The 524,959-nt window shown below is 43.6% G+C and overlaps 5 protein-coding genes and 2 long non-coding RNA genes across 10 annotated transcripts in view; 4 read left to right on the forward strand and 3 right to left on the reverse strand.

Moving 5' to 3' along the window:
- The first annotated feature begins 23,133 nt into the window (after window positions 1-23,133).
- MYO10 (myosin X) lies at window positions 23,134-223,833 on the forward strand. 2 transcript variants are annotated; one of them, XM_053397125.1, is made up of 41 exons: window positions 23,134-23,696; window positions 82,476-82,574; window positions 120,029-120,187; window positions 133,163-133,350; window positions 142,749-142,883; window positions 145,014-145,138; window positions 146,103-146,116; window positions 146,212-146,296; window positions 147,929-148,032; window positions 149,732-149,861; window positions 150,282-150,400; window positions 152,224-152,370; window positions 152,775-152,875; window positions 153,093-153,159; window positions 155,196-155,288; window positions 155,639-155,707; window positions 155,928-156,010; window positions 158,754-158,862; window positions 159,507-159,587; window positions 185,196-185,320; window positions 185,796-185,910; window positions 186,621-186,727; window positions 188,864-189,076; window positions 189,274-189,313; window positions 190,851-191,756; window positions 193,969-194,092; window positions 195,251-195,494; window positions 196,046-196,141; window positions 203,802-203,895; window positions 206,082-206,137; window positions 207,017-207,159; window positions 208,829-209,023; window positions 209,952-210,109; window positions 211,093-211,216; window positions 213,223-213,520; window positions 214,145-214,352; window positions 214,712-214,848; window positions 217,233-217,353; window positions 219,403-219,858; window positions 221,274-221,465; window positions 222,757-223,833. In XM_053397125.1, exons 1-41 carry the CDS (start codon window positions 23,676-23,678, stop codon window positions 222,865-222,867), a joined length of 6,192 nt encoding a protein of 2,063 aa, XP_053253100.1. In that variant the 5' UTR covers window positions 23,134-23,675; the 3' UTR covers window positions 222,868-223,833. The 2 variants fall into 2 exon arrangements, with proteins under 2 accessions (XP_053253100.1, XP_053253101.1); XM_053397126.1 differs by lacking the exon at window positions 82,476-82,574.
- Window positions 223,834-227,643: 3,810 nt separating this feature from the next.
- LOC128417904 (uncharacterized) lies at window positions 227,644-230,472 on the reverse strand. The gene is made up of 2 exons (XR_008331602.1): window positions 230,283-230,472; window positions 227,644-228,156 (listed from the first exon to the last, which is right to left on the reverse strand). It is a non-coding gene; the product is annotated as an uncharacterized LOC128417904 (long non-coding RNA).
- A 291-nt stretch (window positions 230,473-230,763) lies between these two features.
- On the forward strand, window positions 230,764-274,410 carry RETREG1 (reticulophagy regulator 1). Of its 2 annotated transcripts, XM_053397127.1 has the most exons (9): window positions 230,764-230,994; window positions 240,678-240,784; window positions 241,233-241,263; window positions 266,282-266,408; window positions 267,568-267,652; window positions 268,249-268,386; window positions 268,796-268,860; window positions 270,237-270,363; window positions 271,338-274,410. In XM_053397127.1, exons 1-9 carry the CDS (start codon window positions 230,819-230,821, stop codon window positions 271,820-271,822), a joined length of 1,341 nt encoding a protein of 446 aa, XP_053253102.1. In that variant the 5' UTR covers window positions 230,764-230,818; the 3' UTR covers window positions 271,823-274,410. The 2 variants fall into 2 exon arrangements, with proteins under 2 accessions (XP_053253102.1, XP_053253103.1); XM_053397128.1 differs by lacking the exons at window positions 230,764-230,994; window positions 240,678-240,784; window positions 241,233-241,263 and adding an exon at window positions 254,053-254,460.
- Window positions 274,411-279,691: 5,281 nt separating this feature from the next.
- On the forward strand, window positions 279,692-299,438 carry ZNF622 (zinc finger protein 622). The gene is made up of 7 exons (XM_053397129.1): window positions 279,692-280,091; window positions 284,738-285,340; window positions 286,872-287,129; window positions 288,338-288,500; window positions 290,790-290,902; window positions 297,332-297,475; window positions 299,124-299,438. Exons 1-7 carry the CDS (start codon window positions 280,052-280,054, stop codon window positions 299,249-299,251), a joined length of 1,449 nt encoding a protein of 482 aa, XP_053253104.1. The 5' UTR covers window positions 279,692-280,051; the 3' UTR covers window positions 299,252-299,438.
- A 30,088-nt stretch (window positions 299,439-329,526) lies between these two features.
- Window positions 329,527-342,185, forward strand: MARCHF11 (membrane associated ring-CH-type finger 11). Its single transcript, XM_053397576.1, has 4 exons — window positions 329,527-329,751; window positions 334,054-334,209; window positions 339,931-340,123; window positions 341,739-342,185. Exons 1-4 carry the CDS (start codon window positions 329,527-329,529, stop codon window positions 342,059-342,061), a joined length of 897 nt encoding a protein of 298 aa, XP_053253551.1. The 3' UTR covers window positions 342,062-342,185.
- Window positions 342,186-354,153: 11,968 nt separating this feature from the next.
- On the reverse strand, window positions 354,154-356,178 carry LOC128417906 (uncharacterized). Its single transcript, XR_008331603.1, has 2 exons — window positions 355,859-356,178; window positions 354,154-355,650 (listed from the first exon to the last, which is right to left on the reverse strand). It is a non-coding gene; the product is annotated as an uncharacterized LOC128417906 (long non-coding RNA).
- Window positions 356,179-359,687: 3,509 nt separating this feature from the next.
- Window positions 359,688-524,959, reverse strand: part of FBXL7 (F-box and leucine rich repeat protein 7) — a 210,583-nt gene continuing 45,311 nt past the window's right edge. Inside the window, exons 1-4 of one of the 2 annotated variants that reach the window (XM_053397132.1) lie at window positions 516,394-517,104; window positions 486,049-486,138; window positions 371,935-372,546; window positions 359,688-360,478 (exon numbers count right to left, since the gene is read on the reverse strand). In XM_053397132.1, the coding sequence (XP_053253107.1) occupies window positions 359,742-360,478; window positions 371,935-372,546; window positions 486,049-486,138; window positions 516,394-516,430 (1,476 nt within the window). In that variant the 5' untranslated portion in view covers window positions 516,431-517,104 and the 3' untranslated portion in view covers window positions 359,688-359,741. Of the gene's footprint in view, window positions 360,479-371,934; window positions 372,547-486,048; window positions 486,139-516,393; window positions 517,105-524,959 lie in introns of those variants that run through there. The other variant, XM_053397133.1, reaches the window with a different exon arrangement.

Below are 524,959 nucleotides of genomic sequence, written 5' to 3' on the forward strand. Positions count from 1 at the left end.
TACATGCACAGTGAAAGCAAAGTATTCTGGGTAAACTTACTCAAACAAGGACAATATTCTCTTTGTTGGTCTGTTCCGTAACTGAGAACTATCCAGTCTCCATCTTTTTTTCCTGCTGGAATTGGCCTTAAAAAAAAAAAAATCAATTCAGCCTTTGTGAACTTTCTTTCAGAAATTAAAAGAGAGTATTAAGAAAGGAAAGATTTGTGAATAGTCTGGATGCAAAAGACTAAGATGAGGAGGGGAAGAAAAATTGCCTCTGGGCTTTGAGTGTCTTACTCACGTCACTCATTTTCAGAGTTAGGGGGATTTAAGGTCACCTAAAGCATAACCGGGCTATGATTTCTTTAACAGCGTTTTCTTTTCTGTGATTTTATTTTTAAACATGGCTTCTGTGTAGAGCACTGAGAAGAAACAATGCTGTCTTATTCCTCTTTGCTCTAGGAGTGTGTCATTCCATCCTCAGTGGCAGAGGTGGGTTAGTGGATGTGTTTGGAGATCCTGTACCCGGGTGGTTTTCAAAACATTCTGGGTTGTAGGTCATGCTGACTGATCCACTCAACACCTACATTTTCTGCTGGGGCTCCTGAGTATATACTTACTTGGCACCAGTTTTGAAATTCTTCTAATAGCTACAAATGCAAAATGCCAGCAGTTTCTTTCTCCCTCTGTTCATCCCCCTGTAGAAATGGGATCGATGGCTGACTACCATTTCAGATATAGGACTGGCACTCTCTTCCAAAGTTACTACAGCTCTTCTGTACCCACCAGTCATTTGCCCAAGCTCTGCTTAGTTGTCAGGCTTTTAAAAGGGTGATGTAAAGACTCAGTAACCAGCATGACTAAACTGCTTCTGGTTCAACAGGACACTGTGACGGAAACCAGAGTGCACGGAAATGCCGTTTACCTTCCCGCCGGAGCGGTACCTATTTATCTACTTGCACTGGTGTGCTTTCGAACTACTAGGTTGGCAGGAGCTGGGACAGAGCAATGGGAGCTCACCCCGTCGTCAGGATCCGAGCTGCCAACCTTCTGATCGGCAAGCCCAAGAGGCTCACTAGGGTATGGAGGGAGTTGAACAGGCGGGGGGGGGAGAGAACAAAGATTACGATAGAGAGAGACTTTTAAATTTAACATTGAGAAGATTTGTCTGTTGTTCTGAGGAAGAGCAGTGTTGACGGAATGCAGAAAACAGAAGTCAGTCTGGCAACGGGCAATTTCCCCAGATGAACTACAAATTACACATTTCTCCCTCAGCTCTGACAGTCAGAAACAAAACAAAAGGAGTGAGGTTTCCCTTCCAAATCATAGGTTGGGAAATAGATTATGGCCCTTACAAGGAAAGTAAAAAGTAAAATACACAATAAGTTTAGACCGTATGTAGTTATCATGGAAACGTCTGCTATATTCATGTTGCACATGCTATTGTTCCAGTGCTTCGTAGTTACGACGATACTGACTCACTGGGTGACGGATGCAATTGTGGCTGGGGATATTTCTGAGACAGTAACCCTGGCATCACTCACTCTCCTCACTAGTCACACAGTTTAAGTATGGTTAAGGGATGGAGTTTTACACATTGCGGGGTTTACAGGCATCCCTCTGTCTGAGCGACAAAGTTCTCAAGGAGGCAAAAAATTTCCAGTGAAGACTGGAAATCAGCAAGATCATTCGCAGCCTGCATTTCATCAAAGAGATACCTTTTGGACTAGAAAATCCCAGAGCTCGAGAGCAGGAAATAATACATAGGTTGCATTGGGTGGCCTTGAAGGAGCTGCAGCTGTTGCCAACTTAGCGTATCAGCCTCAGATGTGTCAAAGAGGAATCAATCTGGCTTTCATGTTTAGTGGGAGTGACATTTGCTGGTATGGATTAGCAGGATTCCTTTAATCTTCCTAATCCATGCCAGCATATGTAGCTTCTCTTACAACACTTATATTTGTTTTCACTGCTTTGCTTGTGAATTTTACCCAAGTAGGTATTGCACGGAGAAGGGAATGCAAGATATGCAACTTTTTAAAAGGGGGCCAGTGGTTTGTGCTGTGTAGGGCCCCTCGCTGTTAGAATAGAAGGCAGATTAATAGGCCATGGGACTGTTTTCAATGTCTCTGCTATGCCTGAAGGTCATGGTTGAGAGAGGATGTGCACAGCACTTATTACTCCCTTACCTTGGGGCTAGTCGCTCATTGTGACAGCTGTTTAGAATTATTTGCAACTTTCACCCAAGCAGATTATATAGCCCCCCTCTCAAAATCAGAGATCTCCTTTTATGGTCATTCCAAGGACAGACTGCCGTCACCCAGTTTTTGACCGTAAATTTGGCAGCGAGTACGATCAAATTTATGACCCAGTTTTTGAATGTCATTGAGAAACTCGTCTTTTGGAATAAGCAACACATACAAAAAGTGATACAAATGTCATCAGATGCCAATGGAATATACATTATAATGAGACATACAAAAAAACTCAAACTGGATGGTGAAGCCTAGTTTGATAGATTTCCTTTTGTTGGGAAACCTTATAAGAAGGGACTGTGAGCAGCAAAATGGGAAGGATGCTTCTAAGACGAAGCTCCTTTGCTGATTTTGCTATTGGATGCTGCATGTTGACTAAATAATCCTGCTATATTTATAGTATTGAAATGTGGCTTTTTGTATCTCATTATATTTTTGTTCCACTATGAAATTGTTGCCATGTTATTGTTTTGGTATACTATTGCAAAAAAATTTTGTAGTGTTTGCTTGCATTGCACCCTTTTTTCTTTGTTCTAAGCCACATTGAGCATTTGCTTGTTTTTTGTGTGGTAAAATGGTATACAAATTGAATGAATGAGTGCGTGCCTTTGGATAACTAAGGTGTTCCATCTGTAGTGAGTCTTCAGAGGAAGAACATCCTGCAGCCTGTCGAACAACAGCTGTGAGACAAATAAAAAAATACCAGTCGTCTTACTTGAGTCCCTTCAGAACACAGGTGCATTGTTTTATGTTGCTTTATTTTATAGATTTCTATCCTGTTTTAAAGGTAAAGGTAAAGGACCCCTGACAGTTAAGAGCAGTCATGAATGACTCTGGGGTTGCAGCGCTCATCTCGCTTGACTGGCCGAGGGAGCCGGCATTTGTCTGCAGAGAGTTTTTCAGGGTCATGTGGCCAGCATGACTAAGATGCTTCTGGAGAAACCAGAGCAGTGCATGGAAACGCCATTTACCTCCCGCCGGAGCGGTACCTATTTATCTACTTGCACTGTTGTGCTTTTGAACTGCGAGGTTTGAGGGTGTGTAGAGGCTCAGGAATATCCTCAGCACAACTATGGCTAATGAAAAACAAAACCGTAACAAATTGGGTAGTCCAATATAATCTTCCCTGCTTCAATTTAAAGTCGGATCCAAAACCAAATTGTTGGGTCATCAAAAATGGTAAGATGCAAGGAAAAATTGAGTAAACCACTTTGCTATGGACTTACATCAAAAGCAAAGGTACATTTTCCTGGATTGAATTGCCTCTGTGTATTAGTAGTGGTACTACCTAAAACTGTCCAAAAGGAGAGATGTAGGAACTGAATTAAGAACTAATTATGGGTTTGAATATTTCAGCAATCAAGGAAGGGGAGCAATACAGAATATGTATAATATTAGAGTAGCTCAGAGACTGCACAGCTAATTAAGAAGCCAATGGTTTGACTTTCATCTCTGCTAATAACCCGGTAGGCAGCTTCAGACAAACCTTTCTGTCCCTCAGCTTCAGTCTCCAACTCTGCATTATGGGGAAATCACACAGGGTTACTGGAATTACGAATTAATAAATGTGAAAACAACTTTGATGCTATAATTAAGAGGTGCTACCTTTTGAGACGTCAAAAAGTTACATCATGGCTTCAGCAGTCAACAAAAGCTACAATACTGAGCTGTATTTCCTTGTATAAAAAAAAAAAATTACATCAGGAGCTAGAATTAAATCATGGATCTTCCAGTAAATGATGTGGTATAATAACTGGATGGAGTTTGTGCATTTTCGGGTAGAGGTGACTAAAATCACATCATCCTTCCTAGGATCCAAGATCACCTGCTTTCTGTAGTACAACTCTCAGGTTTCATTTTAATTAAGGGAAGGAGGTATCTACTACACATTAGTTTGAGCATCACTTCTTGATCTATTCCCCCCCCCCCAGTTCCATCTATATGTAAGGTAAAGGTAAAGGACCCCTGGACAGTTAAGTCCAGTCAAATACGACTATGGGGTTGCGGCGCTCATCTTGCTTTCAGGCCAAGAGAACTGGTGTTTGTCCACAGAGAGCTTTTCTGGGTCATGTGGCCAGCATGACTAAACCGCTTCTGGCGCAATGGGACACCATGACGGAAACCAGAGCACATGGAAACGCTGTTTACCTTCCCACCACAGTGGTACCTGTTTATCTACTTGCACTGGTGTGCTTTCGAACTGCTAGGTTAGCAGGAGCTGGGACAGAGCAATGGGAGCTCACCCTGTTGCGGGGATTCGAACTGCCAACCTTCTGATCGGCAAGTCCAAGAGGCTCAGTGGTTTAAACCACAGCGCCACCTGCATCCCCTCCATCCATATGTAGACTAGCAGTCCAGTTGCCCATCTCACATTTGAGTATCATTGCTAATTGAAGTACAAAATTAATTCTGTGCAACATTATCCACTGTGCTTAAACAGACAACATTCTATGGACATGTCCATTTCAACAGGCTACATAATGCTCTGCTAATAATAAATTGATGCTTTTAAAACAGCTATTGAAAAGAACAAGCTGTCTAGACAAACAGCTCATCACATGGTAAAACGATCACTGGAGTGTACCACTGCAAATAGAGGAGTGCATGGCTGGCGTCTTCCCTCATATAAACTACTGCCTATACATAAGAAACACAATATAAAGAAAATGCCCTGCGTAGTCTTCTTTCTTACACGCGGTACACAGAATTTCATGGCAGCCGCAAGAGCTCCCACCTACAATCTGAAGTAGTACAGTCCATTGCAATCTCATTGACTTTTTATGAGAAAGAGACCCTAAGAGGCACATCAGTCTGCTTTTACCTCAAAATATTAGTTGGATGCATTTTGATTCTTGTAACAAACTATGATTGGCTTAAAAATAATAGTACTGAAGTTCTAATCATCAGTTCAATGGAAGTCATCAGGGAAGTCATCTGATTATGTGATCCCATTTTTGCACCAACATTCCTCTGATGAAAACAGGGATGTCTTATTTAATAATAACAATAATAATAATAATACCCAACCCATCTGACTGGGTTCCCCCAGCCACTCTGGGCGGCTTCCAACAGATATAGAAACATAATAAAACATTAAACATTAAAAACTTCCTTATACAGGGCTGCCTTCAGATGTCTTCTAAAGGTTGTATAGTTACCTATCTCTTTGGCTTGGAGGGGTCACATAACACCAGACCCTCCAACATTTCTCCAATGAAAATAGGGATGTCTTCCAAACCCTCCAATGTTTCTCCAATGAAAATAGGGATGTCCTAAGGAAAAGTGGGACATTCTGGGATCAAATGAGAAACTGGAACGCCTTCTGTAAATCCCAGATTGTCCCTGGGAAAAAGGGACACTTGGAGGGTTTGTTGAGGTTCATTTATTGCCATTTGCACTCTGGCTCCAATCCAGTACAGGGTTATGCATCCTTAGGCCCATTGCGTTAATAGGTCAAACTTTATTTTAGACTTTGGCCCTGTATAGTGAGTGTTTTAGGCCAGCAAGCCATTGACTGGGGAGACTGGACAAGCAAACCCAAGGTCGTTACACACCTGTGCAAGAATATTCTTCACTGCAAAGATGCTGACATCCAACAGCGAATCGGTCACATTTCCTTTCTTCCAACACTTTTTCCTACAAGATTATTAGCCGGATATATTGTTCTGAACTTCCTGCTCTATTGCTGTCTACAGCTAAAATTACAAACCCCAGCGGCAATTGACTTTCAGTGCTGAGTGGGGAGGAAATGAGGCGAGGTAGTTATTTTAAAGCATTCGGAGAGGAAATAAGTCGCTCAGATGTGAAATAAAACGATAACTACTGCATTGAAAATATTTACTAGAATTTTAAAACATAAGTAAAATCCAAAGCTTTGATTTTAATCATAGCAGTGAAACAATGCGTCGGATACATATTTCAAGACATGGGTCTCTCTCATTCACACCTTACTGTTTTTTAACACTTAAAATGCGGTGTCTGAATTGCCCCAGAGGGTCTGGCAGCTAGACCACTGGGATCAACTGTCTTTCATAATCCTGATTTAGATTGTAGACCCTTCTTTGTCTTCAAGGATATGGTCAACAGCCACAAAAAGATAGCAACTCATTAGTAACGAAACAATACTTTCTGTTTTCTTCTTGCTAATTTCCTGAACTTCCTTCCCTGCTTCTTGTCTGAGTGCACTACCTTGAGGTAAACATGCCTTCCTTTGCCTAAATAAGGACAAATGTTCTAGCCTGGAATTCCTTTAATGATTTCTTTTGGGATTTCAAAGGTGTTTGGAAAGGAGCTTTCCTTTTCTTCACCATTTTTATCTGATATGGATTTAATCAAGCACATACCGTATTTTTCCGTGTATAAGATGCCCCCATGTATAAGACGCCCACTATTTGGGGGGACTCAGATTTAAGAAAATGGGAGGGAGAGATGTATCTGTGTATAAGACCCCCACTAATTTTTGACATTATTTTTTAGGGGGGAAACCTAGTCTTACACATGAAGGTAAAAGTAAAGGTAAAGGGGTCCCTGACCATTAGGTCCAGTCGTGGCCAACTCTGGGGTTGCGGCGCTCATCTCGCTTTATTGGCCAAGGGAGCCGGCGTACAGCTTCCGGGTCATGTGGCCAGCATGACTAAGCCACTTCTGGCGAACCAGAGCAGCGCACAGAAACGCCGTTTACCTTCCCGCCGGAGCGGTACCTATTTATCTACTTGCACTTTGACGTGCTTTCGAACTGCTAGGTTGGCAGGAGCAGGGACCGAGCAATGGGAGCTCACCCCGTCTCGGGGATTCGAACCGCCGACCTTCTGATCGGCAAGCCCTAGGCTCTGTGGTTTAACCCACAGTGCCACCCGCGTCCTTCTTATACACAAAAAATACGGTAATTCACGGTCTATGTAAATCTATAAAGCGCCAATTCTATCAGAAGACAGGTTGCTTCCCAAAACAAACAAACAAACAAAAATGGTTGTGGCTGATTCAGCTGCAAAGGAACTTGGCTACCAGGCTTTTTCCCGCAAGAGCATAATTGTGAGCACAATATTCCATTGCTAGCAACAGATGTGCTTTTAGCTGGTGATCCTCAGTTAGAAAGACCAACAGTGGTGACTTCTGATATTATCTTAAATGCTAATTGTGTCATCCTGTAAAATGGCATAAACCATAAAAAAAATTTCTGTTGTGCTCTTACAGGACCAGGTTTGTGGGCAGCCATATCTGATGTTGTGCTGCTATTCCCTTCCCTTCTTGAAAAGGGCTCCAGACAACATGTGTGGTTGCTCACCAGACAACTTCAGATCAGGAGGTTCAAGCCTCAGAGAATGTGAATCTCGAGACTTTCCGTCTCCTTCCCTTGTGCAGGAAGCTGAGCCACAACAAACCCCAGGTTTGGGAGATAGTACAGCCTAGATTTCATATTGCTTTCAGGCAGTAAGCAGTTGCTTCCTCATTATCTCAAGGACAGAGGAGTGAGCCAGGCCAAAATGAGTTGAGATACGTGTTGTTTTGAGGGCAGCGGGCAAAGTTTATGCCCCGGGTCTTCAAGAGAGTTTTCTAACTAATCAAGAGAGCTTTCTAACAAATAAACAGCTCCAAGTTTATCTCAGGAATGTCTTGGGGCGTCTCCAGATTGTCGCTATTTTCAGGTGGGATTCAGTCACATCCCAACCAATTCAGGTTGTGCAATTACAGTTGGCTGGGAGGTCTTGCACAACACACCCACTTCCCGCAAAGTCTGGTCTTTTTTCCGTAAAGAAAGGGGTGCAAAATATGGAATAATACTTGCTTTGATGCTATGTTGTCTAACCTCCCAGAAAACTGATCAGAATGAATGCTTGTTAAACAGCTGGCGTCATCTAATCTTCCTGCAAACAAATCAGGATGAATGTTCATAAACAGGTAGCTTAGAAGCTCCCTCGGTTTATTTTCTGCTGATCCCACAACACAGAATTACAGTCATGACTGGGCTCTGATTAACAACTTGCAGAACCCAGGATGTCCGTAAGATAAACTTTATTGACTATTTACAAAATGAGGCATCTCTGTTAAATGATGCCATAGCTTCTCTATTGCTGAATCATTCTCCTTTTAGTCTCATCCGACTCATAACCCACTTAAAGTGATAGTGTCCTCACATTTTCCTTTTAATCCTTGCTGAGAATCTTGCCGACGCCACGGGCACAGAATGTGAAATACTACCCAACCAAGAAAGATGAGCTGAACACATCTGAAATTCCTTTCCATTGGCTTTCCTGTTCCTGTGCGTTGTGAGCACATCTCAATTATTTTTAATTTTACCAAGGCCATGCTGCTTTCTATAACTAGGCCAACCTTTCAGAAAATGAATGCAGCAGAACTCTGGACAGGATAAAGGCCCAAGGTTTAGATTAACCTGGTTTTAATGAAATTGTTTTGTATGTTTGTGCACATTTCTGCTTATTGGTGCACATATGGTGCACCTTAGAGCTGCCTCATCCGTTCAAGCCTGCTCAAAAGCAGAAAGAGGATTGACTGCCCACACATCCAGGTGTATTGTAGCATAAACCCAGGTACTTCCAGTTGCATCTGTAGGCTGCAGCTTGTTAAGTACAGTAATTTAATTCACTGAAATTGTAAGTGCTTGTATGCATTACTATGTGTTTAAATTGATTGGTTGGCAACTGATAGATGATAGATAGGTAGGTAGGTAGGTAGGTAGATAATTTATTACGGTCAGATTATAAAACACGCTTGGGGGTACAATCCCAGAAGGAAAGCAAACATTTAAAACAACGTACAAAAATAAATTTAAAATTTATAAATACGATAAGTGTATAGACACTTAAAACTTTAAGATACGCTACCGCAGAGAGATGACCCACAGTCACCCATGGAACTGAATTTGGGGATTTTCTTAACAAACTAGTTTGGGTCGGGGGATGGTCTGTGCCTATAGATCTGTACACAGAATCTGGCCATCATCCGGGTCGTCTTATGATCTTTGCCTAACAGGAAAAGGTCAAATTTTTGCTTTTCCGGGAGGTCAGCGAGCCTCACCAGCAGGGGATCAATGGTCTCACTTTGTGCCTCTTCATAAAAGGGACATCTAAAGAACAAGTGCTCTGGGCTTCCTATATCCTATATTCAGGTTGGCAACTGAATTTTAGAGAGTTCTCTCTTTTTTGGAAATCATTTTTATTTGATTGTACAAATGCAAATTAGTTACAATGCCAAATACATATCTATAAAAAGAGATTTCTCTGAATCTCGCAACTTCCCCTCATCTCCTCCAAAGGTCCTATTGTCGACATTTCCAACTGCATATCATTTCATAGTCTATATTTTGTATCTATCCATATTGTCCATAATATTTGTTATATTACAAGTGGGATTAAAATCCTGCTTACAGTGGTCTCCTAAATAAATTATAAACTTTTCCCATTCTTTCCTGAATTTCTTGTCTTCTTGGTCTCTTAGTTTCCCAGTCAGTTTTGCCATTTCAGCATAGTCTAAGAGCTTAGTTTGCCATTCCTCTCTGGTAGGGACTCTTGAATTCTAGAGAGTTCTCTAGTGGTTTTCATGTGATTGGCTAACGTGGGAGATATCTATGTGAAGCAAGATGACTGTGTTTTAGAATCCGCTGTGAACACTGCTAAGAGGAATAGAGTGTTGGAGCGCTGCTTCTCGGCTTGAAAGAAAGAGACCAAAGCTGCAGGGGAAGGTAGAAGTGGAAATCTCTCATAGGAGCTGCAAGACATAGCCTAATTGAGATACAGGAGGCTGGATGCTGAGCTCTGGACAGAGAGGAAAATATGATTTTTTGGAAATTAGAAGAGGAGACTAAGGTGCAAGAAACGGAGGCCTCTACTTAAACTGTATAGAACTACCGAAACTGTAGAAGAGTTTGGATTTGATATCCCGCTTTATCACTACCCGAAGGAATCTCAAAGCGGCTAACATTCTCCTTTCCCTTCCTCCCCCACAACAAACACTCTGTGAGGTGAGTGGGGCTGAGAGACTTCGGAGAAGTGTGACTGGCCCAAGGTCACCCAGCAGCTGCATGTGGAGGAGCGGAGACGCGAACCCGGTTCCCCAGATTACGAGACTACCGCTCTTAACCACTACACCACACTGGCTCTCTGTACAGAAACTTATTCATGTATGCTACTACAGCGGCAAGAAAGTTACTTGCCCCAAAATGGAAAGAAGTCCAAAATGGAAAGAAGTCCCAGCAAAGGAAGAATGAATACAAAAAATTATGGAATATGCAGAAACGGCAAAACTTACCGGAGGAATAAGAAATCAAGATAACAAACTTTTTATAAAAGGATGGAAATGGTTTATTGAATATTTACAGATCAATAGCAAACAGACAAAAACATTGGCAGGATTATTGTAATAACCTGCAGTTTGATAAGAGTATATATTTAAAGAAGAGGAGTAAATGAGCAAATTGAGTTAATTTGGCTATACAGAAGATATTAAAAATAAATATAAGGAACCGCAGAAAGAGGGGGAAGAAAGTCAAGTTTTGAAATGTCAAAATGATTGTAAAGTTAGTGAAATGTATAAACTTGAAAAGTATAAATGAAATTTTTTTAAAAGAAAAAAAGAAACTGAGGCCTTGCTGTCCCATGGGATTCCACCTCTATGGGACATCTTTTTTTCTCTATTGCTTCCTGTAGTGACTCAACAGTTAAGTCCTCTCTGACTTCAGAGCTCTGGTTAGAGTACAGTGGTACCTCGGGTTAAGTACTTAATTCGTTCCGGAGGTCCATTCTTAACCTGAAACTGTTCTTAACCTGAAGCACCACTTTAGCTAATGGGGCCTCCTGCTGCCGCCGTGCCGCCGGAGCACGATTTCTGTTCTCATCCTGAAGCAAAGTTCTTAACCTGAAGCACTATTTCTGGGTTAGCGGAGTCTGTAACCTGAAGCGTATGTAACCTGAAGCGTATGTAACCCGAGGTACCACTGTATATTTTCCCCATCTCAGGCTATGACAAGACCTCTCTTTATTCTTGAAAGCTAAAATTCTGCTAATCGGTTGTTTGATGTAGAAAAGGAAAACGGAATTGTTGAGCTGGAGGCTTGGAAAGGACCCCAAGAGTCCAGGTCCTCAACACACGGTTTCCCATCCAATTTGAAACCATACTGGACCCTGCTTAGCTTTGCAAATGTGCTAGCAGTTTTATTGCTGTGCTACTAGAAGGACTAATATAAGATCTTCGTTGCTCACTGCTGACTAATGGCGTTTCGGGCTTTTTAAAAGGCCTTTGTGTGCACAGCCCCAGTGGCTGGGATAGAAAAGTAAATCATGCACACAGGTCTGATTGGTACATGTAGCTTAGCATATGCAAGCAGGAGGCTGTTTCTGCTTGCGTGTCGCCTCTAGCTGAATCAGAGCAATGAACAGTGCAAGTCTATGCATGCTGATGCAGAAGTAAGTTCCATTTAGTTCAATTGGGCCTGCTCCCAGGTAGGGATTCTCTCAGGTTCTCATTTTTGCAGCCTTGAATTCTCCACATTTCTGTAGCAATCTGCAGATTTTTATTTTTTAAAAATAAATACCGTATTTTTTTGCTCTATAAGACTCACTTTTTCCCTCCTAAAAAGTAAGGGGAAATGTGTGTTCGTCTTATGGAGCGAATGCAGGCTGCGCAGCTATCCTAGAAGCCAGAACAGCAAGAGGGATTGCTGCTTTCACTGCGCAACGATCCCTCTTGCTGTTCTGGCTTCTGAGATTCAGAATATTTTTTTTCTTGTTTTCCTCCTCCAAAAACTAGGTGCGTCTTGTGGTCTGGTGCGTCTTATAGAGCGAAAAATACAGTGAATAAAAATTAACATTTAAAGCACATTTCTCCTAATAAACACATTTTTTATGCAATTTTGGATAAAATACACATTTTGTAACCCATTTTCCTCCTATAATGCATTTTATGTTAAATAATATGTGCATTTTTCACATTTCCCTCTAATACATGCATTTTGAACATACTGTTTGGTTGGAGAACTGCATTGCAAAATTCAGAGAAGCTGTGTTTCAACTCACCTGCTAAAAATCAAATTTCTCTCCCATCGCTGCTTCCAGATAAATGTGTATAGGAATGCAGCCTCACATATAGATAGATAGATGATAGATAGATGATAGATGATAGATAGATAGATAGATAGATAGAGATAGATAGATAGAGGATAGACAGGTAGATAGATAGATGATAGATAGATAGATAGATATAGATGATAGGTCAAGTTGTTTAAACATAACACAGCATCAAAATGAAGCATGCAATATCACGGAACAATTGTACTATTTTCTCTGTGCAAAGTACAGTGGTGCCTCGCAAGACAAAATTAATCCGTTCCGCGAGTCTCTTCGTCTTGCGGTTTTTTCGTCTTGCGAAGCACGGCTATTAGCGGCTTAGCGGCTATTAACGGCTTAGCGACTATTAACGGCTTAGTGGCTTTAAGAAAAAGGAAACAAACTCGCAAGAACTCGCAAGACGTTTCGTCTTGCGAAGCAAGCCCATAGGGAAATTCGTCTTGCGGAACGACTCAAAAAACGGAAAACCCTTTCGTCTAGCGAGTTTTTCGTCTTGCGAGGCATTCGTCTTGCGGGGCACCACTGTATAACAAAACCTAATATACCCTTAGTATGGCAAAGCTTTCTTGAAGGTAAGTAAAAGCAATACACATGTATAAGCTGCTGTCAAGACCTATTTATCTAAAGCAGACAAATAGGCATCTCACCACTATTTATGCATTTTTCTCTTTCTGTAATAGGGGTTGACACCACAGTGATTTTTATTGCTAGATCATAATCCCGTAGAGTCGAGCCCCGTAACTGCTCACTATTATGAGACCGTTTGGCAGATGTGAGGGTTCACAATCAACCCTTTCCCCATCATGTGTTTCTGGGTCACGTTCTCCTGCCCTGGTTTGCATCTAGTGACATCTGGCAAGGCTAAACACATGCAGCTGAGAAGATACATGGCTGACTCCCAAACTTCCCCACTGCCAAACCAGAAATGATGTGGGCAGTCAAAAATAAATAGTTTCAACTTACAACTGGTGCCATATACTACAATAAAGTCTTGTGAAACTAATCATCACATTGCTAGCTTTCTGCTGTCTTCAATTTAGGCAGTTGGGTCTCCCCAACTTTTTCTTTTTCAGCGAAGAAAACAGAATTTTCTGAACTGTTTTAACTGTGCCACTGCAACATTTCTGAGGTGCCAAGCCTAGGAATCAATTCAGTATATTTTTAATGAGCAGGCTTAGAATGTAGGTGCAAGTGGTGATGTCACACATTTGTGAGTGCAGTTAAAACGGCTTTTTATCTCCTCCTTTCATGATCGCTGCTTCTTTGCCAGGTCCGACTCCTCTTTCTGCTTCCCAGCTGGTCTGCTGCTTTGTTCTTGCACCTATCCTGTTACAAACAGCTCTCCGGTGTGATGCCTTGCTGGAGGCTAATGCACCTGTTGCAATTGTCGTTGTTGTTGTTTCCTTTCCTCCCAGGGCAGGCTTTTCCTTTGTTGTCGGCACCAAGGCTGCGTGCCATTGTTGCTTGGAATCAGATTGGGGAACGGGAGACGCCTTTTCTCAAAGATCTGCTACAGCGTAGCTGGCAAGAAGCCACCAATATCTCACTGGCCCACCCTTGGCACAACATTTCTGAAATAATTGGGTTCTCCTCGACTTGTGAAGTGTTTATTCTTCCTTGTTTGTCAAAGAACCAGTGGTGGCACCAGGACTTTTGTTGGGGGGGGGGACAGTTGAAGTTGAGCTTGGAAATCCAAGTTGTTGAGCTTTTTCCCGTTAATGCAGTGGTACCTCAGGTTAAGTACTTAATTTGTTCCAGAGGTCTGTACTTAACCTGAAACTGTTCTTAACCTGAAGCACCACTTTAGCTAATGGGGCCTCCTGCTGCCGCTGCACCACCGGAGCACGATTTCTGTTCTCATCCTGAAGCAAAGTTCTTAACCTGAGGTAATATTTCTGGGTTAGCGGAGTCTGTAACCTGAAGCGTATGTAACCTGAAGCGTATGTAACCCGAGGTACCACTGTAGGACATTGGGGAGGCAGACTTCTGCTGGGGGGCACAAAACCTTAGATAATTTTGTACTTTTGATGCTTCAATAATATTTGTGGATCCGTAATGGCCACCAAACTTCAGAGAGGAAACCACATGGGGAAATCCCGATCGTTTTGCAGATGCTGAGTCAATGTTTTCAGGGGATCTCCACGCACTATCTTAAGAATTGTACTCTTTTCCTAAAAATAGCACAAGAACTGCTAGGTCTGCATCCTTACATCCACTTACCTGGGCATAAGCACTATGGAACTTTGTGGGACTTCTGGAAATACATGCAGAGGACTATAATATTTGTCCCCAGCACCTGGCATATTCAGAGATAAAGTTCTGAAGGAGGTTCTGTTTAGTTGTCAGGGTTGATCATCATTGAACAGGCCATCCTCTCGGGATTCGCTGGATTCGTTTATTAAAGACAGCTAAGCCAGTGGCCACATTTCATGGGAGAAAATTCCATATGATAATTATATATTGTGTGAAGGGATACTTTCATTTGTCTTATCCCGACTCTGCTGCCAAGTGGTGGACTTGTTCAGGATATGACTGAAAGGAAAATTAGAAGGGAGAAGAGCAAGATGAAAGCCTGAATACAACCAAATACAGCAAATTAAAGTAGTGGAAAGGGTGGAGAAATAAGACTGGTGTTGGGAAGAAGCGGGAAGGGACTTCATACCAGACACAGAACTGAGGACAGTAGCTGCAGACTGATCTACACATTGAAACATGAGAAAACCAAAGCAAGATTTGTATACAAAAACTTATAGAATATGCCGAAATGGCAAAACTTACCAAAGAAATAAGATATGAGAAATAAAGATAACAAACTTTTTATAAAAGAATAGAAATGGTTTATTGGATATTTACAGATAAATTGCAAACAGATAAAAACTTTAGCAGGGTTATAGTATAACCTGCAGTTTTATAAGAGTACAGTGGTACCTCAGGTTAAGTACTTAATTCGTTCTGGAGGTCCGTTCTTAACCTGAAACTGTTCTTAACCTGAAGCACCACTTTAGCTAATGGGGCCTCCTGCTACTGCCGCGCCGCCGGAGCACAATTTCTGTTCTCATCCTGAAGCAAAGTTCTAAACCGAGGTACTATTTCTGGGTTAGCGGAGTCTGTAACTTGAAGCGTATGTAACCTGAAGCGGATGTAACCTGAAGCGTATGTAACCCGAGGTACCACTGTATATATTTACAGTAGATAATTAAATGAGCAAGTTAAATGAATTTGGATATGCAAAAGATATTGAAAAATAAATAAATTAAGGAACCGCAGAAAGAGGGGGAAGGAAGTGAAACTTTGAAATGTGAAATGGATTGTAAGACTAATGAAAATGTATAAAAAGGCTAAAGACACAGCAAAACAAGGAGGGCAGGACAACAGAAAAAACCACCGTGCCACCCTGAAAATTAAGGGACAAATGTCCAAGAAAAGAGAGAAGCGTTTGCCTGGTGCTCAAAGGTAGATAAATATAGCACCAGATGCGCCCCCCCCCCGGGGAGAGCACCCCACAAGTAGGGGACCACCCCTGAAAAGCACCGTTCTCATGTTGCCACCCTCCAAACCTCCCATGGCGTTGCCTCTTCCCTGAAAACTGGGTGGTACAGAGAGACGCCTTTTTCCCATCCCTCCCCACTGGCAGACGATGCTTTAAAACTACAGTGTTCAGCTTTCTGCTCACCTCCTAACCAAACTGCCCCTCCCTTGGCCTGCTGCCTCAAGGCTATTTAAGCTCAGGAGCTCATTAGTCTGAGGCGGTGGCACTCGCTCCCTCACCCCACCCGTTTCTTGGCTATCTCCACTGAGGTGCAGCCATGCACTCTTGTAAATGTGGGTTGGGACTTCTTAAAGGGGCAGTGGCAGGACACTCTGCCCTGCAAAGTTACTACGTAGGGGATTCCCTACATAACTTCACACACAACCTTTGGAGCACTGGGTGGTGGCGTTCAGTTTGGCTGTGGGCCACCCAGTTTTAGTCTCGCTGTCGGAGAAGCTCGCCAGTCAGCCTCAGGCAATTCACTCGGCACAAAAATCCCAAACCCACAAATGGCGCAATGCGCTCACCGGCTGCGTTGCAATAGAGAGCATAAGCCTGTGAAGAGCACACACAGAGAAGTCTGCTTTCTTGAATGAAATGAATGTGAAAGCCCTCTCAGGCAGAAGAAGAGCTGAATAAGCACAGCGGGTGGAGGGGGTGTCCAGTTGGGCAATGCTCAGCCTTGCGTACTTCGCAGGTTGTTCTGTGGATAAATGTTTTGTGTAAAGGTAAAGGGACCCCTGACCATTAGGTCCAGTCGTGGCCGACTCTGGGGTTGCGTCGCTCATCTCGCTTTATTGGTCGAGGGAGCCGACGTACAGCTTCAGGGTCATGTGGCCAGCATAACTAAGCTGTTTCTGGCGAACCAGAGCAGCGCATGGAAATGCCGTTTACCTTCCCGCTGGAGCGGTACCTATTGATCTACTTACACTTTTTGGCATGTTTTTGAACTGCTATGTTGGCAAAAGCTAAGACAGAGCAATGGGAGCTCACCCCATCACGGGGATTCGAACCGCCAACCTTCCAATTGGCAAGCCCAAGAGGCTCAGTGGTTTAGAGCGGGGATGTCCAACAGGTCGATCACGATCTACTGGTAGATCCCTGCAAGGTTTTGGTAGATCGTGGTTGATCTCTGGGTCCCTTTCCGTAGCGTAGCTAAAACTGACTCCTGCCCCGCCCCCGCCCCCTCGCCTCACCCTCCATTGTTGTTTGATCTCTGGAAGGCAAGACTGAGCTGTGCTGCTGTTTTCATCCATAGCGATCTTTTCGTGAGTGACTTTTCCCATATGTCCCTCAGCTCAACAACTTTGTGCTGAGCCCCTAAAAAACAGGGCTTTCCTTGCGGGGAAAAAACTCAACTTTGAGATCACTGCCAGTTTTTGATTCTGAAAGTAGATCAGTCTCTTGAGAGTTGGCCACCCCTGATTTAGAGCACAGCACCACTTGCATCCTATTTAGTAGCATTTCATTTAGTAGCGTGCCGGGGGGGGGGAGAAATGACTTTTTTTTTTGTAAATCAGGTAGGAGAAAGCCTTGCCAATTTAGGAGACACTCCTTTTCTTCGCTGCTCCCTCCTCTTTGCCCTCCAGTGAAAGAGAGCATGCTTTTTCCTTCCACCTTTTCCGTTTTACTACAGAGCAGAGGTGAGGTGGTTAAATGAAACAGCGACAGAGCAGCCAGCCAGCTGTGGCATTGCGTCCTGGCAAAATTGGCATGGCATGCAGCCCGGTTTTGGAGGGCGGGAAAGTGCCTTCACCTAACGTGGCTGCAACTGGTGTGGCAAAGTTTTAAGCATGAATAGTCTAACATGTGAACAGTGGGGATGCTTTTTAAATGACGTGTGGGCAATTCCCAAAGGATAATTAAATTGCTTTAAGATCCCAAGTGTGATTTTTGTCCTTTTTATTCTATTGGATAATGGCCGGTGTCCCCTGTTGTTCTGCTTCTCTGAGATACCAAGAGCCAAAACAGAAAAAAAACCTGGAAGAGGCTTAGTAGCGCACATTCTTAGGCTATCATCTTATGAGCACCACTTGGGAGGAAGCCATGCTGAAGCCAGCGGCGCTCTGGTGACCATCTGCATCAGGCTGTAATTTTTCTAATTACTGCAAACCAGGATACCACACAGGTTCAGAAAGTTCAGTCGAGAGATTCTTATTCTGGATGAAGCAAAAGCACAGCAAGGTTCCAATAAAGGACACACTGATTCATCCTGCCTCAGGTTTTGCAATGTATTGAGCCACAGAGTTTGGGGAATTTTTGTCAGAAGTCAGGGAATAAAGCACAGTCAACAGCAGTCACGCCAATCTCGTTTACCACAAATGACTCTGGTCCAGTCGTCCATCCAGTTATTTGAAGTAGTTTGAATGTCGCAGTCTCGGAAGTCATCGTTCTGGACTGTAAATTACCACAACCCCAACAGCAACCAAAACAGCAAGACCTCTTCAGGCATTCGTTTATATATTTTTAAATTTATTTATCTGGTTTTTCAACTTAAACTTTTACAAAGATATATCAAACATAACAAGATTCCTAGGAATCTCCTGGACTTCCATCCTCCCTTTTGTGGGTCCTATTATTAATCATTTTTTTAATGATTAATTATGCATCTTTTATGATATTCCAAATCATTTGCCTCTTCCATTATGCCCAGAATTCAACCTTAAACTACAAGTGATCTTCCAATCCTACTAACGATATAACTGTTTACAATGGTCTTTAAGATAAGTTATAAATTTCCCCCATTCCTTGTTAAAATTTTGGTCTTCCTGATTTCTTACTCTTCCGGTCATTTTAGCCATTTCAGCATAGTCCATTAACTCCGTCTGCCATTCTTCTCTGGTAGGGACTTCATCTTCTTTCCATCTCTGGGCCAATAACATCCGTGCAGCTGTGGTTGCATACATAAATAGTTTTTTTTCTGCTCTTTTGGGGTTTTGGCACCTGGTGTCAGCTTTCTCTAGCCCATTGAAGCCAGCTAGCCATGCCTCTGGGTCTGAAGAACCCACTTGGACTACTGCAATGCGCTCTATATGGGGCTACCTTTGAAGGTGATCCGGAAACTGAAATAAATCCAGAATGTGGCAGCTAGACTGGTGACTCGGAGTGGCTGCCGAAAGCACATAACACTGGTCTTGAAAGAACTATATTGGCCCCCAGGGTGTTTCTGAGCACAATTCAAAGTGTTGGTGCTGACCTTTAAAGCCCTAAACGGCCTCGGCCCAGTATACCTGAAGGAGCGTCTCCACCCCCATCATTCTGCCTGGACACTAAGGTCCAGCTCCAAGGGCCTTCTGGCGGTTCCCTCATTGTGAGGTTACAGGGAACCAGGCAGAGGGCCTTCTTGGTAGAGGAGCCCGCCCTGTGGAACACCCTCCCATCAGATGTCAAGGAAATAAACAACTATCTGACTTTTAGAAGACATCTGAAGGCAGCCCTGTTTAGGGAAGTTTTTTTATGTTTGATGTTTTATCGTGTTTTTAATATTCTGTTGGGAACTGCCCAGAGTGGTTGGGGAAACCAAGCCAGATGGACGGGGTATAAATAGTAAATAATATAAAAGTATAAAAATTGCTGGAAAAGTCAAATCCATTTATGCTGCTCTAACAGAATTTGGTGAGTTGATTTAGGCTGCAGCTTTTTGTCAGAGGTGATGAAAGTTAAAACCTGCTCGGAAGGGAGACCATCTGCCCTGAAAGTCTCCTTTGTAATCCTACATATGTATGGATCGGCTGTGGTTACTCAATAAGAAGGGAAATACATTCTGGACACCGAAACCCACAACCAGTCCCCCCCCCATGTGTATGTATGTCCTTACCCTCACAAGGTTGTGTGTGTGCGACTGGTTCAAGGTCACTCTGTGAACTGCTTAGCTAAGTGGAAATTTGACCTTGGATCTCCTTGGTCCTGGTGCGACATCATGCAGAGCCTAACACTCATTTTTATTACTGAACAACTTGGTAGACTATTGCCCATAGTAGTAGTCTACTTTTCCCAAGTAGAAGAATTAGAGATGTGCAACCTAGTCTTCTTCATTTTACTTGGGAAAAGACGATGCAAGAACCACTGAAAACAGTGGCATTTAGTTCCAAAGAAATGTGTATGCAGTTTTAGCTGCACATTGTCATGCCAGGTTTGAGCATATTACACCGATCCTGGTCTGACTGTATTAGCTACTGATTAGTATCTGAGCCCAATTCAAAGTGCTGGTTTTGACCTATAAAGCCTTAAACGGCTCAGGACCGAAATACCTCAAGGACCACCTCATTCCATATGAATCTACCTGGACCCTGAGATCATCTTCTGAGGCCCTTCTTTGCGTGCCTCCTCCTCGAGAGGTCTGGAGGGTGGCAACACGAGAACGGGGCCTTCTCTGCAGTGGCTCCCCATCTGTGGAATGCTCTCCCCAGGGAAGTTTGCCTGGCACCTTCACTATACACCTTTAGGCACCAGGCAAAAACGTTCCTGAAAGATGAAAATTGGGGGTAGGGGGTTGCTTGCACCCACAAATTACTGTTTTAATGGACCCGATTCTGCACCTACGCTTCATCTTGGTTTCAGAAATGTCAAGGTGCAACATAAGGCGTGGTAATGAAAATAGATTCGAAGGCTGAGCCATGCCACTTTAAACACTTTAAACTAATCTCTGAAATGAATGAGTGCTCCATGCTCGGTGCAGATAAGGGTGTCTCAAGTCAAACCCTCTAAGTATTTTGTTAAAAGGGTGCGGCTCCATAGAAACGCAGCACGAAGGAGTGGATTTGAAAGAATTACAAAATGGTTTAAGGAACACTTTAAGGCTTAGTCTTCCTGAAGTTGCTTCTTAGGATGAACCTGTATAATATGAGCAATTGGATAAGCCCATATGAAATTACATTTATGGATGATACAAGTCAAGACTCGTGAAAACAATTATCCCTTTTTTTGGTGGCAAAGGTCAACCACACTGAGCAAGAGAACCCATTGCTGGATTAATAAGGTACGGTCCTTTCTCCTGCCCCACATCTATGCATAAAATATATTCCAAAGCACAGGTGCTCAGTTTTCTATTTATCCAATGTTTTATTGAGAGTTTTGCCTAGTTAAACATCAGAATGAGAAGGCAGACTTATGAGATGGCGGTAGAGTGGATTGTGAATACCATTGTTGAATGCTCCCCATCATGTAAAAACAGTTAATTGCAATAAATACATGTAAGTTGTTTTTTTAAAAACCAAAACCAAACCACAATTGTGCTAATTTTAATGCTTCCAGTGAATTTCCCCACTGTGTTAAAATTTGCAAAAAAGATTCACCACCTGTCATCTGAAATATACAACCCCTTTCATCATCTGATTCTGCAGCCATGCCAGGCTTTTTTTGCCCAGGTTCCCAGTAAAGGTGACAGCAAAAGAAGCAGAAGTCCCAGCAAAGGAAGAATAGATTATGGAATATGCAGAAATGGCAAAACTTACAGGAAGAATAAGAAATCATGATAACATTTCTTTTAATTAAACGAGCAAATTATATGAATTTGGATAGGCAGAAGATATTACAAAATAAATAAATGAAGGAACAGCAGAAAGAGGGGGAAGGAAGTCAAACTCTGACATGTTAAATTGATTGTAAAACTAATGAAATGTATAAACTTGAAAAGTATAAATAAAAACTTTTTTAAAAAAGAAAAGAAAACCAAAGCAAGAAAGATGAGGGTGTCCCCCCCCAGATGTTGCGTATCCTATAATCAGCTGATTCACTAGCATGACATCTATGTTCAAAGCACTTTGTATACAAGCACAATTTGATTCCCTCCCCCTCTTCTTTTTCCCTTTCTCCTCCTGTGATGGAACTCCTATTTGGGGACTTCCCTAGCTTTTTTCTGGCCCACGTAGGCCCAGTCTGGAAAGTTAGCCTTGGTGAAGACTTGACGTTTTCAGCCCCCAAAAAGCTTTTGAGTTTCCATTGGAATGAGGCTGTATTTTAATGTTGTATTTCAATCTTGTTTTTAAGTTGTATTCCAATCAATTTGTTTTTATATTTGGTGTTAGCTGCCCTGACCCTGGTCTTGGCTGCGGAGGGCGGGATATAAATAAAATTTATTACTATTATTTATTATTATTATACACAAAACATTAGGGGACGCGGGTGGCACTGTGGTCTAAACCACAGAGCCTAGGACTTGCTGATCAGAAGGTCGGCAGTTCGAATCCCCGCGACGGGGCGAGCTCCCGTTGCTCGGTCCCTGCTCCTGCCAACCTAGCAGTTCAGAAGCACGTCAAAGTGCAAGTAGATTAATAGGTACCGCTCCGGCGGGAAGGTAAACGGCGTTTCCGTGCGCTCTTTACTAAATGAAAACAGGCTCCAAAAGTGTTTTAAGGGGCGCCAATAAAATTGGGACGCGGGTGGTGCTGTGGGTTAAACTACAGAGCCTAGGGCTTGCCGGTCAGAAGGTCGGTGGTTCGAATCCCCGCGACGGGGTGAGCTCCCGTTGCTCGGTCCCAGTTCCTGCCCACCTAGCAGTTCGAAAGCACGTCAAAGTGCAAGTAGATAAATAGGTATCGCTCCAACGGGAAGGTAAACGGCGTTTCCATGCGCTGCTCTGGTTTTCCAGAAGCGGCTTAGACATGCTGGCCACATGACCTGGAAGTTGTATGCCAGATCCCTTGGTTAATAAAGCGAGATGAGCGCTGCAACCCCAGAGTCGTCCACGACTGGACCTAATGGTCAGGGGTCCCTTTACCTTTACCTATAAAAATGGACTGGATAGCTCAGCTGGCTAGAGCGCGGTGCTGATAACGCCAAGGTTGCAGGTTCGATCCCCGTATGGGACAGCTTGTTTAGGTTGGACTACTAGATTATTCTTGGGGTCCCTTCAAACTCTATGATTCTATGATATATGGATTATATATATATATATAATATATATGGATTATATATGGATTATAAGTGTGGGTTGGCTGCCTTTGCTAGGCAGTCTTCCTACCAGTAACGAGGAGACTGACCCACTCTCTCCTGCGAATAGAGTGCAGACGTTCGTATCTCCTTCCAGGTCGTGTGCACGAATTCTGAAACGAAGTGTGGCAGGTAGAGGTGCGAGCGCGGGGGGCTGCCTGCGAGAGCCAGCCCACCATTGCGCCTCTGCAGAAAGTGCGACACAGTCAGGAAGTCTTTTGGAAATCAGAGCCTCTGCAGCAGCCAAAAAAAAAACAGAAGGCGAGAGAGAGAAAGAGGCAGCTCGCGCGCCCTCCCGGGTCCAGATTCCAAAGAGGCGCTCGCCTGGGATTGGCTGGGTCGCTCGCTCTCCAGGGCGGGGATTTGCTAATCTCAGGCGGCGGAGTGTGTGCAACACGGTCGTGGCCCGAGAGGTCCCTTGGAACCGCCGCCAGGAAACCTAACTCTCTGCGCTCTCTAGGTGTGCGCTCGTGTCCGTTTTGCGCGCACCTTTCCCTGGCCGCGCTGCGCTCTGGAGCAGCCGGATTCGTTCGGGAGAGAGAGCAGCGACGTGCTCCCCCACCCCCCATTCCTAAATCCGCCGATTGAGATCCCCCTGGTGGATTTAGTAGGGAGGAGATCGGCTCCGGTGCGAGCAGGAGCCATGTGGCACGGCCGGGGTTCCTCGCGAAGGCTTTGAGACAAAAGGCTCCTCGTGGCGCGCGTCTGGATGCGTGTGCTGGTGGCCCCTGGGCCGGAGGGCAGCGCCGGGAGGCCGAGGGATGGCAGCGCGGGGAGGAAGGGCGTGACGCCGAGCCGGAGCTCCGCCGCCCCGCCGGGAACGGCCATCGGCCCCGTGGCGGCACGTGGTAGCCCGCTGAAGCGGCCTCTCGCCCGGCCGGGCGCCCTCGAGTTGCCGCAGCGATGGAGAACTTCTTCCCCGAGGTGAGCGCACGGCTCCTGCGGGGCTGATCCTGTTGCGCGCGTTCCTACGTGGGAAGAGAGCCTCGCCGCCAGGGATGACTTCCTAGCAAAGGCTGTGATCCCCTCCGCGCTTACCTGGGGAGGGTTTTGCGATTTACGTCCGAAGAAACCCAACTGTAAATGTGTAATTTGGTTCTTCTGCGGGGTTTGGAGAGGTGAAGGAAACGGCACGTTGTTGGGGGGACGGGAGAAAGAGCGGCTTTGGCTGCTTGTTGTTGCTAATCCCGAATTTAAAAACAATTCAGGTGTGCGATCCGAGTGAAGCGCTTGGGACGGAAGGACGCTTAACTTCCGCCTTGAAAGTAACAGGAATAATAAAGCACCTTGTTGTGGATCCATAGAAAGTGATCGCCCGATAACACTTGTAGTTTAATGGCGAATTTTGGATATAATGGAGATGTAAAAGATTTGGATTATTATAAAAGATGCAGGAGGAAATGACTTATAATAGGACCCACAAAGGGGAGGAGGGAAGTCCAGGAGATTCTATGGAATCTTGTTTTTATGATGGATATGCGATTGTAAAACTTTAATTTGAAAAACGAAAGAAATAAATGTATTAAAAAAGAGAAAGTGATCGCCTGGGTTGCACCCGGCATTAACCCCGCCGAGTTCAAAGGGGTTTACTTTCAAGTAAGAATGCAGAGGATTCCAGCCTTAGAAATGTTTTAATCCTTGTGTTGGTGCGTACCCCTAGGTGAGCTGTGTTTCATTTTTCCGAGTGCGCCCGAAAGAGGCAAAGTTGGAAGAATTGCTTCCCTTCTCTCCCCCGCAAAAACACCTCCATAGGTGAATCCTATGGATGCAATGCGCAAACGACAAAAAACTGTGGGGAAGGGATCTTTGCCGCTGTTAGGATGTTGGATTGCAGAGCGAGGAGTGAGTGGTCGTTTCCCTTTTAAGCCTGGATGCAATCCTGGAGCGGAGGTGAGCTGCTTCCTTTTGTGCGCCTTTTCGCCTTGCGCTCGCTCCCCCTCTCTCGCCTTTGTGCATTTAGGTCAGTAAACCGGGAGGGCATTTTTTTTATTTTTTGGCTTGGCCCACGGAACGCATCTGCGAGCTAAGCAGGGCAGAAAGTCCGCTGCAAGTTTGTTTTGCAACAAGGGCATGTGGTTCTTGTAGAGAGAGATCAGGAATTTCCTTTTGGAAAAACTCGGCCAGGGCTTCCAGGGAGAGGGGATTGAGACGGGCCACTCACTGCAGGGGTTTCAGGAGGGCTGCCATGGCAGCACAGCCGTAGGGGAGAGATGGAGGGTTTATTTCATTTTGGTCCATTTCCTCTTTTGTCTTCTGTCCACTTCCTTAATGTTGTCCAGATGTCGCCCCCTTTTCTTTTGCAGCTTAAAAGTAATCGCAAACAATGCTGGAAGAATCTGCTAAGATCACATAATGTTCGTTGCTGTTCAAATGTGAAGATATTTTCAAAGTGTGTGGTTTGGCATAGGGGGGCTTTGCAGAGCTTCCATTAGAGCAGGGGTCAGCAAACTTTTTCAGCAGGGGGCCGGTCCATTGTCCCTCAAACCTTGTGGGGGGCCAGACTATATTTTGGGTGGGTGGGGGGAATGAATGAATTCCTATGCCCCACAGATAACCCAGAGATGCATTTTAAATAAAAGCACACATTCTACTCATGTAAAAACACGCTGATTCCCGGACCGTTTGCGGGCCAGACTTAGAAGGCAATTGGGCCGGATCCGGCCCCCAGGCCTTAGTTTGCCTACCCATGCACTAGTGGCATTGTCTCATGGATATTTTGCCAAGATTGTTTGGGTCATGACAATAAAGTAAAACAACCTTGATTGGAAAAATGGTTTGGTCAGTCGCTTGCTAAAGGTCCCATTGAAACAAACTTTAGGTGGATTTTCTGTGCAAGAGAGCTCTTTCGGTACTTGGTTTTCATATGAGCTATGGCAAAGATTTCTTCTTGCTTAACTCTTCCATTAAAATCAACGTTTACCTTTGCCCGGATTGTTCCTTGACGTCAACTTTCCCATAAAATAGCATGGTGTTTAAAGTAAAGTTTAGTGTCCTGTTTGTGTCTACACCTGATGTCTGTATTTGGGAATATAGTAGAACTCTTAGCAGAGCGATCTTGTGAAAGTGGTTATAGTTGTGATTGCAAATTTGCCTAATTTTTAAAACAAACAAAGTCACCAACCCTAAGGTGAGGGGCTGCAGTATGATCATTGCTCTATAACTATATGTGGAAAGTTAAGAGTCAGTTTGCCTGAATACAGGTGAGTCTGTAGCTTCTTGTTTTTAGTTGTCTGGTTGAGCCTTGCAGACAGGATAGTCTTGAGCAATACTTTTGCAGGCATTGAAGTGTTGTTCAGTGTAGCATGTGACGTTTTTTGCATATTTCAAGGTTCCTTTTCACTTTTGTGGTTTTCGATGAGTAAGACCAAGGGCATCTACAATCATATTGCAAGTGGGATTTCGACCTGTGTGTGTGATCAAGATGGAGAGAGAAAGTAAATTAATTTATTATCAGAAAAGGCACACATTTCTCTGATGACCTTCGTTACCCTTGGAATTAAAATCTTCCTTTGCAAATACATAAACTTAGAGGAGGTTCCCCCTGCCCCCCAAGAGATCCTGTGAACAGGTAGGTGCTATACATTAAGGGGTTAAGATTGAGTGTTTAGGGGGTGGGGTTAAGCTAATAGTATTTTTAAAAATGTAAAGGACTGCCAACAAAAAGAGGAAGGAAGGCAGCCAAAATTTGAAGAAAAGGAAGAAAAGTAACTTTGAATTATTTATTACAAATATTATTATTTACCTGTCTTGCACCATAAGGTCCCAGAGTAGTTATAAATATAAACATTAAAGTGAATTTGTTAATGTTAAGGGATGTTTTGAATTTTAAGGTGTTCATGGAATCCCTTTTGGAGGTTTTTAGAAGGAGTTGGAAAGGCACCAAGAGGAGGTTTGGAAAGAGTTTGATATTGGATAATCCTGTCTTTAGACAGGTGTTGATGCAGCACATCTGTTCAACTGTGGGTCTTTTGGAAGTGATTGTTTTCCATTTTTTATTTTAAAACATTTTAATGCGACACATTAATTTAGAAAAACCCTGAGCAATTTAGAGCAGGCCATAAAATAAATAAATACATTAATCTTCAGCCAGGAATATATGTTTCATGATGAGCCAGGCTCTTTTGTTTGCCTAAATCCTGAACTGAATTGCATATTCAGAAATATCATGTTTTAAAGCCTGCCGGGGATTTATCTGACTTCAGATTGCAAGATAAAGGTCTTGTATCTTTAAAAGTTTGCCTTCACTTAAAACTCTGTGGAAAGTTAACAAATCAAGGAAAAGGCTAGATTAGAACCTGTTCCCATGAGATGCTAGCTTTCCATGTACAAAGAGTCTCTTTGGGAGATCATCCAAACATATGACAGACTGGAGTCTTGCACCTTACAATATTTCTGAAAATGTAATTTGGTCGTGGAAATACGAAGGTGCGTTCCTGTGGTTGTACGTGCCTTCCTTGTTCACCTTTCAGTTGTTCTGGAAAAGCTGAAATTTTATGTTGAATTTCCTGACCCTGAAAATATTTGAGCAAGCAGTTCTGTGCGAGTAACTGGGCTGGTATAAAGATAAGGACGGCTGTGTTCGTGTGACATTGGATTTGTCACATGGTGGCCTGGGGAGGTCCCTTGTGAGTCCTGTCACCGACTGAATGTATGTATAACCTTGAATGAGTCACAAGCTGTTTTGTTTTTTAAAAACGTGATACCTCCCAAAAAAGATTATATCCACTCCCCTTGCTGGGCAGGCAGCATGGTGTCCGAAAAGCTGGGATAGCCAACTTTTTTCAACCCGAGGGTCACACTTTTCTGGGGACCACATGGCAGGGATGATTTGGGTCAGGAAGAAAATGTGAGTGGCGCAATAGGCATGATCCTCACCTTTCTAATGTATGTCATGTTCGAGCCATGCAAAAGCCAGAGGCCTCTATATATGCGCACAAACATGCACATCTCTTTGAGCAGGTGAGCAAGGGGGCATTGTCACAGTACAAAGACATACTTATTTATGGAAATTATTGGAGTGGTTTTAATAGATTTCATATACAGTGGTACCTCTGGATGTGAATGGGATATGTTCCGGAGTCCCGTTCGCATCCAGAAGTGAATGCAACCTGCGTCTGCGTGTGCACGGGTCACAATTCGCTGCTTCTGCGCATGTGCGTGATGTCATTTTGACCATCTGCGCATGCGCGAGCGGCGAAACCCGGAAGTAACGGGTCACCGCAGCGCGCAACCCGAAAATACTTATCTATCCCAAAGCTACTTCAACCTGAGCTATGACTGTATGTATATAACTTTAGCTTTGTCAGTGTTTAATTGTGTTTTTTTTTTTAATGATTGGTTGTTTTGAGTTTTGAGCAGTTCTGATTGTAAGCCACCTTAAGTCCCATCAGGGAAAAAGCTGAGACATGAATTATTATTTATTATTATTATTTATTGAATTTATATAGCGCCCTATACCCGGGGGTCTCAGAGCGGTTCACAGAGTAAAATCAAGATATAAAACCACAAAATACCTAATGAAAATTAAAATAGCAACTCAATACCCCCCTCCTACACAAAAAACACATTTTTAAAGGGTATAGGATGTAAATTGAGTAAGCCAAAGGCCTGGTTAAAAAGGAACATTTTCCCCTGCTGCCTAAAGGTGTGTAATGAAGGCACCAAGCGATTTTCCCTGGGCAGAGCATTCCACAGATGGGGAGCCACTACAGAGAAGGCCTGTTCTCGTGTTGCCACCCTCTGGACCTCTCAAGGAGGAGGCACACGAAGGAGGGCCTCAGAAGTTGATCTCAGGGTCCGGGTAGGTTCATATGGAAAGAGGCGGTCCTTATTAATAATAATATTCCAGCCAGGCAAAAGAACTTGAGGAGGTCAAGGAGTAGAGCCAGTGTGGAAAGTGGTCTGGTGAGAAGGAATATGGTTTGCTGAGAGTCCTGAGGTCCAGACCTTTGGTTCAATTAAATGCATATTCAATTAAAAAAATTAAAAGCACATAAATATGGTTTGTGAGGCCTCTGTGTTCCGCAGATGCATTTTATCTTGCGCTGAAAGATGTTAAGTAAATACAGGTTTGAATGGAAAACGTTTTAAGGAAATGCAGATGTTTAATCTGCAACAGTTTTAGGAGATAAGAAAGTGACGTCACGATGGCCTTATAAATTGACAAAAGATTGCTGCAAGCTGGGGCTTTCGTGCTTCTCCTTTCTTCGTCACCGGGGCCACATTGCAAAATATTTCAGCCCAACATTCACCGTTAAACCCCCTTTTCTCTCTGGAACCCAATAGCACACAATCTCATGCCATGCATTCTTTTAGTCGTCCCCTTTCTTCCCGACTCCCCTCCCTCCTTTTACGCTAGTACAGTGGTACCTCGGGTTACAGACGCTTCAGGTTACAGACTTTGCTTCAGGATGAGAACAGAAATCGTGCTGTGGCGGTGCGGCAGCAGCAGGAGGCCCCATTAGCTAAAGTGGTGCTTCAGGTTAAGAACAGTTTCAGGTTAAGAACAGACCTCCAGAACGAATTAAGTTCTTAACCTGAGGTACCACTGGACTGGCTGAGCTGACAGCAAACAAGACTTTCAGTCTCCCAGCAAATTCACATGTTAAGGGAATCACAAATGCAGGAAACTTGTGCCATGTGGCTGACAGCCTGCACTGGGTTTGGAAAAACTATTGCCAGTTCCTTTGCATGCCTTTGAATCCAGTGACAGAAGTCAAGCCATTCAGACATGCGGACTTTAGCATTGTCTTAGACTCACAGAAGGAAGGGACGCTGAGGATCGTATAATCCAGCTCCCTTAAACTGCAGGAATATGCAGCTGTCCTATACAGAGATTGAACTTGCAACTTTGGCATTAGGTTAAAAAAAAAAAAAAGGTAAAGGACCCCTGGACAGTTAACTCCAGTCAAAGGCAACTATGGGATTGCGGCGCTCATCTTGCTTTCAGGCCGAGGGAGCCAGCGTTTGTCCGCAGGCAGCTTTCTGGGTCATTTGGCCAGCATGACTAAACCGCTTCTGGCGCAACGGGACACCGTGATGGAAGCCAGAGCGCACATAAATGCTGTTTACCTTTCCTACCGCAGCGGTTCCTATTTATCTACTTGCACTGGCATGCTTTCGAACTGCTAGGTTGGCAGGAGCTGGGACAGAGCAACGGGAGCTCGCCCTGCCCCGTGGATTCGAACCGCCAACCTTCTGATCAGCAAGCCCAAGAGGCTCAGTGGTTTAGACCACAGCGCCAACTGCGTCATTATCAGCACCACACTGTAATTAACTGAGCTGTTCATGCTGGTGACAGATCTGTGGGGACTTACCTATTTTCCACCAAAGAAATGGTTCATGGGTAGGCAAACTAAGGCCCGGGGGCTGGATCCGGTCCAATCACCTTCGAAATCCGGCCTGTGGACGGTCCGGGAATCAGCGTGTTTTTACATGAGTAGAATGTCCTTTTATTTAAAATGCATCTCTGGGTTATTTGTGGGGCCTGCCTGGTGTTTTTACATGAGTAGAATGTGTGCTTTTATTTACAATGCATCTCTAGGTTATTTGTGGGGCATAGGAATATGTTCACTCCCCCCCCCAATATAGTCTGGCCCCCCCACAAGATCTGAGGGACAGTGGACCGGCCCCTGCTGAAGAAGTTTACTGACCCCTGATAATAGTTTAACACCCACCCACCTCCAGGTCCAAGCATCTTACATTGTGTGGACATCTTGTTATATTCTGAGTAGCCTCCAAAATAATTTTGCCATCTAATATTGCAAGGGGAAGAAATGGAAGAGGAGACAAGAGCCTGTACTGGTGCATGGCCTCTTGCATTCTTAAATGAGAGACTCTTGCTGGATCATGTTTTCTCTCTGGTTTTTAGTCACAAGAACGACCTTTTTCCCCCTGAAGGAAGGTCTTCATGTTTATAGTGCTCTTGCCACTCCCATAAGCAAAACAGTTGCTGTGTGTCCCAGAACGGTAATTAGTGAAACGACAATTAGGTACTCTGTGGAACCTTGTGAGCCTCTGCCTTGTGCATTTCAAAAATAAATCTAAAAGCTGTCTCAAGGGAACAGGAAAAATGGTGCTTTCCCCCCAAAATGCTATGATAGTAAGTATTTACTTTTTATTTATTGAATTTACAAACATCTGAGGATCGCAGAGCGGTTTACAGTATAAAAACAGAAAAATACATAATAGCAAGCGAAACAAGATTGGTGCCTTTTAAATGTTCAAAGTGTTTCACATTAAGCTGTACACAGTACACAAACCACAATCCAGCCAAAGATTGCCATTGAATGCATTCGTGTACATACTTAACTGAAGGTTATTTCCAATTCAACCCAATGGTATTAACATATTGTGCCTCTGTGTGTAAGATTGTGTTGTTAAACACCAACTTAACCCTCCCACTGTAATCAAGGAATCTCTTTGGCTGGATAAGGAATCAGAGTTCGAAAATCGCTGGGCGCCATTTTGCACTTGGCTTTCGATCCTTGGTGACCAAGTGAGGATGCCTGGGTGTCAGGATAGCTCCTGACATCTCCACTATCAGGAGGTGCGTGCCTGGAGGTCCTGGGATCGGGACTGTTTTCATACACTAATACCCCACCCTGTGGAATTCTATCAGTTATATTTTATCTGCACAATCGGAATGAATTTCTGGAATGAAAATGCTTTTTGGTGCAGCCTGAATGAGCAGGAACAGTCAAGATTAAGAAAAAAGACATCAGAATAGGCTAATATAATAGAGTGGTACCTCGGGTTACAAACACCTCAGGTTACAAACACTTTGGGTTACAGACTCCGCTAACCCAGAAGTAGTACCTCGGGTTAAGAACTTTACCTCAGGATGAGAACAGAAATCGCGCGGCAGCAGCGGGAGGCCCCATTAGCTAAAGTGGTACCTCAGGTTAAGAACGGTTTCAGGTTAAGAACGGACCTCTGGAACGAATTACAGTGGTTCCCCGCAAGACGAATGCCTCGCTAAACGAAAAACGCGCAAGACGAAAGGGTTTTCTGATTTTTTAGCCGCTTCGCAAGACAAATTTTCCTATGGGCCTTTCTCGCAAAACGATTTTTTTTTTGAGTTTTTCCCCACAGGCTCCCTCTAAACTTCAGCGGAGCGGGGCGGGCTGGGAGGGAATCCCTTGGACCCCCGCCGGACTTCCCGAAGCTCTTTTGAAGTCCGGCGGGGGTCCAAGGGATTCCCTCCCAGCCGCCCACCTTTAAAAGCACTCCGGGGAAAGCAGCAAAGCGCGGCGCCCGGAGTGCTTTTAAACGCGGGCGGCTGGGAGGGAATCCCTTGGACCCCCGCCGGACTTCCCGCAGCTCTTTTGAAGTCCGGTGGGGGGAGAAGGGCTTTTCTTCCCACCGCCAGCCTTCAGAACAGCCTTCTGAAGGCTGGTGGTGGGAAGAAAAGCCGTTCTCCCCCCGCCTGCCTACAGAAGAGGTTCGAGGAAAGAGGCGAAGGAGCGCTGCCCCTTCACCTCTGTCCCCGGAGCTTGCCGTTCTCCCCCGGCCTGCCTTCAGAAGAGGTCCGGGGACAGACTGTCCCCGGACCTGGTCTGAAGGCGGTCTCCATAGGAACGCATTAATTGATTTTCAATGCATTCCTATGGGAAACCGTGCTTCGCAAGACAAAAAACTCGCAAGAAGAAAAAACTCGCGGAACGAATTAATTTCGTCTTGCGGGGCACCACAACCAGAAGTACCATTGTTATGTGGACTGTCCCTGGATCAAGTGACTTTTCTTAAAGTTCTCAGAGCTCAAGGTTGTGCTCTGAACTTGCCGAACGTTTAACTGAGAACCAGTCACAGTTAGTCCATCATTTGAAAAATAAGACTTGGCTAAAAAAATGGGAACTAGACATTCTCTTTTGGTGACCGCAACCTTGGTTTAAGGAGCCATTTGGCACCCAAGTAATATACCTGAGTTTCTAACACTGCTTCTTCTTGCTTTTGGGCTTGGTTTGTGAAATACAGTGCTCATTGATCCATACTTGCTTACTAATGAAAGTTACTCACCTGAGGCAAGTGGCTACACTTTTAGAACGTGGCGGTGGCATTTCAGTATAAATGTTAATTTGCGGTTTCTGAGTGTGGCTTTGATGTCAGTTAATATCTTTTAGGCCTTCTAACATGTTGATATTACTTTAAAAGATCAGTGTATGGATATATATATATATATATATATATATATATATATATATATAGCATCTTGCCTTTAATCTTCATCCAAAGTCCCACTGCCAAGTATAAACATTTTTCTTTCCTCAAATCGAGGTAAGGCAGTGAGGCATTGAACTTCAGAGCCACAACATTTAGACAGCATGATATAATTGCCCTTGGGCGTAATTTTTCTACTGGCGAAGGTCTCCCCTTCTCTTGTCTTGTTTCCACTCATTTCAGTCGGGCTTGTGCAGGAGCAATTTCTAGTGGATTGTATTCCTTAAAATGAGCAGATTGTGTATGGATATCCTATGCTAACGTAAGAGGGAGAAAAGGATCGTGGTTTGGGGGCAGAAGGCGATGCATACCTAGATCCAAAATACAGTGGTACCTCCGGTTAAGAACTTAATTCGTTCTGGAGGTCCGTTCTTAACCTGAAACCGTTCTTAACCTGAGGTACCACTTTAGCTAATGGGGCCTCCCACTGCCGCCGCGCCACCTCTGAGCTATTTCTGTTCTCATCCTGAAGCAAAGTTCTTAACCTGAGGTACTATTTCTGGGTTACAGTGGTACCTCAGATTAAGTACTTAATTCATTCTGGAGGTCCGTTCTTAACCTGAAGCACCACTTTAGCTAATGGGGCCTCCTGCTACCGCCGCGCCGCCGGAGCACGATTTCTACTCTCATCCTGAAGCAAAGTTCTTAACCTGAAGCACTATTTCTGGGTTAGCGGAGTCTGTAACCTGAAGAGTATGTAACCTGAGGTAAAACTGTAGTGGAGTCTGTAACCTGAAGCGTCTGTAACCTGAAGCGTCTGTAACCCGAGGTACCACTGTATGTTGCATTTAGCCATACTTTATATTGGTAGCCTTTCCGTTAAAGTCAAGAGAGCTAATACAGTATGTAAAAGCTATAATACTGTTCTGTTAAGTGGCATACCCTGAGCCAACCCTGATTTCTAGTGTCAGTATCCTCCCAGTTGCTTGGGCAGATGACCCCAGCACTGCTACTGGCTAGATTTTGAAGAGTGAGTCACTCACTGACTGTACTGCACCATCATCCTAATGGTTTCTGTGGGGACTTCCCAGCTCAATTCCAAACCTTTACTGAATCACGCTCCTCCCTTCATCCTGCTCTCTTTTCTTCTACAGCGAAAGTCTGAGAGTGTTCAGTTCACAGTCGAGTTACTGTTTTGTGGCCCATAAAACGTTTCTTAATTCCTTTCAGTAATTGCAATAGCTGTGGCTTTTTTACATGAGGGTCTTTGGCAGCCTTTCTAATTTGTTGTTTTGTTTTTTTACTCCGGGGATTTATAACGCCGTTAAAAAGTTGCTTGAGGCATAAAACTCCATTTAGGAATATTTTAGAGGTCTGGTTATTTAAAACCGTGGTTGATTTCAGGGAAGAGGCAAAACAAAGTTAGCTTTTTCTGCATTTTTCAGTAATGTGGTCTGGAGAAATGAGACTTTGACTAAAACATGGCCCTGCGCCCATTTGTGCCTTTGCTCGCTCACTAACACACACGGACATATACACATGCGGAAAACAACAACTGCTGGGTTGATTCATGATTCCTACATTCCTATAGTTTAGTAGGTTGGGGCACGACTCCTTCAGTGCTTCTGAAATTAGCAGAATACTTGAAGAAGCGTCTCCACCAACATTGTTTAACCTCGACACTGAGGTTCAGCTCCGAGAGCCTTCTGACGGTTCCCTCATTGCGAGAAGTGAGGTTACGGGGAACCAGGCCTTCTCGGTGGTGGCGCCCGCCCTGTGGAACACCCTCCCATCAGATGTGAAGGAGATAAAGATGGTGTCTGGTTGTATGTATGTTGTGGTGCACTGATTGCGATTCTGTATTACACTTCCGTGTAGAAAATGGCTCCTTCGGAGGATATGAAGTATACGCAGCAATGCAATTTGTGTTAATTTGAGATAGAAAAGTTGGATGTGTGCAGCTGATACCATCTTTTGCCCTCCAGAATCTCCTGCCCTGCCCGGCAATGCATTTAGTGTTTTATTACGGCACAGAGGATGAAAGCAAGAGGTGAATATTTCATCAATAAATGCCATGTTAACTGGACCATATATTGTATTTCCTTTGCGATATTGCTGCATTTTGTTGGTAAGAGTTATGAAAGCCTATTAGTTTTTTATGAGGCTCTTCAATAATTTAAATTTGAAGAGTGATCTCAATGCAAATCGATGGTTGTATACTCTTAACTTATTGGAAGTGGCGCTGATGTTAGGCTTATTAAAGGTGATGCATTTTTTATGCGCAGACATGAATTAAGGCATGCACTCTTATTATTTGATATACTGAAAAGGGAAAAAACAGTTAACTCTGTACATACAAGATTATATGTGTGGAGTTCAGCACCCTGCTGGCTGGCAATTAGTTGAGGTAGGAAGGGCCTGTTTGTGTAGGAATTCAAACCTATCCAAACATTTGTGCAAGTGGAAGATTTTGAGGTTGATCCTCTGCAGGCCAGTACATGTTTCTATACAGAAAAATTGTCCTTTTGTTTCACTGACACTTACTTATACAATTGCAGTATAAGTAAGCTAGTTGACTGTATTATAAAACCATCTGCAACCTTCGTTGCAGTTAAACCCAACGAAGGTTTAGTTTGAAGGAGCAAACATGTCCCCTTGAGAGGAGATTGCTCTTCCTCTAGTCATGGCTGTTGTGTGGAGCTAAGCCATGGTTCGGCTTCCATAAACCCTAGAGAGAGAAACCTTGGTTACAACTCGTGGTTTGTCTGGAAAGAACCGAAGCACGTTGAACCCAGCTTTGGATGACATGTAAGCTCAGTAGCAGAATGACTAGAAGAGGAACAACATGGCTGTGACCTCGCTGGGAGCCCAAATGTTTGCTCTTAGCAGTTGAACACTTGGGACCCCTCCAGGATGCTTGTGTTCCTCCTTGTGTACAAAGGCGCTGTGGTCTAAACCACTGAGCCTCTTGGGCTTTTGTCGATCAGAAGGTCGGCGGTTCGAATCCCCGTGATGGAGTGAGCTCCTGTTGCTCTGTCCCAGCTCCTGTCAACCTAGCAGTTTGAAAGCATGCCAGTGCAAGTAGATAGATAGGTACCATTGTGGCGGGAAGGTAAACAGCATTTCCGTGCGCTCTGGTTTCCGTCACAGTGTCCCGTTGCACCAGAAGCGGTTTAGTCATGCTGGCCACATGACCTGGAAAGCTGTCAGTGGAGAAACGTCGTCTCCCTCAGTCTGACAGCGAAATGAGCGCCGCAACCCCATAGTTGTCTTTGACTGGACTTAACCGTCCAGGGGTCCTTTGCCTTTACCTTACAAAGACAGGAAGAATTGTCATTCAGAGGAAGCTATTGTCTCCATTCCATAGAGTGGCAGTCTATTTCCTGCCTTCACTCAAAGCAGTCCTCCTTTTAGCTTGCTCTGGATCTCTGGTCTACATCAGAAGTGAAGGATCTTTGGACCTCCATAGGTTGTTGAACTACAATTCCTATCAGCCCTAAGAAGCATGGCCAATGTCCAGGGATAATGGGATTTGTAGTTCATCAGCATCTGTAGGACTAGAGGTTCCCCACACCTGGCTTACAGCATTGTTTACTGCCTCCCTCCTGAGTAATTAATGTCATTTATGTGTGTAATAAATCCAAAATTATGTAAGCCTAAAACCCTAGCCATGACATGGTTACATGCCAATTGGGCCTTAGGTCTGCAGAGATACCAGGATTATTTGACACCATCTATTAAACAAAATAGTGATTTTTTTTTCACTTTCAAATTAAGCAAGTATTCAATGTAGCTGTCTCCTTTTTCATTTACTAAACAATTTCTCCTGTGAAATTAATCCAGTAATTGCCTAATTGCCCAGCATGCTGAGTGGCTTTTTTCCCCTTTTTGTAATGCCATGCATTGATAGAATAATATTTAAGTTATCCAGGAAAAAGCTGATATTGCAAGACAAAGGAGTTCAGGTCAGGACAAGGTACAAGAGTATGTGCCTAGTTTGTCATACTGGATTGTGGTTTCGTGATGAGTTCCAGACCCGCGTAGTCTTTTAATAGTTTTTGGCGATGTGTAACTAAATTTGCTTGTTTTCATTTTGATGCTCAAGAATGCGTTTATCTAAAGGAACATGCAGATGTCATGTTGACAAGCTGCACTCCCTGGGTTATTCTGTGCCTAGCTGGAACAAAGATGAAGTAAAGAAAGAAAACAGGAAGGAAACTCTCTTTTTCCTCCTGTGCAGTTTAAACAATCCGCAGAACTAAGTAGCAAAGCTTTTCCTGGACCCTGAAATTTCAAAGGCTGTAGGTGAGGGGGGAAATAAATGTTTGAATCGTCTCCCATTGGGGTAGGGGGGAGGATCCCTGTACAGTGGTACCTCGGGTTATATACGCTTCAGGTTATAGACTCCGCTAACCCAGAAATAGTGCTTCAGGTTAAGAACTTTGGTTCAGGATAAGAACAGAAATCGTGCTCCGGCGGCAGCAGGAGGCCCCATTAGCTAAAGTGGTGCTTCAGGTTAAGAACAGTTTCAGGTTAAGAACGGACCTCCGGAACGAATTAGGTACTTAACCCGAGGTAGCACTGTACACACTTTTTAAAATATCTGAAGATAGGCTTGCTGTGAAACCTTTTTCCCCCTTAAATGCTTGCTTTTAACCTACAGAGCTTAATATATATATGTTCTCACCCTGGGCCAGCAGCGGGATACTGTAGATAGTTTTCACTCAGGTCCACATATGCAAATAAGGGATTGAAAGTGACGTTCAGTGATTGGATAGTTACAGAAAATGGTTACTGTTGCGTTCTAGTGGAGCTCTATATAAGCAGGCTGGCTGAACCCTTCAGTTCTGTTCTGTTCTGGCCTGTGAATAAACTAGAGGTGTTTGAAGAATCGCTGCGTCGTCTTGATATGTTCACACACAACTTTGTAACAGTTTTATATATATATTTATATATATATTTAATTTTATATCCTACATTTCCAAGTACTCCCCATCAACAACCCTGCAAGCTAATTAGGCTAAATGATTGTGAGAGATTTGAACCCTGGTCTCCGAGCTCCTGTTTTATGACACTTGAACCCTGTGGAGGGAGCCTTCAAACATGGAACTGTCTTTCACTTTCAAACGGCAATGGCTCAGTCCAGGCAGAGGGCTTTCTCGGTAGTGGCACCCGCCCTGTGGAATGCCCTCGCATCAGATGTCAAGGAAATAAAACAACTACCTGACTTTTAGAAGACATCTGAAGGCAGCCCTGTATTGGGAAGTTTTTAATGTTTGATGCATTTATCGTGTTTTTAATATTCTGTTGGGAGCCGCCCAGAGTGGCTGGGGAAACCCAGCCAGATGGGTGGGGTATAAATAATAAATTATTATTATTATTGTTAATCCAAAAAAAAAAGCTTTACTGATTGATTCTGTAGAAATGGGCCGCATGAATAGGCAGCAACAATTTACTTGTTTCCCTGTGCTGAGTCCCCCTCCAGGCAAGATTTTTGAACATTCACTATGTGGTATGTTGTGTATTTCTCAGGCTGATTGATGCCAGTGTGGGGGCAGGGGAATATATTTGTTATATGGGGAACGTTCCGAAATATTTAACACAGACGGGGGTATCTCCTTCGATGGCATCGTGTCCACAAATCTGCATTTCGGAACAAACTAAACAAATGGGGTACCAAAAAATCCTTTTCTAAAAGTGGGCATCTGTACTGTGCCTAAGAGGAAAATATCCTAGTGGCTTTTATAGCCAACTCCAAAAGCTGGTATTTCCTGTTTTTTCCCTTCCCCAAGTGTGCATCAGAAAGAATGTGAAGTAAATGAGCCCTTTGTTTTTTAAAAATATTAGAATCACATTGTGCCATGAGAAATCCTCACCAAAGAATAAACAACTGTTGTCTTTGTGTGTGTTAGATAGTACAGTTCATGAAACTCTTGTGTCTTCCCCCTGCCCAGAAAAATACCCCTTGCTGTTTCTAATATGTTACGCTTCAAATGACAAATAAACAGGAAAAATTAGTTTTTCCATCAAAGGGGCAGAAGAAAAGGATAGCAGCTTTTAATTTCTTTTAAAGTTGTGTGGCAGCTGCTATTTTTTAAAAAAAACAAAACCCCACATCAACTGTCAAAATGGACAGTTTTTATTCAAGAAGTTTGTTGTGTGGATACAGAGCTTTGTCATGTACAAAGGATTTCTTGACACTAGATTGAAGCACTTGGTTGGCATCCATTTGTCTGGAAAGACAATGGAGTGTGCCTCCAGGGGTGGTGTCAAACTACTGGAGAATCACAGCACCTGCTGTGGCTGCAGAGACTGGTAACTCATAACTGCGGCAGCCCTGCATTGCTATTGCTGCGTTAGCAGTACTGAAATGACCTCTCTGGAGGTCCCAATCAAAGAAGAATGGCAACTTAAGTTGATAGAACCTTCGTAGCACAGGCAATTTGGAAAATTCAAAGAATATTGGGAAATAATCCATAATGAATTGGAAAAAAATGTTTAAAAATACTTTCCCCAAAAAACCCAGAGTCCTTTTTGTTGGGGATAATTCAGACGGGAATTCCCAGGTGTCAAAAAAGGTTGTTTATGTATGCCACTACTGTGGCCTGTGTTTTGTTAGCCCCAAAATGGAAAACGAGTGAGGTCCCAGCTAAAGAAGAATGGCAACTTAAGCTGATGGAATATGCACAGCTTGCGGACCTCACATATAGAATAAGAGAACAAGAAGAACATACATTTAGAAAAGATTGGAAAAGGTTTATTGAATATATGGGAAATAATTGTGTAGAGCTGAAAATGCTGGCATCATTAAGATAAATTCAACAGGGTAAATAAGAATGCGATAATGGAAAACTGATTGGTATATTTTTTGTAAAATATGCAGCGATTTATAGTATGTAAAATGAACCATGGAAAGAGAAGAAGGGAAGTCAGTGATATCTTAAGGATGTAAAAACGAGTACTTTAAATTGTTAAACAGAAAATTTAATAAAAATTATATACAAAAAAATAAATAAAAATGAAATGACTTCTCTGGGGCCCAAGCCTGGGCAATATGTATGGAGGTCTTGGGCTGCCCTGAGAACAAGGACCACCGCCCGCCCTTGGCCTTGCTGATGTGGTCCAGAGGAAAGCAGAACAGTATGTTTGGCACCAACTTGGTTGCAGAAGTTGCGGGAAGGAGGAGTGCAAGCCTTAGGGGCTCCAGTCTGGACTTACGTACAGTTTACTCCTTAGCTTTTTCTTCTTCTTGAGTTGGAGATTCCAAAGTTAATTGTACATTTCTGAGAGAAGACAGTGTTAAGCCTACAGTTGGTTTTAGGGGCGATGGAGGAGTTTTTGCAGACTGAGTTATTATTGTGCAGAAAATCTTTGGTTACTCAGAGCTATGATAAGGGGGAAGTAAACAGGTCCTCCCTTTTGAAAAAGGAAACCTCAACTTTCTGCTCTGACCTCTAGCGCTTTAGGTTTGCTTGGCAATAAACTTCAGCACAAGCTACCAAATTAGAAGATCCACAGAGAAAGTATAACTCTTTTGCAGTCGAAATGTAGTAGAAGCAGATGTCTCCTGGAAGGAACTTTGTCTGGCCAAAGTAATTTGGATATTATATAGACGTGAGCTGCTCACTGGTATGGTTGGGTGTGGCAAAGGAGGAAATGGAGATTTGAATTTTCCTTTGCAGTGTGGTAAAGACTAGAGCATATCCAGTTCCTTTTAATACAAAATCATAATTTGATTTGAAGGCAGGCTGGTTAAAGTACTTTTTAGAAGATGTGTAAAACAAACAGAACTCCAGATATGGAAATTCCCCACCAGAGAAGAATGGCAAATCAAGTTGATGGATTAGGCCGAAATGGCTAAAATGACCGGAAGAATCAGAAATCAGGAAGACCAAAATTTTAATAAGGAATGGGAGGAAATTTTATAATTTATCTTAAAAACCATGGTAAACGGTTAAAATCGTTAGTAGGATTGGAATAACACTTGTAGTTTAATGGTGAATTTTGGACCCGATGGAGAGGTTAAAGATTTGGATTATTATAAAAGATGCAGGAGGAAATGATTAACAATAGGACCCACAAAAGGGAGGAGCAAAGTCCAGGAGATTCTTTGGAATCTTGTTTCTATGTTGTGTGTTGGGTATGTGACTGTAAAATTTTAATCTGAAAAACCAAATGAATGAATGACAACTGAACTTGACAAGGGCTGTAATATAAATTCTGAGACCTTCTTCTGAGGGACTTGGCACTTTTCTTGAAGCTTTCTCTCATGGTTCATGTTTCTCAAACTTCTGATACCTGAGACACATTTCTCTCCTCCCCCAAAAAACATTTCCATGCCAACTTCACACTTACTCACAAAGGTTTGCCATCAGAGCGTGGCAGAGTAATCCCCTAAGGGGAACGTACCACTTCTGTATATGCCTGAGTCATGGCTCCACCTTTGTCTCTCCTCCAGGCATTCCTCCTGACTGAGAAGTAGGTGACTGATGCAAAACTGTGTCGGACAGACATCTCTGGGGGTGGGTAATTCTGCAGTGTCTCTGCATTGATTGAGCCCATTGCACCATGTGCAGAGATGTGGCAGAACTTGGCTGCATTCTTATACAGTGGTACCTCTGGCTGTGAACGGGATCTGTTCTGGAGACCCGTTCACAACATAAAAAGAGCGCAATCCGCATCTGCGCATGCACGGTTGCAATTCACCGCTTTTGCGCATGCGCGTGACGTCATTTTGCGCTTTTGCGCGAGCGGCGAAACTCGGAAGTAACCCTTTCTGGTACTTCCGGGTCGCCGCAGAATGTAACCTGAAAGAACGTAACATGAAGCGGACGTAACATGAGGTATGATTGTACGCACTTATCTGGGAATAAGACCCATTGAATTAAGCGGGACTTACGTATTTCAGAGCAGACAAAGTTGAAAAAGTTTGCTGACCTCTGGTTTAGAGGCACTGCTTGTGGAAATGCTCCTTGAGATTTTGTGGGTGAACTCCCCCCACCCACTTGACTCCCCCTTTCTCTTCTTTCCTTGTTAAATACTCTTTCTGTTTCCTGCCTGCTGTCTGCTGCCTTTATATCCCAGCTGTTCCCAATTAATTCACTGGGATAGGCCGGCCTAGGAAACAGACCTCTTCAGCCTCCCTCAAACATGCTTAGACACAGGCCTGAATTTAATGGTGCATTAATCATAAAGTATGAGTATATTCTTGTCTTGTGGGTGTTCCACTTCTGCAGCGCCCAAATGCAAAAGAGGCAAATTCAAAACGCAGACCATTATTTTTCATTGTCAGTTTGGGATTGTGAAATAGTTGGGATTATTAACAAATACCGGTGGAATAAAATCATAGCCACCTTTCTTCTTTGGAAACGAAAGCAAGGTTGTTCCTCCTCTTTTTATCATGTGCATAGAAATGAGCTCATGGCTTATTACCTTAAGAGTGTAAGGGCAAATTCCACCTTTGCACAGCAATGTTTTATTCCGCAGGTGGAGCACTCGGCTTCTGTCGCAGTCCCCACAGCCAACTCGATTTACTCCTCGCCGCCGTTGGTGACGGCAAGAAGACAGAAGCAAAGCACTTCACTGCTTGAGTAATAACTGCCGCTGGAGTGTGCGGGTGTGAATGCACCCCTCACACATGTTGAATCTATGAAAAGTCAAATATTCCAGCAGCTGCTGTAGCTAAAGATTTAAGAGTGAGCGGGGAATCGCATTTGAGCATGGGGACTGGAACAGAATTAAAATGTGATTCCGTTTTCACTGAACCAAGTTTTTTGGTGGATCCCAGTTTACCAGGAGGTGGAGAAGAAATGGATAGGAGAAAGTCTCCTGTGATTTGTGTCTGAGGCTGTCTTTTTATTTATCGTATTTATTAAATTTTCTAATTTACGTTTTAAAGTATTCATTTAAACAAACTTAAATCAATGACTTCCCTTCTCTTTCCATGGTTCATTTTGCGTACCATTTGTTGTTGTTGTTGTTTAGTCGTTTAGTCGTGTCCGACTCTTCGTGACCCCATGGACCAGAGCATGCCAGGCACTCCTGTCTTCCACTGCCTCCTGCAGTTTGGTCAAACTCATGCTGGTAACTTTGACGAATGAATCTTACCTTGCAGAATTTTTCTAAGTAATAGAGTAACAAAACAGTAGGTGGTAGGTGAATGCAAGTATAACTTCTGCTTTTTGTGAGCAGGTACAGATAAAAGTAGCCCTGAATTTATGTCATTTCCTTCTGAGGCTGTCTTCTCAGAGGCTGGTAGAGGGGTTTACCATTGATCAGTTCTGAACATGTTCTCTCTCCAGCTGGCAAAGTGAGCATTGATTCGGGCCCTGAAAGAGAACTCCTTGGGTATTCTTGGATCACAGCATCTACTTTTTTGCATTCCCCCATCTGCAGACAAATTCAAAGGCTGCTGACCCCCTTGACTTTGTGACTGCTTCCCCCCACCCTGTTAAAAAAAAAAGGGCCCCTGGACGGTTAAGTCCAGTCTAAGGCGACTCTGGGGTTGCAGCGCTCATCTCGCTTTCAGGCTAAGGGAGCCGGCGTTTGTCCACAGACAGTTTTCCGGGTCATGTGGCCAGCATGACGAAACCACTTCTGGCGCAACAGGACACCGTGTTGGAAACCAGAGCGCATGGAAATAGCATTTACCTTCCCGCCGCAGTGGTACCTATTTATCTACTTGCACTGGCGTGCTTTCAAACTGCTAGGTTGGCAGGAGCTGGGACTGAGCAACGGGAGCTCACTCCGTCGCGGGGATTCGAACCTCCAAACTTTCGATCGGCAAGCCCAAGAGGCTCAGTGGTTTAGACCACAGCACCACCTGCATCCGCCTCTGTACTCCCATGGCCTCATAATGAAAACTATGCAAACACCTCAGAGATTTTGAAACCCGCATGTTCCTTTGCTGCCATGCAGAGTATTTGACTGAGTCAACATTTTCCATTTTTTTGGATGGTGAAACAGATACATGGAAAGCAGCCCTTCTAAAGTGACATCTGCATGCCTCTTAAGACATGGTTCTTGAGGTATGTACATGCAAAAATATGATGTCGGAAATGACCTCCAGCCTCTCCGTTTTTTGTTGCTATAATTGAAATGGACTTTGCTGTCACTCTTGAATCATAAAGAACCAAGACGGGGAGGCCTTCATCACAACTGGTTTTCTGTACTCCCTACATAAGGACATCTTTGTTACAAAATGGGTGTTCTGATTTTTTTCTGTGACTTTTAGGGGACCTTTGGCCCCGTTGTCTTTTGATGCCTTTTTCATCGCACTGACACGGCATGCTCTTTTCTTGGCAACCGCAGGTCCCTAAGACTCTGGAGTTGCCTTCCAAAATCAAAAGTTAGACCTCCCACCTTCTCTCATAGCCCAACAACAAGCAGCTTATGTATGAGTAAGTTGCAGCGATTGTTACGCTTATAGCATGGGTAGGCAAACTAAGGCCCGGGGTCCGGATCCGGCCTAGTCACCTTCTAAATCCGGCCCGTGGACGGTCCGGGAATCAGCGTGTTTTTACATGAGTAGAATGTCCTTTTATTTAAAATGCATCTCTGGGTGATTTGTGGGGCCTGCCTGGTGTTTTTACTTAAGTAAAATGTGTGCTTTTATTTAAAATGCACCTCTGGGTTATTTGTGGGGCATAGGAATTCGTTCATCCCCCCCCCAAATATAGACCAGCCCCCCACAAGGTCTGAGGGACAGTGGCCTGGCCCCCTGCTGAAAAAGTGTGCTGACCCCTGACTTATAGGGTGCCTTCTATGACCAGTGTTTTGTTTGGTAGTTCTCCATGCGTTGTTGGTGTACAGGGATATTTTTTTTAAAAAAAAGTTTTATAAGTTGTGTGTCTTTGTTTCTCAATTTGATCCTTTTACATGGTTTTGTATGCTTTGTGGTATTTTATGCATTGTGATTTGGTGTTGTTTTTATTGATTGTAGATTGGTAATTCTTTTTCGTAGTGGATAAGCGTGAACTGTTTAATTATTATTTGTTGATGTTTAATTTTACTGTTTACTATTAGATTCTGATGTATTGTTGAATGTAGCTTTGATATAAGTTGTCTATTTTAGTTATTGTGACTTTTATATTGAATCAGGTGGTTACTATTAATGTTGGATGTTTTATTATGTTTTTATGTCTTGGAAGCCGCCCAAAGTGGCTGGGGCTACCCAGCCAGATGCGCGGGGTATAAAACACACACACACACACACACACACACACACAAACAGAGAGAGAGAGAGAGTGGTACCTCGGTTTTCGAACGTAATCCATTCTGGAAGACCATTTGAGTTCTGAAATGTCCGAAAACTCAATAGCCGACATCTAGGCCTCGGGCTCTTGCACTCAGTGGAAGCCACATGGCATGTTTGACTTCCGAGGCGTGTTTGAAAACCAAAGCATTTACGGTGTTCGAAAACTGAAATGTTTGTCAACAGAGACGTTCGAAAACGGAGGTACCACTGTGTGTGTGTGTATATATATATATATATGTCAGGGAACTGCCATCTGAGACTAAGGAGGTGAAAGGGCTCATGGAGGGTGAGAGAGACCATTCAGCGGAGGAGGGGACCAGCAGGGGGAGAAGTGGAGTTCCAAGGGAAAGTGAGTCGGAGGGAGGGCTCAGAGACACTTCAAGCGGGAGCAGCGGGGAGATTTCAGGACCTCCTGTAGGGACACCCACTCCTCGGCGGAAACTGTCACGCCGAGAGTCCAGAAGACGCGTTTCCGTTAAGGAGCTTTTATGCTGGAAGAAGTTCCGTAAACGCCCACTGTCCGATTCAACGAGCGATTGATGGAGTCATGTTTAAGGAGCTCCATCACAGACAGAGGTTTGGGGACTTAGCCAAACTCTGAGGGATTAGGATTTTACGCACAAGCAGCTCATCATCCCATCACAGCAATCGGACAGTCCCTGAAAGCAGCTTGTGCAGAGAGGCATCATGAGTAACCCAGCCGGAGCCGGAGGAGCAGCAGGAGCTGGAGAGGGTCCAAGCCTGGAAGAAAGGTACAGAGTGTTGGAACTCCAGCTAGCAATGCAAACGGCGAGGCTAGAAGAAAGGAGGGCGCAGGATGCAGAAAAGGCAAAAGGCGCTACACTAGCAAGAAAGATGCCAGGAATGGTGCAGAAGTTTGGGGGGGACCCCAGGAACTACCAAGCCTTTAGGACAGAGATGCAGTATGCTCTTGAACTGCAGTTTAATGACTTTCCCGACGAGGCATCGAGAGTGGCGTTTGTGATTGGCCATCTCGAAGGAGGGGCGAGAGATTGGGTCAGACCCCTGATGGCAGGGAATAGTGACATGCTGAAGGACGCGAGGAAGTTTTTTCGCGCCATGGATTTGATGTTTTCCAGCGAGATTGAACAGGGGCTGGTGCGCAGACAATTGATGGCGTGCAAACAGGGGAGCCGATCGGTTCGTGAGTACTGGACTGAGTTTACAATGTTGATACATAGATTGGGGTGGGACCTTTCGGCGGAACCCATTCAAATGCTCTTTGAAGAGGGGCTTTCTTCGGCGGTGAAAGATGAACTTTCCCGGGCGCCCAGGGCGGAGTCTATGGACCAGCTGACCAAATCAGCGCTGACCATTGGAGCACGCCAGGAGGCAAGAGCCTTGGAGAAGCGGGAGGGGAAAGGAGAGCGTTGGAGGGATTTCCGCATTCCAGAGATTCCAGAACCAAGTTTCCCGCCAGGAGAGCCAATGGAAGTTGGAACAGCGCGCGCGCGCGCAGTTTCAAATCCCAGTGAAGGGAGGAAGAAGGAGGGAAAGAGCGCCAAGAAATGTTATCTCTGCCAGCAGCCAGGTCACTTTGCCAGAGTCTGCCCGCAAAGAAAGGAATGGCAAGGGATGGCGGGAGCTGTTGGGGGGAAGGAGGAGGAAGTCCAGGAGCCAGTAAAAGTCAACGCCTGTCTGCCTCTGTCAGGGCACTGCAGACAGGCCAAGGAGCAGTAAAAGTGCCCACTCCGGAACCTCCAAGACCAGCCCTAGTAATAGAGGTGTTGCTAGAGCTGGCAAACGGATACCCACTAAAGACTAAGGCGCTGCTGGACTCAGGCAGCTCCTGTAATTTTATGAGCAAGGAGTTTGCAGCTGAACACCAGATACAGACACTCCCTTTAAGCAACCCCCTGCAGGTCACCACGATCGATGGGAGGGAGCTGCTGGGAGGAGAAGTCAGCCTACAAACCGTCCCAATGGTTATGAGGGTGGCCAGGCACACTGAGAGGATAGCGTTCAATGTAGCCACCCTGGGAGGGGCTCCAGTCATTTTGGGAATGAGCTGGCTAGCGTTGCATGACCCGCTAGTGGGCTGGCATCAGAGAGTGGTCTCCTTTGGGTCAGCACATTGTCTGGAACACTGCAGAGAGGGAAAGGTGCCAGAAGGGGCAAAAGCCTCTCTAGCAGGGACGGAAGTGGCGGACAAAGGGAAGGTGCCCAAACAATACGCTGACCTGAGCAAGGTCTTCAGTGAAAGGGAAGCAGATAAATTACCACCGCACAGAGACTTTGACTGCCAAATTAATCTGGTCCCGGGGGCCCAACTCCCCGTGGGCAAGCTGTACGCCATGTCAGACAGGGAAATGCAGGAGTTAAGGGAGTTTATTGATAAAAACCTGAAGAGGGGCTTCATCAGAGAGTCCAGAGCGGTGGGGGGGAGCCCAGTGTTTTTTGTGGACAAAAAAAACACGGATAAACCGAGATTGGTCGTGGACTACCGGGCCCTAAATGCCGTGTCAGAACCAGTGACTTTCCCCATGCCCAGGATTGATGACATTTTGACCAGGGTGAGGAAGGGAAAGATATTCACGAAACTGGACCTGAGAGGAGCATACAACCTGATACGAATAAAGAAGGGGGATGAATGGAAAACCACCATGTTCACCCCTTTGGGGGCGTTTGAATATCTCGTTATGCCATTCGGATTACAATCAGGCTCCGCCTGTTTTCAATCGCTCATGAACCACGTACTGGGACCTTTGCTCTACAAGAATTGCGTGGCCTTCCTCGATGACGTGCTGATATATTCAGAGAATGAGGAGCAGCATGTAAAGGATGTCAGGGAAGTGCTGAGCCAGCTGCAAGCAAACCAGTTGTGGGTGAAATTGGAGAAGTGTCAGTTCCACACCAAGGAGGTGGAATTCCTGGGGTACCGCTTATCAGACAAGGGATTAGCCATGGATCCAGGCAAGGTCCAGGCGGTGCTGGAATGGAAGACACCGAAAACGAAAAAAGATGTGCAAAGGTTCTTAGGGTTTGGGAACTTTTACCGTAAATTCATCAAGAACTTTGCCCACTTAACGGCTCCCATCACGGACTGTCTAAGCAGCAAGAAGAAATTCGTTTGGACGGCGGAGGCGGAGCATGCTTTTGAGGAATTGAAAAGGGCATTCGCTTCGGAAGAACAGCTCCTGCATGTGGATTTACAAAAACCCATGAGAGTGGAAACTGATGCCTCAGACCGGGCGGTGGGGGCGGTGCTGCTTCAGCCAGGGAGCAATAAGTCGGAATGGAGACCGTGTGCCTTCTTTTCGCGTAAGCTGAACAAATCCGAGAGGAACTACACGGTATATGACCGAGAACTACTCGCCATTCACGAAGCGTTCCGGAGATGGAGACACTTACTAATTGGCGCACAACATAAGGTGCAAGTGTGTACGGACCACAAGAATTTGGAGTATTGGAGAACGGCACGGGTGCTCAACCAACGACAAGTGAGATGGGCCCAGGAGTTCTCCAAATTCCATTTTGAAATTTGCTATGTGCCAGGTCCAGAAAACATCAGAGCGGACGCTCTCTCTCGCAAACCTGAATATTTGGAGGGGGAGGGAGCGCCGGAAGAGAGACATATTATCCCAGAGGACCACTGGGTGTGTGGTGCGGCCTGGGTGGGGCAAAGAGAACTGGTAGAGGGAACGGTAAATGATGAGTACGCCCAGGACAAGCTCAGAGGTCTAAGGAGAGAGGGAGAAGACCCCGGGGGTTTTGAAGAAAGAAACGGGGCATTGTATTACAGAGGGGCGCTATATATACCCGAAGGGGAATTGAGGGGGAGAGTACTCAAACAGCTGCACGACAATCCCACAGCGGGGCATTTTGGGCAACACAAGACCATGTGGTTGGTGACCAGGGAGTTTTGGTGGCCCAAGGTGAGGGAGGATGTACGGGAGTATGTGAGAAGGTGTGACCAATGCCAGAGAGCCAAAGGAGAAAGGCGGGCACCAGCGGGGTTATTAGAACCGTTACCCACACCAGAACGACCGTGGGAGGCGGTGTCGATAGATTTTATGACTGATCTGCCCAAATCCCAGGGGAAAACCGCCATACTAGTCGTAGTAGACCTGTTAACTAAGATGGGTCACTTTGTAGCTTGCTCACATGCAGTCACGGCGGAAGAAACAGCGAAATTGTTTGTAGAACATATTTTCAGACTGCATGGCGCCCCCTTGAGGGTGGTTTCCGACAGAGGGAAACAGTTCACGTCCAGATTCTGGAGGAAACTTATGAGCTTATTGCACGTAGAGGTCAACTTTTCGACTGCCAGGCACCCTGAGACCAATGGGCAGGCGGAGAGAGCAAACGGTATTCTCCAACAATACCTGAGGTGTTATGTCAATGACAGAGAGAACGATTGGGTCGAAAAGTTGGCACTAGCGGAATTTGCTTACAATAATGCTGAGAATGTGTCCACCGGGATGAGCCCCTTTTTGGCTAATTATGGGTGCCACCCCAGGGCGTTTCCAGGGGAAGGAGGGGAAAGATGGAGTGTTCCGGCCGCGGAACTTTTTGTAGAAGAAATGGAAGCGATCCATCGTCAACTCCAACTCAACTTAGAAAGGGCCAAGGAAGAATATAAGAGGCAGGCAGACAAGAGCAGAAGGGAAGGTGAAACAATTAGGGTGGGGAGTCGGGTCTGGCTATCAACCCAAGGGTTGCCGTTCAAGGGGGGTTGCAAGAAATTGAGACCCAAAAGATTGGGACCATTTGAGGTCATCCAACAGGTCAACCCAGTGGCGTTCAGACTCCGGTTACCGAACCACATGAAACTGCACCCAGTATTCCACAGGTCATTACTGTCACCATACAGGGGGGAAGGTGAAGGGGTATCCACACGGGGGCCAGCCATAGAAGAAAGGGAAAGCCGCAACCATGTGGCGGAAATCATCGACTCCAGGTGGAAGGGTAATCAGGTGGAGTATTTGGTCGCGTGGGAAGGGGAACCGGAGTCGGAAAACACCTGGGTGAAGGCAGAGGAGGTCCGTGACGAGATCTTGATTGAAACGTTCCACCAAAGGTTCCCCAGGAAACCTCAGCCAGTAGCGAGGTTTCGGAGGGAGTACTTTGGCACCACCGACGATGAGGAGGAACTGGAGGGATTCAGGGAATCGGAGTTGGAAGGAGGAACAGACTCCGATGAGGAGGAGTACTTGGAAACCGGAGACAGCAAAAGGTGGAGGGAAGTGTTCGAAACTTCGGAAGATGAGGGAGGTTCCTTCAGGGGTTTTGCTCCCTCGCCTCCCGCAGAGGAGGGGAGGGAAGGGGGTGAAGGGGGCCCTGGAGGGGAGGTGGATGTCAGGGAACTGCCATCTGAGACTAAGGAGGTGAAAGGGCTCATGGAGGGTGAGAGAGACCATTCAGCGGAGGAGGGGACCAGCAGGGGGAGAAGTGGAGTTCCAAGGGAAAGTGAGTCGGAGGGAGGGCTCAGAGACACTTCAAGCGGGAGCAGCGGGGAGATTTCAGGACCTCCTGTAGGGACACCCACTCCTCGGCGGAAACTGTCACGCCGAGAGTCCAGAAGACGCGTTTCCGTTAAGGAGCTTTTATGCTGGAAGAAGTTCCGTAAACGCCCACTGTCCGATTCAACGAGCGATTGATGGAGTCATGTTTAAGGAGCTCCATCACAGACAGAGGTTTGGGGACTTAGCCAAACTCTGAGGGATTAGGATTTTACGCACAAGCAGCTCATCATCCCATTACAATATATATATATATATAATGAAAATACAGTGGTACCTCGCAAGACGAATGCCTCGGAAGACGAAAAACTCGCAAGACGAAAGAGTTTTTCGTTTTTTAAGTTGCTTTGCAAAACGAATTTCCCTATGGGCTTGCTTCGCAAGACGAAAACGTCTTGTGAGTTTGTTTCCTTTTTCTTAAAACCGCTTGAAGAGGTGCAGTTGCGACTTGACCGTGCTTTGCAAGACGAAAAACTCACAAGACGGAAAGACTTGCGGAACGAATTAATTTCGTCTTGCGAGGTACCACTGTAAAAATCTGCACTTACATATTAGGGAAAACACGGGTGTAAAATTGCTAGATGGGCTTCGTTTGTGGGAGGAAGAAAATGAAGGCTGGATCTAGTTTTGCTCTAACTTCAGGATAGATGACAGCACAACTACTGTGTAGTGTTTTTGTGTAATGGGGGAAGGTCTAAAGCCTTGCAGAACCTGTTAGTCAGCACATACTGTAGGCCAAAAAAACCAAATGAGTTTTCCAAAGAGTTTTTAGTGCAAAGGCTACTCATAAAACACCGCTGCTCTGGCGTTTTAACACCCACATGCAATCTCCAGGAGCGAAGGTTTCGTCTTATCTTCCATCTCCATGATTCATCATGTAGAACGATACTTGGTATAATCCTTCAAGAGCAAACTTGCTAAAGAGAGAATTGGTCTGTTGCAAAAAATAATAATAATATCTGTTTTCATTTCTCGTAGCTATGACACGGGCAAAACCCAGGTGGGTGGCAGTAAATATTTGTGTGGAAACCTACCTTACGGGCATGGGGTATAACATGCAGATCCCTGAGGTTGTCTTCAGGGGCCTGGCCTCTGAGAATCTTCCAGCAACTTGCCAAATGACGGGTCTGTGGGAATGTTGTGATTCAGCTGCCTAGAATTAGCTAATTGAAAATAACAAATGGTGTGGTGGACTCCCAAATCCCATGATGGAAGTCAAAGTCTGCCACATATGGAGGGTAGCATATTGGCTACCCCCTGCTGTGACCACCACATTGTGCTGGCTATTCTTGATCATCTGAAGGCATGCACTTTCGCCTTCCTAGACCCCTGCTAAGTTTGCTGTTAAGCTGATAAGTGAAATCTGTCCTTAGAAAAGCCATAAAACCAGTTGGAGTTCACAATTTACCAGAATATTTTCCTGCAGTCCTAGGCAGCTGCTTTGTTTATGGTTTTGTTGATCTATGGCAGGGATGTCCAACAGGTTGATCGCTATCCACTGGTAGATCCCTGGGAGGTTTTGGTAGATCGCGGTCAATCGCTGGGTCCCTTTCCTTAGCGTTGGTAAAACAGAATCTGGCCCTGCCCTCCATTGTTGCACGATCTGCAGAACAGAAGACGGAGTTTACTCTGTTTATTTCCCCAGGGATCTGTTGTTGAGTGGCCGTTCCCCTTTCTCCCTTGAGCTTAGGCTTGAATTCTCAAAAATCGGGGCTTTCCTCCTCCCTAAGAAAAGCTCAACAACTTTGCCCTGAACCCCCCCAAAACAGGGCTTTCCTTCCTTAAAAAATCTCAGCAACTTTGAGCTGAACCCCCCAAAAGGGGGTAGGTCACTGCCAGTTTTTAATTCTGTGAGTAGATCGCAGTCTCTTGGAAGTTGGCCACCCCTGATCTTTGGGATATAAGACTTCCAAGGGTCTGTCTTGTCCAGTTGTTTGGACCAGTTTCCATTAGCATTTCCCTCTGCGTTGCAATCTGAAATGTGTTGGGCTTCGTTTATGGTTCTCATCGCGCCCACTCCCCCCTTTTTGTGTGTGTATTCTGGTTGCTAAGTAGAACAATCACCACTACCATGTTCTTGATTTATCTTACTATTGTCCCTTTACCCAAATCTAGACTTCTCCCCAGTCCTAAAATGCATACAAGTTAATGGGTAATGTTTGTTTGAATGAAACGTGGATTAAATGTGGGATAGCAGTTCCTCTAGACATTTTTATAGCACACGGAATGGACCAAGATTCATTGTGCTGGTTTCATCTTTCACTGGCCATTTTCAAAAACAATTCTATTTACATTTTACAGGGATGCCTGTGGACAACCAAGGCAATTAAGACAGGTTAAATTAAGTGGAAATCACTGGTGCATTTGAAAGGTTTAGTGGATTCTAGAGTTTATTGTTCCTTTCTGTTGTGTTTGGATTGGGTGACTAAAATCTCACGTTCCTGGTTGCTTGTAGGTATTTTTGAGACCAGAATTGTGAAATATCCTTTTAGCGCTCTCCACAGTTCGTAAGTGAAAGGTTAGTTTCTGTGAATCAGAAGTTTCCTTCTTCCAACCCTGATTATTTCCACATACAGTTCTGTAAGGGTTTCATTAGGTTGTCATAGCGAATTTCTGACTGATAGTAATACAGGCCGAAATAAACAAAAGCAGCCTTATAAATAAGTCCATTTTTTTTTACTAGCCTGCTCACGCATGATCTTTGTTCATCATTTGTGGTAGATATATTTACCGTATTTTTTGCTCTATAAGACTCACCTTTTCCCTCCTAAAAAGTAAGGGGAAATGTGTGTGCGTCTTATGGAGCAAATGCAGGCTGCACAGCTATCCCAGAAGCCAGAACAGAAGGGGGATTGCTGCTTTCACTGCGCAGCGATCCCTCTCGGTGTTCTGGCTTCTGAGATTCAGAATATTTTTTTCCTTGTTTTCCTCCTCCAAAAACTAGGTGCGTCTTGTGGTCTGGTGCGTCTTACAGAGTGAAAAATACGGTAATGTTTGAAAGGGGAGGGAGAAAGGCTGTCTTCTCATTTGCAACAGCTTTGTCGCTTGGTTGTCTGGAAATGACTTGCTTACCACAAGTGACCAGGTCAGTGACTGTACCAGCTTAAGAGAAATTGTATCTCCTCGTGCATCAATTTTTGCAAGTGGGTTTTCAAGCTGCACATGGCTCTTCAAGCAGAAATCAACTCTTGCTCATTCTCAGCTGTAAAAAATGCAAATCGTCTGTGGATAAGAGATCCCCTCCAACCCCACAGTTTAAGGCAGCGAGTGACAAATTTATTGCCCCCCTCCTGCCGAATTTTCCACTCCAGCCATATCTCCATTCCACCCATTGTCCTTTCCAATCAAGAAAGTTAATTAATTTTACTTCCCAGACATATCTTTTGAAAGCGCTGTATAGGTTTTCTTTTAAGTCACAGGCCAAGAGGTCAGGGATGGAGTGGTTGTGTTCAATTAATAGGGGAACATTGCTGTGCTTTAAGCCTCTCTCGACTCCTCTGCTGGTTTTTTGTGTGTATTTCTTCTTAGAAAGGAAGGATGGGCAGGTTCTGTGAACTAGTCCACTGCTTGGCAGACAATAGTTCATACAACTGTTTGATTTAAAAAGTTTGGTGGCAACTTTTCATTGATAGATCAATCAGCTAAATATTCAATTACTTAAAGTGTCAATTTTAATTGGTGAGGGCAAATTTTAATGGGCAGATTTCAGGCTGTAAAAAATCAGGGGCGAAGTTTATTTGCTTTTAAAATATCAGAAATGAGGAAGAAAACCCCACACTGAGTTTTAGTTAAGCTGAACCCTGCTGCATACTTCCTTTCATATCTTTAAAAGGCATCTATACAGAGGATTTTGGTATTCTGCAATTTTATTTGCGGCCCATTGATTAATAAATGGAAAAATTATTTAATTCTTTGGGATTGTGTTTGAACTTTTAAAATTGTTGTGGGTCCTGGTGCATTCTCCTGTGAGGTAGCTTTTACTTACCGTATTTGTACTCCAGTGTCAAAAATGAGTGGAGGAATTCCTAAGCAACTGCTTGTTGGGTTGTCTTAGTTTCCCTTTTCCTCGTCGTCCGTCTTGGAGGAGCAGCTGCAGGCTTTCAGGTCCAATCCTTGACATCTCCTGGCAATGTTCTGGACTAGCAAGACAAGCCGGAGAATTCCATCCGTTATATTTTATCTGCCTAGTCAGAATGAATTGCAGGAGCCAAAATGCTTTTTCTGTGCAGCCTGAGCAGGAGCAGTGAAACAAAGTTGGTTAGCTGTTGTCACTTGTCTTCACTTACACCACTGTCCTGCTCACAGTTGTGAAGAATATGCGGCGCTCATCTCGCTTTATTGGCCGAGGGAGCCGGCGTACAGCTTTGACGTGCTTTCAAACTGCTAGGTTGGCAGGAGCAGGGACCAAGCAACGGGAGCTCACCCCGTCGCAGGGATTCGAACCGCCGACCTTCTGATCGGCAAGTCTTCCTAGGCCCTGTGGTTTAACCCACAGAGCCACCCGCATCCCTTGGAGAACAAGTTGGGATGCCATAAATAAGATCCTCTGCTTATCTGCGCCTGGCACCTGGCTAATTTCGAGTCCTTTTCGGTGGGTAACCCAGACTGAAATTCCCAGGTGTCAGAAAAGGTTGCTTATCTATGCAACAGCTGCGGCCTGTGTTTTGTTAGTCCCAAAATGGAAAATGCGCGAGGTCCCAACTAAACTTGTTGACAGAATATGCACACCTTGCAGAGTTTTTTTAAAAAATCATTTTTATTTGATTTTACAGCTATAAATTTATAACCAAACGACATCCATATAAAGACATTTCTCTGAATTCCGAGACTTCCCTCCATGGGCCCTATCGTCAACGTTTTCAACTGCATATTATTTCATAATCTATATTTTAAATCTGTCCATATTGTCCATAGTATTTGTTACATTACAAGTGAGATTAAAATCCTGCTAATGTTTTCATCTGCTTACAGTGGTCTCCTGAATAAATCAAACTTTCCCCCCATTCTTTCTTGAAGTTTTTGTCATATCGGTACCTGAGCTTTCTGTCACTTTTTCCATTCCGGCGTAGCCCAACAGCTTGGTTTGCCATTCCTCCACAACTTGCAGATTAAACATATAGAATAAGAGCTGAAAAAGAACACACGTTTAAAGAAGGTTGGAAAACGTTTATTGAATATGTGGAATACAATTGTATGCAGCTGAAAACGCTGGCTGCGTTAAGATCAATTCAACGGAGTAAATAATTTTTGATGGATGTAAAAGTTGAAAACTGATTTGAATGGTTATAGTAAAATATGCAAGGATGTAGGATATTTAAAATGAACCATGGAAAGAGAAGAAGGGAAGTCATTGGATACTTTAAAGTTTGTAAAATGTTTATTTGAAATTGTAGAACAAAATTTAATAAAGCATATTATAAAAAAGACAGGTCTGAAGCAGACTCCCTGCATGATTTAGAATGGTGCAAAATTGTGCAGGGAGATTTTCATGAGTAGATCTCTGTCTACAGATGACGTACAACAAAGGATGTTTGGCAGCGCAGCTCTGCTTGTCTACACACAAGGAAGCTGAATGCCCTTCTACCGACTTTCAAGTTGCAATAACCTGCAGAGGAAAATCTACCTAGACACACTGCCATTCGTAGCAGTCAACAGTCAAAAGTTCATGTAGGGTTTTTATGATGATGATGATTAACTGCAAAGACTTGTGTGTCAGTGTACCACACAGACTGATAAAACCTTTAATCTGATCCTAAACCAGAAAGCAATTATCCAAGCTTAACTAAATAAAAAAAGGTTTAAGGCATTAATATCTGACAAAATCTGCATTTAGCCCAGACATGATGGAAAATACGGCAGAGGGTCTTGGAATGCGGAACGGGAGTAATGCCTCTGAAACACTGAGAAAGAGTTTCAGTGTAAATGGATTTAGTCAAGGTAACTAAGGTTACATAGGTGAAATATTTTGTAGCTGTTGCAAGAAAGCGGTGTGTCCTTTGGTAACAGAGCATCCCTGTGAATTACTGCTTGCTGAAGAGAAGCAGGATTGAACCGCTGAGTTGCGAACAGGACCATTCTTCCTTGCCCACTTCTGCCTGTGGTGTTGAAAACCTTGCTTTCAGTAGTCCTAATGTGACAGAGACCTACACTATTGGGGCTGAGACCCACACTTGCACTATGTTCAATATACAGTGGTACCTTAGGTTAAGTACTTAATTCATTCCGGAGGTCCGTACTTAACCTGAAACTGTTCTTAACCTGAAGCACCACTTTAGCTAATGGAGCCTGCTGCTGTTGCCGCGCCGCCGGAGCACAATTTCTGTTCTCATCCTGAAGCAAAGTTCTGAACCTGAAGCAATATTTCTGGGTTAGCGGAGTCTGTAACCTGACGCGTATGTAACCTGAAGTGTATGTAACCTGAGGTACCACTGTACTGCACAAAGTGCACGAACTTTCAGTTCATTAAACTGCTAATTTAAAAGGAAAGGCTATCTTTAACCTATTGAAAACAGAAGCAATTTCTTCCAGGTTTTTGGTGTTTGGGTTCCGAATCGTTCGGCTTCCGAGACGCTCGGAAACTGAGGTTCCACTGTACCCAGAATCATTTGCATTCATTTTCTAGCTTCCTAGGCTTTCCGTTGCTCTATAACAAAGAACTGCGGTGCTAACATATGTAGTGAAAATGTTTAACATCTCAGGTATGGTAAAATGAGAGGAATGAGCGTGATACAGTTATGGAACTCTGCGTATTTTCAGTCTCAGGTTTTCCCCATTGGGAGTCACAATGTTGTTGCTTTAATGCGCCTTGCAAGATGAAATGTGTACAGATGCACGTGCAAACAATATAACATCAGTAATTTTTATTTTTTTTAGCAAAGTTCGTTTCCAGTGGAGTGACTTAGAATCATAGAATTGTAGAGGGACGCTGAGGATAATCTTGTCCAACCGCCTGCAGCGTAGGAATATGCAGCTGAAGTTAACATCTGGGGGAAAACTTGGAAAAGTTATTTGAAGTTTCAAGCTTGTTATTTTTTGAAGGAGAACTACCTGAAAATTCACAGATGGTATTTAACTCCGAGTAGGCTTGCTAAGGGGACGTGGGTGGCGCTGTGGGTTAAACCACAGAGCCTAGGATTTGCCGATCAGAAGGTTGGCAGTTCGAATCCCCGCGATGGGGTGACCTCCCGTTGCTTGGTCCCTGCTCCTGCCAACCTAGCAGTTCGAAAGCACGTAAAAGTGCAAGTAGATAAATAGGTACCGCTCTGGTGGGAAGGTAAACGGCGTTTCCGTGCGCTGATCTGGTTCGCCAGATGCGGCTTAGACATGCTGGCCACATGACCCGGAAGCTGTATGCCAGCTCCCTTGGCCAATAAAGCGAGATGAGTGCCGCAACCCCAGAGTCGGTCACAACTGGACCTAATGGTCAGGGGTCCCTTTACCTTTACCTTTACCTTTAGGCTTGCTAAGATGTATAAGACTGACTCAGATAAGTGTTGGAGATGCAATGAGGTGGAGGGAACGTTCTTTCATATGTGGTGTACTTGTAAAAGGGTAAAAGAGTATTGGGAAATAGTCCATAATGAATTGAAAAAAATGTTTAAAAGTACTTTCCACACAAAAAAACAGAGTCCTTTTTGTTGGGGATAATTCAGATGGAAATTCCCAGGTTTCAAAAAAGGTTATTTATGTATGCCACTACTGCTGCTCATGTTTTGTTAGCCCAGAAATGGAAAACGAGTGAGGTCCCAACTAAAGAAGAATGACAACTTAAGCTGACCGAATATGCACAGCTTGCAGATTTAACATATAGAATAAGAAAACAATACGAATGTACGTATAGAGAAGACTGGAAAATGTTTGTTGAATGTAAGGGAAATAACTGTGTACAATTGGAAATGTTGGCAGCATTAAGAAGAATTCAACAGTGTAAATAAGTTTTGATGGATATAATAATGGGATACTGAATGGTTTAGTTTTTGTAAAATATGCAGGGATTTATGATATGCAAAATGAAACATTGAAGGAGAAGAAGGGAAATATTGACATTTTAAGGATGTGTATATGTATATTATATATAGATATATATAGATATAGATATAGATATTATATGCAGTTGTCCTATGCAGGGATCGAACATGCAACCTTTGTGTTATCAGCGCCACACTCTAACCAAGTGCGCCACCCAGGGTTGCATGCATGTTACCAAGGGGTACACCTGACAAACAGACAGACAGACAGACAGACAGACAGACAGACAGAAATTGTGTCTGAAGTTGGCTTGTGTGGCACTGAAGCTATGCCTTGTAGTGGAGTACAGGTGTTGTTTTTTTAATTGTGGAAAAATGGCAAGCTCACCTTATGCTAATGTGCTATAAATCCATACTGATAATTAAACTGGATACGTTCATGTTAGCTCATCCCTTAAGCCTGGCTAAGACTGAAGCTTTGTTCCGCATCGACTGCAGTAACGGCGATGCCAACATCACATCCGTGTGCCAGGCTAGCAGGAGGAAATCTATGCTGGGGCGGGAATAGCATAAAATCCCGCCGACGGTTCCGACCTTCTAACCATGGTTAAGGGATTGACCACGTTGCGTTGGCTCCAGTGTCTGTGGGGAGGGGGATTCATTTGTGTAAGTGGGTCAGGGGCTTCCCTATGGTTATCTCCTTTGGCAGCGGCATCGTTACAGAAAAATAAAATACCATATGTTAATAGGGTGCTGGATTAATAGCGCCACCCGCTCCCTCCAGATAAAAGCTTCTGGTGGTGTTTGCAGAGGAGCAAGTGCAGGAGGTTGGTTTTTTCCTAGGATTTGTGACATTGACAGCAAACACTGGATGCAGTGATTTTTGATTTTTTTTTGCAGCTCTCTTTTACCTGCCGGACAGCGAGGGGAGACTTGGGGACATTTGCAGCGTGTTGAACTTTTCGTTCTTAGTCAAGGGTCATAACTTTTTGCAGCACTGGAAAGTTTTTGCAGAGGGGCTTCTGCTCCCATATCAAAAGCAGATGTCCTCGAGTATCATGATATGCCTATGTTTGACTCACAAGGAGGAACGTGGGGGGCAGAATCCTTTCGGCATTACGAATGTCCTCATATAAGTGATTTAAAGGTGCGTTCTCATGAGCAGGAGCTATACAGTGGTAGCTCGGGTTAAGAACTTAATTTGTTCTACAGCATAGCTGTCAACTTACAGATTTGAAAATAAGGGGCCATCAGCCTCGAAAATAAGGGATCAGCAGCCAAAATAAGGGATTTTCCGGGCTCAGGTATGTTCGACTTCTGAGCCCCTCCGAGCGAAAGGCATAAAGCCCAGCCAGCAGCCAAACGAAGCCTCAAGCGGTGGTTCCCACAGCGCAGCAACCCGGCAAAGGGGATGCAGCAAGGAAAACCACCGTCACCTCTCCGCCGTGAAGCACTGAGCAAAGGCGAGTCCCCAGGCAACGCGGCCGATTTGATCGGCACAAGGCATGCAAGCTCCACCCCCCAGTCGTTCTTAGACTCCTTATTGGGTGAGCAACACAGCCAAGCAACAGAGTTGGAGCCTCCCTCCTCCCTGACCGGCAGGGAGGGAGAGGAGCTGCTTCCTTTGAAACCTGGGAAATTTAAGGGACATCATCAATCCGGGACAGCAGCGGGAAACGGCCCTGGGATAAGGGAGTTTCCCACCAAATAAGGGACGGTTGACAGCTATGTTTTGGAGGTCTGTTCTTAACCTGAAACTCTTCTTAACCTGAAGTACCACTTTAGCTAATGGGGCCTCCCATTGCTGCTGTATCTCCACCACATGATTTCTGTTCTCATCCTGAAGTAAAGTTCTTAACCTGAGGTACTGTTTCTGGGTTAGCGGAGTCTGTGAGCTGAAGCGCCCGTAACCTGAAACGTCTGTAACCTGAGGTACCACTGTACTGAGTTTTCTGAAGGCATCAAATCCCCGTCAGTAGTGCTAGGAAATCTGCAGAGACCATGCAAAATACGCTAAGACATTCCCTTTTAACTAGGCCTTTGGTTGCCCTGATTGACATCCTAGACCTATACCCTTTTGTGGGGGTTGTGTGTGTGTTATTGGGTTGTTATTTTTATTCTGATTATATTATGTTGTGATCTTTTCTGTGAACTGCCCTGAGACCTCCGGGTATAGGATGGTATATAAACTCCACAAATAATGATGATGATAGAATCCTAGAGTTGGAAGGGACCACAATGGCCATCTAGTACAACCCTCCCCTGTGAGGCATGGGTCTTTTGCCCCACGGTTGCTCCTGCATGCAGGTTTCTTCCGTGTTTTCGTTTCTCTTTTTCCACAATCTTCTGCAATCTCCAAACTGGGAAGTTACGGATAGCAGCTTGCCTTTAAACTATGGTTTGCAGACCAAATTCAAACCATGGTTTGCAAACCAGGCTTTTGGTGGAACGGTACTAACTGTGGTTTGCCGATGGAGATCCCACGGGAAACCGTGGCTGGTGAGAAGCTGGTGAGGAAGGCAAAGAAGGAACCCACCATTTCCTGACAAATGTGCAACTTGGTTGAGTTTGTGTCATCTGCAATTTGGGCTTTCAGCCCTTGCTTTGCAATTAAAAGAAATCAGACAATTTGGCAATCGTTTTCATCATTTAATTTTTCTCTTTCAACAGACCGGTGCAAGCTGGACTGAATAGTTTTGTGTCACTGACCTTGGGGTGTTTTGTATGGGGTTTTTTAATTCATTCCGGGTGAAGGAGGAGTGTTGTGTTTATTCTCATGTGAGATTTGGCTTTGAGCAGGATTGTGTGTTTTGTTTCTTGATGTAAAACGCACAAATGCTGAAAAGGGCTTGGCGATAACAATGTGGAGTTAGAACCTAAGGCAACAGCTGTAACTGACAGGCAGACCTGCAGACTGAGCCAAGAGAATAATGACAAGCTTCCAGTACTGGCCTTCTCTATTTAGTGAGACCAGCCAAACAAGGAATCAAGTAAAAGAGCCCAGGGTGAAACGAGCAGCTAAAGGAAAATGTTCCTTACCAGTATCCTTCCAGAGAAGGCAATGGGTCTAATTTTAAAGAACTTTTTAATTTTTTTAAAGGTGAGCATTTTGTAGACTTTCAATCTGTGTGGTGGTGTTTTTCTTCTGAAAATGTTGAGATTTGATTTTTGGGAAAAGTAGCGGGTTTATTTTTACCTTGCGGGATGATGCAGGAATGGATAATAAGGAGAACCAAGTGCAAAGAAGTGGAGCCCAGAGGGAGAGCTCGGTCGGTAGAGCATGAGACTCTTAATCTCAAGGTTGTGGGTTCAAGTCTCACATTGGGTGAAAGATTCCTGGACTGGATGACAAAGCGTGTTCTCCTTCATGGAGAGCACGTGTTGCGGTGGGGGCCGCCAGGACACTCCAAAGTTGTGGGGCGGGCTAATTGACCGTTGGCCACTGATGTGATTGGGCGTCCCTTGTCATTGGGAAGAAGTTAATGTTGCCATTTGTTGATTGACAGCCAGAAATGCTAAAACTCCTTGCACGAGGCTAGGGCTTCCTCTTTTCGCCTTGTGCATCGGATTGCCCCCCCCCCCCCAGAATTAGGGTTGTTCGCTTGACCTTGCTATGCCTGTCATGGGGTCGTTTGCTCTTGAGGCAGGGGCCTGGTAGGAATTTTGTCCATTTGGCTGATTGGCTGGGGCCATTTGGTTTTTGCCTACTGCGTAGCAAATTGTCACAACTTGTAAGGTTACGGTTAGGCATTGGTTTATGGCTTGGTTGGTTGAGGGGCACGGATTGGCTGTGCCTGCCCCTCTAATGCTGCTGCTGCAAAGGATTCCATTAAAGGAATCGGGGGCTAACTATTGCTTGTCCACCCTGTCAAGGGGGCTCGGGCCATAGCAATGAGCTCCTGGTTGCATTTGGGGTGAGGGCAGGTTCCCTGCTCCGTCGCTAGCCCCAAGGGTATTCCCCTTTTCTGACTTTCGCAGGCGTGCGGAATGTCAGTCTGTCCCCCATGGTGGGGGCAGCTAGTTGCAACCAATGCCTAAGCAACCACTCACATGTTTGTATTTTAATAAAGTTGTGGCCAAAATTATGCCAAAAATCTTAAACAAAAATTCTGTGTGATGTGTGAGTTATTTGGGGTGGCCCTGGGGACCTCGACACGCAACCAAGTGCAAAGAAGAAGTGGAAACCCAGAGGGATAGCTCAGTCGGTAGAGCATAAGACTCTTAATCTCAAGGTTGTGGGTTCGAGTCTCACATTGGGTGAAAGATTCCTGGACTGGATGACAACCCACATGGTCCCTCTTCCAGCTCTACAAATCTGTGATTCCGTTCCTGAGGAAAATTAAAATGTTCAGAAGAGAATACATGTCAAAAATGGGTCACTGAACCATCGGCATTAAGTTTGTGCGCTTGTAGATTTTGTTTTGCACATTTTGGTATGCAATTGAAATCAATGCGGGGCAGAGGCAGGCGTTTTATTACAACACCACAAAATTCGAGAATAAGGCTCGGAAGCACCTGCCAAACGTCTCAAAGGGAAAACTGCTGCTTCTGCTTATAACTTTGCACTGTCTGTTGTCTTTATTTGGTCTACTCAGGAAGCTGACATTTTAAACACCAGAAGGATTTTCTAATATTGGCAAATGGTTACCAGTCCTGCACATGACGGGGGGATACTGTATATTTTACTTGCTTGCCAGTGGGTGAAGAGTTTATCTGTCCTTTTGTTTGAAAGGCTTGCGTTGCAAAAATATTTGTTGCCTATTTTTTCAAGGATAGAAGCTGTCTAAAAGTCTGCCAGTATTTTGTTATGATAATTTTTTTCGGAGCACTTATTTGTTTAAAATATGCTTCATTTTGTTCTGAAGTGAAGGATGTCCGGTATTACATTCCTCAAGGAGTGTAAACATCCTTGCATCTCTCTCCAAAAGGACAAAGAAAAACAATTGTCTTCATGAACATCTTAAGGAGTATTGCAGATATTTTTTAAAATGAGCTGGCTATTACCATTGACCAAAATAATAATAATAATCCATGTGGATAATATTTACATAACAAGTTATTAAAAATCAGTAGATTTTGCTGGAAATGGATTGGATGAAACCTTTATTGGACCAACTATGTTGACAGAATAGGACTATCCTATTGATCCCTGAGGGACGTGGGTGGCGCTCATCTCGCTTGATTGGCTGAGGGAGCCGGTGTACAGCTTCCGGGTCATGTGGCCAGCATGACTAAGCTGCTTCTGGAGAACCAGAGCAGTGCACGGAAACGCCGTTTACCTTCCCGCTGGAACGGTACCTATTTATCTACTTGCACTTTGAGGTGCTTTCGAACTGCTATTTTGGCAGGAGCAGGGACCGAGCAACGGGAGCTCACCCCGTCACGGGGATTCAAATCGCCGACCTTCTGATCGGCAAGTCCTAGGCTCTGTGGTTTAACCCACAGTGTGTCATAGTAAGATAAAAAATCAAGATACAAAAAATAAAAGCGAGAACAGCAACAACCCTAAACAACATTGCAGCCCAGGAGTCTGCTTAACAGCCTCAGCTTTTGCAGCTGGAGTCAGTCTAGGTTCTGCCCTTCCCTGGTGGGAAAAGGTCTGCAAGGCAAGGAGCAGATCTTCCGGGACTCACAGCCAAGATGGTCTCTGGCCTTTATTAGCAGCCTCAGCTTTTGTAGCTGGAGCCAATGAGGGTGTCATCCTCCCAGACAGGTGGGAAAGGATGGCAAGGCAGGGAACAGGTCTTCCAGGACTCACAGCCAAGATGGCCTCTGGCCTTTTTAACAACCTCAGCTTTTGCAGCTGGAGTCAGTCAAGGCCCTTCCCTTCCCTGTTGGGAAAAGGTTTGCAAGGCAAGGAGCAGATCTTCCAGGACTCACAGCCAAGATGGCCTCTGGCCTTTTTAGCAACCTCAGCTTTTGCAGCTGGAGTCAGTCAAGGCCCTTCCCTTCCCTGGTGGGAAAAGGTCTGCAAGGCAAGGAGCAGATCTTCCGGGACTCACAGCCAAGATGGTCTCTGGCCTTTATTAGCAGCCTCGGCTTTTGTAGCTGGAGCCAATGAGGGTGTCATCCTCCCAGACAGGTGGGAAAGGATGGCAAGGCAGGGAACAGGTCTTCCAGGACTCACAGCCAAGATGGCCTCTGGCCTTTTTAGCAACCTCAGCTTTTGCAGCTGGAGTCAGTCAAGGCCCTTCCCTTGCCAGTGTGGTGTAGTGGTTAAGAGCGGTAGTCTTGTAATCTGGTGAACTGGGCTCGCGTCTCTGCTCCTCCACATGCAGCTGCTGGGTGGCCTTGGGCCAGTCACACTTCTCTGAAGTCTCTCAGCCCCACTCACCTCACAGAGTGTTTGTTGTGGGGGAGGAAGGGAAAGGAGAATGTTAGCCGCTTTGAGACTCCTTCGGGTAGTGATAAAGCGGGATATCAAATCCAAACTCTTCTTCTTCTTCCCTGGTGGGAAAAGGTTTGCAAGGCAAGGAGCAGATCTTCCAGGACTCACAGCCAAGATGGCCTCTGGCCTTTTTAGCAGCTGGAGTCAGTGAGGATCTCACCCTCCCAGACCAGGTAGAAAAAGGACTGCAAGGCAGGGAGCAGGTCTTCCAGGACTCATAAGATGATGCTAAGTTCCAAGCAATGAGATCCACTTTTGTCTGATGCTATATAATTCTTGATGATGTGATAAGCACTTCATTTGAGAGCATTTTAATGTACTTCCTGAATTAATGAAGAAGAACTGGGAAAGGCTATAGCAAGGGGCTGCTACTATAACTAAGAATTTTAAAGTGGATCAGTCAACGGATGGAGACGTGGATATTTCCCAGGAGAGAGATGAGATTCTGAAAAACCTGTCACATTCCCTGCTCTGTTTATACGCTTCCTAGTGCCTGGTATGTAAAGACCACCCAGTTTTCCAAGACCAGAGGCCCAAATGTAACTGTGGCGGGGGACAGAGAGCCCACAACTCCTCCATTTACTTTGCTAGTGTTTATTATCTTAACTTTATTTTGGTATTTGCATCCTGTATGAATATTGCCCTGTCTTTCTTGTCCATGCTTGCTGTAGAAAATTGCATTGGCTCATCTGTAAGTGTGGAAATTTGTGGTTGGGTTTCTGTGCCATTCTTCTTTACTGTGCCCTATGGTCAGGAAAAGCGTTAATTGCCCGTGAAGATAACAGTCTTATTATCAGAATATAAAGGAATTGCACTTGTGGGCAGCATAGCTTGATTTTGGCTTGCGTAATTTAAAACCGGATAGTATTGAAACATCTCATCTTAATGGCGATGTTTTTCAAATGACTTGTTGCTTGTAGTCCTACTTTGAGTTTGTTCATATGTAATAATAATATAATAATAATTTATTATTTATACCCCGCCCATCTGGCTGAGTTTCCCCAGCCACTCTGGGCGGCTCCCAATCAGTGTTAAAAACAGTACAGCGTTACATATTAAAAACTTCCCTGAACAGGGCTGCCTTAAGATGTCTTCTGAATGTCAGGTAATTATTTATCTCTTTGACATCTGATGGGAGGGCGTTCCACAGGGCGGGCGCCACTACCGAGAAGGCCCTCTGTCTGGTTCCCTGTAGCCTCACTTCTCGCAATGAGGGAACCGCCAGAAGGCCCTTGGAGCTGGACCTCAGTGTCCAGGCTGAACGCTGGTGGTGGAGAGGCTCCTTCAGGTATACTGGGCCAGTATAGAGGGGTCTGAACACTCATCCCCCACCACCACTTTCTGGACACGGCCCAGGAGGAAGGAGCGGAACCACTGTATGACAGTGCCCCCAGCTCCCAGCCCCTCTAGACGGTCCAGAAGGATGTTATGGTCGATGGTGTCAAAGGCCGCTGAGAGATCCAGCAGAACTAGGAAACAGCTCTCACCTTTGTCCCTAGCCCGCCGGAGATCATCAATATGGTTGGATAATCCTCAGTACCAAGCAGTTGTGATGACGCCGTATGAACCAGCCGCCGTCTTCTTCTGGGCGGGGTCTAAATAAATAAAGCATTATTATTATTATTATTATTATTATTATTATTATTATTATTATCTCCAGTTCATGGTATTACCTCTGATGTGCCCAGACGTGGTAATAATAATAATAATAATAATTAATAATAATAATTATTATTATTATTAATAATTATTATTATTATTTACAGTCATACCTCGGGATAAATACGCTTCAGGTTGAGTGCTTTTGGGTTGAGGTTCGCGGTGACCCGGAAGTAACGGAGTGCGTTGCAGCCGGGTTTCGCCGCTCACGCATGCGCAGATGGTCAAAATGATGTCAGGCACATGCATGGAAGCGGCAACACGCACAGACACGCTGTCACGTCTTACGTTCTGTTCGGGATGTGAACAGGGCTCCGGAACAGATCCCGTTCGCATCCCGAGGTACCACTGTATACCGCACCCAACAAAATATTTAAAACACGATAAAACATCAAACATAAAAACTTCCCTAAACAGGGCTGCTTTCAGATGTCTTCTAAAAGTCAGATAGTTGTTTATTTCCTTGACATCTGCTGGGAGGGCGTTCCACAGGGCGGGTGCCACTACCGAGAAGACCCTCTGCCTGGTTCCCTGTAGCTTCACTTCTCGCAGTGAGGGAACCGCCAGAAGGCCCTTGGAGCTGGACCTCAGTGTCCAGGCTGAACGCTGGTGGTGGAGAGGCTCCTTCAGGTATACTGGGCCAAGGTCGTTTAGGGTTTTAAAGGTCAGCACCAGCACTTTGAACTGTGCTTGGAAACGTACTGGGAGCCAATGTAGGTCTTTCAAGACCGGTGTTATGTGGTCTCGGCTGCCGCTCCCAGTCACCAGTCTGGCTGCCGCATTCTGGGTTAGTTGTAGTTTCCAGGTCACCTTCAAAGGTAGCCCCACGTATCTGCCTGGTACACAACATGCACAACTCTAGTCCAGCTGTTCCTCTTTCTCTCTTACACACATTTACTTTTTAACTTCCATTAAGTGTTCAATAATATTTTGGAATGTCTGGGGAACAGCCAGAGCTGCAGAGCGGCGGCGGGTTTACAAGTGAAAGAAGGGAAAACCTAAAAAAAAACTTTAAAATGAAATGATCCATGTGTTTATTCATTTAGCTGTTGAAATGAAGAGCAATGAAAAGTACGTCAGAGATCTGCACTTATTAAAAGTGTATTATATTTCAGATGTTAATAATAGCATGCAGTCTCTGGGGATGGTGTGTTGCCATTTTTACTGTATTGAGTTCAAGGCTAATCAACAGCTGTTTAAGCCTCTGGAGGGAGAAAGCTGGTAACTTTTGATCTCAGGGGGAAGGACTGTAAAAATGTCAATTGATTCTTAAGGATCTTTTTGACTACACAGCACTGGAGTTCTTATTAAGGCTGCAGTCTCTGAGATTAACAAAAGCTTGAGTTGATTAGGGGACTCTTTTAATCACTGGCAGTAAACTGGTGGTTCTTTAAATTAAGGGCACATTTTCTTATGTTCTGGTGACATCTTAGTTCGGATCCGTTACTGTGACAGGGAACCAAAAAGAAAGCAAGGAATCTTGTTTTATGAGAAGCGGTTTAGCACGCCAAATCGCAAGCGATGCGGTACAAATAGGCAAATTATGTGTATGTGGAAGGCTGTTCGCACAGGTGAGTCTCCCTGTCTTGGTCAGGGAGTAAGTGATTTTTGCAAAAGCGGAGCATCGTACACCAGTATAATATACCCGTGCAAAGTCACTTTACCTATTCCCCCCCAACCCATCCAGGATTTCTGTGCAGCGAGCTGGCTATACTTGAATATTCCAGTGAATTAAAGCTTTTATTTATTTTTTTAAGCCCACTCACTTATTTAGAAACACATACTCAGTGCTGCCATAGGAACAAACCTGGGGTTGAAAAGTAGGTCCCTCAGCAGATTAAAAATGTGTAAATTAAGTTATCACCTGCTTTTTAATAGATTTTAATAGATTTCCATATTATCAAAACCTGAGTATAGGTGGCTTTTGGATATACCGCACAAAGTGCAAGAACTTTCAGTTCATTAAACTGCTAATTTAAAAGGAGAGGCCATCTTTAACCTATCCCCGGCAGCAGTGTTCAAAATTCGCCAGGCGCATTTTGCACCTGGCTATCATCTACTTGCGACCGAGTGAAGTTGCCCGGGTACCATGATGGCTCCTGACATCTCCACCATCTGGAGGTGCATGCCTGAGGATTCTTGCATCTGGACTATTTCCACACAAGTATACTCCACCCTATAGAATTCTATAAATTACCGTATTGGCCTGAATATACACTGCACCCGAATATAAGACGCACCTTTAAAATGGGGGGGGGGAGAAAAATATACCTGAATATAAGCCGCTCCATTCCTCGTGGCTGCTGGGGGGCGGGAAGCCACACTGTGTTGCCTTTCCCCTTCCTCGCTCTCTCCCCCCCCCAGCCTTAGGGGAGAGGACGGGGGACTATGGGGGGGCGGCGCAGCTTTGCCGCGCTCCTGGCACTGTTTGCCCCGCGCTCCTGGCTACGTACCGTAAGGTCACGAATATAAGCTGCACTTTAACTTTTCACGGTCGGAATTGGGGGGGGGGTGAGGCTTATATTCAGGCCAATACGGTATATATTATCTGCATAATCAGAATGAATTTCAGGAACCCAAAAGTCGCATAGGAAAATACGAGTTTCAAGCCGTATAGCCCCCAAACGGCAACTAGGCATTCCGTTTTGCAGACTGTAACCCTGGCATCCAATTTATATATCAGAGTTTCTAAGACTGCAGTATTCAATCCCACCTTTCTCCTGGGGTTGCCAACTTTATTGCAGCTATCCTGGCAGGAAAGGGACGCGGGTGGCGCTGTGGCTTAAACCACAGAGCCTAGGACTTGCTGATCGGAAGGTCGGCAGTTCGAATACCCGTGACCGGGTGATCTCCCGTTGCTTGGTCCCTGCTCCTGCCAACCTAGCAGTTCGAAAGCACATCAAAGTGCAAGTAGATAAATAGGTACCACTCCAGCGGGAAGGTAAACGGCGTTTCTGTGCGCTGCTCTGGTTCACCAGAAGCGGCTTAGTCATGCTGGCCACATGACCCGGAAGCTGTAGGCCGGCTCCCTCGGCCAGTAAAGCGAGATGAGCGCCGCAACCCCAGAGTCGGCCACGACTGGACCTAATGGTCAGGGGTCCCTTTACCTTTACCTTTATCCTGGCAGGAAGAGTGCTTAACACCCCCCCATGCCCTGATCCTTATCTGTATCTTTCCCTTTCAAAATTCCATACACATGCCTCCTGGTGCCGTTTGTGTTGCCATACAGTGCAGTGCAAATGGTTTAAAAAGAAGACGTTTAAAACAGACTTAATAATACAGCGTCAGCATGCCAAGAGGAATTCAGTGAAAGCTGTTCTACGTTAATCCAACCCAGCTGCCATATGTCTGTGAAAATATTTGCATTATCAGGGGCAGGGAAATATTTCAGATTCTTAAAGACTAGCATCAGATGAATCAGTATTAGAAATTCACAAGCAACAGCATCGGATCAAGGCAACTAGGTGCCCAGATTATTCTAGGCAATTTAACCTATTAAATGTTTCTGTTCTTGGCATAGAATGTTCAGTTCTGATTAATCAAACATCAAATTCTTAGTTTTGCAATTGTAAAGGGTTCCCATGATACTTTCTAAAAGACAGAAATATATATAAAGCGTATGAAATAGTCTCTAAACATCCAAATGTCATAGCACATTGACAATATGTCATTCTGCCCCTCACTTCAATATTTGAGAAATATGCAGAATTTTAAGTCGGAAATCACAATAACAGCAAGTTATATTTTTGGTTAATTTTAAACCTTGAGCACCGGAAATAAAATGTTGTCTCGAATGTAGCACAGGGCTATATCGCGTTCATATATTTTACAGATTCAGAATTGCTATTTTGTTGTATGATTGGCAGTGTGGTTAATTGTGTGCAAGGAGATTCTAACAAAGTTGGTTGCGTTTTCATTTAAAACAGAAAATGTTTGGAAAACAGCAATCTGCTCTTTTCCATCACCAGTCTGTTGCAGGAATACAAACATCAGGCTGGCCCAAAGAACCTAGAACCAATGTTGCTTGCAAAGTTCATTTAACCTCTTGTTGGTGATTTATGCACCTTTGCAATAAAGGCATCCTTTATATCTTGCTGTCTCTTTGTAGTTCTGCAATTTGATGAAGGCCTCCTATGAAGTGATAAGCATTTTCAGCCTTAAATAGTCCAGATATAATGTTGCCAACCTTCTTCAAATCATGGTTTGACCATGAACTTGGTTTTGTGGCAGCGCTCAGGCAGCTGACAAGTGCATCTTTATCTTCCAGGAACACAAACAAATTGTGAAGTACTGAAAACAGTAATTGTGGATTGCTTAAGAATAAATCAAGGGACGGTGTGTGTTTTTGTTAGCTATCAGCAAGAAAAATGCTAACAGTTCTGCGTCAGCCCTGTGGTCTGCTAGCGTTTTGGTTCTCGGCGAAATTCTCATTTGGCCCAAAGAAATTGTCATGCAGATTATCATGTTATAGGAGTTATTCTTTTTGAACACTTCTCTCAGATCATTTAGGCGCTATTTAGTTTCAGGAGTAGCACGTACTCCCTGGAACTCCCTGCTTATTGATATTCTTCCTCCTCTTTGGCGATCACTCGTAGCTGAGTAAGATTGTCTTCCATAACACGGTTTTAACAGTGAGTCCGTAAGTGACCCTGGAGGCCAATTCTGGATCCACACGTCCTTCCACAGTGGGGACATAGGTTTCTGGGCGGGAGTTGATCACGGTGAGGGTTTGCCAAGCGTGTCTTCCTCTTAGTGCGTTTCTCCCTTTCATCCTGAGTTTGAGCATCTTCAAAGGCTGTTCTCCAATTGGAGCGCTCGCAGGCCAGTGTTTCCCAGTTGTCGGTGTTCATACTACATTTTTTTTTTAGATTTCCCTTGAGAGAGTCTTTAAACCTCTTTTGTTGACCACCAGCATTCTGCTTTCCATTCTTAATTTGGGAATAGAGTAGTTGCTTTGGAAGATGATAATCAGGCATCCGCCCAACATGACTAGTGCAACAAAGTTGATGTTGAAGAATCATTGCTTTGACACTGGCAATCTTTGCTTCTTCCAGGACACTGGCATTAGTTTGCCTGTCTTCCCAAGTGATGCATACAAATTTTGGAGACACTGTTGATGGAATCTTTCAAGGAGTTAGTGATGGCGTTCATAAGTGGTCCATGTTTCACAAGCATACAGTAAGGTTGGTAGGACAATAGCTTTGTAAACAAGCTTTTTGGTTTCCCTGTGAGTATCCTGATCCTCAAGTACTCTGCACTTCAGTCGGGAGAAAGCTGCTCCCTGCTTTTTGATATTAGGCAGGTGCCTTCACTGCATAGTTTTCAGCACCTGCTAAAACATTTTTTGTTTAGGCAAGCCTAAATTATTTTAACATGCACTTTTATTTTATGATGTATCTCTTCATTTTTCACTACCACAGAGCAGCTTTCAGTTGCGAAGAGAGATTGTTTGGGCAGCGTTTCGCCCTCCCTCCTTTCTCCTCCCTTTACTCTTTCCGATTAGAGTGGAAAAACTTTTTTCTCTCTCAGTGAGGGTATTGCCATGCGCTGAAAGTCTGTCTTCATTGTATAGCTGAGCCATTTTGCCCCAGAACCCTTAATCCCTACTCTTGTATTCTTTCTTATCCTGGCATCTTTGTCTTATGAGTTCTGTTCCGGACACCATTGTTTAAGAGCCCCTTTGTATGTGTACAACTGAGGAAGATGCTTAAAGCATGGGTAGGCAAACTAAGGCCTGGGGGCCGGATCCAGCCCAATCACCTTCTAAATCCGGCCCGCGGACGGTCCGGGAATCAGCATGTTTTTACATGAGTAGAATGTGTCCTTTTACAGTGGTACCTTGGGTTACAAACACTTCAGGTTACAGACTCCGCTATCCCGGAAGTAGTACCTCGGGTTAAGAACTTTACCTCAGGATGAGGACAGAAATCGCGCAGCGGCTGCATGGCAGCAGTGGGAGGCCCCATTAGCTAAAGTGGTACCTCAGGTTAAGAATGGTGTCAGGTTAAGAATGGACCTCTGGGACGAATTAAGTTCGTAACCAGAGGTACCACTGTATTTAAAATGCATCTCTGGGTTATTTGTGGGGCATAGGAATTTGTTCATTCCCCCCCTCCCCAATATAGTCCGGCCCCCTCCACAAGGTCTGTGGGACAGTGGACCGGCCCCTTGCTGAAAAAGTTTGCTGACCCCTGGCTTAAAGCATGCAGAAGCCTTTCAGTCTCAGGCTTGCCATGGAAAGGAAGGGGTGAAACATACCTAAGGAGAAGCAGATTAAGGCAATGTAACAGAAATCTATGAGATTTCATTGATGCTAGCAGGGGGTAGAGGAAGGGAGACAGCTTCATGTGCAGGAAGGGGCTGTTCTCTTTCCTAAACTTATGCTTATGAAATGTCAAAGATCCCAAGGTGCAAATAAACCACCACCACTGAGGGCTGGGCGATACCCAGTTATAAACATCACAATATAGTGGTACCTCGGGTTACATACACTTTAAGTTACAGACTCTGCTAACCCACCTCGGGTTAAGAACTTTGCTTCAGGATGAGAACAGCACCTGAGAAATAGCACCTCGGGTTAAGAACTTTGCTTCAGGATGAGAACAGAAATCGTGCTCCGGCGGCACGGAGGCAGCAGGAGGCCCCATTAGCAAAAGTGGTGCTTCAGGTTAAGAACAGTTTCAGGTTAAGAATGGACCTCCGGAACGAATTAAGTACTTAACCTCAGGTACCACTGTATAGCCAGCTCGCTGCACAGAAATCCTGGACGGGTTTGTTTTTAAGCCCCCTCACTTATTTAGAAACACATACTCAGTGCTGCCATAGGAACAAATCTGGGATTAAAAAGTAGGGCTGTCAGCAGATTGAAAATGTGTAAATTAAGTTATCATCTGCTTTTAAATATATTTCCATATTATCAAAAGCTCAGTATAGGTGGCTTTTGGATATACTGCACACAGTGCAAGAACTTTCAATTCATTTTTTAAAAAAATATATCTTTATTGTTTTAAAATAGATACATTTATGCCAGGAAAGCAAACCAACCAACAAACAAACATACAATCAATCAAATAAACAAACAAACTGTAAATTGACAAACAGACAATAGCAATATATGAAACAACACAATTTTTATAACTAACATCATTTGTACTCCCAATGATGTGAACGATTGTAAAACTTATAAAACAAGAAATTAGAAATGACTTCCAGTTAGTCTCACTGTATTTTATCTGTTGATTATCTTATATCGCACAGTTACATATTTCTTACATAGTTTCTCTTAACTTCCCTACAAACTTATATTTATACAAAGGAAGGTTCAGTCTAATTCTGCCCAGAAGTTTCCTTTTATACCGTAATTTTTAAAGTATTATTTTAAAAAATCTCCAACCCTTATAGACTATTCATTTTGTTTGGCCTCTTATCCTTCCTGTCGTCTTTGCTAGCTGCAGGTATTCTACCATTAGGATTTGCCAATCCGCCGTGTTAGTTATTGCTGTATTTTTTTCCAATTTCTTTTTTTTTTTTTTTAAATAAATTTTTATTAATTTTTCAACACATATTAAGTAACAATACAAAACAATACAAAAACAAACACACATATAAACATGTATAATTTCTTAACCTTCTTTTCCTTAAACCTTCTTTCAGCGACTTCCCCATACCTCCTTTTTCTGCATCCTTGTTTTAAATTTTTCCAGCAACCTCTAATTTTATTTACTTATGGCACTTCCTTTAAATCCTTTTTCCCATGTCCAATTGTTTATCGCTGCAATTCTATTTTACATTACTCAAAACATTTTAACACTCATTAATTTTACAACAGTTCTTAAGGTAAACTTTAAATTTCTTCCAGTCTTCTTCCACCGTCCCTTTCCCTTGGTCTCGGATTCTGCCAGTCATCTCAGCCAATCCCATGTAGTCAATCACCTTCGTCTGCCATTCTTCCAGTGTGGGTAGTTCTTGTGTCTTCCAGTACTTTGCTAAAAGTACTCTTGCTGCTGTTGTCGCATACATAAAAAACATCCTATCTTTCTTTGACACCAATTGGCCTACCATGCCCAAGAGAAAGGCCTCTGGTTTCTTCACAAAAGTGCATTTAAGCACCTTTTTCATTTCATTATAGATCCTTTCCCAGAAAGCCTTAATCTTTGGGCATGTCCACCAAAGGTGGTAAAAAGTACCTTCAGTTTCATTACATTTCCAGCATTTGTTATTGGGCAAATGGTAAATTTTTGCAAGCTTGACTGGGGTCATGTACCACCTATAAATCATTTTCATAATATTCTCTCTTAAGGCATTACATGCCGTAAACTTTATACCGGTGGTCCATAACTGTTCCCAGTCTGCAAACATAATGTCATGTCCAATGTCCTGTGCCCATTTAATCATAGCTGATTTAACCATCTCATCCTGTGTATTCCATTTCAACAGCAAGTTATACATTCTTGACAAATTCTTAGTACTGGGTTCCAAAAGCTCTGTTTCTAATTTCGACCTTTCCACCTGAAAGCCAATTTTCCTGTCCTGTTTAAAAACTTTGTTTATCTGGTAATAATGGAGCCAATCTCTTACTTTGGACTTCAATTTCTCATAACTTTGCAATTTAACTTTTCCCTCCTCATACTCTATAATTTCCCAATATTTCGGCCATTTAGATTCCATGTTTAATTTTTTCACTTCCTTAGCTTCCATCGGTGACAACCACCTGGGTGTTTTGTTTTCCAACAAGTCTTTATATCTAATCCATACATTATATAGGGCTTTTCTAACAATATGATTTTTGAAACCTTGGTGGATCTTGACCTTGTCGTACCATATATATGCATGCCAGCCAAATCTATTATTAAACCCTTCCAAGTCCAAAATGTCTGTATTTTCAAGAAGCAGCCAGTTTTTCAGCCAGCACAATTTCTTGCTACTAAGATTATGGCCGCTGTTATCCCATAAGAACTTTCAATTCAGTAAACTTCTAATTTAAAAGGAGAGGCCATCTTTAACCTATTTCCGGCAGCGGCGTTCAAAATTCGCCAGACGCATTTTGCACCTGGCTATTAGCCTCTTGGGACCGAGTGAAGATGCCTGGGTCCCAGGATGACTCCTGACATCGCTATCGTCTGGAGGTACATGCCTGAGGATGCTGTCCGTCACAAAACAAAGTTGTTAGGGAGGGTGCACATCTCTAATAGTTGTGCCTTTTTTAAAGGGGTTCTCTCTCCAGTGTTGGTTAGTGTGTTTTTTAAGGAAATTGATCAATACCCTGGGAGAGAGGTGATGCCGACTGCCACCGACCTCTTTGTTGTTGTTGTTTAGTCGTTTAGTCGTGTCCGACTCTTCGTGACCCCATGGACCAGAGCAGGCCAGGCACTTCTGTCTTCCACTGCCTCCCGCAGTTTGGTCAAACTCATGCTGGTAGCTTCGAGAACACTATCCAACCATCTCGTCCTCTGTCGTCCCCTTCTCCTTGTGCCCTCCATCTTTCCCAACATCAGGGTCTTTTCCAGGGAGTCTTCTCTTCTCATGAGGTGGCCAAAATATTGGAGTCTCAGCTTCAGGATCTGTCCTTCCAGTGAGCACTCAGGGCCGATTTCCTTCAGAATGGATAGGTTTGGTCTTCTTGCAGTCCATGGGACTCTCAAGAGTTTCCTCCAGCACCATAATTCAAAAGCATCAATTCTTCGGCGATCAGCCTTCTTTATGGTCCAGCTTTCACTTTTATACATCACTACTGGGAAAACCATAGCTTTTACTATACGGACCTTTCTTGGCAAGGTGATGTCTCTGCTTTTTAAGATGCTGTCTAGGTTTGTCATTGCTTTTCTCCCAAGGAGCAAGACGTCTTTTAATTTCGTGGCTGCTGTCACCATCTGCAGTGATCATGGAGCCCAAGAAAGTAAAATCTCTCACTGCCTCCATTTCTTCCTCTTCTATTTGCCAGGAGGTGATGGGACCAGTGGCCACGATCTTCATTTTTTTGATGCTGAACTTCAGACCATATTTTGCACTCTCCTCTTTCACCCTCAATAAAAGGTTCTTTAATTCCTCCTCACTTTCTGCCATCAAGGTTGTGTCATCTGCATATCTGAGGTTGTTGATATTTCTTCCGGCAATCTTAATTCCAGTTTGGGATTCATTCAGCCCAGCCTTTCACATGATGAATTCTGCATATAAGTTAAATAAGCAGGGAGACAATATACAGCCTTGTCGTACTCCTTTCCCAATTTTGAACCAATCAGTTGTTCCATATCCAGTTCTTACTGTAGCTTCTTGTTGGGAATCCATAAAAGGAGAAATGTCTTTTGGGTGAAGAGTGAAAGGACGGCAATTCAGACCGAGCCCAGTGATCACAAAAGGGTGGGAAATGGTGTTTGTGTGCTCTCCCATATACACCTCACTGCAAGCTGCAGCCCAGGTGCCCAGCTCCACTTCCGGCAACTTGTATGATTATTGTTCTTTTATTATTATTTTTTAAAGAGCCAGTTGGCAAAGAGAAGGGAAGCAGCTGTGTCTCCCAGGCAGCAGCTGTCTGCTGATAACCGAATCAGCCAGGCTTTGACAGGCAGCTGTAAGTGTCCGTCAGCTTTTATCTCTCCAGCTACTGCTGTTGTCCTTATTGCTCTGTCAGCAGCCAAGGCTGCTTGAATTCGGAGGGAGAGACTTGAGTGGACGGAAACAATAAGCCAGTCTCCGGGCAAGTGTGTGCCTGCACAAGTTGCCGGCTCTTTCAGGCGAAGGGAAAAGTCTTGGCAACATGGGTGCTTGTCGATGGTTGTTTGGTCCACTTATCTCAGTGTGGTAGCTGAGTTCTTCCCATTTGTAATGGTCGTGATAAATATGCATGGGGACCCGTGGAAAAACTGCAGGAAGAAGAGGGAGATCTCCCTAGTTCTGTCTTCCCCTTCATGTTAGAAATTCAGATACATAAGCTAGGCGCCAAATGGCTCCTTAAACTAAGATTACAGTGGCCAAAATGGAAGGACTAGTTGCCATTTTTGAGCAACTTTTGACTCTAAAGTCTTATTTTTCAAAGGATGGACTGGCTGATCGATTCTCAGTTAAACATCTGGCTAGTTCAAATGACACTGCCCTTATCTTGTGTGTGTGTGTGTGTGTGTGTGTGGATTAAATTTCCTGTTTTACAATTTTGAATACTCATTTAAACATCCTTAAAATATCGATGACTTCCCTTCTCTTTTCATAGATCATTTTGCATACCATAAATCCCTACATACAGTGGTACCTCGGGTTACATACGCTTCAGGTTACATACACTTCAGGTTACAGACTCCGCTAACCCAAAAATAGTGCTTCAGGTTAAGAACTTTGCTTCAGGATGAGAACAGAAATTGTGCTCTGGCGGCGCGGCAGCAGCAGGAGGCCCCATTAGCTAAAGTGGTGCTTCAGGTTAAAAACAGTTTCAGGTTAAGTACGGGCCTCCAGAACGAGTTAAGTACTTAACTTGAGGTACCACTGTATTTTACATAAACTGAACCATTCAGAATTCCATTATTACATCAATCAAAACTTATTTACACTGTTGAATTTTTCTTAATGCTGCCAACGTTTTCAAGTGTACACAATTCCCCCCCATATATTCAGTAAACATTTCCCAATCTTCTGTAAACCTATGTTCTTCTTGTTCTCTTATTCTGTATGTTAGGTCTGCAAGCTACACATATTCCATCAGCTTAAGTTGCCATTATTTTTCTAGTTGAGACCTCGCTCGTTTTCCATTTTGGGGCTAACAAGACATGGGCATACACAAATAACCTTCTCTGCCCTTTTCTTGTGTCTTGTCTTGGGATCTATAAAATCATTTATAAACCTGGCAGGCTCCGAGGATTTCAGAAGCCTATTGGTTTTGAGAAATTGCATAGAACAGTGGTTTTCAGCCAGTGTGCCGTGGCACCTTGGGGTGCCTTGAATGATGGTCAGGGCTGCTGCAGTCAACACTGGTCTCTGTCCCTCTTTCCTTCCCCCATTCCTCTGATGTCCTCTGGCATCTCTGCCTCCCAAAGGCTTGCATGGCTGTTTGTTGCAGCAGCCCTGACTACAAACTCCGCAGGCGAATGTATCCTCTGGGGCTGGCCAGTGGGTGCTGGTTGCCAGGAGTCGAGGTGGCTCAGAGACTGGGGTGGCTGCCTGGAGGCCAGTCTCTGTTGGGCGACTAAGGCTGGGTGAATCTTCTTCCCAGGCCCCTGTGGGGCAGTGAATGGAGGCATCTCTCTTTGGGGCAGGGGCTGCTGCAGCTGCCGGACGGATTCCCAAGGAGAAGGGGAAGAGGCTGAGGTACCACTCCACAAGGGAGAGTGTTTGAAGAAGAAGCTTCCAGCTCTGCAGGCAAGGGGTGACAGAACTGGGCTCCTGAGCCCCATAGGGGTGCCGCAGAAAGAAGGTAGCTGGTCAAGGGAACCGTGGACCTTTGGCACAGAATCATAGAGTTGGAAGGGTCCACGAGGGCCATCCAGCCCAACCCCCTGCAATGCAAGAATCTTTTGGCCCACGTGGGACTCGAACCCATGACTGATATGACGACTGTCTTGCCAGAGTGGTGCATGCTCTAGTTATCTCCCGCTTGGACTACTGTAATACGCTCTATGTGGGGCTACCTTTTAAGGTGACTCGGAAACTGCAATTAATCCAGAATGCGGCAGCTAGACTTGTGACTGGGAGTGGCCGCCAAGACCATATAGCACCGGTCCTGAAAGATCTTCATTGGCTCCCAGTACGTTTCCGAGCACAATTTAAAGTGTTGGTGCTGACCTTTAAAGCCCTAAATGGCCTCGGTCCTGTACAGTGGTACCTCAGGTTACATACGCTTCAGGTTACAGACTCTACTAACCCAGAAATAGTACCTCGGGTTAAAAACTTTGCTTCAGGATGAGAACAGAAATCGTTCTCTGGCGGCGCGGCCGCAGCAGGAGGCCCTATTAGCTAAAGTGGTGCTTCAGGTTAAGAACAATTTCAGGTTAAGAACGGACCTCCGGAATGAATTAAGTACTTAACCCGAGGTACCACTGTATACCTGAAGGAGCATCTCCACCCCCATTGTTCAGCCTGGACACTGAGGTACAGCTGCAAGGGCCTTCTCGGTAGTGGCACCTGCCCTGAGGAACACCCTCCCATCAGATGTCAAGGCAATAAGCAACTATTTTACTTTTAAAAGACAACTGAAGGTGGCCCTGTTTGGGGAAGTTTTTAATGTCTGACGCTGCATTGTTTTTAATATTTGGTTGGAAGCCACCCAGAGTGGCTGGGGAGAGCCAGCCAGATGGGCGGGGTATAAATAATATATTATTATTATTATTATTATTATTATTATTATTATTATTATTATTAGAGTCTCGTGCTCTGCTGACTGAGCTATCCCAGCTGCATTCAAGAGATTATACATCAGCTCCGTAAGGAAACGTGGAAGGTACTCGTGGCTGTTTGAAGTTAGCGAACTGCAAACTTTCCAGCAGGCTTGTTGATTTTGCTCTCCGTGCAGAGACAATAACAAAGTATATAACCCAACATTGTCCCCATTGTATGCAGGCCACAACAGGCACAAAGTGTGCACTAAGCCGAAGGGCACTCATATCTTTAAATGTATACTAAAAGAGAAATGACGTCCGCCTTTCAATTACTGTTCCTATTACTGTTAAGATAAGAAACGTTTAAAAGAACTGGTTATAAATTGCTACTTGAGTTTCTAACGTGTCGCTACCAGTTGGATGAAGAAAAAGGGAGAAAGGAAGGCAACTTTAATGGTGCAATCCTTGAGCACGTTTTCAAGATTCCTGCTGCAAACACGAGAGCTGAAAGCTTGTTCTCATCCTTAAAAGCTTTTTCACATATATATCAGTTTTCGGATTCTGTGAAGTTCAGTGCATGCACCGTCATGCAGCGTATTAAAAACATTCTGCCTATGGCCAGCCCTGTACTTGTGCAGTATATATTTATATAATTTCAATCCAAGTCCTTTGAGTAAGAAGAGATGTTCTGAAACTAGCTCCCTTGGCGTACAAATGAAAGCTTGTCTTGCTCCTCTCCCACCCCACCTGCTCAAAATTTTTCCTTTACATTTTCTTAGGGGGGCGCGGTAAGGAGGACATTGGAATGTTTGTTCTCAAGCCATGAAAGAATTAAAGTTTTCTTTTTTTTTTTTTTTTATAATATTTTTTATTACGTTTCTTTCCAAATTTTATACATTACAAACAAGGAGTTTACAAGAAACCATTTTTTTTTTTTTTAACAAAAATCCCAAATTGGACTTCCCCACCCCTTCCGATTCTGCGTTCTTTATATTAACAATGTCAGCAATTTGTTACCTTATGTCATACCTTATTGTAACTTTTACATGTTATGTATCTATATTCAATGTATTATGTCAGAATTTTTATACCTTTAAAATAAACGTAACATGTTCAATTTCATATTATCTCCTTTTCTCTTTTATCACTTAGTTTACTATTTACTTAATCATAATTGCTAAAGCGTATCATTTTCAAATCATGCACCATCTTAAGATTCATACAGTTTGTAATACTTTTGCAAGTAGTCTTTAAACTTTTTCCAGTCCACCTCAATTGTTTCTACATCCAAATCTCGGATTCTGCCGGTCAGTTCAGCTATCTCCATGTAGTCCATCAACTGCGTCTGCCATTCCTCCAGCGTGGGTAAATCTTGTGTCTTCCAGTTCTTTGCGATGAGTATTCTTGCTGCTGTACTAGCATACATAAACAAAGTTCTGTCCTTCTTTAACACTTTCTGGTCTACCATGCCCAACAGGAAGGCCTCTGGTTTCTTGGGAAAGGTATACCTAAATACCTTTTTCAACTCATTGTAAATCATTTCCCAGAAAGCCTTAACCTTTGGGCATGTCCACCAGAGGTGAAAGAAAGTCCCCTCTGCTTCCTTACACTTCCAACATTTATTGTCAGACAGGTGATGTATCTTAGCTAACTTGACTGGGGTCATGTACCACCGGTATATCATTTTCATAATGTTTTCCTTCAAGGCCATACTGGCCGTAAATTTCATTCCGGTGTTCCATAACCTTTCCCAGTCTTCAAACATAATGTTGTGTCCAACATCCTGTGCCCATTTAATCATAGCAGATTTAACTGTCTCATCCTGTAAATTCCACATAAGCAGCAAGTTATACATCCTAGATAACAGCTTTGTCTTTGGTTCTAACAATTCTGTCTCTAATTTCGACTTTTCCACCTGGAAACCAACTTTTTTGTCCATTTTGAAAACCTCTTGAATTTGAGCATAATGTAGCCAGTCTCGCACCTTATTTTTTAGTTTGTCCTGGCTCTGCAACTTCCAATTGTCTCCAATTTTTTCAGTCAATTCCCAATATTTCGGCCAATAGGCCTCCATATTGGGTCTTTTTCGGGCCTTGGCCTCTAAAGTTTTCTTTCTTAATGCACCTCAGCGAAGCAGGAGACTTGTTTTTGTGAAGGCTTGCCAGATTTTAAGAGTTTGGAGAGAGCCCATGCGTTGTGCCATAAATCTGAACGTCACTTGCAATTTTGCATATGTGACGCGGTGAATTGGATTCAGCTGTTCTTACGGCTGCCGATACCGTTTTTTCAGATCCTTTTCGGATTGTAACTTGAGTGAAAACAGCCATCTGTTCACTGGGGGGTGATCTCCATCTTTCTCGCGAGTCGCACGACTGGATCTGACTCTGCCTGCGTGGGCTGCTTGCGGGAAATAGAAAAAGGAAAGTCATGGTGTTTGCTTTACATTTGGGTGTACAAACGGCTAATTCCTGTGTTTTTGTGTTTCTCATTGTAGGGAGCACGGGTTTGGTTGCGAGAAAATGGCCAGCATTATCCAAGTACTGTAATTTCCTGTGCGGAGGGAATTGTTGTGTTCAGGACGGATTATGGCCAGGTAAATATATCTATTCTAAAGACTTTTTATTTATTTTTAAAGATATATAAAGTAAAACTCAGTGTGCTAGCAACTCTCCCCCTCTAAATGCTGGAGTGTTCTCATACATAGTTTATTCCAACTTTTCAACCAATCTTTTGTCTCTAGACTTGGTGCATTTCCCCCCCCCCCAATTTATTTTACCACCACCTGTAATGATTTAGCTCCCCAGCATGACAAAGGTGTGTTTTGCTGTAAAGGTATTCAGCTAAGAGGTCAGTTTGGGGCAGAAATCCCCATACTTGTGTGCTGCGGAGAATAATATACCCTGCTAGGGCACTGCGAGAAAGGAAGACTTCTGTGAGCCACAGAGAATTTCAGAGGAGCCTACCTGCTATGCCTCTGCATGAGTTACTGCTCTGCTTTTTGCTTCCGTCCTCTCAACCTTCATGGTGTGTGTACAATACTTCTTCTGACCTGCATTTAAGGAAGGCTGCTACATCCCCCCGTCCATCTCTGTCTGACTCACTGCTTTCGGATAGTCTACTGCTGGTCTGAACCCCAGGGGCAAGTACCTCAGAAAGCGTACATTTGGGAATGTTCAGGGTAGCAAGAGAGGATATATTGTATATTAATATCCTTCCTACCTTGCACTAGCAAGTTCCTTTATGCAGCAGAGTTACATTCCCCCTTTTGCATGCATAGCAGATAGCTGGTGAGCCTCTCACTAGTATACAATTTAATCTGTCTCAGATTGAATTGTACGTTCCTGGTAGGTTCCCTTGAATCCCTCTTAAAAGAATAAAAATGCCACAATCTTATTCAAAGTCAATAAAAGAAGTTTACTAACATCAGTTCGCAGTTGGATTCCTGAAGGCAGACTTAGTTACAAATATGTACATGTGGGTCTATCCCATACGGAGGAACAATTCCAGTCCTTCTGCTAGCTGAGAGCTAGCAGTGCTGTCCTAGCTAAAAGCTGGTCAAACAAAGAAGGAAGTCAAAAAGAAGGAAGGGTGCTGCGTGACTCGTCCTTTTGTTACCTGGACAGGTAAGGTCACGCCCACCTTCTGTCGCATGCAAAAGGAAGGATGCTTTAGCCAGGAGGAACAGGAAGTTTTGACTGGCTGAACCAAACATTCCCTCGCATGTCTTCTCTAGCGTTACAAGGAATGTTGTACTTGACTGCTTCTCGTGGATCAGATCCTGCAATACGGTTCCTACACATATGCCTCCGAAACTGCATCTCTTTGGGGGTGAAAGGCAAATCTACTTCTAAGTGATTCTGAAAAAAGTTGTACTGTGGGAGCCCAGCTGTGGCTCAATACAGTGGACGCTTGGGTTGCAAACGTGATCCGTGCAGGATGCACATTCGCAACCTGCAGTAGCGTGTCCGCGCGCGCGTGGGTTGTGATTCGGCGCTTATGCGCAAAGCGTGATTTAGCGCTTCTGCGCATGCGCAACTCCCGAAACCCAGAAGTAACCCGTTCTGGTACTTCCGGGTTTTGGCGGGTCCGTAACCTGAAAAAACGCTACCTGAAGCGTCTGTAACCCGAGGTATGACTGTAACCCACTTGTTTTTGCTGCCTGCCTGGCAGCATCTGTGGGATGCAGGTGGCGCTGTGGGTTAAACCACAGAGCCTAGGACTTGCATATCAGAAGGTCAGCAGTTCAAATCCCTGCGACGGGGTGAGCTCCCGTTGTTCAGTCCCTGCTCCTGCCAACCTAGCAGTTCGAAAGCACATCAAAATGCAAGTAAATAAATAGGTACCGCTCTGGCGGGAAGGTAAACGGCGTTTCCGAGCACTGCTCTGGTTCGCCAGAAGCGGCTTAGTCATGCTGGCCACATGACCCGGAAGCTGTACGCCGGCTCCCTCGGCCTATAAAGCGAAATGAGTGCCACAACCCCAGAGTTGGCCACGACTGGACCTAATGGTCAGGAGTCCCTTTACCTTTACCTTTACCTGGCAGCCTCTGTAAGGCCATAATGCATACCTGTTGGGCTGTTTGCTGGAAGGGTTACAGTTTGCACAGTCGTGCTTTACAGAACTCACCGACTCCAATTTCTTTGCACTGTCCCTCTGTTGCTCACTTTCGTGAAAATCTATATATTTTAATTGAAAGTTACTTTAAAAGACTCTATAAAGCATGCAAAATACCTTATCCTTTTGCAAACGATTCAAGGTTTTTTGTTTAGCAACAGAATTCAGATGGGGAGAAGCATGGGACACACTCTCACAAAAAGAGGAATGCACACAGCCCTATCGCATTAATTGCATCCTACACCTTTAACAAAGAAATGGATGCAAAACCTATTCCGTGTTGCAGAGTTCATTTCTAGACATAGTAAATTCAGGCTCGCTTCTCAGGTTGCTTCTGAAAGGTGCCTGGGGCGCCCTGAGGAACGTTCGCTCTTGTCGGGAGATTTATTTTATTTATTTGAGGTACTTGCCATTGCGATCTGCCCTTTGCTCAAGCTTCCCAGAGTGGCACACAGTAAACCTTGAATTTGTGTTCAGCAGTAAAAATGCGAAACAAAATAAATCAAACAATACCACAAAATCCGATAGCAGTTGCTGTTAAAAAAGGCAGTGGAAAGCAGAATGAAATATCGCCATGCACTTCATCCCTCCCCAGAGATGCAGGATTTGTTACTCCCGAGCTGTGATGACTTAACTTTGGAAAATAATATGTGTATTTCTGGTCCTTTTGTTGTTATTTATATGTCACCCGTTGGTGCATTTATAAAAAGTAGTTTTTGCAAAAAATAGGCATATGGGGCTTTGCCCACAAGGAGGTTAAGCGTGTGTGTGTGTGTAAATAATTTTCTGTTTTACAATTTAAAATACTCATTTAAACATCCTTAAAATATCAATGACTTCCCTTCTTCTCCTTTCATGGTTTCATTTTGCATATCATAAATCCCTGCATATTTTCCATAAACTAAACCAGTCAGTATTCCATTATTACATCCATCAAAACTTATTTACACTGTTGAATTTATCTTAATACTGCCAACATTTTCAGGTGCACACAATCCCCCCTCCAATATACAGTAAACATTTTCCAATCTTCTCTAAACATATGTTCTTCTTGTTCTCTTATTCTGTATGTTAAGTCTGCAAGTTGTGCATATTCTGTCAACTTAAGTTGCCATTCCTCTTTGGTTAAATGTTGATAGTGGCACATAGAAGCCAGCAGGGGGAAGGGGAAGTGAGAGATAGTTCAGTTGATAAAGCATGAGACTCTTAATCTCAGGGTCGTGGAGCCCACCCTGGGCAGCAGATTCCTGCAGTGCAGGGGGTTGGCCCTACGGGACCGCCTCTCCTGGTATGCCCTGCGGAGGACCTTAAGGTCCACAAATGACAACACCTTGGAGGTCCCAAGTCGGAAGGTGGTTAGATTGGTCTCAACTAGGGCCAGGGCCTTTTCAGCACCGGCCCCGACTTGGTGGAACGCTCTGTCACAAGAGACTAGGGTCCTGCAGGACTTGACATCTTTCCGCAGGGCCTGCAAGACAGAGCTGTTCCGTCTGGCCTTTGGTTTGGACTCAGTCTGACCCTCATGTTTCCCTCCCCTTATGGTTTTGATCTATGGGCTGCTATTAAAATGAGGCTGCATTTTAAATTATATTTTAACCTGTGTTTTAAATTGGTTTATTTATTTATTTTATTTATTTATTGGAATTTTACTGGTGTTCGCTGCCCTGAGCCCGGCTCTGGCTGGGGAGGGCGGGGATAAAAATAAATTATTATTATTATTATTATTATTATTATTATTATTATTATTATTATTAAATGACCCTTGGGGGGTCCCTTCCAACTCTACAGTTCTAGGATTCTAGGAACGAAGGAAGGAAGAAATACCAGTAACAGAATGGAAGTCTAGGAGAGGCAAAGGTAATCAGGAATAAACATGAGCAGTTACACATACTTAAGTTTTATTGTTACTGCTTTCCGAGCTTTTCCGACTGTCTGAGATAAATGCCTGTACAATTCTGACATGGTACGATGATGTATCTTTTTCTATATAATAATTTTTATTTGGTTTTACAAATATAAAATTATAACAATACAGTCATACACTTCCACATTTACAGATTCTTCCGAATCCCTAGACTTCTCCCCGCCCCTCCATGGTCCCTATTATTAAACTTTTTCTACTGCATCTTTCCAATAATCTATGTTTTATATAACTCCATTGTCTCCGTAGTACTCGCGGCATTACAAGTGTTATTGTAACCCTGCTAATGTTTTCATCTGCTTACAGCAAGGTAAATTATAAATTTTCCCCATTCTTTGTTAAAGTTCTGGTCTTCTTGGTTCCTGAGCTTTGTGGTCAACTTTGCCATTTCGGCATAGTCCAACAGTTTGATTTGCCATTCTTCTCTGGTAGGGACTTTATCTTCTTTCCATCTCTGGGCTAATAGCATCTGGGCAGCTGTCGTTGCATATATATAAAGTCTTCTCTGCTCCCTTGGAATATCTGCACCTACAATTCCCAATAAAAAAGCCCCTGGTTGTTCTTGGTTTTTTTACAGTTACCTTAAGTTAATTTAAACACTTTTTTCATCTCTTATATATCATTTCCCAGAATGCTTTTATTACCCTTTGTTGTTGTTTAGTCATTTACTCGTGTCAGACTCTTCGTGACTCCATGGACCAGAACACGCCAGGCACTCCTGTCTTCCACTGCCTCCCGCAGTTTGGTCAAACTCGTGCTGGTAGCTTCGAGAACAGTGTCCAACCATCTCGTCCTCTGTCATCCCCTTCTCCTTGTGCCCTCCATCTTTCCCAACATCAGGGTCTTTTCCAGGGAGTCTTCTCTTCTCATGAGGTGGCCCAAGTATTGGAGCCTCAGCTTCAGGATCTGTCCTTCCAGTGAGCACTCATGGCTGATTTCCTTAAGAATGGATAGGTTTGATCTTCTTGCAGTCCATGGGACTCTCAAGAGTCTCCTCCAGCACCATAATTCAAAAGCATCAATTCTTCGGCGATCAGCCTTCTTTATGGTCCAGCTTTCACTTCCATACATCACTATTCCATACATTTATTACCCTTGGCACCTATCATTAACCCTGGCGACTTTTGAAGGAGCACCCCTATCCCCAAACTGTGACTTGGGGGTGGCAGGCCTTCTGAATCTGAGTTCTTGTGTACGGGGTCTGCCGGTGGCAGGATCATGCGATGCTTTAGAAAGTTTGGAGCTCCAGCTGCATGAGTGGCACTAGCTAGACATATTAAATTTTGTGTACTCTCTGCTGGCTTCAAGCCTGATCACCGAGAAAAGTTTAAAGGTGTTTATGATAAAATGACTGCATTGAGAAGCCCATTAACGCGCCCTGCGAATGGGAGACTGGCGAGTTGCAGTTATTCTCACCATGTAGGAGAATCTGAGCGTTGGCAGAGATGCTGTTTGTTTTTACCTGCACGCAGGGGGAAGAGGTTAAAGGCAGAATTCATCGTTATTTGGGCAAGAATTGCAAGATAGTTATGATACCGGCTAGGCCAGCCATGCCCCACTGTTGTACACATAACCCTTTTAAATGCCATCTATGTGGTGCTGTGGGTTAAACTACAGAGCCTAGGACTTGCCGATCAGAAGGTCAGTGGTTCGAATCCCCGCGACGGAGTAAGCTCCCGTTGCTCTGTCCCAGCTCCTGCCAACCTAGCAGTTCAATAGCACGTCAAAGTGCAAGTAGATAAATAGGTACCGCTCCAGCGGGAAGGTAAACGGCGTTTCCGTGTGCTGCTCTGGTTGGCCAGAAGCGGCTTAGTCATGCTGGCCACATGACCCGGAAGCTGTACGCCGGCTCCCTCAGCCAATAAAGCGAGATGAGCACCGCAACCCCAGAGTCGGCCATGACTTAACCTAATGGTCAGGGGTCCCTTTACCTTTACCTTTATTCCGTTTTTAGAAATAAACCAATACCAAAGTTGAAAAAGTCAGGGCGAGAGCCAAACCAGTATCACACAGCAAATGGACTGATCTTACAGAGGTGTCCCTACTTTCAGAAAGTTAAACTCATGGGTCAACAGGCAGCCAGTGGGATGCCAACAGATAGACAAATGGGGTTATGACACGTTATATAATAATAATAATAATAATAATAATAATAATAATAATAATAATAATAATAACAACACGATAACAATTTATTATTTATACCCACCTGCCTGGATTTTCTACATTAAGGCATCGGTTGTTATCTCAGTCAGTAGAACACAAGACTCTTAATCTCAGGGTCGTGGGCTTGAGCTTGAATTGCAAGGGCTTCGATTAGATGACACTACAATGCTATGCTTCTTCTATGCTCATCAAGGACGCGGGTGGTGCTGTGGGTTAAACCACAGAGCCTAGGACTTGCCGATCAGAAGGTCGGCAGTTCGAATCCCCGTGACGGGGTGAGCTCCTGTTGCTCCTGCCAACCTAGCAGTTCGAAAGCACCTCAAAGTGCAAGTAGATAAATAGGTACTGCTCCGGCGGGAAGGTAAACAGTGTTTCCGTGCGCTGCTCTGGTTCGCCAGAAGCGGCTTAGTCATGCTGGTCACATGACCCGGAAGCTGTATGCCGGCTCCCTCGGCCAATAAAGCCAGATGAGCGCCGCAACCCCAGAGTCTGCCACGACTGGACCTAATGGTCAGGGGTCCCTTTACCTTTACCTTATGCTCATCAAACACAGAGGATGAAAACGAACAACTATTTCAAAAGGTTTCCTGAACATAAGCCTCAGCAGCTTGGTGCTGTTTAAGAAAGGTTTTGATTTTTAGGTTTTTCATTTTATTTTGACATTTGACCTTCAGGAGGCAGCGTCTCCGAGATCTTCCTTCTTGTTTCTTGGGAAGTCAGAATGGCCATCGGCATTGAAAGCTTGCTGTCCTTGGTTGTGGGGCAGTTTGGAAGGAAAGTGGAAACAAAATGCATGACCAGCTTCAGTTCATTCCCAACAATAATACACTTTGGCTTCTCTCCCTCTCTCCCTCTCTTACGTTCTAAATTTTATTGCAGCACACTTTAGCTTTCCCTGGCTTTTTGTTTTGTTTTGCAAATTCAGCTTTTCTACAGTTGCAAGCTCCTGAGTCCGTTTCAGCTGTTTGTTCTTGGCAAGGGGATATTGTGGAGTGGGATGTTGAAAGCTTCAGCTGAGCTGATAACAGGACAGATGTTCTCTTTGCTGAGAACAGAACCATATCAGGGTCTTGATATTAACTTATCTGCCTTTCAGCAACGTAGCTGAATACATAACAGCCTTCAGTCCTGTCGCCAAGGTTAGTTTCCTACAAACAACTGCCTCTTGCTGGAGGCTTGATGAAATGGACCTGGTGGGTTAGCATCCAATTCTAATCTTAATATTGTCAATTTTTACGTTAAATGTGTGAAAATGAACCAGGAGTGGAAGGCTCAGTTAGGCAGACCAGGGTTCAGATGGTTGGGTGAATCATGCCAGTCCAGACTTCGATTTCATTGCTAGGTGGGTTTGCAACAAGAAGACTACTTGCTAAACACAAAAGTTTAATCAAAGTACTGTACTGTTTTGGAAATGGGGTTCTCAGAATTTGCAAGGCGGTTGTTGGCATGAGAATAAAATTGAGATTAGCATGGCATTTTGGAAGTGTTGGTGCTGCAACTGGATTATCTAGCCAAAAAAGCAGCCAAATTTATTTTGTGAAAGTACGCGTTGAACTGACAATAACATGGGGCATCACAATTGCCTCGATGGATGTGTATTTTGTTTCGTTATAATTCTACACTTGTAAAATCAAGTCAAATAAAAAATAAAATAAAAAATTATTGTTACTATTATCCATAAAAGGACTTCCAATTCCTCCTTCTCTCTACAAAGGAAGTTGCTGTAGTCATTTTTGTTGGGAACCTACTTAGTGAATCAATTTTCCTGCATGAAAAAAATAATGTTTATGGCTTTACATTTTAAAAAAACAATGGCAGCCACACGCTCGGAGGGCCATTACGGATATATATACCTTATGAAATTACTGGTCTATATCTCGGTTACTGATATATACCTCACGGTATTTGTTTAAGTAAAGAAACAGAAACTTTTAAATTCTTATTTGCAGACCTGTTTGTTGTATTATGAAACCAGGAGAGTGTGGCTATTGTTTTAAATGACAGAATGAAGTTTTGGCCCATAATACTGTACAAGAAAAAACACCCCCGAATCCTCACTCTGGGGAATATGGCAGTGGCAGGCTATGCAGGATGAGCAGCCAGAATTATACTGGATTTTGTAATAAATGTGGTTTGCTTCAAAAATGAAGTCCTTTGAGAAATTTTAGTCTCCGGTCTTAAATCATTCTTCTGATAGTGGATATTATAGTTCTGTTTTGTAAAGCAGCGCTTCCATGGAAACCTGGGAAGTCCTTCAATAAGTCTTACTGGGTTCAGTGGGGTTTAGTGTGCATAGGGATGTGGGTGACGCTGTGGTCTAAACCACTGAGCCTCTTGGGTTTGCCGATCAGAAGGTCGGTGGTTCGAATCCCCGCAACCGAGTGATCTCCCGTTGCTCTGTCCCAGCTCCTGCCAACCTAGCAGTTCAAAAGCACACCAGTCCAAGTAGATAAATAGGTACCACTGCGGCGGGAAGGTAAGCGGCATTTCCGTGCGCTCTGGTTTTGGTCACAGTGTCCCGTTGCACCAGAAGCAGTTTAGTCATGCTGGGCACATGACCCAGAAAGCTGTCTGTGGACAAACGCCGGCTCCCTCGGCCTGAAAGTGAGATGAGCGCCGCAACTCCAAAGTTGCCTTTGACTAGACTTAACCGTCCGGGGGTCCTTTACCCTTTTACCTTTTTTCGTGTTCATAGGACAGTAGCCTGAGGTTACCTTAAATACAACCTATTTGTGCTTCTAGAGAAGCCTCTCTCAATTTTGAGTCCCCTGATGTGCTTGAACTGCCATTCCCATCTTCCCTGACCATAGGCCATGCTGGCTAAGGATGATGGGAGTTGTAGTCCCTCAACCCAAGGCTGAGAATGGCTGACCTAGAGGTTTCAGCCTTGTCTGGAAATGGAACATAGAACCTTCTAAGAACATTCAAAGCAGATGTTCTATCCTGCCTTTCCCCAGAGAATACAATAGTTCTGTTCCTGGCACCCAGAGTTTGTTTGTATGCACGATGTCAAAGATAGCTTGCTTTTCTTTTCCTTTTTGTAGGTATTTTCTTTTCAACAGCTACATAATGAAACGGGATTTCTGAAATGGGTTTTCTCTTTCTGTTTCACTGAAGGGGGTGTGGGGTGCGGAATATATACCCTTCGCTCTGAATATAACAAGATCTGACTCAAAAGAAAATAACTCCGGTATGGAATAACTCGCCGCAGTTTGGTTGGGGGTCTAGTCAATGACCACAGCCTGATTAGCATCTGTAACATCAAACTGCAAGAATGCTTAAAATTATGTCTTCTAATGGACAGAAAGCGGTAGTGGGGCCGGAGCCTTTCGAAGCCAGACCGTCTAAATGGAAGCAGCTGAGAGAGACATAATATCTCAGAAATGTACTCTTGTGTGTGAGTGAGAATGAGAGTGTTTGCATGCACATTTCCCGCCCGCCCCCCAAACCACAGATGGTAAGTATCACTAGGAAAGAGCTTGTCATTCAAAAACCCTCCCCTGAATTCAGTTAACAAAGAAGTCATTCATAGCTGTGCATTGCAAAGTGGGGGCATAGTCCCGAATCTTCTGCCTTAAATAAGAGGCACCTGTAGATTCTCCCTTTCTCCACCTCAGCTTTCTTTCTCCTTGGGAATTGAACTTAAAATGTTTCCGCTCAGCCAGAGTGACATCTTATTAGCTTGAAATCGCTGCATATTTATATATCAGTTGGGGTTTTGTGGGAGCGGGTGAGGGAGGGGGAAATAAAGTTAATTGTTCGGGAGAGCCTGGCCTCTTTTTTTCTTGTGAATTCGCTTTTGTTGGGGATGGTGCTTGCAAGCAGATGGTGGCAACAGGCACCCATGAGGCCGAGTCTTGTGTGAATTGCAAACCTTGAGGGAGACCCTTTGAGGCATGAGCATTTGCAGATATTTTGTTAAAAGTCATCAAGTCGTCTCCTTAAGATACTACTTTTTTTTTGCTTTTTATTTTATTTTTTATTTTGACAAATTAATAGTCATAAAAAGAATAAAAATGGGGACCCCACCCACTTGACCATTCCATTGTAACTGTCCAACCTCCCAAAATCTTGTGATGGTTTGACCCCTTTCCATTTTAACAGTACAGTGGTACCTCAGGTTAAGTACTTCATTCATTCCGGAGGTCCATACCTAACCTGAAACTGTTTTTAACCTGAAGCACCACTTTAGCTAATGGGGCCTCCTGCTGCTGCGCCGCCGGAGCCCGATTTCTGTTCTCATCCTGAAGCAAAGTTCTTAATCTGAAGCACTATTTCTGGGTTAGCGGAGTCTGTAACCTGAAGCGTATGTAACCTGAAGTGTATGTAACCTGAGGTACCACCGTACACATTCTACAAACACCCTCCATATTTCCTCAAAATCATTTCTCCTTCATATTCTTACCTTAATGGCACATGTTAACTTATCATTAATAGCTATATCCCATACCTATTTATACCATTTATACCTATTTATACTATTTATACCATTCTTCTACTTTATCTTCTGCTTGCCCCTTCCACTTCCTGGCTATCATAATTTGTGCATATGTCCATAATTTTTTGAGCAAGTCCTTCTTAGCCTGTGAACCTTCCACCCCATCGTAAATTGATAATAGTGCTACCTCTGGACTTTTGATCAGCTTTAACCCAGTGATTTCTGTTATCTCCTTAAACACCCTTTGCAAAAAAATAAAAAAATAGTGCATATTACAAAAGTAGATACTGTTTTTGAGGTTCACTTCTTGTTTTACTTCTCCATCCGGTAGCCATGGAGCAGGGGGACTAGTCTGTGGTCTTTCAGAAGTTGCTGGGCTATAGCTTCCATCGTTCCTGATGGTTGGCCGTGTTGCCTGGGGCTGAGGAGAGCTGGGAGTCCAACCACTGTTTTCCCTGTCCCAATGAAAGGCTATACAGCCCTCAAATTGTCAACCTAGACATACAAGAGAGAGCTGTGGAGGGAATAGCAGCTATTTGGGAAAGGGCCTAAAGTGGTTGGGAATTTGACACTATCTGCTCAGAATGCAACTTGCTTTGCCAGAGCACCAAACAGTGCTGTTAAATCAAGGTATTGCAGTTGTTCCTGCTTTGATTTCCCTCGTAACTGTGATGCTAATGTTTCTACCTCGTCTCATACCTAGCAAACACCTTTACTACTAAATTTCTCTTTTTTGAAGAAAGGTGGATTTCAGAGAGCTAAACCACTGAGCCTCATGGGCTTGCTGATAAGAAGGTTGGCGGTTCGAATCCCCGCAACGGAATGAGCTCCCATTGCTTTGTCCCAGTTCCTGCCAACCTAGCAGTTCAAAAGCACACCAGTGCAAGCAGATAAATAGATACCACTGTGGCGGGAAGGTAAACGGCATTTTCGTGCACTCCGGCACGCGTCGTGGTGTCCTGTTGCACCAGAAGCGGTTTTGTCATGCTGGCCACATCATCATCATAATATAATACTTTATTATTTATACCCCACCCACCTGGCCTGGCCCACCCCCAGCCACTCTGGGTGGCTTCCAACAGGATACTGAAAACACAATAAAACATCCAACATTAGAAACTTCCCTAAACAGGGCTGCTTTTAAATGTCCCGGAAAGCTGTCTCTGGACAAGTGCCGGTTCCCTTGGCCTGAAGCGAGATGAGAGCCGCAACCCCATAGTCGCCTTTGACTGGACTTAACCGTCCAGGGGTCCTTTCCCTTTACCAGCTACCCAATATCAACAATTATATAGATAAAAGCCTGTGTTCAAATTTCCACTCAAATGGAGCCCACTGGTTGACCTTGGCAGTGTGATTGTGAAGATAAAATGAGAGGGGGCAATAAAAGGGGCATTGTTGAACCATGAGCCACACACTCTCTCAGCTCCTTGAAGGAAGCATGGGGTAAGAAGTAATTAATCAAATAAAAGTTGGCAAGTTATTCAGTGGGCCAGCTTGGCAAGATGAGTCTCGCTGTATTGTTTGGGCTGAAAGCTTAGATCAAGTGTGGAATAAATGCTAGAAGCTTTTAAGGGTTGTGCGTGTGGTTCAGTCCTCTAGTTTATCTTATTTACACCTCCAGGCAGGTTGTCCAAAGTTTCGGGCACCATGGTGTGTGAGAGAAAACAGCAGATGTAAGCTGGGCTTTGCTTGGAGAATCAAATCCATGTAACAATGGCTGAGAACATATGTTCTTCACAGTTAGTGAGACTGACCCAACTTTTTGTACCTTCTAGGCTTTGTTTCAGAATAGCTTTTGCAGGATATGAAAAGGCCTGTTCATCACTTCCCAACTTGTGAGGTCAAGACTTTTGAGGGGTCATTGGGAAGGAAGAGGACAGAGGAAAGGGACTGGTCCTGTCGGGTTTTGTGGTTATTATTTTCCCCTTCGGTTTCTTTGAACTAAATCCAATTGCTCTTCCTAGCTTAGAAGTCCTGTATTGTGCTTGTATTCCTTTGCCTTCTGTTCTGTCCTTGTAGATTACCTTGTGAGCATCACACAAAGAGCCGTTGGCCGCATGTAGCATATTGCCAAAAAACCCACTTGGTCAAGGATGGAGGCTGCTCATTTCTGATCTTTATATACCACTACCAGAATCTAGAAGTAGTCATCAACCTTTTAAATGTGTGCAACTTGGGGCTTGCTTTTACTTACATTTATTCATTCAAAAGATATATATCCTGCCCTCCCAGTGTATTTGCATTTTTAAAATTTATCTTTCTCTCTGGCCTTTAACCTTACCTTAAAATCCTAAACAAAAATGGAAATGACCCAACAGCAAAATAAAGGATGGCAGTTGATTTGATAGCTTGGGTTTTTGTTTTGTTTTACAAATGCTCCTTTTATCTTACAAATCACACCTCCTCTTCATGCGTTAAGCCCAAACTAATTTGCCTGAAAATTAGCAGCAGCAGGCCTGTGTCTTTAAGCATAGTCATCTCCCCTATTCATATGTAAAACAGAGGCTGGGGTGCTATTTAAAGAGGGATGCAGGCAGTTGCCAGGGTTGGCTCCTCCACCTGGCACTCTCTCCATTCTCTGGCCAGGCACCAGAGAACACCTGGAGAAGGAACACCAATACCTAAGGCTCAGTACTCCTTACCTGTTCAGTCTTTGCCCCCCAAATAAGCACCCTGTTCTCGTTTTACAGGTGCATTGAAGCATCCTCCTATGTAAAGAAGCAGCAGTGACATCACTGTGCATAGTTCTGAGCCTTAGTCCAATTCAATCAGGCTTGTGGGTGGAAAAAAGCAAATGATAATTTTAATGGACCACCTGCGTCTGGCGTTGCAAATACTGTCCCTAACTGACCCGTGGTGGTGCAGTCAGTATATTGAGTCTGGGTGCAAAGAAACATCCATGAAGGTTCCCTAGATTGCTACAGTGGTACCTCAGGTTAAGTACTTAATTCGTTCTGGAGGTCCGTACTTAACCTGAAACTGTTCTTAACCTGAACCACCACTTTAGCTATTGGGGCCTCCTGCTGCCGCTGTTTCTGTTCTCATCCTGAAGCAAAGTTCTTAACCTGAAGCACTATTTCTGGGTTAGCGGAGTCTGTAACCTGAAACGTATGTAATCTGAAGCGTATGTAACCTGAGATACCACTGTATTTGGATCATCACAAATGCTACTCCTAAGGTCCTTGGGGGAAAGGATGGCCTTAATAATTCAATAAACAAGCAGCCCTTCAAATTTCATAGAGTTTTTATGCCATATTTAAACTGAAAACTCATTAAGACAGACTTCTTTGCTTATGTTATAGTGCTATGAAAATAGATGGCACTACCCCCCCCCCCGTCTACAGTGCAAGCCTTTACATGTCTACTCAGAAGTAAATGCCACTGAGTGTTCACAGGATTGCTGCTCAAGGGTTCCGTGAAATTTGAAAGCTCTTTCAGCAACTTGAGTTTGCCATGTTAACCTATTGCTTTGCCTAATCTATATTCTACCCTTTGGTGCTAGCAAATGCACTGAGTGTTTACTGATACAAATAGTTAAAACTTCCATCCTTTGTGTAGGTTTTCTGGAAAATAAACCCCCCCATCTGTTCTTTTCTTGTTCTTTTCTTACGTGTGCGTTAAAAAGAGCGGAGTTCCTTTTGTGTTAAGATTAAAGCAGATGTACACAGACTGCAGTTTAAATACTCTTTAAGCGATTTAGGGCACGTTTCAGTTGTTCACACAAAATAAACCATTCCGGCTCTCCTCGCCCCGCCAGCATCTCTGTGTCATGATTGTTGTCATCTGTTCAAATGTTAAGCACAGTTACAAAATTCCTATGGCTGCGGGATCAGGTTTATTGTTCAGTGCTTTGGGTGTCACAGAAACATATGGCTTGGCTTAAACAAGAGCCAAATTACTATGTCTTCCAATTTGCATAAGGAAGAATTGCTGGTGCTATCCAGCAGAACTGAATTGTGGTTTAGAGAAAAATAAACAAAGGTCCGCATTAAAAATGTGAACGTGTGGAGGAAAGGGCATGACTGTTGTTGTTTTTAAAATCCGGTGATGGTGCAGTTATTTGGTGCTAAATAACTCAGGAAGGGGACCTTTCCTGTAAATGCAGGATGTTCCCTTACTTAAATCTCAATCTCACTGAAGAGCTGTGCAGCAGAATCATTTTGAGTAAAAAAAATAAAATGCCTAGGGTTGCAGTGCCAGAAGCAAATTATGACCATGAAATGCGGAATTAGGGAAGGATGGGGAAGCTCTGCCCCTCTGAATGACTCTGGACTGTATCACTCCTGACCACTGATCATTGATGGCTGGGGCAGATGAGCATCCAGTAATGTCTGGAGGGCTATGGGGTCTCCGTCCATATTATAAGAGCTATTTGCTTATAGCCAGTGATTTGACCAGATATTTCCAAACTCGCTATCTGATTGCTTAACTCTGCAGGTAAAAAAAGGTAAAGGTCCCCTGGATGGTTAAGTCCAGTCAAAGGTGACTATGGGGTCGCGGCGCTCATCTCGCTTTCAGGCCGAGGGAGCCGGCGTTTGTCCACAGACAGCTTTCTGGATCATGTAGCCAACAGGAGTAAACTGCTTCTGGCACAGTGGAACACCTTGACGAAATCCAGAGCGCACAGAAGTACCATTTACCTTCCTGCTGCAGTGGTTCCTATTTATCTACTTGCACTGGTGTGCTTTCGAACTGCTGGGTTGGCAGGAGCTGGGACAGAGCAATGGGAGCTCACCCCATCGCGGGGATTCGAACCGCCGACCTTCTTTATCGGCAAGCCCAAGAGGCTCAGTGGTTTGGACCACAGCGCCACCCGCGTCTTAACTCTGCAGGGTGCAGCAGCTCTGCTGCTTGCAGATTACTCCCTCTAAGAAAGAACTCAGGTGGTTTAACGTCAGCTGAAATGGAACCCCAAGCGGGCTCTGAGAAACAAAAGGAGGGAGGTGTTTGCGTGTTCAGCGGAACAAAGAAGGTTGTAAAAGTGCATCAAATGAAACAAACTAAGGGGCAGCCCTGCTTGAGAATTGAGCATGCTCAGTTGGAAACGAAAACGAGAAAACTTGGTGGGATTGTAGCTCCTTGCATCTTGCGGTTTCCTGCTTGACTGGCAGAATCTTCTGCCAGTTTTCTTTCACAGACTTATACCTTAGCCTCTCCCCTTTTTTTCTGTGGTCTGCTACTTCTTATCACTTAACACATCCCCCCTTCCCTTGTGCTGCTACAGTGGTACCTCGGGTTAAGTACTTAATTCGTTCCGGAGGTCCGTTCTTAACCTGAAACTGTTCTTAACCTGAAGCACCACTTTAGCTAATGGGGCCTCCTGCTGCCGCCACGCCACCAGAGCATGATTTCTGTTCTCATCCTGAAGCAAAGTTCTTAACCTGAAGCACTATTTCTGGGTTAGCAGAGTGTGTAACCTGAAGCGTATGTAACCCGAGGTGCCACTGTACTTTCTTTGGCCCCTGCTTCCTCCTCCTCTTCTGGGTCCTTCTGCTCATCCCATCCTTCTGTGGTGCTGCCAATGCAGCCAATAACTGCCAGGTGCCACGTCACGACTCCAGTGGTACCTTGGTTCTCAAACGCCTTGGTACTCAAACAACTTGGAACCCAAACACTGCAAACCTGGAAGTAAGTGTTCCGGTTTGCAGTCTTTTTTCAGAAGCCGAACGTGCTCCGTTTTGAGTGTTATGCTTCCGTTTTGAGTGCCACACTTCCGTTTTGAGTGTTACACTGAGGTCTGTCTCTTTTTGCTATTTATTTTGCGTGTTTGTTTTTGCGGCTCTTTTTTGTTTTGTTTTTGTGACTATGTGGAACCCAGTTCAGCAGTGTGGTGTAGTGGTTAAGAGCGGTGGACTCGTAATCTGGTGAATCGGGTTCACTTCCCCGCTCCTCCACATGCAGCTGCTGGGTGACCTTGGGCCAGTCACACTTCTTGGAAGTCGCTCAGCCTCACTCACCTCACAGTGTTTGTTGTGGGGGAGGAAGGGAAAGGAGAATGTTAGCCGCTTTGAGACTCCTTCGGGTAGTGATAAAGCGGGATATCAAATCCAAACTCTTCTTCTCTACTGATCGATTGATTGTGTGACTGCAGTACATTGTTTATTGCTTTCATTTTACGGATCAGTGGTCTCGTTAGATAGGTAAATTCATGTTAAATTGCTGTTTGAGGGGTTGTTTTTAAAAATTAATCCATTTTGCATTACTTCCTATGGGAAAACGCGCCTTGGTTTTGGAACGCTTTGGTTTTGGAACGGACTTCCGGAACGGATTAAGTTTGAGAACCTAGGTACCACTGTACTGTCCAATTCCTCCCTACATCACCCTATGGGTTGTGGATTGCGTTATTTTTATGTACCTGCTTGGGTCCCAGTCATTCCACTGGAGTTTGTGTAGGAAACTTCCTGGTAGCTTATCCCTCAAATTCAAGTGCCAAAACAGTCTTTGTCTCCCTGCCCATAATGGCCCTCTCCCCAGTAGGAAAAACACAAATAGTGGTTACACAATGATCTTTTGTCCAGCGGTTGCAAACTGTGACATGTTAATTGCAAGCATTTTGCCTCTTAAGCCTGCGTAAGATCTAAAATGTGCCAGGAAAGGCTCGAACCCCATTTTCTTTAGCTTAAAGCAAACAGCTGCTCTAGCAAGGCCAGCAGCACCTGTAATTTTTGAGAGCAGCCTGTTCACAATGAAGCAGGAATACGTGAGTCCTTAAACTGCCTGCTGTAAATATTTTGATAGCGAGGGTGAGACTCTAAAAGGTGGTTGTTAAGCTGACCTGCAATTTATACTCCGAGGCCTCATTCATTAGTGCTGACTTAAGAGGGATGCATAAGTCTCTCTTTGTTTCTGCTGGGCCCCTTCAGAGCAATCCTGGCTACTGCAAACCACTAATATTAAATTAGAGTTCTTTAGCAACTCTATTTACATACGCAAACATTGCGGGAAGGGCAGTTAGTTGAGCAAACTCCTTCATAAACTCCAAATTAATTGCAGCTGATGGAAAAGTCAGTTTTATGTTGGCTCAATAAGTCATCTTTTCACAAGAAAACTCTTAATTAATTTTCCAAAAGTCACTTTGAGTTCTGAAGACTGCTTTTTCATTGCTTTAAAGAATTGCTTTGAGGTTTCAGAAGGAGATGAATTTGTATTTGTAACGACGCCAATGAAATTTCTTCTTGCTGGTGAAGAGGAGTCCTTTTATTCATCCCCAAAGTGGCCCAAAGTGTTTGTTTAAGGAAATGTTCGTAATGTAATTTTTATTTATCATTGAATTAAGTATATTAAATTTATGTGTGGGAGAGACATACTTATCCTCACAGTTTCCCACTAGTGCTTTTCCTGCTTACCGGCTGAGTTCATTTTAATGGCTTTCAAAAACTACCTTTTGAAGATTTGTGTTTTGGTGAAATATAAACTTTGTAAAAAGGCCTGAATCCAAAAGTTAACCTTCTTTTCATTTTAATTCAGTTTTGTACACAGATGGGAAATAATGATTTATGCAGGTAGACTCTCAAAAACTTACTAATTGCAAAACGCCTTGGTATTCAAACAAAGATCCTTACTAGTTTTGTGACAAGTTAGTGGACGGAGGGCCACCTGTCACCAGTGTCAAATATATGCTAATCAGTATTCAAAACTCCCATAGTTCTGTGTGCATTTTGTGACAGGGAATTTCATTAGCACAAGCAGCTTCTGAGCTCTGGGCGCAGTACTGCGCCTGAGATTTCAGATTAAAACTTCAGAGTGGAAGGAAAGGACGTCCTTTTCCTGCCTCCCCACCTCCAGCTGCTCTCTGAAGACTGGAGAAGAGACCCTCTTAAGAATATTAGGGGGGTGGGCAGGGGAAGGACTGGACCATGTGAAAAATGAGCACAATATTTTAACTGCAGTTCATTCATTTTCAGCTTTGTATTCTTGTTATATAAAAAAGTGTGCCTTGACATTCCATTGTCGCGCCCATAACGTAGGTTTAAGGTGCCATTTGGGATGAGTTGGAAAACATGCGTACATTCAAAAAAGATCACAGGCTTTTTTATTTTTGGACTAATTTATTTCTGGAGCAACTGAGATGCGCCTTATAAAATACAGGAAACCGTTACAAAAACATGGAATTTGTAGACATCAGCAATGTTTTTTCCTCGCTTCTGCAGTGGTCTGTTATATTTTTGTGACAACTACCGACCGCAAGATCCAGGGGAGTAACTTTTTTTCTCCTGAGCCAAATCAAGTTAACCTCTGGATAAAAGGCAACAATATTTACATCATATTTGATCGTCTAAACATTTTAAATCCCTCCAAGGCCAGTGAGATAAAAAAGGATGCTGTGTGAGTCAGCCAGGCAGGGACAAGGAGAAGTTGCTATGAAAGTTCTTAGGTTTTGTTTTCAGAGGAAGGTTTTCAAGCAAGGAAGACAATATGGTCCCTGCTAAAAGATGTGAAGAGAGTTGCTAGTTGCCATGCGTAGAAGACAGCTTCCATAGCTAGTGTTAGCACAGATGGCTCTCGTCTGGAGTGGATGAGACCATCTAACATTAGAAACTAGTATATCGGGGAAAATCACCCTTTTGCCTGTTTACTGTGTTCAAAGGGTATGTATGTGAGAGAGCGCATGTGTATATGTGCAGTCATGTTACACACGCACCTTATTTCTGAAGTTGTATGCAGTCCACAGAGGTTTACCATATGATGTGGTATGTGGCCAGACCTTGTTATGTGAAATAAAGGAGAATACAGTGGTACCTCGGTTTAAGAACAGCCCTGGTTACGAACAATTTGGTTTACGAACTCCGCAAAACTGGAAGTACTTCCCGGTTTGCGAACTTTACCTCGGTCTTAGATGTGGGTGGCATTGTGCTCTAAACCTAAGCCTAGGGTTTGGCGATCAGAAGGTTGGCAGTTCGAATCCCTGCGACGGCATGAGCTCCCGTTGTTCTGTCCCAGCTCCTGCCAACCTATCAGTTCAAAGGCATGTCAAAGTGCAAGTAGATAAATAGGTACCGCTCCGGCGGGAAGGTAAACGGCGTTTCTGTGTGCTGCTCTGGTTCGCCAGAAGCGGCTTAGTCATGCTGACCATGTTTCCGAATGTGCACAAGTAAAGAGACTGGGTCAATATAATTTTTTTTCCATTTTGCAGATACTTAAACGAGTGAGGCTTGAGCTGCTGGAAGAATAAGTACTTTGTTCTGCAGCAAGGATGGGATAAATGTTTACATACTCACTCCTATGTGCTAAAGTGTTGCATTTTGTGTTGTGCGTGAATCCGCTACAGAATAGGAACTCTGGGCACTGTCCTTGCAGTATTTTATTTTATTCAGATGCCGACTCAGAAAAATTAGGCAAGTCAGGAACTAAGGAAGCAAAAGCAGTTCTGCAACCCAATTTCCTCCTCCGCTGTAGTGAGATGTTGCCTAGAAGATAAGTGATTGTTATTAAACTAGCCTGCAGTCCAAAATTAAAGATGCAGATATGAATTAATTCCATTCCAAGCACCCAAATGACTAGCTTGTAGATCAAGCACCTTGCCTTTAATATACATGACCTGGCAATTATTTGAAGAGAGCTGTAAAGAGTGTGACCAGAATAACAGGTACCTCAACAAGGAAAGCAGCCTCCTATAAAATAATAAATGATAGGTAGGGTTTCTTAAGAGTTGTACAATAGCAACACATGTCTTAAGGGATATTAGTTTTGCATTTCAAGTAACTGCAGCCGAGTCGCTTTTGCAGATTGGGACATGCGTACTTTGGCAAGATTTATTGCTGATTAGTAGAACGTGACTTAATTAAAATTTGGTGTCTGTAGTTCTGAACCCTTTTATATACAGTGGTACCTCCGGTTACAAACTTACTTCGTTCCAGAGGTCCGTTCTTAACCTGAGGTACCACTTTAGCTAATGGGGCTTTCCTGCTGCCGCCGCGTGATTTCTGTTCTCATTCTGAGGTAAAGTTCTTAACCCGAGGTACTATTTCTGGGTTAACGGAGTCTGTAACCTGAGGTGTTTGTAACCTGAGGTACCACTGTATTTGTTTTGCTTGCCTGTCTCTTCTGGAAAGCGTAATTAAAGAGTACCGTAAAGGAAGTAGAATGTAAGAATGCAAAAGAAAATATTGTGTTGGCAGAAGGAGGATAGATTACTGGATTTGTGAAACATGGACTGGAAATAGACATTGCAAGAAGCCACATATGTTCCATACGATCTTGTTGCAGCCCTAGAGACAGATAAGCCTACAGTGCAATCTTGCATTACAGTGGTACCTAGGTTCTCAAACTTAATCCGTTCCGGAAGTCCGTTTCAAAACCAAAGCGTTCCAAAACCAAGGCTTGCTTTCCCATAGAAAGTAATGCAAAATGGATTAATCAGTTCCAGACTTTTAAAAAGAACTCCTAAAACAGCAATTTAACATGAATTTTACTATCTAACGAGACTATTGATCCATAAAATGAAAGCAATAATCAATGTACTGTATTATAAAATAAATAAGACAGTATTGTAGATGATTAAAAAAAAAAAAATCTTACCTGCACGGATGATAGTCATGGTTTGGATGTGGGGCTTTTATCCATTTCCGCAGTCACACAATCAGTCAATCAGTAGCTGAAGTGGGTTCCACACAGTCATAAAAACAAATTAACCGAAAAAGCCTCAAAAACAAAAATGCAAAATAAATAGCAAAAACAAAAGCACCAAACTTAATCCGTTCCGGAAGTCCGTTTGACTTCCGAAAACTTTGATTGGCGCAGGCACCCCGGAAACAAAAGCTGACAGCCGCATCGGATGTTCGGCTTCCAGAAAACATTCGAAAACAGGAACACTTGCTTCTGGGTTTTTGGCATTTGGGAACCAAGGCATTTGAGAACCAAGGTGTTTGAGAACCAAAGTACTACTGTATAATGTTGCGGTATATTTATGGAAAATTGATGGCTCTCTGTTTATACATGAAACAGGCTGGGTAGGTTGGGGGAGGCACATTACTGTAGAAAGATTGGGAAACGGAGAAAACTAGAATCAGGATAAAACCAATGCTTCCAATCTTTTAAAAACACCCTGACTTGGTATCCTGAAATAAGTAAATGATGCATGATTAATCCTTTCTAATTATTGCATCCTGCAATCACAGCTGGGATCTAAAGAGGATTTCTCAAGGTAAACCAAACACCGAGTTCAGAATCTCTCATAACATAACACCTTTCTCTGGTTTTGTCTGCAGCATCCGCTGATCTGTGGGCTGCTTCGAAAATTATTTTAATATATAAAGGTAAAGGACCCCTGACCATTAGGTCCAGTCGTGACCGACTCTGGGGTTGCGGTGCTCATCTCGCTTTATTGGCCGAGGGAGCCGGCGTACAGCTTCTGGGTCATGTGGCCAGCATGACTAAACCGCTTCTGGCGAACCAGAGCAGCGCACGGAAACGCCGTTTACCTTCCCGCCGGAGCGGTACCTATTTATCTACTTGCACCTTGACGTGCTTTCGAACTGCTAGGTTGGCAGGAGCAGGGACTGAGCAACGGGAGCTCACCCCGTCGCGGGGATTCGAACCACCAACCTTCTGATCAGCAAGCCCTAGGCTCTGTGGTTTAACCCACAGCGCCACCTGCGTCCTGTTTTAATATATACACGTACCTATATACCTGACCCTTTAAAGTAAATGGTGAGCTGTTTAGCACCTCCCTGCTGATTTGCTGGAAGGTGCAAGGAAGGCAAACTGGTGGTGAGTATCAAGATATAATTGAACTTGTTTTGGTACCCCTTCAAGTGTAACACCAAGCTGTGGGGTCATTTGGTGCCAATTACTGGTCCTTGCATTGTAATGTCTGTAGATGCCATATTGGAAACCCTAGCATAAGTCTGTTGGCACTGGGTGGTCAGGGCAGTAGGGTTACGCTGCCATTCAATGATGTTTCCCTTCTCAACTGCAGAGTATCAGGCCAAGAGTTGGGTTTTCAAAGGAATAAATGGAGCAGAACTCCATTCATTGCAGTAAAGTGTTTTTGGATGTGATATGTGTCTTGAAAGGAATACCCTCAGCCAGATTGCTTATGGGCTAATGGGCCTATGGCGGCATACATGTAATATTGGGGGGTGAATGCCTAGATTTTGCCTTTGCTTTTCCTCCTTCAATTTCAGTTGCAAGATTCCTTGGCCATGAACATTCAGCGAGGGGTATCCTCTCTGGACTGATATAAAATATTTGGGCATGATCTTCAAGGAAACTTATTACTCATTTTTTGTTGTAAAACCACAATTGCTTTGGGGTAATTGAAAAAGCAATATGAGAGGGCAGATCAAGAGGGATGCTATTTTAAAGGGTGTCTTGGTGAACATCTCACAACCTTTGCTCCTGGGCTGGCCAATCAGAAGGGATGGACTGATTTTAATCAGTTTCTTGTAGCTTTAAAGTGTTCTCAGTAACATGCTTGGATAATCTAACCATATTTCCTGTTGAACTTAAGTTTAACCCTTATTATTTCAAGGAATGCAGACAGGGGGCTTTTAAGGGTTTCAGATTCCACAGATTTGTGGGGATAAAGAGCTCACAAATGGCTTATATGCATCTATATATTTTTTTTGAACCAGAGGGATTTACCTTTGCTCTTTATGCCAGATTTTCCCTCCCCCTCCATTTTTGAACTGATAAAACCATCCTTTATTTACAGCTCCTTTTTTGACTGCATTCCTCATGATCTCTAGAGTTTTCCCTGAGATGCTTTTGCTGGTCTTCGGCATCAAACGTTATTCCAAGGCGGACTTTTCTTTTGTGCTGAGCTTTCTATATTGCAGCTAATCTCACATATTTTAGGGGTGTATCGAGAACCCGGGTGTACAAATGGGAGCAGCGAGTTGAACGGCGCTGTATTTCATGCTAGTTTGCTTTGTCTGAATCTAAGCAGCTGACTTATATGGGGTCAGAGTGTTGCCTTTTCTGACTGGCAGTGCTCATCAAGCCCCTAAAACTGAACGTCCTTACCATAGTTCTTTTGTCAGGATTTCTTCATTCTTCCATCCTTGTGCTATTAAGACTGTTGTCACATACATGAATATGTTTTTCAATTTCCTTGGCAGGTCTTTTCCTACAATCCTTAACAAAAATGCTTCAGGCTTTTTTACAAATGTTAATTGGAACATTTTCTTCAATTCATTGTATATCATTTCCCAATTTTTAAAAAATTTCACTGCAATCCCACCACATAGGATGTAAAGTCCCTTCTTTTTCCTTACATTTCCAACATATATTTGAACCGGTTTTGTACATTCTTGCTATCTGTACTGGTGTTACATACCATCTATACATCATGTTCATGTAGTTTTCTTTCAGTAAAGAGCAATCTGTAAATTTTAAATCAGTTTTGACTTTAAATCTTTTAATAGCAAAAAAAAATAATCTGCACAAACTTTGCATAGTGTCAGGCCTAATGAGCATAGCAACTCATCTGTGGTAGGTTTTGCCCCCTTAAAGCAGTTGCTGAGACTGAAGGTCCCTGCCTCTCCACAGCTGCCTATGTCCCCTCATCTCCAGGGCTTTTCCCAAGCAATCATAGACTGCATCTGAGTGTATCCAATCTCAACACACACACACCCCGCGCTCTTTTCATGCCTCTTCTTTTTCTGGGAGACAGGGGAAGGGGAAATTGTCACAGCAGGAGGGGGAGGTACTTGCGACTCTTCACCAGCCTGACCCATCTCTGCCTCTTGACCTCCCTCCTCCCTGCTTCAGTTTCTGCCTCTTAATTCCTGTCTACTTTCTGCCACAGACATTCCCAGCTCCCAGTCTTCTCCCTCTTCTCTATGTGACCACTCATCATTATCCCACCACCAACCCTTGATCTCTGAACCTTATTCCCTTGGTGGTTCACCAGTATACCTGAAGGAGCGTCTCCACCCCCATCATTCAGCCCGGTCCAACTCTGAGGGCTTTCTGGTGGTTCCCTCACTGCGAGAAGTGAGGTTACAGGCAAGCAGGCAGAGGGCCTTCTCAGTAGTGGCACCTGCACTGTGGAATGCCCTCCCATCAGATGTCAAGGAAATAAACAACTACCTGACTTTTAGAAGACATCTGAAGGCAACCCTGTTTAGGGAAGTTTTTAATGTTTGATGTTTTATTGTGTTTTTAATATTCTGTTGGGAGCCGCCCAGAGTGGCTGGGGACGCCTGGCCAGATGGGCGGTGTATAAGTAATAAATTATTATTATTATTATTATTATTATTATTATTATTATTATTATTATTATTATTATTATTACATTGCCCATGGGAGTGTACCTGATCACCTGGAGGAAAGTATTACTCACCACAGTCAAGTTACAAAGGTCTAGAAGCATGAGCACAACTAACATGGTGCCCTCCCAATGTTTTTGGACTATAGGTCCAAAATCTGACTGGGGTGATAGGAGCTGAAGTCAACAAGATCTAGAGAATGCCCTCTTGGTTTCCAGTGGCCCACATGCTTTCAGACCTTGGTAATTTGCAGCTAACCCTGATCATAGAAGCATAGAATCTTAGAGTTAGAAGAGACCTGTGGACCATCTAGTCCAACCTCTGCAATGCAGGGACTATGCAGCTGTCCTATACAAGGATCGAACCTGCAACCTTGGTGTTCTCAGCATGACCAACCGAACTATCCAGGCTGTGCTGTCAGTGCCCCATCATCGCAAGGACTTCCATTTCCGAGAGGGGGTTGCCCTCATCCTCCCCCTGCACATGTCCGCACCCTCCTCAAATTGGACCCCAAGGGTTGGGGGAACTCCCAGAACACACACAAACACACACACACACACACACACACACACACACACGGGGGAAAGTGGGGAAAGTCCCATTGTGAAAGCAAGAATCCTTGTTCTGACGGGATGCTTATACAGCGCTGCATTGGATACAAGCCTACGTTTCTGTCCTGATGAAATTTATAAATGTAGCGCCTGTTTGTGCAGGCATTCTTCATTGCATAAGGAAGACAAAGCAGACAATGTTTCCCAACCTCTTAAACGTAGTTAAGAGAAATGGAGTGCCCTGAGGGCTCACATGCGCTCTCCCTCTCGTTTCTCTTGGGGTCTCAAGGTTGGGAAATCTAGATAACCAGCCTTCCATAACGCGCCAAATAGACACATGTGTGACAAAAGCATTGTATTCTAAAGCTCTCACGCCAAAGAAGAAACCCACTATGCCAAGCAACGTTAACGTTGGTTTTGAGCCAGCCTCAAGGTTTAGACTGAGGGAGCAACCAGTTCTTTAACTGCAGTGAGGGTTGCCAACCATAGCATTGGCCTAATTTTTTATGTGCTGGGGTGAAGGGAGCCTAGACGTTCCTGGAATATGGTGTTAGGTAGGAGCCAATGCAGGGACGCGGGTGGCACTGTGGGTTAAACCACAGAGCCTAGGACTTGCTGATCAGAAGGTCGTTGGTTCGAATCCCTGCGACGGGGTGAGCTCCCGTTGCTCGGTCCCTGCTCCTGCCAACCTAGCAGTTCGAAAGCACCTCAAAGTGCAAGTAGATAAATAGGTACTGCTCTGGCAGGAAGGTTAACGGTGTTTCCGTGCGCTGCTCTGGTTTGCAAGAAGCGGCTTAGTCATGCTGGCCACATAAACCGGAAGCTGTACGCCGGCTCCCTCGGCCAATAAAGTGAGATGAGCACCACAACCCCAGAGTCGGTCAGGACTGGACCTAATGTTCAGGGGTCTCTTTACCTTTACCTAGGAGCCAATGCAGCTGTTTAGAGGAGCACCTGATACATGTACACTGAGGGCAGCTAGCTGCATCTCCACGCTGCATCTCCCTGTACGTGCGATGCTTGGATTCTTCTTCTTCTTCGGTGATCACTCGTAGCCAAGATTGTCTTCCATGAACATGGTCATAACAGTGATTCCATAAGTGACTGTGGGGGCCAATTCTGGATCCACACGTCCTTCTACAGTGGGGACATAAGTTTCTGGACTGGAGTTGATCATGGTGAGGGTTTGCCAAGCGTGCCTTTCTCTTGGCACGTTTCTCCCTTTCGTCCTGAGTTCAAGCGTCTTCAAAGTCTGTGACACCTTTGGTCAAGGCTGTTCTCCAGCTGGAGCGCTCACAGGCCAGTGTTTCCCAGTTGTCGGTGTTTATACTACATTTTCTTAGATTTGCCTTGAGAGAGTCTTTAAACCTCTTTTGTTGACCACCAGCATTACGCTTTCCATTTTTAAGTTTGGAATAGAGTAGTTGCTTTGGAAGACAATAATCAGGCATCCGCACAACATGACCAGTCCAACAAAGTTGACGTTGGAGAATCATCGCTTCGACACTGGTGATCTTTGCTTCTTCCGACGAAGGCTTGTGGCGTTGATTTGGTGTGTTAAAAGCTCTTTAAGCGTGAGACTTTGTGCGGATAATCTCGCATAATCCATGCACGAGCAATTATGCAGTCTGTTCCACATGGGCTGCAGATCCAAATCGTCAGTAGGCTTGGCGAGTATTGTGTTGTAATGATCTCCTGCTAACTTTGCAGTATAAAAACACCAGCGGAGTTTGCTCGAATTGAAGACAACTTCATTTCCCTCTCTCCTTTTCTCTGCTGCGCAATCTGCATGGAGCAACCATCAAGGCTATTTTAGCAGCTGTCGAGGCAGCCTCCAGATTTAAGGACTCTCATGCATTCTTGTTAATTGAACAATGCTGAGACTCATGATCATTTCCTTAACTGCCAGCTGTTGAAATGAAAGCTTTTCCTAATTCTGCTGTAAACGATGCACTGTTTGAAGGAACAAAATACACAGTGTACTCTTAAAGATGCAATAGAACTGGGCTTAGAGGGAGTATCCTAACCTTGGAGATATTGTGGGATCAGTTCTAGACCACCGCAATCAAGCGAGTCACACATTATTTTTTACTTTTTTTTGTTACATACGGCATTCCCCAAAGGCTGTTACCCAAAATGTCCACCAAATGAGATTTCAAAAACTCCCTGTGCAGCGTTAATTCTTTTAAAATACATACACAGTTTTATTATTTTCAATATGATCGTCTTTTAATTTGAAGAGTTAAAGCCTGTGATGTAGTTCCGTAGTCTTCAGACTTTAATCTGGTCTTGACCATCTGCCCTTTAAAAAAAAATGGAAAAAGCCCCATTTATTGAGAGCTTTATCCCTGCTGAGTTATTACGCGATATGTTGAATGAAGGCTCCACCATCATAGACATCACCCGTATTAGTTGATAAAAATTGCATAGCAACGCAGCAAGGATCAAGTTGGATAGACTGGAGGAGAGGATTTAAGCGTATAAAAACTCTCAGCCGCTTGCAACCCTCTTGGATTTGATTGGGATTCATTTAACTGCCAAACTGAGTTGCAGTGAGAGGGCAGTGAGAAATTAATTCAGTAATAAAATGGTCTCATGAACCCACCGTCTCTCTGGCGTGACTTAATCCTCTTCCTGGCCAGTCTCTCCAGGTGACCCAAAATTCTGCTGCATCTTTGTGTCAGATATGATTGGATGCTTCATCCGGTCATTCCTAATGTCGAGATGCAGCAGAATTACCTGCCTTCAGAGGAGGCCGGCCACTGTGCTGCATCAAGGTGTGGTGAGTGAAAGCATAGAAGCCTTATTTCTGCATGAGTCACTCTAGGCTTGCCTCATTCCAGGCAGCAACTCACGCAGAAGCACAGAGAGTGGACTCCTTTGTGTGTCCTTAATGCTTGTCGTATACTTAAGGGATGTGGGTGGCGCTGTGGTCTAAACCACTGAGCCTCTTGGGCTTGCCGATCAGAACGTCGGCGGTTTGAATCCCCGCGACGGGGTGAGCTCCCATTCCTCTGTCCCAGCTCCTGCCAACCTAGCAGTTTGAAAGCACACCAGTGCAAGTAGATAAATAGGTACCACTGTGGCAGGAAGGTAAACGGCATTTCCTTACGCTCTGGTTTCTGTCACGGTGTCCTTTTGCACCAGAAGCGGTTTAGTCATGCTGGGCACATGACCCGGAAAGCTGTCTGTGGACAAACGCCGGCTCCCTCGGCCTAAAAGTGAGATGAGCGCCACAACCCCATAGTCACCTTTGACTGGACTTAACTGTCCAAGGTTCCTTTACCTTTTCCTAGATGTCATGGACTTGGACACAGAGAAATGGTGGGAGGAACCAGTTGGGGAACCACCAAGGGAGGAAGTCTCAGGGGTCTTTTGCCTTTACTACCCTCCTGCACCAGCAGAAGTCCTTGCATGGGTTTTTGCTAAGGGGATTTATTAGTTGAACCCAGCCCATTGGCCGCCTTAACTATCAGAATTTCAAAAAAATATTGATTTAGCCCGTTGTGTGTATTGATTTAACCCTAGTGTGGCATTCTTGGCCACCTTCTCAAGAAGAAAGGCGATTTAGTCCTCTTACCCAGGCAGACTGCAAACAAAAAATGTTTGGCTTGCGAATTAATTTTTGCACATTGCTTTGGGGAAAACACACCTACATAGCAACAGTGAGATGATGTTTCTTCGTTCTGTCATGGAAAAGCCTTTTGAAAAAATAATAATCTGTGCTTCCACAGAAATAAAGCATGCAACTATGTGAAAAGTGTTTACTTTTTAAAAGTGGAGTATCCTTCAAATATGCCTGTTGTCTTTGTCCATGGAGTTTTCTTGGCAAGGATACTGGAGTGGCTTGCCGGTTCCTCCTCCAGGTGGATCACGTTTGGTCAAAACTCTCCACTATGACCTCTTCATCTTGTGTGCCCTGCTCGGCGTAGTTCATAGCTTCTCTGAGTTCTTCAAGCCCCTTCGCCACGGCAAGGCAGTGATCCATGAATCTAGACAGCATCTTGAGAAGTAGAGACGTCACCTTGCCAACAAAGGTCCGTATAGTTAAAGCCATGGTTTTCCCAGTAGTGATGTATGGAAGTGAGAGCTGGACCATAAAGAAGGCTGATCGCCGAAGAATTGATGCTTTTGAATTATGGTGCTGGAGAAGACTCTTGAGAGTCCCATGGACTGCAAGAAGATCAAACGCATCCATTCTTAATGAAATCAGCCCTGAGTGCTCACTGGAAGGACAGATCGTGAAGCTGAGGCTCCAGTACTTTGGCCACCTCATGAGAAGAGAAGACTCCCTGGAAAAGACCCTGATGTTGGGAAAGATGGAGGGCACAAGGAGAAGGGGGCGACAGAGGATGAGATGGTTGGATAGTGTTCTCGAAGCCACAAACATGAGTCTGACCAAACTGCGGGAGGTAGTGGAGGACAGAGGTGCCTGGCGTGCTCTGGTCCATGGGGTCACGAAGAGTCGGACACGACTAAACGACTAAACAACAACAACATCCTTCAAATGCCTTTCATAATCAGGTCCTTGAAATACCTCTTCCTAGAACTAAGTCAGGGTGTGCCAATGTGGTCTAGTGGTTGCAGTGTTGGACTAGGACCTGGGAGGTAAAGGTAAAGGGACCCCTGACCCTTAGGTTCAGTCGCGGACGACTCTGGGGTTGCGGCGCTCATCTCGCTTGATTGGCCGAGGTTGCCGGCATACAGCTTCCAGGTCATGTGGCCAGCATGAGTAAGCTGCTTCTGGTGAACCAGAGCAGCGCACAGAAACGCCGTTTACCTTCCCACCAGAGCGGTACCTATTTATCTACTTGTACTTTGACGTGCTTTCGAACTGCTAGGTTGGCAGGAGCAGGGACCAAGCAACGGGAGCTCACCCCGTCACGGGGATTCGAACCACCAACCTTATGATCAGCAAGTCCTAGGCTCTGTGGTTTAACCCACAGTGCCACCCATGTCCCACCTGGGAGATGAGGGTTCAAATCCCCACTAGGCCATGAAGCTCACTGGGTGACCTTGAGTCAGTCACTGACCTACCTCACAGGGTGGTTGTGAAAATTAAATCAGGAGGGGGGATCTATGCCATGTGGCTTCAGCTCTTTGGACTCTCATTTGGCTCAGCTGGCATAATCAAGTAGCATTCTGGGGCCATGATTTAATGACTTTAATCACACATCTTTTCGCATACAGAGAATCTTTTGTCCCTCGCAGGACCCAGCGACCGCACAGGGTTTTCCCCTTTATGTAATGCCACGAGCAAAACGGCCGTTTGCAGGACGGGAATGTTAAATGGCAAATGACGTAGAGAGGTCAGGGCCTTCCTTCATTCCCAAGCAGGTTGTTAAAAAATAATAATTTAACCAAGGTGTGAAAATGGCATTGCCCTCCAAAAAACTGTATTTTGCAAATCCTGTACCACTCACTTGCATATGATTTATGATGGTGGAAAAGAACTTCCTGTAGCAGAATTGCTGCAGTTTTGCCAAAGAGATCCAAGCAAGAAGAATAAGGAAGAGCCACTTTTTTCAAAGGGGCCGATGTGAAATTGCACTGAGATAATGAAGAATTTAGGAACATCTTCTGCTATCCACTAGGTTCAATTTTTTTAAAAAAATCAGTAGGAGGAGTGAGAGGGTGTTTTGTTCATCACCTTTAAGAATACTTGCCTACTATTGGCAGCCAGGGGAATCATCCACTTATAGGATTGAGATATAAGCAAGAACCCCAAATTCTGCAAATTCAATGGAGGGGATTTTTGGTGCCTGAATTTTCAGGTGCAACAGCTCAGTTTTGTATTCAGCTACATCCAGCTCTTCTGCTAGAAGTTTTGTCCAGCTGTTCTTACTGGTGTGCCCTCATTCCTGCCACCCACTGTGTGTCTAATTAGAAAAAGCTGGGTGGGGGAGTAAGAAAAAGGAGGGAGAAATAGCCATTAATGTGAGAAGTTAAAGTAGGAGCCAAAGGAGAATTCAAGAGAAAAAAGAATCCCAGGGAAACTTGAGTTCAGATGATATACCTGAAAGAGCGTCTCTACCCCCATCATTCAGCCCGGACACTGAGATCCAGCTCCGAGGGCCTTTTGGTGGTTCCCTCACTGCGAGAAGTGAGGTTACAGGGAACCAGGCAGAGGGCCTTCTCGGTAGTGGCGCCCACCCTGTGGAACACCCTCTCATCAGATGTCAAGGAAATAAACAACTATCTGACTTTTAGAAGACATCTGGTAAAGGTAAAGGGACCCCTGACTATTAGGTCCAGTCGTGACCGACTTTGGGCTTGCAGCGCTCATTTCGCTTTATTGGCCGAGGGAGCCGGCGTACAGCTTCCAGGTCATGTGGCCAGCATGACTAAGCCACTTCTGGCGAACCAGAGCAGTGCACGGAAACGCCGTTTACCTTCCCGCCGGAGCGGTACCTATTTATCTACTTGCACTTTGACGTGCTTTCGAACTGCTAGGTTGGCAGGAGCAGGGACCGAACAATGGGAGCTCACTCCGTCGTGGGGATTCGAACCGCTGAACTTCCGATCAGCAACCCCTAGGCTCTGTGGTTTAACCCACAGCGCCACCTGCGTCCCAGAATACATCTGAAGGCAGTCCTATTTAGATAAGTTTTTAATGTTTTATCTTTTACTGTGTTTTTAATATTCCGTTGGGAGCTGCCCAGAGTGGCTGGGGAAGCCCAGCCAGATGGGTGGGGTATAAATAAATAATAATTATTATTACAGTATTATTATTATTAGTAGTAGTAGTAGTATTTATTTTCCTGTGGCAAACTTCCACTGGAAGTGACTCAGGTGAACAAGTCTGCTTTTGCAAGCCGCACAACCTGAGTGCCACTAAAATAGCATGAGGTTGGAGCTCTTCCATGGAAAAAGAAATCAGATTAACTTTTCGCAGATCCACATACCTTTTCTGGAAAAACTGGAATTTCAGGTGGCCCAGATCGACCTAACCTGACCTGCCGATCCCAGCAGCTGCTGCTGCAGCTTTTAACAAGTGGATGCAGGGAAATTATGGATGCACCCATTAGTAAATATGCCCCTGTTGTTTTCTTACTGTGCTCCTAGCTAACTGAGGGACGCAGCTGCTTCCAGATACCCGTGGTCTCCTCTTCTGGGGCAACCCTAATCTGAGAATGTTGCCCAAGGAGAACTGTAGGTGGTCTGGCATCAGAAGAAGCAGGGGATGGATGCTTTGAATACCAGCTGTCTTTCTGAGGAAGTGAACACAGTGGGGGAAAGGGGCCCCACCCCAGATCTCTAAAGGCAGGCAAGATTTCAGCTCAGGCAGAAGGAATGTCAGCAGCCTTTGGAGGAAGACAGTGAAAGCTTCTTATTCTCTTCCCCCGGGACACAGTCTTCCTTCAGCTCTGCTTCCAGCAGCCCCGCTAAGAGCCAGTGAGACTAAGCCGTATAAACTGCAGGCAGATATGCTGACTCCTGGAAAAACAGGTCCATGGATCTGCATTCCTCCCTTTGCAATGGTCAGTTGCAAGTTGCAATGTCAGTACAATAGACAGCTGCAGTAATAGGGAATGCTTGGACCTCCCAATATTGTTGGACGGCTCTCATCGTCCTGAATTGTTGCCTATGCTGGCTGGGAGATGAGAGTCCAACATTGCTTCCCCAATCCTGCTCTATTGACACATGTATTTTTTTATTGGATTTTTGATAATTTTATACATATAAAACAAAAACACTTCAAATATTAAAATACAAGGTTCTCTTGAACCTTCAGACCTCCTTCCCTCCCTCCATAGGTTCCATGTTTAAGTTTAAATTCGTTACATCTTTTACCCTTATCCATCTATTAGGTAAAGGTAAAGGGACCCCTGACCATTAGGTCCAGTTGCGGATGACACTGGGGTTGCGGCGCTCATCTCGCTTTATTGGTCGAGAGAGCTAGTGTACAGCTTCCAAGCCAGTGTACAGCTTCCTATTATGAAACTGAGTATGCGGAGTTGGTGAAACTGACGGGGAAGATCCAAAACCAGGAAGATCACGCATTTACTAATGTAAAGGGACCCCTGAATGTTAGGTCCAGTCGTGGACGACTCTGGGGTTGTGTGCTCATCTCGAAAGCATTTGACGCGCTTTCGAACTTCTAGGAGAACCAGAGCAGCGCACGGAAACGCCGTTTACCTTCCTGCCAGAGTGGTACCTATTTATCTCCTTGCACTTTGACATGCTTCCGAACTGCTAGGTTGGCAGGAGCAGGGACCGAGCAACGGGAGCTCACCCCGTTGCAGGGATTCGAACCGTCGACTTTCTGATCAGCAAGCCCTAGGCTCTGTGGTTTAACCCACAGCGCCACCCAATTACCATAAATAATTCCACATTGCAAGTGTCATTACATCCCTGCCAACGATTTTAACTGATTACAGTGGTCTTTTAAATAAATTACAAATTTATTTCAATCTTTAGTAAATACTCCTGCCAACCCAGCAGTTCGAAAGCACGTCAAATGCAAGTAGATAAATAGGTTCCACTCTGGCGGTTAGGTAAACGGCGTTTTCGTGCGCTGCTCTGGTTCTCCAGAAGTGGCTTAGTCATGCTGGCCATATGACCCGGAAGCTGTACGCAGGCTCCCTCGGCCAATAAAGCGAGATGAGCACTCAACCCCAGAGTCATCCACGACTGGAGCTAACATTTACCTTAGTAAATGCGTGATCTTCCTGGTTTTGGATCATCCCCGTCAGTTTCGCCAACTCTGCATACTCAGTTTCATCTGCCATTCTTCTTTTGCTGGTACTGCTTCCTTCCAGCTCTGGGCTAGTAGCATTCTCGCTGCTGTCGTTGCATACATAAAAAGCCTTTTATCGTCTCTTGGTAACTCTTCACCTATTATACCTAATAAAAAGGCTTCTGGTTTTTTTACAAATGTGTTTTTAAACATTTTCTTTAGTATCGTCGGTACCTAACACCAAGTAAAATTGCTAAAATGTACAAAACAAGTTCAAAATTGTGTTGGAAATGTAAAGAGAATGAGGGTACTTTTTACCATATGTGGTGGACATGTACAGTGGTAAAGGCTTTCTGGGAAATAATATACAGTGGGACCTCTGTTTACAAACTTAATTCGTTCCGGAAACCTGTTCTTACACCGAAAATGTTCTCAAACTGAGGCACGCTTTCCCCAATGAGGCTTCCTGCTGCCGGTGCCCTTCCACCAGTCGGCTTCTGTTTGTCTTCCGGTGCAAAGTTCGCTAGCCGGAACACCTACTTCCGGTTTTGTGGAATGCGTTGCCTGAATCATTTGTTAACAGCACTGTTCTTAGACCGAGGTATGACTGTACAATGAACTATTGACACATGTAAAGACGTCTGAGCTGGTTGCTCCATTCACAGACCGCATGGCTTTCAACAAACCATCCTTGCATTCCTGAATTCAGATGTGATAAAAAGAGTTTCTGAATCGTTTCACCATTAAACAACATACCAGATCCATTTTGGGGGATAAGATGTAAGCCTATGTCTCCCCCCCACACCCTCCCTCTAATCATAGTCTTGTTTTTTAATTTTTTATCTTAATCATAGAATCATAGATTGTAGAGTTGGAAGGGACCACGAGAGTCCAACTGGCTGCAATGCAGCAATCTTTTGTCCAATGTGGGGCTCAAACTCACGACTGAGATTAATACTTATGCTCTACTAACTGAACTATTATTTTGGAAGAATGTGGGCTCAGTAACCTGTGTTGGCAGTTCTTAAATGTTCACAAATAGTCTGATTTGCCAGTTATCACAATCCTTAAATCAGAGGAAAGCTTTATAAATATGTTTGGAAAGGTTTATATAGTTCTTTAAAAAAAAAAGTTTCATGTTATTAAAACCTCCTTAGTTACCACAGTGTTTGGATTTCTAAAACCTTAAGGGGAATTTTGTTTCCAGCGGAAAAGCATGCCAAGTTGTGCTGGCTCTGTACTGAAAAACAGCAACTCATATATAAATACATGCATTTTAAAAATATACACAGGAATAGGCATTTTAAAAGCTAATTAAGGAAATGACTTTAAGGTCACTGGAAATTATTTGCAACGGCTCCATGAAGTGTATATGTTCTCTTTTATGTTGTTTGAATGTCACCGGAGTATGCCAAATAATAATGTGGGCCATGGTCAAGCAGAATAATTGTGTAAAAGCAGCAGACGTTTAAGCCAAAGAAACACTTCTTTACCTAACAAATCATTAGCCGAGGGAACGTAGCATCTCAAGATGTTAGGCTGACTGCAGGCATAAATGGCTCTTCTGTGTATTTATTAATTTTATACATGGAGAGCAGTCCCTCTAGAAGCATGAGCCAGCAATGAAGCTTCTATATTCAGATGGTGAACACACTTAACTAGCAGATGGAGCTGAGTAACAATAGGCGATCAGTATTTAAGTCCTGCTTATGAACAGTTCTGTGGCATAAGAACTGGAGAAGAGGGGATTATTTATTATATTGCGGTCCAACATGTTAGTCTTTGCATTCCTCTGGTCATATAGGTAATATTTTCCTAAAAGTCCAATGTTTGCTTTTAAGAAAGAGACAGTTACTTTTAGTGAGAGGCAGGGGTGGCCTGGGAAATTTTTGTACCGTCCAACATTTCTCTGATGAAAATAGAGACGTCCCATTCAATAATACTGAGGGACGCGGGTGGTGCTGTGGGTTAAACCACAGAGCCTAGGACTTGCCAATCAGAAGGTCGGCGGTTTGAATCCCCGCAACGGGGTGAGCTCCCATTGCTCGGTCCCTGCTCCTGCCAACCCAGCAGTTCGAAAGCACGTCAAAGTGCAAGTAGATAAATAGGTATCGCTGAGGCGGGAAGGTAAACGGCGTTTCCGTGCGCTACTGTGCTTCGCCAGAAGCGGCTTAGTCATGCTGGCCACATGACCTGGAAGCTGTACGCCAGCTCCCTCGGCCAATAAAGCGAGATGAGCGCCGCAACCCCAGAGTCGGTCATGACTGGACTTAATTGTCAGGGGTCCCTTTACCTTTATTCAATAATACTAATACTAATAATAATTATTATTTATACCTTGCCCACCTGACTGGGTTGCCCAAGCCACTCTGGGCAGCTTCCAACATATATAAAAACATAGCAAAACATTAAACAACTTATTTATACAGAGCTGCCTACAAATGTCTTCTAAAGGTTGTATAGTTACTTATCTCCTTGGCTTGGGGTTTGCATAACTCCATACCCTCCAACATTTCTCCAATGAAAATAGGGGTGTCCTAAGGGAAAGCAGGACATTCTGGGATCAAACCAGAAACCGGGACGGATTCTGTAAATCTGGGACTGTCCCTGGAAAATAAGGGACACTTGGAGGGTCTGCATTTTGCCACTCGAGGCAAAAAGCCTTTGCAAAGCCAGCCCCATGGCCCAAGAGCTATTCCTGATGTCACCCAGGGTGAAATTCCAGGGGTATGTTATAATATATGTACTTATAGTATATATAGTGTTGTTATAATTTATATATGTGTAAATAATAATAATAATAATAATAATAATAATAATAATAATAATACAGTGGTACCTCAGGTTACAGGCGCTTCAGGTTACAGACTCCGCTAACCCAGAAATAGTACCTCGGGTTAAGAACTTTGCTTCAGGATGAGAACAGAAATCGTGGAGTGACAGTGCGGCGTCAGCAGAAGGCCCCATTAGCTAAAGTGGTGCTTCAGGTTAAGACCAGTTTCAGGTTAAGAACAGACCTCCAGAACAAATTAAGTTCTTAACCTGAGGTACCACTATAATAATAATAAATACCAGGGGTGAAATTCCTGTTGCCCTACCTGAGGCTAACCTGGGATAACTAGTGTTTAATTGAAGCAGCACCCCTAGGCATAATGTTAGATCTGTTAGAACATTTTCTACCAATGTGCTTCTGGTTTGCGTTATTCTAAACAGCTCTCCCAAGATTCAGAAATGCGTTATGTACGTTGGTGGTTTTGCCTGGTGTAGGCAACATGCAAAGTTTGCAAAGTTACTCAGTTAATAGTAGGTATGGATTATTATATGTTAAGTTCATCTGCCCGGCTTGTGGTTGCAAGAGTGTTCTTGTTGCATTTTGAAAAAAGATGCATTTTTTGTGTGTGGACAGAAATGGAGAACATAAAAGTAGAATCTGTTTTTCAAGGACTGCTTTTTCCCTTTTTCAGGTATACACGTATAAACAGAGGTCAATCACACGCCAAAAAGTCACAGCTATGCAGCCTACAAGCTCAGAAGGTCTGGAAGACATGGCCGCACTGATAGACCTCCATGAAGGGGCCATCATGCACAATCTATTCCAGCGATATCAACAAAACAAAATTTATGTAAGTTCATTTTGGAGGGGGCTGAGGGAAATCTTTTGAGCAGCAAATTGCTATTTTACATGGGTGGATATATTTTCTTTGGATTTGAAAGTTCCCCTAAAGCGAGAGATGCTGGCACTATCGCTGCAGAAAGTTAGACCTGCTGCCCCCTAAAGTTGTGTGTGCAAGAAGTGGGGGGTTCAGTGTGATATATAAATACAGTCGTACCTTGGAAGTTGAACAGAATATGTTCCAGATGTCCGTTTGACTTCCAAAATGTTCAAAAACCAAATCGTGGCTTCTGATTGGCTGCAGGAAGGTCCTGCAGTCAATCAGAAGCCCCGGAAGCCCGTCAGATGTTTGGGTTCCAAAAGAACGTTTGCAAACGGGAACAATCACTTCCGGGCTTGCGGTATTTGGGAGCCAAAACGTCCAAGTTCCAGGAGCTCAGGATCCAAGGTATGACTGTATCCTTGAGTGGTTAGGGACTTCAGTGAAAACGTTGGCAGCATTAAGATAAACTCAACAGTGTCAATTAGTTTTGATGGATGCAACAATGGAATACTGAACGGTTTAGCTTATGTAAAATATGCAGTGATTTATGTTATGCAAAATGAACCATGGAAAGAGAAGAAGGGAAGTTTTTGATATTTTACGGTTGTTTAAATGAGTATTCAAAATTATTAAAAGAATAAAAAAGAATAAAAATAAAAAGGGACTTGAGGATATCCTACCCTCAAGCCACTTCCTCAGGCCAGGAGAGCTTGAGATTAAACGGAGCACCCATTAAATGAAGATGAATTCAGATTAAACGAAGCAGTGGAAATCTTGAGATATCATGGATGAGAGCTAGGAAACAGCCAGAAAGATTTGGACGTAATGGCCTAACTCCATATTGAGTCAACTGTGGTTAATAAAAATTGCCATGGGGAAGTTCTGACATTGAACTATTAGAACTCAGCCACAACGATTTAGGAAGGGGAAATACAGGAACAGAGTTGAAAATGTGGAAAGCCAGGCTCTGTAGAATTAACAAAAGCAGAAGGACTGCAGAGGTGTATTAGATTGCTCTGTCAAGAGAATGAATGAAACAAAGGTTAAGTGGGAGGAATGTCAGGAGATGGAGGGATGGATAGATAGATGTTTTGCGGGTGAATTGGTAAAACAACAGGGAGAGGTTCCGTAAGGCTCTGCAGGAAGTGGTCAGCAGGGTTTGTGGTTCACGGCCATTTTTAGAGGTGCTTTTTTGACTCAGATGTTTTAAACCTGTGGAGAACGTGGAGGTCTCTAAATGTCAGTTTTGATCCAGACAATAGTTTGCATTTTACTTAACTCTAAAGAACTGGAAGAGATTCCCCTTCCCTACATTTCTCTGAGTGGTTTACCAGTCAAGTCCCTCTTCTCAGGGAACTCTGGAAAACTGTAACTCTGTGTGAAGAATTATCACAGAATTGTAGAGTTGACCCCTAGAGTCATCTAGTACAATTTACCTGCAATGCAGGAATCTCTGCTATAGCATCCATGGTAGATGGCCGTCCAACCTCTGCTTAAAAACCTTCTACTTCTGAGCAAGTCTCTTCCACCGTCGAACAGCTCTTACAGTCAGAAATGCGGTCTCCTAACTACTCTCAATGCCTTTAACAAACTACAATTCCCAGGGTTCTTTAGGGGAAGCCATGATTGTTTAAAGTGTTATGACACTGCTTTAAATGTATAGTGCATTTAAAGCTCAACATCAAAAAAAACGAAGATCATGGCCACTGTTCCCATCACCTCCTGGCAAATAGAAGGGGAAGAAATGGAGGCAGTGAGAGATTTTACTTTCTTGGGCTCCATGATCACTGCAGGTGGTGACAGCAGCCACGAAATTAAAAGACGCCTGCTGCTTGGGAGAAAGGCAATGGCAAACCTAGACAGCATCTTAAAAAGCAGAGACATCACCTTGCCAACAAAGGTCCATATAGTTAAAGCCATGGTTTTCCCAGTAGTGATGTATGGAAGTGAGAGCTGGACCATAAAGAAGGCTGGTCGCCGAAGAATTGATGCTTTTGAATTATGGTGCTGGAGGAGACTCTTGAGAGTCCCATGGACTGCAAGAAGATCAAACCTATCCATTCTGAAGGAAATCAGCCCTGAGTGCTCACTGGAAGGACAGATCCTGAAGCTGAGACTCCCAATATTTTGGCCACCTCATGAGAAGAGAAGACTCCCTGGAAAAGACCCTGATGTTGGGAAAGATGGAGGGCACAAGGAGAAGGGGACGACAGAGGATGAGATGGTTGGACAGTGTTCTCGAAGCTACCAGCATGAGTTTGACTAAACTGCAGGAGGCAGTGGAAGACAGAAGTGCCTGGCGTGCCCTGGTCCATGGGGTCACAAAGAGTCGGACATGACTAAACAAGAACAAGCATTTAAAGGGGGACTTGGTTTGAAACAGGGGAATCTTAACTTGAATTTTAACCGGCTGAACCTGGGCAACCTTACGGGTGTTTATTTAGAGCCCTGCTTTAACTGTATTGGCAAATATGATGGCACAGCGACACTCCAGGTTAGGACATTTCAATCAGTGCATACATTTGAATGGTATCCTTTAAGCTGGGCTGCTATAGCCTGCACCGAAATACTAAATTTCAACATATTCTGATGGTGCCCGTGTTGAAAAACGTGACGAGGCCAGACTGTTCCTTGAGAAGCTTCATCTTAAGCAAAGCAAGGAATGTGCACATAGTAAAATGGCCGGTTAAAGGCTGTAATTTTGGGGCCTCCAAAGCCCAGCTCCAAAATTAGACAAGCCAGTGGTATATGATGGTTGTGTGACTTGCATTATCAACTGTGGGGCATGTCGCTAAGCACTGTTGAGACGATCCTTCCCTGGGACAGTTTGAGCTTATGCGGAAAGTTTTTGGGAAGAGGTCCTAAAACCACATAAGTACATATGTGATGCCGCTAAAGGAAAGGGCGTTCAAATTACGGTGTTGGGAGTTGGCTCTCGCTGGATTCGCCTCCCGACACTCAACTGCTTCTGGCAGATGTGAGTTGAAAGGAGGTCAAAACAGAATGAAAGGGAACAATTTAAAAAAAACGGTGAGAGAGAGCTAAAAATAAAACCATTAAATGTGTAAACTCACTCATGAGTCCTCTTTGATTCAGTGCTTAAAATGTGCCTGTTTTAACACATTTTCCATTGAAGCACAAGCAGTTTTTTAAAAAACTGAGAAATAGCCAGATCTTTATTTGATGTGGGCTCTCTTCATGGGATCGCTAAAAGCACATGATAATGATTCATATTCATGCTCTTTCCACAGTCATCTGGTTGGGAGCCAAACTACTGGCCTAGATAGACCTTTGGTGTGATCCAGCAAAGTTATTAAATATATATATGTATATGTATATGTATGTATACACACACACACACACACACACACACACACACTCTTTTTAGATGTATATACATTTCAATGATTTTACATTCATTTTGACATTTTAAAACTTGACTTCCTTCCCTCTCTTTCTGCAGTTCCTTAAATTTATTTTTAATATCTTCTGCATATCCAAATTAATTTCCTCATTTATTCATCTTCTTTATATATATACTCTTATATAGCTGCAGGTTATTACAATAATCCTGCCAGTGTTTTTATCTGTTTACAATTTATCTGTAAATATTCAATAAAGCATTTCCATTCTTTTGTAAAAAGTTTGTTATCTTGATTTCTTATTCTTCCGGTAAGTTTCGCCATTTCTGCGTATTTCATAAGTTTTGTACCCATTCTTCCTTTGCTGGGACGACTTCTTCTTTCCATTTTTGGGCAAGTAACATTCTTGCTGCTGTAGTCGCGTACATGAGTAAATTTCTATACAATTTAGGTAGTTCTATCCCTATAATTCCCAGAAGAAAGGCTTCTGGGTTGTTGTTTTTTATAACCAGCACAACTTTTTATTACACTTACCTGACTGAGTTGACATTCATTGCGTGTCAAGGTCCCCAGGGCCACCCCAAATAACTCACACATCACACCAAAATTTTAGTTTAAGGTTTTGGCATAATTTTGGCCACAATTTTATTAAAATACAAACATGTGAGTGGTTGCTTAGGCATTGGTTGCAACTAGCTGCCCCCACTGTGGGGGACAGTCTGACATTCCGCAAGCATGCGAAAGTCAGAAAAGGGGAATACACTTGGGGCTAGCGACGGAGCAGAGAACCTGCCCTCAGGCCTCCCCAAATGCAGCCAGGAGCTCTTGCAGTGGCCCGAGCCCCCTTGACAGGGTGGACAAGCAATAGTTAGCCCCCGATTCCTCTAACGGAATCCCTTGCAGCAGCAGCATTAGAGGGGCAGGCACAGCCAATCCATGCCCCTCAACCAACCAAACCATAAACCAATGCCTAACCGTGAACCTTACAAGTTGTGATGATTTGCTACGCAGTAGGCAAAAACCAAATGGCCCCAGCCAATCAGCCAGATGGACAAAATTCCTACCAGGCCCCTGCCTCAAGAGCAGACGACCCCATGACAGGCATAGCAAGGTCAAGCGAACAACCCTACTTCTAGGGAGGGGGGGTGGGCAATCCGATGCACGGGCGAAAAGAGGAAGCCCTAGCCTCGTGCAAGGAGTTTTAGCATTTCTGGCTGTCAATCAACAAATGGCAACATTAACTTCTTCCCAACAACAAGGGAAGCCCAATCGGATCAGTGGCCAACGATCAATGAGCCTGCCCCACAACTTTGGAGTGTCCTGGCGGCCCCAACCGCAACACATGCTCTCCATGAAGGAGAACACGCTTTCCCTAGGAGTTGTTGTCTGAGGTTTCTGCTTCTAGTTTTGTGTCTTTTCTCAACGCACACAGTGAGGAAAGTACCAAAGAAAGCCTTGTAAGGATATTCCATATTCAGCATCTATGTGACATCACCAGGCAACAAACCAATCCCGTTCCCTTCTCATACCTGTCTTTCCTGTACACCTGACAGAGTCAGCTGAATCAACAAGTTGCCAAGCAACCAAGAGGTTTAAGGATCTGTCTGATCATATCACATTAGCTCTGGCCTTGGGCCAGTTCTGCATCAATAAGAAATACTAATATTTTGGAATGAAACCATTGTTTCCCCCCTAGGCAACTTCCTTTGACTCATAAGTTGTTGAGAAGGGGCAAATGGCAGGCAGTGCCAGATAGAAACAGGGGGGTGCCTATGAGAGGTGATGCCCACTAGCCTACTTAGCCGAAATCCCAGGCTTATTATGTCCACGTTTCTCTGCACATTCCTGCTGTTCTGTTGATACTTTGCTAGCCACTCACGGTTTTTATTTACAAATTCAAGGCAGAGGGGGACTGTGTTCCTGTTTGCTTCTTTGATATCTCGGAAGCAGGAATGGGACTCAAATTAGCCTTGCAACGTTTGAATAATGTACTGAATAGTTTTTGTCAGATTTAATTGGCTCTCCCATTTGCTTTATTTCTTCGTTTTGGTTCAGTAAGCTCTCCTAATAACACTTGATCCATCTAATTATAGCATACTTTTCTGTCTAGCTTTATTTGCAAGGGAACCCTCAGGGAGCTAATGGCTGCACAGTAATGATCAATGAAACAATGAATTGTTTTGCTGTTTCTTGAATTCTTGCCAGATGCCAGAAATGCTTAAGGAATTCAGGCCACTAGGTCTGTTTCCCTAATTTGCTGAGTTGTGTGTGTTGTTGATGTTGTTTTTTACAGAGAACTGATGTTCTTCGTACTGGCTTCACAAACATTTCCAAAAAGCGGTTGTCATGTATCTGGTCTAGGAGCAAAACCAGAAAGAGGTGGCCCATAACATTTCAAGATAGCTTTTTGCCAGCACTGCAAATTTCCCAGTAGTGGTATATGGTGTCAATGGTGGAAATCTGTTACAAAGCTCTGTAATACGCATTTGTAGATGAGTCCTTAAAATGGAATTACAGCATATTATTTGTCCTTGTGGCTGTCTGCAACACAGATTGAAACGATGATTGTTATTCCATATGTAAGCATGCGTAACCAAATCTATCCATCTAGAGCGAGGCTGAAGAACCTTTGGTCCTCCAGGTGTTGTATGAATCCAACACACATCAGCCAAAACCAGCATGGCCAATGGCCAAGGATGATCAAAGCTGTAATCCAGAAACATCTGGAGGGCCAAAGGTTGCCCAGTGCCGATCTAGAGAAACTGGTTTAAATAGTTAAAATAAAGACTGTGTCATTATTTACCCATTTATTGCTTATATTACCACCCAGGCACCCAAGGCAGTTTACAGTTTTAAAATACAAAAACAAATCGGTGTTGTAAAATAAAGACAAAATAAAGACAAAGTCTAACATGCAGATCACTATCTGAGTTGGGGAAAGCATGTAAGTGTAAAAAAAAGGTAAAGGACCCCTGAGCGGATAAGTCCAGTCAAAGGCCACTATGGGGTTGTGGCGCTTATCTTGCTTCCAGGCCTGAGGGAGCCAGCGTTTGTCCACAGACAGCTTTCCGGGTCATGTAGCATGACTAAACCACTTCTGGCACAACGGACCACCGTGACGGAAACCAGAGCGCACAGAAATGCCGTTTACCTTCCCGCCACAGCGATACCTATTTATCTACTTGCACTGGTGTGCTTTCGAACTGCTAGGTTGGCAGGAGCTGGACAGAGCAACGGGAGCTCACTCCATCGCAGGGATTCGAACCACCAACCTTCTGATCAGCAAGCCCAAGAGGCTCAGTGTTTTAGACCACAGCGCCACCAGAAATACTACCCCTCCCCTAACAAGCCATTCAGCCTCCCAGTAAATGGATAGTACAGTGGTACCTTGGGTTAAGTACTTAATTTGTTCCGGAGGTCCGTACTTAACCCAAAACTGTTCTTAACCTGAAGCACCACTTTAGCTAATGGGGCCTCCTGCTGCCGCCGCGCCGCCGCTGCACGATTTCAGTTCTCATCCTGAAGCAAAGTTCTTAACCTGAAGCACTATTTCTGGGTTAGCAGAGTCTGTAACCTGAAGCGTATGTAACCTGAAGCGTCTGTAACCCGAGGTACCACTGTATAACTTGTGAACTAGGCACTCTACAGTCCTACCCCTTTGTGCTGAGGCCGTTGCTTGTTCTTTCTAAAGGGAAAGAATCGCTCTTAGCTCAAAATGGACATAGCGCTTGAGGAATGGGGTGCCATTCTGCTCCCCCATCTCATAAAGCCAGTTGGCACCCCGGTTTTATATGAAGCGTGCCTTAGGCCCTATAACTGTGGAGTTCCTGTCCGCCCTATAGCAGTTCCATGTTACTTTTCAAAGGATGATTATATGAAAGGAACATTAAGCAACCTTTCTATAGTTGGCTCGTTAATGAAATAGAAATGAAGTCTGTTCCCAAGGCCCATGTGAATAATAAAGAACTTTGTGTAATAGTGCCATGCCGAAAGGAGGTTCTCTCCTCACCCTCCAACAAGTATTTGCAACTTGCTTGACTTTTCCCAGAAGGGGTAATAATTGTGTATCCCTGGCCAATTTCCCCCCAGTTATGTAATATTCCTGCCTTCTCCCTCCATCCCTTCCAATCACCTTTGCAGTGACTGCTCCAACCTCTTTTCCACGTTCTAAACATGTTTTGGCTATTAGGAACAGAAGCTTTTTCCCCAGCCATGAGACAGTTGGGCTAAATAATAATTTGGATTTATTTATTTGCTTACTTTGTGCCCTGCGCTTCCTCCAAGCTGCACAAGGCAACTTACAACACAGTGCGCAATGTAAACAACAGTAGTCTTCCCCGGTGTGGTGCGATGTATTGTGTTTCTTTTTAAATTGCAGTCATTATTAATAAATTCACAGCTATGCATATTATTATTATTATTATTATTATTATTATTATTATTATTATTCATTTCAATTCTATACCATTCTATATTCTTAAGAAAAGATCTCAGAGCAGTTCACAGCATATTAAAACATCAAATAAAACAATCCAGAGTAAAGCATTGCTGTAGAAAGTCAAGTGTCCATTCAAAGCAACAGAAATAACAGGAAACTAAAATATTATCTTTAAAGATTTCAAAATGAAACATTGCAAGTGAAGTCAACAACAGAATGCACATTTAATGCAGCAAAGTTAATAATAACAATAGTTTTTGTTTTGTTTATACCCCACCCATCTGGCTGGGTTGCAAAAAACCGTAAACATTTCAAATGAAAATGTTACTGAAGGAACTCAAATATAAAATGCACGTTTAGAACAGCATGATTAACAAGAGAATAAACTATTATAATGCCAACTTTTTCACTGGGTGTGCGTTGGATTTGTAGGTGGTAGCAGAGTATATAAATTCACACATGTAGATGTTGCGCAAATCTGTGCCTTCTTTTTGGGGAGATGTTTTTGATAATGCACAAATAGCCACCATACTTGAAGCCTGCAACCATGGTTAAGCAATGGGAAGTGTTATGCTTGTATATTGACCCTCGATGATGTTGAGGTGCAGTTAGGAAATTGCTGCTGCAAGGCTTCCTTCTGGGTGATGATTTAATTTTCCTGGAGACTGAAGTAATTTTGCAAATGTAAACACCTTTTTTCTTTTGCTCTGTGGATGATAACCAAGTGTCTGGAAAGCAGATGGTTCTGGTACGGAGAATTCTAATTTCAATCAGTAGCCTTGTTTTTGACGCTTATTTAATAGTCTTCAGCTTTCTTTTGTTTAGCTTTTCCCAGCGACAAACAGAGAACGTTGCCATGTTTTTTCCTAACGGAATAAAGTTAGAGAGTGGGTGGTTGGGGGGCAGTGAGGGAACTTGATGCTTCAAAATAGAGCCTTGCACCCTCCAGTCTCCCACAAACATGTTCTCCAATCTACAGCATAACGCGCTGAATCGTAAAACTGGTGCCACTCAGTAAAGTTGTGGGGTAGCAGGGAGCCAGGTTGAGTCCAATAAAAGGCAATACGTTTTGTTGTTACATTGGGGGGCCACCAGCTGGAGTTTCTGCAGCCAGGCCTGACCCCCTGAGGAATACCAACTGGCCCCTAGTTGCTAACCAAGAGGAAAGAGAGTTGAGTAGATCTTGTGAAATCCATGACAAGAGTCAGTTCTGGCAGTCCACTTTAAGATGAGTTGGGTTATTTTTCCTCCCTCACTTACGGTATTTTTCCTCAGAATGGACCTGCCATAAAGCTATTTCTTGATGACAACAACAACAACAACAACAACAACAACAGCAGCAGCAACAACAATTTTATTTGTATCCCAACCACTATGGGCGGCTTCCAACTTATATAAAACCATAATAAAACATTGCACATTAAAAGCTTCCCTATAAAGGGCTGCCTTCATATGCCTTCCAAAGGTTATATAGTTACTCATCCCCTTGGCATCTGATGGCATTTCACAGGGTGGGTGCCACTACTGAGAAGGCCCTGTAATCAGTGCTGTACGTATTTAAACCTCCTTTAATCATGTCAGTAAAACCTTCTTCACTGGTTAAATTTTGGGGCAAGCATCCCTTTATGTCTTGGAAGTATGTGGAAAGGCACAAATAGTTTTGTTTCTTTAATCTCTTAATCATTTTAAAGAATTTCTATCCAGCTATTTCACCCGGCAGGGCTCTCGGCTCTGTGATTAATCGTTATCTTCTTATAATCTATCCTGCTTTTCCACTGAGGTGAACAGAGGAGTACACAAATTTCCTTCTCTCTTTCTGGCATGAATGAAACCTGGGTTTTGCTGCAGTTTTATAAGAGTATATATTTGAAGTAGATGCATAAAGGAGCAAATTATTTGGATATGCAGAAGATATTAAAAATAAATTTAAGGAACCGCAGAAAGAGGGGGAAGGAAGTCAAGTTTTGAAATGTTAAAATGATTGTAAAACTAGTGAATTGCATAAATAAAATTTTTAAAAAGAAGAAACTTGGGTTTTGGCTTTATATGTGAGAAGTTCTCTCTCTTATTTTCTCGTACTTCTCCTGAAGCATTTATTCTGTAACCAGCTGCCGGATTAGATGGTGGGAAAGAAAACACATTCTTCTTGAGCAAAGAAACTTGTGTTTGCGTTTTAGAGGGAGCGTTTGAATATGTTGTGCGCGCTACATTGCATTGTGAGGCATTTGAGCTCTTGTGTGAACATAAAACATGATTACAGGGTTTGGCGCTTCTGTAAGAGAAACGGCCTGACTGGGCAGTAGCTTCTGGAAACATATAATCACAGCGACATGTTAAACTAAGGCTTTTAAGAAAGACGTTTTGGCCTCTAAACGTTTAACTTGTAATTTAGGAAGAGAGCTGGATCCAGTCCCTTACAAATTAGCACGAGACGGGCTGAAATGCAGGCCGCCCTGACCGTGGTTTCAGTAAATCAAGGTTGCTAGCATGCATGCGACCATTAATTACGCCTCTCTTCGGGATTTAAAGGGGGGGGCGGGCATGGCAAACTGCAGGGCCTCCTCCTTTCTTCTTTTGTGCGGACTTGTGCTCAGTTTGTCGGCCCGCTTGGCTCAAAGAACAAAGGAAACAAAGAAAAGCGTAATGAGCTTTATGATAACAGGGCAGAATGGCAAGCAAGAGAAGGAGATGTGACCTAATGTACAGTAGCCACCAAATAGAAGTTTGTATGTTTTTTCTTTGATGCTTTTCCCCCCTCTACGACGCTCCAGATTTCCCATTAACAAAATAATGGTGGTTGTAGAAAAGATAAGATATTCGGAATTGCTCGCTTGTACAAATTTCAACACAAGGTACAACCAGGAAGAACAGAATTCAGTTATCCATACAAGTTAAGAGAGAGAGAGAGAGAGAGAAGAAAGATGGCTCTCAGGTTATTCCTAGTACGTAATACGGCTGGGTCGCGTCCTGTACCTTATCGTTCCAGTGCTGGGTGAACAAGGTCCACTTCTGTATCAGTACGTAATTTTGTAGTCTACGTTTCCTGGTTCTTATAGTATCAGGAAGTTTGACCTTGTAAGCCAAATCCTACATCCTTAAGAGCTAGTCCTGAACCTTTTTCATAGCTGAAGAGAATGGTTTAGGAGTCCAAACACCATTTGTATCCAGTGATTGCATTTTCTATTTGAGCTCAGATATTTCTGATTTTCAAAGTTGTTTTGTTAATGGCTATTAGAACCTCGGGAAGCAGTATGCCTGATTACTTGATAGCAGGACACTCTTGCCACTTTCGTGTTCTGTTTTTTTGAGCATCAGATCAGTGTTAGAAACTCAGATGTATGGCTCCTTAAACCAGGGTTGCAGTCGCCAGAATGGAATGGCCTAGTTGCCATTTGGGGACTAGTTGGCTCAAAAGCACTTTTTGGTTCCTGAAATCCATTTAGATTGTACAGATAAAATATCACGGATAGAATTCTGCAGGATGTGTTGCTAGTGTGTGGAAACAGTCCAGGCATGCACCTCCAGGTGGTAAATTACACCAGATTCAAATTCTGTTCAGCATCAAGAGTTACTGCTGGTTGAACCAGCCTAAGCCTGGCAGAGGAAAAACAAGCCTTTAAAAGTAGTTTTTGAGTTAAACCGCTCTTTTTTGCTAGTTATATTTATGTTTTGCTGCCAGGTTATGTCACCTAGCTGGACGGGTTTAGCATCTCTCCCCCTCCCCGGTCCTGCCTTTGACACACCTCTGAAATGACCCCCTTTTTAAGGGTTTACACTAGTTTCAGATCTCCGAGGCTTGGCTTGGCTTTGCCAGCTGGGTCCAAGCGAAGCTGGGATGGAGGAATTATGCCCAGCATATTTCCAGCGGAGCTGAGCCTGGGAAGTTGTGCTGGCATAACCCAACTGCATCAGGGACCGCTTGGCTCCGCTGGAGATCCTCTGGATTCCAGCAGCGTTCATCCCTGCAGATCCTGCTATAGGATTGGTCCCTTAATCCCCAATGAGGATACGGAACCAACCCATTCATCTTTATTTTCTTCCTCTCTTTGTTGCACAAAAACTTCCATGACTCGCAGAATCTCTCTCTCTCTCTCCCTCTTTTTGCATTGACGTTCCAAACTAGGCATACTCAGTGGGACAATGCTAGATGAACCTTTTCGACCAACGAGTTGGTATTTGTGGAGTTTCACTGGTTGAGAACATTTGCCATTTACGTGCACATCTCGAATGGTATTTATACCAAACCCAGGAGAAAATGCAGTGAACCATCTTGAGACGGTTTGGCCGATTCTGATCTTAGTGTAAACAATTTGCCCTGCCCCCAACCAATTAAAAGTTGTTACATTCAGAGTTTCAAATTTTGCTGTAGCTGCATAGGTGGCGAGCCCAAAATTTACTGCAAGAAATACTGTAAAATGGCAATATATACATATAAATATTTATATGAACTTTTTAACTGTACAGTGGTACCTTGGGTTACATACGCTTCGGGTTACAGGCTCCGCTAACCCAGAAATAGTACCTCGGGTTAAGAACTTTGCTTCAGGATGAGAACAGAAATTGTGCTCTGCCGGTGCGGCGGCAGCAGGAGGCCCCATTAGCTAAAGTGGTGCTTCAGGTTAAGAACAGTTTCAGGTTAAGAACGGACCTCCGGAACGAATTAAGTTCTTAACCCGAGGCTGTATAGCCTCTTTACACACTTCTGTTGGTTGGTTTTACCTTGGATACAGTTCTATTTAATCCTTGATTTTTATCCACTTAATGCTGATAAGGGCATCTTGTCATATTCTAATAGATCAAACAAAACATCTTTGACCAGTTACTGTTGTGGATGGAAGTATGGTGGTGCCCTGGCAACAGTCTCCTAAAATTAATAAAGTAACTAATAAGGCTCGTTATTGTAGGCCTTCCGAGTGGATTATGTCCTAAGTCTTAAAATGTGCATTTTATAGCCTTAGCAAGCACAGTACTGTGCAACTGTTTCCTTTGGTTGTTTTCCATTCTTTTCCTTTTCCTTGCAATTCTGGACATTGCTGTGCTTAAAACTTGCTGTGCCATATTAAAGGTTAACTCTTGAACTCAAATGTCTTGTAATCACATGTACACCTTGTCCCAGAATCCTATGTCTTTTCTTTTTTCCAGACTTATATTGGTTCCATCGTTGCCTCCGTTAACCCCTATAAGACCATTCCGGGCCTCTACGACCACGCCACGGTGGAGCATTATAGCCGGCACCACTTGGGAGAGATTTCACCTCATATATTTGCTGTTGCCAACGAGTGCTACCGCTGCCTATGGAAGCGTCATGACAACCAGTGTGTTCTCATCAGGTACCGAAATACTCTTTAATTGTTGCTGAATCTTAGATGTGTATGGGATCACACCAGTTGCTTGAATACGGACAGGGGGTACTCTTAATTCTTTCCCCTAGGACTCCATTAATCATGAGATTTGTGGAGACGTAGTTTTGCTGCATGATCTAAATGGCTTCTTAAATGACAAAGCCGTCTTGGCTAAATATCTGTCCTGTGGTCATTTAATAAACACATATATCGGCACTCCACACGCTCTGGCCTGTTCCCTTAGACCTCGTCTCACTCTGAACACTGGTTTTTCCCACTGGTTTGTTGCCTTCCTGCGCAGAGGATTAATTTGTCACAGGGGTCTCGAATAAACACAATCCATCAAAAAAAGATCTTCAGGAAGCCCATAAATAATGACAGCAACTATAATGAAAACTCCTGAACATGTTAGCTGGTTTAATCTGCTTAATGGAGCTTGGTTGTTTTGTCTGTTGTTTAACGCAACTGTGCTTTCCTTTAATGAGGATAGAATAGTTTCCAACATTGGCCCTGATGTTCATTGGGGGTTTTTTATGGGGGGGGTGCCATTTCGTGACTTTACTAATGCTGATTGGTGCTGATGTTGCACCGCACGTCTTATTGTGCTTTTGGAGACATGAAAGGTGGGGTTAGTACCTTTAGTTCAAGCAAGTAGCTGCCTGGATACCATTCTGCCAGCTAGACAGAGAATTACTGTTCTTGTTTGTTTGTAATGCCAGTACCAATAATATTATATGAGAGCATATGCAGCTATGTGGGACGCGGGTGGCGCTGTGGGTTAAGCCACAGAGCCTAGGACTTGCCGATCAGAAGGTTGGCAGTTTGAATCCCCACGACGGGGTGAGCTCCCGTTGCTCAGTCCCTACTCCTGCCAACCTAGCAGTTCGAAAGCACACTAGTGCAAGTAGATAAATAGGTACCGCTCTGGTGGGAAGGTAAACGGTGTTTCCGTGCGCTGCTCTGGTTCGCCAGAAGTGGCTTAGTCATGTTGGCCACATGACCCGGAAGCTGTACGCCGGCTCCCTCGGCCAATAAAGCGGGATGAGCGCCGCAACCCCAGAGTCGGTCACGACTGGACCTAATGGTCAGGGGTCCCTTTACCTTTACCTTATGCAGCTATGTGCTAAGCTTAGAAGCACCTAGAAAAGTTGCACTTTTATACATGTCAAAATTTCTTTTTGGAAAAGCACTTCCAAGGAGGAATTGTGAACATTTAATGCAATTACGTGTTACAGCTTTTCCTATGTTGTATAACTACAGGTAGGGGACTGGATGCTTGGGAAATACCACATGCAAACAAATTTCCTGCACATGGAAAGATAGCATTCTATCCAAAAGGCTAGCCATGTGCTAATTTTCTAGGTGTGAGGAGTTTTGTTTGCTTGGTCCGGTGAAGTGAATCATGCCATCTCTTCATGTGAACTCTGAAATGGAAACAGTCTCAGGAAGAGCTGAACCACATGATTATGCTTCATGGATAGTTTAGCGCTTAGTATGAAATTTGTGTATTAATTAACATGTCTGAGGGTCATAAACATGTATTCGTGGGTACGCATGCCGGGAGCTGTGATTAGTCAGATGTTACTAAAGCTCACATTCATCTCATAGAAGTTGTTGAGGTTTCGCTGGGCCTCAGCTGGTTTTACAATAAATTTCACTTCTTTTTTGGAGAATAGCACTCTTCTCTTTGACGAGAGAGAAGGCAAGCCATTTCCAGAGTACTGCTTGAAACACAGAGACCAGGCCTTTCCCCAAAGGCCCGTTTCGTTCATGCAGTGAGGTAGCTCAGACTACCGCATTCAAAGATCGCTCTTTGCAGTGCCACCATTAACATAATTTTAACACACATTTTTGCTATCTTTATGTGGACACTGAAGCTTGAATTTGAATATTGTGTGCCCCCCTCACTTAATTTGCTGTTTTTGTCAGTGAAATACGCGGAAGTAGCTACTGGGAAACTGTCAGTCTCCGGCTTCCTGATATAGTTTGCTGAAGAAAGCAGCGCTTAAAATGCATCTCTTCTATTCTCGGCTCACACCAGTTGGCATGGGCAGGGCAACCCAAGAACAAAATCTAAAGCAGGAAGAGACCTTAAGGCAGTGTTCTGGAATCACAGGACTTCCAGAAAGCCCCTTGGACATGCTGCCACTTGTTTCCCTACATTGGATCAATGTTGTGTCACGGTAAACATCCATTTTTTAATGATACTGTCACAGGAAGCATGCCGGGCAGTAAATACACAGTTCAAAGTTGGACTTAACTCTTTACAGTGGTACCTCAGGTTAAGAACTTAATTTGTTCCGGAGGTCCGTTCTTAACCTGAAACTGTTCTTAACCTGAAGCACCACTTTAGCTAATGGGGCCTCCTGCTGCCGCTACGCCGCCAGAGCACGATTTCTGTTCTCATCCTGAAGCAAAGTTCTTAACCCGAGGTAATATTTCTGGGTTAGCAGAGTTTCTATGTAACCATATGTAACCAGAAATGTATGTAACCCGAGGTACCACTGTATTAGCAAAAGCACAACCTCCACAGACTTGGTCGAGTGGCAGGCCTAATGAGCAAAGCAGCTCATTCTCAGTGGTCCTACTCCATGAACATCACTTGCCGAGATGGAAAGTCCCCACCTAGTCCCCTCTCTGGGGCTTTTTCTAAGCGATCGAAGACTGTGCCTGCATGCAGTCTGCCATTGCTCCACTCGTTTCAGCCCTCTTATGGTTCTGAGAGACAGGGAGAGGGGAGCTTGTTGCAGAAGGGAGAGAAACCCGTGCCCCTTCACCAACCAGACTCATCTTTCCCTCTTGACCTTCCTCCTCCCTCTCACCTGCTTCTGCCTCTGATTCTGCACTTCTCTCTGCCACAGACTCTCCCAGCTCACTAAGCCCTGTTATAGCTTCAGCTTCTGACACCCTCTCCTCCTCCCAGTCTTCTCCCTCTGCCCACTTATTATCCCACCACGGGGCTCTGAGATTTCCTCCCTTGGTGGTTCCTCAGCTGGTTCCTCCCACCATTCCTCTGCATCAGTCCAGCCCATGACATCTAGATAAAGGTGAAGGAAAAGGACCCCTGGAAGGTTAAGTCCAGTCAAAGGCGACTACGGGGTTGCAGCACTCATCTCGCTTTCAGGCCAAGGGAGCCCACAGACAGATTTCCAGGTCATGTGGCCAGCATGACTAAACTGCTTCTGCCACAACAGGACACCGTGACGGAAACTAGAGCGCACGGAAATGCCGTTTACTTTTCCGTCGCAGTGGTACCTATTTATCTACTTGCACTGGCATGCTTTCAAACTGCTAGGTTGGCAGGAGCTGGGACAGAACAACGGGAGCTCACACCGTTGCGGGGATTCGACCAGCCAACCATCTGATCAGCAAATCCAAGAGGCTCAGTGGTTTAGACCAGGGCACTACTCGCACTCATGGCATCTACCTACTGTGGATCTATCATCTATCTATCTATCATCATCTATCTATCTCCATCCATTCATCCAGCTGTTTATCCACCCATCTTATGATCTGGGACATGAGGCACCTAACCATCTGCAGACACAGTACTGAAAAAGTCTTTTTTAAACAATTGAATCAAACGAATTAACAGTAAACAAGTTTCTACAGTGAACAGGCATAGCCAGGAGTGAGATGGGCTATTGCCAAAAACACTTGGGTGTGGGACAAGATCCTTGGAACTGTCAAACACCGTGCGGTTTCTCATCACAGAGAAAGCAGGAAATCCTTTCAGCATTAGTCACTTTTTTCTTTTCTTTTTTGGCGACTGCTAATGAAAGCTGCTATGTTATGCTATCGGTGACACGTTTCATTCCAAATACAGTAGGACTTGTATCAGCGTTCCTTCATCTGTGTCCAGCAATAAATGGCAGAGCTGATTCCGTTGTGGGTTGCATGCTTGGCTGTCCAGCTTACAGTCAAACAGATCCCAGTCTCTTTAGGTTGCTAATGGAATTGACTCTTACTATTTCTGTGCAGCTTGTCAGCCCGACTGGAAAAAGTCCCAAGTGCGTAGTTGTCTGGGTCGCTTAAAAAAGATGTTGTCAGCCTATGAATGTAAAATGTTGGACTTGCCTTGATTCTTCTTTGTGGGTTTTTCTTGTGACTCACACCTCCAATTTAGGCTACGATGTTGAGCAGGTGCTGGGTGTTTGTGTGTTGGATTAACAAGTGTGTTTGAAAAAGGCGAGTTAAAGAGGTTTGTTGTGGTCAATCAATATCCAGTATTAATAATGTTACCTGGTTCTTGGACATAGAATCATAGAAATGTGTTGGAGATGTAATGAGATTGAGGGTAAAGGTAAAAGGACCCCTGACCGTTAGGTCCAGTCGTGACCAACTCTAGGGTTGCGGTGCTCATCTCGCTTTATTGGCCGAGGGAGCCAGTGTACAGCTTCCGGGTCATGTGGCCAGCATGACTAAGCCGCTTCTGGCGAACCAGAGCAGCGCACGGAAATGCCGTTTACCTTCCTGCCGGAGCAGTATCTATTTATCTACTTGCACTTTGACATGCTTTCAAACTGCTAGGTTGACAGGAGCAGGGACCGAGGGGATTTGATCCACCGACCTTCTGATCGGCAAGTCCTAGGCTCTGTGGTTTAACCTACAGCGCCACCCATGTCCCGAAGATTGAGGGTATGTTTTATCATATGTGGTGGACCTGTAAAAAGGTAAAAGAGTATTTGGGAAATAATTCATGATGAATTAAAAAAATGTTTAAAAGTACTGTTCCAAAAACAAAAAACCCAGAGTCCTTTTTGTTGGGGATAACTCAGACGGAAATTCCCAGGTGTCAAACATCTCCACTTAGGTCTCATCTGTCCAGAGGACATTGTTCCAGAAGTCTTGTGGTTTTTTCACATGCAACTTTGCAAACCTAAGCCGCGCTGCCACATTCTTTTTAGAGAGAAGAGGTTTTCTCCTGGCAACCCTTTCCAAACAAACCATACTTGTTCCGTCTTAATTGTACTGTCATGAACTTTAACATTTAACATGCTAACTGAGGCCTGTAGAGCATGAAATGTAACTCTTGGGTGTGTGTTTTTTGCAATTTCCTCTGAGCATTGCCATGAATTTGCTGAGTTGTCTACTCCTGGGAAGATTGGCAACTGCCTCGGGTGTTTTCCACTTTTGAATAACCTTTCTCACTGTAGAATGATGGACTTTACATTGGTTGGAGATGGCCTTAAAACCCTTCCCCAGTTTCATGGGCAGTAGCAATCACTTATCTAAGAGCACCTGAATTCTCCAGACCAGCAAAAAGGTTATTTATGTATGCTACTACTGCGGCTGGTGTTTCGTTAGCCCCCAAATGGAAAGTGAGCGAGGTCGCAACCAGAGAAGAATGGCAACTTGAGTTGACAGAATATGTGCAGCTTGCAGACTTAACATATAGAAGAAGAGAAGAAGAAGAACATACATTTAGAGAAGATTGGAAAACGTTTATTGAATATATGGGGGGAAATTGCGTACACCTGAAAACATTGGCAGCATTAAGAAAAATTCAACAGTATAAATAAGGTTTGATAGATGTATTAATGGAATATTGAATGGTTTAGTTTTTTGTAAAATATGCAGGAATCTATGATATGCAAAATTAACCACGGAAAGAAGGGAAGTCGTTGAAATTTCAGGGATGTTAAAATGAGTATTTTAAATTGTATAACTGAAAATTTAATGAATTTTTAATATAAAAAAGAAATGAATAGCCGCACCTTTCTGCTGCTTAGCCTCTTCATCCTATGGAAGCAGTAAGAGTGTTTTCCACACATGATTTCTCAATTTTGGCTTTATTTCTGTTAAATAAATCACGACACGGTGTAATATGTCATGTGCTGCTGTTCAACTGAGGTTGTATTTACCTAATTTTAAGACCTGCTAAGGAACAGATGATTGTTATTATGTCTTCATATTTAACCCATTGAATTCAAAGAGGCTGCACTTTCTTTTTCCCATGACCGTATGTGATGTCAGGTGAACGGCACCTACATTAGTATGGTATGCCTTGTAACTTGCTTGTCTGCAAGTAATGAACGCTAGAAGCAAAGCGATACATTTGGATTTGGGGATGGTTTCTAAAAGGAAGCAAGTGCCCTCTAGCGGATTGCCTTATTATTTGCAGCTTTGCTTTGGGTTTTGTGCAGACTCAAGCAAGTTCTCTATCTGACAATTGGCGACAATATAAATATAATGGGTTATTGGGCGACTGATAGATGTTTTCTTCAACTTGTGCAGAGGGTTAGTGGCTCTGTGTGCCTGAAGGAGCGTCTCTACCCCATCGCTCAGCCTGGACACTGAGATCCAGCACTGAGGGCCTTCTGGCGGTTCCCTCACTGCAAGAAGTGAAGTTACAGGGAACCAGGCACAGGGCCTTCTTGGTAGTGGCGCCTGCCCCGCGGAACACCCTCCCGTCAGATGTTGAAGCATTAAACAATTATATAACCTTTCGTAGACATCTGAAGGCAGCCCTCTGTAGGGAAGCGTTTAATGCTTGATGTTTAGTTTTGTCCTGTTATATTTTGTTGGAAGCCAAGCAGAGTGGCTGGGGCAACCCAAGCCATATGGGTGGGGTACAAGAATATTATTATTATTATTATTATTATTATTATTATTATTTGCTGTGAACTTCAAACAGTCAATACAGTCATATCTCAGCTCCCAAATGCCTTGGGAGCCGAATGTTCTGCTCCTGAACGATTGAAAACCAAAAGTGAGTGTTCCGCTTTTCAAATTTTGAGGGGAAGCCAAATGTCCGGCGTGGCTTCCACTATTGTTTCCAGCGCGGCTGCACAAATGGGAACCAATCGGAAGCTGCACCTTGGTTTCTGAACTTTTTGGAAGTTGAACGGACTTGCAGAACAGATTCCGTTCGACTTCCGAGACAGGTCTTATATTTTACTGAGACAGTGAGTAGTGCGAGACTCAGTTGCTGGCTTAAACCAAAGCGCCTCTGTCACGAAGTGAATATTCTCTCTTCTTCAGCCTCCATTTGCAGCCTTGACCTCCCTTGTAAGGTTGTTGTAAGGGCGACTGAGGTAGGATATTTGAGATGCTTAGGTATCTTCTAAAGTGCGATAGAAAAGCTGAGGTAGGGAGTCTACAAATTTTGGCGGAGCTTGGCAAACCAACCATGATTTCCAGCAACCCTGCAAAGCTCTTTTTTCTTGACTCACAGAGGCAAAAAGAGTGGTTTTTCTTTTATACTGGCTACCTGACAAAGTCGGGAGAGGTTTGTAGAGAGAGGAGGAGCTGCAGACGGCAAGTTTGTGTTAGTAGCAGCCTGCTACCAACCCACAGGCTGCATTCCAGCAGAAGATGCAGCCTGGCGCCATTTTGAAAAAGAGTTATTTTCCGCCAGTGGTTTCTTGCTCTGGCAGAGTATGCCGGCGGTTTCCCCCGCTGGTTGCTAAAATTAAATGTCTGGTTGCCACTAGCAACTACAGGTGCAACCTGGCAACTGTGCATGCTGATTTAACTTCCTTCCGCAGGGCCTGTAAGACAGAGCTATTCCGCCTGGCTTTCAATTCGAACTTAGCCTGATCTTCTATTCCCCTTCCTTCCCTCCCCCTCCCCTTTTTATGAAGATTACCCGCTCTGGATCCCACAGCTAATTCTCCCCTGGTCTCCTCGCTGGCCCAAATAGGACTAATTTAGCCAGCTAGTCCTGGTGATCATCTAATGTTTATTGGATGGATTCCCCCCCTAAATTGATTTTTGAATTCTGAATTTATTGTTATTCACGTTTATACTGTATTTTATGCTGTTTTTTGTTGCATCAATTAAGTGTTTTGAATTTGTTGTTAGCCGCCCTGAGCCTGGTTTTCTGAACCGGGAAGGGCGGGGTATAAATAAAAATTTATTATTATTATTATTATTATTATTATTATTATTATTAATAATAATGCACTAGTATGGGGCATGGGATGTGATTAAAAGAAAAGCAGATTCCCCGCCCCCTTTAAAAGCAGCCAGGATTGTGGTGGACATGGCAGGAAGGAATGATTTGTCCAAGGCAATTATGCCCAAAATGTGAAATGTATCTGATTATGGTATCGTTGCCTTTAAACAGTCTCCTGGAAGCCTCAAAGACTCTTTCTTCAGCCTTTAAGAGGAACATAAAGCAAACTGCTCTTTGGACAAGCATCAGACTTTTTCCACAGGGAGGTTTATTCTGACATACCAAGATAAAAGGATGGATTTGGCAAACTCGTTGGCCTTATCTCTTCCCCGTTGTGCAAGATACGGAGCCCAGCGATTGAACCGAAGTGTGTCTGGAGATTGCTGCTTTTGTTGCATTGCATGTGATGGCATTGGTCGAAAGGGCATGTTGCTGTTTGAGATTATGTAGCTTTCGAGATTTTGCATGTGATCCCTCATAGCACACTAATCCAGAAGTGTTTGAGTGGGAATTATCTTTGTAAATAAGTGGAAATATTGGATGCAGACCTGCCCCCCTCAAAATACATTATGATTATTTATATTTCATGTATCTAAGAGAGGATGGCAAAAAGCAGAGAAAACTGATAGAGGAGGAGGAGTAAAAGGAAGCTGGCAATAACTAGCCACCCGAAACATCCTTAAAAAGTGCTTGTCACATATCAGAAACCAGACAAAACGGCAGATACAGTTTTCAAGTGCATCTGTGGCCAAATTATGAATGTGGCTGGATCTCTAATGTTTGCTTTCCTCTGTAAAAGGACCTGCAAAACACACACACACACACACACACACACACACAACAATCAACTGTATGGCCTTCCAGTGAAAATATACAGGTTTTCCTCACATGGAGTGGGCAGGCGGTGTGGTAATTTATATGCTGATAGTTTAGACGCCAGCTACTTTTACCTTGCGGGATGCATTCTTATATTGTTGAGTATCATTTCTTATTTGCCCCTTACAGAACTACTGTTAATGGGTGAGGTGTAAGTATAAATAACAGCAACTCTCGGTCAAAGAAACTCAGTTCGCAGTGATCATAATCCGTTGTAGCAAAGACTGGTTCTCCGATTTATATGGTTCTCAGATTTCAGGCTCTGCGCAAAGTCTATTAAATGCGACATTGATTTATCTTAGCTCTCAGAAGCTCTGCTTCTGATTACCTGCCTGTATACCATTTCTCAGACTGCGTCTAACAATAAATATTATTTGTTTATTTAAAATGTATATCCCAGCTCACTAGCCAGCAATATGCTCTTGCGATGGCTAACAAAAAATGAAGGAAAAAAACATTATTTTTTAAAAAATGAAATCATAATTACTGCCACTCACAGACATAAAAAGCCTTTCTCAATAAACGTCCAGCAAGTCTTCTTGAATTTTCAAGGTATGAGATCATTGGTACAGTTAACTAATTTAAGTCTTGTTTTCCTTTTGTCTTCCAGCGGTGAAAGTGGTGCTGGCAAAACAGAGAGCACAAAGCTGATACTCAAGTTTTTGTCCGCTGTGAGCCAACATTCGCTGGAACTCTCTCGCAAAGAGAAAACGTCTAGTGTGGAACAAGCAATTTTGGAGAGCAGGTACTGTGTTCATAGCCTCACCTATCTTCCAGGCAGTAGGGAAGGTACATGGAAGGAAGATATTTCGGAGTTGATCGTTGTCTGCTTAGCAGTTAGAAAACAAAACTATGGCAGTACCAGGGATGGGTAAACAAACCAACAAGCACGTCCCATCTTTGAGTGGCTGGGGAAACCCAGCCAGATAGGCGGGGTATAGATAATAAATGATGATGACTGAACATTTTCTAAACTATGGTAGTACATTTAAGTGATCAGATGCAGATGGCTTCACTTGTTGCATGCATCAAACACTTTAAAATTCAAATGGAAGTAAGGTTTGTTTTTCTTCCATAAAATCCATATTTTATAGTCAGAATTCTGGTAGCCGAGCCTATATTTTAGCCTGCCAGGTGCTTAGCAGCCCTCCTGTATTTGCAATCTGAGCCACTATCCTAGGACTTTCCTTCTCATGAGTTTTCCGGGGAGTAAGACATCATTGCAAGGCAGATGTTGTTTGGTTGTGCTTATAATTTACCCGTGTGTATAATTAATGATTCATTCATTGATGTTGCCGCGTGCGTCTCTAGCTTAAATAAGTTGTCTTCCTTTGAAAATGCCTGCATTCTAATTGCAGGTTTCAAAGATCAATGAGCAAATCAAAAGAGAGAGGTTAAGGGTGCAACAGAGGTCACACGGATGCTGCAGAATCTCTTTACAGCATCCTTGGACTATTTCATAATAACTGGTTTAGAGTAATTATAGCTCTGTAGCCTTTTCTACCTGGGGGGGCAGCAATGCTATAGCTTAACAGGGACAGGGGGACAAATGAATACAGTCGGGTTTTTAAGCGTAATTGGGGGGGGGGGGTTGTTTTACTGCATTAGACCCATTAAAATATGTCTAACTGAAGTGCTATTGTTTATATGGTGTCCTTACTGGATGTGGAAATTTAGGATGGGGTGGGTCAACAAATGATTGGCTTACGGGAATTGGGAATGTAATGTAATGATGGTAGACTTTTGGTAGCAGGCCAGGCTAGGAGCTGGTGAGCTTGAGGACATATTTGAAAAGAGCTTGGGGTACATTTGAAAAGAGGGATGGGGGAAGGACAGATGGACAAAAGTGGAGAGAAGGAAGGCGAAAAGTGAAGACTACTTGCTCACAAATTTATTGACAGCTGCACAAATTATTATAGCCAGGAAGTGGAAGGGGCAAGCAGAATAGAAAATGGAAGAATAGTATAAAGAGGTGTGGGATATAGCTACTGATGATAAATTAACATGTGCCATTAAGGTAAGGCGGGGAATACGCAGAAGAAATAATTTTGGGGAGATATGGAGGGTGTTTGTTGAATTTGTAGTGTTAAAACAGAAAGGGGTCAAACCGTCGCAAGAGGTGTTGAAAATTTGGGAGGTTGGATAGTTGCAGTGGAATGGTCTTGTGGGTGGGATGCACATTTTTATTCTTATTTATTACTTTGTCAAAATATTAATATTAATAATAATAATTTTTAAAATGTAACGATTAAGAGAAGACTAAGGAAAGGCAGTTTAGGACAACAGAATGGGCAACTGAACACTCACCAGTTGATCTGCACTAGGGAGCAAGGATTGAACAATGGAAAATATACTGAGGATGTGGAAATAAAACCTGAGGGCATAGAATTATCAAGAGTTACAGAAGCACAGATTGGAGATTGCCTCAGATTAATACAGGGTATCTTGGCACACTTAGTTTTTTTGGTTTTGCCCATGGTTTTACCCTTAAGTCTAGCTGCACAGGCTTAAACTGTTTCTGGAATATTCCATTTGCAGCTCCGAGATAGCTTGATTAAATGCTTCCCCATATATAAATCTGCTCACACATTAAACAAAGCAAGCAGATTAGATGTCAAAGAAAAAAGGTTCTAGTCTGCCTCTTTGTTTTCTGTGTGGAGGGATTTTCCCCCTTTGGTGGGAACATTCAGATATGCAATCCCCTATCTGTGGAATTAAAGTGCATTGTCTAGGAGACAAAAATTAAAGATTAAGGAGTTAGTTGGCAGTACTTTACACTGGATAGACTTTTTAAAAAATCAAAGTTCTAGTAAACAATGTTTATTCTTACTCAAACAGCCAGTACATTTGTTATCTATTTTTATTTTTTCCACAGCCCAATTATGGAAGCTTTCGGCAACGCAAAGACTGTTTACAACAACAACTCAAGTCGCTTTGGGAAATTCATTCAGTTGAATTTCTGTCAGAAAGGCAACATTCAGGGAGGAAAAATTGTAGATTGTATCCTTTGTCCTCTGTGATTGCCCTAATATTTACAGTATGACAACTGTGTGCATTTTTATACAACAAGCAAAGAAGATGTTGCCCCTCTTTCAATACACATTCCAAGTTCTTAAGTTAGAATGCAAAAATCTATAAAAACCAGTTCATATGCTTAATACCAAACCTATGTATTTTTTATCCTAGATCATCCTGAAATTCCGCAGTGAAAGAATTTTGTTTCTAAAGTCTGTTACTGACCATGGTTTGTGTGAGTGAAATAAACCTTAGTTCTCTGGGTGAGATGTAACACTAAGCCAGGAATTGCTTGCTCTCGAGTGATTTCCATGGACAGGGTAAACCATTAACTATGCTTTACCACCGCGGGTGGCGCTGTGGGTAAAACCTCAGTGCCTAGGACTTGCCGATCGCATGGTCGGCGGTTCGAATCCCCGCGGCGGGGTGCGCTCCCGTCGTTCAGTGCCAGCGCCTGCCAACCTAGCAGTTCGAAAGCACCCCCGGGTGCAAGTAGATAAATAGGGACCGCTTACTGGCGGGAAGGTAAACGGCGTTCCGTGTGCTGCGCTGGCTCGCCAGATGCAGCTTGTCACACTGGCCACGTGACCCGGAAGTGTCTGCGGACAGCGCTGGCTCCCGGCCTCTTGAGTGAGATGAGCGCACAACCCTAGAGTCTGGCAAGACTGGCCCGAACGGGCAGGGGTACCTTTACCTTTACCTTTATGCTTTACCATGTTGTGTGAACTGGGCCACTGAATTTTGTGGCAAATAAACAGATGCCAATTAAAATACTCACCCAATGACAGTCTTACGTTTACGTTAAAATAAAATAAAAATGATGGACACAAACGTTGCTCGTGCAAGTCTGCTAGGAAATTAATATATAGCCTTTAGTTCACCCCAACCTCCTCACACGGTCAAATGAAACATTCTGTTCCTTGACTTTTCTACCTGTTTCCTGATGAAGATTTATTAGAGAAGGTAAGTCAGCATTTTGATTTCTTTCAATGTAAAGGATTGCGCTGAGAATCTCACCTACCTGTCAGACAGATCTCTAAATATGTTTTCTCTTGTAGAATCGAGTAGTAAGGCAAAATCCAGGAGAGAGAAATTATCACATATTCTATGCCCTGCTGGCGGGGATTGATGGAGAAAAGAAAGGTGAGAGGCAGTTTTCTGCTTGAATAATGGTTTACAGTGCCGCTTGGACGGAGATTTTCCCCAAGATTTCCACCACCAGCATTTCATAATCCTAGTATTTTTTTAAATGTATGACGTAAGAAAATAATTAAAGAGTGCTATGTTGCGTTTTGTTATATATAGAGAAAACGATTGCCTAACAAAGATAGGTGGTAATCACGATACATCCCATCATACCAAAAGTCTCTCCAAATCCCACTTCCTTCCCAAGTCTATACTTATGTGTGCACCAGACAATTGGGCACAATCTGCTCTAAGAACTAGGTTGTATAGTCTGAACCTAATTGTCTAATCTGAGTAAGACCCGTTGGGTTTGTATTGGTAAACTTAGTACCACATTGAAAAGGTACTAACTTTGAAGAAGTTCCTACCAGAGAAGAATAGCAGATGAAGTTAATGGACTATGCTGAAATGGCGAAATTGACCAGAAGAGTCAGAAATCAGGAAGATAAGGAATGGGGGAAATTTATAACTTATCTTAAAGACCATTGTAAACAGTTAAAATCATTAGTATGATTGGAAGGAAGATCACTTGTAGTTTAAGGTTAAATTCTGGACATAATGGAAGAGGCAAAGGATTTGGAGTATCATAAACTATGCAGGAGGAAATGATTAATATTAGGACCCACAAGGGGGGGGGATGGAAGTCCAGGAGATTCCTTGGAATCTTGTTTTTATTATTTATATTTAATATACAGTGGAATCTTGGATTTTCGAGTGTCTCAGAAGCCGAATGATTTGGAACCTGAACGCCAAAAACCCGGAAGTAAATGCTTCTGTTTTTGAACACGCCTCAGAAATCGAACAACTTCTGAGGCATGTTTCTTCATTTTCTCAATGGAATTTGCTGGCTGCCCATTGCGCCTTGGTTGTTGAACGTTTTGGAAGTCGAACGGTCTTCCGGAGTGGTTTACTCTCAGCAACCGAGGTACCACTGTATCTCTGTAAAATTTTAATTTGAAAAACCAAAAAAAGAAAAAAGGGGGGAAAAAGAAATTTCCAAAGAAAGAAAGAAAGGTACCAACTTTGGCTTAGCCACTATCCTGATATGCATTATTTATTTTATTTATTAAATTTATAAATCACCCTTCATCAAAAGATCTCAGGGCAGTTCACAGCATTGCAGTTGGAACAAACATTCTGCAATCCGCTTCATCCCAGACATGGTATCACCTTTTGCATTCTCCTCCTGTATCTATCTGTATCTGTCTCCAGTCTCTGTTCTCAAAGTACACACACACAGAGCAGTCTACCTGTGTGTCCAATCAATGCAGGAATGGCACACAGAGGGGTTGTTTTGTGATACACTCTGCTGCTGGAAATTTCCCGAAACTAAGCTGGAGAATTTCGCACAGAGCATTGTGAAATTTTATTTTCGAGGAATGCATTTGGTATGCATTTCTCATGTACGCAAGCATCACTTTTGAGTAGCTGCTATTGCCCCCTAAAATTACCTCTTTATGTTAACCTATCATGGAGAAACATTGCACATAATGGACAGTATTATTTGGTGTTTCTTCTCTTGTGTGCTTTAAGCAACTTTCCCTTAATTTAAATACAACGGTATGAATTAACTGTTTTTCCTGTTTCCAGATGCATTTTACCTATCTGTACCAGAGAACTATCACTACCTGAACCAGTCTGGATGTGTAGCGGACAAGACAATCAATGACAAGGAATCCTTCAAAGAAGTAATTGTGAGTTCGACATGCCCCTTCTTTATGGCCAGTAACATCACAAATTATTTTGACGTGGCAGTCACTTTGAAGTTGAGATTGTCTGCTAACAATGACAAGGTTCTGTAAAGGAACCTCACAGCCCTTGTGGCAATTTTGAGGGCTTGTGTATACTGTGTAACATCATCAGAAAAGTGCAGTATAACCTCCGTGAACTGCACCACTCCAGAGGATAGAGGGTTTTAATAATAACTGTTTCCCAAATTTGGGTCTCCATTTGTTTTTGGACTACAATTCCTATCATTCCTGACCACTGGTCTTGCTCGCTAGGGGTGATGAGAGTTGTAGCCCCAAAACAGATGGAGACCCATGTTTGGGAAACAGTGATCTAAATCTTCCCAACCATATTTCACTGGCAACATCTGGGACAAAGCTACAGGTTGGAGTCATATCCACTGTTTAATGGCGCTGTGGTCTAAACCACTGAGCCTCTAGGGCTTGCCCATCAGAAGGTCGGCGGTTCGAATCCCCACAAAGCGGTGAGCTCCTGTAGCTCTGTCCCAGCTCCTGCCAACCTAGCAGTTCAAAATAGGTAGCGTTGCGGCGGTGGGAAGGTAAACAACATTTCCGTGCGCTCTGGTTTCTGTCACGGTGTCCCATTGCTCCAGAAGCGTTTTAGTCATGCTGGCCACATGATCTGGAAAGTTGTCTGTGGACAAACGCCAGCTCCCTCAGCTTGGAAAGCGAGATGAGCGCCACAACCCCATAGTCGTCTTTGACTGGACTTAACCTTTTTTTTTAATGCCTCTGATTTCCTGTGCATGTGTTATGTGAAGTGGAGGAACCAGGGGGTCCGCCATTTTCACTCTCCTGAGACTAAGCCTGAACAATTGCCATTGCAATAATAGCTCCTGGCTATGGGTGGTATCCAGTGAAGTAATACCATGAATAGACTGACTTTCACTCGTACTACTGAACTTCCTCTCCCTCTCCTCCCCCTGTGATCCCCACCATACAACTGCTCTGGGGATTGGCGTAACCAGAACAGATTTCGGGAGGAGCATCAGGGGAAATTCCGTTGCCTGAATGGAAGTTGTTCCACTCATGTAGGGCATAGCTGTCAGCCGTCCCTTATTTGGTGGGAAAGTCCCTTATCCCAGCGCCGTGTCCCAGTGCTGTCCCTTATTGATGATGTCCCTTAATTTCCCAGGTTTCAAAGGAAGCAGCTCCTCTCCCTCCCTCCCTGCCGGTCAGGGAGGAGGGAGGTTCCAACTGTGTTGCTTGGCTGCGTTGCTCACCCAATAAGGAGTCTAAGAACGACTGGGGGGTGGAGCTTGCATGCCTTGTGCCGATCAAATCGGCTACGTTGCCTAGGGACTTGCCTTTGCTCAGCGCTTCCCAGTGGAGAGGTGACGGTGGTTTTCCTTGCTGCATCCCCTTTGGCGGGTTGCTGCGCTGTGGGAACCACCACTTGAGGCTTCATTTGGCTGCTGGCTGGGCTTTCTGCCTTTGGCTCAGAGGGGCTCAGAAGTTGAACATGCCTGTGTTCGGAAAATGCCTTATTTTGGCTGCTGATCCCTTATTTTCGAGGCTGCTGGTCCCTTATTTTAAATTTCTAAGTTGACAGCTATGATGTAGGGCCTTCGCTGAATTCAACAGGCAGAGGTCGGGAAATGTGTTATGTTAACCATCTCAAGGTCTCATGTTTTCCCTCCCACAGACTGCAATGGAAGTGATGCAGTTTACCACAGAAGAGGTGCGAGATGTTCTCAGGCTGCTTGCTGGTGTTTTGCACCTAGGCAACATTGAATTTATTACCGCGGGTGGAGCACAGGTGTCCTTCAAAACAGGTGAAAAAAAGATGGCTGCTTCCTTTGGTATAAGCGTTATTTATTAGGAATATTTATACCCTGCCTTTTTGGTTCAAAAATCGAACTGCCTCAGGCGACTTTTTTAAAAAAATCAATTTAAAGCCAGCAAATCACCTCCTTGTCAAGGCCCCAATTCAATTTTCATAATTGGTATTGATCGGCTCTGAAAATAAATTTGGATTGTTCTCCCTAGAAAGGAAAAACGATGTGAGTTAATATGTGCAGTCAGTTGAAGGGAAATAGACATCTGTGAATTATGAACTGCTTATTAGGCCATCGCTTTGTCTTTGCCCTACAGGGAGCCTTAGGTTTTCCTTGCCAACCCATGAGATGTTGCTGTGCTTGTCCGTGCATAATTCTGTTCTAAAACTTTTGTTCATCATCTCTGTCTGTTGCTAGCTCTGGGTAGATCGGCAGAGTTACTTGGGCTGGACTCAACGCAGCTGACAGAAGCATTGACACAGCGATCAATGATACTCAGGGGAGAAGAAATTCTGACACCTCTCAGTGTACAACAGGTACAGTGAAGTTACTCTGGGGTATTTTACATGTGTCTCCTGTTTTTAGAAAATCTGGCTTTGGCTGTCTAGTCATACCAAGGCTTTGTGAGATCTGGTTTTCAGCATTGCGCTATATAACCAGCTAAACACCACAATATAGCGATATATCACAGTGTCTGAAATAAAGATGGAACTGTGTGGAGGTGAACAGTACGACTGAATGATACCTGGCTTTCAGCATCGTGATATATCGTGATTCTTCAACGTCAGCTTCGTTGGACTGGTCATGTTGTGCGGATGCCTGATTATCGCCTTCCAAAGCAACTACTCTGTTCCAAACTTTAAAATGGAAAGCGTAATGCTGGTGATCAACAAAAGAGGTTTAAAGACTGTCTCAAGGCAAATCTTTAAAAATGTAGTATAAACACCAACAACTGGGAAACACTGGCCTGTGAGCGCTCCAATTGGAGAACAGCTTTTACCAAAGGTCCCTTTGAAGACACTTGAACTCAAGATGAAAGGGAGAAATGTGCTAAGAGGAAGGCACATTTGGCAAACCTTCCCCGTGATCAACTCCTGCCTAGAAACCTATGTCCCTACTGTGGAAGGATGTGTGGTTCCAGAATTGGCCTCCAGGGTCACTTATGGACTCACTGTTAAGACCATGTTCATGGAAGACAATATTGGCTACAAGTGATCGCCAAAGAAGACGAAGATATCACCACTTAAATATTGCAATATACCATAAGTCTGAAATAAGGATGGAGCTATGTAGAGACATTGACTGGCTTTGCGGTTTCCCCCATATTGTGATTTTTGCATAGCACACACACGAACGCCATGATTCACGATATATTGCCAGGTCAAAAACTATGAAACCAATATCATGATAGGGACTTCAGACTGGTTTGGGACAATACATTGATATATTGACATGACCGAAGGACAGAGAAGACTGTTAAAGATGTAGGACAGGCACAGGCAAACTCGGCCCTCCAGATGTTTTGAGACTACAATTCCCATCATCCCTGACCACTGGTCCTGTTAGCTATGGATGGTGGGAGTTGTAGTCCCAAAACATCTGGAGGGCCGAGTTTGCCTGTGCCTGATGTAAGACCTGCTCGTGAAACTCTAAAGAGAGCACCACTGCTGTCTCCTCGATGTTACTCGTCAAATTGACGGGTGTTAATAACTCATTGTTAATAACTCACTGTTAATAACTCATTCTCAAATTGCCCCCCTTAAAAATCAAATTGCCCCCCTGTGGGGCGTGTGCCCCACGTTGGGAACCATGGTTTTGTTAGGATATTTCCGTTCCACCTTAAAAGGGAGCAGGCTTTGTGAGTCACAGAGTCTGCGTATTTCCTGTTCACAGAATGTTTATGTTGTCAGTTGCTTTTGCTTCCTTGTTGCCTGAGCAGACCGGAGCAGGCGGTCATGTTTTTCTTTGTTCTGACCAACGCTGAATAAACTGTAAATATGCTCTCCTGCTGTGCATCTTTCGCTGTGTGAATTCTGCTGATAGAGTGTGCACCAGCCTAAGAATGTGGAATTCTATTTCTGAGGCTTCGTGTCGCTAATTGCTGATACTGCGTGTCTATGGGAGATCGATGGATCGTCCGGCAGCCGGCTTGGGGGCTCAGATGGACTCTGTCTCCCTGGCAGTATCCCAACAGGTTTTAGAGGAAAACAGTGGAGCACGAGTAATTCTGTGTGTAAAAATCAGAGTACGCTTGTTATTTCTGTTTGCCCCGTGCTTTGAGTAATACTGCGTAAAGGACGTTTTGTCAAAAATCTGTTTGTGTGTGACAATTGACCTGCTCTGCCTTACCTCTTTCCAGGCAATAGAGAACAGAGATTCAGCAGCTATGGCACTTTATTCCCAGTGCTTTGCCTGGGTTATTAAAAAAATCAACGGCAGAATAAAAGGCAAAGACGACTTCAAGTCCATTGGAATTTTGGACATCTTTGGCTTTGAAAATTTTGAGGTATGTTCTAAAGGTTTCCACTTGGCTTATCCTTTTTTTGTGTTCACCGTTTGGTTCATTCCTCCATAACTTAACTAGAATTGCCTGTTGCTGAGGGCATTGTTGGGGCTGGTGTGTTATTTTGGGGGGGTGGTTGTTACAGGGGGTTGTTGCTGTTGGTTTTTTTGTATCCTCCTTCTAGATCTTGTTGTGATTCACGTGGAAATTGTTTGGTTTGGTTGTGTATTTTAGAATGTTTCATTTACTGTTTACGGTGACTTTCGTTATATTGTAGTTACGTATTTTTTCCATGTTCTAAGCCATGTTCTTGAGCATGATTTTCACTGTAGAAAAGTGGCGTAGAAATAAAAGTTACGCCTGTATGTATTGTTTTTATTACCTGAACATCTTTTGTTCCATTCCAGGTTAATCGTTTTGAGCAGTTCAATATTAACTATGCAAACGAAAAGCTTCAGGAATATTTCAACAAGCACATTTTTTCATTAGAGCAGTTGGAATACAGCAGGTAAGAACTGCAAAAGGCTTTTCTCCACCCCTACTGCCCTTTACATTTTTATTTTTATTTTGATGCTCAGCTCCATAGAGGTATTGCAGACCATCATGCAGTTCATTTCACTATTATTTTAAAACAAGCTGATTGCCATTCACCTTTCCTAATAAGTGGACCAAAAATCTTTGTGTCTGATAATTGTAATAAAATGTGCCTCTATGGTCTTTCTTAGAGAAGGACTGCCATGGGAAGACATCAATTGGACAGATAATGGGGAGTGCTTGGATCTTATTGAAAAGGTAAACATTTTTTAATAATGTGTGATGTGCAGTATCTTGAATTGAGTTTATACAAATTTAGCTACCGTATTTTTCCATGTACAGTGGTACCTCGGATTAAGAACTTAATTCGTTCCAGAGGTCCGTTCTTAACCTGAAACTCTTCTTAACCTGAGGTACCACTTTAGCTATGGGGCCTCCCACTGCCGCCGCACGATTTCTGTTCTCATCCTGAAGCAAAGTTCTTAACCCGAGGTACTATAGCGGAGTCTGTAAGCTGAAGAGTCTGTAAGCTGAAGCGTCTGTAACCCGAGGTACCACTGAATAAATAATATGACCTCATGTATAAGACTACCCCTACTTTAGGAAGCCCAAAATTAAGAAATCAATATTTTAAAGTTGTTCACCTTTTTGGGGAAACTGCACAGCCTCGCATCACTTCCCCAGCCAATTCACCCAAGATTTACTGTATAAACCCGTGTATAAGACTACCTCCAATTTTTGACTTAAAAAGGGGGGGATATCGGCTTGTACACGGAAAAATACGGTATTCACTGCCTCAATAGTTGGTTTGTTTTTTTGTGAAAGGAAGTCTGCAAGTTTGAGGAATATATAATTATAATAATGGGGGAAGCTGTGTTCCTTTCTATAAACATTTTTCGTGGTTTGGGGTTTACAAAGATGAAACTGTGCACCAAAATGTTGATTTGGTAATACGATAACTGTTCATTTTGAACTTCAACATACTTCGCATGGCCACAGCATTGAATAGAAGCAAGCATTTCTCTCTTACTGCTTTGCCACCCTCTTCCCAGCTGGGCTACGGCATGGAGTCACATACAGAAGAGTAGTAAGGCACCTTTTGCAATCCGATTTAAGGATTCTTGCCTTGTTCACGTTCTTTAGCTCTTGCCAATAACTGCAGATGACTTCAAGGTGCTTGTTTTTGCCTCTTCTATCCCAGCCCCCAATCCTTTTAAATTTATAAATTTCACGTTGGGAACCAGGCAGAGGGCCTTCTCAGTAGTGGCACCCACCCTGTGGAACGCCCTCCCACCAAGGAGAAAAACAACTACCAGACTTTTAGAAGACATCTGAAGGCAGCCCTGTTTAGAGAAGTTTTTAATGTTTAATAGACTATTGTATTTTAATATTCTGTTGGAAGCCACCCAGAGTGGCTGGGGTGTACATAATAAATTATTATTATTATTATTATTATTAAGCAAATTGCCAGGGTTAATGGGAGTGGTAGTTCAGCAACATATTGAGGGCCACAAATGGCTGCTTAAACCAGGGTTATAGTTGGCAAAACAGAATGCCTAGTTGTCATTTGGGGGCCAGGCGGCTCGAAAGTCATATTTGTCATTCTGATTGTGCAGAAAAAATGTAACAGGTAGAATTCTACAGGATGTGTCGCTAGTGTGTGAAAGTCGTCCAGATCCAAGGATTCCCAGGCATGTACCTCCAGGTGGTGATGTCAGATGCTATCCTGGCTCCCGGGCATCTTCACTGGGTTGCAAGTGGCTGGTTGCCAGGTGCAAAATGCAAAATTTCAAATGCTAGCCACAGGTTAGTCACCTCTGCACTAGATGTTAAAAAAGAGATATGAGGCTGCTGTTTTTGATGGCAACCCTGCTTTTCAGCCACCTGGAAGAATATTCCATTCAAATCCATTTATGCAGCTAAAAGCCCAGCACCACTGTGTTACTCCATTTGAAAGAGGTTTTTTAAATAAATTACAGTCATATCTCATGCTATGTTCGCTTCATGATAATTTTTTTCAGGTTGCGTCCTGCGGCGACCCAGAAGTACCGGAAAGGGTTACTTCTGGGTTTCGCCACTCACGCATGCGCAGATGCGCTAAATCGCGCTTTGCGCACAAGCGCCAAATCGTACCGCACACCTGTGCAGATACGGCGCTTCAGGTTGTGGGCTTTTCATGTTGCGAACGGGCCTCCGGAACGGATCCCAGAGGTACCATTGTACAAAAAAGAAAACAAGTATAAACCGCTTGTGATCCGCCTAATATTATTTTGTCTTGTGTCTTGATTACCCAGAAACTTGGTTTGTTAGCACTTATCAATGAAGAAAGCCATTTTCCCCAAGCTACAGACAGCACCTTGTTGGCAAAGTTACACATCCAACATGCAGTAAGTAATGTATTTCCCATTTGTTTTATAGATGTATGGTGTGTTGCAGACCTTCAAAGACATAGTTGGAATTTCTCCTGTTCAGAGTGTTTATTGACTTTGCAAAAGTGTTTCTGGTTAAAATTTTGGGACCTGCATTGTGCTGATCTTCTTTGTGCGAGATAATGGGTGGAGGTTTTGCACACAGTGTCTGTAAGAAAATCTTAAGTACCCAAACAGACATAGCAGGCCTTTTCTAAAGCCGGTCTTCCATTGAGTTCTGATAAGCAAGCTTATTCAGACCTCCTTCGATATTTCAGTTCCTCAACCTAAAAGTTTATCTTTCTTTTTTGTTCCCCTTTTGTAAACAGAGCAATCCTTTTTATGTGAAACCGAGGGTTGCTGTTCACAACTTTGGAGTGAAACATTATGCCGGAGAGGTAATTTCCTTTTTCCTTAATGTGCGTTGAAATTCTTCCAAAGAGCGTTTCAGAGGCAGTTCAGTTTTGCCCTGCAGCCACTTGCAAATTAACTGAAGCATTCAGTTTCTTCTCTGCTGTTTACAATGGTCCCTCTGTGAGAAGCTATTAATAAGAGGGGCTTCTTTTTCCTTCTTCTTTTTTTTTAATAGCTGAGCCTGTTCTGCCTCTTTTCAAATAGGTTCAGTATGATGTCAGAGGAATCCTGGAGAAAAACAGGGACACTTTCAGGGACGATCTCCTGAACCTCTTGCGGGAAAGCAGGTACCTCAAGTATTTTCAATCTGGGGGTCTTGATCCTTGTTAAGATGCTGGAAACAGTGGCCTCTGAGGGCAGTGAAGGTTGGGGACGTAATATACCTCTGGTTTGCAGTTCTAAACAGACACTCTCCTGCACTCTTCATTTTTCTTGTACTTGCCTTTTTTAAGAAGCTGTACCGAGTTGTGAGTCTGCTATCGTATGCAGTCTGGGCTGTGTGTGTGTGTGCGTGCTTTGCTTTGTTTTGTAGGGTGCCAGCGTGGTGTAGTGGTTAAGAGCGGTGGACTCGTAATCTGGTGAACCGGGTTCACTTCCCCGCTCCTCCACATGCAGCTCCTGGGTGATTGTGGGCTAGTCATACTTCTCTGAAGTCTCTCTGCCTCTCTCACCTCACAGAGTGTTTATTGTGGGATGAGGAAGGGAAAAGGAGATTGTTAGCTGCTTTGAGACTCCTTAAGAGGAGTGAAAGGCAGGATATCAAGTCCAAACTCCTCCTCCTCCTCCTCCTCCTCCTCCTCTTCTTCTTCTTTTTTGCCCTGCACTGTGGAAAGGGGATAAAGCTCTATGAATCCACCAATTTGCGTTTGATTGGTTGCGCCGAAGGTGAAGAGGCATGTTTATTCTGCCTCTCCTGATTTTTGCATACCTTAATCCTCCTTTAAAGGGATTGTGTGAGCCCACATTCTGCAATGTTTTCATCAAGTCTGTGAGACACCAGCCAAATACCGTATTTTTTGCACCATAACACTCACTTTTTTCCTCCTAGAAAGTAAGGGGAAATGTCTGTGCGTGTTATGGAGCGAATGCCTACGGATGGCGGGGGGATCTGCTGCAGTCGTGAGCAGAGGATCCATGGTTCCCCTTCCTTCCCTCCTCCGTGGCTCGCTTTGAAACAGCAAAGCGGGAGAAGAGCCGCTGAGTGGGGAGGAGAGAGGGACAGAGAGCCTGCTTGCTTTAAAGGAGGAAAGTGGGAGAGGAGAGGAGCCTTCTCCCCTTATACCCCTCTTCTTCATTATTAGCAGCTTCCTTCTCCACCCACCCCACGTGTGTTCCTTCTCCCCTTAAACCCCTCTTCTGCATTATTAGCAGCATCCTTCTCCACATACCCCACGCGTGCTCCTTGTCCCTTGAGTGCTTTTCCTTCCCTCCCCACTTAAAACGTGGTTACAAAGCACGGATCCACTTGGATCCTCAGGATTTTTGCATTGGGCTACTCCAAACTCACTGTCAGATCACATGTCTGTGGCCACAGCATGAACCACAAAAATCATACATCCACTGTTTCGTTTAGAATATTTTTTTTCTTGTTTTCCTCCTCTAAAAACTACGTGCGTGTTATGGTCGGGTGCGTGTTATAGAGCGAAAAATACGGTAATTTTTTTGTCTTCATTCCATTTGAAAAAGGTTCAAATTGATTTTTCTTAATTTATGGAGTGACAATTTTTTGAGAGCTCTGGTTGTAATTTGCTGCATTCGCAGCCGAAACAAATTACAGACATGTAACAATTTGAGATTTTTTATTATTGTTATTGAAGCGCATGGGAATTTCACATGTTTTACATTTTTCAGAACGCTTCACTTAATGTAGAATCTGAATGTCTTTCATTCCAACAGCGACTCTTAACCAGAGAGAGAATTTTCAGTTGAAAAAACAACCACACCGTAGAGTAGTTGGAGGGGGAAACTGACATTGTTTGTCCTGCTTATGAAACGCGGGGCCATTTAGAGAAATATTCAGAGAGATGTGTGTATCAGTATGTATGAGAATATAGACCTATAAAACTTTTGTACACATCTAGTTGCATGTGGATGAAAAAGCACATAAAAACTACTCTGTGCAACACTAAGTAGATACCTAAGGAGGCAATTGGAAAATCTAACTTATGGGGGGCGGGTTGCAATGGGGGGGGTACGTGGGCAGGGGGCTATAAACGTGAAGTCACCAATGAATAATGGTCTATTAATTTTTTTTATTGTACAGTATTGTATTCATAAAATAAACAGCAAAATGAAATGAAATACACAGTTACCTTCACCACAGAGTGCAATTGCAATATTCCGTACAGACAATATTCAGTATTTTGTTACATATGTTACGAAAGGTCTCCAGTTATCTATAAGTGTCGATTGTCCCATTTTCCCAGAATCTTTTGAACTGCATAATTTTTATCATCATTAACGTCTGCCAAGCACTTTGAAGCCATGAATCTTTTGTTGGTAAATCTGATTTATTCCAAATTTTTGCATTGATTGCTAAGTGTTGATGTTGGTTTTTTAATAGGTTACTCCAGTAGTTTTCTTATCTCCTTAATATGCACATTTTAATCCTCATTCTTCTACTAAATGCAGCAGCTTTCATGGGAAAGTCAAAAGAGCCCAACAAAGAAAACAGGCAATGCCTGTTGCTTAATTTGTTAAATAAAGGAGTCAGACATAACTATGTACACATAGAAGCATCATGAGATTTTTCCTTAAAGGGTGTTAATCAATATAATGTAGAGGCATGCAGAGGGGAAGTTGTTCAATACTTAGCAGAGCTGCATATGTGAAGCTTTTATGGCTATTCGGCTGAGGTTTTGTTATAAACACCTTCAGCATCTTCCCACAACCTGGAAAAACTCGTTAAAATCACATTTTTGCCCCATATTTTGCTCTTCTGAATTAACATTGAACCAATTTTGCAGTAGCATTTCACATGTTTATTTTATTCTGTGAAACATGGTTTCTCCTCTCCTGCTTCTGTTTCAGCCTCGATTTCATCTACGACCTCTTTGAACATGTTTCCAGCCGCAGCAGCCAAGATACTTTAAAATCTGGAACCAAACATCGGAAGCCCACCGTCAGCCTGCAATTTAAGGTGAGCTCCTTCATCCATCGAACTCTTCCAAGCGTTGCCTTTTGTGTGTGATCGGTAGGGCTGAATTCTCTTACCCACTCAGTCTACTCTGGTCCTTCCTTTTAGCTGATCAGACACTACATTTCAAAAAGTTATAATTTTGATTATTAGATGCATGCCTCTGATTGGTAGGCAGCCCTATTTAGGGAAGTTTTTGATGTTGAATGTGTTTTTAATATTCTGTTGGGAGCCACCCTGAGTGGCTGGGGTATAAAAATATATTATTATTATTATTATTATTATTATTATTATTATTATTATTATTATTATTGCTGCTGGGGATCACAGGTGACAGCCGCTGCCCTTGCATCCTTCTTGAGGGCCTTGGAAATTTTAAGCAGAAGTTTGGTGGCCATCTGTCTCAGATCCCTTAGCTGTGATTCCTGCATTGGAGGGGGTGGACTAGATGACCCTTGGTGTACCTTGCAACTCTCCCAATTCTACGATTCTCTGTTTTTCCTTTGGGAAAGCCTGCTCTGGTGTAATTTGCAGTCCTTGCCACTAGGTGCTGCTACGGTGACTGCTTGCAAGTGGTTTGCCAAGATAAGTACAAGGTACAATTTGATCCTTCCTCCCCTATTTTTTGTGTTTTGTTTTGTTTTTAGGATTCGCTGCATTCCTTAATGGCAACGCTAAGCACTTCCAACCCTTTCTTTGTCCGCTGTATCAAGCCGAACATGGAGAAGGTAAGGTTTAAGCTTTTAAGATTGCATTTGCCTTGGATCTTTCTGCCCGGTGACCATGGAACGCTGGCTTAAACTTGTTTTTTCATGATCACCATTACCTATAGAACAGCAAGATTCTGCTTCTAATCTCTGAAATTCTAAGTAGTTTTAAAGCTGGCCAACTTTCGGCATCATGTCCTCTGCAGTCCTTAATTGTTGGTTTACCTTACGCTTGTTGTGTGTGCTGTAAAGATTATATTGCTTTTCTGAAATCCTCTAACTGATAGATGAAACAGTTGGCAAAGCAGCAGCTTGTACTAAGGGTTAGCAGAAACTTTTGCTAGCAATTTTTTGGTCTTATGAGACACCCCTCAGGCTGCAATCATGTGCAATCAGAAGTAAGCCTCAATTAGTTAAATCCTGCTTATGCCCAGGTAAGGTGGAAAGCAGTGTAGATATATGCTTCAATCTCTTCTTAGTTTATTGTTGATTTTATGTTTCAAAGGATTGAAGGAGTTGTTTTCATGTTTTTTTTACTAATAGCTTATTGTTTTGTTCTCTTTTCAAACTGCTTTGAGGTTGTTTTTTCATAACCATCAAGTGGTATATAAGTTTTATGAAATAAATACAGTTGTACCTCAGAAATTGAATGCTTTGCGAGTCGAACGTTTTGGCTGCCGAACGCCGCAAACCAGGAAGTGAGTGTTCTGGTTTACAAATGTTCTTTGGAACCTGAATGTCCGGCACGGGTTCCGCGGCTTCTGATTGGCTGCAGAAGCTTCCTGCAGCCAATCGGAAGCCGCGCCTTGGTTTACGAACGTTTTGGAAGTCGAACGGACTTCCGGAATAGATTCCGTTCGACTTCCGAGGTACGACTGTAAATGAAACAAATATTTGTGGTTGTTAAAGCAGATATTAGTTTAATTTGTAGGTTGTTGATAGCTACTTGCTAAATTTTAAACCATGGGTAGGCAAACTAAGGGCCGGATCCGGCCCAATCACCTTCTCAATCCGGTCCGCAGACGGTCCGGGAATCAGCATGTTTTTACATGAGTAGAATGTGCCCTTTTATTTAAAATGCATCTCTGGGTTATTTGTGGGCCCTGTCTGGTGTTTTTACATGAGTAGAATGTGTGCTTTTATTTAAAATGCATCTCTGGGTTATTTGTGGGGCATAGGAATTCATTCATTCCCCCCCAAAAATATAGTCCGGCCCCCCACAAGGTCTGAGGGACAGAGGACCGGCCCCCTGTTGGAAAAGTTTGCTGACCCCTGTTTTAAACAATGCCCATGTTTTGCTTAAGAGTTTAAACCAGTGGTTTTCAAATTTCCTGACAGCTCTTTCCATATTGAGGCCTCCTAAGAAATCACAGCGCCATGTACAGGAACTGTGGGGAATATTCTCATAATCTGTTCATATGGGGCCTTGGCCAGACCTCCTGAGTGTCTTGCTGCCACCTCAGATTAATCGAGGACGCATCCTGGCACCCACCCACTTCTCTGCAAGAAAAGATGGATCTTTGGCCATTCCTGACCTTCTCAATGAGGAACTCCTGATAAGCTTCCAAGGAACCCAAGAGCTTATTGGAACTCAATCTCTGGCTTAAATTCCAGTACTTTTAGAAAGAAACTCTTCCTTCCTTCCTTCCTCCTCCTCCTCCTCCTCCTCCTCCTCCTCCTTCTTCTTCTTCTTCTTCTTCTTCTTCTTCTTCTTCTTCTTCTTCTATTTTGACAAAGTAATAATCATAAATAAATAAGAATAAAAATGTGCACCCCACCCACGAGACCATTCCATTGTGACTATCCAACCTCCCAGAATTTCAACACTTCTTGCGATGGTTTGACCCCTTTCCGTTTTAACAATACAAATTCTACAAACACCCTCCATATCTCCTCAAAATCATTAATCCTGCATATTCCCTGTCTTACCTTAATGCCACGTGTTAATTTATCATTAACAGCTATATCCCATACCTCTTTATACCATTCTTCTATTTTATATTCTTTTTGCCCCTTCCACTTCCTGGCTATAATAATTCATGCAGCTGTCAATAAATTTGTGAGCAAGTCCTTCATAGCCTGCGAACCTTCCACCCCATCGTAAATTGATAATAATGCTACCTCTGGACTTTCAGTCAGCTTTAACCCAGTGATTTCTGTTATGTTATCTCCTTAACATATCACCCTATGCCAAAAAATTGTACGTATTTACACGCCCACCACATGTGAACATAATTCCCTGTTTCCTGGCATTCCCTCCAACATAACACCGAATATTCCTTGTTTATTTGATTTAATCTGACTGGTGTTAAATACCATCTCTAAACTAATTTATAATAATTTTCTTTTATTCTTACAAACAACATTTTCAACATCCATTTTTTATTTTTGTTAAAACACCAGATTTAACATTTGGTCGATTCAGTGTTTGCTAAGAAACATCTGGTGAGCTTCTGAAAAATTCCTAGTAATTACAAGAAGAAAGCTGGACTGTTGGGGTTGGGGTTTTTTTGTTCTGAATAGGGAGCCAGATATGGAACTGTATGCTGTAGAGAATTATTTTTGACTTGAGTTTGTGCAAGCCGTTAATCGTGTTGCATAGAGTTTTGGGCACATGTGTGCAGAGCTTAGCTGCCCAGTTTTGGCTGGAATTGCAACTTGGATGGGTGGAGGGCAACCAAAAAGATTGAAGTGTGTATCTTGCTCTCATGAAAGAGGCTTTGAACAGGATTTTTAGAAGATATGTGGCGGATATGCCTTTAGGGCTCTCTGTCTTTCCCTTAGACTATATTTATATCTATCTATCTATCTATCTATCTATCTATCATCTATCTATCTATTTGTCTATATAGCTATCTATATCTGTGCACACACACGTATATACCGTATTTTTCGCCCTATAGGACACACTTTTTCCTCTCCAAAAATGAAGGGGAAATGTGTGTGCGTCCTATGGGGCGAATGCAGGCTTTCGCTGAAGCCTGGAGAGGGAGAGGGGTCGGTGCACACGGAGAGCTGCGTGCATCCTGAAGCCTGGGGCACACTGAACAGCGCGCCACGGGCTTCGGGCAGCTCTCCGCAAGCCGGGGGAGCCCGGCGCGACTTCCCGCCGGGCTCCCTAGGCTTGCGGATAGCAGCCTGTTCTGGGGGCTGGGGTCAGGGGAAGCTCGGGCTTCCCCAGCCCCGCACCTGGGGGGGAAATAATATTTTTTTCTTTATTCCCCCCCAAAAAAACTAGGTGCGCCCTATGGGCCAGTGCGCCCTATGGGGCGAAAAATACGGTACATATATATGCACTGTGCTTTTACTACTCAGTTCAATATTTTTCCAGGTTCTTCCCCCACCTCCTGCCAAACCCAAGTATCTGACTCCTTGCCAAAATATTTCCTTGCATGACTATATGTTTAAAGCAAAGTTATCATAAGGCAACTTTGCAAACAAGAAACACCTCTTGTAGTACAAGCATGATGCTATAATCTACATGCGCATTTTAAACCACAACAACAACTTAAGGATTGAACATTCACAAAAGAAAGCATTACTGAAAGCATACATTTCTATGCAGTTAAGATTAAACCTTTTGTGCTTAAATGTACTTTCAGTGCATAGTACACACCCATACATGTGTGTGTGTGTGTGTGTGTGTGTGTGTGCGCGCACATTCCTCCACATATTATGTTTCAAGACTGGCAGTAAGTCTTCCTGTGACTTGCAGGTAGACCATTTTAAAGAAATAAGGCTATTCCAGCTGAGCCTCTATTAAATAGCTTTCTTGGGAAACATAGCTCTGGTTTATACCCAGCCTTAGTGCATTGGCTGGTCTGAGTAACACCTCTTTTCTCAGATGCTTAGAATACAATTTTAGGAGATGGGGACATAAATAAATTACAATACTATTTACACATAAATGCCTTTTACCTTCCTGCTGCAGCAGGGATTCGAACCGCTGTGGTCTAAACCACTGAGTCTCTTAGACTTGCTGATCAGAAGGTCAGCCGTTTCTAATCCCCACAAAGCGGTGAGCTCCCGTTGCTCTGTCTCAGCTCCTGCCAACCTAGCACTTCAAAAGCACGCCAGTGCAAGTAGATAAATAGGTACTGCTGCGGCAGGAAGGTAAACAGTGTTTTCATGTGCTCTGGTTTCCGTCACGGTGTCCCGTTGCACCAGAAGTGGTTTAGTCATGCTGTCCACATGACCAGGAAAGCTGTCTGTGGACAAACACTGGCTCCCTTGGCCTGAAAGCGAGATGAGTGCTGCAACCCCATAGGCTGGCTGTAACTGTCCAGGGATCCTTTACCTTTATTCTTATTATGGATTGGGAAGTCCCTATTTTCATCAGAGAAATGTTGGCAGGTATGCCATTCATTTCTTTGTGGCAACAGATCTGCAAGCAAGGCCTGGGAACAAGAGATACAGTGGTACCTTGGGTTACAGACGCTTCAGGTTACTGACGCTTCAGGTTACAGACTCCGCTAACCCAGAAATATTACCTCGGGTTAAGAACTTTGCTTCAGGATGAGAACAGAAATCGCACGGTGGCAGCGGGAGGCTCCATTAGCTAAAGTGGTACCTCAGGTTAAGAACAGTTTCAGGTTAAGAACAGACCTCCGGAACGAATTAAGTTCTTAACCCGAGGTACCACTTTACAGTTCACCATTCTACACAGAATGAGAGATGACACTCTTGTGTCTTGACACATATGCATCAGGCTGTGAACCAGCCAACAGGACAGAAATGACACGTTTCTCCGGATGTCTGCCTGCTCTCTGCTAGCTTAAAGTCTTGGCCACGGAAAAGGCTGCCCTTGTGCGTGGCTTGGCGGAGAGTTGATGACAGGTGCAAAGTTTTAATTGGAAGGGACTCCCGGCGGGGATGAGCAGTTCGTATGAGCCGCTCACGTCGTCAGAAGGAAACATGGCTACAGCTCGACTAGGGATAAAGTATCTTTTTGAGATCTTGATGGTTTCTCTCGGCCCTCTCCATTTGGCCGAAGGCATTATATTTCCTTTTCACAATGGGAAGAATGTTGTGCATCAGGGTTTAAAGGAATGTTGGGGTCTGGGTGGGTCGAAGCTTTGAGTAGTTGTCTAGACAGCGCACTGCTCCCCCTTCTCATGTGTAACCGCCATATCGAGTGCTTTTCAAGATGACTCATGAGTTAAGCCAGAGCTTTTATGAGGAACAAGATTCTATAGGATGTGGGAGGTCAGTCGGGGACAGAAAAAGGAGACAATACAAGAACCCTCCTCACCTCTCCTCAAAAGAATGACTAAGCAAAGCCTGCCGTAGACACACAGCTCTGTATTCTGCCTGCCATGGTCTGAAAGGCTGATGACTGATGAATGTTTTAAATGGACTGACAATGTTCATTGCCAAGAGAATGTTTTGGGGTTGTTTTTTTAAAAAAGAAAATCCCTGTCAAAACAACGTACAGTGGTACCTCGGGTTAAGTACTTAATTCGTTCCGGAAGTCCATACTTAACCTGAAACTGTTCTTAACCTGAAGCACCACTTTAGCTGATGGGGCCTTCTGCTGCCGCCGCGCCGCCAGAGCATGATTTCTGTTCTCATTCTGAAGCAAAGTTCTTAACCCGAGGTACTATTTCTGGGTTAGCGACGTCTGTAACCTGAAGCGTATGTAACCTGAAGTATATGTAACCCGAGGTACCACTGTATTGGACAGCAGCAAAAGAAAGATTCAACCTATTTGTGATTATCTTTAGTACGTTACATATTCTTCTTTGGTAGGGGCACCATTGCTGTTTGACAAGGGGCAGAGCGCCCCCCCCTGCCAAAAAAGAAAAGCAATTACCGTATTTTTTGCACCGTAACACTCACTTTTTTCCTCCTAAAAAGTAAGGGGAAATGTTTGTGCGTGTTATGGAGGGAATGCCTACGGGTGGCATGCCTACCGATTTTCCTCCCCTAAAAACTACGTGCGTGTTATGGTCGAGTGCGTGTTATAGAGCGAAAAATACGGTAATTCGTCTGTTAAACACACCTGTAGGTGTAGAAATCATTCAATATGTCAATACAAATGGAAGTCGTTAAAACTGTAGTTGCAATATAAGGGATTGGTATTTGGACTGGAGCGCAATTGAAATTTATAAGATTTTGGAACACAGAAAATAATCAAACCATTAATTCTAGCACGTGGGGGGCAACCTAAATTGTATAATTTGGCATCTTAATGATTGGTATTATTAATTGTATTATAATTTGGCATTGTTATAATGAAGCTATTATTGGATTGTTGTAATTCAAAACTAATAAATTATCACAAAATAAATAAATAAAAATAGTCTGTTAAACCAAAATGCTAAATTGTCGCAGCTCACATTATCGCTCCCCTCTTTCTCCTCCACCTCCAGCACGGCCAAAAGGAGAACATTGCAAGCCTTAGATGTACCTTCTTCTTCTTCTTCTTTGGCGATCCCTCGTAGCCGGGTACAATTGTCTTCCATAAACACAGTTTTAGCAATGAGTCCGTAAGTGACTGTGGAGACCAATTCTGGATCCACACGTCCTTCCACAGTGGGGATATTGGTTTCTGGACAGGAGTTGATCATGGTGTGGATTTGCCAAGCGTTCCTTCCTCTTAGCACATTTCTCCTTTGCGTTCAGTTTGAGTGTCTTCAAAGCCCATGACACCTTTGGTAAAGGCTGTTCTCCAACTGGAGCGTTCGCAGGCCAGTGTTTCCCAGTTGTCGGTGCTTAGACTACATTTTTTTAGATGTGCCTTGAGACAGTCTTTAAACCTCTTTTGTTGACCACCAGCACCAGCACCATTCAAACCCTAAGCTATGGTTAATTCAAGCTGTGGGCTGTTATAAAGTTTGCAAATTCTTCACAGTTGTGCCACAGGAGGAGGGGACAGCATGTGAGCCTGAGGCTTGCTGCAACTCATCCTGAGAGTGCAGAATATAGTTTAGTGTTGCGTGTCTGAACAGAGAGGAGGAACACTTAGATGTGCTGCAACATCACCACATGTGCTCCAGAGTCAGCGAGCAGTAAAAAGCAAGGAGCGGGAAGTGCCCACTGTGGAGAGCAAAGTTGGGTGGCCATGTGTCATGGATGCTTTAGTTGTGATTCTAGGAAAAATTGCCCTCCCTCCTTCCCATTCCAGAGCAAATAAGCATGTCCCTTCACCAGTTACGGGACATTGGTTTTGTAAGGCAATGTCAAAAGAATACCGAAACTCCACAAGATGTAAAATGTGCTGAATGGTTGAGACAGAAAAAAATTGACATTTTCTCTTTTAAGGTGTGTGTTGTGCAGTTACTGGTGTTTGGGCTAAGCACAAGAACTGTGTGATTTGGTTCGATGTCACCTGCAAGAGACTGAGGAGCAGAAATAAATTATTCCCCATGATTGGGAAGCAATAGCTTAGCAGGTTTTTGGAAAGAATCTATGAGCCAGGAGTTATTTTGAGAAAACCTGGTATCGCATTTAAATCATGGAAGGCTCTGAGTGACTCTTGAATGTTTCAGAAACTGGATAGTTCTTGGAAGCAATACTTTTTCAAGTGGGTGGAAGAAGGGTGCGCCTGAGACAACAGAGCAACATTTTTGGAGACTGATAAGCTATGTCTTCTGTGGCAAATTTCCAAGCACAGTTATCCATTAATCTCATAATTTGACCTTCATTGAACCCAATGTCCATGGCGCTGGTTGTTTTTTGTAGGGTAAATACCTTTGTTGGTGTATATCTTATACATCCGCTGTTCTTCCCAGCTCAGTTTTGAATTCAGGATGCAGGCAACCTCTCCAGCTGCCCTTTTCCGTTTCTCTAGAATTACTTTAATATGCAGCAAGTGGTGTTGCATCTAGCTCATTATCTCAGAAGCTCATCACAAGGTTGCAGGAATTCGTAAAAGTGAACCATGAATTAATTTTTCTGTATATATGGATTGAAGCAGCTCGGAAATCTGAGGTGAGAGACGGCAGGAAGACAGACAGAAAGAAAGCTTTCCCGTAGCAGCCTTATATCGTGCATAAATCTCTGAGCTGATTATTTGATGTCAATGGAAGACAATGCCAGTTTTTCTTAGAATGAATTGGTTCTCTGATGTGTAGCTGCTAGGAAATTTGTTAGTCTTTTTCTTAAGTTATTACTTAAGAAGGGGACGTGGGTGGCGCTGTGGTCTAAACCACTGTGCCTCTTGGGCTTGCTGATCAGAAAGTTGGTGGTTCGAATCCCCGCGGTGGAGTGAGCTCCATTTGCTTTGTCCCAGCTCCCAGTTTGAAAGCACGCCAGTGCAAGTAGATAAAATAGGTATGGCTGCGGCGGGAAGGTAGATGGCGTTTCCATGCACTCTGATTTCCGTCACGGTGTCCCGTTGTGCCAGAAGCGGTTTGGTCATGCTGGCCACATGACCCAGAAAGCTGTCTGTGGACAAACGCCGGCTCCCTCGGCCTGGAAGCGAGATGAGCGCCACAACCCCATAGCAGCCCTTGCCTGGACTTAGCCGTCCAGGGGTCCTTTACCTTTTTACCTTAACTTAAGAAGGCACTGAGGTGCATGGTGCCAGTGTAGCAAGGACTGCCCCTCACCTTTTTCAGATTTTGACATTTGGATCTAGATGTTCATGGCCAGGACAAAACAGTGGACCTTGTTAATTCCAGAATCTACTGTTTTAAAGGACATTATTACTACAGTTATAACCCACCCTTCTCGGTTGGAACCCATGATATACATTTATCCCTGCATATTATCCCCACAATAACCCTAAGAGCATAAGAAGAGATCTGACTATCAGATCAGAGGCCCATCTTGTTCTTACCATGGTCAAGCAAATATCTATGAAAAACCCATAAGAAGGACTCTGGGGCAACAGCTTTTTCTCCACTTGTGACTCCTAGCAAGAATTAAGGGGCGCATTGCCTGCGATACTGCAGATGAGCCATCATGCTAAATCTTATTCTCCATGAATTTGTCTAAATCCTGTGGCGGAAAATTCCACAATTTAACTGAGAGTAGAAGTACTTCCTTTGTCTTAAATCTTCAGCTTGATTGGATGACTCTAGGTTCTAGCGTTATCTAAATGAAAATGCCCAAAATGTTGTAACCATCTTTCCTCAGTTGGCACTACAGTGGTACCTTGGGTTACATACGCTTCAGGTTACATATGCTTCAGGTTACAGACTCTGCTAACCCAGAAATAGTACCTCAGGTTAAGAACTGTGCTTCAGGATGAGAACAGAAATCGTGCGGTGGCGGCGCAGCAACAGCGCGAGGCCCCATTAGCTAAAGTGGTGCTTCAGGTTAAGAACAGTTTCAGGTTAAGAACGGACCTCCGGAACGAATTAAGTACTTAACCTGAGGTACCACTGTACTTCCCATCAAATTACTGGGCATAGGGAAGCAGAATTACTTATTGTCAAGGTTAGTACAGTGGTACCTCAGTTGTTGAATGTAATGCATTCTGGAAGACTGTTTGAGTTCTGAAACATTGAAAAACCAAGGCACAAAGAGCTGTCTACAAATTCAGTTGAGAAAATTGAAAAACACACAGCGGAAGCCATTCGACTTCCGAGACGTGTTAGAAAACGGAAGCATTTACTTCTGGGTTTTCAGCATTTGGGTTCTGAAACGCTCATCAACCGAGACATTTGAGAACCAAGGTACCACTGTACCAAAAAGAACAAAAACACACACACAAGGAAAGAGAAAGTCTGGATCTATTGCCTCTGTCATAACCCTTGTGGCCCTGTAGGAAAGGGGAGAAACCACCCTAGGAACTGGGAAGAGACAGATGAAAACTAAACGCTTGCAGCCTTTTTTATTTTTCAGCCAAATTGGGTCTTTTAGTGACTGCCGTATATCCTTGAGCCAGCAAGGAAAAAATCACTTGCCCCAGCCAGAGTTCTAGAACTGCGGCTTCAATTTGGATCATGTTCTCCGTGTTGACATGGTAACCGCTCAAGAAGGTATGCAGGGCCTTGGTGAATAGCCACCAATAAAGCAGAGGGTAGCTTATTCCCTTCCAGCAAAAATATTTAGAGTTCCTAAACTCCCAGGCTAGACTTGGTTCGTTTCAAGCCATCTTGCTTGTTTTATCTCCTCAGGTCTCTTAAAGGAATCCGCTGGCTTCAAAAGCTATTTACATTCTCAGCACTCATAAAGAAAGATTAGCCCTTGCGTTCTCTTGGGTTAGGGAGTATGCAACAGTGGCGGCGGCTGAGCCAGCGCTAGCTAGGCATGACTTCCTCTGAGTAGCAGCAGGAGTGAATTAAAACAAGCATAGCCAAAGATATCACATGAAGGTCTCTAAATACCAGCAGGCTGAAGAAAGAGCCCTGTTTTGTGCGCAAGTTCCAGTGCCTCTGTGTGCTTCATGTGTGCTGCAGCAGCAGCAGCTGTTGCTGCTGTTACAGATGCAGTTTTGTCCTATCGATTAAAAGCTGAGAGAGGACAGAGCTTCACGAAGGTAAGGGAAATCTCTCAGAGACGTAGGAGTTAAAGATGTTTGGCTTTGGGGCTGAAACTGCGATGACCAAGTTTGTCACAAGGAGCATTTAAAGTCGTGTGTTTACTGCAAAGGAAGTCTATTAGCACAGAGAGATTTTTGAAGGCTGCAGAACTTTGGCATTTAAACAAGCAGCTTTTTGTGAGAATGCTTCCACAGTGTACCAAGCTGCTTTCCGGTGGACACAAAAAGGAAACGTGACCAAACGCCCCTGTGCTTCGCTAAAAGGTCATCAATTGCTTTAATGTACCCGTTGCCTGTGATTTCTGTGGAAATGTCCTCTGAATTCCAAGGCAGTTAGAGTTTCTTTTAAAAGTGTGTGTGTGAGAGAGAGAGTGTGTGTGTGAATTAATGCATGCTTTATTTGCAGTACAATTTGTGTAAAAGTTGCAGGAAGGGAGGTGGGTGGGAAACAGTGCCAGATTTACGTATAATCTAAACAAGCTATAGCTTAGGGCCCCACTCTCCTGGGCCCCCCCAAAAAATGTATAGGGGAAAAAACCTGGATGTACATTTCCAAAATGTAAGATAAAAAACAAATAAAATAAAACCTACATACAGTTAGAGCTTAATAATTGCTTCACTTTTAATATACTTAATTGTATTTCAGTTCAACAATTACTTCGATAAAATACATATTTGGTTATGTGCAAATGGCTTTTGTTACCTATTAGGTCCATAAATTACCATCTCGCATATATTCCACACAAAAAACAGCGACAATTTGTTGTTGACAAAGGACAGCTGGACATAGAAAGGGCCCCATTTTACCTTCAGTAGCTTAGGGCCTCATCAAACCTAAATCTGGCCCTGGTGGGAAAGGACGAAAAGCACAAAAGTTGAAAGGGGTTATCGTCCGAATAAGTTTCTTTTATGCATGCTCCCACAAGTCAGAATGCATTTTGCAATCCCTCTGGCAAAACCTGATGGTGCACATTTGTTGAGTCTGGGATGCAGTGCGCCTAGCGGAAGACAGAACAGTTTGCTGCCAGAAGAAGAAGAAGATGACAGAGAGAAAACAACAAGGAAATATTGGGCATGACTAACCTTACAAAAAAAAGAGATGGGGGTTATTTGTTTATTTTCAGGTTCATCCCTGGCATATTCCACAATAACTTACGGGGACCTCACTGGCACTAGAACCTTAAAATATATAAGGAAGAGTTTAAGGCTGTCATCTCCTAAGCATGCTTGCCTGAGTTCAAAGAAAATCTGTTTTTGATAAGATATAAAAATCTGTATCTTGCCTAAAACCACTTTGAGGTTTATATTACAATCAATCCATATGGCAGCAAGAAGTCTGGACTTTCCCAAGACTCTAAATTCAAATTGTTCTATCACTGAGACCCAGGAAGACATTAGACTAAAAGCTAGCTGCATTTCTGCATTAGTATGTGTATAAATCTTTAGGTTTCAGCTGGGGTGAAATAGCATAATAATGATAATACCCACAACATGGTACTATTATCACTATTGGCGTTAAATAGTAGCAGTTGCAAAGAAAGAAAGAAATCACACTCTTCTGTAATGCAGTGTAGCTTATTTCTATATGCTAAGTTACTTTTTGTATTTTCCTTAGCTTTAGGCTAGCAGTGGTGCGTTACATCTGTAAATTGGGATTCAGACTGCAGGTTGAACCATTTAGAAAGCATTTTATAACTAAAGCGGCAAATTACAGTTAAAAATATAGGAAGGATTCGTTGAAATCCTCATAGGAGCAGCGTGATAGATTCTGATCTTAATTGCGTACATCACAAATACTTTTCCAAGTGAGGGAGCCAGGCTAAGGTTGGATGGGTTGGAAGGAAGCTAAGCCAAGGTTTGCTCCAAGAAGTTTGAATGCACTAGGTGGGGCAGAGAAGAATTGGTTCACAGCTGGAAAGGCTGAGAAACAGGAAGGAGTCTAGCAAGGCTAGGGAACAAGGTAGAAATAAGCAAGAGCGAGGTTGGGTTTTGAATCTTAAGTTGCACACTGGGACCAGTGTCAAAACTTTTCATCTTCATACCTTGTTCCTCTGTAGCTTGCTTGGGGAGTTTAAAAAACAAACAAACTGGTTAAGTAAGGGTGTTTGCTTCAGGCATAACATACTGTATTTTTTGCTCTATAAGACGCACCAGACCATAAGACGCATCTAGTTTTTGGAGGAGGAAAACGAAAAAAAAATATTCTGAATCTCAGAAGCCAGAACAGCAAGAGGGATCGCTGCGTAGTGAAAGCAGCAATCCCTCTTGCTGTTCTGGCTTCTGGGATAGCTGTGCAGCCTGCATTCGCTCCATAAGACGCACACACATTTCCCCTTACTTTTTAGGAGGGAAAAAGTGAGTCTTATAGAGCAAAAAATACAGTAATTAAAACAGACCATGGTTCACAAGCCCAACAACAAACCTTGGCTTCGTATCATGGTTTGTTGCCAGAAAACTAACTATGTTTAGTCTGCTGGCCTAGGTTTAGACAAACAAACCACACTTTAGGAAACCATGACTTAGTGTTATGTGTGAACCAGGCCATTATCTCAAGAGGCAGGTCCAGGATTTCCACAGCCTTTGTTGTCCACTCTAGTTACGAAATCAACTACTAATCAGGTACAAAACTGTTTGCCCTAAATTTGTTGCAGTTGCACAGAAGCTTTGGATCTGAAGTTAACGAGGTGACCTTGCCTCACCGTAGTCAGATGTGCAAAAGCACATTGCCGATGAGTTCAGAAGTAAACCAAACACCGTCAATCTCATAGTAATTTTGGTTCATTTTTATCGGGCAAGGGTCAAAAAACGCTAGTGGGGGACTGTTCAAACCACTTGTCAACTTCATGAGGCCACAGTAATTGCGACTGATCCAATCAGAGTGCACCAGATGGTGCTCTGATCACCTCCCTAAGACTCGTAATAATCGTCACATCCAATTTTGAATGAAACTGAGTGGTCTTGCCATCAAAGTGCTTAGCAAATTTCTTACAGCAGACTTTTAATGGGGCTCTTCCAGCAACCCCATTCACCACCTTAAAAAAGTTCTGCTGGGTGGTTTCTCAATGGTGATTGTGAAGTGAGCATTTTGCTGCTGCAGCCGCCACCACATGGTAGCCACCAAAATTTGCTCAAGCCTGTGTTCGGTCGAATTTATTCTGAGATTTTCACCAACTGTGCCCTTGCAACCATCCTTCTTACTCCATTGCCCAGAGTCTCCCAGCGTACCACAGAGACATTAAGGTTCGGCAGTGATGAAGAAGGCACTGAGGAGCAATCCTACCAAGAGATGGTTCCATTCTGCTGTCCCACAGCAAAACCAGTGTCTCTCAAGTGCCGGCCATGTCAACTGGGAAATCCTCCAGAGAACATTTGGGAACCCACCAGATTCCATTTGTGTCCAGGGGTGAACCTTCTTAATCAGTCTCCCACCCAACACAGGAGTAGTCAGCCTCAGACAAAACCTTACCAGGTAATGGTCTGTCATTGACAACAATTCCCTTCCTGTCAAAAACCATACCAAGGTAAAGGTAAAGGGCCCCTGGACAGTTAAGTCCAGTCAGAGGCGACTGTGGAGTTGTGGCGCTCATCTTGCTTTCAGGCCGAGGGAGCTGGCGTTTGTCCACAGACAGCTTTCCGGGTCATGTGGTCAGCATGGCTAAACCGCTTCTGGCGCAACAAGACACCATGATGGAAACAGAACGCACGGAAACGTTGTTTACCTTCCCACCGCAGCGGAACCTATTTATCTACTTGCACTGGCGTGCTTTCAAACTGCAAGTTGGGCAGAAGCTGGGACAGAGCAACAGGAGCTCACCCCGTCATGGGGATTTGAACCGCCAGCCTTCTGATCAGCAAGCCCAAGAGGCTCAGTGGTTTAGACCACAGCGCCACCCACGTGGGAGATGAGAGCTAATGTTAGGCTAATGTACCTTTTCCACTATGTCCTAAGTCAAGGGTTGCCAACATTTTCTGGACCAGTTTCAAATGTTGAGAGAGTGGTACGGGATGCCAGTTACAAAATAGCTGCTATTGGAGGTGGGGTGGATAACACAAAATGGGGAGAAAATGGGAGCGCACATGTACACACAGATGCTGCGTCTGTCTGAGAATGGCAGAGCATTCTTTGGTACCCGGAAAAATATATAAGGTGACCACACACACTTTCATCTCACAGAAATGGCTTTAAAGGTACCTGCATATTTTTCACCGCAATTTTCTTTCTATGAGGCCTAGATACCTTTCAAAAAAATGAAAGCTCAGAGTTTGGAGCATCTGCCTAGGTGCACCAGGGAAAGCCTTTGCAGGCACCAGGTTGGTGACCCTAAATACAATTTTTTTAAGTGCCTACCCCTGCTTGTTCTTCAAAATGTTTCTCGGCATTTTCACAGCTAACGTTAATGGAGATTTGTACATAGAAATTCCTTGAGTGTATAATGCAAAAATTAAAAAAACTGAATTAATAGTCTTGGAAAAATTGATAGCTATATACAGCACTGTTTTTCTAGAAAAAGAGATGTCAGAACTCGCCATGAATCCTTGTTCTCTTACAATGGCAATGGAGCCCACATGAAAGGTGCCAGAACTGAGTTCCAGCTGGAAGGGGGGGGAAAAAGCCCTGGCTATATAATTATCGGATACGCCTCAAATAATTTTGATGGGTATTAATCCTTAGTCATGTAATCATTGGGGACGCGGGTGGCGCTGTGGTCTAAACCACTGAGCCTCTTGGGCTTGCCAATCAGAAGCTCGGCGGTTCGAATCCCCATGACGGGGTGAACGCCCGTTGCTTGGTCCCTGCTCCTGCCAACCTTGCAGTTCGAAAGCATGTCAAACTCAAGTAGATAAATAGGTATCACTCCAGCGGGAAGGTAAACGGCATTTCTGTGCACCTCTCTGGTTTTGCCAGAAGTGACTTAGTCATGCTGGCCACATAACCCGGAAAAACCTTCTGCGGACTAACGTCTGCTCCCTCGGCCAGTAAAGCGAGATGAGTGCCACAACCCTAGAGTCGTTCGTGACTGGACTTAACTGTCAGGGGTCCTTTACCTTTTTTATATATATAATTATTGGATACGCCTCAAATAATTTTGATGAGCATTAAGCTTAGTACAGTGGTACCTCGAGTTACAAACCCCTCAGGTTACAGACGCTTCAGGTTACAAACTCCACTAACCTGGAAGAGTTACCTCGAGTTGAGAACTTTGCCCCACGATGAGAACGGAAATTGTGTGCCAAAAGCCAAAGCACGCCTCTAGTTAAGAACAGTTTCAGGTTAAGAACATACCTCCGGAATGAATTAAGTTCATAACTAGAGGTACCAATGTAATGTAGTCATAACGTTAACAGATGAACAAAGTTTTTCACTCTGAATGCCTATTTTTTTAAAAAAAATGCACCAAAGTAATTATCTTTTGATATGTTTTAATTGTCATCGGCAAATCTCCAGGCCTGCAGCTTTTTAATGGTCTGATAGAGAGATAAAGCAAATGGCTGAAAGAATTTCTCCACTTCCAGAGAACCACTGATAAGTGCCAAGTCGTGTGGGGTGTCAGCTTTCGCAGATGAATGGCTGCCCCAAATTCAGCTGAAAGAACAAGGGTACCCATGGAGAGTGTGCCAGCTACCTCAAATTGTGCTTATTTCAGCTAAAAAATACAGCTCCTCTTGCCCCTGAGTACAGTATGATAGACTCCAGTCCAAACACTGTAAACTAACAGCTCTGTTGGAATAATTCTGACAGGAAAATGTCCAAGTTGTTTTCCTGTCAGAATTATTCCAGCAAAGTGGCTCAAGAAATACTTTTGGATTTCCTGTGGCTACATAGAACCAAATACACCGCTTAGAGATTTTTGAAACATTAAGTGGTATATAAATGTTTTTTACATAAATAAATAAGGGCAGTCCTCTTCATGTTTCCTCAGAAATAAGTTCAGCTGAATTCAATGGGATCCTCACTCTTAAGTACAAAGCACTGTGGGCAACACAACTTAGCCAACATTAAACCCTTTTACATCTCATTAGTTTCAGTAATTTAAATATGTGCTTAAATTAGGGGTGTACAAAGCTGTGGGTTTGTTCCTCTCGTTTTCTGGTTTTTCCGAACTTAATTTCAGTATTCCGCATTTTCACTTTCGATAGTCACTTACCTAAATGACACCTTTTTGCAAACAGTTTCCCCTCACATAATGCATGTTTGTATGTTTTCAAGAATGAGTGCATTTTACTGTGCACTTTCTCCCTGACATAATACACTTTTGTACACATTATTTTGTTGGAGAGCTGTTGCCACAAAATTGGGAAGTGTAAATTTCGAAGGACAGCTGAGTGCCAGTTCATGGATGGTTTTTGTGAGGTGCAAAAATTAAGTTCTTCCCAGCCTTTAGCTTAAACCCCTCCCATGGATATCAGTAGATGCTAAAAGTTTGATGGGAGCGTGTATTAAATGTCATGCCAATACGGACAGCAGATACTAGCACCTGCCGAAAAAGTATTCTCAGAGCTGTTTGCTGACAGCCCATACCTGTGGCTCAAAAGATCCCTGTAAACAGGTGCATATGTTCCACTGAAGGCCAATAAGATTAGGCACTGTTAATCCTTTTTTCTAAACTGGGGGCTAAGTTACACAAAATTCTGCCTTGGCTGTGTTGTGCTGGCTGGCAACAAAGAGACATGAAATGCAGCTGAGGAAAACTCCACCCGACACTTAATCGCTTGCTGTAGGGAGGAGGTTGTATTATTTCTTGCATGCTTCAGCTTAGTACCTCTGAGGCAGTTCCTAAGGAACATGCAAGGTAAGCCTCCATTTCTTCTATTGCATTAAGCTTGGCATCTGAGGAACACGTGGCTTAGGTGCAGACCTAGGTGTTCGTTCTCTGCAAACCACGGTGTACAGATTAAAGTAAGGGTGGCGGGTGCCGATCAGAAGGTTGGCGGTTAGAATCCCCGCGACAGGGTGATAGATAGATAGATGATAGATAGATAGATAGATGATAGATAGATAGATAGATGATAGATAGATAGATAGATAGATAGATAGATAGATAGATAGATAGATATAGATAGATAGATAGATAGATAGATAGATAGATCCACAGTAGGTAGATGTCATGGGTGTGGGTGGCGCTCTGGTCTAAACCACTGAGCCTCTTGGACTTGCCAATCAGATGGTCAGCGGTTCGAATCCCTGCAACGGAGTGAGCTCCCGTTGCTCTGTCCCAGCTCCTGCCAACCTAGCAATTCGAAAGCATGCCAGTGCAAGTAGATAAATAGGTACCACTGAGGCGGGAAGGTAAACGGCATTTCCATGTGCTCTGGTTTCCCTCACGGTGTCCCTTTGCGCCAGAAGCAGTTTCGTCATGCTGGCCACATGACCCGGAAAGCTGTCTGTGGACGAACGCCGGCTCTCTTGGCCTGAAAAACGAGATGAGCGCTGCACCCCAAAGTCAAATTTGACTGGACTGAACCATCCAGGGGTCCTTTACCCTTACCTTTACTAGTTAATATAAGCTATACCAAGACAGAAGATTGCTGCCAGTTGCTCTTTCTAGGTGCGTTCCCCACTTTTTGAACAACGCCACACAATTCTCTGAATGAAGGAAGCCCCCAGCTGTTGTGAGGGTGCCAAGTTGTGTGATGAAAACTAGCAGGTGGCGATATCATTTGATCCCCACCCTTGCGTGCGTAAGGGAGGGAAGGAGACATGGTATTGAGAGATCAGGGTAGAACTAAGGAGCCCTGAATCACATTTAGGATGTGTGAATGCCACGGTCACTAGGTTTTTCAGTCCTAAATCATAGAGTTTGAAATGAAAGGAGCTCTATGAGCTTACCAAGGGGATGGGAATAAATTTGGCCTTTGAATGCTGCCTGACCTTTGGTTTCCTAGCAACACAAAGCTGTTCAGTGGGATATTTTGGAGGTTCCTGATTTAAACATATCAAATATTAGCTTTGTGCTAAGGCTGGCGAATTTCCCATTTTGGCTAAGCTACAGGGAAATATCCAGAATTGTGCCAAATTGTTCGCCTTCTCCTTCCAAAATCTATTGGGATTGTCAGGCACGTGTTTACCTGTTGAATAAAAGCGCCAAGCATCCGATCCCCTGACTGAGTAGCTTTATTAGTGTATCTGGTACCCATTTTGCTCCATGAATTCAGGGACGTTCTCTGCAGGAACAGACTGAAGCATTTCCTTCATGAAATAGGATGGTTTTAAGTTAGTTTCTAGTGTGCTTTCCAATGTGGTTCAGTGGATTGAGCAGAACCAGTGGACAACTGAAATTGTGTTCCTAGTGGATAAGAAAAGCCATCGCAGGTGAACCTTGAGTTCTTATAGGAACAGGCGGGTCACAACCAAGCACAGTGCCTCAGCCATCTACGGTGATCCACCAGATTGTCATTAAAATGCCAGTTACTACTTCTTTGGCGATCACTTGTAGCTGAGTAAGATTGTCTTCCATGAACACGGTTTTAACAACGAATCCATAAGTGACTGTGGAGGCCAATTCTGGATCCACATGTCCTTCTACAGTGGGGACATAGGTTTCTGGGCAGGAGTTGATCACAGTGAGGGTTTACCAAATGAGCCTTCCTCTTAGCACATTTCTCCCTTTCGTCCTGAGTTCGAGCGTCTTCAGAGCTTTTGAATATTAAATAATGAATTGTCTCCTGCTTCTTCCAGCATCTTTAAAGGTGCCCATTTTAACATTTTTGGTTATAATAATAATAATTTTTATTAATTTATTATTTATATACTGCCCATCTGACTGGGTTGTCCCAGCCACTCTGGACAGCTCCCCAAAAAGGTATTAAAAGAACAATAAAACTATTCCAAACTTCCCTTAACGGGTCTGCCTTCAGATGCCTTCTAGAAGTCAAATAGTTGCTTATCTGTCTCACATCTGACGGGAGGGCTTTCCATATACATAAAGATATCTAACTGACTTAAATGGCAAATGGGTAATAAAAGACAGAAGGTTAATACTTGGTTTACAGCTTGCAGTGTCTAGACTACCTAGATACAAAACGCGTTGCACGTTGACATTTGAAGTAGGCGGGAATCTGAATCGGAGAGGTCCAGGATAAGGCAAGATTTGGACAGGAAAACGGAGACTGCTGGCAAAACCTGTTCAGATGGTGTAAATAATCCTCCCTCGCCATGAAATGGAAGTGCCATAAAGTCTTAACGACCTTCGTTTGCATGCCGTGCAAGGGGAGAGTACATCTGTTAGTTTAAGCCAGGGACCTTGTGTTAGGGATGGCACAGTTATTGTTCCGACACGTGGCAGAGACCTCCTGCCCGTTGCAATAAACAAAGATGCCCTGGTCATCCGGAGTTAGGTGGGAGAGGACATCTGCCTCTTAATTAATGTTTCACAGCATGGCTGTGTGTTTGTTTGTGTGTGTGTGTGTGTTTCCCAAATGGACAAATCTGCGACTATCCGAAAGCCTGATTGATTTTTCTTCCGCGGAAGACCACTGACCGATGACAATGTGGCAAAAGCCGGAGAGGACAGATTGAGGCTCTTCCAGCAGGGGCTGTAGGCTTTAATTAGGGTGACCTTAGATGAAATGGCAACAGATTTTTCACAGGTGGGGGGGAGGGACTGGCAACAATCCCAGCTGGGGTCTGGAGACATGCTGCCAGTTTTAGTAAGGCGTGCCAGTCCCAAAGCTAACGTGAAATCTTAAATCTCCCCTTCCTAGCCCTGAAGCTAAAGAACAAGGCACCCCTAAATCTCCTCCCCGCTCCCATTAATTTGAACAGCTTCTGTTTTGAATGGATAGATGGTCACACCACGTCTTTGACTGAATTTGTCATCACTAGCATATCTCACACAAACACAGTTTAAGTCAAATTTTTAGGAGTTTTAGCCTATGAATAAACCTTTCCAATTTGAATACAGTAGTACCTTGGTAGTCAAACGCCTTAGTCGTCAAACAAATTGGCTCCTGAATGTCGCAAACCCGGAAGTGAGTGCTCTGGTTTGCGAACGTTTTTTGGAAGCCCAATGTCCGACGCGGCTTCTGATTGGCTGCAGGAAGCTCCTTCATCCAGCCAACCATCGCGGCCCTTGGGGGGCAAATCCCCTCAATGCTGGCCGGGCAACCATTCAGCGAGGGGGTCCAGGATGCAGTGGGAAGGCCAGGGCCTCAGCAGCAGGCAAGGCAGGATGAGGTAACCCAGATCACCACAGTATAACAGGATGATCTAAGCAAGGAATAGAGCCGTGGAATAGCCTTCCAGCAAAGAATTTTCAGCAAAACCCATATCTGTTGTTTAGAAGAAGCTGCAAAACATAACTCGGCAAGATAGTGCTTGGGAGTTTATTTGAAAGCTACTGTTTTATGGCCCTTTGTTATTTTGACCATTTTAATGGAAACAGTGTTTTGTTGTTGTTTTACTTTATTTGACCACATGAAAAGGCAGGATATAAATTAGTGATGGAAAAATCTTTGGAGGTGCCAATGGCCTTGGGGGTCCGTCCCCCCGTGATAATCATAGGAGGACTGAGGCTGAGAGTGTCTCGGATAGATTTGAACCAGGGATTTCCTGATTAGTCACTACAGAACACCTGACATAAAGACTTTGAAAGTACCAAAATACTCTGTTGGTTATTGTCTAGCCACAAGCCAGGACCATCTACCTCGGAACAATTCACCCCAGGGTTAGGCAGAACTTAGATCAGAATCTGCTGATGGCTATTTGGGTAATCAATAAGGGTTTCTGACATTAATATTCTAACATTAGCAAAAACTAACACACAAACACCCTCAAATAACACCCTCAAAAACACAATACAAACATAACACAAAAACCCTCAAAAAATTACGTTGATAATGGGGAATGCTCAGGGAGGGGGAAAAAAGGAGTGGATTTTTATATTGAATTTGTGAGTTTGGCTATGTACCACTCACAAATCCCCAAACAAAGCCATGTGCTCAGAGGCACCCTTTTCCTTAATTCTTTGTGCATATCCGCAGACCTGAGTCACAATTTTGCATTGGCTCTGGTTGGTAGACCTCAGGGTTCTAGCACAAAACATGACTACAAAGTAGAGCCTGATGACTGCCCACCTCTGCGTCAAACTACCCAGATCACATGTGTTCATAGCTGGGGCATGGTGAAGAAAATGCCGTGTAAGCAAAGAGCTGCAGATTACTCAAGCAAGGAGGCTGAGGCATTACGTAGTGATGGAAGGCAACCCCCCCTACACACACACACACACGCACACACACAGCAACTTGCAAGCCAGTCTGACTTGGAGAAGAACCCACATTAGTAATGAATAATCCGACCCTCAGTTTCCTTTGGGTTGCAACTGCTTGCTACCTACAGTTGGCTTGTAAATTAAACCCCGGGCAGAAGAAGTGGGTTTTAAGGGGGAGGGAGTCCTGTCCCTGAGAGCCACAACTCAGAGACACACCAATAGAAAAAAAACACAAGGTAAGTTTCAGATATTTCTGTCTTTCAGTCTTGTTCCCAGTGGTAGTGGTCAGGTTCCAAGAGATGTCTGAAGAACGTGGTTAGTTAGCTCTTGTAGTTTAATTATGATAATCACCCTCTTTCAGTTTCCCTTTATTAATAATATTTATGAAATTAACATAAATAAATAAGAATAGAAATGTGCACCCCACCCCCAAGACCATTCCATCATAACCATAGGGTAAAGGTAAAGGGACCCCTGACCATTAGGTCCAGTCGTGACTGACTCTGGGGTTGCGACGCTCATCTCGCTTTATTGGCCGAGGGAGCCGGCGTACAGCTTCCGGGTCATGTGGCCAGCATGACTAAGCCGCTTCTGGCGAACCAGAGCAGCACACGGAAACGCTGTTTACCTTCCCGCCAGAGCGGTACCTATTTATCTACTTGCACTTTGACGTGCTTTTGAACTGCTAGGTTGGCAGGAGCAGGGACCGAGCAACAGGAGCTCACCCCGTCGCGGGGATTCGAACCACCGACCTTCTGATCAGCAAGTCGTAGGCTCTGTGGTTTAACCCACAGCGCCACCCGCGTCCCACCATTGTAACCATCCAACCTCCCAAAATTGCAACACCTCTTGCGATGGTTTGACCCCTTCCCGTTTTAACAGTACAAATTCTACAAACACCCTGCTATCTCCTCAAAATCATTTCTCCAGCAAATTCCCTGCCTTGCCTTAATGGCACATGTTAATTTATCATTAATAGCTATATCCCACACCTCTTTATACCATTCTTCTGTTTTATATTCTGCTTGCCCCTTCCACTTCCTAGCAGTTTTCCCATTTTTCCCTGTTTTAGCCATTGCCCCGTGTTACTAAGCAGCTCCTTTTCTCTTACCCATCTCTGCAGCACAGAGCCCAAGAAGCTGTTGCTCTTGTGTCTCTCTCATTTGCATCCTTTTCTGTGCAGCCCCCACCCCATCAGAAGCCAAAGCCACACCAGGGCTAATTATCCTCAGAAAGGGAGGGGTTGCCATGGCGACTGAGCACTTTTTAAAGCACCAGGAATAGTCTTCATCATTGTTCAGTGTGCACGGAAAAGGTCAGCACGGAGGTTCCTTTCCGTATGAATTTTGGCCTCCTTGCTAAAGAAGAGCGAGTTGCGCTCGCGATGCCGCTAAAATGGTGAGTTGATAACTGAGCTTTATGACACCACTTGTTATGAGTCGAGTTCTTCGGTTCTCAGCTTGCAAGAACGGACACGGCAAAGTATTTCCACGGGAAAGGGACTTGTGGGAAGCAAAGGAGATTTTTCTCTCAGCTACAAAATTCGTTGCTGTTGCAGAGAGAGGTGTTTGAAAGTTAAGACTCGAGTGATGTAAACTGGCTGTTCCGTTTCATCTCCAAATATAAGTGTTTCGATGAATAGAAAATTAGCAGAATTTGTCTCCCTGGTGGGCTGACATGACTTTGATATTGTTGGGTTCAGATCTGCTCCGCTCATGCGTTGTACGGTCCTGAGATTTATTTCATAGGGAATTGGAACCTGCAATTAGGAAAAAATGCAACTTTATCTGTGCTTTATATGAAATATATTCTTTGAAAAGGTTTTACATGAATCAGGTTTGTTACAGGGAAGCATAATTATTAGGGAGAAGTGACGATCGCACCCAGTGTATTGAAACATACTTCCTTAAAGTATTTTGAGCAAGTGGCCTCATCCTGATCATAGACATGTTTGATTGCATGTTGAAAATGTAACTTATTATTGAACGTGAATGTTTTCGTAAGGCAGAACGCATGAGTAACTTCATTTAACTACGAGGACGGCTTCCAAGGTATCAATTAATCACATGAAGCTCAACATTGGAGTTCCACATGAATTTTATAGTGGAAACTTGAAGTGTGCTCACTCCCTGCCATGTGAACTCATATATACCCCACAAAATACTTTTCAATAGCCTTGCCAGATTTAATCGTAAATATAAGAAATCATTTACTATTCCTTTTTAAACTATAGTTATCTGAAATTGATAGTAGACAGTAAATGTCTTTACCGAAAAGAAAGGCAGCAAAAAAAACCCCACGACTAAAAAAAATTACATGTTACTTTAGTGTCCTTTTTTAAAAATGCCCCCCCCCCCATTTTTAGTTGGAATATTTAACATAATTTGTCTCCTGACTTTGCATTCTTAAATCAATTTTCTGTCCAAGGGGCTGTCTGTAGAACACACTTCATTGCGCCCTGAATACCCCGTCCCCCTTTTTAAAGGAGCATTTTTTTGTATAAATAAGCTAATTCTCAGCCGTTCCTGAAGGAATTAAGCCCATATTTTGTGTCAGTGGCATTTGACTCGCAAGTGGGATTTGATTACCTCTTGGGAATACAAATCAAGGCATTTAATTTTCCCCAAAGGCTCGCAGCAGTTCCTTTAGAGATGCTATTATATTGTATCATTGCCAAAGCTCTTTTATACTCTGCCATTACTGTCAACAGTTTGGAATTGCTAAATAGCAATGAAGGGGAGTGAGATGGGATTGCTGATCGGATTAAGTAGCGACTAAGGCTCTAAATGGGGGGCTGGGGGATTACCTCTGTAATTGTTCCTTTGGTTTACTGCCTTTGGAGGCCGGGTTGCTACCTTCTCTTAATTGGCCCTGTTGCTGCGCCTTTAACAACAGCCTAACACACATCTTTTTTAACCACCTGTCTCCTTGCCTCCCCAAAACCCACCTACTCAATTTCTGTATCTCAGGCACAAACGTAAAGGCATTAAAAAATAAAAAATCAAGCTCAGAGCCCCATTCTGAAGAGGAAGGGAACTTAATAGTCCTTAAAACTGATGCCATTTTACATTTGTGTATTTGTGTACAGATACCAGAGCACAAATTTTACCATTCTCTCATGGTGCCTGAAGTGTGTGAAGTGTAAAAGGCTGGTCTGTGTTCTCCCTTTAAAGGTCTCAGAGGCTGGTACTGCCTTATTTTCCCTGTGGTTGAGATTTTAAAAAGCATTTACATGTGTGAATCCACATTTGACAAGGGGTATGCATCTTTTGAATTTAGGCATTTTTCTCCACAGGGCTCATCCTAAGTCTCATACTTGTAACCAGTGTTAGAAATCCAGGTATATAAACTAATCACCAAATGGCACCTACGTTATGGATGCCACAATGACATTAGGCGCCAGGGTTTTTTGGTTTGGTATTGCAATTGTGGTGTTGTTTTTGCTGCTGCTGCTGCTATTCCATTTCATATTTTAAAGAACAAATCTCAAAGCAGTTTACAACACATTGAGACATCAAATAAAACAATCTAAAATGAAAAAACCCCCAAGCTTCAAGGAAAATACAGTGGTACCTCAGGTTAAAAATGCCTCAGGTTACAAATGCTTTCGGTTACAAACTCTGCTAACCCAGAAGTAGTACCTCGGGTTACAAATTTTGCCGCAGGATGAGAACAGAAATCACACACCATCAGCAGGAGGCCCCATTACCAAACGCGCGCCTCAAGTTCAGGACGGTTTCAGGTTAAGAACGGACCTCCGGAACGAATTAAGTCCGTAACCCGAGGTACCACTGTATCTCAGATCCTCCTTCTCCAAGTGACAATTTGCTTTCCCTAGTCGCCAACTTGGCATGCAGAGATCTCCACGTAGACCCATGCTAGTCGCAATACATGCCTGGCACCTGGCTAATTTTGAACATTGCTTATAAAGTCACCTTTATCTGTTATTTATCAAATGTCACTGACTGGTTTTTTGTTTTGTTTTTTCAGATGCCCGACCAGTTTGATCAGAACGTGGTGTTGAACCAGCTGCGATACTCTGGAATGCTTGAGACTGTGCGGATACGAAGGGCTGGTTTTCCAGTGCGGAGGCCGTTTCCGGATTTTCATAAAAGGTAAGCCTACCTTTTGTTTAGGGACACGGGTGGCACTGTGGGTTAAACCACAGAGCCTAGGACTTGCCGATCAGAAGGTCGGCGGTTCGAATTCCCGCGACGGGGTGAGCTCCCGCTGCTCAGTCCCTGCTCCTGCCAACCTAGCAGTTCAAAAGCACGTCAAAGTGCAAGTAGATAAATAGGTACCGCTCCGGCGGGAAGGTAAACGGCGTTTCCGTGCGCTGCTCTGGTTCGCCAGAAGCGGCTTAGTCATGCTGGCCACATGGACCTGAGCTGTACACCGGCTCCCGCAGCCAATAAAGCAAGATGAGCGCTGCAACCCCAGAGTCTGCCACGACTGGACCTAATGGTCAGGGGTCCCTTTACCTTTACCTTTTGTTTGTTTGGGTGTTAAGCATTTTAGATGAGGTGTGTAGTCCAAGTCAAGCTTTTTCTTTTTAAAGGGAAAATCACCTTGGTTTTTTTGTTTCCCCAGATACAAAGTGCTGATGAGAAATTTGACTCTCCCTGAAGATTTAAAAGGAAAGTGTGCTGCCTTCCTTCATTTGTATGATAGCACAAGCACTGAATGGCAGCTTGGGAAATCCAAGGTATAAGAGACAAGAATTCCTGATGCAAAACTAGATAGCTGTGTTGTTGTTGTGGATTAACATACAACTGGAGCTAGATCTTGCCAGGTGACTTTGCCTCAGTTCCTAAGCCAGCAAAGCTTGGTATATTTGTACCTATATTAGCAAACAGCACAACTCCCCACCCACAAACCCACCTGTGGTCTAAACCACTGAGCCTCTTGGCCTTGCCAATCGGAAGTTCGGCGGTGCGAATCCCCACAATGGGGTGAGCTCCTGGTGCTCTGTCCCAGCTCCTGCCAACCTAGCAGTTCGAAAGCACGCCAGTGCAAGTAGATAAATAGGTACCACTGCGGCGGGAAGGTAAATGGCGCTCTGGTTTCCGCCGCAGTGTCCCGTTGCACCAGAAGTGGTTTAGTCATGCTGGCCACGTGACCCAGAATGCTTTCTGTGGAGAAATGCTGGCTTCCTCGGCCCGAAAGCGAGTTGAGTGCCGCAACCCCATAGTCACCTTTGACTCGTGTGCTTAGGGGAGTAGGACATCCCTAATACTGCAAGCCTCCCCTTCTCTAAGAAATAGAAAAATGGATCCATCTTGAAGGCTGATATTGATTGCCTGAGAACAGCTTTTGCCCACTTTCCTCCCAGACCCTCAAAATGACACAGAATAAGTTCTTGCATCATATTATGAAGACACCCTCAATGTGTATGTTGTTGCGCTTTTCTTAAAGGTGTTTCTTCGTGAATCTTTGGAACACAAGCTGGAAAAGCAACGGGAGATAGAGGTTGGCAAAGCAGCCATGATCATCCGAGCGCATGTCTTGGGCTATGTGGCACGGTATGTAACAAGGAACTGCCTTCTACTGCACCAGACCAGTAGACCTTCTAACTATGTGTACAACGACTAACAGGTCTCCGCTTGAGATCTCAGACTTTCCCAACCTTGGTACCCAGGACAGAAGATCAGGGCTTTTTTTCCAGCCAGAACTTGCTGGAACTCAGTTCCGGCACCTCTTTTTCTGGAAAAATAGCACTGCATAAGATTAACAGATGATTGAGTTAGAGCCTCATGCACACAACTGTGTTGGAAGCTACAGCCCCTTCCTGCTTTGTATATTAGGCATGGATTTTAATTGGTAAAACTGCTCAGGATTCCCCTTCTTTAGGATGACATTTTTAGACTTCCAGCTTTTTTCCTGTCTGTCTGTCTCCTTGCAGCAAAAACTAATGTTGTGTTGGATAATGGTGCCATTTAGCAACAAGGGCCTTCACTGTCACACTCAGGAATTTCCAGGGTACTGTGTTCATTATATGCAGAGATGTAATGAAAGTATGTGGTATATGTTCCTTTCTTAAAACTTGGAAATGTTTTCTGTTTTTCTGAGGGGTAGCTTACACGTTATCTTTATCATGTGGAGTCTGAGACAACTTGAAACTATAGAATTTTTGGCTAAAGCAAGGCTATTGATTGCAAAAAATTGGAAAAGTGGTATTATACAGACAAAAACAGAGTGGCTTGCCAAATTATTGGAGTATTACAATATATCCAAAACAATGGGAGAAATTGGAAGGATCTCAAAAGAGAAGATAGGCAAGGACTGGAAGGTGTTTAAAGGATACTTGCAAAATCATATTGAAAAATCAGAACTCATTAGAATAAACAAGTTCCGTTATAAATACTGAAATACTAAATAAGATGGATAACAATGTGTAACAGAAAAAGTAGAAAATTGGTTTAAAAGTGTGTGAAAGAACGTAATAGAAGTGAAAAGAAATTGCAATTGAGTAGATTGGAAGTCTAACACAAGGGTGGGGTGAGGGGTGGTGGTGGGAAAAGGAAGTATCTGTGGGATTGAGTGTGGGTATGTATGAATATTTTAAAGGATTGTATGAAATGTATGTTTATATATTCGTAATATGTATGTATTAATGTTGAATTATTTTAATAATAAAATATTTCTGTTAAAAAAAAATTATATAGAATTTTCATGCTAACTGGTCTCTGGATGTTAGTGTACCCCACGCAACTGTATGTAGGAATTGTGACGTACAGTACTTCTGCAAGTACGTCTCTTATGTTATACAGACATAAGAAATGATCCACATCACACAGAAGAGCAGTTAGTGTCCGTATGTTACACAGCTGTTAGAGAGAAACCATCATGGGACACTACATTCAAGCATTTTCTGTGTAGTGTAGACCCAAAGTGTTGATGGCCCCAAGTTGCACTATTTGAAGATTTGCTTTTGCTTGTGCAAATCACTTATTTGGGTGTGTTCCAAACGTTTTTATTTGCACTATTTAAAGAAAAGAGATTTGTAGCCTTGGTGTATTTGCAGTGGCAGAAGGACAGGGGGGGGAACCCAACAGACCAAGCCATTTAGTTTGATTTTTTTCCTCCAAGGCACAAAAGAAGAATAGAACTAGGTGACTGAGTTATAACGTTTTATTTGCTTACTTACCGTCAGGCATTATGTACTAGAGTCTGAGTCCTAGATCCCATCTGTTTACTCCCCCCCCCCAAACCGAGTCAATAGAGGGGCGTTCAATAGATGTTTGGGCAATGAGGTCATTTCTTTTCATGTGTATATTAGACCTGTCCATATGTATTGAATGGCGTATCTGTTAAAAGAGCAAAAATACTTTTCTTATGGACAAAAGCTACCCTCCGATATACAACTTTCTTTAATTTCAGGGTGTATACATCTCAAACAAGCTTGATGGATTACAAATAGATGCTATTAGTGACATAAAAATGCTTTCTTAACTAGGATGCATCTCTTCCTACTCTAGAGTTGGAGTCTAGTCATTCTAGTGAAATAGTACCATGAAGCACAAGTAAAGAATGCTCATGAGAGTGGAATTAATATTACTGTCTTTGCTGCCTAGAAGTTTTAATTTATCCCCTTGGTTCCCGTTGCTGGTTCATCACACCTTCTCTTCATATAGATGTGTGTCTCTGTTTCATTTCAGGAAGCACTACAGAAAAGTCCTTTACTGCGTAGTTATCATACAGAAGAACTACAGAGCTTTCTACTTAAGAAGGAAGTACTTACTGCTAAAGAAAGCAGCCATCACTTTCCAGAAGCAGCTACGAGGCCAGATTGCCCGTCGTGTTTACAAAGGGTTGCTAGAAGAGAAACGACAGCAAGAGGAAGAAAAAAAGAGAAAGGAAGAGGAGGAAAGGTATGGAATACGTTGTTACTTGACAATATCTGGTAAGCAACTTAGCTTTGCTGCAAATTAGCTTACAGCAACCTTTGTAATTTTGTGCAAGTTACTGTCAAGCAAGCACATTGGTTTCAGAAGTCACATCTTGAAAAACTGGATCCCCGTGTAATGATGTCTTGGTTTTGATTCCTTTCTGATATTTTCTTATTTAGAAAGCGACAAAAGCAGGAAGCAGAACGTCTTGCTCGGCAGGTAAGCTGTTAATGGTGTCCTATTCTCTTTTGTGTTTGAGTAGCTCTTATTGTGGGAAGCCGAACCGGGTGAGAGGACTGGATAAAGTTGTTTCTGTCCAATTTGACATTGTGCTTTTCTTTTCTTTTTCCTGAAGCAAGATTTTTAAGGAAGGATTTACATGTTACATGAAGCATGGGACTGACAAAATTAGCAGTCCATGTTTATTTCTCCTCTTCCATAAAACGTTCTATAATTTGCTCCATATGCTGATACTGTTTATCTCATTTTATTTATTATCCCACCCTAACTTATGGGCTGATTGTGGCTTGTAACATTTTATAGTCCTCTCCCTGGAGGCTCACAATCGAAGACCCAGTAATATTTACCATGGACCTGGGTGTTATTTTCTCAATTTCCACTCATAGCTGTCAGCTTTTCCCTTTTCTTGTGAGGAATCCTATTCGGAATAAGGGAATTTCCCTTTAAAAAAGGGGAAAGTTGACAGCTATGTTTCCACTTCGACTTGGCACAAAGGATGCCCAGGAACCATCAGGAGTAAAGTACGATTTATTTCTTGAATTTAGGCAAGAGTCCCCAACAGTTCCATAGGTCTGTAAAAAGCATTTGGGAGTGTCAAGTCTTGCAAACACAATATACCCAATTCTGCCTCTTCTTCTACCATATGAGCATCTGTTACAATGCCACATACTTTTATCTGCCCACTCTTGGAACTCCAGTGTGACTTCCTCTTGTCCCAATGCTGGACGCTATGGCTCCCCATCCTGCATCTCTTGTGTTTGGAGAAGGAAAGCCAAGCAGGCTGAGCCACAATATGACACACGGTGTTGCAGACGTGCACTTAGAACCTCACCTCCAGAAGAGGTGATGAAAAGAGGACCCCGCAGGGAACTACCGTTTTCAGCAACAGCCTTGTGTGCCTTAAAATATGTCCTTCCACACCTCATGCCCCGAGCTTTGGTCATGTTTTTGCTGTCCACAGCTCAGTGTAATCAAATAGACTGTGTCTTGTGCAAAAGGGGGAGATGAGTTCTTCAACGTGGGGAAAAATGTGGCAGAATTGCAGTTGCCTAGCAAGGCAAAGATTAAGGAATCTTGTTGGCAGATGAAGATGATGGAGTTTATGGAGCTGGCTGATCTCACTGGGAGAATCCGCGACCAGAAAGAAGAGGAACACCAAGAAGACGAAAATGTACAATAAGAAAAGTTAGGAAATTTGATTATGACTGTAATACGGTTTTATGAAATAATGATATTGGAAACTGCTACATTTAATTACAAGGAAATTCAGATGGAAGAGATTAGAGGAAGTCAAGTAATAGGTTTATGAAGATGGATTTTAATTAATCAAGTCTTAGTTTATGTGGTGATCTATGGAAAATTTGAAGTATTTTATGTTTCACATTCTTCTTTTTTATTTTTTTATTCTTTTTCTTTTATTGTTTATTCTCTTTTTTGTTATGCTTTTGTATGAAAAATAATAAATATTACTGAGAAGGGAAAAAAAGATTAAGGAATCTTGTGTGTCAAACTGCAGGCTGAGGAGGAGAAGCGGCGGCAGGAGCTGGCGGCCGTTCAGAAAGCTCGGAAGGAAGAAGAACTGAAGCGGGAGCTGGAGAAGCAAAAAGAAAACAAGCAAGTCGAAGAGATCCTTCGCCTGGAGAAAGAGATTGAAGACCTGCAGCGTATGAAGGAGCAACAGGAGCTGTCGCTGACAGAGGCGTCACTGCAGAGGCTGCAGCAGCTCCGGGACGAGGAACTGAAGCGGCTGGAGGACGAGGCCTGCCGTGCGGCGCAGGAGTTCTTGGAGTCCCTGAACTTCGACGAAATTGACGAATGTGTCCGAAACATCGAGAGGACTCTCTCTGTGGGCAGCGGTTTCTGCTCGGAGCTCAGCGAGTTGACCGGGAGCGCGGGGGGCGAAAAGCCCAGTTTCAACTTCAGCCAGCCGTACCCTGAGGAGGAGGTTGACGAGGGCTTTGAAGCGGATGACGACGCTTTCAAGGATTCGCCAAACCCAAGCGAGCATGGCCACTCGGACCAGAGGACGAGCGGCATCAGGACCAGCGACGACTCTTCAGAAGAAGATCCGTATATGAATGACACGGTGGTGCCGGCAAGTCCTGCCACAGGCAACAACAGCACGCTTGTTCCTTCTGGCCACGACACCCTCAGTCTCCACAACTCCTCCAGCGGTGAATCCACATACTGCATGCCGGAAAACGTATCGTGCAAGCCCCAGAACTCCACAGAGTTAATTACTCCCGATGCGGACTATGATTATGACCAAGATGACTACGAAGACGGCGCCATCACTTCCGGAAGCAGTGTGACCTTTTCCAATTCTCATAGCAGCCAGTGGTCCCCCGACTACCGCTGTTCTGTGGGGACGTACAACAGCTCTGGGGCATACAGGTTTAGTTCAGAGGGTGCTCAGTCTTCCGTGAGTATTGCTTTCTTTGCCATTATTACAGTGGTACCTTGGTTAACCCACACGGGTGGCGCTGTGGGTTAAACCACAGAGCCTAGGACTTGCCGATCAGAAGGTCGGCGGTTCGAATCCCTGCGACGAGGTCAGCTCCCATTGCTCGGTCCCTGTTCCTGCCAACCTAGCAGTTCGAAAGCACATCAAAGTACAAGTAGATAAATATGTACCGCTCTGGCGGGAAGGTAAAAAGCGTTTCCGTGCGCTGCTCTGGTTCGCCAGAAGCGGCTTAGTCATGCTGGCCACATGACCCGGAAGCTGTACGCCGGCTCCCTCGGTCAATAAAGCGAGATGAGCACTGCAACCCCAGAGTTGGCCACGACCGGACCTAATGGTCAGGGGTCCCTTTACCTTTACCTTGGTTTACGACCACAATCCGTTCCAGAGGTCCGTTCGTAAACCAAAAGAGATCATAACCCAAGGCGCGCTTTTGCCAATGGGGCCTCTAAAAAAATTATTCATAATCCAAAAAAAATTGTTCGTAAACCAAAAAAAGTTCGCAAACCGGGACACGCACTTCCGGGTTTGATGCGTTCATAATCCAAAACATATGCAAACCAGACTGTTAGCAAACCAAGGTACCAATGTACATCTCTTTGGGAGGAATAAGAATAATGTCAAGATTTCCTGGTTTAGCCGTCACATTGTCAAAAGTTATTGTGCCACAGTAATCTTGATTAAGGACTACACTTAACTACTACTACTATTATTATTAATTAGATTTATATACTGCCCTTCATCAAAAGATGAAGGGCAGCGTAGTCCATAAGATACAAATACAACCTGACAATCCAAAAGTGTAGTCACAGCTTGATAAAATAATTTTTACATCAAAGTATTTTCCTAAGTGGGGGCAGCCAACTCAGCACTTGTGGTTCTTCAAAGTACACAAATGTAAGGACATTATTTTAAGTATTATTATATTCCAAGTACAAATTCTAGGTAAAGGGACCCCTGACCATTAGGTCTAGTCGTGGCCGACTCTGGGGTTGCGGTGCTCATCTCGCTTTATTGGCCGAGGGAGCCGGCGTACAGCTTCTGGGTCATGTGGCCAGCAAGACTAAGCCACTTTTGGCGAACCAGAGCAGCGCACGGAAATGCCGTTTACCTTCCCGCTGAAGCAGTACCTATTTATCTACTTGCACTTTGATGTGCTTTCGAACTGCTAGGTTGGAAGGAGCAGGGACTGAGCAACGGGATCCCCGTCGCAGGGATTCAAACCACCGACCTTCTGATCGGCAAGTCCAAGGCTCTGTGGTTTAACCCACAGCGCCACCTGCGTCCCGTTTCTAGTTAGCAGCAATATAAAAACATAAAAATACCCAGTGCTTACTTTAATGACTGCTGTTCCGGCATGGTGTAAACACCACTCCTTAGACCTCACAGGGATAACTCTCTGGAGTCTAACACAATAGGAATAAAATTATTTCCTGAATTGTATATGTCACAACAAGAGAAGCCACAGGGAAGAATTCCTTCGCCAAAGGGAAAAAAAGAAGTTTGTGAAGAGTCGGGGTTAAAAAAAGAAGCCCTTCTTAATAGTTATTGTTTGTCAAAACATTGGGTTTTGGAAGTTGGTTTGTTTTTGCTGTGACTCAGAAGTTCATTTCTGCTGCTACCCATACAGGCAGTCCACTGAAAAAGTAATTTTTTTTGGTAGCTAGGCTGCAGTCACACTAAAAGTGAACTTGTTGCCTGTTAAAAAACGAGCACAGGATTAATTTTAGTGAACATGAATGACACAACAGATGACCAACAGGTCAATTTATTTTGTGGAAGCAAGGTAAATAGCCTTGGTAGAAAGAGACAAAGGGAAATAATATTTTTGCCAAAAGGAACATATTGTTTTAGGAACGTCCGTATTCTCGGTAGCGTGGGGGGGTGAGAATGCATGTAAGCTTACAGCAAAGGATCTGTAAATACATTAGTGCACCATACCCCAATTCTAGGGATTGCTTATGGGAAATGGGCAGGGGACTTTGGCCTTCATCCCTTTCTTCCTTCACAGCAAGGAGAAGGGATCAGTCAAACACGGAGATCAGGAGATCCTGCATTTATATGAATGTACCACTGAACTTTTAACATCTGAATAAGGCTGGAATGTGATGAAAACATCTGCAGCTAAGCCTTTTCCTATCAGTTAATTTCCCTCCTTATGTTGATCTTCCAGTTTGAAGACAGCGAAGAAGACTTTGACTCAAGGTTTGATACCGATGATGAACTTTCGTATCGGAGGGATTCTGTCTACAGCTGTGTCAGCCTCCCTTATTTCCATAGCTTTTTGTACATGAAAGGTACAGAAACAGCCCAGAGTAACTTAAATAGCCAAACAAAATGTGGTGGTCTTCTTTCTCAAATACTGTGTATTCACACTACTTATCTGTGGGGTGATGTAAAGTAGAAATTATGATAAATTAGGGGCAAGTAATGAGTAAACAAATCCAAGAAGATCGTTAGAGGCCATCAATCAAGTTGATCAGAGGTGCAAACTGTTGGCAGAGTTTACCAGGATACATGAAAGTGCCATAAAAGAGAAGTAAAAGCTGCAGAAATAGCTGCTCTTAAATAGTCCATTTTTCAAATTCTTCCTCTGAAACAGTCCCCTCAAGACCAAGAATTTTGATCTATACCAGGGGTCAGCAAACTTTTTCAGCAGTCCACTGTACCTCAGACCTTGTGGGGGGCCGGACTCTATTTTGAAGAAAAAAATATGAACGAATTCCTATGCCCCACAAATAACCCAGAGATGCATTTTAAATAAAAGGACACATTCTACTCATGTAAAAACACGCTGATTCCTGGACCATCCGTGGGCCAGATTTAGAATTCGATTGGGTCATATCTGGCCCCCAGGCCTTACTTTGCCTGCCCATGATCTATTCTGTTGGTTTTCACTAGATTCTGTCAAATTATTGAGTTTCTGCATGTATAATAGTCACACATAACTCGACCTTGTATTTCTTCTTTTAATTTGTAAGAGTGATAGACCCATCACTCCACTTGCCAGAGCGAAGGCATTCTGACAAGGCACTTTGACTGAGGGTCATGTAATATGGATTATACCATCCACAGAAGGATTGGGTCGTGGAGAACAATGCTGGGATGAGAGAGCAACTAGGAGAAAAAGCCTGAAGCTTGATTGTTCTCTCGGATGCTGGTTGAGCGTAGAGAGCTTGAAACCAAGGGTACAACTCTGTGACAATCAGCTGTTAAACCTGGTGAATGCTTGCTTGTTTGACCCTAGGCAGTTTTCAATATTTATCAATTGTATAGACCAATGGTTTTAAGATTCTGTTTCTTATAAGCATCCAGATTGTCCGATGAGAAATAGTTCTGATCTACATTACATTCCCTTAGAAGGAGTGTTGGCATATTGTTAGAAGCATATTGTTGTTGTTGTTGTTGTTAAACAAACGCAGGTTTCACAACCTATTTCTCTCCCTTTCCTCAAGGCGGGTTGATGAACACTTGGAAGCGCCGCTGGTGTGTCTTGAAAGATGAAACCTTCCTGTGGTTCCGCTCAAAACAGGAAGCTCTCAAGCAAGGCTGGCTGCATAAGAAAGGTGGTGGTTCGTCCACGCTGTCCAGAAGGAACTGGAAGAAGCGTTGGTTTGTTCTCCGGCAGTCCCGGCTGATGTACTTCGAAAACGATAGCGAAGAAAAGCTCAAGGGAACACTTGAAATCCGAACAGCCAAGTAAGCAAAGTCGACTTAAGGTGTCCTTGGAGGTAAAAAGCTCCTCAACTTCAAGGCACCGTTCTTTCTCACCTCCCTCCGACTGGGTGTTAAAAGCCATGCCTTTCCCCTCTGCCAGGATCTTAGCTGAGGAGATGGTGTTGGCAGCCTTCCCGTGTGCTCCTCTGATCTGCCGAGCGGCACTAAGCACCCATTGTCCTCCCAGTCACAGCCCTTTGGAAACAAGCCTTATGTGCTCTGTCCAGATTAGCGTGAGCTCCAGGACTTTAAAAAAATCATCTTCCTAAAACAACACATAATAAATTTGCACGCGGCTGGTAGCCGGCACAGATCAATAGCTGAAGGAAAATGAGGTGGAGATGAAGGAGATCCATATTAAAGCCTGCATGGAGATAAAGAATGGATTGGTGCCTCCGTGGAAACAAAAGAGGGGCAAAATTGTTTGTAGGCATTAAAAACTAGACTCCACTGGCATAATATTAAGATAGACGGGGCATCAGGGTTCTGACAGTACGAATTCATCGTATTTCTCACTTCTCTGTCCGTTTTAGAGATATCGTTGATAACACTACTAAGGAAAACGGGATTGACATTGTCATGGCCGATAGGACCTATCATTTGATTGCTGAGTCACCTGAGGACGCGAGGTAAGAACTGTCTCCCCCTTTCCCCTTCCAGCCACTGATGTTTTGCAGATGTGAAGCCTCGTACAACTTGACCAGCGATAAACTCACTGCGGGATTCTTTCCCCACCCACAGAAAAATAAAATAAGCAGAAGCAGTAGAATGGTTTTCAAACGGAGGCTTTCATACAGAGTTCTGCTGACGGTATTCTAAGTTTTGGGCCCAGTGCCCAGGCTTCCAAAAGATATCCACAAAGAAAAGAGCTTAAAATGTACTATGATTTGCTATTGTCTCTAAGAATGTGTGAGGGATGCAGGTGGAGCTGTGGGTTAAACCACTGAGCCTAGGACTTGCTGATCAGAAGGTCGGCGGTTCAAATCCCCGCGATGGGGTGAGCTCCCGTTGCTCGGTCCCTGCTCCTGCCAACCTAGCAGTTTGAAAGCACGTCAAAGTGCAAGTAGATAAATAGGTACTGCTCCGGCGGGAAAGTAAACAGCGTTTTCGTGCGCTGCTCTGGTTCGCCAGAAGTGGCTTAGTCATGCTGGACACATGACCCGGAAGCTGTACGCCGGCTCCCTTGGCCAATAAAGCGAGATGAGCGTCACAACCTCAGAGTCGCTCATGGCTGGACCTAATGATCAGGGGTCCCTTTACCTTTACTAAGAATGTGCAATCTGTGGTTTGATCAATTTTGCCCACTCTGATACTTTTGCAAGTCGGGATGTAAAATGCTATAGCATGTGTAGTAGATTGGTCTGTAATTCCCTTTAGTGATAACACTCAGTAACTGGAGACTGTATCAGGTAGAATAAAGCACCCTAAAACCCATGCTGCTCAGCAGATTAAAAACCTTCAGGTTGCTCAAGACAACTGCTAGCAGAATAAATATTAATATTTCAGCAATTACCTAAGAGAAGGCTACAATCTTTCAAAGTTACCATAGCTTGGAATTTTTCTCCTCCTCTCCCAATCTTGCTGTGGAGAGTTTCTTTTCAAATGGAGCAATGAGCTCAATGAAGGTTTTTTTTAAAAAGCCCCTAATACCCTCTCTAATACACCAGTGTGGTGTAGTGGTTAAGAGCGGTAGTCACGTAATCTGGTGAACCGGGTTCGCGTCTCCGCTCCTCCACCTGCAGCTGCTGGGTGACCTTGGGCTAGTCACACTTCTTTGAAGTCTCTCAGCCCCACTCACCTCACAGAATGTTTGTTGTGGGGGAGGAAGGGAAAGGAGATTGTTAGCCGCTTTGAGACTCCTGAAGGGGAGTGAAAGGCGGGATATCAAATCCAAACTCTTCTTCTTCTCTTCTTCTTCTCCAGTGGTCTGATTCCGTTTGTTCAATTCCCAGTTCTTTGACACTTGAAAATATTTACTTATTGCATGAGTGTCGCATCTCAGCTCAAGGCGGTATACATTTTAGCCTCACATACTGCACAGTGGATTTGAGACAGTGATTGGTCCAAGGATATTATCCAGAGAGCTTCATCCCTAAGTGGAAATTTCTCCCACATTCTAGTCTCACACACTATCCACTTATACCTCACTAGTTCAGGTTCAAATATAGGATCCAGATCTGGTTTTTTATCACCATCTGTGATCTGTCAAAGTGCCAACAAGATTTACTAGCGTTTAAGGTGACTTTTCTCTTCTGTCACATAAACCATTTTTTCCTACAAACACAAAGATAATTGTTTGCATTTCAAAATGTGTGTAGTATACACAGCACCCACACGTTCCACTCTTAACATTTTCTTCATCTTTCCATGACACACTACGACAAGAAAGATTAAACACAAAGCTGTTTGTTGGCAGAGAATTGATTTGTGAAATATGGCCATCAGTGTTGTCCCCTGGAGATTTCCTTTTTAAAAAAAAAAATATATATATTTATATTGGTTTTTCCATGTATACATTGTTATAAGAATTTAAGGTCACAAATAATATAAATTAAATGTACAAGGCAAACACGTACATAAATATATACACCACATGTCTGAAACAGTATAGGAAGACAGTCCTGAAACCATTTTGACTCTCCCAAACTACCCAAGTGTTTCTCTGCAAGGGGGGAGGAAATCAGAAAACCTCCCCATTGTCTCTGTGCTCACAAATCCTGCCTTAAGGGCACATTTAAGGTGTGAAGAGGGCGAGCCTGTGACCTGGATTCAGGAATTAAGTAGTTATAGTAACAAAAGAGTGGCCAAAACCCAGATAATGCAATCAGGTAACCTGCCAGACAGGAGATAAACCACACACTCAGGATTCTGTTTTAGAGTGCCTCCTGTGATGTCTGTATGATGTTTCTGGGGGTGGTCTGGAGTTTGAGAGTGGGCAATTTCAAAAGTCTATATAAGGGCGGGCACACCTTTGTTCTGGGTTCCTCCTCTTTCCTGCTTGTGGTGAGTGAGGACCCTGTTGCAACAGTTTAATAAAGATCAGGCTTAATAGCTGTTTTGCTTCTCAATATTCTCTGGTTGGCCTCTATGTTATTTTCTCCTACGGATAGGGAACCCACTTAAGGACTCTATATGGGCTCTTGGATACACCATAAGGGGAAAAGGGCAGATTTTCTTTATAACAACATCCTATAACAATTTTCCATATTCCCCCCCCCTCCCCTGGACTTCCCTCATATTCCCATTTTGCTTTATTTCCATATTACTCACCCTTTGTTTCCCAAAATTTTCCCAATACATATAATCTTACTTTTTGCTATATACAATTGTGTTTCTTTATTCAGACCCTGCCAGTGAGTCCAGTTCTTTATGTTGCTTCTTCATATATGTTGTAAATGGTTCCCATTGTCTTTGAAAGTCTTTGTTCTCCTTTTCATGTAATTTAACTTTTAATTTTGCCAATTCTGCATATTCCATAAGTTTCCCTTGCCATTGTTCTTTCGTTGGTACGGTGGTGCCCCGCAAGACGAATGCCTTGCAAGACGAAAAACCCGCTAGACGAAGGGGTTTTCCGTTTTTCGATGCGCTTCGCAAGACGATTTTCCCTATGGGCTTGCTTCGCAAGACGGAAACGTCTTGCGAGTCTTGCGATTTTTTTCGCTCCCCCCCCCCTTTTTTCTAAGCCGCTAAGCCGCTAATAGCCTTTTAGCCACTAAGCCGCTAAGCCTTTAATAGCGCTAAGCCGCTAATAGCCACTAAGCCGCTAAGCCGCTAATAGCCTTTTAGCCGCTAAGCCTTTAATAGCCGCTAATAGCGCTAATCCGCTAAGCCGCTAATAGGGTTGCTTCGCAAGACGAAAAAACCGCTAGACGAAGAGAATCGCGGAACGGATTATTTTCGTCTTGCGAGGCACCACTGTATTTCTTCTGTCTTCCAAGCATGTGCTAATATAATTCTTGCCGCTGTTGTTGAGGTCCCCTGGAGATTTCTGCCTACCTCCCAAGTACTTGGCTCTTTTAACAAAAAATGTACCAATGTACTGCAGAATTGAACCTCTCCTTCTTCCTCTGTTCCTCTTTATTCCCAGGTGTTAGGCTTTCATGCTCCTTATGTAAGATGTTCTGGGGTGTGTGTATGTGTGTGTGTGTGTGTAATTATATCTGTCTTTCATAACATTAAAAAAAAGGTCATTTCTTGTATAAACATTCTGACTTCAGTAATTCTGTTAGTGTTGACATTTCAGACACCTTCGTTATTTCAGAAAACCATTGTTTTAATGTGGGAGCAAAATTAGTTCTCCATTTCTTAGCAACCAGCATTTTTGCAGCAGCTAGCAATTTCCATATACGTACAATGGTACCTCGGGTTACATACGCTTCAGGTTACAGACTCCGCTAACCCAGAAATAGTGCTTCAGGTTAAGAACTTTGCTTCAGGATGAGAACAGAAATCGTGTGGCGGCAGCAGGAGGCCCCATTAGCTAAAGTGGTGCTTCAGGTTAAGAACAGTTTCAGGTTAAGAACGGACCTCCGGAATGAATTAAGTACTTAACCCAAGGTACCACTGTAGTTCTTTGAAGCCCAAGACAACTTGTCACATAATACAGAGGACTGGATCTTCATGGGGATATTACAGTCATGTTTCTTCCACAATCATGTTGCAATTATGGGTAGCTAATCCCTGGCCCAGGGGTCAGATCAAGCCTTCCCCACCAATGCAATTTTTTTAATCTCCACCTATAAGTTTTGGGCAGCTGAGACCAAAAAAAGTGGGTTCTAGTCCTCTCTGCTCACATTAGGGACCCTGATGAAGAGGCAAATAATCCCAGATGTCTGTCATCAGATGAATATTTTTAATAAGCGCCAAGGCAGCAATAACCCCCTCTTCTTTGCAAATCTACATAAATCATCTGAGGATATAGACTTGTGCCCTTTGTGTATATGCATGCAAAAGTGAGTTGGCCAAACCAACTTTTTGCCACACCCACATCTGGCTTGCATGCATCCCTCAAAGAGTTGGTCACGGGTGAAGTTTTGGCCCTTGGTCCAGAAAAGGTTAGCCTTAGATGATCCCAGCTTCGCATGAAGACAGAACAGAAAGGCGGGGACAGCACAGTGCAGCCTTTGTTCAACTCCTCTGATACTGGAAAAGATGCCAGAATAGTTAGTCATTATCTGTTTTCACCTTTGGCCAAGAATTAGTGTGAAGGGCTCTAAACAGAAACACCAGGAGGAAGTTAATGTTTAGCTGATTTAACTCGGGGACTATAAAGGTTCTCTGTTTAGTCAATCAAAAGAAACTTTTAGGTCTATAAATCAGTGTCATTCCAGACACTGCTGGTCTACATTTCCCATCATTGTCAGTCCTTGGCCAGGCTGACTGCCCCCCCCCCCCGATACAACTGGATGGCCACAGCTTCCTTGTCTCTGCTATAAATGAGGGAAATAGCACGCATCTCCTACAAAATAATCAGAAATCAATCCCACTTAGAAAATGGATATATTTGGCAAAGGAAGCGCTGGATTGCCTCGGGCAAACCCCCCTCTCTCTTTCAACCTAACTCAGTACATAGGCTTGTAATTATTTATTTATTTATTTATTTATTTATTTATACCCCACCCATCTGGCTGGGTTTCCCCAGCCACTCTGGGCGGCTTCCAGCAAAATATTAAAATACAATGATTCATCCAGTATTAAAAGCTTCCCTAAACAGGGAACATGTCATGTTGGCCACATGACCCATAAGCTATACGCCGGCTCCCTCGGCCAATAAAGCGAGATGAGCGCCGCAACCCCAGAGTCGGTCACGACTGGACCTAATGGTCAGGGGTCCCTTTACCTTTTTAAGCAGGGCTGCCTTCAGATGTCTTCTAAAAGTCTGATAGTTGTTTATTTCTTTGACATCTGATGGGAGGGCGTTCCACAGGGCAGGCGCCACTACCGAGAAGGCCCTCTGTCTGGTTCCCTGTAACTTCACTTCTTGAAGTGAGGGAACCGCCAGAAGGCCCTCGGAGCTGGACCTCAGTGTCCAGGCTGAATGATGGGGGTGGAGACGCTCCTTCAGGTATACTGGGCCACGGTCGTTTAGAGCTTTCAAGGTCAGCACCAGCACTTTGAATTGTGCTCGGAAACGTGCTGGGAGCCAGTGTAGGTCTTTCAGGACCGGTGTTATGTGGTCTCCCAGTCACCAGTCTAGCTGCCGCATTCTGGATTAGCTGTAGTTTTCAGGTCACCTTCAAAGGTAGCCCCATGTAGAGCACATTGCAGTAGTCCATGTAGGATATAACCAGAGCATGCACCATTCTGGCGAGACAATCTGCGGGCAGGTAGGGTCTCAGCCTGCGTACCAGGTGGAGCTGGTAGATAGCTGCCCTGGACACAGAATTAACCTGCGCCTTCATGGACAGCTGTGAGTCCAAAATGACTCCCAGGCTGCGCACCTGGTCCTTCGGGGGCACCGTTACCCCATCCAGGAGCAGGGAGTCCCCCACACCCACCTGCCCCCTGTCCCCCAAAAACAGTACTTCTGTCTTGTCAGGATTCAACCTCAATCTGTTAGCTGCCATCTATCCTCCAACCGCCTCCAGACACTCATACAGGACCTTCACCGCCTTCACTGGTTCTGATTTGAAAGAGAGGTAGAGCTGGGTATCATCCGCATACTGATAACCCAGTGTGATAAAAGCATCTGTGTCAGCAGCACCTGCGCTCCTTGAAGGAAAAATAAAATGCAGGAGGTAGCGCATGAATAAATGTGTCACAATATTTTATACACCCATTAACAATAAAAACCTAGCCAATAACATGCAGTATAAAATGTCTAATAATGCACATTAAGGAAGAAATAGTCTCAGTTTTGCAGTGTTGGGTTGTGCATTAGTTCTTATCTCTGTTGGGTGTAAAGCCATTGTAATTAATGCCCTGAAGCTGTCGGCTCAAAGTGGCATAGATATTAGAAAAAGGAAGTTTAGAATTTTTTTATTTACTAAAGGACAATGTCTCAGTAAATTAAAGAGAGAATTGTGTCAAGATGAACACAACATGGCATTGAACTTTGTGGGAAATGGACCACATAAGTAGAGAATCGGGAGATACCTGCTATGTAAGGAATCAAAATAAGATTTTCCCACATATGGTGGAAGTTTGTGACCACAATGAATTATTGGAGGATTGTGGTTAATTTCATAAATGAACATTTTCAGTTTAATAGGATGGTAGACACTTTGGTTTGTTAAAACCAGTGTTTATTTGGATAAGCAACCAAGTTTTCTGTCGTACATTAGCTAGAATTGTTTTTGCTAGTACTTGGAAAAGGAATCAAATATCAGCCAAGAATTAATAAGGAAAATTTGAGGACAGGTAGTGCTTTTAAAACAGCATTTTTGAGGAACATAAAAATACAGAGTAACTTGGAGAAGTTGGGATCTAGTGATTCAATGTATGAAAAGGTGATTCAGGTAGGGAATTCTATTTCAAATGGATGACAAAATGTTTTATGTGTTGAATGAAATGTGTATGGAATCTAGGTGCTTTTTTGTATTTCGTTTGATAAAATTTGTGCATTCTAATCAAAAAGAAAAATGTTAGAGATAGCTTTAAAGTACTCGGATACAGTGTTAGTGTAAAAATCACTGGCGGCTTTCCTGTGAAAAATCTCAGGGTTTCTGTCTACCAACGGAGAGCATTCCTTCTTTTGAATAAAAAAAAGTTTCATCTTGTCATAATGGTAAATATTAATACAGTGGTACCTTGGTTTACATACTTAATCTGTTCCAGAAGTCCATTCTTAAACCAAAGCGTTCTTAAACCAAGGTGTGCTTTCCCATAGCAGTGGGGGACTCAGTTTACACATGGAACACACTCAATAAGAAGTGGAACATGTTCTTATTCCAAGGCAAAGTTCACAAACCAAAACACCTTTTGGGTTTTCAGCGTTCTTAATCCAAGTTGTTCATAAACTAAGCTGTTCTTAAACCAAGATACCACTGTATTGACAAAATGTCACACAAATTGGAGAATGAAGATTAGTGGATTCAGATTCATGAAACAAATTTATTTTGTATTTACAGACAATAGTTAATTGTTTTAGGAGCTCATTAACTGCGGTAGGGAGGGCGTGGGGTGCCTCTTGGCTTTATCTAGAAAGTGGGGAATGTGAATATCCTTCCAAGGAAAATTAAACGGGTCATCAGACGTTTGTTTCATTTCAAGACAGTAGGAAAGACAATCCTCCTGAATGAGAATCTTTTACTGATCTCCTCCTTTTTTCTGCGTTTTCTCTTCCTTCAGTCAATGGTTCAGTGTCTTGAGTCAAGTCCACGCTTCCACAGAACAGGAAATCAGGGAAATGCACGATGAGCAAGCAAACCCACAGAATGCCGTGGTAAGGAAGGCTTACACTCAGCTTCAGAATGTTGCAAATACTATTATAGTAATATGGTTGGTGCATCCTCCGGAAAAACAATCTCTCAAAGGACCTGTTGATGGCATTTTACCATTGCACTGTGGAGAGCGTATTAACTTATGGTCTCTGTGTGTGGTTTGGGAGCTGCACGGCCAGGGAAAAAACAATGCTGTCCAGGGTTGTAAAGACCGCAGAGAGAATAATTGGGTGCACTCTTCCCACCTTAGATCAAATCTATGCTGCCAGGTGCCATAAGAAAGCAGCAGAGATAGCGCAGGATAGTACGCACCCCGGAAATGATCTCTTTCAGCTTCTGCCTTCTAGAAGAAGGTATAGGGTTATAAAGGCCAGGACTTAGCCGCCTGAGAAACAGTTTCTACGCAAATGCAATTCTGGTTCTAAACGCAGCACAAGGGGTCTCTATAGTATAGTGTATTTTTTAGTATAGTGTATTTTATAGTATAGTATAGTGTATTTTAAAATGGGGTTTCAGAGTTGTTAGGGGTTTTTGAATGTTTTATGTAGTTTCTCAATTTCATTGTTCTGTATGGGACAATGACAATAAAGATATCGTATATCCACTGCTCCATTTTTTCCAGGACAGAGGTGGCCTAGTTGCTGGATGAGTCCGGCCACTACACGTAGATTAGTGGTAGATCATATGCAGAAGGTGCAAGATTTAGCTTGCGGGATCTCCAGGCAGGGCTAAGGAAAACTCCTTTCTGAAACCCTGGCACGCTGCCGTCCGTCAATGTAGAAAGATGCTCTTTTCCCCCTGTACGTGGCAAAGTAGGATTGTTTCTACTTGCTGACAGTCTCCACCACCTAAAGCAGGCGTGTCCAAACTTTTTTCAAAGAAGTGAATGATGTGAACATGCGTGAGGGCCGACCAAAGTTGTTGGACTTTTTTAAGGATTGAAGTTGTTGAGCAGGGGCCGGATTAAACCCACAGGCGGGCTGGATTGGGCCCTTTGGACATGCCTGACCTAAAGAAAGAGCATTCTCAAGTCAGGGTGCTGCAACAGAGAAGACCCTTTCATGCATCACACGGCAGTGGGTCTTGTCTGCCGCTGACAATAATGAGAACTTGTGTGCATTGCAACAGTGTCCCACCTATGAAGTGGTAAAATGTGACGATGTTGTGCAGGGTAGTTTGAATATGTTCTACTTGGCATTTGAAGTAAATCAGAAACTGCTGATTGGTTTTCTTGCTCTGCTCTATTGCTTGCTTCGATTAATCAGCTTTTAAATAACAGTTAAGATATATTGTTCTATTTTGTGCACTATTGGAAACTAACCTGGAATCGTGTTGACATGATGGATGAGTCTACAAATTGCAGAGATAAATAATGAATAGAAAATGGGCATTCATGCTCCCCCTATAAAAGCCTCCAAAAAGTGAATCTGATGGCAGAACTGGGAGCAGCTTGTTGGGGGAAACTCTGGAAACAGATTTTGACATGTACACCAAGTGAGATTGCCACAATTACAGTAAAATACCGATGAGCATACAGACTGGGATTAAACATTTTTCTGTTCATGCCTGTGAGGCATTTTATTCCTTGCAGTAGTGCCAGTATGGGGCGCGGGTGGCGCTGTGGGTTAAACCACAGAGCCTAGGACTTGCCAATCAGAAGGTCGGCGGTTCGAATCCCTGCAATGGGGTGAGCTCCCGTTGCTCAGTCCCTGCTCCTGCCAACCTAGCGGTTCGAAAGCATGTCAAAGTGCAAGTAGATAAATAGGTACCGCTCTGGCGGGAAGGTAAACGGCGTTTCCGTGCGCTGCTCTGGTTCACCAGAAGCGGCTTAGTCATGCTGGTCACATGACCCGGAAGCTGTAGGCCGGCTCCCTCGGCCAATAAAGCGAGATGAACACCACAACCCCAGAGTGAGTCACGACTGGACCTAATGGTCAGGGGTCCCTTTACCTTTACCTTTAGTGCCAGTATAAAATAAAGCCTTATCAAGAGTTTTTGTTCAACTTGCTCAAAAGCAACCGATGTTTTTCCACTACCTCTTATTATTGAATTCAAACCCACTAACCCTCATTCTCTAAATCATGTATTATCATCATCACAGTTTGTGTTACCATCCACACGTGAAACTAAACGGGCATGTATTCCATGGGCCAGACAACACAATGTTCATTTTCCCTTTTTTTTGTAGGGCACATTGGATGTGGGATTGATCGATTCCGTCTGTGCATCTGACAATCCAGATCGGTAAGAACAAGTTCCACTTTCAGAAATCTTATTTTTGTTCAGCCCTTTGTTCTGAAACAGAACATGTTTTTTCTGCGAGACTATCAGCTTGAGAAATTAAAGAAGAAAAGTAAGGTAGAGCAGTTCTAAATTCAACCACTCTATTTTGCTAATTTGGGACGCGGGTGGCGCTGTGGGTTAAACCCCAGAGCCTAGAACTTGCCGGTCAGAAGGTCGGCAGTTCAAATCCCCGCAACGGCGTGAGCTCCCGTTGCTCGGTCCCTGCTCCTGCCAACCTAGCAGTTCAAAAGCACGTCAAAGTGCAAGTAGATAAATAGGTACCGCTCCGGTGGGAAGGTAAATGGCGTTTCCATGCGCTGCTCTGGTTCGCCAGAAGCGGCTTAGTCATGCTGGCCACATGACCCGGAAGCTGTACACCGGCTCCCTCGGCCAATAAAGCGAGATGAGCGCCGCAACCCCAGAGTCGTCCACGACTAGATCTAAATGGTCAGGGGTCCCTTTACCTTTACCTTTATTTTGCTAATAGATCGAGCATCTCTGTTTTGTGTTCGGAACCTGTGTCTTCATGTTGATCTTTGGAATAAACCAGCAAAGGTTTGAGCTAATTCTCACTGAGATAGACCTGAGCGAGGTGGAACCAGAAACAAGTTTGGCTGTAGTTTTGAAATTGTGGGATTGTGCCAAGCTGTCAAATGTCCGTGTTTGAAAAACAAGTCAGGCAAAGTTGAATAATAAAGTGAATCAGCATTTGCTTAAATATACAGTACAAACAAAAGAGAATTGCTTTGTGTGAGTCAGACTTACTTTGTTATGGTCCCAAACAGTAGCCATGTTTACTATACAGGCCTTTTTTGCTTTATTTGTTTTTTCCCGGGGCAGACCCAATTCATTCGTGATCATCACCGCTAATCGTGTTCTCCACTGCAACGCCGACACTCCAGAGGAGATGCATCACTGGATCACTCTGCTGCAGAGATCCAAAGGCGACACCCGAGTAGAGGGACAAGAGTTCATAGTGAGAGGTAGGCGCATCTTTCAGGTGAAATCCCCCTGCAAAATGGGGTATTTTCCTTACTAAACTCTGGCTCCCAAAGTACCGTATTTTTTGCTCTGTAAGACTCACTTTTTCCCTCCTAAAAAGTAAGGGGAAATGTGTGTGCGTCTTATGGAGCGAATGCAGGCTGCGCAGCTATCTCAGAAGCCAGAACAGCAAGAGGGATTGCTACTTTCACTGCGCAGCGATCCCTCTTGCTGTTCTGGCTTCTGAGATTCAGAATATATTTTTTTCTTGTTTTCCTCCTCCAAAAACTAGGTGCGTCTTGTGGTCTGGTGCGTCTTATGGAGCGAAAAATGCGGTACTTGCTAATAACTTGAGGAGGCCACATTTAAGCAGTACATCTTAAGACGAAAAGCCAAAGCATGGATGTTTGCAATTGTCTTTTATGTCCAGAGGAGTTTTTAGTTCCTTTACGATGCCGTAATGAGAAGCAGCTCCTTCCTGTACTAGCCACAATATTGCTATGAGGTCTGTTGCCTCTCCTCATCCGTACCAGTCAGGCAACTTTTAGTTTATATATGATGATGCAAGACTATAGGACAGGCATAGGCAAACTCCGGCCTTCCAGATGTTTGGGACTACAATTCCCATCATTCCTGACCACTGGTCCTGTTAGCTAGGGATGATGGGAATTGTAGTCCCAAACATCTGGAGAGACAGAGTTTGCCTGTGCCTGCTATAGAAGGTGTGTGTGTGTGAATCTGAAAAGGCTATAACAACAGAGTTGGGTGGAGAAGCTTCTTAGAGCTGATTGAGGTAGACCCACTAGTGTCACTGATATTTTTGGCAACTCTGCCCCAAATATCTCCTGTTAAAGCTTGTGACATTAGGCTGAATTGGAAAGGATTCCTTCTAAAGCACAGGGAGGATTTTAGAGCTGGGTATTCTCCGTTTGTTTTATATTAACACAGAGGGTGGATTAAACAATAACAAATTAGTTAGTTCACCCCAATGTTGGAGAAGCATTTATCATTGCCCTCTCCTTCCCTGAGAGGGGAAGGTGCAGTTTCAGTGTAACTGTGAGGACTAAATAGTTTCTGAGTTGCTTCAGAGAAGGGAATTTGGATTGTGGAATGTCAGCTAAAAAAAAAAAAATCCCTAGTACTTTCCCCCTAAAAATCTGGTAGCTGCTATCATGATAAAAATGCCAGTGGGTTTGGGGTTTTTTTTGTTTGTTTTTTTGAGGGGGGGTTCTTTTCTAAAAAGTTTAAATATTGCCAGCCAACCTATTCCATTTTTTCCTTCTTCCCTGAGGGGGAAGAATGGAGGAATGATTTAGTACACACCCAACTCACACTCACAAAACAAAATCCATTCTCCACAGAACCCCATTGTACATGGCTTAGGTGTTAATACGTGACATGCCTACATGTATTAGACCTGACAACATTATGCCCAGATGTGCCTATTCAAAGAGAAACATTTTGGCTTCATCTTGACTTAAGAACGGTTATTAAGTCCTACATCAAAACAGCCTTCTGAGAAGAACTCAGTAAATGCTGTTTTATTGTTTTATGTGTTGTAAATAGCAGGGGGTTTAAAAAATATGTTTTGAGAAAGTGACTAGCAGCCAAAAGTTGAGAGCAGCTCTAGAAGTGCATCAGTATTCAGGAAATGTTTTTTCTCTAAACTAGGATGGTTACATAAGGAGGTTAAGAACAGCCCAAAGATGACTTTGTTGAAGTTGAAGAAGCGGTGGTTTGTCCTGACACACAACTCATTGGATTATTACAAAAGCTCCGAGAAGAATGCCCTCAAACTGGGCACCCTGGTCTTGAACAGCCTCTGCTCTGTGGTACCACCGGATGAGAAAATCTTTAAAGAAACAGGTAACTAATTTCAGCAGGAGCTCTTCCCCTAGATTCAAGTGATGTGGCCATCGATAATCATATTAAAAATTTTAATACTTTGGGGTTTGAAAAAGATTTCAATTTAAAGGGTTAGGCAAAATAACAAAAAGTGTATTCTTAATCCTCCCATATACACTAGTATATATAATTTTATGGTGTTACTCCCAAAAAAGTGGTGCTATGAGCCATCAAACCTCGGAAATACACTTTCCCCAAAAGGTATCCACAATTGTGGCCATTAGTGTACTGTTTTGGAGCTAGTGTGGCTCTGTGGGTTAAACCACAGAGCCTAGGGCTTGCCGATCAGAAGGTCGGCGGTTCGAATCCCCGCGATGGGGTGAGCTCCCATTGCTCAGTCCCTGCTTCTGCCAACCAAGCAGTTCAAAAGCACACAGTTCAAGCAGATAAATAGGTACCACTCTGACAGGAAGGTAAACGGCATTTCCGTGCGCTGGTCTGGTTCGCCAGAAGTGGCTTAGTCATGCTGGCCACATGACCCGGAAGATGTACGCCGGCTCCTTTGGCCAGTAAAGTGAGATGAGTGCTGCAACCCCAGAGTCATCCTTGACTGGACCTAACGGTCAGGGTACCTTTTTACCTATTCTTCCTAAATTGGCCTCTAAAGTGGTTTTAATTTGCACACACTTCAGAGATGTAGAGAACCGGCCTTTGCGCTGTTTTGATCTGTATTATGTTAAGTAATACAGGATACAGTATATCAGGTTTCTTCAAGAAAGCAGTATACTATAAACATTAATAAGCCTGCAGATCAGACTTATGAACTGCACTCCTTTGAGTCACCCACCATCACTGTTATGATTTTTGACAGCTCACCTTCACCACTTGTCTATTAATAGTTTGAGTAAATCAGATTAACAAGGTGTTTTCTTATTTACTCTTGCCTCAGGTTACTGGAATGTGACCGTGTACGGGCGCAAGCACTGCTACCGCCTCTATACCAAGCTTTTAAACGAAGCCACTCGCTGGTCAAGTGCTATCCAGAATGTGATAGACACAAAAGCACCCATAGACACCCCCACCCAGCAGCTTATTCAAGACATTAAGGTAGGCTCATGGTCTTGGAAAAATACGCTTCAAGAAGACAAACAACCACATTATTTTCCACTCATAAAGAAAGAGAATTGTTAAATGTTCCAAAACTGAGGCTGTTGTTTGAAGAAGAAACTCATTAAGTGCTGTGGGGAAAACTCCAGTGAGGATTGTAATTGCTCAGTGGCAGAGGCAGGGGGAGGCAAAACAAGAACTGGGAGGGTGGTATAGCCTGAAAGAGCTATAGCTGACTGGCTAGAACCCTGAACAAGAGCATTCCACGCTGCAACATTTTGTTGCAGTCCCCACTTGCAATAGGAGGTGGAGGAATACGACAATGGTAGTGACATTTGTACTACCACAAAGAGGTGCTCATGCTGCTCTGCATATTTAGGACTCGGAAATAAAACAAAAATTGAGAGTGTGCCGGATCTTTGTTTCATTCTGTTCTGTTTGTGAATTGGGCCCATGATACCAGGCAGCAGCCATAACACAGTAGACTTTATCTCAGCCTCTAAGCAACTAACTGGTCAACGTGTTCCTATTTTGTCACGATATTGGATTCTTTTAGCTTTGCACTGTGCTGCTACAAATGGTTTAATGTTACTCTGGTTTGGGTTTTTTTAGCTCTCCGTTCTTATGTATTTTATTGTGATTTTTAGGGTGCACAGTGTTTATTTTAGTGGGTTATAACTCTTCTAAATTGTTGGTGATGGCTGTTATTTTTTCCAATTTTCATCCCAGAGGAGCTCAGGGCAATACAAATAAAATAAAATTAAAATGTAACACGTTTAAAAGCATTATTAATATCTAAAAATACTTAAATGGTCCTGGGTGGGTGGGTGGTGTGCTTTTTCCGGAAGTTTATATTCCGCTCCAAAATAAGTCAGCTCTTTCTGGTAGAACCATTTCCCTTTTGAGCTGTTGACCTTTCACAAGCATTCAGTGGAGGCTTGTTTTTCATCCTCGGCCTGTGAATAATCTTGCTATTTACACAGGAGAACTGCCTGAATCCCGAAGTTGTTGAACAGATCTATAAGAGGAACCCGATTCTTCGCTATACACAGCACCCACTGCATTCTCCGCTATTGCCACTTCCATATGGGGACATCAACCTGAACGGTAAGTCCTGTGGACACTCAAGCCCATTCCCTTCCCTTTGCACAACCACCTTTGCCTTGGGACAGTTTCATGAAGATGAGATGCCTTGGCTCCTTCGCTCATCACCTTAACGGTAATCTTCTTAACGGTAACGTGTCCAGAGGAGGGCAACCAAAATGGTCAAAGGCCTGGAAACGATGCCTTATGAGGAACGGCTAAGGGAGCTGGGCATGTTTAGCCTGGAGAAGAGGAGGTTAAGGGGTGATATGATAGCCATGTTCAAATATATAAAAGGATGGTCACATAGAGGAGGGAGAAAGGTTGTTTTCTGCTGCTCCAGAGAAGCGGACACGGAGCAATGGATCCAAACTACAAGAAAGAAGATTCCACCTAAACATTAAGAAGAACTTCCTGACAGTAAGAGATGTTCGACAGTGGAATTTGCTGCCAAGGAGTGTGGTGGAGTCTCCTTCTTTGGAGGTCTTTAAGCAAAGGCTTGACAACCATATGTCAGGAGTCCTCTGATGGTGTTTCCTGCTTGGCAGGGGGTTGGACTCGATGGCCCTTGTGGTCTCTTCCAACTCTATGATTCTATGATTCTCATCAGTTTGCTGCTATATTTAACCAGTAGAGGTTGCCAGGGACTGCCAAGTGCTGTTCCCAACTCATCACTCCAAATCATACTCCTGGTTTCTGTTGTTGTTGTTTAGTCATGTCTGACTCTTTGTGACCCCATGGACCAGAGCACGCGAGGCACTCCAGTCTTCCACTGCCTCCCGCAGTTTGGTCAAACTCATGCTGGTAGCTTCGAGAACACTGCCCAACCATCTTGTCCTCTGTCGTCCCCTTCTCCTTGTGCCCTCCATCTTTCCCAACATCAGGGGCTTTTCCAGGGAGTCTTCTCATGAGGTGGCCAAAGTATTGGAGTCTCAGCTGCAGGATCTGTCCTTCCAGTGAGCACTCAGGGCTGATTTCCTTCAGAATGGATAGGTTTGATCTTCTTGCAGTCCATGGGACTCTCAAGAGTCTCCTCCAGCACCAGAATTCAAAAGCATCAATTCTTCGGTGATCAGCCTTCTTTATGGTTTCTGTACCTCTCACCAATTCTCCTTCGCCATCAGTATTCTAAGCAGGAAAGAGCAATGTGAAACCAAGAGGGAAATAAACATTTGAACCCAACTGCATGGGGCTGGTTCATTCATACACTTCACGGGGAAAAGTTTTGGCAATGCCCAGGAAGCCTGGCTGAGGTTATGAGGAAGCTAGCGCTCCCCTAGCTTAGCTGCAGAGGGAGGCAGTGGCTTCCCCAGTGTGGAATAATACAGTGTTGGCCAGAATTTGCAGGAGCCAGACACAATCACTTTGCAGCCCACTGCTCCCCGCTCCAAATTAATTTATTTATATGATTTTTATACCTCCCTCCCCATCTCTGGACAGATCACACACAAAAATTAAACCTTAGAAGTATACAAATAAAACAGAATAAAAAGCCAAGTAACAGTAAATGATACTGCAGATAACTTTAAAAAATAAATCATTTGATGCAAAACCATTGGTATCCAAAAATTTGACAAAATAACCCAATTCCAAGAAAGGAGGAAAAACGGAATACAGTGGTACCTCTGGATGCCAATGGGATCTGTTCCGGAGCCCCAGTCGCATCCCGAAGTGAATGCAACCCGGGTCTGCAGGTCATGATTCGCCGCTTCTGCACATGCGCATGACATCATTCTGAGCATCGGCGCATGCGTGAGCGGCGAAACCCGGAAGTAACGCGTTCCATTACTTCCGGGTCGCCATGGAGCACAACCCGAAAACGCTCAACCTGAAGCAACTTCAACCCAAGGTATGACTTTAAGGGTAGACATTCGGACATCTATGCAAACTATGTATCTTAATTGTTCCAGAAAATGGGAGCTTTGTAAACACACCTGTTGAGACTTACTGTTTCAGATGCTTGCCCCATGTGAATTACAATAGTTTGATTGTCTGAGCAGCGAGATGTACTTCCATGTTCTGTTTTCTAGTGCTAAAAGACAAAGGCTACACCACCCTCCAGGATGAAGCGATCAAGATATTTAATTCTCTGCAGCAACTTGAGTCCGTGTCAGACCCCATTCCTATTATTCAGGGTATTCTGCAGACGGGGCATGATTTACGGCCTTTGCGCGATGAGCTCTACTGCCAGCTGATCAAGCAGACCAGCAAAATGCCTAATCCGGGGAGCGTTGGCAATCTGTACAGCTGGCAGATCCTCACTTGTATGAGCTGCATGTTTCTGCCAAGCCGTGGGATTCTCAGATACCTGAAGTTCCACCTAAAAAGGTAAGCAGAGCTATGGATGATTGAACACAATGGTGTGCCATTCAATAGTTTGAATAGTTTCGTATCTTGGAGATAGGCGTGTTGTGGATAGGGACAGATCCCCAAATACCCTTAGAGTTGGGAGTAAGAGCAGGGCTCAGCAGGTTCCGCAGATGTCAGGAATTTCTGCCATTGGCCCATCAAGCAAATACTGGAAACTAACGCATCTTGGAGATGCTTGCGAGAATGATCTATTCATGGGGTGGTGGTGGAGGCTTTTGATATACAGTGGTACCTCGGTTTTCAAACAATCCGTTCCGTAAGTCCGTTCGAGGTCTGGAAGCAGAAGCCTCAAAATGGAAAACTTAAAATGGAAGCCACATTTTCTATTCGACTTCTGAGGCGCGTTCGAAAACTGAGGCACTTACTTCCGGGTTTTCGGCATTCGAATTCCGAAACGTTCGACTACAGAGGTGTTTGAAAAATGAGGTACCGATGTAGAGGGTTGGTGAAAATGGTCTCACAACCACAACAGTAGTTGCTTGGGCTGAATGCTCTCACCATTGCCTCTTAAATGCTTTTCAAACCACCACATTCAAGAAAACAAAACATGGAGCAATTAAATCTCAGGGTTTCCCCCCACAGGGTGCGTGACCAGTTTCCAGGCACAGAAATGGAGAAGTATGCCCTCTTCATTTATGAATCGCTGAAAAAAACCAAAGGCAGAGAGTTTGTGCCATCCCGGGATGAAATTGAAGCCTTGATCAACAGACAAGAGATGACATCCACCGTCTACTGTCATGGCGGGGGATCCTGTAAGATCACCATAAACTCCCACACCACTGCTGGCGAGGTAAGATGAGGCTTGGACTGGATTGCCTGGGTTGAGCCTCAGGGTGTGAAGGGTCCGCCATTTTGTGCAGTGTGTTTGTGGCCTATTGAACTTTAATTCAAAGTTTTGTGTGACTTACTAATAACCATATAATTTTAGTCAGTGATCTGTCTTCTGAGATGCAGAAGCATATAGGGTGCTGGCAATGACATTTTACTCAGTGAAGGTCTTTTGAAATTAATGGGCCCAACTGAGTAATGTTTATTAATTTCAGTGGATCTACTCTGGGTAAAACGCAGTGTTTATGAATGTTGCTAATTGATGCTTTTACCTTTTCTGATCTAACATTCTTTGTCTTGTTCTTGGTTTTTGTCTACTAGGTTGTTGAAAAGTTAATTCGGGGTCTGGCCATGGAAGACAGCAGAAATATGTTTGCCTTGTTTGAATACAATGGAACTACAGATAAAGCCATTGAAAGCAGGACCGTTGTGGCTGATGTCTTGGCAAAGTTTGAAAAGTGAGTGTGCCTCTCCTAATAAGTAAGCAATTAAAAGCCCTAACCGCAGCCTTTTAAATTTCCCTTTTGTGAATCAATGGCATCTCCCCATCCACTGCCCTCTCCCGTAAAGAGGGATTAATGAAGCTCTTGTAAGCCTGGGAATGATTTCATCACTATTCATTGTGGTACTTGTGTTGTGCTGTCCTAAAATTTCCTCTCTCGTGCCTTACCACCTGCAACCCTCCCCCCTCGGACTTTGTCTTCAGTCCAAGCCTTTTCTTCTTTATAATTTTCCACAATTGATACGTCTCTAACAAAGGAACTAGTCACAACGCATTTGCACAGGTGGTTTTCCCAGAATCTCAGTGGCAGCTTAAAGTTCATCTGTCTCCTAACACTGCTGCTGAAACTGATATTGGTGCAAAGCTGGTTACGGGAATTGCGGCAAATAGTAGAAAGAGCTTCCCCAATACTTTCTCCTTCCCATTTCTCTAGCGGCCCTGTTTTATATTTTGTTAACGGGCTGGTGGACCGGGTTTTAAACCTGCTTCAAATTTGCATCCAGTACCTTATGTATTAAGGGACGCGGGTGGCGCTGTGGGTTAAACCACAGAGCCTAGAACTTGCCGATCAGAAGGTCAGTGGTTCAAATCCCCGCGACGGGGTGAGCTCCCGTTGCTCGGTCCCTGCTCCTGCCCACCTAGCAGTTCGAAAGCACTTCAAAGTACAAGTAGATAAATAGGTACCGCTCCGGCGGGAAGGTAAACGGCGTTTCCGTGCGCTGCTCTGGTTCGCCAGAAGCGGCTTAGTCATGCTGGCCACATGATCCGGAAGCTGTACGCCGGCTCCCTCGGCCAATAAAGCGAGATGAGTGCCACAACCCCAGAGTCGGCCATGACTGGACCAAATGGTCAGGGGGCCCTTTGCCTTATGTATTTGCTTCTGCTAAAGTTTTTACCCATGAATCAAATTTCTTCTGTGGGATTTGATTCCTTATATTATCCTGGTTAGGACCTCAACTGTGAGACAGCAATCCATGATCTTGCTCACTTGACTACCAGTTGCTCTGAGCCAGCTCCGTAATGTTAGATGCCATAGGCTTATTAAAGAAACAAAAACCTGCCTATAGATGGAAAAATAGCATTAGAGTTGGCATCCCCAACATTGATGCCCATGGGCAGCACAGTGGCCTCATATACATCCTTTGGCCCCAGCAGAGGCTCCCTGATCCTCCCAATTCTGTTCCATTTTTTGCAAAATGCAGTTCTTTGGCTGGTATATATGTGCTTGAGTGGGAGGTTGCCATTGGGGGGTGTTTGTTGCTTGTCTAAGGATCCTCTCCAGAGCTTTTTTTAAATAATAATAATAATAATGCAGTATTTTAAACATTAGACTCCTGTGTCAAATAATCTGTTCTCATTATTTTGTAGTCTCTCCCCCCTCCCCATATTTGGACATTACCATTCTTGCTGCAGCTAAAGTATTTGCCACCCATTATTTTGTCTTTTGGGGGTGGGTACTTCCTCCTCCTTAACTTTCCTAGTAGAATAACCAAAGGATCTGTCTCTAGTTTGCAAATTGTAATCTCATCAGTTTTCCTAATCCTTTTAATCTAAAAGATCCCTGCAGTTTTGCAATTCCACTAAATATGCCTGAATCCTGCTTGATCTTGAGCACCTCCATCATAAAGTGGGACAGAGTTTATACATTTTTTGTAATGTATATGGATAGAAAGATCTGTTTAGATCCTTTTAAGATATGCTAGGACGCGGGTGGCGCTGTGGGTTAAAGCCTCAGTGCCTAGGACTTGCCGATCGAAAGGTCGGCGGTTCGAATCCCCGCGGCGGGGTGCGCTCCCGTTGCTCGGTCCCAGCGCCTGCCAACCTAGCAGTTCGAAAGCACCCCCGGGTGCAAGTAGATAAATAGGGACCGCTTACTAGCGGGAAGGTAAACGGCGTTCCGTGTGCTGCGCTGGCTCGCCAGATGCAGCTTGTCACGCTGGCCACGTGACCCGGAAGTGTCTGCGGACAGCGCTGGCCCCCCGGCCTATAGAGTGAGATGGGCGCACAACCCCAGAGTCTGGCAAGACTGGCCCGTACGGGCAGGGGTACCTTTACCTTTACCTTTAGGGCACACACATAGGGGTTACATTCAAACATGCAACTCCAACTCTACAGCCTGAACCCTATCAGTAACATTTGACTATTTGATTTTGCTGAATGTATAAAGCAGTGTTCATGGAAGTTGATATTTGAGCCATAGATTAAGATCCTGATTACCAATTCCACATGTCCCACATAGCAAAAGTTTCAACTCACATCTTAAATACAGATTTTAAATTTTATTGCCAGTTTATATTTGATTATTTGTACTCAAACTGCCGAGTATTTGTGTTTTCCCAGGCTTGGTGCTGCTTCAGAAGGAGAGAATACAGCATGGAAATTTTACTTCAAGCTCTACTGCTTCCTGGACACGGAGCATGTGCCAAAAGATAGTGTGGAATTTGCATTTATGTTTGAGCAGGTACGGAGAGGAAATAAGGTTGTTATACTTTGGGGAAGAGTAAGTGATGTGAGATACACACACACAGAGGGAGAGAGACTCCAAATCAAAGAGGCAAGCTGCTTTGATTGACACCTACCTGACGTAACAAGGATCTCCTGGTTTAAATGGACCTGGATTGAGGCAGATCAGCAAGGACAGAGGGGAGCCTGGTGGTGCTCATTCCTGACTTCCTCAGCCATGTTTCGCAAGCCGCGATTGTTACATCACTAGAAATCAAGAGCCTTGCTGCATCTGATCTTGTTCAGTGTCCGTTTTCCCACAGCAGCCAATCAGGTGCCTGTGAGATGCCCACAAGCAGGGCACAGGAGCAGAGGCCCTGTTCTCCTGCCATTGTTGCTGCGCAACTGATATTTGGAGGCAAGGTGCCTCTGATGCTGGAGGCAGCATATAGTCATCATGACTAGTAGCTATGTATAGCCTCTATCCTCATAGATTTGTCTAATATCCTTTCAAGGCTATCACTGCATCTTCCATAGTTAATGTACTGTATTGTCCCCTATATCCCACGTCATTTGCCCATCAGTAAAATGGGTATAGGGACGCGGGTGGTGCTGTGGGTTAAACCACAGAGCCTAGGACTTGCCGATCAGATGGTCGGCAGTTCAAATCCCCGCAACGGCGTGAGCTCCCGTTGCTCAGTCCCTGCTCCTGCCAACCTAGCAGTTCGAAAGCACGTCAAAGTGCAAGTAGATAAATAGGTACCACTCCGGCGGGAAGGTAAACGGCATTTCCATGCACTGCTCTGGTGGCTTAGTCATGCTGGCCACATGACCCGGAAGCTGTACGCCGGCTCCCTCAGCCAATAAAGCAAGATGAGCGCTGCAACCCCAGAGTCAGTCACATCTGGACCTAGTGGTCAGGGGTCCCTTTACCTTTTTAAATGGGTATATATGTTCCATGCGTTTTGTAACTGTTCATGAGAATTACTTGTAGCAACTAGCTATATCACTTTCCTTGTCACTGTATCTTCTGGAGGAGTTAGATCCAAACAACCTCACAGGACTCCTGCCATATAAAGTTGAGAACAGCCAAGCACCATCAGAACCTAAAGTAAAAATGTTTTTATTTCATGAAACATTCATGGATTAGAAACAATTCCCCCCAGAAGCTTTGCATGACCTATCATAAAACTTGGCAGGCTGATCTTTTGCAATTATGAGTTTTTTGTCATTTGAGTTTTATTCATTCTCCTTTGTCACATCTGTATCAAACAATTGCACATGTACTTATGGTCAATTAAATGATACTTAACCCTTTATAATGCAACAATACCAAAGCCAACTTTAGACTTGCAAGTATTTATAAGTTTGTTCGTTCCCTGGAGAAGATGCTGTCTGGGGTGCCCTCTGGTGGTTCTCTTCATTTAAGCACTCTTTATGCTTTGCCAAAGGTACCCCAGTGGAAGAAGCTTGTTCATATGTATTTCCTGCTTTTTCGAGGAGCAAAAACATATAAATAATGTACATAAATCATACTTGTATACAGTGGAATCTCAGTTTTTGACCTTAATCCATTCCGAAAAGTTCGAAAACCAAGGATCAATGGGCTGGCGCAAAGACAATGGGAAAAAATGAAAAACGCACCAAGGAAGCCGTTCGTCTTCCGAAAATCGTTCGAAAACAGAAGCATTCACTTCCGGTTTGTTGGCGTTTGGGTTCCAAATTGTTCAGCTTCCAAAGCATTTGGCAACTGAGGTTTCACTGTACTACTTAAAAGCCTGCAAAGCATCTCACATATGTTACTTTGTTTTAATCTTTACAAAAGCTCTGTAAGGCAAATATTACCTTTCTTGTTCTGGGGTGTGTTTTTTGTGGAGGGAGCACTGAGGCTGAGAAGTAGTGGCTTGACCAAGACCACCCAGCGAGATTATGGATGAAACAAGATTGAACCTAGAGCCTTCTTGGTGCACAGTTCAGTTTTATTACCACTATGCTACAGCTGCAAATTTTGGATTCAGAATGTTCTGCTGCATACCTGTAAACGTCTTGTTTTCCTTTTTTCCATTAGGCACATGAAGCAGTGATTAGAGGACATTATCCGGCTCCTGAAGAAGCCCTCCAGGTCCTTGCTGCCTTGCGGCTCCAATACCTGCAAGGCGACTACACTTCATCCAATATCACTATGCCAGAAATGGAAGAAGTCTACCCACTGCAGAGGCTCACGTCCCGTATTATCCAGTCCACTAAAACATTTACCGCTGCGGAGAGGATAGAGAGGAAGCGGGCCAATTTTCTAGAAGGAACCCTGAGGAGGAGTTTCCGCAGCAGTTCCATCAGCAGGCAGAAGATGGAAGAGGATCAGATGCTTGATATGTGGGTCAAAGAGGAAATCTTCGCAGCCAGGACTAATGTGATTGATAAATGGAAAAAACTGCAAGGAATGAACCAAGAGCAAGCGATGATCAAGTACATGAGTTTGATTAAGGAGTGGCCTGGCTATGGGTCCACACTCTTTGATGTAGAGGTGAGTATACCAAAATTCCATGGGCGTTGCTGACAGCAAAATCATAAGACTAAATAAAAAGATAAACTACAGCTAAACAATTTGTAGTATAACACATCTTGTATGGTCATGTTCTATGGGTTTGCAAATTTGTCTATCTTCTCCTGCTGAATGTTTTACAGGTGAGGGTATGTAGGTTTTGATTTGTTGTTGTTGTTTAGTCATGTCAGACTCTTCATGACCCCATGGACCAGAGCATGCCAGGCACTCCTGTCTTCCACTGCCTCCCGCAGTTTGGACAAACTCATGCTGGTAGCTTCGAGAACACTGTCCAACCATCTCATCCTCTGTCATCCCCTTCTCCTTGTGCCCTCCATCTTTCCCAACATCAGGGGCTTTTCCAGGGAGTCTTCTCTTCTCATGAGGTGGCCAAAGTATTGGAGCCTCAGCTTCACGAGCTGTCCTTCCACTGAGCACTCAGGGCTGATTTCCTTCAGAATAGATAGGTTTGATCTTCTTGCAGTCCATGGGACTCTCAAGAGTTTCCTCCAGCACCATAATTCAAAGCATCAGTTCTTTTTGGTCCAGCTCTCACTTGCATACATCACTACTGGGAAAACCATAGCTTTAGCTATACAGATTTTTGTTGGCAAGGTGGTATCTCTGCTTTTTAAGATGCTGTCTAGGTTTTGATTAGAACCTGAGAAAAGGGTTAAGGCTGTGGAATTTCACCTGCAAGCCTGCACACACCCAAATCCCCCTTCTGCCTCAGGAACTCCATAAGAGAATGTCAGCTCCTCCCCTGCTTTAAGGAACTGAACATTTGTGACATTATGAGACCCTACTTTAATCTGCACCCACATCCCAGATTATCCATTTTACACTGAGGAATTGGCAATGGCTGCTGTGCTTAAGAGGCCAGGAAACTGAACAGTAAAACATTAATGTATATAAATCTGAGGACCGTCTAACCTATCCACTCAGCTACTACCCATCTTAAGGGCCGCATTTCCCCACACAGTTCAAGCATTTGATGTGTCTCTTGTGGATTAAGATTAGTAGCTAAATGTCCGCAGTGATTTAGGCTTAGATTTGTCTGTGCAAGGAATCAGACTTCATATGTACATGTGTAGGAAATCATAAGAGGAGCATAGTATGCAATAGCTAATTGCACATCCTTTCTAAACCAGTTGTGGCCCAAAGGTGAGTGTTTAATTTAGTCCTTTGAAACAAGTTCAGATCTCTCCTCTGACAATGGAAATAATTGCGTATGCTCAGGCAGATCACTCCCAGAATAATCTACCTCACTAAACATGTTCAATGAGAAAAGGGCATTGTATGCTAAAATAAATAATATAAAAATGTAATAATTTTAAATTGCATTTTTGGAATCATTTCTGTTTTCTACCATTCACCTTGACATTATTTTTCGCCAGTGTAAAGAAGGGGGCTTCCCTCAAGAACTTTGGTTGGGTGTCAGCGCTGATGCAGTTTCTGTCTACAAACGCGGAGAGGGAAGACCTTTAGAAATATTTCAGTATGAGCACATCCTCTCCTTTGGTGCTCCCCTTGCTAATGTCTACAAGATTGTTGTGGATGAGAGAGAGCTGCTTTTTGGAACACTTGAGGTAAGAAAGGAACTAGTCATTCAGTTCTGCTTTCCTTGTTTTTAAAATGAGCTGGATGAATAAATTGAATCCACTGTGCCAGTATTCAGAAATAGAAAGCCTTCCATGATTCTTTCGCCTGCACAATTTCACATCAGGATTAAAATCTTCAATGGCAATCCTACACATGCTTATTTGGGATTAAGCTCCACTGAACTCAGTGGGACTTGCTTCCCAGTAAGCATGCATTAGACTGAGACAATAGGAAACTTGAGTTAGGCTTGTGTGCACTTTTGCTCATCTTCAAAAGTGAAGTTCTGTAGGATTTTCAAATCTGCGATCTTGAGCTCTATGGGTTACAGTTCCATACAGAGTTATGTTGCTGAAGTCCCACTGAATCTACTCAGGTCTACTCTGAAGTAAGTCCTATTAAAATCAGTGGGGTTTACTCCCAGGTAAATGGGATTAGAATTGTATTCTAGAATTGTATTCTTATTTGGGAGCAAATCTCACGTGAGACTTACCTCCAAGTAATCTTATATAGGTCCAGGCTGGAAGTGTACAGTTTTTCTTCAAAATAAAAGATAAACATTTGCAAATTGTATTTAGTTTAGCTATTTAAAGACAGCTGAATGATCTTCAGAAATTTCACCGAATAGTATAGGTTTTCACACAAAAATTGCTAGCCTAATTTTCTTAGTAGACTACCAGCCCTGCCAACGTTTGGTTATAATTTTTTAAAGGTGTACATAGTTTTGTAAATTCTAGTCATGTGACTATTGGCCATTCAATTCTATAGCTTGCTGGGTAGAGTTACCTTTGTCACACTGTTTTCATTGACTACCAAAAGGCTTGCTGATTTCAACAAAATGTACAGTGGTACCTCGGGTTACATACGCTTCAGGTTACAGACTCTGCTAACCCAGAAATATTACCTCAAGTTAAGAACTTCGCTACAGGATGAGAACAGAAATCTTGCTTCGGCGGCACGGCAGCAGCAAGGAGGCCTCATTAGCTAAAGTGGTGCTTCAGGTTAAGAACAGTTTCAGGTTAAGTACGGACCTCCGGAATGAATTAAGTACTTAACCCGAGGTACCACTGTATGTTTAACTGTAGGCTGTGTTACAGCCAAGCTGATTTTTTCTGTGACAATTTATACAATTAGCGCTAATCTAAAAGAAACCAACTTTTCCTAGAGTATACCACATCACACTGCCGGGAGGTAAAATCTCATAAATACACTCTTCACAACACCAAAGACCATTGGCTGAAGTGTGCATTAACTGGTTTTGTATTGTTATTGTCTTGGTAGGTTGTTGACATTGCCAAACTGATGAAAGCCTACATCAGCATGATTGTGAAAAAACGTTATAGCACCTCTCGATCAGTGAGTAGTCACGGAAGTCAAGGCAGCTCCAGGTGAAACGAGAGAGAGAGAAACTTGCTGTTCTGTCCTTTTGGAACCTATCACCGCCAACCCGTTGAGTTTCTCAAAAAATGGTGATTGGAGGCACCCCTCAGGCTACAATCAAAACCGTGATTCTAGGAGAATCTTTATTCAACATGTGGTGTTCGACGAGCTTAGAAATAATAACAGCCACTTCCATAGTCCCATAAACTCGTTGGCTAGCATGCTTCAAGCCTTCTAAACTTTGTTACCTCTAGATAACATAATGTATGCCTTAACTTAATGCACTGCTTTCTGAGCAGTGAGAAGTGCCTTAAAATGTTTTAAAACCAACTTGCATTGATTTGTGATTATCAGAGGGGTTGTGTTTTGTAATAAACCACTTTGAATTAGCTTCTCCTTAATTTGCAGCCATCTTGCACTAACTAACTGGCTGGTTCTTACATGAGGAGGGAAAGAGAGCATCTTTGTTGGAATGCTGCAGGCGGCTTCCCGTAGGGACTTTAATAGCAATGCTGTATTCCCCCCCCCCTTTTTTTGTTTTTGTTTTTCATATGTGTGCATGCATATGACTCGGGTCAACTCTAATTTTATTCCACGTTTCACAATATTTTAAAAGTAAAAGGGAATAATAATGTGCAATGGTGTAAACAGTCTTTCTGTACATTTTAATAGTCCAGAGCTATAGTTGTCCCAAATGTTGAGTTTCTTTATAAGCCAGTTTTATTAACAAATTTGGGGGTTTTCATAATTTTTGTATTTTCTTCTAGATAATTTTTCATTCTTTGTTACATCTGTATGTAACACACCTGCATTTCTGTACCTCTGCTGTATTATACATAACGTGTAGTTTGAAAGACACTATATTTATAGACTGCCCTTAATACAGAATTGCCATTATCCGCACAATATTCAATCATATGTCTTCAGTTTATACAGTTGAGTTTCTTAAGATATTAAACATTTCTTTTAAAATATTAATATTGTGGTCTTGTGGTATGCTACTTGGAACTTGCCAATGCAGAACATGCTATAAAAGAAGTAAATTAAACAGAAAAATTATGATATATCTTACTTAATGTTGTGTATGCCCCTCTCAATTTTTTCTGTGTGCTAATTGAATGGCAGCAGAAAACTGGAAAGTTCTAATATAGGCTAAATTGACAGTTTTGAGGAGAGAAAACTATCCACAACCTATGGAGTATTTCACACATATTCTTCATAGGCTCTATGTGCTATGGAATAACAAGCTGCCATTGCCCTTACAAGTGCATTCTTCTAATTATGTTTGATTTGCAAAATCTACAGGGCAACCATTATTTTAAAGACTGAATTCATTACTGAGACAAAGAAGGCAGACACTGAAGCTTCAAATCTCTGTGCATTGTATTTATATGCTGCTTTTTCAAGATGCACCACAATGAGCATCAGAAACAGACTGTTTATTACAAAACCTAGTTGAACAGGACAAAGTCTACAACTCAAATGATACAATCACATGAATGATCAAATTCAAAAAGCACCGTGAAGCATACCTTCACTGTCAGAACCACTAGCAAAACATCCAAGACAGAAAACAGTTCCTTAAACCTGTCTGGAAAAGTGCAAAGCTTCTTCACTAGGGAGCCCAAAGGCACTGCAATTCTTTAATCGTAGGGGCTTTCAAGGACCTTGGGGAATGCACCTGCTTTGGCAATGGGGGGGGGCGGGACCTCATGGTCCTAGGTTATTCATTCCTCCTTACCTTGTGATGGGTCTAATTTCAACTCCCAAGTAGCTATGGTGTGTATCAGTCCAATTACTGTGAGTCCTTAGAACAGTGTCTGCATCTGTCACTGAAACAACTGGTGTCATGCTGAAGCTACTGGGTTTAAGATTGATCCTTTTCTGCATGTGCAAAGGGGGAGGGAATTGGATGCACGTAGTCTTGCTGTTGCCAGCTTTCATCAGTGCTGCAGCTATGCTCTAACTCCACTGGTCACAACCTCCAGAAGGCTGGACCAAATCACAGTCCTCCATCCTGACCTGTTAAGAGGCCCATTTATGTTGGTTCAGGGGGGGGGGGAGAAAGCGCTGTCCAAAGGAAGAAAAAAAGCAAGATATGAGCTCTCATGAATTGATATTTCAGACTACTTTAAAAAGGAGTCTTAAAGAGTCCAAAATGTCCTCATTTTTATCAGATGAAGATTCGGAGGAACCGTTCAAAGGAAACATTCAGAATTTGTCCCACAGCTTTAGTACAACCCAATCTATCTTGCTAAATCTATCTTGCGACGCCGTCGAAACCGGGCACCGTGGTTTACTGAGGAGCTCCGGAAAATGAAGCGGGATCTCAGACGGCTAGAGCGAGTATGGCGACGGACTCGTGACGGAGCCTCAAGAACATCTTATAGGTCGCTTATGAAAGCCTATGAGATGGCTATGAAAGCTGCTAAGAAATCTTACTTTGCAGCTTCCATTGCATCCGCTAGCTCTCGCCCAGCACAACTTTTTAGAATAATTAGGTCAATAACGTCCTTAGGAGGACAACCAAATTTAAGTACAAATTCGACCCACAGCTGTGAGGCATTCGCGAGCTTTTTTTGCGGAGAAAGTCCTGTTGCTCTGCCGTGACCTCCCTGCCAATTTAGATACAGTGACTGAACTGGAGGCCCCTCGACTGACTTCAGGTCCAGTGTTGGACCATTTCGATCGGATACTCCCTACTGATGTGGATAGATTCCTCCAAGTTGGTAGGCCCACTACCTGCCTTCTTGATCCGTGCCCGTCTTGGCTGATTAGGGAGTGTCCAGATGTTGCGCGGACCCCCCTGGTTGAAATTATCAATTTGTCCCTTGACACGGGGACATTCCCAGGGGAACTCAAGGAAGCAGTGGTGTGTCCACTCTTAAAGAAAACTTCATTAGATCCCTTAGGCCTATCCAATTACCGCCCAGTTTCAAATCTTCCATTCCTGGGTAATTGAGAGAGCGGTTGCTGAACAGCTTGGTAGGTTTCTGGAGGAAACATCGGCATTAGATCCATTTCAGTCCGGTTTCTGTCCTGGTTTTGGGACGGAGACGGCTCTGGTTGCCCTACCAGATGATCTCCGTAGACAACTGGATCGAGGCGGGTCAGGACTGCTGATCCTTTTAGATTTGTCAGCAGCCTTTGACATGATCGATCATGATCTTCTGGACCACCGCCTCACAGACGTGGGGATACAGGGCATAGCCCGTAACTGGTTGTGCTCTTTTATCTCTGGTCGGGGACAGAGGGTGGCACTAGGGAGGGAAATGTCGTCGCGCCACTCCTTGGTGTGTGGAGTGCCGCAGGGCGCAATTCTCTCCCCGATGCTTTTTAACATCTTTATGCGCCCCCTTGCCCAGATTATCCGGAGCTTTGGGCGGGGCTGTCACCAATATGCTGATGACACTCAGCTCTATCTGCTGATGGATGGCCACACCGACTCGGCCCCAAACACACTGACCAGATGCTTGGAAGCTGTGGCTGGATGGTTTCGTGGGAGCCGATTGAAACTAAATCCTTCGAAGACAGAGGTCCTATGGCTAGGTCGGGATGGCATGAGGATGAGGGACCAACTCCCTTCTCTTGCGGGGGCCCAATTAGTGCCATTGCCTTCCGTTAAGAGTTTGGGTGTAATCCTTGACACCTCCCTTTCCATGGAGGTGCAAGTTACAGCAACAGCCAAGGCGACATTTTTCCACCTTCGCCGCATCAAGCAGTTGGTCCCTTACCTTTTCCGCCCCGACCTGGCCACAGTGATCCATGCGACGGTCATCTCCAGGCTTGACTACTGTAATTCGCTCTACGCGGGGCTGCCCTTGAAGCTGTCCCAGAAACTCCAGCGGGTACAGAATGCTGCAGCGAGGCTCCTCACGGGGTCTCTGCCATGGGAGCATATTCACCCAGTGCTTTTCAAGCTGCACTGGCTCCCGTTGGAGTACAGGGTCAGATTTAAGGTGCTGGTTTTGACCTTTAAAGCCCTTCACGGCCTAGGACCCTCGTACCTACGGGACCGCCTCTCCTGGTATGCCCCATGGAGAGCCTCAAGGTCCATAAATAGCAACACCCTAGTGGTCCCAGGCCCTAAGGAAGTTAGATTGGCTTCAACCAGAGCCAGGGCCTTTTCAACTCTGGCTCCGGCCTGGTGGAACGCTCTGCCTCATGAGACCAGGGCCCTGCAGGATCTGATTTCTTTCCGCAGGGCCTGTAAGACAGAGTTGTTCCGCCTGGCCTTTGGCTTGGAGCCAATTTGATTCCCTCCCTCCCTCTCTTTCTTTTTTCTTTTCCTTCTCCTCCTGCGATGAGGCTACATTTTAATATTTTAATGTTCCATTATTTTAATGTTGTATTTTATTTTTGTTTTTAAGTTGTAATCATTCATCTTGTTTTTATTATTGCTTGTAAGCCGCTCTGAGCCCGGCCTTGGCTGGTGAGGGCGGGGTATAAATAAAAAATTATTATTATTATTATTAAAGCTAAGGGGGTCTGCATCAATCAGCACATGAATAGACGACTGCCTGGTGAACCCATACATATGCTGTCTTTAATTCTGTGATGGAAGAAAGATGGGATATAAGTGGACTAAGTAAGTAATCCACAGAGGAAGTTTTGAGTAACTGCCAGTAACTGTTGGTTCTGAATATTCTACTGCTTCTCCTCTAATCCTGGGCTCAGCATTCCAGAATGTCCGTGTGGCTGAAAGAGAACCCATCAAAATGATGGTGAGCTTGGAAATTCACACTGCCCTAGCCCTCACTACTGGATGAAGAACTCTCAGCTCCCAGCTGTAGTTCTGCCAAAGGCTTTAACGCTCAAATCAGATTGGTACATAAGGCAAACAACAGATTATATGGTTCAGCAGGTACAGAAGAGGTTCAGTGCATGCTAAGACATTGATACAACGATCAACATGCCCCTGCACCTTCCTTTTGAAGACTGAGGTGGACACAACTGTATTTGCACAGTAAGTGGCCAGTCACAAGACCAGGCAAGTAAACAGGCACTCCTTTGAGTGGGTTAACTCCACAAGGTTTGTTTTCAACGGTGTTGTCGTCTCCATAGAGACAGAGGTGGACTCGGCGCTGGAGCAGCTCCATGGCAACAGGTGTTAAGGTAGGGGTGTCTAATGTTGGAGGGACCACACTCCTTGGATCCTGATCTCCATCCTCCAGGCCACAGGACCCGTCCCCAGAATCAGGCACTTATCTGGGTCCTGATTCTACCTTTCCCATCCTGGGGTAGGGTCCTCCTCAGGGTCCTCCAGCTCCCAACTCTTCGAGCTTCTTCCATTCCTCGGGTCTGACCATTTTAAAAAAAAACAAAAAAACCACCACTATTTATTTTGCTTAGTTTGGAACATTGTTGTTTAAAATAACTGACCTTGTAAGCAGAGTTAGATTAACAGAGGCAAAACAAGATCACTCATCTGAGACACTTTCAAGGACAAAAGTGGCACCACCAGGTTTAAGAGGGCCTGGGCAAAATGCCTTCTGCTGCCCCTTCACCTTATTATTCCCTTCAATAGTAATAAGAAGTGGGGTGGAAGAGAATGAGCCCTTTTTTCTTCACTGATCAGACGGAAAAGGGAATTTATCCATACCTGCTTCTTAACAAGCAGTGGGGAAGGGACCTTTCTCTTTTACTAACCTTTTGTTGAAAAACTCTTATATGGTACATGCCTCCAGCATGCCTGACGGCCTCTATGAGTAGTTTTTAAGGAGGTTTAAAGAACTGATCTGAAATTAAACAGTTAGCTGCAGACCCAGGGACAGTCCTGGATTTACAGAAGCTGCCCCAGTTTCTGATTTGATCCCGGAATGTCCCGCTTTTCCTTAGGACTTACCTATTTTCACTGGAGAAATGTTGGTGGGTATGGAGTTATGTGACCACCAAGCCAAGGAGGTAAATAACTATGCAACCTTTATCTGAAGGCAGCCCTGTATTATGTTTTTTATATACAGTGGTACCTTGGTACTCAAACGTCTCGGTTGATAAACGCCAAAAACACAGAAGTGTTCCTGTTTTCGAACGTTTTTCAAAAGCCAAACATTCAATGTGGTTGTCGGCTATTGTTTCCAGGGCATCAGCACCAATCAGAAGCTGTGCCTTGGTTTTCGAACATTTGGAAGTCAAATGGACTTCCGGAACGGATTAAGTTTGGTGCTTTTGTTTTTGCTATTTATTTTGCGTTTTTGTTTTTGAGGCTTTTTTTGGTTACCGTATTTTTCGCTCTATAAGACGCACCAGACCACAAGACGCACCTAGTTTTTGGAGGAGGAAAACAAGAAAAAAAATATTCTGAATCTCCGAAGCCAGAACAGCAAGAGGGATCGCTGCACAGTGAAAGCAGCGATCCCTCTTGCTGTTTTGGCTTCTGTGATAGCTGCTCAGCCTGCATTCACTCCATAAGACGCACACGCATTTCCCCTTACTTTTTAGGAGGGAAAAAGTGAGTCTTATAGAGCAAAAAATACGGTAATTTGTTTTTGTGACTGTGTGGAATCCAGTTCAGCTACTGATTTGATTGATTGATTGATTGATTGATTGTGTGACATGCCTCTTGAGAAATGGAGAAAAGACCCCGTCCAAACAGTGACTATCATCAGTGCAGATAAGATTTTTTTTAAAAAAAATTTTATCATCTACAGTACAATACTTATTTATATCATAGTGCAGTACATTGGTTATTGCTTTCATTTTATGGATCAATGGTCTCGTTAGATAGTAAAATCCATGTTAAATTGCTGTTTCAGGAATTGTTTTTAAAAGTCTGGAACGGATAATCCGTTTTGCATTCCTTTCTATGGGAAAGCGTGCCTCAGTTTTGGAACGCTTTGGTTTTGGAACAGACTTCTGGAACGGATTATGTTTGAAAACCAAGGTACCACTGTACAGTCAAATCTCAGTTCTCGAACCGCTCCGTTGCCGAATGTTTCAATTCCCAAACGTCAAAAACACGGAAGTAAATGCTTCGGTTTTTTAATGTTCCTCGGAAAACGAACATCCAACACGACTTCCAAGAACCAATTGGAAGCCGCACCTCAGAACTTGGAACATTTCGGAAGTCAAATGTCCTTCCAGAACGGATTGCGTTCCAGTTCTGAGGTTTGACTGTACCGTGGTACCTTGACTGAAGCTGCCCAGAGCGGCTGGGGCAACGCTGTCAGATGGATGGGGTATAAATAATAAAATTAGAATTATGGAAAAGCATTTTTTTTAAAAAAATGCTATATATATATATATATATATATATATATATATATATATATTAGCACATCCCTATTTTCATCGGAGAAATGCTGGAGGGTATGTAGCTGTTTATATTTTTATCTGTAAGCCATTCTGAGTCCCTGTCAGGGAAAAAAGCAAGGTATAAATAAACAAATACATAAAGCTTAATAGTAATAATAATAATGGAATCGTACATTTCCCTCAGCGACTCCTTTTCTCCCTCTCTAAAGGGGAACTTATAAAGCACCGAAAGCATTTTCCAGAAAGGTAGTGGTATAAATCATAAAACACCCATCCTTACCGCCTTTCCAGCGCGTGAGGCGCAGCTTCGTCCCCGGCTTTTATTCGGTTTTTCCAAACGCCCAACGACGCCTCCCAACATTCTAAACCGCCACTCACCCACTGCGCACGCGCCACGCTTCTTGAGATTTATACTCCGCTCGCGCCGCCTCGCCACGCCACGCCCAGCTTCTCCTCCTTTCAACTCCCCCCCGCCCTCCCTCCTGCCACCGCGCGCGCGCTCGCCCGCCGGCTTCTGCGCGCTCGCCGCTGCTCTCTCTCTCTCCAAGCTAACCAATCGCCGGCGCCGCCCAGCCGCGTCGGAAGCTCCTCGTTGGTCTGCGGCAGCCGAGAAGGCGGGCGTTCCTGGTACCCGGATGTACACAAACCCCGCCCAGCCGGCTCGCCTCCTCATCTCGGTTCTGGTGTTTGGTCAGCCGCCCCGACCGAGATGGCTGACGAGAAGGAGCAGGTGGCGGCGCCGGGGCGCCTGGACTGGGAACGGCTGGCGGAGGAGGACGAGGACGGGGGCTGTGAGGCGAAGCCCGTCGGCGGGCGGGAGGCTGCGACTTGGAAGAGGCCGTTCTGCGCTTTGGCCGCCTTCCTCTGCGCCAACCTGATCTTCTGGTGAGAGAGACGCGCAGCCACTGCGCTAATCCTATAGACCCCCCTTCCCGAAACATACATATATATGCGTGCCCCTTTCTTTCGTTCTTTTCCCCCACCTCAATGGAGCCGCGGCTCACCCTCGCCCTCCGCTCCTGGGCTTTGCAAAACGTGCGAATGAGCTGTGAGGGGGGGGAAGGGTGCATCTGAGCATGGGCAAAGTGCCTGCTGTAAAAGGCCCCGGCCGTTGGCTTCTAAACTAGCAGCGCCCGTTCAGACGTTTCCTGAGAGGGGCGTGAAAGCAAAACAACGCCACCCCCACCCCGTTTCTCTCTGTCAGTTGTTTTCAACCAGTTGTTTTCAAGCCTTGAATGATAGTCAGGGGTGCTGCGGGCAACACTGGCCTCTGTCCCTCTCTCCAGAGTGGCTGGGGAAACCCAGCCAGATGGGCGGGGTATATTAATATATATTTATATTATTATCTATCTATCTTCCTTCCTCTCTCCCTCCCTCTCTCTCTGATGCCCTGGTACTGAAGAAGCATCCTTCTCTGAGCAGGGTGCCTTTGCTTTGCTAGCCTTGTGAATTCCTGTTAAGGTGTGCTTGCTCTCCATGAATCTACCTAATCCTGCAAAGCTCATCCTGCGCTGGAATCCCATAAGTTAATTACCTGTGCTGTGGGAGGAAGTGCTTTTAATGTCAGCAAAATTAATAAATTATCTCATGCCAATTGAATAAATACATATTTTATTTTTATGTCCACGCTGATGTGGTTTTTATCTCCACAATGGGTAGAGATGGAGAAGGGAGCATTCTTCATCAGAGGGCATATGTCGTACAGGTAGATTTGAGCCCCCAGGATGGAGAAATCGAGCTCTGCCATCCTTGGTATTTCTATTTAAATTGAGCGCTTCTTAACTGTGTTCGCTTTGAAAGAGGCTCCTTTTGGTTTGTTGGGTGTTGCCACAAAATGTTTCCTACAGAAAAGCGTGGGGAAGGAAACCCATGGAAAGAATTCATGATCCTGGCCGGGGTGGGGTGGGGTGTGATGGGGGATAACCACTCACTGAGGGTAAAGCAGTGCTAGTGGCCACAAAGTGGGCTTTGTGAGACATGTGTTGCAGAAAGTGAAGATGAATCAGCTGTGGCTGGATGATGCCAGGGAGCATCAAAGGCTCCTAAAGAATGTTTGAAGGGAAGGTGGGGCGCACATGTGGCAAGGTGAAATAATGGCCAGGAAGTGCCCATAAAGTAGAGCATATAATCTTGCATAGTGGTTGCCTTGTGATTATGCAAAGTTGACAAAAAGCAGAGTGACAGCATCCCAAATTGCACAGCCTGTTTCTCCCACTCTCTTGTCATGGATTGGCACTGGACTGCCAGCCTGCTGGCTTTGGGCTTGAAATTGTCCCTTTTCAGTAGATTCTTTATATTCTTATTTTCCTGGTGCCCAAACCAATCTCTGTCATTTTCCCCATTCTTTAGTTTTTCTGTTTCTCTATGTTACCAACCCTGTGCTATAGGTAACTTCTCATTTTAACCTTTAGCCCTCTAGTGTTTTTCCAAACAAGAAGCATGTGCTTTTTTTCTTCAAGTGGCATCTGAAACTGAGATACTTTCCCCCCTACACTGGCTTGAAGAGAACATTCCTAGGGTCATTGCTTTTCATTACCGAGTTAAATACTCAATGGACTAGGATGTATAATTGCATTAATACAATGTCCCAAATGTAGATTCAGATTTTGAGATTAAATAAAGAACTAATTTGAGTTGCATGAAGATTCATAAACACACACACACACACACACACACACACACAACCCTTCTAGTGCTCATGTACCACAGAACCACTTAGCAACATATCTGCATGGTGCTGAACTTCCTAATAAGTAAGACTAAGCACGTGCTTAGGGCACCAGCAAAAGTGGGGAACAAAAAAAAGAAGGGAGAGAATTTTTTGAGTTTGACATCTGATATTTTTTTTAAAAAACTTGAAGTAGTTATCATAGAAAAAAATCAGAATTTTGTTGGACTTCCTTGCACATTACTACGCTTCCCCCATTTTTCTGTTCTCTTTTTATTACCTATCCCCACCTGAAGCAAGGGGCATCCTGCTCTCCTAGATTGAAATAATGCGAGGAAATAAGTTCCTGTCATGTGTTGTACATGGTATACGTGCATGTACATTTCAGCATACATGTAAGTTTTGTGTCATTTTGAAAAAATGTTTATTTTATGATTAGTATTGCTTTTTATTTTGAATAACATATCGGGGTACCATACTCTTTTCAGTGCTTAGGGCTATAAAGATCTTAATCTGGCCCTGCAGCAGAAGAATTTATATTTCAGCAAGTATGTTATCTATGTAAAGAAGAGGAGTGTTCCTATTATTTTACATGTCATATGGAGGAGAGTGGATAAGAATGTTTTATTAAATATTGAGAGCTTTTTCTTTTTTAGTACTCCTCAGTTGGACAGCAGCTTCATTATTGTGTAAAACATTAGCAGCACTTTGTCCTTTGACTAATTTGAAGCTCCCTAGTACTGTATGTTAATTGAGGCTGCCTAAGTAAGTACAGTTTAGGGTGTGTTGACCTCCCATCCTTTGTGACAGAAGTAGACTCTGAACTGCCAGAAAATAAATATTTTAGGTATTTTTTAGGGTAACCTGTTGGGCCTGTGTATTGCAACCAGCTGTACAAATAAGTCTACTAGATGTTGTACTTGCCTTCTTCTACATAAAAGACCTACATGGTCTGGGATCTTCCCAGGGGGCTGGTGTTGACTGAGCTGGGGGTTGTGTGCCTTATTTAGTGCCTATGCTGATGTTTTTGAGCAGTGCTGAAAGGACCTTTTTATTTCCCCACTACAGTATTTTAACATCTGATGTTACAGTACCACTTCTGGTATCTGTTTAGAATTCTGCCATTATTCAGCACCCTGCAGTCTTGTGGTGATGTAGTTTTAAATCTGTTTTAAACCACCCTCATTCTTTTTATTAAGTGGGTAGTATATACATTTAATATATGACGTATACTGGTGCAAATAGAACAAATATATACACATTAGAAGTTTGTGACACCCTGGCTGTGTTTGGACAGTGCTAACCAAGTTATACATGAGCCTTCTGCCTGCACATTCAGCCCCTTTGCTGCTCTCTGCAGCGAGCTATAATTAAACCAGGATGTCTCTAATTAACCATAGTTTCCCATTTTATCTGTTCAGGAAACTATGGCTACCAGCTTCAGAACAAACCAGTTTCTTAAAGCCTCATTGGTTTAAGATCCTGGATTGTTCCAAAGTGAGTAATTAGTTTTTACCTGTTCAGATAAACACAAAGCTGAGGTTAATTAGAAGTTCCTGGTTTAATAACAGTCCATAACTGGACCACTGAGATCAAAGAGAAGAAAAATCCAATTCTCTGCAAATGTAAAATTGCTTCTGTCCCTTCTGGAGGTGGTTTTTGCCTTCCACGGGTAACCAGGCAAATGGCTATTTTCAAGCCTGATTTCATCTCATGGATGTCAACCCTTTACATCTAGTCCTTCTATTTTCTTTTGGGCTATGCACTTAAAGTGGGGATTAAGGCCCATTGAATTCAACATGCCTTACTTCTGTTTACACATTAATCTTCTGGTTTGCCTATTTTCTACTGTTGGTCATTGATATTGTCATTTGTTTCACTATATCCCATATACCAGTGCAAACCATGAATACCTGCATAACTTGAGAAACTTGCTTTTAAGCTTATTAGACAGGTGATGCTTCTGGGTTTTTAATAGGTTCCAAGTTTATTTTTTTGTAGCTTTGGATTGTCCGGCCCTATAGCTGGATACTTAGAAGCATCTACACATTTTTGTCTTGATTTGTGCTTTCTATGTTGCCTCTCCTGTAACAGCCTTGCAACTTATTAACCCACAAAAATACTTACTAACATCATGCCACACACTTGTCAATCACCTGAAATCACAATGAAGCCAGATGAGCCATTTTTGCCTGCATGGATCTGAATCAAATAGTGTGGGTGCACAGCACTTTGTAAGTCTTGATGATCTGCTGTTCATTGCCATTTGTAAAGCACTGAGCACAAGGCTTTGTAGGTAATGCCAACCAGATAGACGATAGTCTGTGCCCACAAACTCCCTTTTGGACCAGCCACAACTTTATTTGCCCCACAGATAGGCAGGTGGTTGTGGCTTGGCTCAAACAGCATCACTGACTAATTAGGCCTATGGGCCAGAGGTTCCTCACTACTGGCTTAGATGTAAGGAAGCCAGTTGATCCCCACCCCACATCCCCCAAAACAGTTATGTTTTTCTATTGAAATAAAAAGGAGAGGTGGGGGAACAGTAGCTCTTCACAGTTATAGAAGCTAACTACAGCATTACATGGAAATGCTTGTAACTAAGCCCTCAGGTCCTTTTTTTAAAATAAAAAGCATCTTTGTAAGAGGGTTATTTAGAACATAGAAACAGAATTGGGAGAGGGTACAGAACCCTTTGAGTGCAACTGGATGGCAGACTATTTTGTAAGAATCCAGGCTTTCCTTATTAATTTCTGTTTTTGTTTAGCTCTAGTAGGTCACTGAAATGACATGCATTTTTGCAGGAGGTTGATGTCTTCACCAGAGAACATGCTAGCTTTTACAGAAACTAAGTACCCGTGTGACGCTGTTTGTATCATTCTTGTCTCTAGCAATAAGTATTAGATTAGGGACAAAGCTATTGTAGCTTAAGATGCTAAATTTAGAACATTAGCCAAGGGATTTCCATGTATCTCTTAATTCAATAAACATTTCAGAATGTATTTCTTTATCCCAAGAAGCTCTATAGGTTTTTTTAAAAAATAAATAAATCAGCAAGCATCTCTCTATTCTGAATCGCAGTTTGTTCTGAACACTTGAAAAGGTCGTTGCTATAATTGCTATAAGTTCCATTCAAGTCAATGGGATTCAAGGAGCCTAACCATGTGCAGGATGGGAGCATCATCAGAGACAAGTTATGCACTATTCTGTTCTTATGAAACAGCTATAAGAATATAAGAGCTTTGCTGGATCGGACCAAAATCTAGTTCCACATCCTGCTTCTCAGCAGCAGCACAGCCGATGCCTCCATTAAGCCCATATGCAGGGCTTGAAAGCAATACCCACTTTTGCTTGTATTCCCAGTTGCTGGTATAGAGAGGCGTACTGCCTCTGAAACTGGATAATAGCCACTGATAGGCCTATCTTGTGTGGATTTGTCTAATCTTTAAAAACCATCTAAGCCGGTGGCCATTACCACTTATTTTGCCAGGGAATTCCAGTACTGTATTATGTGAAATACATTCTTTTGACTGTTCTAACCCTGATGACCACCAGTTTCTTTGCATTCTACAGTGTTCAGAGATGGACTTCTTACTCTCATCTTTCTTTGCACGATGCATAATTATACAAACTTCCATTATACCCTTCCACTTATGCTTTCCCCACTCAGCTTAAAAAAATTCTGAAAGCTTTAGCTTTTCCTCATAGGGCTGATTCTCTTGATAACCTTTGTTGTGTTTTTCTGCGCCTTCCTCTGCTTTTGGAGGCAGGGCAAGCAGCATTATGCACATGTGCATAGATTGTACGACAGCACTGTGGTACTGCCAGTTCTGTTTTCAAGCCTCTCCTAATGATCCTCATATGGAATTTGCCCTTTTTCACAGCTGCTGCATGCAGAGTTGACATTTTTACTGAGCTACCTTCCATGACCTAAAGATCTTTCCTAGTTGGTTACTTGGTTAATGCTGGCTCTTTTCCAGCTACTAGCCCCAGGGAGGCTGTGCAGATTTGGACAGGGGTCTGGGTTTGGAGTGCATGAAGGCAAACCAGCTCCAGTCTGTGTGGAGCCTTGCAACTCACTTTTTTGGGGGGTGTGAATGAGTTCTCCCAGACTAGGAACTATCAGTGAAGGTGCAAATAATGTTGGTTTTTAAGAGTACACTTTACCAGCTAAGGCTTGTTTCAGACTGCTTTCTATTGAATCGTATTTTATCTGTTGTATTTTAAATTGCTGGTATTTTAGTTTTTGTAACTCGATTACTCTGTGATTTTAATTATCTTTTTGTAAGCTTAATAAACATAAAGAAAATAAAGAAAAAACATCCCTGTCTTCCACAAGCACTCCATTGTTGTCTAATGGCTCAAATGCCATGCTGACTGATTTCCTGCTTCTGACGTATTTACAAACATTTTATATTTTCGGTCTTAAACATTTTCTAAATATGTCCATCACATTATTTTATTTTTATTGCTTATTGTCAATTAGCATTAGCCAACGTATTTGCTCCCTTTTGTTTTTCTTATTTGGGCATCCATTTTCACCTGCGGCACAGCTGCTGCACCTTTCTTCCCAGCCCTTGGGCTGAACAGACATGAGGTTCCAGGTGGAAGGGAATAAGAAACATGCATACATTGGGCTGTTCAATTGCAAGCAATTTGGGAGGGAGGGAGCTGGATTGAAATCCAGCCAAATTTTCTGAAAGCAGCCTTTTTATAACTTTCTTGCTTCTGGTTGTCAACTATATTTGCATCCTTTGGCAGGCCTTGGGGGGTGGGGAGATCTGCACGGCTTGCCTGTTGGTACATTTCCTTGTTTGTTGCATATATTCTAGCTGAGCATTTGATCGATGGTTTTAAAATTTATTTCCAAGCGTCTTGGAAAAAAGCTAACCTCTGCTCTCTCAAAAGCTTCCTTTTCACTAACCCTCTCACTTCTGAGATGTTTTGTCTTTTGAAATAAAGTGTGACTCTGTTGAGCTTTTTTGGCAACTTTTCATGGACATACATTTTGAACTTGTTAGCACTTTGATCCCTGTTCTCAGTTGACTTGAGTACTCTGAAATCTTGTACTAGGCACTGGGCACCACTCAAGACTATGGCCAGGAAGGGTTCATGGGCCACCTCCAAGGCATAGTCATGGATTGCATCAGGAAACATTTTTCTGATTACTCAAGTGTGCATCTTCCTCAGTCAGTGTGAAAGAAGTTGAAGACACTGATTATTATAAAACTTTCTCCTTTGGATCCTGATTCCCCACCTCCCATCTGAAGACCACTTTCACTGCTTTGATCAGGAAAGCAATAATATCTCTCTGGCATAAAATAATTTTTTTGCATCTGGCACTTATACCCATAGTTCTTGTTTGTTCCTATTAGAAGTTTTCTAGTATGTTGCACTCCATGCCTTCTTTGGCATGCCTCCGCTAAGCCCTACACTACACCGTCTTTCCTATAGACATTGTATCCAGGGATGCTACTACTGTACTTACTCTCTACACTTTTCCAATATTCCTGTTAGATTTATATTCTCATTCAGCACCAAGTACTCTAACTTTCCCCCACCTTGCCATAGAGGCTTCTAATATTACCCAATTAAGCTCCCATCCGTTGTGTCCCACTCCAGATGTTTTTGATGTCTACATTTTACCCCCAAACACCTTGACTTTTTAAAGCAGCTGCCATGCTCTTGGCTTGTATATAAAAATTGAAGTAAAGGTAAAGGTACCCCTGCCCGTACGGGCCAGTCATGTCCGACTCTGAGGTTGCGCGCCATCTCGCTTAAGAGGCCGGGGGCCAGCGCTGTCCGAAGACACTTCCGGGTCACGTGGCCAGCGTGACAAGCTGCATCTGGCGAGCCAGCGCAGCACACGGAAACGCCGTTTACCTTCCCGCTAGTAAGCGGTCCCTATTTATCTACTTGCACCCGGGGGTGCTTTCGAACTGCTAGGTTGGCAGGCGCTGAGACCGAGCAGCGGGAGCGCACCCCGCCGCGGGGATTCGAACCGCCGACCTGACGATCGGCAAGTCCTAGGCGCTGAGGTTTTACCCACAGTGCCACCCGTGTCCCGATATAAAAATTGAAGGCTTCCTCTAATCAGCTGCCACTGATGGCAGAAAAGACTCAGAGTGCTGGATGTCTAGTTGCTTTGCCCCTGTGTCGTTCTTCCCCTCCAAGAAAACAAAAGTTGCAGGCACTGCATACTCTTGACAGGAGCAGCTCTTTCCTGAGGGAGAGGGGTATCTTCTAGCCTCTTTGTCTCTCTCCTTTCCACTGCTGGCTAGGAAAGGTAAGCTGCATGATAAGTATAAATGGAAAAGGCCAGCCAGGGATGATGACACCTTCCTGTTTGCAAGGAGATGTGCTCCTCTCAAGATGGGTGTGGCAGTTGGGGCTCTCTTCTTCAGGAAAAGGCAAGCCAGGAGTCACTATTTCAAGCCTGTTTTGCCTCTCCTGCCTTTAGAGCAGGCGTGGGGAACCTTTGATCATCCAGATGTTACTAAACTAAAACTCCTGTCCCTAGTTCAGCAACATCTGGAGGGGCTAATGTTGCCTCACCTGCTCTAGAGGCAGCTAGTGGGAAGGAACTTCCATGATTTTCAAGAAATAAAGAAGGGATTTGGAGAACAGCTTTAGAAAATGATATCAAGCTGGTGGAGCCATGTTCTCCTTTTAGACTGCTTTTCCAGGATAGCAGCATAGCATCTTGCCCAGTTCTCTCTCTAGGAAGGAGTTCATTGAGATTGAAAATAACTGCAGTTATGTCATGAGCAATGTGTATCGAATCAATGGTAAATATTTATTTTGCCTTATTTCTAGGCTGCCCTTCAATACTAGGTTCTCAAGGTGGAGTACCTATTTCTTAAAAAAACCCACAGATATAAAATTCAGTATTAAAAATTGGCATTAAAAATGAATGTAACAGAAAGCAGTGGTCACAGAAGTTCAGCAGCAAAACTAGATAAAACCATGCTCCAAACAACTTATACTGCATGCTAGAATTTTTTTTGGGGGGGGGGGATTTAAGCCTTTGCCTGATACCAGAATGTTATCAGTGTTGTCACCAGGCAGAGAGCAGAATATAAATCTCAATGAGAAAAAAGGAAGGAGGAGAGGAAATGAGAGCTAGTAAGGCTCCTCACAAACATATGAAGCATTTTTGTGCAACTGTGAAGATAGAAACTTGAGTGTAATTAGTGTTTGAATGAATAAATGCTTTTTATAGTTGGGTGTAGCATTTTCAACCATGTCTCCCAGATGTTAAAACTTGTCAGTTGGGGCCATCTGGTATTTCATTGGCAAATCTCCCCTTTTCCTGCTCGCCAGCATAAGAATAACCTGTATATGCTGGTCTTTTTCCTGGTGTTTCACATTATATCACATAGCCTTACAGCAGCTATGTAATATGGACATTTTTATTACCAGGTCAGGGAAGGGGTTCATGACACAAGTGTGAGACAGGTGCTGCCCTGCTCTACAAAACATAGAGGTTTGTGGCTGATGAGTGTTGACAGAGCTGGCGTAGTATAGTGACTAAGAGTTCTGTTAAGACTCACCAGCTATGAGACTCTACCTTTTGTGGAGTAGGAAAGTAACATTTGTGTCATGAGCCCATTGATTAGTCTCTGCAGTCTGATGATAATGGCCTGCTATTTCTTTAACTCCCTAATTCCAGATTGTTAGGCCTTTCTCCTTCATCAGTGACAGCCTTCCCCAAGCTGGTCAGCCCTTCAGATATTCAGTACCCCACTCCCACCACGCTGTGGTCAGGAATGATGGAGGGCACCAGCTTGGGGGGAGGCTCTTTATGATGTTAAGTTACCTGACTTGCTCTTGTGCTTTCATATGGCAAGGAAACTTTATATATCTGCATGGTAAAATGGTTTTTCTCTTCTCCTCCTAGGTTCCTTGCACTGACTCCTTGGAGACTGTATCATCTAATTTCACATGTACTCCTTGGCGTTGTAATGCTGCAGATCATGCAGGATTTGGTCTTGTCTAGAGAAAGAGGTAATACACTGCTCAGTATCTGTTTAACATTCAAATGTTTATCAGCAATGTATGGAAACCTGTCAATATCCCTTTATCCTTATAACTGCAGTACTAAAATTTTATGGTAAGCTTCTGTGAGGATTATGTTAAGTAGAAAGGTAGGTTAATATTATTAGCTTGCTAAAGACTTTCTGAACAGTGTCTCCTATTGCATACATTTATTCTTTGACATATTCAAATGCACCAGTCTCCTATAGTATGTAGACCAAGAACACATTCTAGAGGTCTAGTATAGGTTTATTCTAGGGCTCAGGTTTGCACAGTGGGATATGATTTCTTTCAGTAGAACATCAGGCCCCAATTTTGCATTTTTATAGTTTAGTTAATACAAGAGAATGTGTGCATATACTATAAACATTGGACCATATGCAGAAAAATATCTTATTTATCCTTACCTTGTTTTCAGGTGCACAATTGTGGAGAAGCCTCACTGACCGGTAAGTGTTAGTGTTATATTGCTGGTGACTACTAAATATTAGAACTTTAAAATTGTACAGTGGTACCTTGGGTTACATACGCTTCAGGTTACATACGCTTCAGGTTATAGACTCCGCTAACCCAGAAATAGTGGTTCAGGTTAAGAACTTTGCTTCAGGATAAGAACAGAAATTGTGCTCCGGCGGCGCGACAGAAGCAGGAGGCCCCATTAGCTAAAGTGGTGCTTCAGGTTAAGAACAGTTTCAGGTTAAGAACGGACCTCTGGAACGAATTAAGTACTTAACCCACGGTACCACTGTATTGGGACATTAAGCACTTTAGCTCTAGAATAGATCTTACTTTCTGTCTAGATTAGCCTTTATTTATAGGACATTCTCCTACCCATATTTCTGTATTGACAAGGTCCTTCTAGATACCTAGATACCCTCTAGGGATACCTAGAGCTTTGTAGCCTCTAGTCCTGTTAGCCTACTTGAAATATTTTAAGTATCCTGATCCCAAGCTTTATACAGGCTTGTACACCAGAGCCAATACATACAATATTGTAATTGCATTATGTGTGTGTGGCAGTTTGGGGCACAAAAAGGATAAAGTGAGATTTGCAATGTGGCTCATCCCTTAACCCAGCAGTGGAAGTGTTGTGAATGAGCTATAGAACCATGTGCTCCATTTCCCCTGCCACCATTAATCGCGGTTCAGCATTATGCCTGTACTTAGGTTTTCATGATTAATGTTAACCAGTGTTCACTCCTAACTCAAAATCGAAAACCAGGTTTTCAGATTTCAATACACCATTGTGGTGCATTGCATTTGATCATGGTAGACTCAGGTGACCTTCTTGTTGACTTCAGATAAAATTCTACCTTTTTTCTTTTGTAGTTTCATGACTTAATATTTTAAGTGCGTTTTATTTTCTGGTACAGTTTATGTTAGTGCCAAGAATGTTAGATAGGTATTGAGGTGCAGGGTAGGGAATGAAGAAAGAGAAGGTGAGGGTTTCTTTATATCTGAACACATCTGTATTGTTTGTTCCAAAGTTGTACCATGTCTTTTTGTGGTACGGTGGTACCTCGGGTTACGTACGCTTCAGGTTACATACGCTTCAGGTTACAGATTCTGCTAACCCAGAAATAGTACCTCGGGTTGAGAACTTTGCTTCAGGCTGAGAACAGAAATCGCACGGCGGCGGTGCAGCAACAGTGCAAGGCTAAAGTGGTGCTTCAGGTTAAGGACAGTTTCAGGTTAAGAGCAGACCTCTGGAACGAATTAAGTACGTAACCAGAGGTACCACTGTACTTTTCATATTCCTGACACTCCTCAGTTGTACTATCCTTTATTCTGTTATACAGTATGTGAATGTTTCATCTGCTTACCACACTTTATGTGGGCTGCATTTTACCAATGGAGTGACCTACAGGTATAAAAGAAACTTCTAGTCACAGATCAGCAGTGATTTTTTTTTTGTGTGTGTGTGTGTGTCTACATGCACTTTCTCAGCCCCTTTCTGGCCCCTCCCATCTCTGCCTTTCATAGTTGTCAATACAGGGCACAACTGCAAGTGTTTTAGATAACAATATCCTTCAGAGAACATCTAACATTCATATCGTCTCACTAATTGGGCACATAGCTATGATTACCGTCATTAACAGAAGCTAAAAGAAAAAATGGACCCTGCCCATAGTTGTTTACTTTTGACCAAGTGGAAGAATGGCTGTTTGCTGGGGGTTTGCAGGCTCTTCCAACTGTCTCTGGTTTTGGTTTTACAGGAATGGGCCATATGTTTGGAAGCTGGTCTGAAGTTCCAGTAGAGGGCAGCAGAGTGTTATTTCCTTATTTTGGTAGATCGTGGTCAATCTCTGGCTCCCTTTCCTTAGTTCAGCTAAAACTCATTCCTGCCAGGCCCCTACGCCATGCCCTCCATTGCTGTATGATCTCTGGAAGGGAAGACGGAGCTTTCTCTGTGTTTTGATCTGTAGTGATGTTTTTGTGGGTGACTTACCCCTTTGTCCCTTGAGTTTAACTCCCTCCCCAATGAAACTCCCCTCCCAAAGCTTTTATAGGGCTTTTCTCCTATAGATCACTGCCAGTTTTTAATTCTGAGATCACAGTCTCTTGAGAGTTGGCCACCCCTGCTGTAGAACAATGTTTCCCAAACTTTTTTCTATCGAGGCTGCTGCAGAATGGTTAATAAAAACCCCTTGTGTATATTTGAAATAATAAATTGAGGGGCACATATCCTTTTAGGTGGCCAGATATGGTTCACTGTTTTTAACTGTGTTAAAAAGGAAAGATTTGGAAATCTTTATCCTTGCAAATAGAAATCCCGCTCTCAACCTGATATTAATGGAACTCTTGGAACTGGAATCCTGAGAGTGCGTGACATAAAGCATATACAAAAACAAATCAAAGTGTAGCACCTTAAAGACCTAAGAAATGCATTGCGGCAGAAGGTTTTGTGGAGTCAATACTACTTTATCAGATGCATTAGTGAATTCTTAGTTGGTGGGTATATAAAGGAGACAATGGTAAGGTGAGGTTGAATGGCAAGGAGATGCAAACATGAAACTGGTGATAATTAGAGCTTAAATATATGTTAAGTAGGCGCACATTTTAACCTCTTACAGTACCAGCTTGCTGAGGTAATTGTATTAGCACCTGTAGTGTGGCAAGGAACCATTGAAACAGTCATGGGTAGCATAGATAAGCAGATATTTGGTAAGCTAATTTAATACAGGTAGTGTGATTTAACACAGGTAGAAATGGAGGCAGTGACAGATTTTACCTTCTTGGACTCCATGATCACTGCAGATGGTGACAGTAGTCACGAAATTAAAAGACACCTGCTTCTTGGGAGAAAAGCAATGACAGACCTAGATAGCATCTTAAAAAGCAGAGACATCACCTTGCCAACAAAGGTCCATATAGTTAAAGCTATGGTTTTCCCAGTAGTGATGTATGGAAGTGAGAGCTGCACCATAAAGAAGGCTGATCGCCGAAGAATTGATGCTTTTGAATTATGGTGCTGGAGGAGACTCTTGAGAGTCCCATGGACTGCAAGAAGATCAAACCTATCCAGTCTTAAGGAAATCAGCCCTGAATTCTCACTGGAAGGACAGATCCTGAAGCTGAGGCTCCAATACTTTGGCCATGTTCTCAAAACTACCAACATGAATTTGACGGAACTGTGGGAGGCAGTGGAAAACAGGAGTGCCTGGCGTGCTCTGGTCCATGGGGTCACGAAGAGTCGGACATGACTAAATGACTAAGCAACAACAGTGTGACTTTTTAAAAAAACACCTTTGCCTTGATTTAACACATGGGTGATGGCATTGGACTACCTGATGAATTGTTTCATGTTCACCTGTTTCATGTTGTATTCTACCTCTGAAGCTCCTTTACTCCTAGGAGTTTGACTCTTGTATTTTGCCTCTGGAAATATGTCCAAATGAATTCTTTGCGTAAATGTAATGGCAGAGGGGGTGCTTTTCTGGCGTGTTTTCATTGCTACAACAACATAGCTCAGAACAGCAACTGTGGAGACCTGGTATTCTATCAGACTCCTTTTCAAGCTGATGCACATAAATTTATATCCACTGCCTCCTCCTCCTCCTTCTCCTTTATTTTGTTCCTTATCTTCCTACTACCTCTGTTGAAAACACAAGGCTGGATTTTAAATACTTCCACAGAGATCTAAGATTCACAGGAACACAATTTAATGAATAGAAGCCTCTTTCCCATTGTTTAAGAAAGGTGTGGTATGTTTGTTTTTTAAACTTGTATATTTTTATTTGAACTTCAGTTACATTTTTTATATGTTATCTGTTAACTGTTTACAGAAAATGGAAAATCGTACTAAAGTTCAGTGAGGAAGAAACAAGGTTTTGATTTGTTTGTAGGCAAAGACTGGCTTTGTTGAAGTTTGAAAGATTATCATGTGGCTGTTGGATTTTTAATAGTCAGAAAAGTGTGAGAGAGTGAGGCTTGTGAAGTACAAAAGGGTAGAGCCCAGAATGGCTATTGCTGGAGAATAAAAATGTAGCCTTGTGACCTTTTCTTGTATCCTGGTTTTCGAAACACAAGCATTGGATTACAAAACACTCTATGGGAATTATTTACAGAAGGCACAAGAACCTGGAACAGCAGCAGCTGAGGTTCATGTGCAAACATCCGGGTTATGACGACATGGAGGGTGTGCTTCTCCTTCAGCACTTCTGATTAGTCACTAACTTCAGCAGGAATGTCCTGGAACGAGCTTATCATAGCATGTGAACACATCAGCAGAATAACATGTTTATTTCCTTTCAAGAGTTTCAGCATCCCCTCTGCTCATATGCAGCATTGTGTTTTATGCAGCTCTGCATAGAAGCACAGCACATTGCAACACAGTTTCTGTGAAGCCATTTCCCTAGAAAATGGTAGACATCCAATGTGTTTATGTGCCATAAATCACTTACGACTTTGAAGTGGTGCGCTGTTTCTGTTTGTAGCATGTTCCCTACTATAATCCGCTATAGAAAACAACAGTGTCTGTCCTTGCTTAAGCTCTCGGCAGCATTCCCTGCAAGCCCTTCTCCCTAATCCCAGTGTCTGCAAGACTGATTTTAGCTTGGGATCTTTTTATACCTGAATATGTAGCAAGCACTCTTGTGTTTGCCAGTCTTTGGGGGCCTGTGGGCACAGCTGCAGACTGGAGAAACTGTTGTGAGCACCACACACAAAAACACGACAAGTACACACTGCAGCCTACTCGATTGGCCACAAAAATACTGTTTTAAACCTAGCTTGGGGAGGTGTGGAGAAACAGCAGTACAAGGCCGGAAGGTAAACAACGTTTTCGTGCGCTCTGTTTTCCATCACGGTGTTCTGTTGCTCCAGAAGCAGTTAGTCCTGCTGGCCACATGACACGGAAAGCTGTCCGTGGACAAACGCCAACTCCCTTGGCCTGAAAGTAAAATGAGCACCACAATCCCATACAGTGGTACCTCGCAAGACGAATGCCTCGCAAGACGGAAAACTCGCAAGAAGAAAGAGTTTTCCGTTTTTCGAGGTGCTTCGCCAGACAAATTTCCCTATGGGCTTCCTTCGCAAGACGAAAGCCCATAGGGAAATCTCCAGGGACAGCGGGGAAGCGCAGCGCGTCTTCCCCACTGTCCTCGGACCTCCTCCGAAGGCTGGCGGTGGGGCGGAGAGACCTCCTCCCGCCGCCAGCCTTTGGAAGGCTGCTCCGAAGGCTGGCGGTGGGGCGGAGAGACCTCCTCCCCCCGCCAGGCTTTGGAAGGCTCCTCCGAAGGCTGGCGGTGGGGCGGAGAGCCCTTCTCCCCGCGCCAGCCTTCGGATGGCTGTTCTGAAGGCTGGCGGTGGACCGCCAGCCTTCAGAACAGGTCCGGGGACAGAGGAGAAGCGCAACGCGCCTTCCCCTCTGTTCCCGGACCTGTCCTGAAGACTTGCGGTGGGAGGAGGGTTTTCCTTCCCACCGCCAACATTCAGAATGCTGTTCTTAATGTTGGCGGTGGGGAGGAAAAACCCTCCTCCCACCGCAAGCCCCGGGAACAGAGGAGAAGCGCTGCACGCCTTCCCCTCTGTTCCCGGACCTGTCCTGAAGACTTGCGGTGGGAGGAGGGTTTTCCTTCCCACTGCCAACATTCAGAATGCTGTTCTGAATGTTGGCGGTGGGGAGGAAAGCCCTTCTCACCGCAAGCTCCAGGAACAGAGGAGAAGCGCAGCGCGCCTCCCCCTCTGTTCCCGGACCTGTCCTGAAGGCTTGCGGTGGGGAGAAAAGCCCTTCTCCGCACCGCCAGCCCGTTAAACGGTTTCCATAGGAACGCATTAATTGATTTTCAATGCATTCCTATGGGAAACCGTGCTTCGCAAGACAAAAAACTCGCAAGAAGAAAAAACTCGCGGAACGAATTAATTTCGTCTTGCGAGGTACCACTGTAGTCAAGTTTGACTGGTCTTAACCGTCCAGGGGTCCTTTACCTCCTTTTACCTCTAGAATCACCCTCTGAAAATCTTAACACCCAATAAAATCAGTAGGAATGAAGATGGTCCTACGTAAAAGGCCTCTGCAGGTGCCACATGATATGTCCCCATGTACAGAATGCTACACAACCTTTCTGCTATAAAGCTTTGTTATGAAATGTGTAATACCCAAATGTCTGTTTTGAAATATTGCTGTAATAACTATGTCATATTCTCAACATGTATAGAATAGTTTAAATATTGCTGTAATAACTATGTCATATTCTCAACATGTATAGAATAGTTTAAAGTCTTTTCCTCTATGATGAGAAGTAGCTGATTTGTAGTTGGTTCCAGAATGCAGTGGAGGATTGATCCACTGATATTAGCAATGGTTTAGCTGGCATCTTGGTCAGCTTTTGGCCTAGGAATCCTTTTAGCATTCCTACAGAGGGAAATTGGCAAGTAGATGATTGGCTTGAAAACAGTGTAGATAAACATTTGTGGTAATAGTGACATGCTGCAGCCATAGAGTCACATTGTGCAGCCTATATGGTGCGAATGGTAAAGAGGCATTTCTTTCTACTGCTGTTCTGTCCTATGGAGTGCTGCTGCACAAATCTCTTCCACATGCCTGTTGCAATCCACACTGTACCTGTTAGAAGCAGAGTTACCTACAGACTGTTGTGACATGTTTACTAGGCATTTACAAACCTCCTCCAAATCAGTAGATTGATGTGAATATTTTTTTAAAAACACTTTAAAGTCTATTTCATATAATTCTCCTTATTCTCCTTCTGATTATTATGAGCAAAAACAGAAGTCCCTCATTATACAGTGGTACCTCGGGTTATAGACGCTTCAGGTTACAGACTCTGCTAACCCAGAAATAGTACCTCGGGTTAAGAACTTTGCTTCAGGATGAGAACAGAAATTGCACGGCAGTGGCACGGCAGCAGGGGGAGGCCCCATTAGCTAAAGTAGTGCTTCAGGTTAAGAACAGTTTCAGGTTAAGAACAGACCTCCAGAACAAATTAAGTTCTTAACCTGAGGTACCACTGTAATTGTAATTGACAGGACATGTAGTTTGTCCCTTGCAAAATATGCCCAAACTGTTTAGAAACTAAATTCCCTTTCATAGACATATTTCCCTTAAGGAAAATTTTTATCAGTTTACATGGAAAGCCCCTTCTGTAGCCAGTAGCACGCTCCAGTTGACACTAAGAAACAACAAACTTTAGAAGACCACATTTTCTAAGTGTTTCAGAGGACAGGTCTAATAATATCTGGATTAGTGATTCAGGCCAACTGTGTGACCGACTTGGGTGGTTCCTTTCTTTCCTTTCTGGACGTGAATAGGGTTTGATTTTCAAGGATGCTTTTCTGGACACCATGGCAACTATCATGTGTTGCTAGAGCATTTCTGTTCCAGCTGGCTTTCTATAGGATCTGAGAATCATGTTATAGTTGCTTGTATTACTCCTGCATACAACTGATATTTTGGTGTTTTTAGCATAATTTTATGTCTAACTTTTAAAGGCACATATATTTAGCTGTTTAGCTTTGTGTTTCCATTACAGTAGTGCTGCCCTTTTTGAAAGGGCATGGTGTTAAGCAAACAAAGAAACAATAATGCTTCCAGATAAGCTTCTTCAGCCTTGATAAATAATTAAGCTTGAAGTGTAGCAGTGACCAAAGGTGGTCACCTTGCAGTGCTTGCAGGAAAAATGAAGAATGAAGTTCCAAGTCCCAGAACATCACAGGAAAGTTTTTCTAGTTGTAATACCTTATGTGCCTTCATTGCTCTGTGACACTTCTTTCTGTAACAAATTCAGAGAATGCGATAGTGCGGCAAATTAGGTATTTACCTGTTTATATTCTAATAAAATTGAATGGTATAAGTTTCAAGTAAGCATAATTTAAAGAACTTAAAATGGTAGGAGTTGGACAACTTAAGTCCTATTGAGTTTAATGAGAGAATTAAGTTCTACCCTAAATCTCTCCACTAGAATTTAATGTGCTTATTCTTGGCTGGATTATGACAAGTCTTTGCAGTTTCATGTGTTTTCTCTGAGGTCTTAATACATACGCAAACAACTCTGCTTTCATACAGAACTTCATTTTCTTAAAAATTAATAATTAACCTTGGTATGTTACCACTAAGATAATGTCTCCTGGTTGAGGCTGATTTCAAGGCTCCTTGAACATGATGAATTCCCTGTGAATATGGGCTGACTCGGTCTTTGTACAATTGGAAGTTGAGCTGCATGCATTTGAATTAAATGTGCAAAACCTGTTTCCAACATTGTTGTGATTAAGGAAACCTATGTTTAATGAGGAGCTTTGTGTGTGCATTAGAGACCTGACAGAATAAATGTATTATAATAATACAGGAGTAGTATTATCATCATCATTAATTTACTAATCATCTTCTGAACAGCATTGATGTATACTGAAGATAATTAAAAACAGTTAAAAACACAAGAACAGCAAATACATTTCCAAAAAAATGTAGAAGAAATGCCATGTAAAATATCTCTGTTTTTAGAGCATTTGAAAATGAGAACAGCTGAAACCATTCCAAATAATCAGGACCATGCGGTGCATGTTGCAAACTCTACATTTGAATTGGTTCAGTTGAACCAATTACAACAAATTTTGCCTGCGAAGTAGATGGACATTATGTTAAGGCAGCCTAGATTCACTTGGTCATGGCAGTTTGCCTGTGCGATGGATTTATTTGCCGCTACCATTGTCACAGTATAGTTTTGTCTGCTTCGTTGTACTACCTCTAGGCAAGTTGTCTGCTCCTCTAATCATCTTTAAGCCAGTGGTACACAGTGATGGTGGAAGAGAATGCCTGAGAGCAGCTGTGCCTAGCTATCAAGATCAGAGGATGAAAATTAGCCAGCATTTGGAAATATAATAGGCCAACTGAGTAGATCCACCACCACAAAAGAGGCATAGGAGATCAGAGATCTGCACTTTCAGAAGGCAAATGATTCAGTTGGCACCATGTGCAAAAGCTAGGCTACTAACTGGGACCAGTCAGAGGAGACATATCTCAGCAGTTCTTAAACATTTGCACTGCCTGCTGGTCCATTTCTAGAGGCTGCTCAAAATGCTGGTGATCACCTCTTAAAGCACAAATTAGTTTTATATGCATGTACCTCAAGGATTCTGTTGAACCTGCTTGAATGCTCCATTTTTCACCAGTGCCCCAGGTGATGAGCAGGGAGAGGACACTTTATGTGGAATGATTGCCTAGCACCAAGTTTGATGCCTCACTCCTAAAAAGCAGGCGTGAGTTATCTGCTTCCTCTCTCCCAGTATGCCAGTTTGTAGACTATGTTAAGTCAGCTGTCGAACACCCTTGCCCTGCTGAGCAGGAATTGAGCATGGGAACTTGCTATTGAAATTTCCAGTGTCTCTGACCTACCTGCACGGCAAAGTACACTAAGCCCAGTTCTGAAATTGCAATCCTGATTGACTGCTCATGTAGTATGTTGTAATGGGCTTCCTGACAATGCAAATTATATGTCTCATCCCATCTAATAATGTCCAGCGACTATACTTAGTTCCTTGTTTAATCTGAATCACAAAGATTGGGAAACTATATAAACTATATAACCATAAAAATGGGAGAAAGAAATTGCAACCAATGGCCACATAAGAAGGTCTGTTTACCACCACCAGTTTTCCTATAGAAATGAAGCTGTGCCCTTGCGTCTGACTTTGAGGTTCCATTGGCCCAAAGAAGGTGTGGAATGCCTTCAGGAGAGACAACTCTTGTTTCATGAGCTTCAAAAAGTAGCCAAAGATCAAATAGCTAAATTCATACTCAACCTACAAAAGGCAACTTTTTCCATAAGTGACTCTGACAAAGCATTGTATTGGGTAGCTTGTCGTTGCATCTGTAGGATTTTATTTACTGTGGTCAGCCTGACAGTGCACACTTAGACAAAAAATGGTTTACAATCCAAAGCAGGCATCTATAGGTGTATATTAAGGTGTACGTAATTCTGACTTGTATGTGGTAGTAAAATTGCCTGCTGTTTGTGGTGTGCTGCTAGCAGTAACCAGAACTGCACTTTCTCACATGCAGATACCAGCTGATGCCATATTCACATGACACATTTAAAGCACTATGATACCACTTTAAACAACCATGTTGTTGTTTAGTCGTTCAGTCATGTCCGACTATTCGTGACCCCCTGGATCAGAACATGCCAGGCACTCCCGTCTTCCACTGCCTCTCGCAGTTTGGTCGAACTCATGTTAGTACTTTCGATAACACTGGCCAACCATCTCATCCTCTGTCGTCCCCTTCTCCTTGTGCCCTCCATCTTTCCCAACATCAGGGTCTTTTCCAGGGAGTCTTCTCTTCTCATGAGGTGGCCAAAGTATTGGAGCGTCAGCTTCACAATCTGTCCTTCCAGTGAGCACTCAGGGCTGATTTCCTTCAGAATGGATACGTTTGATCTTCTTGCAGTCCATAGCTTCCCCCAAAAATTCTGAGAGCTGTGGTTTGTTAAGGGTCCTGAGCAGGCATAGGCAAACTGTGGCCCTCCAGATGTTTGGGACTACAATTCCCATCATTGCTGACCACTGGTCCTGTTAGCTAGGGATGATGGGAATTGTAGTCTCAAATATCTGGAGGGCCACAGTTTGCCTATTCCTGGTCCTAGGAGTTGTTAGGAGGCCCCTATTCCACTTGCAGAGTCAAATTGTCAAAGTGGTTTAACAATCAGTACCTCTACACAGGGAACTCTGAGAATTGTAGCTCTGGGAGTGAAATAGGGGGGCGTGGCCTGACTGCCTACCATGTTGCTGCTTCCTTTAGTGCACAGAAGCTAGAACACTCCATATTCATAGAGGTTTCAAAAACACACTTTTCAGTTTACTTCAAAGGGTTCCTTTTTGAGGTGGGAGCGAGTTGTCAAGGGTAGGTAGATGTGTGCAAATAGCAAACCACTTTTTCCGACGATTTGTTGTGTTTAATGCTTTAATCTGATAACTTGCATGTCTCTGCACAACCTCATTCCTGTTTTATCCAATGAAGTGAAAATGGCTTTCACTTGGAAAATGATATAGAAATGTTGATGCAGCTGAAAATTCAGAGTGAGAACCCACTTGAGGTGGCAGGGAACATGGCATTCCCTGCCCCACAGTGACTGTGCCTGCTGCTATCCCATGCATCTCATAGTAGTAATTGTCACTATCTATTGGTCATGGAAGTGCTGCTAGGAGTCAATACTAACGGCTGCCAAAAGTTCATTAATATGGGGCTGTGATGTGAGAAGGCTGCTCTTATCTTGTCCCTGCTGACATAATTTGGAGCAGTTGGTGAATTTTTCTTTTTTTAAAAAAAAAATATTTATTAAGATTTTCAAAGTATTACAAAATGAAAAAATACAAAATAAAAATACAAAATAAAAATAGTTAAAAACAATTCCATCTTTCCATTACTTATCTTTCATTTGCTTGTTTCCCGGACCTCCTCACACCTCCCTTTTTTGTATTCCAATTCAATTTGTTAATTCAGCAAATCCTTTCCCTCTTTGTTTATCCTAATCTTTAATCTTAAAATATTATAGCCTTAAATTTTTACCTATTAATAATCCATTTTTTCATATTCCTTATAGCATTATAGCTAAAAACCGCTTAACTTCTTATCCAACATCATTCTAACATTCATTAATTTTACAGTATTTCTGTAAGTAGACTTTAAACTTTTTCCAATCTTCTTCCACCGACTCTTCTCCCTGGTCTCGGATTCTGCCAGTCATTTCCGCCAGTTCCATATAGTCCATCACCTTCACCTGCCATTCTTCCAGGGTGGGTAGATCTTGTGTCTTCCAATACTTTGCAATAAGTATTCTTGCTGCTGTTGTGGCATACATAAAGAAAGTTCTATCCTTCTTTAGCACCAATTGGCCGACCATGCCCAGGAGAAAGGCCTCTGGTTTCTTCAGGAAGTTATATTTAAATACCTTTTTCATTTCATTATATATCATCTCCCAGAAAGCCTTAATCCTTGGGCACATCCACCAAAGGTGAAAGAATGTACCTTCAGTTTCTTTACATTTCCAACATTTATTATCGGGCAAATGGTAGATTTTTGCAAGCTTGACTGGTGTCATGTACCACCTGTATATAATTTTCATAATATTCTCTCTTAAGGCATTACATGCCGTAAACTTCATACCTGTGGTCCATAACTGTTCCCAGTCAGCCATCATAATGTTATGTCCAACATCCTGTGCCCATTTAATCATGACAGATTTCACTGTTTCATCCTGAGTATTCCATTTCAACAGCAAGTTATACATCCTTGACAACAGTTGGTGAATTTTTCAAGCCTGTCAAGCATCCAATTGTTTACGAGGATGATACTCAAATGTTATACTGCTTTCTTGTGTTTTGCTTTTGTTGGCTATCTCTTGCGTGCTGACCATCTGCTGCTAAACACAAATCTTGAGCTACTCTGCCTGTCACATGGAAAGAAGGGACCATGTTAGGAAATGGCTTTTCTCATTTGAGAACATGCCAAGTAAAATGTTCCTGTGCTGCTGCTGCTGTTCCGAGAAGGAAGCCACATTTACTTGGAAAAAATGTAGACCCTCCCATGATGTCACCTCCTTATGATGTCACTGGATCATAAGAGGCTAGTATGGGAGCAGGGAGGCTGTATGCTAGCAGTATGACTGGTAGAGGTGGCCAGAAAAATATTAGCCAAAAACTGAGCTTGGGTTGGTAAAGGTGAGATGAAAGTGTAAGATGATAAATGTAAGTTGTCATTATTTTTTTCACGAGGCTGGCATAGCAAGCAAAAGAGGAGAAGGCAAGGCTCCAAACTAGTCGGGCAAATAAAGGTTAATAACTGGGTAGTGGTTACTGCTCACATGACCATAAAAGTGTTGGCTTCTGGACAGTGCTTGCCGCCTAGGAGCCTGTCACAGTATTTGGAATAAGGTGTGACCTGTTTATTCGTGGAATTAGCCAATCAAAATAGTACACTGTGAACTTCATTCAAGACAAGCAGGCACTTAGGATGTGTGTAAATATACCCTGTACCAGAGGGACTTAACAGGAGCCACAAAAGGAGACTCATAGACTGGATTTCTTCAAGCTCAAAGGAAGACTGACAAACTTTCCTTGAGCATTGGATTTACACTTAAAAGAGACAAAAAGTTAGGAATGTCGGAAAGTGAGGACCTTGGACCGAGCGAAAGGTACTGTAGTTTTCTTTTCTGGAATTTTGTTGTTTGGCTTCTTTGATTCTTAGCGTAGGAATACCCACTGATTTTTTGCCGTAGCTCTCCTATAAATAAATTCACACCTGTGGAAATGTGTATAAAGTTTCTTGCATGGCAATAATAGTGCAAACAGCCATGTTTTTGAGCTTATGATAATAACAACATTTCATTCTGTAACTTCTAAAAAGTCACTGTCCATGCTTGCCCTCCAATGAAGCTGCCAACAGAAGAGACTTGAAATGTCAGGGACACAAATAACTCCAGTGTAGTCTGTTATTGACAGATATGTAATGTATTACTACTAGAAAGGGCACAGTGTTCCTGTGAGAAATGCCTGTGGAATACTTCCTTCAGGTCAGAGCTTAAGTCTATATCAGGCCGTAACAAAAAATTTTAAGGCAGGGGTGGAGGAGCTGTGTCCCTCCAGATGTTGTTGGCCTTCAGCTCCCCATTATCCCTGACCACTGGTCATGCTGGCTGGAAGCAACATCTGGAAGGCCACAGGTTAGCCTGTTGTAAGGGTGTAAAACAAAGGTGGGGAACTTGTCACCCTCCAGACACAACTCCCAGCAACCCCAGTCAGTATTTTTCAGTGGATGATGGGAGTTGTAGTACAATAACTTTTGGAAAGGCAAATGTTCATAGAATCATAGAATAGAATCATAGAATCATAGAGTCGGAAGAGACCACAAGGGCCATCGAGTCCAACCCCCTGCCAAGCAGGAAACACCAACAGAGCACTCCTGACATATGGTTGTCAAGCCTCTGCTTAAAGACCTCCAAAGAAGGAGACTCCACCACACTCCTTGGCAGGAAATTCCACTGTTGAACAGCTCTTACTGTCAGGAAGTTCTTCCTAATGTTTAGGTGGAATCTTCTTTCTTGTAGTTTGGATCCATTGCTCCGTGTCCGCTTCTCTGGAGCAGCAGAAAACAACCTTTCTCCCTCCTCTATGTGACATCCTTTTATATATTTGAACATGGCTATCATATCACCCCTTAACCTCCTCTTCTCCAGGCTAAACATGCCCAGCTCCCTTAGCCGTTCCTCATAAGGCATTATTTCCAGGCCTTTGACCATTTTGGTTCCCCCCCTCTGGACACGTTCCAATTTGTCAGTGTCCTTCTTGAACTGTGGTGCCCAGAACTGGACACAGTACTCCAGGTGAGGTCTGACCAGAGCAGAATACAGTGGCACTATTACTTCCCTTGATCTAGATGCTATACTCCTATTGATGCAGCCCAGAATTGCATTGGCTTTTTTAGCTGCCGTGTCACTCTGTTGGCTCATGTCAAGTTTCCCACCCATGATATAAAATATATTGTTGATTCTATCGCATTTTCTTCTGAATCAGTATAATTCTCAAGAGCCCAATTTCTGTCCCCCTCACATAAACGCCCATATATATTTACAGAAAATCTGAGACTAGAAAAGGTAATACATCTGAGTACCTATCCTATTAGATCAGTGAAATCAAAACCAAAAGAATAAAGCTAAATAAAATTGAAGAAGCATAATGGATGATCAAAAGTAGAGTCCAGTACAATCATAGGACAAAAATATTGCTCTGAATAAATTTAAAAATACCTTTGAACCATTGATCCCCTAAAACTGAAAAGAGAGACAGAATATATCCTTCATGGAAATGATGGGTGCTGTCAGAATTAATCCCATTCCAAAAAAAATCATGATTCTTAATAGAAGATTCATTTGGAAACAGTCTTGTCAAGAAGCAAATGGCATACAGTGCAACTTTTTATTCTTTTCTTTTTTTAGAGAACTTGACATTTTAGATCTTAAAGCATTATTGTGAAGCAAATAGGTAAGACTAGAAATGGGTTCTTTTGGAAGCTGTGATCAGAGACAATTATTTAAACATAGGAAAGCATATAAAGCAGGTTAGCATATGTTGATGGTGCCTGTGAAGCAGCATAATGCCTTATTCTTGAGATATTTTGCTCATTTAGACCTTTGGAAGGCACCCTGGGCTCAGATTGTATATGTGTGTGTGAAAAGAGGAATACTAATCTTATAAACACATAAAGTTTTGTGAGGCGTAGCAAATAAGCCGGACATTTTTATTTTTTGTCATTTTAACTGTGTTAATGCTTTGGACAGATAAACCCCTGGAAATTCTCTAGTTGTTCCTGTCACTTGTAATCCAAAATTCAGTCTTGGCAAACTTGTTCAATGTGAGGAAAAGAATAGGTATCAATCTGACTCGGTGAACAGATTACCAGGTAGTGTGGGTTTTTTATTGGCTTCTGTGGATAGTGTCACGTACCACAGAGGGTAGTGACTTACTGTATATGTGAGGCTATGGGGTGAGATTGTGCAGAGGTTTGGAGTTAAGTTTCAACATGGTGATGACGCACAGTTCTACCTCCTTGTTTCCACCATGACCCAGGTTTTTACCTACACAGGTTCAAACTGTGGTCAGTGGAGTCTGTCACTAGAATCATAGTAGTAGGAATGTCTCTAATACAGGCCATTTACAGCATTTGTATTCCCAAGGTTTAGTTAAAAAACAAAAAAACCTCTTTTGTTCCCCAGTCCTCGAATGTGATACAATCTTGGAATTGTAATTTGTTTTAAACTGCTTTTAACATTGTGTTTTAAATCCTTGTGATCCACCCAGGGACCTTAGGGTGAAGGGTGGGTAATTAATCAGAATAATAATATGTGGGTGAAGTGATTTATCTTTATAGTCTTTGGCTAAATTTGACTGGGCTGTATATAGGAACTTAAACATATCCAACGAAAACAGGTGTTGCTAACCCACAGCCCAGGGCCTGATGCAACCTTCTCAGCAAATTGTTATGCTCTGCCAAGTCCTCATCAGTTTTGTCAGTGGCAAAAAAAATTAAAAGACATGACTCTAGGTTGTTGTTGTTTTTACACATTTTTTTATTTGGTTTTTCAAATTTAAATTTTACAGAGATATATCAAACATATATCATAAAAACAAGATTCCTAGGAATCTCCTGGACTTCCATCCTCCCCTTTGTGGGTCCTATTATTAATCATTTCCTCCCATATCTTTTATTATACTCCAAATCCTTTGCCTCTTCCATTATGTCCAGAATTCAACCTTAAACTACAAGTGATCTTCCAATCCTGCTAACGATTTTAACTGTTTACAGTGATTTACAATAAATTTTCCCCATTCCTTATTAAAATTTTGGCCTTCCTGATTTCTGACTCTTCCGGTCTTTTTAGCCATTTCAGCAGAGTCCATTAACTTCTTCTGCCATTCTTCTCTGGTAGGGACTTTATCTTCTTTCCATCTCTGGGTTGGATTTAAACCCCTATACTCAGTCCACCTCCGTGCTACTCATTGGATCAGTCAGTTGTTAATCATGGGGAGTGGGTAATAACCCCCCCAACTCAGCTGATCTATGTGGATCAGTTACGGGGGAGTACTGTGTACTTACCATGTGTGACAGAGAGAGAGAGTGTAGGATAGCCATGCCATTTTTGGTCACACCCACTACTGGCATATGGCATTGAAGCTTGGCAAAGGATTAATGTGTCCCTTGAGTCCAACAAATGTTAACCATCCATGAATTATATGTACCATGTTTAATATATTTAATATGGTCCTGCTTGCTCTGCTTGCCAACCCCATCTTCCTGCCTCAATTCCCCCCTCCCCAATTATTTCCCTCTCCAGGATGGTGACATGTCCCATCTTCTCCCTGCCTCAGTTGTCTCTCAGGACCACAACTTCTCCTTGCCTCCATTTACCTCCTCCAGAGTTTCCGTTTCCATCTCAGTGCCCCAGTTTCCCTCCCCAAGACAATAAAGTACTCTTCTTTTCTCAGCTTCTGAATCCACCAAATTGTCACAATATTTCCCCTTCCCCATAATTGCTCGCCTCATTGCAGCTTTTCGTCAGAAATGCACTGGTTCCCTTCTTTCTCTTTCTCTCTCTCTTTCTCTCTCTCTCTCTCTCTCTCTCTCTTGCTTTTTCACCTACCAGAAAAGCCTCCCTTGTTGCCAGAGAGAAAGAGGAGATGGAGAGCCCATCTGACAGGTCATGGTGGTGCCTCCCCGTTGTGTCTTCCTTTGGGGATTCTAGCTCTAAATAAAAAAGAGCACAAATATTATATAGGGACAAGTTTCAAAGTCCTTGCATTTAATAGTTTCTGAGTCATTGTTGTCTTAATCAGCACATTGTCACAATGCTGTACATGGTATATTTCTGTGTGGATCAAACCATTCTTCATGCAGGTGTTTGTGTGTCTTACATAAGTCTCATTTTGCTTGCGAGGCAATAGAGCTAGAATTGACTCAGATGTTGGTTTTTCCAGTCGTCCACTACTTTGTATATTTATGTCCCTATAAAAGGCTTCTGTAGGAAAGTAATTACTGGTGGTAAAGGGAAGTTTTTAATGTTTGATGTTTTATCGTGTTTTTAATATTCTGTTGGGAGCTGCCCAGAATGGTGGGGAATAAATAATGGGTGGGGTATGAATAATAAAATTGTTATCATTATCATTATTATTATTACATGGAGTTGCTAACATGGATCCTATAGCCACAAGGCCATTTTGGAGATCTTCTCCTGATACCCACAAATCTTCTGAGCTCACCCACCCAAATTCTCACTGCTGCCTTTGTCATGAGGTGCTGAGGGTGGTTACCTTGTAAAGCATGGGTAGGCAAACTAAGGCCCAGGGACCGGATCCGGCCCAGTCACCTTCTAAATTTGGCCCACGGACAATCCAGGAATAAGTGTGTTTCTATATGAGTAGAATGTGTGCTTTTATTTAAAATGCATCTCTGGGTTTTTTGTGGGGCATAGGAATTCGTTCATTATTTTTTTTTCAAAATATAGTATGGCCCTCCACAGGGTCTGAGGGATAGTGGACCGGCCCCCTGCTGAAAAAGTTTGCTGACCCCTGTTTTAAAGGGAGAAAGTACATGGAGCTGAAGTAGAGAATTGGAAGAGTGACACAAATCAATGTTCTGACCCTGTTAGGTACATTGATTTCAAGTGATCTGACAAACACGCTGCAAACATTTTCTGCTTCAAAAGTGTGTTCTAATAATGTTTATTTCCTATTTGCTGTGTAGGGAAATTATTTCACAAATTAAGCATCATTTTTCCTATACAAAATGGCTCCCATCATTTCGTTTTTAAATTTGTAGTTATGCTGCTGCTGCTGTGCTTGGCATTGGAATGGGGTGATGGTGGGGTATTTTCTCTTGGAAAAAGTTTGTCATTCTTTCTTAGCCAGGGATCTTTCTGCATTTACAATAGTATAGTTCCTGTTTGATCTGACATTTTTAAGAAATAATTTGTAGCTGATGGTCTACACCTTTAGTCACTTGTTGCTTTTGTTGGGTTGCCCTTTTCACACTTTTGGAGAGCTGAGCCTGAGCTGAGAAAAGTTTTTTGACTGTAGTCACACCCCTTTTATGTTCCTCCAGCCTGTAAATGCCTACATTGTGAGCATGCAAACAGAGATAGTTGTTCATTGTTTTTTATTTATTTAATGCCCAGTATTCTAGAATTCTCATCTTATAAAAGTATAGGAAATTAGAAGAGGAACTGCATGTCTCCCTGAGGTATAGTGAACTTTGTTATTGTAATCAAATGTTGTTTTCAGCTAATGAATGCTATCATGGGCTGTACTTTGACTCAGTGCCATCCTCTCTCTCTGCCATATCTCCTCTGAACTGAGTTTCCAAACTGACAGCTTGCACCATTCAGACGGAAGTGATGTGAAACCACTTCCATCACTCACCAACCCCAAAATCAGGATGATGCTTGTACACATGCCGCTTTACAGAACTTTGATAAAAGTCAGGATATTTTGAGATACAGTGAGCAGGTTTTTAGTAGCTTGTACTAGAATGGGGCGTAGAGGGACATGGGTGGCGCTGTGGGTTAAACCACAGAGCCTAGGGCTTACCGATCAGAAGGTCAGCGGCTCCCATTGCTTGGTCCCTGCTCCTGCCAACCTAGCAATTCGAAAGCACATAGACGTGCAAGTAGATAAATAGGTACTGCTCCAGCGGGAAGGTAAATGGTGTTTCCGTGCGCTGCTCTGGTTCACCAGAAGTGGCTTAGTCATGCTGGCCACATGACCCGGAAGCTGTACGCCGGCTCCCTGAGCCAATAAAGCGAGATGAGCACCACAACCCCAGAGTCGGTCACGACTGGACCTAATGGTCAGGGGTCCCTTTACCTTTACCTTTACTAGAATGGGGGGTGCAGGGGCACTGTGGTCTAAACCACTGAGCTCTTGAGATCTTTACCTTTTTACCTTGCTGGAATGCTAGCTGAATAATGATAACATTGCGTGGCAGCATGCCCCAAAATCTGAAAAACCTGCTAGTATGCCACTATAAGCGCAGAAATCCCTGAGGTTTTTAGTGATCTTTCTCCCTAACAGACTGTACTTCAGTTGCTGTCATTGCAGATACCTAACCATGCACAGCATTCATTTTATTGTTAAGATGGGGGTTTTGTTAAACCCTCCCCACGTGCTCTGTTTGGGCTTAAAAGTACCCACACTGTCACTTTATAGGCAAATGGATAAGAATGTGTTTAATAAGCACACAGGTCTGGTTCAATTTCTGGAACAAATTGATTGACAAATGTCAGACGTTACCTAGTTCTATCTCTCATTTCCATCTGAATCAGGAAAGGTGTCTGAGGTGCTAGATTTGGAGGCAGTGATGGGCTGGATGTGGGACAAAAAATTGAAGCAAAATCCTTAAAGACAGAGGTGTTATGTGTTCCACGTTCTCAAGTCCAGGAGGTGGGAAGACAGTTTGTTCTGGACGGATTAGCACTCTCCTGGAAGTGTAAGCTAAGATACTCCTGGATCCAACGTTGTCCCTTGAGGCTCAGGTGGCCTCAATAGTTGGAGTGCCTATTTCCAGCTATGGCTGGTTGGCTAGCTGCGGCAGAGATGACTTAACTAACATTCTCCATGCTCTGTAATTTCCACAGTGGATTATTGCAATGCACTCTACATGGGGCTGCCCTTGAAGATGACTTGGAAATTCCAACTGGCCCAAAATGCAGTGGCAAAATTACTGGCTGGAGTTGCCTTTAGAACACATATAGACCCTGTTATAAAACCACTGCATTGACTACCAGTTTACCTCTGGGCCCAGTTCAGGGTGTTCCCCTTCAAATATGGAGTAAGTTGGTTCCTTCCTGTTTTCAGTGACCCAGTATCTAGTTTATCTTTCTTTTGTCATTGCCTATTTACCAGTTAAATATTTCTCTTTCAGAGACTTTATAAGTCCACCTTCAATCTCCCTTCCAAGTGAACTATGTTTTTATGTTTTCTCTTGAGGAAGCTGCATGGATAGCTTTCTAGTATGTATTTGTACTCTTCACTTATAGTTAAAATGGAAAGGATTCGATTAATAGGTCCCTCTAGCAGAAACCCAAGCAAAAGGCCTTCTCCTCCCCCCACATGCCCCCTCAAATTGGCTCTGGGGAGTCATGAAAACCCCCAAGAACAGCACACAGGGGAAGGAGAAAGGAGGTAGTTCCTTCAGCCAACCAACCGTGCTTGCTCTGATGAAGAGATCTCCTTAACACTAAGTTGGATTCCTCCCAGTATTTTTTTTTTATATGTAGCCAGTCTGATACAGTTGCAAAGGCAGATATGGAAGAGGGAAAGGATTTGCTATTTAGTAGCTGAAGAAGCCTCCTTTCAAGGGATTGAAAAGGAGATGGTTGCTCCTGTGATGTTCGGACCATCAGTTGACTTTAGTCATTGCTTTGAGGGAGGTATCTCTCAGGCTTTGGTTATTCAGAACATTTTTAATATACTTACTTTTTCATGAACTGTTTTGCAGTCAGTGATTGTTTACCTGAGCTTCGTTTCTACAAGAGTAGTAGAATCACCTTTCTGTATCCCTTCAAATCCCTCTTCAAAATGTAATGCTTCTACAAAGTCTGACTCAGCTTCCTAGTCCTATCCTAATTGGATTGCAAGCCTTTTGGGATAGGGACGAGCTGCTTACTTTGCATGTTTATGAACACATATTGATAAAGTGTTGTGCATACTGGTGGTGCAATCAATGGTGATAAGGTTTTAGAAATTTTGGTAGTTCTTTGCAGGGCTTTTTAAAGCCGGAGATCACAATCAGCTCTCAGATGGGTACCATTGCCATTCTAAGAGAAGGAGGGAGTAGCTCATGATGAGCTCGTTTTATAGAAAAATAGCCTATTCTTTGTGGTTCTTTGTGATAACAGATATTCATTAAGCTTTTTGGAGTTTTACAAAAAATAATAAGTCTCGTTCTGCTTTAATAGGTTGCTTTTCTATCTTTTTATTAAAGATGCTAGAAAAGCAACTGACAAATTCTAGAGTTATGTGTTTATGTCTTCATATGTGTTATGTTTATCCCTAACAGAATCTGTAGAAATGGGGGGGGGTGCTTATTAACCTTCTGTGTCAAGCTGCCACTTTAATAAATACTCCTACAACTTCAGCCCAAAAGATGCATCTTAAATGCTTGCATTTCTGTATTCAGCAGGGGTTTAAAAAACAAGTCATGATCAAGAACAGCCTTTCCAATTTTAAAATAAAAATTGTTAGCAAATAAAGCCTTTGGGAATAAAGGAGCAGAGTGGGGGTGGGGAATCAGTTTGTACAGTACGGAACAGATCAAAATGAGAAGCTGAACTGAGTGGTGAATATTCATCTCTGTTTTCAAGCTATTAGAGGTGTTGGGAATACCGGAAGCTGTGTAATTGCTAGCATTTTGTTTGTGCTTTTATAATCCCTTATTTGCCACGTCATAGTTACTTCATCCTAACTTGGAGCAAAACTAGAGCATCCATGCAGACACTAACCAACTCATGTGACTACAAAATTCCAGCACAGCTTTGGGTGGCGGCGGGGTGTGTGTGTGAGTTTAAATCGGTAACATGAGATGTTACTGACCTTTCTAAGAAAACCTCAGTGGTTTATTTTGCCTGGAGCAGATGTCTGGTTACAAACTGGCAGCATGAGACCATTAGTCATTTTCAGCGAACCTGATAGAACTGAATCTTCTGGCCCACGCTAGGAATGGACTGCAACACTTGTCACAACTGCTAGGTGACATCCTGAGTGTGTGTCCCTCTGTGTTTAAGCAGCTTTCACCAGAAGAAAGCCAAAACTTCAAGTCAAACATTCTTATTTCACTTCACTTGCTAAATATTTCTGTCTGTATGGGCATGCATAGCCTCCTAAGCTGGGCAGGATTTATCCTGGGACAGGCAAGTAAGAATGTGATGGAAATTTACTAAAGGCCTCTTCACAAGAAGGGGAAAGTGGGCTCAGGCAGCATGCTGTGAGGCAGCAGGAGGAGGTCCCTCACGAATAATAATAATAATAAATTTATTATTTATACCCTGCCTATCTGGCTGGGTTTCCCCAGCCAGTCTGGGCAGCTCCCAGCAGAATATTAAAAACATGATGAAACATCAAACATTAAAAACTTCCCTAAACAGGGCTGCCTTCAGATGTCTTCTAAAAGTCAGATCGTTGTTTATTTCCTTGACATCTGATTGGAGGGCATTCCACAGGGCGGGTGCCACTACCGAGAAGGCCCTCTGCCTCGTTCCCTATAACCTCACTTCTCACGGTGAGCGAACTGCCAGAAGGCCCTCGCAGCTGGACCTCAGTATCTGGGCTGAATGATGGGGGTGGAGATGCTCCTGGGACAAGGTCATTTAGGGCTTTAAAAGTCCACATTGTGTACTGAGGCCTTCCTGGGATCCTGTTCCCACCTCACCCCATGTACCCTACAAAAAGCTGTTCCTGAAGGTTGCAGGGACCCTATGAAGAGTCATTTGCAGATGGAAGGAGAATTCAGCACCTATTTATGAGATTCAAGTGCCTGTTTAAGAAAAAAGAAACTTTTAGGTAAGGTCAGATCAGATCAGAAGAATCTTTATTTGCATCAGCCGCTAGCCACAGCAATAAAATAAAATAAAAAATAAAATAAAATAATAATAATAACAATAATAATAATAAATAAAATTTTATTTATATCCCGCCCTCCCCAGCCGAAGCCGGGCTCAGAGCGGCTAACAACAGTAAAGTAATACAATATTCTAAAATCATTTTATTATATGTACTGAAGAAAAAGGTAAAAACTTAGCTATGCAAAATACATTTTAGAGGTTTACATCAATAATCAAATAGATCGTATCCTAATTGCCCCTGCTAAAAAAATGCAGTTTTTGCTGTCACCTGATTAAAATTTTTGTGTCCTGTCCTGACTTCAGTTTTCAGTACATGTAAGCCTGGTAACAGAGTCTTTGCTTCTCCAATTTTGAGGGATAAAGCTAATGCTCTAGGAGGCTTAACATGCATAGGCACCAATTATGTGGCACAAATACCAGGTAGGCCCTGGGGTGGGGACAGGTTGGACAGGTGCGGCTCTACTGCCCAGATATGCATGCATTACTCAGCATCTGAATAAGCTTTAAATAACAAAATGTTGCACACAGTTTGTTTGTTTGTTTGTTTGCTTGCTTGCTTGCTTGCTGCAACAGCAGGAGGAGAAAGAGATCAGCTTAATAATATTTCATTTTAAAGTGGGTGATAATCCTTACCTATGTATCTCAAGGTCTGCAGGTGAGGCAGGAGAGGGGCACAGGGATTTGGTTTTCTTAGGGCTTTGATTTTTGATCTGGTGATAAACCAATTATTTTATAAATCCAAATTTTATACATCCAGTCAAATACATTTTATTGTTGTAAGCCACTTTCAAAAAAATTTTTAAAAATAAAAGCAACATAGAAATCACTTAACCCCCCCAAAAAAATCCAGTGAATAATCAAAGCAAAACAAAACCAAGTAGATGTTTTATCATTTTGTTATATTAAGAAATGAAACATTCCTAAAGCCATCAGTGCACTACCAGAATCGTTAAAAATTGGCATCAACCGTCAGGGAAACAGCTGAGCAAAGATGTATGTTTTAACAAGAGACAGACGCACCTCACTGTTAGTGCTTGCCAAATTGCAGAAATCATGGAAACGGGCGAGAAAGTGTGTGGGTATTTCCAAATGCCTTGTGCCTCCTTAAGGCAGTTTTCTACTGGATTGGGTTGGACAGGTTAGACTGCTTTTGCAATAAGGAATACTATTACTTGTTTAAAAAGAAAATAGGCAGGAAGAGATGCTTTGATACCTTGATATACCCAGTTGCAATTAAAGAGCTCAGTACCGTCCACACAGTTTTGGCCATATATTTTGTTCACCTGTTGCCTCTTGTTGCCACTGGGCTTTCAGGCCTTTCTGCAACATATATAAGAATAGAAGCTGTAAATCTGAGTGGCAAAGTTCTTGTCCTGCCCAGCGTTGACAGAAGTGGTTGAGGGATTAAAAAAAAAACCTTTGAGAGCAGGAAAAGCTCTTGTGCAGAAATGTCAAGTACAATTTAAGATGTGGCAGTTGCATTCGCTGTCTTTAAACAAGGCTGGTGTTTGAGTGCCACTTTACAAGCTAGGGGGTGGCAAATGTGTATTTGTTGCTGTCTGTATGTATATCAGGGAGCTGATTCCATTTCCTGGCATGCAGATGGAAACATGCATTTCTTCTGTATATATGCTACATTTTTGTGCGCAAATGTGTAGTTGCAGGTGGACCTATGAGAGTAGTCGGACGCAGCAATTGGGGCAGCAAGTTGATCTCCAAGAGGGGCCTAACCATCATATTATGTCTATAGTTTTGCCGAGTAACTAAAAGGTGAAATTATTTGAGAGCAAAGTCCCTGTTTGTTTTACTTGTTGGTGAGTTTTTAATGTTTGTTTTAATTTTTCAGCTGGGAAGTCATTGATTCCAAGTCTGAATACAGGATCAGGCTGAACCAGTGCATGGAAGAAGCAATGATGAGTTTCTTTGTCTTTCTCCAAGAAATGTCTCACTTCAAAGAGCAGAACCCAGGCAAGGTAAAACGAGGCTTGCAATTTATCTTGTTCCAATGAGTAAACTTCCTGGTACTTTGTGTCAATAATCAATGTATAAACAAGGATGTTAACAGCAGAACCATATATATGTGTACTTAGTGGTCCCATTGATCTTGAGGGAAGGCAATGCTAACATGCTCAAGAGCATAAAGCATAAAGCTATGTATATGGGTGCCTATTGTGATGAAGCACTATTTAACCCAAGAAAAAAGTTCCAGGATCCCTTTAGATAGTGGAAAAGATGCTGTAGTATAACTTTGGATTGTAGTCAACAGCACACTGTCTCACTGTTCTGTCCAGCATCCTTTTCCAACATTGCAAGTGCTTTTCCTGGTGTTGCACCGCTTGAATTATGCAAGACAACCACTTAAGATCGCAAAATATGTTGGACCAGGTCTCATTATGAGCTGCCAATCAGTTTTGGGATTAATGAAATCTTACAGGTATGAATGTGTACAATAAATTGAATTACTCTCCCCACTCCTCTTTTAGCCATTGTTGTGGATGCCAGCAGTAGTGAGCTGACTTCTGCACGATGACTAGGAGAATATCCGTTAGTAAAAAGGGATGCCTGTATGCGGAAACACCTCTTGCTTAAATTACCAGCTTTGGAATAAATTGGGCTAAAACTAGCAGCAGGTTAAAACAGCTCCTCACTTCCCAGAAAGCACGCACACACTCCAGTTGTGTGTTGTGCTTGTGCACATCTCTCACACCACCATGGGGTATCTGAAGAAACAGAGGGCAGTGTTCAGACTGGCCACCCAAAGTCGTATTACTTCCTGTTGCCCTCCCCACAACTTTGTATTTCCTTTGGAGTTGAAGTGGGGGCTCAGCCACCAGAATGATTGGGTGGGGATGCAACTGAGCTGCAGAAGACGCTTTTCTCTGAGCTCCTCACTCACACAATGTATCTGTTGTGGTGTAAAAGAAAGTGAGTAACAAAGACACAAAAGATAATCCCCTATGGCTAACAAGCATTTTCATCACTCTTCTGATTTGTTTATTAAAATGATGGTGATGGAAGGTAGCTGTACACTTTTTGCTGTTGGTAAGAACATGTTAAAAGCCATGTTTTAGTTTAGATACTGAATGTGACAGTGATATCGCTAATCATTACTTGATGCTTTCTCTTAAACAGTTTTGCCTCCTGGTCTGCAGTGTGTGCACATTCTTCACAATCTTAGGAAGTTACATTCCTGGAGTTGTACTCTCTTACCTTCTATGTAAGTTTCTTCCAATTCTTAAGGCATGCAATAGTTACTTTACTTTCTCGGGGGGGGGGGCGGCAGATTCCCATAGCAACAGGCAAACCACATTCTGCACAGAATTCACCATTGCAATTAAGATGCTTGAAAAGAAGACAAAATCGCATTTTTCCTGGCAGCAAAATAATTGTGGCTTAAATGTTAGGAAAATGTGATATTGACAAAGCTGAAGTTCTTAAGGGCCAAAATCTGGATTCCCTGAATAAATCAAGCAGTAAATCAATATTTATTTCCTTAAAGAGATAATATCATAAACTTTTACATTAGGTGTAAGTTGCATTGAACTAATTGAGACTTCGCCACTATGCTACACTAACTCCCCACACAATATATTCTTAGATGCTGTGGATTCCACTAAACACACACAGAGTGCTTTATTTAGCAATAGATATTTCTAACTTGCATGTTCCTTGGAAACATACCATTTTATATGCTTCAAGAAGGATTTGTAAAGAGTATTCAAAAAATGGCATAGCTCAAAAGTTTACTTTTCTGCAAACCTGTTGTAAAAAATTGTAGAACTTACTTATTTATATTTCCTACTTCTGTTGCAGTACTATGTGCCTTCTTGTGTCCACTCTTCAAATGCAATGAATTTGGGCAGAAAGTATATAGCAACATTAAGCCACTTTTGCTGAAACTGGACTTTGGCGTTTGGGACTATATCAACCAAAAATTGAGAGAGAGAGCTGGTAAGCAGGCAGCTTTGAATAGATTTTTCTCCCTGTAAATGTCAGCTTTCTTGAGGAAAGAAGAAGGGATGTGTTATTTTTGTGGTTGCCAGTTTATCCACAAATACAAGCAAATACCAAAGAATCTTAGGCTTCCCATGAATGATAAAAGTAAAGTTTCAAAACCAAACAATGTTGTGTATCTTGGGAAAGTGAATATTTTTTACTATGTATGCATTGTAAAGCAGTGTGCAAGTAAAACTTTGTGTAGAAATATATAATAAATAAATGCTATATAAATAAATTTTACATATGTAGAATTTATGCACATAAATCTCTTGATTTCTTTGTTAGCTACAACCACAAAACCTAGGAATGTTTGACAAACAAAGTAGGTAACGGAAAGCTAATTGTCTGTAATCTTTTCCAGAAATGATAAGAACAAAGTTGGCAGATGACAACAGTGAACTAGATGTATCAGCCTTGTGTCCTAAGGTAGGTTGGTTCTATATTGAGTTCTCTAGACTACAAATAAGCATATTGACTGTTGTGTTTTCATTGTCCAGAAAGAGAAACATTTCTCAAGCGTTGTCCACTCCTTTCTACTTGTTTGCTGCAAATTCCAGGTGTGCTGGAATTTTAAGAAGTTTCTACAGCCTGAGCCTGTTTATTCAGAGGCATGTCAGACTCTGATCAGTAGAACTTACCGTATTTTTCGCTCTATAAGACGCACCAGACCACAAGACGCACCTAGTTTTTGGAGGAGGAAAACAAGGAAAAAAAATATTCTGAATCTCAGAAGCCAGAACAGCAAGAGGGATCGCTGCGCAGTGAAAGCAGCAATCCCTTCTTGCTGTTCTGGCTTCTGGGATAGCTGCGCAGCCTGCATTCACTCCATAAGACGCATACACATTTTCCCTTACTTTTTAGGAGTGAAAAAGTGAGTCTTATAAAGCAAAAAAATACGGTACTCAGGAGTGAGGGCTCACAGGACTGCAGCCTAGAGTAATGTAAGAGGCATTCTTTCTCTGAACCTGCTTTTTGGCATGAGAGGTTTGTCTTGTGAACGCAACAGGTACCACCACAATCAATTTCAGTCCGTGGAAATGAAAGTCACAACTCATCAAGCAATTAGAAACAGGGCTCTGATTTGTACAGCTGCCTTTGTATTATGGACCCTTTGCAACACAAAAAGATTTCATCACAATACAAACTTATGTGTCTACTTCTTCAGCACCTGGAGGATGCAGATATTGGCATTAACAGTCCTGTGCCGATTTTCAAAGTGTATATGTGATGGGGGATCAGGATCCCACAAGCCCATTCCACCTCTCCCTACAGCACACAGCCCTCACTTGTTTATGCATTCCATCTAATGTGTATATATAAAGATAGGGGAGGAAAGTTTGCCACAGTGTGCATTACTTTACACTTGCATTGAACAGTATTGCCACTTCTGTGTCCATTCAAACAGTATGGAGACAGCCTTCTGGAGCATCTCACAATCCCTTGTATTGTGCGTTTAACAGTGTATTGTTAAAATACATTACTATACAATGAAGCAACAATGAAATATTGTTGCTGCATAGTTGCAGTTTTTTTCTCCTTGTATCTTGTAGTTAGAACTTTACATTCCACAAGTATATAAAGCAAGAGTTTCTTGAGATGCTATCTAAGTTATAGCTAGAGTAGACTCATAGAAATCAGTGGACATAACTAACTTGAATCCAGCTATTTCAATTAAATCAGTGGATTCAAGTGAGTTAACTTGATTGAATTCACATGGTGTAAGTTTTAAATGTGTAGGTATTCAGTTTAGCCTAGAATTTAAGAGTGCCATGCTTGACAGTTTTCTTTTTTTCAAAATACAGGTTAGCCCTACAGTCGTGGCCAGAGAGATGTCTGTATCAGATACTGATATATCGGAAGTATCTTGGACTGACAATGGGACTTTCAATCTTTCTGAGGGCAACACTCCACAAACAGACACATCTGATGGTATGTGCATCTTGCTTCCAAATTTGTGGGGAGGGGGGTTTTGCATATGAAAACACTTTTATTTAATTCTGTCCCTCTCAAGTCTATTTTTAGTTTACCTGGTAAGGTAATCTACATTTAATGATTTATGCACAAAAAGGTATCTTAAGTAGATACTTTTGTGTTAAAACTATAATGGTAGAAAACTAGACACCACCATCCCCAACTCACAGATGACATTTTCCTATTCTAACTAAAATATTTGTTCACTAACATTTGCTTTGCAAATGTTGGTAATTGTATCATCAGTGATCACTTCTCAGTGTGTTGTATGAATGAATAAGGCATGCACATGAATGTAAATGGTCTGAGGATATCAGATGATGTGAGTCACTGAAGAAGCTAAGGGCAGACCTGGTTAGTAACCTAGATGGCGCAAACCAATCAGATAGGTAGGGTATAAATAAAAAAATTATTATGTTTATGATTATGATAAAAAGAAACTGAATGCAATCAAATGAACTTATAACAGATCAGCTGCATGCTTTATTAAACCAGTGACCTTCAGCCTTTCCAAATCTTGGGTAACATTCAACAAATTTTACTCAGAGTAAACCTAGTGGCCCTAACTTAGTCCTGTTCATTAAATACGTTTGCTCTGAGTAAATTTAGTTGATTACCATTCTTAAAATTTACCCTTTATCTATAACTTTAATATTTACCTCTCTAGATTTGTTCTCTCGGTCTTCTTTCTTGCTTTTCTTTTTGTCTGTTTTGGGGAGGAACTGTTGATGTACCCAGTAGGCATCATGTCTTACACCTTTAATCATTTTGGCCGTTTATGGAGTCCATCCAAGTTGATTTACATGCTGACTTTTGTTTTTGAGTATTCCTGGAAGTGGGCATGACATTTATTTATTCAATAGAAATTGGCGTTGTATCATATCACAGAAACAAGCTGTTGATAATGGCTTCTCCTGTCGGTTGTTCAATAGATTTTGATCGCCACGAGGAAGCTTTCGCAAAAGATCTCGCAGAATTTCCATCCGTGGAAAACGGTGCAGGAACAAATGATGACGACGATTCAAGCATTGGCATCCCTGTCCGTCAAGAGAGAAAAAAGGACCATCTCTCTACCACATCAGCTTGCCGTACCAGGCAGGAGAAGGAGGGGCACTCTGCAGCAGGCCTTTCCTTGCCATTGATCAGCGACCCGGCTTTCAGCTTAGTAAGAGCAGTTGCCGGAGATGTTGTTACGTCGGTGGTGTCCGCAGCTGTCAGAGACCAGTTGCAGTCTGTGCAAGGCGACCCAAACTTAAGCGAAGAGACAGACACAGAGGAAGGCGACGATTTTGAACTGCTTGACCAGTCAGAGCTTGAGCAGATAGAAAGCGAACTGGGGCTTACCAAAGGCCAAGAGGCAGAACCACAAGAAAAGAAGTCTTTAGGCTTCCTCTCAAACCTGCTTGGGGGCCATTAACTGGAGCTGCTTAATAGTATAGAGAAAATAAAATATAGACCATGTGAAATGCAAAAGAGAAAAAAAAGGAAAATGATGAGCTGTAAGCTTTATCTATTATTTTAGATGTGCTGTTATGTCCTCCATGCACAGTGTACTAACTTGTTGCAGATCAGTTGATGCTGGTAGTTTTGTTTCTGATAGTGATCCCATAGAAATGAAAAATGTATCTCATTATTTTGTATCAAATGAATTTAAGAGGCAAGGTTTTAAAGATATAGATATAGATATAAATTGCCAAATGTAGCTCCCTCGTGGCTGTAACCAAATCCTTTTCACCTCCAGCCTGTTTACTCTTACTTTTCAAGCGTTTAGGAGCAATGCTTCAGGGAGAGAAGATATCAACAGGAATCAAGAAGCCATCATGTCCTAGTTACCTCCTATGTAGCAGAATATCTAAACCTCCAAGAGTAAACAAATGTCTGATAGGCTCAGAGACTCTGAACCCTTTTGCAAATATCTCTGATTTATGACTCCAGACATCATCATTGTAACTGATTGCCATCATTTGTGTTACCTATATGAATTCCTGGAGATTCTTTTCACACAGGACAGTGTGATGCATTTAAAATTTACTTCCATTCTTGTAGGCCATTAGCCTAACAGAATGGCATAATTTCATGCTTCGTGTACTCTTCATAGCAAAAGGAAAGAACAATACATTTGAGGCAGTATATAAGCCATCTACGTGTAGTATATGTATATGCAGTGTGGGGTTGAATTTGGGTTTGGGGCAAGGAAACCAGGGAGATATTCAAAAACTGAATAGACAGTCTCCGGTTCATCAATTCTGTGCTCTTAGGACCTAAGTATTACATTGCATCTAAAATGAAAGAAATTGACTGCTATATTCAGTTCCTCAAGAACTACTGCTTGCAAAAGAAATGTAGAATATTCTATTCCTAGCATAGAAGTAGAGGCTGTTGCCATGAAACACTCCTAATTTTAACAACTTGCATATTGTGTGGCTGACTCTGGATCATCTTAAAATGTAACTTGTCTTCTCAGCTTTGTGGTTTACCTTTAAAGTTGACAGTAGCAGGCAGTGCCTTATCAAGGTAAACCAAAGTTTTAAAAAAAGAAATACTGCTAGTTCTAATAGTATGTTATAAAAAGCCAGCAGATTGAGGGACCATATCGGCTGTTTTGATTAATCTCAAACTGTTACAGATTTTTACTGGCATTCTAACGGACAGACATGGTTATGTTGTGAGCCTCTAAAAAGTGCAGCCCCAGTTTATAGGGTGGTGCTCTTTTCCCACCATAGCTTCCATTTTCAATAGGCAATGTGCGTAGTATCACTGCCCAAAATGTTAACTTGGGAAGGATATGTTAGGAGCTCAGTTTCCTTCTCTTCCCTCCTGCCCTACGCAAGGTGTTTAAGGAGACCCCAGACAGACAAGACCAAACTACCCTAATGTCAGCTCTCATTCCAAAGCAGCTTGGTCAACTATCTCCATGCTTGGCTTGATGATGATTTCACCTCCCATCAGATGGGGGCATGGTGAAATGGTTATGCAAAATGCAGGGATTTGGAAGGTACTACAGACTCAAATGGATACTTGCTTAGTATTGATTCTGCTAATGCCTGTGGTTTTATATATCACGGACACAAGCAGAATCATGTGTGTGTGTCTGCCAAGTTTTCTGTTGGTTAAGTGGGTGCCTTCATTCTTCAGCCTAGAGTCACGTGGATGAAAGTGAATTTAGGCCATGCAAAAGATGGGAGACATAAACATTAATAATATTTACTCCCAAGTCCCACTGACTTTCAAGCAGCTTTGCTCCTTAGTGGGTTTAGGATTGCAACAAAGCAATTGCCTAATGCAAGATTCTGACAGTTGTTTCCTATCAAAGATGCCCCACAAATAGTGTACTCACTATCTCAGGTTTTTATGTAGCTCTGGCTTTGATACCATTGGGCAGTGCTCTTAATTTATTTTATTTTATTTTATTAAGAAGTTGTCTATGAACAAATAAAGGAATAGAGGAAAGCACTTCCACCCAAGAGAATCCTGTACCCATAAATAGAGATATGCTCAGCAGAAGCTCACAGTGACCTCTTCCCCTTGGGTTCCTTTTTCATGGTGGAAGTGCAGTTAATCAAACTTTATCCATTCTATAGATACGCCCCTTCAATCCTAAACACATTTACTTGGGAAAAAGCCCTACTGAATTCAGTGAGATTTACTTCTGAGTAAGCATGCACCAGATTGCGCAGTTAAATAGTTGAGGCTGCTTAGGGAGAGAGCAGGGAGGGGTTTGAAGAAGACTTGTAAGAAGACTGGCAGAGCATCTTCCTGGCTCATACCAGCTGTGTTGTAAAATGTAACTGTGTGCACTTTATTGTTGTTTTTAGAAGAAATGTTTCAGGGATTTCCAAATATCCAATACTGTGGTGGTACTCTTAAAAGGACTGAAGTTCCAACGTTCATCATTAAAAGCAGCTGGTGGACCTGCTTGAGACTTCCTGTAAACCAGTTTTTCTGGTATCGAGACAAAAAAGTACGATCGTAATATTATAAAATAAAGCCCCAGTCCTGAAAACATTTGTTTGTGTAGCTGCACTGATTTCTTACTTCTTCCACCTTCAGCATCTTACACAGAAAAGAGATGTTGTGATTAACTACCTAGGGGTCTTTGCATTCTCTTTGAAAATTCTGAACAGAGGCTGGAAGATCTATTTATGGTACACCAAAGGGCTTCGAGTGGGTATGGCCAATAGGATTTGTTCTCCCCTGCCGCCTTTGAACTGCAGGCTCTTGCTTAACAAAGCCCAAACTACATTACAAACTCACATTTCAAAAACAAGTTTTGTTGTTGTTGTTGTTTAGTCGTTTAGTCGTGTCTGACTCTTCGTGACCCCATGGACCAGAGCACGCCAGGCACTTCTGTCCTCCACTGCCTCCCGCAGTTTGATCAAACTCATGCTGGTAGCTTCAAGAACACCATCCAACCATCTCATCCTCTGTCGTCCCCTTCTCCTTGTGCCCTCCATCTTTCCCAACATCAGGGTCTTTTCCAGGGAGTCTTCTCTTCTCATGAGGTGGCCAAAGTATTGGAGCCTCAGCTTCACGATCTGTCCTTCCAGTGAGCACTCAGGGCTGATTTCCTTAAGAATGGATACGTTTGATCTTCTTGCAGTCTATGGGACTCTCAAGAGTCTCCCCCAGCACCATAATTCAAAAGCATCAATTCTTTGGCGATCAGCCTTCTTTATGGTCCAGCTCTCACTTCCATACATCACTACTGGGAAAACCATAGCTTTAACTATACGGACCTTTGTTGGCAAGGTGATGTCTCTACTTTTTAAGATGCTGTCTAGGTTTGTCATTGCTTTTCTCCCAAGAAGCAGGCGTCTTTTAATTTTGTGACTGCTGTCACCATCGCAGTGATCATGGAGCCCAAGAAAGTAAAAACAAGTTTACAATGTGGCAAAAGCTGCAGTTTGAGGAATGAGTCTAATGCCCCCTGCAGCATGGAAAATGACTTGTACGCTGCTCCTTGGATTTTGGCTGCCTTTGTTGACATGGGAATTGATTCCCACTTAGTAATGTAATAGCTTCTCTAAGCTCATCCTTGATGGTGAGAAAAAATATTTCAAATTCTTAGGAGCCAGCACCCAACTTTTAAGTATCAGTTCATCAAAGGCGTGAGTAAACATTTGATTTCTAGAGGTCTATCATGGATATGGGCTAACATAGATTTCCAATCCTGCTAGTGTAGTCCTCATATTAGCTTTCTGTACTCCAAAACAATACAAATGGTATCAGAAGAAGCCTTACATTTCCTTAAATGTGCTCCAGGACATTCTAAGTAAAAACCATTACTATGCTTTACAAATTGCAGAATGATCCATAAAACACTGATGGGATCCCTAACCCACGGGGTCACAATTTCATGAAAAATCTGACGTTATCCAATTCATTCAAAAATGGTGCCAAACTCTAGCAAATTCTCCCTTGCAAGGCTTGGCGGTGCAAACAGAATATTTTACCATGTATCAAAAAAATCAGCCCTCAGTGACTTAAAATGCGAAAAAATATTTTTTCAAAAAAATCCCAAACCCGTTGAGGTCACAATTTAACCAAAAATCTTATGTTGTCCAACTCATTAAAAAATTGTGCCAAACTGTAGCAAATTCTCCCCTGCAAGGTTTGGCAGGACAAACAGAATATTTTATCATAGACAAAAAAAATCATCCCTCAGTTTCTTAACCCACATTTTTTGCAAGAAAATCCCTAACCCACAAGGTCAGAATTTCACCAAAAATCTGATGTTATCCAATTCACTCAAAAATGGTTATAAACGGTTGCAAATTCTCCCCTGAAAGGTTTGGCAATGGAAACAGAAGAGCTTTTATCATAGGCCAAGAAGTCAGCCCTCAACTACTTAACCTGCGGAAAACATTTTTCTGAAAAAAATCCCTAACCTTGCAGGGTCAGAATTTCAGCAAAAATCTGACGTTATCCAATTCACTCAAAAATGGTGCCAAATGGTTGCAAATTCTCCCCTGACAGGTTTGGCGGTGGAAACAGAAGAGTTTTTATCATAGGCCAAGAAATCAGCCCTCGACTACTTAACCAGAGGAAAAACATTTTTCTGAAAAAATCCCTCATTTCAGCAAAAATCTGACGTTATCCAATTCACTCAAAAATGGTGCCTAACTGTTGCAAATTCCCCCCTGAAAGGTTTGGCAGTGGAAACAGAAGACTTCTTTATCATAGGCCAAGAAATCAGCCCTCGACTACTTAACCTGCGGAAAAACATTTTTTAAAAAATCTGACGTGTTCCACAAACATCCTAGTTATTTACAAATGCAGACACAACTGTATTACCATATAAGAAATTGTTCGTGGTTCCTTTTGTTTAAAGAAGGGAAGTTGGATCTAATACAGTCGAACCTCTGGTTATGGACTTAATTCGTTCCGGAGGTCTGTTCTTAACCTGAAACCGTTCTTAACCTGAGGTACCACTTTAGCCAATGGGGCCTCCTGCTGCCACCATGCAATTTCTGTTCTCATCCTGAAGTAAAGTTCTTAACCCAAGGTACTACTTCTGGGTTATTGGAGTCTTTAATCCGAAGTGTTTGTAACCCGAGGTACCACTGTACAATGAATTGTTGGTACCTCTGGCCCGCAAGGATTTCCCTTACACTTTTTGTTCTGTTCTGCATTTAGCAATAAACAAAAAGCTACCACTTACACTGGTACTTCATCAGGCCTCATTTCCTGTTACCCTTGAGAGAGAAGAAATTATTTTCCCGTTTGTCTGCTCCTGGTAAGCACATAATTATGAGGACCTCTGTATGATCTTCACTACGGTAACTTCTCTCTTGCAAACTGATATTATATTACAATTTCCGGTTCAGACCCAGGGGTGTTTTCAGTATTTAAAATTTCAATGTGAGAACTACCCCTTAGACCCTCAAAGCAGAATGGATAAAACACTGAACTACTAAAAATACTTTGGATGTTGTGAAACTGCCTTTTGAAGATGCATACTTGAATGTTAATTCCATTGAAATCAGTGGGAATTGCTTTGAAATGGGCTTAAATTCTTTAGCTTTGTAGGGTCTGCATTAAGATAAAAGCACAGATTGGGATTGGTTTCCCACAGGTGAAAAGGCTAAAGATGGTGGTTGGATGCCTCCTTGTAACTTTTTAACCTATTTTTATGCCTCCTGCACAAAGCTTTTTGCACTTCTTCAGTAAAAAGGGAAGGGAGTGTACAACATCTAATAATACCTGGCCAAATATCCTCTGAAGTTATAATTGAACTGATTTGAAGTTAGTGTTTGACTACTACAGAAGTCCCTGCAAGTTGGTTGTTTTGTGCATACATGTGATGATGGACAATGCCCTCCAGTTAATGTAAAGTGATAGCTGTGGTGGTATGTCAACAACATTTAAAGCTTAAATTTGTGTGTGCAGCTATTTACGTCAGCATATTTGGTAATAGCCCTTTTGCATCACACTAGTTTATAACCTCTGATAATACTAGTGTTGAGTCATGTCAATACATTAGACAAAATTTAGCATCTGCAACTAACAAAATCCCCTCTATCCTCTCCCATGCTTCCCACCATCTAATTCCATTGGATTGATGGGCTATAAATTTAATTATTTAAAAAATATTTTTTTATTAAATTTTCTGTTTTACAATTTAGATTATTCATTTAAACAACCTTAGAATGTCAGTGACTTCTCTTCTACTCTTTCCATGGTTCATTTTGCATAACACAAATCCCTGCATATTTTAACTAAACCATTCAGTATTCCATTATTACATCCATCAAAACTTGCACTGTTGAATTTATCTTAATGCTAACGAGGAGAGTCAGGACACTGAGATCCAGCACCTAGGGCCTTCTGGCGGTTCCCTCATTGCGAGAAGTGAGGTTACAGGGAACCAGGCAGAGGGCCTTCTCGGTAGTGGCACCCACCCTGTGGAACGCCCTCCCTTCAGATGTGAAGGAAATAAGCAGCTATCTTCTCTTTAAAAGACATCTGAAGGCAGCCCTGCTTAGGGAAGTTTTTAATATTTAATGCTGTATTTTTTTTTTAAACACTTGATTGGGAGCCGTGTGATAGGAATTTTATGGTCTTAGATATATGGCAACGTTCATAACCACACGTACATAGATCAGCACAGGTAAGCCAACCTGGAACCATTTTGATTCCTAAACTGAGCAAATGTTTCTCTGCATGGTCAAAATGGAAAAGCCTCCCCATTGTCTCTTCCTTCACAAATCCTGTCTTAATCTGTGTTTGAATAAGGGTGTGAGCCTTATCATTACAAAAGACTGCCCAGGCTCCCCAAGAAATCCAATCAAGTAACCTGCCAGACAGGAAATAAACAAAGCGACAGGAGAAAACAACATGCAAATGTTCTGTTTTAGACCGCCTTATCTGAGGGGTGGTCTTAGGTTACACCCCTTCTGTGATGAATGCATAATATTTCTGGGGGTGGTCTTGATCTAGAGGATGGGAATTTCAAAAGTCTTTATAAGCCCTTGCACAGCATTTTTGGGGGTCCTCTTCCTCTCCTGCGTGTGAGGGGAGTACCCTGTTGCAACAGATCAATAAAGATCAAGCTTACTAGCTGCTTTGCTTCTCAATATTCTCTGGTTGGCCTCTGTTATTTTCTCCTACCAATAGGGAACCTATGTAAGGACTCTATATGGGCTCTTGGATACCCCATAAGGGAAAAGGGCATATTTTTATTTACAAGCTTACTAGCTGCTTTGCTTCTCAATATTCTCTGGTTGGCCTCTGTTATTTTCTCCTACCCATAGGGAACCTATGTAAGGACTCTATATGGGCTCTTGGATACCCCATAAGGGAAAAGGGCATATTTTTATTTACAACAGCCGCCCAGAGTGGCTGGGGAAACGCAGCCAGTTGTCCGGGGTATAAATAATAAATTATCATCATCATCATCATCCCAGGCTGGAGCTGATGAAAGCTGCTGTCCAACAACGCCTAGAAGGCGCCAGGGTTAGCCCAGAGTTGGAGAGAGGACAGAGAGCGGACGGGGCAGAAGTGGATGCTTGTGTTTTCTCCCGAGCAAGCACCAAGTCCTCATCGCGCAGCGCCCGGAGTGGATACCGAGAGCAACTGAGAAGAACCCGAAGAACCAGACGCTGCCTTCCGTGGCTCTCGCGCGTAAAAGCGGCTGGCACCATGGGCTGGGGGCGTGCAAGCTGGGGCCCTCCCTCCTCTTTTCCAGCCTCCGCCTTGTGGGGCACGCAAAAGAATCGGTTGCCCCTCTTTGCGCCGCTGGAAAAATGGGGAGAATAACGCGGCGCAGCATGTAACCCTCCGTGCGCGCAGAGGGCGCGCGAGAGGAGGAGGAGGAAGCGGGAAACAGCCGTCAAAGCCTTCTTCCGCTTCCTGCGAGCGAGAAGGAAAAGCTTCGACGTTGAAGCGTGGCTGCGAGGCCGGGAAAAGGAAAGGGAAGAGTTGCGTCTTTGGAGCCGACAGCGATCAAAGTTCGGTGGAATCTTCGACGCTGCAACGTTCTCTTTCCCACGCTCAGCGTTCTCTTTCCCACGCTCAACGTTCCATCGCGCTGCCTTCTTTCACCAGCGTTCCGTGTCGTTCAGGATTGGAATAGCTGATATCTTTTTTTCTTTCTAATAAAAACAACTACTTTTGCTTCCGACGCGGCCTTTCCAGCCGCTGGATTATGAGCAGCAGCGAGTCGCCCGACTGTCCGGCGACGTCAGGTAGGATGGTGCAAAGTCTCTGTGACGATGGAGCCAGGTGTCCCGTTCACTTAGGGCGTGTCAGTTTAGGAGCTGAAATTGAATGTTTGCCTATTTATTCAGTGAGGGGGTCTGAAAAACATGTTTTGGGGCATGAGGAATTTAAACCTCTTATTTTTGTGACTGGACAGCATTTGGGTTTGTAAGGGTACATTTGATTAAGAAGCAAATGAACTGCTCTCGGAAGGCCAGAGAATTTTAATTTTGTCTTCTGAAAGTGTCAGGTAATAGAAAATATGTACAATATATAAATAAAAATATACCATATATAATATAACTGCAAGTACTTGCCATCATTTTTAAGGATTTGTATGCACTATTGCACACATTTTATTTACCAGCAAAAACTTAAGTTACATTAATTTAACCAAAGGACCTTTTGAATTCCCTAGTCACGTTACAACTTTTTAGCACCCCTCATTTTTGGAATATGGAAGTTGAAAAATTAAACAGGCCCTACCAACTAGTGCACTTCCTTCTCTTACTGGTTCTGTGGAAAATACTAATTGGGATTTACTGTGCCAATATGTACCTTAGTGTTACTTTGCTAGCATATTGTGCTGTAGGGGCAGATGGAGCTTATCAACCTGGAAAGACAGACCATCTAATTATTATTATTATTATTATTATTATTATTATTATTATTATTTATACCCCGCTCTCCCCAGCCAAGTCCGGGCTCAGGGCAGCTAACAAGCAATAATAAAAAACAAGTTGAATGAATACAACTTAAAAACAAGATTAAAATACAACAATTAAAATACTGAAACATTAAAATAGTAAAATGCAGCCTCATCACAGGAGAAGAAAGGAAAAAGAAGGAGGGGGAGGGAATCAAATTGGCTCCAAGCCAAAGGCCAGGCGGAACAACTCTGTCTTACAGGCCCTGTGGAAAGAAATCAGATCTTGCAGGGCCCTGGTCTCATGAGGCAGAGCGTTCCACCAGGCCGGAGCCAGTGTTGAAAAAGCCCTGGCTTTGGTTGAAGCTAATCTAACTTCCTTAGGACCCGGGACCACTAGGGTGTTGCTATTTATGGGCCTTGAGGCTCTCCGTGGGGCATATCGGGAGAGGCGGTCCCGTAGGTACGAGGGTCCTAGGCCGTGAAGGGCTTTAAAGGTCAAAACCAGCACCTTAAATCTGACCCTGTACTCCACCGGGAGCCAGTGCAGCTTGAAAAGCTAGGAGAAGGAAAACACTTTCCCAAACCTCCATGGCCTTTTCGGAGAACACAACACAAATCCAGAGTGGATTCCCTAAGATGGTTGGATGGTGCCTTGTATGGCTCCCTCTGGCAACTCCTGCAGCCAAGCTGATTCTGCTTTCCTTTGGACCACATCAGTGAGGCCAAGAGGGGAGTCTTGTTGTCCATGGAGGCACAGGTCAAATCTGTGTCCAGGGCAGCTGTTTACCAGCTCCATCTGGTACGTAGGCTGAGACCCTATCTGCCTGCGGACTGTCTCGCCAGAGTGGTGCATGCTCTGGTTATCTCCCGCTTGGACTACTGCAATGCACTCTACGTGGGGCTACCTTTGAAGGTGACTCGGAAAGTACAACTAATCCAGAATGCGGCAGCTAGACTGGTGACTGGGGGCGGCCGCTGAGACCATATAACACCGGTCTTGAAAGACCTACATTGGCTCCCAGTACACTTCCGAGCACAATTCAAAGTGTTGGTGCTGACCTTTAAAGCCCTAAATGGCCTCGGTCCAGTATACCTGAAGGAGCGTCTCCACCCCCATCATTCTGCCCGGACGCTGAGGTCCAGCGCCGAGGGCCTTCTGGCGGTTCCCTCATTGCGAGAAACAAAGCTACAGGGAACCAGGCAGAGGGCCTTCTCGGTAGTGGCGCCCGCCCTGTGGAACGCCCTTCCAGCAGATGTCAAAGCGATAAACAACTACCTGACATTCAGAAGACATCTTAAGGCAGCCCTGTTCAGGGAAGTTTTTAACGTGTGATATTTTACTGTATCTTTGGTTTTTATGGAAGCCGCCCAGAGTGGCTGGGGAGGCCCAGCCAGATGGGCGGGGTATAAATAATAAATTATTATTATTATTATTATTATTATTATTATTATTATTATTAGGGCAGCCCAGGACCTCCAGACACACTACCCAGGCTTGCGCTCCTGGGAAGTCGCTTTGGTGGTTTTACTTCATAGCATTGCCTCTTGAGACAGACAGATGCCAACAATATTGTGCTGATTTTGTCTGTAGGACTTCAAAGTTTTTTGTTTGGATTGTGCTGCATATTTAATTAAGCTCTATTTTTAGATCCACGGGGTGTGTAAAATTCCTGCCCTCCCAGGCTGCCTGTTTTTTCCTGTTAATATAAGGCATAATAATAATATTATAATTTATTATTTATACCCCGCCCATCTGGCTGGGTTTCTCCAGCCACTCTGGGTGGCTCCCAACAGATTAATAATAATAGTAATAATAATAAAGCAATAAAACATCAAACATTAAAAACTTCCCTAAAGAGGGCTGCCTTCAGATGTCTTCTAAAAGTCAGATAGTTGTTTACTGTATTTCCTTGACATCTGATGGGAGGGTGTTGCACAGGGTGGGTGCCACTACTGAGAAGTTCCTCTGCCTGGTTCCCTATAGCTTCACTTCTCAGCAGTGAGGGAACCGCCAGAAGGCCCTCGCAGCTGTATCTCAGTGTCCAGGCTGAACAATGGGGGTGGAGACGCTCCTTCAGGTATACTGGGCCAAGTCCGTTTGGGGCTTTAAATGTTAGCACCAACATTCTGAATTGTGCTCGGAAATGTACTGGGAGCTGTGGTGTTTGTATGGAGCCCCCGGTCGTATCACGGACTATTGACCCTTGCACCTCTAATCTGCTGCCACCAACCAGGTCCTCCCTGGTAAAATCACTTCAGTCTCAGTCAGCTTTTTAATTAATAAAGAAGAGTGTATTTTATTTCAGACATAAAACTTTTACAGCATACCAAACGGTGTTCCTCTTTACTTTCTTAGTCTCATGTTCCTCTCTCTATCTCTGCTACCTTCCCCCACACTCAAGGACCAACTGCCCTAACTGTCTTTCTATTACCAACTGCCTTTCCCAACCAGCCAACCCATGAAATCCAACCAACTACTCACCCACAACTCCCAACGAACTCCTCCCAGAACTAGTTTTATAGACCCACTGACTCCACTCCCCTGGGTCCTGTCTGTGCAACCTATTTAACTTTCCCCTCCAGCACTCTCTCATATATGTTAACGTCACAGGAGCCAATGTAGGTCTTTCAAGACCGGTGTTATATGGTGCCGGCAGCCACTCCCAGTCTGCAGTCTAGCTACCGCATTCTGGATTAATTGTAGTTTCCGGGTCACTTTCAAAGGTAGCCCCACACACATTGCAGTAGTCCAAGCAGGAGATAACCCGAGTGTGCACCACTCTGGCAAGACAATCTGTGGGCAGGTAGGGTCTCAGCCGGTGTGCCAGATGCTGATTTTGTTTGTTGGAGAAACCAGTGGGACTTCAAAGTGTTTGTTCAGATTGTACCACATGTTTCATTAACCTCTGTTTTTAGATCCATGGGATGTGTAAAATTCCTCCCCTCCCAGGTTGCCTGTTTTATTCCTGTTAATACAGGGGTACCTCAGGTTACATACGCTTCAGGTTACAGACTCCGCTAACCCAGAAATAGTGCTTCAGGCTAAGAACTTTGCTTCAGGATGAGAACAGAAATCGGGCTCTGGCGGCGCGGTAGCAGCGGGAGGCCCCATTAGCTAAAGTGGTGCTTCAGGTTAAGAACAGTTTCAGGTTACGTAAGGACCTCCGGAACGAATTAAGTACTTAACCTGAGGTACCACTGTACAGTGGTGCCCCGCAAGACGAATGCCTCGCAAGACGGAAAACCCGCTAGACGAAGGGGTTTTCCGTTTGCGATGCGCTTCGCAAGACAAATTTCCCTATGGGCTTGCTTCGCAAGACGAAAACGTCTTGCGAGTCTCGCCATTTCCCCCCGCTTCCCCCCCTTTTTCTAAGCTGCTAAGCCACTAATAGCCTTTTAGCAGCTCAGCCGCTAAGCCTTTAATAGCCACTAAGCCGCCTAGGGCTTGCCGATCGAAAGGTCGGCGGTTCGAATCCCCGCGGCGGGGTGCGCTCCCGTCGTTCGGTCCCAGTGCCTGCCAACCTAGCAGTTCAAAAGCACTCCCGGGTGCAAGTAGATAAATAGGGACCGCTTACCAGCGGGAAGGTAAACGGCGTTTCCGTGTGCGGCTCTGGCTCGCCAGAGCAGCGATGTCACGCTGGCCACGTGACCCGGAAGTGTCTCCGGACAGCGCTGGCCCCCGGCCTCTTGAGTGAGATGGGCGCACAACCCCAGAGTCTGTCAAGACTGGCCCGTACGGGCAGGGGTACCTTTACCTTTACCTTTAAGCCGCTAATAGCGCTAATCCGCTTAGCCGCTAATGGGGTTGCTTTGCAAGATGAAAAAACCGCTAGACGAAGAGAATCGCGGAACGGATTCTTTTCGTCTTGCGAGGCACCACTGTATAAGGCATGCCTAAGACCGTTGTGTTAAGCTGAATTTCAGGCTTCTGCTTGTCTTGGCTAACCTGTATTATGGCGTTTGTGTGTTCTCCTTCCTCTCCAGCCGTGGCGTCGTACACTTGCATCACTTGCCGCGTGGCTTTCAAGGATGCCGATGTCCAGCGTGCCCACTACAAGACCGACTGGCACAGGTACAACCTGAAACGGAAAGTCGCCGAGATGCCACCTGTCACTGCTGAGAACTTCCAGGAGAGGGTTCTGGCACAGAGAGCCGGGCTGGAGGAGCAGAACAAGGCAACTGCTACCTACTGCACGGCTTGCAGCAAGAGGTTCTCCAACTTCAATGCTTACGAGAACCACCTGAAGTCCAAGAAGCACCTGGAGCTCGAGAAGAAAGCCGTCCAGGCGGTCAGCAAGAAGGTCGAGCTCCTGAATGAGAAGAACTTGGAGAAAGGCCTCGCTCAAGAGAATGTTGACAAAGATGCCATGAATGTTGCCATCCAGCAAGCCATCAGAGCTCAGCCCTCCCTGTCTCCAAAGAAGGCTCCCTTCTTGCCTGGCGGTGCTGCTGGGTCTTCGGTTGCTGCGGAAAGTAGCAGAGAGCGTGCGGAAAAAGCTCCCCGGCTACAGTGGTTTGAGGAACAGGCCAAGAAGCTGGCAAGAGAACAATCGGAGGAAGAAGAGGAGGCCGATGATATGGAAGAAGGTAGTGGCAGCAGTCTTTTGGGGATTTTGGATGCTTTAGCACAGGAAAAGCCATCCATATAATAATAATAATAATAATTTATTATTTATACCCCGCCCATCTGGCTGAGTTTCCCCAGCCACTCTGGGCGGCTCCCAATCAAGTGTTAAAAACAATACAGCGTTAAATATTTAAAACTTCCCTGAACTTGGCTGCCTTCAGATGTCTTTTAAAGATAGGATAGCTGCTTATTTCCTTCACATCTGAAGGGTGTTCCACAGGGTGGGTGCCACTACCGAGAAGGCCCTCTGCCTGGTTCCCTGTAACCTCACTTCTCGCAATGAGTGAACCGCCAGAAGGCCCTCTGTGCTGGATCTCAGTGTCTGGGCTGAACGATGGGGGTGGAGACGCTCCTTCAGGTATTCTGGACCGAGGCCGTTTAGGGCTTTAAAGGTCAGCACCAACACTTTGAATTGTGCTCGGAAACCTACTGGGAGATCTTCTGGACTACAATTCCCATCATTCCTGGCCATGTTGGCTGAGGCTGATGCGAGGTGGTCAACAACAACATGTGTTTGTGTTGTTTGACCCCTGGTTTATTAGAAAGTCCCATTCATAGGCTTTGTACAGCAGCTAGTTCAAATCAGCAGTTTATATCTAGGCTGAAAATATAGAGCAGATAGGGAGAATTTGGGCTGCTTGAATATTTTTTTAAAAATTGTTTTAACAAAAAATTTATACCACTTGATTGTAAGAAAACCCCTAAGCTGGTTACAAAAATATAGAGCAATAAAATTATTGATAACAATGGTTAAAATACATGTATAGAAAAACATTCCGAAGGATTGTTAGAATTCATAGTAGCTCAAAGGAGGTAAAACATATGTAGCTTCGTCTCAACAGACTTGCCTAAAGAAAAATGTGGGGTTTTTTTGCCAATTATACGGCCTTCGCCCAGTATGCCTGAAAGAGCGTCTCCACCCCCATCGTTCAGCCCAGACACTGAGGTCCAGTGCCGAGGGCCTTCTGGCGGTTCCCACATTGCGAGAAGGGAGGTTACAGGGAATCAGGCAGAGGGCCTTCTTGGTAGTGGCGCCCGCCCTGTGGAACGCCCTCCCACCAGATGTCAAGGAAATAAACAACTATCTGACTTTTAGAAGACTTCTGAAGGCAGCCCTCTTTAGGGAAGCTTTTAATGTTTGATGTTTTATCGTGTTCTGTTGGGGCTGGGGAAATTATTGTTATTGTTATTATTGATTTTCCAAAGAAAAAAAAAAGCAACTGTCACCAAATTAATACAAAGTTAAAGCCTAAACAATAAATTTTTAAGCAGGCACTAAAAAGAAGACAGCACAGTGTTCTTAGGGAGTTTTTTTAGTGTTCGCCTTGAACGCTCAAGCAGCCCAAATGATTTTGGAAGCAATCAAGGGGGTGGTAGACCATTCATAATTATGAGCTCACTAGCCTGCCGCTTGTATTGAATGGTTAACCTGCATCTTTTGGTCGCATGAAAAGATTCCTCCTAAGCTTTTGCTTTCGCTTGGTTTGAAAGGTTGGGAGGATGTCGACTCAGATGAAGATCTGGAGGTCGAAGAAGGACCGATGGAAGGAATCCCAGATGAGGCCGAGGAGAGTGCGTCTGGGAAGGATCACCCCAGCTCAGACGCGATCCCAGTAACCGACTGCTTATTCTGTTCCCACCATTCAAGCTGCCTCATGAAGAATGTGTCCCACATGACAAAAGTCCACAGTTTCTTTATTCCAGATATAGAATATCTTGTGGATATCAGAGGTCTGATTAAGTACTTGGGTAAGTCTTAAGACATGCCAGCCTCAACTATCTCAAGCTCTCTTGTTGATTTTAAGAGGGCATCCTGTGGCATTCATCTCAGTGTTGTTCCTCAGAGTAAAATACATATCATTTGAAACAGGGTGGATTTGATTTAAATCAAATTGATTTAAATCACGATTTAAATCACTAGTCAGTAAGACTTCATTTAAATCATTTATTTTTTTACAGAAAGACTCCATCTTGTTGGTATAATCTTAATATTTACAACCAGATGAAGGTTTCATTTTTTGAATAATAAATTTTCAGAGTAGTTTTTAGAGTTATATATCAAAAATTACTGATTTGGTTATACTATTAGAAATACATAGATAATTATGATATTATTGTGAGGTGAACTGATACAAGGCTATTATATTTGTGGGGGACGCGGGTAGCGCTGTGATCTAAATCACTGAGCCCCTTGGGCTTGCCGATCGGAAGATCAACAGTTCAAATTCCAGCAACGGGGTGAGTTCCTGTTGCTCTGTCCCAGCTCCTGCCAACCTAGCAGTTCAAAAGCACGCCAGTGCAAGTAGATAAATAGTTGCTGCTGCGGCGGGAAGGTAAACGGCGTTTCTGTGCGCTGTGGTTTCCATCATGGTGTCCCGTTGCACCAGAAGCGGTTTAGTCCTGCTGGCCACATGACCTGGAAAGCGGTCTGTGGAGAAACGCCGGCTCCCTCGGCCTGAAAGCGAGATGAGTGCCGCAAACTTAGTTCTATTGTAACAAACTTAATTCTACTGTACAGACTTAATTCTATTGTCAAACTTAATTCTATTGTCAAACTTAAATCTATTGTGTTTTATGTTCACTTAGTACAGTATGTGAATTTGGTTTGGGACCGTAATAAATTTCATGCAGTCATGAGTGCCGCACACCCATAGTCGCCTTTGACTGGACTTAACCGTCCAGGGGTCCTTTACCCTACCTCTATACTATTTTATTTGTGAACATTTTTGTATTTACTGTATAATGTGAAGCAGGGGTGTTGTCCTCCAGATGTTGCTAGACTTAAAACTTCCACAGGGTTAATTGGATTTGGGAGTTCAGCAACACACAGGTTTCCCATCCCTGACGTACAGCAGAACAACATTTGGGCTGTGGAATGCTGTGAAACCACCAAATACGTTGCGTTAGCATAAGATGGGAGAGTACAGTGTGTGTATCTTTCTGCTCGCAACCTACAGGAGAGAAGGTTGGCATTGGGAAGATCTGCCTGTGGTGCAATGAGAAGGGGAAATCGTTCTACACGACGGAAGCTGTGCAGGCCCATATGAACGACAAAAGCCACTGCAAGCTCTTCACGGAAGGCGATGCTGCTCTGGAGTTTGCAGACTTCTATGACTTCAGGTGGGAATCGGCAGCGGCCAAATTTAGACACACAGCAAATGAAACATTTCAGTTTTGGCATTTGCATTGGTCTAGTATTGTGCTGGGACGCGGGTGGCGCTGTGGGTTAAACCACAGAGCCTAGGACTTGCCGATCAGAAGGTTGTGGTTCGAATCCCCGCGACGGGGTAAGCTCCCGTTGCTCGGTCCCTGCTCCTGCCAACCTAGCAGTTCGAAAGCACATCAAAAGTAGATAAATAGGTACCGCTCCGGCGGGAAGGTAAACAGCGTTTCCATGCGCTGCTCTGGTTCGCCAGAAGCGGCTTAGTCATGCTGACCACATGACCCGGAAGCTGTACGCCGGCTCCCTCGGCCTGAAAGCGAGATGAGCGCCGCAACCCCAGAGTCGGTCACGACTGGACCTAATGGTCAGGGGTCCCTTTACCTTTACTAGTATTGTGCTACTCGGGTAACATACACAAGCAAGACTCTCGTGGATGGGCAGAGTAACATTCTACTTCCCTCCTCCTGCTGCTGAGGCTGCTGTTGTTCCCTAACCATGATTGGATCCTTGCATTGGAGACAAGTCACTTTATTCTGCTGGCTCACAAAGTGTTCACTCACTGGAGCAGTGTGGAGCTGTTGTTAATGTGGAAGAAGCCTTCTTCTCGCTTGAGTGCTGACATGTCTGTTAGCCTCTTGAAAACCAGTGGCTTCCCCAAAAATCCATTTGACCTTTTAGAAGTCTGTTTGGCGACAAGCTTGCTTATATTGCTCACGTGAAGCCCAAACATTTTATTTCACAAAAATTTCTGCAGCAGTGGGACAAACGCTTGCTAGAGATTTAGCTGGACAAGCAAGGGTACTGGACAGCTTCAATCCTTTGGTGTAGGCAGCAGAGGGGAAATGTACATCGGAAACATGTTAAAAGGTCAGTTAATCTCAGCCCACGGGATAAGGTAAAGGGACCCCTGACCATTAGGTCCAGTCATGACCGACTCTGGGGTTGCGGCGCTCATCTCGCTTTATTGGCCGAGGGAGCTGGCATACGGCTTCCGGGTCATGTGGCCAGCATGACTAAGCCACTTCTGGTGAACCAGAGCAGCGCACGGAAATGCCGTTTACCTTCCCGCCGGAGCAGTACCTGTTTATCTACTTGCACTTTGACGTGCTTTCGAACTGCTAGGTTGGCAGGAGCTGGGACCGAGCAACGGGAGCTCACCCTGACATCTAGATTGTTTTAAACCTTTTTGATGGTGTTCAATAACAAGTTACTTAAATTCCCATATGTCTAGAAACAGTTCTGTTTTTTTAACTACCCAAGATTTGGACAATCATATTTTGGCTTAACTATATGTTATTACGCCTTTAGGCCATTTATTAAGATGGTATATTCAGCCAGGATTTGATCATCTGAATATAACCACTGTCTCCACCTTGCCACTGGTACTTAGTCTCCAGCGATAACCTTTTAGCTTAAAACCTACATTCTGTTAGGTTATTGTTCTATAGCCCCATCATATGGATACAGTGTGTTCTTTTACAGCAGACTAGAATAATAGTATAGCCCTGTTTGTTTGTTTGTTTGTTTGTTTGTTTGTTGTATCAAAATATATACAGCTGTATCATAAATATATATCACAGCAGTTTACAACAACATAAAAACATAAAACCAAACAGTAATATCATAAAGCCATTAAAAGCAAAAAGAGCTTTAAAACAGGCATCCATAGACCATTGTGGGTGACGGTCAGCTGGGACTGTACCATTCTAGGTTAAGGTGAGGGATTTCATTCTTGCTTATCCCCATAGAAACAATGCAGACTCCTTGCATGTAGAAAACTAATGCATCACAGTGAAAGCTATGCTAGAACCTTACTCCCTGGTATAAGTACAGGAGTTCTTCTATTCCTTTTTAATTTTTTCAAAGGGGAGCATTGAGATATGTGGTCCTCTAGCTCTCATCTAAAGTGTTGCAATCCTCTAGCTCTCATCTAAAACCTCCACGTTCCCTGATTTTCCTGTGCTTGGCACCTTCCTGTTTTCCTGGTCCTGGTACAGTTATACTACATGGCAGTTGTGAATGAGAAGATCAGCTTTGGGTGTGTTGAGAAGCCAAGTCTCATTCGAACGCTATTCCAGAACCTTGCAGTGGCTTTGGTGTCAGAGTTCTGGAGTATATGTAGCCGTTTGTGGCATATTAAGTCAAAAGAGACTTTCACCTCCTCCTCAGAAGTTTTAATGGGTAACCTGTGTACATCACTTGTTGGTAGCTGATCTTGAGATTGAGCTGTTATTTCTGTTTCATAGGAGCACTTATCCTGACTATCAGGAAGGAGATGGTGCAGAGATGTCTGAAGAACTGCCACCAGAGAAGAATTTGGATTATGATGATGATTCAATGGAGCTGATTTTACCTTCAGGTATGTGTATTCTTGAAATATACCAGGATCATCCCAAGTGCACACTTTACAGATTCAGTAGCAATTAGTGCAAGTCAGGGTGGGTGGTTCACACAGTTGCCTTCTAAATGACTTGCCTTGAAGGTGAGCTGTCCCTGCCTTTCCCCAGAATATTAAATAATAATACTAATTTTTTTATTTATACCCCACCCATCTGGCTGGGTTTCCCCAGCTACTACGGGTGGCTTACAGCATATCCAAAAACATAAAATATCAAGCATTAAAAACCTCCGAATACAGGGCTGCCTTCAGATGTCTTCTAAAAGTTGTGTAGTTTTTTTATCTCCTGGACATCTGAAGGGAGGGCGTTCCACAGGGCGGGTGCCACTACCGAGAAGGCCCTCTGCCTGGTTCCCTGTCACCTCACTTCTCATAGTGAGGGAACGAGCAGAAGACCCTCTGAGGAGGATCTCAGTGTCTGGGCTGAACAATGGGCGTGGAGACACTCTTTCAGGTATACTGTGCTGAGCCATTTAGGACTTTAAAGGTCAGCACCAACACTTTGAATAGTTCTCAGAAACGTACTGGGAGCCAGTGAAGATCCTTTATGACTAGTGTTATATGGTTCCAACAACCACTCCCAGTCACCAGTCTGGCTGCCGCATTCTGGATTAGTTGTAGTTTCCAGGTCACCTTCAAAGGTAGCCCCACGTAGAGTGCATTGCAGTAGTCCAAGCGGGAGAAAACCACTCTGGCAAGACAGTCTGCGGGCAGGTAGGGTCTCAACCTGTGTACCAGATGGAGCTGGTAGATAGCTGCCCTGGACACAGAACTGACCTGCGCCTCCATGGACAGCTGTGAGTCCAAAATGACTCCCAGGCTGCGCACCTGGCCTTTCAGGCGCACGGTTACCCCGTTCAGGACCAGGGAGTTCCCCACAGCCACCCGCCCCCTGTCCCCAAAAAACAGTACTTCTGTCTTGTCAGGATTCAACCTCAATCTGTTAGCCGCCATCCATCTGCCAACCGCCTCCAGATACTCCAACAGGACCTTCACCACCCTCACTGGTTCTGATTTGAAGGAGAGGTAGTGCTGGGTATCATCCGCATACTGGTGGACACCCAGCTTTTGCACTAATGCTATGACTGCGGTGTGGGCATGCCTCTGTCCAGGAACCAGCATCTGTTGGCAGATTTTGACCCCCTGAAGCAAGTTCCTTGCTCCATCAGTTGTTGATGGTTGTGTTGATGTGCGTGGAGAAGTCGAGTCTGTTGCAGTGGAATTAGTCAACAAGAACTTTGTGGGGCAGGGCTGTTGAGGACCTTTGTATCTCCTCCATCCCTAAGAGAAGAGTCTTAAAGAAAAAAGACCTCAGCCCAGTGTGTGCCACGTTATTGCCTCTCTGCCCGTGCTCTTCCACTCCGATCTTATAAGGCATACTCAGAAGAAAGTTGTGTTGACTTCAGTGTGGCAGCATTCACAGTGAGCACACTGAACGTTGTAGACTTAACATGCAATGTTCCGGTCAAGGTCTGAAGGCACAAGCTCTACAGCAGCCTTGGGAAGCCTTAACTTCGCTGCCTTAAGTTCCATGTTGAAATAAAATGGGATGTAATTGTACTGATCATGAATAAACGGTTTCTTCCATTACTTTCAATGCAGCTAATACATAGGGACAGTGCTAACCTTCCCATTTGGTTGACATGCAGCAGCAATCACCTTGCAAAATTTCCAGGCTTCCGTAAGCTTGCTGGTCATTTTAGTATGTGTGTCTTTAATATTACGCTGCCTGAGAAATGGAGAAATCGCTTCCCGGCTTTAAAAATCTCATAGGAGAGGTCTGCAGGCGGATGACAACACAGTTCTGCTGTGACCCTGGCAGGTCTAGCCTTGAGGTCCACATTTATGTCACTCTGAAGGAAGTATGTGCTTTAAATGGGAGAGCAAAACAAAGAATTTGATTGAAACCAGCAAAGTGGAGTGTGAGGTCTCAGGATTCTGCCCCTGTTAGAGTTCTCTTTGACTGATTAAAAATCCTTTTGGGGACAGGAAAGTTCTTTTTTATAAAAAGAGAAGAGAAGAAAATTGGTGGTAACATATGATAAAGGTGGGCTGCAAATGAAATGAAATGCTCTCTTCAGAGCCTTTTGAGTGATTTCTAGCACATTACAGTGCAGCGTCATCACATACTGAGGGCAGTGCTTAAAGAGAACACTCCGTGATTTGTATGTTTATAATCAACACACTTTTGTATAGGTGATGTCTAGCTCAGCTTGTGATTCATTCCTGAAAATAGAGGTGTGTAGTGTAGAAAATCTGACCCTCAAGCTTTTAAACCATGGGTAAGCAAACTAAGGCCTGGGGGCTGGATCTGGCCCAATCGCCTTCTAAATCTGGCCTGCGGATGGTCCAGGAATCAGCGTGTTTTTACATGAGTAGAATGTGTCCTTTTATTTAAAATGCATCTCTGGGTTATTTGTGGGACATAGGAATTCATTCATAATTTTTTTTCAAAATATAGACTGGCCCCCCACAAGGTCTGAGGGACAGTGGACTGGCCCCCTGCTGAAAAACTTTGCTGACTCCAAATTTAAACCGTTGATGCAAATATTTAAACATGTAAGCCACTAGATGGCACTTTCGGGATTCTAGCATTCTGGTTCCTGGACTCTGCTTGTTTACTAGAGATTGTTCCCATGACAAACGTTGTTCGAAGTGGTCAACACATTCACATGGGTGTGGAATACGATAGTTTCTATTCCAGTATATCAGACTTGGGTCGCAGTGTGCATGTAGGGAACACATCCAGTTTGTCATGAGGACAGTACAGTGGTACCTTGGGTTACCTACGCTTCAGGTTACACACTCCACTAAGCCAGAAATAGTGCTTCAGGTTAAGAACTTTGCTTCAGGATAAGAACGGAAATCGTGCAGCGGCGGTGCAGCGACAGCAGATCGCCCCATTAGCTAAAGTGGTGCTTCAGGTTAAGAACAGTTTCAGGTTAAGTACGGACCTCCGGAACGAATTAAGTACTTAACCCGAGGTACCACTGTATTACAATATAGCAACCTCCCCTCTTTTGAAGAGAGGCACACTGGAAGTCTCTGATTGTTCAAAGCTCCCTTCTTGTTTCAGCCAGTTAGTTATTTGTGTTCTTTCACCTCCCCAGATACACAGACACACATATCCATGATGATCTTGTGCTCTTTTTGCTTTGGGGTAGCTCTGAACTATAGGCTCTGTTAAGAATAATTTGCCAGAGGAGAATTTTGACCAAGCATTACCGTTGAGGGCTATGTTTCTAATGCTGTGGCTGATTCAGCGAAAACAGTTTTAGTTCTTGCAAGGCGTTAGCTCTTAATTTTGCTGCTAGGGTTTTACAAAAATGATAATTAGTAAGCAGAGCAACATGAAGAAGTGGCATTGAAAATACATTAGAGCACAGGGTGGATTTGATTTAAATCAAATCAATTTAAATCACTAGTCAGTAAAACTTGATTTAAATCATTTTTTTTACAGAAAGACTCATTCTTGCTGGTATAATCTTAATATTTACAACCAGATGGAGGTTTCATTTTTGGAAGAATAAATTTTCAGAATAGTTTTTACAGTTATATAAAAAATTACTGATTTGGTTATACTATTAGGAATACACAGACAGATGATTATGAAATTATTGTGAGGTTTAATAAATTAACTGTTTATATTTGGACAACTTTTCTTCTGCACTTTATTGGAAGGAGAAAAATAATGATTTCCTTACAAAACAAGAACATTATAGCATATGGATCCATGTTTGTTACTGATGTGGTTAAACATTTTTTAAAATAAAAACCCCCCACTTAGACACATGAAAAACTTAAAACAAATCCTTATTTCCTGATGACTAGCCTTTGGACTATAATGTAACTTAAATAGAAAACTATCTTTAGAAAGATTTTTCCTCCAAAAGCATTTTATTTTCAAATTCAATTTAAATAAAAAAATCCGATTTAAATTTTTAAAATCTGATTTTTTTGATTATTATTTTTTAAATCATTGATTTTTATCCACCCTGATAGAGCATCGCTTAACCAAAACTGAACAGGGAGAGAGTCTTGATTAGCCATTTTCCCTATTTGTTGCATGTAGTCTGCTATGGCAGTACGTAAAGAAAGGGGTGTTCAACTCCCCACCCCCAAATGTGTGAAATCCTTAGTGAAGTTCTGAAGAGCCATTGCAACTCCCTGCAATGGGATGAAATGTTGAAGTTCTCAGAATGAAGTGAGAACCACATTCTTAGCATGGTTGGGAACTGTTTTGGGGACAAGGGGGTCATATTATCCCAGTGGAAATCTGTCGGGGCTGCATTCCAATAATGGTTGAGGCCACATGCAATCATTAAACACACACACAGCTGTTTCCCATGGAAATAGAGGCATATATTTAATTTTTAGTAACTCGAGCTTCACTGTCCATTTTCTCTGTGAATAGTTTTTTCCAAACTGTGTTAAAGGGTGTTGGGACTTTTCCCCCTAAAAATCTGTCATCCCTATGCAGAAAGCGAAAGACTTTGCAAGTCCCTCAGAAGAATGCAGATTATAAGCAGAACTGCAAGCTCTGTCTAATGTTTTACAATTGTTTATGTGCTGTAAGCCGCCCGGAGTGTCTGGGGAAACCCAGCCGGGTGGGTGGGGTATAAATAATAAAAAAATATTATTATTACTACTACTACTAAACATTTGTATCCTAAAACTTTCATGCAGGGATGCAGCTACAAAATACATGGATAACTTTTTGCGTATTTGCAAGGAGTAAAAGTCTGTCTCTCCCTGCTCAGACATTTCCATCTCTACCATGATATTCTCGCAGCAGAACCGTTAGCAGAGGAGGGAACTGCAATTGTATGCTTTACACATCATCAAAAACCCGTTTTACCTTCTTCATGCTGAATAGCTGGTGGCTGGATTGCAGGTCCACCCTCACCCCCGCCCAATCCCTGATTTAAGGAAGTAAAAGATAGGTCTTTCTGTGGAATTGGGTGTTTTCTATACACCCATAGTTTGTTGGTGCTAGAGATGTTCAGGTTTGCGTTGTGCCTAAGTAAGTATTATAAACAACCAGGATCTGCCGTATCCCATGTGGAATTCTTCTTACCTGGATTTTAGTCTACAGTGTGTTACGGCTAAAATCTGGGTGCGGGGCTACTCTGCCACCCAGCTCGTCGGACTAAGTCCGCGGGTCCCTGCGGAAGAAAATGAGCTCAGCCGGGCACAGGAGCAAACTGCAGAAGATCCAAGTTTATTGCGCAACAGGTTCAAGACAAGATTGAACCGCGAGAAAGGGGTGACATGAACTTTTGAAACTCCCTCCATGTCCCAGAATACAGTGCAAAATACATCCCAGTTACATCATGAATACATTAAGGAGAGGTTGGGTTACACCGGATTAACATATGGAGGAGGGAGGGGGGAATATGCAGAGCTGGAGATATGCGCAGATAAGCGCTTCCTGAGTGCCGGTGATGGGAAGACAATGGTCCATGTATGCATAGTCTGCCACCTGGCATTGCCCGGAGGAAAGGCTTGGCAGAGTGATTTGACAGGATTAGGGTCTTGACACCTTACTTGAGGGATTATGGAGGACAGGGGAGGTGCCATAGAGTCCTAGAGAAATTGAGCAAATTGGCACGTTGATTTTCTATGGATTTTATAGATTTTAGTCCCTTTTGACATTGACAATTGGGAATAAATGGATATATTGTAGCGAAGAAGAAGGTGAAGAAGACATGCCCCCCCCTTCCGTAACAAGTGGTACCTTGGTTTTCGAACGTCTCCGTTGACAGACATTTCAGTTTTCAAACACCGTAAACCCGGAAGTAAAAGCTTCGCTTTTTGAACAAGCCTCGGAAGTTGAACATGCCACATGGCTTCCATATTGAGTTTTCCGTTTTGAGGCTTCCGTTTTGAGTTTTCAAATGTTTCGGAACTCAGAACGGTCTTCTGGAATGGATTACGTTCGAAAACTGAGATACCATTGTACGTCGTTTAGTCTTGTTTGGTATAGTAAGCTGCCCCTTGCAGATCTTGCAAACTGGAAAGGTATGATGTAAATCTCTACATGTTCTTTACATAATATGTTATTGACAGTTACTTCTACCCTAAATGGCATTGTCTACCCTCCCTTATGGCAGTGGTTCCCAGTTAGGTAAGTACTATGGACTCCCTATTTTTCAGAAGCCAAGCCATGGACCCACTACTTTTGAAAACGTTGATATCTCTATGGTAGTTTTTGTTATGTAAATGGTTTCACGGATCCCCCGAGTGGGTTACGTGTTCCCGCAATTGGGACCCACTTCCTTATGGGATTCTGAGTTTCACGGTGTGGCTAATGATATCCCCATTTTCCAGTTTACCTTTGTTTTAAAAGCTACTCTGTTGCTTTAATATTCACATTTCCTTCTTACAAAGGTGCCCGGATCGGTCACCGTTCACTGATGAGATACTATAAGCAGCGGTTTGGTTCTTCAAGAGCTGTGGCTGTTTCTAAAAATAAACATGCTGTGGGCAGAGTATTGCAGCAATATAAAGCTCTGGGATGGACAGGCAGCACAGGTAAGCAAACAGCATTAGTGCGTTATATCAATACAGTTACTTGAGAGGCATCTCTTTCAGCCATAAGAAGGGACATTTTCCTGGAAGTAGCTAATTATAGTAGCTTCCTGCTATTCTGAACTAGTTGGTATACCTTTTCAAAGAGCTGGTGTCTCTTAATTCCATGTGTGTAGCATCTGTCTAGAGCTTTTTTCAAAGAGGACCAGATTTGATGAAGTGAACATATGTGAGGGCCATAGCTGTCAACTTACAGATTTGAAAATAAGGGACCAGCAGCCTCAAAAATAAGGGATCATCAGCCAAAATAAGGGATTTTCCAAGCACCGGTATATTCAACGTCTGAGCCCCTCCAAGCCAAAGGCAGATAGCTCAGCCAGCAGCCAAACGAAGCCTCAAGCAGTGGTTCCCACAGCGCAGCAACCCGGCAAAGGGGATGCAGCAAGGAAAACCACCGTCACCTCTCCGCTGGGAAGCGCTGAGCAAAGGCGAGTCCCCTGGCAACGCGGCCGACTTGATCGGCACAAGGCATGCAAGCTCCACCACCCCCATTGTTCTTAGACTTCTTATTGGGTGAGCAGCCCAGGCAAGCAACACAGTTGGAGCCTCCCTCCTCCCTGGCCGGCAGGGAGAGAGGGAGAGGAGCTGCTTCCTTTGAAACCCGGGAAATTTAAGGGACATCATTAATAAGGGACAGCAGCGCGACACAGCGCTGGGATAAGGGACTTTCCCACCAAATAAGGGACTGTTGACAGCTATGGTGAGGGCCAACCAAAGATATTGAAGTTTTTTTAGGATTGAAGTTGTTGAGCTTTTGTTGGGATTTTACCCCAGGAAATAAACTGCTATACAATTTTACCCCAAAGTTGTTGAGGATTAAAGTTTTACCCCAGGAAATTGACTGCCCTCGAAACGGACTTTGGACATGCCTGGGCTAGGCATTCTGTTACTTCCCTCTGCACCCAGTTGTGTGTGTGTGTGTGTGTGTATCTATTTATTCTTTGGGAATTTTTAGAGGTTTCTGGATAACTGCTTTTAGAAACAGAATGCTGGGCTAGATTTAACTGGTTGACAAATTTAGGCATGCTTCCTGGGCCCAAATTCAACACATCTCCCAACATCAACTGCATTTTATGTAGGAAGCCGCTAGACCTGTGCAGACATCATTGTAGGACTGGGTGCTTCTATTCATCGTAAAAGTTGCTTTGCCTTCAGGTTGAGTGTTGAATGTTGGAAGGTGCAGTTGGATGGCACTGTGGTTTAAACCACTGAGCCCCTTGGGCTTGCCGATCAGAAGGTCAGCGGTTCGAATCCCCATGACGGAGTGAGCTCCCATTGCTCTGTTCCGGCTCCTGGCAACCTAGCACTTTGAAAGCACACCAGTGCAAGTAGATAAATGGGTAGCTCTGTGGCAGAAAGGTAAATGGTGTTTCTGTGCACTCTAGCTTCCGCCACGGTGTCCTGTTGCACCAGAAGCGGTTTAGTCATGCTGGCCACATGACCCGGAAAGCTGTCTGTAGACAGACAGCGGCTTCCTCGGCCTGAAAAGCGAGATGAGCGCCGCAACCCCATAGTCGACTCTGACTGGACTTAACCATCCAGGGGTCCTTTACGTTTACCTTGAATGTTGGCTCTTTCTCCATAACTTCAGGAGCAGCGCTGGTTCGTGAGCGTGACATGCAGTACCTTCAGAGGATGAAGGCGAAGTGGATGCTGAAGACCAGCATGCAGAATAACGCTACAAAGCAGATGCACTTCCGCGCGCAAGTCAGGTTCTGAGAGTGCCCAGCGATAAGCATGACTAGCCTGAGCTTGCATCGTTCTTTCTGCAATACTGTGGAAGGAAGATCCAGTCGCAGAGAAGTGTGGTACTGCATGCTGCTGTTTCAGCATGTTTCCCAAGGAGATCTCAGCCCGGTGTAACTGGTTGTCAGACTTCAAATCAATAAAGCCTATGCATAAGAAAGCATGTTTTGCTGGTTATTCGCAGTATCGGCTCTCAAGTATCTATGCTGTGCAGCTGAGTTGCAGTTCAGGCAGTTGAAAGGTTTACTGAGGAAGTGTCAAACACTTAGAACAACACTGTTAGGTGAGGGGGTCAGTTTTATCCACACACGCATACCTTGGATCTTGAACGCTTGGCTCCTGAACAATCGAAACCCAGAAGTGACTGTTCTGAATGTTCTTTTGGAATGTTCTTTTGGAAACACCCAATGGGGCATCCACGGCTTCTAATTGGCTGCAGGAGCTTCCTGCAGCCAATCAGAAGCCGCACTTTGGTTTCCGAACATTTTGGACTTCCGGAACGGATTCCATTCAACTTCCAAGGTACGACCGTATTGCAGGGAGCAGCTGCTCAGAAAGAGGAGTTTGCTTGAGAGAAATTTGCAGCAGATGAGAACTTCAAACCAGGGCCTTTCTAACCCACACCCAGGCCAAAACGCTATACCAGTTCTTCCTCTGTTTCTGAACACTAGGGAACAGTGAGCCCGGAGCTTGATAATTCACAGAAAAGAGACTACGTTGATAGGTAGGGAAGCAGGCCATAGCAAAAGAGGCCTTGCTGAAGTGTGTGGGGATGAGAGACTTTTGAGCAGATTAACTGGCAAATAGTTTCCGTGATTTCCACAGAAGCCTTGCCTCCAAATTCTGAGCCTTTAACACTTCAGTCCAAATCCTTGACTTTGTATTAAATCCCACAAATTCCAGTGGGGTTTAGTGACTTCCTAACCAGTTTTAAGACTGCATTGTGAGAGGTTGCAATGACCACTTTCAGCAGTGATTAATCTGTTACTGGCAGCCGCCTGGAAGTTGCTTTTCTGTGGCGATGCTTTTATATTCGTGGATGGCATGGAGACGAACTGGTGACATGCTTCAATTAAATTGCATCCTAAATCGAAACCAGGGAGACATAGGTGTCTTACTCTGCCTTGAATCCCCCTTCTACCAGGTTTGTTTTGGTGGTGTTGTTTTTTGGTCAGTAAATATATGACAAAATGCAACATCAGCCTTCCCCAACATGGTGCCTTCCAGATGTTTTGGACTACAATGGCCCTTGGTCTAAGCCAGCACAGCTGACTCACTTCCATGAAGGGGAGGCATGCTACAAGTGTTTCCTTTCTACCATTGTTTGCAGTCTTGCACCATGTTTCCCTAATGCTTTGCAGGAGAGCACAGACTCAGGCTTTTAAGAAAACACGAATAGGTTAAGTAGGAGGAATCCTTTTGTTGTTTAGTCGTGTCCGACTCTTCGTGACCCCATGGACCAGAGCACGCCAGGCAGTCCTGTCTTCCACTGCCTCCCGCAGTTTGGTCAAACTCATGCTGGTAGCTTCGAGAACACTATCCAACCATCTCGTCCTCTGTCGTCCCCTTCTCCTTGTGCCCTCCATCTTTCCCAACATCAGGGTCTTTTCCAGGGAGTCTTCTCTTCTCATGAGGTGGCCAAAGTATTGGAGTCTCAGCTTCAGGATCTGTCCTTCCAGTGAGCACTCAGGGCTGATTTCCTTAAGAATGGATAGGTCCATGGGACTCTCAAGAGTCTCCTCCAGCACCACAATTCAAAAGCATCAATTCTTCGGCGATCAGCCTTCTTTATGGTCCGGCTCTCACTTCCATACATCACTACTGGGAAAACCATAGCTTTGATATATGCAAACTTACCTGGCTCCCTTTGTAAATCTTCTAGCTCTACCCGGGCTCAGCAAACTCACTGCAATGCTTTTGAGCATCACTTGGAGGAATATTTTTCGAGAGATAACCAGTCTGACTCCATCCCAAGTGGCCTTTCTCACAGAAACATCGTGATGCATACAATTAACATTCATCACACTCGAGTGGGCATCTCGAGAGAATAAAAAAAAGGGGAATGCAAATCAGTATCACAAAAAACTGCCTGACCTCTGAGCTTATAATGCCTGCTTCAAGATCTTAGCCTCAGAGCTTTAGTCTTCATATTCATTTGCAATAGAGCTCTGCCCCGCCATTGTTGCAAAAGCATAGACAGCTAGGTTCCTATGTAAAATAAGTTCAATAGATAGTGTCATTAGATAATCCACTGCCAACGCATTTCTGTCCCTCTGCACCTGTTTCCAGATCTGGAATAACAAATGAGAAGATCTTGAAAATCATCTTAAGGGTGAAAGTTGATCATATGTTAACTTACATGTTCACCGTATTCCTCCTAATTCCCTTACCTTGTGTGGAAACTCTTTAATGAAAATGCCACAGATAGTTAAAGGTCGAAGGCTTGGTTATAGTAGGGTTGCCATATTTTGAAGAGCAAGAAAGAAGACACATATGCTGAGTTCTACTTTTAACTAGATAGGGACTCGGGTGGCGCTGTAGGTTAAACCACAGAGCCTAGGGCTTGCCGATCAGAAGGTCGGCGGTTCAAATCCATGCAACGGGGTGAGCTCCTGTTGCTTGCTCCCTGCTCCTACCAACCTAGTAGTTCGAAAGCATGTCAAAGTGCAACTAGATAAATTGGTACTGCTCCGGCAGGAAGGTATATGGTGTTTCCGTGCGCTGCTCTGGTTCGCCAGAAGCGGCTTAGTCATGCTGGTTACATGACCCGGAAGCTGTACGCCAGCTCCCTCAGCCAGTAAAGCGAGATGAGCACCGCAACCCCAGAGTCGTCTGCGACTGGACCTAACGGTCAGGGGTCCCTTTACCTTTTACTTTTAACTAGGGATCACTATGACGGCTCTGATTTTACATACCCATTAAAAAGAAGACGTATCCTGGGAAAAGAGGACATATGGCAACCTTAGAGGAAGGTTTTTGCCTGATGCCTAAAGATGTGTAATGAAGGTGCAGAAAAGGTTCATTCTTATGTTGCCACCCTTCGGGTCACTTGTGGAGGAGGCACACAAAGAAAGACCTCAGAGTGGTGATTGAAGGGTTTGTGTTGGTTCATATGGGGAGAGACATCGTGGTCCTTAGCCATTTAAGGCTTTGTAAGTAAAAACCAGCGCTTTGAATAGATATCCTTTTGCAGGAATGGCATTTGTCCTCTACTACTTCAGCATTAAAATCTAGGAAACTGAATTATTTTATTCTGCAGCAGTTTACGGACTGAACAATGTTCAAGAGCTGTTCAGCCCATGATCTTAAAAATCCTGTCTACAAGGAAACTGGCTGAGTTATCTCTACTTGCTTCTAGGTTTCTACCCTCCACAAAGAACAGTGTGTAATAACAGCAGCTCTCACAATGAGTGTTGTCAGTGAGTCAGCAATTTATTCCTCTTGCTAGAGCTGGGCAGTTCTTGCTCTCGGCTTACGTTTTCAATGATTGTTTCTTGCTGACTTCCAGGAGCCTCGGCAGGCTCTATTGAAAAAAAGTGAAAATCCAAGAAGACTAACCATAAAAAGGCTTTCTATAGTTACACGTGCATAAAACGTGCTAGAATATTTCCACAACATATGTAAAGATGGAATCTGGTGGGCATAGTCTAAAGATATTACTTACCAGGAAAGTCTGTAAATAGACCATTTCCCCCTCTCATCACTTAAGCTTGGAGCCTGATGTTTACCTCGTCATAGAGACCAGCACTTCAGAAAGCCAAAATACACATGGGATGGCTGCAGGAATAACAAGAGTTTCCCCTTCACATACTTGAATCAGCCCCAGTTTGTGGAATGTGTAGTGCCAGCCAGTTAAGTCTAAAACAGGATGTCGCATGAGAGAGCCAGTGGGTAGCAATTTGAGACTTCCTCCTTGAAACACTTCGGCAATCCTGAGACTGCAGATTTGCACCAGCAGCTGGAATAGTATCTATGGATACGTAAGGGCAGGTTCTGTTTACAACAATATCACGCAACTGTAAAAGTGCTGTTACTTTCAACTTTACCAAAGATACACAGGAGAGGGAGCGAGAGATCACCAAACTGCAGCTGCCAGCTCCCAGATCAGAGCTGAAAGCTTTGGGGCTGACCTCTACATTGTCTCCTGAAGCCTCACACACAATGCATACTTCTCCTGAAAATAACAAGAACAAGAACAATTTATTTATATCCCGCACATCTGGCTGGGTTTCCCCAGCCACTCAGGGCGGCACCCAACAATAAAAAGGGATAAAACATCAAACATTGAAAACTTCCCTAAACAGGGCTGCCTTCAGATGTCTTCTAAAAGTCAAAGAGTTGTTTATTTCCTTGACAACTGTTGGGAGGGCGTTCCACAGGGCGGGTGCCACGAGCAAGAAGGCCCTCTGCCTGGTTCCATGTCACCTCACTTCTCGCAGTGAGGGAACCGCCAGAAGGCCCTCACAGCTGGACCTCAGTGTCCGGGCTGAACGATGGTGGTGGAGACGCTCTTCAGGTATACTGGGCTAAGGCCGTTTAGGGCTTTAAAGGTCAGCACCAACACTTTGAATTGTGCTCGGAAATGTACTGGGAACCAATGTAGGTCTTTGTAGGAATTTGTCTGCTGGACTAATTGGCTCTGTCTTTTGGTTTTCCAAAATTTTGGCAGTTGAGGCATTAGGTAAGCCTTAGTCTTTCATGGGACGCAGGTGGCACTGTGGGTTAAACTACAGAGCCTAGAACTTGCTGATCAGAAGGTTGGCAGTTCGAATCCCCGCGACGGGGTGAGCTCCCGTTGCTCAGTCCCTGCTCTTGCCAACCTAGCAGTTCGAAAGCTCATCAAAGTACAAGTAGATAAATAGGTACCGCTCCGGCGGGAAGGTAAACAGCGTTTCCGTGCACTGCTCTGGTTCTCCAGAAGCGGCTTAGTCATGCTGGCCACATGACCCGGAAGCTGTACGCTGGCTCCCTCAGCCAATAAAGCAAGATAAGCGCCGCAACCCCAGAGTCAGACACGACTGGACCTAATGGTCAGGGTTCCCTTTACCTTTTTAGACTTTGATGGAGGGGAGGCTGTAACCACTGCCTGCCCCTCCAGTATTCCAGGGTACCCCCTTAAAGGGATCAGGAAGGAGTTGCTTCTGACCAGAAGCCCAGGTGGGTGCTAGGACGACGGCACTCCTCAAGGCAGCAACCCTGTGGGGCTTTCCTGCTTGATGTATGTTATAGAACCCCTTTGCCTATAACATAGGGCTGGTGGTTCAATGGTTCTATCCAATGCCTTGCCAAACCCTACATCTGTAATCAATAAAGTTGTGGCTTGATTTGACTCAAAATGATGTGTCCTGTGAGCTTTCTTGAGTGGTGGTGGGCACCTGGTTTGGGCTCAAACTGTATGAGTATTTGGAATAATCTACACATTATTTGGAATAATCGTTAACCCAGCCCAAGCTTTCTCTTCTAGACCCTGATAATCTCTTCCCAGGCAACAGATATTTGTGCTGTCATCCTTGTATAAAAGGTGGTGCGATTGCAATGCCTATTTTCCCAAAGGAATATAACAGGCTAGTCTTAAATTCAAGCTTAGTCTGAGAGCCATTCTAAACATTGCACGGAATTACTAACCGTACATTTATTACTTCTACAGAGTTTCCAAGGATATTTCAAGCACTTCCAAAAATACTCTGTCATGAGCTTTTTAAAATATATTTTTTAATGAGGATCACAGTCTGAAAGCGAGTTTATGACATTAAGGGCAGAGGAATCGAGATTTTAAGGAGGAAAAGACCAAGAAAACTGGTGGATATTCAGCTGCTGTAAAATATGGCAAAGGTGACAGAAGGGAAGGCAAACAGAACAGAGAATGCACAAGAGCAAAGGCATAAAAAAGCCTTTGGCTTCACATGTAGAGGTTGCAGGCATGAAGAGAAAGAGAGAATATAGGCAGTTTAAAGAAATAAACAAAAGTTTTCAATGAATGTGATTTAGGGAGAAACCTAGGGGCATAAAAGGGGGGAAAAAGACTCATTCCATTCATTTTCATTATTAAAAACCACACTGATTTCATTATTTATTCATTTAAAGCACATTTCTTGTTTTTATTGGTTTTACTGCTGCATTTAGCAGCGGAGCTAATTTCAGCAGCTGCCTCCCGGTGACAGACAGAATGTATTGACATTGCATAAGGCCAGGCCATTTCATTCCAGGATGCAACTTCCAAGGCGTTTGGGGGGAGTGAAATGATGGCTGCCAGGAGGTGGCTGCTCAAATCAGGCACTGGTGCCAGAGTAAGGTAAGTTCCGTCATCCTCAAATAAGTGATGCTTGGGTAACAAATGTTGTTGTTGTTTAGTCGTTTAGTCGTGTCCGACTCTTTGTGACCCCATGGACCAGAGCACGCCAGGCAGTCCTGTCTTCCACTGCCTCCTGCAGTTTGGTCAAACTCATGTTGGTATCTTCGAGAACACTGCCCAACCATCTCGTCCTCTGTCATCTCCTTCTCCTTGTGCCCTCCATCTTTCCCAACATCAGGGTCTTTTCCAGGGAGTCTTCTCTTCTCATGAGGTGGCCAAAGTATTGGAGCCTCAGCTTCACGATCTGTCCTTCCAGTGAGAACTCAGGGCTGATTTCCTTAAGAATGGAGAGGTTTGATCTTCTTGCGGTCCATGGGACTCTCAAGAGTCTCCTCCAGCAGGGTAACAAATGAGATACCCCTTAAAAAGGACTGCACCACATTTTGCAGGGTTCCTTCACCCGCAGTCTGTGAAATGGTATTATTCTGAATTCTTGCATTTCATCAGGTGTAAGATGTATGATCATTCTGAAGTGCAAATGTGCACAATACCTTAAAACAAATAAAAAGAGGTTGTTGTCACTAAAATCGTCGTTGACATGCTGAGCAGCAAAATGCTTATGAACAGTAGAACATTTCCATAGCCCAAATTTGGCGGTCCTTTCCTCCCAGTTCCACTAGCAATGCCAGTTTCTCATATCCATCACATTGGTACATCTGAGCCTCTGAAGCGTCACATTTGATTGTGAAATGTATATTCACATTGTTAATCTACAATATTACCAGTTTGTTGTATGATTATGTGACAAAAAGTAAAAAAGGAAGATCAATTTATTTCTTTTAATTGCTTTGAAATAGCACACAATCCGGGACACGGGTGGCGCTGTGGGTTAAACCACAGAGCCCAGGGCTTGCCGATCAGAAGGTCGGCGGTTCTAATCCCCGTGACGGGATGCGCTCCCGTTGCTTGGTCCCTGCTCCTGCCAACCTAGCAGTTTGAAAGCACGAAGTGCAAGTAGATAAATAGGTACCACTCCAGTGGGAAGGTAAACGGCGTTTCCGTGCACTGCTCTGGTTCACCAGAAGTGGCTTAGTCATGCTGGCCACATGACCCGGAAGCTGTACGCCAGCTCCCTCAGCCAATAAAGCGAGATGAGCACTGCAACCCCAGAGTCGGTCACGACTGGACCTAATGGTCAGGGATCCCTTTACCCTTTACCCTAGCACACAATCCCAAGGGGCTCTGGAGAAGGTTTCTTTTTTAAAAAAATAGAAAGAACTTGTGTCATAATGTTATATATTACTTAGAGGGAGATGCGCTCAGTGATGCAGAACCATTTTATAAAAACGTATTAAGTCCTCCTACATCAGCAGTAGATTGAATCAATCATATTTGTCATGGGTTGCTCTCTTCAGCTGAATCAAGGTGTTTGCAAATACAAGGCTGAACAACAGCCAAGAGTTTCTGAAAATGCAGTCTCATCTTGGCTTGAATCTATAATGGTGAACCTATTCAGAGAATTAATGCACCTCACCTAGGAAAGAACATTAAATTGATCACCTGGAAAGAATCAACAAGTATTGCATTTTTAAAAGGAGGGTAGCCACTTCCCTAACTAATAATACCATAGGATTTTTTTCCAATTGTTCAACCCATTCATTTTCACCCAATCTAACTTTCTCTGAACCTTTTCTTTTCCCTATTTAGATACAGAATAGATACAGAATTCCACCTCAAAAGTCAAAAGGAATTATTACCCTTTTCCATCAACTGCTGGCGAAGAGGCCAAGAAATGGATCCTTCACAGCAAACCTATGAGGAGTCCGTACGTTTCATTTCCCCCAAAATGTCAAATATTAGTATATATTTCATGTATATGCTAAATAAAATTGCCACATATACACTGCCGCTTATATAAAAGTTCTCACTTTGTTATTTTTCTTTTTAATCATACATGCAGCTGACCTTACTGTTTTGCAGATTTGAAATCTTAGAAGCTGCAGAAATCTGCTTTTTGTGCAGTCTTCAAATACAGACACAGCACTGAACTATAGAATGATATGCGTAGTACTCACTGCAGTGGCACAAAGATCATTCTTTTGGGAGGTGTGGAAAAGATCTTGCTCATTATGTTCTTTATTTTGCATAGTGTTGACAACAAGCATTATTAGATGAGCACTTGACCAAAATTGCTCATGGCAGGGAACTGCAGTAAACTTGATTTTCTACAATTCCTTATATGGAGGACAAGTTCTTAATTCTAAGATGTCCCCTCTGTAATTCAAAGCCTGGCCTAGGATTCTTATGCAAATATGGAACAAATCTACTCCCCCAAAAAACAACAACGAAAGGGTTTCTTCAGGTCATTGTGATATGCCAAACATGCCAGTTACGGTAATCTTTACCTTCTGCTACCAGGTACTACGGCACTCTCAGGTGAAAATTATTCTACAGAAAGACCAAATCATGGGAACAATTTCTTTTTTACAGCAATCTTTTACACAGTACTTAAAGGTAAAGGGATCCCTGACCATTAGGTCCAGTCGTGGCCGACTCTGGGGTTGCGGCGCTCATCTCGCTTTACTGGCTGAGGGAGCCGGCGTCCAGCTTCCGGGCACGTGGCCAGCATGACTAAGCCGCTTCTGGCAAACCAGAGCAGCGCACGGAAACGCCGTTTACCTTCCTGCCAGAGTGGTACCTATTTATCTACTTGCACTTTGACGTGCTTTCGAACTGCTAGGTTGGCAGGAGCAGGGACCGAGCAACGGGAGCTCACCCTGTTGTGGGGATTCAAACCGCCGAACTTCTGATCGGCAAGTCCTAAACTCTGTGGTTTAACCCACAGCACCACCCGCGTCCCTTATACATAAGTGCTTACATAAGTGCAAAGAGCCTTGTTATCTTTTTTTTTTTTTGCCTTCCTAATGGTCTTATGATGTATTTGCTTTGACACTCATTTTGTAGGTAGAAAATTGAAGCTGATAGTTAGAAGCTACTGAATAGGTTGGTGACTAAGCAGAGATTTAAACTCAGGCCCTCCCAGCTTGATAACCTCTCATTTGGTGTGCAGCAAAATCTTAATACGAAGATGTACACTAGGAAAGTGGCTCTGCTGAGGCATTGGGTCTGCTTGTTTGTTTTTGCAATCAGCTGGAGGTGAAATTAAAACGGTGGTTTCACACAGCCCTTAATATAGCAGTGTATCATCCAGTCATGCCCTTTCTTTAATATTGAAGCACAAGTCAGTCCCATTCAACAAAGCTTCCTGGCAAAGTTAATTGGTAGCTTCTTCCTTACAGCTTCTGTCCATGTCTGAGGGATTACTGATGATCTGTCACTTAATTAGTCATATTCTGTTCCTTACATTAGGAGGGCTTTAATTACTGCTTTCCTTTTCCTTACTATCTTCTACTTGTTTTGACTATTTTCACCATCAAGAGAATATAAGTATATTACATTATATATTTTTTCCCCAAATTTTTTTATTGGTTTTCAAAAAAATAAAAAAATAAACAAACAAACATACATACATCTTAACTGTACTTAATCCAATCTTAGTAACATTGTTAAGTGACTTCCTCAAATCCCCCTTGCTGAATTTCAGTGTATATCATTGTAACAGTTTTCCAAAACCAATTTTCTCATAAAATTAACTTCATCACTTAACATCCTTCTTTGTTTTCATTTTGACTTTAAACATATTTTTCTCTAACATCACATATTTAAATCCTAAGCCTATCTGATATTTGCAAGTTTTCCCAATTAAGTTATCTTAACATATTTAACTAAATAGTCTTTGAATTTCTTCCATTCCTCTTGGTACTCCTCCTCCTTCTGGTCGCGGACTCTTCCAGTCAGGTTGGCTAGCTCCGAAAAGTCCATCATCTTCATCTGCCATTCCTCCACTGTTGGGACTTCTTGTGATTTCCAGTTCTTAGCTAACAAAATTCTAGCTGCAGTTGTGGCATATAAAAACAATCTAACATCTTTTTTGGGCAATCCCAAACCTATTATTCCAAGAAGAAAGGCCTCTGGTTTCTTAATAAATGTATATTTCAACATTTTTTTCAATTCATTATAAATCATCTCCCAGAAGTCTTTCACCTTGGGGCAGGTCCACCACATGTGATAAAAGGTACCCTCTTTTTCTTTACATTTCCAGCATAGATTATCACTATTGTGATAAATCTTTGCTAATTTTACAGGGGTTAAGTACCATCTATACATCATTTTCATAATATTTTCCTTTAACACCGTACATGCAGTGAACTTGACCCCTTTCCTCCACAACCTTTCCCAGTCTTCAAACATTATATTATGTCCCACATCTCTTGCCCAATGTATCATCACAGATTTAACTTGTTCATCCTTTATATGCCATTCCAACAATAAAGAATATTACATTATATTGGCTACTATTTTTTAAAAAGCAGACAAACCAACACTGTGGCTTGACATAAACTTTATGGATGTAGGTGCCATGATTCATGAAATAGGTTCTTTAGGAGGATAATGGCTTCCACAGATTTATGCCAACCTGCACATAGTGTCTTCCCTCTCCCCCCATTCCAAACTATGTGTCATTCAAGTAGAAGTTGCCATCAATAACGACTTTTCTGTGGAAGTCTATCACAAAGACAGGAATATACAGTGGATGACTAGAAAACCAGGAGCAGAGTCAGTTGTGCAACTCCTGGGTTACATTGGGTGAAATGTAGGCCCGTATAGTAAAAGCTATGGTTTTCCCAGTAGTGATGTATGGAAGTGAGAGCTGGACCATAAAGAAGGCTGATCGCTGAAGAATTGATGCTTTTGAATTATGGTGCTGGAGGAGACTCTTGAGAGTCCCATGGACTGCAAGAAGATCAAACGTATCCATTCTTAAGAAAATCAGCCCTGAGTGCTCACTGGAAGGACAGATCGTGAAGCTGAGGCTCCAATACTTTGGCCACCTCATGAGAAGAGAAGACTCCCTGGAAAAGACCCTGATGTTGGGAAAGATGGAGGGCACAAGGAGAAGGGGACGACAGAGGACGAGATGTTTGGACAGTGTTCTCGAAGCTACCAGCATGAGTTTGACCAAATTGCGGGAGGCAGTGGAAGATAGAAGTGCCTGGCATGCTCTAGTTCATGGGTTCACAAAGAGTCGGACACGACTAAACGACTAAACAACAAATTTTTTCCCCAGTAATTGCTACTAATTACAGATGGTCAACAAGGCAAATAATTTTACCAGGGCCATAGACTATTTAAAAAGGTTAAGTTGTTTATTCACCCCCCATACTAAGGATCATTCCATATTTAGACTACTGGCTCATACACGACTCTTCTAATAGGTTATGTTGCAATTATATGGGACTTCTCTTGTAGGGCAGCATATAAATAATGTAAGTAAATAAATGAATAAAATATCAGTTTAGGCCATGCCAAATGGATACACTATGCCACCCTGATGTTAAAAAGGTCTTCCAGAACGAGGAAGGTACAGTTTCTGTTTGTTTCTGTTTGATAAGTGGCAAGATTGCTTTCAGTTTGGTCTTTGTTCTTTGCTTCTTAAATATTCAGCTCAAAATATTTTTAAATCTGCGTTTGTTTAAATGGATTAACTGTGGAACAACTGTTTCTCTACCCGTGGGTGAGACGACAACTTTGCTAAGTGTCAAAAATGACAAAGATATTTATGAATGGGTTCTCCTAGGACAACTGCAGAATGAGTGTATGTAAATCAGAGGTGTTGGTGCAGTGTCAGAAGGCTGTAAGTCAATTCTAAGGGGTGGGGGAGAATCTACCTTGTGATATCAGTTCCAGCAGCTATATAATGTTGTGCAAACAATGGCAGAACATTAGTTCTAGAAGATCAGAGCAAATTTCCAGAAGCGCTTAAATTTTGATAAGAGAAAGTTATTGAAGTCATTTAGGAAACAATTAGATGGCTCTCTAAGAAAACAAAGAAAGGAAGAGAGAAATAAACAAAGTTGCATATTAGTGCTGATGACTACATGCAAATATTTCCTCGGTATCATAAAGAATGTGATTGCTTTAGGGCAAGTGTCCATATATTACAGCCATTAAAGCTTCAACACAAAGTCCTTTCAGGAGGTTTTAATGATCAATGGATGACTAAATGAATGGGGAGCTGCAGGCTATTAACCTAGACTATAACCTCTATTAGCTGTGAGAGAAGGAAGCAAAAACAAGATGTAGCTTGAGTCTAAGATATCTACATAAATTTGGGGACTCACTAAATCTCATGTCTCTAAAATACTATAGTGTTTAACTGTAGCTTCTTAAAATAATTATGTCCTCTATTCTTTAACCAAAACAAGCTCATTTGTTTGTGTATTGACTTTAGCTCAAGGTGCAAAAATGAGATGATGAAGATCAAAAAGGGCAATATTTAGAATAAGCTGTGGGAAACAGGCAAATATGAAACCATTGATAAAGGTAAAGGGACCCCTGACCATTAGGTCCAGTTGTGGCCAACTCTGGGGTTGCGGCACTCATCTCTCTTTATTGGCTGAGGGAGCCGGCGTACAGCTTCCAGGTCATGTGGCCAGCATGACTAAGCCGCTTCTGGCAAACCAGAGCAGCGCACAGAAACGCTGTTTACCTTCCCACTGGAGCGGTACCTATTTATCTACTTGCACATTGATGTGCTTTCGAACTTCTAGGTTGGCAGGAGCAGGGACTGAGCAACGGGAGATCACCCTGGCGTGGCGATTCGAACCGCCGACCTTCTGATTAGCAAGCCCTAGGCTCTGTGGTTTAACCCACAGCGCCACCCGCATCCCTTGAAACCATTGATAGCAGCTCATAATTCTACCACATTAACGTGATCACGTGTCGAAGAAACCCTTTTCAAGCATCAGTTCAAAGCTGCTGATGACAAATGAGGGAAGATAAATTATAGTACTTTTCTACTATGTGAAGGCACATAGTAGATGTGAACATGCAGTATTTTATCACAGTGTGTGTGTGTGTGTTTCATAAAGATGGAAGTATCCAGTTAATGAGTGCTACTTCCCTTAATAGATTTATTAGTAATGTTTACTTAAAATGCCAGCCATATCTTAAGAACAAAGAAATGTGTAATTTTAGCTGGTTTCTTTATATGGCATGCAATTCATCACTTTCATTGCCTATCATTACAATGTGAACTAGAGTCTGGCCTTTGAGCTATCTGTGTGAAAATTAGTTTGGACACTGCGCTTGCCTACATTTAAACTACAGTGTAATTCTATCGTTCAGGATGCTTAATGTGTCTTGATGTTTATTGATTTGAATAATACAGCCCAATGGTATGCAGATTTTCTTGGAAGTGGGTCCCATTGAGTTCAATGTGGTTTACTGTCAGTGTGCATAGGGCTGCAGCCTTAGATTGATAAATACGCTTCCGAAAGACACTTGACACATAGTTCCTGTGAGGCTGTTAATTGATCCCTAAATGCACAGCATCCATATGCTGTTTAAATTTCCCAAGGTAAACATGATATACGGAGGTCCTTGGATCTGCAAGGCAATTAGTGGGCAGGAGTTAGCAGCTCCAATACAGAATATATATCCTTTAAGTTCCACTGAGGTCACAGAATCACTTCAGAACAAGTCAGCTTGAGGGCTGCACTTATAATAAGAAAAGTTGGTCTTTCTGCCAACAACGACAATGATCTAAAACCCAACTTTTTCTGGCAACCAATTGTTTCATCTACACAGTGGTTCATCGTTAAAGAGGTTTAGAACTGGGATGTGTGGATAGCTTTAGTAAACAGGAAGCTGACTAACATCTGCCCTTTTAATGGTTCCTTTTCCAGGGAACAACATCTATGATTGTTGTGCCAGCAGCATAGGGTGCACGCTTATCGTTTCTAGTTTCTGGAAACAAGAAGTTTGTGTATACGGAGATGGACAATGCAACTGTCCCAGCCTATTAGCTCCATCCTGCTTTGTTGAAACTCACTCCGAATCCGATACTAATTCATTGGTTGAAACACAATGTGGTGGTTCATGGTTCTTATGGGGTGTGCTATGCGTAAAATGAACATAGAGTTGCATTAAAAAACATGGGAGGAGTCAAGAAAGCGAAATAGCTACCACTATCAGTCCTTGAAGTTTTGACCTTTTGTGTGTCAAGGTCCCCAGGGCCACCCCAAATAACTCACACATCACACAGTAATTTTGTTTAAGGTTTTTGGCATAATTTTGGCCACAACTTTATTAAAATACAAAAATGTGAGTGGTTGCTTAGGCATTGGTTGTGACTATCTGCTCCCACCATGGGGGACAGACTGACATTCCGCACACCTGCGAAAGTCAGAAAAGGGGAATACATTTGGGGGTAGCGACGGAGCAGGGAACCTGCCCTCAGCCCTCCCCAAATGCAACCAGGGGCTCTTGCGTGGCCCTAGCCCCTTGACAGGGTTCAGACAAAAGCAATAGTGAGCCCCTGTATTCCTTTAATGGAATCCCTTGCAGCAGCAGCATTAGAGGGGCAGGCACAGCCAATCCATGCCCCTCAACCAACCAAACCATAGAACCAATGCCTAACCGCAATCTTACAAATTGTGACGATTTGCTATGCAGTAGGCAAAAACCAAATGGCCCAAGCCAATCAGCCAGATGGACAAAATTCCTACCGGGCCCCTGCCCCAAAAGCAGACGACCCCATGACAGGCATAGCAAGGTCAAGCGAACAACCCTAAATATAGGGAGGGTGGGACGGGGAATCCGATGCACGGGGCGAAAAGAGGAAGCTCTACGCCATGTGCAGGGAATTTTAGCATTTCTGGCTGTCAATCAACAAATGGCAACATTAACTTCTTCCCAACAACAAGGGAAGCCCAATCAGATCAGTGGCCAACGATCAATTAGCCCGCCTCACAACTTTGGAGTGTCCTGTCGGCCCCCACCGCAACAGATGCTCTCCATGAAGGAGAACACGCTTTACTGATCATTTCCTCCCCTCATGTTTTCTCCATCAGCTATGGATATCAGTTCTTCACAATGATGTTCTCATTCCCATGTTCCATGCCCACTGTACAGATGGCATTGTACTTTTTGCTTTCCTTTTCTGTCCTACTTGCTTTCTGTTCTTCTTGGCTCAATGGTACCTGCTTCTGAGTAAGCGTTAACAGGATAACAACCTTGTCAGAAAATTAAGAGAACTACCGTATTTTTCGCACCATAGGACGCACCGGACAATAGGACGCACCTTGTTTTAGAGGGGGGAGAACAAGGAAAAAAAATTCTTCCGCTCTCTGCCCAGCGCCCCTTCAGCGAAGCGGCAGGAAGCGCTGCGCAGAGAGTGGGAGAATTTCCCCCCTCTTGTTTTCCCGCTCTAAAACAAGGTGCCGTTTAAGGTGGGTTCAGGCGGCTACCTTGGAAGCCTGGAGAGCTAGAGGGGTCAGTGCGCACCGACCCCTCTCGCTCTCCAGGCTTCAGGCTCCTTTCGACCTGCTCTTTGGGGCTGGCGGGGGGAAGCCCACCACCAGCCCCAAAGAGCAGGTCAGGGAGCAGCGGAAAGGCGCAGCGGAGAGGCTGCTGCCATAGTCACGCGTCACTTCTCCAGCTGGCAGAGGGTCGCGGGGCTATGGCTTCTTTAGCCCCGCACGCGCTCTCCCGGCTGGAGAGGTGACGCGCGGCTATGGAGGCTCCTGCCATAGCCACGCGTCACCTCTCCAGCCGGGAGATGGTCGCGGGGGGCTGCTTTAGCTCCGCGCGCGCTCTCCCGGCTGGAGAGGTGACGCGCGGCTATGGAGGCTCCTGCCATAGCCGCGCGTTACCTCTACAGCTGGGAGAGGGCCGCGGGGCTATGGTGTCTTCGCTCGATAGGACGCACACACATTTCCCCTTCATTTTTGAAGGGGAAAAAGTGCGCCCTATAGAGCGAAAAATATGGTATACAGTAAATATTCATTAAATATTTATATCTCATCACAAAATAATATTTGTAGTCTAATTAGAGAACCCCATCTCTCTTCTAGGCTATACATTAGGTAATGATAATGGAAATGAATACATAGTTCATTCTCTCAACAGGTTATGTAAACGTGTGTGTGTGTGTGTGGTTTAAAACTAGGAGGTTGTTTTTGTTTTTGTTTTACAAATATACAGGTTGAGAATGGATGGAGTTTTTTAAAAAAAATTTATGCTTTTCAGGTTTATACATTTAACTAATTTTACAATCATTTTAACATTTCAAACCTTGACTTCCTTCCCCCTCTTTCTGCAGTTCCTTAAATTTATTTTTAATATATTCTGCATATCCAAGTTAACTTAATTTGCTCATTTACTCATCTACTTTAAATATATACTCTAATAAAAGTGCAGGCTATTACAATAATCCTGCCGATGTTCTTATCAGTTTACAATTTATCTGTAAATATTCCATAATCCATTTCCATTCTTTTATAAAATGTTTGTTGTCTTGATTTCTTATTCCTCCGGTAAGTTTCAGCATTTCTGTATATTCTATAAGTTTTTGTATCCATTTTTCTTTTGCTGGGACTTCTGCTTCTTTCTATTTTTGGGCGAGTACCATTCTTGTCACTGTAGTAGCATACATGAATATGTTTCTATGCAATTTAGGCAGTTGTATCCCTATAATTCCCAAAAGAAAAGCTTCTGGTTTTTTTTTAAAAAAATAAAAGTTTTTTTAAACATCCTTTTCAACTCATTATATATCATTTCCCAGTAAGCTTTAACCTTACTACAAGACCACCACATGTTATGTTGACATTTATTACTGGACAGCATCAGCAATATACACCCTCTGAACACAATTTGGCCAGACAACAGCACTTGCCTGTATATCTTTTATTTTGTTATTGTGTTTTTCCTGTCTGTTTCACTATTCTCCTTTCTCTTTCCTGTGCATGTAAAATTAGCAACTTCTCTGTGCTTCTGTGCATGGATTATGAGCAACTGCAAAGAAAATGTTCGAGGCCACAATGTGTTTGTGGCTATGCCCGCTGCCCTTTCACAGATTATAGGTAAAGGTAAAAGGACCCCTGACCATTAGGTCCAGTCGTGGCCGACTCTGGGGTTGCGGTGCTCATCTCGCTTTATGGCCGAGGGAGCCAGCATACAGCTTCCGGGTCATGTGGCCAGCATGACTAAGCCACTTCTGGCGAACCAGAGCAGCACATGGAAACGCCGTTTACCTTCCTGCTGGAGCGGTACTGTCAGGGAATCAGGAGCAGGAGCACTGGGGAGAGAGGATTGGGAGAGCGAAGGGGAAGAATCTGAGGGCAGCGTAGGGGAGTATGACAGTGGCCCGAGAGATTCCATGAGCTTCTCCAGCGAATCAGAAGATTCCCAGAAGGGGGCGCCGATGGTCAGGGCAAGGGGGGTCCCAGGGGGGACGCACCAGAAACAAGGAGCCAGAGGGGAACCCCAAAGCAGCAGTGGAGGATCGGGACCAGTTTCCCCACCAGAGCATAGTGGGGGGGAGGAGTCACATGTGTCAGGGCCAGCGTCTCCTCCAGAGAGGGAGTCAGGGCTGACCACGCCTCCATCGGAGAGTGGGGGAACGGAAGGGAGGTCAGTTGCAGCTAGCCCCCCCGAAGGGGGAAGCAGTGGCAGCAGCAGTGAAACGGTCAGGAGGAAAGCTGCTGGCTGGGCGCGCGCGCCAAGTTCAAATGTGCAGGCGCGCGGAACAGCAGGAGACCCGGATGGGGAACCAGCTCCTAAAGCCCGCCGGAGGGAGGGAGAAGGCTCAGGGGAATCAGCGGGAGAAGAGGCTAGAAAGGGCGGAACCCCGGCGGGCAGGCGGACCCAGAGGAGGAAGGAGCAGCGGAGAAGGTGGAGCAAGGCTAGGATCTTAAATTGGTGTCAGGGGGGAGGAGACTCAGACGGAGCATCAGTGGTCTGACACTTTAGACGTGGGGCTGCGCGCTGCGGCTCTGGAAGTGAAACTGAACTTCAATAAAGACTTTTATACTTAACAACGAAGCAGCGTTGGTCCTTTGTGAGCTGGGACCTAGGGCAGCCCTGACAGTATGCTCCGTCTCTAATAAAAACCTCGCAGCGTGAGTTGGTGCAGCGAGGGGCAAGACTTGGTGTTTTGCGAGCTCACGAAGATAGGCAAAGATGACTACAGAGAGCCAGGTGAAAGAACTGCAAGAAGCAGTCACGACGCTTTACGCAGAAGTAGCTGCATCCAGGAAAAGAGAAGAAGAAGCAGTAGCGCTCTGCCGGGATCTGCAGGCCAGGTGGGACCGTTGGGGCAAAGAGGGGCTGCCAGGACCCAAACCGGAGGGAGTTGGCCTCGGGAAGAGGGGGGGCAGCCTAGTAGCCCACTTTGATGGGAACCTGCAGCAATACCCTAACTTCAGAGCTGACGTGGTTTACGCGCTCAATTTGCTTCGGAAAGACTTTAGAGATGAGGAAGAGAAGGTGGGCTTCATAATCACTCATTTGCATGGGGAAGCAAAAGCGTGGCTGCGGAATTTGTGGCGCGAAAAAGACCCCGCCCTCAAAGATTCCGATGCATTTATCAAAGCTATGGACGCTTGCTTTAAATCTACGGTAGATGTAGATATTGCTCGGAGGGAAATGCATGGACTACAGCAAGGGAAAGCGACGGTGAGGCAATATCACTCGCGCTTTTTTGCCTTACTGAACGTGCTGGGCTGGGAGAAGGACTCTATTGCTGTCAGAGACCTGTTCTGGGAGGGGCTAAGTGGAGAGGTGAAAGATGAGCTGGCAAGAGGGGAACGACCCCAAAGTACCCAAGAAGTTGCCCAAAGAGCGTTGGCAATTGGTGTGCGCCTGGAAGGACGCCCTTGGAGCAGGGAGGAAGGACGTAAGGCAAGCACCCCAGCCAGGACAACCCCTTTCTTTCCCAGAGAGGCGGGGCGGGCGCTGTCCATGCCTCCTTTGGGAAGGGGAGAAGAGCCGATGGAGATTGGTGGGGCCAGGGCTCAGACTGCCAGCAGAGCCCAAACACCGGGAGCAGTCAAGGGGAAGGCTCCTAGAGGGACCAGGAAGTGTTACATCTGCGACAGTGCACAGCACATGGCCAAAGAGTGTCCCCAGAGGCTCCAGAAGCACACTGCAGCCTCAGCAACAGTAAAGGGAACAGGTGAGCAGCCGAAACAGCTGCAGGGGGAAGAAGAAGCCTGGTTGGAAACAGAGCCACTGGGGCCCAACCAGGCAAGTCAGTGAAGCAGTCCCCAGAGATTTTACAGCCCACAGACCCCCTCCCACCCAAACCAGTGGTGCAACTCACCGCATCGCTCCAGTTGCCCAATGGGCACACCATGCAAGTACCAATAACCATTGACTCTGGGAGCAACGCAGACTTTATTGGAGTGGACTTTATCAAGCAACATCGCATAGCACTCATGCCAGCCACGATGCCCCTAAACGTCGTCACGGTCGATGGCAGGAAGCTACTGGGAGGAGAGGTGGTACAGCAAACACCACCGATGGTGATGCAAATTGGAAACCACCGCGAAGTCATCAGCTTCAACGTCACCCACCTGTCGGACACGCCCATAGTGTTGGGTATGAGTTGGCTGGATAGGCACAGCCCGGCATTGGCATGGTACCAGCGGCAGTTGACCTTCTGCTCCTCCTACTGCGCAGAACACTGCATCCAGACCCGCCAGGAGGAGGAGGGGCAAGAGGATGAACCGCAGCTACACCTAGGCATGGTGCAAGCGGTACCCAACAAGTACAAGGAGTTTTTGGAGGTCTTCTGCGAGAGGGAAGCGGATAAGCTGCCTCCCCACAGGCCTTACGACTGCAAGATTGACCTCCTGCCGGGAGCAACGCTGCCGACTGGGAAACTGTATTCCATGTCTGAAGATGAACTGCAGGAACTCAGGGAGTTCATAGATCACAACTTGCAGCGGGGGTTCATCCAAGAATCTAAAGCAGTGGGGGGCAGTCCCGTGTTTTTCGTGAAGAAGAAGGACACGCCCCAACGGAGACTCATAGTTGATTATAGGACCATAAATTCCAAAACAAAGCCCGCAGCATTCCCCATGCCCAAGATCGACGACCTGCTCGCGACGGTGAGGAAGGGACGGATCTTCACCAAGTTGGATCTACGAGGGGCGTACAACCTTATACGCATGCGGGAGGGCGATGAGTGGAAGACAGCCATGTTTACACCTTTAGGCACCTATGAATATCGCGTAATGCCTTTTGGTCTGCAAAATGGCTCCCATACCTTCCAAGCTTTCATGCATCACGTGTTAGCGGGACTCCTCTACAAGAAGTGCGTCTGCTTCCTGGACGACATCCTGATCTTCTCGGAATCGCAGGAGGCTCACGAGAGGGACGTCAAGGAGGTCCTGCAGAGGCTACGGGAGCACAGACTTTACGCCAAATTAGAGAAGTGCCAGTTCGACATGACGGAGGTGGATTTTCTGGGCTACAAGCTGTCCGACAAGGGACTCGCCATGGACAGCGCCAAGGTCCGCGCGGTGTTGGACTGGAAGAGCCCGCGCAATCGGAAGGAGGTCCAGAAGTTCGTCGGCTTCGCCAACTTTTATCGCAAGTTCATCAAAGGGTTCGCGAAGGAGACGGCGGCCATCACGGACACCCTCAGCTCCAAGAAGAAGAAGTTCACCTGGACGGACCAGGCGGAGCAGTCCTTTCGGAGACTCAAGCGTCTCTTCGCGTCCGAAGAACAGCTGCTACATGTAAACCCCAGCAGACCAATGAGGGTTGAGACGGACGCCTCAGACAGAGCGGTGGGGGCCGTCCTGTTGCAGCCAGATCCGCAAGGGGAATGGAGGCTGTGCGCATTCTACTCCAGGAAACTCAGCAAGGCGGAACAGAACTACACCATCTGGGACAGGGAGTTGCTGGCCATTCATGCAGCTTTCAAGGCGTGGCGGCACTTCCTCGTTGGAGCCAGACACACAGTGCAAGTCCGCACGGACCATAAGAACCTGGAGTACTGGCGCACGGCGCGGTTCCTGAATCAGAGACACATCCGCTGGGCGGAGTTCTTTGCGGATTTCGATTTCCGGATAGAATACATCCCGGGAGACAACAACGTCATGGCGGATGCACTATCCAGGAAGCCGCAGTATCTCGAGGAAGCGGCGCCGGTGGCGGCCAAGCACATTTTCGCACCGAAAGCGTGGGCGTGCGCTTCAGCTGCCGTGGACCTGGACGCGGTGCGTCGAGCGCTGCAGACGGATTCGTTCGCACAATCCAAGATGGAGGAGGTGCGAAAAGGCACAGCGAATGACGACGAGTTCCAGATACGAGACGGACTGCTCATCCGCAAAGGGGCTCTCTACGTGCCCGGAGACGACCTCCGCGCGAAAGTCTTGCAGCAGCTACACGACGCGCCCAGCGCTGGGCACTTCGGCAAGGACAAAACGGCGGAATTAGTAACCAGAGACTTTTGGTGGCCCAAGGTGAGGGGAGAAGTCGCGGATTACGTCTCCAGGTGTGACACCTGCCAAAGGGCCAAGCCAGTACACAGGAAGCCGGCGGGTCTACTAGAACCCCTACAGACGCCGCTCGAACCGTGGGAGAGAGTGGCCCTGGACTTTGTCACAGATCTGCCCAGCTCGCGAGGCAAAACAGCGGTGCTCGTGGTCGTAGACATGTTCACCAAGATGGCACACTTTATTCCGTGCGCGAAGGTGGCCACAGCGGAACAGACCGCCAAGCTGTTCATAGACCACGTGTTCAAAGCTCACGGCTTGCCGCGGTCCATCCTGTCCGACCGGGGTCGCCAATTCGTCTCGAGCTTCTGGCAGAAGCTGCTGGGCATCCTGAACGTCTAGATCAACTTAGCGTCGGCACGACACCCGCAGACCAACGGACAAGCGGAGAGGGTCAACGCCATCATGCAGCAGTACCTGCGATGCTACGCCAATCAACAACCCTCGACCTGGGTGGACTACCTACCGCTGGCCGAGTTTGCCTACAACAACACGAAGCACGGGTCTACGGGAGTGACACCGTTCTTCGCCAATAATGGGCGGCATCCCAGAACTTTCCCGGGGTTAGAGACGAAGGGGGAGGGGGAGCCAAGGGGAGCAGAGCACTTAGCAGCAGAGTTACAGGAGGTCCACGAGCAACTCCGAAGGCAATTGGAACTGGCGAAACACGCCTACAAAATGAAGGCAGACAAGCACAGGAGGGTCGGGGAGGACATCCAGGTGGGGGACTGGGTCTGGTTAGCAGCCCAGGCAGTGCCGGCCAGGACGCTAGCTAAGAGGAAGCTCAAGCACAAGCAGCTGGGACCTTACCAGGTCGCGGCACAAATCAATCCAGTGGCCTTCCGGTTGACACTCCCGGAGGGCTCCAGAATGCACCCAGTCTTTCATAGGTCAGTGCTCACACCCTACAGGGAACCCCACAGGTTTCAGGCGACAGGGAACGCGCCAGACACACTTAGTGAATCTCCGAAGAGGGAGGGGTCACGGAGGGCGACGCCACTCAACGAGGTCACAGAGATTTTGGACTCGAGGTGGGGGGAAGAGGGGGTGGAATACCTCCTCGCCAGGGAAGGTACCCCAGCCAGTGCCAACAGGTGGGTACCGTGCTATGCCGTGGAGGAGCACTATCTTAAAGACGAGTTCCATGCACTCTTCCCACACAGACCTATGCCGGCAGAGTTTTTCGACGACTGGCTCTTCACACCCACACTGTCAGCCAGTACGTTCCAGGGTTTTTCATCAGCTGAAGAGATGACGCCGGACACTAGCTCCTCGGAGGGGTCTCTCTCGGGGTTTGCCACTGACCGCTCCTATTGGTGGGACACTCAACCGGAGGTGGGGTGGCGCAGGGAGCTGCTGCGGGGACCTTTGCAAGCAGTCTCACCAGAGGTACCCGGGGGAGGGGAGGACATGGACGTGTTGGGGGAGGATCCTGGATTCGAGCACATCAGCAGAGAGATGGAAGCAGAGGAAATCGACGTCGACGAGCCCGTTGCGGTTGGGCCGGATCCAGTGGACCGGCTACACACCAGGGGGGAAGAATGGTATCCCGCACTCACACCCACAGGACTGGAGCACCCGGAACCCACACCCGAAGAGGGGGAGGGGGGAAGGGGGGGCTTCGAGGGGGGGATGGATGTCAGGGAATCAGGAGCAGGAGCACTGGGGAGAGAGGATTGGGAGAGCGAAGGGGAAGAATCTGAGGGCAGCGTAGGGGAGTATGACAGTGGCCCGAGAGATTCCATGAGCTTCTCCAGCGAATCAGAAGATTCCCAGAAGGGGGCGCCGATGGTCAGGGCAAGGGGGGTCCCAGGGGGGACGCACCAGAAACAAGGAGCCAGAGGGGAACCCCAAAGCAGCAGTGGAGGATCGGGACCAGTTTCCCCACCAGAGCATAGTGGGGGGGAGGAGTCACATGTGTCAGGGCCAGCGTCTCCTCCAGAGAGGGAGTCAGGGCTGACCACGCCTCCATCGGAGAGTGGGGGAACGGAAGGGAGGTCAGTTGCAGCTAGCCCCCCCGAAGGGGGAAGCAGTGGCAGCAGCAGTGAAACGGTCAGGAGGAAAGCTGCTGGCTGGGCGCGCGCGCCAAGTTCAAATGTGCAGGCGCGCGGAACAGCAGGAGACCCGGATGGGGAACCAGCTCCTAAAGCCCGCCGGAGGGAGGGAGAAGGCTCAGGGGAATCAGCGGGAGAAGAGGCTAGAAAGGGCGGAACCCCGGCGGGCAGGCGGACCCAGAGGAGGAAGGAGCAGCGGAGAAGGTGGAGCAAGGCTAGGATCTTAAATTGGTGTCAGGGGGGAGGAGACTCAGACGGAGCATCAGTGGTCTGACACTTTAGACGTGGGGCTGCGCGCTGCGGCTCTGGAAGTGAAACTGAACTTCAATAAAGACTTTTATACTTAACAACGAAGCAGCGTTGGTCCTTTGTGAGCTGGGACCTAGGGCAGCCCTGACAGGTACCTATTTATCTACTTGCACTTTGACGTGCTTTCAAACTGCTAGATGGGCAGGAGCAGGGACCGATCAACGGGAGTTCACCCCGTCAAGGGGATTCAAACTGCCGAGCTTCTGATCAGCAAGTCCTAGGCTCTGTGGTTTAACCCACAGCGCCACCTGTGTCCCTTCACAGATTATAGGAAGTCATCATATCCTGGATGGAGGATTCTACAGCCTGTTTATAATATACCAGGCTGCACCACACAGAGCTGCAAAGGATCTCTTATATAGCTATGGGCTATGGCTTGATAAATTGCATACCCCTCTGCCAGCATGGGGGATTCCCCCAGTACCCCCAAAAGCTCTTCTAATGCTCCCCAGCTCCTATCAGCTTCACTACAAGCAGGAATGCTCATCAGTCCCAGGCAGCTGGGTCAAGTTATTAATCCTGACAGATACTACTGCAGAAATGACAGAAGTCCTCTGCCTCCTAGCAGATAATGCAGCTCCTTGGGACTGATATGTAAAAAGTCAAGATAAATCTTAGTCTAAGAAATGGTCTCTCGACTTGTTCTGCTGTTCAGTACTTGTTCTCTGGTGACAAATCTTCAAAGCATGAGGAGTGACGAGTGATGTATTTTGTAACATTCCCAGCATAACAGGGAAAGAATAACGCTTACATGAACATTATCTTGTGATTTCTCAAGCTATATCATTACATGGTCTCTGCATTTTCAAGTAGTTCAATTTATTTTCAGTAATGTTAAATTAGAACAATACTAGTATTTGATATAAAATATAAATAATTCTTCGTAGTTCTGTTTTCTACCTCCTTATATATACACATTTTAAAAGCATCCAGTTTCTCCTTTAATTGATTTATGTTATAGGGTAGTTCTTCAGCAAAAGACTTTTATTGATTTTTGTGCTTGAAAAAGCAAAAAGGGGAAGCTACATGTGGTGATATATGGCCATAACTCTTTTTCATTTATCAATTCCATATATCTATTTCAGTGGCTGTATTTCAAAAATTTTGCGGCTTCCTCATCTGCATTAGCTCACATCTTTATATCCATTCTACTTCATTTGTTTTTTTAAAGTTTAAGGATCACATTATAAAACATGAAATGCAGAACAGAAGCATAGATCTGTAGGGCTGAAAAATTCTCTTGTGAAAATGTGCTTATACTGACTGGTACATCTAGGCCAGTATTGTCAATAGACTAGTTCTCAAGGCTAAATTAGATGTGACATTAATGCATTTTTTAAATAAAAAAAAGTAAATAGGAACCACTGAGTTTAGATAATGCAATGCCAACATGCCTTCTACAAGGATAAGTCTTGCCTCAGGACTTTTTTGGAAATTATTTCCCAAAAAAACCAAAGTCCTTTCTGTTGGGGATAATTCAGACTGAAATTCCCAGGTGTCAGAAAAGGTTATTTATGTATGCAACAACTGCAGCCCATGATTTGTTAGCCCCAAAATGGAAAATGAGCGAGCTCGCAACCAAAGAAGAATGGCAACTTAAAGTTGACAGAATATGCACAACTTGCAGACTTAACATAGAGAATTAGAGAACAAGAACATACATTTCAAGGTGATTGGAAAATGTTTATTGAATATATAGGAAATGACTGTGTACAGCTGAAAACACTGGCAGCATTAAGATAAATTCAACAGTGTAAATAAGTTTTGATGGATGCAATAATGGAAAACTGATTGGTATAGTTTTTGTAAAATATGTATGGATACAAGATATGTAAAATGAACCATGAAAAGAGAAGAAGGGAAGTCATTGATATCTTAAGTATGTAAAATGTTTATCTGAAGAAGACCTGCAGAAGGGACTTGGAAAAGAGTTAAGAGCCTCGGACATAAGATCTCCAGGTTGATGGACTATATGGAATTGACGGAAAGGACTGGCAGAATCCGAGACCAGGGAGAAGAGATGGTGGAAGAAGATTGGAAAATTTAAAGTTTATTTATAGAAATACTGTAAAATTAATGAGTGATAGAAAAATGTTGGAATGAAATTTTATGGCCTTAGTAGAAATGTTATAAGGAGTTAAGCATATACAAGTATTGTAGTTTTAATGGAAAATAAGGTTAAAAATATGTTAAGATATTTATAATATGACAGAAAATAGAGAAAGATGGAAAGGATTTGCTGAAACAATTAATAGAAGTGGAATACAAAAAAGGAGGTGAGAGGAGGTTGATGAAACAAGGGAATGAAAGATAGAGTATGGAAAAGGTGTGATGTATGTTTTTAAATTGTTTTTGTTTTGTTTTGTTTAGGGCTAGGGTTAGGGATAGGGTTTGGTTTAGTTTAATGTGTTTAGTTTAATGTGTTAAGGTTGTGTTTTGTATTGTTTATATTTTGTATTGTTTTGTTTTTTTTGTTTTTCTCTTTTGTCTTTTCTTTCTTCTTTTCCTTTTTTGTAAGCTTTAAAAGTAATAAATATTATTTTTTTTAAAAAGTAAAATGTTTATCTGAAATTGTAAAGCAGAAAATTTAATAAAAACCATATTTTTAAAAAGTCCTGCCTCACTAACCTTTTTGAATTAGTTTAGAGTGACAACAAACATATAGATATAATTAATTCAGTGATGTTGTGTATTTAGACCTTCAAATTGTAAGGACTCTGAGGAACTCCAAAAGAATTTCTCTAAACTTTGTGAATGGGCAGTAAAATGACAACTGCACTCAGTGTGTAAGCAAGTGCAAAGTGATACACATTGGGACAGAAGAAGAAGAAGAAGAAGAAGAAGAAGAAGAAGAAGAAGAAGAAGATCTTAATTTCACATATACACAAATGGAGTCTGAACTGATGGTGACTGACCAGGAAGAAGATTTGTGGACACGGAGATGAAGAAGTCAACCCAGTGTGTGGCAGGTGTGAAAAAGACAAAATCCATGTTAGGGAACATTTTTTAAAGAATTTGAAAATAAGAAAATATATTTGAAAATATATTTAGTGTGACCACATTTGGAATACTGTGCATAGTTCTGATCACCCCCACCTCAGAATGGATATTGTAGAGTTGGGAAAGGACAACTAAAATGGTCAAGGGGCTGGAGTGACACCCCATGAGGAAAAGTTACAACATTTGGGACTTTTTAGTTTAGGGAAAAGACAAGTAAGGGGGGGACATAATAGAGAAGCACAAGATGATGTACAGTGTGGAGAAATTGGATAGAGAGAAGCTTTCCTTTCTCTCTCATAATGCTAGAAGTTGTGGACATCCGTGGCAGGTGAAGATGTTAGACTTTTTGGACTTTTTGGGCCTGACTGGGAGAATCCGCAATAAGAAGAGGAATATCAAGAAGATTGGCAGAAATTTAAAGACTATTTAGCTAAATATTGTAATATAAAACAATAGAAGTCACTTGAAAGTACCAAAATGGCTTAGAATTAGAGTATGGATGTATTTTAAAACATTATGGATTCAGGACATGTTGAAAAGAAAGGAAGATAGTTATTTGAAGGAGATAATTTCATTAGAAAGAGGATTTTGGAAAACTGTTACAAGGTGATTCAATGAAATTCAGATGGGGGGATTCAAGGAAGTCAATTAACAATGTCAATGAATTTGGGTTCTTTTCTTTTTCTTTCTTTTTAGCATTGTAATGTCTTTTTCTTTGTGTGTTGTATTTGTTATAAAGTTGGAAAATCACTAAAAAAATTTGAAGAAAAAGAAGAAGCTGTGGACATCCAGTGAAGCCAAACACTGGAAGTTTGAGGGCACACAAATGAAAACACTTCTTCGCACAATGTACATAGCTGAACTGTGGAATTAATTCCCATACGTTGTGATTTGCTGCCAAATTGGATAGCTTTAGGCAAATCTATAAAGGCCAAGGCTATCAGGAGCTATTCGCTACTATGGCTATGTTCTACCTCCACTTGTCGGAAGCAGTATGAATACCAGTTGCTGGAAATCATAAAGTAGGGAGAGTGTTTATTGTGTGCTTCCCACAGGCGTCTGGTTGGCAACTCTGAAAACAGGATGGCGGATTAGATGAGCCTTTGATCTAGCAGAGCTCTTATGTTTGCATAAGAACAAATGAGGTGCAGGTGTCTCTTGATGTGTGTGCGGATGGAGAAATGAGTTTTTCAGGGTATGCAAGGGAACAACAAATGCCTTTCTGAATGTGTTACCAAATGCCTGAGAATTCAAATACATTTTCAGGTTAAAGATCCTAGGAAATGATATATAATGAATTGAAAAGGATGTTTAATTTTTGCCAGTTTTGCCAGTCATTTTGGCAAAAACGACAGACAAATTGAGATTTAATACTGAACAAACATTTATTCGGAAATGGAGTATGTATAAAAAGTAATTAAAAGGTTATTGTACTAATATAAAGTCACTGGCAGAACTGGAATGACTTCTGTGACATGATGAATAATTATAGAATAGATTATTGATGATTAAAAAGAAAATGGAGATGAATAGTGCACCAGATAAAATAAGCAGTAAATACATGATGGGGTGGCGGGAAGTCGTTGGGAACTTAAGAAGAATGTATAGGGGGGGAAATGTGACTTTCTTTTTGTATTTATGTCTTGAGTATATACATATGTTTGTTATTACTTAATAACATCAATAAAGCATATTATTAATAATAAAAAAGGATGTTTAAAGTAACATTTGTAAAAAAACAAACAAACCTAGATGCTTTTCTTTTCGGAATTATAGGGACAGAACTACTGAAACTGTATAGAAACTTATTTGTGTATGCGACTACAGCAACAAGAATGCTACTGGCCCCCAAATGGAAAAAGCAGAGGTCCCAGCAAAGTAAGAAGGGATACAAAAACTTATGGAATATGCAGAAATGGTGAAACTTTCTGGAAGAATAAGAAATCAAGATAACGGACCCTTTTTTTAAATAAAAGAATGGGAATGGTATATGGAATATTTACAGATAAACTGTAAACAGGTAAGAACATTGGCAGGATTATTGTAATGACCTGCAGTTTTAGAAGAGCATATATTTAAAGTAGATGAATAAATGAGCAAATTAAGTTACACTGGATATGCGGAAGAAGTTAAAAATAAGCTTAAGGGACCTCAGAAAGGGGGAAGGAAGTCAAGTTTTGAAATGTTAAAATGATTGTAAAATTAAATGTATAAACCTGAAAAGTGTGTGTGTGTGTGTGTGCTATACAATACTATACTACTCAGAAATGTTTAAATGTTTATTTGATTGTACTTAAATCTTCCTGCCACACTCGCCATCCTCTCCTTGCCACATCAGGGTGGTGCGGCATGGATTTCTTATGGACAGTGCCAGTCCTGAATGTATTGGATTCCCGACCATTATGCTCATTTGCCTTCAGTAGCCCTAAAGCTCTGATGGATTGAAACTCCTCTGGTCTATTTTTTGTGTGTGTGTGTGGGGGGGGGGGGATCCTGCAACGGTGTTTCCAGTTTTTACATTGGAATCCACTCTGGATCAATACTGAGTAGAATTTCAACGACAGCGAGGCGAATCAGCTTCGAGGCCAGACAGGTCCCTCGAAGGAAACCTGAGGTAAAACAACCACGTGACCCCACAAGAAGAGGACATTTGGCCCCTTTGTGAGGTGAGGGGAAAGGTAGCCAGGCAACTATGTCGACGGGGAGGGAGGGCGGGTGGCTGAGGGACGTCGCCAGTCACTATTTTGGGGGGCGGCAGAGTGCGTGTGCCCGGCCTCATTATGCGGCGGTTCCGCGAGTGACGAGGCGCGCGTCTATCTTTGGCGCGCTTTCCCCCCCATCCCCACGCCCCTCCCCCCACCCCACCTGGGCTCGCGCCCGCCAACGGTCTCCCAACGGTTTCTCTCGCCGCCGCGTTCTGAGGCGTCAGATGCGGAGGGGAGTCGCGCGCCGGCACTAAAACCTACGCGGGAGGGGGGGGCGCGCGCGCGCGGGGAGGAGGAGGCGGCGGAGGCGGCTCGGCACGCGGCCACTGCTCCCCTCGCCAGCCAGCCGGGAGGCTCGTGCCCGTGTCCCAGCCCTTCTCTCCCCTCCGCAGAGGGGGAGAGGGCGAAACTGGGCGTGCGTGGGAGGGGGGGGGGGACACACACACACACGCACGCGCGTCTGTGAGGGCCCCCCCCCATGAGCAGCAACGGCGGCAGCCCCGGCGAGCCGCCGGAGGGCCCCGCCCCGCGCTCGGAGGCGACGGCGACGCCTCCTCCTCCTCCGGAGGTAACGGCCGCCGCCGGCGGGGCCGTCCGGGGCGAGAAGCCCGAGACGCGCTCGGTGTGCAGCAACAGCAGCGGGGATGGCGGCGGGGGCGGCGCCGGCCCCATCTGCAAGATCTGCTTCCAGGGCGCCGAGCAGGTGAGCGCTGAGGCGGGACGGAGGGGCGCAGAGAGAGAGTGGGGGGGGAGACTCCCCACACACGCCTTCGTTAAAATGACACGACGCGGGCTGGGGGGGGGGGCGGGCAGGGAAGGAGGGAGCCGCGCGCACGTGGCTCTCCAACGCCGGGCAGGCGAGGGCGGCCGTCAGCACCGCGGACAGCGCCAGCCGCAGGGAAAACTCGGCGGCGCCAACGAGGAAGCGGGGCATCCCGCCTCTCGCTTCGCCGGGATGGTAACAGTACCGTAGTGTTGGCTGGGACTTGGGGTGATGTGTGTGACCGCCGAGGTGATCCCATTGACTTGGGAAACGGAGCGGCCATGCCCCTTCAGGGCTCGCTGGGACCAGATACAGATATGTATTTCTTTACTATTAAATTGTAAGTGTGAGATCCGCAGATTTAAACGCCCCACCCGCTGTGGCAAGGAAGCGGAGTGGTCATGCCCCTTCTAGGTTTAGTGGGAGCAGATGCCCATAATTGCTTGCTTGCTTATTTATTAAAGTGAGATCCACGGACTTAACTGCCCCACCCACTGTGGCAAGGAAGCAGAGTGGCCATGCCCTTTCTGGGCTTGGTGGGAGCAGATACAGATATTTGTTTATTTATTATTAAAGTTAGATCCACGGACTTAACTGCCCCACCCACTGTGGCAAGGAAGCAGAGTGGTCATGCCCTTTCTGGGCTTGGTGGGAGCAGATACAGATATTTGTTTATTTATTATTAATGTTAGATCCATGGACTTAACTGCCCCGCCCACTGTGGCAAGGAAGCAGAGTGGTCATGCCCTTTCTGGGCTTGGTGGGAGCAGATGCCCATAATTGCTAGCTTGCTTGCTTGCTTATTTATTAAAGTGAGATCCACGGACTTAACTGCCCCACCCACTGTGGCAAGGAAGCAGAGTGGCCATGCCCCTTCTGGGCTTGGTGGGAGCAGATACAGATATTTGTTTATTTATTATTAAAGTGAGATCCACAGACTTAACTGCCCCACCCGCTGTGGCAAGGAAGCGGAGTGGTCATGCGCCTTCTGGGCTTGGTGGAAGCAGATACAATTTCATAGTAAATAAACAAATATCTGTAAGTGTGAGATCTGCAGACTTAACCATGCCACGCGCTGTGACAAGGAAGTGGAATGGACATGCCTATTCTAGGTTTGATGGGAACAGATACAGATAATTGTTTTATTTATTTATTTGCTTGCTTGTTTATAAATTTTAAGTGTGAGAGATCCTCAGACTTAACTGCTAAGTAGTCAGGCCCCCACTAGGCTTGGTGGGAGCAAATACGGATAAAGTTTATTTGTTATTAAATCATAAGTATGTTGTAACTTAATTGCCAATTCCTGTGTGAGGCATTATTCAGAGAAGTTGTGTGGAACCATGTACATCTAACTAGTGTTTATAAGCAGCAGAGGCACTGGTCATTTTTAGATGCAAAAGTGCAGGTGGTAGAGAATGCGGAATACTGATGAATGGGCCAGTGGGGATAAATATGTATTTGAAAACAGAAACTAAAGCTATTGGCAAGCACAGTGGTGTATCTATCACCTACAATATTAAGTGGATGGAGCTGGGTTGTTAGAGGGTAAAATGTGCTTATTACTGCAGCTCATAGATACACATCACGCCGTTTTGTAGGTAGTGGGATAACTTTTCCTGTGGAACTGTCAAACTGTAGGAAGTTACAAGGCACATGAAGGGAGGCATGATTCTCAAACCTCAACAAGCAGCCAGCACTACATCTTCAAGATTCCTGCATTGCAGAGGGTTGGACTAGATGATCCTCCTGGCCCCTTCCACCTCTACAATTCTATGATTCTTTGATTTTCCATTGATATTAGCCGTCAATCTCATTTTTTTGCTCGCTGCCAACCTAGACTTCATATATAGGTGTTTTTCTGGAGCCAAGCAAGAGACTGAGACTTATAAGAAAGGGAAGTTGTTGTTTTTTAAAATCAATTAAATATCAATTTCCTCCAGTCCATAGAATACTGTATGCAGTTGTATATGTATAGCTCTGCACAAGAATGTATGTATGTCTCCCTGCTCAACTTCACCTATCAACAATGTGACTTGTTTCTCTACATAGTCTGGTATTAACTATCTTTCCATTCTGCTTGGTAATTTGTAGAGAAATAAGTTATCTGAATCAACAGTATGCCCTAAACCAGGATGTCATATAGTTAGAGCATTCCCAGTAGATTATGCCTAATCTATTCTCAAAAACCTTCAAAGAAGGCCATTTATAGGATATATATTTCCTTCCACATCCTGTCTAGTTTTATCAAAGGTAACCATACTCTTCTCCTCCAACCTTTAGTAAACTCTTTCCCATTTTTATATGTGTTGTGACAAATACTATTTCCCCATTATCAGTGGCATTGTTATTTTGTCACAATACCCCACCGTTGATGCACTGTGTTCAACTTGTTGTTTCCAGGAACCCTAAATTAGGCTTGCCAATCAAAATGGCGGTTCGAATCCCTGCAGTGGGGTAAGCTCCTGTTGTTCGGTCCCAGCTCCTGCCAACCTAGCAGTTCGAAAGCACATCAAGGTGCAAGTAAATAAATAGGTACCACTCCTGCGGGAAGGTAAACGGCGTTTCCGTGTGCTGCTCTGGTGTTGCCAGAAGTGGCTTAGTCATGCTGACCACATGACCCGGAAAAACTGTCTGCGGACAAAAGTCGGCTCCCTTGGCCGGTAAAGCGAGATGAGCACTGCAACCCCAGAGTCATTTGTGACTAGACTTAACTGTCAGGGGTCCCTTACCTTTAACTTTTACCACCAGCCCCAGCCAGCATGGCCCAATGATCAAGTATTGTGGGAATTGGAATCTAAAACATCTGGAGGGCACCAGGTTGGGGAAAGCTGTCCTAAATCATTTGTAGAAATCTCAAATTGCTAGCCAAATATCCCCCAGTCATACAGTAGTTTACATTGGTCCTTACTTGTTCCATTTTTTACCTTTCCATATCTTTAATTTATTGACATAGCGCTGGATTTTGTAACCACTCTTTGTAAGGATTTCCAGACTATTAGTTCTGTATAATCCACAGTTTAATGCCTGCTGTCCCCTCTTTCTCCAAGTCATTAATAACGAGTCAAAGCTGTCAACTTAAACAGAAAGAGCTCCGTATTCCCCCACTTGGTTCCCTTGCCTATTCTACCAAATTAGTGGTAATTCTTAAATCTGTCATTACAGCCTTAGAGCTGTCTCATCAGGTGACAATTTCCTGTGTTTGATACTTACGGCTCACTTTGTGGTTCACTGTGCTGTTTAAATTAATAGGCCCAAAGTTTCTATGCAGTGAAAACTGATTGCAGATAGCAACGGAATTTCTTCCAAGGTTTCTGCAGTGAACATCAAGAGACTTCCCTTCTCCAGACTACAGTAAAGAGCTACTTCAACAGGATGTGTGCTGGTGATAGTGATCTGTTGTGGGTGATTGTTTATCTGAATTTGTGTATTAAAGAGGCATGAACAATGTGACACATGTTTCTTTGTAAGCGGATGACAAAACTCCAAGATAGTCTAATGTGATGCTCTGAAATTCTGCATTGCAGCGGTACAGAATATGTGACTATGTAAATTAGATAAGTCTAGTAATGGTTTCTTTGCATATTCTACACTTTTTGTATAGTGGTGTAATTAGTTGTACTCTTTGGAATTTTGAATTTTAAGTTTTGTGAAGCAGTGGGAAAGAAGCTTTAGGATTCTTGGAAAGGCGTTAGGGAAAGGTTTAATTTTATACAAGAAGGGAGGCATGGACCTCCAGGAGCCAAGGAAAGAGGCTGATGAATCACTAAAGACTTACTCAGTGAATGTTGAAATCTGTACTCAGATGTTACCTACGTATGCTTAAGTGTTCTAGGCATATAAAAAAATCTCAAAATTTGCATTATTTTAAGATGGACGTTTAGATTTGAGACTCTTGTTAAGCTGCAGGACATATTATTAGATGCCACATTCACCATTAATGCTCAAAAATTTCAAAAATTGCAAATGAACATTTTTGCAAATACAATACAAATAGTATTGCTCTTTGCTCAAAGAGTTAACTTGTCTATATGTTTTTCCTTTCTTTTTTGTGACCCTGGGATGGGAGAATATTGAATAATATTTCCGAACTAAACTGGTGGTCGGGGCCAGGGGAGTTATTCCAGCTAATATAATTTTTTTTTTAAATGCCAGCAAACTGATTTTAAGACACACTGTTTAAGGATTTGGAAGCTTACTATTATATTTATTATGACATTTAACCCTATTTGTTATTTTTCCTAGGGTGAATTGTTAAATCCCTGTCGATGTGATGGGTCAGTTCGGTATACACATCAACTTTGCCTGTTGAAATGGATTAGTGAAAGAGGGTCCTGGACTTGTGAACTCTGCTGTTACAGATACCATGTTATAGCAATTAAAATGAAAAACCCTTGTCAGGTAACATTTCAAAATTCCAATAATCATACAGAATTTATGAATACAGTAACAATTTTTTATACTTTGGTTTATTCATCATTTTATTAACTGCTCTCCATTCACTGAGTCTGCATGTCCTTATCATAAGACACAGTAAATATTTCCCATTCAGTTCATCAGTGAGGAAAAATAAGGCAACATCAAGCTTAGGCATTAAAGTTCTTAACTTCGTCATACCTTAAGAGCTGTTTAGGTTCTGCTTAAATTCGCTTGACAACATAGGATTACTCCAGAAATTAAATTCTGCCTGGCAGTGCTTTGATAAGTGCCAAATCTATGACAGTAAGAAATGTAAATTTTATGTGTTTTTAAATTTTTTTTGTTTTTTCTTTATTTTTTGAAAATTTCAATAAATATTTATATAAAAAAAAGATAAGTGCCAAATCTCTAAATCAGTAACGTGCAAGTTGAAATGCTATAGTGAAGATTATCCTGAGAAATTAAGGGCCAATTTTGCCAGATTTATGCTCCTTTACATTGTCCAAGGTACAAGGGTTGATATCAGTGTGCAATATTTTTGTATACATGATGTTAAATGCGCCTTTGCGCATTTCTCTCATGCTGTGATTCTGATGAAAATTCCTCCACTGAAGCTGCCATTTGCACTGGGATTTTGCAAACCAAGTGTATTAATCCACTATACTGTTGGAGCCCTTACGCCTCTTCAAAGCCCAGCACAGCTCAAGGGCTGGGAAGGGTGTGCACAACAAATTTTGGTCATCCAGGGCGCCTCTGGTGGGGGGCACACAGGAAGGGGGGGAGCGCTGTTGTACAAGCAGAAGTACTTGCACAGGGCTTCCATTGATGGAGTTCCCACCCAATGTAGATAACAAATTTTGCAATTAGAATAGAGTTGGACTAGGCAAACTATCCCCAACCCCATCCCCACTAATTCCCCTGGTGTACCACCCATTATTCCACTATGCAGCATAAAACCTCCAGATAAAAACCTGGCAAACCAAAGGCTTCTATCACCTAATAGACTTTTTCAAAAATAACAAACCTTTGCCATCACAAGAAATACAAGATAAACTAGAAGACACCCAAATGCCCTGGTTAGCACAACACCAATTACATGCCCTCTTAAACAATCCAGCAGTAAAATCAGCAGCAACTAGGCCCTTGACAACCTTCTAAAACTTCCTCCTAACAACAAAGGGACACGGTAAAGGAATGGTATCTGCAATATACAAAATACTACTCCAAAATCCCACAAACTCCCTAGACACAATCAAAAAACAATGGGAGGATGACATAGACTATGAGATTAATCCCACTCAATGGATCAGAATGTGGTCTAAACCCCGCTTTAAATCCATATCAACGAGAAGAAAAGAACTCACTCTGAAACTCACCTACAGGTGGTACCTAACACCAAGAAAACTAGCGCTAATACGTCCAGGAACCTCACCAAAATGCTGGAGAGGGTGCACCTCCATAGGCACATACCTCCACATGTGGTGGGAGTGCCCCAAAATCCAACTATTTTGGACAACAGCCATACGAGAAATATGTAAAATAACTAAGCAAGTATTAGAAATCACCCCAGAATTGGCCCTACTAAACATCTTCCAAGACAATAATGCCTATTTACACCACAAAGAACCCACCTACTTTCAGCAACCAGAAACACCATAACCAGGCACTGGAGAGACCTGTCAGGTGTAAGCATGGACCAATGGTACCAATTAGTATGGGAAACAGCCTTATTAGAAAAACTAACCAATAAACTGAAACTGACATGGGGACAAATGGAAGAAAATGCCTTCACCCTGGTATGGCTCCCCTTTATCACATACACAGCCCAACAAGACAATGACAAGAAACCACCAACAGCATACAAATCAGTATGGCTAACTTGATCAAAAACACCCACCCACCCCACTCACACATGAAAACAAAGATCACTACAGCCAATCACAAACAAACAAACAACCAGACAACCACGCACCAGGCCAACCCCAACCTCTCTCACCACCACAGGAACACAAGTGAATAGCAGAGAACCTGCACAAGTGGCCCTGACACAAAACCACACATATCTTAAGTATAATAGAAACATCGCCACCCACCCCCACCCATCTTCCCCCTCCCCCCTTTCCCCCTCTTCTTCATAATGTCTCAACAAATGAAACTGATCTGTAAAAAAATGTTACTTGGAGAAAAAAAAAAGAGAGAGAGAGAGAGAGAGAGAGAGAGAGAGACTTTACACATATTTTTGTAAACCAAGAAAATCTTTAATAAAAATACATTAAAAAAAAGAATAGAGTTGGGCTAGAATTTTTAAAAATGCATTTTTAGCCCTATTTCTAAAATCCCTAGCTTTCTTAAATTTGGAAATTCTGATTAACCCTATAGGTTAAATCTGACAGAAAACCTGCCACTTCCTTTATTTAGTTAAATCTCTAAGACCAGGGATGGAGAAGCTTAAGCTGTGGGGTGAATTAAGCCTTTCAGGCCTATCTATCTGGCACTCAGGACAATCTCCACAGCCCCACTCCCTAGTCACACCCACCCTCTCCCAGGCCATACCACCCCCAGCTTTGCTTTGCACCCTCTTGGAGTTTTTTTGCTGGGCTGATAATCTTGCTTGTTTGCCTGGATGGAGGATTCAGAAGGGTGTGAGAATGTGTGTAGAAACTAGTCTACAGAAGCTGCATTCATATTAATGGCTCTGCCTGTTACCATGTCCACTTTTGTTTCTGGCTCCACCTGACACTGGCATATGGCTCCCAGAAGGCTGTCCAGAAGAGAATGTTTCCTACCTCTCTTCAGTGATGAATGGAGTTTCACTCACCTGGGTAGAATAGGGCACAATAATCCACTCTTCCCAATAGGCTTTGTAATATTTTATCATTTAGCATTGAAACAGTTTTTGTCTTCACTCTGTTGCTCCCAAATACATAAAGAGCTTGGCAGCTACAATGTGTAAAATGTGCAAGACATTTATTCCTGTTCATTCTACCTCTCTGCTGTAGGAAGTTATCAAAGCACTTACTTTTTCAGCACCACTATCAAAACATACATATTTCCCCATACAGATTAAATTACAAACTTTTATTACACACTTTCCCCACTACTCCCCACCCTTGTGAATTGATCTAAAGCCTTCTTTAGGGATTCTGGAAATCTGGGACTATAACCCATTGGCTGGATGGGGAAGGGGATGAGGAGATGAATGTGCTAGTTCTGTCTAACTGTCCTTCATGAGTTGAAGGGCAGCTGTCTGAAGAGGGTCCTACATCCCACAAAGAGCATACATGAGTAGGAACAGGGACCCTTCGACTTATAGAAAGCAATATGATTGGGGGCAGAGATAGCATGTTGGCTCTCATGGCACCCCTCACATGTTGTATTACTAGATTTCCAGACCACCTAAGAGGATTAGACTGTATTATGTCTCATTCAATTTGGGAGGGGGGATGCTCTCACCCAGCAGCATTCCCCTGGCAAGTCATGCTTCTCTTTGTCTTGACACATAGAAATATTTAATGTCAGTAGTAATTCTCTTATTTGGCAAAGAATCTCTAGGCACAATTCCGTTAAGATCACATGATCACATGAACATTTTAGTCATATTGTCTCCCAGAGACAATGCAAGGATCTCCTATCGTGAGTTCCTGACACCTCACTATGCCAAGGTCACAGGGCTTATTTCATCTGCTGTCATCCCTCTTTCTTCTACTTCTCGCCACTCCTACTCTGGTTTCCTAGCCCACATGGTTATGCACCCTGGTCCAAAGTGCTAATAACTTGGGGGGGGATGATCTGTTTTGGTGTATATTCTGTTAGACAAACAGGGTTGATCCATGCTTATTGGCTGCCAACAATTCCTCTTTCCATTATCTCAGTTGCTTACATAGGGCATAATCCTTGACCGGCCCATCCATGAGGCAAGGTGAGGTGACCACATTGGGAGGGAGGATCCACAGGGGCAACAGATCCAGCCTCCAAGGAATACATTGCCTGCTGCTGCTGTTGCCACAGTGGCAGTGATAGCTGTGTTGGATCTGCATCCTCCTCAGCAACTGCCCCCCCCCCGTGCCAGCTCTACAGCTGCCCCTTGGTGAATAGCAGGTGCTGCTGGTCTCCTCTTGCCCCTGCTCCCAATGTAGATCTTTATTCTCCCCTTGTTCCTGATGTACATCTTCACTCACCCCTTCTTCCCTGGTGGGGAGGGGAACATTTTGTGGTTTGCCTCAGGTGCCAAAATGTCTGCAGCTGGCCCTGGTATAATCTCTAACTGAAGTAGAGAGCAATGGTGACTGTTGCCTGCTGGGGAAAAGGGGAGGTAGAGCTTGTGGTAGAGCTTGTGGTAATTGAAACCAATTTTATTTCCAGGGAAATTTTTCTGTAACCAGAAAAACTGAAAATGACAAAAAATAGTGTGCAAGTGTTCCCATTTTCCAATATTAATCATCAGGCTAGATGTTGAAGAGCTTGGGAGAACCTAAAAGTTTGCACACTATTTTGTGATTTTGTTTTTATTTTATTGTAATAAAGGCATTGTCATAATATGGTTTCAGGATTTCTCTTATGGGCTAACACTGCTGCCATTATTTTCTACATTTAAGGTCTCCCACAACTGCATGGTTATATACTAATACCAGTACACTAGTAAGAATAGAACAATTCTTTTATGTATTATTCTAGCACATACTTTTTATACATTAAAAAACCAATCTTTTAAAATTTCATTGAAGTAACATATGAAATGTTCATATGGTTATGAACTTGAGATGTAACCATTGTAGTGATGAATGTGGTTCTGTCTTTCTTTGATAAATGTGAGGAAATAGCTATAACCAAAATACCTGTAATTTGATAGCTTCTCTCACTGTGTTTTTTTTCCAGAGGTTTTACTAAATAGCCGAAGCTGACAAGCTTAAAAAATTATTTTGGCTGAGCATTGTTCTTTTCCTTCATCAAAAATAATGTTGGGTTCTAAATTTTTAAAAGGAGCCTTTTGGAAGGATAAAATGATTTTCCACATGAGCATATGTTGGTTTTTCTTTCTCTCGCTCTTGCACAAACAACATTGTTTTATGTAGCAGGATTTCCCTGGAGACATTTTTCAAGTATAGTCATGTCCATCTATTGACTCAGCTTAAGTCAAATACTTTTAAAGTTTTTCTGCTTTCCATGGTAGAGATAATTTTCAATTGTATACCTACTTTCCTAGGATTAAGTCTCATTGAAAACAGTGGAAGTTTTTAAATCATTCTTCTTCTTCAGTGTATAGAATTGCACTGTTAAGTACATATGAAGTTTATGCAGGGAATTAGGAATATATTTTCTCATAACTGTTAGGTGATTTCTGATTTCAACATTTTTATGTGGTTTTTATTGTATAATTCTTGTAAATGGCACTGATATTTTTATGAATAGTGATATATAAATATTTTTATAAATATTAATTATAGTGTTCACATGGTTCTATATTTGTACCAAGTATTTAACTGTCATTTCTAAGCAGCATGTCATTGCTGTGTGACACTCCAAGCTGTTATTTAAACTTCTTCAAGTTTAAGCAGATTTAATGAGAGGGATGGAGGAGCCTATTGCACAGGTATAATGCAGCATACATGTAAAAAGGCTCTATGAACATTTTCATGGGTTGTCATAACAGACCTTCAATGTTTTTTAAACATTTTATACCTTGTTATGTCTTCTTCCTTCTAGTGGCAAAGCATTACTGTAACTCTGGTTGAGAAAGTGCAGATGATTGCTGTAATGTTGGGATCACTGTTCTTAGTAGCAAGTGTAACTTGGCTTCTGTGGTCAGCCTTCAGTCCTTATGCAGTATGGCAAAGAAAAGATGTCCTTTTTCAAATCTGCTATGGAATGTATGGTTTTATGGATCTGGTGTGCATAGGTAAGGTCAAAAAATGAAATCATTCATTCATTTTCTTAAAGTTGATAAGAAATAATTTGGAATATGCTTTTTTTCTTACATATATAAATGTATGTCTGTTTCTTCAGGAAGTAGAAATTATACATCAGCAGAGTTCTCAAGTGTAAAGTTTTTAATCAACAATAAATAAAGCAAAGATTTTAAAATTGCCCAACAGCAGTTATTTGTACACAAAGCCTGGCATATCAAAGGGATTGGGACATGACACAAGGAGCATATAGGTCCAGTATTTATTACATCATCTCCACTGATTTTCATTTTGTTTTCAAGCCCAATTCAAAGTACTGTTTTTACTCTGAATATTATAACCTTGAAGTCTCCTCCTGTTTGAACCCACCTGCTTACCCAAATAATCATTTAAGGCTCTGTTTTGTATCCCTGCCCCCACTGCCTGAGGTGTGGCTGGTGGTCACTAGAGTGTTTTCAGTGGTGGTATCCAGGCTGATACTGTCCCATAAGAAACTCATTTAGTTCTCTCTTTGTTTCGTTTTTGATGCACAGTGAAAACATTGGGTTTTTTAGAAGGTGTTTGGCCTCAATGAAACTTGAACATGTCCTTGATTTTGTTGTCTGCTGATGTCCCTGTTGCATTTTTTAATTCACTTCTTATTTTGTGTGTGTTTGTGTGTGTGTAATTGTTTTAATTTGTTCCGCTTTGTTATTGTTGCTAGCCATCTTGGGGGAACTTGATGAACAGAAAGATGGGATGCAAATAACAAATTAATAATAATGTTAGAAGTGGTTAAAAGTGCTTAATTATGGCTCAGTTGTAGCTACAGGTTTTATATTAGCACCTGCAGGGTTAGCATACTTTGCTGTTGCAGTGTCTGAGTCTCACACTGCATTAATTTATTGTATATATACACACACAATACATGCATGTACACACATTGCTGGACTACATATACCAGATGGTCTAATCCAACAGGCCTTTGGCTTGGAGCCAATTTGATTCCCTCCCCCTCTTTCTTTTTCCTTTTTCCTTTCTCCTCCTGTGATGAGGCTGCATTTTAATATTTTAATGTTTCAATATTTTAATGTTGTATTTTAATCTTTTTAAAGTTCTATTCCTTCAACTTGTTTTTATTATTGCTTGTTAGCCACCCTGAGCCCGGCCTTGTCTGGGGAGGGCGGGGTATAAATAAAAATTATTATTATTATTATTAAGACAAAAAGTCACAGTTGTTTATATTTAGCTTTCTTTCTTTAAAGGCTGGCCTTTAATAAATTATAAAATTATATAATTGATCAGATTTATGATGTAATTGATTAGGTTTATAATGTATGTGCTGTGTCGCCAACTTATACTGATTCAGCAAACAAATGAAACATTTATGGTAGTATAAGTTTAAAAACCATCATTTTCTCTTGCTCAGAACCAAAAAAAATGCCTGGATGCATATCAGTTTATTATAACATATATAAATGGGTCCTGGCCACCTGTAATTCAGCTACTTGGGTTTACCTGTGCTTTGGCTCAGGGTACTAATTCAATTCTAATGCCACTTATTTAACAAATAAATGTGCTCGGTATGAAGAACCGAGGGCATGAATAATTTGTTTCTTTTACTTTCAGGACTTATTGTGCATGAAGGGGCCTCAGTTTGCAGAGTATTTAAGCGTTGGCGGGCTGTCAATCTGCACTGGGATGTATTAAATTATGATAAAGCTACAGACATAGAAGAGAGCAACCGAGGAGAATCCACAACATCTAGGACTTTGTGGTTACCACTAAATGCATTTAGAAACAGAAGTTTAGTTCATCCAACACAGTTAACCTCACCAAGATTTCAGTGTGGCTATGTTTTGTTACATCTCTTCAGTCGAATGCGACCTCAGGAGGATTCATCAGATGACAACAGCTCTGGAGAGGTGGTAATGAGAGTGACTTCAGTGTAAAAGTTATGGTCACTGTGCTACATGCACAAGAACAATGTGCCCTGACCTCTCTTGCAGTATTCTGGAATGTAGTTACAATGAATGGTGAAACCATAGCACATACAAATATATAAACTTTTTTTAATTTATGCTTTTATATGATCAGTTGAATTGCAAATACATTTTCCTGAAAAGGGTCTCTTTCTTTTTATACCATGATTTATCACTTTTTATCTATTTGTACTCGGCATTTATAAAAATATAATTTAACAATAGCTTTAATAATGTGGAGACAAATATTTTAAACTACAGCTATTTTTGATAGTTTTAAGTGTATTTTCAAAGTTCTAAGCCATCTATAATTTTCAGGACATGTAAACAAGATTAATTGGATGGCTTGCGTTTAGTATACGAATCAAATTCATCCAATGTGTTACTTCCAGTTGGGTAAAGGTATCACTTTGATTTTTGTCTGGGGGAAATGTATAGTGCTGGGAGAGTAAAGGGAAGTGGGGGCTTGTATTCTGGATTTATCCAAAATGAAATAAAGTTTAAAGTTCATGGAAGATCTGTGCTCAAAACTGATGGGTAAAAGACAAACAGTTTTGTAAGAATGAGAATGCTGAAAATCTCTGAATTAATTCGGAAGCCTTATTTCATGTCATCTAGGTAATAAGAATACTGTTATCAATATTTAATAATATATGTACTATGGACTATTTTTGCCAAATTAATGAAAGAAAATCAGCATTCGCTTATACACTCCATTGCAGGGTAGATTTCCAGAATTGTGTTCCGGACTTCTGATTTAGCTGGAGTGATTTGTTTCTCAGTTTCACGAGAATTAAATTCAGTTACATTGAAAGAAGTATTTCCTCATTGTATTTGACTTCTCTTCTTCTTTGTATCTTTTTTATGTTACCTAATTCAATACATTTAAAATTTAAGATTTAGAGTCAAACTTCTCTTTCCACTAGAAAATAAGGTCCCAGAAAGACTTGCCATCACTGCAGGGGAAAAAAATACTATTTTTCCTTTGAACCCAAAGAGCACCAATACAAAGCTCTTGCATCAACGGAGCTTTTTTGGTACCTAGACAACTTTATCTTGTGAGACTGGAAGAAGAAAAGAGCTGAAAAAAATGATTTGTGCAAATCAGGCCTCTCCTCATTTTTTGCTCACTGCAATGAGGATATAGGAACCGAAAAAAAAGGTTGTGTTGCCTTATCCTTTGGAGAATTAGCAGTGCTTAAGTCCCATTTGAAATCAATAGTTTCAGTATGTATGGTACCCAGGCTTGAATGCATTTTTAAAATGAGCTTTTGTACAGCCTTCTTCACAAGGCTTAGACCTAGAAGGCCTATATAGTTGGGCAATTAGGTGGGGAATTTGGTGAACCAGTACATGGTACTGTATTAGTTTTTAAGGACATCAAAAAGCATACTACAGGTCTTGAATATGAGGTTTTTAGATCATGAATTAGCAAGTCACGTGGCACTAAGAGCCACTGTCATTGTGATATTCATTAAACATAACTGATGCAAATTATTGAACCTTAAAAATTTTTTATTTCATGTAATGACCAATTACTATTGCATGGGGCCTACAATCTTTTTTTATCAAAAGGCTGTTTGCTCCAGATAGTTTCATTTAAGTAAGAGAGCTTGCCAATTTGCACCATGGAATAATTCTGCTTTCCTACCTTGTTTGTTTCTCTCATTATCCACAACAGCACAGACCAACAGATTAAGCAAAGTAACAAAGAAGAAATATTGTGTTTAATTAGGATAGTCACTCTAGGCAGTTGAGAATTTATGCCAGGTTGTTTTATTTAATGTGCTGGATAGAGTTGGAATTAAGTATAGATTCTTTTTTTAAAAAAACAACACAGCAATCTAGTAAACCTGTTAAAATTATTCAAAATCACAATCATTCCTTTTCGTTCATTCCTTCTGAATTTCAAAGCTGATTGAAAATGTGGCTGAATGATACATTGGAGAGCGACTATAAATAATTGTTGCCCGCCTGCAGCCCTCATTTTTCTTCAGATTTCAGCCTCTTTCAGACTGAACTGCCATTAACTTTACTTATTCTTCATTATTCCTATCCTTCTGAAATCCCTGGATGACATGAATTCAGTGACAAGTGTGCTCATTTATCCAGAGCTTGAGGCTTGACAAAGCAGTTGCTCAGTTTTTCTTTTTTGAGGTGACTAAGACTGTGCAATCCTATGCAACCTATGCACACTTACTTGTGAAAAGTCCTGCTGACTATAGTGATACTTCTAAGTAAACATACATGCTCTTGAACTGCATTAAGAAAGCAATACTATGGAAAGATCTGGCAGAACGAGCAGCTTAGGATGCAGCAGATCTCTGGTTTAACTCTGACTGAGCCAGGAATCTGGTAAGTCTCTAACCTTGACTTAGCTGGAGAGATGCTGGTATAAGTTGCTCAGCTCGCTGAGGTGAGGGTGGTGTAAGTCTCCCTAAAAATAGGGTTCCTTGGGTGTGGCAGGGGCAGGTCCAAAGAGGAGGGACTTAGACTGCATTTTAAGCAGAATCAGCTCGGTCGCATGACCTGGCAACTTGTTGTAAAACACTATTTTAAAGGCTTGCTTTCCCTCTGCCAGGTTTTGGAGGAGTAGCTGCCCAACCCCACTCCTGAATGGGGTTTGGGTCTGGTGTAACTTTACACCGGATTAATTCACACTGGTTTGTTTTATGCCAGCTTTATGCACATGGGATTGCTCCCTCCAGATATTTTATTTTGTTTTGCTTGCACGGAAAAACTGACAGATGACTATGTTTGGCTGGCTAATTTGCCAGTCCAAAGAGTGTGTTTGCTTTGGGATGTCTTTCCTACAAAGCAGGAAATGATTGCTGTGTAACTGATTCCAAAAGCTGATTTACAGTCTTCCCTGCAATTCTAGTTACTTCACCTTCAAAATCCCAAATTAATTTTCTTTGGCTGAAAAATATTGTAGCATCTTAGTAGTCTCTGTGAAGCGCCTTCATTTGAAATATCCATTCAAAAACAGCACAGAGAACATTCTCAAGGAATGAGGCCCACTTATTAAGCCAGAGCTTTCCAAACTGTGTGTCATGACACATTAGTGTGTCAGTTTCAGTGTGTAAGTGTGTCACGCAAACACTTCCTCCACTCCTCCAGTTTGCTAGTACAGTGGTACCTTGGTTCTCAAACTTAATCCATTCTGGAAGTCTGTTACAAAACCAAGGCACACTTTCCCATAGAAAGTAACGCAAAATGGATTAATCTCTTCCAGACTTTTGAAAACAACCCCTAAAACAGCAATTTAACATGAATTTTACTATCTAATAAGAGCACTGATCCATAAAATGAAAGCAATAAACAATGTACTGCAGTCACACAACCAATCAATCAGTAGCTGAACTGGGTTCCACACAGTCACAAAAACAAAACAAGCCACAAAAACAAAAATGCAAAATTAATAGCAAAAACAGACAGACTGCAGCGTAACACTCAAAACGGAAGTGTGGCACTCAAAACGGAAGTGTAACACTCAAAACGGAAGCGTAACACACAAATCGGAAGCATAACACTCAAATTGGAAGTGTGGCACTCAAAATGGAAGTGTGGTACTCAAATTGGAAGTGTGGCACTCAAAATAGAAGTGTGGTGCTCAAATTGGAAGCGTAACACTCAAAATGGAGCATTTTCGGTTTCTGAAAAAAGTTCGCAAACCAGAACACTTACCAGGTTTGCAGTGTTTGGGTTCCAAGTTGTTTGAGTACCAAGGCGTTGGAGAACCAAGGTACCACTGTAAAACTGAAATACTGTGTCGTGAAATGATGCATGTCTAGAAAGTGTGTCACCAACATGAAAATTTTGGAAAGCTCTGTATTAAGCCCTCTGGTAGCCTTCATCCTAAACTAACAGGTTTTCATATCTTCATCAAGAGCTAACAGTGCCCCCCCCCGGCTGTTAGAGGCCCGCTCAGTGGGGGAGTAAGCAAGTTGGCATAAGGACCTTGCTAAGGTTAATCCATCACCATATTCGGGGAGGAATTTTCTCTTGCAAATTGGCCAGCTTGCAGGTGTTTGCCCACCTCGTGGAGACTGTCACAACAGTCCTTTATCTGAGCTACATCAGTGTAAGTCCCTAACCCTGGCTCAGCAGGCACAAGTCCTCAGAAGGGGGCATTACAGGGGCAAGGCAAGGAGAGACACCTATTCAATTCTGCTTGCTTGGTAATGTGCCTAGAGCCCAAATCTCTAAAACTTGGGCCCACACTTACCTGTAGGCTTAGCCTGCAGTAGCCAATCCCAGAGGCTCCTAAACAGAGTTTGAAATAGACATTGTGGCATAAGTTATGCCGGTGTATGTTACATTGGCTTCCTATAATTGGGATTTCTCTGTTATTGCCAAGTAAATACAGACAGGATTGCAAATTTAAACTGGTTTAATAACATTGCTAACATTAGGCAGCTTTTGTCTTGGAGCTTTAAATTTATTGGAGTTTGTTCAGGAGGGAAGCCTCAGAATTTGCCTTCTCACTTCAGACAGGAATGAGCTTGGGTATATTAGCTGTCTTCCCACCTAAGCAAGTTTAAAGGGCCAAATATTACCTGGTGCTTGAAGTGGGGGGGAGTATGGGGAGAAATTTCAAATTAGGCTTGGATAAATTCAGCCTGCATTTACCAAAACTGTCTTTTAAAGAGTGCACAACAACTGCGAATTAATAAATTTTAACATTTTCAACTAATTACAGTCGGTAATCATTAATTTGAGCAGAACAGTTTACAGTGGTACCTCAGTTTACGAACTTAATCTGTTCTGGAAGTCTGTTCTTAAACCAAAGCATTCTTAAACTGAGGTGCACTTTCCCTAATGAGGCCTCCCGCTGCCAGTGCCCTTCTACCGTTTGGCTTCTATTCTTAGACCGAGGTAAAGTTCGCAAACTGGGACACTACTTCCAGTTTTGCGGAGTTCGTAAACCGAATCGTTCGCAAACAGGACTGTTCTTAAACCGAGGCACCACTCATTAAGCAGTTGGTCCCTTAACTTTCCTGCCCTGATATGGCTACAGTGATACATGCGACGGTCATCTCCAGGCTTGACTACTGTAATTCACTCTACGCGGGGCTACCCTTGAAACTGTCCCAGAAACTCCAGCGGGTGCAGAATGCTGCAGTGAGGCTCCTCACGGGGTCCCTGCCATGGGAGCATATTCACCCAGTGCTTTACCAGTTGCACTGGCTCCCGGTGGAGTATCGTGTCAGGTTTAAGATACTGGTTTTGACCTCAGAAGCCCTTTGTGGCTTAGGGCCCTCGTATTTATGGGACCACCTCTCCTGGTATGCCCCACAGAGGACCTTAAGGTCCATGAATAATCATAGTTTAGAGGTCCCGGGCTCTAAGGAAGTCAGATTATCCTCCACTAGGGCCAGGGCCTTCTCACTGATGGCTCCGACCTGGTGGAATGCTCTGTCCCATGAGACCAGGGCCCTGCAGGATTTAACTTCCTTCCACAGGTCCTGTAAGACAGAGCTATTCCACCTGGCTTTAAACTGGAACTTAGCCTGATCTTTTATTCCCCTTCCTTCCCTCGCCCTCCCCTTTTTATGAAGATTACCCACTCTGGGATCCCACAGCTAATTCTCCCCTGATCGACTCGCTGGCTCAAATAGGACTAATTTAGCCAGCTAGCCCTGGTGATCATCTAATGTTTATTGGATGGATTTCCCCCCTAAATTGATTTTTGAATTCTGAATTTATTGTTATTCACGTTTTATATTGTATTTTATGCTTTTTTTTTTGCATCAATTAAATGTTCTAAATTTGTTGTTAGCCGCCCTGCGCCCGGGAAGGGCAGGGTATAAATAAAAAATTATTTATTTATTACATTTATTACTATAAATGAACTAAAAACTATTAATGAATGTAGTTTAATATTAGGTATGATATGACATAATTAAAAAAAAGATGTTTCCAAATCGTCCTATTTAGTTGTTTTAATGCACTTCCTCACTGAAGGTGTAAGGGCAAGAAGTATCATCAGTACAATTACTGCCAGAATATTTTATCTGAGAATTGTGAAACACTATAATGTATATTGGGCAGCAACGGATGAGGAGTGGTGGAAAAAAGGAAGAGAAGGGTTTGTTTTATTGTGGAGATAAGAGGGATCAGAACGTTTATATCTGATCATTGTTTCTGCAGAGACATGTCGCCGTTCATGGTACAGTATTGTGTTTCACTGACTCAGTCAAATGATCTATAAGAGCTCATTAATGCCCTTTAGTATGCACAGTAAGGTTGGCTAAGGCTTGCTTGAACTCAGCAAAGTGAATAGCTGGTATTTATGCATCTTCTAAGTTTATGTGAATCACAATGAAATCCACTGCAACACCAAAGGCAATATCTGTGAGTCAAGCTGGTTTTGTGTACTACGATGGCACAGATAATGCCTCTTTACCCCAGCTCCATCTGCATGTAGTTATATGGAACTGATTCATAGCTGTCAACTTTCAGATTTGAAAATAAGGGATCAGCAGCCTCAAAAATAAGGGATCAGCAGCCTCACCTGTCCCCTTGACAGTCTACGGGGTATCTAACAATCCGGGATAGCAGCGGGAAGCAGCGGGAAACGGCACTGGAATAAGGGAATTTCCCACAAAAAAAGGGAAGGTTGACAGCTATGAACTGATTGTATCAGACTGTGGATGGGGATACACATCCTGAAAGTAATAGGATGTCCTTATTTTCATCAGAGAAATGTTGGAGGGTATGCAACACCCTCATTCAGATGCATGTTCTCATTCAAATCTTCTTCTCAGGGCATTATTGCTTTACCCAGTAAATCTCCAGAGGAATTTAACATTTTATAAACTAAAAACAACAAAAGTTTGGGAAGTTAGCATCAGTTTTACAGTGTAAAAAAGCTCAGCTTTTTCCAACATCAAGGCTTTCCTCTATAATTACTAAAGAATATTTCTTTTTAGAAACCTTTACATTGTGTTAAACCTCGAATTTGGTATTAAAGGGCAGTTTATGTTTGATGCATGGATGTTTGAGAATTTTAATCCTCTTAAAGATACCATATTACTACATATGTAACATGTAGATCCCTTATAAAGCCACCCTATGAAACTTTTAAAGAAAACCAGGTCACTTCTATCCTAAAAAACAAATGGGATAATACAATTATGGCTTTCCCGAAGGAAGTGTGAGAATAATAGTTTGTGAGGTTCTTGAACCACAAGGATTCTGTTAGAACTCTCACAAAGCCAGAGTCCCTGGAATTTCATGAAATGAACTAATGCTACAACAGCTTTACCAATTTAATGGAAGCAATTATTAACCGGTATACAATATAGCATTATCTTTAATGTTTCTGGTAATATATAGGGGTTGTATCCTTTTTCTTCTACTATATGAACACACAATAAGGAATCAAAGCCATTGCTGCCTCCCTGAAACATTTGTAAGAAATTTCAAAAGAGGTGGGTGGCTCTCAGTTTATGGGGAATATTGGGAATCTTATCATTTAAAAAGTGCATCATGTATAGGAGGGTATCCATTATTTCTGTAATGTGTGAAGATACACCTGGAGGCTGGATGGGAATTAACTGGTCTGGGGCTGTATAGTCGATTAGTCCAAAGCAGGGGATAAAATTTATAAGATTCTAGTTGGTTCCATTGCTGCAGATACAGCTCAGATCAGACTTACCATTGTCAGGCTGACTTTGAGCTCAGGCCTATGACTTATGGAATCCTGTTTTTATGTGTTTTTGATAGGGAAGCAAAGTATGTTGGGAGGATTAATTTGATTTATAGTAGGGGGTCCTTTTTATGTTCCCTTTATTTGGTGTGGGAGCTGCTGCAGAGCTAAGTAGGAGATGAAAATGGCCATCCAACTGGCAAACACAATGAGCTCATTTTTGCTTTGCAATTGAGCCCGCTGATGGCAACAAGGCTTTCATTTTGGGTTGGCCTTCACAAAAGGGAATATACGCTGGCTGCTTCATTACAGTTTGTACTCCGAAGTAGACCACTTTTTAACAGTTACTAATGTGTAGCCCTGTTGGTGTTTTGTAGTATTTTTGTGCTGAATGGTCAAGTATTGATTTAAGTTGCTTAATATGCAAGAGAAGGAGAGAGAGAAGCTGAGATTAACTAGGGAGCTGGAAACTCCTACCCAGAGAAACATACCTATTTGGCTCTAGGTGTGCAGAATTGGCCGTGGCCTCGGATGGGGATACGCATTCTGCAGCTATATCTAAAAGGATGCATTCTAGATGGCTCTTGGTCTTGCCTGGATGGTCCCAGGTGAGCACTACAACCATAAGGATGTGTATCCAGATGCACACCCACACCTGTATGAATGCAAACCACAAACACACTACTTGTTAAAACGTCTCTTTGGGCTGGGTCTTGCTGCTAGTTGGCCCCAGTGGCATTGATTCGAGTTTTGATTGATGGTAAAATGAAGAGCAATTAATCAGAACACCAATGCCATTACCATTAACTGATTCAACTGAAAGGGGAATTTTCTACATTAGTTCTTTCTCCCCAAGGACAGTTTTAAATCCAGTTATTGATTCATTCCCTGCCTTGATTACACCAATGGGAACTGTACAGTATCATGTAATGCAGTGCGAATTAACCTGCTAACAATTATTGCCCTTGATTGGGAGATGCAAAAATATTAAATTGATTGGGTCACAGTTTCACACTCCCATTGAGAAACTGCTTAGAAGTGACTTTTCAGACTACTGGAGAACACCCCAACCCCCACTTAAAACAGACAGCTTCTGTTGATGGAGGAATTTGCAAGCTTAAATTACCCTGAATTATTCCCTGGCAGAATAAAAAACCTAATTCTTAACAGTAACTTTCCAGTAATGGAGGTTCTCTATGAATGAAAGTATTGTTGTTTGTTGTTTAGTCGTTTAGTCATGGCCGACTCTTCGTGACCCCATGGACCAGAGCACCTCTGTCCTCCACTACCTCCCGCAGTTTGGTCAGACTCATGCTGGTAACCTTGAAAACACTATCCAACCATCTCATCCTCTGTCGCCCCCTTCTCCTTGTGCCCTCCATCTTTCCCAGCATCAGTGTCTTCTCCAGGGAGTCTTCTCTTCTCATGAGGTGGCCAAAGTACTAGAGCCTCAGCTTCATGATCTGTCCTTTCAGTGAGCACTCAGGGCTGATTTCCTTAAGAATGGATGCGTTTGATCTTCTTGCAGTCCATGGGACTCTCAAGAGTCTCCTCCAGCACCAAAATTCAAAAGCATCAATTCTTCGGCGATCAGCCTTCTTTATGGTCCAGCTCTCACTTCCATACATCACTACTGGGAAAACCATGGCTTTAACTATACGGACCTTTATTGGCAAGGTGACGTCTCTACTTCTCAAGTATATGCTCCATGATTTTATGAGCCATTTATCTGAAGATCATGCACTTTTACAGCTAGGTCTTTGCACCAATGTTGAGACCTGACACCACCCCCAAAACTGCAGCCATCCATAATCCCTGTGCTGCATAACTTTTGCAGCAGTTGAAGAAGAGTGGCTCATAGAATCCTAAGTGTTGGAAGGGACCATGCAGGAATCTTTCATCCTACATGAGGCTCAAACCCACAACCCTGAGATTAAGATCCTCACATGCTACCAACTGAGCCATCAACCTAGGATTAAGGAAGAATAGAGGGCAAGGAAGGCTTGCGCTATAGCCAAGGATATGTGACGGTGGCCTTGGGTAGGTTCTACACAGGAACACAAACCTAGAAGCAAGAATGAGCATCCTTTTGCCATTGGTATCCTTTTGCCATTGTCTTGACCCAAGATGGGGGCACTTGTAACCCTCCAAATGTTGGATTCCTGCTCCATCAACCCTGCCCATCGGGGTTGTAGTCCTATAACAGCTGGTTCCCAACTCTGGCCTGGACTCGCCTTCCTTACTGGTTGTCATTTTGGTGGCTCTTAGAATACCATTAAGGAATAGTTGTGACAAAGAACCCTAACACCCTACTTCTCAATTCAAGTAAGATGCCTGGTGTAAGGGATTTCAGAACTTTCTTTATTCCTTTAGAGGGAGCTCTTGTTCAAGAAAGCATGGAACAACCAGTTTTGACGTGAAAGCCATCTGTGTACTACGGAAGAGAATATGACAACCCATTAGGGCTTGCATATGGCGCTGTTGACATTACTGCTGTTCAAGGGACCGCGCCAATGATCAGTCTCCAGTTATCTTTGCTGCCATACTAGTGATGGCAGCCTTATTAACGTGTTCTATGTAGAGTTACAATCCCCAGTTTGTTCCTCTGGAAGTGTATCTGTGAGTCAGGATTGTGTGGTAGGGGAACACCACCAGTGATATTATAAAGTTTATGACAATGAAAATCGGATAAGCTTGCACTTGTAAGATTTAGTCTTTCAGCAAAATCCCAGATGTTTACTCAGAGGTAAATTCTATAGGTCCTTACTTCTAGGTGCATAGGATTGCAAGCTTTGACTATACTTAGAATATTTTTTATTTAGACAAGCTTTTGGAACTCAAATGGCTCTTGTGGTCAGTAAATTCTTTCTGCCATGCTGTCTTATAATATCTAGTTATACTTCTGCATTCACTTTTTTTGAGGGGTGAGGAAGTGGGCTTATATGTTTCTGAAGAATGATGGAATTTACCTTGGCTTTAAGTATGGTGGGGTACAAATAATTTCAGTTAAAACAATTTATAAAAGCTAAGCGCTGTATATAAAAATGGTAACACGACCACAGTTCCTGCCTTTATGGGCACAGTCTGCAGTAGACAAGACCGTAAGGGAGGATGAGGGGAATTTTAAAATGGAGGAGATGCAAATGGAGAGAAGAAGAAAATATAAGAATGAGATGAAGTTTTAAGGATTCTTTTTAAAAAAATGAGGGAAGGAAATGAAGCAGTATCTCCATCAATATGTAAAGTCTATAAGAAATTATCGCTCCAGAAGATCCCATTCAATGCAGTCGTTGTCAACCTGCTTCCAGTTTTACATATTCACATTTACAGTACGTTCTGGGGTTTTGGGGGAGAAAAAACCCTGTTATGCTGGAATTGCTAGTAGTGTTTCTAAACTGTAAAGGTAAAGGTAAAGGTACCCCTGCCCGTATGGGCCAGTCTTGACAGACTCTAGGGTTCTACGCTCATCTCACTCTAGAGGCCGGGAGCCAGCCCTGTCTGCAGACACTTCGATTCGAACCGCCGACCATGCGATCGGCAAGTCCTAGGCGCTGAGGTTTTACCCACAGCGCCACCCGTGTCCCTTGTTTCTAAACTGTAGTAGTATGCAAACTGCTTTGCCATTAAGAAGAATCTACTTGCAAAAAAAAGGGGCTAATTATTTCTCAATGTGTTTAGAAAATCAAGGATTTTGGGAAACGTCAGTCAAATAAACAATAAAGATAGAAAGCTTTATATGTGAAATTAACATGATCTGCTTTTAAACATCTATTCTATTACAGCAGTATCTTATAGCACAACCCCATACATGCTTACCTGAAAGTAATCTGAAATAAGTCCAATGTGATTAACTCCTTAGTAAGTACACAGAAAAATTGTGCTGCGTGTTCCCCCCTCCCCCAAGATAAAACCAGAGGGACCTCTGGAAATCAAGCCAAGATAAATGACGGATTCATCAGCCTTCTGCACATTGGATTGAGTGACATTTTGTAGCAGGGTAAGACCAATAGTGTATAATACATCCGGAGACCTTGTGAAATATTTCTAATATCCAGATCCCTGGGATTAGATGGGTCTACTGAGAGAAGTGAAAAGCAGGGCAGAAGCGGGGCGAGAAGGCAGGACCTTGGCTCTGTACCTTACCTCTGTACTGGGTGTGTCCTGCAAATTGACAGTGTTCTGTTGTGCCCCTACCTTTCGTTTCTGCACACTGCCGGTATGGTCACGTATGGTTTCCATGTAAGCCTGGTGAACCCAGCAGCCCCATTCACAGATACTTGGAACATGCTCCCTCCCATCTCCCCGTTTCTTCTGCACAAGCAAGAACTTCACATGGCATTGCAATTCTGAAGTGTGCATGCATGCGTTTCGCCATGAAATTGTATACACATTGATTAAATCAAGCCGCTATACCAATATATTGCTTTATTTCTCGGTAGTAGTAAATTAAGGCTTTATAGTGAGTCACAGAGTACATGCCAATCTAAACATTAAAGCCCATTTGGAACCAAGTTGTGTTATCCTTTTCTGTTTAGCGCAGCCAGCAAGATACCAACTTTCTTTTAGGAAAAAAAAAGAAAACACCCTCAAATCTTGCATAAGAGACCTTATAAGTTCAAAAGGCCCAGCTCTTAACCATTTCCCCTTCAGGACAGACTTACTGCGAGCTAAAGGTGGTGAAGAGAGTAGCTGGCAAGAGATAAGAGAACATCCTACTAAGTAGTCACCTTCTAAATGGAAAGAGGAAAGAAATTAAATGGATATTAGCTGGTATAACATAGAGTTCCCCAGAATAGCTTGATTTGAGATGACCCCATCAGCCAGGGGCGGAGGAAGGGGGGTGGTGGGGGTGGTCCGCCCTGGGTGTCACCACTGAGGGGGGTGACAAAATGGCGGCCGGCACTCACTGTGGGGCCTGCAACGCACCCGAGCCATGTGTCTCTCCTGGGAGTGACGCGGTGGCTGGGGTGTACTTGGCCTTTAATGCGGCTGGATAGATATGATCAGTTTGTAGAAGGAAACTGCAAGACATTATGAGTAGGAAGGGCAGCATTGTACTGAAAGAATGGACATGTGTCTATGCATGTATGTACATATGGAAGCCTCACAAAGGTAATCCATTTCACTTAAAACTAATCACCCCACCAGCTATTCCACTTGTCCCATTGATTTTAGTAGCAGAGATTTAAGCACATCCTTCAACACTATCATTGCAAACACTGGGACTTTCAAGAGCTTCACTTTGCAGGGTCATAGGGAGCGTTACGACAAGAATTGTTTTGTTTTCTTCCTTAACATACAGATTTTTCCTCCCTGCCAGGGCCACTGATTAATTACATCATCTGTCTCCAGTGCAGCTATTTTTAAAAAACTGGAAAAGCAGAGTGTTTTCCTTCCCACAAGTCCCTATAAGAGATGTTTTCAGCATCTGAGCTGCCACTCAGAAACCAGTTGTCACCTGACCACAGGGGATTCGGCCTGAAGATATAATCACCCAGAGCTGGTTTTCATATCATATCAAAGGACCAAAAATCTGCTTTGCCAAACACAAACTGGAACAGCATTTCCCAAAATACAAAGTATCTGTGAAATGATCTTCCATAAAGAAAGGAGGAAGGAGAGAGAATTTATTGAGCTTTCAAAGGGCAACTTCTTGCTGTTAATCTGAGTATCTGTGTTTTGGGAAGAATTTGGTAGTCTAGAATGAAGGTGGCAGTTTCTCTTACATCCAGGAGCCTACCCTTGCAACATGTAGCCACGGGAGAAGAGGTTATACACAAAGCATGGGAGGCAATGGGTGAGCCCAAAAATAGCTAGCCAAAGCCCTGAAACAGAAACCCAAAGTGTCTTCTGCAACATATTGACGTTCTGTGGTGGCAGTTGTGCTGAGGTTCCTCAGGATTCCCTAAAGCTAGACAGTCTGAAAACTACTGATTTTGAGAAAAGAAGACTCCAAAATCTATGTCAGCCAGCAATTCTCTGACCCCTTTTTAGGCTCTGAGTGGTGATTTCTGAGGCTGACAGAGCCTTGATTTCCCTAAACAGCTGCTGTCCTTCAGCCATGATTTCAAACACACTGACTTAGCATCTCTGGCAGTCCTTTGACAAGACACCCACTTGAGTTGCCATGCCCACATGAGATTGCAACTGAGTGTCCATACAGGACATTGCCTTTTAAGTCTGTAACGGTGCAGAAATGATAACAACTGGTCTGACTTTTGTGGGTTTTCTTGAACTAGAGTGTACAGCATCAAAAACCACTGTTCCCCAAGGCTATGACCTTACAGGCTAATTGCTTTACTGTCTGGGAAATATCTCTCCGCCCCAGACAAAAAAATAGAAAATGAGAGTGGAAGTAATTTTAACAGCACAAGGCACCAATGCCATCAAGAAACAAATAAGATGCCTGTGACTCCTATCAGATGCTACAAGGAGAATTAAATAAAAGAGGATTTCTCTTCTCCAAACTGCAAATGTCCAGACTCACTAGGTGTGTTGGATTTGCTGTTTTTCTGTCTCAATGAAAGAGCAGGTCATATTTTTCAAAAGTTCTGGTGTCCTTCATATTTGAGGTCTTCCCTGGTTTATTGAAACAATGTGGTTTCAACTTTGCTTCAGGTTATGGAAAAGCACCTGCAATACAGCAAGGCTTCCAGGTTTTAGAAACCAAGGAAAAGGCAGTTTTCTTAAATATTTTCAATTAAGAATCCATCGGCTGAGCCTCCTTAAGTATACCTAAGAGCTCCACTCAGACTTATTACACATCCCTGGTGTTCGTGGGGCATCAGAAATATAGCCTACGTTTAATAGCCGTTGTTTGCATTATAAACAGGGGAAATATAGCTGCACTCAGAAAACTGTACCAGCTTAAAGAGGGAAAACGTGAGCTGCTTAAAGGAAATTTGTGAGAACAGAAATCCCTGGTCTGGATGCTTGTGACTTGACTCTGTAAGCAGAGCCTGTCCTGTCCTCCATTTCCCCTTCCCCTCTATGGGGATATTTATAGATTTATGAATAAACTAGAAAGAGCCTGCATGGGTAGAAAGTGAAGCATTTGAAAGGCAAGTCCTACACAGAGGGCAACAGGAGGAGGAGTGAGGAGGAGTGGAAAAAGGAAATGGGGATGAAATCGGGATGGGTGAGCACTGGCTTTGCTGAATGAATGTTAAGGAATTTCAGTCATAAGGCCTTTCACAAATGTCATAACACTTCTTATTCATGCATTCTGAAGGAACTGCCTTTAAACCTCAAAAAGCTAACGCTTCATACCATCTTTTCAGACTAATAAAAACATGATGGGCATGTATACTATTGACCTTATCCCCACTGGTGTCATTTCATGTTCTTGAGGCACTACATTGTGAGCTCGATATTAATGGAAAGTGTCATGCACGTATTGAAAGTGTAGACCTAGCAAGGATCCTACTGTGTTGTTTTGGGCCAGCCATTCCCGAAATACAGTGGTACCTTGGGTTAAGTACTTAATTAGTTCCGGAGGTCCGTTCTTAACCTGAAACTGTTCTTAACCTGAAGCACCACTTTAGCTAATGGGGCCTCCTGCTGCTGCTGCTGCACCACCGCTGCACGATTTCTGTTCTCATGCTGAAACAAAGTTCTTAACATGAAGCACTATTTCTGGGTTAGCGGAGTCTGTAACCTGAAGCAAATGTAACCTGAAGCGAATGTAACTCGAGGTACCACTGTACTACTGAGAGCCCAACCTCAACTTTTCTGTACATTGCCTGTTCCACAGAAAATGGTATAAAGTTCAACAGAATGGAATCCCCCAGGACATCTTGTATGGGGAACTGGCTTCAGGCACCAGGCCTGTTGGCAGACCAACTCTGTGCTACAAAGATGTCTGCAAAGATGACATGAAGGCTGGCGACATCAACTCTGCCCTTGCAGAAAACTGCATTGCCTGGAGACAGGCAGTCAAGTCATGCATCCATAGCAGTGACCAGAGGAGGAATGGCTGCTGGGAGGAGCACAGAGAGAAGAAACACCATGGTGCATCTGCAACAGCACAACCAAATGCCTTAATCTGCCCCAGCTGCAATGAAACATGTTTCTCCCATATTGGTCTACACAGCCACAGCTCCAATGGTTTGACTCCCCCTCCCCAGGCGCACTCCTCCATCCTCTCCTGAGACAGATGGATGCCAACAAATGATATTTTAGACAATATGCAGCCTGCTGAACCAGGGTGTAGCTTTGCTTCTAGTAAAGGTAAAAAGGTAAAGGACCCCTGGACGGTTAAGTCCAGTCAAAGGCGACTATGGGGTTGCGGCGCTCATCTTGCTTTCAGGCCGAGGGAGCCGGCATTTGTCCACAGACAGCTTTCTGGGTCATGTGACCAGCATGACTAAACTGCTTCTGGTGCAATGGAACACCGTGACGGAAACTAGAGGGCACAGAAACGCCATTTACCTTCTCACTGCAGCAGTACCTATTTATCTACTTGCACTGGCGTGCTAGGTTGGCAGGAGCTGGGACAGAGCAACGGGAGCTCACCCCGTCATGGGGATTCAAACCGCCAACCTTCTGATCAGCAAGCCTGAGAGGCTCAGTGGCTTAGACCACAGTGCCACCCGCTTCTAGTGTATTGCATCAAAGAGCAGGCAGCAATATAAGACTCAGATGGGAGTTGAAGAACTGACTGTGCCATGACAAGTTTTATGAGTTCTCTGATTGTCGCATTTGTGTCATAGGCTGACCACCCATTGGCTAAATGAAAAGAGACAAGGCTAACAGATCCTGAGGGGATGAGGAGAAGACAGGCGCAGATTGCAGGTTTGTGATTATGAATTCTAACTATAAAGGATTTACTATAGTGTAGATTTGAAATGTTTAAGAGTTTCTTTGGAGTCTAGCAGAAAGCATTGAGTCCGAGAAAACCCACGCCCTTTCAGATCGGGGATGGAAACGTGTGGCTTTTCAGATTTTGTTGGACTCCAATTCCCATAACCCTCAGCCAGCAAGGCCAGGCAAACTCCCGGCAAGTCACAGCTTCCCTGTAATTGTTTTAGAGATAAATTGTGATGGCAGGGAGGTAACGAGAAAAGAGCGTTGCAAGAGCTACAGATGCTTCTTCCAGGGGACAGAAAACTTTGATGTAATCTGAGTTAAAGGAAGGTGGCTTATGACACTCTTCAAAGAAAAGCTCTCAACAGGACTCATGACAGACACAAAGAGCAGGGAGCAGGCAATTTGTTCAGTGCTGAACATCACATTCAAAACACACCTGTGCCAAAGCTAGTTTGCTGCTGGTTGCATAATTACAATGACTCGTAATGACCAGAGTTTGTGGGTGTATTGCACTTCTGCCTTGACACCATTGTTCATTCAACTGTAATTCCAGCACCGAAAATGTAAAAAAACCCTCACACGCCCTAAAACAAAAACAGACAAACCTGACAACCTCTCAAATGACAACATGGGCTAAGTCTAGATATTATGGCCCTAATTCAGCTAAAAGGTAGCCGTGGTGAAGTTTCGTTGAAAGCAATGAGACTTGTCATGGCTTCTTCCATTTGTTTCAGTAGGATTTCCAGTACAATCCTATGCATGTCTACTTGAAAGGAAGGCTCATTGTTTCCAATGGAATTTACGCCCAGGTAAGTGTGTATAGGCCTGCAGCCTTAGTCACAACTCACTTGGGCATTTGAAGCCAAAACCAAACTGGGACTTCTGTTACTCTCTTTCCAAACTGTACACACACACACACACACACACACACACACACAACTATCTTGTAGCTCAGTAACCGTAAAGGCTAGAGAATTACGTTTTTAAAATACTAAACGCTGGCATTTTAAAGATTTGAACAAGGCCACTAAAAGGTGTCTTAGGGACCAAATGTAGATGATGCTAAGCCTCTATGTTTTCTGCTTAGGGCACACAGAAAGTACAGTTGCTGTATACAGACATTCCGTGCAAGTGTACATACAGACATTTTTAAGACTTTGCTTCCCTCAACAAGTGAGACCTGTCGCTTCAGAAAAAGGCAGGGTTGGTGTGCTCTATAATGCAGCGCTTGCAATGCCGTTTGACAAACCGCAAGGCTTCCACCGAGATCTCGCAATCCTGCACGTTCATCATCTGCAAATCAAAGCAGTTGGCCGCCACAATCTGCAGGCCTTGTCCGGTAATGCTTTCGCATGACTTCAGGCTCAGCCTCTTCAGATTGAAGCAGTTCAGAGCCAGGAACTCCAAGCCGGCGTCGGAGACCAGAGGACATTTCCCAATGTCTAGCGACTTGAGTTTTGTGCAATTTTTGGCAAGGTACTCCACTCCGTGGTCCGTGATGCCCTCACAGCCCCGTGCGTTGAGGTATCGCAGCTTGCTGCAGTACTTGGCGATGTAGCGGATGCCGACGTCGGTGATGCGGGCGCAGTGGGCGATGCTGAGGTACCGCAGGCGCAGCTCCAGCTTGGCGATCTCGCGCATGCCGAAATCGCTGACAAAGCGGCAGTCGCTCACGCTCAGCTCCCTGATGGACGTGCAGTAAATCATCAGGTAGCGGAGGCCTTCGTCGGTGATGCGGATGCAGCGCCGCAGGTACAGGTGTGTCAACTGAGTGCAGTGGGCAGCAATGGTGTGCAGTCCTTCATCTTCAAGGACAAAGCAGTCCGTCATGTCTAGGTAGCGGATAGAGATCTGTTTTCCATGTAAAGGAGACAACTTGATGGAAGCTTCGCGGGTTAGGCTGATGCATGTAACTTTGGAACAACCTAAATTCGGGGAGGAAAAGAGAAGGTGGTTATTTGTGGCTCTGCATCGATGACTACTTCTCCTTTAAGAAAATAAAATAACCTTATTTAGTGGGGTCTTCTATGCTAGGAATTTGAAGCTTCAGAACCTGTAAAAGAGTTTTGGGAAATAATCCATAGTGAATTGGAAAAAAATGTTTTAAAGTACTTTTCCAAAAAACCCAGAGTCCTTTTTGTTGGGGATAATTCAGATGGAAATTCCCAGGTGTCAAAAAAGATTATTTATGTATGCTACTACTGCAGCCCATGTTTTGTTAGCCCAAACATGGAAAATGAGTGAGATCCCAACCAAAGAAGAATGGCAACTTAAGCAGACAGAATATGCGCAGCTTGCAGACTTAACATATAGAATAAGAGAACAAGAACAACATACATTTAGAGAAGATTGGAAAACGTTTATTGAATATATGGGAAATAACTGTGCACAGCTGAAAATGCTGGCAGCATTAAGATAAATCTAACAGTGTAAACAAGTTTTGATGGATGTAATGATGGAATACTGAATGGTTTAGTTTATGTAAAATATGCAGGGATTTATGATATGTAAAATGAACCATGGAAAGAGAAGGAGGGAAGTCATTGATATTTTAAGGATGTTTAAATGAGTATTGAAAATTGTAAAACATTACACACACACACAAAAGGAATTTGAGGTTTCATGCAAGGAATATAATTAGTTAGCATCTTCAAGTAACACAAAATAGGACGTATTCCGCAGTTTGATACCTCTGTTTTGTTTTTAATTGTATGTAACAAGCAAGTAATATGTAAGTTTGGTGGAAGCTTACCTATCTTGATTGTGTCAGTAATTAATGCTATGTGTGCGCTCTGTATTTGTAAAAGGCCTCTGATCAATGTAAACAACTTTATTCTGGACTCTGGCCACTTGAGAGTTTGGATGGCAACTACACTTCTGTCCTGGGCAAACTGCTGCCAAAGTATATGGAACATGGCCACCCCTGGCTTGCACAAAACCAACTACCTGGGTTCATATTCATAAGGGAAGGAAAGACATGATTCACATGCTTGCACATTGGTCATTGCTGTAGAGGGAAGTGAGAAGCAGATGGGGCTTATCAACATGGGAAGGTAGCCCACAGAGGAGAAGCAAAGCTCTGATCCTAAACCTCAACTGCCTTGCAAGATATCTTCAGGAGAAGAAAATGCTATGGAGTAAACCCTACACAAATCTGGAGTGGAGTCCCGAAGATTGGATAGCACCATGTACCCATCCTTCCATCAACTCCTGCAGCCAAGCTGGGGCCAAACATATTGCTCTACTTTCCTTTGAACCACTTCAGCAAGGCCAAGAGGGGGTCTTGTTGTCTGGGCAGCCCAGAACCTCCAGACACACTGCCCAGGCTTGCACCTTGGGGAGGTCACTTCAGTGTTGCTAACACAGTGGTTTGACTTCGCCTCCGGAGGTGTACTCCAGTGTCGAAGCAATGATTCTACAACTTCAACTTCGTTGGACTGGTCATGTTGTGCGGATGCCTGATTATCATCTCCCAAAGCAACCACTCTATTCCAAACTTCAAAATAGAAAGCGTAATGCTGGTGGTCAACAAAAGAGGTTTAAAGACTTTCAAGGCAAGTCTAAACAAATGTAGTATAAACACTGACAACTGGGAAAGACTGGCCTGCGAGCGCTCCAATTGGAGAACAGCCTTTACCAAAGGTGTCATGGACTTTGAAGATGCTGGAACTCAGGACGAAAGGGAGAAACATGCTAAGAGGAAGGCACACTTGGCAAACCCTCACCATGATCAACTACTGCCCTGAAACCTATATCTTCACTGTGAAAGGACGTGTGGATCCAGAACTGGCCTCCACAGTCACTTATGGACTCACTGCTGTGTTCATGGAAGACAATCTTACTCGGCTACGAGTGATCGCCAAAGAAGAAGAAGATGACTCCACTGTCTCTCGAGACAGACAGATGCCAACATCAACACTGGTCTTTAGAGGGGCCCAGGTGATGTAACTGATTCAAGCCAGTACCAAAAGGCTTTTGCCTACACTTTGGTCTGTATGATCCAAGTTGCTTCTCCTAAGGAATTATGATGCAATGGCAGAGGGTTAAAAGGAAGGTTTAATCCATGCTGTGAGAGCTGCAAGCAACTTTGCATCATGTGTGTTGTATCTTCCATGACGCAGCATGACCTATGAGCACGGCCAATGTAGCCTGCAAATGTCAGGAAGATTTCTCAGATGAATATCATCTATTTGGGGACTCCGCACCGCCTACAAGAAAGGTAGGTAATTCACCCACCACCTTGTCATAGAAGATCTTTCTGCCTGTGGTTTAAATATAATGACATTTCCCTGTGGCCGAAACCACTTTTCCTGTCCCAAACAATAAAGATGTAAAAACCTGCAGGCTCATAGCAGTTTTCCACAGAGGAAATGTAAAGGATTTGAAATGGAAGGAGAAAGTTTCAAGAGAGCTGAAAGAACTTTGGCCAGCCTTTGAGATAATGGTTTGCAGTCAAGCTCACATGTATAAGAAGCCTGCCCAAAACTGATCTCTCTCTTAAAAGTGGGAAAAAACTGAATGCTAACTTCTGTGTGGTTTTGACATGAAAATATTATTTCTAGGATACCTAATTGAACAGAACCTGAACGACTCAAACAAGGCCTTGGGAAACTTTCAAGCTGTCAAATGGTCACAGTAATATTCATAGAATAACTGGCTATTATTACTATTATAAATAAATTTGTATACCGCCCTATACGTGCAGGTCTCAGAGCAGTTCGGAGGATAATAATATAATAAAGGTAAAGGGACCCCTGACCATTAGGTCCAGCCGTGACCGACTCTGGAGTTGCGGCGCTCATCTCGCTTTATTGGCTGAGGGAGCCGGCGTACAGCTTCCAGGTCATGTGGCCAGCATGACTAAGCCGCTTCTGGCGAACCAGAGCAGCGCACGGAAACGCCGTTTACCTTCCCGCCAGAGCAGTACCTATTTATCTACTTGCACTTTTGATGTGCTTTTGAACTGCTAGGTGGGCAGGAGCAGGGACCGAGCAACGGGAGCTCACCCCGTTGTGGGGATTCGAACCGCCGATCTTCTGATCGGCAAGTCGTAGGCTCTGTGGTTTAACCCACAGCGCCACCCGCGTCCCTAATAATATAATAATTTAATAATAATTTATAATTTATACCCCACCCATCTGGCTGGGTTTCCCCAGCTACTCTGGGCGGCTCCCAACCAAATATTAAAAATACAATACAGTATTAAACATTAAGAACTTCCCTAAACAGGGCTGCCTTCAGATGTCTTTTAAAAGTCAGATAGTTGCTTATTGCCTTGACATCTGATGGGAGAGCGTTCCACAGGGCAGGCGCCACTACCAAGAAGGCCCTCTGCCTGGTTCCCTGTAACCTCACTTCTTGTAGTATACGTAATCAAAACAAAAACAACCCATTAATGCCCCCAACACATTCTAAAAGGGCGTTGGAGGAGAGTTTTTGCCTGGTACCTAAATGTGTATAATGAAGGCACCAGGTGAACCTGGTTCATGCAAAGGACAGGTCTCACTGCATGGTTACAAATAGATTCTCAGAAAAAAATGCACCTTTAGCAACATGCACACATTTGGAAACATGCAGGTGTACTCAATATATGTGCTGAGCTTGATGCACACCACCTGCCCTTGCATGTTCAGTCTGTTCCACGTGATTATGGACACCAAACTCACTCATCCGCTCCCTTTTTCTGCCTTAATGCTCGCTCACATAAAAGCTATAGATTGTGTGCACCTGCTCATTCAGGAGAGTTCTCACACCAACAGCAATGCAATGGATGACTCTGCTCAAGAACATGTGGAAAGGAATGTGCAAATCTCATGTGCGAATCTCCTGGATAATTCTATCTGCTTCCTGTCACATATGTCTGGAAGTGAGCCAAAGTGGTTAAATCATCCATGCACACAAATACACCATTGTCATCTCTTTTGCTATTCATCGTGAATTTATGCAGCTACTTTCCTTTCCTTTATCTTATTTATGATTTTCAGTTTTATACATTTCAATAATTTTACCACCATTTTAACATACAAAAACTTATGGAATATGCAGGAATGGCAAAACTTACTGGAAGAATAAGAAATCAAAATAAGCTTTTTATAAAAGAATGGAAATAGTTTATGGACTATTTACAAACAAACTGCAAACAGATAAGAACATTGGCAGGATTATTGTAATAACCTGCAGTTTTATAAAAGTATATAATTAAAGCAGATGAATAAATGAGCAAATTAAGTTAATTTGGATATGCAGAAAATAGTAAAAATAAATTTAAGAGGGGGAAGGAAGTCAAGGTTTGAAATGTTATAATGATTGTAAAATTAGTGAAATGTATAAAACTGAAAAGTATAAATATTTTTTTAAAAATAAAAACCCCCAGCTACTTTTAAATCCCATTGATATTTGTCTGTAACCCGGTGGGACCAGAAATTCACGGAAGACTGGAGTAAATTTACGGACTACTTGAAAAGTATTTGTGAAGATCAGACGACGTTTGTAGGTTTGCAATAAGTTTTGTGAGGAGTATTATTGGAAATATTGCAAAAATGGAGAAGGGGAAGGATGATTTGTTAAGAGATATTCTGAGCAATATAAAGTTAAGAAATGCATAAGAACTGGTTAAAACGGTGGATCATCAGAGGTGCTGATGGAAGTCTAAAAAGATTGTATAAGTGATAAGTTTTGTGGTACATTTTATAATTTATATGTTAAAATCAATAATTTTGTTTAAAAATATATTTGCCTGTAACACTCACTGGGTACTCCTGGTGTGTGGTTCAATAGGCTATAGATGCTGATATGCATCACTGTATTCTTCGTATCCTTTTGATATGGCAATAAATTGGGCTCAGAGCAGGCAGTTGAGACTTGGTCTGCCAAGCTGCATTAAGAGGAACCGGAATGATGTGCACATTCCTTAGCTCAGACAACCTCTCCAGCAGAGGGCAGTATTGCACACACCGTTTAGCACAACGTTTTGAATATTTGAGAATTAATTCAATCTCATTCTGTTGTAGCAACTGCAATGAAGAGAACCCTGTAGAAACTAAAGACTTGGATGGGCAAAAGTGACCATTGCAGCTTCTCTCAGCTTCCATATTTTGAAGTTAGGGAAGTTTTAAGTGAAGGAAGTTAGGGTTTTGAAAAAGACCCCATGAAAATAAATCAGCATTTTAATGAATATTTCTCCTGATCTGCACATTTTGGTGTCCAATTTTTCCTAATCTATGCATTTTTGCAAACCAATTTCCCCATTATAGTGCATTTTTGTATGTTATTTTCACTAATATATGTACATTTACACTAGTATATGCATTTTTGTGCACATTACCTGTCTGAACAACTGCATCATAATATTTGGGAACAGCAAATTTCAAATGATGACTTTGTTTTGGTTCATGTATTGTTTTGGAAAGTGCAAGTCTGGTAAGCCTGCCTTTAAATGCAACCTGAACTGAATTTATCCCACACCCCTAGTTGTATTACAATAGCTAGTCTTTTAAGGTACCACTGGACTCTTTGTTAGTTTTGTATACCTGAGGCAATTTCTGCCTCTGCAAACTATGGCTTTAATTGAAAAGACACATGAAAGACAAGCCCCCACTAATTTAAGCATAAGGTCACTTTGGAGAGATGAGGATTAGCCTTGAAGGTTTTTTTTAAAGATCTGAAAATAGAAAAGAAAAATGCATCAACTAGAACACAAAGGAGTTAATATTGGGATTTGCCTTTTAAGCATTCCATTCACACACAAGCAAACCCATTCATCCATCATTTTTTCATTTTCCTACACACAGAGACTAGAATCGGCATTCCATTGCAAATATCAGGTACCGCTGAGCAGATACAAGTCTGAACCCTGGCATCCGCAACAAGAGGGCTTTAGCCCTTTGCCCCATGATGTGGTCCTGATCCGGAGAGCTATGTTGAATGGTTTATTTAAATGTAAAGGTTCATCATTGTTGCACCCGATGTGTATGTCTTTAAGGGGCCAGAGCAAGGGCCAGAGTAAGATAACGAGACCCAGCTTTACAGCTGTGAAGCCTAGCAGGTGCTGCTGAGTTGTATTTGATTAAGGTGTGTCAGCATTTGGGTGTAGTATATAAGGAGCAGCACCTAGCTCTCCCATTACCCTGGGGGATGGGTTGGTGGTTGGGTCTGGTTTGGTTGTTAATGTATTTAGTGTAAAAGGAGTTTTTGTTTTTCTTATTAAAACCTAGTTTAAGTTATTTTTGAGTCCTTTATTATTTTTTAATGCATGGTCTCCCCAGCAAGCTCTCTGCGCTACTAAACTGCAAACAGCCAACATCTTTGGTTATGGGCCCAGCTGCTGAGTGGATGACTGCATATTTTTGGACTCTGAGAAAGGTTTGAAAACTCCTTCTCCTGTTAGCGTAGTTCTGTGGGTCTGGAAGAGTTCCAGAATGGTTGACCGGGTTCCTGAAGCTGAGAAGGCTCTGGTCTTCCCACAGCTAACAGATGAGAACTATAGTTTATGGTCTTTTCGGGTGGAGGCGCTTTTGACCTCTAGAGAAGTATGGACCTATGTAACTGATGACCCTCCTGACCCTGTGACTAATGCTTGGTCGAAAGGAGATGCAAAAGCCAGGGCGATAATTAATTTGGCAGTCAGCAACCAGCAAGTAGTCTATATAAGAAATAAGAAAACTGCCAAAGAAATGTGGGACAGTCTTGCAGCAGTGCATGTTAGAAAAGAGTCAGCATCTGCATTGACGTTTTTCAAGCAGTTGTACCAGACGAAGTTGCAGCCTGGTGGTGATTTGGCAGCACACTTGAGACGTCTGGAGGCAATACGCTGCGAATTAATTCGAAGGGACATGGAGATACCTGATATTCAGTATGTTTTTATCATTCTTTGTTCCCTTAATGAGGACTTTGATGGTATAGCTAGCCAGATATCTGCTGTTCCACCAGCACAATTAACTGTGGAAGGGGTGACGGCAAGATTAATGGGCGAGTTGGACAGAAGGGAGGCTTGTGCCATAAGCACTCCTATTTCCAGAAGTAATGAGGAACGCCATATGCAAACCTGTGGTGATACAACTGCATTTAAAGCTGCAAAGCGTTGTTGGTTCTGCAATAAACAAGGACATTTTGCAAAGGACTGCAGATCCAAAAGAAAGCAAAGTACTCCCAAGCCTGTTTCTGTTCGTCAGTCACGGTCGTCAGCCCAGCAGCCGACATCGTATAGTAGAGACAGAAACGAGCCGCGAGTTTTCCATGCTAGGACAACAGATCGTAAAAGACTTAAACGTGCCAAGTGGAAGTCTTTTGTTGTGGACTCAGGAGCATCTCAGCATATTTGCAACGATCGAAGCTTGTTTATTTCTTTCGAAGAGGAAATTGGTAATGTACATTTAGCCAATTCACAAGTCTTGCAGTCGCTTGGCAGGGGTACTGTTAAACTTGACTCTTTAAACATTACAATAGCGAACTGCATTTACTGCCCGTCAGTGGACAATTTATTATCAGTATGGTGTTTTGCTCGTCAAGGCATAACTGTGCGTTTCTTAAAGTCAATGTGTGAGTTTTTTGATGGGAACAAACGTCTATTATATGCCCGGGAATCTGATGGTTTATATAGACTGTATTTTCGCACCTACTCCCAATCGCCTATAAATTGCAGAGCAGCACAGTCAAGCCAGGGGTTGAGGAATGTAAGGCCACATTCCGGGTGTGTCCATGAGGCGCACAGAATTCTGGGACACCTGAATTTTGCTGATGTAATTAAGACAAAGAATATTGTTGATGGCCTCAACTTAAAACCATGTAAATTCTTTATGCAATGTCTATCCTGTTGCAAGAATAAGATTAAGGTTGCACGCAAGGGTAGATGCTCAGATAGGAAAGTAACTGAGCCATTTGAGCGTGTACATTGTGATTTAGTTGGGCCACTCCCACCATCATTAGGAGGTTCTAAGTACTGGCTTACTCTGATAGACCAGTATAGTAGATATTGTTGGACTTATGCAATAGCTGAGAAGTCCCAAGCATTTGAGAAGTACAAAGTTTTTTGCAACTGGGTAAAAACGCACTTTAACAAACCAATTAAGAACCTGTTTTCTGACCGGGGTGGGGAATTTGTTTCTGAGGATTTTGAGAAATTCCTGGAAGCGCAGGGGACTACTCATGAGTTATCTTGCCCCCGAAGTCCCTGGCAAAATGGGCTTGTTGAAGTTGTGCAGCGTGACCTACAGGCAGGGGTTAAAACTTATCTGCACGATGCTAATCTGCCCAAAGACTTTTGGGCTGAAGCGCTTAATGCTTTTTGTTATGTTAGAAATCGCAGTTATCATTCTGGTTTAGATGTCACCCCCTATGAGAAGCTGTTTAAAAAACGCCCTAATCTGAAATACCTACGCATTTGGGGTTCAGATGTAATAATGCATTATCCCGCTAAGCAGAAATTGGGTGAACGTAGTGTCCAGGGAAAATTAATGGGCTACCAGCAGGGAGCGTACAGAATTTACATACCAGCAACTGGCAAATTTCATATTACCAGAAGCATGATACAAACTGTAAATTGGAATGGAGTTGCTGTCTTCCAAGATACTGATGGTATAGATAATACTGAGGAAGAAGAGGAAGAAGCAGCAGCAGCAGGAAATGGTGCTTCTGAATTAATGGAAAAAGACAAAAAGTCTGTTGAATCTGATTTGTTTGATGATTTAAAGTCACAGGCACCCAAGGGGAGGTTAGATTCTCTTGAGTTTTCTGACCGTGAGCTTAGCTTACAGGCATCTCTTCAATCTGACAATGATTTACAACCTGAAACTAGTGGTTCACTTAGTCCCATTAAGTCTGAGGAGTCTGACTCTCCTTCCGGACTGAGACGTTCAGATAGAAAGAGACAGAAGCCACAACGTTTTGCAGATGAACATTTTAATACTGTGTATGCCAATAAGGCAGTTTTTGAGCCAAAAAGCTACAATGATGTTCAGAAATTACCTAAGCAACAAGCTGCAAATTGGTATAAAGCTATGAACTCTGAGATAGCTTCTTTAAAAGAGCATAACACTTGGTCTCTTGTACCACAAACCCCAGATATGAGACTTATTGACCCAAAATGGGTTTATAGAATTAAAATGAATGACAAAAATGAAGTTGTAAGGTACAAGGCAAGATTAGTTGCTAGGGGTTTTCAACAAATTCCAGGCGTAGATTATGATCTGTGTTATTCACCAAGTGTAAAATACGAAACAGTTAAGCTTATGTTAAAAGATGCATCACAATGTGGAAGAGTCCACTATGCAATGTTTCTCTGCTCTTAAGAGAGTGGTAATGTACCTTAAACACACCAAACATTATAGGTTGCAGATTACAACATGTATTGACAAAGGTTTTGAAATTTTCTGTGATGCATCTCATGCAGTGGAACAAAATAATTGCAGGGGTGTGTCTGGTATGGTGTTTTGTTATAACGGTTGTCCATTTGAATGGAAGTCCCAGACACAAACCATTATTTGTCTCTCCACAACAGAGAGCGAATTATGTGCATGCGTTCAGGCCACTCGTGATGTAGAATGGTATCTGCAAGTATTTGCAGACCTACAGATGCAAGTAACACTACCAGTAAAAGTTTACCTTGATTCCCAGAGCGGACTTGCTATCCTGTGTTCAGAGACCAATACGCAGCGCACTAGAGTCTTACGGTTACGTTTGCAGTTTGTAAAGAAACTAATTGCTGACGAAATGATTGTATTTGAATATGTTCCAGGTGACAATCAAATTGCGGACATTTTTACTAAAGCACTTCCAAAGGTTACACATGAAAGACATGTACAAAATATGCTTTATGTTTTTGTTCCACAATGATGAACCGCAGGGGAAATGTTGAATGGTTTATTTAAATGTAAAGGTTCATCATTGTTGCACCCGATGTGTATGTCTTTAAGGGGCCAGAGCAAGGGCCAGAGTAAGATAACGAGACCCAGCTTTACAGCTGTGAAGCCTAGCAGGTGCTGCTGAGTTGTATTTGATTAAGGTGTGTCAGCATTTGGGTGTAGTATATAAGGAGCAGCACCTAGCTCTCCCATTACCCTGGGGGATGGGTTGGTGGTTGGGTCTGGTTTGGTTGTTAATGTATTTAGTGTAAAAGGAGTTTTTGTTTTTCTTATTAAAACCTAGTTTAAGTTATTTTTGAGTCCTTTATTATTTTTTAATGCATGGTCTCCCCAGCAAGCTCTCTGCGCTACTAAACTGCAAACAGCCAACAAGCTATGCCTGCAATGTGCATTACCAAACAGCAAGCAAAAAGAACAAAAGCTGTTGGGTTAAACTTCCTATTCCCTGGAGCTAGCATGGACGTTGAGGAGGATGGGGTGTGTGTGAAGAGGAGAGGCCCTGGGGGCCAGATGAGAAGACTTTGGGGGCCACAATAAGCTTATTCTTTACTTATTTATACCCTGCCCATATGGCTGGGGCTCCCCAGCCACTCTGGGCAGCTCCCAACAGAATATTAAAAGCACAATAAAACATCAAGCATTAAAAACTTCCCTAAACAGGGCTGCCTTCAGATGTCTTCTAAAAGTCAGATAGTTGTTTATTTCCTTAACATCTGATGGGAGGGTGTTCCACCGGGTGGGCGCCACTACCAAGAAGGCCCTCTGCCTGGTTCCCTGTAACCTCACTTCTCGCAGTGAGGGAACCGCCAGAAGGCCCTTGGAGCTGGACCTCAGTGTCCAGGCTGAATGATGCAGGTGGAGACACTCCTTAAGATATACTGGGCCGAGGCCGTTTAGGGCTTTAAAGGTCAGCACCAACACTTTGAATTGTGCTCGGAAACATACTGGGAACCAATGTAGGTCTTTCAGGACTGGTGGTATGTGGTCTCGGTGGCCACTCCCAGTCACCAGTCTAGCTGTCACATTCTGAATTAATTATAGTTTCCGGGTCACCTTCAAAGGTAGCCCCACGTAGAGCACGTTGCGGTAGTCCAAGCGGGAGACAACTAGAGCATGCAACACTCTGGTAAGACAGTCTGCGGGCAGGTAGGGTCTCAGCCTGCGTACCAGGTGGAGCTGATAGACAGCTGCCCTGGACACAGCGCCTCTTAGTTGAAAAGCCAGTGTGGTGTAGTGGTTAAGAGGGGTAGACTCGTAATCTGGTGAACCAGGTTCGTGTCTCCGCTTCTCCACATGCAGCTGCTGGGTGACCTTGGGCTAGTCACACTTCTTTGAAGTCTCTCAGCCCCACTCACCTCACAGAGTGTTTGTTGTGGAGGAGGAAGGGAAAGGAGAATGTTAGCCACTTTGAGACTCCTTCGGGTAGTGATAAAGCGGGATATCAAATCCAAACTCCTCCTCCTCATCCCTGACTTAAGCAAAGTTCTCCACCCAAATTTAAGCACAGATATATTTTCTATTACCTGACACATCCAAGTGTTCCAGGTTGGGACACAGCGACACCACATCGAAGACCGCCTCGTTGGAAATATTGTAGCAACCCGAAACCTCTAACTGCCTCAGTTCAGGGCAGCATTGAGCAATAGTATAGAGTCCTCTGTCTGTGAGCCGCCTGCAGCCACTAACAATTACCGTCTCCAACATGAGACAGACGTTGGGCGTGTCCTGGCAAAGTCGCCTGGTCAGCACCTTCAGGGCTCTGTCCACGTTGATTGTCTCGCCTGTCAAGCGAATAGTCCTCCAGAGATGTGGGTCCCAAGCAAGATTATACCAGCGGCGACACACACGGGCGCAGCGGCACAGCTGGTTGGTAGGCAGGAAGGAGAATATCTGGATCACCGAATGGTCCGGCAGCCGGTCGATGTTAGCCCGTTCCTTCTGAAGTCGGGAGGCAGACCGGATGAGAGGATGAGTGAGGCGGGTTGGAGGAGGCGAGTGAACCATCGCGATGGTCTCCCCGGTAATTGAAGAGGACGATGTGGAAGATCCACGGCCATTCTGCAAAATGTGCGAATTTGGCGGACATATTAGCGCTGGGCTGGGCGTGCTGAGAGTCCGCATGCTCAGGTCCGAATCTGAAAGAAACCAAAACACATAGCGATGAGAATGACCCATGTTTTGGAGGAGCCCATGTTTTAAAATATCATGAAGTCATCAGAAGGATTTGGATTCTGAGCAGTAGAAGATGCCCCAAAAAACTGATTGATGGTGCTAATCGAAATCAGATATTGACCCGATTTGGCCATGACTTATGTCAGGAACGAACCAGAGCAAGCCTTGGGCTTGTATGCTCTCCTGTGTTCTGTTGGGACCAGGAGTCTGTAAGTTCTTTCTTTCTTTCTTTCTTTCTTTCTTTCTTTCTTTCTTTCTTTCTTTCTCTCTCTTTCTCTGTCTCTCTCTCTCTCTCTCATAGTATCTTATAGTTTTTGTGTCACCTGGAGTCATAAACTGTGGTTACCCCTAACTATGATTAATGTCTTACAAGCCAACAGTTTCCCCCCAATAAAGTTTGAAAAAAGATATACAAAAGTTAATGTCAAAATTTCCAGTATCTTTTTATATCAAAGATAAAAGAAACTAATCTAAATAAAAACAAAACAAAGGAAAACAAAGAGGCAAAGAAAAAAGAAATTCCAATTCTTTGTCGGTCAGCTATATATGTAGAAAATTATTCAAAACATCCACTCCAATATTACACCCAACAATTCCACTTTCTATAAACCAATATTTTCTACCATCCTCAAACCCAAATATCACAAGTCCATTTTCTTTTTCATGTAAAAAGTTGCGAAGGGGTTTCCACCCTTTAGTTAATATTGACAACGATTTTTCTCAAACTAAACACATCAACTTCACCAATTTGTAAGGCAAAACATGGGCTATGAATCTGACTTTTTGAAATTAACCATAGTTGGTATTAACTATAGTTCTCAGTTCAGATGACACAGGATTTCCTTACCTTGATTTCAGCAAGGCATTTGACAAGGTGCCCCATGATATTCTTGTAAAGAAGCTGGTAAAATGCGGTCTTGACTATGCTACCACTCAGTGGATTTGTAACTGGCTGACTGACCGAACCCTAAGGGTGCTCATCAATGGTTCCTCTTCATCCTGGAGAAGAGTGACTAGTGGGGTGCCACAGGGTTCTGTCTTGGGCCCGGTCTTATTCAACATCTTTATCAACGACTTGGATGATGTACTCAAGGGCATCCTGATCAAATTTGCAGATGACACCAAACTGGCAGGGGTGGCTAACACCCCAGAGGACAGGATCTTTTTTTTTTTTTATAATATTTTTATTGAACAATTTTTTTATATAACAGAAACAAAACATACATGAACAAACATTCAACAATAATAAAACATAAAACAAGTACCATTTCATGACCCAATTTCTAAACCTTACTTCCTCGACCTCCTCTTACTTCCCGTTTCTGTATTCCAAATTCTTACAGTTATTCAGCGAAATCTTGCCTTATTTTATTATAAATTTATGCTAATCACCCTTATTCTCTTTGTCATAACCATTACTGATAGTAACCATTTATTTTAATCCAACATCATTCTAACTGTCTCCAATTTTATGATATTTCTTTAAATAGTCCTTGAACTTTTTCCATTCTTCTTCCGCCGCTTCTCTTCCCTGGTCTCGGATTCTGCTCGTCATCTCTGCCAAGCTCATATAGTCCATCACCTTCATCTGCCATTCTTCCATTGTGGGTAGATCCTGTGTCTTCCAGTACTTTGCAATGAGTATTCTGGCTGCTGTTGTAGCATACATAAAGAAGGTTGTGTCTGTCTTTAGCACCCCCTGGCCGACAATACCCAAGAGAAAGGCCTCTGGTTTCTTGGGGAAAGTATATTTAAATACCTTTTTCAGTTCATTATAAATCATTTCCCAGAATGCCTTAATCTTCGGGCATGTCCACCAGAGGTGAAAAAATGTGCCTTCCTTTTCCTTACATTTCCAACATTTATTATCAGGCAAATGGTAGATCTTTGCAAGCTTGACTGGGGTTATGTACCACCTATAAATCATTTTCATTATATTTTCTCTTAAGGCGTTACACGCCGTAAACTTCAACCCGGTGGTCCACAACTTTTCCCAGTCAGCAAACATGATGTTATGACCAATGTCCTGAGCCCATGTAATCATAGTTGATTTAACCGTTTCATCTTGTGTGTTCCATTTCAGCAGCAGATTATACATTTTTGACAAATTCTTAGTACTGGATTCTAACAGTTCAGTCTCTAATTTTGACTTTTCCACCTGGAAGCCTATTTTTCTGTCTAGTTTAAACACTTCATTTCCCAGAGGACAGGATCACACTTCAAAACGACCTTGACAGATTAGAGAACTGGGCCAAAACAAACAAGATGAATTTTAACAGGGAGAAATGTAAAGTATTGCACTTGGGCAAAAAAAATGAGAGGCACAAATACAAGATGGGTGACACCTGGCTTGAGAGCAGTACATGTGAAAAGGATCTAGGAGTCTTGGTTGACCACAAACTTGACATGAGACAACAGTGTCACGCGGCAGCTAAAAATGCCAATGCAGTTCTGGGCTGCATCAATAGGAATATAGCATCTAGATCAAGGGAAGTAATAGTGCCACTGTATTCTGCTCTGGTCAGACCTCACCTGGAGTACTGTGTCCAGTTCTGGGCACCACAGTTCAAGAAGGACACTGACAAGCTGGAACGTGTCCAGAGGAGGGCAACCAAAATGGTCAAAGGCCTGGAAACAATGCCTTATGAGGAACGGCTAAGGGAGCTGGGCATGTTTAGCCTGGAGAAGAGGAGGTTAAGGGGTGATATGATAGCCATGTTCAAATATATAAAAGGATGTCACATAGAGGAGGGAGAAAGGTTGTTTTCTGCTGCTCCAGAGAAGCGGACATGGAGCAATGGTTCCAAACTACAAGAAAGAAGATTCCACCTAAACATTAGGAAGAACTTCCTGACAGTAAGAGCTGTTCAACAGTGGAATTTGCTGCCAAGGAGTGTGGTGGAGTCTCCTTCTTTGGAGGTCTTTAAGCAGAGGCTTGACAACCATATGACAGGAGTGCTCTGATGGTGTTTCCTGCTTGGCAGGGGGTTGGACTCGATGGCCCTTGTGGTCTTTTCCAATTCTATGATTCTATGATTCTAGGAAGCTGCAGTTAAGTAAAAGTGGATGATTCCAAATTCCTCCTCTGGACTGCATGCTCTGTCAAAACTATGATATACTGCAAAGTAGGAACATAGCTGTTAGAGTCACAGGAATGACTAACAGAACATGCATTTTATTAACAGATTTCTATATCGTAAACGAGGGATGTGGGTGGCGCTGTGGCTAGGACTAGGACTTGCCAATCAGAAGGTCGGCGGTTTGAATCCCTGTGACGGGGTGAGCTCCTGTTGCTCGGTCCCAGCTCCTGTCAACCTAGCACATGACCCGGCCACATGACCCGGAAGCTCCCTCGGCCAATAAAGCAAGATGAGCGCCGCAAACCCAGAGTCAGCCATGACTGGACCTAATGGTCAGGGGTCCCTTTACCTTTACCTACACCATAAACACAGATATGTACTACCAACTCTTCATCCTTAGATATAAGGAAATAGGTACAAAAATTCAGCGATAGGGAAGTGTATGGTTTTTCCTAAGCATGTATTTAGAGGGCTTTCCCAGGAAACTACTGTCAGGTACACTACAAGATGTACTGAGAAGGGAAACCCTCCCACATTTCAGTTCATCCTGTCCATTTCCCCCTCCTAGATCCACTGGTACACAGCCCCTGGTCACTTTTCCCAAAGGGAATGTGGCCCTCAGCTCTGAAATGTTGCTTAAATGTAAAAGGGACCCCTGACCATTAGGTCCAGTCGTGGCCGACTCTGGGGTTGCGGCGCTCATCTTGCTTTACTGGCCGAGGGAGCTTCTGGGTCATGTGGCCAGCATGACTAAGCCGCTTCTGGTGAACCAGAGCAGCGCACAGAAACGCCGTTTACCTTCCCGCCGGAACGGTACCTATTTATCTACTTGCACTTTGACGTGCTTTCGAACTGCTAGGTTGGCAGGAGCAGGGACCGAGCAATGGGAGCTCATCCCGTCGCGGGGATCCGAACTGCCGACCTTCTGATCGGCAAGCCCTAGGCTCTGTGGTTTAACCTACAGCGCCACCCGCGCCCCTCGTTGCTTACTCGTCAAAGCCATTCAACAGGGGATTTTTTTTATAACCAAAGGAAGAGGCTTGCTTCCAGATAGCCTTACTGGCATTGATTCTTGACACAGTTGTAAGCAGGGTGGATTTGATTTAAATAAAATCAATTTAAATCACGATTTAAATCACGATTTAAATCACTAGTCAGTAAGACTTTATTTATTTTATTTTATTTTTGCAGAAGACTCATTCTTGCTTAATATTTACATCCAGAGGAAGGTTTTATTTTTGGAAGAATAATTTTTCAGAGTAGTTTTTACAGTTATATCAAAAATTATTGATTTGGTTATAACTATTAGAAATACATAGACACATAATTATGAAATTATTGTGTGATTTAATATGTTAAAATTATAAGAAATTATTGTGAGGTTGAATAAAGAGGCCAAATAAAAGGTCATGCTCAATCTCTACCCACAAATCCCCCAGCCCCCGCCAGCATCTGGCATTGCTTTAAGCGAGCAGAGAAATTAAAAGTTGACAATTGGGCGAGGCTTCCTCCGAAACCTCTTAATCAGCTCTTGGCAGAGACGCTCAGTCATGTCAGACACTTGCAGATTTGAGGAAAGGTTGACCTTTTACCTTGTCATGACTAAGACTCCTTTTCCTATCCCAGATCAGATAACAAGGTGGCTTCTCGTGTCAGCACTGTACAATGTTTCTTGTGTTAGCACAGGGATCAACATAAGGCTCTCAAATGCACAACTACACCCTTTGGGCACCATAACTATAAAACAATGCAGTTTTCAAGTTATAATACTGTCACCTGCTCCAAGATGTCTACATGTTTGCTGGTACAATGCAGAGCAGGCGCGGCAACTCCTAGGAGAGTTCCTCACCATAAGAACATAAGAATATGCTTGTAGGATCAGGCCAGCAGTCCACTGTTCTAGCATCCTGTTCTCACAGTGGCACAACAGCAGTCTCCCCTCTTGGGGTTTCCAGCTACTCAATATTATCTTTCCACAAGGGCCAACACTGATGCCGAAATCCAGCATCGCCTGAGCTCTGCAAGTGCAGTTTTCTCCCCACTGAAGTGCAGAGTGTTTGACGACCAGGACATTCACAGGGAAACCAAAATGCTTGTTTACAAAGCTATTGTACTACCAACATTACTGTATGCTTGTGAAACATGGCCCACTTATAAACGCCATCTCCAACTCCTTGAAAGATTCCATCAATGGTGTCTCCAAAAATTTTTACACATCACTTGGGAAGATAGGAGAACTAATGCCAGTGTACTGGAAGAAGCAAAGATCACCAGTGTCAAAGCGATGATTCTTCAACATCAACTTCGTTGGACAGGCCATGTTGTGCGGATGCCTGATTATCGTCTTCCAAAGCAACTGCTCTATTCTGAACTTCAAAATGGAAAGCTTAATGATGGTGGTTAACAAAGAGGTTTAAAGACTCTCTCAAGGCAAATCTAAAAAAATGTAGTATAAACACCGACAACTGGGAAACACTGGCCTGAGAGCGCTCCAATTGGAGAACAGCCTTTACCAAATGTGTCATGGACTTTGAAGATGCTCAAACTCAGGACGAAAAGGAGAAACGTGCTAAGAGGAAGCCACATTCAGCAAACCCTCACCATGAGCAACTCCCGCCCAGAAACCTATGTCCCCACTGTGGAAGGACATGTGGATCCAGAATTGGCATCCACGGTCACTTATGGCTCACTGTTAAAACTGTGTTTATGGAAGAGAACCTTACTCGGCTACAACTAATTGCCAAAGAAGAAGATTCGGGAGCATCCTGACTCTGACCATAGTGTGAAGTGAACCAATAAAGCACCAGTCCTTCTTCAGACCTTTTTAAATATTTCCCAAGCATTCATGCCCTATCACTGTCTCTGCTAGTTTACAGTCATACAAAGAACAACAGCTTTAATGACAGCGTGGTATTGGTAAAGTATAGCAGGAGGGCAATTTAAAATTGCCCTGTGTGCTTTAAACATTATTTTCCACCAAACAAGATAACTGGCTTGTTTTATCAAGGCACTTAATTGCAACACTTGTTTAAAATCCTGGGATGTGTGTATTTATATTATGGGGAACTCAACATTGAAAAGGCAGGCCATTACTTTCCCCTGTGTGATTATCGGAGCTATTTCGCACGATGATTATAATTATAGTTTCCCTCCAATTCTCAGGATTGTTTGTTGACCCTGAAATAAGGAGGAGGAGTGGTTGTTTGATGAAGAATGTGCAGCTATGCAGCGGTGTAAGCCCTTGTTCTCTGTACCAGATGTGAAGATTTAGTGCCATAATGAGAAGAGATTGTGTATAAACATGCACTGCGGAGTCAAATATTGAGGTCAGAAGTGCAGCACGTGTGCATATTGTATATTATTTTAATTTTTAGCCCAGCTTTCTGCACCCACCTGCCCATGGTGACTTGCGACAGCTACAAAATACCTTTAATAATATTATCAAAAACAAGTACCCCCAAAAGCAAGAGCAGGAAAAAAGAGCAGTTGATGCAAAACCACTATCACTCTTCGCCTCCCAAAGATGAGCAACTGAGATGCAGTGACAAAATTCTGTCTCAATACTTTTCATTCATTCAGCTCAATGGGGAGAGGAGAGCTGAGCCTTGTAACATGTGGTCTCATTCAAATGCATTTACTTACTAAGGATCTCCTGAGGCTCTGGGTTGGTACAGTATCAGTGAACAATTGCATCAAAAGGGTTGTCAGGATTTACTCCTTGCCTGTACTTCCAGATTCTTAATGGGCACCTGTGAGATCGTACGGCACGTATGGTGGTGGAGACAGGTTGGTTCATATTGACACCAATGTGCGGCTGATGGTTGGGTACTATTTGCTCACTTAAAAAGCAGTCCTTATAGTTAAAGCTATGGTTTCCCCAGTAGTGATGTATGGAAGTGAAAGCTGGACCATAAAGAAGGCTGACCGCCGAAGAATTGATGCTTTTGAATTATGGTGCTGGAGGAGAATCTTGAGAGTCCCATGGACTGCAAGAAGATCAAACCTCTCCATTCTTAAGGAAATCAGCCCACAGTGCTCACTGGAAGGAAAGATCGTGAAGCTGAGGCTCCATTACTTTGGCCACCTCATGAGAAGAGAAGACTCCCTGGAAAAGACCCTGATGTTGGGAAAGATGGAGGGTACAAGGAGAAGGGGACGACAGAGGACGAGATGGTTGGACAGTGTTCTCGAAGCTACCAGTGTGAGTCTGACCAAACTGCGGGAGGCAGTGGAAGACAGGAGTGCCTGGCATGCTCTGGTCCATGGGGTCATGAAGAGTCGGACACGACTAAACGACTAAACAACAACAACAACAAAGCAGTGTTTTGTTTTCCAGTCTCTTTAAACTGGAGGAGGACCTGGGAAACCTGACTGGGTTGCCTGTGGGCTGAACCCAGCCATGAGCTGAATGAAAATAAATGCTGTGAAAGAGAAACAGAGAAGCAGAAGTGATAAATAATAGACTTGGAGATGGAATCATAGAATTGTAGAGCTGGAAGGAACCACAAGGGTCCCTGCAATGCAGGAATTGTTCACCCAACACAGGGCTCAAACTCACAACCCTGAGATTAAGAGTCTCGTTCTCTCCCAACTGAGCTACCTCAGGCTTGCATGAAAGGCCGAGAAGAGTGTTTTCTTTCACATATCTTGCTTGGGTGTCTGGCACCTTGCTGAGGACGGCTGCACTGAGGAAGAATGGTGGGGGCCACCCCCTCCCCCTGATCCTGACTCTTCCCAGGAAGAGGAGGACAGCATAGATTTGGAACAGTGGTTTGCAGAGGGGCACAGTTCAGAAGGCAGAAGCTGGGAAATACTGGATAGGGAACTACTAGCAGAAGAAACACTGGAAGAGAGAGAGTTGACACATTCACAGTCTCTGGACAGCATTCACCCCCCCCCCCTTCTCCAAAGACACATAGAGCTCAGAAAGTGTTAGAACAGAAAGCACAGAGGGTACAAATTCAGATTACAAAATGTAGGAGTGATGTAGATTAATAGGGACGGAGGGGGGGAGTGACCCTTAATTGGGAGCACCGCCATTTCTAGAAGATGTGTTCTTTGCTCTCTCGCTGTGATTATTAAAGATTCTAACTGGTAAGGTGTTCCTTTTGTTTGATCTCTTATCCACTGACATGGGGGAAGAAGCCTGCCATTGGGCCACTCACTTCCATTGCAGCAATGGATGAACTGAAGAGTAGAGGCAATGTTTTTCCTGACCCATAACTCTTTGACCAAGTAGCTGTGGTGGCAAGTTGAGTGACTGGATCCCTGGATCACCTTTCCCCCTCACACAATCGAGAGTAGCAGAACCAAGATTCCTCCACCCTCTGGCTGTGTTGAACATCCCAGTGCCTGGGGACACGAACTCTGAAAGTTCAACCACGTGACCGTAAGACACAAGAACTGCACTGCACTTAATATCTATGACACAGTGGAATGACAGGTCAGACCAGAGCACAAAACGTGAGGAAGGTTTGGAGTTCTTTTGTGAAAATCTGGATTTAATTTCTTCCTCCGCCAGTTCTGTCCCTTGCCACTTGGCAAGAATGATTTTTGCTTCCCGTATTTTGAATAGAACTAAAAATACCACAGTTGCCTTTGTTTAACAAACAAAAAGCAGCAATCTGCATATGCGAAGTCTGCCAAGACATTTTTGGTTTTGCATCAGCATCTTTAACAGTGCCAGCGCAGCAACTCTGCAAAGGGTTTGTCATTGCCGCAAAGTCACTTGGATACAGACATATCAAGGGGAACAGTTATGTTTATACATACAGTGTGTGTGACTTAAAATAAATACACATGGTGAAAGCGAATCTTGCGAAAAGACCAGACTAAGTTTTTTTCCCTTAATTGCTGTAATTATTGCAGGAATTACATAAGCAAAACAAAATGCTAATTAAGGTTTATCTAAGTAAGGTTTATCTTTTGCCAGACAGCTAAGCATTGTCCTGCTAAGAATTCATGATCCCTGAGTATGGTTCCTTACCAGTAACACACTAGTAAGACCAGCAATATAACCTTGCAGTGTGCAGCTGTTTTTGTACAGGGATCTGCCTGGCCGGCCCCAAATATGGTAATATTGCAATACCAAAGTTGTGAAACCTCCTGATCAATTTGGTTGCCGTCTTCCGCACTTTTCCCAGCTCTGCAATATCCATTTTGAGATGCAGCAACCAAAGCTGTACACGGTATTCCAAGTGCAATCGCAACATAGAAATATGAAAGTAAAATGCCTGTTATATTTCTGGTTCACTCATTAGGAATACTAATTCTGCTCCTCGGTGAACAAGGGACAATATTTGACTTGGATCATGATGTGACCTCTTGCTGTTGGTTCTTTAGTACGGTGTTTTCCAAACTTGGGTCTTCAGCTGTTTTGGGACTACAATTCCCATCATCCCTGGCCACTGGTCTTGCTAGCTAGGGATGATGGGAGTTGTAGTCCAAAAACAGCTGGAGACCCAAGTTTGGGAAACACTGCTTTAACATATCAACTGTACAGACACACAAGGAAAATGGTATAAATGAACCCAGATGTAATTCAGTTTACATTTACGTATGGCTATTTACTGGGGGGGGGGGGTTGCTTTACTCCTAGGCTGGTACACATTACCATTTTACTCTGGCTCCAGTAGACTTCCACCATTGGCATTTGAAGCCATATGCACATGATGTTAGCCACAAACCAAATCTACCCTGTAGTATCTTAATCCAGTTTGATGTGTTTTCCCTCAAGCCAGCTTTCATTCAGTTTGCAAATGCAAGCCATGTTCACTTAACATTTAAGCAGAGGTGTGTACATTTGAGATAGCCATTGCAGATGTCCAGATGACAGCTTCAGCTCATCATTATCATCATCTATGTATGGAAGTGAGAGCTGGACCATAAAGAAGGCAGAAGGCTGATCACCAAAGAATTGATGCTTTTGAATTATGGTGCTGGAGGAGACTCTTGAGAGTCCCATGGACTGCAAGAAGATCAAACCTATCAATTCTGAAGGAAATCAGCCCTGAGTGCTCACTGGAAGGACAGATCCTGAAGCTGAGACTCCAATACTTTGGCCACCTCATGAGAAGAGAAGACTCCCTGGAAAAGACCCTGATGTTGGGAAAGATTGAGGACAAAAGGAGAAGGGAACGACAGAGGATGAGATAGTTGGGCAGTGTTCTCGAAGCTACCAACATGAATTTGACCAAACTGCGGGAGGCAGTGAAAGACAGGAGTGCTTGGTGTGCTCTGGTCCATGGGGTCACGAAGAGTTGGACATGACTAAATGACTAAACAAGAACAAAATTATTTATACCCCATCCATCTGGCTGGGTTTCCCCAGCCACTCTGAGCAGCTCCCAACAAAATATTAAAAACACGATAAAACATCAAACATTAAAAACTTCCCTAAGCAGGGCTGCCTTCAGATGTCTTCTAAAAGTCACATAGTTGTTTATTTTCTTAACATCTGATGGGAAGGCGTTCCACAGAGCGGGCACCACTACCGAGAAGGCCCTCTGCCTGGTTCCCTGTAACCTCACTCCTCGCAGTGAGGGAAGCGCCAAAAGGCCCTCGGAGCTGGACCTCAGTGTCCAGGCTGGACGATGGGGGCGGAGACGCTCCTTCAGGTATACTGGGACGAGGCCATACAGGGCTTTAAAGGTCAGCACCAACACTTTGAACTGTGTTTGGAAATGTACTGGGAGACAATGAAGGTCTTTCAAGACTGGTGTTATATGGTCTCAGCAGCCACTCCCAGTCACCAGTCTAGCTGCTCAGGAGTGTGGGGAGGTGGCGGCGGTGCTTGGGGGCACAGGGAAGCCGAACAGGCAACGCGCATTGGGTGTCGCCATTCCTGCTTTCTGCTTGGTGTGCGCAGCAGCATGCAAATGCAACTTGAAGCACAATGTGTGTGGGGAAACCTTGCTGTGTTTTAAGCCCCTAATGCGTACATACCCTTAGCTACACTAGCAACCACGCCAACTTCCCCTTGAAGTTTCTGGAGCTGTTCCCTTTGTGCTATTATAAATACATAAGAGCGAAATCACAGAGAATGTAAACTTGGCGGGGCATCCAAATGACAACAAAACAACCAAGACTCTCATGGAGTCAGGCTCTTTTATGGGATGCAAGTCCATCCCTCAGTTGTCCACCCTTTTCTCATAAGCGTATCTAAACCTAAATAACGAGGACCCTACATTTACGAGAGCAATTAGTCTTTGTTTAGAAAGGCCTATTTGTCTGTCTCCTATATTTTTTAGTGTTTCCCAACCCCTTTTCTTTGCCTAAAGCAAACAATTCACTGTTTGGATTTTTAATTGAGAGCTGGCCACAACCCATGTTTGTTTCATGTAAGGAAATCTCTTTTCACATACAAAACGATGTGGAGATATCAAATTTTCATGAGACCTGGAATGCCAGCTTTATGAGGAGAGACTATAAGAGAACATATGTTTCTGACTCAGGCCTTTGCAAGGGTTTTCGTTTGCAGCTTCACTGAAAGAAGGGGATAAGGATGTTTGGTTTAGCAACTTGGCCTGGGAGATAAGCACTCTGACCCAGAAAGCGCACTGACACACAAATACAGCTCCTGCGTAAACAGGTCGCCCTCAGGACTTCACCAAACTGGTGAGCTTTGACTGTCATGCAGATAGTTCCATGTTCCACTGTGAAACGCTTTTGCTTTTTATTTTTTAACCAAAGAGAGAGACACAAATATTAAAAGGGATTCTCTGCTTCTTATCCAAGTCCTGGGACATTATGCAGAGAGATGTGGGGAAGCCACAAACATCTGGTGCATGAAGTCTTAAGAGAGCTGAGTTGGGGTGGAAGGAGGATGAGCAGGGCACAGTTGCATAAACATAGGAACCCCAAAACTGCCCTGACCAGAAGTGTTAGCTTGGACCCATGACCATGAGTGCCCAGGGCCATGGGTGCCATGAGGTGTGCCTGGCCCTGGCGCCGGAATTTGTGGGTGCCCAGCCGCTTCATAGGAAATTTTGTGGGTGCTTGGGGATCCAGGGCCCCAGGGCCCCAGGGAACTGGCACCTATGGCCCTGACAAAAAAGAAAACAGCAGAGTCAGCTAAGGAGTTCAGGAATAATAATAATAATAATAATAATAATAATAATAATAATAATAATACTGTAATAATAATAATAATAATAATAATAATAATAATAATAATAGTAATAATACTGTAGTAATAGTAGTAGTAGTAGTAGTAGTAGTAATAATAATAATAATAATAATAATACTGTAATAATAATAGTAATAGTAATAATACTGTAGTAATAATAATAATAATAATAATAATAATAATAATAATAATAATAAATTAAATTATATCCCGCCCATCTTGATGGGTTTCCCCAGACACTCTGGGCAACTTACAACATATATAAAAACACAACAAAACATTAAACATTCAAAAACAAAATATCCTATAAACAGCAAACGAACCAATAAATCAATAGAAACCAATAACAAAAATAATGAAAATAACAACAGTTTAGTTATACCCAAATTAATATAACCACCAACCCCAACTAAATATTTAATCAACACCAACCCGACAAAAACGAAACAGAGGAACCAAAATTAGAACAGTTTGAAACATTTTAAAACATTTTAGCCAGTTGTCCCAACACAAGAGTTGTTCCAGCAATGTCCCTCTGGCTTCCCAGGAGCCTCTTTTAGCTGTTCAAGGTGAGTCTGGGCTTCGCCACCTATGCCAGGGGGAAATAGGCCTTGCAGCAGGGAGCAGTCTTCTTTCCAGCAAGGAAATTAGTTGTGTGTCCTTGTTTCTCAATTTGACCCTTTTACATGTTTTTGTATGTTTTGTGGTATTTTATGTATTGTGACTTGCCATTATTTTTATTGATTATAGTTTAGAAATCATTTATTCTAACTGTTTAATTATTATTCAATGATCTTTAACTTTATGGTTTATTATTATATTCAAAGGGATTGTTGAATATTGCTGTATCTGATATAAGTTATTTTCAAGTTATGTTTTTCTTGTGACTTTTTTGTATTGGATCAGGCTGTTATCAGGTATGTGATCTACGCTATTTTGTCTATTTCTTCAGCTTTCAAGCCACCTTGTGCATAGTAATATAGAAAGGCGGTATACAAATTAAAAGTGAAATCAAACAAAAATGAAAATTGAAGAAAGATGCTGACAAGTTGGAACGTGTGCAGAGGAGGGCAGCTAAGATGATCAAGGGTCTGGAAACCAAGCCTTATGAGGAATGGTTGAAGGAGCTGGACATGGTTAGCCTGGAAAAGAGGAGACTGAGAGGAGATATGATAGCCATCTTCAAATATCTCAAGGGCTGTCACATGGAAACAAGCAAACTTCTGTTCTCCTGCTCTGGAGGGTAGGACTCGAAACAATGGCTTCAAGTTGCAAGAAAGGAAATTCCGACTAAACATTCGAAAAAACTTTCTGACAGTAAAAGCTGTTCAGCAGTGGAACAGACAACCATGAGAGGTTGTGGACGCTCCTTCCTTGGAGACTTTTAAGCAGAGGTTGGATGGCCATCTGTCATGGATGCTTTAGTTGAGATTCCTGTTATTAAATATACCAAGAAAAAAGCACACCAAGAACTCAGGCCAATGTACGTTTCAATAGTGGGAGTGGTCCCTACTCGCAAATCAATAGTCAATAGTAACAAAAACTAATCCGTTCAAAAGTATGTATTCTGACAAGGATTACAAACTCACATAGAGATTACAAACTCTAACAGAGATTACAAACTCAAACTCATAATAATATGTATAACACAATAATTCGTTACAGAATTAGAGATAAGAGTTTATGAGCAGAGATGAGTTCATGTTAGTCCATAGTCAGATTCATCATGGAGGTTTTAGTTTCAAACATCGAGTGGAAGTCAGAAGTCAATTATGGATTACAAACCAGGACAGGGCCCTGTTTCGATGTATTCCCCTTCATCAGCTAATTTTTAAAGGGTTGTGTAAGTTTGAAGACTTTCGGATAAATACATCCTGTTATTTTCTATGTTTCTCAAGGATAACAACTACGTGTGGGTAGATCAACGTGTATCTTGAGCTTTTCTGTGTGTACTGTTGCTCTCTGCAGGGTCTTTATCTCACGATACTGGCTAATAACAACTGTTGAAAGCAGCACTGTTTGAAACAGAGCTACATAAGCGACCTAACTTGCAATTTTCTTACGAGCACAATTGTTTCTTGGGTACACAGCTTTCGTCTTATGGCACAGTCCTTCGAGGAATAGCGAAGCTGCCCACACACTATTTTATGCCAGGAAAGGAGCAGTCCATTTATGTGCTGCAAGCTCTGAGGTAGACTATTCAGTGAATTGTTCGCATTGACCTTTACGGATGACCTTTCTGACCAGCGCAGAAAGGTCAGGCCTATTCTTGACAACGAGACTTTAACAGCATTGCCGAGGAAAGCAACTGAGAAAACACAAGCATGTTTTGAATGCTTCCCCATGTGGCTTGTTTAGGAGGGAGAAGAAGCCCACCGCTGATTCCTGGGATTTTATTTTATTTCTAAGTGTTTTAAGTTCTGTGGTACTCTGCCGAGTTTGTGGAAATGTGCATTCTATTTCATTTTATCGCTCGTACTCTTTGAAGCCACTGGGATCTGCTTATCATTTGGGTAAAGCGAAGAGCAACTGTCCACATAAAGTCACAAAGTTGCAGGCTATACCATGCTTGTACTATTCAAAAAGTATATACAGAAGCATTAACTGGGATATTGTCTCCATAAAGAGGCTTTACAACCAGTCCATCATTTTTATAGGTTGCAATCCACTGTTGAACACTGTCAAGCTAAGTATAGTGGAAGTGAAGAGAGAATTTATAAACAATACGTAGATGCCATATATCTCGTTTTGAGTGTGGATCTGAATCTTCTTCGTTGGCGATCACCTGAAGCCGAGTAAGATGATTGTCTTCCATAAACATGGTCTTAACAGTGAGTTCATAAGTGACTGTGGAGGCCAATTCTGGATCCACATGTCCTTCCACAGTGGGAACATTTGTTTCTGGACGGGAGTTGATCACAGTGAAGGTTTGCCAAATGTGCCTTCCTCTTAGCACGTTTCTCCGTTTTGTCCTGACTTTGAGCGTCTTCAAAGCCCATGACACATTTGGTAAAGGCTGTTCTCCAACTGGAGCGCTCGCAGGCCAGTGTTTCCCAGTTGTCGGTGTTTATACTACATTTTTTTTTTAGATTTGCCTTGAGAGAGTCTTTAAACCTCTTTTGTTGACCACCAGCATTACGCTTTCCATTTTTAAGTTCGGAATAGAGTAGGTGCTTTGGGAGATGATAATCAGGCATCTGCACAACATGACCAGTACAACAATCACAACAGAATAAACAAACTTATTCCGCTTCTCTCCTCCAAATATATAGATATGAGAGAGAGAGAGAGAGAGAGAGAGAGAGAGAGAGAGGTGTAAAAGGGCTTTTTGACTCAAGACTCTGGTCTTGAATGTCCATGTTCGTAATGATTTTACTTGAATCATATTGTTCTGAAATGTCAATCCAAATTAAGTCAACCCCATTTTAACCCTCACTATACACAACTTAATTCTGTGGCTAGTTGCTGTGGGCTGCAATTTAGTATACCAATATCATATATGATATCCAGACAACATGCTGGAGTTTATACACCTCGTTTTAATTAAAAAGTGAATAAATGGTGGAATTACACAATGGATATGGCATTGTCTTGCTTTCTAAATGCTCTGTCTCACTGTGGAATTTTATAATATGCAAAGCACTCAGAGAAAGGTAAGTAGGCTTAGGCTGCAATTTTGAAAGCACTTACTAGGGAGTAAGCCTCATTGATGATGGAGGGCACAAGGAGAAGGGGACGCCAGAGGACGTGATGGTTGGATGGTGTTCTCGAAGCTACAAACATGAGTCTGACCAAACTGCGGGAGGCAGTGGAAGACAGGAGTGCCTGGCGTGCTCTGGTCCATGGGGTCACAAAGAGTTGGACACGACTAAATGTCTAGAATCATAGAATTATAGAATCATAGAGTTGGAAGAGACCACAAGGGCCATCGAGTCCAACCCCCTGCCAAGCAGGAAACACCATCAGAGCACTCCTGACATATGGTTGTCAAGCCTCTGCTTAAAGACCTCCAAAGAAGGAGACTCCACCACACTCCTTGGCAGCAAATTCCACTGTCGAACAGCTCTTACTGTCAGGAAGTTCTTCCTAATGTTTAGGTGGAATCTTCTTTCTTGTAGTTTGGATCCATTGCTCCGTGTCCGCTTCTCTGGAGCAGCAGAAAACAACCTTTCTCACTCCTCTATGTGACATCCTTTTATATATTTGAACATGGCTATCATATCACCCCTTAACCTCCTCTTCTCCAGGCTAAACATGCCCAGCTCCCTTAGCCGTTCCTCATAAGGCATCGTTTCCAGGCCTTTGACCATTTTGGTTGCCCTCCTCTGGACACGTTCCAGTTTGTCAGTGTCCTTCTTGAACTGTGGCACCCAGTTGTCTAAACAACAATAAGCCTCATTGAACTCAGTGAGACATATTTCCAGGGAAACATGCATTGGATTGCACCCACAAACTTGCAAACTATCTGGCTTCAGAAAAAGAAATATGTTGTATTATGGACAAGGAGCAGAAGAATAACTCAAAGGAACATCAAGAATATAGGGAGCAGGGGACGATGGCGATATGTGAGCGAAAAACCTAAGATGTGAAATACAATAATAGCCTTTAAAGTGTAATCCACGCTAATAGTCACACATCTGAGTATAGATGCACATTGTGTTTAAGTAGGTGGTCTCCCATTTAGTCAGAACCTGAACAAATAAAGGTTTTGTGTCTCCAGAGAGAAATCTTAAAACCTGGTCCAACACCTTAGAAGAAGCCAATGTAAAGAATTTTTGATCTGATCACAGCAGCAAAAGCACACTTTTGTTTTTCAAGCAGCTTTGCAGCAGCCTAAAGGAAACCTGGAGACTATGAAGCCATTACTTGTTGCAAACACAGTATTCCATGTGCAGCACAGGTCACAGGTATGCAATCCACAAAATATGACACCTGCTGACAAAACATGCATACAATACAGTCACAGCTTACACTGGGGACGCGGGTGGCGCTGTGGTCTAAATTACTGAGCCTCTTGGGCTTGCCAATCAGAAGGTCGGCAGTTTGAATCCCCACGAAGGGGTGAGTTCATGTTGCTCTGTTCCAGCTCCTGCCAACCTAGCAGTTTGAAAGTACACCAGTATAAGTAGATAAATAGATATCGCTGTGGTGGGAAGGTAAATGGCATTTCCATGTGCTCTAGTTTCCATCACGGTGTTCTGTTACACCAGAAGCGGTTTCATCATGCTGGCCACATGATCTGGAAAGCTCTCTGTGGACAAACGCCGGCTCCCTCGGCCTGAAAGTGAGATGAGCGCCGCAACCCCACAGTCGCCTTTGACTGGACTTAACCGTCCAGGGTTAATTTTGAAATTTTAGATTGATTGTAAAACTAATGAAATGTGGAAACTTGAAAAGATATATATATATGGAAAAACTACAGATTAAGGCTGCATCACTCCCTACATTTTTTTCAAGTGTGTGTGCATCTAATATTTCTTTAAACATACAGTGTACCTCAGGTTACAGGCGCTTCAGGTTATGTGTTTTTGGGTTGCGTACCTCACCGAACTCGGAAGTACCAGAATGGGTTACTTCCGGCGCTTGCGCAGAAGCGCTAAATCGCGCTTTGTGCATGCGCAGAAGTGCCGAATTGCGAACTGCGCATGCGCAGACGCGGCGCTGCGGGTTGTGAACACTGTGGGTTGCGAACGTGCCTCCTGCATGGATCACGTTCGCAACCTGAGGTTCCACTGTACACCTAAAACTGAAGCATCACTCAAAAAGAAGTCTGGGTTTGACTTTTGAGATAGCAGATTCCATTCCTCAAGCTTTGTCTCCAAGTCTTGTTTTTTGAGAACTTACTAAAGGAGCAAATAAAAGTTCAGTTATGAATTTCAATAACAAGGGCGATTTATACCTCAGAAACATGTGAAAAACTGGAGCTTTTCCCTTCACCAGAACTTTGAAGCAGAGCAATCACTCAAAAATCTAAGCTGAGCAATTGAACCCAATCTCCTCAGGATAAGGGAACAGGATAGCAAATAGAGAAGAGGCAACAATTGCTAACCATTTTTGGTTATTTGTTCATTTCACTCCAGTAACATTTCTGGGCACAGAGAAAAGCATCTGGTATGGGCCCCAAGGATTTTTCTGTGATTACCATGACAATAAATACTTTCCTCATCAGATGGAAAGTGTATGTGTGTGGGGAAAAATATGTTTCATTGTTTCCCTGCCATCCTAACCCTGGGGAGACTTGCGCTGACAATTAAAAATGGTTGGCTTTGGTAGCACAACGAAGGTGGTGGCTGACTGTGAGAGCATCTGTGTTTGGAAGAGGGGAGGAAACCACAACTTTATTGACCTATCATAATCTTCATCTTCATTATTACCATATTCCTTGATAGAATGTAGTAAAGAGTACAATTTCAACCACTTTCAGTACATTTTATGCCAGTCTTAAATGAATCCCATTGTGAAGTCATAACGGCAACTGCATCACAGTGACCCCTCCTCCACCCTGTGCACATATTCAAGGCTATCTACTTCCCAATAAAGATCTAATTTAAGAAGATGCAAAGAATGTTACTGAAGAAGTATTCACATCTTAAAACCACAGCTACACCAGAAAACAACAACAACAAACATGCCTTCACTGCTACGTTGTTCTTTTCTCTCTCTGGTGGAATTTACACACATATAAAAACCATTTTGAAAATGCGTGGTTTTTTTAAAAAAAGACCAACAAGTGTTTTTAAAAACACATTGAATTTTCCATAAGGCTCACCATTGCCATCTAGTGTCACATTGTAGATTGCACTTAAAACACTCTTAAAACGTTTTATTTGCTTCACGATCTGTCCTTCCAGTCAGCACTCAGGGCTGATTTCCTTCAGAATGGAGAGGTTTGATCTTCTTGCAGTCCATGGGACTCTCAAGAGTCTCCTCCAGCACCATATTTCAAAAGAATCGATTCATCGGCGATCAGCCTTCTTTATGGTCTAGCTCTCACTTCCATACATCACTACTGGGAAAACCATAGCTTTAACTATACAGACCTTTGTCAGCAAGGTGATGTCTCTGCTTTTTAAGATGCTGTCTAGGTTGGTCATTGCTTTTCTCCCAAGAAGCAGGCGTCTTTTAATTTTGTGACTGCTGTCACCATCTGCAGTGATCATGGAGCTACTACTACTAATAAATTATTTATACCCCGCCTATCTGACTGGGTTTCCCCAGCCAGTCTGGGCAGCTTCCAACAAAATATTAAAAACAGAACAAAACATCAAACATTAAAAGCTTCCCTAAACAGGGTTGCCTTCAGATGTCTTCTAAAAGTCGGACAGTTGTTTATTTCCTTGACGTCTGATGGGAGGGTGTTTCACAGGGCGGACGCCACTACCGAGAAAGCCCTCTGCCTGGTTCCCTGTAACCTTACTTCTCGCAGTGAGGGAACCAGAAGAAGGCCCTCGGAGCTGGACCTCAGTGTCCAGGCTGGACGATGGGGGCGGAGACGCTCCTTCAGGGCAGCTCTGAAATGGGTGCAAGTTACAATTATGAACCATAAAAGTTATGGCCTTGAAGGAAGAGGGACAGGCCCCAAACAGAAGCTGAATTAACAAGAGGAATGCTCCATATGTTCTCTTCCCTAAACACTTTAAAGACGTCCTAGCAAATAGAAGGAGAAGAAATGGAGGCAGTGAGAGATTTTACTTTCTTGGGCTCCATGATCACTGCAGGTGGTGACAGCAGCCACGAAATTAAAAGACGTCTGCTCCTTGGGAGAAAAGCAATGACAACCCTAGACAGCATCTTAAAAAGCAGAGACATCACCTTGCCAACAAAGGTCCGTATAGTTAAAGCTATGGTTTTCCCAGTAGTGATGTATGGAAGTGACAGCTGGACCATAAAGAAGGCTGATCACCGAAGAATTGATGCTTTTGAATTATGGTGCTGGAGGAGACTCTTGAGAGTCCCATGGACTGCAAGAAGATCAAACCTATCAATTCTTAAGGAAACCAGCCCTGAGTGCTCACTGGAAGGACAGATCCTGAAGCTGAGACTCCAATACTTTGGCCACCTCATGAGAAGAGAAGACTCCCTGGAAAAGACCCTGATGTTGGGAAAGATGGAGGGCACAAGGAGAAGGGGACGACAGAGGACGAGATGGTTGGACAGTGTTCTCGAAGCTACAAACATGAGTTTGACCAAACTGCGGGAGGCAGTGGAAGACAGGAGTGCCTGGCATGCTCTGGTCCATGGGGTCACGAAGAGTCGGATACGACGAAACGACTAAACAACAATGTATTGTGACTTGCCATTATTTTTATTGATTATAGTTTAGTAATTATTTATTGTAGTTGTTTAATTATTATTCAATGATCTTTAATCTCGACTAAACGACTAAACAACAAAAACAACAATACATGAGTATCCACAGATTTCTTAGCCAAATAAAAGAAAAACTTACGTCCACATTGCAAGTATTTTCTCATTTGGTTTGGAATTCTTAACCGAAAAGCAACACAGTTGATAGAGCTCATTTGCTAAGGCAAAGAGTGAAGGAGCTGGGAAACTTAGGGAGGTAATGAATGAAAATAAATGGAATAAGATTTGTTTCAGTCGTTTCTTGCTCAGAAGAGATGGCTGCATGAAGTGATGTTGCTTTAGAATAAGCAGCAAGCTTGGTGTTAACTAACGGAACAAAGTAGGTTTCTCATTTATATTGTACTTCTCATTAAAGAGAGATTAAAGTGAAGGTCTCCTGCCTCGCTAAGAAGTGGCACATAACACAAAACAGTTAATGGGCCTCTTATTTCTGAATCTGCGAGGCAGCAACTATCTGAGGACTCTGTTTTCTTTACTCCCCCCAATCGCCTCATGTAATTATGCTAAGAACCTCACTGGATTTAAGATGATAAAGGAGCTTAGTATATTTATATAATATATTAACAAGGAATTATGTTTCCATGGAAGAAGAAGAAGTATTCTTTATCAAAGCACTATGTTCATGGCACAAATAACGGCTATCACCTTATTAAAGCTGTGGTTCTTCAACCTGATTGCAATGAAGTCTTCTGTTCTGCTTTGCATGTTTTTTATGGATCACCAGGTTTTCTTATTTAACAGCCAACCTGTGTTGAGGACTTCCACATCTGTATGCTTTTTTATGTTAAAATTTATATATGTGTGCGGTTATCCTTTGTGGATGTGGTCCAATGGAGCCATTATATATCTATATATCTCAATGTTAATAGACAGATGTAGAAAACCATGCACACAGCCAGGAATTTCAATTTTTATCATTCCTAATTCAACTGCTGCATTTCCGCAATAATGCCAAGTTACCAAGCCTAAACCACAAAAGTACAGGTTAAAATTCCATTTAGGTTGTAAGTGTCTACACTGTTAGCAGCTGGGCGTTCTCTAGCAATGGACTGAATTGAGTCGTAAGTTGCAAATCTTCTTGCAGAGGATACATCACATCTCAAAGTGCTTAATTGTGTTTGGCACTGATAGCTATTCATACTGCCAGTATGAAAGATTCGGAAGAAATGGAACAAAAACTGGCTAGCTGCCTTCGGGGCTGTTTTCTCTGGCCGAATTGTTGAGAAATAATACTAACACCACTTGAGTCAACATATATTGCCATTAACTATTTATATCCTCATTGTACTCGCCCAAGAACACCCAAAACTTTTAACACACCTCAAAGGCTATGGTAAAAGGTAAAAGGTAAAGGACACCTGGATGGTTAAGTCCAGTCAAAGGCAACTATGGGGTGTGGCGCTCATCTCGCTTTCAGGCCGAGGGAGCCAGCCTTTGTCCACAGACAGCTTTCTGGGTCATGTGGCCAGCATGACTAAACCACTTCTGGCACAACATAACACCATGACGAAAACCAGAGTGCACGGAAACGCCGTTTACCTTTCCGCCACAGTGGTACCTATTTATCTACTGGCACTGGCGTGCTTTCGAACTGCTAGGTTGGTAGGAGCTGGGATAAAGCAATGGGAGCTCACTTCATCATGGGGATTCGAACTGCCAACCTTCTGACTGGCAAGCCCAAAAGGCTCAGTGGTTTAGACCACATCACCACTGGCTCCCTAGGCTATGACTACATTGTGGGCCTGTCTACATTTGAGCATTATTTAGCTGTTAATCCACTCCCCGCCTGCCCCCCCCCACTGCCATATTCGAATTAGACCAGAGAAGTTCATACTCACACATAACTGAATTTGTTACAAGAAGTAAATTTGGTCTTTCCCATGTTGCTTTTTGTGTCTGCGCCTGCCCAAGAAGTGTGCAAATGGGCTCAATTCAAGGTCTTGGTTGTGACCTTTAACTCTTTCTAAAAGGCCTAGAACCAGTGTCTTCCTATATACCATATTTTTTCAGTGAACCACAAGGACCGCCCACTCCAAATGAACCTACCCAGACCTTGAGATCATCATCTGAGGCCCTTCTTCATGTGCCTCCTCCTCAAGAGGTCCAGAGAGTGGCAACACGGGAATGGGCCTTTTCTGTGGTGGCTCCTCACTTCTGGCATGCGCTCTCCAGGGAGACTTGCCTGGCACTGTCAATCCATATCTTTAGGCACCAGCCAAAAACCTTCCTCTTCTCCCAGGTCTTTGAGTAATTAAATAATCTGTGGCCTTTTAAACTGTGTGTGTGGTAGAGTATTGTTTTGGTTTATTACTATGTTATGTATTTTTGTGTTTTTATATTGTAAACCGCCCTGTGATCCTCAGATGAAGGGCGGTATAGAAATTTAACAAACAAACAAACAAACAAATAGCCTGAAAGTCTATTTCTGAGACTCTTCTCTCTTTCACACCATCAAAGGAAATATGGCCAGTGGATTTGAGAGGTTGTGACACATACAATGTGGAATAACGTCCCGTAGACAAGTATGCCTACCTCCTTCCTTGCAGTGGCGTAGCGTGGGGGGTGCAGGGGGGGCCGGCCGCACCGGGCGCAACATCTGGGGTTAGGGCAAATCCACGGGTTAGGGGGCACAAATCCACGGGTTAGGGGGCGCAAATCCACGGGTTAGGGGGCACAAATTACTTGCCTTGCCCCGGGTGCTGACAACCCACGCTACGCCACTGCTTCCTTGCCTACTTTTAAACAGGCTTTGGAAACTTACTTATTCCCCTCGGCTTTTTAAAGAACTAGATTTTTAAAATGTGCTTTGGTAGTTTTGTTTTTGATTATGTATGGGTGTGATTGTAAAGAGTTTTAAAATGCTATAAGCTACTCTGAGTATATTTTAATACAGAAATGCAGGATAGAAATAAAAAAGCAAATAAATCATTAGTTTGTTTTAGGATACATGTTTTCGGTCCAAAATATGGGACTTCACTAGGGAGAAGCAAGGCCACAAGCTCCATGCAAACCTGATTCTCTACGTTTGCATATATATTTGTACCTGATATTGGGTTTGTGAGATCTAGGATAAAAAAGTGTGAGTCTGGAGAGAGAGAGAGAGAGAGAGAGAGAGAGAGAGAGAGAGAGAGAATTCAGACCAAGCTGACGAGTGCTATTAGTTACAAGTAAAAGTTTTTAATATATATGGCTCCTAAAATCTCTTAAAAACATTAATCAGGAATAAAAATTTCAAAATCTACAGCTATGCATGTACCTAAAAACCCAACATCAGACACAATGCTAACTTGGAAGGGTATTTTGTCAGGTGGGGGAAAGAGAGAGCAGTACAATGAACATTTATATGAACAAAAATGAAGACAAGGATGCAGTTTATTCCAGAGCAAAGTCGTGCTGAAGCCAAGGCCAAGCGAGGAGGTGGTATGTGTGTGAGCTGCCTTAGAATGTGAAGGGAGTAGATAAATAACAGTTTAATGAAGAACAATTTTCCCGGGAGTGAAGGCTTGCCAGTTTTCTACACGTGATTGGAATTCATGATTCCGTGGCTTTGGGCTGGATTTGATTACTTCTAGGCTGAGTGAATCTTTCTGAATTTCATCCTCCTTCATCTTCCTACTAAGTGCATAATATTAGTGATCTACAGAGCATTCATTCATTCATTCATTCATTCATATTTTCTCCTTAAAACCACAAAGCATTACCAATAAGAAAACAACCTCACAGTTACACAAATCCATTAGATATAATTGCATCGGTCAGTTTCCTTCAACACCAATACAGCAATCTGCGGCAGTTCAGTCTGCATATTTTTGTAGGAGTAAAAGGCAAAGGAGGTGAAAGCTGAATATGGGTATAAAATTTACAGCATGGTATGGTTTAAGAGAAAATTATATGAAAATGATATATTGTTGGTATCTAACATTGAGATGTATAAATCTAAATCAAATAAGTGTTGGAAATGTAACAAGAAAGAAAGTTCTTTTTATCATATGTGGTGGTCTTGTAGTAAGGTTAAAGCTTACTGGGAAATGATATACCATGAATTGAAAAGGATGTTTAAAATAACTTTTATTTAAAAAACCCAGAAGCTTTTCTTTTGGGAATTATAGGGACAGAACTACCTAACTTGTATAGAAATCTATTTATGTACGGTACTACAGCAGCAAGAATGCTACTTGTGCAAAATGGAAAGAAGCAGAAATCTCAGAAAAGGAAGAATGGACACAAAAACTTATGGAATACACAGAAATGGCGAAACTTACCAGAAGAATAAGAAATCAAAATAAACTTTTTATAAAAGAATGGAAATGGTTTATTGAATATTTACAGATACATTGTAAACAGATAAAAACCTTAGGAGGTTTATTGTAATAACCTGCAGTTTCACAGGAGTATATATTTACAGTAGATAATTAAATGAACAAGCTAAATGAATTTGGATATGCAGAAGATATCAAAACAAATTTAAGAAACTGCAAAAAGAGGGGGAAGGGAGTCAAATTTTGAAATGTTAAATTGATTGTAAAACTAATGAAACGTTTAAGTTTGAAAAGTATAAATAAAAATAAAATAAATAAAATAAAATAAATAAAAACAGGCACTGAGCTTTCTGTTGGGTAGACCATTCATCAGTTCCCAGCAAGTTCTGAGCGAGATATTTGAGGATTACATCCTTCCCAGTGGAACCATGCAAAGGCACAGAGCCCCGGCAACTGAGGCGAGGCAGCGGGTGGGTTGGTTTAGTGGGCATGTGGATGGAGGCAGCAGGCGACGAACCTGTTGGAGCTGGGCTCCATTCACCCTCTGCGCAGGCTTTATGTGTGCCCCAGCTGCCCAGTCCACCAGGAGGCGCAACACTTGCCCCTCCCTGGGGCACTGGCAACCCACGCTACGTCACTGGATTTTACTGTAGCTCTATCAAGCACTGAGGGACGTGGGTGGCGCTGTGGGTTAAACCACAGAGCCTAGGACTTGCCGATCAGAAGGTCGGCGGTTCGAATCCCCGCGACGGGGTGACCTCCCGTTGCTCGGTCCCTGCTCCTGCCAACCTAGCAGTTCGAAAGCACACCAGTGCAAGTAGATAAATAGGTACCGCTCCGGCGGGAAGGTAAACGGCGTTTCCATGCACTGCTCTGGTTCGCCAGAAGCGGTTTAGTCATGCTGGCCACATGACCCGGAAGCTGTATGCCGGCTCCCTCGGCCAATAAAGCTAGATGAGCGCCGCAACCCCAGAGTTGGTCACGACTGGACCTAATGGTCAGGGGTCCTTTTACCTTTATCAAGCACTGAGAATCATCAGCCCATCACTCAGTGAGTGTATCTGGAACTTGCAAAAACTAGCAGTATTCTTACTTTCACGTGCCATTAATAGCTCTTGAAACATTTTATTCTGGGAACCAAAGTTACTGGTAAAATGTTTAAACTTAAAAAAAAACAAACCTGGCCCAAAATGTAAAGACCCCATCCGTACCTCATTAAGTGTGCAGCAACTGCAGACACCAGTATTTTGTTATCTACAGGCATAAGCCGGGGTGGGGGCTGAACTCCACTTAATAAAGGAAAGCATGCATGATACGGGGTGGAAAAAACTCGTGTGCTAAATTATTTCTTCTCCAAACTGTACTTGGACTTATACGCTGGAGAGAGAAAGATTTCCAACCAAAGTTTTTGTGTGAAGTTTGGCAAGTTCATTCCTGTGTGTATGTGTGTGTGTGTGTGTAGCAGCATTTGGTATTTTGCCATCCCAAATAATATGGGAAGAGACTTGCCAATAACAGAGAACAATAGTGGTTCAAATAAAAATACAAGAGTTTTCCAGCGAGTCATACAACATGCTGAAAGTGCTTACTTCAACCCAGATCTTGTTTTTGGCTCTCTCTGGGACAAAACCTTGTCATGGAACTTCTTGCGTTTTAAAAGTGGTTTGTGACTTGACACCAAACTATAAATAAACACACGCTGATTTTATAATTTGCAGGAAAAGAGAAATAAATAAACCTTAAGATTCACTACTCATAACAATACCCTTTCATTTCCAAAACCTTTCCACTCATTCGTTCTGTTGCAGATCTATCAGGTCTAGTAAAGAAAGGTCAGAAACAAGACAGACAGAAAGAAAATGCAAAGGATTGCAAACGGGGAATTCTAGCAAGAAGAGTCGGGCACCTTTACCCTCTGTGTCGCTCTTAGTGGTGCAGTGGAGAAGGAATTGTGAGAAGCACAGTTCCTATAGATTTTTGCAAAGCAGGAGCAATGACATCATCAGCCACAGTGCAGGACTAACTGACAGACTCTCTTTCCCCTGGCAAGTGCATAAAGCGATAACAAGGTTTTCGAATGTTACTCTTTGTGGCAAATCAGCTTGGAGGAAGTCAGAGAACAAGGAAAATAACCAAGCAGAAACTAGATACTTATTTCCTTTGATGGGCTTCCTACTTTGTACTAGCAGTTTAAGTGGTAACACTTCTCTGCAAGATTGTTGACCTTTCTAATTAAAAGCTAAAGTTGCGTTTCAGCTGGCTGAAAAACTTTTGTTAAAGCACAGTGTGTTTTACAAGCTGAACCTCTACAGTCAGAAGTAAGTACCACTGCATTCAATTGGACTTACTTCTAAGAAACTAAGGTTGCAGTTATGCCACATGGCTCACTACGGATAGGGACCCAGGCCTTCCCAGTCCAATCCACCGTGCTAACTGCTACACTCTTGTCAGCAAACTATTCTGTGACTGTCAGCAGACTCTAATAAATTGGATATTATGCTATGTTTACTGCTCTTTTTTTGGGGGGGGGGTGATTCACTTTAAATATAGGCAGCATTCAGAAAGGGCTTCATTCCATCTTCCTGATATTTCCGCACCTGTTAATTTTCACATTTTATGCTAGCTTTAACGCAACATAAAAAGCCGATTAACCAGAAAATCGTGGGAGTTTTGTGCTGTAATGTTACATGATGAAATTTGGAGCGGCATTCTGCCACGCAGTTCTTTCCCATCATTTGAAATTCAGCATGACTTGGTGGGACATCAATCAAAAAGCCATGGTTCTATAATGCCATGTAAAAAGAACCTTTAAATATAGGATAGCAGCAGGGCTTTTTTCAACCGGAACTCAATTCCGGCGCTTCACAGGTGGGCGCCAATAACAAGGGAGACGTTCATGGTGAATTTCTTCTTCTAGAAAAATAGCATTGGATAGGAGCACTGGCATTATAATCAGGAAAACCAACACAACAATCCCCATGTCTGAATTAACACAACAGCCTGTATTTTTTGACTCTCCTTGGGGGCTTGCTATAGACTCCCCCAGAAGTGTGACTTTGGGAGCTGTCAAGATGAGGTCCTGCACTTCAAAATTTAGTGCACTGCTGGACACAATGGCTATTACATGGTCGATGGATAGATGCTGGTATCAGAGGACAAGAGAGGACAATAAGATTCCACTCGGTCCTCTAAACTTGTTGACTCTGGCCTGGCTCCTCAATTTGGGCAAGACTGCCAGGTTAACAGGCTGAGTTACTTGTGAAGCGTCTACTTCTGCCTGCCTCCAGGCCACCAACCCAAGCAGGCAGGTAGGGAAGAAGGAAAGGCGGCATTTCCTTAAAAAGTAGCCTTTTCTTCTTCAGGTTTTCACCACACAACAAGGAAGTAACTTTTAGAAGGATGGCACTTTGTCTAATCAGGGCTATAGGCTGCATTCGCATGGCAGCTTAATCTATTTCCACAATGTTTCCCTAACTATGAAGTTCCACATTCTATTTGAGCTTTTGCATGAAGCTACTTCCAGAGGGACGCGGGTGGCGCTGTGGGTAAAAGCCTCAGCGCCTAGGGCTTGCCGATCGAAAGGTCGGCGGTTCGAATCCTCGCGGCGGGGTGCGCTCCCGCTGCTCGGTCCCAGCGCCTGCCAACCTAGCAGTTCGAAAGCACCCCCGGGTGCAAGTAGATAAATAGGGACCGCTTACCAGCGGGAAGGTAAACGGCGTTCTGTGTGCTGCGCTGGCTCGCCAGATGCAGCTTGTCACGCTGGCCACGTGACCCGGAAGTGTCTGCGGACAGCGCTGGCCCCCGGCCTCTTGAGTGAGATGGGCGCACAACCCCAGAGTCTGTCAAGACTGGCCCGTAAGGGCAGGGATACCTTTACCTTTACCTTTACTTCCAGAACTATAGTAGCACTTATTTCCATCTTATTTGCAAATGGATATTTTTTGGGATGCACAAAGCATGGAAATGAGCGCCATACTTTGAGCTGTAATACACTATAGTTCCAGAAGTGGCTTTTAACATTGTGTGAAAGCTCAAATACAATGTTGAACTGAACAATCTGGGTAAAGTTGTGAAAACGGAATAAATTGCCATTCAGATGCAGCCTAGATCTCTAAACAGGCTGGCACTGTAAAGTTAGGGCTGCCATACGTCCAAAAATTGGGCTGGAAAATTGCATTTGGGTGGATCTTTGGCAAATTGGCAAAAATGCCTGTGAAAACATATGGCGGGGGTGGGGATTATGGGTTAAAAATAATTTCAAAATAATAAAAAGGCCAAAAACTTAGATTTTGGGGGGATTTTTAGTTTGGGGAATATCCCAACCCTAGTAAAGGCAATTTCGTTTCTTTTGTATATAATTTTAATTAAATTTTCTGTTTTACAATTTAAAATACTCATTTTACATCCTTAAGATATCAATGACTCCCCTTCTTCTCTTTCCATGGTTCATTTTACAAATCATATATCCTTGTATATTTTACAAAAACTACAGCATTCATTATTCCATTATTGCATCCATCAAAACTTATTTACACTGTTGAATTTATCTTAATGCTGCCAGTGTCTTCAGCTGTACACCCTAGGAAAGGCAACTTCCTTTTTGGTATATAATTTTTGTTAAACTTTCTGTTTTACAATTTAAAACACTCATTTTGCAACTTCCAAAAAGTTAATTCTGCGGAGTAGCAAAGGTTTTCCTGCTGCCCATTACGAATGGCTTTTCAACGCCTTCCTTGCAAGCTGATTGCAGAGTAATCATTAACCCCTTTCATGGGTGACATAACACTCAATTTAACATGCTGCTGTCATTGTTGGAATGTTACTCTTTGTGGCATGATGTAAGCCATGGAATGTGGCAAGAATGCCTGATGTGTTGAGCGGAGAGGAAAATACAAATGTAGACTCTGCAGCAAAGCAATATGTGGTTTCCCCAGCTGTTGATGAGGACAAACCACAGCTACACTGTTCAGCATATACAGACTAAGGCTGCATCACTGCTCAACTACACCCAGGGCTGCCATATTTCTGGAATTTCCTGGGCATAGCCTGGATACATCTGTCAAAAATGGCGTCCGGGCGGAATTATCGAATAGCAGCTTAAATGTCCAGGAAAACCCGAGTGTATGGCAGCCCATATCAGAAAAACTTCAATAGGCAAAAACTTCATTTTTCCCCCTGGAGATTTTGCAAACAAAGTTCAGCAACTTTGTCCCCCGACCTCCAAAGAAAGTTCAACAACTTTTGTGTCTGGGTTGTCTTTCTTTTTTCCTTTCAAGTTTTTATTTATACTTTTCATTAATGTCACAACCGTTTTAACATTTCAAAGTTTGACTTCCTTCCCCCTCTTTATGTGGTTCCTTAAATTATTTTATATATATCTATCTTCTGCGCACCCAAATTCATTTAATTTGCTTGTTTAATTTTGTTTCCGGATTTTTACTTTTTGAAATTTGGCAGCCCTAGCTACACCTAACTGTGAAAGCCATCCCCACGTTTAGTACATCCGGTGCCAGATTTACATATAAGCTAAACAAGCTACAGCTTAGGGCTCCACTCTCTTGGGGCCCCAAAAAACATTTAAAGGAAAAAACCACACACACTGGATGTACATTTCCAAAATATAAGTTTAAAAACAAATAAAATAAAACCTACATACAGCAACAGTGTTTTGTGTTGTGTAGGTTCCTATGATGTAAGTAATGGGCCCTGTCTGCTATATAAAGGGCCCCATTACCTTCAGTAGCTTAGGGCCTCATCAAACCTAAATCCGGCTCTGAGTACATCTATGAGTAAGATAGCTGGTGACAGCCCACAGTTTCCCAGAGAGCTGACAGTGGCATGCTAGAGGTATCACTTCACATGGCGTATGCAAACATGCTTCTTGATTACAGTTTCATCTCAAGATGTTCCACTGCACACCCAGCTGGCTTCAGTCAAAAGCCATTAAAAATGGACAGTACCTAGATCTGCTCCTGAAAAAACCCAGAGGAACCAGATTTATTTCCCAGCCATCCTATGCCTGGCATCCTTCCCAGATGAATGTGCCACACATGTAGAGCAATCTCACCGCTCCCATCTCCAGTTAATGTGCCGTTCAGGGAGGCAGTGGTGAGGGGGCCACAGCGGCATGACCACTACAGCAGGGTCTGGACCTGTGAAGGCCTGGAAAGCTTAAAGACCTGTTCAGACTGCAGGGGACACACGTTTTGTTGTTGTTTAGTTGTTTAGTTGTGTCCGACTCTTTGTGGCCCCGTGGACCAGAGCACACCAGGCACTCCTGTCTTCCACTGCCTCCCGCAGTTTGGTCAAACTTATGCTGGTAGCATTGAGAACACTATCCAACCATCTCATCCCCTGTCGTCCCCTTCTCCTTGTGCCCTCCATCTTTCCCAACATCAGGGTCTTTTCCAGGGAGTCTTCTCTTCTCATGAGGTGACCAAAGTATTGGAGCCTCAGCTTCAGGATCTGTCCTTCCAATGAGCACTCAGGGCTGATTTCCTTCAGAATGGAGAGGTTTGATCTTCTTGCAGTCCATGGGACTCTCAAGAGTCTCCTCCAGCACCATAATTCAAAAGCATCAATTCTTCGGCGATCAGTCTTCTTTATGGTCCAGCTCTCACTTCCATACATCACCACTGGGAAAACCATAGCTTTAACTAGACACACGTTTAGCTCATGTGAAAACGGCGGTACCTTTCCTCCAAGTCTCGCTTCTTTGGGAGCACAAAACCACAAATTGAAAAGCACAGAAAGTTGCTGTGGAGACCTACCAGTATTGGCAGTGGTGGACATGGAGTTAATATTTCAGCAGCGCCTGTGCAGTGCTAAAATTCAGTCCCCCAACTTTCGCGCTCGGTGCTACAACATTGTTTTGGCACCGGGTGCAATCGCACTGCTTGTGCTACCCTAAAGCGGCCTCTGCTATTGGTCATAAACTCTGATAAGAGAGAGCCAGAAAAGGGCAGAGATCCATTTGGGGAGGAGAAAATGTCTCCCACAATTATTCTGCAGAGGGTTTAATTGTTTGTGAGATTTATATCCCCGCTTTTAAAATACAAATTAGTACTCCCAAGGTGGTTTACAATCAGCAATAAAATACAGGATTGTGCATTCCCAGCTCCTTCCCGTTAACTTTCCCCTGTAGCCTGTAATTGACTACTGCTAGACATTTACTTCTGGCAACAGTTCAACTAACCAGTGTATCAGAGTTGTTTGGAATTCCAGCTTTTTACTCAATATTGTTCAGACTGAAAAAGAACCAATGACATCGATGCCTCATCTGGTATACATCAATGGCAATCTAATCAAGTGTGTAAGGTCAGCTCTGTCCGCAGAAGGCTTGGCCAATACTCACTGCGACGTAGCCCTTTCGTAAATAATAATAATAATAATAATAATAATAATAATAATAATAATAATACAGATCTGAAATTGTCTGAGCATAAGGGGAAGTGGGTTGCACCTTCAGATCAAAGATGCTCTGACCGCTCATGATTTTGCACTTTCATAATGAAAACTAGTTATTCACGATGAATGCCTTGAACAAGCAACATACCTGTAGAAAACAAACCTAGCACCGTGACTCAATGTATGTTTATTGCATTATTAAGGAAAATATGGGAACATATTCTGGATGGCAAATTGAACAGGGGATGAAAAATAAAAGGCACTGCCTGGTTTTGAACAGGAGAGGGTTTGGAGAGTTTGGATTTGATATCCCGCTTTATCACTACCCTAAGGAGTCTCAAAGCGGCTAACATTCTCCTTTCCCTTCCTCCCCCACAACAAACACTCTGTGAGGTGAGTGGGGCTGAGAGACTTCAAAGAAGTGTGACTGGCCCAAGGTCACCCAGCAGCTGCATGTGGAGGAGTGGGGACGCAAACCCAGTTCACCAGATTACCAGTCCACCGCTCTTAACCACTACACCACATTGGCTCTCAACAGGAAATTATACACTGTAGCAGGGAAAGGGTAAAATAATGTGGCCTGTGTTTTTTAGAGTGGGAATTTTGGAGAGTTCAGTGGTACCTCAGCTTAAGTACTTAATTCGTTCCAGAGGTCCGTTCTTAACCTGAAACTGTTCTTAAACTGAGGTACCACTTTAGCTAATGGGGCCTCCTGCTGCCGCCGTGCCACCGGAGCACGATTTCTGTTCTCATTCTGAAGCAAAGTTCTTAACCTGAAGCACTATTTCTGGGTTAGCAGAGTGTGTAACCTGAAGCGTATGTAACCTGAAGCGTATGTAACCTGAGGTACCACTGTAATCAGAATGATGCACAATAGACAGAACCATGGTTCGCAGTGGGGAGTGATATGCTGCTGAGTATGTGATACACAAAAAATGATGGGGAACTGCTATTCCAAAGCACTGCAAGAGAACACAGACGTACTTTTGTGGATAGATGTCCCAAACATATATTGCCAGTGTTTTGGGTGAGGGGCAGAACTGGGTCTTGATAAAACAAGATTCTACAAATCATTTCATGGGATCTTTCGTTTATTGTTTAAAAAGTATAGTGACATGGAGTTATTTTAAAGATATTAAAAAGAAATAAAGCCCAGCAGATGTTTCTTTTTAGACCTGTCAGAGCTTTGCAGGTCTGTATTTTCATTTCTCCCACGAGTCTTCATTCCAAGTAATAAATCATTTGAGCACAGTGAGCTTACAATTCACATTGTCTATTGTAAAAGAGAGTAAGGGCAGGAAGGGAAGAAGAAAACATGCATCACTTCTCTCTTTTTTTGCAAACTTGTAGGAAGAATAAAAGGTCTGTATGATGGTGCCTACCAAGTCACCGTTTTGCTCATTGTTTCTACTTGAATTTGTCTCTTTCAACTAGCGTCAGCTGACTGGATCTATGGTTGCAAGCATAGCTTTTTGGGGAAAGCTTTGGGACACAAGTGAGTGTGATGATCACACCATTGTATGCTGAAGTACAGCTCCTGTGATCTTGACCTAAAACAAAGTAGTCATTGTTCTCAACACAATAGCAATGTTTCTGAGAAGGAGGGAGGAGACAGAACCATAAGGTCTTTTCCCCTGTGATAAACCTTTGGCTTTGTAGCGAAGAAGAGGGAAGAAAATATTTATCCTTTCGGAAAGCCCTCTATTTTGTGTTTTCATTTCAACACAGACACCAGATGAGAAGTTTCTAAAGAGAAGATTTCCCCCAGAAACAAGGTAGATTGTTTGAGAGGTTTGTTCTTAGGGCTGATTCACACACTTACATTTGACAAATCAATGAACTGACTACACTGAAAAGCATTAGGCACAATTCAACGCAGAGTAAAGTACACTGAGGACCACAGAGTTCAAGTATGTGTAACCCCACACTGTTAGAAAAACTGACTGTATCAATCTGGTATCAGGATCAAATACCCCTCAGGAAAGACATGCTGCTAAAATACTTGGTGGAAATTAAGTATGACACCATTTGAAAATTTTAAAACAAGCCTTCATTCTGAATTGTCCTTTTTCAGTAAAACCATATAGTTGTACTTAAGTCAACTATATGTAAAATACCCCAACAATGTAAAGTGCAAAAGCCTGACTCCGCAGGTTAAACCCATAAACATTTTGTGCCAATAGCATACATGCAACATAATTACAACATCCACAGAATTGAAAAGGTGAAGGTAAAGGACCCCTGGACTTAACCATCAAGGTCAAAGGTGATTATGGGGTTGTGGCGCTCATCTCATTTTCTGGCTGAGGGAGCTGGCATTTGTCCACAGACAGCTTTCTGAATCATGTGGCCAGCGTGACTAAACCACTTCTGGTGCAATGGGACACCGTAACAGAATCCAGAGCACATGGAAACGCCATTTACCTTCCCACCTCAGCGGTACCTATTTATCTACTTGCACTGGCATGCTTTCAAACTGCTAGGTTGGCAGGAGCTGGGACAGAGCAACAGGAGCTCACCCTGTTGCGGGGATTCGAACTGCCAACCTTCTGATCGGCAAGCCCAAGAGGCTCAGTGGTTTAGACCACAGTGCCACACGCGTCCCGTTTCACACAATTATAATAGTGCAATAACTATGAGTTGTGAATTACCTAAAACAGCCACTAACCTCACAGCCCGTGCAACCATAACACACACTACTCAGTGTATCCTATGCACAACTAGCACATCTCATAACTGCATGATGAATAGACAGCCAACAGGATCACATGAAATATACAGTTGATGCAATTTTGTCATTGCATCTGCCACAGAGAGGACACCTTTTCCTTTACTTGGTGTAAGCATGAGCAGGCCCTACCAGTTCTGAGGCTGCCTCTCTCAACGTCCTAGGCCATGTTGGGACCTAGGGTTTGATCTACTGAAGATCTGGGTCTACTGGAAAAAGCAATGTTTTGTGACAGTCGAACCATAGTGAGTTGTTCAGCCGTCAAACAATACAGGCATTTAAACATGCAAAGTGCATGATATAATCTACTTTTTTAAAAAAGCAAAACAATTGAGCACTGTTTGATCATGCATTTCAAAATGTGTATGACGACCATCTGATCACAGGTGTCTGCACAGTCTTTAGTTTTAGTATAATAAAGAATGATCTCAGCCTTCAAATTCTGGCCTGAGATCCCTACGCTGAAGAAAGGGGAATCACTCTTTCCTTTATTTGGCACAAAACTTACAAGTGTAAAATTTTCTTGAAAACCAAAAATGTTGCTGCTGACACTTCTGGATTTGCGGCCAAAGAACTTGGGGGAAATTTCTTACATTTTTCCCCAATGTGCCAATCAGTTTTTCTTAGCTAATCCCACAGCAATATATTTTGCAACGATATTTCTAGAAGCAGAGCAAAATGGGCATCTAAAGTTTCATGAAGTGAGTTGCCAATAAGTTTTGCCAACTGATGAGGGTACACGTTGTTTGCAAATATTTGTGGATGCAGTTGGAGTCACAGAAACCCCAAACGCTAAATGAGTATAATTTATACAAAACGATAGGTATGGCAATGACAACAAATTATCCTGGGTCAAAAGGAAGGTTTTAGCTGGAAAAATGTTTTCATAAAAATCAGATTTATATTTAGTAAACATATGGGATACCTTTTTACCCCATGTTGGGACACTTTTGTCCTTTCAACACCTGAGTTGTTGCTGCTTACCTGGGCAGGGTGACATGTCATTGTGTGTAGAATTTACTGAATTCTAGGGCTGTGGTTATAGATTTTATCCCACCTGTCATCTGTATTGGATCTGACATGTATCACCTGTTATAGTTCATTTTTTTTATATATAATATTTTATTCAGTTTTCACAACAAAGAAATTATAAGACAAACAGTAAGAAAAACACAAAAATAAACTCAAAAGCACAAAAATACAAAAATACAAACAATTAACATAAGGTAGAAAAAGAAAAAGAAAAACAAAAAACCCTCTTTTTTCTTTTATCCACTTTAGTCAACTTATTATCCTGACTTCCTCATGCCTCCCTTTTTTGTATTCCACTTAAAAATTGGTTCAGCAAATTCATATACTATTGGTTAGTCCTTAATTATTTTTCCTCACATATATCACATATTTTAACTTCAAACTTTCATCTAATCTCAATCCACTCTTACGTAATCTTTTGCTTTATTTACTAGAACCCCTTCATTTCATTTCAATGTCATCAACATTCAAAAATTTTACAATGTTTCTGTAAATCACCTGTTATAGTTCAGTCACACATGATCTTCACTACTTGGTGCTGAACTAAGTAAGTGATGAACATGCAGATATGAGGTATCCATAAATTATGGTTTTCTGAACCTCTCTCTCTCTCATGTAACTGACTGAGCATCCTATGTTATTATAAATTAGGGGTTGTATTCAGCTAACTTTTACTCCAAGTAGATTCATCTAAATTAATGGACCTAAGTTAGCAATTTCAATGGGTTTGTTCTGATTAAAAGTTAGTTGACTACCATCCTGGAGGAAAACGTCAATCAGGCTTAACGGACTACTCTTTGGATGACTAGAATCCCTTTAAAGAGAAATGTAAAAAGACAAATCATAGGGATATCAAACTTCTAGTTTTTTGTTTCATTAGCATTTTCTTTTATCCCAAATGCAATGTTGCAGCTATAACTTTTATATATACTGTATATAATTTTTTATTAGTTTTCAATTACAATAATCCAATAATAGCCTCATTATAACAATGCCAAATTATAATACAATTACTAATACCAATCATTCAGATACCAAATCATATAATTTAGATGCCGCCGCCCCCGGCATGCTAGAATTGATGGTTTGATGATTTACTTTCTTTCTGCGTTCCAAAATCTCAAAATCTTATTAATTTCAATTACACTCCGGTCAATCGCAGCTATAACTTTAGCTTTGCTGCCAGGGTAGTAAAGAACCATGTGATGATCTCCAAAGAAAAAAATTAATACAAAACCAAAAGATAACCAACCACTCGAAGTTTCACAAGACCATCTGAAATGTATTAGTCAGATCTTGCTCAAAAGATCATCCCCAAAGCCAATATGCTTTCAGAACTGAAACTTGACATCGGTTTTCAGCTGTTTCTACAGAAAATGTACCCCGGCACATATCAGTTCCAACAAGCTCTTCCAAGAGGTCTCACCTTTAGGAAAATCACTAGTTTTTCACCATCTCCAATGTTCTCAACATTCCACAGACAGTCTCCAGTTGCGATCGCTTCCTAAGGGAAAACTGCCAAGCATGCCACAGTCAAGCCGCAACTTAATGTGTGTGTGTTTTTGTCCCAGCGTTGATCATTCTAAATCAGCATCAGCAATGCTCACCACCACAGCCGGCTAAACAGCACAGAGCGCAGAACAGCCACATTTTATAGGTTAGCACATACCAAATATATAGCGGTGGAAGACAAGCCTGAACAATATAGAGCCTTGGGGAACTGCAGTTTATGTAAGCAGGAGCCAACGCACATTAAAATTTCCCAGTTCCTCCCCACGTTACCAAGCAAGGAGTTTGAAACATGGACGCTGGAATATCCCTGGATTCATGCTGCCAGCGAAGGCAGTCAAGTGGGAATGTTTGTCTTGCATTGCTCCACGTGCTTTCCTTACCAGTGTGCATCAAATATTACTCACTGAGCAGTGAACTCCATTTCTCATCCAGAATCTATGAATTGTGCTTCCAAAAGGATTTGGATCACACACCAGCATTCTACTAGAATTACCCCTGAATCAACAGAATTAGCTATTTCCTTTCCCTAATGGTTTCAGCAAAAATGTGAAATGTAGACTAGTCCTCCTAGATCTGTGACCGCGCTTGTTATTAAAATGAGAATCTCATTTTTAAAAAATTTCCATATAAATAAGATTAAGGTTTTTCCAGGCAACTGTACTGGAGAGATTGTGCGGTTTTGATACAGACTGGGGGGACTGGGGAATTATGGCAGAGAAAGGCATTACTGATTCACACATACGACTGTAAAACCAAGTGATGACATGCGTGCATGAAAATGCCATCTCAGATCAAAATACCACGGGCTCAATATTAACTCACACACAGTGCTTTTCAGTAGAATTAGTCCATATACTGAACATATAAAACTCATATCTGCCAAGTGCCGGGGGGGGGGACATTACATTTTTTCATGCAAGATCATGGCAGCCATTTAGGGTGCTGCAATCTTACACACTCCCCCGTCCCCCAAAAAGTGCTTTTTTCAGGGCAAGTGTGAGGCAAAGGTCATGTGACTCACCTAGAAGTGCATTCCAGAAAATGCACGTCCTGGTTTTAGGCTTAAAAGAGTTGGACGGTATGGAAACTGCCCTTATATGAAGCCAGCCCATTGGCCCATATAAACCTGTACTGTTTCCAGGATTTACATATAAACTAAACAAGCTATAGCTTAGGGCCCCACTTTCTTGGGCCCCCCCAAAAAAAAATTAAAGGAAAAAAAACCCTGGATGTATATTTCCAAAATATAAGATAAAAAACAAGAAAACCTACATTCAGCAACAGTGCTTTGTGTTGTGTAGGCTCCTATGAGCGTCTCCACCTCCATCGTTCTGCCCGGACACTGAGGTCCAGTGCTGAGGGCCTTCTGGCGGTTCCCTCGCTGCAAAAAGCCAAGATACAGGGAACCAGGCAGAGGGCTTTCTTGGCAGTGGCACCTGCCCTGTGGAACGCCCTCCCACCAAATGTCAAAGAGAACAACAACTACCAGACTTTTAGAAGACATCTGAAGGCAGCCCTGTCTAGGGAAGCTTTTAATGTTTAATAGGTTATTATATTTTAGTGTTTTGTTGGAAGCCGCCCAGAGTGGCTGGGGAAACCCAGCCAGATGGACGGGGTATTATTATTATTATTATTATTATTATTAATAATAATAATAATAATTTAAGTAATGGGCCCCGCCTGCTCGCCTGCTCCCTAATAATATCCCTGGTTTGCTCATTTCTTTATATAGGGTGCCTACATTCTACATGTGCAAATGGCTTTAAATACCTATTAGGTCCATAAATTATTGGGACGTGGGTGGCACTGTGGTATAAACCCCTGAGCTTTGGGCTTGCCGATCAGAAGGTTGGTGGTTCAAATCCCTGTGACAGGGTGAGTTCCCATTGTTCGGCAATGCGAACTCACTCCATCACAGGGATTTGAACTGTCAACCTTCCAATTGGCAATCCCAAGAGGCTCAGGGGTTTAGACCACAGTGCCACCTGTGTCAAAGGTAGCAACAGAGGAGGCCCTGAAGACTAAGGCAGTTATTGACAGTGCTATCTTATGTATGTTTACTCAGAAGTCTGCCCCACTGAGTCAAATATGGCTTATTCCCAGGTAAGTTTGAACAGAGCTCCAGCCTAAATTATTCTATTAGCATAGCACAGTTTTTGCCCTTTCAGAAGAGCTCTTTCCTTCCAGGTGCCTTCCCAACACCACGACCCCGCGACACTTTCTGTCCGTGAGGAAAAATTACGTATCATGTTTTAAAGAGCTCAGAAGCAAAAACTGCTTGAAAAGCAATACTCAAAAGGTAACTGCAGCTCGGCTACTCACGGAAAGATGCGGATACTTTTTGAAATGTTTGAGATGGGAGAGGGGTGGGACTCAACGCAAGATTCCCCCTCTTCCAAATTTAATTTCTCCTTTACCGCTGCCATAACATTATGGAAAACATATGAGTGAAGCAATACACGGGGATTAAAAAAGCTTGGTTTTAACATCACATATGTTGTGCACCAGATACAATTATCCTTTCAGAATGCATTACAGATGGTGCTTTTACCGAATGGGTGCAAGATGTGTTTTCGGAGGGGGGGGGGAGAGCTGGCAAGAAGAGTTGGCAAGAGGGCACCCACAAGCAATGTTCCTGACTGCCTTTTGCAAGCCCAACAGTTTTTGCACATGGCGTCGTCTTTTTCTCAGGGTGTTTTTGGCAGCTGTGCAGTCCCCCTCTTTGGTTTGGGCTTCTAATTGAGCGTTGCCATGGAAACACTGGCCGTAGGACATGCTGCGCCCCACCCCAATTAAATCATAGGTTTAAAATGATAAGAAAGGGAATCATATTTGATGTTGACAACGATGATAATTCAGAAAACAACACCCTCCTAACAACTTTTGTCAGCCTGAAAACAGAGGCCAAGTTGTGTTTTTATGACACCAGAGAACTAATAAAAGGAAGCTAATATCAAATTCCACATGCTCTGTCAAATCTGGAGACTACACACATTCTTTACTGATGTAGTATATAGAGTATAACCACCACCTATATATGTGTGTGTGTGTTTCATTGTACTTTCAAACAACCTGATATGGCAAGTCACACTGAATGCAGGAATAGCACTGGGCATCATCCACGTGCCTTAGTCAGATTTTTTTTGGGGGGGGGGTACAAGCAGTAGCTCCCAAGCAATGTTCCTAGCAACCACAAGACTTATTTATTTAATCTATTTATTAAACATATTCTTAGCCCTCCCTCCATCTCAGTAGATCCCAGAGCACGAGACAAAATAGAGGCTACATAAAAGTACATGAAACCAGAGCTGGCCCAAGACATTTCGGCACCTGAGGAGAACCCCAAAATGGCACTGCCCTCCCTGCCAGGGAAGAAGGGGTGAGTAAAGATCTGCATCAGGAACAAGGGAGGAAGAAAGATCTTCTGCCCCAGTGGATTGTGCCAACTGAGGCAGTCGCCTTACCTTGCCTCATGGGTGGGCCGGTTCTGTATGTATAGACTGTAAAAACCAGCTTAAATAGTAAGAGCAGCTAAAACCACAGAGCAGCCTAACCTACCATCAACACATTAATTCATGAAGACACGGAAAACGCCTGGGCAAGCAAGTAAATCTCGCTGCCAATACGATAACATTGTTGGAGCAAAGCACACATCATAGATTCCACAAGCACCATGTCATGACAGCAAAAGCCCCTTCTCATGTAACCACATTCCACACCTCACCCAACAGTGCTACATATTTTCATCTCAAGATGTTTCTCAATCAGAAGAGTGGTAGCATTGGACATGTTGACCAGAAGAGCTCGTTCACAATTACTGGTCTTAGACTACAAATGTGCAGCCACCAGGAAGTTATTAGGCACATTCTAGAGTGCTTACGTTCTCACTAACATGGTAAGTTTCTTCCTTGGTTTTATTGCTTCAGTCTGCAGGTGGGAGCTCACATTACGTCAAGCTCATTTATGGAATTCACTTTCACAAGATGTGGTGATGACCGCTGCTTTAGTTGGCTACATAAAAGATTAGACAAATTAAGGGAGGGGAGAAGTCTGTCAAGGAATACTAATCGAGAAGGCTACATAGGCGCTCTCCAAATTCAGAAAGAACATGACAATGAATACCAACTTTGGGGGAGCGACGTTTTGCTTCTACACTCCCTAGAAGGACCTGGCTGGATACTGGGGTGGCAGAAATGGAAGAACCACTAGCTGGATTCAGTTCTTGCAGGTCCAGGTATTATGCTTCCCAGTCCCCAACCCAGATAATAAGAGACCAATAAGGCTGGTTTTGGATCAAAACAAGCCACAACTTTATTGAATACAGATGAAAGAGGTTTGGCTTGGGCATGGGGCAATTGAAATACTTCTGGCCCACCCACCGGAAGTGACACATAGGTCAATCCAGGCGGGGGTTCCTAAGACTTACATGAAATAGGGCGGCCCCCGCAGGGACCACCATCTAGGGGAGTGTCTTCAGCCCTGGCCCCGCCTGGGCACATGGACATGACCACTCCCTCTGGATCCCTTTAATGGGATACCCAAACATTTGGAGGGGCAGGTGGAGACTGCAACCTCCCCTCCATCCAAAACAATGGATTGCCCCAACGCCCAACCGCCATGGAAGTACTACTAGTTGGATCCAGTTCTTATCTGCTCGCTCACAAACAAAACAAAAGCGAAACTAGTTCTTATAGTTATTGATATGCAGCTTCTCAGGATAAAACATCCTTCCAGGCACCTTACAAGTAACAATGAAATCTGTATGCGGATGATACCCAGCTCTACCTCTCAAATCAGAAACAGTGAAGGCGGTGAAGGTCCTGTGTGAGTGTCTGGAGGCGGTTGGAGGATGGATGGCGGCTAACAGATTGAGATTGAATCCTGACAAGACAGAAGTACTGATTTTGGGGGACAGGAGGCGGGCAGGTGTGGGGGATTCCCTGGTCCTGAATGGGGTAACTGTGCCCCTGAACGACCAGGTGCGCAGCCTGGGAGTCATTTTGGACTCACAGCTGTCCATGGAGGCACAGGTCAAATCCGTGTCCAGGGCAGCTGTTTACCAGCTCCATCTGGTATGCAGGCTGAAACCCTATCTGTCTTCAGACTGCCTTGCCAGAGTGGTGCATGCTCTGGTTATCTCCTGCTTGGACTACTGCAATGCGCTCTACGTGGGGCTACCTTTGAAGGTAACCCGGAAACTACAACTAATCCAAAATGCGGCAGCCAGACTGGTGACTGGGAGTGGCCGCCAAGACCATATAACACCGGTCTTGAAAGACCTACATTGGCTCCCAGTAGGTTTCCGAGCACAATTCAAAGTCTTGGTGCTGACCTTTAAAGCCCTAAATGGCCTCGGTCCAGTATATCTGAAGGAGCGTCTCCACCCCCTGAGGTCCAGCACCAAGTTGGCGAGAAGCCAAGTTACAGGGAACCAGGCAGAGGGCCTTCTCAGTAGTGGCACCCTCCCTGTGGAACGCCCTCCCACCAGATGTCAAAGAGAACAACAACTACCAGACTTTTAGAAGACATCTGAAGGCAGCCCTTTTTAGGGAAGCTTTTAATGTTTGATGTATTACATTATTTTAATATTTTTGGAAGCTGCCCAGAGTGGCTGGGGAAGCCCAGCCAGATGGGTGAGGTATAAATAATAAAATTATTATTATTATTATTGTAAACAAAATCACAATAAATATTATCAAACACATACACACGGGTGTCAGAAGTCTTTGCACAGTACAGTTGGTGGCTGACGGGGCTTGGGGTAAGGACAGCGAGGGGAGGAGACATTCCAGTTGGCACTTGTCTCCTTTGCTCTCACTGAATCCTTCCCACAGGGCAGATGGAGGTAAATGGCTCTGTGGGAGCAGCAGGCTCCAATGTCTTCATTGCCTGCCTTCCTCACTTACATTTCACATGTCAGCTGGGTAATTCATAACAAAAACAGCCAGCTCCTACACATGGAATGCTAGCATGTCAGGGAAAATTCTAGGCCAGAATGCTTTCCCCCAGGGCCGACCCTGCCATTAGGCAGAAGTGAGGTGGCCATGACAGCCACCAGATACTGAGGTGTGTAGAGTAGACAGAGCTGTGGGTGCGACACAGGCTGCTCCCAACACCCTAAGTACAGTGGAAGATGTTGTCCTGCTATCAGTGTTGAAGTAAAATTCAGCTGCCAGCCTGGTCTGCTCCTGTAGGGTGGAGGCACAATCTTGACATTTGGCTCAGGCAGCAAAATGACTTGGACTGGCCCTACTTCTCCCTGATCTCTGGCTTTCAATGGGCAGAGAATTTTGTTGTTTGGAGGGGGATTCAATAGCATGAGCCCACACCTGCTTTCTGAAGTGGTACATTCCAGTTTGCGTGCAGTGGCCGCTAAGCCTGACAGGTCTCTGGATGGTTAAGTCCAGTCAAAGGCGACTATGAGGTTGAGGCACTCATCTCACTTTCAGATTGAGGGAGCCGGTGTTTGTCCGAAGAAAGTGTTCTGGGTTATGTGGCCAGCATGACTAAACTGCTTCTGGCACAATGGAACATCGTGACAGAAACCGTAGCGCATGGAAATGCCATTTACCTTCCCGCCACAGTGGTACCTATTTATCTACTTGCACTGGCGTGCTTTCAAACTGCTAGGTTGGCAGAAGCTGGGGCAGAGCAACGGGAGCTCACCCTGTCACAGGGATTTGAACTGCCGACCTTCTAATTGGCAAGCCCTGGAGCAGCCTTTCTCAACCTGTGGGTCCCCAGATGTTGTTGAATTACAACTCCCATCACCCCTAGCTAGCAAGGCCAGAGCTCAGGGATGATGGGAGTTGTAGGTCCTTCTGACAATGTGTGCACTGCCACAACTCATGGCATTGTGTGTCATAATGATGCTGCACAAAGGCACTTGTGTTTTGCAGCCGATGTTTCATGCTTCCCCACGTGATAGGAATTTCCAGGGTAGCTTCTCAAAGGGTCGGTTCCCTTGCGTGTAAGGGAATCTTATGATGTTTTTGGCATATTTACAGATATGCAAGTTAAGCAAAGCAGGCAGACACCCAAAAACTGCTCGTCTGTAAAACAGCAGCCTTTTCTTGAAGGAAACACCATGGTCTGTCTGCAGTCCGAGGCTGGTTTCTTGGCCATTCAGTTAGGACTCCTACTGCTCAAATGACACTACAAAATGGCCTCTTCCAGCCTTCACTTGAGCAGACTGGGCACATCACAAATTTCAGCAGCTACGAACCGCCAGGCACCAAAGCCCACAAAACAAACACCAGCTAAAGTTATGCAACAATCATGAGGAACGTTTAATCCAAAGATCATGCTTGGAACATCTTGTTGTAGCTACTACACAGCTCAGTGCTTTGAGGGGTCTGTTATTGCCAGAAAAACAGGGGCTGAAATCTGCTGGATTTTCATTTTGAAAAAAGCAAAGTGAACACAAATACTAAATAATCATACCCAATACTGGAGCATACCATTCAAAGGTGTGTGATCAATACATTGTCACCTTTTAAATTATTTGCTCATCATATTGAGTTTTGAAAAAACATAACCATATTTAGACTCAAAATGTCAATGAAGACTTACTGGTCCTATTTTTGCTTGTCAAATGATGGGAGCTGCAAAAAATCTCTTTAGTTAAACCCCCTGACTATCATTTATGGGTGAAACTACATGTTACAAACATCAAGCGGCTGTCTGCCCAAATGGCAGCCCCATGTTAAGTGTAAAGGTAAAGGTAAAGGGACCCCTGACCATTAGGTCCAGCCGTGGCTGACTCTGGGGTTGCGGCGCTCATCTCGCTTTATTAGCCGAGGGAGCCAGCATACAGCTTCCGGGTCATGTGGCCAGCATGACTAAGCCGCTTCTGGCCAACCAGAGCAGCGCACGGAAACGCCTTTTACCTTCCCGCCGGAGCGGTACCTATTTATCTATTTGCGCTTTGACGTGGTTTCGAACTGCTAGGTGGGCAGGATCAGGGACTGAGCAACGGGAGCTCACCCCGTCGCAGGGATTCAAACCACCGAACTTCTGATCGGCAAGTCCTAGGCTCTGTGGTTTAACCCACAGCGCCACCCACCTATGTTAAGTGTAGTTTCTAGTTTAACTTACATAGTAGCCTGATGTCCTCATAATGTCCCTACTTCCACCTGCAGCCACCAATGGTGTGTAATAGGAAGGAGAGCACTTGTCCTATAATGATGTCAGGACACAGAGTAAATTGAGCGAGATGTTCCTGGAATGGAAGGGGGGGCAGAATTTGAGATATAGCTGCTATTTTTAGATGCAGTCCTTTAGAATGTTTGCCCCTACCCCAAATGTGCTCAGTTTCTGGTAACACATCAAGTAATCTCTTAAGATGATATGACCTTAATGTGGGGCTGTTGAGTCTCACATTGCAATTATATCATGTTGGGTTGCCGAAAGTCACGGTGAAGAGAAGGGAACGAGAAAAAGAAAAACCAGTGAAATGATAGCATTCTTTGGCTAATGAACAATTTCCAAATGTTATGTCTGGTTCCAATATATTTGGTGAGATTTGTGAGACCATAGGCAGCAAGCCCACCTTAAGTGCATGATCACTGAGAGAACTTCTCCTTAGATATTTTTTCCTTTCATTCGGATGGAGTATTGACTGCCGCCTGTCAGATGTATCACAGCATTGTAACGAAGGAGCTTGGACTGTTTAGTATTTCAGTCTAGAGTGATCTGCCAAAACAAGACTGACCTTATTTAAAGCGAATAAAAATCTCACCATGTTATTACAGTAGTCACTGCAACTCAGTAGCTTTTCCTTATAAATGTATAGACCAATCTTTTTCTTAGCTCTTTTTGAGTTCTGCACTTGTTCTTTCCTTTCCTGAAACTGGGAACCCGCCAGTAAAGACGATACTGAATACCCGCTGGGATTCACAAATGCTCCTTCAAGGAGCCCAGAAGATTTTCTGGCCATAGGGGCGCATAAACAAAAATGTGGTTGACTTCCTATGGTGACATAGGATAAATGAAATGAGAGTGAACCACTATGTTCAGCAAACGCACACAGATTAGACCCTACTGAGATGGTTATCACCTCCGAACAGGGGAGGGCTGAACAATTAAATGGTGACCTAGGTGAAAATATCCTGCCTTTCACAGAAGAGGATATTGGGGAAAGCATTTCAACCAGATGTGTTTGTTAAGTTTGTCATTGCTCTTGTTTTTAACATGGAGGAACATTTTAATACTGTAATCCCCACCCGCCTTCGGATGTGGTACAAGATCTGCACTGACACCAAGAGCTTTTTCTGTACCTTTAGATCAGCTGAAAGATGTGCTTTCTTTATGGCAAGGTCGCTAAAGCCTACACGGTCCCCCATTATACCTGAAGGAGCGTCTCCACCCCCATCGTTCAGCCCAGACACTGAGGTCCAGCTCTGAGGGCCTTCTGGCGGTTCCCTCACTGCAAGAAGTGAGGTTACAGGGAACCAGGCAGAGGGCCTTCTTGGTAGTGGCACCCACCTTGTGGAACGCCCTCCCATCAGATGTCAAGGAAATAAACAACTCTCTAACTTTTAGAAAACATCTGAAGGCAGCCCTGTTTAGGGAAGTTTTTAAAGTTTGATGTTTTATCATGTTTTTAATATTCTGTTGGGAGCCAACCTGAGATGGGTGGGGGTATAAGTAAATTATTATGATTATGATTATCCATCTGGCTGATACCAGTTCATGCAGTATAGGGAAAAGGTACTTGCTTATTTTTTGAAACACCTCCTTGACTGCATTGAAAAGGGATGCCTGCAGGAGGCTTTCTACATGTGTAACCATATTTGTCTATCTATTTTCCACTGCTGTAGCTTCCAAACCTATAGGGGGGAGGGGATTCAGTTACAAAAGGTTCAGCTGTGCACACTTTCCATGCACACATATAAAGGGCTCCTTCTAGATTGCAGCCTTGGTTGTACACTCTAACCTCAAACCAGGCATGGAGAAAGCTGCGGAACAGGTGTCCTCAACACGATGTTTTCCAAATTATATTTTCTTGTATAACTGGGAAGGAATCACTACGCTCGCTCTCTCCTTCTCTCTCTCTCTCTCTCTCTCTCTCTCTATATATGAACAGGATATCCGAGTCTATGAAATTCTATTTATAGAAATCTACAAAGCACAGATGGAGTTTTACGAATGTACCCAAAAAAAGAAAAAGGAAAAAAAAGTCAGTTGATGGGATAAAGAGAATGTATTTCCTGGAAGTATGCCATTTGTATCTTTTTATTTAATTTGTCTAAACCTTTTCCTGTGTCTGACTTGGGTCATTTGCTGCCACCTGTTATCTTGAAAATGATTCTGGCATGACTTGATCACTTACAGTGAGAGGGGGCCTCTTGAAGATTTCAGATGGTGGTCCTGCTATCTCGCGAGAAGATCAGATCACAGTTATTGAGGGCAAATGTGCATGTTGATTCCCATCTGCGCTTGGCAGCCAAGGTAAAAAAAAGAATTCTAAAAAGGAACTCAAAACATGTCCGTGCACATTCTGAGTCCGCCTCTCCCTCCAAACCTTTGCAATCTGCACAACAGATGGACCTATCAGCAGACTGAAAGCTTCTTCAGCCATTAGCCTCCTCCTAAGCTTCACATAGCCCCATATATGTTAATTCATTAACATGCTCATTGTTCACCTCATTTCATCTCCACCCCTGTGTATGTTTTTAAAAGAGTTGCACAACCATTCCAAGGATTAGGGAGTGGAAGGTTGGGTCCTGGATGTCATAGACAGCAGCCAATGGATGCTCCCTACAGATAGGTCTGTGATCGCTGTCACATGCCGTCATCTTCTAAGTGCCACAGGTAGAGCTGGGTGCAGGGTGGGGACCAAAGGTGAACAGGCTACCTCAGATGAGCGTGATGTGTCTGGCACCAGAGGTTCTACCCCTCCCATAACACCCATACACTCCGTTTCCCACACCCCAGGAAATGGCTTCGACTGGCTGCCTAAACCAGGTGAGTGTAGCGGATGAGTTTCAAACCCTCAGTGAGTTAGGGACTTCCCCTGCATGGGAAGACAGGCTCCAGTGGATTGAGAAGACAAGACCAATAGTGGGTCCAATGGTCAAGAAGGCAGTTTCTGTTACGAAAAAGGAGCAATGCAGAAGCGAGCTCCAGGTGGCTGGAATGGTAAACAGGAAGCTGATGTTGTGGGACTGTACCGTGGGAACCAGGGACAGTCTATTCAGTGCACTGAGCACCGGATGTTAGCTCAGAGTGTCACATGACCCTGTACTGGAAGTACATGGGTGGAGTTATTCTCTCTCTGCAGTTGTGATGAGAGGGTACAGACATGATTTCTCTGTACTGCTGGAAAGACAGAAATAAAAGCATGTAAATATATTTCTGTCTGTCTCTTTCCCCTCCCTGGGAGAGGAGGGGGAGGAGTGGTGTGTTCTTCTTCACGTTGGGAAGAATCGCCGAGTAAGACCTCACCTTGATCTTGCCGGGAGTCGCAGACAGGAGGTCAACAAGGATTCAAGCCGGGCACCTGGAGGGTGGCCAAATTCCTCTGCGCTTCGCTGGCTCTGCTGGCTTGAATTCAACAGTTTCTGCACGTGCGGTTGAAGGATGTTAGAGGCAGAAGGGGCTTGTCAACTAGGGAAGGAAGCCCATCTAGCAGAAGGAAAACTCTGTGTTGCAGAATATCTTCAGGCGAAGAAAAGGCTTAGGAATAAACCCTACACAAATCTGGAGCACAGTCCCTAACACGGTTGGATGGTGGCTGGTATGCCTCCTTCTGGCAACTCCAGCATCCAAACTGGTGCCAAATGTGTTGCTTTGCTTTCCTTTGGACCACATCAGCAAGGCTGAGAGGGGTGTCTTGTGGCCTGGGCAGCTGAGGACCTCCACACGCACTGCCCAGGCTTACACCCCGGGGAGGTCACTTTGGCGCTGCTAACACAACAGTTTGACTTCACCCATGGAGGCACCCTCCATTGTCTCTCGAGACAGGCAGGTGCCCACAACGAATAGGTCTTCTCCATTCAAGCTTTGCCCACTGAAAGCCTGTACAACTGCTCTTTTGTTTAAAGAGCTCAGCTCAGCAATATGGTTGCTTTCAAGGCAGCAAAAGTGCCTTTGCCACTGTCACAATGTGCTCAGAGCTGAATTACCGTATTTTTCGCTCTATAAGACGCACCAGACCACAAGACGCACCTAGTTTTTGGAGGAGGAAAACAAGAAAAAAAATATTCTGAATCTCAGAAGCCAGAACAGCAAGAGGGATAGCTGCGCAGTGAAAGCAGCAATCCCTCTTGCTGTTCTGGCTTCTGGGATAGCTGCGCAGCCTGCATTCGCTCCATAAGACGCACACACATTTCCCCTTACTTTTTAGGAGGGAAAAAGTGAGTCTTATAGCGCAAAAAATACGGTATATCCGAGAAGCCTACTTACATTGTGTGCTTGCATTCTACCTTCCCATCTAATCAACAGGCTTGCTCATTTTTCTATGATTTCTATTAACACGCTTTGCAGGTTTTTCTATTGTTTCAAAATATATTCTAGACAGTTTGTAAAGCACACTAATATTTTCCAGGATCCGTCTCTAGAGGAAACTACCGACTTTGACTAGTGTCGAAACTGACCATCTCTGTAAGGAAACCCCACTACATAGACTTGGTACATTTCTTGTTTTCCTTTCTTAATTCAGTCCCCAGTTCTCCTCAGGCGTCTACATTTGTACAAATGTGAACAGCACTCGTCTGCCACCATCCTGGATGCTTGCGGTGTCCCTGTTATTTTTCCATCTCTCTCCTAGACATGAAGCGGTAATATTTTTGGCAAACGCAGACTGTTAGAAACAAGGATTTTTCAAAGAGAGAAAAGGAAATTACCTGCTAAAAAAATTAAGGCTGCAGATTACTCAGCAGCGCACCAAAGAAGCAGAAAGGAAATTGAAGAAGCAGGGCCTTTCCAACATCAACGTAATATGTTACTTCTCATAACATCCCATTCCCCAAGTGAACACTTGCATCAGGGCTACTCCAAACAAGTAACAATGTGGGTGAGGTGAGGTGGATCCCCACTAGAGACATCAGTGGAAGCTGAGCAGTGTCCAGGAATGATCAGAAACTACATTCTTCCAGGTCTCCTGTCTCTGTACCTTTGAAATCTCCCCTTCGTGCACAAAAAATGGGAAAATTAAGGACTTAATCTGTGCCGACAATCACAAGCAAAATAGGCATTCATAGGAGACAGTCTCCCTCTCAAGTCTTTCCAAAGCTTCTAAACGTTTTCCTCGAACAGTTCCTACAATGAAATCCCTTACAGAGCCAGTGAAGACCTGCATGCTGTATCTCCTATATAATGTTTTTCCATGACCTCTTCTAAAACTAAGGCGAATGCAGCAATTCATTATGGACCCATGCAGAGGCGCTCAATAGAAAATGGAGGGAAAGCTGAAGTTACTTGCTAACATGTTGAGTTTACCACAATGGAGCTAAGTGACAAGTTGTTTTTTTCTGATTATATTGTTAGAGTGCTACCTCAGGTTACATACGCTTCAGGTTACAGACGCTTCAGGTTACAGACTCCGCTAAGGCAGAAATTGTACCTCGGGTTAAGAACTTTGCTTCAGGATGAGAACAAAAATCGCACGACGGCGGCGGCAGCGGGAGGCCCCATTAGCTAAAGTGGTACCTCAGGTTAAGAACAGTTTCAGGTTAAGAACGGACCTCTGGAATGAATTAAGTACTTAATCTGAGGCACCACTGTACTGTTATTGGAGACCAGAGAAAAGGTTTAAGAACCAATGAAATAAATGCACAAATCTGCTTTTTTATCCTAACTAGCCCGACTTAGAAATCTTTTCTTTACCCATTTTCTGTTCTCTCTCTCTCTCTCTCTGCTTCCTATCACTTATAAAGTGGAAAGGAAGTTTCCCCTGCTCCATAAGTTCACCTATGTAATGATTCAATGTACCCATAGAATGAGGGGCGTTACCAACACATTCCTATGTAACAGATCAATTACTATCCCGATCCTTTGCCACACTTTCCCAAATCTGATATTAAAACTCAACGCACTTTAAAGCTCCTCAGTTCTACAGAATGTTTTTGAAATTGGGGAGTGAAAACCTTTTTGGGTCCACGGCTTCCTTGACCAACTACAGTGGTACCTCGGGTTACGTACGCTTCAGGTTACACACTCCGCTAACCCAGAAATAGTGCTTCAGGTTAAGAACTTTGCTTCAGGATAAGAACAGAAATTGGGCTCCGGTGGCGCGGCAGCAGCAGGAGGCCCCATTAGCTAAAGTGGTGCTTCAGGTTAAGAACAGTTTCAGGTTAAGAACAGACCTCCGAAACGAATTAAGTACTTAACCCGAGGTACCACTGTACATTTTTTCTGAGGCACCTATGTGGGGCTCAGGAGCCGAGTTATGTCACCCCTTGCCTGCGGAAGGTGGCAGCCTCTCACCGATTTTCAAACGGAGTGTTCCCTCAGCCTCCTCTCCTCTCCCCTCTCCTTGGGAGTCCTCTGGGCAGCCGCAGCTGCTGCCCCTAGTCTCTGAGCTGCCCCCGCCAGCCCCAATTACAGATGCCCCCTTACACTGCCCCACAGGGGCCTGGAAAGCACCCACTGGCCAGCCCCAGAGGCACGATTCACCTGGGGTGCTTGTAGCCAAGGCTGCAACAGACAGTTGTGCAAGCCTTTGGGAGGCAGAAACGTGAGGGGGCACCAGAGGAAGGGAGGGAAGGAAAGGGGGACAGAGGCCAGTGTTGCCCGTGGCACCCCTGACCATCATTCAAGGCACCCCAGGGTGCTACGGCACAGTGGTTGAAAACAACTGAGTTATATGATTGCTTGTCCATGTTCTTCTTTGTGTCCCTTAACTCCTGTGACGAGGCCAATTTAATCCTACAGATCTGTATATTTTATTTATTCATTATTTAACAAAATTTATACACCGTTTGCTTGTAGCAAAATTTCTAGGCAGTTTACAAGAAATATTAAAAACAATTAAAAACATTTTAAAACAATCACAATTAACAGCAACGGAGATTAAAGCACGTCAGCATCTACGTGTCTGGATAGGCTTACCTATGCAAAATGCTTTAAGGAAGCGCTGAAAGGACTATATATTTATTTTTAGTTAACCAAAATGCATGTAAGGTGTTGATAAATAAGCTGAGAATATTTGATCTTGTTCATCTGCAGCATAATCAGTCTGGACATTCAATAGCACTCACTAAGTAGACAGAAGGCTTGTTAGCATCACGGAGGAATGTTGTCAAGCCAAATGGCCAGCTGTCTCTCTGAAACAGGAGCTCAGTAGGTTTTCCACACAGGCTAAATCTTCCAGACAATTGAAACTGCAGCAAATATTAATGAAGGCTGCCGTTTCCCCAGGCTTTGGTACTTTCCCAAAAATGATTTTCAACTTAGCATGCTAGGAAAATAGTTCGAGAAACAATATCTTCTTAAAAACAACAACAACAACAACAACAACAACAACAACAACAACAACAACAACAATAATAATAATAATAATAATTTATTATTTATACCCCGCCCATCTGGCTGAGTTTCCCCAGCCACTCTGGGCGGCTCCCAATCAGTGTTAAAAACAGTACAGCGTTACATATTAAAAACTTCCCTGAACAGGGCTGCCTTAAGATGTCTTCTGAATGTCAGGTAATTATTTATCTCTTTGACATCCTCATGACTACTCAGGATTCCAATTCTGCATAGATTTGCTAACCACACTGGACTTCCTAATGCCGATATTGTTAGGATATTTCCGTTCCACCTTAAAAGGGAGCAGGATGTTTGTGTCACAGCCTGCGTATTTCCTGTCTCACAGGATGTTTCTGTTGTGTCTTCGCTTTCGTTTCTTTCTTGTTGCCTGAGCAGCCGGAGCAGGCGGTCATGTTTTTCTTTGTTCTGACCAACGCTGAATAAACTGTAAATATGCTCTCCTGCTGTGCATCTTTTGCTGGGTGAATTCTGCTGATAGAGTGTGCACCAGCCTAAGAATGTGGAACAATCTATTCTTGAGGCTTCGTGTCGCTGATTGCTGATACTGCGTGTCTACAGGAGATCAATGGATCGTCCGACAGGAGCTTGGGGCTCAGATGGACTTTGTCTCCCTGGCAGTATCCCAACAGATATTGCTTGTTGATGCATCTAATAACTGACTCCAACTGGGAAAGGTTTTTCATCCTTTTCCTCTTCACTTTGTTTGCCGGCTAAACACTTTTGGGCCACTGCTCCCTAGGTCCCATAAACTCACCCCCAGCGGCCCCCTACCCCACCCTATCAAAAGCATTATTCAGAATAGCAGCTTGCAGAACCCACTAAGGACAACAGCAACGCAATAAAATTCAAAATTAATTGCAAAACAATGATTTGCACATTTATTCAAGATTCAGTTAAAACTATTTAGCTTAATCAATTCAAAAAAACTGATGACCTTGATCTGACTTTTCAAAGTCTTATAATCATGTGCATCTTCAGCACCTCTCTGTCACTCCCTTGCCTCTCAGAGCCCCCCCCCCCCCCGGAAACCACTAAACTAATTTGATGGCGAATTTTGGAGCATCGAATGCTTGTGCACTATTATGATATTTTATTATGGGACAACATGGCTACTTTTATTTTTTGCGTATTATTGTATTTTTAAAATACGTAATACCTGATAAATATCACATATTTCTCTTGAGCAACGCACAGTTTCATATTGCCATGAGACTTTGGGATAGAGCAGAATAAATGAATTTAAAGGTAAAGGGACCCCTGACCATTAGGTCCAGCCGTGGCCGACTCTGGGGTTGCAGCGCTCATCTCGCTTTATTGGCCGAGGGAGCCGGCGTACAGCTTCCGGGTCATGTGGCCAGCATGACTAAGCCGCTTCTGGCAAACCAGAGCAGTGCACGGAAACGCTGTTTACCTTCCTGCCGGAGTGGTACCTATTTATCTACTTGCACTTTGACATGCTTTCAAACTGCTAGGTTGGCAGGAGCAGGGACCGAGCAACGGGAGCTCACCCCGTCGCGGGGATTCAAACCGCCGACCTTCTGATCAGCAAGTCCTAGGCTCTGTGGTTTAAGCCACAGCGCTACCCGCAAATGAAGATTTGTTTAAAATCTCAAAATGTTCTAACTCACTCAAATGCACATCTTTTTACAACGGTGCAACCCTTTCACAAGAATAAAATGGATGGATTGCTTATTTATCCTGATTAAGCTATTAAATATTTCAGGCTTTCTTCAAATGGGATCTCCCTCTATCCCTTTGCTCCTCTAAACAGAAGCATATTTAGTGCTCAGTTTAAAATCCTGAACTGTTGTTTTTAATAAAGTTGTAAGAAAGCTCTCTTGGGAGAATAATAATAATAATAATTTATTATTTGTACCCCGCCCATCTGGCTGGATTTCCCCAGCCACTCTGGGCGGCTTCCAACAAAGATGAAAGATACACTAAAATGTCACATATTAAAAACTTCCCTGAACAGGGCTGCCTTCAGATGTCTTCTGAATGTCAGGTAGATGTTTATCGCTTTGACATCTGATGGGAGGCCGTTCCACAGGGCGGGCGCCACTACCGAAGAAGACATATATATTTCTAATTTGCATATCAGTATTGAAAGATTGGTTCAATACTTGGACACCAAAAAGTTTGTATTGCACATCTGCCTAGGTTCCCATATAAAATTAATACAAACTTTCAACGAATGTTATATCGAACCATAATGAGCTAAATATACAAGAATGAGATCTTGTTTCTAAGGGAAAATGAGCAGTTGACAGAAGTGTAGTTTGCCACAAAGAGCTTGGTTATCACAAGCCAAGTGAGATCATCAGATTCCAGGATTTAAAGAAAACTGACTTGGAAGAAGCCGCAGTTGGGACGCAGTGCTTTTATTTCTGCTGCATAAAACGTACACATGTACATATTTATGGCATAAGTAAGAAGCAGGAAGGGGTGGCCCCTGGGAGTTAAAGCATGCATGTTAGATGGTTTCATTTCAGCAGCTGGAGTGTCAAATAAAGAGAAAGGAAAATGTAACCCAATCCTCCATCAGCTAAAAACTGTTCCAAGCTTGCAGCTACTAAATTGCTCATTGCTACCAGTTTTATGGCCTCTCCTTGGTTCCATCTTCATTTTGTGTGTGAGGTTTACATCTTTTTGCGGCTGACATATTTTCCTCCGATAAACCACAGCTGCATTCACACGCCCAGATACACACCCCAGCGAGCCAAAAGAATCACACGAAGTGGCATTGCGAACCATAGAATGTCTCGTTGATGTTCACTTACGTCTTCAATTTGCACACATTTCAGCTTCGGTTATGGACCAAAGCACATTTACACGTCGTGTAAATCCCAAGTGAATTTCCTGTACAGCTTCCATCTGGCTAGGCTAGAATCTCTTCCCATTTTGGAACGCTTAATTCCCAGCCAAAATACAACGTCCCTTTGTTCCAGCTGATTACACTAAGCTCTCCTGAGATGCAAATACAGGTTTTAAAACTGACAGCAAAAGAGTGTGCAGCGTTCCTTAAATTGAAATTCTTCTGTGCTCGCTTCCATAATCCTCTGGCCAAAAAGAGAGAGGTACTTTTCTTTCTTTCTTTAGTTTTCCTAATGTAAAGCATGGTGTCCTCTTGGACATGTGGGCAAAGGGCCCAGAGATGATGACTGACATCTCTCACTTTATGCTACACACCTGAGAAGGAGATGCTTGTGACATCATCAGGGTTCTCAGGTGCTATTGGCTCAACAGGACCCTCGCAGGCTTCTAGTCATGAGCCAATGTCTGCCCTTATCAGATGCTGCCACTGGCCATGCTTGTGCGGAACAAGACTAAAGAAAATATTGGTAAGGAGAACTTAATAACACTTAACTGCTACTGCCACCAAACCTGAACCCAAAGAGGAGAACTATCACACGCTAGTGAACAAGAATATTATTTTTTTACTGGGGGGAAACATATAAGCCAGGCTTCAGTCATCAGTCTTCAGTCCATGTGTTTTAAAATCACATGAAGAAAGAGTGTTGGGCAGATAACTGCTGGCCCTGGTTCCTACCTTTCCACTGGGACAATCAGAATGTCGGTGGTTTGAATCTGTACAACGTGGTGAGCTCCCGTTGCTCTGTCCCAGCTCCTGCCAACCTAGCAGTTCGAAAGGATGCCATCGCAAGTAGATAAATAGGTACCACTGCAGCAGGAAGGTAAACAGTGTTTCCATGCGCTCTGGTTTCCGTCACAGTGTTCTACTGTGCCAGAAGTGGTTTAGTTATGCTGGCCACATGACCCAGAAAGCTGTCTGTGGACAAACACTGGCTCCCTCAGTCTGAAAGCAAGATGAGTGCTGCAACCCCATAGTTGCCTTTGACTGGATTTAAGCATCCAGTTGTCCTTTACTGTACCTACCTTTCCAGGGGTTGGGACGTCTATGGGGTGCAGCGCTCATCTCACTTTCAGGCCAAGGGAGCCAGCGTTTGTCCACAGACAGCTTTCTGGGTCATGTGGCCAGCATGACTAAACTGCTTCTGGCACAACAGGACACCATGAAGGAAACCAGAGCACAGGGAAACACCATTTACCTTCCCATCGCTGCAGTATCTATTTATCTATTTGCACTTGCATGCTTTCAACCTGCTAGGTTAGCAGGAGTTGGGACAGAGCAATGGGAGCTCACCCCATCGCAGGGATTCGAACTGTCAACCTTCTGATCAGCAAGCCCAAGAGGCTCAGTGGTTTAGACCACAGCGCTACCTATGTTGCGCGGGACTTCCTAGCAAGATGGTATATGCAGGGGGCCCTCACCTTCAGAGCACAGTGCTTCGGTTTATAAGGGGTGAGATAATAGTTAAAGTATCCTGGTCCCAGGCTGTCTAGGGCCTGTTAGGATATTTCTGTTCCACCTTAAAAGGGAGCAGGCTTTCTGAGTCACAGAGTCTGCGTATTTCCTGTTCACAGGATGTTTATGTTTTCAGTTGCTTTCGTTTCTTTCTTCTTGCCTGAGCAGACCGGAGCAGGCGGTCATGTTTTTCTTTGTTCTGACCAACGCTGAATAAACTGTAAATATGCTCTCCTGCTGTGCATCTTTCGCTGTGTGAATTCTGCTGATAGAGTGTGCACCAGCCTAAGAATGTGGCAATCCATTTCTCAGGCTTCATGTCGCTAATTGCTGATACTGCCTGTCTACGGGAGATCGATGGATCGTCCGGCAGCCGGCTTGGGGGCTCAGATGGACTTTGCCTCCCTGGCAGTATCCCAACATTATACACCAAAACCAGCATCTTTAACTTTGCCAGGCAGCTAGTTGGCAGCGAGTGCGATTCTTTCAACAGCAAGGAAACATGTTGTTGACATCCCCGTGAGCAGTCAAGCTGCTGCCTTTTGGAACAGCATCAGCTTCCAGACTGACGTTAAGGGCAGCCCCACACAGAGTGCATTGCAGTAATCCAGCCCGGAGGTTATCAGGGCATGGGCAATGGCATCCATATGTGGGAGCCTGATCATATGCGGCTTTTAAACACGTCTGAAAACCAGTATTGAAAAGGAGACCATCTGGGAGACATCTGTTCAAATCACCATTCAGCCAAAGTTTGCTAGCTAGCCTTGGGGGAAGCGACTATCTGCCAGGCAAACCTACATCATATGGGGAAAAGGGGATATATCCCATGTATGGCATCTTGTACTCCTCTGAGGAAGATGGGATGAATAAATATGCAAACAGGATGGATATGCAGGACAAGGGAGGCAGCAGCATTTGGCAGTGTCTTGCTGACAGGGAAGAAGAGTTTGGACTTGATATCCCGCCTTTTATTCCCCTTGTTGTTGTTGTTGTTTAGTCGTGTCTGACTCTTCGTGACCCCATGGACCAGAGCACGCCAGGCACTTCTGTCTTCCACTGCCTCCCGCAGTTTGGTCAAACTCATGCTGGTAGCTTCGAGAACACTGTCCAACCATCTCGTCCTCTGTCGTCCCCTTCTCCTTGTGCCCTCCATCTTTCCCAACATCAGGGTCTTTTTCAGGGAGCCTTCTCTTCTCATGAGGTGGCCAAAGTATTGGAGTCTCAGCTTCAGGATCTGTCCTTCCAGTGAACACTCAGGGCTGATTTCCTTCAGAATGGATAGGTTTGATCTTCTTGCAGTCCATGGGACTCTCAAGAGTCTCCTCCAGCACCATAATTCAAAAGCATCAATTCTTCGGCGATCAGCCTTCTTTATGGTCCAGCTCTCACTTCCATACATCACTACTGGGAAAACCATAGCTTTAACTATACGGACCTTTGTTTACTCCCCTTAAGGAGTCTCAAAGCAGCTAACAATCTCCCTTTCGCAAGCTGCAACCATGTGGCCTGGAGTTTTACATAGCAATGTGTTGGTCCCAAAATGTCCACAGGAGTGGGATTTAGCTGAAGGTGGCTTGTTCTGTCTCCTTCTTCTGAAACCTGGTGGGAAGCAGGAGATCTAATCTCAAAGCCTCATATTGTTTAGAATCCCAGGCAGCGTGATATCAGCGTGGGATCAAGATACTTTCTTGAATGAGAGAAGAAATATACACTAACTTCTCCTCAAAAAGGCGTTAGGATTTTCTCATCTAAGGTGACGCCATGAGAGGGAACAGCAGTACCGAGAGGTTAGGTGACGGAACCAGCAGCCACCATATGAAACAAATTATTTTTATTATTATTATTTTACATCTATGGAATTAATATAGGAAGCAAAGCTTGCCAAAACTAACTTTCAAATTCAAATATTGAATGATAAAGCCTGCAATTTTTCTTAATATACGTGCACGTACATCATACACAAAGGATTCCAAAAGATTCGCCTCCGGGAATTAAAATGACTCAATTAAAGCATTCATCCCAACTTCAAAAACATTAATATATATGTTGTCTTTCTGGAAAGAGATAAAGTTTTGTCAGCCACAGTGTGCAATTTGAAACAATTATTATTTCTGGCACAGAATGTCAATAGACGGCAGTGTGCGGCACACTCTCTTATTACTCTCTCATGCCTGCAAAATCCCGCTGGTTAAACTACTCTTTGTGCTTCATCATCTATAATCACTCAACTGTTTTCCATCAGGGATTAACCCTGTGTGGTGAATCAGGGAAAGTAAAGCAGTGAAAACACTGTCTTATTCTGTCATGTCGTCTCTGTTCCAACGCTCTTAGCTGGAGAAAAAAAAATTAGATTCCTTTTCTCAGCAACGCAGGAAAAGAGGAAAAACGAAACCTGCACAACAGAAGCAAACTGAAGCCTTTGTATACAAAACCCACACATAGGCTCTTATCAGCGCAATGTGGGTAACTGATAATGAGATGTTACTGGGAGAAAAAAGAAAACGATAAGGTGGGTTTGCTGTTTTCAGAAACAGCCATACATTAATTGAACATAGCTCAGTTGGTTAGAGCATGGTGCTGATAACGCCCAGGTTGCAGGATAGATCCCCGTAATGGACAGCTGCATATTCATGCATTGATGGGGTCAGATGATCCACAGGGCCACTTCCAGCTCTACAGTTCTATGATTCTTCATGTAGTCTTTGGGAAGGAAAGGGAAATAAGGGCTGAAGGTCAATAGCAGAGTACAGTGGTACCTCGGGTTACATATGCTTCAGGTTACATACACTTCAGGTTACAGACTCCGCTAACCCAGAAATACTGCTTCAGGTTAAGAACTTTGCTTCAGGATGAGAACAGAAATCGTGCTCCGGCGGCGTGGCGGCAGCGGGAGGCCCCATAAGCTAAAGTGGTGCTTCAGGTTAAGAACAGTTTCAGGTTAAGAACAGACCTTCGGAACAAATTAAGTACTTAACCCGAGGTACCACTGTACAGTGGTAACTTGGTTGTCAAACTTCATCCATTCTAGGAGTCCGTTCGACTCCCGGAACAGTTCAAAAACTAAGACGCGGCTTCCGATTGGCTGCAGGAGCTTCCTGCACTCAATCGGAAGCCGCGGAAGCCGCAGAAGCTGCGTCGGACATTCAGCTTCCGAAAAACGTTCGCAAATCAGAACACTCACTTCCGGGCTTGCGGCATTCAGGAGCCAAGCCCTTCAACAACCAAGGTACCACTGCTTATGCTCTGCACACAGAAGTTCCCAAATTGAATCCGAGTTAAAGAATCTCAGGGAACTGAATTGGGTGAGAGAGGTATTTGTCTGAGATCCTAGAGGTGCAGCCTGCCAAGACTACACCAGGGGTAGCCAACATGGTGCCTTCCACACATTGGACTACGACTCCCTACAGATCCAGTCCACATGGCCATTGGCCAGGGATGATGGGAATTGTAGTACAACAACTGCATTGGCTATCCCTGAAGTAGCCAACACTAGGTTAGCCTGACCAGACCCATGCCCTCATACGAAAATTGGAACATTTCTCACTCCCCTCCTCAACCGACCCTCCTTGACCCCCCCTTGCTGTCCCCACCCCACTGAGCATTTACTGTCAGAAGAAGGATGAGTGCCGCCACCACTTCACCAACAGTGCACATGCCCTCCATCGCCCTGAGAAAATCCCTCAATCTCGATTTTTAAAATTTTATCTCTGGTTACGTATTTAATTCGTTCTGGAGGTCCGTTCTTAGCCTGAAACTGTTCTTAACCTGAAGCACCACTTTAGCTAATGGGGCCTCCTGCTGCCGCTGATGCACGATTTCTGTTCTCATCCTGAAGCAAAGTTCTTAACATGAGGTAATATTTCTGGGTTAGCAGAGTCTGTAATCTGAAGCGTATGTAACCCGAGGTACCACTGTATTTGGTAGATTCCCAAAAGGAAAACACACATGCCAATACAGTCATACCTCGGGTTGAATGTGCTTCAGGTTGAGCGCGTTCGGGTTGCACTCCACGGCAACCCGGAAGTAACGGAGCATGTTACTTCCAGGTTTCGCCGCTCGCGCATGCGCAGACACTCAAAATGACATCACGTGCATGCGCGGAAGCGGCAAAACGCGACCCGTGCACGCGCAGACGCGCTGTGGCGTCTTACGTTCTATTCGGGATGCAAACAGGGCCCTGGAACGGATCACATTCGCATCCCAAGGTACTGCTGTAAACAAATTTTAGAAAGGGGCAAGATCAGATGCGGATCCCTGTTTAGGGAAGCTTTTAATATCTGAAGGACTATTGTATTTTAATATTTTGTTGGAAGCTGCCCAGAGTGGCTGGGGAAACCCAGCCAGATGGGTGGGAAATAAATACATACATACATACATACATACATACATACATACATACATACTTCTTGAGCCAGTGCATCATGCAGAGCTGGGCCTCAGCAGCCTCTCCTCCTGCCCTCCAGCAGCTGCTATGAGCTGCTCAGTGCGGTGATCCCTTGCAGCTGCCACTGCTGCCGCCACAAGTCATTTGGGACAAGCGCCGGCTCATCCTCCTCCCCGGCTCAGTGGCGGCAGCACTGGCAGGGGAAATAGGGATATTCAGAGATTGAATCAGAAGCTGGGATGGCTTTCGTAATTCCGAGACTGTCCCTGGGAAATCAGGGCACTTGGAGGAAATGCAGTCACCTGCCTCTGCATCAGTCAGCTTCATACGCTCTTGTTATTAAATATACAGTAGTACCTCTGGTTACATACTCAATTCGTTCCAGAGGTCTGTTCTTAACCTGAAACTGTACTTAACCTGAAGCACCACTTTAGCTAATGGGGCCTCCCGCTGCTGCCGTGCGATTTCTGTTCTCATCCTGAAGCAAAGTTCTTAACCCGAGGTACTATTTCCGGGTTAGGAAGTCTGTAACCTGAAGCGTATGTAACCTGAAGCGTATGTAACCCGAGGTACCACTGTACTTGAATGCACAAAGAAGAGTAACCACACTAGTCTACAGGCTGTTTGCAAAACTTCAGGCAGGTGTCAGGCCTTTCTACAAATGAAACAATCTATACAGTACTCAAACTCTTAAATGTTCCACCTCTGTTGAACTGTGGTCTGTACATCCTCCCTATATATTATTATGTTAGATCTGCCTTGCTCTGTTTGGTGACCTCCAGATATTTCAGACTCAAACTCTCATAAACCTTAGCCAGCATAGCCCAATGGTCAGGGAGAACACCGGGATAAGGACAGCTCTTTTATTTACATAAAACTAACTCACTATTTGTCAAAACTTAATTCCAACAGACTGCATGTACAAACTACCTCCCCAACCCCTAACTTATTTTCCTTCATGAGAGGAAATATTTTGCCCTAGGTTCGTTCAGCAGCCAAACTGCTACTACAGTCCTTTTAGCTCAGATGTTTTCAAATGCCCCCTTCCAACTGTTCAGTTTTAAAGGATACGTGTCCTATTTAAATTTTGCAAACATAAAACGTATAGCTTTTCGAACGTCTGTTTCATCATGCATCAAACACTGTAACCAGGATGCTACAGGGCTGTGTCACCTTCAAATGCAAACTCCAACTTCCTTCCACACATTGTTTATGCAGATGTGCCGGAGATAGTTGTGCAACACAGTACACATCATCGCATGGGGAAAGAATAATGTATCGTCAATGTCATCTGTAAGGAATGCTAAAAAACAAACCATGGACCCAGGTTTGGAAATCACGACAAGCCAGATTCCGGTTTGTTTCCCAACAGCATGAACAGTGCAAGAGTGGGGCAAAGACTATTCACCACCATGCACCATGTTCGTTATAAACTATGGTTTGATGTCATGTGAAATTTGTATAGTGAGATCCTGCTGTGCCTGCAGCTTACAGCAGGGTCTTTTCAGTTTCAGCCCCCTAAGTTTGAAATGCTCTGCTGATGAATTTCATCTCTACTCTGTCAGCTCTTGAGGACTTTTGTTTTCTACCAGGAAAATGGAAAAACCCATGAGTTTCACTAAATCCCCATTGAGTTACTCTCTAAAGGTAAAGGTAAAAGACCCCTGACAGTTAAGTCCAGTCACGAACGACTCTGGGGTTGCGGCGCTCATCTCGCTTTACTGGCCGAGGGAGCCGGTGTTTGTCTGTAGACAGTTTTTCCGGGTCATGTGGCCAGTATGACTAAGCCACTTCTGGTGAAACCAGAGCAGCACACGCAAACGCCATTTAACTTCCCGCCGGAGTGGTACCTATTTATCTACTTGCACTGGCGTGCTTTCGAACTGCTAGATTGGCTTGAGCAGGGACTGAGCAACGGGTTGCTCAGCAATCCCGTTGCGGGGATTTGAACCACTGACCTTCCGATCGGCAAGCCCTAGGCTCAGTGGTTTAGACCACAGCACCACCCGCGTCCCTACTCTCTAGCAGCAGTGGCGTAGCGTGGGGGGTGCCAGGGGTGCCGGCAGCACCGGGCGCAACATCTGGGGGGGCGCGAGTCCAGAGGGAAGGGACAAGTTCCTTCCTCCACCGGGCTCCCCGCCGCCACCGCCAGCCTTGCGCCCTAGCGCGCACACGCCCCCCGCCGCCGCTGCGGCTGCGCTCCACTCACTGCTCTCAGGAGCAGCCGCTGCAGCAGCGCCGCCACCGACGCCTGGCCAGGCACGGGCAGCCTCCGCACCCCGACGCCGACGCCATCCCCTCGGCCCAGCCACAGGCGGCGGCTGCTTCTGCCGACTGGGAGGGAGGAGAGCTCCGAGGGGCCTCATCGCGCCTTGCGCTCCCCAAAACCCTCCGTGAGGAAGCCGGTGGGCGGGCGAGGGTCTCCCGGCGGAAGGGGGCGCCGCTGGCTCCGGCTCTCAGCGCAAGTCTCAGCCGCGGGGGGGGGAGGACGGAGCGCGGCTGGAAGCCCCCGGACCCGGCCGGGAGGAGGAGAGGCGCTCGCCAAGCCCGGATCTGGAGCGCCTCGGAGCGCGGGCTCCACCTATAGCCCAAGGAGAGGAGGGGGTGGGGAGGCGCCCGAGGGGAGGGGGCTTCGGCTGCCTCGGCCCGCGGGGGCTCCGCAAATAATAAATTTAATAAATTCCTGCTGAGCCTTTGGGGGGGGTCTTTGGCTCCTTCACTCACCCCCCCAGCCCCCGTGGCGTAGCGTGGGGGGTGCAGGGGGGGTCGGCCGCACCGGCGCAACATGGGGGGGGCGCGCTCGCACTCGAGTGCTAAAATCCACGGGTTAGGGGGCGCAAATTACTTGCCTTGCCCCGGGTGCTGACAACCCACGCTACGCCACTGTCTAGCAGTGCCTAAACCTTTTGCCAAAAGACAGGCCAACTTCAGTGACAGAACTGAACCTCTTGATGTATTGTAGTTCAGCTGTTTCACGTTGTATCCTTTCTTTGACCTCCCAGAGAGTCTTTGGACGCTGAAATGTCGCCCACTGGCTTTTCACTATTGCCATTTCTGACCTTCCTGAACACTCTGCAACTTAAGCCATTTTATTTTGACCTCTCCGTTTTAAAATCCACCCCACCCCCCTGGATGTACATATGCACTTGTAACACAGGATAACATTTTATGCATCTGATAAACTGGGCAAAAGCCCAGGAAGCCTTATGCCATACTAACACTGTTAAGTCTTTCTATACAGAGGTTGGATGGCCATCTGTCATGGATGCTTTAGTTGAGAATCCTGCACTGCTGGGGGTTGGACTAGGTGACTCTACAATTCTGGTATTTTAAGACTATTTGCAACAACAGAGCGCTCCAAAGGGTAGGTTCAAACATGAACTGCAAAATTCCAAGAATTATGTGTTCCATTCAGAAGGAATATATTTGTGACTCTTCCATGATTTCTCAGGAACTCAGCCAATGGCTGGGAGGCAACTTCCAGTGTGAAAAGAAAATGCAAGGACACAGCTCTGCCAGAATTGCCTCATTAGTTTTGCTAATGTCCCCGCCCCCTCAAAAATGTAGAAGTCATTTAAATTAACAAAATTCCTCCTTCACCGATGTGCTGACAGAGCAGCTTTTTGCTTCCACCCTCCCCATAGTTATGTTCATATCAATTAAATAAGAAAAATGCCGAACAGTGGCTTTCTGCCACAGCTGCATGTGGCTTTTGGAAGGGAGGCTGCATTTCATGAATGGTTTCATCAACAAGAGATGGCTCTTTAAATGCTAATGCAGTGAAATCGAGCCTGTTAATAAACACAGATATCTAAGTGTTCAGTTCTAAAAGCAGCCAATCACTTTAAAAGATGCAGGATGAAGACATTGGCTGGATCCAGACACATCAAAAAAGCGTTTCGGGAAAACGCGTTGTAAACTGTGTATGATAAATTGTGTTGGCAAAAACGGAGCTCCGCAGCGCCACCTGGTGTCACAGTGTTATAATGCAAATAAAATTCATATGAAATGCTTTTATTTTACAGCTGAGTTCAATGTTTCAGGACCTGATATTTCAAAAATTACTCCCTTGTTTTTGTTAAAGCAGGTAAAACCTGGTCCATTTCCTTATCTTATCCAGATTTGATTGTGACACTCTTACTCCCCCCCCCAAATACCTTTTATATCTGCGTTAAATTTTGTGGCACGTCTGGTTTTCCTTGCTCAAACACATCACTTTGGCCTTTACACTGTAGTCTTACACAGACCGTCTTCAGGGTAAGCCTATGTGGGCTTTACAGAGGGAAAGCGGAGGTAAAGGTAAAGGACCCCTGGAAGGTTACATCCAGTCAAAGGTGACTATGGGGTTGCGGTGCTCATTTCGCTTTCAGGCTGAGGGAGCCAGTATTTGTCCACAGACAGCTTTCCGAGTCATGTGGCCAGCATGACTAAACCGCTTCTGGTGCAACGGGACACCGTAATGGAAACCAGAGTGCACAGAAACGCTGTTTACTTTCCCACCACAGTGGTACCTATTTATCTACTTGCACTGGTGTGCTTTCAAACTGCTAGGTTGGCAGGAGCTGGGGCAGAGCAACGGGAGCTCATTCCATCGCGGGGATTTGAACCGCCGACCTTCCGATCGGCAAGCCCAAGAGGCTCAGTGGTTTAGACCACAGAGCTCCCCACTATTTTCACTGATGGCCCTGAGCAAGGTGTACTGCCACCTTCTGTCGTGTACAAAAGCAGCAAACGGAACAGTGCAAAAGCTAAGCAGAAAAACGTTGTTCAATACGCAGCACAGCAGGGCCATCGTAAGGGCTGGAGGAGGTGGGCAATGGCTGGAGGGTGGCTCCTCCGGCGGGGAAGAGGCGGAGACTGGATGCAGTGCCTTCTGGCCGCTTCGTGCCACTGTGGCCATGGCAGACTGAGGTTCTGGGCATGGCGCTGCTTCGGCATGGCATGGCAGAGGCAGGTGAGGGCAGCGAACTGATGCTGGGAGTCGCCGCTTCCAGCCTCTGTCTCTTCCCTGGTGCCCTCCAGAACTTGGCGCCCTGGCGCCCAGCGCCACTAGCCTCTATGGGTAAGACGCCCCTGCAGCAGAGAATGGATTAAGGAGAGTAGAATTGTTTTCCTTGCCGCTGCGCAGAGAAGAGAATCCCTCGCTGTGTGAGGATGTTGTCCCAGCATGACGGTGTATCGTGTAACTTGGAGGGCAGGACTATGAAGCACGCTCCCATGCTGTCTTGTAAGAAAGGAACAGGGCAGCGTGAAATCCTCTTTTTAATGCCTCTCTGTCCATCATTTGAAAGCTTGTTCCGAGCCACCAGCTAAACGCTAAAGCAGCAACGATGACAGAACACACCGAGCCATCGCAATGCGGTTGCTCACAGCTCGAGAAACTTGACTCTCAGACTCTGCCTCTTTGAAACTGAGGATGGGGTGAGGAAAAAAGAGAGAGGAAATATGAAGGCAGTCATGGTCTTTAGGCAGCAAGAGTAGGCTTCCTAGTTGCTCAGTATCAGGGTGGATAAAAATCAATGATTTCATTTATTTTAAAAAATGGATTTTTTTTATTTAAATCAGATTTTTTTGTTTTAAATCGGATTTTTTAAATTTAAATTGGATTTTAAAAATATAATGCTGTTGGAGGAAAAATCTTTCTAAAGATAGTTTTCTATTTAAGTTACATTATAGTACAAAGGCTATTCAAGGATTTGCTTTAAGGTTTTCCTGTGTGCTAAAACTCAGTCTAAGTTTTTGGTTTTTTTTTAATTGTTTAACCACATCAGTTAACAAACATGGATACATATGCTATAATGTTATTATTTTAGTTAAATAAATTGTTTAAATTTATTTCAGGAAATGATTATTTTTCTCCTTCCAATAAAGTACAGCAGAAACGTTGTCCGAATATAAACAGTTAACTTATTAAACATCACAATAATTTCATAATTATCTGCCTATGTATTTCTAATAGTATAACCAAATCAGTATTTTTTGATATAACTGTAAACACTACTCTGAAAATTTTTTATTCCAAAAACGAAACCTTCACCTGATTGTAAATACTAAAATTATACCAGCAATAATGAGTCCTTCTGTTAAAAAAAAGAGAGAGAGATTTAAATCAAATCTTACTGACTAGGGATTTAAATCGTGATTTAGATCAATTTGATTTAAATCAAATCCACACTGCTCAGTATGGCCTTAAAAAAATTAATATAGGGGCCAGGGAGTAGCACTTTGATCCTTCCAAACCTGTTCGTGTAAACCTGTTCCAAACCTGCTCTTTTTGCAATACCCTCATCAGAGCTGGAATGTAGCAAGCAGTCCATATCCCTGCCTGACAGTCCTTGGTTTGTCCATTCAAGACCCACTGGGGGTGAAAGTCCTAACATTAATACAAGTTCAGCGGTCATATTCTCATCAAAGAATCACATACCCTCCAACATTTCTCTAATGAAAATAGGGATGTCCGATTCCACAATGATAATTTTACTTTTTATACCCACACACATGGGTGGCGCTGTGGGTTAAACCACAGAGCCTAGGACTTGTCGATCAGAAGGTTGGCGGTTCAAATCCCCGTGACGGGGTGAGCTCCCATTGCTTGGTCCCTGCTCCTGCCAACCTAGCAGTTCGAAAGCACGTCAAAGTGCAAGTAGATAAATAGGTACCGCTCTGGCGGGAAGGTAAACGGCGTTTCCATGCGCTGCTCTGGTTCGCCAGAAGCGGCTTAGTCATGCTGGCCACATGACCCAGAAGCTGTATGCCGGCTCCCTCAGCCAGTAAAGCGAGATGAGTGCTGCAACCCCAGAGTCGGCCACGACTGGACCTAATGGTCAGGGGTCCCTTTACCTATACCCACACACACCTTACTGGGTTGCCCCAGCCACTCTGAGCAGCTTTCAACATATATAAAACCATAATAAAACATCAAACTTTTTTTTTTTTAAATCCCTTTACAGGATTGCCTTCAGGGGTCAGATAGTTCCATATCCTCCAACATTTCTCCAAGGAAAATATGGACGTCACCTAGTGGGACATTCTGGGATCAAATCAGAAACTGGGAGACACAAGAACTACCCACCTTGGAAGAATGGCAGATGCAAGTAATCGACTATATGGAAATGGCTGAGATGACTGGCAGAATCCGAGACCAGGGAGAAGAGTTGGTGGAAGAAGATTGGAGGAAATTTAAAATTTATTTACAGAAGCAGTGTAAAATGTATGAATGCTGATGACATTGAAATGAAACGAAGGGGTTTTAGTGACGAGAGTAAAAGTTTGAAATTATAAATTTGGGAGGTAGGATACTTAAGGACAGTGGTAGGATATGAATTTGCTGAACCAACTGTCAAAAAGGGATACAAAAAAGGGAGACGTGAGGAAGTCAGGAAAATAAGTTAATCAATGTTGAATAACTAGAAAAGAGTGATTTGTGTTTTTTCTTATTTTACTTTTGTGTGTTGACTGGTGTTTTTTTCTTCTTCTTTTCTTTTTTTCTTTTTTAGGTTAAATGTTTGTATTTTATGTATTTTATGTATTGTGAAATCTTGTTTTTGTGTTTTTATTGTTCTTTGTTTGGTGATGTCCTTCTCTATTGTTAAACTTAATAAAATATTATTATATAAAAAAAAACAAATCAGAAACTGGGATGGCTTCTCTAAATCAAGGACACCAGTGGAAAATAGGGACACTTGGAGCTTTTAGAATCATAGAATTGTAGAGTTGGAAGGGACCTTGAGTCCATCTAGTCCAACCCCCTACAATGCAAGGATATGCAGCTGTCCCTAATGGGGCTCGAACCTGCAACCTTGGTGTTATCAGCACCACACTCCAACCAACTGAGCTATCAAGAAGCTGTTTTCAAAGAGGAGGGAGGTGAGTATATGACATGGGTAGGCAAACTAAGCCCCGAGGGCCGGATGTGGCCCAATCGCCTTCTCAATCTGGCCCGCGGACGGTCCGGGAATCAGCGTGTTTCTACATGAGTAGAATGTGTGCTTTTATTTAAAATGCATCTCTGGGTTATTTGTGGGGCATAAGAATTTGTTAATTTTTTTCCTCCAAAATATAGTCCAGCCCCCCACAAGGTCTGAGGGACAGTGGACCAGCCCCCTACTGAAAAAGTTTGCTGACCCCTGGTATATGAAGAGTTTCAAATTTCTCAGTTTAACCCTTCTTCACTGATGCAAGAGCCATGGGGAGGAACTGCACTGCAACGCTAAATCTTAGAACTCCTTTTTAAATCAGTGTTGTTTATTTAACTTAGTTGAATGACATAGATTACCTTCCCCCACATGCCCATAAATAAAATGTACAGAACCAACCTCCACAGGATGGGAAACAACGGGGGATTCTACATGGGGGCTTATTATTGCAAAGGGTCACTCAGATATATATATATAGATAGATAGATAGATAGATACACACACACACATACACACACACACAGTGGTACCTCGGGTTACATATGCTTCAGGCTACATGTGCTTCAGGTTACAGACTCCGCTAACCCAGAAATATTACCTCAGGTTAAGAACTTTGCTTCAGGATGAGAACAGAAATCATGCTCTGGCGGCACGGCGGCAGCAGGAAGCCCCATTAGCTAAAGTGGTGCTTCAGGTTAAGAACAGTTTCAGGTTAAGAATGGACCTCCGAAACGAATTAAGTTCTTAACCTGAGGTACCACTGTACACACACACACACACACACACACACACACACATATGAGAGAAAGCGTAAATACACATTAAACGGGGAGGATATGGGCAGGGGTTTTCATGCCTAACATATTGTGTGACTACTGCCCTTTTCTTTTCTTTTATTGCATGCATCTCACAATAAACAGCCACCTGGAAATGCCCCAAAGCGGGTGGGGAAACATATCCCCTCTGGAAGGGAAAAAAGAGTTTTTACTACACTGTGGGCAGGGGGGACTTCAGTGGAAAAGCCCATTATCCTAGCTAATCAAATTCAGCTCTAAGTAAGCTCGCTTTTGTTCAATTGCGTTTGCTCCTCTCTTTGCTCTGTATGCTGTCAAAATCTAAATTGGGAAGATGATTAGGAAAAGGGCCTTCCCCTGCCCCCCCTGCTTTTGTGTTATTTCGTTATGGGGGCACTGCAGCTCTATAAAATAAATTATACAGCGAGGAAAAGATGCAAGTCAAATAGGGACACATGCATTGTTGGTATGTAAAACTAGTTTAGTTTATATACTTCATTCTGAACCCAATGCCTGGCTTATTGTATAATTTAGAATGTTTAGACAAGATATGCTGCAAAGTCAGGAGAAAGAAAGAAAGAAAAAAGAGGAATGAACTAACCACAGTGAGAAGCAGTAGGGGATGAGGAACGGGGCCATGAGATGTGGCTATCACAGTTCAACACAGAACACAATCCCTCTGGTTAGAACTGCATCCTATCCATTTTTTTATATACAGCAGGGATGTCCAACAGGTCGATCGCGATCTACTGGTAGATCCCCAGGAAGTTTTGGTGGATCACGGTCGATCACTGGCTCCCTTTCCTTGTTGTTGTTTAGTCATTTAGTCATGTCCGACTCTTCATGACCCCATGGACCAGAGCACGCCAGGCACTTCTGCCTTCCACTGCCTCCGCAGTTTGGTCAAACTCATGCTGGTAGCTTCAAGAACACTATCTAACCATCTTGTCCTCTGTCGTCCCCTTCTCCTTGTGCCCTCCATCTTTCCCAACATCAGGGTCTTATCCAGGGAGTCTTCTCTTCTCATGAGGTGGCCAAAGTATTGGAGCCTCAGCTTCAGGATCTGTCCTTCCAGTGAGCACTCAGGGCTGATTTCCTTCAGAATGGATAGGTTTGATATTCTTGCAGTCCATGGGACTCTCCTCCAGTACTATAATTCAAAAGCATCAATTATTTGGTGATCAGCCTTCTTTATGGTCCAGCTCTCCCTTTTCTTAGCATTGGTAAAATAGAATCTGGGCCCGCCCTCCATTGTTGCACGATCTGCAGAATGGAAGACGGATTTCACCCAGCGAGGCTGTTTGTTTCCCCAGTGATCACCCAGTTGGTGAGTGGCTGTTCCTCTTTCTCTCCCTTCTCCCTAAAAAAAGCTCAACAACTTTGATCTGACCCTCCAAAAAAGGGGGCAGATCACTTCCAGTTTTTAATTCTGCAAGTAGATTGCAGTCTCTTGGGACTCACCATGAACACCGCCCTTGTCCTCTCAGAATGGCAATGGCACTCACCTGAGAGGTGCCAGAACTGAGCCCTGGGCATGGGGAAGTCTTCAATGAGTTGTTTTTCCATGCCAAACTCCAATTCGGCGAAGCTGTCTTCTGCCCATGAGCCCACACCACATCCCAGAAGCGAAGACTGTCCCATTCTGGAACCATTAGAAAGCTCTGATGTAAACTACCACAAAGAAGCCCACCACATAAGCCACTAAGAGGAAAAGTGGGGAAAAGGTGCAGTAAATAAAGAAGCAACAGGTTATAACTCTGATTAAGGTTGTATCCAACTAAGTCCTACTCAGAGTAGACCCCCTTGAAATTCATGGAACTAAGTTAACTGTGCCCATTAATTTTAACATGCCTACATGTTAGTGTGACTAACAATGCATGCAACCCTTTGTTTTTAAAAGTAAAGCAGAGCTTATTGACACCACATTTTATGCCGGATATTAAGACCTCACACTGTGTTCCACTGTACAGTCGTATCTTGGTTCTCAAACGGAATCCGTTCCAAAAGTTCATTCAACTTCCAAAAAAGTTTGAAAACCAAAGCGTGGCTTCCAATTGGCTTCTAAAAACCATCCGCAAACCGGAACAATCACTTCCGGGTTTGCAGCGTTCGGGAGCCAAAACGTTCGAGTCGCAAGGCGTTCGAAAACCAAGGTACGACTGTATAAGAAAGAGATTGCACTTTGTTTGTGTTTGTGAAACTGCCCTTGGGATTTATTTATTTTTTAAAAGGAGAGGCTAATAACAATAATAATTAAAAAGGTAATAAACATAGAGTGCCGATCAAGACCACATTCATTTAAAAGCGTCACATTTGCCAGTCTTGCGCTGGGTCATTGCTGCAAAGATATTGCAGCAATATTTGAGGAAGTTCTGTCACGCCACTTGTGACCAAGATGCAGAGGACATGGGCGGGAGGGAAAACAAGATATCACTATTATATTACACATGTTTACACAGTAACCCAAATTCTAACTGTTGTCAGACCAATAAAGGCATGCAGGGGAGAAGCTGATTTATGTGTCCAGTTTGTTGTTAGAACAAACAATGCCAGAAATAGTAAGGGCCACACACACACTGAAGCCAACCCTTCCATCACCACCGAAAGACCACCAATGAATTGTACTCAGTTATGATACAAAACATCTAGTGGATCTCATCTGAAGGGTTTCAGTTTTGAAGGGCAAGATGGGGGAAAGCAATGTTACTGTGACGCAAGAAGAGAGAGTAAAAAATACAGGCTCACATATACTCCAGGATTTGTTAAACTTTTAAAACTAAAGCACTTCTTTTAAACTTAACTCGTTGAATGTACACAGATCCTCGCACACAGTTGTGTACATACGCATAACTGCTGAGTGTAAGGATTTTTCAATTGTATCTCACAAGCTATTGCATTAGAAGAGAAAATATGGCAACAAAGAGCTGGGTATCATCTGCATATTGATGGACACCCAGTCCAAACCCCCTGTACAACTGCTCTTTTATTTAAAGAGCTCAGCTCAGAAGTATGGTTTCTTTCAAGGCAGCAAAAGTGTCACAATGTGCACAGCCTCAGAGCTGAATTATAACCAAAAAGCCTATTTATGTGGTGTGCCCACATTCCACTTCCACATCTAATTAACAGGCTTGCTCATTTTTCTATGGTTTGTATTAACACGCTTTGCAGGTTTTCTATTGTTTCAAAATATATTCTAGACAGTTTGTAAAGCACACTAATATTTTCCAGGATCCAGCTCTAGAGGAAACTACTGACTTTGACTCGTGTCGAAACTGACCATCTCTCTAAGAAAACCCCACTGTCTCAAGACAGACAGATGTCAACATGTCATAATTTAATTGTCCTATACCATTTAGCCTAGTTAGTGGGGATAGGTTCATAGAGGTACATACAGTGGTATCTCTGGTTAAAACTTAATTCGTTCTGGAGGTCTGTTCTTAACCTGAAACCATTCTTAACCTGAGGTACCACTTTAGCTAATGGGGCCACGCGATTTCTGTTCTCATCCTGAGGTAAAGTTCTTAACCCGAGGTACTATTTCCGGGTTAGCGGAGTCTGTAACCCAAAGTGTTTGTAACCTGAGGTGTTTGTAACCCGAGGTACCACTGTATGTAAGGCTTTTTAAACATTATGGGGGGAATTTCCCCCCCCCCCCCGTTTCCTACCTTCTGTGTGGAGATGGAGAGAGGGTCCTTCTTCTTTCTGTTCTTCCACCAGAGAAAAATTATCTGGGATGCAGCATTCAAATCCCCAGAGCATTCAAAGCCTATGTTCATAATGAAAGTTTATATTTTCTGGGCACCAGAATATGCATAAGATATCAGATTCCATCCAAGTGCAGCCAAGCCAACTGTGTAAGACACAAGGCCGGCGTTCTGCCCGTCTTCCCTATCCAAATGATTAGCAACAGCTTTCATTCTCTAACCTGCAGAAATCGGCCCAAGAAAAAGGTATCACATTACCTACCATGTATCTGTTAAAATAAAAATCTGAGCCACCTAAGGGAAATAAGAAAGAACCAGCTTAATTTGGGCAAACTGGGGTTGACGACCTCCAGTTGATTTCCCCCCCTGAACATACTCACTAGGCTTCAAATAATGAAAGCCTGAAAAATAATATCTCACCCCAGGCATAATGATGGAATGTACCTCAGGTGTTTTTTATCGACTTCTAAAGCACAGAGCTGGACTCAACTATCAGGATCAGGTGAACACAAAATCGTGTATGAGTGACTGATTTCCTTCAGTCTCAGGAGGCTGACTTTAAACACCATCCATTTATTCCTGCTCATTTTTATTTTACAGTTTGCATGTGCAGGGTGTAAATTCAGGTCCTATGTTGTACCAAACCCAGTGGTTAAATTAATAAATAACTAGAGGGCAACCATGTTGACCCAGTCTGGTTTGGATAATGCTAATTTCCAAACTGGATTATTGCCTGGGTAAAAAAAGGTCTCTGTGGCTCCACAGACCTAGTTGGAATTTGAAAGTTCCTCTGAAGGGTATAAGTTCAATCACTAATTCATCCTTTTTATATTCAGTCCCCCAAAGGCACAATGGAAAGTACTCCTTTTAATTCCAAGTAGGTGATTACATTGTGATTAGGAGGGAATTAAATTGCTTCCTTTCTAATTTTTAACTAATTAGGAATTCTAGGTAGTCAGAAGGTCTCATTGTGTTTATGATTAGTTAAACGGTTTGAGAAAATGTTATACCTCCACTTTGCTGCATTTATAGATTTGGGAATAATGGTATGGTAGGAACCTTTCACCATAATTTTTTAAAAACCTACCGTAGAATCAGGTTCTCACCTCTCTGATTTTTATTTCACATACAATATGTTTTATTTGTCAAGTTGTTTTGTCATTTTGGCTAACTTTACCATCACCAGCAACTACGGTATCTTTTCAGCGAAAGCCACTCATTGTTAGCAGCTGCCATGGCTAAATATTAGGGCTGCAGGCTATTAAAATAGTATCTAGTTTAATCCCTCAAGGTGGTACCAAATACCGCATATAATTGGAAGGAGCTGTAGTGATAGACAGGGGGTTGCATTGCTTTACACCAAGAATGTTCCCTCAGTTGAGATATGATCAATCCCTCATAAGTGCCAGAAAGCAGGCTAAAGAAGGGGGTGGGGGAGGTGTATATTATGCATAAGACAGACAGTTCTGTGAACAATTTCATTACAGGTGAAATCTAAAACATAAGATTTCCACACTTGTATTATACAGATTTTGAATACGCAGTCTGTTCTGTATCTTTTCAGAGTACCACAGAGGCGTAGCAGGGGCAGTTGGGACAGGGATGGCGCTGTGGTTTAAACCACAGAGCCTAGGACACTCCTTCTTCTACTATTAGAAGGATCTTTTCACAGTAATTATGTAGCCACTTTTATTGCAGCCCTAATACAAGAAACGGGACGCGGGTGGCGCTGTGGGTTAAACCACAGAGCTTAGGACTTGCCGATCAGAAGGTCGGCAGTTCGAATCCCTGCGACGGGGTGAGCTCCCATTGCTCGGTCCCTGCTCCTGCCAACCTAGCAGTTCGAAAGCACATCAAAGTGCAAGTAGATAAATAGGTACCGCTCCAGCGGGAAGGTAAATGGCGTTTCCGTGTGCTGCTCTGGTTTGCCAGAAGCGGCTTAGTCATGCTGGCCACATAACCCAGAAGCTGTACGCCGGCTCCCTCGGCCAATAAAGCGAGATGAGCGCCGCAACCCCAGAGTCAGCCACGACTGGACCTAATGGTCAGGGGTCCCTTTACAGGGACAGTTGCCGTGGAGGCAAAATGGTTGGGGCAAAATTTCAACATCCGGGGCTCCTCAATGCACATTCGTACTCCATCCGTTTCCCTTCCACACAGCCCCAGGCACTGCAACTCACACTATACCACTGGATTACCAACAAGGATGAAAATTTTAATAGTGTCATAAGGACACTATTATTACGAAGAGGGCAAAAAAGGAGCTTCCCTTATTTATTCACTTCAGATGTCAATGAGTACCCCATTTTTAGGCCCCCTGGCCCATAGATTATCTTGCTCAACTCCCTCTCATTTCAACAGACTTGCTCAGGAGACGCTCCTGCCAGGTTGTGCCCCGTGCACAAAGGAAACAGCTTGCAGAAGAACACAAAAAAAGAGCCGCCCTCTAAAAACTGACCCAGCCTTCCATTATGTAAATGAATACAAGGAAATGAGCTGCAAAGGGCTTATTGAAATATCTGCATTCAGCAAGCAAGCATCATGCTTGTCTCCTTGAACTGTCAAGAGACGGTTATTCATTTCGCGAGCATTGTTGACAGGATTGTTGACTAAAGACTTCTATAAACTAGGAAATCATGGCTTTCTTCTTTCATTCTGTATATGTATGTACAGACATCAGCTTCCCATAAACATAAAGGCAATACGACAGAACCATTTTTTTATTTTTCTCTTGGTCTTTGATCAAGCACATTTTGTCTGTTCTTGTAGAACTTGGTTTGTTTGTTTGAAGTTCTTGTGCTTTTGTACTATTACAAACAAGGACAGCAACCATGGCTGTATCATGGTGCCTTCAAGTCTCTGAAATGATGTTTTCCCTCCACAGCCCCAGAGCACCTTCGCAGACCCTATGTTGAGAGGTTTTAAGTGCCTTTGTCATTTTTAACCAAGGTTTGTTATTTTAAACTTAAGAGCACATGTATTCCAAGAAACCATAGTTTGGTGCAGAACTAACCATGGTTAATGTACAACATGGATTGATTTACGCAGGTGTACAGATTACCTTGAGGAACGCAGGTGGCGCTGTGGACAGTGACGTAGCGTGGGTTGTAAGCACCCGGGGCAAGGCAAGTAATTTGCGCCCCCTAACCCGTGGATTTTAGCAGGGGGCAGAGAGCTGCGAGTGCGAGCGCGCCCCCCCAGATGTTGCGCCCGGTGCGGCCGGCCCCCCTGCACCCCCACGCTACGCCACTGGCTGTGGGTTAAACCACAGAGCCTAGGGCTTGCCGATCAGAAGGTCGGTGGTTCGAATCCCCGTGACAGGGTGAGCTCCCATTGCTCGGTCCCTGCTCCTGCCAACCTAGCAGTTCGAAAGCACGTCAAAGTGCAAGTAGATAAATGGGTACCGCTCCAGCGGGAAGGTAAACAGTGTTTCCGTGCACTGCTCTGGTTCACCAGAAGTGGCTTAGTCATGCTGGCCACATGACCCGGAAGCTGTACTCCGGCTCCCACGGCCAATAAAGCGAGATGAGCGCCACAACCCCAGAGTCGTCTGCGACTGGACCTAATGGTCAGGGGTCCCTTTACCTTTACAGATTACCTTGTTCAGGAAATGAACTACGGTTAAACATGTTGGTTAGAGTGTGGTACTGTTAATGCCAAAGTTGCAGCTTCAATCCCCATATGGGGGGGACTGCTGTATATTCCTGCATTGCTGGGGGTTTGATTAGATGATCCTCAGGTCCCTTCCAACTCTACAGTTCTATAATTCTATGCCTGCATAAGGCCCATGTGTTAACTACAATATGTAGATCTGCACCAATACAAAATACCCTTAAAGAGTAAAGTAAAAAGGTAAAGGACCCCTGGACAGTTAAGTCTAGTCAAAGGCAATTCTGGGGTTGCGGCGCTCATTTCGCTTACAGGCCGAGGGAGACGGCATTTGTCCACAGACAGCTTTCCGAGTCATGCAGCCAGCATGACTTAACTGCTTCTGCAGCAACGGGACACCGAGACAGAAACCAGAGCGCATGGAAACGGCGTTTACCTTCCTGCCACAGCAGTACCTATTTATCTATTGCGCTGGTGCGCTTTCAAACAGCTAGGTTAGCAGGAGCTGGGACAGAGCAATAGGAGCTCACTCTGTCGCGGGGATTCGAACCGCTGACCTTCTGATCGGCAAGCCCAAGAGGCTCAGTGGTTTAGACCACAGCGCCACCCACGTCCCTCCTTAAAGAGTCAAGTGCAATGGTGGACCTACATTTTGGGGGACCTGAAACTTTTATGGGTGGCCCTTTGCAATCAGCAACGAGGTCTGAATAATCACTGTTATCTTCTTCAGTTAGGTTATTCCATGACTGATCACCACAATTAAAAAGAATAACAACTACTACACCTCAGATTTTGATTAAAACTCCTCTACTGGATTATCTCCTATTACATCAAGCACATTTTACAAAATATTATTTTTCTGCTTTTTCTAGCAACCTATTCACGTACAGTTTCATCACATGAAAGCTTCCTTGTAATGTCATTTTTTAGAGACAATATGCATAAAGAATTTATGCACTCTTCAGCAGAATAGCCAACTTGTTGTGACAATCTACGTTTACAACATCTACACTACTCACTCTCAAACATTGGGATAGTTGAAAAACATACAACAAAAATAATCTACTAGAGGCAAAGGTTTTATGCACTGTGGACTAATTTCACTTCTGGAGTACCTCCAGGATTAGAGGCCTTGAAGCTTAAGCTTCATTAGTTTCAAAGTACAGTGGTACCTCTGGATGCGAACGGGATCCATTCCGGAGCCCCGTTCACATCCTGAAGCGAATGCAACCCATGTCTGTGCGTAAGCGGGTTGTGATTCACTGCTTCTGCGCATGATGTCATTTTGAGCGTCTGCGCATGCGTGAGCATCAAGACCCAGAAACTGGTCAAGTGTGTATGCAAGGGGTGCCTGAGGAATGCACAATGTTCACAAAATCACATTTTTAAGTGGAAGTCCAAGAATCTAAATATCTTCTACCCTTTTTGTTTTTTTCCACGTAGTGGGAAACAAAGAGAGTGTGTTTATTGAAAGCAATGTAGAATTGGATGGGGGAGAAAATAAATAAGTAATAAACTGTAGATATTTACAAACCATGCAATACATACATGTACTGCATGTATGTATACATACATGTACATACATGTACTGTAGGAGCACAATGTCCATACTCCTGTGCTGTACCAGTTAGTGGGAGAGAAGTGAATGCTGGAAAAGGCAAATCACTCAGAAAAAAATTCTCAAAATCAACTCACCTAACTCAGAAGTATAGAATTTTAAGAGTTGGAAGGAATCCCAGACCCACTTTTTACCCTGAGGAACAATTTCCTAGGCTGAACTGACAGATAGCTAGCTGTCCACTCACTCCCCCCCCCAAAAAAAACCTCCAAGGAAGCCAATTTGGAACCCCCTCTGGTTTTAATAATGCTGAGCTTCTTCTTCTCTCTCTCTCTAAGCTCTTTTGCTTGCTAAGCCAAGGAGATGGAAGGGGTGTTAGAAGGGAAAAGGTTGCACTTACAATGAGAAGTGGATGACAGATTTATGTATACAGTGCCATCAATTAACAAAATTTTAAAAAGAAATGTGATGAGGGGAATTCCCCACCTCAATTTAAAACTTTAAACAGAAGAGAGGAAGATAAGAAAGGATAAGGAGTGATGAACGTGAGAAAATTGTGTTGCATATACTCAAAATTTCATTATGGTTAGAGAGAAGTAAGGTAAAGGTAAAGGGACCCCTGACCATTAGGTCCAGTCGTGGCTGACTCTGGGGTTGCGGCGCTCATCTCGCTTTATTGGCCGAGGGAGCCGGCGTACAGCTTCCGGGTCATGTGGCCAGCATGACTAAGCCGCTTCTAGCGAACCAGAGCAGCGCACGGAAACACAGTTTACCTTCCCGCCAGAGCAGTACCTATTTATCTACTTGCACTTTGACGTGCTTTCAAACTGCTAGGTTGGCAGGAGCTGGGACCGAGCAACGGGACCTCACCCCATCGTGGGGATTCGAACCGCCGACCTTCTGATCAGCAAGTCCTATGCTCTGACTGAGGAGTTAAACAAGGGCATCAGTTCCTCATTTTTCAAATCATAGAACTGCAGAGTTGGAAGGGATCCCGAGGGTCATCTAGTCCAGCCCCCTGCAATGCAGGAATCTCAACTAGTTCATACATAAAGCTTAAATTTGGCTCACTTTTCTGCAGCAATTTGTAAATTTTCTTTCAAAAAAACCTCCTCATTGAAAATTCTCCACAATTTTAGTGTGTTTTGCTCCTAATAAACACATTATTGCATGCAATTTTGACTAATATACACATTTCAGCAGGCAGTTTCTCCTGATATTACACATTTGGGTATGATATTTTCACTAATATGTTCACTTCCCCCTAATAGATGTGTTTTTGTAAATAATGGTTGGCTGGATAGGTGCAAATTTCAGAGGATGTCTGTGTTTTGGTTCTCATTGTTTCAGAAAGAGTGGATTTGATAAATTCAGGTTTAATGAGAACTGAATCAAATTCCACCCCCTTAATCCCTAGAAAAGAGAGATCACATTGTTCTGAAAGAAAGCTGAAAGCATAACAGGCAGCAAGGGAGAACGGAACCAGTGGGAAAAGAAAGCTAGTGGTAAAATGGGGAACACTATGAATGTTGACGTAAGGGTAGCAAAATCACAGCCAAACTCAAATCATACTGTACATATGACTGACATCCTTCTTTGGAAATTAAACCAATGCTTAAAAACCCAGAAGCCTTTTTGTTAGGTATTTTAGGACAAGAGTTGTTGAAAGAAAAAAGGACATTATTCATGTATGCTACAACAGTGGCAAGAATCTTAATAGCTCAAAATTGGAAGACCATCAATAGCACAATGGCAAGAAAAGTGGATGAACTATGCAGAGTTAGCAAAGTTAACGGACAAACTGTGTGAAAAGGACAATACATTGGTACCTCGGGTTCTATACGCTTTAGGTTATATACGCTTCAGGTTACAGACTCCGCTAACCCAGAAATAGTACCTCGGGTTAAGAACTTTGCTTGAGGATGAGAACAGAAATCGCGCGGCGGCGGCACGGCAGCCGCAGGATGCCCCGTTAGCTAAAGTGGTGCTTCAGGTTAAGAACAGTTTCAGGTTAAGTACGGACCTCCGGAACGAATTAAGTACTTAACCCGAGGTACCACTGTAGTAACTTTGAAAAAGAATGGGAACTCTTTACAATATATTTGCGGAAACAACAGAAAGAAATGGTCTCGCTGGCAGGATTTAAATAAACATTTACAATTCTATTTACAGAGAACAAGAAGTATAACAGTGTGATAACATAATATTGTATATAAACAGCAGAATGTATCATCTGGTGTAATAAACCAGAAATGGTAATTGAGGGAAGTCAACAAGGAGGGGGGGAAATTGGAAAATGTATGTTTAACAATGATATTGGATACAGTATTTGTTTTGAGAAAAGAAAATTAATAACAATTATTATTATTTTTTAAAGGAAATTAAACCAATGCCCAGACCAGGGGTCTGCAACCTTTAAGACAAAAAGAGCCACTTGGACCCGTTTCCGAAGGAAAAAAAACTGGGAGCCGCAAAACCATTGTGACATTTAAAACAAATATAACACTGCATATATTGTTTCTTACCTTAATGCTATATATACAGGATCTTCCTCCTCGCAGTCGTAGACCTGCATGCGCGCCGCTGCCGTCCGATCTGACAGCGGGCAGGAAGGTGACGTCGGGACAGTGTGTGACTAACGCATGCACCGCCCCCATGCGACGTCACATCCAGTACAGCGCCCACCACAGTGGGGAGTGTCGGGGCGCACAATGTGCCTCCTCCCCTCGCTAGTATCTGCCCTGGAGCCGCAGCAAAGGTGTAAAAGAGCCACATGCGGCTCCGGAGCTGCGGGTTGCAGACCCCTGGCCCAGACTTTAACATTCAAAAACTTTACTTTCAGAATCTTATAGATGAATTAAAACATATTTACAGTCACATGCTTGTCCAAGCATGGGTTTACAGTCTTTTCTTCCAACCTATAAACAACTGTATTTTCCTTTCGTTCCAGAGCTCAGCACTCAGGTTCTGTATCTCAGTTAGGCCATGCCTTGAAGCTCCTATGAAATATTTCCACTTTTACCTTCCCCTGTAGCTTTGCTCTCATTCTTTCAAAGAAGCACTCCAACACTCTATTCAACTAAGCAGTGTTCACAGTGGATTCTCAAACACAGACTTCTTGCTTCACATAAATCACATGAGAACTACTAGAAAACTCTCTAGAATTCAGTTACCAACCATTCAGATGTGAACACATAGACATGCATACAAGCATTTACAATTTCAGCAAATTAAATTATTATACGAAACAAGGAAGCATGCAGAACACTGCTGCAATAGGAACTTAACGAAAGGTAGTCGTGCAGGCTGATGGTGACAGTCTGTTGCTTGGGTAACTCAAATCAAGAGATTGGGTGGGATTTTGGTGAGGAAAAGGTAACATTTGGTGGACATTTTTCAACAGGCTAATTAAAGTTCCTGATGCCATTTGGGAGGCCAAACAATCAGGGCAAGTTCACATATCATTATTATTTCCCAAGTGCATACATAATGTTTTAAATTTTGAAAGCGGCAGACATTTACGAGGCAAATACACTTTTTAATGTTGTAAAGCTCCCTACAATGTACAGATGAAAGGTGGTACACAGGTTTAATAAAGAAATAATAAATACCGTATTTTTTGCTCTATAGGACACACTTTTTCCCCTCCAAAAATTAAGGGGAAATGTGTGTGCATCCTATAGAGCGGATGCAGGCTGCGCAGCTAAACCCAAAGCCAGAACAGGGAGATGGAGCGCTGCGGAGCGCTCTGTCTCACTCTTCTAGCTTGGGGTTAGCTGCGCAAACCCTCCGTAGGGCAGCGGGGTGCCTTCACCCTAACCCTTCACCCCGCTGCCCTGTGGAGGCTACAAAGGCTGTCCCCAAAGCCTCAAGCCTTTGGAGTGCAATGGGAACTCGTGCTATGCTCCAAAGGCTTTGGGTCAACGAAAGGAACCCGAAGCCTTTGGAGCGCAGCGCGAGGTCCCGCTGTGCTCCAAAGGCTTCAGGGATCTTTGAGGCTGGCGGTGGGGGAAAGCAGCGCTTCCCCCCACCTCCAGCCCCACAAGCTTGGGGGGCAGCGGCAAGGCTGCGCGCAGCCTTTGCGCTGTTCCCCAACCTGCTCTTTGGGGCTGGCAGTGGGGGAAAGCAGCGCTTCCCCCCCGCCAGCCCCAAAGAGCAGGTTGAAAGGAACCTGAAGCCTCCGTAGCCCAGCGGGAACTCCCGCCATGCTCCAGAGGCTTCGGGTTGCCTTCACTGAAGCCTGGAGAGAGGGGTCAGTGCGCACAGACCCCTCTCGCTCTCCAGGCTTCCAAGGTAGCCGCCTGAAGCCTCCCGAGCGCAGCGGTAACTCCCGCGGTGCTCCGGAGGCTTTGGGTGAATGCATCTTGAATGCACCTTGTTTTAGAGGGGGAGCACAAGAAAAAAAAATTCCCTGTTCTCCCCCTCCTATGGTCTGATGCGTCCTATATAGTGAAAAATACAGTAATAGATTTACCAGACAGGTACACTTAGCAGGGAGCCATGTCCTCCAACAGCTCCCCAGTTGGGCATACACCTGGTGGCAAACCTACGTAATATATGAAAGGAGCCCAAGAGAAAACAGGATCCAAACTCAACGCTCCTTTCTTACTCAAAGAACATGTCAACATAGACAGACACACCCAGCAGCTCTGGGTTTGTAACAGAGGATCATGTACCAGATGGCCTGAAAAAGAAGGCAATGTGTTCCAAGGCATTTTAAGCAACAGATGCCTATAGCTGGAGAGATTTCTTGATGAATGGCAAGGAATAAGCATTAGAAAATGTATGAAGTAGCTTTCCCCACCCTGAATTCCAGATTTTATTTCTGTGGAAAGAAAGAAAAATATTTCAATTCACTCCTAGTGAATTTCCTCACTTGGCCTTTTTTCGGTGCTCATTCCCGGCACTGGTAAAGGCAGGAATCCGCAATCAGCTGTTACTTCAATTCTCTCCCAACATCACTCTTTGTTTTATAGCTAATCACATTTTTTATAACAGGCACAAAGTTCTCGACAAGGGCCCTTGCTGGGCTGTTTCTGTAAATCAAAACCGTACGCTATCGGTCGGCTTTCTGGCAGGGGAGCAGGGTTGCTTTTACCATTTATGGTTGTAAAACTTATCCAGCATTTTTTGAGGTTTTGTTTTTTTTAAAAAAATACAAATTCTTTTCTTTCTCCTGCTTCAATAGAAGAAATAATATATTAGTTTTAGCTGAAACCTTGTTGATAGGGAGGGTTCCACTCTTAACAGTTCAAGTAGTTCTCAATCCCTTCACGATATTTGCTCATCCGACATTTAAGAAGGCAGAACTCAAAAGGATTTGAGTTTTGATGGATTCACTGAATTTGGATAAAAGGCCTATCTTTTTTATTTCAAATATATGCTGTTCTACAATCTAAAACAAAAACAAAACACAAAAAACCACAAAAACTCTTTGCAAAAAGCATCCAAAACACTTACATACATTACGAAATGTAGTCCTTATATAAGCCCGACAAACTGCTACAGCTGCAATGTGTTGCACATGGTATAGAACAGTAATCTCCAATTCATAAAACATAATCCCAACATTAGGAGCAAAGGGTTCATTGTGATACCCAACAGAACTGGGTGGATGTGCATTCGCCTCACTCGCTCAGATATTACCTGGATCACAGGAGTGTGACCTAAATGATGGATCCCAAAATCTAAAATATCCTCTACTCATGGCTAAGGTCTCACAAAGATCAGGTGGGACTATGATGGACTATGACAGTGATGGAATACCCTTCTTACACTTAGAAAACCAAGTACCAAGATTGCAGTCTAACCTTCTTCCTCACATGCACATTTTCTATGAAATAGTCTACCATAAGAGTCTATACCTGCAGTCTGAACTAGTACAGTCCAGCCACAGGGTTATCTTGTTGTTGTTGTTTAGTCGTTTAGTCTTCGTGACCCCATGGACCAGAGCACACCAGGCACTCCTGTCTTTCACTGCCTCCCGCAGTTTGGTCAAACCCATGCTGGTAGCTTCCAGAACACTATCCAGCCATCTCATCCTCTGTCATCCCCTTCTCCTTGTGCCCTCCATCTTTCCCAACACCAGGGTCTTTTCCAGGGAGTCTTCTCTTCTCATGAGGTGGCCAAAGTATTGGAGCCTCAACTTCAGGATCTGTCCTTCCAGTGAGCACTCAGGGCTGATTTCCTTAAGAATGGATAGGTTATCTTAAGAATGGACAGCGCTATCTTACCTCAGCTGTTTGTGAGAGTCTGGCCTGTGTGAATAGGCATTGTTAATATGCCTCTGTAATAAGAGGCATCCTGATTCTACATCTTTCCTATATAACCCTGAACTTACTTCAGCTCTGGAAGTTTCTCATTCATCAGTAAAGATGCAATGACCACTTCTACCCATATATGCCTTAAGAGACAACCCTTCAATTCTCCCCACCTGCAAAGGAAACGCATTCTAGATGTCACTTCCCAAACATGGGTTCATTGAGTACTTTCATGCAAAGGCTAGGCAGGTACTTTGTCAGAAACTGCACAGCTACTTTTTGCATTGTATAGGAAAGGCTTGGAATACTTCCATTCAGACAGAAAGGAGGTGTCTCGTTGAAGAGGCTTAGTGCTAACTATCACTGTTTAGATACAGAGCCTTGTGCCACCTCTACTGATCCCAACAGTCAACCTAGATTAGCAATTATCATCAGAGGGAATGCAGAACCCCAACTCAAGATTGTGCATTATCAGACACACTGATTCATCATGTCTGTCACTTCTGAAAGTGATGTACGCTTGTGAAACATGGACCACTTATAAACACCATCTCTGACTCCTTGAAAGATTCCATCTACAGTGTCTCCGATACATTTGACATATCACTTGGGAAGACAGGCAAACTAATGTCGGTGTACTGGAAGAAGCAAAGATTACCAGTGTCAAAGGGATGATTCTTCAACATCAACTTCGTTGGACTGGTCTTGTTGTGTGGATGCCTGATTATCGTCTTCCAAAGCAACTACTTTATTCACAACTTAAGAATGGAAAGCATAATGCCGGTGGATAACAAAATAGGTTTAAAGGCGCTCTCAAGGCAAATATATTAAAAAATGTAGTATGAACACCGACAACTGGGAAACACTGGCCTGCGAGCGCTTCAGTTGGAGAACAGCCTTTACCAAAGGTGTCATGGGCTTTGAAGACGCTCAAACTCAGGACAAAAGGGAGAAACAAGCTAAGAGGAAGGCACATTTGGCAAATCCTCACTGTGATCAACTCCCGCCTGGAAACCTATGTCCCCACTGTGGACGGATATGCGGATCCAGAATTGGCCTCCACAGTCACCTGCAGACACACTGTTAAGACCATATTCATGGAAGACGATCTTACTAGGCTACGAGTGAATGCCGAAGAAGAAGAAGAAGAAGAAGAAGAAGAAGAAGAAGAAGAAGAAGCAGCAGCAGCAGCAGCAGCAGCAGCTACATAAAACAGCAGTATGGAAGCATCTACTGGTGGCTAGGAAGACCCTTATACAGTGGTGCTTCGCAAGACAAAATTAATTCGTTCTGCGAGTCTCTTCGTCTTGCGGTTTTTTCGTCTTGCGAAGCACGGCTATTAACGGTACTTAGCGGCTTTAAGAAAAAGGAAACAAACTCGCAAGAACTCGCAAGACGTTTTCGTCTTGCGAAGCAAGCCCATAGGGAAAATCGTCTTGCGAAGCGACTCACGAAATGGAAAACTCATCTTACGAGTTTTTCGTCTTGCGAGGCATTCATCTTGCGAGGTACCACTGTAGTAGGAAATTTCCCACCAAAGCAGAATTTTTGAGAAAGCTGTTTGATGGTACCTCTCTTAATAAGGAACATATTAGTTGTTGATGAGAGCTAAAAACTTCTAAGAACTGCTAAGGGAAAGGCACAGAGATGCACTGCATACATATCAATTCTGCATTCTTCTTCTGTACCCTCCTTAATATATAAATCCCAGTCTTTCCAAACAAAACAGAGGAGAAAAAAGGACAAACATTTGTTCATGAATTGACTTCAGGACAGTAATGTCAAGGGCACACGAATAAACCTAGAATAACCCAACCAAAGCCTAGATTCAGGTAGGTAGCCAGTGTTGGTCTGACACAGTCAAAATATATATAAAAATTGTGCAGTAGCACCTTAGAGACCAACTAAGTTTGTTCTTGGTATAAGCTTTTGTGTGCATGCACACTTCTTCAGATACACTGAAACAGAAGTCACCAGACCCTTATATGTGAACCAACCAAAGCCAGCAGCTTTAGACAAGCAAAGCCACGAACAAAACTTGGCAATAATGCCAAGTTTGCAATTTAATACATTTTCACCAGCTTCACAATTTCTAAGATGTAATGACAGCTTTAGCCAAAGTAGCTTCCTTTTGCCATTCTTAAATAGGTATGCCAGCAAATCCCACCGAAACCAAAATTCAGCACCAGATTCCTAGAACAGCTTCAGGCCAAAGTTGACAGAGAGTAACTTCACACATCCGTCCAGATCCACAAGCTCAGTATTGTGGGCCTGAACTTCAAGCATGCGTTGAAATCAACCTCAACAGCCATTTTGAGCAAGCTTTTCTGATTTTATGGGTACGTTAAATTAATTTTATTTTCTGTGACATCACTGGACACCGTTTAGAAGCCATCGTGTTAAGTGGTATACAAATTGCTGAACTAAATAAAACTTATCGGAATCTGGCAATGTTTCCATCAAGTTTCAAAAAGCCCCCATGCTCTGCTAATTCTTGCTGCACAGGCAGAAATCCTCTGTACTTTGTGTGGATCGATACCTACATGAGATGCAACAAATCTCTGCACATGAACAGTGAGATCTAGGTCATCCTGCACTCCATTTCAGAGCGCAGGATGCCAACTTCAAAAGCAATAGTGGATTGTGTACCTGACTCTTAAACTTTTGCAAGGATATAGATCACTTCATCAGCACTCAACTATTTACTGAACATAACCCACTGGTTCTGACCATCTCTGCACTTCAGTAAAATGCAATAGGCCACTCAGGTGCAATGCAATTTAAACTTTAAGACACAGAGTATCAGTGCTCTTCTATTGCTCTGTATTTAATGAATTGTCAGAACTCAGTTCACTGTTGTCCTGGCACCTCCTGGGATAGGAAGAAGGACAAACTGGATAGTAGCATTTCTTCCATAACAAAAAGCCTTTGGAAGTAGAAACATCTGCTAGGCTCATTAGTCACTTGCTGGAGTATGTTCAGAAGCAAAGCAGACTGCAGTTGATCTGTTTTTCCTCTTCCCAAAGGTATCAGAGTGAACAGGAACTTTCTGACATGGTTTACTGGGAACACGGCTGCTAAAATGGGAGGACCAGGGACACAAAACACTTGTGCTTGACTTAAAATAGCAGCATTTCAGAAGTTCCACCATAATTTCCTGCTATGATTTTGAAAACCCAATTTTCCATACTAGCAGTATCAAGGTACAAAAACCCCCCCGAGTCTGCTCTCAAAGAAGTATCATAACCAAAATCCAAAAAAAGGCTACAGAAATGCAGAGATTTATGCTGCGGTACTTAAGAACTCCAGACTGTTTGGTGCAACAAAAAAGCCCTCCTGGAAATGAGGTAGACAACATGGAAACATAGGGCTCAGAAAATTAAATATAAACCTATGATACCTTTTCAAAAAGATGAATGTGGAAAATCTCTCCTATGCCAACGCCCCAGAAAGTTCAGAGGATTAATTGACACTACTTTAAATGAAGTGACAAATTAAAGCAGTCTTTTGGATCTTCTGCAAAATCAATTTGGATTTAAAATTTGGAAACTTGAAGATGATGCTTTCAGACTGAAAGAGCCACCCCCAAAATTCAGTGTTTCCTTGAAGGCCGCACCTCCGAACAACTCAAAGCTCAAAGCCAGTTATGAGAAGAGTGGAGTTATTGGTCTGGCTTTAATAGCTTAATCAAATGTTATGTCATAAGGATTTTCTGCATATACTGAATGTATATTTACAATTTGAGGTTTTTTGTCTCTTCCCTTTTTGCATTCCAGGCATTGCCCATTTCTCCTAATACAATGTCATCTGAGATGGCTGCTGTCCTGCCCATTTGCAAAACGTATCACCTTTTCTCCTTCCTGTTGTGAAATGAATCCATCTGATGTATCCTGCAGCAAAATTCCCAGCGGACTCCTCTTTTGCAAGCATCTGGTTACCATGCGTCATAATTAATCTTGGATTCCCTTCCACTCATTATATTTCCTGTCCTTTTATGACTTCGGCGTTTATGAAAAATTCCCCTGTGGCAGGCACATTAAGGCAAAGCCCTATTAAACAGTATCTCCCATTTTTCAGAGTGAGTTTTCAAGTTAACTTTGTTTTAGACACATTGACTCTGGACAGTGAGTTCCGGGATTCTTTATGTGGGCATGAGTGCAAAATTTAGCATACTCTACTGGGAAACTTTCATTTAAAAAAATAGCTGCAAGAGAAAGACAAAAAGCACATTGGGAGTGCCTGCAGAAGATCTTCCAATGGCTGTGGGCTTTCGTGCCTTGTGTTGTGGTCTATCCTACTTCTCCTCATCATGGAGAGAGATAAAGTGTGCAGAATTATATGGGTCAGTGCTATTTTTCTAGCAAAAGAGGTGAACACCTCCCTTGTTCTCTTATAATGGCAATGGTGCCCAACTAAGAGATGCCGGAACTGAGTTCCACCGAGAAAAAAGCCCTTATCTGGGTTACCTTGAAAGACCTCTTTATTTTAGTGCTGCTCTGGTTCGCCAGAAGCGGCTTAGTCATGCTGGCCACATGACTTGGAAGCTGTACGCAGGCTCCCTCGGCCAATAAAGCGAGATGAGCGCCGCAACCCCAGAGTCGTCCACGACTGGACTAATGGTCAGGGGTGCCTTTACCTTTACCTTTATACATGGCACTAGGACGCGGGTGGCGCTGTGGTCTAAACCACTGAGCCTAGGGCTTGCCGATCAGAAGGTCAGCGGTTCAAATCCCTGCGAGGGGGTGAGCTCCCGTTGTTCGGTCCCTGCTCCTGCCAACCTAGCAGTTCAAAAGCACGAAGTGCAAGTAGAGAAATAGGTACCGCTCTGGCGGGAAGGTAAACGGCGTTTCCATGCGCTGCTCTGGTTCGCCAGAAGCGTCTTAGTCATGCTGGCCACATGACTCGGAAGCTGTCTGCAGACAAATGCTGGCTCCCTTGGCCAGTAAAGCGAGATGAGCACCGCAACCCCTGAGTCGTCCACAACTGGACCTAATGGTCAGGGGTCCCTTTACCTTTACCTTTTTATACATGGCACTTAAGCATTCTTGTCTGCATTCATATCTGCCACTGCTGAACATATCAAGCTTGGCCCATGCATGGTTGGCTCATCTTTCCCACTGATGAACTGGCAACTGCTCTCCAACACCTCTAGCAGATGCCTCTGCCAGCCTTGCTACCTGGCATCTGTTCAACTGGACATGTAAGGGATTGAACTGGAGAAACTCTTGCATGTAAAGCAGGGGTCGGCAATGTTTACCTCGCCTGAGCCGGTTCACTCCAGCGGAGATCCCTCAGTGGGCCAGATCGCATGCACGTGCCCACGATTTCTGGCATCTGCGTCTGCAGAACTGGTTAGGAAAAGATTGATCCTATGGCATACACGGGACGCGGGTGGCGCTGTGGGTAAAAGCCTCAGCGCCTAGGGCTTGTCGATCGAAAGGTCAGCGGTTCGAATCCCCGTGGCGGGGTGCGCTCCCGCTGCTCGGTCCCAGCGCCTGCCAACCTAGCAGTTCGAAAGCAACCCCGGGTGCAAGTAGATAAATAGGGACCGCTTACCAGCGGCTTGCTTGCCAGATGCAGCTTTGTCACGCTGGCCACGTGACCCGGAAGTGTCTGCGGACAGCGCTGGCCCCCCGGCCTATAGAGTGAGATGGGCGCACAACCCTAGAGTCTGTCAAGACTGGCCCGTACGGGCAGGGGTACCTTTACCTTTACCTTTATGGCATACACAGAAATCCTAGCCTGCCTCTTCTTCCAGGGGAAAGACAGTATTAATAAAAAGAGACTAATTGCCTTTACAGTGGTACCTCAGGTTAAGTACTTAATTTGTTCCGGAGGTCTGTTCTTAACCTGAAACTGTTCTTAACCTGAAGCACCACTTCAGCTAATGGGGCCTCCTGCTGCTGCCGCGCCGCCAGAGCACGATTTCTGTTCTCATCCTGAAGCAAAGTTCTTAACCCGAGGTACTATTTCTGGGTTAGCGGAGTCTGTAACCTGAAGCGTATGTAACCTGAAGCATATGTAACCCGAGGTACCACTGTATAAGGTATTCGTAATGCTGGAGTAAAGGCATTTGACTAGAACTGGGCTTCTCATTCTGAAAGAAGCCCCTCAAAACAAAACTGCAAGCTTATCCCATCTCATTTGCCAGTTGCTTAGCGAGTAGATCCAGCTTCACATTGACCAATACAGCTGCCTCTAGTCTTGGCAGCTTGGCTGAATGTGTATGATATTCTGAAGGGCTCTCTTCAAAGGCAGTGTTAACAAAAGTTCTAAAAAGTGAGGCACTCCTGGCTGAAAACACAAAGAAACTTTAACATTGTACATGTGAATGTCTGGATATCCTCATTTTGCAATGCATACGAGGCATCAAACAGACATTTCACTTGCTTATTCAAATGCATTTTTATATATTCCAACTGCTTTATTCTTTGGCTGATTACATTAAATAAAAAGAGAGAGACAGGCAGAAGGAAATTAAATACAAAACATCATGTGAACTGCTGATAGTGGTTGCACAATCTGAGAATAAATAAATTAAAAAGGCAGGCAGTAAGAGTGCCTGTCAGACACATTTTGCAAGCACTAAAATAACAGTTTTGCTAAGGAGGCGGCAGAAAGTGTAAGCAAATGGGGTTGCGTTATTTCTGGAACATGACACTGAGTTTTCATAATCTAAGAACCATGAAACATTTGTAAACTCCTACCTTTGTTTAATACTTGTCAGGGCTGTGTGTACAGTGGTACCTCAGGTTACATATGCTTCAGGTTACATACGCTTCAGGTTACAGACTCCACTAACCCAGAAATAGTGCTTCAGGTTAAGAACTTTGCTTCAGGATGAGAACAGAAATTGTGCTCTGGCAGCGCGGCGGCAGCAGGATGCCCCATTAGCTAAAGTGGTGCTTCAGGTTAAGAACAGTTTCAGGTTAAGTACGGACCTCCAGAATGAATTAAGTACTTAACCTGAGGTACCACTGTACTCCTGCACTTAAAAACAGGGTGGGGGAGAAGACTGAGATTCTCCACCAAGGTAACCCAAATTCTATTCCAGTAAGAAATCTGCTGTGACCTTTGTGTTATACAAATTAGAAAAAATGCCTACTTCAAATATATATTTTTTGTCTTTCCCTATTTTGCCTTCCAAGGGGAGGGACAATGGGCTACATAAGGAAAGCTCCACCTCTGAAAATCTGTTCAACCACCCATTTGTCATCTGACATTTCTGCAGGAAATGTTCAACCACTCTGAAATGCAACTCACACCAAACAAATGGCTCCCTCTTTATACTGGGTCAGAAATCTGCCAGGTGCAGGGCAGAATGCAGGAGAGACTGTTCCTATCTAGATGGGCTACATGGAAAATCGGGTCCTCCTTAAAGAGGGCACGTGTTGCAGTGAGACCTGGCAACCAAACCCTGTGTTGTGGGTGGGTTCAATTGAATAGCCACAACACCCAATTGGTAGGTCCCTTGATGCTGGGTTTAATCAGGCCAATGGGACGCAAGCTAAACGGATCAAGGGACCTATATATACCTATGCACGTGACCCAGAGCTTCCTCTTTCGGTGCATGCATCGGAACACCCGCCCACCTCTCCCTATATTTAGGGCTGTGCACTTGACCTTGCTATGCCATCGTGTGTTGTCTGTCATTGGGACAGGGGCATGGCAGGAATTTTCCCCACTTGGCTGATTGGCTGGTGCCATTTGGGTTTCGCCTGCCACATAGCAAATTGTCACAACTTCTAAGGTTGTGGATAGACTCTGGTTCAGGTGATAGGGATGGGAGAACGCTCTCGCCATCCCTATGTGAAGGGTATTCCGTTAAAGGAATCCAGGGACTCGATGGTTTGGTCAACCCCTGTGAGGGGGTTGTGCCCGTGCCTGAGTCTAGGGGGGCATTTGGGTGGCGGAGATAGCCTGCTCCCGGCTTTCTGCTTATCCAGGTGTTCACCCTAGGCTGACCTAGGCTGCTGCCCTGGGTCAGCGCTACCTGCAAGGGTGCAGGGAGCTAGTCGAACCAGAGCCTATGCAACCACTCACTTGCTATAATCAATAAAGTTGTGGCCTAAATTCTGCCAAAAACCAAACCAAAATTTGATTCTGGTCTGAATTTATTTAAGGGGGAGGTGTAAATGTCTGAACACGCAAAGCCGAGGACAGCTCATACTTCATATGTCAATTCAACGAAGACAGGTCGTCTCCTATCAGTAAGGGAAGCCAGCGTGTACCTAGATTTGCTTACCCAGTACCCTTGAAAGAGCCCATTGCAAGGCCACCTCTAGAGCAATGCTAAAGGATCCAGTGAGTTTAGGGGCTGTTCTCAGAGATCTAGTTGATCCGATCAGCTATTCCTGGACCAGTATGGCTTGTTTTCATTTTAAAACTTTGGGAACCCTTGCTACACTGATTATTTGGACACAGAATACTGCCCTCCCAATGTGCTCTAGAAGTTTCTGGAATGTGCAATATGGTGCATGGTCAGTTCATGTGGAGCAGGGGTAGGCAACCTAAGGCCCGGGGGCCAGATGCGGCCTAATTGCCTGCTCAATCCAGCCCGTGGGAATCAGCGTGTTTTTACATGAGTAGAATGTGTGCTTTTATTTAAAATGTATCTCTGGGTTATTTGTGGGACCTGCCTGGTGTTTTTACATGAGCAGAAAATGTGTCTAGGAACACTCCTTTCCTGGGACTGTAAATTAGAGGGAAGTATCAGCAGCAGTGAGGAGCCTTTCATGGAAGTTTCCAGACCCAATTCAAAGTGCTGATTTTGACCTATAAAGCCTTAAACGGCTCAGGACCGCAATATCTCAAGAACCGCCTCTTTCCATATGAACCTACCCGGACCCTGAGATCATCTTCTGAGGCCCTCCTTTGTGTGTCCCCTCCTTGAGAGGTCCGGAGGGTGGCAACACGAGAACAGGGCCTTCTCTGCAGTGGCTCCCCGTCTGTGGAATGCTCTCCCCGGGGAAGTTTGCCTGGCACCTTCATTATGCATCTTTAGGTGCCAGGCAAAAACATTCCTTTTTAACCAGGTCTTTTGTTGATTTGATTGACATCCTATGCCTTTTTAAAATGTGGGGTTTTTTGGGAGGGTGTTATTGGGTTGTTGCTTTTTTTTGATTATATGTTTTGTGGTTTTATATTCTGATTTTGTTCTGTGAACCGCCCTGAGACCTCTGGGTATAGGGCAATATATAAATTCAATCAATCAATAAAAAATTTTGTTGGCACTTACTGATCTTCTCATCCATAGTTTTAACCTTTCCTGTTTTAAAAAACAGCAGCCTTCATATACACACTGAAAGCTGCTTCTCAAACTCAGTGGCTCTTCAACTGCAACGTCTTGCAGGAGGCTGTGGTGGGTAGCAAAAATACTGCTAAATGAATGCACATCCTTCTGAACTCGCCAGGCCACTGAAGCTTTCTTGACCTTAGCTGGTTGTGGGTGAACTGAACTACTGATCTCTCTTATCACTCATTATTGTACTGCACCATCTAACAATGATACTTCTGATTACACATCCTTTCAACTAATTATTCAGCTGCTTCCATGTAAACCACACACATTTTGGTTCAATGCAGTACACTCGTAATTGTTTTATTCAACGTGTTGCCCCTTATCAGACAAAAGGGTATTTTTACAGATGAAATTTCGTGATGATCCAAGTGTCACAGGGACACCGGGTTGAACATGGCAACGCTCCAGGGCCGAAGAGGTCAGAATGCTGTTGAAGTTGTGCCATTCCATTCTGATTTGCTTTGGCAAGATTTCTGTCCTCTGGGTTGTGCTAGCTTTGCTCTCTAACTAAAGTCTTGGAACAAGTCCATGAGTTGAAATCTGCCAATGTACAGTATTAGGCTGACCTCTAAAATAATAATAAGAAGAAAAGTCATGTAGGAAAAAGTGCAATTTGATACTGTTAGCCGTTCACTCCTAAAACTGCTGTCTGTGGGCATAAAGTTAGACAGAAAACATAGTTCTCTAAGCACCCAAAGGTGATTTTCGAAGCTGAACAAGTATGGTATGTCAATTTGGAGCATACTGTATTTTTTCATGTATAGGACTATATTTTTCCCAAAATTTTTAAAGTTTAAAATTGGGGGTCATCTTATACATGGAATGTTGCAATTAAATATATATATAAATTTATTTCTTAATTTTGGGCTCAAAATATAGGGGCCATCTTATATATGGGGGCGTCTTATACACGGAAAAATACGGTAATTTTTAGAGGCACCTCAACTATCAAAACCATGCACTATAACCCCCCCCCCCGAGATTATGCCTTTTAGTGAAAATCTGGAGCCCCATATAAGAACATAATTCATTCAGCCTTTATTGGCATAATATAGACAATAAAATCATAAAAGAGTTTATTGTATTATTGCAGTAAACCAAGTGACTCGATCAATTTGAACAATATGTGGTGGCAACATGTCCCCTCTGGGAGCAAGACATCTTAGTTCCATTTCATTTTCAGCTGGTCAGTATGCGAACATCAGGTCCAATTTACTACTTCGTACATCACAACAGGCACTGCTTGGGCTTCTTGACGAGTTCCATTAAGCATGTTTTCAAAATGTGAGACCAATTTCAGCAATTTCGGTTAAGAATTTGACCCCTCCATAACTGGTTTCATTTGCCTAGGTCCAAGCGCTTACGAGATCCAAATGCATTTTTCATTTCTATTAAATTACAGATTGCCCAAGAGGTTTCCAAAATTTATTAACTTAATTCTCTTTCTTTGTTTCTTAAAAGGTTCTTATACTCGCTTCGCTGAGCCAAAAAACTCTCAATTTGCTTATCTGATTTATTTGCCCTTAAAGATCTCACTACTTCTCCTAGAGACTGTTTATTTCTACACTCTACATCAAACCGAGAATGGTTTTCCAATTTCTGGTAATATATTCCCACAGCACAGCACTATAACCAGGAGACAGCAGGGCCGATATATTTCAGATCCTATTGGATTACACCATCCCAACATCTTCATTCACAGGCCTCCTCAACTGTATCAAAAAGCTATGCACTCAAGGTGGATTACTGACGGCAGCAATTCATTGACAGCAGCTACATTGCAAAACAATGGCTGGTTGGAAGGAACGTAGTTATGCTCTGCCAAATATCCCAGGTGACCCTATCAAACTTGTGATCAACAAGTTGTGATAGTGTGACATCAATTTTTGTATGAAACAAGAGCAAAGTCATATGCCGGGAGCTGGGTGCGTGAAGAGAGGGATCTAATATACAGTCATCCTGGTTTGCCCAAGCATACATACTCAAATTGTAATTACAAATAGTGCCAATTTTATTAGAGAACCTAACCATTTAATAACCTGATCTTTTTCAGGTGCAAAATATATTTCTGGAGCCGGACCACTGTCAGGAAAACTGTGGCCCACAGATGATGATGATGATGATGATGATGATGATGATGATGATGATATATTATTTATACCCGCCCATCTGGCAGGGTTTCCCCAGCCACTCTAGGTGGCTTCCAACAAAAGATTAAAAATACATTAAAACCACAGACGTTAAATACTTCCCTATTGCTCTCCCTGGTTTATTCAAGTACACTCGTACCTTCTGTTATGTACTGAAGTTCTCACCCTGGGCCAGGAGGGGGATACTGTAGATAGTTAGGCAAATAAGGGATCGAAAGTGACATTCAGTGATTGGATAGTTTTAGAAAATTGTTACAGTTACGTTGTACTGGAGCTCTATATAAGCAGGCTGACTGAACCCTTCAGTTCAGTTCAGTTCTGGCCTGTGAATAAACAAGAGCTGTTTGAAGAATCGCTGTGTCGTCTGATATGTTCACCCACAACTTAACACCTTGGTTGTCAAATGGAATCCATTCCAGAAGCCTGTTTGACTTCTGAAAACGTTTGACAGCCAAGGCGCGGCTTTCGATTGACTGCAGGAGCTTCCTGCAGCCAATCGGAAGCCACGGAAGCCGCGCCAGACGTCTGGCTTCCAAAAAATGTTCACAAACTGGAACACTCACTTCCAGGGTTGTGGCATTCAGGAGTCAAACGTGTACCAAGGCGTTCCACAACCAAGGTACGACTGTATGTTTACTTTAAACTGCTTATTGCTTGCTCTCTCTTTTTTTTACCCGCATTTGAACATGAGGCATAATTGTGGCTTTCGGTGAGTGAACAGGTCTTTTCCATCTCTGCCGTGCGTCTCTGAGCCTTGCAGACATGTTTTAGTGTAGCCTTGGAGAAGATTAAATTAATTGTGACTTCCTCTCTCTTTCTTTGCTTTGGACTTTTCCACAACATCGCTGAAGCCGCCTAGGACTTGGCAGCAAGTGAATTGTAATATGATGTATTCACGTCTGCCTCGCTCAGCCAAATTGGCCGGTGTTTCAAGGAGCAAACGAGAAGGACATGGAGAAAGCTTTATCCCACATTCAGGAGGAGGCAGAAAGCTGTGGTCTAGAACAGTGGCAAGACACCCAACTTCAGCATATCTCAGTTTAGCATGCCCAGAGCTGATAAACTCCAGCTGTCAGGTAAGTGACATACTGCAATATCTTGAAGAATGAGCCTCATTTACAGATTATGGGAAGAAAGCAGGATGTCATCGTTTTTATTTTTAAGACAGATTTGTTCCCCTCCCTTAACAGAACTCCATCACCCTAGCTTACTGCAATTTGCGTTTTCCATGGATGAAGCCCAACCAAAAGGCAGATTGACTTTGGGGAAAGGCAGGGGAAGGAAAATGTTGCCTACATTTTGGGATAAGCTTCCTAGGAGCTTTGCTGTCTCCTCTGCCAGTCTCCATGCAGGCATATTTACAATGAGGAAACTGGAAATATCTTGGAGCTGAAGTTACAAATGGAGGGCTGCAGTCAGAGATTTGGCTGGTTCTTTCAAGTCAACATGAACTTCTCCCTTTACATCTAAAAGCTCCTGGCAACACACATCTCCTTTCTCTCCTCATTTTCCCCACCCCCCCTTTTCCTTTCCTTCGCCTATCATTTCCTTAGACAGCTGCTTCTTTCAACCTAAACATTTCCCTCCTGCCGTTGGCTTCTCACGCCCCTCTTTTCTGATACTGCTAGTTAATCTCTGATTCCTCAGGGCAGGTGTGGGAACCTTGGGCCCTCCAGATGTTCCTGAACTACATCTCCCGGCAAGCAGGGTCACTGGCCAGAGGAGAAGGGGGAGAGGGGGGGGAGAGAGAGAGTTTGAATTTGATATCCCGCTTTATCACTACCTGAAAGAGCCTCAAAGCAGCTAACATTCTCCTTTCCCTTCCTCCCCCACAACAAACACTCTGTGAGGTGAGTGGGGCTGAGAGACTTCAGAGAAGTGTGACTGGCCCAAGGTCACCCAGCAACTGCATGTGGAGGAGTGGGGAAGCGAACCCGGTTCACCAGATTACGAGTCTACCGCTCTTAACCACTACACCACACTGGCTCACAGCAGCACAGCAACATCTGGAGGGCCAAAGATTCCCCACAACTGGACAGGAAACCCCGTAGAAATACAGGGAAACAATTTTACTTCAACGTGGCCAAGAGAAACCAACCCAGCTTCATTCTTTTCCTTGCAGTAATAGGCTTGCAACCCAAGTTGCCCATCTTGGACTTCCAAACCCAGGTGCAGTATCTTATCCTAATAATAATAAGGAAGTGGGTATTTTCACCTCCCAAGATGCAGCTGCCCTGGCTGGGGAAGCAGGAATTCCATCTCTGCTCCTCCCTCCTGAATCTGTGGGGGGCATTACTCACAGTTGGTGGAGGAAGAACAAGAATCAGAAAGGGTAAAAACTGTGGTCATGGTCTGAGTGGGGACCATGGCGATGAGACTGTAGAATGCAAGTGGGAGTGGCTGCAGAGACCATATAACACCGGTCCTGAAAGACCTACACTGGCTCCCAGCACGTTTCAGAGCACAATTCAAAGTGTTGGTGCTGACCTTTAAAGCCTTAAATGGCCTCGGCCCAGTATACCTGAAGGAACATCTTCACCCCCATCATTCAGCCCAGACACTGAGGTCCAGCTCTGAGAGCCTTCTGGCGGTTCCCTCACTGTGAGAAGTGAGGTTACAGGGAACCAGGCAGAGGGCCTTCTCAGTAGTGGCACCCATCTTGTGGAACGCCCTCCCATCAAGGAAATAAACCGCTACCTGACTTTTAGAAAACATCTGAAGGCAGCCGTGTTTAGGGAAGATTTTAATGTTTGATGTTTTTAATATTCTGTTGGGAGCCGCCCAGAGTGGCTGGGGAAACCTAGCCAGATGGGCAGGCTATAAATAATAAATTATTATTATTAGCTTCTTACCACCCAGCCACCCAAAGTTGGACCCATGTCAGCACAGACCCATGTCAGCACGTACCAAGATGGGACACACATTTCAGGTACCTGATATTTATTACAGTGGTACCTCAGGTTACAGATGCTTCAGGTTACAGACGCTTCAGGTTACAGACTCCGCTAAGAAGTGTTTGGATTTGATACCCCACTTTATCACTACCCGAAGGAGTCTCAAAGCAGCTAACATTCTCCTTTCCCTTCCTCCCCCACAACAAACACTCTGTGAGGTGAGTGAAGCTGAGAGACTTCAGAGAAGTGTGACTAGCCCAAGGTCACCCAGCAGCTGCATGTGGAGGAGCAGGGAATCAAACTCAGTTCACCAGATTATGAATCCACCGCTCTTAACCACTACACCACACTGGCTAACCCAGAAATAGTACCTCGGGTTAAGAACTTTGTTTCAGGATGAGAATAGAAATCGTGCAGCGGTAGCAGGAGACCCCATTAGCTAAAGTGGTACCTCAGGTTAAGAACAGTTTCAGGTTAAGAACGGACCTCCAGAACGAATTAAGTTCTTAACCTGAGGCACCACTGTACTCAATAAGCTTGAAACCGTCAGAATATTGGTCCCCCCTGTTAACAACAGAAGCACAAGAGCAAGTTGCCTGGTAGCTGGAACACCGGAAAGTTAATGCAGCAGGCGATGGAGCAAGTTGCCTCAATTGCCTTTGCAGTTTTAACATTTGGATCCTCTTTGCAGCTCATTTGTCATTTTCTCTCCATTGAAATGTTTAAGTATGTTGTTCTTGGCAGAACCAGCCCATGGAGCAATGTGCTTTACAATGGGCACATTGAGCAGTATGAAGCACAGTAGTGCCTAATCTTGTAAGCAAACTATACAAATGTTTTGCATGCTGCAACTGCAACGCTCGCCAACTTATTTGCGGCACATCGGCCCTTCTGCAAGGAACGGCAGCAACGTGTTCTGAAGACTAAGCAGTAAACAGAATTAAGAACAAACAGCCTTTTTCAGAAGAGCTTCAAAAAAAAAAAAGGCCTTTTACACAAACCACTGATATTCAGTGCTGCGAAATCTCCTCCACTTTATCCTTGTGTCAGGTTATTGAATACTTTCCCCATCCCATGTAGTTCCATTTATCTACATAACACACACACACGGTTTTGGTTTTCTAATAATTTGGATATCCCACTAGGACTTAGATTCTCAAACTTTGTCCCATCCCCTTCCTGATAATGGCTTTTTGGCGGTGGAGTTGCCGCCATTTTCTTCCTCAACAAAGGCAGCTAGCCACTGACCTCAGTTGTGTACAATGTGATACAACAAACAACACAAGCAACATGAAGACCAGTATACTAGATAGCACTGCAATTCTTATTGCATAATATACATAATTTAGCACAACAAAAACAAAATGTGTACACTTGTAAATTCTCCAATATATTTGAAATCAAATGAACACACGTCTGTCAGTCTTGTAGCATATGGGTTGTAATGTGTGAAGTTTATATATTTTTCATGTACACAGGTCATTGTTTCGTATTTGAATTCTTTTGTAGTTGTGCTGAAGAAGATTCCAGCGAAACAGTCAAGATTATCCAGGATCACTATCCTATGTTGTTATTCACTTACTACTTTGGCACCATGAATGCCTTAAAAGTTTTACCGTCTAGCCCACAGGATAGCATCTATTACTCTGTTTCAACTACAGACTTCTTATACTTCTACGGACTTTCAAAGATTGGCAGACGTGTGTTCATTTGATTTCAAATATATTAGAGAATTTACAAGTGTACACATTTTGTTTTTGTTGTACTAAATTATGCATATTATGCGATAAGAATCGCAGTGCTATCTAGTATACTGGTCTTTGTGTTGCTTGTGTTGCTTGTTGTGTTAAGTTTGCAACACAGGGGTTTGTTGTTCTGTATTGGTGGTGTACAATGTGATGGCTGACAACAGTGGTGGACTTTGGGCTTTGACATGTCAGTGGCGCCCTGTGCAGCACCAAAATGCAGGGCCGCCTCCCCGCCTCTCGCCTTCCATTCTACATCATAGTTGCAGTGCATCCCAGACTCTGTGCCCAGTGCAACTGAACCAGTAGCGCTCTGCTAAATCTGCCTCTGAAGAAACATGCCAACTGGACTCCACAGGGTTCAAATAAATAATAATAATTTATTATTTATACCAGCCACTCTGGGCAGCTCCCAACAGAATATTAAAAACACAATAAAACATCAAACAAGCTGCCTTCAGATGCCTGCTAAAAGTCAGATAGTTGTTTATCTCCTTGACATCTGATGGGAGGGTGTTCTTAGAATTATGCTGCTGTCACGAAGGCCTTCCTCATTTGTTTTGTGACTCCCTCTTACTTATGCAGAAAAACAATGTGTGAGGGTTAACATCTGACAAAACTGTCCCAGGTTACAAGTGCCAGGCACTCAGTTCAGAGACCATGAAGATACCAAAGTCTTCCAAGTGGGAACATTGGCCTTAGGCCTTGGCAGACAATCCTGTCCACTTGCAGAACCAGGGGTGCCAACTTGAATAAAATATTGGGGGGCAGGTAAGCCCCACCCCACATAATCAATCACATGATGTGATTTATTGGGAGGAGAAATGACCTACCCAGTTCAGGTGTTGTCACATAGTGAGAGGTAGGGGACAAGGTAGGAGAGTATGAGCAAACAAAATGGTGGGAGGGCGTTCCACAGGGCAGGCGCCACTACCGAGAAGGCCCTCTGCCTGGTTCCCTGTAACTTGGCTTCTCGCAGTGAGGGAACCTCCAGAAGACCCTCGACGCTGGACCTCAGTGTCCGGGCAGAACGATGGAGGTGCAAGATAGGCAAAATCAGTCAACTACAAGCAAAGTTTTGTTTTGTGCAAAAATATGAATATAAAATGTAAAATTTGAGTCACACTGGCTCTGTGGTTTTAACTTGCTCCAGTAAATTTTCCAGAGAAAGAAGTCTAGAGTTTACACAAATGCTGGTATTTGCTCCATAAGCTCCGATACGGAGCTAATAAAAAAACAGGTTTTGGCGTTATATGGAAAGTGAAGAAAAAATAATAATCTATTTAACACTCCAAAAACCACACATTCCAGGCCTTGTTTTGCCAAAGAACATTGGCCTCTACCTTCACCACAAACCAATTACAAGCTCTTCTTCACTTGCCCTCCAAAAATTATTTGCAAAAAGAAATCTCCACAGAAAGCGACCGCAAGTCTGGACAGCATGCCCATCCTGGCTCAGCGCAGAGAACTGGTTCTCCTATCAGCCAGTTCCACAGCTTAAAAGTATGAAGACTATTTAAGAGGTTTGGGATCCGTTCTATATCCTTTGGTCCACCAGGTATTAAGTTCAAGACTTATGTCACAACTAATAGATTTCAAAATGAGAGTAAAAGCAGATCTAGTGTTGACCACACAATAGGCAGCAAAGCGAGCGATCATATATCGCGCTGTGAGAGGAGGCAGTGCAAACTACAAACTTTAGCTGGCTGCTCTTCTTAGATCTTACGAATTGTATGTGAGCTCAGTCCATCTTTTGTGTGCACAAGGCTGCACACTCCTCCGAATGGCAAGAGGGTTGAGGGACAGCCGCTAGAGCAATGTTTGCACGTCGAGGTCCCCCAGGCCACCCCAATAACTCACACTTCATACATCAATTTTTGTTTAAGGTTTTTGGCATGAATTTGGCCACAACTTTATTTAAATACACACACGTGAGTGGTTGCTTAGGCATTGGTTACGACTATCTGTCCTTGCCCCAGGGACAGAACTGACTTCCGGATTCCAGCGGAAGCCAGTCAGGGGGACAGAACTGACTTCCGGATTCCACCAGAAGCCAGTCAGGGAGAACCATATTGGGGAGAAATGAAGCTGGGCATCAGTCCCTCATCTCTCACCCTCATGCCCCCTGGGACTTGCACGGCCCAAGTCCGATGCCAGGGACTAGGACGAAAGGTATGGCAAGCCCCTGGATTCCTTTAACGGAATTCCCTTTCCGCACCACCATTGGAGGGGTAGGCACTTACCCCTCCACCAACCAATTTTAACCAATGCCTAACCGCCAACCTTACAAGTTGTGACGATTTGCTATGCAGTAGGCAAAAACCAAATGGCAACAGCCAATCAGCCAAACGGACAAAATTCCTACCAGGCCCCTGCCCCAAGGCAGACGACCCCATGACAGGCATAGCAAGGTCAAAGGACAACGAACCCCCCCCCCTTTTCAGGGAGGGTGGGCGGGAGATCCGGTGCACGCAGCCCAAGAGAAGGCCCCAGGCTGCGAGCCCTGTATTTAAGACCTCTGACCCCTCCCAGACTTTAGCAACATAACATTCTCCCCAGCAACACTCCTTGCCCAATCACAGCATGTGGCCAATTTGCCTAACAACAGTGGGGTGGCCGCAACACGTGCTCTCTATTATGGAGAACACGCTTTCCCAAACTTGTAGCTCCAGCTGTTTTTGGACTACAACTCCCATCATCCCTAGGTAGATGTACCAGTGGTCAGGGATGATGGGAATTGTAGTCCAAAAACAGCTGGAGACCCAGGTTTGGGAAAACACTGCTCTAGAGGGTTGGTTTACTTGGGACAAGTAGCTGCTCGAAGAGAAGTAAAATAATCCGAGAAAAGAAGGGTAGGGAAAGGTGGATGGAAGCCCCTGTGTCGTCATGTGTGTATCTACCAAGTTTAAGATTATTCTCAGCACACAGAGCCTGGTTTACAAGTGGCTGCTTTTGATATTCTGGACCAAAGTCACATTTTGTAGATTTCAGAGGGTGTGTCTGAAAATGCTCCTTTCCCAGACTGCATTCAACTTCAGAAGGTGGGCTATTTTCTAAAAATGTTCATTTTACTTGAGGATTAAATGGTGTAGTCTTGGTTTAAGGCAGTCATACCCCCCCAATACACAAGGAATCTTGGGAACTGTAGTTTATTCCTCACACAGCTACAATCACCAGCACCTACAGTTTCAAGATTCTATAGGGGACATGCTTTAAATTAATGCTATTGTGTTTTTATGTGTTGGAAGCTGCCCAGAGTGGCTAGGGCAACCCAGTCAGATGGGTGGGGTAATAATAATAATAATAATAATAATAATAATAATAATAATAATAATAATATAAAGGTAAAGGTACCCCTGCCCGTACGGGCCAGTCTTGACAGACTCTAGGGTTGTGCGCCCATCTCACTCAAGAGGCCGGGGGCCAGCGCTGTCCGGAGACACTTCCGGGTCACGTGGCCAGCGTGACATCACTGCTCTGGCAAGCCAGAGCCGCACACGGAAACGCCGTTTACCTTCCCGCCAGTAAGCGGTCCCTATTTATCTACTTGCACCCGGGAGTGCTTTCGAACTGCTAGGTTGGCAGGCGCTGGGACCGAGCAACGGGAGCGCACCCCGCCGCGGGGATTCGAACCGCCGACCTTTCGATCGGCAAGCCCTAGGCACTGAGGCTTTTACCCACAGCGCCACCCGCGTCCCTAATAATAATATACACAGTCCTAATTTCAACTAAAGGTGCTTACAAAATTCTCACTAGTTTTAGAGGTTCTGAGTTCTTTGATCTTGCTTTCAAAGTGGCACCAATTTACCAACAAACCTGGCATTATTCCACTTTTGATTTCTGGATGTTATTCATACAGTCGCAGTTTTCAGTCTGCAAATCTCCTCTAACACATAGGCACATTGATTAAATGACAGCACTAGAGGCCAAACTACATGTTACGTTAAATGCTTAATTTAGCTTTGCTGTCTGTTCTTTTTAAAGTAGTTGTTTTTTGTTTTTAAAAGTAAATACATGAGGCTATGATGCAAACCGAGGGCAAACATGCATCACTCCAAAAAGCAGTCTTAGAACATTTCCAAGTTAAACTATAAAACAGAACACATGGGAGTGAGAACCCATGGAACATATAACTAGGAAAATCCTCTCTCTCCAGCTCTAAACCAATAGGACGCATTCTCTAACTTGAATGTTTCAGAGTTTTTGGCCTTCTTCCCATCTAAAGTGAGCTTTAATTCTCCTTATTGGCACATTCCAAATTGTAGCTTTACACCCCAATGTAGAAATCCCAGTGCTTACAGTTGAACATGAAACCGCAGGAAACTCACCTGCGTTTGGAGTTTTGTGTACCATGACCAACAGGGAAGCTCCTTCACTTGTGCAAAGCTAACTGAGCTTGAGCTAGTTTATAATATCGCATAAAAAGCATGTTTTATAATATCACATAAAAAGCATGTTTTAAGAGAAAATCCATTTGGAAAATATCAGAATCTCAAGCACAAGATAAGGCAGTTGAGATGGGAAGAACTGTGTGAGCACAATCTATAGGCAGGCTCTCATTCTTGATGATAAGGTGCACCTTCAAACACCATAACCAGACACTGGAGAGACCTGTCAGGAGTAAGCATGGACCAATGGTACCAAATAGTATGGGAAACAGCCCTACTGGAAAAATTAACTAATTAACTGAAACTGACACGGGGACAAACAGAAGAAGACACCTTCACCCCGGTATGGCTCCCCTTTATCACATACACAGCCCAACAAGACAATGACAATAATCCACCAACAGCATACAAATCAATATGGCTAACCTGATCCGAAACACCCACCCACCCCACTCACACACGAAAACAAAGATCACCACAGCCAATCACAAACAAACAACCACACCCTACGCCAACCCCAAACTCTCTCACCACCAAAGGAACACAAGTGAACAACACAAGCAACGCTGACACCAAACTCTACATACACTAAGCATAATAGAAACACCGCCACCCGACCCCACCCCCATCCATCTTCCCTCCCTCCACCCCCTTTCTTTTTCCTTTTTTTTTTCTTCTCCCCCTAATGCCTCAACAAATGAAACGGATTTGTAAAAATGTTACATGGGGGGGGGAAATACGAGGCATTACACTTCTGTAAAACAAGAAAATCCTAAATAAAATATTATTAAAAAAAATAAGGTGCACCTTCAAAATCCCTCCTTGTACCCATCTGTTAACATGGTACCCCACAGCAGCCTTCTCCAATCTGATGCACTCCAGGTATTTTGGACTCTAATTTAGGGTTACCAGATGTCCCCAGTGCCCGGGGACAGTCCCCGGATTTGCACATCTGTCCCCAGAATGTCCCCAGATTTGCAAATCTGCCCCTGGGAAATGTGGCAGCGGCAGCCTCAGCAGCCCAGAGCCAGCCTGGTAGCACAGTTGGCTCTGGCTGGCTTCAGGAGCTGCTCGCTGCTGCCGCCACTGCCAAAGGTGAACCGGGGACGTCTGGCGGGACAGATCTCCTGCCCCTCCCCCTTTGTCTTGACAGATTGAGGGAGGCTCAGGAGTCACGGGAGGCTGGTGCGCCGTTGCCCAGTTTTTAAAAAACTCTGTGCATTTATGTTTCACAGGGTGCGAAAGAAGGGCTTTGCAGCTTTATACAATATGTATGTGTGCTTGGGCCCAGGGTCTTTTGCCTCACCATCCCCACTGCTGACTCCCTGTTGCTACTCAGCTACCAAAAAAAAGTGTCCCTGGATTCATTGGAAAAAATACGGTAACCATGCTCTAATTTCCATCAACCCCAGGCAGCACAGTCAGTGGTCAGTGATAATAGGCGCTATAATCCAAAAACACTGGGCTTCCCTAACTTAGAGGCCTCCATCTCCGAAGCCCCAGTGCAACTGCAGCCCCCCTTCTGTTCTGACACCTGGAGATGGTTGTGCCACTTAAGTGAAGAAGCACCTCTCAATGAAGGCAAAGTGAGCTACAGAGACACAGCTGCAGTATCTACGAAAGGCTCTGTTTGAGAGTAACTGCTGCTGAAGCAACATCTGAGCTCTGCTCTCATGCAGTATTTGGCCTGAGCCCTGCATGGAGCTGTCCAAGGTACACTTGCGTTGCCTCGGGTGAGCTCAGTGCTTGCACTAAGTTGGGCAATGCTGCGCTAGAGAAGGGGAGATATACAAAATTCACAGCAGCCCCCATGAAGCATAGTGGGGTTTAATGTAGGTCCTGGCTCAAGCCTGGTTTGCAAACCAGGAGCAAAGACTATCAGTTACCAGACACAAGGGAAGGAGAGTGCACACGAACCCAAGACTAGTGGTTGTTCCTCTTCATAATGCCAAGCTATGATTTGGCACCGTGTCCGAATGGCGCCTCGTGATATTAAAGTAAAGTAAAGGGACCCCTGGCCATTAGGTCCAGTCGTGGACGACTCTGGGGTTGCGGCGCTCATCTCACTTTACTGGCCGAGGGAGCGGGCGTACAGCTTCCGAGTCATGTGGCCAGCATGACTAAGCCGCTTCTGGTGAACCAGAGCAGCGCACGGAAACGCCGTTTACCTTGCCGCCAGAGCGGTACCTATTTATCTACTTGCACTTTGATGTGCTTTCGAACAGCTAGGTTGGCAGGAGCAGGGACCGAGCAACGGGAGCTCACCCCGTCGCGGGGATTCGAACCGCCAACGTTCTGATCGGCAAGTCCTAGGCTCTGTGGTTTAACCCACAGCGCCACCCGCGTCCCCTCTCATGATATTCTCTTCAAATGAATAATTAGAAACCCAGATAGTGTTTGGACTAGTCAGAATGTTAAACTGTATAATTAGGAAAGATACAGTGAATCAATGTAAGACTTTGGAGACTAAGCAGTGAATTGATTCCTGATGAATAGTTCTTGTACTAATCGCTTCCCAGCCTTTTGGAGTTAGAAGAATTCTGTTCTGGCAAACCAAACGTCATACTTGACATACATCACTTATGGGACATAATTCATAGAGCCGAGCTGAAGCTAACTACTTTGTTTCATTATTTTTCTGTGTACAGTCATACCTCGGGATAAATACGCTTCAGGTTGAGCGCTTCCGGGTTTCGCCGCTTGCGCATGCGCATACGGTCAAAATGACATCACACACATGCACGGAAGCGGCAAAACGCAACTCGCACACACGCAGACACGCTGTCATGTCTTACATTCTGTTTGGGATGTGAACAGGGCTCCGGAACGGATCCCGTTCGCATCCCGAGGTACCACTGTATCTAAAACTGCTTCCTCCTGTTTATTTAGTGATCTTCAACAATTGTTGCAGACACATTTACATTATTTCTATGCAGGGCTTGGCAGCGTCTTCTTCACTCTCTCTATCACTGATCTCAGATGTCCCCACTTTTGGTTGTAGCACCCATGTGCTTTTGTCTACAATGCAACAATCAGCCACAATATCATCATCCAGAGCCCACTGGAGTGACGACAGCAATGGAAAGAGGAACAGCAACCAGAAAAGCTGAAAAGCAACATGAGGAGACAAGTGAAGAGGAGGCCACGGAAAAGGAGTGCAAAATGCAGGTGTGTAAAAAATTCTGCTTTCAAGGTAGCCATCAAAATGATTATTAATACATAAGTTGTGTCTCTGCCCAAAGGCATCCAGATTTGGTTTTGTGATTTCAGACCCTCACCTCCAACATTTTAGGTTACTCTCTCTTTTCTTTGTGTAATTAATACAAAGTTCAGGAGAGAGTTTTTAGGAGTGTTCACAACTGAATACCCTTAGCAAAAAACAAACAACACATCTCTACAATCATGAACTCTGATGAGTCAGGGTTCCCACTTTAGGGAGGTTTCTAAGTGTTTTCAGTTGAATGCCTATGCACCCAGGGAGAAAAATTAAAGAGGGGGTTGTTGTTGTTTTGCAAAGTAGTTTGAATAAATAATCAGAATCATTATAGGTTTAATTACTCTTGGCAAATCTGTGTTAATATTACAGGAAAAAATAGGGGTTATGATAGATGAGATGAAACATAGGCAAAGTTATTTTTAAAGTCTGATTGATTAAAGAGAAAAGAGCACCTGTGTATTTCTTGTTAGAGTTTTTTGTGGTGGTTGAGAGGAAGCAACGTCTGCTCCTATAGTCTCTTTATTTCTATTTTTGCAGAGTTCACTAGAGTCATGGTGTTGGTCTAGCACCATGGGCTTATCCAGATGAGCTTAATGGTGCCCTAATTCCTCCAAATGCAACAAAGAACTTGCTTTGGTTATGAGTTTTATAGTGACATCAGCATCCATGGATCTTTACGACATGGCTTAAAGACAAGATTTTGTCCCAAGAAGCTTGCAAAGTAAATTTAAGCAGAGGAAGGTACATGAAAACCAAGGGTGATCAAAGATTATTAGATTTTTGTATTAAATCTTGCAGGGTCCAGGATCCATTTAGTAACTCTCCTCCACAGTGGAGGATGAGAAGAAGAGAGTGCCCAAGCTCAAAGGCCACTCTTGATCTCATTCTGGACACAACCTCAGGGATGGATTCCCATCTAAGTCAGCTGAGAATGATATTTTTTACCTCTGAACCTTTCCTGCTCCCCGCCTCCCCCACTTTTCCAGGAAAGGAATTGGTTTGGAGTGGAGTCAGCTTAATATCTCTTGAGTGTTATGTTTAATAGGCAAATTATATTTTTAAAAGCAAGCCCAAAGTGGTTGGTACAAAACAGGAATATCAAATGAAACCAAAACATACTAGTATAAAAAGCCTTATAAAAGAGGCGCGCGCTTTGGGTTCCTGGGGCAGGAAACGAAGTACAAAGAGTTCCCATAATTCGCCTTCCCGAAATCTTTTTATTTTGCAAGTTTGAATTTGAATTTGTTTTTACAAGTCTGGAGAAAATAAGCCACTTGGGTACTGGCCGGAAGTCTCAAAACAGGCTAATGCGCGAAGCTTACTCTACATTACTCATTGACAAAATACATCTTTTACACCAGCCGGAGAGACCAGACTCTGGTCGTTTCTTATGGTAAACCAACCCCAGCCAACTAAATTGAATGAAAACGCCACACATTCTTTTGACACAGTGAGTGGTCCTTGCTATAATACTTTTAACATAGAGTTTATAATCACTCGGTATGAATTATCTACGAAAATTTAATCAACCAAATAGTCAAGTCATTTTTCATTGCCAGATCGCCACAAAAAACCCCCAAAGCCTAATATGGTCTTGAATTGCTTAAGCAGAAGCCAAGGCTCTCAAAGCAGCTCAGGAACAGCTTAATACAATAATACCAGCAACAGTGCCCAAAAAACAAAGACCAATAAAATAAAGCAATGAAGCAGTCTCGACTATAAAATCTCAAGCAACACACTACACAGCAAAATTGGGCCTAGCTCTGAACTGTGCTTTGTTAGGGAAGGCAATTCTGTTTCAGTTGTAAGGAGGCAATGCAAGATAAGACAGTTCTAACTGCGATGAACAAAAGATCTGACTCAGTATCAAGTTGGCTTCCTATGTAGAAGATGAGAAGCCAGGCTGGCTGAAAGTCTATGGCACTGTTTCCCAAAATTGGATCTCCAGCTGCTTTTGGACTTCAATTCCCATCATCCCTGTCCACTGGTCTTGCTAGCTAGGGATGATGGGAGTTGTAGTCCAGCTGGAGACCCAAGTTTGGGAAACACTGGCCTGTGGAACTAGGCTTAACATCCCTCTGGAATATGGCACAGCTTCACAACCAGAACTTCATGCATGTTATCAGAGCACATGAGCTTTGGATTGGAGCTAAATCGCTATGGCCATAGCACGTCTATATATACCCATATAAGCAATAAGAGCTTGCATGGCGTAGCATAACGGTGAAGACTAGGGGGCAAGAACGCACCAGTTTGGCATTCCTGCCCGTGAGTCCATTCTGCCCAACATCACTGCCTCTCGACCCCAGTTAGACTACATAATTGCATGAGCAGTGTTCCAGAGTATTTTTCATTACATCCATTCGAAAAAAGATTGGTGTTGAACTAATTGGCTGATGAAGAATTCAACGAAACAGTAGTTGTTATCCGGAAACATTGTTCAGCAGAGTTCAGAGTTGGACATCAGAATTGGACATTTGCTGATTATACAAAGCTTCACAACTTACTCTCCGCCGTGATTCATTTAAGGCACCGTGATTCATTTAAGGACTTTCAGAGACTTTCAGAGACTTCAGTTTGTTAGTTTTGATGTTTAGAATTATTCCATAAAGTTTTTCACATTGTTATTGTTTCTGGCCATCGTGTTGCTTTTGATATTGTTGGCTCATATATTGCAACACAGGGGTTTGTTTGTTTGTTTACTTACTGCTCCTGTAAAAAGCATCTTCATAAAGTGGTTATATTTCCAATTGTGCTTGAAGATAGATATCGACCTTTACATCTACCACACGTCTTCACCAAAACATCCACATTCCAAAAAGGACACATTTCCTCCTAACTCCAGGTGAGATTCATCAAACTTTCAAATCACCACTGAACCAGAAGCCTCATTTTATGTACTTTATCACTTGCTTGGCACAGACTTCCAAGCACCAGGAAAACACAACATTCACGTGTAGCAGATCAACTTCCAGAGTAATTCCATTACCACCTTTGAAAATAAAAGTCCAGCCCTTGTTGTATTAAATGGAAGACCCAGCAAGGACAATGCACTATGCCAGTGATAGTGAACCTTTTAGAGACCGAGTGCCCAAACTGCAACTTATTTATCGCAAAGTGCTAACACGGCAGTTTCACCCGTATATCTCATTTTTTTCTGTGTCTTTCACATTTCTTCTTTATGACTGCTGTTGTAATAAATAATCCTTCATGAAAGTTATTGCATTACTGTGGCGATCACACAGGGCCCCCGGACATTTGACGGTCTATCGACCCTGTGCCACCACTGTGATTGCTTTCTTCGCTGCTGCCACCCCGCTTCTCACGGGGGGACATGGAGTGCAGACAGTTGTTAACATTAACAAATAATCAAGTTTATTTTTAAATGCAGGAACAAGCGTATGGTTTCAGTTTATTTTTCTCTTGTCAGTTTCTTAATCTTAGTTCCTAACAACTCAAACTGATTATCCCCAACTATCTATCTGTCTCCACCTAACAATTCCTCTCACTCTCTCACAATACAACTCTACCAACACACCCCTAATCCTCCCTCTTCCTTCTTCAACTCCCAAACCTCAACTCACAACTCCCAAACCTCAACTGACTTCCCAAACCTCCCACTCTATCTTTTACTCCTCCCCTTGCATTCTCACTGGCCAATCACATCACACCCATTTTAACCCTTTCCTTATGACCCATCCTAGGAGGCAAACGCCACAATTGCATTCTTCATTAAATTATCTTTCCATTGATATATAATTTTAGGGTAGAACTCAGTGCTTTTCCTCTCCATTCAGTTCCTTTCTCTCTTAAGCCCCTTCTTTGCGCGGCTATCCCTGAAGCCAGAACAGCAAGAGGGATTGCTGCGCAGCTTCAGAGATAGCAGCGCAGCCTGCATTCGCTCCATAAGACGCACACACATTTCCCCTTACTTTTTAGGAGGGGGAAAGTGCGTCTTATAGAGCCAAAAATACAGCACTTCTTTTTGCAATGTCTCTTAAAGATATGGGTTTTTCCCCCAACTGTCACCAGCCCCCACACATTAAGAGACAAAATGTGAAAGTAAAGATGGGCTTGAAAATTAATGCTGCTTTTCAGTTGTTTGTTGGTTTTTGCTCTTTCGTTTTTAGCTGAAGATCAAAAGGAGGAAATATACCTCCCCTCCAAAAAAAACTTGGACAGTAAAACAGAGACAAGGAATACCATTGGCATACCTTCACTGGTGGCTGCATTCTTTTGAGTTTTGGTTGGAGTGTGATCTGTACTTGAACTCACGTCGGATGAGAGGCTTGAGCTGCCTTTACCTGCAAAGGAAAATCAGGAGCGTTAGAGAACAGTTGTTTCTTCCAAGCAACACCTTATGTATGTGGTTATAGTTTTCAGCCCAGGTTGGGGTTCCTAAATTAAATGGTTGGGTGAATTATGGAAATGTACAAAATCAGACAATCGCCCCAGCGGCCTTGACCCAAGCATTCAAACACACCTCGTCCCATGAGTCCCAAAGTGCTCTGAATAGCAATCAATGCATGTCAAGCCATTTTAAAGCAGAATTCAGAAGTATTTTGTGATACACGACAGAGTCAAGTCAGTCAATGTTTATTACTGCAAATAGCCAGCATAAGGATAGAGAACACTTCAAAGAATGTAGTAATAATAATAATCCCATTGGAATTGGCTATTCTAAATAAGTATTCTAAAGCCAATATTAAAACCCATTAAGAGAAGAAAATGAGACAAGTAGCAACAAAAGCTGTTAGATGAAATCCACTAGCATCCCTTGTCGTCTCCAGATATCCTGTGAAATTAAAAAGAGAGAGCTAAGAACGTAAGAAGAGACTGCTGGATCAGCCCAAAGGCCCATCTGAGATAGCTCAGTTGTTGTTGTTGTTGTTGTTTAGTCGTTTAGTTGTGTCCGACTCTTCGTGACCCCATGGACCAGAGCACGCCAGGCACGCCTGTCTTCCACTGCCTCCCGCAGTTTGGTCAAACTCATGCTGGTAGCTTCGAGAACACTGTCCAACCATCTCGTCCTCTGTTGTCCCCTTCTCCTTGTGCCCTCCATCTTTCCCAACATCAGGGTCTTTTCCAGGGAGTCTTCTCTTCTCATGAGGTGGCCAAAGTACTGGAGTCTGCTCAGTTGGTAGAGCATGACTTTTAATCAAGTCCTACGTTGGGCAAATGATTCCTGCATTGCAATAGGTTGGATTCGATGATCCTTGTGGTCTCTTCCAAATCTACAGTTCTATGATTCTATGATGATGATGAAAACACACAACATGCATTTAGATATAAATGAAAACAAGTATAGGGCCAAGGTAGTTTCTGGGCTTTTCCATCAAGCCTCAGACATGGTTGAGCTGGTGATCTCCCATCAAGTTGATCCATTACTGTACTAGTTATTACATCAAACAGAGCAATCTTGATGCACATAGAGTGTGCCTATATCATCAGAGAGAAAGCAGGGAAGGGGAGCTGAATTCTCACAAAGATTTAATTAGCCCTTCTACGTTCTCAAACGCAGAATTTGGCCAGAACAAAATAAGACAACTTGTGGAGGCGGACAATCTCACAGTCAAGTTGCAAATAGCCATTTACCCGAGACATTTGGAACAAGTGAGAAGTAACCCCAGGTGGCTAGATAGGACTACAACTTTGTCGCTTGAACGAGGGCTGCTATTTTCTCCTTTTCCAACAGTCAATATACCACAAACAACTATGTATGGGCAGGCAGGTTAGGAAAACATTTTGGGGACGCGTAACTTGTGAAAATGCATTTGCAACACTGCTGTTAATAACATATTCTGATACAGTGGTACCTCGGGTTACATACACTTCAGGTTACATACTCTGCTAACCCAGAAATATTACCTCAGGTTAAGAACATTGCTTCAGGATGAGAACAGAAATCGTGCAGCGGCGACACAGCAGCAGCAGGAGGCCCCATTAGCTAAAGGTGGTGCTTCAGGTTAAGAACAGTTTCAGGTTAAGAACAGACCTCCAGAACAAATTAAGTTCTTAACCCGAGGTACCACTGTATTAGAAACCACAAGATAAATTTAGCAAAACAAGCCCCAGAGTGACACAATAAGGAGTTTTGGAACAGTACTTTAAAAGCTACATCATAGGTTTAAAACAGTTCTTAAAACAACGCAAAAGGAGTGATGCTGTGCACATATCAAATCAGAAAGAAGGATTCCTCCATACAGAGACAATCTATGAGATCATCTCTCAGGCATAAATATTTAACTGGTTTCTGCATATGTGCATGCGCATGTTGGATTCCATGTTTACACAAAGAGCAATTGTGAGAGATACTGACTTGCATTTGTGGCAGAAGGAAAGACCACACAAGGAGTCCTTTCCCACTAGAAAAACAGCGCAAGGACAGGATAGTTAAAACCCTTGTTTAGACTCTCAAATGGGCTTCTTTTGAACCGATGGAGGAGCACATTAAACGGCTGAGGTCAAGATCAAATGCGGCACACACAAAAAGTAAGTGTAACACAATAGGAGGGATGTTTCTAGGGCCAAGGTGAAACTATGAAGCTTCCCTTGTTATATTTGCTCTTGGATGCTGTCTATGTAAGCTTGTTACCTTTATAGTACTGAAACAGGGGTAGGGAACCTAAGGCCCGGGGGCCAGATGTGACCCAATCGCCTTCTCAATCCGGCCTGCGGACGGCCCAGGAATCAGCATGTTTTTACATGAGTAGAATGTGTGATTTTATTTAAAATGCATCTCTGGGTTATTTGTGGGGCCTGCCTGGTTTTTTTTTTTTTTACATGAGTAGAATGTGTGCTTTTATTTAATTTTTTTTAATAATATTTATTAATATTAACAACAAAATATAACAATACGCCAAAACAAGAAAGAAACAATTCCAAATCTTACAGATTAAAACACGAAACTAAGAATGAAAGAAAAGATAAAAGAAAAGAAAAGATAAAAGACAAAGAAAAATGCATCTCTGGGTTATTTGTGGGGCATAGAAATTTGTACTTTTCTTTTTCTTTTTCAAAATATAGTCCAGCCCACCACATGGTCTGAGGGACGGCAGACCGGCCCACGGCTGAAAAAGGTTGCTGACCCCTGTACTGAAATGTGGCTTTTTGCATGCTATTATACCTGATACTGTTTTGCTCTGTTATTATGAAATTGTTTTTGTGGTGTTTGTTTGAAATGCCTTCCTGTCTTCTTTGTTATAAGCTGCTTGGAGCATGATTTTTGTGTTTGTGTGTAGAAAAGTGGCATAAAGATAAAATGAATGCCTGAAATGTCAACATGCACCAAAACTCTAAGGGTAACGTTAGAACCATGTTGAGGTGTCTGAATACTTATCAGTTTGAACCTAAATTGTGTGCCCAAGCGACCTGACCTGCTGCCTTCTTATCTCAAGTGACAGGTAAATAAGGACTCTGGCGAACATCCTGGGTTCAAATTAGGCCGCAACTTCATTGCTTACAAATATAAAAAGTAAAAGATTTAGGACCCCTGGATGGTTAAGTCCAGTCAAAGGCGACTATGGGGTTGCGGCACTCATCTCGCTTTCAGGCAAAGGGAGCCGGCGTTTGTCCACAGACAGCTTTCCAGGTCATGTGGCCAGCATAACTAAACTGCTTCTGCCACAACAGGACACCGTGCCGGAAGCCAGAGTACACAGAAATGCTGTTTACCTTCCTGCCGCAACTATTTATCTACCTGCACTGGCATGCTTTCGGACTGCTACATTGGCAGGAGCTGGGACAGGGCAACGGGAGCTCACCCCATCGCAGGGATTCGAACCGCCGACCTTCTGATCGACAAGCCCAAAAGGCTCAGTGGTTTAGACCACAGCACCACACACACCAGATAGAAGTGTGTTTGGCATGGCATTGTCCAGCCTGCTTGCTGTACAAATCTGAGGGGGGAGTGGGATAAAGCATGATCCATGACATACAGCAAATATATACTATCCAACAGGTTGACCGTGCTGCACATAGGTAAAGGGACCCCTGACCATTAGGTCCAGTTGTGACCGACTCTGGGGTTGTGGCGCTCATCTCGCTCTTTTGGCCGACTTTGGGGTTTGTCCAGAGACAGCTTCTGGGTCATGTGGCCAGCATGACTAAGCCGCTTCTGGCGAACCAGAGCAGTGCACGAAAACGCCATTTACCTTCCCGCCGGAGTGGTACCTATTTTTCTACTTGCACTTTGATGTGCTTTCAAACTGCTAGGTTGGCAGGAGCAGGGACCGAGCAACGGGAGCTCACCCCGTCACGGGGATTCAAACCGCCGACCTTCTGATCGGCAAGTCCTAGGCTCTGTGGTTTAACCCACAGCGCCACCCACGTCCCAATGTGCTACACATGAATAGTCCAATTAAACAGCTAAGCTGATCTGCTGATTTTGGCATGAAGGGGCACAAGGTAGAGAATGGACTGATCTAGATCTCCTTCCACCCCAAGCAGCTGCTTCTCTCAGCCTGTTGATCTGTACTATCACAATTTTTCTAGCTGGATCAAGAACACAGCAGCAGTCTTTTGGCCCACTGGCTGGATGAGTTAAGGAAAGCTAGGTAAATTACCAACAGAGGGGCAATCTGGCTCCAAGTGTTTTTCATTCCTGATCTTCTCACCAAATGCCCAATAAGCATCTGAGGTACCTGAGGATTCCCTGGAACATTGCCTGACCACCCCTATCTTATATGAAAACCACAACAGTAAAATACCTTGGCCGGCAGAGAACACTCTGCTTTTTTCATTACTGAAATAAACAAGCAGCAAAGGAATTCGGCAGGGTTTTTTAAAAATACCACACTAGCCATGATTTAATAGACAGAAAAGTCTAATAGTATACTACATCTCGGCTTGGGACACCCATGCTCAAATCCTGCCAGTGTTTGAAAATCAGGGACATTTTTGTTCTGGGAGCAGGGCTTACTTTTGTTTGCTCCAACAGTGCGATTCAATCACCCCATTTTTCAGATGGCTAATCTCGCACCTCGCCACATGACCATTTCTAAGTTCAGTTAGTAGCCATACCCTATTGCATGAACATTATTCCAGAAGTCTCAAAACACTGGGAACCAGTAGCAACCATGAATGTGCAATATGAAATAGTGGGAATCTATGAGCTACTGGCAAGGGACACGGGTGGCGCTGTGGGTTAAACCACAGAGCCTAGGACTTGCCGATCAGAAGGTCGGCGGTTCGAATCCCCACGACGGGGTGAGCTCTCATTGCTTGGTCCCCGCTCCTGCCAACCTAGCAGTTCAAAAGCACGCCAAAAACTGCAAGTAGATAAATAGGTACCGCTCCGGTGGGAAGGTAAACGGCGTTTCCGTGCGCTGCTTTGGTTCGCCAGAAGCGGCTTAGTCATGCTGGCCACATGACCCTGAAGCTGTACGCCGGCTCCCTCGGCCAAGAAAGGGAGATGAGTGACGCAATTGCAGAGTCGGTCACGACTGGACCTAATGGTCAGGGGTCCCTTTACCTTTACCTATGAGCTACTGGCAGGAATACGGAAGGGAAGTAGAGCGGAAATCCCTTCTGTGTTGCCTTGCCTTCCTGCTCTCCCTCACCTCATGAGTTCTCATCTATTAGATAAAGTCTGGGGTCCTGAGGAGAGCATTGCCACTTCTTGAGAGCTCTTGGAACACAACACCAAGCCTTCTCAGAGTTGCCACAAGGCCATATGATGGGGGAAAATAAACTTCTATCATTCTCTTTTAGCTCCCAAACCATGATGGAGTCTTTTCTTGGACTCAGGAGATATTCCAAGGTGTTCTAGATGCTGCAATGGTTTCAAGGAAACCTTCACTCAGCCCTGAAGTCATTACAAGGGAGTTTTATGGACTGAAGGGAATAAAACTGCTTCTTTCTCTACGATCGCTCAAGCTTCCAGCACTGGCCAGCCAAGAGCCAACTAGGCCTGTGCGCTGCTCTCTGCTGCCAGCTTGGGGCAGGGAGGAGGGATGCAATTATCAGTCAACGAAGCTGCCTCTTCCATTAGCGCCCCCACCCCACCCAGAGCGGAAAATATTGTCGAATATGCAATATAACTTTCTCCCAATGCCGTGTGCATAAAAGACTACTGTCAGGCAGCCTTTCAACTCTATAAAAGCCTTGGAAAAACAAGGGCCTTTCTCCAAGTCAGCCTTCCAGTCCCTGAGGTGATGGTCGCCATGCATGCAGCCAAAAGCAACTGGAGTGAACTCTTAAGAGCCTGGCTGATAATGCAAGAGATTTCCTTTCCAAGGTCACGAGGGGTTGGATAAACTGCTTTCTTCGATCCGGATCCAACAAGACATAGAAAGAAATGGCTTGCCGCTGCTTCTGCCTTGGTAGATTTCTCTACAGCTTTCCGAGCACGCCCAGGATTAGCAGACTTCAATTTCTCCAGTTCTGGATTTGTGGAGCTCTTATTATCTGAGAAATCACTAACCGCACTCAAGCCTCTATGTATTTGGCAACTCCTCACAATCACAGAAAGCCACAGATTTCAAAATGGTGATATATTTGAACGGCATTTTTTTTAAAAAAGAGGTTTCCTCATCTTATAGCTGTGGGAATAGGCTCTAATGGGTGTAGGCAAATTACATATAAGATCTCAGAAGCCAGTGTGTGTTTCAAGCAGAAACATCCAATGAGCAGGGTTGTGGTTTCGGTTTAATGGAACCCTCCCCACAACTAACAGAAGTAGAAAAAAAAATATGCAAAGGAAATATATGTGGATTTGCTGAATTTAAATTTGGCATTGAGCAAAGCACAGAATTTTTACTTCTTAAGATATGGTTTATACAGTGGTGCCCCGCAAGACGAACGCCTCGCAAAACGAAAAACTCGCAAGACGAAAGAGTTTTCCGTTTTGGAGGTGCTTCGCAAAACGAATTTCCCTATGGGCTTGCTTCGCAAGAAGAAAGCCCATAGGGAAATCTCCGCCGGCCTTCAGAAGAGGTACTGGACCTCTTCTGAAGGCCGGCGGGGGGCAAAAGTCTTTGCTCCCCCCGCCTGCCTTCCCGGGACAGCGGAGACTTCTCCACTGTCCCGGGCGATCTGAAAATGCTGGCGGGCGGCAGCGAAGGCTGCGCTGCCGCCCGCCAGCATTTTCAGATCGCCCCGGGACAGTGGAGAAGTCTCCGCTGTCCGGGGGCTTTTAAAATGCTGGCGGGCGGCAGCGCAGCGTTCGCTGCCGCCCGCCAGCATTTTCAGATCGCCCCGGGACAGCGGAGAAGTCTCTGCTGTCCCGGGAGCTTTTAAAATGCTGGCGGGCGGCAGCGCAGCCTTCGCTGCCGCCCGCCAGCATTTTCAGATCGCCCCGTCCTTGCCCCCCCCCCCAGCCTTCAGAAGAGGTCGGGGGACAGACTGTCCCCGGACCTGGTCTGAAGGCGGTTTCCCTAGGAACGCATTGATTGATTTTCAATGCATTCCTATGGGAAACCGTGCTTCGCAAGACGAAAAACTCGCAAGAAGAAAAAACTTGCGGAACGAATTAATTTCGTCTTGCGAGGCACCACTGTACATATCACTATAAAAGTACCGGGACCGACTTTGGTAATATGGCGTCCTGTGGGTGAGGATAAAAATTGCCCTCCCCCAAGAGATGTTATTTTCACAATACAGTCGTACCTTGGATCCCAAATGCCCTGGAACTTAGACGTTTTGACTCCCGAACACCCCAAACCCGGAAGTGATTGTTACGTTTGTGAATGTTCTTTTGGAACCTGAACATCTGATGGTGCTTCCGCAGCTTCTGCAGCCAATCAGAAGCCGTGATTAGGTTTTTGAACATTTTAAGTTGAATGGATTCCGTCCAGCTTCCAAGGTATGACTGTAATTCTTTTTCGTATAGCTGCTTTTTATGGATCTTCTCAGTAGGTACTTGTATAAATTTCATACCCTCCAACATTTCTCCAATGACAATAAGGACAGCCTATTCCATAATAATAATAGCAATTTTATCATTTTATGCCCCATCAATCTGAGTGGGCTGCCCCAGCCACTCTGGGCAGCTTCCAACATATATAAAAAAAATCATAAAGCATTAAACATTTCTAAAATACTTCCCTATACAGGGCAGCCTTCAGACGTCTTCTAACAGTTGTATAGTTCTTGTCTCCTTAACTTGGGGGGTGGGGGAGGTGTTGCATAACTCCATGCCCATCAATATTTCTCCAATGAAAATAGGGACGACCTAAGGAAAAGCAGAGGGATGCGGGTGGCGCTGTGGTCTAAACCACTGAGCCTAGGACTTGCCAATCAGAAGGTCAGCAGTTTGAATCCCCGCGATGGGGTGGGCTCCCATTGCTCGGGCCCTGCTCCTGCCAACCTAGCAGTTCAAAAGCACGTCAAAGTGCAAGTAGATAAATAGGTACTGCTCTGGTGGGAAGGTAAACGGCGTTTCCATGCACTGCTCTGGTTCACCAGAAGCGGCTTAGTCCTGCTGGCCACAAGACCCGGAAGCTGTACGCCGGCTCCCTCGGCCAATAAAGCGAGATGAGCGCCACAACCCCAGAGTCGTTGGCGACTGGACCTAATGGTCAGGGGTCCCTTTACCTTTACCTTTAAGGAAAAGCAGGACATTCCACAATCAAATCAGAAACCGAGACAGCTTCTGTAAATCTGGGACTGTCCGTGGAAAATAGAGACGCTTGGAGGGTCTGAAATACAGGTGGTGGTGGTGGTGATGATGATGATGATGATGATGATTATATGCACCCTCTCAACCCGGTACCCTGTGTGTGGGAACCACCTGCACTGCCCAAAATAGGGTGCTGTAAGTATTTCTGGAGATGAATCGCTTCCATGCGAGCAGCCCATCACCATGTATTGGGCCCATCAGGCAATCTTTACAGGAGAAATTCTTCATCCTCCTCTCCTGCTCACTGTTTTCTCCACAAAGCTCAACACCAAGAGAGGGATGAAATCGCCCCTCCTGAGAAGGAACCAGGAGAGAGCAATTTTCTTCCCCACTGCAGCACTGGGCGAAGGAGAAGAGCAAAGGGAGGAACAGTAGTCTCCCAAGGATTTCCAATCTTGCCGGGTTACACCAGAATAGACTGGAAGTAGGAAGTTCATCCACCTGCGACCCTGGTTCCTGCCGCTAACAGATGGAGCCAGGGGACTATTTTGTGACTGGGTCCCCGTATTACTCTGTGCTGCTTTACTTTACTTTGGTGGTGGTTCTGCCATTGATGCCACCATTGTTGGTATATATATATATATATATATATATATATATATATATATATATATATATATATATATATATATATATATATATGGGGCGGTATATAAATTTAATAAATACAGTGGTACCTCGGGCTACATATGCTTCAGGTTACAGACGCTTCAGGTTACAGACTCCGCCAACCCAGAAATAGTACCTTGGGTTAAGAACTTTGCTTCAGGATGAGAACAGAAATCGTGCTCTGGCGGCGCGGCAGCAGCGGGAGGCCCCATTAGCTAAAGTGGTGGTTCTGGTTAAGAACAGTTTCAGGTTAAGAACGGACCTCCGGAACGAATTAAATACTGTACTACTGTAATGATAGTGGCTGGTGGTTCCCCATCCCTAAATAAAGGGGCATGTCTGTTGATGCACTATTATATATTAATAATAATATGAGTATTCAGTCAGTAACCTGAGATTACTTGCTATATATGTGGTAGTTTATTAATATTGTATGTTATGTTGCAAAAAATTATTATAATTATCAGTCGGTGGAAGAAGACTGGAAAAAGTTTAAAGACTATTTACAGAAACACTGTAAAATTAATGAATGCTCGAAGAATGTTGGAATGAAGTTATATGGCTTTAGTAGAAATGTTATAAGGAATTAAGTATAAATAGATTAATAGAATATTAAAGGAAAAAATAAGGTTAAAATGTGTTAAGATAATTATAAGATAGAAAACAGGGGAAGATGGAAAGGAATTGCTGGAATAATTAATAGAAGTGGAATACAAAAAGGGAGGTGTGAGGAGGTCGTGGAAATATGTGAAAGAAAGATAAGATATTGAAATTTTTTTCTTTCTTTTTTTGATGTGTTTTTAAATTGTTTTTGTTTTGTCTTGTTTTGTCTTTGTACTGTATTTTTTTTTGTTTTTTTCTGTAGTGTTTAAATTGTCGTAAAAGTAATAAATATTATTTTAAAAAACAAAAAAATATTATAATTATCATCATCATCATTAATATATGATTAAAATTTGTATACCACCCTTCATCCAAAGATTCACAACAGAAAAAATACAAAATGAGAATACAAACACATAATAAAACAAAAGCAAACTTGGATAGCTCAGTTGGTTAGAACATGGTGCTGATAATGCCATGGTTGCAGGTTCGATCCTGGTATGAGACAGCTGCATATTCCTGCATTGCAGGGGGTTGGACTAGATGATCCTTCGGGGCCCTTCCAAATCTACCCTTCTATGATAACCCACCAACACATTCAAAAAGCCACACAATGTTAATCAGCCAAACGTCTAGTTGAACAGAAACATTTTAGGCGCTATCCCATGTGTCTAAATACAATATTGGTAGAAATTCTCCATAAAAAATAAAAAACATTATTTTTTAAAAAACAAAAGGCACTAAGAACATTGATAGTTTGTAGAAGCAAAAGCTTAAAGACAGCTGGTTGTGTATAACATAGAAACTAATATGAACTACAGGGCATTAGGAGCATAAATAAATAAGATCATACATATGAGAAGAGGGATTTCCTCAGCTTTGGAAGAAAAGGGCAACTTGCTAATCATAATATGCTTATGAGAGGCTACTTAAGTTAGATTAAAAGCAAGCCACAAACACGTGATTTTACTATTAAAAGCTACATTTTTAATAAAGGGCATGATCTCCTTGTCAGGAAAGGCTTTTCTTTGGCAGCCACCTTCAATGTTTCTAAACAATCCTGCCAGGCAACTGACATAGTGCAGAATCAACACACAAAGAACATAAGGTCATATATAGCCTTAAATCATTTTTTTAGCACACAGATAGCGTAACTGGATAGATACACTAAGGTGCAGTGCAGAGTTTAACTAACTAACTTACTTACTTACTTACTTACTTACTTACTTACTTACTTACTTATTTATTTATTTATTTATTTATTTATTTATTTATTTATTTATTTAAGAAATCTGCAGACATAGCAGAGTGACCTAGATTGTAATTACACACTTTTGGAAGATTTGAATTTTGGAGCAAAACTCCCCATAAGAGACCCTACACAACAGCTCATTCCTCATCTCCAAGTCATTACACCCTTTTTTTGTCTAGAAGTAAACTTTGTCCTCCAAAATTCTTGACCGTTTCAGAGGTCACCAACCTAGCAATGGCTTTCATTGGTGCCCCTGAGGAGGTTCCCAGTGTCTGAGCATATACATACATACATATACATACATACATATACATATACATATATATATGTGTGTGTGTGTGTGTGTGTGTCTCTAACCCTCCTAGAAAGTTACGGGGCAAAATGTGCAGGTACTTTCTAAGCAATTTCTGTGAAATGAGAGTGATGGTGATGTTATGACACACTTCATTTTGTTTTATGTCATGCACTGCATAGCAGCCATTTTGTGACAGGTGCCCCCAGCACTCTCTCAAAATTTGAAATGTGCCCCTGGTTCAAAAAAGTTTGAGAGCCCTGCTGCCTATTTTTGTTGCCATTCTGAAGTGTGTACAAAACATGGTAGTGCCAACTTGATCAAGATAGAGCCCATCTATAGAAAAAGGTGCTGAAAGAAACGAACGGAAGAATTTGTTGTGAGGGGAAACAGAATCCAACTCCCTGTTCTTTCATGCTAGCATTTAGCAATGTGAATGTTGCAGACTGGATAAATTAATTGCCTTCCATCGGAGAGGCAAGAGGTTTTGGCCATTTGCCTACCGTAACAGCATAAATCCAACTTGAGTTGGCTTTGTCAGTCAACTCGGCTTCCATCTGTATGCATTAACCGAGTTTTGTAAATAAAGATTTCTCAGTGCAAGTCAAACCAGAGAGAACATATCCAATCTGTGCTGATGGGAAATGGCAAACTGAAATATTTCTTTCAGCAATGGATGTAAAAGTTTCCGAACCACGATACCTGAAAGTAAGTTCCATTGACAATGTCTGAAGTAACACAGTCATGCTCAGAAATGAATGTACATGCTTCACTGGTGGTGAAGAAGAAGACGAAGACGAAGACGAAGAAGGAGGAGGAGGAGGAGGAGGAGGAGGAGGAGTTTGGATTTGATATCCCGCTTTATCACTACCCGAAGGAGTCTCAAAGCAGCTAACATTCTCCTTTCCGTTCCACCCCCACAACAAACACTCTGTGAGGTGAGTGGGGCTGAGAGACTTCAGAGAAGTATGACTAGCCCAAGGTCACCCAGCAGCTACATGTGGAGGAGCGGAGACGCGAACCCGGTTCACCAGATTACAAGACTACCACTCTTAACCACTGCACCACACTGGTGTAGGCACAAACCCACTGAGGCACAAACCCATGACAGAACATTTGAACCTCAGAAGCTGAACGCCTTGCGAGTTGAACATTTTGGCTCCCGAACACAGCAAACCCAGAAGTGAGTGTTTCGGTTTGCAAATATTCTTGGGAAGCTGAACGTCCGACACGGCTTCTGCAGCTTCCGATTGGCTGCAGGAGCTTCCTGCAGCCAACCAGAAGCTGTGCCTTGGTTTCCGAACATTTTGGAAGTCGAACTGAGTTCCGGAACAGATTCCGTTCAACTTTCGAGGTACGACTGTAGCAGTATTGTAGCAGAACTATTTGGCACACATGCACCGAGCCATATGGCTGTGGCTATATCGATAGCCAAGAGTCCTCAGCTAGCTGGCAAAACAGAATGTGAGGTGTAACCCTTTAAAAAATCAAATTGCATAGGGATTCAACATGTCACTTTAGGATAAGGCCTGTCAAACAGCTCTATGTTTCACATAGAAACCCCTTTAATGGAGACTGGGGAGTAGCCGCCCAGTCTAAGCTTTTACGGACATGGATGTTAGCATTTCGTTATTGTTCTTGAGCCGTCTGCTATTAATATACTGTTACCTTCCTTGAGCTGTCCGAAGGCAGCTGACTACAGATGTACATAAATAAAATAAACAGAAGGTAAAGTTTTAGAAAGGTTGAAATGGAAACCTGGTGGGCTTTACTCCCTGCTTGAGGAAAGCAAAACAGATAATTCCTGCTGTTTGGCAAATGCTGTGCAGCTTTGTTTTTGATCATAAAAAAGGACACTTGTTTCCCTCACTTTCTGCCTTCTCCAGCTCAAAAACCTCACTTTTACCTATAATCATACAAATGAGGAAACCATTGCAGTTATACAGTGGTACCTCGAGTTAAGTACTTAATTTGTTCCGGAGGTCCATTCTTAACCTGAAACTGTTCTTAACCTGAGGTACCACTTTAGCTAATGGGGCCTCCCGCTGCCGCTGCGCCGCCACCACACAATTTCTGTTCTCATCCTGAAGCAAAGTTCTTAACCTGAGGTACTATTTCTGGGTTAGTGGAGTCTGTAACCTGAAGCGTATGTAACCTGAAGCGTATGTAACCCAAGGTACCACTGTACCATATAAGCAATGGCCTCGCAGTCCTCATGCAACATTTAGATGGGCTATTTCAGGGTAAAATGAACTCGACACACCATGCAGACAGAAACTATTGCTGCAAAAGGTTTCACAAAGCTCAGCCTTAATTTAGAGCTATTTATTGAAAACACATGAAGATGCTCATGCAGAAGAACTCCAATAAAGCGGTCAAGAGGAAGGAAGCATACTGGGCTGTCAAAAATTCAATGGGAAAATCTGTAAAATCATAGCATGAATAGAATTTCCAGATCCCTCTCCCGACTGGGCTTTATCTTTCCCAATATATTTATGAAATAAGGCTGCAATCTTACGAGCACTTATCTGGGGGTAAGCCCCATTGAACTGGGTCAACATGTCTAGGCCGGCATTGTAAATCATTGCTCCAGCTGCATTGTATTTATTGTGGGAATAGGAATTTCTATTGCTTGTCATGAATCGCTGAATTTGGACGCTTCGAGATCCGTGCTCACAGGAGGGGGTCAATGGAGAACGTGGTTATTATGGGTTAGGGTAGCCTCTAGGAAGCCATAAGAGCTTAGATCTGGTATGCAAGAAAGACCGTTCTAGCATTGCTTCTCTGCCAGACAGCAATGTCTTGAATTCTGGTTTCTATTTGTGTGTGTGTAGGGGAGAAAAACAAGTAACAAGCATAAAAGAATGAAAGAGCCCTATTGCATTAGACGTAATGATTAACCCTGCTGCAAAGTCCTCTTTTCCATAATGGCAAAATACATGCTTCCATCAACCAGGAATCTGAAACTACAGTATGTATCTTCAACCTTGTCAAACCCAGTGGACATCTGAAGACCCTTTTCTTAATCTTCTCCCGTACGTTTGCATGCTGGCAGTGCTCCTGTTATGACCCACTTTGGACCAGGCTGTGACCCACCAATGCATGCTTTCTGAAACCTGGGTCTCCAGCTGTTTTTGGACTACAACTCCCATCATCCCTAGCTAGCAGGACCAGTGGTCATGGATGATGGAAATTGTAGTACAGTGGTGCCTCGCAAGACGAAATTAATTCGTTCCGCGAGTTTTGTCGTCTTGCGATTTTTTTTCGTCTTGCGAAGCACGGTGTCGGGAAAGTTTTGGAAAAGCTTCAAAAATCACCAAAGTCTTTAAAAACCTCAAAAAAGGCTACCACACCGTGTTCTATGAGTTGCTCCTCGAAGTCAAGTCGCAACTGTATTAACGGTGTTAAGAAAAAGGAAACAAACTTGCAAGACATTTCCGTCTTGCGAAGCAAGCCCATAGGGAAAATCGTCTTGCGAAGCAGCTCAAAAACCAAAAAACCCTTTCGTCTAGCGAGTTTTTTTGTCTTGCGAGGCATTCGTCTTGCGAGGTACCACTGTATAAAAACAGTTGGAGACCCAAGTTTGGAAACCCTATGCTATGAGGTCCTGACCCGCCAGTTGAAGACAAGTGCCAAACAGGCAGCCATCATGACTACTGGCAATTGAGAGATCCATCCTCCATTCATTTGTCTAAGGTAAAAATGTAAAGGTAAAGGACCCCTGGACGGTTAAGTCCAGTCAAAGGCGACTATGGGGTTGCGGCACTCATCTCGCTTTCAGGCTGAGGGAGCCAGCGTTTATCCACAGACAGCTTTCCAGGTCATGTGGCCAGCATGGCTAACCGGCTTCTGGTGCAACGGACCACCAGAGCACACGGAAACGCTATTTATCTTCCCACCACAGCAGTACCTATTTACAGTGGTACCTCAGGTTAAGAACTTAATTCGTTCTGGAGGTCCGTTCTTAACCTGAAACTGTTCTCAACCTGAGGTACCACTTTAGCTAATGCGGCCTCCTGCCGCCACCGCCGCACGATTTCTGTTCTCATCATGAAGTAAAGTTCTTAACCAAAGATACAGTGGTACCTCAGGTTACATATGTCTCAGGTTACATACACTTCAGGTTACAGACTCCGCTAACCCAGAAATAGTGCTTTAGGTTAAGAACTTTGCTTCAGGATGAGAACAGAAATTGTGCTCCAGCGGCACGGCGGCAGCAGGAGGCCCCATTAGCTAAAGTGGCGCTTCAGGTTAAGAACAGTTTCAGGTTAAGAACGGACCTCTGGAACGAATTAAGTACTTAACCCAAGGTACCACTGTACTATCTCTGGGTTAGAGGAGTCCGTAACCTGAAGCGTCTGTAACCCGAGGTACCACTGTATCTTCTTGCACTGGCGTGCCTTCGAACTGCTAGGTTGGCAGGAGCTGGGACAGAGCAACAGGAGCTCACTCCACCGTGGGGATTCAAACCACCAACCTTCTGATCAGCAAGCCCAAGAGGCTCAGTGGTTTAGACCACAGCACCACCAGTGTCCCCAAACTTGTGTAGTCTGCTTTTAAAAGGTGCCTAAGCTAGAGGCCACTGCTATTACCTCCTAGCACGAAATTACACAAACTAATTATGTTTTGTGCAAATAGCTTATATAAATTCAATAAATAATAATAATAAATGTTTTATTGTGCCGCAGAGGGAGAGTAGGAGTGTGTAAGATGCAGTGACTTCTCTCCCTGCCAGCCTCTGCGCTATAGAATGTTTTCACTGCATACTGGTCAGTGTAGCTTAGTGGTTGGGTCACGGCGCTATTCCTCCGTTTGTGCCTAGGGAGTTGTACATTGAAATGCCATGCCGAAGGTCACTGAAACCATACATTTATTTCTGATTGTAAGCTCCCTGGGGCCACAACATGCCTTGTTTTGCTTACAACTCTGCAAAAGTGCAACCCACAATGACAGCACCTACAAAAACAGCGATTTAACAGCTAGTTTCCACCTAACGCCTTGGTTGTGAAACTCGGTGGTGTCCTGTGAATGGACACCACTATTAAATCAGTAAGGTGCTTTGTGGGCTTTCAAACCCCCCACCCCCACAAAAAATATACTCATTTGTAACTTTAAAAAGTAGACAAACATGTTGAATGCAAACTCCCAGGTCAAGTGCAGGCTTAATATTTCTAAAATATATGTCACCGTACCTCACAGGAGCATAGCTGAAGCTTTCGCCCACAACCAAGGTATTTTATTTATTATATTGAAAAGCATGCATACATAGTTTTCACTGAGACATAACCAGCAAGCTTCATTTTATGCCTCATTTGTGACAGTATTTATTTTATTGTAGCCCAGATTCAAACATGAAGGAACTTGCATCCCGTTTACTGTGGCCGAATGCCCAGATTTAACTCCCCCCGTCTTTTGCACGCTACTGTTTAAATCTAAGCTATGAACTGTTTCACCATCTAGACACATGGAGGTCCAAAAGAATCATGGGTCCCTTTAGGCCCAGGTGGACTTCTGTGACTTGCCAAATCTGGATTCTTTCTGCTAGAGTGCTGACTGAGTTACAGAAGACTTGCCTTCGAGGAACTGAAAGCTTGTAGTCTATTTGTACCCGTTTAGTTTCCACCAAATCTCTTTTCTCAACCGCCTGCACCATGGTTTGCATTCCAGAGCCATTTGCAATTTTTAGAGTAGCTTTCAAAATAATTCCTTCCTTTTAATTGAACTTCCTGTACGTCGAAGGCCGCAAAACTCAATGGCATCGATGTCTCCCTCCAGATTTGTTTCACTCCAACAGAGAAGTCAAATGCACATAAAATCCCTTCATGTCCACAGACCTGTTTGCAGCTTCAAATTGAATAGAAACACCCTTAAAAACCTGTGAAGTCAATGTGCATTATCAGAGCTCCTGCACCTGCAAGAAATCCAAGACTGGAGCATGAGTCACAAACTTACAAGGCAGGTAGTCTAGTCTAAGGGTCCATCAGGTGCAGGGAGGCCCCATATTGACTTTTGGAAGACAAACAGGAAGCCATCTGAGAGCAAACTTGCAAAGGTATCAGGTGGAATTCAACGCAGGTTATTTAAGAATGTCACAACTGTGGCTCATATTTTGTTAGCCCAAAAATGGAAAACGAGAGAGGTCCCAACTAAAGAAGAATGGCAACTTAAACTGATGGATATGCGCAACTTGTGGATCCAACATATAGAATAAGAGAACAAGAAGAACACATGTTTAAAGAAGATTGGGAAGTGTTTATTGAATATATGGAGGGAAATTGTGTATATTTGAAAAAGTGAGCAGCATTAAGATAAATCCAACAGTGTAAATAAGTTTTGATGGATGCAATAATGGAATACCGAATGGTTTAGTTTATGTAAAAAATATGCAGGGATTTATGTTGTGCAAAATGAACCATGGAAAGAGAGGAAGGGAAGTCACTGATATTTTAAGGTTGGTTAAGTGAATTTTCTAAAATGTAAAACAGAAATTTAATAAAAATGATAGATATAGATATAAAGAATTCAATGCAGCACTAAGTATGCATGCATGGAATGAGGTTCACTCGTACAAAAGGACTTCCTCCACACCCCGCGTTTTAGAGTTTTCCCCAACCCTCCAAAGCAAATTTAAAGGGTGTGTGGGTCACATAGGGGGAGGTGAAGCCCACAACAAATGATCTAGATACAGTGCTGATTCATTCATTATTGAATGTCATTTGTACCTTATTGCTGTTGTATTGATCCTGCTGCATTATTGTATTTTTAAAATTATGGTTGGCATCCTTCTGTCTCGAGAGACAATGGAGTACACTTCCAAGGGTGAAGTCAAACCACTGCATTAGTGCAGACCTGGGGAGTGTGTATGGAGGTCCTGGGCTGGCCAGACAACAAGACCCCCCCTCGGCCTCGCTGATGTGGCCCAAAGGAAAGCAGAGCAACACATTTGGCACCAGCTTGGCTGCAGGAGTTGTCGGAAAGAGGCATACAAGGTGCCACCCAACCATCTTAAGAACTCCACTCCTTAGCCTTTTCTTCTCCACTCCTTAGCCTTTCTCTTCTCCTTCTTATTCCACAAGGCAGCAGAGGTTTAGGATTAGAATTTTCCTTCTCCTAGATGCGCTACCTTCCCAGGCTGACAATCCCATCTTCCCTCATTTCTATTTCTTGTATTAAAGGTAAAGGGACCCCTGACCATTAGGTCCAGTCATGGCCGACTCTGGGGTTGCGGTGCTCATCTCGCTTTATTGGCTGAGGGAGCTGGCGTACAGCTTCCAGGTCATGTGGCCAGCATGACTAAGCCGCTTCTGGTGAACCAGAGCAGTGCATGGAAATGCCGTTTTCCTTTCCGCAGGAGTGGTGCCTATTTATCTACTTGCACTTGACGTGCTTTCAAACTGCTAGGTTGGCAGGAGCAGGGACCGAGCAACGGGAGCTCACCCCGTCGTGGGGATTCGAACCGCCAACCTTTGGATCGGCAAGTCCCAGGCTCTGTGGTTTAACCCACAGCACCACCCGCATGCCATTTCTTGTATTAGGGCTGCAATAAAAGTGGCTACATCAATTACTGTGAAACGATCCTTCTCATAGTAGAAGAGGGAGTGTCCCTCTCCTTTCCATGTTAAGAGGGCATCACACATAAACTGTATACACATGGGATGGTGCTTAGAGTCCCAGGAAGCACTCTTGCAGGGATGATGAATTTAATTCATAGTTTACAAGCTAAAGAACCTGAAAAGCAGTCAGTCCAAGCAGCCAACATCAGCAGAATTTTTAAAACCTGTTTTGGCTTAATGTGATGAGATATGACTAAGCCTTTTGTCATGCATGTGGTCCTTTCTCTTCTCCATTTTTGGCATGCCTGCATGAAATTTGGAAGTCTTAAACTTTGGCACCAAACCATGGCTCCCAGGGAGAAAACTACAGCTGCTTTGCTCCTCCCTGGGCTTTTCAGGTCAGCAGAGCACATCAGCTCAGCCAGAGTCTGGCTTAACATGTCATATGAACCCAGGATCATGGTTAAGACCTTTCCTACTTAACCACAATCTGTACACAAGGTTTGATGGATGGTTGCCCAAGGCGTGCTCTCACCAGGACCCAGCAAATTCACGTGATGTGCAAACCAAACCACTGTGTTGTGTCAATGCTTGTAACCATAGCTTTCTGGTTCTGATAAAAACGGAAACTTATAGTTACTAGAAGACTTTTGCACATCGTTCAGACGTATCACAGAGGGAGGAGAAAAGAGGCTCTTGTAACTGGAAGAAAACTCATTTCTATCATGGCTCATGCAGCCGAGATATGATCATCTGAACATAGCCCTGTGATTTGACATGCTGAGCATGCTGGATGGTTATACCTCTCAGAATATAGTTTAAGGGGTTTAAGAAAACTACTACCCCTTACAGTTACATAAAAAACTATTTGTTGCCTCCTCCTCCCCATTTGAGTAAAAACTCTCAGTAACTTTAGCATCACACTGGGACTTCTAGCAGCTCATTGCTCTATCACACCCACCCACAAGCCCTGCCTTGCTCAAGTGCGCAGCTTTTTATACACACTGTGGGTAGAGCAGTCCCCTTTAAACCAATTAACATATAACAACCGTTACTTAAGCTAGGGGACTATTAAAAGCCAACCACCTGGTTGTAGCCGTCTGCAAGTCCTCTGCTCAAAAAACGGGAAGAGGAGAGGAGCATGCGCAACTTTCAAAAATGGTGCTGAAAAGATGGGCTCCAGAAGAAAAGAAAAAATTGCTCAACTAAATAGAAAACACACACATTCTTCTTTCTTCTTTGGCAATCACTCGTAGCCGAGTAAGATTGTCTTCCATAAACACGGTCTTAACAGTGAGTCCGTAAGTGACTGTGGGGGCCAAGTCTGGATCCACACGTCCTTCCACAGTGGGGACATAGGTTTCCAGGCGGGAGTTGATCATGGAGAGGCTTTGCCAAGTGTGCCTTCCTCTTAGCATGTTTCGCCCTGAGTTTGAGCGTCTTCAAAGTCCATGACACCTTTGGTAAAGGCTGTTCTCCAATTGGAGCGCTTCCAGGCCAGTGTTTCCCAGTTGTCCATGTTTATACTGCATTTTTTAGATTGGCCTTGAGAGAGTCTTTAAACCTCTTTTGTTGACCACCAGCATTACGCTTTCCATTTTTAAGTTTGCAATAGAGTAGTTGCTTTGGAAGACGATAATCAGGCATCCACACAACATGACCAACAAAGCACATTAAAGGTGCTTGGAAGGGCTTGTTTAGCACTTTCATGCACATGTGAAACATCTCAAGCCATAGGCCCATGAAACTTGTATGGTCCAGTTGTACTGGGAGTGACTCTACAGGAGATCAGGCAGAGAAGCCCCCCCCCACTTGCTAATAGAGGTCCTAACTCAGGTACCCCAGCCTATGGCCCTCCAAATGTTTTGGCCTACAACTCCCATGATCCCTAGCTAACAGGACCAGTGGTCAGGGATGATGGGAATTGTAGTCTAAAACATCTGGAGGGCTGAAGGTTGGGGGTGCCTGTCCTAACTGGAGATAGCAGAGGTTGAAATTGGAACCTTGTGCATGCAGACCCATCCAAGACAGTATGAAAGCGTTGCATTGTTACTATATTTGTTATTATTACTATATTTGCTACTGTTTTGCTACGTTGTTATGGCGTTGTTACAAAATTGTTTCTGCGGTTTTTATTTCAAATGCATTCCTGTTTTCCTCGTTGCAAACCGCTTTGAGCACGAATTTTTGTGGAAAAGCAGCCTACAAATAAAAGGAATGAGGATATGCCCACCTATTCTATTATAAGCGTTCCACGCTAACTCCAGAAAAGGAGCTTTGTTTCCAATGCTCACGTTGTCAAAATATATCCCTCAAATACTTTGGACCCTGCTCAAATATCACAGAAACACATTCTTCCAATGGCGAGAGGACCCAGTCTCTAATCTGGGATAGGATACTCAATTCTGATATAGCAGCAACTCATGCTCCTTGAGGACGTCTCCTTTTAATTTGTTGCCACTTCATTCCTCATATTGGACATGGACACAGCCAGTCTGGGGTGGAGCACAGAAGGAGTCTGGGATGTTTTCTTGAGGCCAATCTGCAAGTTGCCCAAGACACTACAAAGTATCCTTCTTCCTGCTCTCCTTGTTGACATTAGTCGCATTAGAAGCAGCCCTTAGCGGAACAGCATCTCACTTGCACTCAAAATTAGGAAAAACATATTCAGTGCTCTATCAAAGCATAAGATAAGGAAGTGTCCCCAATATCACTCTTTATCCAGGAGAGAAAGAGGTTGATTCGAAAGACCAGAAAGCAGGGAAGAAGTTGTTAGTGCGCTAACTTCCAGTGTGAGCATCTTATCTTGCAAACCACGGAGAAACAAATATCACTTGAATGACGACAATAACAGGGGTACATTTATGTGGCAGTAGACAGGAATTTCCTGTTTCAAGCTCAAGCCTGGCCAAGGACTTCCTGTTTCTTTCTTGTTTGGAAGGATACACTAGACATGTCAGCCATTTCTTTCCCCAACAGCCACTGTACACCCCCCCAAAAAAGCTTTCAGATACAGTTTTGGAAGTCGAACAGTCTGTTCAACTTCCAAAACATTTGGAAACCAAAGCGCGGCTTCTGATTGACTGCAGGAAGCTCCTGCAGCCAATTGGAAGCCGCAGAAGCCACGCCGGACATTTGGCTTCCAAAAATCGTTCGAAAACTGGAACACTCACTTTTTGATCGTTTTTGATCGTTTGGGAGCTGAAACGTTCAGCAACTAAGCTGTTTGAGATCCAAGGTATGACTGTACTGCAGATGTCATCCCAAAAGTCTTGGGTAAATTCTGTTAGAACTACCCTACATACTTATGGGATTAATACTGCAGTTTTATTCTACTTTTCCTTCCAGTAGTTAAGCAGATGTTTAGAGAATCTGTCTCTATTCTAAGCGGTAGGATTTCTCCTCAATCACACAAATGCCTTATTCCTATTGGCATCTATTATATAACGTGGCATTTGGCCTGGAGAATTACTTTATATTATATATATATAATAATTTTTATTAATTTACAACACAAATATACAATAATTCTATATCCTAGTTTTCACAGATTATCTCTTTTTGGACTTCCTTCAGCTTCTCTGCCAATCATCCGTATTTAATTTTCAGTTACGCATTCCCTATGTTTTGTATTGCCATTAATCTTCCCTCCCACTTCTATTTCTTTTTGACAATACATCTCAAATTTCACAGTGCTTCTTGAAACCCCACTAGTGTTGTTTGCTCATCACATATACTTTTCAGATATTCTACAAATTTTCCCCAGTCCTCGATGAACTTTTGGTCTCGAAGATATCTAATCTTCCCAGTTAATTTGTCCAACTCTGCATAATCTGTCAGTTTCATTCTCCATTCTTCAGTCGTTGGGGAATTACTTTATAACCCTTACTGTGGCTCCTTCAAGAAAATCATTCACAGTGTCTATGTATCCAGGACATAGCCTCCGCTTTCTTGGATGGGAGCTTTGATTACATTACAACCCATCAAAGACTGAGTCTGTGAGACACATGAGGTCAAGGCTAACTCCCATTACTATATTGAACTTTATATGAACATCCAAGGTACAAACTTCTTACTCCTAGTCTTCTGTCCACATCAAACACACCCCTCTTGGACCAGATATGGACATTGCATACAGGCAAAGATGTATCCATCATCCATCCATCAGCAGGAAAATTCACTCTGGCAGCTAAGAAAATACAAGCCAGACTCTAAAAAGGCTGATGGGATGTTATTTTGTTTTAATATATTTTTAACACCTATATAGCTTGCTAAAAAGGATGCGGGTGGCGCTGTGGGTTAAACCACAGAGCCTAGGGCTTGCCGATCAGAAGGTCGGCGGTTCGAATCCTGCGACGGGGTGAGCTCCTGTTTCTCAGTCCCTGCTCCTGCCAACCTAGCGGTTTGCAAGTACATCAAAGTTCAAGTAGATAAATAGGTATCACTCCACCGGGAAGGTAAACGGCGTTTCCGTGCGCTGCTCTGGTTCACCAGAAGTGGCTTAGTCATGCTGACCACATGACCTGGAAGCTGTACGCCGGCTCCCTTGGCCAATAAAGTGAGATGAGCGCCGCAACCCCAGAGTCGGTCACGACTGGGCCTAATGGTCAGAGGTCCCTTTACCTTTTTAGCTTGCTGTGTAGGGGCAATGAGTGATTTATATCAGAAAGGGAGAGAGGAGCATTGCGTTTCTTTTTGTATATATGCTTGTTGAATGTCTTAAATTGATTTGTTTGCTGTATTTATATTGTGCTGGCTTATGGCTTTAGAGAATGAAGTTTTATTCATTGAATACAAAGTCAGCCATTCTTAAATCCCATTGAAATCAATAGAGATGTTAGTAGCAATCAAGTTTCCTATAATGCAGAACCAGTTCACACAGCCTGATAAACCCCTCAATAAATAACAGCCTGATAAACCCATCAACACAGAGATTGCTGCCATTTCACTCATCTTCTAGCGTGCTCAGGAGCAACAAATCACAGTCCCTGGTTTCATTGCATCTGAACTGGAAATAGAGATCTGTCTTGGGCAAACAAAATATGACTGTACACTAAGGTTTATCCTTGGCTTACCAATCACAGATTGAGTGAAGCATACTATAATCTCCAGTTTGGACATAACACTAAGATAAAGATTGTGGTTTGTGGCTCCCATCCACACTAGGGAAGCGACAAACCATTAGTGGTAACTACAGTTAATGGTTGATGGTGACAGCAGCACCGAAACTAAAAGACGCCTGCTTCTTGGGAGAAAAGCAATGACAAACCTAGACAGCATCTTAAAAAGCAGAGACATCACCTTGCTGACAAAGGTCCATATAGTTAAAGCTATGGTTTTCTCCAACACATCAACACAGTCCCAATATTAAATGCTGGGGAGGATTGAAATTTCCTTTCCAGGAAACCATGCATTTCTCCACATTTCCACCCTCTCTGAATGACCTAGACAAGGGAACATGTTTCTGTGGCAGGATAAAAGCACATGGCTCTTCTCCAGAATTCAACTGAAGGCGGGTGGGCTTAATTCCTCTATGCTGAAATAATATTGCCGGTATTTTTGTGCCACTTCAGCCAAGTGAAATATGCAATAATTGAGATAATAAAGGATGTGTATTCCTACAGAGCCTGTCCACCCTATGGCAAACAGAACGTTCCGTCAAGCCATCTCTTCTCCAAGTTACACTTCTAAATATGCTATGCACGCATGAAGTATAAACGACACATGTTGGTTTAAAGATTTATGGAGTATGCTCCATGAAGGATGTGTGTTACCTGTTTTCAGTTTTCCTCCACTACATCTTCTCCCCATATATGTTATTCCTCTCTTCTTTGCCTATGGAACCTTCATATTCTTGTTAGCCAAAGAGCCATTTTGATCCCAAAGGGATCTATTGACAAAAATGTATGAGCTGAACAAACTGGATTGCATCCAATGGGTTCTCCTCAATACACAGAAAAGCTTTTTTTTTTTTTACCCAGTGGAGGCTTCTGTCAGTTTAATAGTAAGGGAGGGCATTTCGATCAATTCTGCCTCTTGCTCCTACACTCAGCTCCCTACACTAACTTTCATGCTATTCTGAAAGGTCCCCAACACGTAAAAGGTAAACGTAAAGGACCCCTGCACAGTTAAGTCCAGTCAAAAGTGACTATGGGGTTGTGGTGCTCATGTCGCTTTCAGGCCAAGGGAGCCAACATTTGTCCACAGACAGCTTTCCGAGTCATGTGGCCAGCATAACGAAACCACTTCTGGTGCAACAGAACATCGTGATGGAAGCCAGAGCACATGGGAGCGTTGTTTACCTTCCTGCCACAGTGGTAACTGTTTGTCTAGTTGTACTGGCATGCTTTCGAACTGTTAGGTTGGCAGGAGCTGGGACAGAGCAATGGGAGCTCACCCCGTTGTGGGGATTCGAACTGCCAACCTTCTGATCGACAAGCTCAAGAGGCTCAGTGGTTTAGACCACAGCGCCACCCGCATCCAACACGTAGCACCCAACACATAGCAGCAGCCAGCAGGGGCCCTGCATAGAAGCTCCTATGAAGGGTTTGAATTGCTGAATCAACTGGCCCAGGCTAGAAGAAGAAAACAAAAAGCAAGCCCTTTGGGAACCATGAAGAGCCTCAGCCCTAGCCAAAATGGAAGTAACTGAAACAGTGAGGTGAGCCGTCTGAGAATTCTGCAAGAACTCTGCTTCCCAGCCACTAGACAAGACATGGCAGGAAGTCTGGTCCCCCTCCTTGCTTCCTGGGGTCCAGCAGTCGCATGCATCTTCCTGACCACACTGGGAGACCAACTGGAAGGGTGAAGAATGTCCTTTTTCCTTGAGAGAAAGCAAAGAAGATTGGTGTTCAGCTCTTCTTGGCAGTGTGAAAAAATACAGCGTTCAACTAGGTTTGACTCAAAGTTGCCCCACTGAAATCAACAGACCTAACTTAGTTATGTTCAGTAAATTCAGTGGGTACAGCTAAGCTGACTACAACCCAAACAGATAAAAAGCAGGGAAATGCTGAAAAACAAGGGGCGTGTTTTTTTTGGTAGCTGAAGTTCCTTGTATCAACGTTGAAAAGGTTCCTGCGGGTTTCATTTAATCTGACCTTCCCAAACATCACTTACACGAAAGCACAAAGAAGGACTAAACCATCTCAGCAGTTCCGCGGAGAACAGCATCTGAACAGGGATAGACTAGGCTCCATACATCTAAATGCAAAACTCAGAAAAAGGGTTTTAGTAAAGCGAAATTGCAGAGGTAGCATTTATATAGAACAGCTGGAGCACATTAAACTCTGCCTCTCTCTTGCTTTGTCCCTGGGGTTGAAAAACTTGCCATGTAGCCAGGAAGCAGCCCCACACTACACTGCACAAGGCAGGAATCCCTGAAATATCAAGAATCAACTACAAAGGGTTATAAAAGAATATATTTACATATATGTGGTGCTTGCTCAAAAGCCCATAGAAAAGAATAGACAGTGTCTGCTGCATTAAATGTAATTCACAAGGCACACACCCCCCATGTTTATTTCACAAAGTGTGAGACAGAAAGCAAGACATTTTCAGCAGGGAACAACCCAGACTCTGAATTAGTCCTGGTGCATTTGAAGCTAAAAAGATCCTCAGATTATCCTCCATAACTCAAGGTCCATCAGGTCAAAGGTATGTGAAATTTCACTCATTTTTGTATCCGTACAGCTTTCTTTGCACTGAATAAGTTTGTTTAGGAATTCCTCTATATTAAACAGAAGAATTTCTTGCCAATATTAAATGAGCATTAAGAGTTCATGACAGAGCGGGAGAAAACACATGGCAGACTGGTCCAAATTCACATTGTCTGGCCACATTCAAATTGCAGATAGAAAAGCTAAAGCTAAGAGCCCCATCCAAATACAAAACTATTATGTACTTCATCAAAAAAAACTAAGCCACTGGGCCCATCACCTCCTGGCAAATAGAAGGGGAAGAAATGGAGGCATTGAGAGATTTTACTTTCTTGGGCTCCATGATCACTGCAGATGGTGACAGCAGTCACGAAATTAAAAGACGCCTGCTTCTTGGGAGAAGGGCAATGACAGGCCTAGACAGCATCTTGAGAAGTAGAGACATCACCTTGCCAACAAAGGTTCGTATAGTTAAAGCTATGGTTTTCCCAGTAGTGATGTATGGAAGTGAGAGCTGGACCATAAAGAAGGCTGATCACCGAAGAATTGATGCTTTTGAATTATGGTGCTGGAGGAGACTCTTGAGAGTCCCATGGACTGCAAGAAGATCAAACCTCTCCATTCTGAAGGAAATCAGCCCTGAGTGCTCACTGGAAGGACAGATCCTGAAGCTGAGGCTCTAATACTTTGGCCACCTCATGAGAAGAGAAGACTCCCTGGAAAAGACCCTGATGTTGGGAAAGATTGAGGGCACAAGGAGAAGTGGACGACAGAGGACGAGATGGTTGGACAGTGTTCTTGAAGCTCCTAACGTGAGTTTGACCAAACTGTGGGAGGCAGTGGAAGACAGGAGTGCCTGGTGTGCTCTGGTCCATGGAGTCACGAAGAGTAGAAAACGACAAAATGACTAAACAACAAATTATGTACTTTAAATACATTTTTTAAGTGATTAATGCCACTGCTATTTAAGAAGGAAATATTGAGTCCAGTACGCAGGGATGCTACTTGGATACTGGTGAGAAAATTCCTGCACCTCTGAGATCTCTGTGCCCCCACATTCACAAGGCCTAGTGAATGTTTGAAGCACCTCCACATACATTGGTGCATCCCACCCAGAGCTGCTGCTATTATTATTATTAATAATAATAATAATAATAATAATAATAATAATAATACCCCACCCATCTTTCTGGTTTTGCCCAGCCACTCTGGGAGGCTCCCAACAGAATATTAAAAACAGAATAAAACATCAAACATTAAAAACTTCCCTAAACAGGGATGCCTTCAGATGTCTTCTAAAAGTCAGAGAGTTGTTTATTTCCTTGACATCTGATGAGAAAGCGTCCACCTCAGAAGGCCCTCTGCCTGGTTCCCTGTAGCTTCACTTCTCACAGTGAGGGAACCAGCAGAAGGCCCTTGGAGCTGGACCTCAGTGTCCGAGCTGAACAATGGGGGTGGAGACACTCCTTCAGGTATACTGGGCCGAGGCTGTTTAGGGTTTTAAAGGTCAGCACCAACACTTTGAATTGTGCTCGGAAACGTACCAGGAGCCAATGGAGGTCTTTCAGGACCGGTGTTATATGGTCTTGGTGGCTACTCCCAGTCACCAGTCTGGCTGCTGCATTCTGGATTAGTTGTAGTTTCCAGGTCACCATCTAAGGTAGCCCCACACAGAGCGCATTGCAGTAGTCCAAGCGGGAAATAACTAGAGCCTGCACCACTTTGGTGAGACAGTCTGTGGGTAGGTAGGGTCTCAGCCTGTGTACCAGATGGAGCTGGTAGACAGCTGCCCTGGACACAGAAGTGATCTGTGCCTCCATGGACAGCTACTGAAGGGACCCGTACCAAAAACATTCTAGACCAATGGTTCCTGATTAACTAAGCACTGTGGACTTAGTTCAAAAGCCAAGACATGAATCCCCTACTTTTGAAAATGTTGATATCTCTGGGATGACAGCATGGTCCCCCTAAAGAGGATGTCCTGGAAAGTTGACACATATGGCCATGAACCCCCTGGGTGTGTTATGCAGACCCTGTGGGGTCCACGAACCACCAGTTGGGAACCACTGTTCTAGACTCATTCAGATTACTTGTCTGGCAAAGAATTAAGAGCATCCATACAGGAAAGAGCAGAGAATCACCGCTCTAGTTAGAAAGTTAGCAAACATTTCAGAAAAGACAGAACTGGCTAAATCGACATATAAATTGTGGGACTTGGTGGCCACTCCCAGTCACCAGTCTAGCTGCTGCATTCTGGATTAGTTGCAGTTTCCGGGTCACCTTCAAAGGCAGCCCGAAACATGAGCTGCACACTTCTGCCTGCTTATGTGGAAAGACATTTGACTGAACCCACTGAATTCACTCACAAGCAAAAACACATAGGATAAATAACCAGACAACAGTAGTGTTTGAACACGGCAGCTTTTCATTCCCAGAGCATGTACTATGGAGGTTCTTTTTTTTCAAATAGCATATTTTCGTACCTCAACATTCAAAGAAATAAATGCCTCCTTGTTGCTAACCCTGATATTGTAAAAGTAAAGGAACTGCCACATCTCCAGGCTCTTCTGACTGATCTAGCAGGCAGCAGAAGCAACCTTCCCTAAGGAGCTACAGTACTGAGGTGGAATCTCTGCTTGCATGCCACTGAGGAATTTCAAACAGACAGGAGACTGGGAAAGGGTTACAGCCTACAGACAGAATATCTCAAAACACACAGACACAATGGCAGGAAGGACCGACAACTAATTATATGCAAAGTGTGGCTTGGTTGCACTAAAATAACTGTGCTAGTCTAAATAAGAATTTTAGGAAAGGATTATGGGAGGGGGGAAAGGGGAGCTGCTAAGTTTGGGTGTGGGCACATTCTCCAAGAGCAGTAAACTCGAACAACAGTGTGTGCCACTTCTGTGCTGTCCACCCTGCCAACTCACTTTACTCTCCACAAATCTAGTACAAAAGCAAAGGGGCATGCTCTGCTGCTAAAGCTACTTGCAAGAGTGAACTACTGCTGTTGGAGACCTTAAGTGTGAATGCAGGCTTGGGGTGCATTTTTAAGGTGGCGCGATCTTCCTGCGTTCAGCAGAAAGTCCTGTATTAGCAATCTCCCTTTGTCAACCCACCAAGACAATCCTGCTACAGGAGGCAGATCACTCAGCTGTGCGTGATAAATACTGTAACTGGCATGCCACCTATACGTGGGGCAAAAGATTCCTAAGTTGCAGGGGGTTGGACTAGATGACCCCTAGGGGGTCCTTTCCAACTCTACAGTTCTAGAATCCTATACCAAACAACTTTCTCATACACAGCCATAAGCATCTCCCTGCTTTTCCCAACAAACCAGATACGCATCCGCTGTGCCCCTCCCATCCTAAGCCCCCCACTCCGCAGTCAAGTCTAGTCCCTCCTATGCACACATAAAGTGAAGTCAGGTCCACCGGGGTGCCAACTTGAATAAAATATTGGGGGGCCGGTAAGCCCCGCCTCGCATAATCGATCACATGATGCGGCACATGCACATCATTTGAATGGCAATGCCCATCAACTTTGGGGGGACAACCCCCTCAAATATTTTATTGGGGAGGGGCAAAGCACCTCGGCCCCTAGGAGTTGGGACTAACTGAACTCCGTGGGACTAGCTTCTACGTAAAGGTGCAGGAGGATTGGGTTGTGGGTGCGGGGAGAGAAAGCCAAGGAAGGAATTACCAAGCCTGCCTTGAGCTTTTCCCCAAACTGACATCCAGATTTTCCCGGAAAAGGGGTTGCAACTTTGCAGTGCCTTCGCTGCGGTGGGGAGGCAGCGGGGAGAGGAGGGCAGACTCCTGCCGCTCGGGGAACGTCTGCAAATTCTCCGGACGCTCCGGAGAGGCTGGCAGAGCAGTGCCCGCCCGCCCTGCGCGCGCGCCTGCAGCCCCCTCTCCAAGGCACCTCCGGACGCGCCGCGCCGTTGCGCCCGCCCTGGCCAAAGCGAACTTACCATCACTGCCGTACTGCTTGCCATTGTTCGCTCCCATCCTGCCGCCTTCATACTCTCGTCCTCGTCCTCCTCCTCCCCGCTACACCCACCATGTCGAACCACAGATAAATGTTTGGGCTGGGGAGGAAGGAGACAAAGAGAAGATGCGGCGCTGGTTGTTTTTAAAAGGAGAGAAGAGGCGCGGCGGAGCGCAGGGGACTTTCTCTAGCCTTTCCTCTCCAGTTGGTTTCTCCCCTCCGCCGCCCTTCAGCCTTTTGCGACGATTGCAACAAACTTAGACTCCTCCAAAAAGAGAGAGAAGGGGGTTAAAAAAAAAGCTGAGCCTCCCCAAGGAAAGAGGAGGGGACACCGAGGTAGTAAGGGGCAGTAGCTTCAGATGTAATCCACCAGTCGATCAGAGCGCAGGGAAGGTGAGATTGTCAAGTCCAAAGCAAGAAGAGAGACCGAGACGCGCTCCTTCCTGCAGAGCTGGCCGGGGAGTGGCAGAGCCCTTTGCAAGCGATCCAGCCTCTTTTTTTCCAGGCTCGGCTCTTGTCTTTTCTCTCCTCCTCCTCTTCCCCCTGGCGGTGAATCGCGGCCACTTGTTAACTAGATTGCTTCTCCAAACACGCGCGCACTCGCGCGCTCCGACGCCGCCGACTTTTGTTACAAGCAGGCGCCTCCTCTCCGTGTCAATCACCGCCCGAGCCTGAGAGAGACCAAGCCAGGGTCGTGGCTGTTTAAAGACACAGCAGCGCGCTGCACCCCCCCCCCTTTCCTGGCCAGCCTTTCGGCTTTCGCAGCGGTATTGCATCAGGAACAGCGTTGCGCCCAGAAAGATGTTTCCAATCATGTCTCCCTTCCCTCCTTGAAAGGAAACTCTTCGGAGGAGGGGGCTTCTTTTGTTATGGAGTTTGGAATTGTTGGCAGCCGTCTGTCTCGACAGACAATGGAGTGCGCCTCGGGGGTGAAGTCAAACCGCGAAGTGACCTCTCCGGGGCGCAAGCCTGGGCAGTGTGTATGGAGGTCATGGGCTGCTCAGACAACAAGACTCCCCTCTCGGCCTCACTGCCAGGGGTACCAGCTTGAATAAAATATTTGGGAGGGCAGGTAAGCCCCACCCCACATAATCACAAGACAAGGCACATGCATCCTCTCTGAATGGCAATGCTCATCAACTGGGGGGGGGCTCAAATATATTATTTTGGGGGCCAAAGGGACCTTAAAAAGGTAAAGGTAGTTAAGTCCAGTCGCAAACAACTCTGGGGTTACGGCGCTCATCTCGCTTTACTGGCCGAGGGAGCCAACATTTGTCCACAGTTTTTCCAGGTCATGTGGCCAGCATGACTAATCCGCTTCTGACAAAACCAGAGTAGTGCATGGAAACGCCTTTTACCTTCCTTTGGAGCGGTACCTATTTATCTACTTGCACTTTGACGTGCTTTTGAACTGGTAGGTTGGCAGGAGCAGGGACCGAGTAACGGGAGCTCACCCCGTCACGGGGATTCGAACTGCCGACCTTCTGATCGGCAAGCCCAAGAGGCTCAGTGCTTTACACCTGTGCTGGGCCCGGGAGTAACCCGAGCAACGCAGTCCAGGTCCGGTCCCGAATCCAAGGGTTCCGCAAGGAGTCAGTCTGACAGGGCCAAGGCAGGACACGAGGCAGGAAACCAGGCAAGGTAAGGCACAGGATCACAGGCAGGCTATGGCAAACAGCAACGTTTGGAACTTTTCTGCATGACAGTGAAGAAGGAACTGTACCAAGCATCCTTCATAGCCAGTCATTGGCTGTGCTGAATAGTATCAGACAGTGACAGAGGACTTGCAATTTTTAAGAAGGGCTAATGAAAGGGCGTGGTTTTGTGCACATTTTCTTGGGAGCAAAACCCGTTAAAACTTAGTGGGACTGTCTACTGCTGAGTAAAGTCAGTCAGCAGCACACATTCCAGTGAAGGAATATGGATCTGAATCAAGTCTACTTCTCCCTGGCAAACAGGTTGCAGTGGCAAACTCGGGGAGCTGGAAGGTATGCTTCTTTGAGACGCATGTAAAATAAATAAATAAAGCCAAAATGACACATTTAAATAAAGAACAGCCAGATTGAGTTTTCACATAGTTAGCGGCTATATAATTGACAATTATAATGACAGGCATGATTGACAGGCAGACAGAGGCTGGATTAATCAGGCAGTAATCCCATTGAAACCAGACATTTAATTAAAGCTTCTTCTAGCCGCTTTTGTTGAATCTTTTCCTGGGAGGGGGGCACCGAACATCCTCAGAGGAGTCTATGGAATTGCAAGCACACAATAACCTCCATTAATAAGCCCCTTGATAAATTAAACGGCCAAATTCTTTGGGAGAGAGCTGGAGGAAAAATATGCGGGTGCCTAGGAGCCAAGTTTATAACAATTTAGGGCAAAATTCCCAATCACTAATTTAAACAAAAATTTGCTTTGATAGCCAAGCTGGTGGTCCAGTACAAATTTCTGCTTTTAATTTAGATATTTGAGTTCCGTTTTTGCTTCCACCGTCTCCTTGTCCCTCTCCCCAAGGCCCTGGCAACAAGACACTTCTTTAAACATAAAAAGAAGATGCTACAGAAGTCACAATTCCTGCTTAGTACCTGTGTCTGCAGTCACTTAATCAAATAAATTCAGTGAAACAATAAATGTCTGGCTTATCTTACAGGACCCAGGTTTGCTGATCTCCCCCAAAGAGAGGCCTTTTAAAGTTCACGTCTGTAATTTTGAGTTTCCCAACCCCACAAAGGGGGAATAAGATGACTTGTTCACAACGTGCTCTTATGAAGGTTAACTGGAGGTTCCAAGTCCTATGTTCATACTTCCCAACAGCATTTTATTGGGAGCGAGCACTCTTGGTTCGGTCTACAAGGTTCATACTGTAAGGAGGAGAATTTCAGCAGGGCTTTCTCTATCACACTCAGGATAAGCCACAACCGGTGAATTTCCCCCTTTTTGCAAATCACAGTGCTATAGAGCCTCCTGGACCTTATAACTGAGGCTGTGGACGCATTGCCAGGGAGGTCATTCTTTGCCTGAATTCGGATCGAAGCTGGTTTGGGGGGAAACTCTCAAAATACAGCACTTCATAACAGGATAGGCATGGTTCGTGACTAACTATGTACACTAATTCCCAAAACAGCAGCAGCAGAAATGCATTGGCTGCAGAGTAAACAGGAGTCTGTATACGGCCTGTATGAACCAAACTGACAACACCATGCTGGAGAAAAACTGGTGTATCCAACCACCAGGGATTGTGCATTCTAGCACAGCATGAATGGGAACGAAACCTGACTTGAATCCACGAAGTATTGCAGCAAGAATGTTACTTGGCCCAAAATGGAAAGAAGCAAAGTCCCAGCAAAGGAAGAATGGATACAAAAACTTGTGGAATATGCAGAAATAGCAAAACTTACTGGAAGAGTAAGAAATCAAGATAACAATTTATATATATATATAAAAGAATGGAAATGGTTTGTTGAATATTTACAGATAAACAGATGAAAACATTGGCAGGATTATTGTAATAACCTGAGTATATGTTTAAAGAAGATGAGTAAATGAGCAAATTAAGTTAACTTGGACATGCAGAAGATATTAAAAACAAATTTAAGGAACCACAGAAAGAGGGGGAAGGAAGTCAAGTTTTGAAATGTCAAAATGGTTGTAAAATTAGTGAAATGTATAAAATTAGTGAAATGTATGTATATATATATAAATAAATGATAGATAGAATCCACAAACTGTGGCTTAGCTAGGTTGTAGATAGGGTTGAGGTGATAGACGATTTTGTCTGTCTGGGTTCCACCATAACTGGCGACTTGTCCATTGACGCCGTGTTGGACAAGCGTACTGGCAAGGCAACTTTCTCCAAAAGGGTGTAGGATAACGTGATGCTAATATCCAATACCAAGATGAAGAAGGTACACCAGGCTTGCTTGTTGAGAATGCTGCTTTATGGAAGTGAGCTATGGGCAACTTACAACCATCAGGAACGATGCTTCCACATCTTCCACAAGCCTATCACATGGCAGGACAGAGTTTCAAACAAAGATGTGTTCTCCCAGTCCCACATTCCTAGCTGTTGGGACACTGCCAGGGAGACGGGGGCATTTGGCAGGTCCCCGGCTGGCTCCAGCCGGTAGCCGGGCGAACTCTGGTACAGCACAAATTAGCAACTTGAGCCTCAGAAGTCTTCAGAGGACTTGAGCACGCTCTTATCAGCAGAGTGAATAAATCTTCACAACAGTGAAGTGGCGGGCAGAGACATGTGTAAGCATGATTTACAGCATTTATTTAGCAGAGTTCAGGAACAAAGGAAAACATGTCTGCTTCCCTTCGTGTCCAGCAAAACAGCAATAGCAAAAGCAATATACCAACAGAAGTTCCCAGCAAGCCTGTGCTGGAAGTAAACAGGCATGTGACACACAACAGTCATGCCTGTTCCTTTTAAGGTGGCAGGGAACTATATCCTAACAAAAGCATGTTCATATTGTCTGAAGCTCAACATCAAAAAAATGAAGATCATGGCTACTGGTCCCATCACCTCCTGGAAGGGGAAGAAATGGAGGCAGTGAGAGATTTTACTTTCTTGGGCTCCATAATCACTGCAGATGGTGACAGCAGCCACGAAATTAAAATACGCCTGCTTCTTGGGAGAAAAGCAATGACAAACCTAGACAGCATCTTAAAAAACAGAGACATCACCTTGCCAACAAAGGTCCGTATAGTTAAAGCTATGGTTTTCCCAGTAGTGATGTATGGAAGTGAGAGCTGGACCATAAAGAAGGCTGATCGCCGAAGAATTGATGCTTTTGAATAATGGTGCTGGAGGAGACTCTTGAGAGTCTCATGGACTGTAAGAAGATCAAACCTATCCATTCTGAAGGAAATCAGCCCTGAGTGCTCACTGGAAGGACAGATCCTGAAGCTGAGGCTCCAATACTTTGGCCACCTCATGAGAAGAGAAGACTCCCTGGAAAAGACCCTGATGTTGGGAAAGATGGAGGACACAAGGAGAAGGGGACGACAGAGGATGAGATGGTTGGACAGTGTTCTCGAAGCTACCAGCATGAGTTTGACCGAACTGCGGGAGGCAGTGGAAGACAGGAGTGCCTGGTATGCTCTGGTCCATGGGGTCACGAAGAGTTGGACGCGACTAAACAACTAAACAACAAAAGCATGTTCACACTTCCGTTTCAGCGACATCTACTCTGGCTTGGTTGTATCCACAGAATGGAAGACGGCGAGATCCCCAAGAATGTGCTCTACAGGAAGCTGGCGTCAGGTACCAGGCCAGTTTCTGCATTACAAAGTTGTCTGCAAACATGTCATGAAGTCTGGCAACATTAACCCCGCCATGTAGGAATATCTTGCAGATGATCACAGAGCCTGGAGACAGACAGACAGGCCGTGTGTCCACAGCAGTGACCAGAGAGGAATGACCGCTGGGAGGAGCACAAAGCGAAGAAAAGCCATGGTGCATCTGCAGCAGCGCAACTGGTCGCCTTCACCTGCCCCAGCTGCAACAAAACATTCTCTCCTGTATCAGTCTCTACAACCGCAGCAGGCACTGCAACCTTCCAATAGTTTGACTTCACCGCCAAAGGTGCACTCCTCCATTGTCTCCTAAGAACAAAATAAGGTTGCTGAGGAGTTATGAGATTCGGGTTGATTTATGGAGTTGTGATGAGTTATTTAATGAAAGCCCTTGCCTCAAGGGCTCAGGCAGTGGGGGGGGGGTTCAGAACCGCTGTAAACTCCTTTGCTACTGTTAGTCAATTGTATAACTGAACAAGGGGCAAATTAGGCATCATTTTACAAGAGAATTGTTCACCATCCAACTATGAACTTCTGTGAATGCATTTATAATGTAAACCAACTAGAGCAAGATTGTTAACCAAAACAGTGATTCTGTTGCGGAAATCTGCAAGAGGTCTTTAAATGACCCCTCACCTACCATGCCAAAAAAAAAAAACATGGTCACACAGCCTGCTTAATATACACACATACACTCTATTCAGATTCCAATAAAAAATTAAAATACTGTAAGCTAGGAGAAAGAGCTTCATGGGAATAATTAGTTTATGAGGTATGCATGTCACTCTTCTGGTGTGCTTGGTTTTTAATATTAAAAATGTATTTAGGCCCAAGTGAGTCACCAATAAAATCTCATTGCCATCAACACTATCTCACTTTTTTAAAAAAATCTTTTAAATTCCCCTAGCAGTTGTTGAATGGCTGATCAGCTTCCCAGTTCTTAAAAAAGTTTGATTTTCATCAAACCATTTTAAAGAGATGTCCTCAAATTCTGTCAGTTGGCATAACTTCCTTCAAGTTTTAATTGATTACTTTAAAAGGTCTATTCTGAAAATCTTGAAAGAATGGCATGATCACTTCTTGTCTCAATTGCACAATTCCCTGATATGAATGTATTTTGGTATGTTGCCACTTAACGGTAGAAGGTCCATGAGATTGTTATTTTTAATAATATTTCCAATATCTTGCTCTAATACTTAAAGAATGATGAATTACTGTAATGTCAGTGTAATGTTCACTCATTCATATTTGAACAGCAGTGAGGATTTACCCATCCATTATGTTTTCCTCGTCTTTCAATCTATAAGCCAAATATAATATTCTGATTACTTCTTCTTTTGGACACTACCAAGATGACTACATTTCCAAATAGCTGTTCATATTTCATAATTCCAAATGAGCGTGTTGATTGCTTTTGGGCACAGCAATACCTCAAGGAATCCAAAAGAAAACAGTGAAGTTCTAACGCATGTGTTTGATAGCTGCTCCATTGACCTTTGTCTCTGGAGTTAGGTATAATAGTAAATGCTGACTTTCAGAGGTTACAGAACCTGGATTGTCCAGACTGCAGTGCATCCAGCTAGGCACCCACCACAAAGAATAGTAAACCATTTATGCATTAAGGGCACATATACTTTATGCAGCCATGCCTTTATCTACATTATCTACATCGTTCTGCCCGGACACTGAGGTCCAGCACCGAGGGCGTTCTGGCGGTTCCCTTGCTGCGAGAAGCCATGTTACAGGGAACCAGGCAGAGGGCCTTCTCGGTAGTGGCACCCGCCCTGTGGAACGCCCTCCCACCAGATGTCAAAGAGAAAAATAACTACCAAACTTTTAGAAGACATCAGAAGGCAGCCCTGTTTAGGGAAGTTTTTAATGTTTAATAGGTTACTGTATTTTAGTGTTTTGTTGGAAGCTGCCCAGAGTGGCTGGGGAAACCAAGCCAGATGGGCGGGATAGAAATAATAAGTTATTATATTATTATTACACTTGAATTAAATCTGCTAGTTGATGCATTTGTTCTCCTTTCAGTTGTATTTACATTTATTTACCAATTTTCAGAAGGGACGCGGGTGGCGCTGTGGGTTAAACCACAGAGCCTAAGACTTGCCGATCAGAAGGTCGGCGGTTTGAATCCCCACAACGGGGTGATCTCCCGTTGCTCGGTCCCTGCTCCTGCCAACCTAGCAGTTTGAAAGCATGAAGTGCAAGTAGATAAATAGGTACCGCTCCGGCGGGAAGGTAAATGGCGTTTCCGTGCGCTGCTGTGGTTCGCCAGAAGCGGCTTAGTCATGCTGGCCACATGACCTGGAAGCTGTACGCCGGCTCCCTCGGCCAATAAAGCGAGATGAGCGCCGCAACCCCAGAGTCAGCCACGACTGGACCTAATGGTCAGGCGTCCCTTTACCTTTACCTTTACCAATTTTACAAAGTATTCCCATAAAGTCGCTCTCCCTCCATGGGGGGCGGTGTTGCAGACAGACCACGCGCTCTCCCCGTGTACAGCGGGGGGCGTGGCAATGCCACCTATGTCATAGGGAGTCCCGGCAGTATCACACCCCCGGACGACCAATCCGGTCGACTAGGGGGCGTGGCTTGCCTTATTTAAGCTGCCGCACGGCCGGCGGGCTCCCTCTCCTTACCTTCTCTTTCATTGGCTCTCCCGCCTTCCCGCCCTATTTTCATGCATTCACCATCTTGGCCTTGCTATGGACCACGGTTGGTCACCTGTTGAGGGGGCCAGGTAGGAATTTTCCCACTTGGCAAATGGGCACCAGCCATGTGGTTTTCGCCTGCCTCGTAGCAATCGTCACAACTTTGTAAGGTTTGGCAGTTAGGCATTGGTAAAACCTGGTTTATGGGAGGGGAGGTTGTGGTCTTCACCTGCCCCTCCTCTTTAAGGGTATTCCGTTAAAGGGATCCTGGGGTGTGGATCTTGTCCGAAGCCCGGGTATGGGCTAGGGCCATGCCATGACCCCATCAGGGACCCTGGGGGAGCTCTCAGTTGATGTACATCAACAGGGCTCCCCCTACTGGTGGTTGACCCTTACTAGACTACTTGCATGGCGGGCAGGAGTCAGATATAGTCAGTTCAAATCCAATGGCTAAGCCAACTCACATTCTGTAACCAATAAAGTTGTGGCCTTAATTATCCCATTAACCTAAAATACTGGTGTCTGCGTGTTTCATTATTCTACAAATGGGGAGGGCTCGGGGTCTTGACATGCAAACAAATAACTAAT

The sequence above is a fragment of the Podarcis raffonei genome, chromosome 7 (genome assembly GCF_027172205.1).
Source record: "Podarcis raffonei isolate rPodRaf1 chromosome 7, rPodRaf1.pri, whole genome shotgun sequence".
NCBI lineage: Eukaryota > Metazoa > Chordata > Lepidosauria > Squamata > Lacertidae > Podarcis > Podarcis raffonei.

Bases quoted from the DNA above. Each gene is read 5' to 3' on its own strand.
- RETREG1 (XM_053397127.1), top strand. From the start codon at position 230,819: ATGGCTGACGAGAAGGAGCAGGTGGCGGCGCCGGGGCGCCTGGACTGG. The intron at 241,264-266,281 runs GTAAGTGTTAGT...TTAATTTTTCAG, and splicing joins TGGAGAAGCCTCACTGACCG to CTGGGAAGTCATTGATTCCA. The intron at 268,387-268,795 runs GTAAGCAGGCAG...AATCTTTTCCAG, and splicing joins AAAATTGAGAGAGAGAGCTG to AAATGATAAGAACAAAGTTG.
- MYO10 (XM_053397125.1), top strand. From the start codon at position 23,676: ATGGAGAACTTCTTCCCCGAG. The intron at 195,495-196,045 runs GTAAGCAAAGTC...TGTCCGTTTTAG, and splicing joins CTTGAAATCCGAACAGCCAA to AGATATCGTTGATAACACTA. The intron at 196,142-203,801 runs GTAAGAACTGTC...CTCTTCCTTCAG, and splicing joins GAGTCACCTGAGGACGCGAG to TCAATGGTTCAGTGTCTTGA.
- ZNF622 (XM_053397129.1), top strand. From the start codon at position 280,052: ATGAGCAGCAGCGAGTCGCCCGACTGTCCGGCGACGTCAG. The intron at 288,501-290,789 runs GTGGGAATCGGC...TCTGTTTCATAG, and splicing joins GCAGACTTCTATGACTTCAG to GAGCACTTATCCTGACTATC. The intron at 297,476-299,123 runs GTAAGCAAACAG...CCATAACTTCAG, and splicing joins GGGATGGACAGGCAGCACAG to GAGCAGCGCTGGTTCGTGAG.
- MARCHF11 (XM_053397576.1), top strand. From the start codon at position 329,527: ATGAGCAGCAACGGCGGCAGCCCCGGCGAGCCGCCGGAGGGCCCCGCC. The intron at 334,210-339,930 runs GTAACATTTCAA...TCTTCCTTCTAG, and splicing joins AAATGAAAAACCCTTGTCAG to TGGCAAAGCATTACTGTAAC. The intron at 340,124-341,738 runs GTAAGGTCAAAA...TTTTACTTTCAG, and splicing joins TATGGATCTGGTGTGCATAG to GACTTATTGTGCATGAAGGG.